This window comes from Pleurodeles waltl, chromosome 5 (genome assembly GCF_031143425.1).
Source record: "Pleurodeles waltl isolate 20211129_DDA chromosome 5, aPleWal1.hap1.20221129, whole genome shotgun sequence".
NCBI classification, from domain to species: Eukaryota; Metazoa; Chordata; class Amphibia; order Caudata; family Salamandridae; genus Pleurodeles; species Pleurodeles waltl.
In genome coordinates this window covers 700,097,118-700,645,464 of record NC_090444.1, presented here as the reverse complement: position 1 = coordinate 700,645,464, position 548,347 = coordinate 700,097,118, and the positions used below count along the sequence as shown (strand labels likewise).

The window sequence follows — 548,347 nt, the reverse complement described above, 5'->3', positions numbered from 1 at the left end:
TGAAAAACTGGAGAGAGCATTTAAATGAAGCCCTCCAAATTTTGAATAATAGACCACTAACAAATGAAGAGCCTCTCCTGATGAGGATGTTAACCCCCTGCATTGCAGATACAACCCCATGTGGCAACCAATACATTCATGTATTGGAAAATAAAACCAGGACCCTTAGCTCCTTACTGAGCCACACCAGAATCTGCAGGTCTTGACCGACATGCTTTAAAAGCTTACACATTGAAACCAAGAGACGTGGCACTTGGTGAAACAGGTGCTGGAATACAGAGTCCCCTGGAGCATTTCGGATTGATTTCTCCTAGATCTGGGTTGGCATTCAAAGGTATTCAGCTCTCAGGGGGTGTGATTGATGCAGACTACCAAGGAGAAATCAAGATTATTCTCTTGAATGTTAGAGACACTGATTTGATGCTATAAGTAGGAGACAGAATTGTGCATATTATAATTATCCATGTATATGGAGGAATAGTGAGAAATGGGGCTGCCCCAGCTCTTCTTAAGGTGTGTGAGGAGGGAATTTTTGGATCAACTGGTGCTAAGATGTAGGTAGAATCCACAAATCACCCTCCAGAACCAGCAGAAATTATAGCTAAGGGCCCAGATAATGAAACCAGGAAAGGAACGATGGGAACATATACCAGCTGACAAATGTTATTTGCGAGAATGATCATACTTGTCTCTTTTACAGATCATATTACAACGTGTCTATGCACTGAATGTGCTGTGTGGTCTCCTTTTGGGCATGTGAGCATGGGGTTGGGAGAGACCAAAACCTATAACTCAAACCTGATTGAGCGACCAAGTCGAATGACACCTACACTGCACTTGACTGAGAATATTTGGACCCACCTGGCACGAGTCGTACTCAAAAGGTCAGACTTTTGCATGGGATCTATGCAAAGTACAGTGGATGTTCTATCTACATGTTTGAGTGCAATACCCACATCTGCAAGTGTCCTACTGGATATTTTTAATGCCACCAACCAGGATGGAGACGTTCAGGAACACAAGGTGATATCCCATTTCAGCCCCTACTGTAGGGACTGTTAAGAAGCAACAAATGAGAAGAGGGAAAATCTCACTCAGATAATTGTGTACAATATCACCATTGGCGACATCTGTTACCATATGTTCTTTAATCCTTATGATGTTGGAAAATGCACTCAACTGCGCCTAGAGGAAAAAACACGATCTTCTCAAGTGATACCATGGGAACACCAAACTTTATATTCTTATCGAATGGATAAACACTGCAAAAACATGACCAACAACATGGCTTGTCTTCTCATTGTGACTGCCGCTAGTCACATTAAGCATGTCAAATTACCGGTGGGCTGGCTATTTTCGTGTGGAAATATTACTTTCAACTGCACTCCGGCCAGTATAACTAGTGGACTGTGTACCTTTACATGATTAGGACTCATGATGTTTCCATTTCATTCTGTACATACTCGTTATTCAAGAGAAGCTGACTGTGAATTTGATATACAATTATTATCTAAATCAGAATACATAAGCTTGAGTCGCTCTATTGTAGACGTGCCAGGCTTAGCCATTTATAATACTCGAATGATCAATAACTTGGCATGCATATTAGTTAAGAATATAATCATACATCTTATGCCTTATCTGATTTTTACTAGATATACGTGATACTAGAAAAGCTGCATTGCAAAACAGAGCTGCTATTGATTATTTATTGTTAAAGCATGATCACGGTTGCTCTGAATTTGAAGGCACGTGTTGTTTTAATCAATCAGATCACTCTAAATCCACTCAGTCCCATATTGACACTTTATATGAGTTGGTAAAAGGAGTAAAACAAGATGTGGATACAGGATGGTGGAATTGGTTATTCCAGTGGTTGCCCAATTTCCGACAATTACGCAGTGTTTTGGGCAGGATACGCGTAGTAATTTCTATAGTTACAGCATTGTGTTGCTCTGTACAATGCATACATAATTTGCTTGCAATGCTTAAACCAAAACTAATTAATTCCACACCGGTTTGTTATGAGAGTCACTGGTCAAAGGGTGGAGTGTAATGCTATTCATATTTAACCAACAGCTCCATCTTGACCACTGTCTCCATTTTGTGTTTAGCTCACCTTCACATACTGTCTGGTATTTTTCCACACACAGCTTGTGCAACATATTTTTGCTCTCTTTCTCTCCAAGGCAGGGACATAACATAGAGGAGTGAGGCAAAAATAAGGATGTACCAACAAATGTTTATGGTTCGGCAGGGAACAGTTCAGTCTTGAGAGCGCACCTTGGGATGTAGCCAATCTCTAACGTGCTCTTTCAACACGGACTGGTACAGCCAGCGTTTGAACAACAGCTTACAGTATTGGAGGGGGGGTTTCTAGAATTCTCCTCTCCAGCTTGTTTAAGGTATTTAAGAGGGAAACTCGACAACTGGGGTTAGATCGAACTCATTCTGGGAGGGGGGCGCCTTTGCCCAGTTCATTCCCATTGAGGGTGGTTCTCTCTTTCGGCAGTCGTCTGGGTTCCCGACTTGAAGTTGGCAAAGAGAGGATATCCATGTCAAGACCCATGGTGATGTATTTTTAATTCTTATTTTTAGCTTTGCATTGTGCATGAATATATAATCACTATATGTAGACATATTATCCATGATTGATGTAGTGTATTTATATTGTTTTTTCTATGATCATTATTATTCTACTGCTGTGATTATTTTCAGAAGTGTATTTGTGTTGCTGCATTTGACCTGCATACTTTCTTTCCCTATAGGAACCTTGAAAAGTGCCTTAATAAATGTATTACTCAGACTAAGAGTGCTGAATTTTGGCATTCCTTTCCTTTTGTCTTGTCTCAGTCTGAAGTATAGCAAAACAGGTTCTAACAACGTGTGGCGGTTGTCTCCTCGTGAACCGGCTGCATGACACATGTTGGATGATGAAGGGGCCTTGCAAGGGGGGGACGTCTTTTGTCACAGCGACGGCCTCCGATCAGGTCCAGTAATGTCTCCAAGGGGCACACAACCAGGAGTTGTGGCGAGCCGTGCCTCAGTTTAGCCAGGACTCAGGCAGCGCACAACAAGGCACGCTGATAGAAACAAGTGCAGAAATTACGGCTGTGGGTCACAGAGTGTGATCCTACAATCCCCGTGATGTCTTGGCAAAAAGGGCAGACCAGGCAAGCCCCTGTAGACACTCTGGGTTCTAGGGAGATGGTCCTTGAGCACTTGGAGTGCAGGGCAGAGATCGGCAAGCAGCAGGGCAGCACAAAAGAGAAGAGCAGCAATTCCTGGGAACAGTCAAGTCTGGCAGAGTGGCGATCCTGGCACACAGCAGTCTTTACCTCAGCAGAGTCCCCTTAAGTCCAGAAGTGTAATTCTTTGAGTGGGTCAGATATCAAGTACTTATACTAGAGGTTTCTGTGAAGTGCACAGGTTCCCCTTTCCACGTATAGGTTCCCCTTTTCGCTCAGCCTCAGCTATAGACTATCAGTGGGAGGTAATCAGCCCCTTTGTGTGGTCTCTGGTCTCTACCCTTTGAACTGTAAGTGTGAGCCCTTCCCAACCTCCGCCCCAGGACGACCCATCAGTATGCAGATGAATTCAGATGCAGCGAGTATCCTGTGTTGTGGGTGTGTAGAGAAAATGCACAAGTGTAGCTATCTCCTAGCCCAGGTCAGGCATGTATTGGAGATAGGCTATGGACACACAGGGCAATGAGAGCAGAGAAATGTACACTTTCTAAAAGTGGCATTTCTAAAATAGTAATAATATATCTGACTTTATCATTAAAGAGGATTTATTATTATCATTTCAGTGATACTAAATATGATGTAGCTACTTCTCTCAGATCAGGAATGACAGCTTAAAGGTATTTTAAGGAATTCCCAATGCTGGCCTATTAGAGAGGCAAGCCTCACAGTAATGAAAAACGACTTCAGGAGTTTTTCATTACCAGGACATGAAAGACTTAAGAGTACATGTCCTGAATTTTACTTAAAAGGCATCCTGTCCTATGGGCTACCTGGAGCCTACTTTTGGGGTGACTTATATGTAAGAGAGGGGTAGGCTAAGACTTGGCAAGGGGTTTTAGATGCCAAGTCGGGAGGCAGTGACACTGCACACACAGGCTCTGCAGTGGCAGTGCTGAGACATAGGTACAGGGCTACTTGAGTGGGTGGCACAATCAGTGTTGCAGGGCCACTGAAGCATTTAATTTACAGGCCCTTGATATATGGTATACCACTTTACAAGGGACTTAAATGTAAATTAAATATGCCAATTGTGGATACACCAGCAGTGGCAGCCGGCAGCTTTAGGAGGGAGGGGGTGGGCGGGACACACACACACACATATACACCCACACTCATTCTTTCACACAGACACGCACGCATGCACGCACATCCATTAACAACACTCATACCATTCAAACATGCACGCACGCACCAAACATTCATTTTAAAAGATCACACACACTCTTTCTTTCACACACACATGCACGCACGCACATCCATTCACAACACTCAAAACACTCAAACATGCACGCGCGCACCAAACATTCAATTTAAAACATCACACACACACACACACACTTACCTTCAGCCTCCCGGAGAGTTGGGACTGCTGCCTTCCCTCATTGGCTCACTTCAGGGAAAGCAGCAGTCCCAGCCTCGTCACAGAGTGGGATGGGGTCAGTGAGACTGCTGACCCCACCCTACTCTGTGACGAAGTGTCACTGATTGACACTCGCCCTGGGCTTAAACTGAAGCGCCCAGGGAGAGTGTCAATTGGTGACGCTTTCCTCGTCACCCAGGGGAGGGCCTCGAGGCACCTTTGCTGAGCCGAGGAGGTCACGCCCATATGAGCTGTGATCTCCTCAGCCCAGCAAAGTTCAGCTCAGGCAGCCAGGAGTCTGCGCAAATCGCGCATGTCTCACTCCTGGCTGCCTGAGCTGAACATGGAGAGTGTCTGCCAGGCTGACCTTTGTTCAACCTGACAGACACTCTTCATGAGGGGCAAAAGGTGGGGGGTGCGTGGCCCCTCTGCCCTAAAGGACGGGCCGCCACTGTACACCAGTGTTAAACCCTGTTTAGGGGAGAAGCACATGCACTTTAGCACTGGTTAGCAGTGTTAACGTGCTCAGAGTTCTAAGGCTAACAAAAAGATACAGCAGCAAAACAGAAGGTGAAGGCAAAAAGTCAGGGGTAAGGCCACCCTAAGGATGGCAGGTCTAACACTTACTCAATGTCACCATAATCCTTTCTGAAAGAGAACGCCAACATCAGATCTCCACAACAAGTAACTGATAACTTAGCACAACTCTTAAAACCAATAAACTGAGTATTATATTTCATGACCGCACTTTTTAGTGTTTGCAAAGTGACCAGAATGAGATATGTCAGTGTTTTACAGAATTATTCAATAAATGTTACTTTCCCATATAGGCTCAATGTGTGAACACAATTAAAACTTACATGAAGCAATTTGTGGTAGACTGAAATATATTAAAAATACACTAATTCTGGAGTAGTGTCCTAACAAAAAATGTGTACCTTACTGTATTCGGGCCACTTTCGCTGAAATGTTATGAGCTCATTGGGGTGTGGGTTTATTCACTCGTGGTTTGGAATTTTAGGTAAAGTTATGCCTGACCCAATCATTTCAACATCTCTAAAATGGTGATAACACACAACTGAACACCACACAAAAAGAGATAAGCGGATATGATAAAAACCCTAATAAATATGGCTGCTGAAGTTCAGCATCTGTTTGAAGAAAGAATGGCACAGAAGTCACTGTTGAACGGAAAGAACATATTCGTAGTTAGAAATATAAAATAGCCCCCAAGAGTGCAGGCTGAATCAACAGGTTGCAGAATCAGAGTGATTCCACAGATGTTCAGCAAAAGAAGCCAACTTAACAATAAACTGTTGAGTTTTCTCTTATCTATCATGGCAATATACTATTTTATTTTCCTAATGTGCTCCGTGGTAACAGTGGTATAAGAAGGATCGGAGATAGTAAATTAGGTAGGCAGGAGTGATATGAGAACCAGCATCCACTTTTATAATATTTGGGTTTCATCCTCACCCGCATAGAATATAAAGATGCATTATGATCACTCGTATTTCAAAGATGGCCGCACTTCTCCCTTTGCTGCTTCGCGGGGCCCTGCCCGAAGTAAACATAATTAGCTGCGATCTGAGGGCATGTATATTGGCGGAACCAACAGGCCACGAACGGAAGCCGGGTTTTGATCCTAAAGTGACCCCTGTAAGCTAAAGTCCTGGGAGACTTTAGCATCCTGTTGCAACAATGCAGTGTGTGCAGTGGCTCAAGTTGACCTAAGTGTCCGCCGGCTCACACTGAGCCCTAAGGCATGCCTGCCCTGCGAAAAGGAAATCAAAGGGAGCAGAGGAACGGTTTTGATAGAAAGTGAAGAGCGAAAAGGAAGGTAACTCCGTGTCTGAATCATACCCCGTGGGTGGAAGAGGGTAGCAGAGATGAGTTAGGGCCATGATGTGCATACAGATGGGACCGGCTTGAAGTGCTGAAGTGACTTACTGTGATGTGGGCGGGGCTCCAGAAGTTTACATAGGTGAGCGCTCACCGGTCCCTTTAGTCCACTAAAATGACATAGTCATAATGCTTGAACTGCTTTTACTGATCCAATAAACTCTTGACTTATTAGTGGGAGTTTGTCAGGCCTGCGAAATTGGGAGGGCAACACCTAAAGGCACAAGGGCCAAGGGGTCGGTGTGTTTATTAACAGTAATAACACTGCAATTTATATAGAAGTGGTTCAAACGCAGATGGTGGCCACAAAAGATCATAGAATATATTCCATTTTTTACAACCCACCCAAACAGATGTGCCTCCTTATTTTTTTTACTTAGCGTTGTGATGCAGCTGCTTAGCTATTCCGATAATTTTCCTTAGATGCCACCAACAGTGTACTTCACAAGACAAAGCACGTATTCGACTGTAGACCATTTTTGAGAAATACCTTCTACTGCTGAAAAGGCTGTTTGATTCACACTACCTTACTGGGATTGAAGGTAGTGAAGCACGCAAACTGGATTAGTCACAAAACAATCGCAGTTAGCACCAGTCTCAAATTGGTGCTAACCCATTTGAAAAAGGGGGGACCCCTTCCCCTTGTGAATGCACGAAAAAAAAAAAAAAATCAGAGCAGGCAGTGGTCCCACGGACCACTGCCTGCTCTGATAAAATGAAAAGTAAACTTTTCCTTTTTTTTCGAAATGCATTCCATTTTCCTTTAAGGAAAATGGCCTGCTTTATTTAACAGCAGTCACAGACATGGTGGTCTGCTGACACCAGCAAGCCACCATCCCTGTGAGCGCCCCACTCCCAATGGGGTTGCAAATTCTGACCTACCTCATGAATATTCATGTGATAGGTCATTTGCGACCCCATTGCGAATCGCAAACAGTGTAATTGAGACTGTTGTACATCCGGTTTTACGAGAGTCGCTAACTCTCGCATTTTGCGAGTCGCAATACCGGATCTTTGTACATGTGGCCCATGGTCTCGACTGCTAGGCCCTGGTAAAAGTTAGAGCACAAAGATGAATGATCAAGGCGTCTAAGAGTGTAAGGTGGAGTGTGCTTTCGTTACACACTTTTAAAGTCTCAATTACTATAGGAGTTCATTGCTGCTCTGCCACACCTTGCCTTTTCCCTCTGAAAAATTATATATTTGATCTTCTAAGTCCTAGAAGTTCTGCGCAGATCACAGTGTTTTGTTGCTTCTTTGTGTTTTGCTGTCGACTGTACCTCTGGGTTCATTGCACCTTCCACTTTTTTTGGACACAGTGATGTAATCCAGGCTACAGTATTTCTAGAAACAGACTATTTGTAATGCCTGGCCTTCAAGGCAACTTTAGCTTTGTTTTTCCACAAAATGTATTCATGATAGAAAAATATTGGGATGGGCTTTTGGTCATCACACTTCAGCCACTGATCTGGTAAACTATCATTCACATTTTGCTTCTGCCCACCAAAGCACAGGACACTGGGACAGCCCACTTACCCATAGCCCAACTACACTTTGAGTGACTGCACAAAGTCTGTGCACATTGTTCAAATCCACCTAAAATTGTTCCTTATCTTCACTGACAGATGTTTCAAGTTGTGTATTATTTATTCTTTAAATTACATGTATTTTGCATATAGTTTGGGTGGCGTGTTAGTGATTTATTTTCAGTCTTCTTCACGAAGTTATTTTAAAAAATGTGTTTGGGTGGAATTGTAGCATTGAATCTACCTTTGATTTGAGTGGTTTTTTTTTTTTGGGTAGTGGTTTATTCTACTTTCCTTCACAAATAATAAAATGTATGGAACATCAAATGGCTTGTTATTTTTTTTTTTAAATCGCGAGTAACACAACCACATTAGCAAATGTTTCTTAATCTTAAATTTTTTAGCACAAGGACATGACAGCCAAGCTTAGGTGGCTGCATCTTACATAAAAAAAAAGCCGTAGTAGCTTTGCCATTACTTGTTTTAAACAGCAGCCACTAAACTGTGTATGAATGAGGGAAATTAGGGAATACAGTTTAAACGATTATACATTTAGGAATGTTTGGATTATTTTACAACGTCTTCTCACTGCAATTATCTATTCTCTGCCATGATCTTTCTTACCCTCTTCTCCCGCTCTGATAAACTTAGCCACGCCATACCATGTGTGGACATTCCTGCTGAAGCATGGTTACATCTCTTCTCATTCCTTGACAACTGCTCCAGTACAGTGTATGGGTGACCTTCTTAAACCATGTCCACCTACATACAAGCTGACATTCTGAAAGTCTACATTTCAGTCTGTACACTTCCTCACACGGGGTCATCCTACTTTTCTCCATATATCCTCCATTAATTTTTCATTTGAACTATTTTTTTATTCATTTTAAGAAAGGCAGGAATACTGTAGTTAGTGTTTGTACATATTGCTAAGCACATAAGTACCTGCTTAGCATCTGCAGGATCCACCCTCACTTATCATTCCAACCTGTTAGGGCCCATATCTCCACTCTAAAGCCACCACACTGGATTACCATGACAGAACCTCCACCCACGATAGTCCTAACAGCCCCTTAACACATTACTTAACTTTGCCTCCAGTGCCCTGTATAACCTTCTGACATCACCCTCACCCCTTAGCAATTAGGCAGACTGGCTTTTTACAGGTTAATCTACTAGCTCCTAGTTGTAGTTTGCAAACAGGTCTATGGCTGTGTATCCTTAACCTGTATTTCAGACATAGGGCCTGATTACGACCTTGGCGGATGGGCTTCTCCGTCACAAAAGTGATGTATATCCCGCCCCCCCATTTTACATGTTCCATACGATATAATGGAATTTGTAATACGGAGGACGGGATATCCGTCACTTTTGTGACAGAGTAGCTCACCCGCCAAGGTTGTAATCAGGCCCATAATCTCTTTCTACACCCTGTTAGTCCCATTTATTACTAATTCAAACCTCTGCAACATCCTACAGCTTCCTGTGCCACCTTCAAATTCTAATTATTATTCCACCTGGTGATCCTTAGTTGTAACACCCTTCTACTAAAACTAAAACCTTCCTCCTCACTAATCAAGCACCTTCAAAGGGTTCTCAAAAAATATAAAAGTACAAGAAAATGTGTGTGTTGGTTCAGTGTATTTGAAAGAGCTCTCATTTTGTTCTAGGGACAGTTATGTAATGGTTCAAATGTGGGACCCAAAAGTCTGGTTAGGACAATATTGAGATTCCATATGGGTGCAGGTGGAACTCTAGGTGGAATTACTATTTTAAGACCTTCCATAAATGCTTTAATAACTGGTACCTTAAACAAAGATAAGTGTTGCCAGTTCTGTAGCTAGGCAGCCACTGCAGCTAAATTAAAGTATATTGAAATGTATGAAAGTCCAAAGAGCTGTAAATGGAGAAGGTAGCACACAATGTTTTTTCACAGTTGCATCAAATGGATCAATCGGTTTATTGCAACAGAAGAAGACTAGTAATTTCCAATTAGCTCCGTAATATACTCTAGTTGTAGGCCTGCAAGCCTCTTTGACAATGCTCATACATTAATGTGGAAGATTGAGGTAACTGAATACTATGACCTCAGGAGCTAAATCACAAGGTTGAGTTCCTTTGGATTTGGATGCCTGATATCTCCATGGTTCAAAGTGAGAAGGCCCAGGTGGAGGTGAAGCTTCTCATGAGAAACTACAGAGAGCTTGAGCAGTGTGGTGAACCATGGTTGACAAGCCCAAGTGGGAGCTACTAGAATAAGGGTGAGAAACATTTGCCTGAGCTTCACACGGAAGAAGAGGGAGAGGTAGAAAAGCATAGGCAAATATCCCTGACCAGTTCATCCATAGCGCATTGCCCTTGGATAGTGGGTGTGGGAAACTGGAGGCGAAGCTTGGGTATTTTGCGTTGTCTGCAGTTGCGAACAGGTCTATCTGTGGAAACCCCCACTTGTGGAAGTATAAGAGGATAACTTGGGGGTAGAGTTCCCATTTGTGGACTTATTGCTGCATCCTGCTGAGGAGATCGGCAAAGTTGTCCGTTCCTGGGAGGTGTTTTGCTAACAGATATATATTGTGCCATAATGTTCAATGCCAAATCGTCTGAGATAAGCATGATAATTGTAGAGAGAGTGTCCCCGAATATTTTTGTAGATAGTACATGGCTGTCATGTTGTCTGTCTGGACTAAGACAACCTTACCAATGGGGTGAATTAGAAATGTTTTCAATACTGGGAAAACAGCCTAAAACTCTAGATAGTTGATGTGGAGACCCTGGTGTTTGGTGTCCCAGAGTCCCTGAATAGTGAAATCCTGTAAGTGAGCACCCTATCCTGTGAGGGACTCGCCTGCTATGAGAATGATCTGAGGAAGAAGGTCGAGAAACGGCCCTCCCTTTGACAGCTTTTGTGTGTTCCACCACTGCACGGAGTGTTAAGTGCAGCTCTTTACCAACACTAGATTTTGTAACTGGCCTAGTGACTGAGACCACTGGCACACCAGATATTCTTGCATCGGACGCGTGTATAATCGAGAATGTGGCACTCTGGCGGTGCAGGATGCCATAATGCCTAATAGCTGCATAACTGTTTTGACAGTTATGTGTTGACTGGGTTGAACTGTAGCAGCGTTTAGATGCTTTGAATCGTGGCTGCATGTGGGTAGGCTAATCCCAATGGTGTGCTTAGACTCGCCCCTAAGTACGTCTGAGTCTGTAAAGCTTGAAGGTGAGATTTCTGTATGTTGACGGTAAATCCTAGTTGATGGAGGAGATTTAAGGTGATCTAGGGGTGTTGGTGACACAAAGCAAGTGTATGGCTTTGATGAGCCACTTGTCCAGTTATGGGAAGACATGAATGTTCTGTCTGCGTAGATGTGCTGCTACTACTGCTAGACACTTGGTGAACACTTGTGGTGTGGTAGTGACTCCGAATAAAAGCATTTTGAGCTGTAACAAACCTGAGGTATTCGTGGTGTGGTGGGTGGATTGCAATGTGAAAGTAGACTTCTTTTAAGTCCAGTGCTGACATAAAGTGCTCTGTTGGAGAAGTGGGATCACATCCTGGAAGGTGACCATGTGAAAGTGCTCTGATAGTATGCAATGATTTAAGGGACTGAGGTCCATATTGGGCAATAGTGATATGTCTTTTTTGGGAATTAGAAATAATAAGGAGTACACTCCTAAACCTTAATGTTGAAGAGTGACAGGCTCTATGGCTCCTTTGAGCAACAGAGCATGCACCTCCTGTTTGAGCAGGTTTTGATGTTCTAAAGGGAGGTTGTGTTTGCGAGGCGGGATGTTTGGAGGTGTGAAGAACCCCAGACAATAACCATGTTGTATAATGTCCAACACCTACTGATCTGATGTTATGTTTTTCCAGATGGGGAAGAAATGTTGTAATCGTCCTCTGACAGGTGTTAGATGGTCGAAGGGAATGTAAAGGGAGTCATTGTTTTGAGGTGGATGGTGCAGAACATGCGGAGGCACATTTACAGCGACCTTTAGAGTTGTTTCCTCTTTATGAACCTCTGTAATAGCCCAGTGAAGGCGAGGTCTGGCTCTGCTGCCTATATGAGGAGGCAGAGGTGTCAGAAGATGTTGTTTTGGCACCCCGTTTATATGAGGCACATATAAAGGAGCCACAAGGAGTGGGAGCTTGTAGTGCCCCCATTGATTTGGCTACCTAGGTGTCCTTTTTCATTTTCCTTAAACGCTTGGTCCACTTGGGGACCAAAAAGGTGTTCTTTATTGAATAGAACATTCAAAGGTGTTTGTTGAACCTCTGGCTTGAAAGCCAAGCATATATTCTAAGCAATACACTTGTATTGATGCCTCTGACAGCTATGTCAGCTGAATCTAGAGCGCACCTAACTGAGTTATTATGTTATGTTATGTTATAACAGCTTATATAGTGCCTAAATACTGCCTGAAGGCCTCGTATCGCTTTCCAAACATAACGGCAAGGTGTCATCATCTTATGATCAAATGGAGATTAAGCTTTAAATAGCCAAGTTTTTAAGGCCTTCCTAAACAAGGTCTCTTGGGATGTTGATCTAATACTAAAAGGAAGGCTATTCCAAGGATGGCACCTTGATAGGCTAGGGATCTACCTCCCCATCTTACTTTCTTTATTGTGGGTACTGTGGCCAGCATAGCTGAAGAGGATCTGAGTAGTCTGGTCGGAGTATATATCGATGCCAGGGTTTTGAGCATTTCAGGGCCATGATTAAATATAGATCTATGAAAATGGCATAACGTCTTAAACTGAATTCTTTTCTCCACTGGCAGCCAATGTAGGGATGAAATTGCAGCCCGAATAGAGTGATGTTTAGGGGTATTTAAAAGTAGGCGTGCGGCTGCATTTTGCACCCTCTGCAGCCTCTGGGTGACATATTTTGGTGCTCCTACAAACAGAGCATTCCCGTAGTCGAGACGAGAGCCTATCAGTGCCTGAATCACCAGTCTCCTAGCAAGTGGTGGAAGTATTGTTATAACCTTCCTCAAGGTTCTAAGCAGAGCAAAGGAAGTTCCATAGAGAGTTGAGGATCTAACCATACTCCGAGACTCTTAATAATAGATTTAGGGGGGGGGGAGGGGAGGGGGCGGGGAGAGTTAAATCTCTAATTAAGGACCTTGGATTAATGGTGGAAACTTTTTGTGATCCAAAAAACATGACTTCTGTCTTGTCATCATTAAGCTTTAATTTACTTCCTGACATCCAAGTCGCAATTGCTTTTAAACAGGGACCCACTGCTGTATCCATGTCCGGATAGGAATTAGAAAAGGAGACAATTAGTTGAGTGTCATCTGCGTAAGACACCAACTTAAGTCCATAGGATTCGATAACTTCTGCTAAAGGTTGCATATAGACATTAAAAAGTAGTGGGCTCAAAGCAGAACCCTGTGGGACTCCACAGCTACTGAGAGTACGCCTAGAGGTACATGATCTGTCAAGGACCTGGAAAGATCTTCCATGGAGGAACGAAAGAATCCACTCCAATGCTACTCCCAAAATGCCACATCGTTGTAATCTATCTTTAAGAATGTTCAAATCAACAGTGTCGAACGCCGCACTTAAGTCTAATAGGATGATGGCAGTTTCCATTCCTTTATCCATCCTCATTTTAGCTTCTTCTGTAATTGCGACCAAGGCGGTTTCCGTCCCATGTTGTGGTCTAAAACCCATCTGAGTGGGATGCAGACATTTTTTATCTTCCAGAAAAGTGGATAACTGAGTATGTATATATTTTTCTGTTATTATGGACATTATAGGTAGCAAGGAGATCGGTCTATAGTTGGACAGTATTTTTGGGTCCATATTAGTTTTTTTCAAAAGAGGCTTAACAATAGCCCATTTCCAGGAATCGGGTACGGTACCAGAGGCTAGCGAGGTATTAATAAGATTAGTAAATGCTGGGCCTAGCACTGGAATTCCTAGACAAAGAATCTGAGGGGGGGCAGGATCGAGTGGGGAGCCTGATTTAGTTAAACCCAGTAACCTAGTCACTATGTCCAAGCTAATAGGGGTAAAATTTGTTAAGACAGCTTTGGTTTCCCTCCTGACCTCCAGGTTGACCACCACCTGGTCACTAATCAGGGAGTCAGGAAAAGAAACATAGATGTCCTGGATTTTACTTCGAAAAAAGCTTGCAAGATTCTCCACATGTTGCTGTGGGGAATCTAAAATTTCTGGCTCCTCCTTAGGATGAATAAGATCTTTTAAAACATTAAAAATGTCCTTAGGGGAATTGGTGGCGGCCTCAATCCTGCCGGTATAATAAGTTGCCTGAACCTTTTTCATTTCTAAGTGATATGCTTGGATCATATCCTTATATTCTTGTTTCAATGAGTCATCCAGGGAATGCCTCCATTTTCTTTCTTGCTTCCTTCATTCTCTTTTCATCTCAAGTAAACTTGTAGTGAACCAAGGGGCTGATTTCTTACGAGGAAGGTTTTTTGAGGTAGAAAGAGGTATGATATCCTCCAAACTATCCTCTATCCATTTGTTTATTAAGCAGGTGAGATCAGTTATATTTTTAGAATCTAGATTTCCTGGTTTCTTTTTTCCTAATACCTTAATAAACTCTGTGGCCTCTAATTTGTGCCATTTTCTTCTGGAACGTGGGGGATTGCAAAACCTGGGTTTCTGCCGAGCAATAGTTAACTCTAGTTCTATCAAAAAATGGTCAAACTAAGCTAACGGGCAGGAAGATAAAAATTCTAGCTCTGGCATGTTGTAAAAAAACGGGGTAAAGTGTATGGCCTTTGTTATGCGTAGGACCTTGCACCAGTTGCACTAAGTCGCAGGCCTTCATGTCTGCTATTATCATCCTGGTCGAGGCTTTATCTTCCATTTCTGCGTGTAGATTGAAATCTCCCAACAGTAGGAAATTAGATTTAGTAAAAACTGATTGAGAGATGATCTCTGCAAGTGAGGTCACAAAGTCTCCACTAGGACCAGGTGGTCTGTAGATCAAGACACCAGAAATTGTATAGTGAGCGTTAACCTTAAAGGAAAAATACATACTCTCACCTCCTTTAATTACTGTCGGGGCTATTGTAATCCCACATGTATCTTTATAGACCACTGCTATACCACCACCTCGATTGGGTCTATTAATTCTGCTGAGTTTGTATCCAGTAGGAAGAGTCATAACAATGTCTGGGCCAGAGCTTTCATCCAGCCAGGTTTCAGTAAGAAACAGAGCTAGCTTTTTTTTTTGTTCCACCAAAAGGTGGATATCCATTATATGGGCCCCTAGCGAGCGACAGTTGACTAATAAAATCAGAAATTTATCAGATTTGCTATCTTTTTGATAGTCCCTACCTCGTTGAGGGATCCAAGTACATGCGGGGCAACTATAATTCTCAACACAAGGATCTAACCTTTGAAAACAGATGTCATGAAATTTGTTGTTCAACCAGAGTAGTTTATCCCTGGTGTAAGTAATCATTCCCTGCTTAGTACTATTTGGATCATAATCTATTGGCTCTTTGCCCGGTCTGGCGCGGACGGGCGCAGACGGGCTTGCCTTTGGCGCGCCATTGGCGCGCCCGTCGCGCGCCGCGGTCATGTGGGCTAAAAATAGCCCAACAGCAGGAGAAAGCTAAAGCGCTTACTCCCGAATGGCACAATCTAACCTAAGATGGCGGCGGTGCTTCCGATATTTTCCACGTTTTAAAATGAATTCAAAAGTGATAAAGTATCTCTAAAAAAACACTCTACGTATTAGTTTACCGTATTATACATGTACAGAAAGTGCTTCTGTGCTAATCAGACATCAAATTCATACATTGAATTACACTTTAAAAAGAATTAATAAGAATTACTAAATTTCTGAAAATGATAAGACTTGCCACTTGCAGCGAGCGTAGGTAGCCAGATAAACCTAGGACTACCTTCCGCTGCGCGCCGCGATCATGTGGGCTAAAAATAGCCCAACAGCAGGAGAAAGCTAAAGCGCTTACTCCCGAATGGCACAATCTAACCTAAGATGGCGGCGGTGCTTCCGATATTTTCCACGTTTTAAAATGAATTCAAAAGTGATAAAGTATCTCTAAAAAAACACTCTACGTATTAGTTTACCGTATTATACATGTACAGAAAGTGCTTCCGTGCTAATCAGACATCAAATTCATACATTGAATTACTCTTTAAAAGTAAAGCATGTCACAGCAAACATGCACGATTCTGTTCACCTTAGGCACATTATTAGACACATTTTTCTCTCCTGCACTATTTCATATCCCCTTTTTTGTACTTTTCTTGGAGATGTTGGAGGACTTCCCCCATCTTGTCCTGTGGACCCTATTGTATCTAGCCAATAATCCCTGTGAGTTGGCAAGTTGCCACTGATTGGTGGTTTGTGCTCCCACTCTTGTCCCCTAAGCGTCAATGAGCTTAGATTCCATATCAGGTTGGAGCATCAGCTGTGGTCTGTGAATCAACCCTTTTGTGGCATTAGACACAACCATTGGGTCCAGGGGAATCTGAAAATTGATATAAACAGGGTCTGAGTGTGCTACCTTACTGTATACTTTTTCTCTATCCAGCGTGTAGAAATGCGGGCTGCTCTGGGTCCTTAAATATTTTGTCCGTGTGACGTAACATTCCCTTTAACATAGGGAAGTACTGGCATACCCTTTGAATGCTGGATAGTGTTTTGAAGAGGAATCCTTATTTGGTAGGGTCTTTACGTAGAGGGATCTTTTGGTATGCTGCTGCCCTACCAATATGTTTCTGAAAGCATGTTGCATCATTAGGAGGTGATGGCTTGGGCAGGTAGAGATCTGGGCCAGTGTCTCCCAAGGGATTGATATCATAATTGTCCCAGGGATCCGTGGACTGGGTTGTGCTTTATATATCACCTGCCCTCCATGATCACCTGTGAAAGGCTGTCAGAATCCCTGTGGTGTACTGTCCCTAGGGTCACCATGTGAATGAGGTGGTGAAGGAAGTGGTGGTGTAGTGGGGAGGGGAGGAGGTGGTGGTGAAGAAGGAAGAGGAAACCACAGAGCACTGGTGGCAATGTCCTTCATCTATCTTTTGGGAGGCACCAGCAATACTATAGCCTCTTCAAAGGAGTTCTGACGCTTCGAAGGTGGTGGTGCCAACTGCACAGGTTTGGTTAAGATATGGCCAGTTAGTTGAATTTCTAATTTCTTTTGTTTAGGACCGAACCACTCCTGCATTATTTGGAGAATCGCTCTGGAGCTATTTGCGTTGCCTGTGTTGTGGCTTTTGGTGCCGAAGATGATTTATGTTTAGGTGTCAAAGTGCTTGGAGCTGAGGTGGTAAATGGCGGAGTGCTCGGAGCTGAAGCAGCAGATGGACGACTCAGTGCCAAGGCTGGTCCGCTCGGTACGGAAGAAGATGGTTTTGGTTTAACTTTTGGAGTCGAGTGCCAGTGGTGGCCCGGGAGCCATCTAGTCGGTCAGGACCAAGAGTTTTTTGGGGTGCTGTACACGGGTGTGGGTATTCACAGTACACTGACACGAAGGAAGGTTCTGTTTCTGTAGATCAATCTTGAGGTCTGAGTCGGAGCCAGAGTCTTGGATGGAAAAGGCCTCTTCTTCAGCCGCTGAGGCCTCCTGGAGTTCTCCCTGCTCCCCATTGACATTCTGTTGGCTAAAAATGTTGGGTGTCTCCACTATGTCTATGTGCTGCAGCTCTCTGCGACGCACCCTTCAGTCCTGTAGAATCTCTTTCGATCGGAAGGATCGACAGACCTCGCAATCCTTTTCTTTAAGATCAGGTGACAGGCATGGGTTGCAAACCTGATAGAGATCAGTTCTCTGGTACTTAGCATGGCAGCTAGGACAGAATCAAAATGAAGTCTGTTCCATTAGCAGCGCTGTGTTAGTGGGAGCTGACCAGATGGAAGATAGGCCCTAAAGGGTGAGGCCCGTAGGCCGAGGCTGGGGCACGTTAAACCAACAGGCGATAGTTGTCTATCTCTTCAATACTCAATGATGGAAATACGATCGCAAACAATTCCAACAAGGGTAGAGATGAACAACAAACCGAAAGGAGCCTGAACGGTCTCAAACCGGAACGTGGTAGAACATCGCCGAACCTGATGGCGGAAAGAAAACAATCTATCAATGGAGTTGATGCCCAGGCATATTATCACCAAGCGGAAGAGTCACTTTACCTTGTGACTCCAAAGACTTTTTCGAAGAAAAACAACTTGCACAGATCCGGAACACTAAATGGCAGGAGTATGCACATCTGTATCTACAGCCACACATGCCTCAAACATAAAGTGTCTTGAAATGTCATTCCTACACATAACACATTTTCTTTTTCTCAATTTAGTTTTTGAGAAATGTGGGTACATTTTTGTGAGAAAGTATGTCCACCTCATTTTCTGAGTGCAAATTCTATTAGAAAAAAAAACTTGTAAGGTGTAGAAGGACTGATTTCCTCCATGCTTTTGACTTTTTCTATAGGATTGATCAGCCTTTTTTTAAACCTTTTTTGTCCTCTCCCTCTCTCTGCCAGACAAGTCTGTTTCACATTTTTCTATCGTCTCTTTTTTCTAGAATAAATGCTGTTTTTTCTTCATTTTCTTGGGAGTTTCTCCCTAACTTTTCCTCTTTCCCTCTGCTACTTCACATCCCATACAATTGGGAAACTGCACCCTACTCCTCTTAAACAACTTGCTTCTTTTATAGTACACCCTACGTAGGACCCTCACGAGTCTCAGACTTGCCTTCGTCACTGCCTCGAGTGAGTACATCATTGCAGTCTTTCAGTCTATTTTCTCCAGTTGGACAACTTTCAAAGCCCATTTAGCCCTGAGTTTATGTAGATTGTCTGGACTGCTGATGATAAGCATGTGTGGGAGACCGCCTAACCAGTCATTTCTTCCACCAGTACTCCTCCCTCCAGAGTGTCCGTCCAATTTCATCGATTCCACACTTAAAGAATGTTTAATCTGTAGATATTAATATTCCTGGTTAAGGGCTAAGTCACAGTTTCCCTGTAAGTCTCTAAATGATACCAGCTCCCCTCCCTTTGACCATGCCGCCTAATGTGGAGATGTCTATTAACTCCCACCTCGTGAAGCCAATCAGTTTCCGCACCTCTACCAACATGTTACCTTTTCACATTGCAGTAGTCTGGGAGAGCTTGAACCTCCACCCCATATACTTAATGGCTTTGTCATATGCCTGCAGGAAAGTCTTAGATGGCTACAGAAGAGTGGTCCTATATGGCTTCCGTATATATATTGTATGTATGTATTTTCATCCACCAGTGTCCTTTCCAAACTCACTGTCGGGCCATTTCGAGGGGCGAATCCCCATACAAATGATTATTAAGCTGCCTTTAGCTCTGAGCACGTGTCTATACTAGCGAGGTCAACAGGCAATCTATTTGTCTTTTCTATAGAAAACGCATAGGAAGGACCAAAGACTGCATAGGTATGTTTTATGTAACAGTAAACATGTGTATCCTCTGTCCTATGTGGCCTTGCTGCTGCAAGTCCTTCGCATGAGCGAAATAAACCGCATATATTATACCATAAGAGCTGCATACTTATGCCCATATTTATACTTTTTTAGCGCCGCATTTGTGTCATTATTTGACGCAAAAGTGGCGCAAAGTTACAAAATACAATTGTATTTTGTAAGTTTGCGCCGCTTTTCTGTCAAAAAGCGGCGCAAATGCGGCGCCAAATAAGTATAATTATGGGCCTTGGATTACAGTAAACAGGGAACATAAAATTAAGAATGCCAGACTACCAGGAACTGTGTATTTCAGCCACCGAGGCACGACTGCCAATGACGGCCTGCTAAAATGGCGAGTAACCCAGTCATTTCTAACGCAGCTCCAGAAGGAAGTCTTCACTGTGTCGGGAGTCCTTCGGGAATATTCCATGGGGCCTGGATAAGTGCGCAGTCGAGCAATAACAATCGACGGGAGAAGGACAGCAGCTGGCAAGAGAGTGTGACGAATGTTCTCCTCTCCCTCAAGCCCACTTCAAGGGTTTCCCAACCTGGAGTGGAGAGGCCCGGAGTCTGCGGCGATACAAGGGACAGTCCCAGGGCGCTGGTGGGAAAAACGCTCCCAAGCAGCAAAAGTAACCGTTATCCACCAGCCACACTCCTGTATTTCGTTGGTACATACAGGTTATCAGAGAGCATTCATGTAGATGTATTTCCTGCTGCCGAAGACTACACCGGTCATGCAAGTTTGAACGTCCCACCCACTGAGGTAGAATGTGCTACATTAAACAAGTATTGGCAAAGCCAGTAGGTCTCGCTATGCAAGATCTATTAGCTTTGCCAATGTGTTTTAGCCATGTTGTACACCAGCGTTAATGCTATTCAGCATGGCACAAGTAAGTGGCATAGAGGTGAGTGGGTTGGGCTCGAGTGGAGTGTCATAGACTGGGGTGGCGATGAATGGAGTAGAGTGGAGTGCCGTAGAGTGGAATGACAGAGTGGAGTGGCATACAGTGTTGTAGAGGGAACTGGGGTGGAGTGTCAGAGTAGGGAAGAGTGTGATAGAGAGGAGTAGAGTGTTGTAGAGTGGAGTTGGGTAGAGTGGAGTGCCATAGAGTGGAGTGGATAGTTATGGAGTCATGTAGAGTGGAGTATTGTCATAGAGTGACAAAGCATAGAGTGGACTGTAGTTGAGTGGAGTGTCATCGAGTGAACTGTCGGAAAGTGTAGGAGAGTGGAGTGACATAAAGTAGAGTGTCGTAGGCTGGAGTGGCGTTGAGTCTTATGGAATGCAGTGTTGTAGAGTGGGGTGTTGCAGAATGCAGTGTCATAGATTGGAGTAAAGTGTTGCGGAGTAGAGTGGAGTAGACTGTCATAGAGTGGAGTAGTGTACAGTGGAGTAGTGTCATGGAATGGCTTAGAGTGGAGTGGCATAGACTGGAGTAGAGTGGAGTGGCATAGAGTGTTGCAGAGTGGAGTGGCAGGCAGTGGAGTGACGCAGAGTGTTGTGGAATGGAGTGTTCTAGATTGGAGTGTCATAGATTGGATTGTCAGAGTGGATTAGAGTGGGCTTGAGTATCGTGGAGGGGCTTACAGTGGAGTGGTGTAGAGTGTCGTGGAGTAGGGTGGCGTAGAGTGGCATGGTGTGGAGTGGTGTAGAGTGCAGTGGAGTAGAGTGTCATAGAGTGGAGTGGTGTAGGGTGGCATGGAGTGGCATAAAGTAGCATAGAGAATCAGAGAGTAGAGTGTTGTATAGTGAAGTGGAGTAGAGAGTTGTAGAAAGAAGTGGCATGAAGTGGTATTAGTGCAGTAGAATGGAGAGTTGTAAAGTGGAGTTTCATAGAGTGGAAGGTTGTGGAGTGGTGTGGCGTAGAGTGGAGTGCAGTAGAATAACATATAGTTGTGTGGCTTATAGTGGGGTAGAGTGCCATAGAATGGAATGGATTAGGCTGTTATGGAGTGGAGTGTCATAGAGTGGAGTTGTTAGAAATGGGGGTTCTGGTTGACTAGGGTATGTACCTAAGCCAGGCAGAACCCTCCACTCTAATTAGGGTAAGTAAGTTACATTCTAAAGATAACCTGTGCTTACCCTCTGGTAGCTTGGCGCAGAGCAGGCAGGCTTACCCTAAGCAGCAATGTGTAAAGTATTTGTGCAGTATACTCGTAGCACCACAGTGAAACACCACAAAAAGACTCCACACAAGATTATGAAGAAAAAGGGACTCTTTATATAGAAAACATAAGACCAAAATGATAAGAATCCAATAAGTATAACACATGATATAACATATGACAATTTTCCTGGGAAAGAGTGGAAATTGCAGTGCGTGCTTATTAGACACCTTATGGTAAAAAAGAATGCACTTTGAAATGTTACCTCCTAGGAGTTGTGTCTCCTTCGGTGAGTTATTTCTAATTTCACTGGGGCAGCTTTACAACGATAAGGCAATATACTTTTAGTGGCGAGGAGCACAGTGCAAGCCAGTAGGGACCGCTCAAGTCTGAGCCAACGATCGGGGAACTCTACAAGGCCCCTGGGCTGGATCTGCAGCCCGGGCAGACAAGGGAAAGGCACTCACCACTGCAGCCACAGGCCGAAACGCTTTCTGGGAGCCCAAGCACAGCGTATCACACGCTGTTGGTGGGGCCATCCGGGCCCAAGGCAGGACACAACAGACACCCGCTGTGTTGGCTGCAGGGCCAGTAGTCGCACACTCTGGTAATTTGGTTAGCCAGGCCAGGAGCTGCACACTGGCAGTTCTGCTAGGTGGTTTCTCCCCATGTGTAGTCCTTGCAGCAGCATAGCACTCACATTGATTTACACAGTGTTTGTTGCAGCGTTCCAGCACCAACAAACAAATCAATTGACGCACACTGATGCTTGGTTGAAGTGCTCCCCAGAGTAAAGCGCTGACGGATACTAAGAGTGCCAGAGTCAATTAGTCCCAGCAAATTATGAGTGTTTTGTGCCCCTGAGACCTCACAGGAAAACAGGGGCAAGAAAGCAAGCCCTTGGAGTCAATCTGGAGATGACTTAAAAATTCTTCTTGGCAGAGAATAGGCCGGCAGGCAGCAGGGTAGCTCAGCAAGGCAGGCAGTAGTCCCTGGGGACAGTCAGACTCAGCAAGTTGCAATCCTTCTGGCACAGCAGCCTTTACTCCAGCAGACCTTCTTCTTGGTCCAGTAGTGTACTGTCTTTGTGGATCAAGAGACCCAGTGCTTATACAGGAAAGTGCCTTTGATATGGGGGATGACTACAAAATAATTCTTGTGAAGTGCACAGGTCTCCCTTTTAGGTCAGCTTTGGCTCCAGATAGTCAGTGGTGGGTACTCTGCCCCTCTGTGTGAACTCTAGTCCCTACCCTTTGAGGTGTAAGTGTCAGCCCTTCCCAACATCCTCCCCAGGAAGACACATCAGTATGCAGATGAATGACGATACGGCTGAGGTCCTGTGTTGTGGGTGTCTGAAGGGAATGCACAAGGGTAGATGTCACCTAACCAAAGCCAGACATGTACTGGAGATAGGCTGTAGGCACACATCAGCAGAGTGCAGAGAAATGCCCACTTTCTAAAAGTGGCATTTCTCAAATATTAATAATAAATCCGACCTTACCAATACAGAGGATGTATTATTACCATTTCAATGGTACTAAACATTATGCAGCTACCCCTCTCAGATCAGGAATTACATCTTAAAGGTATTATAAGGAATTCACAATGTTAGCCTATTAGAGGGATAGGTCTCACAATTATGAAAAACAACTTGAGCAGTTTTTCAGTTCTAGGACATGGAAACTTAATAGTATATGTCCTGCCCTATGGGCTCCCAAGGGCCTACTTTAGGGGTGACATATGTAAGAAAAAGGGAGTTTAAGGCTTGACAAGAGGTTTCAAATGCCAAGTCGAGTGGCAGTGAAACTGCACACACAGGTTCTGCAGTGACAGGCCTGAAACATGTTTACTGGGCCACTTAAGTGGGTGTCACAACCAGCGCTGCAGGTCCACTAGTAGCATTTGATTTACAGGACCTAGGTATATGATATACCACTCTACAAGGGACTTACAGGTAAATTAGACATACCAGTTGTGGATACACCAATGTAAGCATTTTTTAGGGGAGAAGGACATGCACTTTAGCACTGGTTATCAGTGGTACAGAGCTCAGAGTCCTTAAGCCAACAAAAAGATACAGCAACAAAACAGGAGGTAAATGCAAAAAGTCTGCGGTAAGACTACTGTAAGGAAGCCAGGTCTAACAGGAGTGGAAGAGTGTCATAGAGTGGAGTGTTGCAGAGTGTCATAGCGTGTTGAAGACTTGAATGAAGCAGAGTAGCATAGAGTGGAGTGGCATAAAGTGGAGTGTCGTAGAACGTAGTGGCGTAGAGTGTTGTACAATATAGATGATTGAAGTGTCGTAGAGTGGAGTGGCAGAAAGTTTAATGATGAAGAGTGGAGTATCGTAGAGTGGAGTGGCATAGCTTAGAATAGCATAAAGTGGAGTACAGTAGAGTGGCGCAGAGTGGAGTGACATAGAATGTTGTAAAGGGGGTGACATAAAGTGGAGTAGAATGTCGTGGAGTGGTGAAGAGTGGAGTAGTGTGTTGTGTTAAGGGGCATAGCGTGGAGTGTCATATAGTGGAGTGTCAGTGTCATACAATGGAGTGTCATAAAGTGGAGTAGTGTTGCAGAGAGAAGTGGTGTAAAGTGGAGTAGGTTGTTGTGGAGTAAAGTGGCATAGAGTGGAGTGGCATAGTGTGTTGTGGAGTGGAGTAGCCTAGAGTGGAGTGTAACAGAGTGGAGTAGAGTATCGTAGAGTGGGGTGTCCTAGATGGGAGTGTCATGGAGTGCAGTGGAACAGAGTGGAGAAGAGTGGAGAGGTGTAGAGTGAAGTGGCATGGAGTGGTGTAGTGGCACACAATAGAATAGAGTGGTATAGAGTGAGGTAGAGTGTTGTAGAGTAGAGTAGCATAGAGTGGAATGGAATGGTGTAGAATGGAGTAGTATCATAGAGTGGAGCAGAGTGGCATAGAGTGGAAAACTGTGGCATGGAGTGTCCCACAGTGGAGTGGCTTAAAGTAGTGCAGAATGTAGGGACGTAGAGTGGGGTACAGTGTTGTAGAGTGGAGTGGGATAGAGTGAAGTGTCGTAGATTGTCATAGAGTGGAGTGGAGTGGTGTAGAGTGGAGTACAGTGTCATAGAGCAGAGTGAAGAAGAGTTCTGTAGAGTAAAGTGGAGAGATATAGAGAGAAGTAGAGTGTCATAGAGTGGAATGGTGAGGAGAGATGCAGAGTGAAGTGGAGCACAGTGGAGCACAGTGTCATAGAGTGGAGTGGTGTAGAGTGAAGTACAGTGTCACAGTGTGGGATAAAGTAGAGTGTTGTATAGTGTAGAGGTGTTTTGTAGAGTAGAGTATAGTGGAGTATAGTGGAGTGGCCTAGAGTAGAGTGAAGTAGAGTGGCACAGGTTGTTGTAGAGTGGAGTGGCATAGAGTGGAGTAGAGTGGCACAGGTTGTTGTAGTGTGGAGTGGCATAGAGTGGAGTAGAGTGTTGTGGAACAGAGTGGAATGGAGTGTCACAGAGTGGAGTGGCAAAGAATAGAGGATTATGGAGTGTTGTATAGTAGAGTGTCGTAGATTGGATTGTCAAAGAGCAAAGTGGCGTAGAGTGTTGTGGAGTGGAGTGGCATAGAATGCAGTGGAGTATCATAGAGTGGAGTAGACTGGCGTAGAGTGAAGTGGCGTAGGGTGGAGAAGAGTGTCATAGAGTGATGTGGAGTATAGCGTTGTAGAGTGAAGTGGCATAGAGTGGATTGCCATAAAGTGGAGTGTCTTGCAGTGGTGTGTTGCAGACTGGAGTGGAGTGGCGTGGAGTGGGGCGGTGTAGAGTGGAGTAGACTGGCGTAGAGTGAAGTGGCGTAGAGTGCTGCAGAGTGGAGTGTTGTGCCGTAGAGTGGAGTGGCACAGAGTAGAGTGGAGTAGAGTGTTGTAGACTGAAAATGAAGTAGAGTGGCATAGAGTGGAGTGTCGTAGAGTGTAGTAGAGTGGAGGGGCATAGAGTGGCATAGTGTGGAGTAGGGTGGAGCAGAGTACCGAAGACTGGCATGGAATTAACTTGTCAACTAGAGTGTCATAGATCACCACAGGAAGGTGATCCCCAAGCAGGGATCCACTAGGCAGAAGTACCATTGGAAAGGGGCGATTCCCAGAAAATGAGCATTTGTGAAGTAATTCAAGGAGCCAGTCAGAGGAGTGGTAACCATATATGCTCACATCAGAGACAAGGACTTGCTGGTCAGCCTAAAACAAATAAAGCCAGAAAATAGAAAGCAAGCAAATGTGAGTCTCCCATTTCTCACAAATATTAATTGGTACTGGACATTGAAGGTTAGGGGGCCCAGAGCTGCAGCAGCTTGTGTTTTCCCCTGCCATTAGCATGAATAATCAGATCAAAATCTTGTTATTCACTGCAAAGGAGATGGGGGAACACGTGTGACGCCATCAGCGTGATAACAATTATCTGCTTTGAGAGAGTGGAAAGTGAGGCTTTAGACTTAAAGGGGCTGGGAGTGCACAGAGGGCAGGAGGGGAGGGTCACAAAACAGGTTATTTTGTTTCTTTTTGGGCAGGAGGAGGAGGCTTGGCAGGGTGTGCTAGAGATGGGTGACAGGAGGCAAAGTTTTAAAAAAATATGTGGGGAAGGGTGTGGGATGGATTTTGGAGTATAGTGTTGGGGAGTAAGAGACCAGGTATTTATTTTTTTATTTGTTGTGGTGAAGAGGGGGGAATATGTAGAGGGTGGTGGGAGTGGGTCACAGGAGTCCAAAGTTTTTAAAATACTTTATGTTATATATGGTCTCTCTGCTGCTCCTTTGCATTTGTGGACATGTTGGAAGCATGGGCAGATGATTTGGAGGCGACCATATATAACATGGAGTCACAGATGGGTAACTAGACAAATCAAGCTTTACTCTCCTTGTCTATGTGATGTCACTCAGAGCTTCTCACGGAGTAGCATCCGTTATTCATAGGTTCCCAACTATCATTCTGAGTAGTTCAAATTGAGAGCCACTAGAGCAACTAGTGTGACTATCAGATTCTAAATCTGGTTATTCAGTGCTGTGACTTAGTTTTCCATTGCTAATATGTCATAAACACACCTCCCCAGGATATCGCGATTTCGCCATATGCAAACAGATCTTGAAATCATCACTTTTGTAAAAATCCAGCAATTTTGACAAAGTTATGAAACAAAAAAGAATGGTGGAGCACACTGTTTGTTATAGCCACATGAATAATTACATTAGCTACACAGATTCAATATTCAAATTTGCACATGGGCCAATTTGAAGGAACACATATTTGGCAAAAGGGTCCCCCACACCTGACTGAGCACATCTTCTTCTGGGGGAGGTACATTGACAATATATTGTTGATTTGGACGGGACTAGAATCATTGTTGTTGGAATTTTGTAATTATATTAATACAAATGACTTTAATATACAGATGACGTATGAATATAGCAAGGACTGTATACATTTTTTGGACTTACAAATATTCACTAAAGGAAATACAGCTCAAACTAAAGTTTACTGTAAACCAACTGCATGCAATGCATTGTTACATGCGGAAAGCTCCCATCCCAAGACTCAGTTATCAGCTATTCGTCTTGGCGAGATGACTAGAATAACAAGCATTTTCAATGCAACGAATCTCACATTTGCTTGAGTTAGAGCTATTAGCATTGTAAAGGGAAAAAAACGCAGCGCAATCGCACCATGTAAAATGCAGTGCGATCGCGCTGCGTGGAAAATAAACAGATAAAGTAGTCCAGACCCCAGGCTGAAAACATCAAGCCTCGTATGTTTTTAGTAGTTTACTAGTGCTGTGTAGGTGGGCTAAACACCAGAAAGAGCATGACGTATGCATGCCTTTCACAAATGAAAGCAAGCAGATTTTAAAAGGCAAGTCAACAAACCAATGTAAGTGACTGATGTGACATGGGCGTGGTTTGAAGCCCATTGAGAGGTTACAGAATGGACGGAGCGCTTTGCGCTCACCCATAAAAAGGAGCTGAGGCGAAACGGAATCATGTGAGACTGAGTTGAATCGCTTGGAAGATATATTTTTGCAAAGAGGTTACTCAAACCAAACTACAGAGACAGCCAGGAAAAAGATCAACAAAATATCAAGAACATCTCTATTGAGAAAACAAAAAAGGCCCAGAACTAAATCACTACAGTAATCAATATGATTCTGTACACCTTTCAGCCAAAACAGTCAAGATGTTTATAAAATGTTATGCAAACATTGGAATATTTTACAGACAGATTGCACCTTATCGCACATAATACCTTCTACACCTAAAATGATTCACAAGAGGGGTAGAACAATCAGAGATTTGGTTTGCAATAGTTATCTGCCTCCGATCAATGAGAGCACAGAAACTTGTCTCTCGGGTAAAACAAGTGGATTTTATAAATGTAGTCATTGTAATATGTGCAACATAGCTCTTCACAGAACTCACAATTTTAGCTTTAATGGGAGTAATACATATTCAGTTGAGACATTTATAAATTGTAATACCAAATATGTTGTGTACATATTATTATGTGAATGTGGTAAAATCTATGTGGGTAGTACTATCAGGTCCCTTAAAGAGAGAATTCAGGAGCACATGCGCCCATTAAGGAACAATGACCTATCTTCCCCTATGGTGCGCCACATCAGTAAGATACATCCTATATTGGAGATCCCAGTGATTAAATATGTGGGCATCAGCCAAACTCCTGTACACCCTAGAGGAGGGAATAGGATGATGGAATTGAGAAGAAACGAGGAAAGATGGATAATTAGACAAAAAAACTATAGAACGAGGCATGAACATAGACAATGAAATGTATCATTTTTTAGAACTGTATATCAAACAAAGCAAATGCAATATAGGTGTATCATAGGGTGGAAGACTCTCTTCAATGAAATATGATTGAGATGATCAATGAATGGAGGCTTACAACGGTTATCAGTGATTATACTTTAATGATTGATAGCAATTTGGAATGTTTAGATTAACTCATTTGTATATGGAGACAATATGAAAGGTGAAACAATCTTAGAAAATATTACTAACATTTTATGCTTAGTAATTATGAATCTTTGTATGTTACTATCTCTTTCTATATACACAGGGAAGAATCTTTAACTCATATTTTCCTCTCCAATTCCTAATTACAACTGATACTAAGTACAACTTAACCTTATGTTAAGTGATAATTATAGAAGGGGTCATTGGATCCTAGGATACGAGGCTTAATAGAATGATATTTGGTTTGCTTCTGGTAATGAGATTTAATTGGTAAAACAATAAGACTTATATGCCTCAGGGCATATACGGATCTACCAAAATATGAGGAACCATAGAATGCTGGAACATCTGTGATCCATCTATAACATAATGTTCCCTTAGTTTCAGGGCATTTTCTTAGTATTATAAAAAGTTGGCCACTTTTGGCAACACGCGCTGTGGTTTTCACGAATACTCATGTATTTTTTACTCTGAGAACATGGTGGATATTAAAAATGGCAGTGGGTAGTGGAACTGTGACTAATAATAAGATTTTGCCTTTTCCAATATGGCGACCAATTTCGCTGTAGAACCGTTTGAATTTCCGTTTAGATTGAAGGTACTAAACGTCTATGGGACGTGCTAGATTTAGAGAATAGGTTTAATGTGTTAATAATTGATGTGGAGCCTCCTCTTCTTACTGCTTTTGGGACCTATAATGGACATGCATGAAAGAATACTTTCACATCAATCGGAGGTGTATTTTATGGACCGCTTTGATTAGTAAGTGTAAATATCATGGTATTACTTCTATTTTGAAATTGTTCTTAAAATATATGAAACAAATAGTCTTGATCCATATTCATATAAAACAAACAGATAGATGATTTTGATAAGATCTGTGCCTCCTTCAAAATGGCCACCACCTTGATGTTGGAATTGTCTGGGTTCTCTGCTGAATTGAAAACATATGAACTGCACTCTGATTGGACAGAATGCCCTTCAAATGGGCTTGCCATAATGGATTCAAGTTTGCTCACGTGTACTTCGTAAGCTATGTGGGGTCTTGAGTAGAATTAAGGAAACACATGTAAGAATACTGTTAGTGAATACAAATGGATATGAACACTGCTTGCAGAGGTAAAATGACATTGCAGCTGTGGTATGTAGCGGAGATTTATATATGATATTGACACATATATGACCTTGAATTTCTGTCTAGGGACATTTAAATATATTGGGACAAATACTGTGTTATAGACATGATTTGGCTGAATATACTATGGATGAATGTGTCATTACAATTTGAGTTTTTAGAACTCAATATCTATAATCTTCAGCACTTTATCTTAATGTAGACTTAGATCTTTTTTTGTTGTTGTCTACCCTGTCCAGATACGCACAAGTAAAGCACTTACGGTGTATATTGCTATTGAAACTTGGAGACTCCATTTCAATAATACAGAATTAAATGTCATGCCAAACGGAGACTTTACAAAACAAATTTTGAGCAAAACATTAAGACTGGTTTATTTGTAGTCTGTGAGTACTCACTTTGTAGTATATATATAGTCAGAAATATGTGGTCTTCTCATGAACTCTCTACTTCCCTTTCTAGTGTTACGTTCTTTGGAATTAAGATGTACTTAGGAACGGGAATAAGGTACATCTAGCAATAGAATTTCTATTGTATGGGACACTATGTTCTCACTATAATTTTAACTTTTCACTCCTGTACAATAATAAAGCATGTTTTATGGAATATGTGATCACTAGGGGTTTCTTTCCTAACCCTTTACCCATGTTTGGAATGGATTCTGGGTGTTGGTGCACTATTTATTATATGCCTTCTTTTATAGGTGTTTAGAAAATTGTGCTCTTGCGACACATGGTGTTTTTGGATAATGGTTTTTAACAATGTTTTTCACACTTGGTGGTTTTAGTACTGGAATTTTCTGTAACAATTTGTGAATCAGTAGACATATGGAACAGGTTGTGTAATACTATCTTCTCATGTTGACATCCAATCAGCCTTGAAAAAGTCCTGGAATCGGACAAAACATGTGTCGGCTGAAGCCTACATTCATTGGCTGAGAATCTACAAAGATTAAACATCCAAGATTTGCAACTACTGTTGAATGAAATTCTATGTGAACTGTTATTTGTTTACCAAATTGCTTAAAATTATGTACATATATGAGATTATACAAACCATGAATTTGAATATTTATAAGTACTTTGTAAATGGAGTAAGTGAAGATATAATTACCAAAACGATATACACCCACATGTCCACGTATTGATATTTTTCTTTCATTCATCCCCTTATCAAATCTGTGTAGCTAATGTAATTAATAATGTAACTATAACAAATGGTGTGCTCCACTATTCTTTTTTGTTTCATGATTATCTGGTTTTGGTTTCCGATGCCAGTTCACACATGGTGGAAACGGATGTGTCATACTGTTTGATCACCACAAATTAGCACAACTTAATTAGAGAGCTGGAGGGATGTGCAGCTAAGTCACTGTTGCCTCTTGTTTTTTTTAATTTTGACAAAGTGCCTGCAAAATTGGAGAAACAAAACTGACCCTCTCTTTACTGGCTCTACTCTGCTGCTGATACAGTAAAAGGAGGATGAGTAACAGGCCAGCAGGCAGCAGAGGTGCTGACTTCCTCTGCAGTATGCTTGGAAATGCACAGAGCCCCCTCCTGTGCAACTAGCCTGCTATTGCTTACCTACTCTGCAGGTGCTTGGACCTCACTCTTGTTCATGCCTAATCTCCCTCCACATGTCTCCTATTATTTTTAGTATTTTGTTATAGCAATCTTTGCCCAAAGGCACACATTCCCTCTCTTCTGCCACCCTCCACTCCTCTGCTGCACTGTGACTTCTCTCATGTCCCCCTATGACTCATGTGGCCCTCCCACCCCTCCCCAGACTCTTATGATCCCCCCACCTCCTTTTCTCCTTTGCCTCCTCCCAACCCCAAGGAACGCAGGCTGTCCGATACCAGAAAGAGCAGGTTTTATATTTCATTCTGTGCTCTGGGGCATCAGACACCCTCCTATTCAAGGCGCTGTACTGCTGGAGAACTCTGCGAATTAATAAATTGTGACATAGCACAGACTTCAGCAGTGTCAGAGCAGAGGTTGTGTAGTATTGTTGTGGCAGCCACATTTTCTGCCTTCCACAAAAATACTACAAATTGGGAGGTTTGGGGCCGCAAATTTTGCATTTTTTGGCCACAAACTTTGCCACTGAAGCCACAAAATCTTAGCGGGGCCTGCAGAAAGGAATTACAGAATGCTCTGAAAGGGCTCTGATAGAGCCTATCATTGCAGTGCAGGCTGTCTCTTGCAATGGAAAGCAGAAAACACAACTTTGACAGAAAGAGATGACGCAGAGGTCGGTAGGAGTGGGTGGCAAGAGATCAGGTACCATCTTTATATATATGTATGGGGAGGGGTATATTGTTTGACAGGACACCCTGTCTTATTACAGATTTGAGATTGAATGGGAAGGGGTTGGTGAGTGCAGAGTTTGGTGAGGTGAGTGTCATCCAAAGGAAGCTTCTGTTGTGAATAAAGAGATCGAAATTCGATTATTCATTGGAGTGGCGTAACATAAGTGGATAACCAAATAGGTTACACACATTTGTGACAACTCCACAACTCCACAGGAAGGGTCATATGATGCCATAATGCCTTTTCCATGCATCCTTTGCCATGAATGCATTACCACACAGATGCCTTCGCCACGCGTGACTATTACACGCATGGTAAGTGTAATTAGGTAAGTAGGACTCCTATAAATATATTCCCTTATGCGTGGTTCTCGTGCACATATTCTAATTGTGCGTGGCGCCTTATTCATTTAAGTGTATCTCTCCTTTTCATGTTATGGTCAGCATGTAGTTCGACTCCATCATCTTCAGGAAGCCTTCCTTGCAGGTCTGCAATCACTATGATGCTGCAAATATCCACATGAGTGTTGAAGAAGATATGCTAATTAGAAATTATTAATGAATGCTTATCTGTTTTGATTAACAAGAAGTTGATAGAAAAAATAAATGTAGAGAAATTAATGTGCACGGTTGAAAATGTGCCCACGAAGAGTGTCTGTCAATGTGTACGAGTTATATTAAAAATGACAAAAAATGCATGAAATAATGAAAATGTGTAATAATAATGTAGTAGTATGACATATCAAGATGTATAACCTATGTTTTGCATTATATTGTAGAGATAACTTAGCCAAAGTTGTGGCCTAGTTGCCAGGCTTCATGCAGAAGCGGAATTATTAGCACACTGTAGAGAAGTTGATGCGTTGAACTGACCATGAACGCGTATGTTAATAAAGTCTGCTTAGCTAGAATTTTCTGCAATGTACCAATGGACAGGAGATGATGGAAGTAGACATGTAACAAATTTGGTGTAAGACAGATTCGATGTACTTTCCCAGGACTCGAACAATAGAAACACTGACTAGAGAAGAAGATGCAACATTTTCGATCCCTGATGAGCCAGATGATGAGGACATGGTACAGTGAACCAATCAACGAACTGAGAACAGCGTAATATTAGAATTCATAGATTTGCAAAATTAATATTATTGGGTAGAGACATATCTGTAGACTAAGTGACCAATTAGGAATTAGGGGGATGGACTGGGTAACCAGTAATAAAAAGTCATGACAAGGGGCACAAACTTCAGATGTGAGAATAGAGAGATGCGAGGGGAGAACAGGTGCAGATGTTAGATGTCGGAAGACGCAATTCGAGATTCTGTCATTGGGCCCATGCTCTTGAGAGCCTGATGCCTTGCTGATTGATTGATGACCTGAAGACGAAGACTGACTTTGTTGCTGATCCATTCCGTGGATAGGTAGCTATGACAATGTGACTGATTAACTTTGTGCCTTTCTTTCTAGGTACCAACTTCGCTCTATTTATAGTTTTCTCTTAGCTAGATGTTTTCCAAATTTATGTTTTAAATTGTTGCTGCATGAAGTCCCACATGCTGATGCTAACTTGGGTTAGGTAAGGTTCCTTTGGGTGACTTGACAGTGACAAATGATTGACGAACTGATTGCTGAACTCTGCTATTGATGTTTCTATATTCATCTTTGTTAGCTTATACTGAAGCATTAGAGCATATGTTTTCTCAAGTTTTGATTAGATTATGTTATGGGTGGTCACTAATTAACTAATTCTGAACTAATTAAATAAAGTTTGAATTAATCTGATGCATTAGAATTGTAACAAATAGGGAAATAAAAATTGTAAAACGTATATTGAGTTGTGGTTATTCATGAAATGTTGATATAATTGCCTAGTGATTAATGATTCCCTTAGTGATTATTGATTGGTTATATGGAATATTGATAACATTAGTCACTACATGGCTAGGAAACTCCTTGCGATCCAGATGGTTCATCGGCCTATACGCGTCCCCTTGTAAGTTTACTTATTTAGGACCAGGCGTGCTAGCAGGAGGATTCAGCACCTTAAAACTCACGTAAGTCTATCTCCTCATTGCCTAGCAAAGTGAGGCTGGCCCAGGTGAGTATCTATATCTGTAGATCCAACATGGCTGCCTAGAACACAAAGTCTCACATGAGTATAAAATAATGAGTTCTAGAGTGTTCTACACTGAGCAGAACTACTGCTCAGTCTTCGAGTACGTTTCCTGAATGAACTTACATTAACTCTACCTTTGATCAACCAAACATATTCAGTAGCGCTAGATGTCATTGGAAGTTTGTGACCCCCCCTTTAACATAGCACAAGAACGCTCTTGAGCATATTGCCGCATTGTGGTAACTACTGATTCCTGTATATCTCATATGTGGTACAAATGGGTTTTAACCTAGGCCAATGCAGAGAGCCGCATCTCCATCTTCTCGTGTGCTAGTACCAGGCAAACAAGCACTGGTCCGTCTTAGTACTCTGGGATGAAGATGTGGTGGTCACAGCCATGACAGTGGGAGGAAGGATTGCCAGGTATTTATTTTTAAATTTAGAGAAGGAGGAGGGTATGTGCAGAGGGTGGTGGTGGCAAGAGACCAGGATGTATTTTACATTTGGAGGGAAAGCCATGGTATTTATGGATTCCTCATTACTTCTCTGATATATTTGGGAAGGAGGAGACGATTCGAAGGGGTGGGGAGAATATATAAAATACATTTATACATAGCTACAAAATGAAAAACTGGGGTTTTTCACCTGAGAGTTCTGAGTGGCATCAGGGGCAATCTGAGCTTCACTTTATTTGTTACTCTGTGAAAAATATCCCCTTTATTGACTCGTATCCACCTGTATTGTATACAACTTGGCTGGGTTCCAAAGCGGAAAAACGTGTGAAACGCCCAGCTATGTGCTGGTTTTGCAACCAATGGAGTGTATGCGAACAGAGCGCTGCTTCATATTCCATCGTTAAAATTCCCCATAATATAAAACATTGAATCCTGTTACCTTATAAACCGAGTTTGCTATTTTAAACACACGAACGGCTCTTATAAAGCGAAGGCTTATGAAATAAGCCAGAGTAAGATTTTCGACGTTGATTTTCTCATCTCGTTAAATTACACATCCTAAAGTCATAAACTCTAGCTGTGAAAATACTGTTCCTAGGTTGTGTTAAAACAGCCCACCTTTTGATGTGACCTGGAACAAATATGTCTATGTTTCTATGATGAATCGAGAACAGTAACTGCAGACAGCCCAAGACTGAGGAATTGATTTCTAAGAGACAATGACACAGAATGCTTGTTATGCAATTTACATAAATGATAAAAGCTAGAATGCGTTTCTCTTCTTTGAGCCACATAGATAATGCATGGAACTTTGAGTTTAATTTTAACCATTTAATAAAGAACTGCAGGAAGGTTTAGGAGCAGTGTCTTCAATGGGAGACTGTTTCACCAAAAAACAAACTCTCTTGCCTGCTCTACATGTCACTATAGCCTAGTGGTCTGTCTGTACTCCACAACAGAACAGCAAATAAAAATATTTCCTTCAATACTTCTACAACCTTTTGGGATTTGTCAATTGCGATTACCTATGGAAACTAGTCAAAACTAGTTAAACGATACCATGCCAGTGCAAATATTCTTAGTGGCCAAAGTGAGTGGCTTTGTGCAACCTTCTCTTGGACAATTCGCTGTCCCTTTGCTCGGGCGATCATTCCACCTTTTAAAATTGTAACACCGCAGCACCGGAGCTGCCAGGGTGCCTTATACTTTATGTAGATGGTTGTAGATAGATGATGAGCCTTTTCCGTTGACGCCTCTGCTTCATAAAACGGGTAGCACAGACTCCACTATTAACCCCAGTCATGTACAGAGGGTTAGATTTGTTTTGTCCACAATATCAATACTGTCTACTAGTAACATCAATTATTACGTTAAAAAATGGCTCAGTGAGGATGGAGACTGGAATTCCAATGAAAGCCAAAAGTATTCAATTCAAGTCACTTTAGATTGTGCTTTCCTCCACTAAGGTCAACCTTTCACCACACCAAACTATATCCAATAAAATCTTGTTAGGACCTCCTCCTTTCCAGACCACATTTCAGCATAGCATGTAATCAGACAGACATACTTTTTTGGTCCAAGCTTCAAGACCATAGAGCTTCCTTCCAAACCTTTAGACCTACTTTTAAGTTTTCTCTGAGCTTCAGAGCTACCAGTCCGCAGAATCTTCTTGATCAGCTAACTTTGCCCACATCTCAAAAATGTAGCTTTTAGGTTTTGCATAACACAGCACATGCACTGCCTGTTGCAAGACATAGTACTAGCTTTCAGCGGGCTTTGAATCCACCCATTCCTTACCATTTGTTGGGGTCATTGTTGCTCTCATTTGCTTGCGTCTTATTCACCAGTATCTGTGGCTTTCTTTAATCTTCTTGTGAATACTCACCACTGGTGAATGGATGCATTACTTGTGCCCTTCCACAGCTCATTTGTCAGGCACTAATTTGGGTCTTTTTTAAGCACTAAATAAATATGTGTGTTTGTTTTTCAACTATCTCCGTCATTTCCTTCTACCCTTCTGTGTTCCTCTTTCTTGCCCTCCCTCACATGTTGTTCCTGTTTCTTCTCCACCCGCCTTCCCTTGTCATTCTTGCTACCCACCACTCACTTGTCTTTTTGCTCCCCATCATCTCTCCATTGTATGCTTGCTTCCCCGTTTCCTCTCGACCTGCCCATCATTGTCTGTGTAATTTGCACCTCCTCCTGCCCACCTTCCAATGTCTGTCTGCTTCCTCAGCCCCTCCACCCTGTATTGACAGCTTACTTCCCCATCCACTACTGCTCACCCTGTTGTCAGCTTTCGTCCTCAGCCACTCCTGCCAGCTCTCAGTTGTCCATGTGCATCCCCAGCCCCCCCCACTCTATCAGCTTGCTGCTCAGGCCCCCCCTGCCTGCCTTCCATAGTTATATTGCAGTCCCATCCCCACCCGCCCACCCTCCAATGCTAGGTTGATTCCTCATTTCCTCCTGCCTACCTGCATTGTCAGCTTCTTCCCCAGCCCCTTCCACTCATCCCCCATTGTCAGCTTGCTTCTCCAGCCCCTCCCGCCAACTCTCCAATATCAACTTGCTGACCCATCCCCACTTGCCCACTCTCCTTTTTCAGCTGCCTTGCCCAGTCCCTGCCTTTGTCCATGTGATTCCCCCATTAATTCTTGTGTTCCATTTCCCCCAACCCTTCTCTCCTGCCCTCCCCATCCATGTTGCCTCGTTCCTCAACACAAACACCCCATTCCTTAAAACAAAAAAAGATTTAGCTCTGGCTGTGTCATCATGTTTTAAAAAAAATATGTTTAGTGTAGCAAGGTGGCATCATTATGTGGTATGAGTGGGGGATGTTACTATATAAAAATAACACATTACCCAGATGTGGACATCAGGTTCACACCGGTAAACCTTAGCTCAGTCCTGGTAGAGTGGCAAAGAGCAGTCAGGCTACTTAGAGGAGCATGTTCAAAGGATTTCACAAAACCAACATGAACGTTAAGTAATGGACACGACTCAAAAGAAATCCAACACGCATTTTGAAAAATAAAGCTGTTTTTTATCTTAATTTAGACACCAAAACAAACATTGTATCTGACATACAACAGGTGTTGTGGGTTTTTAAAGCATTTAAAAAATAGATGCACCTTTAGTTGTCAACCCGACACCATTGAAATCAATGGGAGAAAGCACAGTGTGCAATCGGTCACTTGGGGGTTGAGTTCTGTGGAACCCACCTGGAGTTAAGTTCTTGCGGGTCCCTAGACCAAGCCTCAACAGACAGTATCTTGTTACCTTGCCCAGGGAGTCTGGGTGCAGAAGTGCTCTGACTGTCCTTGGTGCTGATGGGATGCGCAGGCGCTGTCAAAATTGCAGCACTTGGAGGTGGATCTACACTCTACTCTCAGAGAGCAGAGGCTTCTAGGGGACTAGGACCTGGATTATACAGCTGGAGCTTCGCTACCACATCCAGCGGCTTCAAGTGCAGAGGTAGTCTTACAGCTGTCAATCACAGGAGGGTTGCGCCAAAGATACTTTGCCACTTGGTCGAAGTCACCTTCTTCTAGATGCAGGATCTCAGCAGTGGGGTCGTTGCCAACGTCGGTCATTATTGCTGGGAGTTGCTCTGGAGTCAGTGATGTCCGGGAAGGGTTCAGTTACTGGGTTGGCAAATGACAAGCCTTAGCAACGGCAAAAGTAGTCCACAGGTACTTCATTGGCTGGAGGCTAACAGAGGCTTGAAACTAGGTGGGAGCCTCGCTACAGCTCCCAGTGTGCAGATCACCGACTTTCTTTGGACTCACTCAAGAAGGGCCTGATGGGTTGCACTTCTTTTGACGCAGCATGTTGATTCTTCTGCAGGTTGCAGGTGACTGGTTCCACAAGTCAGGGGAGTCTGCTTCAGTTTCTGGCATCCATTGGAGTCCCTCTTGCTGGGAGCAACACGCTTTTGCCACGGCACACATCGAGCAAACAATTCAAGTATGTGGTCTTCTCAGGGCACTGTCTTTGCACTGCAGTGGAGTCCAAAGTCCTGCTAAGATTGGCTTCCCTTTTCTCTTCCCTTACTTTTGGAACCCCTGTCTCCTAACTAGAGGGAACCCCAGGAAATTTGGTGTGGCATTGGTGATGACGTCTTTTCGGTGCCTCTTCTCGGATTCAAAGTCAGAACTCGAGTTCGGGTGCCAGGGGAGCCCCTTAAATCCTAGTTTGGTGGTGTTAAGGGTGTGAGGGGCAGTGGCTAATGGGCTACTGGTCTCTGCGGCTAGTTAATCCCTGAGGTGATCACTTCCTGTGGGAGTACATCACTTTTCTACCCAGGACCCTCTTATTTTAGGGTTTGCCAATGTGGCAGAACCTTTCCACGGCTGTACAGACCACCTAGCCGACCTTAAAGGTGTGACTAGCCTACTGAAGGTGTATGCCTCCTGAATAACCAGTTTTCCCACATGTCAGCCTGGACAGGGTGGAAAGGGCTATGTCCTCTTTGAGTGCGGGACAAGAGATTACATATCAAAGGCGGTGAAAGCCTTTGAGGCTCACCGCCTTGATCACTGTAAACACTAGCCATCCTGGGAGGGTGGAGGTGTGACCTCCTCCCTGTCCATACTGTTTGTCTCCATCCTGAGGGAAGTGTTAGTACAATCAACAGGAGGGCAGACTCTTGTCTTGGTGGCAAATGGCTCTGGGGAGCCCACCAAGGCCAGAGAAAGCTTGCAACTTGGTGGGTATCCTCTAAGGGCACCACCAGGGTACTTGCTAGCTAATCCTAGACACTCGAATTGTGCTTAGGGTTAAAAAGCACGGTGTTTGACACCAAACATAGGGGAAATCGGTCAGGCCATCATTGAGCTGAACATCTGGGGTTTGCCTGAGTGCAAGCCAATGTTATGCTATGGACTGCCAGACACTTTTTTAAATAGTTAAGTTTTAAATGCTATTGCAGGGTCATATATACTTGTGCAGAAATGTCCTCACTCATAACACAGTGCTCCCTGCCTCCTGGGCTATAAGAAGCCTGCCTTAGTGGTGACTGACCTGCACTATGGGCAGTGAAAGTACTTTGCGAGGGCAGGGTCAAACTCAAGCAGACTGGCTGCTCGTACAAGCTGACATAGCAGCTCTGCAGGACCTGCTTTTACTCTAGCCAAGCAGTGTTGCACAATCACATCTGCAACCCTGGTGAACCTTTTACCATTCCTGTACTGGGTACCACTGGTACCATTTACTAGGGCCTTACAGGGGTGGTAAAATCCTTGCCAACTGTTTTTACAAAACCACAGTACAATTTAAGGGAAAGAGCACTGGCACTAAGAACTCCAGAGACTAACATCAAACACGAAGTGAAGCACAGGTTTTAGGCTTCGCCTTTTCAGGACACACTCAGTGAAGAGATGCTATCATAATGAGGTCCCCTGCTTTTCACAAATACCTTTCCTGACTGTCCTGAATTACCTAATTCATCTGTATCGAGTATGATCCCCTCTTGGAACATCAATTCAAAATTATATTTCCTATTAGAAAGGAAATGAACGTTTAAGGCTTCAACCACTACCAATGCATTCTATAAAATGTATGAACAGGGCCTTGACAAGATATCCTAATAAATCTACAAATTCCTTCCAAATCTTCAAAAGAGAACTTCAGGGAAGAGGGTGAGTGACTGATCGGAGCTTCTGTAATACTGCTGGAGACTGGATAATAAGAGTTATTCATGTCTGTCTTCCAAGTGCCTTGATCTGAAGACACAAGTCTACTGTGCTTTGTGTATTCAATGGCAAAGTGCCACTGTCACAGTCACAGACCAGCTATGATCAAGAGCCATCAAGAGGTGGGACAATAAGTTTAAAGTCAAACTGAATGATGTTAAGAAAGACGGCACTCAAGATATATAGGGGCATATTTATACTCTGTTTGCACCGAATTAGTGTCTTTTTTTTTACTCTAATTTGGTGCAAAACTAACTCCATATTTATACTTTGGTGCTAGACCCCTCTAGCATCAAGGTCCTGATTTATACTTTGTTTGCGCCTCATTAATGTCATTTTTTGACGCAAAAGTGGCGCAAACTTACAAAATATTGGCCCTTATTTATACTTTTTGCTGCAAAACTGCACTAACTCAGTTTTGCACCAAAAAGTTTAGCACAGGCTTGCACCATTTCTGTGCACCAGCCGGGCACCATATTTATGTGGAATGGTGCAAGCCGGTGCAAAGGGTAGGCTAGAGTAAAAAAAAAAGACTTTAGTCGGGAGGGGCTGGCAGTATAGAAGAAGCACCATTAGATCTGTATGGACAAGGTAAGGCGCGAAACATGTTGACTGTTAGAGTGGCAAAGGAAATAGTGTTTCTCAACCACTTTTGTAAGAGTAGAAGGGACATCATCTCCCTTCTACTCGCTTTTCTGTTTTTAATCTTGACCGACTCTCACCGACTTCAAGTAAAGGGATTTGCCTAGTGGGAGCTGAGTCAATTTTAACTCCCTTTTTTTTCTCTACACTTTTCCTTGCTTTTGTTCTGCACAACAGTTTGGCTTAGTGACCCCAATGAGGGTCCTGTCAGACATTGCAGCACCAGTCTGGCGTGGAGCAAGCCCAATGATCATACTTGAGGGCCTTTGCTTCTAAGGGAACCATACTTATTGCTGGTGTCACTTCTTTGGAACAGTGTACCTTTTTGATAAGACATGATATGATGAAGGAGGACGTACACTGGACCAGTTAACCTCCTTGTCCCTGTTTTTTTGTGGGATTATTTTACAGCCATATTCATAATCTAGTTTACATGCACATTCTCCATTCTTAGCCCCTGCAGGTCACAAATAGTAAAATATGCAGGGCATCATCTTAGTTAAATTAGTGAAAGCTAACCTGGCTGATGAGGAGTCATAACCCGAAACGGGTCCCAGGATGCTTGTTTCCAGTTCAGGGAGGACCTGGCCTGGCAGTTCGGGTTGGACTGTTCCTATGGAGCAGGATCAAGACTGATTTGCATATGGCTGGGTCCAAACTGAGGTGGCATGGTGAGGATAACAACAATGGATTAAACTCAGATTTGTGACTGGGGCTAAGTGTTTGAAACGTTTCAGCACTCATCCATCTTCCTTTTTTGTTGCCAAATTTTCCCTAAGTGTCTGGGGTATCCCCAGACATGAGTCCCTTACTCACTGTGCCACTGGATTCAAGTGATCCTGGGATGAAGGGGTGATACACTGAAACTGGTCCCAGGATGTTTTTTTCCAGTCTAAAAAGGACCTGGCCTGGTATTTCGGGCTGGACTGTACCCATGGGTAGCAAGATCAAAACTGATTTGCATATGGCTAGGTCCAAACTGGGGTGGCATGGTGGGCTAAAAGATGATGGATTAAATCCACATCTGTGACTCAGGGTGAGTCTTTGAAAAGTTTCAGAACTCCATCCAACATCCTTTTGTGTTGCCAAGAGATCAGTACTGTATGACTGCATTAGCAGTGCTTATATTTTTTTCTGCTGATTGTAAAATACTGCATGATAACCACTTAGATTTTTTTTAATTTAATTAAAGAATCTCACTTTCTGTGATGTTACTGGTCAAATTTCATGTCACTCCCGAAGCTATCATTAAGGTTAAAAAAGCTCACTTCCTGTGGCCTCATGAGGGTCAAAGGACACATAGCCTGCATTCAGTCATTGGGCTGCTTTGAAAGGTTAATAACTATGCATGATGAGTTAACATTTTGTTTACACAGTTTAGCAAGAAACTGGTGCTCCTCCGTGTAGGGTCGATTGTATACATTAACTAAAAGTAGGATGATGGACTCAAAATAGTTTACATAGCTACTTGACAATGAGTGCCTGGGTCCAATACAGTTTGGAGGTGATACTTTGTTTTAAACATTTCACTGTCCACATTGATCTTAACACGCCAGACTCTCAGATGTAACTGTAAAGGCGTGTTACTAAAACATTAGCATGAAATTCAAGTTGTGCTTCTCAAGCTTTTACGTCCTATCCAACCTTGATCAAAAGTCCCGGAGGCAGAGCTTTCCCAGTTTGTAGCCTTGCTCTACATTGTGCTTGACCAGGAACTCAACAGAAATAAGTGTTCTAGACAAATTTAGTTAAACTCTCACATTACAGCTGTTATAAAAAAACGTTTTTGTCATTAAACTCTGCCCAATTAAATTTGGTGTTAACATTCCAAGTTTGTGGTTGCCAAATTCCGAAATCCTCAAGTTATTTCAGGTTTTCTTTTTGGCATATCGTGGTTTAGCTCCAATGGTTCTATACATGTGGCACTTTGAAAATCTGCAAGTTGTTACATATTGTGAAAACAGATACTAAGCTGTCTGGATAACCCACTTACCTGCCACTCTAACTGCGAAATTATTTTGTCTAGACTCATACATGATGCTACAATGTGAAAGGTAATCCTAATCCAAGACATGCCCCCAGAACCTTTTCTATGAGATACATCCAAGTTTTTGTGTCTGACAAGAGCATCAGCGCCTTTGAAGTGCTGAGGTTCAGACAGATGTCTCCGTACATCTCCGGGAACTCCCTCAACCACCTGAAAAAGAGGGCGAAAGCCTTGCCGCAGTTCAGTAACAGCTCGACACACGAGCTGGCTTTCAGATATACCTTAGCAGTATGGTAAAAGCTAAAACGTCAAGAAAAGATAAGGGTTCATTAATGAACTGTAAGGCTTTTCTAAAAGTCAAGCAATCCCTGCATCCCCTGAAGAACTCAAAGAAAGCACATTGATTGTTGGGGCAGAGTTAACTAGGCACACTGGGGTGCAGTTAGACATCTAATATTGAAGACAATATACATACAGATGAAGAATGGCAGTCGGAATTAGTTAATTAACTCATTGCATGTTACCGCTAAATGCATTTATGTAACATAGCTCATCATAAATCTTTCATAAGTCAGCATCAGCGTTGCCATGTCTCACAGTCTTAAGAGCCACTTAAGGAATCGAACTGTACATGTGATCAAAAGTTGATAATGAGACCACAGAAAATTATTATAATGAATAAACAATTAAGAAAAAGTACAACAAAACTATGCTTTTAAATTTACTGGTGACACCTGGAAACAAGGAGATGCAATGCAAAATAAACGAGAGAGAGCACTTTATGCAAATTTGATTGAAAATCATGGCAACAGAGTGGATCTGCTCTTGAGAGCAGCACAGGACAAAATGTAATGCTAATAAAATGCAAGGCCAGACTGGCCGTACTGGGCATCAGGCGTTTCCCTGGAAGGGTGGGTGGGGCTGCTGTTGCTACTGGGAGGCACAGGTGGCTCCTTCGCTATGGCAAAGGAGGGTCGCCCCACTGGCTGGCCAGAAGGAGAAAAATAAAACAAGAGTTTACAATTACTGCCGCTCAGACCAATACTGGTGCTGCTTTCATGAAAAGCTTTGCATGAAAGCAGCGCCAGGATTGCTGGGGAGCCTGTGCTGGTGGCCCAGCAGTGAATGCTGGGACACCAGAAGAAGAGGAGCACGAGGCGGCAGGAGGCAGCAGGGACGGAGGCAAGGTAAGTGGCTTTTTATTTTTACCTCGTCTCCGTCACAACCGCTCCACCCTCACCCGCACCTCCCCTTGAGTTATGCAGCAGCCGTCACAGCTGGGAGACCGTTTTTATAGCTGTACAGCAGGTTTACAAGCACTGCAGAGTTCTTTATATATCCAACAGTTTTCGGGCAACAATAAAAGTGCCAAGATAAATATGGCTGTGTACAATGCAGATTACAGAACAGTATTTTATGAGCATAGCTCAGTGAGATACTGCTTTTGTCAAAGAGAATCTTCCTAACACAGTGAGCTGAACTACCATCAAAGAGCTGTATGCAAACTACTAAGTACAGGTTAGAAAGTTATGTTTTTTCCCAGTCTTTGATTATCCCGATTCTGCTAAAAAAACGTTTGGGTAGAATTAAATTGATATTAATAAAGTCAACCCTAATCACGGTGTTACATTCTGAATCCCGAGTTTATGGTTCTCCAGACCAAACACTCTTAAAAATGCCTACCAGTATGGATGACGTGAATCCTATACTTTGTAGTCCCCTTTGTCTTCTATAACATTTTCTTTACAATGATTTACAAATTTATGATTCATTGTCTGTGTGTGAGTGTGATGTAAAGTGCTACAACACTCTAGGACAGTGGTTCCCAACCTTTTGACTTCTGTGGACCCCCACTTTATCATTAGTGGAGCCCGGGGCCCCCCACTGACTCTTTATTGGAATCCGGGGATCCCCCCACCTAGCCATTAAGGAAAGCTGGGGACCTAATCAATTAATATTATTTAATTTTTTAAGCAGCCACGGACCCCCTGAGGAGGCTTCACGGACCCCCAGGGGTCCCCGGACCATAGGTTGGGAACCACTGCTCTAGGATGATAAGAGATGCATTATAAAACAAATGAAATACATTTGAGAGAGGGCTACAGAGAGATGAGAGGCACTGTTAAAGGGTGATGGTAAGGGAATAATTAAAGAGCCCCAATAAAGATTGTCCCTGGTGCTCTGTCAAGTCATCATTTACTATGCTCAGGGACACTGGAATCAGGAGTCAAATTATTCGGCAGGGTTTAGTTATTTATGCGTCAAGAAAAGGAAAACTATGCAGCATAGTGAAATACATTTTGTGATAGCATTACTTCATTATTTCATCATTTTTAAACTTGGTAACACTGCCTGGGCATTGGTTGCATCTCATTAGTACTATTTTAAAACCCAAATATAGCAACAAGCAACAAGCAACAAAAATTCACCAGTCCAGCTTTGCAATGGGCCTTTCACTGCACAGCAACACGTGTCGCTGCATTTTTAGTAACGTTTGAACCGTTTGAGGTAAAACAAATTTTGCTTGTTAAAATCTGCAGATTATGCAGCAGATGATGGATTACATGGCAAATACGACAAATTTATAATTATGCGAAAATTGCAGCAGCCGCACAATCGCATTTCCAGTGACCCTGACTATGCTTTAAACACGAATACAATTCCATATATAACTAAAATGTGTTGTTGAATGTATTGATTTAGCAATTTATTTCCAAAGTTTCTTGGGGGGGAATACCCCCCCCCCCCCAAAGCCTATTTGTAGTGGTCAGGCTTGCTCGCTATGTAACCTATGGGTGGTGGTTTGACAATATTTGTCAGGGCTGATTTTTGTTCCCATTCCAGCCCTGATAAAGTGACTCAACCTTCAGTAGCAGAGATTTAGGGACCCAATATCCAATCACCTCAAATACTTTAGATAACTTATAAAACTGAACATCGAAAGAAAGAGTAAAACCGGGATGCTGGAAAGAGCCTCAACTGTAATGATATAATTTTAATAAGCCAATACATCATCAAGGTCATGCACTTCTCCAACAACTTCCACCACGGCACCTCACACACAGCACCCTTCCAACTATGCACCCCAAACACCACAATATAAATCAGCGCACTTGGTGACAGCTTCAGGGGCATGAAATGCTGTATACATAATTGCACTGTACTATACTGTAACTGCATTTATTTTTCGCTAGCTATGCCTGACGAGCCGTTGAACCAACCAGTAAAGCGACTGAGGCCTGGCAAGGAGTAAGGAAATTGATTTATAAATACCAAAACAATAACGGCTACACTTGCATCCAAAGAGAATCATGTCCGACTCAGTGAGTTTAGGCCCCCACCACCCCATTTAACAGCAAGCACTGTGCATTCTTGGGTCCTGATTTATAGTTTTTGGTGCAAAACTGCACCAACGCAGTTTTGCACCAAAAAGTTTAGCATCCGCTTGCACCATTTCTGAGCACCAGCCAGACACAATATTTACGGAATGGTGCAAGCTGGTGCAAAGGGTAGGCTAGCGTAAAAAAAATAAAATACGTTAGTCGGGTGGGGCTGGAGGTATGGAAGAAGGGGGTTTTGCACCAAAAAATAACGTTAGGCAGGTTAGAGTGAAAACTAAAAGACTCTAACCTGCCTAGAGTCATTTTCTGATGCAAAACCATCCATACCACATGACTCCTGCTTAGAAAAGACAGGAGTCATGCCCACCACCCCAATGGTCAGCACAGGGGACCAGTGTCCCCGGGGCATGGCCACTGCACCCAGTACCATGTAGGGGGCCCATTTCAGGCCCCCCAATGGCACTTAAAATAAAAATATACGTGTACTTACCTATACTTACCTGGGATGGGGTCCCCCATCCTCTGCTGTCCCTCTGGTGGGTGGGGGTATCCCCGGGGCCTGAGGAGGGCACCTGTGGGCTTATTCCATGGTGTTCCACCATGGAAATAGGCCCACAGGTCCACTAATGCCTGCCCTGACCCAGGTGTTAAAAAATGGCAAAAGCAAGCTTTGCACCATTGTTTTACCCCTCCCCCCGTACGTGATTTTTGCACGGGAGGATAAATAAGCTGCTAGGGCCTTAGGCCCTGATTTATACTTTTTGGTGCAAAACTGGACTAACGCAGTTTTCCACCAAAAAGTTTAGCACCGGCTTGCACCATTTCTTTGCACCAGCCGGGCACCATATTTATGGAATGGTGCAAGCCGGTGCAAAGGGTGGCTAGTGTGAAAAAAAATGAGATTAGTCGGGTGGGGCTGGCGGTATGGGAGAAGGGGATTTTGCACCAAAAACTGACGTTAGGCAGGTTAGAGTAAGCACTCTAACCTGCCTAGAGTCATTTTCTGACGCAAAATCATCCATACTACATGACTCCTGTCTTAGAAAAGACAGGGGTCATGCCCATCACCCCAATGGCCAGCACAGGGGACCAGGTTCCCCTGGGCATGGGCATTGCACCCTGTGCCATGTATGGGGGCCCATTTCAGGGCCCCCCTATGGTACCTTAAAAAATAAAATAAAATACTTACCTGTACTTACCTGGGATGGGGTCCCCCATCCTCCGCTGTCCCTCTGGTCTGGGTGGGGGTGTCTCTGGGGCCTGGGGTGGGCACCTTTGGGCTTAGTCCATGGTGTTCCACCATGGAAATAGGCCCACAGATCCCCTAACGCCTGCCCTGATCCAGGCGTTAAAAACGGGGGCAAAGAAAGCTTTGTCCCATTTTTTTACCCCTTTCCCTCCCGTGCACCATTTTTGCCTGGGAGTATAAATATGGCTTAAGGCCACAGAGTCATTTTTTTCAAGGGAACGCCTACCTTGCATCTTATTAAGGCAAGATAGGTTTCCACGTCCAAAAAACGATTTTAACTCCATAAATTTGGTGCTAGATGGGTCTAGCGCCAAAGTATAAATATGGGGTTAGTTTTGCACCGAATTAGAGTAAAATAAATGACGCTAATTCGGTCACAGTGCGTGACCTCATGCTGAAGATGCCCCCCCCTGGAGTTCGCCACACCCGCCCCATCGCTCCCCCGGCACTGGGGGTGCTGCGGGGCCTGTCTCGCACCTGTTTTGTTTTGCAGGTCAGTGTGTGGTATGGGCACCTAGAAGGTTCTTGCTTTTGGCTTACATGTTTAAACATATTCTGATTATATTGCAAGTTTGTGTCTTTTCTTTAACAAGTCAATGTGTGGTTTTGGGTACTGTACATGTGCATGTATTGTTCTGTACAGAGTGGGAAATGCCGCAATGCCTTATTATGTGGATTATGCCTTATAGGGGCGTGTTCGGTTCTGGGCACTTCAGTTATTATATGCTAGTAACTGCTCAGGGTGTACCGTACTGTAGAAGTGTAATGCACTAAGAGTGCAGATACTTGTTTTCATCAATGGATGTGCGCTGCAAGGTTAAACACGATCTTATTGTTCGCTTCCAAACAGAGGGCATGCTGCAATGTCTTGTTTTTATGTTTAAGGCTGCGCACAATGTATATATATTTTTTATTTTTTTGTCATATAGGTACGTAGGGGTTCATGAGAACCTATAGATATTTTTTATGCCTGGTCTTTAAGACAGACAGCTTTATGTCTCTCAGTTGTTTTTGTAACTTGGATAAAAAACAAGATTATTTATTTGCCTTATATACTTATCACGCTCTCCGACCTCTTGGTGTTTTGTGTGAACCACCATAGGCACCAAGTACTTTTTTGACACCAGCCACCCTTAACCGATTTTCCATGTATAAAGAAACCTTGTAATGTAGACATTTAATATAGTTGAGTCCAGAATCTCATGTAATTTTAGGTCGCGCCTGAGTTAGCTGCCCTAGCACATGCTAGCTTGAGTGTTCAATAATGGGCCTGAGGCGCCTATTGCTTACTATTCATTGGCACCAATTTCATTCGTCTTTGCTGCCTCTAATTGGGCAACGCTTGCCATGTGTCACATCCTTTACATTCTGTGGCGCATTGAGGAAGCACAGCTTAATTAAATTTGATTGTTACCCCTCTGCTGACCATCCTCTGCTCGTGCTGTGATTCAGGTACTGTTTCTTCTAAAACAAAAGCACTGTGAAGCAGTCACTGCTGACTGTGTCGTAGCGCTTTTTTACCTGCTCCTCTACCCATCCTGTTTCTTTTTCCCCACTCCTACCAATTTCCTCTCCCATCCGACCTGCCCCAATCCTGTTTCTTCTCCCCCCTCTCATCTTCCCTCTCTTCGCTGTGCCTCCTTAAACCTAGTCCCAGTTTCTTCTCCCTCTCCCCCGCCCACCAGCACCCGTCTCTTTATTCGTCTCCCTTCCTAATGACAGAAGGAAAAAATGCCATGAAAGGCCAGGTCTGGCTTGTTCATGGCATTTTTTAATCAGCCCATTATCAACTCCCACCCCGCCACCTTGTAACCCTACCCCACCCAAATGCCAAAGCCTGACCACGAGCGTGACCTACTGGCTTTGCCAATGCTTGCTGAGAAAAGCTGCTCTCGTGCCTAAATGGCTAATGTCTGTGTTACTTTATCTAGTAATGCAGCTTGAATGAAGTGCTAAAACACATTTATTGTCAAGGTGATTGTTTTTCCCTACTTAAATCAGAGGCACCACTGTTCGGTCTTGCTTTTCCTGGTGTACCAAATATGGCCATAAGTGTACGCCACCCACTTTGCTCTGCATCTCTCAGAGTAGTAGAGTATTCCTGGTAGCAGCAGCACACGGTACTGTCCAATAATGCGTAACAGATATCTAATGTAGAAGGCTCTCAGTGCTTAATTTGTGCTTGTTGTTTCCGGTGCTGAGCACCGGCACTTATTTTTGAGGGCCGGCGCTTATTCTTCTGCCCCGAGCATTTACTGCGATCAAAAGACACATATGGGAAACGGAGGAAGAGAAAAACGGGAAAGCGTCTCAATGGGAGAAAGCAGAAAGCTGCAAAAGTGAGCGGAAGGGGCAGGGGGTGGCTTTAAATGAACTAAAGGGGCCCGAGATGGCTTCAGGATTACCCTCCCTCAGTATTCCGTGCTCGCACATTTAAATGCAGCAGCCGCGTGTTTAAGAGGAGGGCTTTGAGCACCGGCACGTTTTAATTTACAAATTAAGCACTGAAGGGCCTAGATCTAAGGAGCAGTGGAATTCTTTACAGAGGACAATTGTTTTGCAGCACGAACTTCTCAGAAATAGGGCGTTTTACACAGAGCAAGGAAGTATCTGTTGAGTCCAGCTGAGACCAGTTTACATATATCAAGGTGTAAGAGGAGAGGGGTGTAGCCCATGCAATCCCGCACTAAGCAGCACACTGTACAATAGCTTTCACATACCTCTAGGTCAGGCACAGTAAGACAGAGTGATTTCTCCAGAACTGCACATTTTTCTCAAGGTGAGAAGCTGAGGTTAGACCTCATATTTCTAGGGTCTAAGAACAGCAGTTTAGACACCGTGCCACATCGTGCATCTTACACCACATCTATGTGCGTAATGGCAACGCCTGAATCAGACAGGGTGGTACAGAGGACCTCCACATTACTCCTTCTGCCCACATGATCTATTACTAAAAAAATAACCTGCATTGCCGTCCCCATGCCCCGGCTTTAGAGGCCTTCGTCACTGAGTTTAGATTCCTTATTAGATTATGTTTTTTACAGTAGAGTAGGCCATACAGCCACCTCATGCTTTTTCACCATGGATTGTTAAAATTTGAATCAATTCTGAGGTTAGTCTCATCCTAGGAGACTTCATTGTGAGGTTGAAGGACGGGGCTGTCTGTGCCTCACACATACACTGCTTTAAGAAATGGGATTGTATAATTTCTATAAGATTGTGACTACTCAGTCTCATAGGTGCTTGTATGTCCTGAATTGCTTTTTTCAGGAAAGGCTCTGCCTTCAGATGAAGCTAGTCTTTGCTTCTTGCTTGGTAGCATCATATGCTGATTGACTAGCCTGCCTCAAGTCACTAACCTTTTAAGTTTCCCAATCAAGAGAAAATGTAGATATGTATTCAACCAAAGACATGGTGCTAGAGAAATTTCAGTTGGCACATGCTAAATTAGCACTCTAGCTCTATACAACATAGAGTGCAGTGTAGTCAGTAATTGAAGTAGATATTGCTTTTCAGGTAGAGATATCAGCTTTGCCTCCACTAAGTTTTACTGGCAAGGTTTGGCACAATAAGAAAATGGAGAAAATAGGGTTGTTTTCTTTCCAAAACCAATGAACGAACCATGTGGATATAGTAAAGAGAAAACTAATGTGGCAACAGATAGAGAAGATACATCTAGAAGAGAGTAAGTCCAATAAGAATATGCCCAATGCAAAGAGGGGAAATGTTTTATGATCATTGGTGAGTTTGTTGGTTCTCTATCAGTAGCAGAGATCAAATTAGAAAAAACATTCAAGCTATTCCATCTTAGAATCATGAGAAGAAACAAATGAATAGGGCTTTAGCAAGTTATCTGTTTTTTACATTCAGCCGGGTCTCGTTAGAAACAATGCACAAAACGTTGGCTAAAAGCAAACCATATGGATCCTCTGATTACTATGCCTTGCCTGGATTCACATATTTCACTTCTGGGCCGGCTAATTAATGAGTCGTGTGACCTTTCATTGTCTCACAAGTGGATCCCTCAGAAGCTGACAAAAGCACAACCATTCTTGTAAAAGCCCATTTTACAAGGCCAGGCCAATCCTACAAGTTGTGTACTGGTGGCATGGTTCCCTTTTCTTGCCAATATTGTAAAGGCGTTAGCCTATACTCCGCTTTAAGAACATCTGGATGGAGCTGGTGTCTTAGCTGTAGAAGGTGCCTGACAATCTTCCATCCTATTGGAAAGGGGTGCCTTTACTGGCCCTGAGAGATGACCTCAGAGTAAAGATGAATGCAGGCTGCAAAAGAGACGCCCATGTATGTCTCTTGTGACCCCTCTGGGTGTGGAATCCCTCTAAGTTGGGTCGAGGAAGCAGGTGGTCATTAGTACAAGGCTTTTAGCTCTAAATGGCAGCAAGGGAGTGCTGCGGCCAGAGTGAGGGTGGGCATAGCAGAACAGGGCAATGCCAGGGAAACGTTATATTCTTGGTGCAGGAAGAGAGACTGTGAAGGAACCAGGATGAGACTCTGCCTCCACCCTAGCCCAGGGTCATCCACCGTTTCAAGACGGGGATTCACACCAAGTAAAACTGGGTTCTATGTCTGCATAATGGGTCTGGAAATATCAGGACACATACATTTGCCCAGAATGGTATTCCAACAAGGGATACCTCTCGGGCAATGTTTAATTTGTAAAACAATAAGTCGGAGGCCCCAATGTCCACAGGGAGTGCTAGAAATATTCGGGGTGCTGACCACCAAGGCTCGGTCACAGCTGGCAACTGGCCAAAGTGCCGGGGAGGGGGTGATTAAAACAAAAATAAGAAAATATTTTAGAAAAAAACTTACCTTAATTAACTGCTGCTCTCCGCCGCACTCCGGGCACAGGCTCCCAGCCTGCCCTGAGGCCAAAAATGACCCTGCTCAGAGCAGCCTTATGATTGGCTGGAGCGCCCTGGCTGGGCGTTCCAACACAGACTGAGAGCCTGGGCTTGCTCTCTCCAACCTGGCAACACAGTGCCGGGTTGGTGAGAGCCCTTGGGCTCACGTGTGTATGGCCGGCCCAAGAAGGTCGGGCGGTGTTTAAAAATAACATAGGTTTAAAAGCACATGCTACAGAGTTCCTTGTGTGTCAAGCAGTTTTGACTCATCATAAAGTAGCGCAGAGGGTTGATGTATCTGCTGCAAAGAATACATCCCATGCAGATCACAGAACTGAGTGTGAATGAACTATGAGTAGCGCTATAAAAAATAAGATGTATGTCAGAGAAGGAGAGATGAGGGGCACTATTGCAGGGTGGCAATGAGGGAGTTTGTGAAGAAAGAGATCACTGGGGTAAGGGGTGGGGTGCAAAAAAAATGAATGTCGCACCGGGCGTCACCAGCACTAAAGCCGACCCAGCTGCCACATTACCACACTCTTGTTGGTTCTTTCTCATCCCTGCTTTCTCCCGTCTTTCTCTTCCTCTTTCATTCTGTGTTTGTGTTTTTCGTTTGCTTGCTCTGCATAAATGTCTAATGAAAAACATAAGTACTGGTCCCTGAAAACGAGTGTCGGTGGCGTAACAAAACTTCAGGGGGGCCTCCCTGCAAAGTACATGGATGGGCCCATCTCTGGACTCACCCTCGAGCTCTCAGGCCAGGGTATTAAGCTGAGGGCCCCCCTGGAGCTCAGAGGCCCTCCTGCACATCGGGGGCTGCGGGGGGCTTTGTTACGCCACTGGCCAGTGGCCTCCAATCACAACCACCGGCTCAAATTAAGCACTGCGTCACTCAGCTACGTATATTTTATGTACATTTTAACAGTACACCTAATGTCATTGGATTCATTTTCAAGTGCTGAGACTTCCTTTTGCTGAAGTTGTTTATGTTGTAATATTTGATGTGTTCTGTGATGACGTTTGCTTCGTATATTTTATGAATAAAACAATACAATACAATATCACATACCTAGACAGAAAAAGAGGGTACTCTCTCTTTATGTCAGTATCTCAAGGCACTCCTATAAAAGTGATCACTTTCATGTGCCCCCAAAAGAGATCATATAATTAATTAAAACATTACACTACAATAATGTTACTATAATGTTCATACTGTGAGCATGACCGCCTTGAACACAGTAATTCAAATGAGATAATACAAATATGTACACTTAAAAACGTGAGCCAAGCCACAAAATAAGCATGGCTGTAACAAAGTTTGGCCTGTCATAGGTCTGTGCCACAGTTCTGCCAAAATACAGATATCTGGCTCATACATTGCCAAAGTCAACGGGTAAAGGTATGTGGTAAATGACGAGTCAAATCCTAAAATTAAAATACGCAATTTTATAAACTGGGCTAGAAATGCTGATTTGTATTTATCGTGGTTGCTTCTGTAGTTATGAAAAATCTACAACTTTGACCGAATACTTGAGCATCTATTTGGTATTCATCTGAATATTACACCGGCTGCAGCCTGTCCCCCACCAAACTAGCCTGAATGCGAAGCATGTGAATGATGCTACTACACCAGGCCTCTTACGGCAAGCAGAATGGCTCCAACAAAGAAACAACAACAGAACACTCACATTCGCAGAGGAGCTCCTAGAGGGCTGTAAAATGAGCATAAGAAATTGCGATTATTTTCACTGTCTGTCAAAGGTTTTGTAAAAACAATTATCTTTCATTGCTAAGCCCTTGAATGTGTAATCAAAAGCCGGCATTTGCAGAACACTGTTATAAAAAGGAGCATTTAAGGGTGGGTGGTGGGGGGATCATTTATCCCTTGAATATACAGAAGGGGGTCCCCTGCCATAAATATTTATAAAGCCCAGGTGTCTTTTTTTTTACATTGCCTCACAAACAGTTCTAGCGCTGTTAAGCGATCCAGCAGACCAGTTAATTGCCTTGGCAAGCCACATTACATATTAAAAGACATTAAAGCTGGAGGGCAGACACTCAAGCACATCTGCTTAAAAAGAAATTGCATCTAAGACGGGTCATGTCAAGCTCATGCTAAAGACTTCCTTACACTACTATAAATGATCCATTGCAAGTAAAAAAGAAGTTACAAATTGAGAAAGATGTGGGAAACAAAGGCTTAGTCGAAATGGCAAACCGTACTACAGTTTTTGGGCGCTAGGGGGATAGTTCTTGCTAAAACAAATAAAACATGGCCTTCTCCAAATTGCATTTCAGCTGAACTTACGTTTTTGAAACTATTTGCACTCTTTGCAAAAAATGAAATAATGCTCCTGCCAAAACCAAGAGAGTGCGCACAATGCAGTCTACGAATGCTTGACATTTTTGCTGTTCCTCTGCAACATAATCACTCAGCCATAAATAGAGCGTTCAAGGACTGAGGTGCCAGGGAAATAATCATTCAGCTTTCATGCCTGAAATCTGGTTGACAGCTATGTGTTATGTTTCTAGGAACAAAAATGATTACTGGAATGTTAAATATGGGCATGAAAGGCAGACTGATTAAATGTATGAGTCGAGGAGCTAAATTAAAAACACTAATTGTGTAAAAAGGAGGTTATTTTCTCTTCTCTTTGAAAGATCACCTTGCTTTTATTGATGTTAATAAAATGCTTCTTTTTACTTCTTGCTCCTCTGTGTCTTACACCGTCAGTGCGTGCGCTGCCACTAAAGCACTGCCCTTTCCTGCCGCTCAGTGACACTTTTCTATTATCTCGGATACAAGTGAAGTCGTTTCTTTGCGACGCAAAACAAAAGGTACTCGATTCTTCTAAAGCATTTTATTTCAAAAGGATATGCTCCCTTTCCATAGTGTCCACTTGCCTCCTGCCATGAGGATGACTTTCATTAAGCCAGTTCTAGTTTTTTCAGTCCACAGTGATAAGCATGATGGAACTTGCAGTTTCACTTTTCCTATTGTTGGTCCTGGTCTTTGGGTTTCAGATTATCTAGAACTTATTTCTACTAAAAGGATAACAGCTGTGCCTTTAAAATCTACCTTCTACGAACATGTTGTTTCTGACGTTAATAAGTACGTATTTGTCCTCAAAAACTAGGTAGCTATAGATTTACTATTCGTGTACGCAGATGGTATACCATCTAGGTATATAGATGAAGAGTTAAGTATAGTGAACGTGTCACCTCCTGTGCTCACTGTGTCGATATTATTTTTTGAGGCAATACTTTTGTAGTACGACACTTAGAACTTGATATTGCAGTACCATACCAGTTCGTGTATTGGTGGAGGAAATAAAAGAAGGCAAAAAACAATTTAAGTGAAATAGAAAGTCCCCACAGAAGACTAAAGTGAAAATAGAGAAATACTGTATTCTAAAACCAGTGTCTTGCAACACAGAAATACCAGAAAAGAAGGAGAAAGAGTTAGGGATGTCTGACAACGAGGATGCCTATTAAGTTTGTGCAGGATTTCCTAGAATTCTGCAGTATAAAAGTGATGTGCTATACAATGAACGGACAGTGTAGCAGGAGCACAAAACCATCTCTTTCTTCCTTCCAGGTTGACAAGGCCCCAATAGAAAATTAAAATCTAATTACTAATTATTAATGGGAGAATGGGTTGCTAGGCCCAGAAACTGTTGTTGCTTTAACATTTAAAACCATGCTCCAAACTTCATGTAGCCCATGCTGCTCGATTTGCAGATCTCGTTAGGCTGGCACGTATTTCTATTAAATATTTCTTGTATAATCTCTACTTTACTTGAAATATGCTACAAATGTTTCTTACAACAATAGAACCAGTATAAACTACATCCTTACCCACCTACTAAACTGCTTTGGTATGCACTGGCGTATTGTTTTTTTAGAAAAAACAACTCCTTGTGTGATAGAAACATTACCAAAATATGGATAAAGGGAATCAATTTGTCATTAAAATTGTTCTTGCAGAAGTGAAGGAATGAATGTGAAAGGAAGTACGAGTATAGCCAATCCTTGCTGATGGTGTAGAGAAGCATTGTTTAATTCTGCAACATCTCAAGAAATGTATATCTTTGTTAATAAATGTAACAATCCAAATTATTATAAAAGGTGTCCTAGGGAAAGAGCAATGGAAGAAGAGAGTTTGATTATGAGCATGCAAGACAACCGCAGTGGCTTCTGCTTTGGGCTGCTACTCCTTCTACCACTGCTGCTATTGGAGCTAAGAGACACAGGTGACCAGAGAAGATTATACAGTAACTTAGCTATAGAAAGACAGTGATAATATTTTAGAGTAACAGCACTAAGCTGACTACACTAGCTAAGGAGAGCAGGTTTGAGTGCAGAAAACTCTGTGAGATCCACCCGGCTTCACAGCTATTAGTTACAACAGAGATATTCATTCCGCTGCTGATATTGTATTGAAGCTGAGAAAGAGTCAATAAATTGTTCCAGAATAGAGTGATAGCTGTAAGTACATGGGATAGATAAATGTGAGAACTGTATTCAATGTGTAATACTGAATTTTCTTTTCTATCTTTCCCAGATTATGAGACAGTATTTTTTAACTTATCACGTCGCGGAAGACAGAGATGGACAGAGTAGGAGCAGGTTCAGGACACACTTCATGTGTTTCTGTAACCTTTTGTTTTAATTATTATTATATTAATTCATTTAAATAAATACTTCAAAAATATTAAACTCCATTGACTCTAGAAAAAAGACTTACTAAATAGGTTTGTATTTAGAAATTATTGTTTGCAGATTATTACACTTCTTACAATCTCTCTCAGATAAAGATACACATTGGGGTCCAGACAAACAGTAAGGGGTAGCAGGGAAAAATGAACAATTGGTAAATCAAACTGTAATGGTGTATTTAGTAAAGTGGGCAGTGCACCCATCAGTTAATCTGGAAAAAGAGGGAATGGTTGAATGCTAGGAAGAAAATGAAGCTGCAGAAAGATTTAAAAGGATGTTAAAAGCTAGGAGAAAGATCAAATAAAAATATCTAATGCTCGAAGCTCGATTGCCGTAAACAAAGAGAGTGCGGTTGATCAGGTGGTCACAAGAGGCAGCTGTTGAAATGAAGAAGACCTTTGACAGATGTATTAATGGGGCTGTTGTGTCAACTTATGTGGAAATTATTGGATGTTTTCTTCTTTCCCTCTTTATGAAAAGAGGTTATTGGACTAAGAAGTATTCCAAGATCCTGGAATAGATAATAGATTATTTTGTCTGCTAAGGTAAAGTGTAAATCGTGAGATGTCATTGATTACACAAAATTAGGGAATTAAAATATCTTTTTGTGATTGTACTAACAGAAATTGATGATTCGGGAACCTTATGGGCAAAGGTGACTCATTGTTAATTGTGTGATTTCCCACAGGTTAAGAACTCTTTCAAATGAGTTTTGGATTAAAAAAATTGGTAGATTCTTTAAAATGATCTTACTCTGACAGATTGAGAGACTATCTACTAATTTGTTTGGGAGAAGCAGACAAAGATTTAATAAACTTTGGGTTTTTTGTAGTTTTCTGTTGAGAACAGAGGGTATTCCAAAGGAGGGGAAGCTGCTGTAGAGAGCAAGTTGTGAAGTAACAGGGTGCCTCACTGTTATTGATCGGTTGGTGAATGTTCACACTGTGATTGGTAGAAGTTCAGAAAGGGAGACATTAATTTCTAATCAACCCGAGTTTTTGACAAGAATGACATTTTTAAAAGCAATATGAAGATTGGTAAGGGGGTATGAGGTAATTCCAGTTAGAGATGAAAAAAGACTCCTCCAGAAAGAACATCAGCTTACCATATGATGGTGGAGCGAGGAGTACAGGATGTGGGTATGCCCAGACGTGGGTCGCGTGCTCACTGTGCCATTGGATTCAGCTAGATAGGCTGAAACCCTGAAACTGGTCCCAGGATGCTTGTTTCCGGTCCAGGAAGGACCTGGCTTGGCAGTCCGGGCTGAACTGTTCCCATGGGAAACAGGGCCAAGACTGATTTGCATATAGCCGGGTCCAAACTGGGGTGGCATGGTGAGCAAAAGATCAATGGATTAAACTCAGAGCTATAACTGGGGGTGAGTGTTTGAAAAGTTTCAGCACTCCGTATATAATCCTTTTGTTTTGCTAAAGGAGCAATGATCACATATATGTCTTTATCTTCGAGAATGGGGTAAAATTACAGAAAAGGAGGGTGATTTGGGTTTTCCCAGTTGGAGAACATTTAATTTGGCAATAATCAGACAAATGACGAACATGCTCTGTAATTTGAAGCCACTGGCTAGACCCACCCAGTTTGAAGTATTATGTGGATGGGAGAGATACGATAGAAGAATTAAGAGAGCAGTAAGGAATTATGCAGATGTGATTTGGGACCAAAAGGCACAAGTGTGGAGAAAAAGCATAGCTGAAGAGACAAGACTATACTCTATGCGTATAAAGGAATGACAGAAAAGATCAAAAGATGATGAAAGAACACCTAGAAAGAAATCTAACGGGAAAGCAAGGTAAAGGAAGCACAGAAGACAGGCACTGGCACTGATTCAAGGAAGGACATATTGGAGAAAATGTTATCAACACGTCCGTCACCTTATGTTGAATCCTGAGTGGAGAATGATGAAAGTAATTTGACAAATGCCACTGCACCCATAGATCCTGTAGTCTCACAGCTTGCTAGTCAGATGCAAACACTAATGCCCGTAAATATACCATCTGTAATGAGACAATCAATGCCATCCCAAGCAATAATAGCCCAACCAATTACTTGACAACCTGTTGTTACGCAACCCTTGACACAGCAAGCATTTGTTACTACTCCTGCTTAGACTGGGGCCTCCCAATTAATACCTCCAGCTGAGGTAGCAGTTAGTCAGGTTACAGTTACTTAGACTACTGGACTAGTTACACAGCAGACAGGATCTACACGGGTTATGCCTGATGTAGAGATTCAGCAAGCTTCAGGGGACACTCCGGTAACAGGTTTGTCTTGACTTCACAGAATTCACAAATTGTGGTATGGTCACCACCGCACAATGTTATGACTTTGGGAGAGGTAGCTTGGTTTATCTTTAGGACACAAACTATACTGGCAGAAGAAGCGAGGGAAGGATGGGTCTCAGAATGGATATAGGAAGTTATTAAAAAGTTTGGGAAGGCAGAAGAAGTAGAAAAAACGAGCACTAGTGTATTTAGTGCTGAGAGTGGTCCTGAAACACAGAATGAAAGACTAATGAATGTGTCCCACAATTGAAAATAGAATTAGGAGAAATCTTTAGAGGGTGCTTAAATCTTGAACAAACTGAACAGTATCAAGAGAAATAATTTGTCTGCTTATGTAAAGAAATGACCAGGAGAGCAGCAATGGTACACAACCAGTTAACTGAACTAGCAAATAAATACAATATGGACATTTTAAAGAGCGTGCCTCGTCAGAGGAACTTTAAGGTGCAGCTGAATGACAAATCTATTGAAACCATGCGCACACCAAGACTGTGAATACATCTTACTGAATTGGTGAAATGTGTGGACGCAAATGGAGTGAGATGGAAAAGTATAGAAATAAGTGGGCACAAAAACAGGACATGAAAAGAGAGTGAGCTGAGAAAGCTGAGGAGAAAAAGAAAAAGAAAGGGACCACTTCTGCAAATCCCTTGAGAGAAACACCAAATGGGACATATATTCATGTGCCATGGAGCAGAGGAGATCTTTTGTCATTTAATAACAATTCCCCCAAATTAAGAGACAGTCCAATGCAATGGTATATCCATGGTGAAAGGTTTGTAAAAATTGTCAAAAATGTGGATGTTTGATTCAGATACCTTTTTCAACATTGTGGTGCTGAGTGATTTGTGGGCTGAATGTAAGGCAGCAGTTCAATGGCCAACCTTGAAGCCTCAAAGGAAAGTTGGCACAAATGCACAATCACCTGTAGTAATAACAAAATATAATGAAGCAATCAAGTTTTCAAAGAGGCGGATTTCTCCAAAGGATCTGAATTATTTAAAGCTAAACAGAATGCAGCAAGAGGTTAAGGAGGCAGTGCATGAACTTTATGAACGATTGATGAAAGCCTTTCAGCAGCACACAGGAAAGACACATTTAGATGCAGGAGATATGGGTTTCTTTATTGTGACTTTTGTGCTTGGATTGTGACATAAGATTTGTCAGAATATACAACAGAATGTGATTTATTGGCAGACAAGTCTTTAGATAAGATTTTGAAGTATGCCCAGTATTGTAGTGATGAACACGAAATGAAACAGCGAAAGATTAAGGAGAAATTCATGTTAGCTCAGACACAGTTGGCGCAATGAGGTTTTCAAAACTCTGCAGCTGTTGACAAAGTGGCAGCTATTCAGCTATTCATTGGATGAAAGGAGTGATGCAGGCAGGAATTCGGGCTTTACCAGGAAAAGGGAGTCCTAATAATTCAAGTACAGATGTTGATATTGCTTGTCAGGTGTGCAATAAGGTGGGGCTTTGGAAGTGGGAATGCAGATTCAATCCTCATAAGAGTGAAGGGAATCAAATGCAAAAGATGAATCAGGCTCAATTATCAAATGTTCCCATGAAACAGATGCAAGCCCCTATACAGAATCACAATCAAATCATACCCATGCCACAACCTCCTGTAATTCAGCCTGCTATAAATGGAGCCCAATTTAATCAAAGCCAATTGCCTAGGATGACCCAAAATGTGATTCAGAATTCTGAGACAATACCACAATTCTGGATGTTCGATGAAAGTGAAGTATTGAATTTTGGCACATCATAAGGAAGCTGCCTGAGAGGGGAGGCAGATTTCATGCTTGGTGCAATCTTAGTGGTACACCAGATTGGACCATATTTAGATGGAATTGTACATGGCCACTCAGAGTGTTTTAATAGACATTGGAACTATCCGCTATACTGTGAGAACAGCAGAGGTACCAAACCTACCCTCCCCAGGAAAAATAATACAAGTAGTAGGTGTTGCAAATAAGCTGGTTACTAATCCAATTTCAGAAGAGGTTCTAGTAATGATAGTATCTTTGAGAGACAAGCATCAGTTAGTGGTTTATGATTCAAGTCTTGTTAACCTTTAGGGAATGGATTTATTTTGCAAGTTAAATTGCACCATCAGTTGTATCCCGGGCAGAGTTGTTTTCCAATTAAATGAAGACATAGATGTAGGAATCACAACAGGGTTGAGAGAAACTGCATATTTTTTTCCCGATGCTTTAAGTGAAGTAATTGAAAAAGTGAAGGCAGATGTATGGGACGTTACTGGAACAGACATATGATTAATAAAAGGGTTTGAGCCAGTATGAGTAAAAATTAAGCCAAGTTCGATTTTCCTAAGAACACCCCTTACCCAAAGACACCAGAAACAATAGCAGGGATTATGCCCCTGATAAGTGAAATGTTAGAGAAAGGAATATTGAAAGACCTGATTGGGAGTCCATGCAACTTGCCAATCATGGGCTTATGTAAACCAAATGGCAACAGAATAGTGCAGGATTTGAGAAAAGGTACTGAAATTGTGATCCCATGTTGTTCCATGGTACTGAGTCCAGCCACCATATTTTACCAGATACCCTGTACAGCTGGGTGGTTCACTGTGACTGACTTCTGCTGTGCATTCTTCTCTATACCTTTACACAAAGATAGCCAGTTCTTTATTTACTTCATGTTCCAAGAGAAGGTAATCACATGGTGTTGTTTCCCACTGGGGTATACGGAGAGCCTGTCACTTTTTAATCAGATTTTAAGGAAAACTCTAGAATCTTTGAAATTGCCAGGATAGTCAGTTTTGATTCAGTATATTGATGATCTACTGATCGCATCCAGCACTGAAGGAAAATATCTGGAATATCCTATAGCCTTGCTAAACCATCTAGCTGAGAATGGCCATGAAGTATCACTACAGAAGCTGCAGTATTGTCCAAGGAAGTTCAGTACTTAAGACACATAACTGAAAAAGGATCAAGGAAGGTGTCCAAAGACAGGACTGAAATCATTTAAACAATGAGCACTCCGAAAATACAAAAAGAGGTCAGAACTTTTCTTCGAATGGTTGGCTACTCTTGACAGTGGATACCCAACCTATTCCCTTGTGGCAAAACCTTTACTGAGAATGACTCATAAAGACATTACTGACTCGACTCCATGGGAGAATGTGGCAGGAAAGCATTCTTGGAGTTGAGAGAAAGTCTCAGCCACACACCTGAATTATGAATTCCAGATTATAGTAAATAATTGATTCTATTCTGCAGTGAGATAGAAGGGTGTGCTCTCTCAGTGCTAAACAAAATTTATGGACTTTACAAAAGACCAATTGCATACTTGTCTATGGATCATGATCCTGTGGTGGCCGCTTTGCCAGGGTGCTTGAAAGCGGTGGCTGCAGTGAGCACCAGTCTTGAGAAGTGTGAAAATATTGTGATATGATTTCCTTTGATTGTTATGGTCCCATATTTGGTTGAGGTGTTACTAACCAAATCTAAAACTCACCACCTCGCGAATTCACAACCCACCAAATACGAGCAACAGATATTATCTGGAAATAATGTGGTGTTAAAAAGATGTAATATTTTACATCACAGCACTCTGTTGCCAATACCTGAAGAAAATTAGTCAGATCATTATAAACATGATTGCCTTGATGTCACAGATTTATGCACCAATCTCAGACCAGACATAAAAGATGAACTATTGATTAATCCAGGTAATATCCTCTTTGTGGGTGGCTTATGGTTGAGAACAAACGAAGGGTGCTTAGGAGCAGCCTATGCAGTCTGCAGTATTTTAGAAATAGTTGAAGCGTCATGGCAGCAAGGAATTACATCAGCTCAAGTTGCTGAACTGATTGCTTTCACTAGAGTCTGCAAATGAACCAATGGAGTAAGAGTGACAATTTTTACAGACAGTCAGTATGAGTTTGGTGTTTGGTCATGACTATGGGAAATTGTGGTCACAGAGAGGTTTCATCACCTCTGCTGGAATGGGCAATGTGTGAAAGATTTATTGGAGGATTTACAAGAACCCATAGAAATGCCCATTGTAAAATATGTTGCGCATAGGAGCAACTGTAGCCATGTCACAATCGGCAACAGGTATGCTGATGAAGTGGCACACTACTGTGCGATTATGTCATGCACTTACAATGGATCATACGTGACTGGAAGCCAGGTAGGAAGCCTTCTTGCAATGATTCTGAAAACTGCAGAAAAATGGGATGAATTGAGACGCATGGTAGAAAATGCACCAACTGAGGAAAAACAAGGTTGGATTAAGGCAGGATGTGGGATTGATGACACTAGCCTTTAGGTTTCATTGGAAGAACAACCAATATTACCAGACAGCCCACTTATCCCAGTGACATAAAATCTACATGGATTGGCACATTTGGGTAGAGATGCCATGGCTCGAACATTCAAACAGTATTGCTATATCCCAAGGTAAAGGGCACGAGCAGAAGAGGTTTGCACAGATCTGTTGAGTGTCAGCAAATGAATGTGGGACAAAGAACACGTTACACTGAGTCATGTAGGCACATATGGAGAGCCTTTCAACAGGATGCAGATGAATTTCATTGTAATTCCACCTTGCAATGGGCTAAGGTACATTTTAGTGTTTGTCTGCATATTTTCCTGATGGGTGAAGGCTTATCCAACAAGAAGAAATGACAGCCTCACAGTGGCTAAATTACTACAAAGAAAACTGATACCAATCAGGAATCAGATCGAGGTACTCACTTTAATAGTGAGATTATAAAAATGTTCTGTGCAGCGTTGAGAATTGATCAGAAACTTCATAACAGCTACTGCCCAGAAGCTTTCGGAATAGTTGAGAAAATGAACGGTACTATTAAATCAAGACTGGCCAAATTTTGTGCATCAACATCACTAAAATGGCCCTATGCTTTACCTTTAGTCCTAATGAGCCCGTGAAACACACCAGATCAGAGAACTGGATTGTCTCCCCATGAAGTATCGATGGGAAGAGCCATGACGTTATCTGCAGTCCCAGCAAAGGGACTTGTGCATATAACAAATTACATGGTACTCGACTATTGCAAAGGTCTGGCTGATGTGGTATGTTCTATGTCTCAACAGGTTGAATTTGTAACTAAAAAACCCAAGCCAAGAACAGTGCTACAATCTAAATCCTGGAGATTAAAAAAGCCCTGTTTAGACCCCTTTTGGAAAGGCCCTCTTTAGGTATTTCTGATCATGACCACTGCAGTAAAGTGTGCTGGAATTCCTAACTGGGTTCATGCTTCACACACCCAGAAGGCGAGAATTCTAGAAGAAGTAGAGCTTAGAGCTTTGGTGTATGGGCCACTAAACGTTGCATGAGAAGAAAACGGTGATCAGAACCAGTGAAGTGAAGATTGGGGTGAATACACTCTAACAGGTAAAGTGGTCAATTGCCAGGCATCTCACAGAGTGGTTACAACTATGAGGTGCAAACTGTAATTGTCAAAGACCAAGATTCAGAAGGAAACAAAGAAGCATTGAGGGAACTTGAAGACCCAGGAGAGGGTACAAGTTCTTGAACCAACCACAACAAAGACCAGTAACTGAAATCTGGCAGAAGAATGCCAAAAAGAAACAAAGATTGCGTGTGAGCAATAATCTACCAGCACTGAAAATGATCAAAGAGGAGGAAGTATCAAGTGGTGCTAGCAAAACCGAAGAAACATCAGACACACTCAGAATGGCAAAAAGAGCATTAGTACCTTGTCGAAGATATTCATCACCTGAACGGACTTACTATCTGGGACAAGTACTGAACTCTCTGACATACTTGACTTGAGCAAAGACCTACCAGAACCTCCCTGAAAGAAAAAGAGAAAGAGATACTCTGGAAAGAAAAAGATAAATTCGAAATTGCAAAAGACATTGAATGAACAGAATGAAAACTAAGTAGAAGTAATGAGAAATTTACTTAGGGCCGAGATAAAGAAGAACACGTTTAGAAATAACAGTTGAGAGCAACATTGAGTAGATTTATTCATTGTCTAATGAAGATTGAACTTACTAAAGAAATAAAGAAAACTTTACTGACTGACTAACTGAAACAAGAAAGAAGATTAAAAAAAATATAACTTACTTTATAATTATATCTCATTGTTGCTATTAACAGAATTAGTTTGGTAGTAGATCTGATAGTAGAGAATACATGTGTACTGTAACTAGAACTAGAGTTAAGATATTATTAGGGACTTTTTTATATTGATGTTATTAATAGCTATAGCCATTGTTATAGTGATTTATTTCACACCTGAAACTGAGAAGACAATATCTTTGCTACAGAATGCAACACATCATTCCACAATAGATGGAGACAAACTGAAAATATCCTTTGTAGACTATATGAAAGATGATTATGTGACAATTTTGTTTTCTAGATTGGTGCAAGTACACACTAGGGTCCTAGATGTTAAGGATTGTTTTGTTTGTGCACACATGTTGTATTCAGTAGATGAACTAATCTCATATCATCGCATACCACTTACTTATGCCACTTCTTGCAGTATATTGCTTAGCTTAGTATATCAATTGAGACATTATGAATATTACTTTTCAAATTATGAAATGTTGCTTTCTAAAGTACCACTAATGAAAGACATCCACTTACCCCCAAAAACTAAGGAAATGGAGACAGCATGGCACTATTTTAGACCCTATTTTCCTATTGAACAAGTTACTTACCTTCAGGAATGAATTCTCTGGTAGAAACATACTCTAGTTGCAGATTCCTTACCTTGCAATTTCCCGCAGGCTTCAAACTGGATCCAGAGATCCTTTTCTTCGAGCAGTAGCCATGAGCTCTGTCAGGTGGCATCGGTCAACTCCACGTCTGTCGTTGGCGTTGTGGTCGCCATGAAGACATCAAAGCCGTATATAGGTGCCACCCTGGTGCGCTGACGTCAGTTCTTTTCACGACTTTCCATGCCAGAAGTGCAGAGCCATGAAGAACACTGATCCTGGTGCGCCAGAACACAGGTCCTAAAAAGTGGGCTACCCTGTCCCCAGAAATCAGTTCGCAGAGCGGGGCGGACGGGTGGGTGGGTGAGGAATCTGCATCTAGAATATGTCTCTAACAGATAATTAGTTACCGAAGGTATGTAACTTGTTCATCTGATACAGACTTCTAGTTGCAGATCCCTTAACCTTAGAATAGATACCCAAGCAATACCATTCCCGGAGAAGGGTCTGCAAACTAAAATCATACTAAGAAGTCCTGCAGAACAAATGGCCAAAGTAGCCGTCCCTGCGGACCTGACTGTCCAGGCAGTAGTGTTTAGTGAACATATGCAGGGACTCCTACGTTACTGCCTGGAAGATGTCCAGTACTGGAAATCCGCGTGCCAATGCAGTGGTTGCAGCTGTTACTCTGCTGGAATGAGCATGCAAACCCTCAGGGGATTTCTTCTCAGCCAAAGCGTAGCACATTTTGGTGGAGAGAACAACCCATCTAGGGTTGGTCTTTTTCTCCACTGCCTGTCCTTTATTCGCACCCACATAGCAAACAAAGAGTTGATTGTCCAGAAGTCCTTAGTACGGTTAAGGTAGAACACCAATGCTCTCTTTTGATCCAGATGGTGGAGTCTCTCCTCTTCACAAGAAGGATGTAGGGGGGAGTTGTAAAAAGTAGGCAAGGCGATTGATTGGCCTTCATGAAAGGGTGTGACCACTTTAGGTAGGAAAGAGGCCCTGGTACGGAGCACCAATTTGTCAGGCTGGACAGAGATGAAGGGTGGCTTTGAAGAAAGTGCTTGCAGCTCACTCACTCTACTTGCAGAGGTGATGGCTACAAGTAAGGCTGTTTTTAAAGTGAGAAGCCAAAGAGGACAACTGTGAAGGAAGAGGCTCAAAAGGAACACACATGAGGAAAGTGAGTACTAAGTTCAAATCCCACTGGGGCATTATGAATGGCATAGGCAGAAACATGTGGGTAAGACCTTTGAGGAATCTCCTAACAATGGAAGATTTAAACAAGGAAGGTTGATGAGGTAGTCTGAGGAAAGCAGAGATAGCAGACAGATAACTCTTCATGGTGCCCAAAGCACGCCAGACTGGACGTAGAGACTAACTTCTTCTCAAGTTGGTCCAGTTGTTTTGATTCCCTATCCGGGGTGCAGGAGGGCATGCACCAGAATAGGAAGGAGCCTGGATGACCAAACTCTCAGGAGTAGGATGTTGGATAAGGAATTTGGGGTTGTTAGGTGCAGGCCTATAGCAGCGGGTAATTGTCCTGTTGACAGGAGCCCCTGCACTGGGTTTAGACCACGTCCCCAGCAGGGCATTATTGAGGGCTTCATTGAGGGGCAGAAGGGATTCAAACGTAGAAGCCCAAGGCTGAAGCACCTCAGTCAGGAGGTTAGTCCTGACAGCCACTGAAGGCAGCTCGAAGCACAGAACCTCCGCCGCTCTTCTCACCATCACTGAATATGAGGCTCCCTCCTTTGCAGCCACAGTAGGGGAGAAAGCTTGCCAGCATCAGAGGAGGTGTCAAGACCACATGTTTCACCCAATTCCTGAGCCCAGTCCATGTCAGGGTCATCAAGCTGGTATTCCAAAGGGTCCAGCCACCCACCATATTCTCACTCTACCCGTACCTATAGGCATAAGGATCAGGATCCAACATGGGAACAAGGTCCCCATCAAAGTTGGATGCAGCATCAGGCAACATAATTCCGCCTCTGGCTTGGGAATCAGTATGAGGTCGACATTGATCGTGGGACTGACCGACAGTGAGAGCATAGACTTCTATACTGGCGCCAGGGAAGGATGTGATGGCACGACTGCATCAGTGTGGATCCAGTACCGGATCACGGGGTGCCCTTCAGAACTGAGACGGAAGCCACTGCCATGGAACCCAAGGGGGCCCCTGCTGACCCTACTGGGCTCAAATGCATCACAGGAAGGCCGGACGGCCCAAATATGAGGCTCGTGGCCTCGTAAAACTCTCTCAGCTGGGCTGGGGGGGCTCTGGCTCCCGGAAACATAGAGAGGAGCGGAGCCAACCCAGAAGCATACTCTGAGGATGGAGGTCTACAGTGACAACACTCCTCCCACGTTGCATCGTCTGAGTGAAGGGGTGAAGCCGGAGAACATTTGATCTTCTTCGACTTCTTCTTCTTGTGACCCGAATGTCCTGATGATTTGGAGAGGGACAAGGATGAGTGGTGATGGCCGTGAGCGGTCGTGTGACCTTCCTCTTGAGCGAAACCGGGAGCGACGCGGAGCCGAGCACCGGCCGCAATGAGCTTTACGGACTGCTCCCTTTGGGTTCATGGCCTCGGCACTCGGCGCACGACTTCCCGCAATGGTGGCACTCCAGACACTAAAAGCACACAAGACGTCAGTGCACTGGGGTGGCGCCTATATACGACTGCAATGTCATCATGGCGACCATGATGGACGCGGAGTCGACCAACGCCACCTGATGGTGAGTAAGGGTACTATTTGAACAAAAATCTCCGGATCCAGTCTGAAGCCTGGGGACAATTCTAAAGTAAGGAATCTGCAACTAAAAGTCTCTATCAGATAATACAGTTAAAGTAATGAGAGAAATGTAACATGTAAAATGAGTAAACAAAAGAACGTTTTTATACAAAATGTTAGAAGAAAGAAATGAAAGACTTACAAAGGCTGAGAACAATAAGAAGGGTGTGCAATAAAATGTATGGCAGAGAAAGGAAGATGAATTCAGGAAAAAGATAACTGTACCTAAACTAAGGTTAGAAGAGTGATTGACTGGAAAGCTATGTGTGTGTAAACAACAAATACAATAGAAGAAAATACTAGTGGGAAACAGCATGTGTGAACATACATTTGAGTTATCAGGAGATGTGTGGCATATTTTGCAAGAGGAGGATCCAACCATACCAGGAGTATATTTTATTTGCGGAACAAATGCTTGTTTTAAATTACCTACATTTTGGGAGGGAATATGGTATGTGGGAATATTCTTTCCCAAAATGTATCAAGTAGACTCTTTAGATGCACTGACAATGATGCCAGCAACTAGAAGGTATGTGAGAATTGTGAATGAAGGGAAACAAATGGTGGGAGACATATTTGGGGCACTCATTCCACCTGTGGGAGAAGTATTGAAGGATGAGAAGATAAGAAAGTCCTCCACAGCAGTAGATAGACTAGATACAAGTACACCTGGAGCTATATTGCTAGAAAACACTGAGCTTATTGTGGTTAGAACAATGGTTTTGCAAAATCTATATGCTTTAGACATTCTTTTTGCTGAAAAGCCCGGAGTCTGTAAAATGTTAAGAATTAAAATTGTTGCAATTATATTCTAAATGAAAGTAAAAAGATAGAGACATATGCACATACCATTACTGACCTGAAATCAGTTTTAGAATCTTTAGAGACTCCAACTATAGCTGAAAGTATCTCTAAAGGACTTGTGGGAGTAGGAACATAGTTAAAGGGACTAGGCGGTGGAATCCTTAGCTATATACTAATTCCAATTATAATAGTAATAATATGTATCATATATCTTTATTGCTTTTGCACAATAATGACACTAATAAAGGAACACAGAGAAAACAAATTAAAAAGAAGAATGAAAAGGGTTTAGAAATGAGTGAAAGAGTGAGTGAAGAATATGAGGTTGAAAGAAAAAGAAAAACTAAAGCAAAAAAGACAAGAATCTGAAATAATTGAAGAATGAATCATTGAAGGAGTTTAATGATGGTTCCAAACCATCACAGGGGAGGATTGATAAGGCCCCAATAGAAAATTTAAATCAAAATACTAATTACTAACATGAGAATGGATTGCTATGCCCAGAAACTCAGAAACTGTTATTGCTTTAACATTTTAAAGCATGCTCTGATCTTTATGTGACCTGTGCTGCATGATTTGCAGATCGTTCTAGGCTGGCACATGTTTCTTTTAAATGTTTCTTCTATAACCTCTACTTGACTTGAAAGATCCTACAAACGTTTCATTAAACAATAGAACCAGTACAGCCTTACCCACCTACTAAACTGCTTTGGTGTGCGCTGAAAGTTTTTTCGAAATAACAACTGCTTGTGTGATAGAAACATTAACATTATATGACTAATGGGAATCAAGTTGGCATTACACTTATGTATGTAAACATTGTTCTTGCAGAAGTGAAGGAATGAATGTGAAAGGAAGTACGAGTATCCAATCCCTGCTGTTGGTCAAGAGAAGCATTGTTTAATTCTGCAACATCTCAAGAAATGTATACCTTTGTTAATAAATGTTAATGTTAATCGTAATAGGTGTCCAAGGGAAAGAGCAATGGAAGAAGAGAGGAGAGAGTTTGATTGTGAGCGTGATCGGAGTTTTATGTTTTTGATTACATGGCTACAAGTAGACCTCCGATCAGCTGCACATACAGCCTGAAGATGTCCAGAAGGGGAATGAATCTTTAAGGCACAACACAGAAAATGGAAAAACTAATTTGGATAAACTGGATCTTCAGATAGGATATTAACCATTGCATGAAGAGAGCACTGAAAGTCCAATTTGAAGGCAATAGGCTGAGAAGGTCCTGCTGCATAATGTGGTTGAAGGTACTCTAAAGATCAGGCTTTGGTCTCTGATGTGAAGGGTGACAGTCTGACACTTTGGTTCTTTCAGAGAAGAAGGAGCCGATCCAGTTCAGTGTGGATCCTTGGATGCCGATCTTAGGGAGTCTTCTGATGAGAGTGTTGTGGGAGACCATTTCCAAATTTTATATCCACCAATTGTTGTTCATTCCTTACAGAGTAAAAAGGAAACAGATATTTTGTTCATTGAAAAATATTGCTAGTTTGAATACTGTAGTAAGCAATACATCAACAGTTAATGCTCTATCTTGTTGCACTCATTTTTAGTTTATATTGTATAGGAAATGCCCTTTTACAGCCATCTGGGCTCCCTGTGGGCCATGGAAGTCTATGTGAAGTCAGGAATGGGATTCTTATACACATGCTCCACTATACCAAACAGGGTACTGGTCTGTCATCCTAAAGCAGAAACCTCTCCCAGAGGTAGCAACACTAGAGCAGCACACAATTTGGTCTTAAAAAACATACTAAGTTGCCCCTCTTCCAAAGACATAGAAGGTCAGTTAAAGAAACAGCAAGGGCTCTGTTCTGTTACTCAGTCTTTTATGCCTAAAAATCCTCCAATGTAGAACTGAACTTTGTATAAAGTTGATAAGTATGAACAGCAGTCGTCCGCCTTGTTTTCTCGATCTTCAAAGGGGTCATTTGCAAGATATATTTTCTCAATCAGTGGGAAAAACAGTGGGGATGAACTCAGTGTGCCCTCAGTAACACAGGGCACCAATAAGATGTAAGGCAGAAGAAGACCCAAAAATAGATGAATAAAACAATTATCTGATTCTAGAATTTGTGGTGTTGTACTGACAATTATGCATCATATTTAGAATTCAGCCATGGCCCATGCCACAAAGGCCAATAAAAGGTAAGAAGACACTTCTTACTGGTGATGGGTAGAGAAAGCAGAGGACGTCTTATTTTACCAGTCAGATACTCTTCTAAGGCACATGACAAACCTTTATGACAGGTAAATTTCTCCTTAAAAAGGCTGTAACTGCTGAGAGCAGAAACATTTTGACAGGCACACCATAGATCTGTGGGACAAACAACAACCTCAGACCAATTGCCTCAGTGTTATGACCTTTCAAAGTAGTGAGTCTCAAATTGTTTTCTAAACTACCAAATGGCATGTAGGCAGTGAAACAAAGTCAATTGCACTTAACTAATGTGAGAATATGACCCTGTTTTTAACTTTGCAAGGGGGGTCAGTCTTAAAACAATAAACGGATCATTTTATTCAATTTAATGTTCACCAAACCTTTTAATTGTTTTGTCTCTTTCAACCACAATATGAGTGTAGAGATTATGGTATACTCATGAGGTGTCCTCTTCCTCTATACACAGTTTGTTCAGTACACAGCCATTTTCAATTTCTTAATGAAAAATTGGCCACTGTACAACAGTATGACATAGGCGGCAGAAGATTTTCAGCAATAAAATAAGAAGTGCTGTTTTTCTAAATTGCAGTGATTTTTAGGTCAAAGCCTACCAGACAGCACAGCTATCTGGTTCCTTACAATATCTTGGGGGCATTCAGAAAGCTTCCCTGGGAATTCATTTTGTCTGTTGCTTACCATTGGCATTTTGGTTTGTAACTCACATTTTCTTGGTTTCTGTTTCCCGGCTTTATTTGTTTTAAGCTGTCCGGCTTGAGTTTGTCCTTTCCCTTGCCCAACTTTATTTACACTATCCTTCCAAGTGCTTTCTTTCTGTAAACAATCCTTTAAATGTTGTTCTTATCTTGTCACATTTGCTATGCATTCAGAGACAGAGGTCAGATGTCTGGCTCTGTCTTCCGAGGCAGCTTGGTGTTTACTTTTCTTTTTCTTACTTCATAGTGATAAGATTTATGTGTCAATCATCTGGCTACAGAGGGTAATTCTGAAGTGCAGTGGAAACAAATATTTTAATACCATCAAATCAATACACTAGGTGATGACGTTTCCATATATTATAGTTTGTGTGCTATTGTAGGAAAGTACCATCCTGCCTGGCATGTTACCCCCATATTTCACTGTATATATGTTGTTTTAGTTGTATGTGTCACTGGGACCCAGCCAGCCAGGGCCCCAGTGCTCATAAGTGTGCCCTGTATGTGTTCCCTGTGTGATGACTAACTGTCTCACTGAGGCTCTGCTAACCAGAACCTCAGTGGTTATGCTCTCTCTTTGCTTTCCAAATTGTCACTAACAGGCTAGTGACCAATTTCACCAATTTACATTGGCATACTGGAACACCCTTATAATTCCCTAGTATATGGTACTGAGGTACCCAGGGTATTGGGGTTCTAGGAGATCCCTATGGGCTGCAGCATTTCTTTTGCCACCCATAGAGAGCTCTGACAATTCTTACACAGGCCTGCCACTGCAGCCTGAGTGAAATAACGTCCATGTTATTTCACAGCCATTTACCACTGCACTTAAGTAACTTATAAGTCACCTATATGTCTAACCTTTACCTGGTAAAGGTTGGGTGCTAAGTTACTTAGGGCCTGATTCTAACTTTGGAGGACGGTGTTAAACCGTCCCAAAAGTGGCGGATATACCACCTACCGTATTACGAGTTCCATAGGATATAATGGACTCGTAATACGGTAGGTGGTATATCCGCCACTTTTGGGACGGTTTAACACCGTCCTCCAAAGTTAGAATCAGGCCCTTAGTGTGTCGGCACCCTGGCACTAGCCAGGGTGCCCCCACATCGTTCAGGGCAAATTCCCCGGACTTTGTGAGTGCGGGGACACCATTACATGCGTGCATTGTACATAGGTCACTACCTATCTACAGCGTCACAATGGTAACTCCGAACATGGCCATGTAACATGTCTAAGATCATGGAATTGTCACCCCAATGCCATTTTGGCATTGGGGTGACAATTCCATGATCCCCCGAGTCTCTAGCACAGACCCGGGTACTGCCAAACTACCTTTCCCGGGGTTTCACTGCAGCTGCTGACAACCCCTCACAAGTTTCTGCCCTCCTGGGGTCCAGCCAGGCTTAGCCCAGGAAGGCAGAACAAAGGACTTCCTCAGAGAGAGGGTGTTACACCCTCTCCCTTTGGAAAAAGGTGTCAGGGCTGGGGAGGAGTAGCCTCCCCAGCCTCTGGAAATGCTTTGAGGGGCACAGATGGTGCCCATCTCTGCATAAGCCAGTCTACACCGGTTCAGGGATCCCCCAGCCCTGCTCTGGCGCGAAACTGGACAAAGGAAAGGGGAGTGCCCACTCCCCTGACCTGCACCTCCCAGGGGAGGTGCCCAGAGCTCCTCCAGTGTGCTCCAGACCTCTGCCATCTTGGAAACAGAGGTGCTGCTGGCACACTGGACTGCTCTGAGTGGCCTGTGCCAGCAGGTGACGTCAGAGACCCCTTCTGATAGGCTCTTATCTGTGTTGCTAGCCTATCCTCCTTCCTAGGTAGTCAAACCTCCTTTTCTGGCTATTTAGGGTCTCTGCTTTGGGGAATTCTTTAGATAACGAATGCAAGAGCTCATCAGAGTTCCTCTGCATCTGTCTCTTCACCTTCTGCCAAGGAATCAACCGCTGACTGCTCAGGACGCCTGCAAAACCGCAACAAAGTAGCAAAGACGACTACTGCAACCTTGTTTCGCTGATCCTGCCGCCTTCTCGACTGCTTTCCTGGTGGTGCATGCTGTGGGGGTAGTCTACCTCCTCTTTGCACTAGAAGCTCCGAAGAAATCTACCGTGGGACGACGGAATCCTCCCCCTGCAGCCGCAAGCACCAAAAGAACTGCATCACCGGTCCTCTGGGTCCCCTCTCAGCACGACGAGCGTGGTCCCTGGAACTCAACAACTCTGTCCAAGTGACTCCCACAATCCAGTGACTCTTCAGTCCAAGTTTGGTGGAGGTAAGTCCTTGACTCCCCACGCTAGACTGCATTGCTGGGTACCGCCTGATTTGCAGCTGCTCCGGCTCCTGTGCACTCTTCCAGGATTTCCTTTGTGCACAGCCAAGCCTACTCTAACCTGCAGTGCACAACCTCCTGAGTTGTCCTTCGGCGTCGTGGGATCTCCTTTTGTGACTTTGGGTGAGTTCCGGTTCACTCTTCTTTGTAGTGCCTGTTCCGGCACTTCTGCGGGTGCTACTTGCTTCTGTGAGGGCTCCCTATCTTGCTGGCCGCCCCCTCTGTCTCCTCACGCAATTGGCAACATCCTGGTACCTCCTGGGCCACAGCAGCATCCAAAAACCCTAACCGCAACCCTTGCAGCTAGCAAGGCTTGTTTGCGGTCTTTCTGCGTGCTTCTTCACGACGTGGGACATCCATCCTCCAAAGGGGAAGTTTCTAGTCCTCTTCGTTCTTGCAGAATCCACAGCTTCTACCATCTGGTGGCAGCTTCTTTGCATCCTCAGCTGGCATTTCCTGGGCATCTGCCCAATCTCGACTTTGTCGCGACTCTTGGACTTGGTCCCCTTGTTCCACAGGTACTCTCGTCCAGAAATCCACTGTTGTTGCTTTGCTGGTGTTGGTCTTCCTTGCAGAATTCCCCTATCACGACTTCTGTGCTCTCTGGGGAATATAGGTGCACTTTACACTTACTTTGCAGGGTCTTGGGGTGGGCTATTTTTCTAACCCTCACTGTTTTCTTACAGTCCCAGCGACCCTCTACAAGCTCACATAGGTTTGGGGTCCATTCGTGGTTCGCATTCCACTTTTGGAGTATATGGTTTGTGTTGCCCCTATACCTATGTGCTCCTATTGCAATCTATTGTGACTATACATTGCTTGCATTACTTCCTTTTGCTATTACTGCATATTTTTGGTATTGTGTACATATATATTGTGTATATTTGCTATCCTCATACTGAGGGTACTCACTGCGATACTTTTGGCATACTGTCATAAAAAATAAAGTACCTTTATTTTTAGTATATCTGTGTATTGTGTTTTCTTATGATATTGTGCATATGACACCAGTGGTATAGTAGGAGCTTTGCATGTCTCCTAGTTCAGCCTAAGCTGCTCAGCTATAGCTACCTTCTATCAGCCTAAGCTGCTAGAAACACCTCTTCTACACTAATAGGGGATAATTGGACCTGGTACAGAGTGTAAGTACCCCTTGGTACCCACTACAAACCAGGCCAACCTCCTACAGCTATATACTTTTATCAATAACACTGTATATCTGTACAAATGTAATGGTCATTTTCATTTAAGATGTGTTGTGTGTATGGCATTGCGCTACCATAACATGCATACTTCACTTTAACCTACTGCATTCAGCTCTGAATCACTCCACGCCACTGTACTCTACTCTGCACCACTCCATACTATGCCACTCAGCCCTGCGTCACTGCACTCTACTCTGCACCATTCCACTCTATGCCACTTCACTCTACGCCGCTCTACTCTATTCTGCATCACTCTACGACAAATGCACTCTACCCTATGTTAATCTACTACGCAGCACCACTGCACTCTTCGCCACTCCAGTCTACATCACTTGAGCCTATGCCACTCCACTTTGCAACCCTGCACTCTATTCCATTACACTTTACACCATTCCACTCTATGCCACTTCCCTCTACTCTGCACCACTCTACTCTATTTTTTACCACACTATTCTAAGCCACTGCATTCTACTTAAGTTTATTGAAAAACAATGCCCTCTATGCCACTGCACTCTATGCCAATCTACTCTGGACTACTGTACTCTATGTCGACTATACTCTGCTATGCCACACTCTAGGTCACTGCACTCTAGACCACTGTACACTACATCACTGCACTCTATGTCACTATGTTCTACTCTGCACCGCTGTACTCTATGCTACTGCTCTCTATGCCATTCTACTCCGAAGCACTCTACTCCACTCCACACTACCCCAATGCACTCTATTCCTCTCTACTGTACACCACTGCACTCTACGACAGTCTACTCTGCCACATTGGGCTCTCTGCCACTGAACTCTACACCACCCTAGTCTATGCCACTGCACTCTACACCATTGCAGTCTACTCTGCACCACTCTACTCTATGCCACTCTATGGCAATGCACTCTACACTACTCTAATCTGTATCACTCCACTTCCCACCACTAAGCCTCCACTCTACGCCACTAAGCCATCCTAATCTTCTCTACACCACTGCACTTTACGACACTGCACTCTACAGAACTCTACTCTATGCCACTGCACTCAACACCACTTCATTCTACCCAGAAAAAATGTACTATCTGCCACTGCACTCTACGCCACTCTGTTTCACTCTGCACTATTCCCCTCTATGCCACTCTACTCCATGCCTCTCCACGCCACTGCACTCTACTCCACTAAACTCAAATTAATAAACTTTACACCACTGTATTTCACTCTGCAAAACTCTATGCCTCTGCACTCTGTTATTGCACACTATGCCATTGTACTCTGCGTCACTGAACTCTATTCTACTCTGCACAACTCTACGCCACCACTCTCTATGCCACTTTACTCTAGACCACTCTACTCTATGCCACTGCACTCTACATCAATTCACTCTATGCCATACTACTCTACATCACTGCACACTACGATACTCTACTCTGCAACATTGCACTCTCCGCCACTGAATTCTATGCCACTCTACTCTAAACCACTGCATTCAAGCCAATATGCTCTACAATGCTTTACTCAAAACCAATACACTGTACGCCACTGCACTCTATGCCAGCTACTCTACAACACTGCACTGTACACCACTATACTCTACTCTGCAACTTTCTCCACTACTGCACACTATGCCACTCTAAACTAATGTGCTCTACGCCACTGCACACTACACCACTCCATTCTACTCTGCAGCACTCTACTATATGCCACTGTTCGCTGCAGCACTCTACCCTGCAATAGTGTACACTATGCCACTGCGGTCTAAGCCAATACCCTCTACACCAATGCACTCTACACCTATGCAATCTGCAAAACTGCAATCTCCTCCACTTAACCCTATGCCAGTGCACGCTATGCCATTCTACACCATTGTGCTTTACGTCACTGTACTCCATGCCACTCTATTCTACTCTGCACCTCTGAACTCTGCACCACTTCTCTCTTCAGCACAGCACTCTGCAACACTCTTCTTTACGCCAACGCACTCTACACCACTGCACTCTAAGGGCCCAATGTACGACCATTTGTTTTGCAACTCGCAATTTGCAATCTGTTTGACGATCGCAAATTGCGAGTCGGAACACAAAATGTACAACAGTGTGAACCAAGTAGGTCTCAAGAGTCCTGCTTCATTAATATTCATGAGGCAGGTTGCAATTTGCGACCCATTTGGGAATGGCCGCACTCACAGGGATGGCAGCCTGCTGGGCTCAGCAGACAACCATGTCTGTGTCTTCTTTTCAGTAAAGCAGTTGGAAAAAAAATGCAGCCTGATAACTGTAAAGGAAAACAAGATGCATTTAAAAATGAAAAAAAAAAATGAAATGTTTTCGTTTCATTTTTTCACATTCTGAAAAAATATTTTTGCATGAAGTTACAAAGGGGAAGAGGTTCCCATAGCCCCCACTTTGAAATTGGTGTTAACTGCAATTGTTTTGCAACCGCACTGACAATCACAAAACAATCACACAAACCATTGTGACTCGCAATTAGGAAGGGAAGCCCTTGGGACGCCTCTTCTTAATTGCAAGTTCCAATCCCTATTTTGCGAGTCAATACGTAGTTATCGACTCGCAAAATAGGGATGGTACATGTACCTGGCCATTTTTTGGTTGCAACTGTTGAATTTCTCCTTTTGCATCCGCAAAAAGGTGTCGTACATCAGGCCCTAAGACACTCTACTCTGTAAGACTGCACACACTGCCCTTGAACTCTACACCACTGCATCCTATGCCACTAAACACCATTATGCTCTGTATCACTGCACTCTGCACAACTCTACTGCTCTACTCTGCACCACTGAACTGTGTGCCACTGCACTCTACGCCAATGCATTCTGCACCACTGCATTCTGAGACACTCTATTCTGCAAGACTGCACTCCACCAATGAACTCTGTTACTCTGAACCACTACTCTATATGCCACTGCAATTTACTCTGCACCACTCATCTCTACGCCAATGCACTCTAAGATATTACACTCTATGACACGCTAATCTACTCTGCACCCCTACACCCTATGCCACTTTACTCTACACCTCTACAGTATATCCTGCACCACTCCACTTTACCCTGCACCACTTCACTCTAAACAATCCCTCTACGCCATTGCACTCTACACCACTCTACTCTATGCCACTCTACTCCACCCTGTGCCACTCCATGATGCTGCCATTAATGCTGCACTGCTCCACTCTACTCTATGCCATTCTGCTGTTACTGCACTCTAAGCCAATGAACTCTATACCACTTCCCTCAAAACCAATGCAATCTAAGCCACTGCACTCTATGCCAGTCTACTCTGAACCACTGTACATTATGTCACTTCACTCTACTCCATTTTATAACACTTCACTCTAATAACACTTCACTCTATGATGCTCTACTCCACCAAACTCTACTCCACTCTGTGACACTCTACTCCTTTCTATGCCACTCCACTCTACAGCTCTCTCCTGCACTCTGTGCCACTCTACTGCACTATTCTACTCTACGACACTATGCAATTCCCTTTAATCTACTACCTGCAACTTTATTCCACTCTACTCTACAACACACTACTACACAGCAGTACTCCACTCTATGCCACTCAGCACCACTCTAAGACAGTCTACTCCACTCTATGCCTTTCCACTCTACTACACTACTCTAGGACAATCTACTCCACTTTCCACCGCTCTACAACACTGTACTCCACTAAACACCCTCTATGCCACTCCATTCAAATCTACAACACGCTATGCAAGTAAAATCTATGATACTGTACTCCACACCACTCAACTCTACAACACTCTACTCCACTCTACTACCTCCACCGCTCCACGACACTTTATGAGACTCCATGACACTTCACTCTACTCAACAGTCCATGTTACTCTCTTTCATGCTGCTAACCTTTAGCCATGCAGAATAGCTGCCAAGCTGGTGTAAAACCATGACTAAAACATATTGGAAAAGCCAATAGCTCTTGCACAGGTGAGACCTTCTGGCTTTGCCAATGCTTGTTTTCTTTGGTATCAGAAATATGTGGGGGTAGAAGTTGCTCTCACCTGGAGTATTTTGGAAAGAGGCCAGTAAAAATTATCTTGATATTTCAATCATAGTGTAAAGTGAATTTAAAATGTTCGGAAGGAGAGTGAGAGAGGGCCAGATTGTTCATGATGTTCCAAATGCTCTGAATTTAAATCCTGAAAAAATGAGAAGAGGATTAATCTATGGACATTACATAGATAGATAACTATTGTTGATGCCCACAACACCGGTCCTTCAGGCGGTCAGGCACCAACATCTGAACCTAGTTGGATCCTCTCCTTTCTAAGCCAGCTCTTCCTTCCACTCGCCACATAACACCACCAGGCACAACCCAGCTCAGAGATACGAAATTAAGAGTGAGAGGGGTGTGTGATAGCTCACAATATCTCTGTGCACTACAAATGAATACAAAAATGTACTCGCACACATGGGCACAAAACACAGGCTCGTGGGACGTAAAGCTTTGAAGAGAACCGAAGAAATGTAAATATAGTGTTAAGTACGCAGTGGAAACGGCGCCATGCCCATCTGTGTCTCTAGCTTCCATACACGTGGTGCACTTCGCCCACGCTGGGAAAGGAGGGTACAGATTTGAGTTTCAGGAGAAGGAGAAAGTGAAAAGAAGTCAAATGTATTAATGACACCCCAATCTTGCTAAAAATGAAAATGGTCTCTTAAAAAGTGAAACTCAAACTCTACCCAAGAAAGTGAATTCTAGTCCCGTGATGTACGTTATAATTAGTTCTCAGTTATGCTTATATTAATACATTTATTGCTGGGATGGTGATTTCAGTACCTAATATCCCTAACATACCCATGTGGTAGACGCTTTTCAAACAAGCAACAAATAGCACTGGCAAGTTGTTGTAATAGCCCAGGCAAAGGGGCGCCTCTGGCTGTGTTTGTTTCAGAATGAACTGCCAGCCACCTACACCTAACAACTAATAGAGAATGGTGTCTTTAAATTGCCTTACTCTCGTCTCTAGGAATTTATCGTCAAGTTCAACATCTGCCACGGAGCCTGGGAGGCCCCGCCCAATTCTGTCAGTTAATGAAGCGTTGTTGGGAGCGACAGGCCCCTAATGACTAGAGTGAGGCCTCGGCTCTCCGGGGTCCCTTTACGCTCATTGGAACAAAATGTGAGACAACACAGGCGGCAATGCGAGGTCCCGGGGGGAGGGGTCCATCAGCGCGACTGAAAGTCACATCGCAATATGTCCACGTTCCTTCTCGCCGATTCCAGAGGCCCTGCTTGTCTTGTCACTTCTTCGCACCGCACACTCCATGGATCAAAACTGTTTAGGAGAAAACTAGGCATGCCGCTTAAAACACATTCACAAAGGCAAACCGCAAAGGGATGAAAACATTAAAATACAACACACAAAGCCAACATAGTAAGTTTAACAGTTTTGTATTGGTACAATTTTCTTGACTTGAATACCTCCAGAGAAAGCGAAGCGGGGACGTAACGCAGGCCCTACTGCACCCCCCGAGGTGCAGGTGGGAGTGTAGGGGCAACTCTTCAGGGGCCACTTAACCCTTCAAATGGTCCCATTCAATCCAAAAATATTTATGAGATATGGCCGACTAAGGGCCCCCTTTTCACATTCTCCAGAGGGTTGGGAGGGTGGGGGATCTTTTTCCGTTACGCTACTGACGCAAAGGTGGAATAAACAAGGTTTTAAAATCAAGCCTCCTGCATAAATGACGGAATAGAGGTCATTATAATCCGGATTATATAATCTTCAACAATATCGACTCCAACATTATTTACGGGGTCAATGAAAGAAGGGATACATCCTAAAATAATTAATACTGCTTCTTCAGTGAAAAGTTCTCTTAAACAGTTTCATACCCTAAAATAAATAAAACTATTCCGAAACGTGACGTGTCATCATATTATGCTCGCAATCTAAATTTGAAAAAAATGAATATTGCATCTACAAATTGACTGCCACCATATTTTAACGGTAAGTATGGGTGTTGTTAAAAATGTCATACACACATACACATACAAATACTGAAAAAAACAAAATTTAAAAAAACAAAGGTTACAGGGACTTTATAGTTAGGTTCAGATTTTACACACACAAACCAATAGAAATTCAGCAGTTACAGTAATAGCTATCTCAAGTGACTATCAGCTTGTACCCTAAAGTAATTATAACTCAAGGCCCAGCCATGCCTGGTTTCCTCATCAATATTTTCACTGCCAATGCTGCAGTGATATTATCAATGTTGTTATAGATTATATCATTTGTGATGCAATATGTGGAGTATTTAGTGGTGCATGGAGAGGGCGTGGGGTTGGGTGGTTACAGGGGGTTGACCTCAGGGCCTGGTCTCTGGCCAGGCCCTGAAGCCAACCCCTGCTGCCCACTGCCATAGGCCTTGCACAGCGGTGGTTCAATTAACGTCAAGAATCAAAACTACTTAACATTTAAAAAGACACAGAAATTCACTGAAAAAAACAAAGGTTACAGGGACGTTTTAGTTTGGAAATATAATTTAAAAAATATAAAAAATATCCATTTGCTTTAAAAAACAAAGGTTACAGGGACCTTTTTGGTTAGGTTCTGAATTTACTTGCACACTACCAGAGAATTCAGCAGTTACAGTTATTGCAAGTAACTATACCTCGGCCCTAAGGTGACTGTAACTCGCGCCCCTGCCATGCACAGTTTTCTCATCAATAATTTTACTGGAAATGTTACAGTGATTTTATCAATGATATCACAGAAGATGTCATGAAAGATGTAATATCTGTGGAAATTAGCAGTATATGGCGAGGGCATGAGTTATAGTTACCTTAGGGCAGCTTATAGTTACTAGAAATGACTCTAACTATAACTGCTGAATTTCTATGCTTTTGTGCGAGTAAATTCAGAATCTTATTATAATGTCCTTGTAACTTATATATATATATATATATATATATATATATATATATATATATATATATATATATATATATCAAAGTAGTATATATATATATATATACTACTTTGATAAAATGTGGGGGCAATGTTCTGCCCGCAAGGCTGTGACACAGAACCATTGCTACAATAGCGTGTCAAATTTAAATCACAAAAGAAAACCAGATATAGGTTTATTAATCAACAGAAAAATTATGTAAGTAATGCAATGATACTTTTAACCAAGTTGTTTCCAGGGACTCGTTCACCAGGCCTAACCTGGCAGGTGATGTCTCCAGGTAAAGGGCTGATGCCACTGAATACCCACAGTAAGCCTTGTAGTTCCCCATTCCAAAGGGAAATACTCATAACATCCCTGTAATTTTGATCCCAAGAATTATCAAACCGTCCGGTATCAGAAATATCACATGAGAAATTCCTGCATAGATGTTACTCATGTACTCATGATGGCTTAATTTATCTCAATGGCCTAAGAGGAGCAGTAAGTCCTGTGTTGTTTGAAGAGCTTGAGATATTCAATGTTTTTACTTTAATTTGGTTTCCAGAATCATGCTCCCTGCACAAGTAACTATAACTATATATAACTATAAATCAACTCGCTACCCTGCAACTAAAAGTACAGAAAATGTGGAACAAAGGGGGAGGATTCCAGCTACATATGTGCTTCAGCAAACACGGAGAGTCTCACAGGTTCTACCATCAAGATACATGGATAGAACCACACCAACGCTATAGCTCAATAGGCGAGGTTCCAAGATAAGATGGCCATGACAGAAAACCAGATTGCACAGACATATGTTGCAGTATTCAAATCATGAACCACTGATCTTTTCTACTAAGTTATGTGTGGTTCTTGTAGAGGAATGAACACTAACCCCTTTGTCTCTCTTCCTTGTCACAGTTCTCTCTGTTCTCCCTGCAATGAATGGGAAGACTGCACAAGTCCAAATCACTATGGTTCTACATTGACATCCCCTTCAAATAAGCATTGGCAAAGCCAATAGGTCTGGCATTAGCCCCCAGCCTTTTCGCAACAATTGTTTTGTTATGGTTGTTACAAAATGTTATTGATCAGGAAGCTGCCAGATGTTCATCAATCAAAAAAACAAAAAAAAAATACTTTGTGTGTGGATGTGCTTATTGTAAAAGGGCAGCATGCTGACACTCATAGTGAAGTCAGCTCGTGGCTGATGTGGGCAGACACATTTCCTCTTGATGCATGCTTGAACGGGTTGAAATGTGAATGACACAGCCACAGACAAATGGTTGAAGTGTTGCTGAGCATCCCGGTAAGTTACTATGTCATACACATAATTTTAGTAAAATCGAAAGGTCTTGGCTAACACAGACCAAAAAAAAAACCAATCGTTCTTCCACAGTAGACTAACCTCTTGCCTTTGAGAAAGAAGGAGAGAACAAAAGTAGGAAAGAAACAAAGAAAGACAGAAGGAAAGAATGAAGGCAAGAACAAAGGGACAAGGAAGGAATGACAGAAGGAAAGAAAGTTAGAAGGTAAGAAAGAAGGATAGAAAGACGGAAAGAAGGAATGAGAAAAGGAATTAAAGAAAGAAGGAAAGCAAGAAATAAGGAAAGAAAACAAAGAATAGGAAAGAAAATGGAAAAAGAAAAGGATGAAAGAAGATGAGAAAGAAGGAATGAAAGAAAGCACAAAGAAAAAAGAAAGAGAAAAAGGCAAGAAAGTCAGAAAGAAGGGAGGAAAGAAAGCAGGAAATATAGAAAGAAAGAAAGAAAGTAGTAAAGAAAGAATGAGATCAGGAGAGAAAGAAATAACTGAAAAAATAAAGTAAAGAGGAAAGAAAGGAATGAAAGGAGGATAAAGGAAAAGAAAGAAAAAGGAAGTATAGCAGGAAAGAAAGAAGGCAATAAAGAAAGATGGAAAGAAAAGATGGCAAGAAAGAAGGATAGAAATACAAATGAATGAAAGAAGGAAGGAAATAAAGCTGCAATGGAAGAAAGAAAGCTAGAAAGAATATAAGCAGTAAGAGACAGAAAGAAGCAAACAAACAGAAATGGAAGAAAGAAAGAAAGAAGGAAAGAAACAAAGAAAGAAAGAAAGAGAGAAAGACAGCAGACAACACACAACTCATGCGCTCCCTCTCGGACAAGACCATAAAAGCAAGAAACAAGTTCACCACCTGCATAATCAAAGTCTCTAACTGGATGAAAACCAACTGTCTCAAGCCCACCACTGACAAGACAGACTTAGGCACATATTTACACTTTTTGACGCAAAACTGCGTGATGCAGTTTTGTGTCAAAAATTTTACCGCCGGCTAACGCCATTTTGTTGCACCGTGCGGGCGTCAAATTTATACTTTGACGCATGGCGGCGCAAACCACAGGTGTGAGTCATTTTTTTTTACTCAAACCAATGCATCACGTTGTAAAGAAAAACTACGTTAACGCGGCAAAAATGACTGTGAGCCGGTTTATGACATCACAACTCGGAAACATGCCGGTTTTTTTGACGCAATAGCGTCAAAAAGCGGCGCAAACACAGCAAAATGTGCTAAGGAGAGCCAAAATGGATCCCAGATGCTTGCACAGACCCCAGGAAGATGACAACAGACCAGGAACCAGCCAGGAAGACCCACACAAGACCCAGGACAGGGAGAAGAAGAAAAGAAAGTGTCGCTTCAGTGCAGAGGAGCAGGAAATTCTGGTGAAAGAGGTGACGGAACACCAACACCAACTGTTTGTCACCTCAAAGTTGCCAATTAGTAGGAGAGAGGCAATATGGCATCAAATTGTTGACAAGATCAACAGTGTGGACCAAGGAAAAGATGACCAGGAACAGGAAGGCAGCACTGCAGACTGGAAGTGGGAGTCCGGCACCGCAGGAGGCCCTGGACCACATGTAGGAGATGGTGGCAGCCGTCATCCCTGACGAGATCGTCACATGGATTCAAGGACAGCGCAGACTACCAGGAGACAACACAGACGCAGGGTAAGTCGCATGGGGAATTATAATGCACAAATTTTAACTGTAAGCGGGGGGTGGACATACCTACTACACAATGCATTTAAGTCATGATATTCAGGGAGTGGCATGGGTAAAGGGGCACGGCACAGGGGCATGGGCTGTACAGAGGAAACTTGGGGCACAGCACTACACTACACCAACAACCTTTGCATGGGGGTATGCTTCCATGCCAAGGATGTTGGAAAGGTAAAGCCAGGCCAGGAGGGTAGGATACAATGTAAAACTGGCAGCCCGTCACACGTCAGCCAGTATTCTCCCTACATGAACTAGGGCCCAATTAACAACCTCTGGCCATATCTGCAAGTGGAATTTAACATTGACAACAGTTGCCATTACCACCTCTGTTGTGTGTGCAGGTCAAGTAGCTAATGGCAGTAACGAACCCATGGATCAAACAAACCCAAATTAGAGGGCTCAGGATGACACTGTTATCAATCCCCTGAAATCAATACAAATGTTCCAATCCTGTCAAATGTGATTGTCCATAGTTGCTACAAACATCAGCCATTGTCATAAACATTAGGAGGTGCACAGCACTAATGTCATACCCATGCTGCATATGTCAGGGTCCACCCTATGCCTGGGTCACAATAGCTTCAATGACACCATGCACCATCCCAAATGTCATACTGCTCAGACCACCATTGAGGGGGAGGACATATGTAACTGGTTACAGAAATACACCCGCACAGTCACAGGAGGAAATGGAACACTGCTAGGACCATCAGTGCAATCCAATGTAGCACACATTTCCCAACATCAGCAGTACACATTACCAATGCTGACATCTGTATCGTGCCATACCAATGCTATACATAGTATATGCTAGATCTCAGCAACATATAGGTGGATGTGAAATATCAGAGACTGGTGCAGTTGCTGAATGTTGAGTGTGGTGCTAGTACCATCAGGGCACCCACAGCCAGTGAAAGGCTTCACCATGAGAATGGAAGTAGACGGATGGTTGAGTAGGACAACAAGGTGGCAATTCACAATTTGGCCAGAACCAACACCTACAGTATGTGATGCTGAAAAGTTCACAAACTGCCCACAATACATTTGACATGCAGGTGGGGCATAGGCCTGGGAGAATGCTAATATGAAAGACAGGAACAATGAACAAGAACCCAGACCACAATGTGAAAATAATCGGAAGGCAGGCACGTCACATTATAAATCCCACAACACAGACACATTAATTGTACCATATCTCATTGCAGAGAACGATGGCTCTCCTGCGGATATGCCTGTCCAGGACTACCCTGATGACATGGATGACGAGCTGACAAACATCAGCCAGCAGACCCTCCAAGATGTGCTTGGAACCCTCCAGACCCCACCTTCAGTCTCAAGGAGGAGCACAGAACTAGCAGCCATCACTGAGGACCCACCCACCACCCCAATTGTACGACCTGCCAGCTCCAACACAGCTGAGGACTCTGACGACACTGGCACCAGCTTTGAGAGAACTGTAGTTGGAGTACAGCGGGAGCTGGTCAAGGAGGTGCGGGTGGGATGCAAAATATGGCAGCCAGCCTTGAGGGGATGCGTTCGTGCATAATGTCAACTGAAGAACAGGCAGCAGCCATGCAAGGGCGAACAACAATCTTGCAGGAACTTGAAAAAAGGTTGAAGGAAATCAGCACAGCTGTAATAGAGTTGACCCAACACCTACAACAACAATCCTCTGAACACGTGCACAAATGCAATATTGAACCCCTCAGGGCCGACCTGGCTGCCGACCACAGTGATGTGGCTGCTATTCTTAAGAACCAGCAGCTCCTCCTTGCTGCAGTACTGCCCTTAATAGTCCCACAGTTGGCAGCTACTGGGATGTCTGACTCCACGTCTTCAAACACTGAGGTGTGTGTTGCCCCTTCACAACCACCACCACCAAGGGCAGAGGATACACCACACACATCAGAAGATGAATACGTGGAACAGATCACCTTCACCCATAAGAGTACCCGGTAGCACTAGTCCCTGCCACATGGCCACCTATTGCCAAGGTCTTGTGCTTTGTAACATGCTAGTCTTGCAACAACTGTACTCAAGCACTGTTCTTCAGCTCATTGTTTATCTTGTCACCCTGCCCTGTGATTGTCAGTCACTAACTCATTGACAAATCCTGTCCCTCTGCACTGTCTGACACGTCACCCCAGCATGTCCAATGACATGTCCTTTTGCACTTATGTAGGATCACAATGGAAGATGTCACACTAATGGACTCACAATCATAAACAATGTACATATAGCACTACAGCACTTTATAATAAATAGCACTTGCACAACAACTTTGTCTCTGTGTAATGTGACTCATCAACCGTGATGGCCATCAGTGAAGTTTACCTCTGGTCAATGATTATTGATTGTCAATACACCTGACCTGAACGAATGTTGGCCTATAACTATGCACAGTGGTCTGGATTGTACCATCATCTGCTCTTCCTGAGGGTTAGTTCTGAGGGAAATAGAAACTATACACCATAATGCTGTGTTGGACAGAATAACGCTTCCTCAAGGGATGTCTAAGCCAGAAAATAGTGCTTTCAATTTTTTCTTCAAGCCCAAACTTAAGTATGTGACATTTGACCCAATTTTTACCTAACACGCACCATACAGCATGAAAGGATGGGTCTGAGTTTCCATACAGATAAGTCACCGGGCTGAACATTGTAACAAATGATAGGTGTGAGTTATGTATACCATACTACATGAGAGCATACTACCACTCACCTTAAAAGGATTCGCTTGGACATCAGGCTGCAGGCAGACTTAACATAGTGTTCTCAATACCAAATCTGGTAGCAAAGTATGTGACATTGAAAACATACATAAAAAATTAACCACACTTTGGGATCCATAGTCCATGAGTGGTGGGTGCAATGGATGACAGAATCTTAGCAAAGTAGCTTTGGTGTAGCTGCCAATGTAACAGTCAGTTGGGATTTGGTTGCAGCATGGGACCCAAAAGCTAATACAAGAGACACTGTTCACTCATGCCAAGGCCCTGATCTCCAAGCATGTGACACATACTGTAAAGAGTTACCTAAATATTTATTAAACAGTAAAAACAGAAGCTAAAACCAGGGGAAACACCTTACCTAACCTAACCTATTCTAACTACACATTACCCACAACTGGCCCTAACTAACCTAAGCTAAACTTACTTATCACATTTTACGAAACGATCTAAACATCAACCCCCAACCCCCTTATAAGACGGTACACATGGAGAACAACATATACTAACCTAAACACATACTATCTTATACTAAACAAATGTATTTGTTTTTGTATATTATTTTTATTATTATTATTTTTTTTGTGTGAAAAATACCAAAACCCCAACATCATCCCCCACCCACCTACCCAAACACATAATAGAAAACAGATATAAAAAGTATCATACCCCCACCCCCCACCCACTACTACTAACTAAACTAACAGCCTATACTAACCTAACACTAAGCCCCCTAAACCCACTAATTAAAAGAACCAGGAAAGAGGAGGGAGGGGAGGGAATCATGGCTGAGGGTATATTGTCTACAAGTTGGCCCTCCGCATGGTCTTTTTTATGGCACACACCCTCCGATTTACTTGTGCCACCTCCTCCTGCAGCCTGGTCATTTTCCGCAACATACGGTTCAAGTTCCGTTGCATCTATTGAAAAGCTGGGGTGGTCTGGGTATCAGTGGAGGAATTATGTGCCCTTGTCGGTGCCATGTCTGTAGGAGGAGGTGTCATAGTTTAGACTCTTGCTCTGAGCAAGACTGCTGGTCTCAGAATGACAGTACTTTTGTTTGTAGGTGACTAAGGGGGTCATTCTAACCCTGGCGGTCCAAGACCGACAGGGCTAAAATGACGGGGGCACCGCCAACAGGCTGGCGGTGCCCAGCTGGGCATTCTGACTGCGGCGGTTCGGCCGCGGTCAGAAGTGGAAAACCGGCGGTCTCCCGCCGGTTTTCCGCTGCCCAAATGAATCCTCCATGGCGGCGCAGCAAGCTGCGCCGCCATGGAGGATTCTGACACCCCATACCGCCATCCTGTTCCTGGCGGTTCTCCCGCCAGGAACAGGATGGCGGTATGGGTTGTCGCGGGGCCCCTGGGGGCCCCAAAAAGAATTTCAGTGTCTGCTTTCAGACACTGAAATTTGCGACAGGTGCAACTGCACCCGTCGCACCTTCCCACTCCGCCGGCTCAATTCTGAGCCGGCGTCCTCGTGGGAAGGGTGTTTTGCACTGGGCTGGCGGGCGGCCAGACTTAGAATCACCCCCTAAGTCTTTTCCTACAACTTAGTTGTAACTGTTCTCCAAACCTTACCGGCTCACTAGCAGTACCTCACCAGAAACACAATAGTAAAAGGTGATTTGTAGCAGTCGCTTACGCATGGACTCAAAGTAAGAAATCTCAGGGTTGTCGTGGTTAAACGGAAATTACCCTTTTCTCACAGATGTATTATGTCTCATACAAACAAAGGCAATAACACAGATGCAGTGAAGTTATGATCGTTTTTATTTAACATAACTGCCATTTGCGGTAAGTTGCATGAACTGCAATGATTAGGATAATGAATATACCAAGCAACAGTATTGTGAGGAAGAGAGTCATGGTTATAAAGACCCCCACCATTTTTGCAATATATAAGAAGGAAATGTATATATATGTACGAGATGGAATATGCCCTAATACCCTAATGAGAATAGGCCTAACCTCCTACCTAAATGAGAGCTGGGTTTGCTAACCCTAATCTGCCAAAGCTGTGTCCATGAGAGGAGCCCCCAACCCTCGTTACCTTGGAGTGAGGTCTCTATCTCAGACTCCGTAGAGACACGAAGACTGGGTCAGCGTCAAGACGACTGCAGCATCGGTATCAGCGATGGTGGCGATGCCCTCTGGTCGAAATCCCTCTGATTATCTGTCTAAAGTGTGATGTATTTATACAGATCCACAAGGTCCCCTGACGTAAGTGTAATTCAAAACAATAGATAACAGGCATGCTTGGGACGGCAATTAATATCAACATCCCTCGAAAGTATGGAGAGGGAAAATCCCTAAGTGTGAACACCTACTGTATGTTTGTCTTTCGTGCTTGATCTTGACGCCTTGGCGCTGTGACACTGATAATAAAACCCATAACAAGTGGCCTAACTATAAACAAGGCCGCCATCTTAAAGGCAATAAATAATTAAATGGACTAAGACAGAGCAAGCTAAGTAGGTTAAAAGTCACTATGTGACGGGGGCACAAGCTTACAAGCCTACGGCTAAGCTAACTCCTGTTATCCCGTTAAAACAAACTAGGATTCACTACAGAGGTGCAGGTGGTGCTGTGACAGGTCCTGGAGCAGTGGAGGTTGACGGTCCAGCAAAGGTGCCTGCTAATGTTGGTGTCACCTGGGTGGTAGTGGTGGTGCTGGTCGTGGTGGCTGTGGTGGACACGGAACGGCCCCGGAGGCTCTTTCATGGCGATAACGCCTTGCCATGTTGCGGAACCCTGACTCCACATCCAGAATGTGGCGTTAACACATCGCCCTTCGCTGAAACTCCCGAATCTTGATGGGATTCATATTGACAGCTGTTAAAACAAATAGAAAACCAAACATTAGGTACTTCACTGTGTGATATGGCTCCAGAAGTAAATCAGACAATACATCTAATGTACCAGAAACAGGCCATATCATCATACAGATCACTGATTGTCCCTGAGGAAGTACAGGCCAATGCAGCCTACACATGCCCTATCAGCACAGCAATACTCTAAAAGATGGGTAACAACCTGAATGACTTATGCATCATTGTTCAGCCATTTGTCAGGTAACAATAATGCTGCAAGTCCTCCACCACTGACAGGCCAACTAATTACTATGTTATTGATGACAATCAAGCGCCACAAGGCCTGCAAGTTGTAAATGGAATTCCCAGGATAGAATGCAGTTGCTAATCATGAGTGGGTAGCCTAGGTCTGGACAGCTGACTTAGAGATTTACATGTCTGTGTACTAAACTTGGATCATCAGTCCTAGGTACACTTTTCACAACCATACGCCTGTGCCTGGGGGGGTGGGGGCAGGCAACAAATACTTTCAAACAACAAGGACACCCAGGAAGCTTTGGAAAGCTGTACATGGGTATGGGCAGCCCATCACAGGTAAGGAGTAAGTCCAACTAGGATGCACCCAAACCTTGGACAATCCCATCCACACTTCTGTTTTGAAATGCAGACCATTGTCAACATCATTTCCTACCAGTAACACATGACTTAAAACAAGCAGATAGATGCAAGCACACATCTGGCCAGCTGCATGCACACCTAGGCCATTGTACTCAAGTGCCTCATACTCATAGCACAACATGTGGAGCTACATGCTGCTAGGAAGTCAAACATATAGTCAAACATGTTAATTAGTGAATAGGGAAGCTGAAGTCTGTGGGTAAGACTTTGGCATCCCTATTCTGTGAGAACCAGGGTCTGACCTGTTGACTAAATCACAAATATGGTCCTCTGCTACATTTCTTGATTTTAAGTTTTATCCACAAAACTCATCCCTATTCACACGGCCGTGCCTACAGGACTGACCTACAATCTCAAATTATGACTATACGCTAATGATTGGCCAACTCAAAGATGATGAAAAAATGATACTCCACTCAAGGAACATGTCCGATCATTGACCAGCGCATCACACCTTCCTATGTGTCCAAGACACAGGAGTCAATCACACATCATCAGCAAACACAACACAGAACAGAAATATCAACACTTACTGGAGATGTCTGGGTCCGCAAATCGAGCCACCTCTCCGATAGTGTAGGGTGCAGGTCCACCTGTAAGGCACGGAAGGGAGAAATATCCTCAATATCTGTGCACTGTACAACACAAATACTACGTGTAATATTAACTCCGAAAGTCAAGCCTCTCAGACATGATGATACTGCATCCTACATACCACTGCAAACATGTACAGACCCGGGGACTCCAGTGAGTGATACACACATATCTGCACACATGCAGTGGCACTAACTATCATGTGGTGGCAAACATGCTCCAACATTAGTTAGCAGACTAATTCAAGGAGTGCATTCCTCTCATCATGTGTATCCATGAGAGACATGCCAAGCCACTTTCCGGGAGGACTGCAATACCAGTCACCCAGCTATTGTGACTAAGACCAATTTAAAACACACAGGTACAATGCACAGAGGGCCAGGGACAGTTGTTAGCCCTCAATTTGTATCATTTTCTTCATTTTATGTGACACAGCTATGGTAAGTTGCACCAACCATAGAGATATGAACCCGTGTGCATACCTTTTAGCATCCATCCCTAATTTAAATGTGGCACTACAAAGTCCTAATATCAGTCTAAGATGTTACCTGAGGTAAGCTATAACTTGTTACGTATGTGTCAGAATCCAGTTCAGACACGTATCCGAAAACATTGAGGAACACAATATTTCTTGTAAAAATCTGGATTTAAAACATGTGTTTCCTGATACACTCACAAACCATGCATGAAACATATGTTAGAGCCACATTTGCATCATCAATTGACGTGAAGGCAGCACTAATTTACAGGCTCCTGTTGTGTTTTGTAAGTTAGTCTAGCTGTTGCATCAACAAATGACGGTAATGTGTAGGAATTATTGTATATTACACAGGCAAATGTGGCCCATAGTTATACTTTTTTTTCGCCGCATTTGTGCCGCTTTTTGATGCAAAAGCGCGCTAACTTACAAAATACAATTGTATTTTGTACGTTTGCGCCGATTTCGCTTAAAAAAATGACGCAAATGCGGTGCTAATAAAGTAGAAATATGGGCCTGTATGTTTAACTTGCATTCCACATGTTCAAAAACATTGCCTGCAGCATATGGACAAATCAGCTACTGTCACTACAGAGCATTTAAATGTGCACATTACTCTGATTTGTACTCACCAACAGGGCCACCAATCGCAATCCCCAGGTGGTCCAGCAGGTCTTGCTCCCGGGCAACCAGGTCAGCCCAACGGTGTTTCAGCTGATGGTCTTTGCGCGGTGTGTTGTAGATTCGCTGTAGATGGTACAGGACCTTTGCCCACCGGAGCCTCCTTGCCTCTGTGTGATAGCCCTGTAAATCTGCTTGTATACATGTGGAGTCAATGTGTCCAACCATCAGATGCTATTCTGTGTGGAAATGAGAGAGGAAATGTGTTTGTCATACACGTAGCAACAACTGCTGTGTGCACTTCCTAGGTTTTTTGGAACATAAGCACCACCAATCACAAGCAGGATAGATAGCAGTCGGTTGATCATGGCAATGTTCCAAAACTAAGCCATCACAGGCCTGGAATGTTGGATACTGTAGGAAGTTGGCTCTGTATGTGCTATTTCAAAGTAAGGAATAGCATGCACAGAGTCCAAGGGTTCCCCTTAGAGGTAAGATAGTGGCAAAAAGAGATAATACTAATGCTCTATTTTGTGGTAGTGTGGTCGAGCAGTAGGCTTATCGAAGGAGTAGTGTTAAGCATTTGTTGTACATACACATAGACAATAAATGAGGTACACACACTCAGAGACAAATCCAGCCAATAGGTTTTTGTATAGAAAAATATCTTTTCTTAGTTTATTTTAAGACCCACAGGTTCAAATTCTACATGTAATATCTCATTCGAAAGGTATTGCAGGTAAGTACTTTAGGAACTTCAAATCATCAAAATTGCATGTATACTTTTCAAGTTATTCACAAATAGCTGTTTTAAAAGTGGACACAGTGCAATTTTCACAGTTCCTAGGGGAGGTAAGTATTTGTTAGGTTAACCAGGTAAGTACGACACTTACAGGGCTTAGTTCTTGGTCCAAGGTAGCCCACCGTTGGGGGTTCAGAGCAACCCCAAAGTCACCACACCAGCAGCTCAGGGCCGGTCAGGTGCAGAGTTCAAAGTGGTGCCCAAAACACATAGGCTAGAATGGAGAGAAGGGGGTGCCCCGGTTCCGGTCTGCTTGCAGGTAAGTACCCGCGTCTTCGGAGGGCAGACCAGGGGGGTTTTGTAGGGCACCGGGGGGGACACAAGCCCACACAGAAATTTCACCCTCAGCAGCGCGGGGGCGGCCGGGTGCAGTGTAGAAACAAGCGTCGGGTTTGTAATGGAAGTCAATGGGAGATCTAGGGATCTCTTCAGCGCTGCAGGCAGGCAAGGGGGGGGTTCCTCGGGGAAACCTCCACTTGGTCAAGGGAGAGGGACTCCTGGGGGTCACTCCTCCAGTGAAAGTCCGGTCCTTCAGGTCCTGGGGGCTGCGGGTGCAGGGTCTCTCCCAGGTGTCGGGACTTAGGATTCGAAGAGTCGCGGTCAGGGGAAGCCTCGGGATTCCCTCTGCAGGCGGCGCTGTGGGGGCTCAGGGGGGACAGGGTTTTGTACTCACAGTCTTAGAGTAGTCCTGGGGTCCCTCCTGAGGTGTTGGATCGCCACCAGCCGAGTCGGGGTCGCCGGGTGCAGTGTTGCAAGTCTCACGCTTCTTGCGGGGAGCTTGCAGGGTTCTTTAAAGCTGCTGGAAACAAAGTTGCAGCTTTTCTTGGAGCAGGTCCGCTGTCCTCGGGAGTTTCTTGTCTTTTCGAAGCAGGGGCAGTCCTCAGAGGATGTCGAGGTCGCTGGTCCCTTTGGAAGGCGTCGCTGGAGCAGGATCTTTGGAAGGCAGGAGACAGGCCGGTGAGTTTCTGGAGCCAAGGCAGTTGTCGTCTTCTGGTCTTCCTCTGCAGGGGTTTTCAGCTAGGCAGTCCTTCTTCTTGTAGTTGCAGGAATCTAATTTTCTAGGGTTCAGGGTAGCCCTTAAATACTAAATTTAAGGGCGTGTTTAGGTCTGGGGGGTTAGTAGCCAATGGCTACTAGCCCTGAGGGTGGGTACACCCTCTTTGTGCCTCCTCCCAAGGGGAGGGGGTCACAATCCTAACCCTATTGGGGGAATCCTCCATCTGCAAGATGGAGGATTTCTAAAAGTCAGAGTCACCTCAGCTCAGGACACCTTAGGGGCTGTCCTGACTGGCCAGTGACTCCTCCTTGTTGCTTTCTTTGTTCCCTCCAGCCTTGCCGCCAAAAGTGGGGGCCGTGGCCGGAGGGGGCGGGCAACTCCACTAAGCTGGAGTGCCCTGCTGGGCTGTGACAAAGGGGTGAGCCTTTGAGGCTCACCGCCAGGTGTCACAGCTCCTGCCTGGGGGAGGTGTTAGCATCTCCACCCAGTGCAGGCTTTGTTACTGGCCTCAGAGTGACAAAGGCACTCTCCCCATGGGGCCAGCAACATGTCTCTAGTGTGGCAGGCTGCTGGAACTAGTCAGCCTACACAGATAGTCGGTTAAGTTTTAGGGGGCACCTCTAAGGTGCCCTCTGTGGTGTATTTTACAATAAAATGTACACTGGCATCAGTGTGCATTTATTGTGCTGAGAAGTTTGATACCAAACTTCCCAGTTTTCAGTGTAGCCATTATGGTGCTGTGGAGTTCGTGTTTGACAGACTCCCAGACCATATACTCTTATGGCTACCCTACACTTACAATGTCTAAGGTTTTGTTTAGACACTGTAGGGATACCATGCTCATGCACTGGTACCCTCACCTATGGTATAGTGCACCCTGCCTTAGGGCTGTAAGGCCTGCTAGAGGGGTGTCTTACCTATACTGCATAGGCAGTGAGAGGCTGGCATGGCACCCTGAGGGGAGTGCCATGTCGACTTACTCGTTTTGTCCTCACTAGCACACACAAGCTGGCAAGCAGTGTGTCTGTGCTGAGTGAGAGGTCTCCAGGGTGGCATAAGACATGCTGCAGCCCTTAGAGACCTTCCTTGGCATCAGGGCCCTTGGTACTAGAAGTACCAGTTACAAGGGACTTATCTGGATGCCAGGGTCTGCCAATTGTGGATACAAAAGTACAGGTTAGGGAAAGAACACTGGTGCTGGGGCCTGGTTAGCAGGCCTCAGCACACTTTCAATTGTAAACATAGCATCAGCAAAGGCAAAAAGTCAGGGGGCAACCATGCCAAGGAGGCATTTCCTTACACATACTATTTCCTAGGCACTTGTTTGTTTACTCCCCATGAGTCAGGCATGAGATAATGCTATGTGGGTACGGTGTTTGTGACACCGAGTCCCAAATACAATCCACAAATGTCATGTCACGCCACAGTTGGAGTCATATAAATGAGCCATGTCTCTCCTGTGGCAGTGGAGGACCAGCAGACCAAGCAGCACGTGTTCACATATTTCCAGTGGTAAAATGCACAAAGGTGTCCGGTTCAAGTGTGTGGGCCAATGTTTAGCCTGTATCATTATTCGGGTCCATGTTGTCATGGTTACGTGCAGGTCTAGTAATGAGTCTGTGGAGCCATTTCCTGCATCTACAAAGTATCCTTCACAGCTGAATTGAAGGAATGCCCATGAGGAATTGAGAACACACATGGGGATAGTCCAGCTATGGCACTGCAGACGTGTTATGAGACTGACAACAGGGCAACCTTGGTGTGCTGACAAAGTTAATGGATTAGGAATTTTAAACCGGCAGGTTTCCTCACAACATTTGTACACAGGATGGCCTCTAAAATTCCCACTGCATCCGGGAATATCAGTGCCTCTGTGCTGATTAATCTCACAGCTATTCACAACGCAAGCCCCATCAATATGTGGGGGGCAATGTGAATCAGCGTGTGGACTGTCAGGGTCCTAACATGTGTTGACATTTCATGCACAATATCTGACGATGTTTGTTGTGCTGGAGGCACCATACCCAATCCATGCATACAGCCATGGTACACTGTCACTATTTGTCACTCATGCATACATGAAACCCAGACAAGGGATGGGCCATAATTAGGCTATTTGGAGACAAGTTCCACCCCATGGTACGATAAGTAAACTGATTATGCTATACAATGTATTTGAGTATGCATTGTAGACCCACCTGACACAATACCCTAGGAGGAAAGTGAGGGCTGGAAAAGCAACTATGATACAAATGTAGCCACAGGGAACATTTATGGTAACGCAAAGACAGGAACCAGTCAGGCTAACAGGATGTAGGGTCAATCAGGATCAATAAATTTAACAAGGCAAATACACAGTGAGCAGACTGAGACTGGTCAAAAGTGGAACAACACTGTGGAAAATCAAAACTGTGTTTGTCCTGTGTGTTGGAATGTAACAATATAACCCAAGGGCTGTGTTACACAAGTGATTTATACGGCAAAGCATAACAGTGTTATACATAAAATGGCAGCTTCTATGCTGTTCCAGGCAGCTGCAAGGGCAGTGCATGTTCAAATGACTGGTCTGTATGGAGGTGCTCACAGGTGTGTGCAGCTTCAGTCCCTCACAAGTCCTGTAGGTGAGAATCAAGTTCAAAGGGCCAACATTACCTTTCACATGGGAAGCAATGTACAGGTGATTACAGGTTCTACAGACTACAAGGCAGTGCATTATTTAACCAGAAGTCCATGCAGACCTAAGTACAATGACTATGGTATACCATAAAAGAGGGAAGCACACTGGATTCACATTGTGAGTCTGGGTGTGTGTAGAGGAGGAATTAGCTGGGCACACATATTCCTTTTCCAGGGACCTCTGAAGAAGGGTGGGGTGAGACAGGGAACATGGGTGTGGCAGGACTTAGGACCTGGGCTGCCATGTGCAGGGGATGTCTTGTGAGCAATGCTAGTCATATCTGGGGCACTTGTGCTATCAATTTGCTGCTTATATGGAAATCTTGACACACATACTCCTTGCAAAGATAGCTGATGTAACACTTACTGCTGTCAAGGGTCTGGTCATACCTTCTTGTCACCAATGCAATAGCACATCCAATGCCTCATGTATGAGGCATTTTTTGCCCTTATTGACTGATGGTGTCTTAGTTGTGTGCCATATGCTGCTATGAACCATGTTGCCAACATGTATGTGTGAAATAGCTGTGGTCCTCTGCTATTGCCCTTCAAATGTGAAACGTACAGGATATATGACATTTACAGTGTGTGTGAATTTGGCTGTACATTCATATGCATCAAAATTGATGTGGATGTTTCTGTATCCTAATCTGTATTTCTGCAAGGCTCCATGAGGCTACACTCTGATTCTGATAGTTAGGGATAATGTTATGAAAAAATGATTATCCAGACCATGATATAATGATTAATATAGGTTTTATTTACATATGGTAAGACAGTGGTGATGGATGAGTAGAGTTAAAAGAAATTTTGGAAAATATGTTGTCTCCGACGCAATCCTGCAGCTGTGTTTGGATGGTCCCCCTCATGTTGATGGACAGCATCCTCCTCTTCCTCCTCTTCAGGCATTTGTGGGTCGGGTTCATATAGGGGAATGTTCTTTCTCACACATATGTTGTGTAGGATGGCACAGGTCAAAATGATTTTGCACACCATTTCTGGTGAGTATAGGAGGCTGCCTCCGGTGATGTCGAGGCACCTGAATCTTGACTTCAGGATGCCAAAGGTCCTCTCGACTATGGTGTGTGTCCTCCAATGTGCCTCATTATAGGCACGCTCTGCTACAGTGCTTGGGTTTGCAAATGGGGTCATGATCCATGGCTGGATCCCATACCCCTGATCAGCTGAAAGAGAAAATGAGTGAGAACATGTTGATGTAGCTTGCACCATGATTATCACTTTGCATGGCAGTTGTTATCTTGTGTTGTCTGTGACTCATCTGTGTTTGTGTTATTGTGTGAAATCCTTGGCTTCTAGGATGTACCATCAGCATTGGTTTGTTTCCTTATCTGAACGGGTGTTTGGCTGATTGACAGGATGTCAACAGAATTTTTGTAGAGTTGCAGTACGTTGTGTACTCCCTTGCATTATGTCATGTGTCCCTGTGTCTTAACTGGGGGTGAGATGATACTTCCATACATAGAATCAATTCCACAGTGGTGGTAACACGGTTGCATCTATATACCCTGGACATCCCATCCAATTTCACATATGCAATAGAATTATTTAAACATCAGTGAGACCCTTAGATTTGGCTGGGTGACAATGTACAACACATCTGCATACGTTGTCAGCACTGACGTGTTGACAATTGACTATGCACAAATTTCACGTGTGACAAACTTTCAGCAGCCCTATTTCTCTGCCCTTGCCAAGGGCACCTATACATCGTTGTAACGTGCACCTTTACATCTGAACATGTTCTAGTTCAGCTGCCTAACTTGGTTGTGAGGTTGTCATTTTGAGTGTCAGAAGGTCCGTATGCCTGTACATCTGTTGTGTGTGTGTGAAATTGTCTCAATCCGTATGTGTAGGAATGTGCATTTAAATATTGTCACATCAGTATGTGTTCTTCGCACAGTCCACTTGCTTATTGGTAGTGGGCAATGTGAGAGCAGGAGTGATGTGAGATACTGGTACAACCTCAATAATTCCATGTCACCTTCATTGTAGTCATCATCATGCTATGTGTGTCATGGTGTTTGACCTGCAGCAGAACACATTACACACCCCTTACACAGTACATATTGGTTGGAAGGGTGTTTGATTTAGTGTTATTGATGTGATATTAAAAGATTAATCTTCCAAGTTGTACTGCCAGTTGAGGCCATGTCATTGTCACTGTGTTGTTTTAAATTGTTCCCTTGTGTCTGTGGAGTGGCATCTGTTGTTATTACACATGCCTAGCAGTGTCACAACCTCAGCGTCTTCCTGGCCACGTGTCGATGTTGTGGTGTATGTGTTGTGTGTCCTACAGGGTTGCTGTGCTGTGTGTATATAACTAGGTTTCTGTACTTACCAACAAGTAGGCCATTTCCATATCGTCCATCCTGGAAGTGTTGATTGATGGTGCAGTGACGGAAGATGAATGAATCATGTACACTCCCAGGATACTTTGCCACGATGTTGGTGAGCAAACCCCGGTGATAGACAATGGCCTGCACATTGATGGAGTGTGTGTGCTTCCTGTTGCAGTATAGATGCTTGGTTGCAGCAGGTGGCACAAGGCGTACATGTGTGCAGTCAATGGCACCAAGCACGTGTGGGAAACCATTAATTTGGTAAAACCCTTGTTTTGTCTCCTGCTGCTTCTGCTGTGTGTTGGGGAAGCTGATGTGGCGGGTGTGAGGGAGATGATGGCATCCAATACTTTAGGTAGGAAGGCGGAGAATGAGGGCTGTGAGATCCTGGCAACCAGGGCACCAGTGGTTTGGAAGGAGCCACTTGCCAACATGTGGAATACAGCTAGCAGGTAGGTTTCTGGTGGAATGGTGCGGGTTGTCTGCAAGCTGGGTGCCAACTGTGGCTCAATGTTGCGCAGCAGCTGCTGAATGGCTTGCCAGTTGAGCCTGTACCTCTGGATGATGTCTCGTTGTAGGAGTCCCAGAAGGGTTGTCCTGGTGCGGAAAATCCTCTCCTGCCTTCTGCGTTGCCTTTGGGGTCCCTGCTGGTGTTGTAGAAGCTGCTGTTGTTGGTCCTGTGCTCTGCGTCTGCGTGCATACTGGAGGAAAAGCACCTCCATGTCTTCCTTTTGGAGCTCTGCTGTTGCTTCTGTGTGTTTTCATTAAGTACAGGTGTGTTTGCCCCATTTTAACGCCTGCCCGGACTCAAGCGTTATTTTTTTACGCAAATCGGCCTGTGCACCATTTTCCGACTCCACCTCCCGGTCGTGCGGGATTTTTGCACGATTGGATAAATAAGGCGCACGGGTGTTTAAGTAATTTTTTGGACGGGAACACCTACCTTGCATGTCATTAACGCAAGGCGGTTTACCGCATCCAGAAAATGACGCACAGGGCGGAATTTAGGCATTCGCGGGCTCAGACGTCAAAGGTTAAATATGGTGCACGGTTTGCGCCGAATGTGCGTCAAAATGTTTGACGCACATTCGGCGCAAACAGAGTAAAAATATGCCCCTTAGTGTTCTTTGGAAAGAACACCTTACCACAGAACTTCAAATGGTGACCGGTTGAACTCTGACCCACGACCACCCCCAGAACCCACGCTAGGAACCTCAGATTAATCACTGACAGCAAATTCGACATGACTGCACAAGTCAACACCTTCACTGCATCCTGCTTTCAAATCTTGAAGATGCTGAGGAAGATCTTCAAATGGCTCCCAAGGAACACTAGAAAAACTATCAATCATGCCCTAGGTACTAACAAGTTGGACTAGGGTAACACCCTCAATGCTGGGATCACCAAGCAACTCACTGGAAGACTACAAACAATCCAGAAATCAGCAGCCAGACAAATCCTTAACCTCTCACACAGAACTCAGACCACACCTCAAGTAACTATACTGGCTCCTGATACATAGAAGTGCCCAATCCAAACTCCTCATACACATGTTTAAGGCACTACACAACTCAGGCCCCACCTACTTGAACAGTTACATCTCCTTCCACAACCCCCGCAGACACCTCTGCTCTGCAGGACTCCTATTCACACACATTCAACGAATACACACAACCAGATAAGGAGGACAGGCATTCTCTCCAATCGCTCCTAAAGTGTGGAACAACATCCCATTCCACATCAGAGCTTCCTACCCTCTACTTGAATTCTGCAAGAAGCTGAAGACCTGGCTTTTCGATCAACCAAACTTTCATAGGCAGGGCTAGACAGAGACACCTGCTTAGCACCAAGATACCCTCGCTGGTGATAGCACACTTTACAAATACACATAAAAAAGAAAGCAAGAAACAATGAAAGAGAAAGAAAAAAGAGAGAGGAAATAAAGCAAGCTAAAGAAAAGAAGGCAAGAAATAACAACAAAAGGAAAGACACAAGAAAAAAGAATTAAATGAAAAGGAGATAAAGAAAGAAGATGAAATGAAAGAAAGAAATCAGGAAAGAAAGAAGGCAGATGAGAGAAAGAAAGCAATAAAGTAAAGAAACAAAGAAAGAATGAAGAAGAAAAGAAAGAAAATAAATACAATGAAAAAAAGTGTCACAAGCGCTGCAATTTAAACATAATAAAGGCTGCCTTCCTTCCTGGTCAAAGTTTATTAAAGAACCATTAGTGAAAATGAACAGGGTTCTGAAGAATTGGCAGCTTATCTATCCGCAATTATAACATTGACGCTTTCAGTTTGTGTACGCCTTGCATACTAAAAGGAGGATAACTTAATACAGAACAGTTTCAAATAGACACAATCTGTGAAGCTGTGAAATGCCAGCAGTCACATAAACAAAGGGCACCATAAAAGGAATTTACAGCAGTATTTACAGGAGACAGGAACTGAGAAAGCGTGGAATGTGGCCTATGGCCTGTGCCCACATCTGGTAGAAAGCTCAGGCTCTAAACCCAAGGGTAACACAAGGGTAACACTAAAGTAATTATAAAGTAAAATAAAAACACTAGTTCTGAAGGGAACTAACTTGCATGTGGATGTGCTCATTGTGAAAGAGCAAAAGGCAGTCACTCTAAGTTAAGTTTACCAGTGGCTGAAGTAGGCTGTCTCAATGCCCCGTGCTGGATGCTTGAGTGGGAGGAAGCAAAACGTAAATGACACAATAGACCAACAGATGAATAGAGGTGGTTCAAAACATCTTTAAGTAACTATGTTATACACATAACTTTAGTAAAATCTAAAAGGTCTTGGCTAACACCAGATCGAGAAATACATCTCAAAGAAAAAACAGGCAGTAGCTATTCATGATCCACATAGTCAAGGATTTTGTTTGAGACTCTGGGCCTGATTCACATCTTGGCGGGCATGGTTCCTCTGTCACAAACGTGACGGATATTCCAATTCCATTAAATCCCATCGAAATTGTAATACAGTGGACGGAAAAACAGTCACATTTGTGACAGAGTAACTTGTCCACCAAGATGTAAATCAGGCCCCCTGACTTTGAAACAGCAGGCGAAGTACTGGTACTTGTGCTTCTTTTCACATTGTTTCCCTTAGTTCCTCCATAGCATGAGCGACTGCAAAGAAAACATTTAAAATCGGACTCAGCTGAATGAACCCTATGTGTCCTTAAATAATATTAAAATGTAGGAGTTCCACACTAAAGTGGAAATCTATAGAGATTAAATAATAGGAAATGAGGTACAAAGAAGTGACTGCATGTAATTGGATGTACATAAAGAGATACTGAAACCAAAGATGTCCTGGAAGCCATTGTACATGCCTACGTTGTGGTGAAATGTGTCAGGCTAAGAAAAAACTAAAGAATCTGAATACAGGATTGAACGATAGACTAGAAGGGTCTGCATCGGCAGTGGCAGAGCTGCTAGCAACAATCGGGTAGAGAAAAGGGGAGAAAATAGCAGGTCCAAGTAACTGCTGAAAGTGTGTTTATGAAATGTTCATGGTCTTCTTCTTTTACCATCTTTGAATCTTACTTTTAGCTAGTTCCGTTTGCGGTACCAATACCTGTCTACATTTGGACACAGGTGAAAAAGGAGTTAAGAAATAAATGATGGTGTGACAAATCAAGACGTTGAGGGTAAGAAATGATCCCAGTCCTATGTGAATTAGAAAGAATGTAGTGCTTATCCACTCGTCCCTCGACAGCAGTAAGACATTTAGGCAAGTACTAGCAGAGAGAATCAGTATAAAAAGAAATAAGAGAAAAATATCTGAGTATCACTTGAAACAATTTGTGCACTAGAACCAAAAAATGCAATAGCTGATGCTAACTGAATAACAGAAAGGGAGAAGATGCTTGGGCCACGAAGAGAAACTTGCAGGACGTTTGAAGAGGATGGGGATGGAAAATAACACTTGCAGGAGATTAGGAAAGGGTGAACTAAGAGATGCTATTCAATACAAGATGGGTGAACCCACAATACATATGAGACCAAGAAGCCAACGGATAGAGTGATGAGTGACTGTGTCAAAAGCTTCTAATCAATCACGTAAGAATACATGGAAAGAAATACTTGCCATGGCGTGTCCAGTATAGCCAAAATGATGCCTAAGGACGAGCTATCTCCTTGGAGTGACCAATACACCCGGAAGGACAAGATGAAAGAAGATTGTTTGAGACGGCTGAGAAAATTGTGAACACACTGAAATACACTGAAAATTGTGAACACACTGATATATCATATGGTAGGGGAAACTCACTATTTTTTTCCACTAAAGGAAAGAAAACAGCAGAACTGTAGAATGATGGAAATATGTCCATCGTAGGGAAACTGAGCAACAAAATCAACAAGTGAGGTGACAAGGGATGGGCAGTTTTGTGCAGTCCAGATTGTGAAAAGCCTCTTGGTGGAGCAGTAGGACTAACTCAAGTCAATAAGTGTGGAACTACTGAATCTGAAGAAAATGCAGGGAAAAGGGACTGGGAGTGTTCTGTATATCAGCTGGTCATGTGTTTGCCATACTCTCGTTTGAACAACCACAACCTACATTTACATGATTGCATCTTTTTATATGTGCTTGCACGGTTTTAAATTACCCTTCACCCCAGTTAGCAGTTTGATTTGCATGAATGTCGTTTTTACATGGGCCCAGGAAATGCAGCACATAAAACTAGTATATCCTGGCCCCATATGTAAACCACATCCCTGCATATCAAGATTGAAAGCATCATGGCCTGAATCCACAAAACCACTACAGTCTTGCACATCAAAGCAGCATGTCCTGGCTCCATATACAAGGCATACATATAATAAGCTATGATCACACTGCACACCCAGTCTGCCTAGAGACTCTACTCACACTCCAACTTTGTGGTTGTGCTTTTGTCCTACCAATACCGCCAAGTATTAAGTGATTTTACAGGCAGCAAATGCTTTATATTTGCTTTTGTATTTTCCTGCTACTGCTATTAATATGGCAAAGGGATGATTACTAGATTAGTTTTAGGTAATCCCCATTACACTGAATCCTCTGCTCCAGTTCTCAGTACTTTTGGTCCCCCTAGAAACTGGGCCAAAGATCAGAGGTGGGTGCTCCTTGGGTGACCATACTTAGGATAAAATAAAGGATAGAACACCCTTTGAACCAAGAGACCAGAAAAACTGAGCTAGACCGGCACTGGGGTTCGCTATCCTTTCATGTGGGTAAACAACAAGTGGATTCCTGGGTTGCTGTCATTGGATCACTGCTCATGGACTAAGACACCATCCAAGACTTAAACAATGTGACAGGAGCATAGGCACAGGAACTCATCACAAAACAGGTCTTAATTGCAACTTGGCTAACCAGGACTCAATCTCTCGAATGAGTGTTAACAGAATAGTGTTCAAAAGAAGCGTGCAGAGAAACCAAGCTGCAACTCCACGGATATATCCTAACCATAAGAGAATAGCACAAACCAATTAAAGATAGAAGGCGTCTTTAGAAAGATAGGGCCAAGGCCCAGCGTGTTTAAACAATTATACTCGCAAGGTGTGTAACAGGGGAAAGAAATAACTTTTTCAGAATTTCCCCTATTGCTAAAGAATCTGTTCTTCTTTTAACAAATCCCACTGGAGCTATCACAAGATGCCAATTCGGAGAACGTCTATGATCTGAGGTAACACTAAAGGTGCTTTCTTTACTCGTGTTCCTCTGCTTTCTATACCAGACGTTCGTACACGGATATCTTCCAAGAATCAGGCACCAGCAAGTTAAATTGCCTTTTCCTTGTGAAAGTAACAGATTTATAGGACTGAATTGGTAGAAGAGGACTGGGTGAATCACAAAGCAGCCGTAGGGCAAACAGTGATCGGTGCGAATGTCAGTGTATATGTTTTCTGCAAAATTCATTTTTTTTCAGAGGTAAACTGGCTCGAGCAATAGTGTGGACCCCTTCGGAAAATTGCAGGGTTAGAAAGGTGTCCAGCAAGGCAAGAGTGAAAGTAACCAGCCACTCCTCGTTTTACCGTGTCTCCTTTGTTTTACTACCACCACTAATGTCTCCAATTAGCAGCATACTCCAAAGCCCTTGTCATGTCTAGAGTGCTGCTTATTGCTTACCCTGTCCTCTATCCTGTGAGGCTGATGAAACAAGTTCCAATGGGTTTGGCTACAGCTACAGCTACTGTCTGCCACCTGAAGACATTTTAATTTGTAATGCAGGCTATATATACGGAAGCACTTTTAGCAGCACTCTGGTTATGGAAACATGATAATCTTTAAGAAACATCTATGCAAATTAATGAATTACTAAACAGTTCCGAAGAGGTGATACCATTTGGGAAGTATAAAATGGGAATTTACTGGAAAATCAGCATAAGCTGTCATTAAGGCCAGTGGGTTTTCACGCCATGTCTGGTCTTACCAGCTACCAATTTTCCTTCACAGGAATAACTGCTGTTCCTCAATTGCTCAGTGCCCCCCAGGTAGACAGCGTGGTCTATCAAAGAGCAGAAATCAGCAGTCAACCCTTTTTGTCTTTTCCTCTTTATGTTTTTTCTCCCTCCAAGGCATTCCCATTCGTTCTCCCAGCTAAGACTAGTCACATACCTTTCCCCTGACCACTTTATCCCCCGCTATAGGAGCTATCCTTATTTTCCATAACCCTTTGCTATCTGCACTCTGTCACAGAGGTACACATACCTAAAAACTCAATCAAGTCTAGTGAAATTTGGCTTCAGTCTGATCTATGCAGAAAGTTGTGGTGGCACTTTGAACTGTTTTCTCTTTAGAGGTGCGCTACTTCATGTGGTATCCTAGAGAAACCCCTATGGGTAGTGCAGTCTGCAATGTGCCAATTGAAAGTTTGTTCTGTATATCCTGGCAACCTGTACAGAAAGAAAGTGAACTCTGATAGGTTTAACACCATTTCAAATTCTGGTATCCGCATTACAGTAAAAATGTACTCTCAAACATCTTACTGTTCTAGAACATTCAACGTCACTGTCTTAGGAAGACACACACTTCACAACACATCCTGTAATCCACTGGGTTCTTCTAGAAAGCTGGTGTGGGAGGCTGGCCTGGCTTGTAGTGGGTACCACAGGTACTTACACCTTGTGCCATGTCCAGTTATCCCTTATTAGTGTAGAAGAGGTGTTTCTAGCAGCTTAGACTGATAGAAGGTAGCTATGGCAAAGCAGCTTAGGCTGAACTAGGAGACATGCAAAGCTCCTACTATAACACTTATATCATATGCACAATATCATAAGAAAACACAATACACAGAGTTACTAAAAATAAAGGTACTTTATTTTAATGACAATATGCCAAAAGTATCTCAGTGAGTACCCTCAGTAAGAAGGTAAGTACTATACACAAGTTATATGTACACAAACCAAAATTAGGTAAGTAAGAGCAAGAAAAGTAGTGCAAACAGTGTAGAATTACAATAGGTTGCAATAGGAACACATAGGTATAGGGGCAACACAAACCATATACTCCAAAAGTGGAATGCGAACCACGAATGGACCCCAGACCTATTTGAGCTTGTAGAGGGTCACTGGGACTGTAAGAATACAGTGAGGGTTAGAAAAATACCCCACCCCAATACACTGAAAAGTAGGAGTAAAGTACATCTACTACCCCCAGAGAGCACAGAAGTCGTGATAGGGGGATTCTGCAGGAAGAACAAACACCAGCCGTTCACTGTCAATGGATTTCCGGACGTGAGTACCTGTAAGACAAGGGGACCAAGTCCAATAGTCACGACAGTGTCCAGGCGGGGCAGGAGCCCAGGTAACCCCAGCTGAAGGTGCAAGGAAGCTGCCACTGGTTGGAAGAAGCTTGGAGTTCTGCAAGAAAGAAGAGGACTAGGAACTTCTCCTTTGGAAGACAGATGTACCACATCGTGATGAAGCTTGCAAAGGTGTTCCTACGCAGAAAGACTGCAAACAAGCCTTGCTAGCTGCAAGTGTTGCGGTAAAGGTTTTTGGGTGCTGCTGAAGACCAGAAAGGACCAGGATGTCGCCTTTTGGAGGAGGAGACAGACAGAGGGGGTGCTCAGCAACTCAGAGAGCTCTCACAAAAGCAGGCAGCACCCGCAGAAGTACCCCAACAGGCACTTGGAAGAAGAGTGAACTGGAGTCCATGTGAAGTTACAAAAGGGGGTCCCACGACATCGGAGGACAACTCAGAAGGTTGTGCACTGCAGGACAGAGTGCTGGGGACCCAGGCTTGGCTGTGCACAAAGGAAATCCTGGAAGAGTGCACAGGAGCCGGAGCAGCTGCAAATCACGCGGTACACAGCTGTGCTGTCTAGCGTGGGGAGGCAAGGACTTACCTCCACCAAACTTGGACAGAAGAGTCACTGGACTGTGGGAGTCACTTGGACAGAGTTGCTGTGTTCCAGGGACCACGCTCGTTGGGATGAGAGGGGACCCAGAGGACCAGTGATGCAGTCTTTTGGTGCCTGCGTTAGCAAGGGGAAGATTCCGTCGACCCACGGGAGATTTCTTCGGAGCTTCTGGTGCAGGGTGAAGGCAGGCTACCCCCAGAGCATGCACCACCTGGAAACAGTTGAGAAAGCCGGTAGGATTAGGCGCTACAATGTTGCTGGTAGTCGTCTTGCTACTTTGTTGCGGTTTTGCAGGCGTCCTGGAGCAGTCAGCTGTCGATCCTTTGGTAGAAGGTGAAGAGGGAAATGCAGAGGAACTCTGGTGAGCTCTTGCATTCGTTATCTGAAGAATTCCCCAAAGCAGAGACCCTAAATAGCCAGAAAAGGAGGTTTGGCTACCAAGAGAGGTAAGAGCCTATCAGAAGGAGCCTCTGACGTCATCTGCTGGTACTCGCCACTCAGAGCAGTCCAGTGTGCCCCCAACACTTCTGTTTCCAAGATGGCAGAGGTCTGGGACACACTGGAGGAGCTCTGGGCACCTCCCCTGGGAGGTACTGGTCAGGGGAGTGGCCACACCCCTTTGCTTTGTCCAGTTTCACGCCAGAGCAGGGATGGGGGATTCCTGACCCGGTGTAGACTGGCTTATGCAGAGATGGGCACCAGCTGTGCCCATCAAAGCATTTCCAGAGGCTGGGGAAGGCTACTCCTCCCCAGCCCTTCACACCTATTTCCAAAGGGAGAGGGTGTAACACCCTCTCTTAGAGGAAATCCTTTGTTCTGCCTCCCTGGGCCAGGGCTGCCTGGACCCCAGGAGGGCAGAAACCTGTCTGAGGGGTTGGCAGCAGCAGCAGCTGCAGTGGAGACCCCGGAAAGGCAGTTTGGCAGTACCCTGGTTCTGTGCTAGAGACCCGGGGGATCATGGAATTGTCAGCCCAATACCAGAATGGTATTGGGGTGACAATTCCATGATCTTAGACATGTTACATGGCCATATTTGGAGTTACCATTGTGACGCTATACATAGGTAATGACCTGTGTATAGTGCACGCGTGTAATGGTGTCCCCGCACTCACAAAGTCTGGGGAATTTGCCCTGAACAATGTGGGGGCACCTTGGCTAGTGCCAGGGTGCCCACACACTAAGTAACTTTGCACCCAACCTTCACCAGGTGAAGGTTAGACATATAGGTGACTTCTAAGTTACTTATGTGCAGTGGTAAATGGCTGTGAAATAACGTGGACGTTATTTCACGCAGGCTGCAGTGGCAGGCCTGTGTAAGAATTGTCAGAGCTCCCTATGGGTGGCAAAAGAAATGCTGCAGCCCATAGGGATCTCATGGAACCCCAATACCCTGGGTACCTCAGTACCATATACAAGGGAATTATATGGGTGCACCAGTATGCCAATGTGAATTGGTAAATTTAGTCACTAGACTGTCAGTGACAAATGTGGAAAGCAGAGAGAGCATAACCACTGAGGTTCTGGTTAGCAGAGCCTCAGTGAGACAGTTAGGCATCACACAAGAACCACATACAGGGCACATACTTATGAGCACTGGGGCCCTGCCTGGCAGGGTCCCAGTGACACATAAACTAAAACAACATACATACAGTGAAATATGGGGGTAACATGCCAGGCAAAATGGTACTTTCCTACAGCTGGTACCTATGAATGCTGAATTGAGATCTTTTGTATTAACTGCATCTGTAAACAAACTCTGACAGCAAAAGATAGTCTTGGACAGTCCTACAGTGCATTGCTTGATGTCCCTGTGAAGCCCAGTAGTTCCAGCTGAAAAAAGAGGAAGTCATTCTTATAAAACACATTAATGGAGGGCATACTGTTACATCAGGACGAGTATAATCTGGTGAATAGTAACCTATTTAATGTGAAAAAACTTGTAAATAAATTAAATGTATCAGGTGCAGATGGTTAACCAAAGGTTTTCAGAGCCAACTGAGGCCTTGCCGTCAAATGGCATGGGACAATGAGGTTTAACCTCAAAGAATAGTGAGCTAAAAGCACTACAGTAAGAGTCAAATATAAATATATGGAGCAATACGATCAAAAAGTATAACCCCCTTGAAGTGAGAAAACGAACTGAGACACTCTGGTACTTGTCCTTTATACATAGAAATGTAAGTGACTATCAAATTAGAATTTTTTCTGACACCCTTTAAAGTTTTAAAAACACTATCCCTCAGCTGGCGGCGGAGTGTAGGGAGGACCTGGAGGGAGAGGTTTAATTGGACGAGTTACTGGAGGCCCTCAGAGAAATGGTTCCTTCGAGTGTGCTCCACTGATCTCCTTCCTAAACTCTTGGAAACCCTCCAGGCGGCTAACTTGACGGTATCTTGCCTGAATACGTGGGAGGCACGCATAATTATGCTCTCAAAACTCGATAAAGACCATACAGACCTCTGATCTTACCTCCTACTATCTATGCTCAACATAGATAAGTCGCTCACGAGGTCCTTGCAAAGCGTCTGAGACGGGTGGTTACCCAGCTGGAGCATACTGATCAATGGGGGTTTATGCCAGGAAGGGGCACCCACTTGAACTTGCAGACGCTCTTGCATGTCCTGCACGCCACCCAGACTGCGAGAGACGAGGCAGCGCCAGTGGCTTCAGAGACAGAAAAAGTTTTTGACATCCTCGTCTGGCCGTATTTACGGGAGGTGCTGGAGAGAATGGGACTCGGTCCACAATACTTGTCTTGGGGAACATGTTATACATGGAGCCCAGGGAAAGAATCTGCACTGGGCTACTGGTGTTGGATGCCTTAATCATCGGAAGAGGCACAAGACAGGGTGCCCCATGTCCCGGCTCCTCTTTGCCATGGATCCACTGGCGATTTATCTGAGGGATAAACTTTGTGACTAGGGAATTCGAGTGGGAGATACGACCCACATAGTGTCCATGTATTCAGACTCTCTCCTTTATGTGTACGATCCTGAAAGATCAGTGCCGCACCTATTACGACTTATGGCAAATTTCGGTAAAGTGTTGGGTCTTCATTACAATAGGCACAAGACAGTATTATTTCCTATGGCATCCTTGGCTCTCCGAGCAGCAGCTGACCGCCCAGAAGTGGGACTCCCCTGGGAAACAAATCATTTTCGGTACCTTGGGATTCAAGTAATGCATGGAATATGACTTGAACATGGGGCGAATTGTAGAAGGCCTTACTAGTTCTGTGGCGTTCTGGCAGACTGTACCACTGTTCGTCATGGGCAGGGTGGCACTTAGTAAAATTATATTGCTGCCAAGATATCTCGATGTAATGCAAAATTCTTTTGGTATTTTGCCAACCGTGCTATTCCAACAGCTCAATGGAATGTTAGTTTCATTAACCTGGGCTGGCAAGCACAGCAGAGTCAGGCTGGAGCAGTGGCGGCCCGTCCTTTAGGGAGGAGGGGCCACGCTCCCCCACCCTTTGCCCCTCATGAAGAGTGTCTGTCAGGTTGAACAAAGGTCAGCCTGGCAGACACTCTCCATGTTCAGCTCAGGCTGCCGGATCAGACATACGCGATTTGCGCACACTCCTGGCTGCCTGAGCTGAACTTTGCTGGGGTGAGGAGGTCACAGCTCCTATGGGCGTGACCTCCTCGGCTCAGCAAAGGTGCCTTGAGGCCCTCCCCTGGGTGACGAGGAAAGCGTCACCAATTGACACTCTCCCTGGGCGCTTCAGGTTTAAGCCCTGAAGTGCCCAGGGCGAGTGTCAATCAGTGACACTTCGTCACAGAGTGGGGTGGGGTCAGCAGTCTCACTGACCCCATCCCACTCTGTGACGAGGCTGGGACTGCGGCCTTCCCTCATTGGCTGACCTAAGGTCAGCCAATGAGGGAAGGCAGCTGTCCCAACCCTCCTGGGACCTGGAGGCTGAAGGTAAGTGTGTTTGTGTGTATGTGTGTGATGTTTTAAATTGAATGTTTGGTGCGAGTGTGCATGTATGAGTGTTGTTAATGGATGTGCGTGCGTGTGTGTGTGAAAGAATGAGTGTGTGCGATCTTTTCAAATGAATGTTTGGTGCGTGCATGTTTGAATGGTATGAGTGTTGTTAATGGATGTGCGTGCATGCGTGCGTGTCTGTGTGTGAAAGAATGAGTGTGTGTGTGTGTGTGTGTGTGTATCCCGCCTGCCCGCCTCCCTCCTAAAGCTGCTGGCCGCCACTGGGCTGGAGATCTTGAAATTAGACCTGTGGATGAGGATGGTCTAGGTCCCCCAGACTTTCAGTTGTATTACCTAGCAGGACAGCTTCAGTACATGGTATGTGGTGTGAGGAGGGCTCTAACTGGGAAAATAAACTACTGGAAGGATTGGTGCCTGCAGCTGACCTCCCAAAACTCCTAATGGTGGGCAGTAGAACTCCAAAGGCAATCCCATTTATAATGTCCCAAGTCATGCTGCCCTGGGAAAGGGAGGTAACATACATTTTGAAGCGTGCACCCAATGTGTGCCTGCTCCCACCTTGGTGGCTCAAGCCCTTCCTATGAATGCGGGTGTTCCGGGATGTCAAGCCATGGGTCGATGGCGGTTGCGAGAGAGTGGGGCATTTTTCTACTCGAATGGCTTGTTTACAACTCTTGCAGAGACAGGCGAGCTGTTCGGTGTGTGCCCTGGATGGTTTTTGCAGTACGCCAGCATATCCTGCACAGCTTGTGAAATATGGATGAGCTTCCCTGAAGAGCCGGACGAATCCCAAGCACTGAAGGTGCTGCTGGATCTGGGCTCGCATAGGGGCCTCATTTCCCAGCTATATGCTGCCCTGAAATGTGACGGGCGAATTGATACAACAGTGGCCCATCTTCAGTGGTACGGAGACCTCAACACTCCACTTATGAGTGGCGAGTGGCAGCCTACCAAGGCACAAGTGTGGGACACTGCTAGCAATGCTAAATTCAAGATAGCACAGTTCTAGTATCTCCACAGAGCACACCTGACCCCACAGAGACTCTGCAGGACCTAACCCACGCGGTCAGCTGGCTGTGTATGGTGCAGTGAATCCTCTGCTGATTTCATCCATGTTTCATGGAACTGTCATGAACTGCACTCGTACTGGACACAACTAATATACTCGATGAGCCAGATAACGGGAACCCCCTCGACCAGACAATCCAACACTGCCTCCTGGGTCTTCTGCCACTCCCTCAAGAGGGTGAGGAAATGAGATACAGATTTGCACTCCTAGGCTCGGTACTAGCCAGATGGCGTATTGCTATCCACCGGGCACATGCACCCTCCCCTCCCCGACGCATGACAGTTGGACGACAGATGTGCCATAGTGGGCTATAGCGGAAGAAATCAGTCTCCGGAAAGTCCACAAAGATGAAAATATGGAAAGGGAACAGGGGATGTGGAATGAAGTGGTGGATTGGGTGGGGGATATTCGGGAGGAGGAAGAGAAGGGATAGCCCGGCCTGCATCAATGCCCCCCACTGCGGATAATACGCTGATGTAGTCTTCTGTCGCGGACAGCCAGCCCCCCTTAAATTCCCTGACCAGATGAGGACGAGATGTAGGTTGAGAGCTGTGTAGAGACCGTACTTGGATGGTGTAGGATGATTGTGTGTTGGGCCCTTTCTGCCTTCTCCCCCGTACCCCATATTTGCCTACAGGATCCATATACGATATTGCCCCCTTTGAGTGTGAGCACAATCTTTCTTGGGCTGTAACTGGTGTCGTAGTGGAGGAGCAGCTGTAACAATACTGCAAATTGTTTAAAATGTTAAAAAATAAATATGTTTTAAAAAATTAAAACGTTTTAAAAATAGGTTTGAAAATCCAGTATTCAGGTCTTGTAAATCGCAATTTTTGGAATCATAGAAAAGGCATTTCTCTGTGCTATCATTGCAGCGCTGATGAGCCTTTTCATTACATCAAATGGACTCTTCTTACTTCGGGCATGATCACAAATGTAAGAGTACTGCAATTACAAACTATTATCCACCTCAAAACCAATGTAGAGTTCACAGGACTAAGGGACTAACTGCTATATATCAGACTGATTTGATACTGTCACCACCCATAAAAGAATACAGTTATGATAGCCACAGTGCACACGATTGTAGACAACAATATCCTTACTTCAATGCAGCAGCAAAAGAGCTATGACTACTAAACATCCACTTTAAATGTGCAGCCACAATCATGCAGGAACTACAGAAATCCTGCCAGTTCAGGCTAAAACTGAAAGCTCGTCCACTAGCTGTTGATGAACCAAGATGACCTTATAAACACACTGCTTCACTATACTGTGTGCTAACGAAATTAAGTCACATATTACACCACTGTGAGGCAACCAGGTAACCCTGCTCCAGAAGGCGCTGGTCCAGGTCAAACCACCAAAAGGCAAAGAGCACAGAGAAAACAGGGGATGAAGGTGGGGGAAAGAACTCTGAAGTGCAGAAGGCCTTGTCTTAGGAGTGCCATTCCCCCAACATATTCGATTGCAACAAAGCCATCTGCATTGCAAGAAGAAACCGAACATGACCATTGTCACAGAAGTTTCTGCAATTGCACCTGTCTCGTTACAGCAAACAGCTGAAGTGCATGCCCTGTCTGCATAACTAGCATTGTTGCAGCCTGCAGTCACCCACTCTGCAAAACCCAAGTACAGGTCCAGACACTGGCACGCGGAAGCCACTGCTGGACACCTGCAAAGCTTCACAACACAAATCACGAGAACAAATACATAACTACATCTGAAGAGAAAGTGCCAGGCAGTCTGCACTCCTTCCACAAGACTTTCGGACCCAGAAGATGCCGCCGGGGCCGGGAGTTTGAAGAATATTTGCAACTATTCAATTTTTAGGCTTTAAACACAACAAACACACATACACGAGGCATGCCCTTAACTAGAATCCGTTCCACATCCTTCCTCTAGAGTGATGTTAAACAGGCCCGGGCCTTCCTATCCCGTTGGCGCCATGCACACACATTGAGTGTGTGGCTCTGTATTGTTAAACCGGAGCCAGAACTCTGGCTCAGCTGCGAGTTACTTGCTACGTGAAGTATTATTTTTCCAACTCAGAGAGAGGAAATGATCTCAGTGGCTGCGGAGTGCTAGCCCTTCTCAGTAAGACGGGGCAGCGGAGCAGGAGGCAGGCGGGCAGAAGGGAAGCCCGCGCCTACATACCGCTGCCCATAAATCAGCTCACAGAGCAGTGGCTGGGCGAGGGCCAGGCCCACAGACTGCTTACTGTTCACCAAGCCTGTCGGGCCCAGCAGCGAAGTCCCCGCCACCGCTGGCTGCTTTGTCAAGAACTCGCGAGGTGAAACTCCAGCATTCTGCCTTAGGCCAAACGGCTCCTACTGTAGGCACACATTTGGGCCTAGGAAAAAACAGTAATCAAGACATGCAGGGGAAACCGATATATGCTCATTTTAGCTAACTGGGGGTGGGGGTATGTTATAAACATCTTCCTTTAATTCCCAGGAGTATTATGACGGTGCAATACATCGTCATTGTTGCCTTTCTCGTGTTTTAAAATAATTTAAGGTGTGATTTAAAGTTGGAAAATGCTCACATGAGATCGACAGGTTTTCTGGTCCTGCTTTGTCAAGGATCAGCGTCTCCCACAGCTGAGGGTCTGAGATCTTTTTAATTATATCTCCAGGCATCGAAGCCTTCTTTTAACAAAAATCCTTGAAGTCCCACGTTTTTTTGGGATTGCTTTCTCTATCACAGAATGCAATAGTTTTGTGATAAAGTGATGCCTTCCAGTAAATAGAGCTAGTTGTGCCCTTTAAGTTCTGGAAGGATGCTAGCAGAACATCTTTTGCAGGGCCAGAACTTCTGTATTTAGTCACCAAAACAGGATAACATTTCCTTCCTAGTGAACCATCTCAAAATAAGTACTTTTAGATCATTTGTCAACATAAATTGACAAGGTCAACCAATAATGGATGTTAACGTTTGAAGGCATTCAACATAAAGGCCATGCGCATATTGCAAACCCTGACAACGTAAATTCATACCAAATGCGCTAACATTCACAAACTTGTGATGTTGTAATCCAAATTTTAGGAAGTGAATATAATTTATATTTCTTGTTTTATCTATAAAATGCCACCTGCTCATCTAATTGCCCGTAGATGCTGCTATACTCAATTCAATCACATCCAATCTAACACATGAAGACACAAACACATATTGACAAAAATTACAGAGCCCAGACCCAGAAACAACCTTACTTTCTTTTAGCAAATGATGTTTACTTTTGACCTCTGGATGCTTGCCAAAGCTATTTAAACAGTTGCTTTCCAGCTTTCTTCAAGTTGTTTGTCTGGAACTATTAGAGAGTTGTCTGTCATTGGATTGTGTTGTTGCCCTCATGACCGTTGAAGAGACATATCCGATGCTTGTATGAAGGGCTGTATGTGCTATTTGTCAAGAACAAACACCACCTAAAATTAACTGAGTGCTGCAGAGGATCAAAGGCAAAGATAGAATCAAAGAGTGAATCTAGGCAGGAGTGTGGTGGACTCTGCGAGGGGAGGTGGGTTATTTATTGTGTTGTGATGCAGTGTTCTTTACAGACGTATGCCGTCAGCTCTTTCTTAACATGATGGGGATCAGCAGTCCTGATAGATACTAAGATGTGTCATTCCAGATCTTGGGACAGTTCTGTGGTCATTAGAGGAATTGACTGCCATTCAGTTTGATCATTACAGTTGAGCCCATCGCTGTCAATTCACATACTTAATGACTGACCATCATATAGCCATATTATCTGCCAGGCTAAAACACACATTTGTCACAGTCACATCCCATACTTGATGCACATTTGTTTGCAGTGCTTGAAATGGAAAAAATAAAGTGCAGGTACTCTGTGCTAGAGTACCTGCTTGTTTCTGAGAAGTGCCGGTACTCCCCAATTAAAAGTATTACGTTTTTCCTGAGATGTGCCGGTACTCACCCTCTCAAAATAAAAAAGTGCCGGTACTCAGTACCGGACAGTACCGGCCCATTTAAAGCACTGTTTGTTTGCAGAATTCACTCTAGTCGTGACTACCATACTTGGACAGCTCCACATCACAAAATGCCTTTTGCTATCATGTGATTTTGAGAAAGTGCCTATTTTGAAATTATGGCTCTGGCCTGTTGAATTTCTTTTGTAACTTTGCAAAACACAGGGCATCACTACAAGGCTAGGATACTGGTGGCCATTTCCTTTCTTCTCAGCAATCAATTTTTAAGTATGAGTTTGTAGCTCTTTCACTGAGAAGTTCCCACTAAAAAAGAAATGCTTCTTCAGTTTGATGTTCACAGTGTTACAAATGTGCAACTGCAGGTTAATAGTAAGACAGAGGGAGAGCAATTCTGCACGTGAATAAATCACTGTCAAGCAACCAGCATGTGATATGAAAGCTTTAAACAAATGACAACCCAACGTCTGAAGGCTCGAAGACTGCATAAACACCTAGCCAACACCTGCAGGCAAAGATGACTTCAAAATTAATTTTGCCATAGATTTAAAGCAAAAAGGGCATAAAGCCTACTGGGACTGCCTTAAGAGTAAGAAATAATAGAACGATTTGACAGATTTAATGTCAGAGATCACTCAGTTGTGAACTGGCAGGCCTTGCCGACTTATGGCGTGAGGGCACTGTTTCCCCATCCATATGGTCTCAACCACACGTGATAATTGCGCCAGTTTGCAAGCAAAATGGTGAGTAGTGTACATGTATCTGGGTGTGACGATGCAAGTGTCTCACTTACACACACTCAGCTGGGCAGGGTAAGAATGGGTGACAGGTCGGGAAGCCTCTTCACAGTAATATCAAGTATAAACCAGGACACAGATCTAATATTCGAGCAGCAGCCTTCTTTTAGGCGCTGTTAGTGGAAATGCGATTCTTCAAAACTCACTACGTAAAACTCAAGTCAACAGCTGCGCGTTCCTTTCTCTGCTGTTATATAAACATCTCTTCATTTTCCCGGAAGTTTCTAAAAAGAAGGATAAAATGAGAACAAGAACAATGAAACATGGCATTAAAAAAAATCTGTAAAAGAACCTCACTTCACCTCATCACATCGTGTCCTCGGGGTCTGGTAGGTGTTCCCTGCCCTGCGACACAACTCAAATTAATTCTGGAGGCGCACACTACAAAAGACATGGAAAATGGAATTTCTTATCACAAACGCACGCTGGAAAAAGATATTGTTTTCGTTTGAATTACTAATTCATGTGCTTCTAGCCATAAATGAAACATCCATGTTATTGTGGATGACATTAAATATTAAACGTATCCAACCATCAGTTGGCACAAGTGCCCGGGGGCACGGAACGAGGCCTTAGTTTATGGCGCACAGTTGCAAGTGTTTGTATGATTCTGACTAAGCGCTGTGGTAGTTAGAAACTGAAAGCGACCTTGCTGACCTGCCTTATTTTCTTTGCACACATGGATACATGACAAGGCAAGACCTTTGGGAATTGTATTGGTGATGTGCTCTATTAGGGTGTGAGGCCTCACTTTCAGGAAGAAACAACATTTTAAACAGAATAAATAAAGTCGATAATTTTAAGTTTACCTTCCGGAAGCATCGGTCCTTAGTCTAATTGAGAGGCAAAAAGGTTGGGGGCAGGTATTGCACCCCCTTACCCGGGCCTCCAGAACGACATTGGAGAGTTTCATCAATGTCTGACCACCTAACCTTATAAATTCTACATTGTACGCATCTTCTTGCTGGCTTCGCCTCACTAGTTTCCCAATGTCCCTTCCTGGAAACAAGGCTGCGCAGCTGGCTTGTACTGATGGTACGGTACACAAAACATTAATGAAAAGTATCAACTGGATACCAACTTCTCAGTTACCAATTGCAAATGTCTTATTGCAGCTGTTACTGTACAATCCTATTATTGTACATTCTTTTTTTTTGCAAATTCTTCGAAGGCTTAAATTCCAGTTCACCAGTTGCACATGGTTTCTACTAGATAAAACAGGACACATTGGAGAGAGAGAGAGAAGGAGAAAGAGAGAGAGAGAAAGAGAAGGAGAGAGAGAGAGAGAGAGAGAGAGAGAGAGAGAGACTCTCTTTCTGTGTCTCTCTCTCTCTCTCTCTAAGTGAAAGGCACATGGGAAATTATATTGGTCAAATAAAAGTACAATTTGAGGCTGTGAAACCAGAAGACTCTTATTACAAACAAATAACAAATCCCAAAATGAAACTGTGATGATCTGGGACATTCATCTCAGTAGTTCAGGAGACACATTTAAAAAACTTATATCGACAGATTGATCCATTGGAAATTATTTGAAACTGGTCAGATGAAATTGCCTTCAAATTATAACATGAGGGTACACAATAAGCCATAAAAGGTGTGGATTCTCAGAATATGCCCCAAAAGTGTTGCACCAAAAGTGCAGGTGCTGACTGTGACAACAATACATCTAAAGATAAGTATTTTAGAACAGATATGCTCAATATAGGTCCAGGACTGCCAGACCCCTGTAATATTTTCAGGAAAAACACATACGACATATCTACACACCAGTGATGTAATTTAAAACTCGTTTGATGGTCATATACCCTTCAGGAAACTGTACTATAATCCCATGAAGAAGAAAATAGACCAATGAACTGCTCTTTGTGTCGAGCAGCATATTTCCAGGCAGCCATGGTGGTGTCCATTCCCTGCTTGGACTTCAGGTCACCATGCCATGGAGAACAGTGTGCTCTGGCTAACTTCAATGTTGCCCAGGAAAAAACTGACCACATAGTACACAAAAACCCCAAACAGCCTAGAGAGCAGAGATAGCTGGTAGGATTCGATGGGCCCATGGATCCATCCATATCACTGGCAGGACATATTGTGCCAAACCCTGAATTGTACTAATAATTCAAGAACCTTCAAAAGCTATGGTTTTGACCCTATGTATTTAATTTAGACAATGGTCTTTAAAATGAAAAAATGAATCTCATGGTCGTTTTTTTGTAATAAAAGCGTTCTAGTAGAACATTCCTCTGACCCTCTTGGAGAAGGCTGGCCTTGCATGATTCACTTGTTCACTTGGTGCATTATTGGGCGGGGATTGAAACATTAATCATGACTGCTTTTAGACCGTGTCTAGCCCCTTACGTTATGCAAAGAAGGAATCAACAGTGGAAGTCAAATCCATTACGTTCAATCCTCCCAAATCTGAATACGTGTATGCAAGAAATGCATTTTTTATATCAATGATTTCTGAGCCTACAACCTTAACGGCAAAAACAAGAAGGCGGAGGGTGTCCAGAATGGCGGCCTGCAGATTCTACCCGCATTAGCTTTTCATTTCCTGTCTGCTTTAAAGTGAGGTGGAAGAAGATGATCTGTCGTGCTCACAGTTTACTTCCGGTTTGGATAACATCCACACTGGCATGCAGTACATACAGGGTGTGTGAGTGTGCCGCAACTATCCTGGCTATTGGCGCGACTCTTCCTTTGCATCTGCTATTCCTGAAATATTTAATCCCAATTATACGTATATATTTCCCCTGTCATTTCACCATGACTGCTTCTATCACCAAATTAAGACGACGACTGAACCAATTAGCTCCGACGCTTTCTTTCCGGATCTAAATTGCTTGTAGTCCCAGAAATCAAAAGATAATGGCCGCATCAGTGTGTCTGGGATTAGCAGCCTTTTAATTGCCGTGAATATAGAGTATTATTTCCCCCAGGTATTAGGCAGCACGCCGCGCCACGCTGGAGAAGACGTAAATCAGCACAAGACCGGCTCAAGAGTTAATATTTAATGAATTCAAAGTGGGACTGGTCAGGCTCACAGCGTCAGGTAGGGAAACAGCCGCAGACCGTGTGAGGGGGAACGTGTTTTCTGACACGAAACAAATCGGTGAATAAAGTGATACGCTGTTGACTGGAGCAAGCAGCCTTCCCTCATATAACAGCATTTCATTTTTGTGGCCAACATGAAAATGTTATTTACAGGAGGTTAGCGTGGACAGAAAGATGGTCGTGGGAGTGTTGGGGAGGGATCTGCAGAATGTCCCCCAATCAGGATGGCATATAATATCAAAAGACATTATTCAACAAGCGGGGCACATGAGAGGGGCTAAAGGGGTCGTGGTAAGGGAGACTAATGCGGACTGGTAGGGGTACTTACTGGGAAAAAAAGCAATACTTTGTCAAATAACTTAAAATTGTAAAGACTTTCAAATCCGAGAGGGAGAGAGCGTGTGTGCGTTTTGGGTGTAACACCCCAAACATCCCACTTGAGGCTGCGCCCCTGGTTATTAAAAAAGCAGGACGGATGGAGGATGCTGGTTTGTGACTGCCAGAGTTGCCCCACACCAAGGCTGTCTCCCCTTGATTCACTCATAACTCCCTCTTTCACGAACCTACATTTCCTCTCCATCTCACTCTCGCGGGTGCTTTTTCACCCCTGCTTCCTCGCGATTACACTGTTTTTCTACCTTTCTCTTATTCCTTCTAACTTTCTGGGTCAACATCTGACAATAAAAAAATATTCCCAGTCCCCGCCGTATGCAACCACGAGCACAATTGACAGATGGTGTCTATGTACGGGACGAAAACAGCACCACGTAGAGGAACAGACGAAAGAGACGACTTTGAACTTCTCCCCCCCCCCCCGTGCCCCCACTATCTTAACATGCTAGTTACGTCGGGGATGCGTTGAATCAGGTTCTGGTGAAGCAATTTTGGACATTTCAAAGCACGGGGGCATGTGCCCACTCAGATCGCACTCAATTCCATGAACAACTTTACAAGATTTCAAACAGACAACTGGGAAATTAATTATCACCAGATATGGCGGAGCTCCTGACGTTAGCCATGAAAAAGTGCCATCACCCCCTTCACTTTGCAACTATCAAACCTGGCTGCATAAAGCAACATCTGAAAATGTGATCCTTGGTGTGTGTGTCTCGTTGGGTGTTGAACACCACACTAGTGCTAATTTTGGTGCTGGGCGCATGTCCCCAACTACCCTTCACCCGAGCCTAATTACGTCCCTTCGACGTTAGCAGCAACCAACGTTTGGCAATACAATAACTATTGCTTATGCTCCATATGGAAATTGAGGCCTAGCCAAAGTAGTCCAGAGGTAACAGAAACCAGATGGTCCAACCACAATCTACCCACCCTGACCATGGACAGCCCCAGCACATGCAAATCTGCAATGTGTGATCAAGCCACCACTTCTTACAATTACCCAATGTCATCTCGGATCCAAGCTCCCATCTCACCACCACTTGGCCCCATACCAGAACATACAGTAGCCTTCAAACTCACACAGTAGCAGCAAGAGGCAACTCAGCAGTTTTGTGTATCTGTGGTGTGTTTGAGGGTGATTCATTCTATAATTGTTGCATCCCAGAGAGTGTTGTTCCAGTGTCAATTGGAGTGCTTGGGTAGATGGGCTCAGTTGATACAATCTGGGGTTACTGTTGGGGTATTGTACTGTCCTATTACTTACTTGTAATCAGTAGCGGCTCAGGGTCTCGGAAGGGGCAGGGCGGCATGCAGGAGGGCTATCGGGAGGAATTAAATGTAAAATAATAAAACAAAAAAACTTACCTTCGCAGACGCCGCGCTCCGCAGCTTCCTCGCTGGCGCTGCAGGCACAGACTCCCAGCCTGCCCTGCGCCAATCCTGACGCTGCTGAGAGCAGCATCAGGATTGGCTGGGAGCGCCCAGCCAGGGCCCGCTCATGCAGACTGGGAGCCGGTGGAGGCTCTCTCCAGCCCAGCAACTGTGTTGCTGGGCTGGAGAGAGCCCTGTGCGCATGTGTGTTTGGGCGGCCTTAGACAGCCGGTCAAACACACATGCGCTTTGAGGGGGAGTGCTGTGCACTCCCCCTCAGTGCACAACACCCCGTGCCCCCCCCCTTTTACCAGAAAACCATCATAAACAAGTTTATGATGGTTTTCTGGTAAAGGTTTTGCAGCTGCCGGTGAGGGGATGACACGCCTCCGCCCAAACAGAGGATCCGCCACTACTGGTAATCTTCATTACTCCCGGTCCTGTAATCCTCGCCCCATTCATTACTTATTGAGAGAGAACTCTCTCCATGACAGAAAAAAGAACACAAGCAATGCACTTGCCCACCCCCACCGGGAGTACATAACACGTACCTTCCCAGCATTGCCCCTGTTCTTTTTTCTGTTCATGGCAGTGTCGAGGAGCGAGGACTGCTGGGCTGCTCCTGTGTGGCTTGAGCGGCGTCCTGTTGGCAGGTGGTGTCATGCTCCGGCTGGGCAGTGAGGATGTTTCTTATGACATCTCAGCTCGTTTGCAAGGCTGAACATTGGTGTTCCAGAGAGGCGGATGGCCGCTGTGTGGGCCATTCCATCTGGTTCTGTTCGCTTTCTGCTTCTGGGGTTGTCAGGGCCAGCAGGCTTCCGCTGCTGTTTGGAGCTGCGCGTGTATGCTGAAAGATCAAAAACATAGTGCTCCGCTTTTTTTTATGGCGGGGGCATGGTATTTACTAGAATAGATAACCTGTAGCCTAATGATCAATGTCAAAGATGCTCACGCTGGGAGATGATGGTTTTACTCCAGGTGTGTCAGTAGACATCTCTCACCTTTACCTCGGTCAGGCCCCTCGGGGCGGGGATGCCAGGCGTTTTCTCCTGCATTTCTGGAAGTATGGCTTATTTTACTGAGGCAGCCCTGGGGTTAAGTATCACATAGCGACTATTGTTGTATGGTGCTGCTGCTTTCTTTTCTGGATTAAATGTTGTTGCTGTGTTGTGGTAACAGATGGGTAAACACACTCATAAGAGGAGGCACGTGGAGGAGTCCTCCTCCACTTCTGATTCTTCCTCAGCTCCTTTTTCCTCTCCTGGTCGGTCTAAGCGGTGCAGCAGGCATATTGATGACCGTATTCGGAGGCTGATTAAAGAGACTTCATTGGAAATGAGGGACATTCCTAAGTCTATGTTCTCTCTTACTGAGGAATGTTCTCAATCTTCTGGTTCGCAGGTGGAGTGTCCTTGCCCAGAGGAACTGAAGGGAGAATATATTTATCAGGACTTGCTGCCTGATCTGTTGAAACATGTGAAGGTCAATATGGAATTTCCTGATGGTGAGGCTCCTCACACATCTTCAGGTTCCTTGCTTCGTCAGTTTCAAAGTACTGTGCCTGTTGATGTTCCAATTCAGCCTTGCATTCAGGAGGTGATTATGCGGGTATGGCGTGATCCTGATAATATTATTCTCCCATGTTTCATGGCAAAGTTGTATGCCTTGCAGGGTATGTCCCAGGTTCTGCCTGATTCCATCTCATTGATTCCTTTGTGGCCAGCTTAGTGGGGAGGACTTTGCTGGCTGAATAAGAAAGTGGCTGGTTCTCTTAAAAAGGCCTATTCTGGGACTTATTTGGCTTTAAGGGCTGGTATCTACGGCACATATGCGGCCCAGTCTCTAATTTCTGATCTCAAGTCTTTGGCTCATGCCTTGGATGAGTCTTCAGACTACACAGGTTTGCTGGCAGTAATTGAGAGACAGTTGGAGTTTCTTTATGATATCTCTTTTGATGTTATGCAGGCTTTGGCACTGGCTGGGGGTGCTTGTGTATTGGCTCGCCGGAATCTAGTTCTAAGAGACTGGAAGACAGATGCAGCTCAGAAATTATGAGCCTTGCGACTTCCGTTTCAAGGCAATGTGTTGTTTGGTGCTGAACTGGAAGAGAAGTTGCATAGACTTTTTAAGGAGAAGAAACATTCTTCTTCTTTTAAGTCAGTCTTGGGGTGTAGGCTACCTTTCAGAAAAAGGTCTCCTTCCGTCCTCCTATCCATTGGCAGTTTATCCATTCTCAAGGTCGCTTTCCTATTGCCAGGGGCAGAGATAAGAAGCCCAAGTTTCACCCTCCACCTCCCAAGTCCCATTCCTTACTATATGGCAGTTCAGGATCTGGAGGTGGGGGGTCTGTTGCAGCATTTTCTTAAGACATGGCTGGATTCCACTTCAGACGCCTGGGTTCTGGACATCATCAAGCATGGCTACTGGATAGAGTTTGGAGTAATACCACCTTGTTCAGTGGTGCATCGCACTCCGTGGCCTTCCAGCTCCAACAAATTGGCGGCATTGGAGTTGGGCATTCACTCTTTGGTGCTGAAGAAAGCGGTTGTGGAGGGGCCTCTGCTAAAAAGAGGAAAGGGATTCTACTCCATCATTTTACCAAAACATACAGGAGGCTTCCGGATGGTTTTGGATTTGAAAGCCCTGAACAAATATGTTCTCAACATCCCGTTCAAAATGGAAACATTACAGAAGATCATTCCGTTGGTGATTAAGGGTCATTTCCTATGCACCTTGGACTTACAGGAGGCATACTACAATATTCCTATTCATCTTCTCTGCCAGCAGTTTCGCAGGTTTTGTGTGCAGGGGACTCAGGGTTCTCCCGTTCAACACCGAGAGTCTTTACCAAAGTGGTGACTCCTCTAGTCGCCCCTCTTTATGTAAGGGGAATTCATCTTTACCCTTATCTGGACGATTGGTTGGTTCATGCTTTCTCAGATGCCCTGCTTTTTCAGAACTTTCAGATGGTCTGTTCCACCCTCCAACAGCATGGGTTTCTTCTGAACTGGGACAGGTGCCAGTTGGTTCCCTCTTGGCATCTGATATTTATTGGGGCCAGGTTTCACACAGATCTCAACAAGGTCTTTCTCCCAGAGGGCAGAATCCAGCCGTTGCAATCTCTGGCTCTGGAGATGAGGTCCCTGTTGTCAGCCCTGGTTCGCAGGTGGCTTCGGTTGATGGGCTTCATGGCTGCAGTCTTTACTGTTCCTTGGGCCCGTTTTCATCCCAGACCTTTGTGGGTTCATCTGCTGTCTTGTTGGGATCCTCAGAATGGGGATTATGACCAGTTAGTACAAATTTCCCCGAGGGGTTATCAGGATCTGCAGTGGTGGACTTTGGAAGGCAGCCTGAACAAGAGGGTTCCGTTGCAGCCGGATCCTCCTCTGGTATTGACTACAGATGCCAGTGCCTTGGTTGGGGGGCAGCCCTGGGCAAAAGCTTCCTGCAGGCCCTCTGGTCTCTTCAAGAGTGAGGCGGTCTTCCAATTGGAGGGAACTCAGGACAGTTGTCAGGGCAGTCATGGGTTTTCATAATTTGCTGGTGGGGCAAAACTTGGTGGTTCGCTCAGACAACCTAGTCCTAGTGGCATACCTCAACAACAAAGGGGGAATTCGTACCAAGGCCCTGATTTATACTTTTTGGTGCAAAACTGCACTAACGCAGTTTTGCACCAAAAGGTTTAGCATCAGCTTGCACCATTTCTGTGCACCAGCTGGGCACCATATTCATGGAATGGTGCAAGCCGGTGCGGAGGGTAGGATAGCATAAAAAATTACGTTAGTCTGATGGGGCTGGCGGTATGGAAGAAGAGGGTTTAGCACCAAAAAATGACATTAGGCAGTAAAAAAAATGACTCTAACCTGCCTAGAGTCATTTTCTGATGCAAAAAACACCCATACCACATGACTCCTGTCTTAGAAAAGACAGGAGTCATGCCCACCATCCCAATGGCCAGCACAGGGGACCAGGGTCCCTGGGCATGGCCATTGCACCCAGTGTCATGTAGGGGGGCCCATTTCAGGGCCTCCAATGGCACTTAAAAAACAATACTTACCTGTACTTACCTATACTTACCTATACTTACCTGGGATGGGGTCCCCCATCCTCCGCTGTCCCTCTGGTTTGGGTGTCCCTGGGGAGGGCACCTGTGAGCTTATTCCATGGTGTTCAACCATGGAAATAGGCCCACATGTCCCCTATTGTCTGCCCTGACCTTGGTGTAAAAAAATGGTGCAAAGCTTGCTTTGCACCATTTTTTGACCCCTCCTCCCTCCCATGTGTGATTTTAGCACGGGGGATAAATATGGCGCTAAGGTCATAGAGGCATTTTTTGCACTGGAACGCCTACTTTGAATCTCATTGACGCAATGTAGCTTTCCATGTCCAAAAAATGACTTCAGCTCCATAACTTTAAAGTATAATTATGGAGTTAGTTTTGCACCAAATTTGCGTTAAAAAACAAATGACGCAAATTCGGTGCAAAACAAGTATAAATATGCGCCCAAGTCTCTCAACAAGGTAGTTGCTGTTCCAATGATGAGAACACCTTAAATCTCTGGAGGCTATTCATGTGAGGGGACTGGACAGTGGGGTGTCGGATGCTCTCACCAGCTGTTTTCCTTCGTTACAGGAGCTCTCTCTCACTCACAAGGTGTTTCCCAGAGTGTGGGAGAAGGTTGGTGTACCATACCTCGACCTCACTGCTTCCCGGCTCATTGCTCAGGTTCCACATTTCTGTGCTCGCAGTCCAAAGATGGGTGCTTGGGGAGTGGATGCTCTGTCAGTTCCCTGGCTGGACCATTTGCTATATGCTGTTTCTCCAATTGCCCTCATTCCCAAGTTCCTGGCACAGTTGCTGAAGGAAGACAGGAGGGTGATTCTGGTGGTCCCTTTTTGGCCCCTGAGATCCTGGTTTCTGGTTGTCAAGTTGCTGGCTGTTCAGGGTCCTTGGTTTCTTCCTTTCTTCCCCGCCTCTCTTCGGTCAGTCCCTGCACTGACTCTCCAGAAACTTTGGCTGTCCGTTTGGAAGTTGAGAGGCAGGGTTTCCAACTTCGGGGGATTCCCAGACATTAGGCTGTGGCGATTCAGCAGTCCAGTAAGCCTTCTACTTTGAAGTCTTATGCCAGGCATTGGGGTAATTTCCAGCGCTGGTGTGTTCCTCTTCAGTTGTCTCCATTGGATCGTTCTCTGCCTACAATGCTTAGGTTTTTATGGGAAGGCGTTGATATGTGTTTGTCTGTTTCCAGCTTGAGGGCAAAGTGGGAGGCTATCAGGGCTTTTCATGCTCCGTGGGGCAGTCTCTCTGATGTGGATGATTTGGTGTCCCAGCTGTTGCGCTGCTTTTCTCTGCCCCGTCATTTGGTGAAGCCTTTATTTCCTATTTGGGTCTTGCCTTTAGTCTTGAAGTATCTGATATCGGCTCCTTTCAAACCTTTGGAGGGTGCTGACTTAAGTTTTGTGGACCTTTTTGGATACCATGAACTTGAATTTTACTCATATCCAGTTGACACGCCCATCTTGTTACATATGACAAGAGACCTGGATTCGTTCTCAGTTGTAAAACAAGCTCTCGGGCTATATTTTGTTTGGGTCAAACTGTCCTCCAATTCAGTGGGGCCAAAACAGGGGAACAATTCCAATGAACATGTTTGGCCACTCCACTTTTTTTTTTGCAGAAACAATCAGCATCAAAGCTAACACGCATGACCAACCATGTGCAAGAAGATAAGCCATTGAGGCCGTGCTGCTAATGACACCTGTCTTGGAGCAGCCTCACTCAGGATACCTGCAAAGCTTCCGGTATCAAAACAAAAATAAAGCCTACTTACTCCGAAATACTCCAATTTGCAAGCCAGAAGCTGCTCTTGAAATGTGTTGGGACGTTGAATTTACTGCATAACAGATTTGTGTGAAAAACAAAGGTTAACCCAGACTGCCTGTCTTCAATGTTACATTGCAGTTACTTTGCTGTACAACACTACCATCAAGGGGACAATGCATATTTCTAGTAGTGCATGTTAGAAAAGATGGCCTGTCTTTATTTCCTTAAACTAACATATATCAACGTCTGTTTCCGTCATCATATCCACACCCACCTCTCTCCTGAGTGCTTGGAAGTAATCAAGGTATGCATCGTGATCTAAACAAAAAGATGAACACAAACCAGCTATTGCTTCTTCTGGTATCAATGTCTTGACTAGTGCTTACTTTGTGATAGAATCAGTGCCAGTGTCCAAAGCTCTGCTTTGAAACCCACACCCGGTTATTTTGAATGTCGGCGCACTGAATACAAAGGCTGCTTAGTCTTGAATCAACATCATGGCGCTTCCATCCACTATCAGATACTCCCTACCGCTCTATTTTACTTGTGTAGGTTCCAGCTTTCACCCTTTGCAACAGTTTTTTTCACCTTTCTCTTCCTATTTCTTTTCCCTTTGTGTATTTTTCCCTTTCTTGTTCACGGTCAATGTCTAATGAGGAAAAATAAGTGCCAGTGCCCAGGAATGTGTGCCAGTGGTCCCCAACAGCAACCACCGGCTCAAACTAAACACTGATCTTGACTCAAATTTTCCGGAGCCATCCACACATTGGTTCTTCCTACAATAGGTAGGATTGGAACTGAAAAGTGATTATTGATTTGTTGCTTGACTTAAGTTTAAATAAACCCGTTTAGGGCCTGTGCCCAAGTTTACACCTATAAATGGACACTAGTGTTATTTTTGCTTTTCTGGGGAATAGAGGTGAAGTGCTTCCTACCCAAGATGGCAGCTTCTGAATAGAAGGGAAGAAAAGCGGAGCAAGAAATCTCACAACCATAATTGGCACTAATTGGCAAATCATCTGGAAGTATTACTCCAATAATCCCGTTCATGGAAGCAGGAAACAGGGTTTCACACTTACATTAAATGCTCTGAGGGTATTAATGAAAGGATGAGCGTGGCTGTTAGGGTTACATATGATGAAGGGTTTTCAGCAGATAAGCAATTGCTTTCAAGAGTTTAGAAATGGCAATTATTTTCTATCACCATGGCGAGAAATCAGATATACTCCATTTGATGACCCTTTGCTGGAAAACAATGGCTGAGGTCATCATTTTGAGCAAAGGCGTGAACCACATTCATTCTTAGGACTACTGCACTTTTTATTGGCAGAAGCAGGATTTCAGCAATTGACAGAGCGCCTCCCCAATTGGGGGGGTGCAGCGCTTAGGACCCGGGGCAGCCGAGGCCTGAGCCCTGGACGCTGGTCCTACGTTGGCTGGCTTGTCACTTCGGCCCTCTCACAAGGTGAGAGGGCGGAACACCAAATTTGATGGAGGTCACGCACGTCATTTCCGGCCACCGTCTGCTTTGCCGCCTCCACTGGGGGGTACTTAAGTGCCCCCGGACCAGGCCTCAGCCTTTTTGTGGATGCGGTGTGGGCGGCGCAACCAGGATCTGCGTCAACCCACCCTCCCATCCCTTTAGACATGAGGTTGATGATAATGTGCGACGGTGAGATGAGATAATAAATTCACCCTAAGCAACAGAGAGGTACCGAAGGCAGGGTACCCTGGATAACACCGAAGGTAGGATCCTGCAGTCCTGAATCAACCAGCGGATGTACACTCCAGCTTGGGGGCTAGGGTGCCCAGATCTGTGGGGTGGGCACGGGGCTCCAGCTCCTGGCCACCCCGTTGCACCCCTATGGCAGCTTGGTGTTGGGGTGGGGGCAGAGCCCTGAGCATGTGGACAAGTGAGGTGTTGGGAACCGCCCCCCCAAGGATACAGGTGAAGTACGGTTCACCTGTGTGGTCCAACGGTGTTCGGGACGCAGGAGGATCCTTGGTTGTGTCGTTATTATGATTTATGACAGGATTGAATTTTGACTTTCAAGATATGTTTTTATGAGTCATGATTTTAATGAATTGACTTTTTGTAAATAAAATTATTCCAATGCCAAAAAACAATAAGACTTTGTCGGTTTACGTTTGGCGGGTGTTGGGGCGGGGGCCTACTGGTGGCATCCGGGTTCTAAAGAAGAATCACCGTTGTTCAGGTTCCTTTGTGGTACTAAACTGATTTGGAACACTGTGGCAATGAGTAGGATATCACTCGCAATCCTTTTTAATATCCTGTGTTGATACTAGGAATGAAAAAAAATTCTATTGGGAAATTTTCACAAAGCTGAAACTCATAGCAACTCTGTAAAGCTGCCCACAACTTAGCCTGCAGGAGAGATGCCCTGCTAAAAAATGTTTTGAAGGAGAGTTTTTCCTGGAAAGACTCATCCACAAATATAGCTTTTGTAGATAATTTTCTCCCACAGTACTGACTTTTGGCAAGGTTTTAGCTACTTTTTAGAAAACTGTTAACTTTGTAAAGTTCCTTATGTTCAAAATGTTTTTTAAAAAAAAGCTTCAAGAAGTTGGAAAAATGAAAATTTGCCAACTGCACTCAACCTCAAAAGACACTGAGGGTAAGGAATCCTTAACAAGGCCTCCAAATTAACTGATTGCAAATAGATATATGCCAGATTTTAGATGTACAGGGAATGGTAACATTTTACAGTTGTGCTGTCCTTTCCTCGGAGAAACAGAAATAACCTCATAAAGGTATGAAAACATTGAGTAAAGAAAAACTGAATTGAGGCATAACATTTAAAATGTGGTGGATGTTTTCAGGGGTGGTATGCTTTGATTGTCGTTAAGAATTTGAAAACATTTTTGGGGAAAAGCTGTATGAGTGTCACATACCATTGTAAAAGAAAGTCTTAGCTTGAGGTATAGCCAAATTATAAGCATTGTACAGATGAAAAGATTCTGTCACCATCAATTTCAAGGTGTCTGTTATGGAAGCAAGCTTATAAAATATTATTAAGAATCATTAAAAATGAAAATCAGTGAAAATCAATGCATATGAAATCAAAGCTTTCACAAAACCAACCAACATATGCACGTAATCATACAGTAATTTAAATCATTTAAAATGTTCAATACCTGTAATTAGCTGTCCATGATGCATGTACCTGCCACCATTCACGTGAAGATCAGGGTCTATCTTGGTATAATAGCTACTAAAGATAAGGATCAGGGCAATCACTGTATGCTGGCAATAAGGAGGTCCTCATTTTTGGATGCCACCATTTTATTTGGTCAAACAAATAGTGACTCCCTGCTTTGGGCCTGCCTCCTGTTCCAGCCAAGTTTGCTAAAACCTGGGGATCATGTTAGATTATAATTTTGCTTTTGATACCCAAATTAACTGAACAGTTTTTTTCCTGATACAACATTATTCGTTCTCTAAAGAAAATGTTTCTCTTCATCCCAGAGGCTGCTCGGAAAACTGTCATTGTTGCACTGATGTGTTCAATGCTGGAATAGTGTAATTCATTATCTCCTAACATTAATCAAGGTTCATCCCCTCATATCGAACCGTTTCTGAGGAGCTTAAAAAATTGCACTAGCTACCAGTGAGGAAGAACACTGCTTTTAAGGCTCTGTGCCCTGCGCACTGTACTTTGCACAGTCACGGCCTTCATCTTTTTAGGTCTTAGATTCAGTGTTAACACCTTCCTAGGCTTTTACGTTCGGCACATAGCGGAAGCTTTCATAGGAGCGAGATGTGGAGGCAGGACCTTTATTAATGCCATAGCTAAACTATGGAATTCAATTCCTCAACATATCTCAGAATTAGATCATCAACTCTTATCTAGGAAATATATGAAGACATGGCTCTTCTCTTAATGACTTAGGACCTGGTTTAGAAGTTGTCGGACGGATTACTCCATCACCGTTGTGACGTAGTAACCAGTCCTCAAAGTTCTAAATCAGGCCCTTATTCTAGTCACACTGGCATTTATGTCTTCAGGTTCCTCAGTTAGTAGATTTTGGGTTTTTAGCTCTGTGATGCCTTAGGGTATTTGTGCACTCAATAATTTTTTTTTATTTTATTCATTCATTTCATCTTGCCTGTAGTTCACTCTGGACTGTTCCTAGTGGAAGAGGACCAAGGCTGATTTGCATACAGCTGGATCCTGTTGAAGCTGGCATGGTGAACAAAAAGAAACAATGGACGGGAATAAGGCCCCAGACTTACCAGTGTCAAGATTAATTCAAGAATTACACTCTTCTCTTTTTTAAAAAAATTGTAATATGTCTACCATCTGTGAAAGTGTGCACAGGAGACATTGTGATATCCAGAGGTGGGCTTGTGGTATCACTAATACATTCTAGCTAGGCAGGCTTCTTTCTCTACACTGACCCTTGGTAACTCCTCCAGTGCTTCTTACATTCAGCCTTATGGTGATCATAAATTGATGTCCCCTAGCTCCCTACCATGGTATATTGCTGCCTCCCTTATCTTTTCCTAATGTGAATGGTGTAGTAGATCCTATTTATTTTTAATGGGAATCAGGAGTTTAGCTTAGCCTTTGGCTTGCAGGCTGTGCCCCCTTTTAACCTACTTAGCTTGCTCTGTTTTAGCACCTTTATTTAATTAATTCTTTGAAGATGGCTGCCTTGTTTATAGTTAGGAAGATGTTTTAGTTTCACATTATCAGTGCCATTCTGTAAAGGCATCACTATCAGCATCAAAGATAAATGAGATACGTAGGTTGTCACATTAAGTACTTTCCCACTTTTGTGTGCCATTAACATAATGTACCTTTTTAGGCAATTGTTTATATAATTACTGCCCCAAGCATGCTTTCTTATTTATTGTTTGGGAACATATCTGCGTCCGGGGTCCTACCAGATCTGTATAAATACATCTCACACAGACCAGATAATCAGAGGGATCCCTACCAGATGCCATCAACGCTATCTATGCTACCCAGTCTTCGTGTCCCTACGACATCTGATCTAGAGACCTCATTCAAAGGTAACAAGGGTTGAGGGGACTCTTCTCATTGACATGGTACTGGTAGGTTAGGTTTAACACACCTAGCTCTCTTTAGGTTAGAGATTAGGTTCATCATGCTAGGGTAGCAGGGCCTATTTCACATCTATTTCACATCTTATGTTATTGCAAGATGGTTGGGGTCTTTGTATTCATGACACTTGTTTTTACCATTCTGTTCCTTGCATTGTTCATTATCCTAATCATTGCAGCCCATGCAACTTGTCGTAGATTGCAGTCTTTTTAATAAAACCTATTGAAAACTTCACTGCATCTCCTTTGTTGCCTGTGCTTGACTGAGACATGCTGCTTATGTGAGCAAGGGGTAATCTCTGTTTAACCATGACCTCCCAGAGATGTTGCACTCATGAGTCTATGCGTAAAGGCTGCCACAAATCACCTTTTACTGTTTGGGTTTTTGGTGAGGTACTGCTTGTGAGCCGGGAGGATTGGGATGACAGCGGCGACTTGTTGTAGAATTGGCCTAGTCACCTACAAACATAAGTACTTTAATTCTTAAACAAGCGGTTTTGCCTAGAGCGAGAGTCAAACTATGACAATGGGACAAGCTCGTCAGTGGGTGATATATGCCAGAAAATATCTTTGATCAGTGTTCTGAGAAGAGTGGCACATTGATGGGTGGGAGTTTGAAGGGATAATACTAAAGGTTGCTTCAAATCCCTAAGCACTGACATTTTAATATGTTTGACTGAGAAGGATTCTGTTGACTGACTTTTAAGAAGTGTGTGTGTGTGTGTGTGTGTGTGTGGGGGGGGGTATATGAGAAAGTGGTGTTATCAGGTTTGTCGGCGAGCTTACACTATGGAGGTTTCTCTATGTATATCAGGTCCAGTGTATGAACGGCTGTGTGCAACGGGCCTGCACTACTTGATTGGAACTGAACAGCTGCACTTTTTCAGACATTTATGACATGCTCATTGATGCTATCAGAGAGATCTCTCGTCACAAGTTTCAAAACTCTTCATCCATTCAAAGCTGATAAACTGAGTACTATCAAATTGGGTCCTATTTCCTGCACTTAGAAATGGCAAAAACAGAGGAATTAAGAAATAAGTAAACAGCAGTTATTATTAATACGATTATGTCTAGTAATTGTTCTGACTGTAGTATGTCGACCCCAGAAGCTGCCATGGCCCATTATCAGAATTTTCCTCACAACATCGTACAGGAAAGGTCTCAGGATTCATCCAGCAATAAAGACTTATATCTCGGATGACAGTGTATGACTGAAGCAATGAATTATACGTTTGGGTTGATGCCAGTGTATGACTCATTGACCATCTATTCCATCAAAAGATAGAACAATGGGACACAGAGTTACATACAAATTAGGTCAGTGGTATGGACAAGGTTTCCCCAAACTCCTCTCTTGTTCCTCAGGATAATTTAGAATTCCGCTTGGATGAGGTTACTGAAAGTGATGATGAGTTATTACCGAACCACGGGCTTGATGTAATAAAACACAGGCCGAAAATGTGTTCACAAATTAACTACCACCGTTTTATGACCTGTCTCTGATTTCGCAATGTGACCTTTGTACTAATAGGTTGCAACGCAAAATCTCCATTCACACGGAGTGGCAGAATGGCCTGCTTATTGGATATTAATTAGGCAGGTTGCTATTTGTGCCCCCCTGTGGTTAGCTACAAACACAGCGATAGTGGCTCTTAAGGAACAGCAGACCACCCTGTATCTGCATTCAGACATTGATTTTTTTTAGATGCAGCCCATCTGCCTTAAATTAATTAATGCTGTGTTTTTTTAATTTCAAAAATGTTTCCCGTTTGGGAAACATCAGGGGAACAGGCTGTGTCCCCCTGTATCACTGCCTACTCTACCAAAATTGACAACAATCAGTTACCACCTCCGAACAGGTATCAGTAACTAATCATGATTTTATTTGCGACCGTAACCCATTAATACACACAATCGAGACAAGCAGTTTAAATGGGAAGCTCTTTTCACACCTCCTCCTAATTGAATGAATCACAAAATAAATTTAGCACGTAGAAAAAAAAGCCTTTTTTCGTTCGCAAACATTGTGATTTCCCAAATTGTAGGGTTTGTGATCACAAAAGGGCTTTGCACGTTGGACCTATAGTTCTGGTTTCACAACAAGGCATGTTACTTCTGATACTAGGTTGCAAGGGTACAGAGCAAGTTTTAGGGCCGACCGGAGTTGATGAGGGGCTTTTTTATTTGAGGGCTGATATCCTCTGAAGTGTTCAACTTGCGCTTTGCCCTGGGAGTTGATGGGCAGTATCAGTCATGCTAAAACTTAAGAAACTTAAAAAAACAAATACTCGGGATTTGCTATGATTCTACACGATCTACTCTAACGCAACAGAGACTTTAATGTTCCAGTATTCAGGGGGTAGATTGCTTAAACTTGCAGTGGTTCACCATGTATACTTGCTCTATTCATTCTCTGAATCTCTTGGCTCTCGAAGATGGTTGAAAGGCAAATATCACACTGCAGCGAGCCACCGCTTCACTTTCCACTTCTGCAGCTGTCCCTTCTATAGAGAAACCGGCTAAACAAATCCCAGATGCAAAGCAGCCACTTGCTTTGTCTTGTCTCTCCAGATGAAGGGAACCTGCCTGGCTGCATGGCAGTTCCGCAGGAATTCCTCTCAATAGATTAGAGCGGTCAGTGATGGATAACGCGGGGCAAAGGGCATCCTGGGAGCACCAAAAGGCTCTGACCTCATCGATTGCTGAACTCTTTAGCTCACTTCCATGGTAAAGGTTCCAGTTATACCCGTTTGGGGGCAAGCAGGCGCGGCCTCCTCGGTTATTATTTCTTACCACATGCGCTGTGAAGGTTCTTTACCAGAAGTGCACTTTGGAAATTGTAGCTTAGAATTCTATAGTCCACATATAGCCTGCTGGTTCCAGCTTGTTTTGTGACATAACTTTACTACGATCTTCGTATGAATAGCTATTCACCCTGTCGATTCAAGGAGCAAGTCAAAATGCGACCTTACTTAAGACAATCACTTTTTTCTGAGATATCCCGAGAATGTTGTTTTGCTGGATTGCTGGGTTAAAAATGGTACTTCCCTCAATAGAAAAAAAAAAATGGTGCAATGTTATTCTACCATCAGTGGGTCCCACCCAGAAACATCTTTCATATAAATAAAACACAGGTGGCCAACATTTAAATTATAATTCTAAATTGTAAAATTTGTAGAATTTTTCAACCATAAATCACACTCGCCTTGGATATATAGTCCTGGAAATATAGTGATTTTCACAATCACTGGGGTTTGTAATGGGAACCTAAGGTTTCAGGAGGGGACGAAGGGGATTAGCCATAGAAAAAGCATTCTCAATTAATTCCAGTGGAGATTTACGGCCTTATTACGAGGCCCCTGGGGGTCTTGCGATCATCAAACTTGCTGTTGGATTGCCGCACTTCTGGTGGTCCGACGGCCAGATGAGAACCCTAGTGTAGAACCACCAGGCGACTGCCGGGATCACTGATCCCGATGGGGAGGCAGCAGTCGAAGTTGTGGTCAGCCACGGCTGTACCCATGGGGCACCGTCGTGCTGATCACGAGTCCACTTTGCGCCAGCCTTTTAATGGCAGTTTAACCGCTATGGAAAGGCTCGCGGAATGCCAGTGCTGGGAGACCCCCCTGCCAGCACCCTTGGAATGCGCACATTCCGAGGGTGCTGTTGTGTGATGGCATTGGCCTTTTCTCCCTTAAAGGAGCCAAGGCCAGTGTATGGTACTGTCTCGACCGGGCTGACCGGCAGAAGCATAGTAATACAATGTTTCCGCCGGTCAACCCGGTGGACAAACTGTAATACAAAGGGGGGAGGTCGCCAGCTTGACCACTGCCTCCTCCCTGCGGAGTCCCAACAACCAAAGTCGTAATGAGGCCCATAATTCCATTTACACATCTACACTGGCTCCATTAAAAAAACTCATGTAAGACTGTAAATGGGGAGTAACAATTCTTCCAAACACCATAATGTTTTTGGAGCACAGAGAGGCAGCAGTTTTTCCATAGCCAAACCCTCTTCATGTGAAAGAGAAACAAGCATTAGCAAAGCCAAAAGGTATAACCTTGGCTGCTCTCCTTTTGGCTTTGTCAATTCTTGTTTTGTCGTTTTTTTTTTGTTTACCAAACTTTATGTTGGGGAAATGCTGGGCCGTCATCAATTTAAAAACAAAAATATTGGTTAAAAGCCAAAAAATACTTTTTTGGTCTTAAAATTCATACTTTGCTATAGTAATGCCTAGCACTAGAGGAAACTACTTTGTGTGTGGCTGTGCTCCTTGAGAATCACTCATGATGTAGTTAGCCAATGGCTGACCAATTTATCCATACTAAATGCTGAAAGAAAATGTAAATTACCCAAATAACATACTTGTGGATGGAGAGCTAAAGAACAAGTTACTTACCTTCGGTAACAATTTATCTTATAGAGACATATTTTAGTTGCAGATTCCTTACCTTGGAATTTCCCCTGGGCGTCACACTGGATCTGCAGATTTTTGTTTGAGCAGTACCCTTGCGCGTCGTTAGAGGGCGTCGGGTGACTCCTGGAGCATCGTTGGTGTCGTGGTCGCTGTGATGATATCAGGAGTCGTACAGATGCCGTCTCACCACGGTGACATCAGTTTTGTTTTCACGACTTTCCACGCCAAAGAGCAGAGCCATGAAGAACACTGAAAATGGTGCGCAAGAGCGAAAGCCGTAAAAGGGGAATCCCTGACCCTAGAAATCATTTCGCAAGCGGGGAAGGTGCGTGGGTCGGTAAGGAATTTGCAACTAGAATATATTTCTACCAGATAAATCATTACTGAAGGTAAGTAACTTTTTCATCTGATAGAGACTTCTAGTTGCAGATTCCTTACCTTAGAATAGATACCCAACCAATGCCATCCTCTGTGGTGGGCTGCGAACCAACATGATACTAGGAAGTCCTGTAGCACAGAACAACCAAAGTAGCCGTCCCTGCGGACCTGACTTCCAGGCAGTAATGTTTAGTAAACGTGTGCAGGGATGCCTGGCAGATATCCACGTGCCAATGCTGTGTTAGCAGCAGTTGATCTGGTGGAATGAGCACGCAAGCCCTCTGGGGCTGCTTCTTTGCCAAAGCGTAGCACATTTTGATGCAGAGTAGTACCCATCATGAGATGGTTCGCTTTTGCACTGCCTTCCCTCTCTTCGCACCCACATATCCAACAAAGAGTTGATCTCCATCTGGAAATCTTTGCTATAATTGAGGTAGAGCGCCAACGCTTTTTTTGGGGGCAGGCGGTGAAGTCTCTCCTCTTCATGAGAAGGATGTGAAGGTGCGTAAAAAGTAGGCAAAGTGATGGACTCACCGACATTAAAAGGTGTAACTACTTTGGGAAGGAATGAGGCCCTAATGCGTAACACCACTTTCTCAGGGAGCACAGACAACAAGCATTTTCAATGCAACGGGTCTCGCATTTGCTCGAGGTAGAGCTATTAGCGTTGTAAAGAAAAAAGAAACGTAGCGCGCTCGCGCTATGTAAAATGCAGCTCGATCGCACTGCATGGAAAATAAACAGATAAAGTAGTCCGGACCCCAGGCTGAAAACATCGAGCCTCGCATGTTTTTAGTAGTTTACCGGTGCTGTGTAGGTGGGCTAAGCGCCGGAAAAGGCATGATATATGCATGCCTTTCACAAATGAAAGCAAGCAGATTTTAAAAGGCAAGCCAACGAACCAGTGTAAGTGACTGAAGTGACATGGGCGTGGTTTGAAGCCCAAAGAGAGATTACAGAATGGACGGAACGCTTTGCTCTCGCCCATAAAAATGAGGTGTTGGAAGAAATAGCCTAAAGCTCACTCACTTTGTGAGCAGAGGTGATGGCAACAAAAAAAACAGATTTCAAAGGAAGGAGCCGTAGGCGACAATTGTGTAACAACTCAAAAGGATCACAGATCAAGTATGTAAGGACAAGATTGAGGTCTCCCTAGGCATGATAAACGGAGTGGGAGGAAATAAATGGGTGATACCCTTCAGAAATCTACCATCGATAGGAGACTTAAAAAGGGAAAGTTGATCAGGCAATCTTAGAAAGGCTTAGATAGTCGATAAGTATCCTTAAAGGGTGCCCAAAGCAGAGCCCTGCTGGGTGTAGGAAGCTGCCCTGGTGTGTGTTGAGTATCTATGGTACCTACACCTTATACCAGGTCCATGTATACCCTCATGGTTAAAAGTAGGCAGTGTCTAGGAGCCAGGGCTTATCTAGGAGACATGCAAAGCTCATGCAATACTACTGTAGTCACACAGCACTCACACACATGAAAGAAAACACTCAGTTGCACAAAAATAAAGGTACTTTATTTTTGGAACAAATCAACACAAAATACTAGAAAAGGTGACCCACCTTTAGGAGGTAAGTAATAAACTAAATATATACACTTGTAAACAGAAACAGACATAGAAAAGTTTAGACAGTGCAAATAGCAATACCCAATAGTGACCCTATGGGGAGCACAAACCATGTACAAAAAAATGGAATGCGAATACGGTACCTCCACTTAGGTAAGTAAAATGTATAGAAGGGAGCTGGGAGTACTAGAAAGCCACAGAGGTAAGTAACACAGTACCCCCAGCGACCAGGAATGCAGGAGTAAAACAATGGATTTTCCCCAAACCACCCACAAGGAGGAAAAGAATTAAAATAAGACACCCAGAGAAGACTGCACGAAAACCAGCAGTGGATTCCTGAAGAAAGAAGACCTGTGGGGAGAGGGGGCCAAGTCCAAAAGTCACACTGGAGTCCAGGAGGAGTAGGAGCTACTACCCACCTAGCTGTGGATACAGGAGTTGGTCGTCAGTGATGAAGAACAGGTCAGGACTGCAGCCCTTGGTCCGAAGAAGAGTTCTTGATGGATGAAGATGAAGTCCCACGCTGGCAGGAAGATTGCAGACAGGTGTCGGTGCAGAAATTCCACCAACAAGCCTTGGCAAATGCAAACTTGCAGTTAGTAGAAAAGAGGGGCTGCCATTGACCAGCAAGGCCCAGGGGGACTCAACCCAGGAGGAGAAGTCACAGGGGACCCTCAGTGTAACAGAGACTCCATAGGAACAGAGGCAGCACCCACAGGAGTCCCACAGGATGGGGACACATGAGCCGCAGACGGAGCCCACGCAGCACTACAAAAAAAGGATTCCACGCTCAGAAGAACCACACAGGAGGCTGTGCTTTGCAGGATGGAGTGCTGAAGCTACACGTTGCCTGAAAATCCCTTGGTGGAGATGCAAACAAGCTTTGGCAGCTACAAGCGAACGCAGTGCACAGGGATATTCTCCTGCGTGGGAAGGCAAAGGCGTACCTCCACCAAAGTTGGACAGCTGGCAGAGAGGACCAAGAGGACTACTCTGGACTACCACCGTGGTGCAGGATCCACACAGCTCAGCAGGAGAGGGGATCCACGCAGCCGGTTGTCGCTTGTTGAAGGTGCCAGCAGTTGCAGGGAAGTGAATCATTCACTCGAAGGGAGATTGCCTCTTCTTCATGTGCAGGCTGAAGAGTTGCAGTCTTTTGAGGATGCATGGCCAAGGAAATGTTGCAGAGCTGGCAGGAGACGTGGAAACAAAGTTAAAGAAGAGTCTTCTTCATTGTAAAAGCACTTGTCATTTCCTGGAGGGAAAGTGGCCAGTGGCCAGAAGTCAAAGTAGAGGTTGTGGGGGAGTCCTGCTGGAATCTTGCAAGCCGAATCTGAGGACCCACCCAAGAGAGAGACCCTAAATAGCCCTGAAAGGGGGATTGGTCACCTAACCAGGTAGGCACCTATCAGGAGGGGACCCTGACGTCACCTGCCTGACCTGGCCACTCAGATGCTCCCAGAAGTCCCTGCCAACCTTGGAAACAAGATGGCAGAACCCTGAGACCCTCTAGAGGAGCTCTGGGCCCCACCACTGGGGTGGTGATGGTCAGGGGAGTGATCACTCCCCTTTCCATTGTCCAGTTTTGTGCCAGAGCAAGGATTGGGGGTCCCTGAACTGGTATGGACTGGTTTATGCATGGAGGGCACCAAATGTGCCCTTCAAACAAACCAGTGGCTTGGGGAGGCTACCTCTCCCAAGCTAGTCACACTTATTTCCAAAGGGAAAGGCTGTTACCCCCTCTCCCAAAGGGAATCCTTTGTTTTGCCTTCCTGGGCTTGATCAGATCAAGCAGCAGGAGGGCAGAAACCTGTCCGATGCGTGGTAGCAGCTGCGCTGCCCAGAAAACCTTGTAAGACGGGTGGTAGCAATGCTGGGGATCCTCTAAGGAGCCCCCAGAGTGCATGGAATCATACTTCCAATACTTGCAACAGTATTGGGGTATGATTCCGACATGTTTGATACCAAACATGCCCAGGTTCGGAGTTACCATTATGTAGCTGGACATAGGTAGTGACCTCTGTCCCGTACACGCGTAAAATGTCGTCCTCGCACTCCCGAAGTCCAGGAAAATGGATCTGGAGTTTTTGGGGGCACCTCTGCTAGTGCAGGGGTGTGCTCACACACATGTACCTGCATTCTGCCCTCTGAGCTGAGAGGGCCTACCATAGGGGTGACCTATAGTGACCATGGGCCAGATGTAGGAAGGCAGTAACGCCTCGCAAACGGCGAAAAACGCCGTTTGCGAGGCGCTAATGCCCTCACGCGATGCAGAAACACATATTGCGAGTCGGTACCGACTCGCAAAATGTGTTTCAGACTCGCAAATAGGAAGGGGTGTTCCCTTCCTATTAGCGAGTCGCACCGCAATGTAGAGTTGATTTGTGACCGCGAAAGCGGTCGCAAATCAACTCGCAGTTACCATCCACTTGAAGTGGATGGTAACTCATTTGCAAACGGGAAGGGGTCCCCATGGGACCCCTTCCCCTTTGTGAATGCTCACAATAATATTTTTTCAGAGCAGGCAGTGGTCCTATGGACCACTGCCTACTCTGAAAAAAACCGAAACTAAAAGGTTTCGGTATTTTTTCTATTTGCAGCTCGTTTTCCTTTAAGGAAAACGGGCTGCAAAGAGAAAAAAAAAACCTGCTTTATTGAAAAGCAGTCACGGACATGGTGGTCTGCTGTCTCCAGCAGGCCACCATCCCCGTGAGTGCCTAGACTCGCTATGGGGTCGCAAACTGCGACCCACCTCATAAATATTTATGAGGTGGGTCTTTGCGACCCCATAGCGAGTCGCAAAAGGTGTCTGAGACACCTTTCTGCATTTCCTTTTGCGAGGTGCAAATTGCGAGTCGCTGGGACTCGCAATTTGCACCTTGCAAAAGGAAACCTACCTACATCTGGCCCCAGTGTAGTGACCTGTCGTGAGAATGGGTGCATGCACCCATTTCATGGAGGCTGCAATGGCAGGCCTGCAGAACCCTTTGCATGGGCTCCCTATGGGTAGCACATAGGGATCCCCTGGATACCTAGGTACCATATACTAGGGACCAGTATGCCAATTGTGGAAAGAAAAAGGTACACTTTAGAGGAGTGAGCAAAACTACTAGGGTCCTGGTTAGCAGGAACCCAGTAGACACAGTCAAACATACTGACAACAGGCAGAAAATAGGGGTAACCATGCCAAGAAAGAGGGTACTTTCCTACACTGGGCCAAAGAAAGAATGAACAAAAGAACCTCAGAGAGAGGAGCAGAGAGGGGATCAACAGACTTGTTGGTACACCATGCCACAAATCTATGCCAATGACAGGCATATACCGTTTTGGTGGAAGGACGCCTGGCTGCCAAGATAACATCATAGACTTTAGGTGCAAGGTCAAAAGCCGTCAACTGTCGCCACTCAATTTCCATGCATGAAGGCGATGATTGGACAGGTTAGTGTGGAGAACCATCCCCCTGCTGGCGCGACAGAAGATCCTCCCCAAGGGGCAGTCTGAGTGGAGGATCGGTGACCATGCTCAGTAGCTCTGGATACCATACTCTCTGTGCCCAGTCTGGAGCCACAAAGATTACTTGGGCCCAATCGTTCTTGATCTTCTTCAGATCTCTGGACAGAAGTGGTATAGGCAGAAAGGAGGCCGGAGTGCCACTCATGACAAAAAACATTGCAGAGCGAGTGCTGTCTTGGAAACTCCAATGCACAAAACAGATGACATTGCGCGTTCTCTATGGAGGCGAACATATCTAACCAAGGCTCTCCCTGCTGCTGAGAGACCTTGTGCCACCTCTGGATGGAGACGCCATTCGTGATCGGCTGTGCATCGACAGGTGAGTTCATCTGCTCTGGCTTTCGAGAAGCCCGCCAGGTACTGAATCACCAAGGAAATGCCCTGATCTGCCAGCCATGTCCAGAGGCGCAGAACCTCCTGGCAAAGGGTTCAGGACCCCACTCTGCCCTGTTTGTTGCAGTACCACATGGCGGTATTGTTGTCTGTGAACTCCTGCACCACTTTTCCTTGGAGAGAGGGAAGGAATATTTTCAATGCAAGCCTGATTGCCCAGAGCTCCAAAAGATTGATATGGAGTTCAGAATCCACCGGAGACCGAGAACCTCTGATCTCGGTCTCTCCCATGTGGCCGCCCCAACTCAGGAGTGATGCATCTGTCACTAATGACAGATCTGGTTGGGGAAGGGAGAGGGATCTGCCATTGACCCAATCCTGATTCAAAAGCCACTACTGCAGGTCTTTCTCAGTCCCCTCTGATATCTAGACCAAGTAGTAGAGATTTTCCTGATGCTGCGCCCACTGGAACTTCAAATCCCACTGCAGAGCCTGCAATATGCCATCTGGCATTAGTCACTAGCAGGATGCAGGAGGCCATGAGGCCCAGCAGCCTCAGAGTCATTCTTATCAAAACCCAGGATACAGGTTGAAACATCGGAATCATAGCCTGAACATCCTGGACTTGCTTTTCGGGATGATATTAATTGAAAGTGCTCATGACCTACCACGAATCGTAGGTAACGTCTGTGGGCAGGCAAGACAGGGATATTGAAATAAGCATCCTGCAAGTCCAACGCCACCATCCAGTCTCCTGGGTCCAAGGCAGACAGGACCTGAGCCAGGGTGAGCATTTTGAACTTCTCCTTTTTGAGGAAGAGATTAAGGGCCCGAAGGTCTAGGATAGGACATAAGCCCTTGTCCTTTTTGGGCACCAGAAGGTAGCAGGAATAACAACCACGGCCTACTTTTGGTGCAGGGACCCTCTCTACGGCTCCCTTGGCAAGAGAGATGCGACTTCCTCACGGAGAAGTCCCAGTGATCCTCCAGTAGTCAGCAGTAGGATGGAGGCATGGCCGGAGAGGCAGGCTTGAAGGGGAATGTGATGGGCTGGCCGGACCCTGCCTGCACACCCTGCAGACTTGTGCTGCCACTGCCTGTGGTGTGCTGGAACACCACGGACTCTCCACCAATGAGAGTAGCGCGACCGGGGCGATGCAGGAAGGCGAGGAAATAAGAAGGTCGTGTCGGGACCTAACGAGGAGAAGGAGTCGGGAGAGAAGGCAGCCCTAGGAGTGGAGGAGTGGGACGAAGGAACGAGAGGCCAAGAGGACACCGAGGCGAGAACCCCAGATCGGAGGATCTGGGGTCCAGGAAAGAGATTTTTCCGCGACCGGAGAAATACGGACAAGGAGGACCACGAAGGAGACTGGAACAACACGGTGACCTGGGAGGCAGAGCGCAACAGCCCGCCACGCTTCTGGAGAAGCGTGGCAGACCCAGGTGTGTGAAAGCGTCGTAGTCCGGGGAAGGGAGGACGAGTGGAGCAGACACAAAAAACAAGGGAGGACGGGTGGAGCAGACACAAGAAACAAGGGAGGGCGGGTGGAGCAGACACAAGAAACAAGGGAGGACGGGTGGAGCAGACACAAGAAACGTGGGAGGACGGGTGGAGCAGACACAAGAAACAAGGAAGGACGGGTGGAACAAACATAAGAAACAAGGGAGCACGGGTGAGGTGAGGGGAATCTCAGAATAGCATATATATAGGAAATAAGACGGGCACCAGGTCATACCCTTACAGAAAGGGAAAATCCGGTAAAGATCAGTCGCCAGTACCCCAGAAGAAAGAGTGCAGAAAGAGAACATAAAACAGGAAAAGACTAAGGAAAAAACCTTGACAAGAAGGGAAAGAAAAGAAGAGGCTAATACAGAGAAGGAGAGCACAGAAAACAGAGAGAGAGAGAAAAGAAAGAAGAGACAGAAGAAGAGGGACAGCAAGGAACAGTTAGGAAAAGAGAAAACAATCAAATCACTTACCGCTATTTTCCTTCTTTTCTCCGCATGCGCTTCCCGGGAGACCTATGAAACGGAGAGAAACCAGAAAGAGGTTAAGAACCAGGAACCGAAGTAGCCCCACAGAGAAAGACGGAGGGACAAAGAGAGAAAACCAACAAACACAAATCTACATTCCTAAACAATAAACAACACTAACCTATTGGATTACCGACTCCCGCGTCGGTCTTCACATTTCGTTTTGCCACAGGGAGGGAATAGCCCCTCGGATGACCTACAAAACCCACCTGTCCGTAGTGATGGATTTCCAGTAGGGCAGGTGATGGCGAATCCTTCCGCCAACTGGTCTAGAGTATGGGGACAGACTAGGAAGGCTTGGAGGCTACAGCGGGGGTGAGGGTGGACTAGACATACCTTTGGTTCCCTGTCCCACAAGCCAGTGGAATTCTGCATCCCGGCCATGCAGTGGCTGAACAGCATGGGTGGCACGGTGACTGGAAAAGGGATGCAACAGGGAGCCCCTTCCGTGGCCACGAAAGGGGCAAAAGTTGTACTGCTGGGGATGAAGGGCAGTTGAAAGGCCGAGTGACCGAGCCATAGCCCCAGAGTCCTTGAACCTCTCAAGCGCTGAGTCCACCTTGTCTCCAAAGAGACAGGTGCCACCGAAGGGCATGTCGATAAGGGTCTGTTCGACATCCCCTGGGAAACCAAATGTCCTCAACCAGGCGTGGTGCATCAAGGCCACTATCAATACAACTGATCTACCCAGAGAGTCGATCGTGTCCAGCCCACATCGAATAGAGAAATTCACTGTGTCTCTCCCATCAGCAACTGCTTGGGAGATGATAGTCCAAGCCTCCCACGGTATCTGCGGCAAGATGTGCACAACCGTATCCCACAGGGAGTGAGTATAACAGCCCAAAAGGCACATGGTTTTCAATGACCGCCAAGCCAGACTAGAGGAAGCAAACATCTTCCAAAGTTGGTCCAATCTCTTTGATTTCAGATCCGGAGGTGCGGAAGGGAATGCGCCAGATGATGAGGATGTCTGGATAACAAGGCTCTTACGTGTGGGGTGCTGGGACAGGAATTTAGGGTCATTCGGGGCCGGACAATGGCAGCGAGAAATCGTCCTGTTCACAGGAACCCCTGTGCTGGGTCTGGACCATGAACCCAGAAGGACATCAGTGAGAGCTTAATTGAAAGGAAGGAGCGACCCAGATGCTGACGCCCTTAGTTGAAGCACCTCCGTCAGGAGATGAGAACTGACTTCAACAGTAGGCAGCTCAAGGCCCGGGACGTCAGCCGCCTGACTCACCACCATAAAATAAGAGGCTCCCTCCGCCGTAGCCATGGTAGGAGGAGAAAGCATGCCAGTGTCTGGAGAAGTATCTAGACCACGACCCTTGCCCAGTTCCTGTGCCCAGTCTATATTAGGGTCATCCTCGTATTCACAGGGGTCCAGGGACCTCTGCAATCCTTCCCTGTATTCATACCCATGTAACTAAGGGTCTGAGTCCAAACTAGGGTGAATAGACCCCATCGAAGAAGAGGGCATCGTGAGCCGATGCCACTCCAACTCTGAGTCGTCGGGATTAGGATCGGGTCGACGTCGACCGTGGGCAAAATTGACGTTGGGAGCGTCAGCGGCTGAACCGGTGCCAGGGAAGGTCTCAAAGGTATGACCGGTGTTGGTACGGATCCAGTAGCAGATCCACAGGGGATCTCAGTGGCTGGAGCCACTGGCACAGAACCCGCAGGGCCCCCAGCTGAACCTCCAGAGCCCAAAGGTGCCGAAAGTGGGCCGGACTGCCCAAAAATGAGACTCATGGCCTCATAGGATTCTTTCAATTGGGCAGGGGCCGCTCCAGCTCCCGGAAAGTAGGGGAGACAAAGAGTGGACCCAGAAGTAGGCTCATAGGACGGAGGCCTAGAGCGTCAACACTCCTCCTATATCACATCAGCCAAGTGATGGGGTGAAGTCGAAGGATGCCTAGCCTTCTTCCACTTCTTCCTACCTGAGTGACCCGACGTGGAGGACGGCAAGTGGTGGTGACTCCGCGAACAGTCTGAAGACCTTGCTCTCGAGTGAAGTTGAGCACCGGGCTGCAGTAAGCTTGAGAGAGAGCACTCCCTCAAGGCCTTCGAGTGCCTGGCCTGGCACTCGGAGCACGACTTCAGGTCGTGGTCACGCTCCAGGCACCGCAAACAGACCCGGTGCGGATCAGTCACCAACATCATACGGTGACAGACCTCTCACGGCTTTAAACCTTTATTCGGGGACATCCTTGACACTCCAAAAACTTGACAAAAGTGTCAAAGCCGGTCATAAATTGACCAAGGTAGCCCTCTCTGGATCAGCGCGTGGCGCGGAAAGAAAAGAACTGACATCACCGTGCTGAGGCGGCGTCTATATACGACTCCCGACGTCCTCATGGCAACCACGATGTCAACGACACCCGCGGAGTCGGCCGACGCACCTAACGATGCACACAAGTACTTCTCGAACAAAATTCGGCGGATCCTGTCTGGCGCCTGGGAGAAATTCTAAAGTAAGGAATCTGCAACTAGAAGTCTCTATCAGGTATTCCCTGTAAGTGAGTATAAATATATATAAATATATGTATATATATATATATATTCACTGAAAAAAACAAAGGTTACTGGGAGATTATAGTTAGGTGATGTTTTACCGATGTATGTTAAGAAACTATGGGGGTTATTACAACTTTGGAGGAGGTGTTAATCCGTCCCAAAAGTGACAGTAAAGTGACGGATATACCACCAGCCGTATTATGAGTTCCATAGGATATAATGGACTCGTAATACAGCTGGTGGTATATCCGTCACTTTACCGTCACTTTTGGGACGGGTTAACACCTCCTCCAAAGTTGTAATAACCCCCTATAACTCGTTGCCCAAAGTTACTTTCCGGCACGAGTTATACTCTCTTCAGATAAGTCTAGGTATAACTATAACTGCTGAATTTCCATGGTTATGTATGAGTAAAATGTCAACCTAACTATAATGTCCCTTTAACCTTTGTTTTTTTCAGTGAATTTCTACGGGTTTTTTAATGCCCATGTTAATATTTGTGTCAGGTTGCAGCAAACTTATCAGGGTCATGGTTTTTGCCAGGATTGGAGGAGTGTCAGACAAGGATCCTCGAATCCCTTGATCGGCTGAAAAAAGGGGCAATTTTTGCCAGTGAGGGATCCCTAAGTGAACCCTCCATGTGTCCTATGGGGTCAAGATACCTGTATCCTGACTACTTATATGTTTTTACACTGTTTTTTCCCACCCCCAGGCAATGCAAGAAACAAATGACAGCCACAGCTTTTCTGTCAGGTTGTAACCAGCCAATCAGGGCCTTCCTTTTCCCCTGAATCTGTGGAGGATCCAAGGAGGTCCGTGCCCCTATATATTTAAATTTGGTTTTCATTTAATAACTAGAAAAGTAGTGAACGGATTTACACCAAATCACAACAAGCATTTTCAATGCAACAGGGTTCGCATTTGCTCGAGTTGGAGCTATTTGCTTTGTAAACTCCTAACCTAACTTTTCTTGCCACACAAATTAAAAGAAAAAAAACACGGCGCGATTGCGCTATGTAAAATGCAGCGTGATCGGGCTGAAATTGAAAACGAAAAAACGGAGAGCGATCGCGCTGTGGGGACAATTAACAGATAAAGTAGTCCAGAAACCAGGCTCATAACATCGAGCCTCGTATGTTTCTAGTAGTTTACCGGTGCTGTGTAGGCGGGCTAAACACCGGAAAAGGCATGACGTATGTATGCCTTTCACAAATGAAAGCAAGCAGATTTTAAAGAGCAAGCCCATGAACCAATGAAAGAGACTGACTTGACCAGGGCGTGGTTTGAAGCCCAAAGAGATTTCTTTTATGGACAGAGCACTTTGCGCTCGCCCATAAAAAGGGTGTTTTCTGGACTACGAGCTAGCTTTCTGCCAAATTTGGTGTAAATTCATCCAGTGGTTCGTATGCTATTCCTGTTCAAAATCCCTACAGAAATTAACATGGAGGAAACCTCCCCCTTTTTTCTCAGCCCCCACTCGACCGATCACCCTGAAACTTTGCAGTCAGCAGCGGACGTAAGCTTTCTATTTTTTGGGAACATTTTGTGAAGATTTGTCAACTGGCGCCAAAGATATAGGCAAGTAAAAACACGTTTTTCTATACAAACTAGGTCCTAACTCTCTAGAACTACCTGGTGGCAACTGCCAGTAGGTGTATATGTATATATATGTGTGTTTGTGTGTGTGTGTGTATATCTATATATATATATATATATATATATATATATATATATATATATATATATATAGAAAGCCCCGATAAATGAGCATATATATATGTATATATGTGTGTGTGTGTGTGTGTGTGTGTATATATATTTATATATATATATATATATATATATATATATATATATATATATATATATATATATATATATATATATATATATATATATATATATATATATATATGTCACTTAAAAAAAACAAAGGTTACACGGACATTATATTTAGGCTCACATTTTAAATGTACAAAACCATAGAAATTCACCAGTTAGAGTTATTTCAAGTAACTATAACTCGTGCCCCAAGGTAACTAACTTGAGCCCTCACCATGCACAGCTAATTACACCTCATATTGCACTCATGACATCTTTGATAACATCATTGATAATATCAATGTAATATTTGCAGTACCATTTTTTAGGAGAAAACTGTACATGGTGGGGGTGCTAGTTATAGTTACCTTAGGGCAAAAGTTATAGAAAAACAGACCTATGTGGTGAGCAAATCTAACTGCGGAGTCTCAGGGTACAGGTTTCAGCGATCTGTGTCTGGTCCCGGAAATCAAGTAATTCCACTGCTTGCATCCAAACGTCAAGGATGCCACAAAAAATACCCGAATGCAATAAGTGATTTATTCAACCAAAATAGTCCGTATCAACGCGTTTGAGCCGTAGCCTTAATCACAGTAGGTAACCAAAGTAACTCATGTGGTATTTACATACAAGTGATAATGAAGATCACCAATGGACTAAAATGTGAAAGTGCTAACAACTCTGGAGGCAGCCACCATGTTCACTTTATAGAACAATAAATGTAACTTAACATTAACAGCAATTGCACGATGTCAGCTAAGAATCAAAACTAGCGTACATAAAAAATACAAATATACATGGATGTCACATACTTTCAATCAGTGTCATAAAATGCCATTAAGCAATTAAGCACACAGTCCGTGAGCTCAACTCATGCACGGAATGCATTCTCATGCACAATCGTATTCAAAGTGTACATCCTTAGTAACTATAAGGTAAATAATGGGTGAAAGAATAAATCCTGCTGCAAGGGGCTTAGTGCTAAAGCCGCAATGGATCCAGTTGATATGTTCTAATGTGAGGTGCCAACTGCTATGCAGGTGCAATCTGGGAAATGTAGGACAACGCACTAGGATGATCTGTCACTGTGCCAGTAGTGACACAGACACAATGGTAACCCCAAGACCAACTTACAACATGAAATACAATTCCGGTAAAATACAGAGTTGCGTGCACATGAGACGGGTATCAATTTAACTTACACAAATACTGTGCTAACACAGATGACTGCATTTTGCTTTTACATGCCCCATGACACGGCTCACCCGGGGGGCTTTATTAAAACAAGCGCGGGAGACCGCATTTGTTTAAAAAAAAAAAATGTTGACACCAATCTGCTGTGCTTATTTGCTCTGGCGGGGTCCCTCTGGGACCCCAGCACCAGAGCTAAGGGTGTCCCTATCCTGGTGCCTTTTCATTTATTTATTTTTACTTTTTTAGGGACTCGGCTGAAGCTGAGTCCCAAGATGGATGCCAACACTTTCTGGTTGAAGTGTTGGCAGCCAATCAGAGCTCTGCAGATCTCTACACAAACTTAATATTTATGAAGTCATCGGGGAGGATCCGCGGGCCTAGATATACAAATTTGGATTTTCTTTAATTTCTCTTACATTTCTGAACGGAGTTACACCAAATAACAAAAAGTGTAATCTGTGTACCGAAAGCTACCCTTTTGCCAGATTTGGAAGAATTCCGTCTTGGAGTTCAGGCTGTAGTTGTATTCAAAACACCTATGGGAATTAATATGGGAAACACATGTTTTTTCAACCCGTTCCTTTTTCTCGGCTCCCGCTTGACAGATCACCCGAAATCTTTATGTGCAACAAGAATCACCTGCAAGCTTTTTTTAAAAAAAATTGTGAAGATTCATCAAAAACGGTGCCAAAGATATAGGCAAGTCAAAAACGCTTTTTCTATGGAAACATGGCCCTCACTATAACTACTGGCAGATGCCAGTAGGTGTGTGGATATAAACATACATATATGTTTTATGTGAAAATGCACAATTGCCCCCACATTGACATAGTAGATTTGACCCCAGTGAAAACTTAGCATGAACACAAAGGAACAACTATCATACACTTCCAGGGGCTGCTCACTGGGATGTTCGTAGAAAAGTCGAAAACCGACTCAAACCTAGGAAAAAACCTAGAGGAGCATTATTCCGTCTTTTTGTATAGGGATTTTGTATGTGGGATCCACTCTTTCTGTTCTTTGAACCTGTTCTATCTCTTCAGTCCTTCGCACAACAAGCTGTCAGAAGTGTGCCTCAAAGATGGAAAATGATCCACTTACAATGCCTGCCCTCAACCACGTGACGTGAGAAAGAAAGGACTATGCAGATTTTCTACTCTCCCACGGTGCCCCACAACATGTCGTGAAACAGCTGAGAGATACGTGAAACTGAACTGTAATTCTCCTTCCCGCTGGAAAGGATGGCATGGGGCCAAGTAGGCGTTCTTGAATATGGTTTACATAATAATGTCTACGATGTCTGCCAAAACGTGTGTGCTGCCAAGAGGGAGCTCTCGAGGAGAAAATGCGATAGTGAAAAGGGAATGTAGATGAAACAAGCATCGGCAAAGTCAATACATCTGGCTTTGGCAAGCTGTGCAATGGTTATTTTTTATTGCAAGCATATGCTATAAAAAGCTACATACTAAACATCTCCGCAGTAGGCGTTAAAAATATAAAATGAAAAAAAACGTTAATGTGGCTGATTTATAAGAGTGTTTTTTTTAATAACAAGCCTTTCGCTGTACTATGCATTTTATTATTTTATTATTATTAATATTTGGGATGGAGACAAGAGTAAATTATCACCTCACCAACCACTCGATCCAAGGCAGCTACAATGTTAGGCAAGCACTTTATAAGATTTAAAGCCAGCGTTTCAATGAAGAGAAAGAAACATATTTTCAGGCAGATGTGAACAAGGTGCCCAAGTCACTCAAACATATGGGAGCTAATGGTAATGTGAGTTGGCTCATTTGCCACAAGCTTTATCCTGTGGTGGGAAGAAGCAAAACGTGAATAGAAATTTAACAGACAGTACTTACCAGAAGTTCCACCATGTATGTATATTATGTATGCATGTTTTTGAAAAACAACATTTGGTGAGACAGCAAAGATTCTTGAAAGGCCAGACCTAAAAATCTAAAAGCAGGGAGAAGAAGCGGAAAACTAAAAAGCATCCAATCAGGAAAGAAACAAAAGAGCATGATATCCCATCAAAGAAAGAAATCAAGAGGGTATATCGAAGAATACAGACAGTGAAAAATGTAAGAGGTATAACATAAGCACCAATAAGATTAAAAAGAGAAAAAATAGTGAATGAAACCAAGTGATAAATAAAGTACGTTAATATTGACACCAGTAAATTGTCATTTTTGTATGACTGTAGCACGAGGACACTGCCATCAAATTGCATTTATTATGTCAATTCTAACTAATTTGTCTTTAATTTTGCTCTAGTTATTCTAGTTTTCTCTAAAACCATTTTACCGTTTCCACCACTAGCTCATGCTCTCGGGACAGAGACCAAATTTATACATCAGAAAACAGAAAAGTTGTTGAGAAAAACTGTGTGGTAAGTTTTTTTTTTTTTAGAAATGCACAGGTTAACTTAGAGGCACTCCGAGTATTCAGCGCTATTTAAGACTAAAAGCTAACACCCATCCTGAAATGAAATCAGGCCTACTGGAAATCACAGTAATTTGTAGTATTTCCAGGGCTTGCCGTTTTGCATTGGCACTGCCACTCCATGTAATTCTCGAGTTGCTTCACCTTTGGCAATAAGGAGCAAACCAAAACCAACCACCAGTTGTCAGTATATCAACTGTCCTTTGTCGGATAAGGGGGTCACATTCCTGTTCTTCCCATGGACCGCTGTTGTCCAAGGACATGAAGTTTGCAGCCACATCTCTCTTCTTTGGGCAAATGTTGTGCCTCGTGAGTTAGGATCCCCCTGTACCTCAGCTTGCTTAATCATTCCAGTATGTGCTGAGGTGGGTGCTGCTGCCGAAAAAGAGGGAGAGCAGGAATGCGAGCCCTCATAAACACCAAACATAACATCACCAAGGTCTAAGGGGGGGATATCGCTCTGCCATGTATAATCTCAGAGGCTAAATGACGACTGGGCAGGCGGGAAACACTAAAGGGCTGTCCGCTCTAATGTCCACCTCAGGGTGATGTGCGCTCCACTATTCATTAGAACAAATGTAATTATGTGCTAGTTGAGACACAGGGATGTGTACAAATCTTATTCTCCCTTCTGCCGACCTCCTGCAGTGCTGTCTCGCTGTGGGTAAGGGCCTGCCTGGGAGGTTTCTTGGAAGTCAAACCTCTCGGTGGCACTGTAAAAGCTGGGCTAGAACTGTAACTGGCACATGGCTTGTCCGTGCTCTCCGGCACCGCCCACATTCATGCATCTTAATTGTGCAAGGAACTAGAGCTTGTCAGCTCCTTTTAACAACAAACGTGGAATACACAACAGTGCTTAGCTCACTCGCCAGCCCACAATACCACACACTAATTCCTGAACGGAGCAATAAAGTGTGGAGTCAGTTGAAGCTCGGTTACAAAAGCCAGGATTTGTGAAGTATCCAGCGAAATGTGGGTCACACACTATAACCAATGCCTCTATTAGTGGTGAGTCTAGACTACGACAAAACACTGAGGGCTTACTAGCAAATCCATGTGGGCTCTGGGTGGTACAACATGAAATATATAGGGTAATCAGAGGCTTGACCACAAAGAATAGTGCTAGTGGTGTGCTTTGAGCCTACCATTAGTGCTGCTACATGAGAATATTACGTTATAGATACTGGACCTCTTTCACAAAGACATTTCTGTAGGTAGGTGCGACCTACTCCCAACTTACTTATGACTTTCCAGGAGCAAGGCACCTTGAAAAATGCTTTCTGATGCAGGACTGCTGCCACTGGTTTGCCTACTTCATTTCTTTATTTGTAGGTTTTTTACAGCACTGGCATAACCCATGGGTATCAGCCTGCTCTACATAGGATAAAGGACTGCATAATTTTCATCAATGAATAAACAACTGACATTGTAGGAGGGAGGATAACAGTATTTAATATTAGTGAATACTTAAGTATATAACTGGACAATTGATGCTTTGGGAGCAAGGGTAAGAAGTGTTCAAAATTAGTGACAAAGTGCATTTCCTACACAACAAAAACGGAAGGGGATGCGCTGTTGTACAGCACTATATAAGGTGGCATTCTGCAGAGAAGTTCATCAGGGTCCATCTGGTTGCATGAGAGATTTAGATCAAATTGAGACGTGCTGCCAAACATTAGTCTCTCCATTACATCCCTGTGGATCTGTTAGGATGGAAGAGTTCTTGTGAGAGATGGGACACAATTTCGAAGTTTGGGTGAACTACCCTGGAAGGATTTTTGGAGGGGTCCAATTTTTCTAAAGATTGGGAGGTACAGTACCAGGGAGTCTGCACTCTGTAAAGTCTGTTAACACTAATTGGGAATGATAGAGTGTTGCATTTGTGAATAATGAAGGCCAGTCAAGTTGAGTGTTCGTGGCTTTTATTAGAAGCCAGTTCAAAGAGATTATTGTTGGGGTGATGTCTACCTGCTGTAGTGAGTGCTTCTTTCATCTACCCAAGAGGCAGTTCTGGCATGTCCACCAGCAGGGATTTCCTCTAGTCTTTCTAAAAAGGATAAGAATTCGGACCATTTATTTGAGGTGTTAGTTCTGTTAGTCAGAAATTGATAATATATAGTAGTCTAATTTAGAAGTGAGCTCCTTTAGCCAAGGTGCTTATAGAGGGTTGGAGGTTCAGATTCTTTTTGCGGATGCAGCCCAGGGACTAAACGCTCTTGACGATGGAAAGGCAGCAGTGCAGGATGTTGAGAGAGTTCATCCATGATTGTGCTGAGGTAGAGATATTAGGGGAGATATCAGCAGAAATTCAGTTTTCACAGGGGTCAGTGTAAGGTGGTAACCGGATAGCCACAAGTGAATTGATGCTGGACCTGTGCTAGCTAGGCAGTGTCCTCAGAAAATCTAACTTTTGAGTACAACTCTCTATCTTCGGTTTAGAAGTGGCATGATATGTTGGAACGTTTTAGAAGAGAGCAGAGTTGAAGGTGGTAGAGGAGAGAACCGAGTCCTGTGGTACACCTTGATGAAAGAGTGAGGGATTGGAGCAGGGATTTATAATTTGTATTTTGGAGTGGTAATAATTATCAAGGTTCGAGGTGATAATGCCCCAGTGGCTCAAATTCTTTCCTCAAGTATCTTTAGGGGTATGTCATGGAGGACTGTCAAACACTGCTGAAAGATCAAGGAGGTTATGGGGGCATTAGTTTGCTTTATCAAGGATAAGGAGTACATTGTCTACAGTTTAGAGCATCTCAGTTTCTGTGCTGCAGTATGGTCTGAAACATGCTTATTTTTCCTCAAGAAGGTTGTTTTCCCTCATAAATTGTCCAAGTTGTTTCTCAATGTAGCTTTCCAAAGCTTTTGCTATGACTGTTATGCTTGGTACTAGATAGGAACTGTTCAGGTCTTCCCAGTTGGCTTTGTGTTCTTTCCATAGGGGAGTGACTTGGTCAACCTTTAGGCAGTCTGGAATTACACATATTGATATATGATTAGTGAAGCATTTATCAGGCTAATCCAGAATAGCATGAGGGAGGTAATGATTTCTTTAATGACTGTGGACATAAATTGTGAGGATGGTTGCAGAGTGTTGATCGTTTTTCTCGACTCTGGTAGTGAGATGTGTCTGAAACCAGACCATGGATTTCTGTATTACCTCTTTGTTTACATTATTTATGGGAGAAAGGGCAATAGAAGATTCAATTTTGTCAATGTTCTCTTTTAAGAATGAAGCAAAGTGTTCAGTTGTCCTCATAGGCATTATTAAGTAAATAGTTGGTCAGAGGTTTTGATTGTTTAACTAGTTCAAATAGCTTTTTAGCTTGTATCTTGGCATTATCAATCTCCGATTGAATAAATGAGGCTTCTGCCTCCAAAATTCTTTTCTTGTCATTTTTCTCTTTCTGCAAAGTTTTTGTCAGCAAGGGATTATATTGTTATGAATGTTCTACCAGTCAAAGAGCTTTCCTGTCTTGGTGTAGTTGTTTCAATGTCACAAAGGTTTGAATTCCTGTCATTTTAGACTTGGAGGTGAAAACTCATCCGTGATGGAGTTCTTATTTCTTCGATTGATTTGAGTCATACAATCATGAGACTGTTGGGATGGCTTGCAGGGATGAAGATATTTTATTAGAGAGAGGTTCAAAGTTGATGTTTTTTCTTCCCTTATCCATTTTTTAGGGTTCTTCCTTTGGCATCTGATGTGTGTTTTATATGAGTGAGGCAGAATGGTACCAGAAAGTGATGCAATCGGTTATCTGTTTAGGCATGGTCAGCCTTGATTGTTTTTACTTCGAGATTATGAGGTCAATTATGACACCTCTTTCATGGGTAGATGTAGTAGTGCATTGAGACAGGCCATTACTTAGTACAAAAGCAGATAATTGAGGTGTGAACGTTCTTTTGGTTACTCCTGTGTAAACTAAAGTCACTGGGAAAAATGTATTTGGTTGAAAAATATTGTTTTTCCATAATAAGATCAAACATTGTATAATGTAGAAAGCTTTTATAAAAAGTCTTCAAATAGCAAAAGGTGTGTTTACAAGATAGCACTAGACTCACTCCATCATAAGCCAAACAACAACGTAGCTTTAGAACAACAGACCTGACCATCTCACAGCAATCTAATACAAATGAAATGCACCCAACCAATAGCAAAACAATATATCAAATCAACATTATTATGGGGTTTATACATAATGTAAGATTTAGCAAATTCTCAACACCATCCAATGACTTCAGTCTTAAATGACAACAGAATTGACCTGCTTCGACTCACTGAATCATGGCAGAATCTATCAGGGTTGATCATTGACTCCCTAATACCAGCAGGATTCAACATCATGAGGGCAGACAAACCTAGTAATTCTGGTCGTGGTCTGGCCATCAGTTTTAGAAACTCAATGATCTGCAAACAAATACCACCAATGTGTTTGGATGTATTTATGAGGAAGTGTATATTCTGTTTGGGGGGATCTATTGGTTTCACCAATGAGGATTAGAAAATTGTAAAGGAATGTTGACAATGGCAATCAATGATGATGCAATGTATCAGTTCTTTCTGTTTCCTTCTGAACATTTATCATACATGCAGGGTGAATGAATGGGTATTAAACAAGGCTTACAGCTTGTATCTCATGCAGAATTATTCCTGGGACAGATTCGGACGTTAAGCAACAGCATGGAGAATTCTTATATTCGGATATTTTACTTTGTGCATGCTGGATTGAAGTCAGCTCTCCAGTAGGATACTAAAACAAATGATCTTGTGCTTTGAGCAAAATTAAGGAAACACAAACATTTATCCCTATATGCATAGATTTCTAAATATGCTGAAAGTGTCTCTTTTGTGCGATCATCATATATTGCACTTTGCTAAAATGTCAACAAGTTAGCAACACTATAGTGTTTGACAATAAGGTTATAAAGTAGGACTGGAAGACCAGAGGGCGGTAGTCTTTTTAGTGTTTCCTCCGGGTCAGGACTTGTTAGACTGTAGGCTTTATTTCTATCTGCTGATAAGGGTATTATGTAGAATGCTAGTGAGTTCTGTCTATTCACTGCTGCTGCTTAGCTTGTGGACCCTACCTGAAATTCAATCATAAGTTATTTGAAAATAGCAACCTGCATGCTGAAATCTGGCTTTTTAAAACAGTAGATTTCTTTGTGTATTGTAGATATATCTAGGCAGTACTGTTGCTTCAGTCCCTTCTGTCCTCTTTTCGCTGACTGCGGCCTGCTTTTGTCAGTTCATCCTGAGCCTATTTCAGGTCTCTCAGTCACAGCATCTGCCAGTCCTGTTCGAGAAGTCTGAAGCTCCTCCATTCTCCTTGGCACTCCTGCAGCCAGACATTGTAACTCTCATTGAAGTGCTCCTTGTGGTGTCTGATGTCCAAAGTTATCAGTCATGGTTTTTACAACAGTTAACTTATGTGGCCAAGAAACATGCAAGCTTAGCCTTCTCTCAACCGTAACATGCAATTGTGGATCCAGGATTCTGAAATGTTCTGTTCTGTGCCTCGAGTTAACAACATTACATTATTTTCCTAAGGGACTCTTTCTGCTAGATTTAAAAAGAATACACAGGCCTGGTGTTGGACCTGTCCCTTTCTGCAGGCTTATCCCGAAATATTTTGCCTTTCTTTTCCTCTTTTTCTGACCTCGTTTTTGTTGGCTTTAGGACTCTGGGCACTTTACCACTGCTAACCACTCCTAAAGTGCACATGCTCACACCTTAAACTGTGGTAATATTAGCCTAACCACAATATGCATATTTACTTACAAGTCCCTATTAAAGTTAACTACATGTGCCTGGGGAATGTAAATTATATGCTACTAGTGGCCCTGCAGCACTGATTGTGCCATCGACTCAAGTAACGCTTTAAACATGCCTCAGGCCTGCCATTTCCGAGACTATGTGTGCAGTGTAAACTGCCTTGTAGGCTTGGCTTTTAAACCCCTTGCCAAGCCTTAAACCCCTCCTTTATTACATATAAGCCACCCCTAAAGGGGGCCTAGTCAGCCAACAGGGCAGAGTGTTGTTTAATTACAGGGTAGGATATATCCTTTTAAGTTTTACATGTTCTAGTAGTGAAAAACCCTCAAATTCACTTTTCACTAATGATACCTACCCCTCTCATAGGATAGCATTTGGGATTCCTTATTACATTTAATAATCTGTAATTTCTGATTCGGAAGGGGTAGGCCTGTAATGTTTAGTACCTCTGGAATTGTAATGATTATTCATCTTTTTTTAACACTTTTATTTTATTAGTATTTTCAGAAAGTACATTTAAATCTTAACTTGCATTCTCCAACCATTGCATATGCTGAGTTGATACAGTTACATACAGGCGCAGGGCTCAGCCCCAGGCATATCACAAAGCATGACCCAACAAGTATAGTATCATAGCTCCCTAGAACCCATCTTGTGTGCAAGATATTAGGTAGATATGTTGTCTGCAGGTTGGTATAGTGGATTCCATGGTCAGGATAGGGTCCCGTGTAGGAGATCCAATAGGATAATAGTATGTGTTGCTATAGCAACTGGTTTATTTTTGCCATAGGTATGAAACTAATCAAACTTGAAAACTGGGAACTAAGAACTTGCCTGTGGTAGAGTTACATCTAGGTGCCCAAGGTAGTCGTAACTCAGATACATTGTACCATCTATTCAATACCCTGCTATAAAAGCCGTTGGGGATAGTCAAGGGAGGGAGGGGTTCAGGGGCATAAACACCCAGACAGTCAAGCACCCACGTCCTCAGTGTGGGCACTCACTCTACTAAGTGATCATTATCTGGCTCTGTCGTCATTCCCTGAGGCACCTTCCTAGTCAGTCTCCTCCACGGAGCCCAATGTTTCCCACTCACCTATCACTTCAGTCCACAAAGGAGCTATTGGTTTATGTCTAATCCCTTTACTCTCCTCTCTCTTCAGTGCCCTCTCCTCTGCACTGGCCCAACGTGTCACATCCATAGTCCATGTTGCTAGGCTTGGTCCCCTGCTCTGTTTCCAGGCCAATGGCACTCTACATTTGGCTAGGACTAAAGCCAGGTCCACGAATCTGTACCCAACCTTTTTGGGGTCTGGTCTACTGTACAAACCCAACAAGCAGGTCGCCATTGAATTCTCAAGACTTCTATGTAGCACCCGGTTAATTTTGTGTATGACCCCATCCCAAAAATCTTGAAGTCTTGGGTACCCCCAAGTCATATGACTAAAGTCTGTATCTTGCAGACTACAGTGCAGACAGCACACCGCATTGCCTCCATATATAAGCCTGATTCGATGTGGAGTAAGATAGGTCGTGTGTGTGTGTAATCATATTGAATATATTTCAGTCATGTACTTCGGGATACTGTGGGAGACTTTGCTCCATTCCGTGTCAGTAAGGGTCCTATTCAGGTCTGTCTCCCACTTGGTCAGCAGGGCATCTAATGGGTTATGCACCATTCCAAGCAATGCTCTGTATAGCCAGGAGACAAGGTGAGATCCCCCTCCTCCAATAGACAACATAGTCTGTAGGACCGTATGCGTAGTCGGCTTCCCCGGTGCCTCACTCTAGAGGTCCCAAATATGCATGTCATAGTGGGTAAGCATAGGGGGAGCCAAAAAGTGACAACCTATCATAGCGCTCGGAGCGCCTTCCCCAAATTGCCCTCCCAGAGATCTTGAGGCTCATGGTAAATCTGAATACCAAGGTAGCGAAACAAGTGGGGCGCCCAAGTAAAATCTTCTGGACAAGAGTCTGGGCGGCTTGTGCCGCAGATCATCGGGAAAACGCATTCTTCCTGCGGTTTAAGCGGTGCCAAAATCATCTAGTAGGTCAAACCTGAGGCATCATCGTCACCCCGTCCCTGAAATATATAAGGAGGTCTTCTGCATGTAATGAGACTATATGGAACTTCCCTTTCTGGTATATTCTCCAGTCTTGTACCGCTTCTCTGAGCCGTGTTGCCACGGGTTCAATAGCTATAGCAAATAGCAGCGGTGACAGCGGAAACCTTTTTCGTGTGCCTCCATGTATGTCGTAACTAGTTGAGATCACCCGTCCCGTCTTAACCCTTGCAGCAGGGAGTGTGAAAAGTCATTTGACCCAGTCACCCCAAGCGTTCCCCAGGCCCCTCGGCAACATGGTGGCCCCCAGGAAGTCCTAGCTCACGGTGTCAAAAGCCTTCTCAAGGTTCACCAACACAATCGTTTCTGTAGGGGTCGGAGGATAGGTGTCATCATATAGCAGGGAGTAGAGCCTGTAGAGGTTTTGAGAGGTGCCCTGGGTAGGTATAAATCCATTTTGGTCATTGTGTATCAGAGTGCACATGTGGGGCAACAATCTGGTAGCTAGGGACTCGCTGAGTATCTTAAAATCTGTGTTCAGCATAGATACTGGCTGAAAATCTGCGACCCTCATGTCAGCCTGCATTTGTTTAGGCAACAGGACCACCATGGCTTCCCAGGTCGAGGCCAGCAAGATCCGAGCCACAGAGGCCTCAGTATACATCTCTACTAGCCGCGGTGGCAAGGCTCCAATATACAGTTTCTAAAACTCTGGAGGTAAGCTGTCAGAGCCTGGGGTCTTACCTGTCGCCAAGGTTTTTATGGCAGCCTTAACCTCCTCCACTGCCAGCCGTGCCCCCAGTGCTTTTCTATCCATCTCAGAGAGAACACCCCGGGGAGGGCGCCCAGGAAACTCTCCATCTTATCAGACATGTCCACCTGTAGGCGGGCTGTATTAACACATATCGTAGGTCATGAATTTGGTGTTTATCTGAGTGGGTGAGTACAGTGTAGTACCCCCCCCCCCCATAGTGGTCAACCTGGTAATTGGTGTTCCCTCTGCCTCCGAGTGAATCAACCAGGCTAGCAGTCTCCCCGCCCTCCCCTTCTTCTCATGCACTCTGCCAATATACTTCTTATAGTCATGACAACAGAAGCAGTCCAGCCATTTATTATATAGTTCCCGGGTCTCAAATAGTCTTGTCTGTGCCCCAAGGGTGCCAACTAGTTCATTGTCATATTGGTGGAGGTTAGTCTCTAAGCGTGTGATGTCTTGTTTGGGGTCACACCTAATGTCCACTGTTTGTCTCAAGCAATGCTCTCACAGTACCACTTTTAGGGCCTCCCACTCAGTTCCCCTACTAGATACCACCCCAGGATTCAGCAACAAATATTCAGTCAGCCTTGTCGCCAATGTCTCCTGATAGACCTCATCTTCTAGCGAGTTAGAGTGCAACCGCCAAGTCGGAACAGGTGGGTGAGTCTCTGTTGTTTGTAGTGTGATTAGCAGAGGACTAACATCAGATATAGTCCGACCAGGGTATTCTGCCTGCGGGACCATACCACTGATGGAGGCGGAGCATATGCAGTCTATTCTGGTGTGCACATGGTAGAGGTGGGAGTAGTACGAGTAGTCTCTATCAAGGGGGGTTTGAAGGAAACATGTTGCCACCATGCCCCACTGGGCTGTCCAGTTCGTCATGCCCATCGCCACCCTAATTGTCACTGCGCCTTGTAACGGTGGTGTCGAACGGTCTAGGAGGGAGTCCAGAACATCGTTAAAATCTCCTCCCAATAAGGAATGGGACATCAATTATTGTTGTCAGAAAGGCAGACACAGAATGCAAGAAGGGGATCTGCTCTTGGTTCCGGGCATATATATTCCCCAGCACTACAGGTTTACCGTAGAGGCGTCCCTCCACCAATAAATAATGGCTTTCTTTGTCTACATCCATTGCGGAGGCCTCAAAGGGTACCCCTGCTCTCACCCAGATTGCCGCCCCTCTTGCAAATGCAGAGTATGTAGTTGCGAGTAGTTGCCCACGCCAAAACCGGATACGTTCCACTTCCACTTGAGTGAGGTGTGATTCCTGCAGCATGGTATTGGGTACCCCCCTGCATTTCATGTACGAAATAATTTTATGACATTTGGCCACAGAGCCCTAGCCCAGGATATTCTAGGACATTACTTTAAGAGAAAAATGCATGTCCACGATAGCACCTATTAAACGCATCAGGTAACTTAGTCCTTGCCTCCCCACCCCCCCCACATGGTACCCTTAGTAATGTGGTGTGCTCCCATAAGTGACCAATGGTTACAACAGGCAAAACAAACAAACCCCAACTCCCGGCCCCAACAGCAGCTGAGCAACCCCTGGCTGTCCAAACCATATAAACCTGTGTGTAATTGTCCATTGTCATCATCCAGCTGGGTTAACCGGCAGGTGATCGGGGGGGCTTCCAAAACCTCAGGGTCACCCCTCACTGAGCGGGTCGGCCTGTACCCTCAGGCCAGCAAATAGCCACAGGTGAAAGCGGGCCCCAGTTCATCAAGCAATGTCATCCGCCATCTGGGGCATCACATAGGGTAGCCCCTCCAGCATGTTAACCACAGAGTCATTGTCTGTGGATTCTCCCACTGCCAGGGGGACCCGCTCAAGCCCGAACTCTTTGTCCAAGACGCCCACCTCCGCAAGGGAGGCAGCTACCTGCAGGGCTGCCCTCCTCACCTGGCATGTTTGCTGCTGTGTTGGTCTTGTCACGCTGGCATGTTCTGTCGGGACTTGTGGGTGCCATCTCTTACCTCGGCACTGGGGTGGTTTAGGTTCCTCGCTCTGTGTTCTGTCGGTACCTGCCCGGTATGCCTCAAGCCACGCCCAGGCCTCGTCCAGTTCTTGGCAAAATTGGGTGCAGCCCTCCTGCCTGATCTTTAATTTAGAGGGAACCATCAACGAATACCTGATTCCTTTGTCGCATAGAACCTGTTTCACCGCCGCGTGTCTGGCCTGGACTGCTGCAATGAAGTCCAGGAACATGGTAGCCCGCCCCCCAACGTCAGAAGGGCCCGCCTCATGTGCTCTCTGCAGTAGAAGGTCACGGTCTCTATAGTGCAGGAGTTTAGCCACTATTGGTCTATGCAGTCCCCCGGTGATGGCAGGCGGGCCAGGAAAGGGTGGGCCCTTTCCAGTGCAAAGAACGGTGTAAGGGGCCAGTCCTCCATAAGTGATTGCAGCCAGGATTCCAGGTAGTTCACTGCGTCTGGTCCCTCCGTGCCCTCCAGGAGTCCCACAATACGCACATTGTTACACCTGCTGCGGCCCTCGGCATCCTCAACTTGATGCTCCAATTGTTTGACCCAATTGATGAACTGGACAATTTGGAACTTCATTAATGGGTGAGCAGGCTGTAGGTCCCCCAGTGCTGCCTCTGCATCCTTCCCCCTATCAGGCAACTTGTGATGATCGGTGCGTAGGTGGCTTAGTTCAGCAGATACCGTGCCTCTCTCTTGGCTTAGGGTCAATTTTGTATCTTCAATAGCCCCCAGGATCCTATTCAGGGTATCTTGCATGTTGGAGGGCGCAAAGCCTTCTCCTGCTTCTCCGTCTGTCCACGGGCGAACAGGGCATGATGCAGCCAAGTTCGATCCCTGTGATTTGGTCCGGGGCTTTCCCATGGTTAGCATGCACCAGCTATTGGGTGAAGGACTGGCATTGCCGTGCACAAAAGCAGTTTCCAGGACAGCAGAAAAGGCCCCCAACACAGGCACCAGGACCCACTGGACCGGTGTGTCACATGCAACACTCAACTTAGCAGGAAGGGCATCCAGGTGAATCAGGATTCAAAGGCCCATCCGGCAGGTGCTGCCCTCGCTGCGTATGTACTATTAAGGTGCTCCCACAACTTATCACTGGGGCCCACCACAAAGTCTACTCAGTGGCAGTACACAGGTGGGCTGATGGGACAGGCCTCGGCACAGCGGATCCCCCAGTCAGCTTCCATGTAACTCTGGCCGGCCACAGCTCAGCGCAAGCAAGTATGTTGTCTCCCCAAGGACCAGTCCTGTGGGGGACACAGCACATCTTTCCTACTGGGCTCCACCTGGTGCTGGGCCCCAGTCTAGCCCCCACCTGGGCTCCGGCCAAAGATACCTCAATCCGGGGACACCCAAGAGGGAGTCCCACCCCGAAGCAGTCACCAGCAGCCTCGAGAAAGAGGTGGCCTATCCCCACGGCCCCCTTCCCATCCGGATCATCCTGCCCTTTCAGCAGCCAGTCGAGTCCAGCAGGGCTCCTCAGGTCCCCTCTGCCTGGGCAACCCCCTCTTCACGTGTCATCTGGGGGGGCCGACTCGCGTGCCCCGCCCACCTTCTGAAGCTCCTCGTCTCCTCACCAGTCTTTCAGGAGGGAGACTGATCCCTCCCTCTGGGTGCAGGAGTCCTCTACGCGCACCAGGCAGCTCCTGACCCCCTACCACGTGACAGGCGGATCCGGATCTGGTGTGCTCCGGAATGGGTTGAGGCCCAAATGCCCCCATCATCGGGCCTGGGCACAGGCCACTTCAGCGGTGCTGGTCACCCAGGCGGGCTCCGCGACCCCAGGCTGCACCTCCCATTAGGTCCACACATCGGCAAGCTCCTGACCCCTCTTCCAGTCACTGGTGGCCCCTCTAGCTGGGATAAAGACAGGCTATTTAGCGGGCTCACCCGGAGCTCCTAGAATAGGTGGCCGCCATCTTAGCCAGCTAGGCTCTGCCTCTCTAATTCATCTTTAATGGTAAATTCGGATTTATTGTCACAATTCTGAAAATGCCACTTTTAGAAAGTTGGCATTTTCCTGCTCTTAGCCATGTGTTCCTGCAGCCTGTCTCCAATAGATGCCTGGGGTGGGGTGACAGCTGGGATTGTCCTTCTAGACAGCCACATACAAAGGAAGCTTAGGTGTGACTGATGGGCAGGATGGGATCGAGGAGTTGGTCACAGCCTCTGACTCACACCTGAATAGACTGTGCCCTGTCACCACACAATAGGCCTAATCACCCAGTACTATCAATCCAGCTAGCTTGGAGCCAGGGCAGGGGAGGAAGGGAAGACCCTCTACGTCAATTCACTCTCTAGAAGCTTCTACCTTCCAGAACCAGGGTACCAAAGTATAAAAGCTGGACCTCAAACACCACCAACTCAGTACACTTCTGGACTTGCAGATACTCTGCTGGACTCCTGCTGTGCTGCTGAAAGAACTGTCACTCTGCTGGACTCCTGCTGTGCTGACCTGCTGTCTGCTACCCTACTTGCCTGGTAGTGAGAAAGAGTGGACCTGAATCTCTCCAACCCAAAATCAGACTGACTCCAACAGTTTTCTGGCTTGCCTCCCGTTCTTCTTAAGTCTCAGGGCCACAAAAGTCATTTAACACACCTGCTACAACTCCTGGACCCGTCTTCACCCAGCTCCTGACACCCTGATGTACGCCTCTAGTCCCGGGTCCTTGAAAGTGATTTTGGGGCTCCTTAAATCAAGCTTTTGGGCTCTTTGACACGGTGAACGGGCCTGCTTCCAGAGGAACCGTGCCAGTCGCACAAAGAATCAGCGCAAGCCACCACAAGTTTGTCTCTTGACACAAGTATCGCTGCTAGCGACCACGAGGCTCCAGACCATGATGCCTCACTGACTCTTTGCGCCAGCGGACCACCGCCAACAATGCTCTCCTTGCTCCCAGCAAACTTCTTCCCCGTGAATAGGACTCTTGGCTCAATTCTTAAGAAGGTAAAACTTCAGCTGGACTTATCTCGGACTGTACCTGACCTGTGCTCTATCGTGGTCAGCCTGAACGTTTGGATTTAACCTGGTCCAGTGCAATCAGATTAACCCATTTGGCGCTTTATGCTTTTAAACACTACATTTTGGTTTATTCTTAAAAAAAAATCATATCTCGTTTTTGGTCTTGTTTTATTCATAAAATTAAGCTCTATTTTTCTAACCAGATGTGGTGTCTTTTTGTGTGGTGTTTTCACTAGATTAAGGCTTGAAGTGTTGCACAAATACTTTTCACATTGCCTCTAGAGTTAAGCCTGACTGCTCTGTGCCAAGCTACCACGGGATGAGCATAGGTTAACTTTTAGTGTGTATCTGACTTACCCTGACTAGGACTGTGGTTACTGCTTGGACAACCAGAAACCCCAATTTCTAACACCTGGCCTTTATGAGTAGGAAACCAAGCAAGGGACCCAAATGAGACAATACCTTCTTTGACCAGGTAGAGGGCTAAATTAAAGGAGAATAATAAAAACCCACTTTGATCTTGACTTGATATGGCAGGAACTGTTTGTGTGGCTTGGGTAGTTATCTTATGACTACCCTAGCCACACAAACAGTCTCTTAAATTCAGTCAAGGGGCTAGAATGAAACAATTTTGTCTGTCCACAATAAAGCAAATTAAATACATGTGGTACAGGTCTTTGCTTTTGGTCAAGTAGAATTTATCAGCAAGTGCGGTACAAAACGTAACATCCATGATATAGTTCAACAGGTTATTCTCCTGGACATCTTAGGAGACCCCTCATTGTCCGTGTCATAGCTCCACTTCGACCCTCCTCCAGTGTTAGTAGCACATCAACCACAGGTTGAGCCTGCAAGAGCGTGCGCTAGCCCATGTGTCTCGCTTGTGAGGCTCTGTTGTTTACGGGAATGGGCATGGAGCCTGCCCGTGGCTTGTGTGACACTCGCCTTTACAGCTCATTAATTTGTCACTGTAGGCCAAGCAACATTTCCGGTCCTCTCTGTGGAGCAAGAACGAAGCATTAATTGATTCAACTTAATCAGTGCATATCCACTGCTCCCGACGAGACTGAGGTACTGTTTTGTTCTGTGCAACTTCTTGTGCCCTACAAACAAAAGACATGTGACTGGCAAAAACGCGTCCAGCAGGATGAACAAAATTGCATTTTTGTTTATTTTCTATAGCTAACTTTCTTTTATATTTCCAGTCATCTTCTCTCAATTTGCACTCATGTTTTCTTTTGTTTTTGCTTGTGGGTGTTGTTCTCGAAAGATGACAATTACTCTGTTCTAAATATTGCAAAGCTAAATTGTTTGTTTTACTTGTGTAATTTATTAAGTGATGCTTTAACACACAATCATTCTGTACACCCAAATCGACCCCACTCTAATCTGCCCCACAACAATCCATTTCAATCTATCCCACCTCACTCCACACCAATCCACACCACTCACTCCAACTCACCTCACTCCAAACCATTCACTCCAATCCAATCCACTCCAACCCACCTTACCACTATCTGCCACACTCCAGCCCAAAACAATATGCCCCACTCCAATCTGCCCCACTCCAGTCCAAAACAATCTGGTTCACTCCAATGCAAAACAATCTGCCCCATTCTAGTCTGCCTCACTGCAGTCTGCCCCACTCCAATCCAAAACAATATGCCCCAGGCCAATCTGCCCCACGCCAACCTGCCCTACTCCAATCTGCCCCATTCCAGTCCAAAACAATCTGTCCCACTGCAGTCCAAACCAGTCTGCCCCACTCCAATCCAAAACAATCTGCACCACTGCAATCTGCTGCACTCCAATCCAAAACAATCTGCCACACTCCAATCGGCCCCACTCCAATCCAAAACAATATGCCCCACTTCATCCTGCCCCACTCCAATCCAAAACAATCTGCCCCACTCCAATCCAAAGTACTCTGCCTCGCTCAAATCTGTCTCACTCCAGTCTGCCCCACTCCAATCCAAAACAATCTGCCCCACTTCAATCCGCTCCACTCCAGTCTGCCCCACTCCAATCCAAAACAGTCTGCCCCCATTTGAATCCATCTCACCCCAATCCAAAACAATCTGCCCCACCTCAGTACTCCCCTCTCCAGTCTGAAACAATCTGCCCCAATCAAATTTGCCTCACTACAGTCTGCCCCATTCTAATCCAAAACAATCTGCCCCACTCAAACTCAAAACAATCCACCCCACTCCAATCCAACACACCTCATCCCAAACAATTCCACTCCAATCCTCCCCATTCCAATCCAATCTACCCCACTCCAACCCAATCCACCCCACTCAAGTCCAATCCACACCAGACGAATCCAACTCAATCAAATCTACCCCACTCCAAAACAATCTGCCCCACTCTAATGTGCCCCACTCCAATCCAAAGCAATCAGCCCCATTCCAGTCCAAAACAATTTCCCGCACTCCAATCCAAAACAATCTGCCCCACTCCAATCCAAAGTATTCTGCCTTGCTCCAATCCGCCTCACTCCAGTCTGCCCCACTCCAATCCAAAACAATCTGCCCCACTTCAATCCGCCCCACTCTAGTCTGAACCACTCCAATCCAAAACAGTCTGCCCCATTTGATCCAGTCCATCCCACACCAATTCAATCCACCCCAATCTAGCCCAGTCCAATCTACCCCACGCCAGTCCAATACACCTCACCACATCCCAATCCATCCAACTCCAATACATTCCACCCCATTCCAGTCCAACCTACCCCAGTCCAATCTACACCATCCCACTCCATTACACTCATTCCAATCCACCCAACCCCAGTCCAATCCAACCCACTCCAATTCAACCCAATCCACTCACTCAAATCAATTCCACCCCACTCCACTCCAATCCACCAACTCCAGTCAAGTCACTGCAACGCAATCCACCTCACTCCATTCCAATCCACCCACACCACCCCAATTCATCTTACTCCAATACAATACACCCCACTCCAGTCCAATCCAGTCAACCTTAATCCACCCTCCTCCAATCCAATCCACTCCAATGCACCTTAATCCACCCCACTCCAATCCAATGCACCCCACTTCAATCAATCCACCCTACACTAACCCAGTTCACTCCACTCCAATCCAATCCACCCCACAACACACCCCATGCCAATCCAATCCACTCCATATCAATGCAATCTACTTCTCTCCAATCCACCCCACCCCATCCTAATCTAACCCTCCCCAATTCACTCCAATCCAATCCACCCCACTCCAGTCCACCCCTACTCCAATTCAATTCACCCCCACACTCCTCCAGTCCAAACTACACCATCCCAATATAGTCCATTGCACTACAATCCAATCCATTCAGCCCACCTGACTCCAATCCAATCCAATCCATCCCACTCCAATCCTATCCACCCCAGTCCAGTGCAACTCACCACGCTGCAATCGTATTCACCCCACTCCAGTCCAATCCACCCCACTCCAATCCAATTAATCTAACCCACTACACTCCAATCCAATCTAATCCACCACACTCTACTCAACATCAATCCATCCCACCAGCCAGTTCAATCCACTGTGCCCAAGACCTAACACTCCAATCCAATCTACCCACAACAATCCAATATAAACCACCCCATTCCATTCCACCCCAATCCAACCTGCCTCATCCCATTTTAATTCAGCCCACCCCACTCCAATCCATTCAACCCCACCCCACTCAATCCAATCCACCCAACTCCAATCCACCCCACTTTACCACACCTCAATGCAACCCACACTACCCCAGTCTAATTCACCGGACTCAACCCCACGCCGATTCACCCAACTCTACTCCAATCCAATCCAGCCCACTAATTTAGTCCAATCAACTCACTCAACTCTATTCCGCCCCAGTCTATTCCACCCTACGACACTCTCTGCCACTGAACTCTGCCCCCCTCTACTTATCTCTACGACACTCTAATTACCCTTTGCTACTCTATGACCCTCCAACAAATCCACTCTATTACACTCTACTTCCCCACTCCACTCTATGATACTTCACGACATTATCTTTTAACCATGCTGAACAGCAGCCACAGTGGTGTTTAACATGGTAAAAACACATTGCCACAGCCAATAGCACTTATAGAGGGAAGACCTACTGGCTTTGCCAGTGCGAGTCTATTTTACCAGACCTCTCACGCAGGTCTATTTTTAATCCACAAATAGATTTTAGGAGGGCTATTTTCCGTTTAGTGGATCAAATATATACGCAGGTAATTGCCCTATGAAACACATGAAGGCAGGGTATACACCTTCAGACGTGTTCGTACAGCAGCTTTTTCGCTCACAAACTGCCCGGGGAACGAAGTTTGCAACTTATCACTAATGTGCACTTTTGCTTTCATTTGTTAGCAATATAAAAAAAATATTGATAGCGCAACAAAAATGTTAAGAGGAAATCAGTGGGGTTTACTTATATCACAGGTACAAAATAAAAAGAGTAACGGCATACTCTGTCTTCAGTCTAGCATGCTGCTTTTCAGCTGCATGTTTTATATTTTTTGAAAGCACAAGATTAGGTATGGAGGTGTTTTCCCTTGATGCGTTCTCCATGCTTTGCTCAGCTGGTCGGGAAAGTACTCCCTCTGCGTTAGTGTTTGCAAAGTGTAACCATTACCTCCTAAGTACACACCGACAGAAAGAAAGAGCAACACGTAAGCTGGGCACATGACAACATCGGATTCACAGTAACGAGAATTACAGCCTACTAAGAAAGGGATTGCAAAAAGAAATGTGGCCTACGTCCTATATTCCTTTCCTAACTTTTTTTTAAATACCTCAATAAGACGGAGTATAAAAAAAGGGAATGCACAATTTTTTCTAACGTGCAGTGGAAAACAGGTATTACCAACACCTCTCCACGCACAGCACATTCTCTTTTCTGCTTTAGAATCACAGAATAAGCACGTATTCGGCAGTTTTATAAAGCTCTGCGAGTTGTCTTATGGCCACTTTAGAACTCCGATATTCGCAGATTTTACTGAAGAACTACCAAGATGGGTAGTCACAGCCAGGTTGGGTGTGGTACTAGGCCCGTATTTATACTTTTTTTAGCGCCACATTTGCGCCGCTTTTTGACGCAAAACGGCGCAAACCTACAAAATACAATGGTATTTTTTAAGTTTGCGCCGTTTTTGCGTCAAAAAACTACGCAAATGCGGCGCAAAAAAAGTATAAATACGGGCGTAGGTTCTTTTCCGGTTATCGTCAATTGCTACCGCCGCAAGGGCTAGGTCTCACTGGAGGGTCAGTCTCAGCAACTTTAAACGAGGACCGTTCCCCTCAGGTTCATAGTTTTGGACACTGTACCCCACGAGGAACCTATTCCTTTATCTGCTTTTATTGTGCCTTATTTTCTTTTAATGTGCCTTAATTGCATTGTTTGCCTGTATTTTGTGCCACTTTTGCCCCTTGTGCACTCCCTGCCCTTGCGCTCAGTTTGTACACTTCAATTATCCAGAATTGTTATTACAAGAGCATTTCCCAACCCAAGGTCCTTGTGGAGTAGGCAAAGCGTGTAGGAAAGTGGAGTATTATGTGATGTAGGGGTTAGTTCTCACCACGTAATACTCTCACAATACCCCAAGAATGGACATTGAATTCACACTAGAAAATTCCTAGCTCAGTCCTGGTAGTGTGGCAAAGAGCAGTCAGGCTTTACTCAGAGGAACATGTGTTAAGGATTTCAGACTACCAACATGGACAATAAGTAACTGACACAACTTGAAAGAAATCCAACACAAATTTTAAAAATAGAACTTATTTTTGTCTTAATTTAGACACCGAAACGTTCAGAATTGCTTAAGTATAACCAGAGTTATATATTTAAGAGGCATAATTAAATCACAGCAAAAATGGCATTTAAACATTGCACTCAAAGCAATGGAGAAAAAACACTATTGACAAAACACATCTTAGAGGATGAGTTACATGGAATCTTTGCTGGGTTAAGGTTGTGCGGCTCCTAAGACCGCGCCACAATAGTCAGTTCAGTTTTACCTGGCTCGTGGTATCCAGGTGCAGAGTTTCCTGGCTGTCCATGGCGCTGAGCGGGACTCTCGCTGGTGCTGATTTTACAGCTTACACGACAATGCAGTGAAGAAGATGCAAAAACTCAGATAGGGCTGTGTTGCCGATGTCGGATGCAGGCTGCACGGTGTGCCCTATAGTTGCAGTGTTGAATGTGGGGGCCAGATACCTGACTGGCAACCGACAAGCCTAGACAGTGGTAAAGGTGACAAGAAGCTTTGGGAACTTCGCGGGGTGCAGGGGAGTGACATAGCAGCCTTAAACTTTGGGGCAGGCGAGACAACTCATTGAAAACACTGGACCACCTGGATTTGGGTGATCTCATAGAGGGCACGATGGCTGGTGAATCTTTGGATCCTGCAAGCATTTTACCTGCAGTTTGCAGGGAACCAGTGCCACTAGTCCAAGGGAGACTGAAGGGACTTCTGGCGTCCACAAGGGTCCCTCATGGTCCGGAATGCAGAGTTTGAGCCAAGGACGAAAGTCGTTCATGCTGTTCCAAGTCTGCTGCCTCAGGGACACAATATGCCTCTTTAGATTTCTTATCAGTGGGCAAAGTGCAGTTGTCTGTGACACAGGGCTTCTCTTGGTACTTCTTCAAAGTCTGGTTGTCTGTGACACAGGGCTTCTTTTGGTATTTCTGCAAAGTCAGTTCTTTAGATCTGAGGTTCTGATGTCAGGGGTGTCCCTTAAATCCTGGATCTAGCGAACTTAGGGGTTTGGAGGCTAGTGGTCAATGGGCTGGTAGCTCTTACAACTAATCTGCCCCTGAATAGACCACATTCGATGTTATAGGTCACATTTTGCTACCCATAACCCTCTATTCTGCCACTCCTAAGATGGCACAAATCAAAATTTAGAGCCTGCTGGGGATGTGCACCGTCCTGCATGTCTCATTTCCTGTCTGAACACGAGCAAATGTGCCTGAGAGCAGGCTATTTCCTCCCCGGGGAACAGCACAGATGGCTATCAGGGGCAGTGAAGCCTTTAATGCTCACTGCCCTGATGTGCCTATTCACTAGCCCGACTGGGTGGCGGGAGGTATGACCTCCTTCCTGCCTCTGCCTTTGTCTCTGACTCCTGGGACTGCCCACACTACTTGTCAGGAGGTCAAAACCCTGTCTTGGCTGCAGTAGATGCAGGAAAGTGTGGGCTGACCAGCCAGAGCACAAAGAAATTGAGGCAAGCAGGTGAGTAACCTCTAAGGTGCCACCCGGGTACATGTCAGCCACCCCTCTATACCAGATTTGTGTCAGGAGAGAGAAAGCATGTTGTTTGACACCAAACTCAACATATCTAGGCAGTACCATAATGGAGCTAGCAAATGGGTCTGCCTGGGTGCAAGTCCCATGTGATCCTATGGACCAGCTATCACTTATAGTGTACTTTAATGGTAAAGACACTACAGAGACATATAAGCTTGCTCTTACATGTATGCACCTTAAATATAATGCACCCTGCCTCCTTGGCTGCAGAGGCCCTCCTTAGGGGTGTCTGCTTATATGTAACGCAGTACATTGGACTGTACCACTCAAGGTAAGGGCACACTCAAACTAGAGCAGTTTGCACTGCCCCTACAGTCTGCAATGGCTGGCCTGCTATTAGTAGTTTGCATTCGTCACTCAGGATGGCATAAACTCGTGCTGCAGCCCTGGGGACCCCTTTACCACCTATGCCCTGGGTACAATTATTAGGCACTTATAAGGGGGTAAAGGCTTTGACAATCAGAGAATTACTAAGTCAACAGACTAATTTAGGAAGAAAGCAAGAGCACTGTGTCCTGGTAAACAGGCTCCAGTGCAGTAACAGAGTCATAACCATCAGCACTGGGGCAAAAAAGTACAGGGTGCCCATACACAAAGGGGCATTTTCCTACAGAGTATATTCTGCAGTGTGTCACTAACTGACCTTGTCCACATCATAACATCAGGTATTATTACCACTAGGTCCACATCAAAAAGCGCTCCAAAACATTTCAGCTTCTGACATTTGGCCAAAGGGGTTCTCAGGTTTTAAACTCACCAATAGGGCTGCAAATGTGTCTGCCCACCTCGCACAAAGAGCTGATTTTAAAGAGGAATCTTATTTTTTATCAGTTTTAAAGACAGTTTAAGTATATGGTGATTTTTTGGCACTATTGTTCTCAGTCATCTGTAGAACTGAGCTTCATAGATCCTTTTCCAATATCCATGCAAATGGGCACAAGTAGATACTGACCAGAAGTGGCCAAAGCTATAATCCCTGAGGCACTTTGCATGAAACCCATTTGTGAACAATTCAACTCAGTCAATGCTTATTTGTTAGATTTGCTTGAGAAAGGAGGATCCTACTATCTTGAGGGAACACCCACCGGCCATTTTCACTCTCAGCATCTTCAGTGGTCACACAAAAGGTGTTTTATGTGGCTTCCATGTTAATCAGCTAATGAAATATGCTGTAAATCAAGTGGTATTCACCAAGCAACTAACTGATTTGCCTAACGAAGTTAGCATTTTTATTACATTTTATGGCCACAAGGAACCTGAAGAGAATGTATTTAGCGATTTGATCCGATGACGAGACATGGACAAGGTAACCCTGGTATTATATGTTTGGATCCGTGTACCAGTTGTGCACAAGGCTCCAGCCAAATAGTAAGAGGGCAAAATCGTCATGAAAAATCAAAGCTAACCCTCCTTTCAAAAGACATCATTATCTATTGCAACACTGATAACGCAACATTGCTTTTATCATTTTTTCATCACTGCCACATCAAAGCCTTCAAAATGATGATCATGGATTAGATTTGACCAGCCATATTTTGTTCCATCCGTTTCGGTGCAGTACATTTGTAATGTTGCGTAGAAACACTGCAGTCCCTCCAGACGTTGATTCAGTTTAAACAGTTATGCTCTGCACATTTGGACTTTATTTAGGATGTGCAGTCTTTCTATAGATGTTATTTCACGCCATTACAGCAGTCTATGTCATAGCCCATCTATTATAACTCTGGGGAGGTCCACCTCGTCCACTGGATTAATTTTAGGGACGGTCCTTCCCCAGAAAGTTTGCATTTTGCTATCTGTAAGTGGGGCATCTGGGAACATATTGTGGACTAAACCTTTGACTCTGGGATGATGTAATGTATCTACTAGTAAGAAACTAATGGTACATTATTTGAAACCAGGAACGTAAAGTGATTTCTCATAAAGTTCACATGCCTCATTCCAATTCTCAACCACACAAAAGGTGCCTGCAAACAGTCTACCGAATGGCAATCACTCAGAAAAGCATTCCAACCCATTGTTTTTCACCCACTGTGCCACAATTTGCATTATGCAAATCAGTATTGAACGTGCTCCTCATGGGAACAGTCCATGTGAACTGACAGGCTAGTCCCACTTGTGGAAATTAATTCAAGCATTCCTTGCATCACATTGTTGTTTTTTGCAGTTGACGCACTTGGTGTGAAGGCATCGGACCTGTGCTCACTGTGCCATAGGACTCAAGCTATATCTCGCTGATGAGACCTAAGTAAGTCACAAATTATCTGAGGTTGCTTGTGTTCTCGTCCGGAGGGGACGTGACCCCACAGTTCTGCTGCATTGTCCCTATTGGAGCAAAATCAAGGCTTATTTGCATAAGATGGTCTCTATACAGAACAGCACAGTGGGCGAAAAACAATGGTCTGGGATATGGGCCTGAGCGATCTCCAGTGGCTGAGACTAGTTTGAGAATTCCTTTCATCAACATGTTTTTTTGAAGTAAACTCCATATGTGAGGCAGGTATACCCAGACTTCGGCCCTATGCTCACTGTGCCATAGTACTCAAGCTATATCTCACTGATGAGACCTAAGTAGGTCAAACACGGTCTGGGGTCGCTTGTATTTCCATCTGGAGCAGATATAGCCTGGCAGATCAGGCTCTACTGTTCCTCCTGTAGCAGAATCACAACTGATTTACATAATCCCAGCCTCTGTCTATAATGGCACGGTGGGTGAAAAAAAGATGGTCTGGAATGCAGCACTGACCGATTGCCATTGGCCGAGATTAATTCAAGCATTCTATCCACCATCTTGTTTTTTTGTTATTCCAATTCTCATCCATAATCTCCAGTCCTCAGTTTCTCCCCATTTGTATCGGACCTTCAATAAGGCTCTGGAAATGCATACTGAAGTATGTGAGATTGTCCTTGCTGCTGTAAAAATGTATTCCAGTACTGCTAGCTAATAACCATGGTCGTCCAATATTCAGGCCCTCATTATGAACATGGCGGTCCGTTCCACACATCCAGCGGTGGTGGCAGAAACCGCCAACAGAGGAGCGGTCCGGACCGCCAAATAATGAACCAAACTAAACTCTCGCATCCCGCACACCACCCACCGCCAGGAAAGTATTCCCGCTGACGACGGTAGAGTCCGCCCACAGGCCGTCGGAAAGGCCCAACCCGCCCATCAAATTATGAACACCATTCCGCCGCCAGTTCCGGGGCGGGAACCACCGCCACACAAAGCCAGGCGGAAATTAAACAAATAGAAGGAAACACTCACCGGAGTACCACAAAACGTGAAGCGGCAGCCATGGACAGAGAGCTGCAGATCATGCCAGCCTTGCTCCTTGCCATATATCTACACGACCGAGACCGCCGACTAAGACGACGACGGTAAGTACTGCAACCTATGACACAAGCTGGGAAAGGGCAACATTACATATCCACCCACTACACCAACCCCGCAAAGCCCCCCCACCCATTCCCAGCAGCACCAGTCAGACACCCCACATCAAGAGGGACGCACCCGACAGGAGGCCACTGCAACTTGGCCACAGGACATACAATAGCCCCATTCACATAAATCATTTAAACAAACACCAGGGTGGAACTGCATGCAGCCCAAACACAGGCCACACAGAAACTTTATTAACTCGCTCAGTGAGCTAGATGAAGCAAACAGGGCCAATGGCCAGTCCATCAAGATTCAATTGTCCCTGGCCACAACTGGCCACACCTGACTCCCACAAGTGCTGGGTACTCCACAAAACAGGGCACCAGGGGGGATCCAGGCACCTCACGGAATGGGTGTGGGGGTGGGGATTTACGACAGGGATGGGACTTAGACTTGCGGGAGGAGGTTGGAGGGGGGTGGGCTTCTCCTTTGAAAGGGGTGGGGGCTTTTTGGCTCGGGTGGAGCTGGACGCCTTAGGCTCAGAGCGGGCCTTCTTCTTCACTGGAGAAGGGGCACAGGAATGGGAAGGCTGGACTGGGGTGGGCTGCGATTTGGAAGGTGCGGAAAGGGCAAGGAGGTGGGCACGTTTCAGGACAAGACGGGTGGGCCAGAGGGTTCGAACAGGTCTACACGGGAGAGGAAAAGTTTCTTGGGAGCAAATGGGGTGGGCGTGGATGAGGGCGTGGGAGTGGAGGCAGAGGGAGTTGATGTATGGGGTGTAGGTATGTGTGTAGTGGTTGCCGGTGACTGCTCAGTATGCTGTGGGGTGGTGGATGTCTGATGGGTGGGTGTCTTGCTGAGTTTGAGTGTTTTGGGAGGTGGGGGGTGGACACAGTGGGAGAAGATAGACAGCTAGTGTGGATGTAAGTTGGCTGTGGGCGTGCAAGTCGGGTGAGTGTGCTGCATGTGTCAACTACAGTGGAGGTTGTGAGTGCAGGTGTGGTGTATGGGGTGCATGTATGGCTGTCTGCTATTGTGGTGAGTGCAGGAAGAGGAGCAGCAACAGTGAGTGATGGTGCAGTGCATGAGGGTGTGCATGTAGAGGGGACAGACAGGGAGGCGGAAGAGGCGGGCACACTGGGGGAAGTGGACGTTGTTGTGTGTGCAGGTGTATGTTGGCTGTGTGAATGCTTGTGGTGGGAGGTGTGGTGCTTGTGTTTGGAAGTGTGTTTTTTGTGTGTTGAAGTGCTTGACTGCGTGTCAGAATGTGTGCCTTGGACGGGTAAAGGGAGTGGGGTGCTGGAAGGGGTAGAGGAGGTTGGAGGGGGGACAGAATGGCCAGGGAAACTGGCTGCCGTCCAAGAGGAAGCCAGAGCCTGAAAAGATCTCTGTAGGGTAGACACGGCACTGTGAATGCCATCAAGAAAGGCATTAGTCTGCTGCACCTCTGATTCTAGCCCCTGGATGGCATTGACAATGGTTGTCTGCCCTACAGAGATGGTTCTCAGGAGGTCAATAGCCTCCTCTGTGAGGGCAGCAGGGAGACGCCCACCTTTCTGGATGAGCGGGCAAGGGCAACTCGGTGGGGAGCAGAAGGGAGGGCATTGATGGTATGGGTGGTGGCGGAAGATGTCACGGTTGTGATTTGTCAACTAGTGTCCGCCCCCGCCGGAGGACCCCCATCGGAGGAGGTTTCAGAGTCACTACCACCGGTGGTAGTAGCCTCCCCGTGGAAGTCCCCTCACCCTCCCACCTACTGGTCCCCTGGGCGTCCGTTGTCTCTGCCTCCGAGGATCCGTGGCCCGCTGTCTCCCCACTAGCCGGTGCCTCAGCTCTCTCGCCTGATGTTGATGCTGTACCAGACACACAAAAGAGAACAGGGATGGGGACACAAATAAGGAGAGACACTTGTAAGTAGCTGAATGCTGATACGCAATGGCCAGACATAAACCTGCCCAGCAGACACACTCAACAGGCAGCACCGTGCACTAGGCCCATGATCATGGCCCTGACTACTGAGCAGTATAGTGACCTACACCCATATCCTGTCATTGCATTGAAGCTGAGGTAGGTGAAACCTGACAGGGACACCCCTACACCCTTTGGGGAGCAGACAGAAGCTGGACACCAGTCAAAACCCTGCTCTAAGCCCCATGACCCTATTGCACACACACTCATCCTTCCAGGCTGAAGTATGGGCTGTGAGTACTCACCACCTTGTGACTGCTGTGCACAGGTCTGGGTACGTCACCGCCAGGATCCTTCGCATTAAGGGGGTCAGTGCCCGAGGGGCACCCCTACCACGTTGGGAGGACTTCCCCAGCTGGGCCTCACTGATCTTCCGCGCCCAGCGCTGCAGGTCCTCCCACCTCTTCCGACAGTGGGTGCTCCGCCGGTTGTAGACCCCCAGGGTTCGTACCTCCTTGGCGATGGCATGCCAATGTGCCCTCTTCTGGTGGGCGCTGACCTAGTAGGGAGACACAGAGAAGAAACACAGAGGTCAGGCACCTGCATGTTGGCAATAGCTGGCTGATTGTTAGACATAGGACAGACAGTACTCCCAGACATGCAGGACAGTGGCACACAGCATTCCATGCACCAAGCCCCATCCTGGCTCACAGGAACGCACATCTGAGCAATCCACTCCATCCATTACACACACAGTGTCCCCCAAACCCGGACTCACCTGTACCTCTGGCCGGCCGTAGTGTCTGCAGTACAGGGGCAGGACCCCTTCCACCAGTTTCTCCAGTTCTTCCTGGGTGAAAGCCGGGGTCCTTTCCCCTGCACCACGTGGAACATCCATAGCCAGAGGCAGGTCACAGCCATACACGGAGTAGAGTACTTCTCCGCACAAGATCAGGCAGTCAAGTGAGCACACGATGCCGAACGTGCGTACGTTCTGCGGCGGAATGCACTGTCACCGCCGGCGGGCGATCATGATATGCCAAGATTCCCCATTGGCATCCATGATATCCAATGAGGGTGCGAACAGCGGTAAACACCGTCGAAAGCTGTGACGTCAACCGCTAGCAGTCTTAGATCACTTCCACAACGAAGGGGCAGAACTAAAGTGGGCAGACATTTTGCCATCACCTAACCATCTTGAAACTCCATTTAGTGACAATGCTGGGCCTACTATCCATATGATTCACATATATCTCTATCCATAGAGTATATTATCACACATGATTTACTCCGTTCCCTCTCAGTGGTGACAATGTACATCTGTCAGGCTGCAGTTATTGTACAGACACTACTATGAAGAATGCAGTGAATGTGTTTAGCAAATATGCCTGTGTATGTGTGCACATGACTCCTTGTTCTTACCCCTCACAGGTACAGACCCTTGTGGCGAGGAAGGGCACCTTCTGTGTACAGACCACTTGTGGATATGGGGACCATGGTGGAGCGTCAGATCATTATCACTTACAGACTCACACGTGCAACTATTCAGGACCTATGTGCATTACTTGATCCTGCACTGACTCCCGGAAATCATAATCAGCATGCCATTCCAACTGAGGTACAGGTGCTCTCCGCACTCCATTTCCTGGCCACAGGCTCTTTTTAAGTGACAGTGGGCATGGGTGCTGTTTTCTCACAGCCAATGTTCAGCCAGGTACTTACGAGATTTCTAAATGCATTTGTACAACATCTGCAATCCTATGTGCCATTCCCCCAAAGTGCTGAGCTCCCTGCCATCAAGTCAGACTTCTATGCTTTTGCAAACATTCCCTATGTTATTGGTGCCATCTATGGAACCCACATACCCATCATCCCCCCAAAAGTGAGTGAACAGGTGTACAGAAACAGGAATAACTTTCACTCCATGAACATCCAATTGGTATGTACAGCAGACCAGCACATGTGAATGCCATGTTTCCTGGTTCAGTACATGGTTCATTTGTTTTGAGGAACAGTAGTGTGCCACAAAAGATGGAACAATTCCAAGAGGACAGAGGGTGGATCATAGGTAAGTGTGCCTGTCACTGACTGAAACAGCCTGTCAGACTAAGGACATTCCAATGACGTCTCTGTATTGACCAGTTCTCTAGGTGATTCTGGCTATCCAAACTTGCGTTGGCTCCTGACAACAGTGAGGAATCCCAGGACGGATGCAGAGAGGAAATACAATGAGGCCCATGGACGTACTAGGAGGATGATAGAGCGTACTATAGGTCTCCTGAAGGCTAGATTTCGGTGCTTACATATCTCTGGGGGTTCCCTGGCCTATGGGCCTGATAAGGTATGTAGGATAGTGGTGGCCTGCTGCATGCTGCACAGCGGGCAAGTGAGACATTCAATCCCCCTTTTGGAGGTGGAGGGTGCTATAGGTCCTCAGAGAGGTGAGGAGAGTGATGGTGAGGATGAGGAAGGGGAAGATGTAAATTCCAGAAACCAACTGATACAACTCTACTTCCAATAACTGTCTGGGACTTCAGCCTGTATATGTGGTTAGTGACTGATACTGTAAGTGTGCCATGTCAACTAGGGATAATTGGTCATGATATGCGAGTCATGGACCTCTTCAGCATGGTACAGACAGACAACATAAGCATTCCCTTCTTGACTTTTTAGAAACACACTGTATCAGCAGCATGCACAATGTGACAATAAATGTTATCCCTGCCTGTTGCATCATTACTCCACTTTGTTCAACATTGAAGACAGGGGACAGTGTTACAGTTGAGATATGTTGTTTATTGGTGGAATACAGTGAAATGTGCTATGTACAGTGATGGAAGTCGTTATGGTTGGTTGTCCTCAAAACCGACTTGGTGGCAGGCCTGTTTGATTTCATATGTGGGTCCTATTTGTAGTTCTGTTCATCATTTAGCCCTCAGCTAAGTGCAGTTTGTGAATGGGTGGGTTTGTTGCTTGGCAGTAGCAGCAGTGTCAATTGTTGGTAGGGGGCTTGTTCTTTGCTGGGTTTCCAGTGTAATATCTTGGCCTGAGGCTACGTTTGGGAGCCTGCTGTGGAGCTACTTGGGGTGACATGGTCGGCCCTTGTGATTCCTGGGAGGGTTTTTCCTGTGCAGTTTCAGCTGCTTGGGACAACTGTTGCTGGTTGTCCAGGGCTGTTGTGGGGGCCTCTTGTCCGGTGTGGGTGTCTGAGGGTTTGTTGACCAACTGCAGCAGTGCTCCAGCATTGGTGGCCATTGTGGCATTGTGTTCTTTCCACTGCTCCATGGCCTGTTGGTGGTGTTCCAGCTGCATCCTCTGACTTTGCTCCAGGGTGGTTACAATCTGTGCCAACCTGTCTTGGGTATGTTGGTATGCCCCCAATACCTCTGCAATGACGTCCTGGGCTGCTGCATCTATCCGGTGCCCTACCCCCTAACCCACTGGGACACTTAACTTTGCCCTGGCCCCCTGGGCCTGTGTCCCCTGCGCAGGTCTTGATGTGCCACTAGTACTGGGGCCTTCGTCTTCCTGCATAATGGGGGTGGGAGACTGTGGCCTCTGTTGTTGTGTTCCACCTGTCTGTGCCCTCTGCCCACTGGTGTGGGCATGCCTCCCCTGGCCTGCTGGTCTTGACTTGGTGTTAGGGGTGACAGTGTTTTCCTGGGTGGGGCTGCTGCATGGTGAGCATCCAGGGCTGTGTAAAGGGCCTGCCTGCTCATCAGTGTCCAGGGATCCTTCACCAGTGTCCTGTGATGTGCCTCTGTCTCCCTGGAATGCTGTTGCACTCCTTGTCCCCTCCATTGCGGTTGCATGGGTGGTGGTGCCTTTTGGGGGACATAGGAGTGTTTGTTACATATGCATGAGGGTTTGAGGTGGCCAGTACTGTACAATTTAGTGCTGGTGTGCCTTTCAGTGGCCTTCAGGGGTGCCTTTGTGAGGTGGACATAGCATCTAGTGGTAGTAGTGGTGTTACATTGTGGTGGGGGTTATTATTCCATTGTGGGAACGTGCAGGGGTGGGTGGCTGTGCACAGCAGGAGTGATGTGGGCCTGGTAGTGAGTTGTGGGTGATGCAGGGTGGTGGATGTGGTGGGTGATGGCTGGGAGGGGTGTGGGTCTAGGTGGGTAAGAGTGGGGTGGGGTGGTGCATGCTTTATAGGTATGGTGTATGTGGGGTAAATGTAGACGACTTACCCGAGTCCATTCCTCCAGTGAGTCCAGTGAGTCCCTCTGGGTGCAGGATGGCGAGTACCTTCTCCTCCCAGTCGGTGTAGTCGGGTGGTGTTGGTGGCGGCCCTCCCCCAGTCTTCTGCACTGCGATGTGGTGCCTGGATGCCATGGCCAGGACCTTCCCCCGCAGGTCGTTCCACCTCTTGCGGATGTCGTCCCTGGTGCGTGGATGGTGTCCCACTGCATTCACCCTGTTGACGATGGTCTGCCACAGCTCCATTTTCCAGGCGATGGGTGTGTGCTGCATCTCGGAGCCAAATATTTGTGGCTCCACTTTTAGGATCTCGTTCACCATGGTCCTTAGCTCCCTTTCGGTGAAGCGTGGATTTATTGGGGGGACATGGTGAGGGTGGTGGATGGCATCGGGACTGTGGACGGTGTTCGGGTGCTCCTGTGTGGGTCGATGTGCGTGTCCTGTCTGCTGGCGTTCTCTGTCTGGCTCTGGTGCTCTCCGTCTCCTGGTTTCGTTGCAAGGGATTGTGGGGTGTTTCTGGGGGTGTTTCATGGTGTTCTGGATGTGTGTCAGGTGTGTGGGTGCTAAGCCTAGCCAATGTGTGCAGTGGTTGCTGTTGGGCCCACTTGCCGCCCGTGGCGGTCACAGCAGCCAATGGTCGTCCGGCCTCCACTGTCCGCCGAGGTGATTTGTGCATCTTTATTTGGAGGGTGGGATCTGGGTGTGCTTGGTGGTGGCGGGGTGGGGTGGGCCATGATTCCCACTGAGAGGGTCCTGGCGGGGAGTGGTGGTGTGGGAATGTTTGGCGGTGTTGGGTTTTTTGTTCATTATATGGCAGGTTTCCATTCGCCGCCGCCGGAGGGATTCTGTTCACCGCCGCCACGGCGGTCAGCGGTCTTTACCGCCATGTTCATAATGACCGCCTTAGTCTAGCTCACTGCCCTAGCTGATCACACAGCTACAACATAATAAAACTGTCTATAGATAAATATTATTATCCAATTCACATAACTTCTTGAGTTGGTCAACTGAAGGTTCAGGCCTGTCTAGCAAATTTTGATTTTCTGACTAAAAGGAGGCATCGTGTTCCGTTTCTAAAGAGATTTTTTCCACGCAGTGAAGGAACAATGTGCCAAGGTACTATCCTTTTTATAGAAAAGGTTAACAATTTGTACACATCCCTCAGGGCTAGCTGGTGTCTTTTCATGAGTACATGTTAATGTATATTTTACATCTATGTCCAGTGAGGAGGCAGCTTATGGCCAATTTAAGAATGAGTTTGGACAGTGGATTGGACTGTGTTTTGTGTTTAGGAAGAGTTTTAGATGAGAGTTAAAGTATACTGCCAAATATCAGTTAGTTGGGGGTCTTCTAAGAAATTCTGCTGGTGTAAATTTGATATGGTTGTGTTGATCCATCCTCACAACGGTCTAGGGTCAATTGAGGCTGGCAGGGTAGACATGGTAAAGGCTGCAAGAGAGAGAGTGGGTGTGAATGGGTGAGAACATCTGTAAAAGGAGGTGGATGACGCAGAATGAATGAAAGGTTCGTGGAGACGAGGTTGAATGGGATGAAGATGCTTTATATCTAGTTCTTCATATCCTTTGGTCATCCTCCCAAACATTGTTGACTGTACCCAAAGATCGCAATATGTTGCTTCTAATGCTTGGAATAATTTGTCTCTAAAGCTGTGTCTAACAAGTAATCACTTAACACTCTGAAGACTACTGAAAACTCATCTATTCATGCACTAGAGTTTCCCTCTGAGTTTGTGGAAATCTAGCACCAAAACACCTTAGCTGTAACTGTGCACTTTAAAGCCCATATTTATACTTTTTTAGCGCCTCGTTTGTGTCATTTTTTGACGCAAAAGCGGCGCAAACTTACAAAATACAGCTGTATTTTGTAAGTTTGTGCCGCTTTTACGTCAGAAAGTGGCACAAATGTGGCACTAAAAAAGTATAAATATGGGCCTAAAACTTTGCAAATCAATCAATCATCAGTCAATCTGTCAAAACAATAGAAGAGACAATGGCCCGGATTTAAGAAGGCATTGCACCATTCTAAAGTCATATTAGTGTCATTTTTGTGCCACTAATGTGGCGCTAGAAGGGCAAAAACACTGCACCATATTTACAAGGTGGCGCAATGCATGCACTGAGCCACTTTGTAACCCTTTACGCCACATTATGTCTGCACCAGGCCTAATTTACGCAAAGGGGGCATTCCCCTGTTAGAGCGGGCAAGAAAATGGTGCAAGGAAATCTCACAGATTTCCTTGCACCATTTTATTAGGTAATTTTGATGCCTGCTCAGAGGAGGAGGTAAAAGGAGGCTCCTATTGGGTCAAAAAAAATTATGCTACTCCTGCAAAGCACTGGACTAACGTAAAGAATTATGACACTGGCATAGTTTGACTCTTGCTCTAGGCAAGACTGCTGGTTTCAGGATGACACTACTTATGTTTGTAGGCGACTATGCCAGTCCTACAACAAGTCCCAACTATCGCCCTCAACCTCCAGGTTCACAAGCAGCACCTCACCAAAAACCCAAACAGTAAAAGGTGATTTGTGGCAGCCCTTACGCATGGATTCAAGAGTGTGACATCTCAGGGAGTGTCATGGTTAAATTACCCCTTTCTCACATGTCTCAATCAAACACAGGCAATGAAGGAGATGCAGTGAAGTTTTCAATAGGTTTTATTAACAAAACTGCAATCTACGATAAATTGCATGGGCTGCAATTATGAGGATAATGAACAATGAAAGAAACAGAATAGTGAAGACTAAAGTAATTAATACAAAGACCCCACCATCTTGTAATAACATGAAATGACATGAGATATGAAATATGTCCTGATACCCTAGTATGATGAACCTAATCCCTAACCTAAAGAGAGCTAGGTGTGTTAAACCTAATCTTCCAATGTCATGCCCATGAGAAGAGCCCCCCAACCCTTGTTACCTTAAAATGAGGTCTCTAGCTCCATAGAGACACAAAGATGCACCATAGGACTGGTCGGAATGACAATGACCAAACACGCTCCAATTCTTCCAGCAATGGAGCATTAAATACCTGAACCATGCGTTCACGGCACCGCCGAGCTGGTTGCAGTAGCTCCATTGCTTCGAATAGCTGGAAAGACACAACCACTGCGAATCAGAAGTAGTAGCAGAAGTACTCTGTCTATTAATGCCAATATTGTAGGAAAGCCACCAAACACACTTGAAAAGAATAAATGGATGGCCGAAGGAATGACTCCAAAGATAGTTTGGAAGATGGACACAAATCCAGACCCAGCAGCCTTAAAGAAGTGGACAATCCCTGTAGTGCTCGAAGCGTTGAACATTCTGGATATCAGCTCTCCAAAGTGCTTGGGGAAGTTGGTATTTAATAGGGATTGTATCTCAGCTGATGATCTTGCTATCTGGAGAGCATATGTCTCTCTAGCCGATGTCAACGTGATTTGTTTTTGGAACAGTAGCGCCTTTAGTCTGCTCAGCTTGTCATCATTTTCATTAGCAGTATCAATGTGAGGCCACATTTCTGATACTTTTATCTTTTGTGTGGGGGGGGAATAAAACTTGTCCACAACACGTAACTACCTTAGAGACTGAAATTGCGTAGGCAATTCCTGGTCGCATACCGCAACAGCTTTGCTCGCTCAGCACCACATAACTTCCTAATTTTCTGTGACCGAGGTGTTTCCTCCTCATCTCCCGTTTTACCTTATTTAATTGCCCCATTTCAAAACATAATCTCGCGGAGATCCGCTATATTTAGCTCTTATATATATCCATTGTCTCGCTGATCACGAAATCCCCAACTATCTGTGAGACTGCGCTCCTACTCTGCTACATAATGGGGTCGGCGACTCCGCTCACAGTTCTCTCTTGGAACGTACATGGTATGACTCATTATATCAAGCGTCAGAAGGGCCTCTCTTATCTTTGATCAAAAAGTACTGACATTGCTCTTTTACAGGAAATTCACCTCATCCCTTTTGAGTCAGAAAAACTCTGCAGAGATTGGGTGGGCAAGGTGCTTTATAGTGGAGCGGCAGCTGTGCATGGCGAGTCGCAGGGTTCAGGGAGGAAATGCGGGGTTGCAATACTTGTTCATCGATCTCTTCAGTTTAGGCTTCTTAAGACATGGAATGATCCGGAAGGGCGCTACGTATTGGCCAAGCTTACCCTCGGATCTTCTACGATGTGTGTTGGTTCCATCTACGCTCCTATCGGCTCCAAACGTTCTTTTTTCCTCTCTCTTAACAGAACTCTGACAGAGATTGGGGCCTCCCAATACATGTTGGGCGGGGACTGGAATTTAGTGCAGGATGCCATCTTTGACTGCTCTAGCGGTCTGGATATGGGTAATAATGCGGACCGGGCCCTTTTCCGTGACGTTCTGTTAGACCATGGTCTATTGGATCATTGGCGCCTCTGCCACCCAATGGACCGCGAATATACTTTCGTCTCTGCGGTACATGGGACTCAATCCTGGCTAGACTACTTTTTAATTAACCACTGGTTATTACAATTGGTTCGTGTGTCTGAAATTCTTCCGGCCGCACTGTCTGATCACTCCCCGATTTTGCTAGCTTTGGAGCTGGGGATGGCCTCGCCGGGTCGTAAGCCTTGGCGTCTCTCAAACTCCAGATATCAATCCCCAAAGGGAAAAGAACAACTCAGGTCTCATCTTGCCACATATTTCCAGAATAATAGGGGTTCTGTCTCCTCACCACAATTATTGTGGGCAGCGGCGAAGGCGATCATCAGAGGGCAGCTTATGAGGGATGCGGCCATCTCCAATGCCCAAAAGAGGGCCTGACAGAGCGACCTGGAAACCTGCATCATTCAGACCACCCGGGAATACACCCGAACGCCCACCCCAACCGTTCGTCGACGTCTGGAGCTAGCTAAAATGGAGCTCAACTCACTCTATACGTCGCGAGCGGAATATGCCTTACAGAGACTGAAAGCCCGTCATTATGAACACGGCGAGAAGGCAGGTCGTCTACTGGCTGCTCAACTCCATCAGAGGGAGGCGCCGCTGGCCATCTAAGCTTTACACAATCCCGACGGTTTGTTTATCACACACCCACAGGCAATTGTGGAGGAGTTTGTTTGCTTTTATCGAACCCTACATACACCGGAAACAACTGAAGATATCAGACGACTGGAGGCCTTCCTTGATAGGGCAAACATACTGTGTCTTTCAGATGAGGGTAGAGCACTCCTAGAGGGTGACATTAGCAAAGAGGAGATACAGCAGGCAGTGGCCAATCTTTCTTACCATAAGGCACCCGGTGAAGACGGATTCACGTCAGAGTTCTATAAATGGACAGGAGCAGATACTGTAGATGCATTATAGAGGCATTTTGAGGGGCTGATCAAACGGGTACATTACATCCTCTTTCCAACAAAGCCTCCATAGTAGTTCTCCCCAGGCCGGGCAAAGACCCTCTTCTATGCAGTAGCTATTGCCCTATATCTCTTCTTACTGGAGATATCAAGATACTGGCAGGGTTTCTGGCATCTAGCCTCAGGAAGGTCGTCCCTTCTTAAATCCATCATACCCAAGTGGGTTTTGTTCTGGGACATTTGTCAAGGAATCACCTTCGCACATTATTCCACGCTATTTGGACTGCCCGGGATTCACAGGAGGAGGCCCTTGCCCTCTCACTTGATGCTGAGAAAGCGTTCGATCGAATAGAGTGGTGGTACCTCTTCGAAGTATTGTGCCGTTTTGGTCTAGGGACGAATTTTATCAACCGAGTACGTTTGCTCTACGACTCCCCGACAGCCCAGGTAAACTGTGGTGTGTTCCTTTCTGATGTTTTTTCAATCAGTAGGGGGACACGCCGGGGCTGCCCTCTGTCCCCGTGATTATTTCTTTTTGTCGTGGAGCCCTTAGCGGCACTGATACGCAATTCCAATCTTATATCCGGCATCCCAGTCCCAGGCGGCCGATCCACCATTTATTTGTATGCTGATGATATTCTCCTCACTCTCACCGACTTATCCACTTCTCTTCCTGCTCTTCAAGCTGTTCTGGCGGAGTCTGAACATCTTTCAGGCTACCGGATCAATTGGGACAAAAGTGAGGCGTTACCACTGTCTCCAGTAACAGTTTGTGCTTCAGTCCAGGTATTCCCAGTTAAATGGAAACAGGCACGTCATCGTTATTTGGACATTGATGTCAACAGAGGTTTGGACAACATGGTGGCGGACAACCTGGATTCTTTAATTTGCAGTATGAAACGAGATTTTGGGAAATGGACCCATCTGGGCCTTTCTATGTGGGGTAGAGTTCAGGCGGTGCAAATGGTGACCTTGCCACGTTTCTTATATGTTTTAGTTATATTGCCCCTACGAATACCCCTGTCCCTCCTCAGAGAGATTGATCGTCATATCCGGTCTTTTGTTTGGGGATCCATGCGTCCACGGTTGCCCCGAACCACTTTACTTGCCAGATGTGACTACGGAGCTTGAGCCTCCCCTCGGTAGAACATTACACCTTGGCACTACACCTATCGCAGATGATCTATTTACTCCCAGGAACACGGGATCAGCCACATCGGGTGGAAATCGAACGACTGCTTTCATGTGCCGAATCAGGACTCCAGGTTATATAAAACGCAGGTCCGATCTCCCACTGCATTCACAACCCTATGATTGGAGCCATGGAAACTGCATGGAGGTAAGCACACCGCTTATTGAATGTAGATCCCTATATACATGCCAGGGCAATCATCTGGGGTAATAAAGGTTTCCTCACTGGGGGAAAGACCATTTTTTGGAAGGACTGGGGTTTGAAAGGTCTCACAAGGGTAGGTCAGTTCCTTATGGGGGACAGATGGAAGATGTTCTCGGAACTCAAGGAGGAATTCGGTCTCCCTGGACATCACTCGTGGAGTTTTATACAGCTCAAGCACTGTCTGATGAGTCGTCTTGGAAACCCCCCTCAACGACTCGTTCAATCCCCAATACTTCATTACTTGGAAACATGGGGGAAACTGAGGGGGGCTGTATCAGGCCTACAAGCCTTGCTAAATCGTCATCTCTTTTCACTCCCCCTCCTGGTATCTCTCAAGAATAAGTGGGAGGCGTGTCTACAGGTCGAGTACGATTTGGAGGACTGGGCGGATACAATCGAAGCCAGAGACCATGGAGCCCAGGAGGCCAGCTCAAAATTCAATCTTTTTAAAACTTTACACAATTGGTATTGGACCCCCCCCAGAAGCTCCGTACTGCGGGGTTACTACATCATGCCTCCTGCTGGAGATGTCCTCATGAGCGCTGCGATTTACCTCACATTTTGCATGACTGCCCAGCCATACAGCCTTTCTGGCGAGCAGTGGGGGCCACTCTTCGGGAAACACTACCCTTGCCACTTTCCCTTACCCCTCACCTTCTCTTGCTGCACGATACCGGGGAGCTCCCTGATCTCTCCAGACCACAATGTTGCTTGTTACACACTGCACTAGACACGGCAAAGATATGTATCCTCAGATATTGGCGAGCGACACTTGTACCCTCCCACTGGGAGTGAATCTCTGCAATGTATCAGGGTGCCTCCCATGAGCGTCTTATTTATGATCTACAGGATAAGACAGACGTGTTTCTACAGACATGGACACCCTTTCTCACTGGGCCGGTGACCTGATTATCCCCTATGCAGGATACGTTACGCATGCCCCAGTGGCACTGCGCCTTTCCGTTAATCTTAATCTTAACCTTATTATTATACCTCAGTACAAGTCGGTCCTTATTACCCTTCTTTATTTTGCGTTGGACTCCACTAAGTGCGAACACGCATTCTCTTCATGCACTCCTCCACACCTCTCCCTCCTTCCCTTCTGTACGCTGGTCTTCCATAGACGTATCTCCTGTTCCCCCCCGGTCACTATTACTATAGTTATTCTTATTCTTATTACTATTACTATGATCATCATCATTATTATTATCATCTTCACTATTATTATCATCCTCATTCACATCACCATTATTCCTCTCGTTATCATGCTCATTTTTATTTACACATTTTCCCAGCTTCTGTCCTCTCTATTTTTCCTCGTACCTTTTCTTCTGCTTTTGCCTTTTCTGTTTCCTTCTTTGATATTCTCCTCCTCTCCCTCTTTTTTACCTCTAGCTTCCATTTCTTCTTCTTCTTTTTATACAGCTCTGGTTTTCTTTATTTGTCCTTTTTTAGCCCAATTTTGTATATATTCCTATCTTGTCAGATATATTTCCCTTAACTATGACTATATCCATGTCATTGTACATCACTATTTAGAGACACTCATCTCTCCCCTCATCTTGGTTCCCACCGAGGCGTTCATTTTCTCCAATATCCCTTCTTTTATGCCTCATTTCGGGTCTTTCTTTCTTTAAGCCCGAAGGAAGAGTATTACTTCCCCCCAGGGGTCCCATAGGCCATCATGTCCCATCTAAAGTCAGATGTCCCCAGCTTGGTGGTTCTAAAATGCTATATGCCCACGGCATTTTGGTGCCCCTTTTCATTTCCTTCACCACTCAGTTGGGGGTCCTTGTAGTTACGGGACCTCTAATGATGGGGCAGGTTGGAGAGGGCGGGTCTATTAGTCCTATTAGGAATACATATACATGTGTCCTCTTTTGAGGCCTGAAGTGAGGTAGATAATTACATAACTTTACACAATTGTAAAATGGTAACGCTGACTTGCTACTATAAGCACATGTTATGTTATTCTATTCTATTATACTATATTATCGCATCTCCCTATTGAGATCCGGTGTTTTGGTATTTTATTATTTTGTTATTGTATTATAGGTACTCCATATGGTATATTTCAGTAGATGTTGCATATCTTAGAAATTATTACTAGGTAGCAGACATTTTCGGGAAGCTTTGCCTCCATTGATTGTCTCTATTGTTTAATTTGTTTGACATCTCACTGGTGTGGCCCTTTCAGGTTTCCAGTTGTATGATGCATGCGGATTTTAAGGGTTTACTGCTCGTTCTCTGTTTCTGTATGCTGTATATTGTTTTGAAAAATGACAATAAAAATATACTACACAAAAAAAAGAAAGTACATGAAATGCTGGTCGAATCAAAGGGATGGAAGTACCCTTCAGAAAAAATGCCAGGTTTGCAACCCCCGCATTGCAAAGGCCGTGAAGGGACACCTGCTTGCAGGTCATTGAATGACTACCAGTAGTCTCCCATTCGCTTCCACTGAGAAAGACCTCTGTTTCGCCGTTCAGACATTTGTATTCAAAGGGCAACTCCCATTCTCCTTTAATATAGCTATCGCCTAGCCACTCGTATCTGCCCACACAAGATGTTTCGGGCATTTCAAAAAATGAAAAGTGGAAATGGGCAGATTAATAATGCCATGTAGTAGCCATACTGTTGATGGACTCTCTGCAACTGTGAAAGGCAACTTCTCTAACCTTTTTATGTGAAGTATGGTGAAACTCTTTTCCCTTTTAGCCATTGTCTGTTGTTCCTTGGATAAATTAAAAGCAGCAAACAAGTCACTACCGTTAATATACTTTCATGGAACCCGGCCGTTTTTCAAAGTCTGTAACGTCCAACCTAACTGCGGGATCTAGTTCTTCATCATTGACATTCAGGAAGGATGGCCAATTATTAAACTTTGCTGGTGTGGGGATACTGGGTGTATTCATTTCTTTCATTTTTGCTAACCCTAGACAGGATGTCGGGCTGAATGGTGTCATTTAAAATATCATTTGCACAGGGATAAGCCACACTGTAAATAAAGCTTCCTTACCCTGTATTTGCCAATCTTGTGTTCCCCATACACTTTTTAAGTCAATAGTATTCTTCCAGTATTCATAACCTTCAACTGCAAGATGGGAAACAAAGGAGTCTGAATAATTCAGTTTTGTGTCAGTTAGCAACATTTTCCTAATTTTTGAAGGCAGTGACTTGAAATAATATGACTCTGGAATTTTTGCGTCATGCCCAGAAAAATATGTGAATTTATCTGAATAATGTTTTGGGCTACTGACAGGTGGTGTTGAACAATGTTACCACTGTGTGTAGTTAAATACTGGTCTATGTCTAGTGGCATGGTGCAGGTAGTAATACCCCCAGTTGTTATAGCAGAACATTTCCCCATAATTCTTTGTATTTGTGTATACATCATCACTTTTAAATACTGAATAGTCCTTCATTTGAGTTACCATAGAATCAATTCTCTGGACATCCCAATCATCAGATACAACACCAGGTGTAATTATATCAGTCATAGACATTTTGAAGACATATGGAATTTCAATGACCTCAGTAGGCCGTATATATCAAATGGAACGTTGTCCCACACAATCCCATCAGGAATAGGTACAGCTGAAATGTTCACAAGGGACAAGTCTCTTCGGACCTTATGTGAGGAATGATATGGAGTTAAGACTTCATCCACAGGCTCAACAGAGGAGCATTCAGGAAGGGTATGACCATTTATAAGTAAACAGTCATGACACCAATCTATAGAAATAATGGAAGAAATATCAAGCAGAACTATTAATAGTTCCATGAGTGAATTAAATAGTTATTGTTTGAGCCATAAATACAGCGTACGTGTCTTTGAAACATTTTCAATCGCAGGAGTAGATGAGTCTGAAGAAAAGTCATCAATGTCAATGAAGTAACCAGAAGCAGTCTCTGGAAATACAGGAGCAGGTGCATTACTGGTGGATGTTTCCACTTCGTGTGGAGGTTCATGGTAGACGATGTCATCAGTTTGTGTTGTGTTGATGTAGAAAAGAGCTAAATCTTGGACAGGTGTTGTAGTTGAAGTGGTAACTGGAATCAGTGAGAGCTCACTTTCCACCCTTCCCATGGTTGAGGAGGTATTCGTGGCATTGTTTGACATGCTTGTGTAGTCAGAAGTAGTGTTGTTATTTCTGCTTTGAAGAGGTATGTCCTGTTGCGTATTAAGGGGTGACCGGGAACTACCCTAGGGACCTCTGGGTCTACTGTGCAGGATTGGCCACATGGTGAAGTTTGACGTCATCAATGGAAATTAATCTGTTTGCCTTGGAACCAGGCAGCAGTGGTAAGATGACAGTTCTGGTACCTTGTACTCCCAGGACTGGGACCGGTGCTCTATATGATGGCACAAATTCCTTCTTCACAGCGCTCTTCTCATGAACCAGATCACAGACGTTAGGAATCCAGCCAGTGGAAGTTGTTGGTAAATCCCTTATTCCTAAGGTGGCAGCACTAGTGGTTGATTTAGCATCACAAAATTGCTGAAGCTCTTATAAGACAGTGAGACATTCATTTATGTGAAAAGGTGCATCTGCTGCCATCAAACCAGGGCCATCAAGATCTAGGACATACATAAGTATACCACAGAGAACCTCATAGGAAGTTTGCCCCCCCAAAGACCGTCTTGGCAGATTATTCAGTGCTCTTTGGACCCCATGTAGGTGATGAAGCCAGCTTCGGACAGAATCTAATACTCTAGCTGTTAAGGACTGCTTTAGATCACAATTCCTCCTCTCCACGACCGAATTTCCCTTCGGGATGGTATGGTGAGGAGTAATGGAGTTCACCATCGTCCCTATGGTGTCCCTGAATGCCTTATAGGCAAAGGCAGGGCCCTTGTCCGAATGGAATGCTGCAACCGTATATGTATCGATAAAGATCAGCAAGTCTTTTATAACAGTTTGAGCGTCAGCTGATCACTATGGCCATGCCCACAGGAATCTAGAACAATAATCTACAGCGAGTAAGATGTATTTGTATGCACCATCAGATTGAAGGGGATCGCAATGGTCCAAGTACACACATTTTAGTGGCCTGTTGGACACTGAGAGGGATGTCTGTGGTGGGCATTTGACGTTGGAGCCCTTAATCTGCTGGCAAATGTCACAACAAAGGATGTATTGTTTTGTCTGTTTGTAAAGAACTGGCCACCAGAAGGGTTTCTGTAAGAGTGTTACTGTGACCAAAATACCAGCATGAGCAGATGTGACACTCTCATGCGCTGCTTTTATTAGATCTAATCTCTGGTCTTCTTTAGGGATCACTCGATCTCCGACCTCAGGAGGTGTTGAGTAGGCAACATTCTATGCACTGATGTGGTAAGAGTATTTTGTTGGGTATGCTCTTGGGAGAGGCTTGCCTTCAGCCGAAGCTTTCACACCAGCCAGAATTTCATTATCCAATCTCATCTGAGAACAAGTCACTACAGCCACAGAAGCCGTAGCTACTGCTGATTTGGCCACTTCATCAGCCAAAGTATTGCCGATAACATGTACTGCTACACATTGGTGGCCCAATGTATGTACTACATGGACACAAGGTAGCTTAACCTTAAGATCCGCCACCTTCCCCCAAACAGTTCTGTGTTTTATGGTGTTCCCTTTGGAGTCTCTAAACCTTTTCAATCGCCAGTTGATTAAGATAATCAGTGTAGGACTGGATGCAGTTGTATGAATCACAGACAATCAAAGTCAGAAGTCCTGGCTCTGTGTGTTCTAGCCCTAGAATAAGGGCTTTGAGTTCAGCCAGCTGAGGTGTGCAGTCCCCTAAGGTCTGCGTGTAGGTATTGTGAGGGTGGAAAACTCCAACCTTCATCACTCCGCTCACAGCTGCGCAAGCGGCTGAATATTGATGTTTGGTACCTACAGCTGGATGTGCGGAACCATCAGTGTAAATTACAGCATGGTATCTGTCAAGTGGCAAAATATCTAGAGCTGCAGGGCACTCCTGTTCATATTGGAGATATTCTTGTGTCTGAAGGTTTGAATCAAAGATGTAATCTACATCAGTGGCAGTCAAGGAGGTTGCCCATTGAATCCAATGTGGGTGTAATGCTTTAGCTTTAGGAACGCATGCTTTTGTGACAGCCTCTAGGGCTGGCACTGGGGTAACAACAATAGTGCGTTTCCCTTGGGCAAGTGGCCTCTCCTTAATGACAGCCATCTGAACTGCAGTTAGAATTTTTTCTGTGGGTGCAAAACGTTGTTCTGAATTAGAGTATAAATGTGATTTATATGCTATGGGCATCGTCGCCTTTGTTAAAGGAGACATAAGTGAACCCAGTTGCACCACCAATTATTCTGATGGCCAAATTTGTTCTGTTGTCACGTGTGTGCAAGTGTTTCATTTCTAGCATGTCCTGTTGCAATTCCCTAAGGATGTGTGTGTTTTCAATTTTCCAGTGTCTGCTAGAGAAATCAGGGTGTATTAAGTCATAGAGTGGCTTGATATGTTGTGCATAGTCAGGAATTTAAGTTCTGCCAAAGTTAAAGAAACCAAGTAAACACTGTAGTTTTTTTATTGTATTTGGTGGTTGGAGTTGAGCACATTTCTCTAGAAAGTGCGGGGCCAGGCTCTTTCCCTTGTTTGATAGCACGTATCCCAGGAAAAATACACTGCTAAAGGGTATTTTAGTTTTCCTAAAATTAAATTTCTAACCAAGTGCTGCAAATCCTAAAACGATCCAGTTGACCCTTGCAAGATGAATGTTGAGGTCATCATCTGTGAGATAGATGTCATTCACCTAAGACAGTGCCTCTGGATAAATATCATGTAATATTGATGTTACAAGGGCTGAGAACAGCCCTGGGCTGTTCCTGCAGCCTTGAGGCAAACAACAGAAGAGTTTTTCGGAGCCAAATGAGAATGCACTCAGGTCCCGACTTTCTTGTGCTAAGTTCTGGCAGGAAAATCCATTGGAGATATCCAATGTCGTTTTGTATTTTTTGCACACTATAGTATTAATTAGTGCTGTGCTATGTGAATTTTGTATAGCGTATGTACGTGTATGAATGTTTAAGTGTCTGTAGTCTAACTCTGTTCTATAGGAATGGCCTGGTTTTGCAACAGGGAATAACGGGTTATTCATTGCAGAGACACAGGTCTCAATTACTCCCAGGTACTCGAGCTGAGTGAGGATCTCCCTAATTGGAGCTTTCGCTTCATGTTTAACAGGATATTGTGGCTGAGGTTGGGGGGTAGACCTGATAGGTATTAAATGACAAAAGGGAATCCCTGTCCTAACCTACATGATCGTGGTACAATGCTAAAACCCAATTGACTTTGTAGGCTTGTTTTACCGCTTCTAGAACAAGATCACAGAAAGAAGGCAAAATGCCATCTTCCGCCATGTGGATGCTTACGGACGTGCTCGGGTGCCAGTCCCTTTCAGCCAGCAGCATATCACAACTAAGTTCATCCCAGAATATCACATCAGTGGTGCGCTCTACGTGTCCCTCAATTTGGCTTTTTAAATCATAAACCCTGTTGGGTGGAAGAACGAGCCCATCCGCAATCTCAACTGCAATATAATCGCTAGTTGCTGCCTTATTCAGATGATCTTTCAGACTCTGGCGATATATTGTGACCTCTGCTGCGCTGTCTAACAATGTCACTGCCCACGTCTTGTTCTTCAGCAATATTCTGCATTTTTAATTGACAGTGCTGCCACCTTTTTGTTTTTAAACTGTGGCTTTGTTGTGGGGATTTGTCTTCTTTTTTGTCTGAAGACTGTGGTGAGCCTTTCTTCTGTTTCACGTATTAAGGACGTGGATCTGGACCACCCCCTCTCTCGCTACGTCTATCTGGTGCATCCTGAAAGGAAAGAGAGGGACGTGAATCAGTATATCTGTCAAGAGCTTACATATTTTCTCTATTTCTGAGAGCATATCTCCTGTCGGAGTTCTCCGGGTGAGGTGAATCAGCTCTCTGATTTTGTCTATCTTTAAATTGTCTCTCTTTATCCCAGTGCTTCTTAGAACCCTCCTGTGCTTGTTTAGTACCTTCCTTTGGGGCGGAACTCTGTTTTTCAAGCTTCTTCAGCTTGGCTCCCAAACTATCCTGTCCTATACTAGTATAGGTGTCGGAAATAATTTTCAGTAGCTGTTTCTCCTGGTCCAAGTGTGGAATCTCTGGGAGGCACTGGTGTATAGCCAATGCTACTGCTTCCGCTTTAATGTTAGTGAGTATGATTGAGTAGACTGCGTCAAAGCTATGCATTAATTTCATCCCCAAATCTAGGGCTGGTGCAGCCCTGTGCTCATTCTAAATTTGTTTTAGCAGTTCAGGTAAATGGGCAAGTGTCAGGGTATCATGTGTGGTAGTATTAATTGCAGCAAAGACTGTACCCCATGTGGCGGAGTAATCCACTGAGGGAACCATCCAGAAGAGCAAGCACATTGTGAGAATTCTATGTTTTTCCTGTGGTTCTGTATGAGGAAACACAGCTTCTAGCTGATTTGTTTTTTGGGCTATCCAGAACAGGTTTTTCTCTCAAACTGTGGGTACCTTACCCATGATAGTATGTACTGTATGTGGATTAATCCCAGTAATAGCCAATTGGTATCCAGAAGGTGCTGGTGGTGCTGGGCATGCTGGTGTAGTGTTCAGAGTTCGCATTACGAACTGAACAAGTCGTCTATATAGTGTTACTATCTCAATGTATAAATTGTGCAGATCTGCTGCCTGCATACTTTGCATTCCTGGGCGTGGTGTCTATGTGGCAAACATACACCACGTTGGTCCGTCGTTACCGAAGAGACCTGATCTCACGGGTTGTATTACATGTTGTAGGGTGCCATTAAACCAGTTCTGATGCTCCTGATAGCTGAGCGGTATTTCATGATACTGGTATGCTTGATACCCTTGAGGTATATTTGCAATTCTGTATGTGTGGAATGTGAATGTAGTTTTGTCTTCCTTAGGAAAGTGAACCCAGAAATAAAATGTTTTTGCTTGATAAGCTTTACTAGCTTCCACTATGAATGTAACATCCCTGCCCTCTTCTCTTAAGCCATGTGCTACTAAGTGTAGTTCTCATGCTTGTATAGCATTCTCAGAAATGTCTATTGTGTTAGCCATGTTGTGTAATGGGTAAAGAGATGGAACACCAAGTGGAGAGAAATGACCTTTTTATGAGTTTGAGCTCGAACAACCTACAGCCAAATTAGGTGCTCCCTGTTCAACTGAGGAGGATCTTCCCCAAGACCACAGACGTCTCCATATAATGGTACTTAGGGTACCTGTTGTATGTGAGACAGTGATAGTCGGGGTAGCCGTAAATTAGTGCCTAAACACCATTGTTGGTGGCACCATGTCGTAGTTTGACTCCTGCTTTAGGCAAGACTGCTGGTTTGAGGATGATAGTGCCCTAGTTTGATGAACCTAATCCCTAACCTAAAGAGAGCTAGGTGTGTTAAACCTAATCTGCCAATGCCATGTCCAAGAGAAGAACCCCATAACCCTCATTACCTTGGAATGAGGTCTCTAGGTCAGACTCTGTAGGGACACGAAGGCTGGGTCAGCGTCAAGGCAACGTGCAGCACCAATAGTAGCGATGGAATCTGGTCGAAATCCCTCTGACTATCTGTCTAAGTGAGGTGCATTCATACAGATCTGCTCGGACCCCTGATGTAGGTATGTTCCCAAAAAATAGATAACAAGACAGGATTGGGACGGCAATTTATGTAAACAATTCCCTCAAAGGCATGAAGAGGGACAGTTCCTATTGTGAATACCTACAGTTTGTTTATCTTTGATGCTTATATTGACACCTTAGCGAGGTGGCACTCATAACGTGAAACTAAACATTGACCTAACTAGAAACAGTGCAGCCATCTTGGAAACATATAATTAAATAATTGCACTAAAACAGAGGAAACTAAGTAAGGTAAAAGTCACTAGGTGACGGGGGCACACATCCGCCAGCCAGAAGGCTAAGCTAAATCCTGTGTCCCATTAAAACAAGATAGGATTCACTACAACGCTAGTATCCCTGACTACCGCCATGGAGCGCCGTATTTTAAATATGGCGCACACATGGTGGCGTTAGGGGTGCGCTAAGGGGCGTAAGAAAAGCGGCACTGCATTAGGTGCAGCGCTACTTTTCATAAATCTGCCCAGAATGTGCTAGATGTTGAAAAGTGAAGATTTCTTAGGATATAATCTTAAACTGCAAAAGAGGCATGGGTGGAGGAGCGCAGTGGATGGGCATATCTAATCCACAACCTATCAATAGAAGGGGGTGATGTAGTCTACGTTTTTATCCCCTTTGTCACAAAAGCCATCAGTATGTGGAAGTTTATGCCTTATGTCAATCAAAGCATTAATGGTTAGAACATAGAAGCTACATTGACACACAATTTAAATGTGCATTTGTTTATGCTGTAAAGTTAGACTTATGTGGTATTTCAATTAAATCACATGTTAAAAGGATTAAGTTGATATAATAATGTAATTTAGTCTCTAGACTAACAGAATATATTGAAACAATATTGAATTTCAAATGATTAATGGATTAAATATGCATGTAAACAATGAAAGAAATGTACTTCTCTGCTATACCTTTTGAAACGCATTAACAAAGTTTTCCAATTTAAAATGAAATATATTACACATATTAATAAAGTATTAATTCATATGTTGTGTATTATATGTGTTTTATTAAAATATAATAATTGAATGCACCGTTGTAATTCTCTTGCGTTAGCATAAGTAAGGCCTGTTGAAGTTTGCATTTCGTGACCATGTAGGAAATGCTGGATCATTCCCTAATGTGAGTTTTCTTTCAGATTTCATTCCCATGAGAACACTACATTTTGGTAACAGGCCATATTGTTTAGACATAGACAGAATGCATCTTTTCATCCTGGAGAAGGGAGCATAGTGGACTGCCATTGTCCACAATTGTTTCACACTTGCATTGAGTCACACAGAACAAAGATGTTCCCATGACAGACTTGGGGAAAAAATGTGGATGTTGCAGACTGGAGTTGTGTGACCAATTCCTACTGGATGATGCCCCTTCAAGGTAAATTGGACTGATATTCTTGGCGAATCAGAATGTTTTGTGAACTTTAATATGTCAATGATTAGTTGGACTTTGATCAGAATACCAGACACCTTGCAGAGGTCTCACACACCTTGCAGTTCTTCCAGATGCTTTGCTGCATAAGAATCCCCTTATGCTGTGCCCCCTTCATCTCTGCCTTTGCCCTTTGAGATGTCCATTTGAGACTTAGAAATCTTTTCCAATCCCCTTTGAGCTTCTGACATGCTGACGCTTTCCCCTTTTACATATATTATGTACACCTTAGTTAGTAGCTTGCAGTCTGAGATTATATTTTTCCAAATTATTTTTGCCCTTTTTATGCTATTTGTCATTTGCCCGCGTGTGTTCCACACATGTATTTCTCTGATATTGTTAGTTGTAAGGTTTTTTCTTGTGCCCAGCTAAAATTATGACTCTGTTAAATTGAACTGACGGATGATTGCTAATCCTGAGCAACACTTAATTTCGGTCTCCCAGATATTCTTGCTGGTGATGTGCATTGTTCTTCTTGAAAGCTTAATTTTGTTAATGTTGGTCGGCCTGAACTTATTTAGTCACCTTGGGCAACCCTCTGTGATTATGTATCTCTAAAACTTGGTCTTGCGAATTCTCTATATGACTTTGAGCTTGAGTTTGTAATAAATCCCTTAACTTTATTTTACAACTGGAGTTTTTCTTCTGTGGCTATATTGGTCATAGTGTGTAAATTAATTGGGTATGTATTCAAATTGAGTTCGTGGTTCTACCACACCACTTACTGGATCCAAAGATTCATCAACCTCGAAGTGTATTTATTCCTGCAAAGGATGAAAATGCTCCATCTTAAACTTAGGATGTGGACATTAGTATGTTTTGAATGAAAATCAATTCCCAAAAAGTAATGTCACAAGAGGATGTGGGGATTCAAGGGTATTGAAACTCCTTCTATATTCAAAGACATTTACCTCGGGCTGGTGCCCAAGGTTAACAAAGCCTGTGTCTCAACCAAGGACTGTGGATATGGTAGACTGGTCCAGGGGAGGAGCCTCTGGACTACTTGGAATAGATCGGAGCAGGAAAGGCAAGAGGTTTGGGGACACAGACAAGCAGGTGGACTGGGACAGTAGCAAATCTTTAACAGTACTGTAAGCAGGGTAAACGGGTCAACAGCACAGAAGGTCGCAGCATGGACAAGGATGTGTTTCTGTGCAACTGTGTAGTGTGCTGAACTCCGCCCTCCCTGTCGTAAATCTCCACACCCTGGGGCACAACAGTTCACTGTGTGAATAAGTGTCCATCACTGCTCTTACCCTGACGCACAATGCAGAAACCGGGGAACATCTACTGAGTGGGGCGGGTACAGTACTTGATTTGAGCCAGTGGCTGCAGGTGGGGCTCACTGTCACTCATTTATTAGGACAATGCTTATTTTTCCTCCTCAGACTTTGACCCAGAGCAAGTGAAAACACAAAATGGGGAAGAAAGAGGAAGAGAAAGATCCGAAACCAGTGGCAAAAAAAGAAAGCAGGGATGAAAAACAAACTGAAAGAGTGAGATAAAGGAGCAGTGGGCGCCTACTGGTAGATTAAACAGGCATGAAGTGTAATCAAGACTATGCAGCCTTGGCATTCAGCATCCTTAGGATTTGTAGTGCCAACTGTGGGCTTCTGACCAAATCTTTGGGACCACGTCAATTAAGCAGTGGGTGGTGGACCATGTAGACAAAAGGGACATCTGCCTAATAGGAAAGCACAGCAATGACTGTCAACACATTGTTGCCTTGGCACTATGGCCCATATTTATACTCGGTTTGCACTGAATTAGCATCAATTTTTTTTACGCTAATTCAGTGCAAACCTAACTCCATATTTATACTTTGGCTCTAGACTTATCTAGCGCCAAAGTTATGGAGTTAACGTCTTTTTCTGGACAGGAACACCTACCTTGCACCAATGATATGCAAGGTAGGTGTTCCCGTCCAGAAAAAGATGATATGGCCTTTGCGCCATATTTATCCCCTGTGCTAAAATCCAGCATGGGGGCCTAAAATAATGGCACTAAGCTTGCTTAGCGCTATTATTTAACGCCTGGGTATTGGCAGGCGTAAGGGGACCTGTAGGCATATTTTAATGGTCAGAGAACATGGAAATTGCCCACAGGTGCCCCTCCCTGGCCCCAGGGACATCCCCACCCACCCTCTACCGCACCAGGAGGACACCTAAGGATGGGGGACCCATCCTAGGTAAGTCCCGGTAAGTATATATATTTTTTTAATCCAACTCCGCTCGGGGCCCCCTGCACGGCTCTGGCCCCAATGGCCATGCCCAGGGGACATTTGTCCCCTGGGCATGGGCATTGGGGTGGTGGCCATGGCTTCTGTCTTTCCTAAGACAGGAGCCATGTTCATGGGGGTTGTGCGTCAGAAAATGGCGCTACACTGCTTAGAGGCAATTTTTCTGCCTGAACAGTGTAGCGCCATAATTCGGTGCACAAGCCCCGGTTTCCCCTACGCCTCCCCCACCCTGTTAGCGTCCTTTCCAAGGACCCTGACAGGGCATTAGTGAAAAAGTATAAATCTGCCCCTATGTGAGTAGCTTTGGGGATGACAGCCTTCACTCACATGTTCTCCGTTCAGACTACCCGCCCTTCCAGGGAAGCGGCCTTTATTAAAAGAGTCTGGCTCTGGAAAACCTTAAGCTAACTAAACCTTTCCTAAGGAAGAAGTCAGCATCCACTGAGCAAATGGGCAACTCGAAAAGTGACTGAACCAGACCAGTAACGCAAGCAGCAGACATTCTTCAGTGCATCCAAGGTCAGCCCAGAACAGATTACTGGTGTAGTTTAGTGGCGGAAAGATTGTGAGAACTCAGCAAAACGAGAGCAAGCTGTTGGATTGCTTGCGAGGTCCTTAGATTGGTATGAGGTACAGGGTGGCCTAATGTTTATCTGTGGCAGAGGTAGTGAGGGAAAAACAAGTGAATTAACAAAGAGTGCTCGACGATCATCTTTCAGCAGCCATCTTGTAAATTGTGTATATGAAAACAAAATACTTCTCTAACTCTGAAATGAAATAGTAAATTAAAGATACATTTGGCTAGGCCTATCCATTTTACAAAAATTATCGTAACTTTCTTAAAACATTGTACCTACCGGAACCTGGTTTTAATTCACTCCCCATTACTCCCAATCTGTCTCCATTATTCCTAACAAGCACTTGTGATTTCATGTGATAGGGTTTTTCCATAAAAAAGAAATCTGGCGCTGGACGACAACTTTGGTTGTTCTTATACAGGTGGCTTCGAAAACCATCTCTCAAAGCGTTTCACTTTCTAATTCAGAGCAATGAGGCTAAAACTACCCCACACTTAAATGTTTCACAAGCTAGTCATGTCCAAGATGCATTGTAATCCAGGCGGAAGCTTTATTTGCAGAGGGGGCGGGCTGAGCCTGCTTTAGTTCTAAGGGTGTGGATTACCCCTACTTTATTAAAACGTAACGAGTTACCTTCGCGTTTTCTCAAGGTTCTTGGGTTACCTGCACACCCGGTTTCAGCAGGGAAATATGATATTTAGCAACATCCCTTTAAACAGCATAGTCAGGAGCAAGTGCTGTACACCAGATGGCTGCTGAGGACGAGGCGTGGCATTGCAGTGCATTGGGTGCCTCTTTGCAGAGTCTCTCAAAGTGTGCATTTATTGTATTTACCTTTATTTATATAGCATTCAGAGACACCTTCAGAACGGAAACACCAGGAACAACGACTCTGAAACCACGAAGTCGTGAAAAACGAAAGCGAAACAACGCTTTCATTTTCCACGACTTCCTGGTTTTGGTACCTTAACCACGCACCTCTGAACCACGTACATGCGTGGTTAAGGTACAGAAGAAGGGAGTCGATGCAGCGAAGGAGGAGGTAAGTTGGGCTGTGACTGGGGCTGGTTTTTTTGGGGTGGGGTGGGGGGCTCAGGTGATTAGGGTTTGGGGGGGTTTAGGTTTAAGGGGTGGGTTGGGGTGTTTAGGTTTTAGGGGCGGGGTGGGGTGGGGTGGGGATCGGGGTATTTTTAGTTTTTGGGGTGGGGTGGGGGGCTGGGGGTGATTAGGGTTTGTGGGTGTCAGGGTTTAGGTTTAAGGGGTGGGTTGGGGTGTTTAGGTTTTAGGGGCAGGGGTGGGGACTCGGGGTATTTTTAGTTTTTGGGGTGGGGTGGGGGCTGAGGGTGATTAGGGTTTGGGATAGGGGGGTCAGGGTTTAGGTTTAAGGGGTGGGTTGGGGGTTGGAGTGGTTTAGGTTTTAGGGGAGGGGGTTGGGGTTCTGGTAATTTTGGGGGTGGGGGATGGGGTAGTTGTGGGGATGGAGGGGTCGCGGTAATTTTTGGGGGTGGGGGGCTGGGCGGGAGCATGCTGGAACCATGCTCATGCCTTTACAAGGAATGCATTTACAACAGTAAAATCGTTGTAAACGCATTCGTGGTAAAGGCATTAGTGGTTAGCACGAGGTCATTGTTGAGCCACGGCTGCTTGAAGCACCCCTGGTTCCGACATATAAACCCTTCAGAAGGCTTTGCCTGAAGGACGTCGATTGGTTACAAAATCACCATACAGTATGTGATTTTTAGAACTCAGGATCCTGTCATGTTGAAATGAAAGGTCACTAACTGAGCGTAGCAGGCAGACTTTTTGCCCCCTCTATACATCAGAGGTAAGGGATGGATTTCTGTAGTTTAGATCCTTGTACGCAGATGCATACAATACCTTCCCTTCCTACTTATTAACAGAAAATTCAGCATACCTAAAAGCTTAGTGAATTATTTAAGATGGTGTTTTGCAGGTGGTGGGCACTGGCACTCATTTTAGGACAGAAAATTAACAGAAACACCCAGAGCAAGAACATGAAAGGGAGGAAGAAGGAGGAAGAGAAAGGAAGAGGGAAATAGCAATAAAGGGGGAATGCAAGAAAGAAAAGCAACTCTACAAGGGATAAAGAGACAGAAAATGACAGATATTACAGCACTCATGACAACTTGTATAACATCATTATAAATATCAATGAAACATTAGCAGTTAAATTATTGAAGAAAAAAATGTGCATGGGGGCGTGAGTTATAGTAACCTTAGGGTGCGAGTTATAATTACTTGAAATAACTCTAACTATAACTGCTGAATTTCTAAGGTTTTGTGCAAGTAAATTCAGAACCTAACTGTAACGTCCCTTTAACCTTTGTTTTTTTCAGTGAAAAAAATAATAATATATATATATTTTCCAACTGTCTCTCTGCTGATATCTGATTAGCTGCCAACACTTCAACAAGGAAATGTTTGCAGGCATTTTGGAACTCAGCACAAAAAAGTTGAAAAAAAAGAAAGAGGCCACGCTATGGTCACCCAGAGCAGCTTTGGTCTAGGGACCCCTCGTGGGCCCCACCAGAGCTAAAAAGCATTAAAAGAATAATCTCAGAAAAATACATGGCTTTTTCTGAGATTTTTTTTTTTTTTTAAACGGGCGGTCTCACCTTCTTTTCTTTAATTTTGCCCCCAGATGTGGCATTAGGGGCGTGCATGGGCCCCGCCTCCTAAGGACCTCCACCTCCCTAGGGTGATAAAATGTAGGTAACCGGGACAGTCACACAACCCCCACACCTCTGAACTACCACATCTCCAGGGATAAACAATCATTTAAAATGGTGGAGGCCCAAATGGCCTCCCCCATAGCCCCGGGGACTGCCAATTCCCAAGGGCTCAATGAGAAATCTATGCGGGTGGGCCAGTATAGCTCCCCCACAGCCCCGGGGATTGCCACCTCCCCAGGGCAAAATTTAAAATTGTAATGGGGGCGGTCTGTAAGGTCTGCCCCATAACCCCAGGGACTGCCATCTCCTCTGGGATGAATCAGAAATGTATGCCTGTGTGGTCATCCCGCAGTCCCGTGGACCACCACCTCCCCGGGGCTGAAAAAATAATAATGAACAGGGTCCATCGCTGACCCCCCCAGTGACCCCTGGGGACCACCACCTCCCCAGGCAAAATGAAACATTGGAGAGGGTGCCTACCCCTGGGACATAGCTGTTTGCTCTGACTTGGTATGAGCTTTAACAGCTCCCACCAGGTCAGACCAAACACTCTACTTCCAGCGGGTAAGAGCCATCAAGTTCTCTCGCCAGCGGGAAGCAGAGGTTTCATCTCTTTCCCTGCCTGCAGACATGAGAGCAGGAAAAGAGATGAAACTACTGCTTTTTCAGATTAGGGAGCTGCATATTTAGCATAGGTCCCCCCAGCCCCATCGTGCACACTGGCTGCAGAGGGCACCCAGGTGACATGGCCAGGCCCTGGGGGAAGGTGTCCCCGAGGACGGTATCAGCCATTAAATAGAGGTGGATCCTGGGATATGGGGTGGTTTGTTTTGGTGGTTTTCAAATGACATGTTGTGGATTGGCTACCTACTAGCAATGCAACACTCTCTTAAATAGGGCTCATACATGCACTACTTTACTCTAAGCAAAATGCTTTAAAATATGAATATTGTTTGACTAGGATGCAATGCATAACCGTCAAGGTTAGAGTAACTGGTGTGACTATTTCATAAGGTTAAAGTCACAGGAAGAGTAAAGAACTAACTCTACAATAACAGCAGCATGCTGTAAATTACCGTAAATTCATCTGACTCTAGATGCATTTAGCAAATGGAAACCATAAAAGTGGATACATTTTTTCATTTCAGTATATTCTGCTCTGCACTGCATGGACAGCTGTTAGGAGGCCAATCAGAATTATTTTTATTTAATAATGTGCGTGTTGCAAGCTTAATTATGCACAACCCTTAAGCCTTTCTGTTGGACCTGGGTGGAGGGAGCAATACTTTTTCCAGTTTGGGGGCATGCACTGTAGCGCCTGCCTCTGCAGTATATCTAGATGCAATTAGTAGATGGGAAAATACTACTTCTTTGTCAGTCACTTGATCCTACAAGAGAATCCCTAGCAATGACAGGTGCACCTACTTACCTGTCAAGTACTGCTGAATGCCCTGGTTTCAGGCGGCAACGAATCTGCAGGTGACAGAGGGCAGTGTGACTGAGTGTGTCTATGAAGTCTAGACTGGCGGGCGTACAGGAAGGTAAGGGGGTATTTGCCATTGTCTCCACTACCTCCTGTGGAGTCTCTGTATTCCTTTGTTTTGCACCCTGTTCCAGAACCCTAGGGTAGTGGGTAATCCAGTGGGTACTGTTGGTTATTGGGATTCATTTGATATTCTCAAGGAGAACATTATATTCATTTACTCTTGTGGCTTTGGGATGGATTATATCAGTAAGCAATAAATGTGATCATTAGTGGGATGGGGTATGTGAGTTGTGCAGACCGTTCTGGGATTAGTAAATGAGCTAAAGGCTATTATGCATTACTAGGTTGCAGTGTATGACTCTCAAGGGAGAGCCTGTGTTCTCTGAATTGAGGTGTAGGCAAGTTGCAGAAATACATTAATAAAGATTAATGCAAACATGCATATGACTTAAAATAGGCTGTGTTCGGAGACAGGAGACAGGCAGAGAATGGTAAGTAAGAAGAGAGCCATTCAAAGTACAAAGGACAGGTGACAATCTGAAGTTTTAAGTCTTAAAAACCGCCATGCAAGCTTGAAGGACAAAGAGTAAACTTTTAAGGCAGCAAGCACTCTGAGGATGCAAAACTGTAAAACAAAACACCATTATTTGCAAGTGGGATAGTGCCATATTAGGTACTCTTTGATAGACCTTAGAACCAGACGATCTACTGCAGGGTCACTGCTTGCCCATCACTTCAGGAAGGACGGCTGATCAACTCAGGGCATGGAAGAGGAAAGTAACACCTTGAAGCATATATAAGGAAACATCAAGAGCTTTAGGCTATGCTTTGATGAAGCAGTAACCTGATGATAAAGGCAAAGTTAAAGAATATACATGGTAAATAATTCAAACATCGGATGCTGAAGCATCATCTGATGTTTACGCTTAAAGTTTGCCTCACAGTATTAATTACCAAAGCAAAGAGGGATCTATTTAGGTGCCCCATTTTTAGCATGGCACTAGATGGGGGTGAACATAGCTTCCCAGACAGTGGATATGTATTGCCTGCATTCCTAGAGCTTGAGGGAGAAGACCCAGAAACTGAAGTGAAGAGGGAGAAACCAGGCTACCTTGAAAACTTTCAAGAGGCCTTTTGTTTAACAAGGACATTTAGATTATCTTCCTGAGCACTGTCAATTGGTGGATGGAAGAGGTTAGGATGGGACTGCAGTTTCTGTTTTTCAGGGGGAGGAAGCTTCTAGACCAGGCTTCTTGTTATCTGTACGGCATTTCTGCTTCATGAAGATCCAACATTTTATTGTGCCCATGTTGAGGGTGCTCCAGCTTAGAATCCGTCTCTTTGCTTCCATCTGTGAGAAATATCAATTAACAGTTATAAGACCGGGTAAGGACAATGATGATCTTCTTCTGCCGGAATGAAGATGGGTTAAATCCAATGGGCTAACAGTCAATAGGCTAATGGAAATGTACAGTCTTCACACTAAGTGGCTCTGAAATCAAATGTTATTTATACCATTATAGTACATAGGATTCTATAATCCCTGTATTAATGCCAGACTCCATTTCTTTCATAATTGAGAACATGTTACTACTGATTGTCGATTATAAAGAAAAAAACATCAGAACTCAAATGTTGTATGTTATGTACCAATGCCTACCACGAGAGCCAGCAGCCAAGGTGAAAGGCAGGTCAGGTCTCAGAACTTAAAGTTTATTTTTTGCACTCCTTATATAGTTAGAGAAAAGATAGAATCTTTCTGCATGTTTCTACATATTCTAGCTACTGCAGATTTATTGTTTTCTAAACTGACTTGTATTCAACTGTATATAATATATATTTGCAACAAATATCTAACAAGTTTATGATGTGTTTGATTTAGCACTAGAAGTTTTAGTTTATTCTTTATGTCTGTAAACATGCTCGCTCTTTCATATGAAAGAACTGCGTACCAAGGTTTTAAGTAGTTTGTGGGATAGGTGATGGTGTTACCATGTATCATTTGGGATAAAGTACCCCCTGGCGTACATGATAAGGATATTTCAAGGCACCTTGAAGTTCCATAACCTTAAATGATATGGGAACTTGTCACCCTGACTTGCAATAGCCTGATAATGTAGGGCCCGGAGTACTTTATCTCATATACATGTGGTGGTAATGTATGTTGTTGTATATTGGTTTATAAATCAACATGCTTTGATAAGCTTAAAATCTCAACGAAAAGAAATTTAAGATATATCACTTGACACAAAGGATGTGTCACGTGGGCAGCCTGCGAAAGATACTTGAAAGATAACCAACCCACCCGATGTATGCTTTAAAAAAAATAATGTAATCAGGCAGAAAAATGAAAGAATATAGTGTATTTATGCTCCCAGCTACACCTTCTGCATATCTCTATATAATGTGATAATATGAACAACGAAACCTTGCAAGGCCTGCCAGGACAGTGATAGAAAAAAAAAAACAGTCAAAGTCACCGAAAGCTCCATAAAACAGATGGAAGTGTTACAAGACTGGCAACAGGTTGTACACAATGTGGCTGCTTATTGTAAACAGAGTTACGAAACTCCCACAAAATTAGTAAGTATACAGTCATGGACCCAGGCAGAACATGAAAGTGAAAGGGGTGCCGAGCACTGCCTCAAAAAGCAGTTCAATGCTCAAATATAAATCTTCCAGCAACCCTACCGACCACGTTCAGGGGGCCACTCACCTTGGCTCTCTGTCGCCTCGGCCTCCCCAAAGCCGTCTCCTGTGCCGGACCACAGCTCGGTGCCTCACACCAAACATGTTTGGGGATTCCAGTCCCTGTACAGTGGCCTAAGAAGGCTTTCCCTGGGTGGGTCCTAACCTGCATTCAGTGTTCGCATATCAACATTAGCTCCACATTGTCTGACCCATCTTTTCACTTTTACTTGTCAGAACCCCTTTGTGGTTTTTCTGACGATGGTTTGTTGAGTGTGGGGCACAGTGGACTGATGTATTCGCTCCAGGAACCTTAGTTTGACCTCCTGGTCAGATGTTCGAATCCTGATGGTTCAGCCTCACATCCTTATGAGGACGATGAAATAAGTACCATTGAGTTAACCATTCATTTCAGAACCAAGAGACCCAAGGATAATGTTAGTTTTGTGTTTGAAACAACTACCCATGTAGCATAAGAACCTGCACACCCCTTTAATATACTTTTTTTCTAGGGCCTACAAAAGGGAATCTCACTCTCTTTCTCTCTCTCTCTCTCTCTCTCTCTCTGCAACAAAGGGATGAGTGCAATGATTTACATAATGTCAGCCAATGGGAATTGCCATGGGCCACATTCCTATCATTTTACTCACTATGCTACTACCTACAGGCAGAGAGCAACCATACCGAAACCAACCTTGGTCCTGCTCCAAAATGAACAGTTCAGCCTGAGCTACAAGGCAGTATGAGAAGATAAGCAACCCTAGACCAGATGTGAGCATTACTGGACCTCCTCAGTGAGGGGTAACTTGAGTTCTATGGCATGACAAGCTATGGCAGTCATTCCAACATGAACCTGGCTCAGAACAATGTCATGGAATCCAGTGTCATGATGAAGAGCAAGGCCGTGAACAGGAGATGACTCAATGAAAGTCAGGCTGACGACTGCCAGCAAACCCGACAAGGAAATAAGTTAATGAAGAGGTTCTGGCACTGTGTTTACAAACAGGCTGAATGTTAAGATAGTGTAAAGCTCTATGTGTATCCAGTAAGTCTTAGATCGTAGCACTAGAGATAGCTGAGATGGTCACTGTACTTGCTGGAGCGATCTGCGTGTTATATCTAGTCATAGACTTGAATATTCAAAAAGTACCCTCAAAGGTTAATGGGGCTGATGCAGAGCATTACGGGTAACATGGAGGTTTCAGATTTGCATTCTGTTTAATCCTGCAATTCACACATCACAGTCACCATAAAAGAATGAATGGAATAGATGCAAAGAGCTGCATGCACCCTGCAAGGCATACATGTGAGTCCTTGCAGGTTTGAACTCAAGCCTTATCCCAAAGCTGATAAAACTGGTTAGTCAGGGTCGTAATAAACACGTATTAAGTGCCATACTTGCTACCATTTGGTTAGGATTAGTATGATTAAACACACACCTGACATTTACACAGAAACATACATCTATATTTACGTACACATATACAGAGCTTGTGAAAGTCAAAATTCTTTCACGTTCCCATTTTACTCTTGTCAACGAGGAAAGACACAGGCTGAATGTTTGTAATCCCTGCAAGGGTGAGAAGTGTGGAAATACGAGGTGAATGCCCACTAGGGCTTTAAGTGAATTGCTTCCCGGTAGGACACTGTTGAAATGAAGAGTGTTGCTGACTGTCCCTGAAGTGAGCCATTTGGCACAAAGTGTGCGGGTTTCACTGAATGTGCCCAGGTGTTCCACTGGAATGTTTCACCCAGATGGCCCAGATCCGGTTCTGACTCGGGAATCACTGAAAGAACTGGAATCTAGACACCTCCCAGTAAACCCCACTGATGATGTGTTGTGCATTACACAAAACGCAATTAGGTATGTCTCGCCCTCATGAAGATACCTTCAATCATTTTTTGCAAACTTGTATTCTGCTAATTGGTACCAACCACCTCAATCACTGCATTAAACAAAGGTTTGTGGTGTTCCCAGGGCCACTTCTGCTTGTCATACTGAAAGTGGACTGCTGTGACTACACTTCCCAGCCTCCATAGCTCTTCTCGGGGGATGCTCATCAGAGGGGGCTATGAGACACTCAGGAGCGTAGCTTCCATTGGTGCAGAAGGTGAAGTGACAACGTGGCCCAGAGGCTTGAGGGGCGTACCCAATCCTGATAATTTCTGTATTTTATTATTCAAACACAAGCCAAAGGCCCATCTCATTCCTTGAACTAGGGGTGATGTTATACAGGCTTTACCACAGGGTACATTTTACTTGCTGTTAGGAAGAGTGTAGACCCCTAAAACAATACCCACTTCCTGCAATGCTCAGACCCTTAAACATTTATGGGTCGACTTATATTTCTTACAGTACACACTTGCTCTGATAAATATAATGGTTTTTTAAAAAAGGAATTGCAAATGTTTGCCTCAAAGCGCCCCTTTAGGTTTTTCATGTTGCCAACATTACGGTTCCTGGAAAACCGCAACCCTCCCCCTTGCAAATGTACTCATTGTTAGGCTGTTCAATTAGGATGAAGGGTCTGCTGTCACTGCCCATTATTGTTTGTAAAGCCCTGATCCCATAATTCTTCCCATATGCATGACCATATTTTGAGATCTGCTCATCACTGCCTCTGTGGCTATTCGTGTGACGATTATTGACATCTGCACCATCTCTGTGAAGGCTAGAGCTTCACTGAAGTTATTCACTCATATTAGTCTCTTTCATATTAGTCACTTTCAGTAATCACAATTTGCTAACTGCTTTCAACCTAGGCTCCGGGGAAATGGCTAAGACACACTTTTTCTCCATCTTCCAGGACACAGTGTGCATTTCCTCGAGCTACAGGAAACGAAGCTGATTTGCATGTATATATTTTAGCATTACTATTCCACTCAATGAACTTTTGAAGGCTAAATTAGCATTTCCCTTTGTGTTTCTCCCATAAATCGTCCAGAGAACCTGCTATACCTAACACACAGGTGTCAGCGACCTGTCAATCTGCAGAAAATATTCCTTTTTTAATCACAATACTATCAGTTTGCTGTCTTTGTTCTTTATAAATGAGGTTATAGCCCTCAAAGAAGCCCATAGTGACATTAGTGAAATCTTACACGTATAGCATGAAAAATCCGGATGTGCCACCGTACTTAAAACATGTACTAGGACATTTCAAGACCGCAAGGAAAAAATGCTGCCCGGAGAAAAATGCCAGCAGGATTAAAACAAAGGAATGGCATACAAAGGAAATATATATATCACTAACCAATTGGGGTAGTAAAGGAGAGAAATAACAGTTTCATTCCTACAAACCCTATGCACTGCATAAGGGTTAAGAGAAAAGGCTCTCGACCAAATGTATCTGCAATTTGTGCAATCTGTTTTTTCATAAACATGTCACAGTACAAAAATGTGATTTTGAACAATCCCCCTAAACTGGGTAATGAAACAATGTTGTTTTTTCTAATTTTACAGATTGGGCACTAGGATTACTAATCCCTGTGGCCCATCCATAGCAACGCAGCCTCCAAAGATGTCCATGGCGTTTCACGAGTCTCGCACGCATGGCGCCTGAAGAAGGCTGACAGATCCTTTCCTAGGACAGGATGTCTCAGTCCACACTCGGTCGCCCTGGTCAACACATTTCAAAACAGAGACTTCTTAGTCAAGTCGTTGACTATGGGCCTATAAAGGTGTTGTGCGGCACAAAATGTGCCCTGGGCAGCCGGTGTTGTGTCATCGCCGAGTTTCCATTGACTAAACTTCGAGCGGCCTCCCGAGCGGGCACGCCACACAAAGGAACCTTTTGCAGGAGAATACGGGAGGCAGCGCACAACAAACCGTGTGAGGAAGAAAACATGACACACTTCGCCCCACTGCCGATGAGCTCCATTTTCCGTGTGAACCTCGTGTCTGTGTACTACCTTTGTGAACATGCAGTTCCAGTAGAGGCGAGTTCTCGGTTAGCTACCTTTCTTGCCCCAAACCATGTGTTTCTTCCTAATTAAACAACCTCCTTTCAAACAGAAATAACACCGACGGCAGCTGTCTGGTATGCAAACTAGCCAAAGAACACGTTCAGAAATTAAGATTTATTAACGACTGCGCTCCCGGGGGACCCGACCATCATAAAATGGCCGTTCAGTCATGCAAAGAAAGCATGCTGGGGGGGTGGGAGGGATGTCTCCATCTGCTCTAAACGTTGTGGTAAAAAGTCTTAATTGCTCAATTAAAAGCTCATTAAGAGTATAAAAATGCTACTTAAGGCAGTTGCTTTGTCTGGAAAAAATTGTCTGCCTAAATCACAGGGCACGATCAAACGGGGAGACTTCTGACACCACCGACTGAAGGAAAACTCGGTGACAGGAAAAAAACACTTTGGCAAAGTCAATAGGTTTGGCTCTGGTGTGCCAACGCACAAATGGTATTTAAGAGTTTTGCTTGCACAAATGCTGTTTATCACATGAACGCATGCATGCCCTGTTGGCTTTATTAACGATGGGATAAAGAAGCAAAAGTGATTTGCTTTCTTTGAAGAAAGCATTATAGGAGATAAATATTTGAATGACATAATAATTATTAAATGTACTTTCCAAAGTTAAAAGAGTCCCTCATGCATTCCAATAAACAATCTCATGGAAGGCACAATGATACACTAAATACCAAATAACATCAAATGAATGACTAATACTCTTCCGGGTGCAGCCAAAGCTCACACTACTATACCTTAAAGAGTTGGTAACAATAGGTCTAGCAGCCAGCAGTGCTGTTCAGCCTCCCCTAAAAGCAAAAGGCCTCTCTGATCTCCTCTTTTTAGGGTCTCTTAAAGCTGGAAAGCAACTTTCTGTTTTTCATTCAGATGATAGTGAAATAAGAATAAGAATAAATATTTTTTAATAATATTTTTACATTTACGCTTCCTTAGAAGAGAAATGGCTACACATTTTGAAAGACTATTAGAATCATATATAAAAACTTCATCTGGTGAAGTTACAGTTATGTTCTGTTGAGGGATCTGGAAGTGACTGCAGGCAATTTTAGCAGAGCAGACTCAGCATCTCATTCTTCAATAAAGCGCCCCATTGACTTGTAGAATACCACCAACTAGGCCTTCAAGGACAAATATTGCCTTTAGATCCAACATTTAATACGCTTTTTACTGCTCAGATCGAGCGATCTTCTCTATAATACATGCATGCAAAGGGTATTTTATCACCAGGTCTGGACTAGGACAAAAAGTAGTTGCAGGCGGCAAAATAAAAATGGCCCCATTAGTAAATTACTGAGGTGAAAAATTGGTCCATGTTTTCAAACTGAATGGGGGCAGTTTTGATCTTATAAAGACAAGGTGTACAAATGGTTTGCAGGGTATGGAAGACTGCAGGTGTTTGAGCTTGTTGCTGGCAGTGTTTGCTTTAATATCAGAGAGATCAACAGTAAAAACCGGTCCAGCAGACCACAGAACAGGCCCACAAACAGCCATAAAACGGTCCATACACTGACCTGTCAGACCATGTGTGCGTAGGTGGATGTATGCATGAAATCTTGGCTAAAGACATCTCCAGTTCTGGAAGACATCTCCATTTCAGGATGGGCACTGGCTCCAGGCACAGTACTGCAGAGTGATACACCAATCACTGAAATGAGAGAACCGTACTAATGAGAACTGGTGTGATGGCTGGAGCACCATTTTAGCATGCAGAACCGAGCTGTCAGCAGGCTGCTCAGATGTAACTCTAGATTTCTGGCGAGGGAGAAGAAAGAATTTCGAAGATACAAGGTGGGCTAAGGGGAACTGCCCAAGGAGATGGAAGTAAAAGGTACAGGTAAGGAAACAGGAGGGAAAGTGAGCAGGAGAGATGAACATGGAGACCGCCTGCTCAATTTCTTGTAGTGTCCTATGCTTCCGACCATAGGACACTACAAGAGCACTTTTAAATTGGGGGATTATTCTGGTAAGTAAAATTGCCCATATTCCTAAAATACCCAGAAGTTAGACACACTTATGGGTAAAATTGAAAACATCAATAATAAAACTGCCACTGCTATTTCCTGAACAGCTATTCTCTGTGAGGTGAAGTGGCTGACAGAGCATGTCTATAACTCACTCGACCCGAATGAATCTCTTGATGAAGAGAGATGAGGTCTTTGCTGCAGCCAATCCATATGATGCACCGCTGGAAGGAAATCTCAGTATAGCTCTGTGAAGTTTCAACATATCAAAGGTTCCAAGTAAAAAACAGGAAACGGAAAGGGTCTCACAAGCGGGAGCAGAAGAATGTTGAAGGAGCACAAGTTACTAAAGTGTCAGAACCGGGGCAACAGGGCCATCTCTATGAGCCTCAAACATCCAGTCCCCAGAGTCCAACACCACGCAACAAAGGAACAATACGTTCCAAGGTTCTGCCAATTCAGACTGAAAGAACCGATTGGTGAGGGGCTGCCAACTTTGTAACTGAGGAACCAGAACTGAGTTACTGGTTCAGGTAAACATTCTGTGATTCTGGGAAATCAATTAATCTTGCCATGTCAAAAAATGTGTAATGTAATCTGATGCTAATGTAAAGTGCTCTAATGCCCCTAAGCAAATTTGTGCTATATGAAACTGGAAAAATAAAATCTGCTATCAGCTGAGATTGCTTTCCTGTCATTTGAGTAAGCAATACAGCAGGGGCGCTGTAAGGACCAAGAAAGAAAAGCCTCCAAAAGGAAATTGGAAGTATACTGGCAGCAAATTAAAGAAAAGTTATGTGTTAAGCAGAAAGATATGTGTTATGTTCAAATACTGCATTAAAGTGTAACTGATGGCCTTAAAGTTTCAAGCAGCCTCATTATGTGCACTAATCTACAGGAGATACTTAAAGCAGTGAACATATAGAAGGACTTATCCATAGGATACTTTGGATGGCAGAAGATTATCTAGATACTTTCTTTACTTTGGAGTTTTGATAAAAGAAGGAACACAGTTGGATCTGGGTAGCTCGAGCTAGGTTTTCTCTACTGGGAAACCCCAATAAACATATTTCTGACTTAGACCTCTGCTTCTCCCAATGAGAGCTAAAGGCATTCTGTCTATAGGCACATCACATCAAATATTTTTTATTTACCTTAATAATTTCTACGTAAGGTGGCATTTCAGTCCAGAGGAAATGCTGTCTTGGGCTTGAACAGATCACCCTTGGTCTTTATTATTCCTATCCCACCGCTAAGTATTAGGTCTTCTTGGTGTCAGATTTAAAACTAGGGACTACCTATTTGACAGGAAACCATAAACATTATCCAAATCTAGAACATCTAAATATGTATTTAATAACACAGTAAATGTTGTGCAACTACTTGTGGATGATACCCTGGCTGGGTTAATCAGAAAGTGTGAAAAAGCCTTGAAAAGACTACACTTAGGCACCCCCTCAAATGCCTGAAGAAATTAGCCCTCAGTCATAAAATACACCAACCACCTAAAAAGCTTGAACTGCAGATAAACAAAGAATGTATTTGCCACATGTCTTTAAGGGTCAATGTGCCCCAACCTCCTATTATAGATATAGGTACTTTTTTCATTAATTCTCAAACACTCACTGGCCATACCTTCGAATAATACAAGATATTGGTCTGGAATGGACATGGGATGGAGCTACTAGGTTCTATGATGGTTATATAATTGTGGGCTCCATTCAATGGTTTGTGTTTTCTCACTGCTGAATGTTGGCCGTAGGGTGTAGGGGCAGGGCATTGGGTATTCTCGGAAAGAGGAAGTAACAGAACATTACTACAAGCCAGTAAAGGGGCCAGGCCCAATGCACTGCATTAATGTAGAGACAATGGCTCTCCTTAAGATTTCAATGGTGCAGTTAACCATATGGTGCACACTACCTACCCGGCTTCCTGTGAAGGACCCAACACATCAGCTAATGTGGTGTGGTGAATCTGAATGGAATGTTGCCAAAAATCAAAATGTGATCCACCTGGGAACTGAAATAAAGACGGCACATCCACCACATGAATAAAATGCAAGCACAGAGGGAAAGCAGGATAGTCTTGAGATCTGCCCATTGGGCAGAAGGGTCAAATACTTCATGATAAAAGAGGCCTACATGAAGTATGCTCCATTGTACACAGACATAAATTGCAAAGGGCATTTGTTCTCTGCCCCTCCACCGATTACAGCCAAACTCAGTAGGAGATATTAACATGAGTTGGCTAAATGGAAAAGTGAATAAACTCATGGGATGTGTGCTTGAAAACTCCGTCTGAACTGTTTGAACATAGTAGCACGCATGTTCAAGTCTAAAGTCAATTTAGAGGAATACCAGTTGTTCAGAACAATCAATTTTACAGACAGGGTGTTTACAAAAAAAATAGGATATCAATGAGAGCTTTGCATTTCAGGTGTGATGGGGTTGTATAGGACTACACTGTACTAAACGATAGCAATTTTGTAATACTTTCTACCCCTATGTGGATCGATAAAGTGCTTACCTGCATGGATGACTGAGCGTGTTACATAAGAGTAACTTTGCATTGGGTAAATAGTGGCAACAGTCTAAGTATCATAGTAATTTCTTTGCCAGATAACAGTTTTTGAGGTATGAATTTAAACATATATATACTAAGATACGCTAGCCACTATAATATTTCTTCATGAGCATCTGGTCAGGTTTATGCAAGTACACTAAGATAAACTGGAGGTTATAGTATTTCTTAACGTAATTGTGGATAAAAAGTGATTCAGTGCACATATGCAAGCAGGAGTTAGAGTAAAACTCAAGTAATCCTCAGGGAATTCTATGAAGTCAGAGTGGCAGAGTAAAGTATACAACAAATAGAACCACCTGAAGTATGATAGGAGGGAGGGATGCTGGAACAATAAGCATCTCAATGCCTTTTTGAGCATTACAAGAAGTCTATAGTCCCGACAGGCACAATGAGCATTCGTAGAGAAGCATTGTTTTCTATCTGAAACAAAGGCTTTCAAGGAGAAGGGAATCAGACCTAGCAAACAACAAAAGGCCCCTTGAGAGGACCAGTTTCTGAGCAAGGTAGTTAAGGGATCCAGAGTGGATTGATTTGTGAACAATGCACGCTACTTTAGGGATGAAGTGGCGCTCACGGGGGCCATGTCTATCTTAGACAAAGCAGTAAAAAATGATTTTCTACGTCTATGATTAACAGCACTACTGATTGGACACTGTTTTAAACATTTTTATTTGGTTATTGGGGATAACAAGCAAACAACAGCAAACCAAAAAGCACCCAGCTTCAGCAGGCAGCCCAATAAATTGCTCATTGAATTTTATTAATGCCTTCTTTAAATCACTAAGCAAGTATGCAAGGGAGGGGACTAGCCTTCTTTCTCTTTACTTCGGTTAGCGTTATCCCACAATATCATTATTCTCTTAGCCCTCAAGTACTGGGGACCCTCTGAGGTCATCTTGAGGGATAACTGCCTTGATTCCTCTCACTAACCTGAGGCGATATGCTGACTACTTTTCACTAAGGTATTAATGTGGTGTTGCAAGCTTAGAAATTTTTGTCTTGTGTTAAAATCAGAGATTTTGCACAATCTAGTGGATTAAGATTAAAATGATGGACAAGCATTCAAACTGAATGCTTAGTGGGATTGTTGAGTGTAACTATGTCTCGTGTAGAGGAGACTTCCAAGCAGAGATCAGTGACATCAGCATGGAAATGGAAAGAGATGTTTGAGTTTCTAGGAAGAGCTCAGAGGTTCTAGATAAAAGTTTGAAGAGGCTATGAGAAAGGCTATATGCTTGTGGTATCCCTTCCTGCAAACAGGAGGGTTGGGTGATGAAGTTTGACTTTTTTATTTTTTGGAATCAATTTTCCAAGTATGAGTAAAACCAGTTGAGAACAGAGTCCTTTTTAGGGTCGAGCAGGGAGACTCTTTTGTATTTAGAAAAGGGCTCCGAGCCCTGTCAACTTCATGTCAGTGCTTTTTATTGGTTCGTGGACTTCCCTAATTAAATCGGCTTGCTTTCATTAGTCGAAGGCACGCATATGGCATGCCTTTTCCGGTGGCAAGCCCTCCTCGAGCGCAGCGACCAAGTACAGAAAACATGCGAGGCTCGCTGTTTTCCATCGGGCTCGTGGACTTTTTTTAAACTAATTTACGAGCCCGATCTCGCTTGGCAGAAGTCGAGCACTTTACCTACTTGATTTCACTTTTTCGGGTTACGTGCATAAATGCACTTTTGCCCGATAGGTGAAAAGTCGGGTTAGGAGTTTACAACGCGATCGGCTCTAACACGAGCAAACGCGAGACCCGATGCATTGTAAATGCTTGTTTATCGGTGTCTCTTCAAGTGTGTTGAAGAGGGTGCTCTGGTTAAACATATCAAACACAACTGGCAGGTCAGCAGTTAAAAGTAGAAACGAACCATGTTTATTCAAAATGCTGCGAATGTCACCCGCTGTTCGAAGAAGTAGGGTTTGTGTGCTGCAGCCTATACTATAACCTGACCGAATGTCCTCTAGATTATGGCTATCACTATATAGGTATAGTGAAGGAACTGGGTATGAAAGTGTACGTGGCAGCTTCGGTGGTATATGTGTGCAGGCTAGCACATGCCTGTCCTTAGGGTGGCCATGGCACACCATGTCATTATGGACAATGTTTACCGCCCTAGGATTTTAGGTGGCAATCTAGTTCATTCGGAATGGTCTTGTCTTCTTTCAGTCTTATTGAACTCATTAGACTACCTCATCTCATTAGATTTGTATGTTATAAGTGCAGGACTCTAAACAATTTCCTTGAAGACATGGAGTGATGTCTCCCCTTTACCTGTACTATATAAGATGTGTGCTTCTGGACAGAATGAGTCGTGCTAATGGCAATGGAAGGGCAATGAAAAACTACGATTTCCATAAATAAAGCACGTGGATGTTAGATCTGGCATATAGCCAAGAACCTTTTAATAGATGTGTGTGTGCATGTCCGTGTGTTTGTGTGATGTCATTCACACATATTCACATTTTGCTTCTGCACACCACAGCATACCGCAAGCGTAAGGACAAGCCCACTTCAGCCATTCCCTTTCCTAATTGTGAGTGAGGGCATTCTGCTATTGCACAATGTGCACATCCACACAATAAATAACCCCTTTCATCGCATGTGTGCTATGACATAAAAAAAAATATTTTGGCTTTTAGACAATATTTTATTTCTTTCATACAGTGTGTGCATCCATATAAAAATCACAAACAAAATAAGCATTTTCAAAGCGAAATTTCAGCAGATTTCTTGACTTTGCCCACGTTTATTTTCGCTAATACTGAGTCAGGATCTTGTACGCATGCTCAGGAACTGCTATGTTTTCATTTGAACTGTGCAATAACTTGAAGTTAGAAGCAGAACGCTGTGAGTAAGAGCAGAAAAGTAATTGAGATGAGAGGTGTCTCCTGTTCTCCAAGCCACACAACACTCTCTTTTCTCTTGAAAGAAGATACTGTATGTGAAGCCTCTCTAAAGGAGGCGGAGCGAAGTGGGGTATTAATCTAGGAATGCAACATAGGAGCAAAGGCCCGCAAGTAATCATGGTGCAGGTATGGTGGCCGGGGGGAGGGTCGCGTGCTCTATCGCCACTAATGCCACAAGGCACTGAAAGATAAATCTCATCTTCTGTAAGATTATCAATAGAAACACCAGGGACCTCTGGTCTGCCCGTGACGTCCTGTGTAACGTCAAGGAATTTTACGCACAGGACACCTTGTCCCCCTATTTCCCACGAAATAAACAAGTTGTGGTGTTATTCCAGAACAGGAAATGTTCCATCTTGCCCGCTTTTATTTTTGTTTTGGTAAGGCCCCGGCTGTTGCATCACAAACACAAGAAGTGCAAGACTGTAGTTTATCCAGCTGCAGCTTAATGACCTGCGGTCACTAATGAGCCTGTAAACGGGCACAGCAAACACGCTGATTTACTTTCACAGGGGGCTGCTACACATGCGTTACCACCCTGTTGTGTTTCTTTGCTGTTTTTCAGAGAGATCCCCGACAGCTAGAAGTCCCCAGCAAGCCCCACCAAAGAGGAAAGGTGTGGGCTGCCTGGGATTGACCTGGACAGTTCTGGTTTAAAATAATCTGTTCAGATGATAACCCTCCAAGGAGGTCTGTTCTGCTAGCCACTGTGTTCGGGTTCAGAGGGAGCACCTGCCACATACAGTGTTCAGGGTGAGAATATAGCTTGGCTGGGAGTCCATGTCAGAACGCGTGGTTTATATTTTGTACATAGTCAGTTCCCACCATTTGTATGACGTCAGAGTGCTTGCAGAATCCTAGACTCCATCCAGTTCTGGGATACTCGTTGACCGAAGTTTTCTGTTTCTATAGTACTTGGTACTATGTAGAGGCGAGTCAATGGATAGTGGGCAACTCGGTTGGCAGACGGTATGTGTATGGGCTGTCGATGCATTGTTTAGTGGTGGTTCCTATTGCATAGTGGCCGGCTACAGCACACACTACCATGGGATATGTTAAACATTATGTGCACGAATGTGGCTGCCAAAGGACTCTGCCTTTGTTTCGTTCAGCTAGCGTGTACTGTTCGCCTGTGCTGAGCTTCAAGGTGGATGCTGGGTTCCAAAGAATCTTTACTCAAGTGGCTCGGATGCCATACTAGCTGTTATGTAGATATACTAGGCTTACGTCTTTAGGTCCAGAGGGAACACCTGTCCAATGAGGACCTATGTTGTTTATGAGGCTGAATGTATCTTTATTTGGGAATAGATGGTATACCTCTATAGGGTTCTATGATATGTCTAGGTCTAGATACATCTTTGTTCATGTACATGGCTAAGCCAAGATGAAATGCTCCTGTATCTGTGCCATTCTCATGAGTCATACTTGCAAGACACAAAAAGTATATATTATTATTGAATCCCTTTGGTCAGCAACAGGGTATGCTCACTGTAATACAATAAACAAGTCTCTAGCAACTCGAGCATTGCCATTTGTCTTGCTGTCGTGTTTTGCTTGTATAAAACACTGGCACATTACTCACAGTGTACACCCGACAAAGATATTGAGAAGTGATACATAACATTTATGGGACACGCCTTAAACGTTTAGAACTCTTCACACACTGAAGGTACAACGTGCAAACTGGTATTGTCGTTCTCTTACTTCACATTTGTGACTCCATAAAACTGCCTCTGAGCACAGAGTGGTATTACACTCCGTGATTAGCATACAACATTGTGACACTAGCTACGACATTATGACCAGACTGGTAATGACTGTTTTGGACAAGTCCCCATTCTACTTACCACTGGCGGTGGACGATTTCAATCTACTGACAAGGGGCACACATTACACCCTATATACAACAAGGAGTTTTCTGGTTACTCTAAGTCAAAATGATCAACGATGGATGATCTTCCCTTCTTGATCGTACCAAAAAAAAACACCTTAAGCTTCATCGACCTCGATGGTAGGTAGTGGCAGAGTGTAAGCTTTGGTTTTTCCTACCTCAGCACCGTCCGATATGCTTCCAACACAGAGACTTATGTTCATTTTGTGCCTTCACAGACTCAAAGGTTTCCTCCCAGGATGCTTTGTGCAAATGTGACACAGAATAGCGCTCAAGAGACTATACCTGATGGCATTCAGAACGCCCCTGAAATCCACAGAACTCCCATATATACAGAGGAAGCAACTATGAACCAGTAAGGCAACCACCTCTATCGCTTTATACTTCCATTTGACTAGATGCCACGTATGAAATAATATTCAACCAGCCTACACTGTGACTCACGTTTTAAAGCAGAGTGTTTCACGACCCAAGACCGGCATTTAATAATAACAACGTGTGAGGAAAAAACAAACCTGAATCTGTAAATGTGAGTTTATACACTGACGAATAATGTTCTTAGCATTTATATGACCATAACTGTAGCCCCTTAATCTATGCATGAGGTTGCTCTGACGCTATCAACCACACAAATTGATCATTTGCCACCAGCATGACCCATGTGATCCCGCGATGAAGTTTACTGTGTCACTGCTTGTGACACAGTAAACAATCTTGTGCAATCTTTAGGATCATTATTTTTCACACAAAGTTATGAGGACAGATATTTTGCTCTCGTTGTAGTGCCAATTTTACTATTGCACCCCCCCCCCCAACATGAGCAAAAGAATGCCAGCCACAATTAATTTGAATTATAACTGCATGAAAATGTCAGAGGGTGAACTGGAGTGTTTCTATTATAAATATTATACGCTGTTCTGAATTCTCATGCTACATGCCAGAACGCCACCAGGATAATTACTATTAAATGACTGGTGTTTTTTGTTTTGCTGTACACGTGGGTTATTTCAAGAAGACAAACAGAAACGGCCTAGAAGAATTTTTTGAAACATAAGAAATCTTTTAATGGGTTTTTACATCTGAAGTTGGTAAAGAGTGATCACCAGCAACTAATCTACTTCATTCAGCTGAAAGTATTTTTGTTTCTGTTTTGTTTTCCACCACATATGCATCTTGACTGAGCCTGAGTTAAACACATGTCGCTGGTTAATACCTGCTTTCATATGTCTGGAGTCATGTATTAGCACCCAGATTGTATTTATAGTAATGAAGGAGAGTAACATCAAATTTAGGAAGACCTAAGAATTTTCTTTTAGATCACCTAGTGAAGAGGGTAGAATATTGCTTCCTATAGCCACATAAGACAAACAGAGCAGGAGAGTCAGTGATAGCTGAGGCCACACACCTCCCTTAACACAGAGTGCATCATTAACAGTTTATAAGTTTGGCAACTCTAGCCCACCTGCCAACTACAAACTTTGTACATCACATATCTTTGTTTAGGTACAGATGGAACACTTTTCCCTTGTGGTCCTGTTAAATGTTTGGGTTTTGATACATTTTTGTTCAGGTTTTGAACCCAGGTTTGGCCATCCTCCTCGTGAGACCTCTACTGCCCCTGCTCCACTCTTGCACACTTCCTGTGTGATCTTAATAATTGGAGCATCACTGCAGCCCCAAGTAACATGGGAATCAACGGAGTCAGACCATGCTTGGCTTCTCTCCCGCTTATGTTCACACCCTTCCCACGGACTGGAGACCCTTACCTGCCGAAGCCCCCATTGGTGATAATGCTGTGCCATCAACATCAAGCCATGCTCAAGAAGTTGGTTGATTGTTGCCACAGTGTGTTGCAGCAGTGAGTGGCCTAACATGTGCTCACTGGAAGGAACACAACACTGGCTCGCGCAGCTGGACCCTGACAAATATGACGTGTCCAGGTCTGGATACATCATTTTTCACATTCAGGCAAAGTATCTGTCCCACGGGTACAACTGTTTGGACACATCTTTATTTAGTTCAGATGGAACACCTGCTTCCCAGTGACCTAAGGTGTGTTTAAGACCACATTAATCTTTCTTAAGGTTAGAGATTGTGCCTTCACCACTGGGGTCCATTGTGCGTTCGGATCTCGACAAACTTTATGTAGCCTTGTTATGTCCGGAATTAAACAAAAGTTTGGCACCCTGACCTTGGTTTCTTTATTTAGGTGTGCAATAGAAAGCACACACATCATCATGGGAAAAGCATCCCGAGAGCAACCCATTGAGCATCAACACCATCTTGGGACCTGCGATAATGCAACATGTTGCCACACTCTTAAACCTGCAACACAAGGTGGTTTTCCAATGTGGCCTCTTAGCATGAAATCTTCCAGAGAGAGATTTCCTATATGTACTGGAAACAAAGCGCTTTAGTAGAGGGGTGTCAATAAACTTAGTGATAGAAACAACGCTCTGCACACAGTATTCCCAATTTTCAAATCAATTAATGCATGAATATTTTCCAGTTATCATTAGATCTACGCACACACAAACACTGCCCAAAGCACAAGTCGAAAATCTAAATCACCAGCACGAAATAATTCCCCTTGCTGTTGCAGCCTGCGGATTATTGGTCCCGGGTCTGTAGGTATTCATCAATATATCGGCCAGAGGGTCCACGCCTATTGTGACTACTAAAGTGGAATTTCCACCATGGTGGGAAAGACGGAAGCTGCCTCTTTGACTTCACGCGGACACAAAAGCATAAATGTATGGACCCCCTGTACACCCGGCGAGCTGCTCCGCACGCTCCCCTTGGCAATAATCCGCAGCACGGCAAAGAGGGGCAGATGTCTGCGGCGAAGGACGTGCAGCTTCTGCAAACTTGCAATCAGCATTCCGAAACATCCTTGGCCAAGTACAAATGATCGCTTTCAGGGCCTATGTTCTCCCCATTTCATCCTCTGTGTCGAGCCATTAAAACAGCAACAAGATGCGTTTCTCGAGAGAGGCAGAGAAAAGAGAGCACGTTCGGAACAGATGCAAGCATTCAGGGGAGGTCAGCGGAGGTCCGGCAGGCCCCTTTTGTGACAGCACAAGGGCATTTTTCATGCTCGGATTGCCGCATTCCTCTGCTAGCGTCTGGTGGCAGTCTGTGCAAAACTACAGAGGGCGATCAGAAGTAAGATCTTCACGGAACCGAAAGGAAGCAAAACAAATAATAATAATCCTGCAGGAAATTACGATTTTACCCGTTCTTGCAGACATTGATGGGCACCATGGTTACAACATAGCAGGTGTGTGGTTACAGAAACGCAGAAAATGCTTCAATGGCTTCACAGAAGTCGAGCCTTCGCTCATCTTTCACAGAATCCCCCCGCCCTCGCAGTCCTCCACAAAACAATGGTCGACCTGGCGACGCCCTAAGCACAGGCCAGGCAGCTAGGTTTTTGTTCGTTTTTTTGTGAGGAATCTAAGTGGAGGGGATAGATAAGGTGGGAGATGCGAAAGTCCCGTATTTACCTCAGTGTCGCTAAGCATCCTATGTCTAATCTATTTCCTTAGAGTCAGAGATCCCACGTGCCCACAGATTTGCCCCAACAATTAAGGGCCTGGGTGCAATTTTTATGTATCACAAAACCCAAAGCTTACATGTTTCTGATTGAATGAAACACAACGGTCTTCTATGTGCTAGCCGGCAGTGGCTCTATATGACGGTGCCATAGGTGGTGGGTTACACCGATCAATGCACCTCCAGTAAGGCAGTGGTTCTTAATCTAGGGTTCATGGACATCCAGGTTTAGGAAATTAAATAATATTAATAGCCGAAAGGTATATTAAACACACAATAGATGACCGGAGGAATGATTGCAATATGGCTAATTTTTGCATTTGCTCGTTGCAGCAGCATTCTAAACAAATCGTTTTTTTTGCCCACCATGTCACCTCACTTTGGACCCAGCCATATATAAATCAGTCTCAACCCTAATCCAGTCAGAACAGTCCAGCTAGAACTGGCAGCCCAGGTCCTCCTTGTCCCGGAAAGCAAGCAACCCAAGACCAGTGAAGACAGATTTGCATATGGCTCGGTCCAAACTCCGGTGACATGGTGGGCAAAAGAACAATGATGAATTGGAATGCTACTCAAGTGATTGCCAGTGGTTAGACTTATTACAAGGATTCCTTTCATCAACTCGTAGGTATTTGCCACACACTAAGTGGCCAAGGGTATGACCAGATGTGGGTCTCTGCTCACTGTGGTTCTGAAACCAAGCTTTAACTGACTGAATAGCCAAAATCAGGTGAAAAAGTACTGGGATTGCTTGTATTCTGGTTCAAGGTGGACCTGGCCTAGCAGGTTGGGCTGGATTGTTACAATTGATGCAGGGCCAAGATTAATTCACATATGGCTGGGTCCAAATTGAGGTGGCATGGTGGGCAAAGGTAGGAAGCGTTGGAAGGCTATCCTGAGCGAATGATCATGGTTAGACATATTGGAAACATTCCTTACATCAACTTTTGTGTAAAACAAACATAGACACATAACAAAGCAAATTGTAAAACTGAAAATTTCAGATAACACTTTGAATGTGAAATAAGCTGAAATTGGAACCTAAAAATTAAGTTGCTAATCTTGGTTTGATTTGTGATAGTAGCTCAAGTACAGCAAACCGAATCTAGAATGCGCGACTAGTGGCCGCAAAGCATTGTTATGGATCGATAAAAAGATGGCATAATGTAGAAGCATAAATAAAAAAATGAACATATATTTGTCATTTAGAAAAAATATGATCTCCAACTTTCCAATTCAAATGACATTTTGATTTTTGTATATTTCCTGGTTTGTGCATTAATAAAATATTTCTTAATTTGTGTATTTGTTTGATGTATACTTGTTTCTGTATTTTTTGTATTGGTGTTAAGTTCATATGGTAGAAATTGCTCCAGCTGGGATTCCTGATTTTGAGTATTGATTCAATGGGGGTACACAGAAGTTCTCTGCTGCTCTAGAGACTGGCTGACTTTGCAGTATAAGCAAACGTAGGTCAGTTTTACTGTGTTCGGAGGTTTACTTTATTTTAGTGGTGGTTCAGCTAGTTGTGCAGTTGTCGTTGACACCAGCACTAATCTGCATGTCAAGAATTTCAATACTGACAAAGCCAACACAGCCTTCTATATTTCTTATGTCAGTAAACTGAGTACCAATAAATAGGGTACCAATTATTATGCTTAGAAGCATCAACACTGAGTTTTTTGGCCATTATGTAAAAGCAAGCTATTATTATTGTAGTTTCTAAATTGTTGGCAGATGAATATGCAACAGGACAGCAAATTTGTTATAGAAAGAGCTCTTTTGTTGAAGATCAATTGTTAATTTTTTTAATGGGCATATGTAGGATTGAGGTATTCAAAAATTGTAATGACAGGCACTATTATTCATTTTATACTTTCAGACAGCTGAAAACCTAGCCTACACAGATTTAAACCTGCGAGCTACATGTAACACACTTATTTTCACAGTGGGCTATGCAAAAACCTGTAACATCTGTGAATCCTGAACTCTAGCTCAGCCACCTAAAGACAAGGCATATGCCAATATACCTATGGGCAGAGCCACTGGAATGATGTAATTGCATGCCTGCTGCGTTTTTTTTGGATACTTATATATTTACCACATTTGCCACATAATATATCATCTGCTGCATAATCTGGAGATTTTAACAAAATTAAATGATTCTAGTTCAAACGGCTCAAAAGTTACTAAAATGCAGTGACACATGTTGCTGCAGATTGGAAGGACCATTCAAAAGGTTGACTGGTCACCTTTCTGTTGCTTGTTGCTGTATTTGAGGGTTAGCTGGTACTAATGAGGTGCAACCAATACCCAGACAGTGTGAAAGTGACAAAATAATGAGGTAAAACTATCACAAAATTTGCCACATTATGCCGCATAATTTAAAAATGCTGCGTTTACCCCTGCGGGACCAACACTCGGTAACACCCCCTGTCTTCCCAAATGATGTACACGATGTTAGATTGCCTCTCAATGTTGTATTGCATGTGATGAAAATAGTTAACTTTATACAGAAAATTTAAAAAAATCGAAGAAAGCGTTCCTTTTAGGCGTACTGTGACTGTTATATAAAATGTTGAAACAGGACAAACATATTGAGTTTCCAAGAGAAACGCACTATAGGGGCAGACACAAGTGGACAAAACCCGCGTTTTTGTCAAGAGCCTTCCGAAGGCACGGACTCTATTACCCGAATCCCTGACAAAAGCAGCCCATTCATCATGTCCTCGTTTCTTTGTGCGACATGATCCAGGCCGAGCCCCCAGCGCCCGCGCTGCCTCGCGCCAGCACAGTCGCTTGGCGGCTTCTGCCATTCAGGCTTGGGATCCCCATTATGGCCATGACAGGAGCTCAACGGGCACTTTACATGGGACCGGAGAGCCAGAGGCCTAGCTACAAAGGAGATGACTTCCAGATGGCAGACCCTGGGCTGTGGCAAATCCAAACATGCACATACATCTGTAACTACTTACACACAAAGGTGAAGGGGGGAGGCTCGCGCCATCATTATGACTGAGCCCAGGTCCGTGTCAGATTATGCATTTGTAATTCATGCGTCCCAGCACTGCTTTTTAAAAGGCTCACATTGATATACACGAATAGGTGTTAAATGTCCACTGAAAAATGTTTCACGAAAGTCTTCACTGAGTCGCCTTATGGCATTAACTGGTCATGTGAGTGCTAGCTTGGCGACCACTGATATTCATGAGAGTCTGGGTGCTCACATTTTTTTGGCAATGAGATAGAGCTTGAGAATATGAGTCTTACATCAGGGAGAGGGTGAAAGTGGGGCTGAGCCCTTGCACTGTTAGCAGCAAACTATGGAACTTCTCCACTAGCCGCATGAAGAATACCGAGGATCTACTCGTTTTCTGAAAAAGGTTTACATGCCTAGAACTTTCACTCCGAAAATTGAGTAGATCCTCACAATCAACACTCTACTATGTCTAACACCAAGAGACAATGTGGTTTAAAATACCGTTTTCAAGGAATTCATAAAATATCAATAAACACAGTCAAACTTCACAAAGTCTTCATGACAACTGCAACATGTGCTTCGCTTTTATTCACGTTTAAACCTGGATAGCCTTTCCTGGTTTTGTAAACAGATGGCACTTGTCAAACTTGTTGAGGAAAGGAAGAAGGCTATTAGACTAATGAGAACAACGATCCACAACAGTTTCAACCAGTGAAACCTCTATCAGTTACTGGCTGTTCCTGAGGTAAAATATGAGCAAACTACCTCTGTGAAATACACTGCTATCACACAATGAGACACTTACTATATGTTTGTTTAAAAAAATTGAAGACACCATGCCCAACAGAAATCAACTAAGCTCTACAGAGGACTCTGCCAGCCTCTCTTATTCAACCAGTTGATGTACTCTCCTCAAAACAATAACTTTTAATAGCATAACAAAGACACAGAGGTTCAATTACGCCCACCCACCTACTCTCACTTGATAAATTATAAACCAAATAAGTCTACAACTGGATTCATCATTAAATAATGCCTTATGACTTACAAGCAATATATTTGCGTTTTTCTACCAGCAGACATTTTAGGCCTGATCAACAGAAAATAATTAAATGTATGACTTACAAGCTTATGTGTATGAATTTTACAGATTTACTTATTTTGGGGATTTACAAAGTGTATTCAACCAAATCTAAACATAGATTTTCAGGCATATGTCATTTTCCTCTAACCCTACTCTTCAGATTGTCCACAGGCAAACACATCGCCACATTTCCCTTTTCTAACGCTACATCCTAAACATTCTAGGGTGTAGCTACTATTGCTGTAGCAAGTGCAGTCGCACCGTGGGCCAGAGCCCTGACGGGGCCCACTGAATCTTAATAGCTGCTGCATTTTACTACCACAACAGCATTCAAAGGAGTCATTGCCCTTGCCTGCACCAGGGTCTGGGGCATCATTGCTACTCTACTGCTTTCCATCTGGAAAAACAAAACCCACTCCACCACCTAAATTTATGGAGTTGTCTGCTACACTATTCCACCACGTTTGCAACCTTGCACCATCGTTACTTTGGAATTTGGGTGGGGAAGACCATAGAGAATGTATGGATATAGCCACAAATCAGTGGCTTTACAGGTGCTCACAACATTCCCCATGTCCTAAGACCATACCCAGTTTATCGCCCTATAAAAAACTTATGACGATAGACAATTTTGCTACCGGAAACATTTCCCCCTGCTCCAAGTCCCGTTTTAGGCAGTAAACATCTGTGAATCAAGGGCTGCACGTAGTAGCCAGAGATGATTGTTTTTTCTCGTTTAGCACAGGTGTATTTTGTAATGTATATTAGCCCTAAGCCAATTATATCTACTTGGAGCAAATGTGAAATACACAATAAAAACCCAAACGAAACATTCAAATTAGGAAAGAGTTTACTTTATTGTATTTTAGCAAACCAAATGCAGCCTCAGAACTGCACCCTTCTGAAAAAAATCGGTTGTATGTGACAATAATGATAGTGAAAATGTTGTTTGGCATAAATATAGGTTTCTAAACATAGGGTCTCAGTAGAACTTCAGTGGTCTTTTAAGCAGACCGCCAAAGCCGCTGCAGTCAACAGACCGCCAGTGCTTTGTGTGCTTGTATGTGTACCTGAATGGGTGTGCGTGGAGCGTGTGTGTGTGTGTGCATGAGTGTGGATTGAGTGGGAGGTAGAAAAAGGGTGTGTGTGCATGTGTATGAAGGGGATGGGGGTGTGCATGTGTGTGGATGACGAGGGTGCATGAATGTCAATTTGGAGAGATGGTGCGTGCATGAGTGCGGAAAGTGGGGAGGGGGTGCATGGGAGTGTGGGGACATGTGTGCATGTGTGTGCCGGTGACAGGAATGGGAATTCCTGTTGCCGGATGCATGACCGCCAGGATTTTCATGGCGGGGTGACTGTCACGGAAAGCTTGGCGGTCTGTTGCCTTGGCCTGGAGGAGCTCACTCCTGGCCACATGGGTGCGACCGCACTGGTGGGCCAGACGGCGATGTGGCAGTTTGACTTCAGGCAAACCCCACAACTTATAATGCGGCAGGCTTTACAGCCGGGTCTGATGACTGCCAGCCTCATAATGAGGGCCATAGTGTGCGAGGGGCAGGCAGAAACATGGCTTAGGAGAATTGGTAGGTCGCTGAATGGTGTTGGTTTATTATTTATTCAGGCAATATAAGAACAAAAAAAACAGAAATACAGATTACTTCAAATGATGATACGTAGTTGCAAACATGGTCCTTAGATGAGAAGGGTGAGAGTGATGTCGTTTTCAGTGAGGACACCGTCATCTACAGTCAAGATACCCTACTTTGTGCCCACCCGATGCATGCATTCCTTTTAAGACCACAAGCCTTACCCACTTTGCCTTGTAGACTCACTGCCAGAGTCACATCCCTCCGGGACAGTGGCAAGTTGTCGCAGCGTCTCTGGCAGTGCCTCAGCTGCCACTTCGTACCAATCTTTAGGTGGCTCCTCCTTCTCCTCAAGGTCAGTGTATCTCCCTCGTTCCCTCTCCTTTTGCTTCACACCTTCAGGGTCTGCAGTTATGGTTTCCATCTCTGTTTCCCGGGGTTCCTCGTTGCACCTTCCTGCTCCATTGTTTTCTCAGTTTTGCTCTCTCATTCTGCGATCCTCTAGTCAGTTTCTGCCTCCCCCTTCTCCAGCCAATCTGCGTGTCTTTTAAGGTTGTTGGAACCAGCTGTTCCTGCTGATGAAAGTCTGTTACTTTCCTGTGTTTCTTAGTCCCCTCTCACCACTGACATGTTGTATTTTAGGTTTCTGGGTCTTGTCATCGCTCCGGAGGGCATTGCAAATAGCAGCACCCCTGTAACAGGTAAGGAGACCAATCGGGATGGGTCTCTTCACATATCTCCTGCCTTACTTTCTTCCTTGGAAGAAAGGAGCACCCTAGGAACCGAGACAAAAAAACAACATTGCCTTGTTCCTGTCCCTTATGATGCTATATTTTGGAACGGAAAGGTTGAAGAGCAGGAAGCATCCAAGTATACTGGGATTGATACCTTTGATATGGGCCATCCACTCCAGGGGAGTGTGGTCCATGTAGAGAAGGAAATCCCATCCTTATAAATACTATCGGAGGGCGTCTACAGCCCATTTGAGAGCTAAGGCTTCTTTCTCCACAGCTGCGTAATTCTTTTCTCAAGGGAACAGCTTACAACTCATAAAGAGGATGGGCTTTTCCTCTCCCCTCTAAACTTTTGCGACAGAACGGCACCTAAGCCAACCCTTGATGCATCTGTTAGAAGGATAAAAGGTTTGGAAAACTCAGGGCTGCAAAGTATACGCTCTGTAGTGAGGGTGGTTTATAATGTGTGAAAAGTATCTAAGACTCTTTGGGACAGATGATGTAATTGTCGGTCAGATTCTCTGCCCTTTTTCAAGAGGTCTGTTGTTAGGGGAGTAGCTATTAGAGAGAATCTGGGTATAAATCTTCTATAATACTTCACTAATCCCAAAAGAACACTGAGATCTCTCTTGGTTTTAGGGAAGGGTATCCTGAGAATGGCTCAGATTTTGTCTTTCTGGGGTTGAAAGAGCCCTTCTCCTAGCAAATACCCTAGGTATTCTACCTTTTTGCAGGATTAACCTTTAAGGCCAACAGACCTTAAGATCTCTAAGACACTACCCAGATGTTGTAGATGGGTTTCCCAGGAAAGGATGTAAATGATGATGTCATCAATATAGGCTTCTGCCTAAAGACTGCCACATTCATCATATGCTGAAAGGTGGAAAGGGCTCCATGTAGGCCAAAGGGAAGAACATTAAATTGATACAACTCCCCTGGGGTGGAAAAAGCATTTTTTTCTTTGTCTTGGGCTCTGAGGGGAACCTGCCAATATCTTTTACATAACCCAATAGTACTATTGGGGGGCGTGGATAGCGAGCCAAGATGGCAGGCGCGATCTGATCGTGCTCCGCGGTTCATCCCCGGTTTATCCGTCCGAATAACGGCAAGGGGGGCTGATGATCACTGCCCACCCCGCACTCCACTGAACGGAGCCTCCGGCACGTCGGCAACTCCGGCTGTGATGGTGAGAAAGGCCGGGAGCTCTGTAGGAGCTGTTGCGTTGCGTGTGGGGCTGCCGGCGGCGGCCTCCCTGCAGGAGACAGGAGGAGGGGACCCGACTGGAGGAGTGTGCCGCAGCTGTGCAGGGCCTGTGGCAGCAGCTGCATTAGGGTGGGCATCGGCTGTGGTGCTGGCACTTGGATGCCTGATTGGCCTGGGAGCGCCGACGCGCCTCTGCTGCTCGCCGACCTCTTGTGATCTGGGAAGGCCCTGGGACTTGTTGTGACCTTACGCACAGGCTAAGTGGAGCGTGGCCCTACCTCTCCACATCCTAGGCTCCCTGCGGCTACCGGCGAGTGTTGGCGCAGTCGCGCGGCACGGACACCTGGAGCAGACACCCATTGGGACAGTGCTGTGTTGAGCGGAGAGGCTGCTCGTGCTGCTGGGCCCCACTGTCTTTGATGCGCATGCAAGCGGGCCTGTCTTGCTCCTGTGCTAGTCGCCACGCGCTGGCGCCAGACCCTGTTGACGGCTGTGCCCTGCACGGAAGTGGCTCCTAGTTGATTTCCTGGCTGCCTACTATTGTTTCGTGGACTGGAGAGCAGACGATTTACTTCTGCCTGGAGGCACCCAGATGTGCTGTGTTGACTGGTCACCTTGCCCACCTCCCACGGGTCTATGTGCAGATTGACCTACCTTGTGGCGCGGACGAGACAGGAGAGAGGGCTGCTCATGGTGCTGCGTCCTCCCCTCAGACGGATCGTGCAAGCGGGCCCCCTGTCCATGTTTGCTGAAACTTGGTTTGTGCCTACAGTGACGCCCTGCAGCAGCACACGTAATTTCCTTGCTACAAACATGGCCGGCACTGGCTGCCTCTGCTCCGGGACCGGCGCTAAGCCCTCATCGGAAGCGCTACATCAGGATAGTCACAAGTTGGACGCTGTATTGGCAGCGGTGGAGCGCATAGGCGCTTGCTTGGAGGAGGCCCGCGCATCTTGGGATAGATAAGGTGACCTGCGACCTTACCTTGCTGCATGCGGACCACCGTAAGCTGGCGGACAGAACATGCACACTCGAGGACTGGCTTGGTGAGCTGACGCCCACGAGGTCTGGGCTAGAGTCTCCACTGCAGGACGCTCTGACCCAAATAGTCGAACTGGAGAACCATATTGAGGACGCTGAGGGCCGCACCTGGAGGAACAACATTCGGGTTATAGGCCTCCTGGAAGGCGTGGAGGGCTTAGATGCAGTCGCCTACTCTGAATCCTAGCTTCAAGGGCTTGTGCCGGAGGGATCTTTGACGCCTTTCTTCTCGGTAGAGCGTGCGCATATGGTCCCTACCAGTGCTCAGCCAGCAGGAAACGGACCACATCCATTTCTGCTCCGTCTACTTCACTATGCAGAGGGACACATTATCCTCTGAGTGGTCAGGCCGTCACCCCCGATCCGAGTGGACAATGCCCAGGTCATGCTGTTTCCTGATTATACGCTGGCTGTACAAAGAGAACGCGCCTCATATCTGCCTTTAAAACATAAGCTCCGGGCCCTTAGCCTCACCTACTCCTTCTATTCCCAGCCAAACTTCGTATAACAGCCGAGAACAAGTCTCACTTTTTTACCACACCAGAGTTGGCATGGGAGTGGCTGGAATCTACTGGTCGTATCAGCAGACGAGACCCAGAGACGGATCCAACAATAACGCAGGGCCGCTGCTCCCGCATGAGACAAAACCACAGAAATCGAACGGCCACCGTGAGGAAGGTGAAGCATGTCCTCGATCTGGGGTAGATCATACAGGAGCGTCGCTGAGTGCTGCAGTCGGCAGCGGCTATTAATTTACTCCCAGTTGTTTCAGAAGCAGAGACTGACCTCTCACAGTCCAACTGTGAGGACCCTTCCTCTCTCGAGCAGTCCTCCGAGATGGGATCTCCGGTGCACCTAGATGTGACACCCCAGACAGCAGATGATCTGCTCTAACGTCTTTACATTGACCTCTGCCTGCTGCTATCACTCTCGGATGATATCCTTGGGAGATTGTTCTCCCCTCAATTGTTGCAGTTTCTATAATTGGGAATGGTGCTTGTGCTACCTACTCCATGACCCGATGGAGACTCTGACCGCTATGAAATGGTCCTTGACATCCATGGGCACCAGCGTGGCCCCCTGTGGGGTGCTTTGCGCTCCTGTATCCCTCATTCATTTACTCCCTTCACCTCCATTGGCCCCACCTCCATTCATATTATCTGGGGAACCTGCTCTACCTTACGACCACCTACAACTTACCTGGCCTACCCCGCTCTCCTATTAGTGGAGACTTGTTGTTCATACCTGTTTTATTGACTCTACTGGTTGCTCGGTTAGGGCAGATACCAGTTGTACCTCTGTTCTAATGGTATTTTTTTTGTTAGTTTTGGAATGGAGTCTGGACCTTCTCAGCCTACCGATTTGCTGGAGACCTGCTCTTTATCAATAAAGCTTCACCGATACGTGATGCCCAGCTGTTTAGTCGCTATCGTTACCATGACCCGCCATGAACTCCTACTCCACTCTTACATGGAATGTGCGCAGCATACACACACCTGCGCACAGATATTCCATATACTCATATCTTAAAAGACACTCAATACACATAGCTTTCTTGCAAGAAATAGCCCGAGGTGCCCCGCTTGCAGCGGCAATGGAGGGGACAGCTCTATGCGACAGGTTACTCTTCCTACGCCAGAGGTGCTTTGGTTTGGATCAGGCCGGGCACCCGCTTTGTAGTAGAGGATCAAATTGTTGACCAGCAGGGGCGCTATGCCTTGGTGCGGGGCGACTTGCAGGCCCTGGTGTTGGGCTCTATATATGCACCAAACTCAGATCAAGTCTCCCTCCTCCACTCCCTGTCCAGTCAGCTTTCGAGATGGAGTGGCTACCCTTAGTTATTGTGGTGTTCTTCAATAGTGTGCTGGATCCTGACTTGGACCGATCCTTCCCTCCATAGCCCACGGCGCCTACTATGCTTCCTAAACGTGCGCTAAACGCCTGGCTCCAGAATTGTTGCCTGCTGAACATTTGGCGCCACCGTAACGCTACCACCAGAGTCTATTCATACTACTCCACCCTACATCACTTGCATGTTCGTCTGGATAGACTTCTATGCACAACTAATTTCTATCTTGCAGTGCTGGATACGGACTATTTAGGTTGTACTCATTTGGATCACAACCCACAGTTGCTGCGACTGGGATGGGACGTCTCTCCCTCACGTCTGCCTACCTGGAGGCTCAGGCCTGAGCTCCTGGAGGACGCAGCATTTAGAGCATTGTTGGATGGGGCGATCCTCTAATACTTCGAACATAAGACAGGCACAGCCTCCTCCAGTCTGACTTGAGTGGGATGCATTTAAGGTCTTCGTTAGGGGCCATGCATAGGTACACAGTGGAATCTGCAATACTCTGTTGAAAGTACTCTCACACAGGTGGAACAGACTTTGCTGCAACTTGAGCAGGATGCTAGTCAAAACCCTACAGGGATGGCGCAATTATCATCTGCCCGAGTTGAGCATATATCCCTTTTAGAGCGGCTACGCTGCTTAAACTATGCGGCCCACTCAGCGCGCACACATGCTTCTGCTGACAAGTCGGGTAGGCTTTTAGCCTGGCTGACCCGGAGGGAGCAGAAGCAGGGTCCGGTTGTGGAGCGTCGCTCAGTGACTGGTAGTGTACTTTACACTCCCTCGGAGATCCATTCTGAGTTTACACAATACTACTGCACACTCTACAGCTCTAGTACACCGCTGAACCAGCGAGCCTGTGAAGATTTTTTCTCGTCAATCACCCTGCCCTGCTTAACGGACGCTTAACGGGGGGACCTGGAGGAACCGCTCTATCTGTGTGCAGAAGCCCCGGTCTGAATGGCCTTCCGGCCGACTTCTACAAGACCTTCTCTGCAACCCTTGCACCTCACTTCATTCCTTTATACGAGGAACCTATACAAGGGGCATCTCTGTCGGTATCACAAATGGGGGCGCTGCTGGTATCGCTCCCTAAACCAGGCAGGGACCCATCGGAACTTGGCTCCTCCAGACCACTGGCGATGGTCAAAACTGATAAAAAAATTCTAGCTAAGGCTCTGGCTACACGCTTGGCACCTCTGGCCTCGCACCTGGCTCACACTGATCAAAATGGATTCGTACCCACGCAAGATACTTCTCATAATATCAGGCGCCTATTCCATATCATGCAATACTCAACACGAAACTGGCCACGAGCGGGGTGCCTGGTCCTTGACTTGGAAAAGGCCTTTGACTCACTGGAGTGGCCGTATCTTTTTTAAGCTTTACGGTGGTTTGGCCTTGGCCCACATTTCTTATGAATGGTTAAACTTTTATATACCTGCCCTAGGATTCAGATCAAGATAGGTGGGAAAATCTAGGACCCAGTTGAAGTGCATAGAGGCACGAGACAGGGCTGCCCCCCTCCCCGTTACTGTTCTCCCCAGCGATGGAGACGTTGGCAGTGGAGCTTTGCAGCTTGGGCCTCCGCTGGAGTATCACGCTGGGTGATGGTTTACATACCATATCACTATATGCTGATGACCTCCTGTTGTACCTCAGAGACATTGCTAATATCCCTTCGCTGATTGGGATTATTCTGCAGCACTTCGCAACTCTCTCTGGCCTGCATGTCAACTGGGCAAAATCATGCCTTTTCCCACTCAACCCGGAACTTCCGAACCCGGAGTTGTGTCTTTCTGGCGTTGAATTCCCCTGGCAGCCACGGACGTTCTGATATTTCGGCATCCAAATATATCATCAGAAGGAGGATCTAAACAATTGAAATCTGAGAAGAGCAGTGGCATCCATCCGCTCCTAAATGACCTTCTGGCAAACTCTGCCTCTTTCGGTTACAGGCCGGGTTGCCCTCCTGAAGATGATCAGGCTACCGAGATTATTATACTATTTCTCCAATATACTATACTATATTCCAGTTAATTTTTTTAGGGAACTGGAGCCCAGATTGCACAAATTTATCTGGAATAAGTGTCGCTGCAGAGTAGCATTGAAAAAACTCTACTTACCTTTGGAGCAGGCTGGCCTTTCGGCGCCGAACTTGGAACATTACTATTTGGCCCGATCCTGGCGGATCTTCATCTTTCCAACACGGCGACCACCTCCGAGCCCTGGACACTCGTGTGACTTACACACCTTTTCCACCCACTCACACACTTGGCGCCACCTGAGGAGCTCTTCCTTAATGTAGCCCATCACTGTTACCGCAGGTGCCTACAACTCACGAAGGGTGCCATCCCGTTCCCCTCAGCATTGGCGCTGCTGGGTACACCTCGTGGCCCTGGAGTCACGCCTACCATTGAGCTCCGGGCGTGTCATGCTATGGAATTATATAAGCTAGGCCACCTTTATAGCAATGGCAAACTGACTCCGTTTCCTACATTGGTGGCTGAAACTGGTCTCCCGGTGGGACAGTTTCTGTTATATAACTCGTTGTTGAAGTCATTATCAAGCAGATGAGGGGACCTAACAATCGCACATCCTACACATTTGCTAAGACAATATGTGCAGGTTATGGGGCAGGGCAGACATCGGATTAGATGGTTCACAGACACGGTTCGGACTCGCCCACAGCATGATCATGGTGCGCTGCGCGCTGCATGTAAGGGGGACTCTGGCACTCCCTTCACAGATGCGCAGTGGAGATTGGTCCTGTCCAGCCATACAACTATCTCCCGCAACTCCAGATTCCGACTCATCCAATTCTATATTATTCATAGAGCATATCGTACCCCGGCCCGCATTAATAGATACTTCTGCTGCATTGATGCAGTCTGAACCCGGTTGCAAACACATAAATGTGGATGTCTTCCACATGATGTGGTCTTGCCCCCTCTTACAAAATTACTGGGGCGCTGTTGTGGCCTGTTTGTCAACATGCACGTGTCGCTCACTGTCACACACATGGGAAGCTTGCGTGTTACGCCTATTTCCTAGGAGCACGAACTGCAAGGCTATTGCCAGATTCCTAGACCTTGGGCTTTTAACAGCCAAACGGCTGATAACCCGGAGATGGAAGGCTGCCGAAGCATGAACTGTGTTGGCCTGGAAACACTTCTTCCTGACATGGGCGGAAGCTAAAGGAGTGGCGCTGAGGCGAGAGGACACACTTGGCCTACGTAAATATCCCCTCTCCGATGGCCGAGAAGCGATTTTGACATCTTTGCCTACTCCGGAGACAGACATTGTCTTCATTGCGGCAACTCAATAACCCACAGCAGCCCAGCAGCCATAGTCTTTTTTCAATGTGTTGACAGTGTCACTGGCGACTTGCTCATTTACTACACTTTAACACAAGGATCCGAAATGGCTCAGTTGTGGCACTGTATAATTAGACACGAGTTAATCACTTTATGTGCGGACATTCTTGTAACCTTAACGGGGCACTCCTTGCATATGGGGGCACTGAATTGCTTGTTTTGGGCTCCTTACTCCACTGAATTACTTTGTTGTTGTATCGTACTGTTTTGCTTAACATTGCCCTAGAATTCGCATTTACTCACAAATCCATAGTCATTCTCACTGTCATGTAGTGGAGCAACTGAGTTGCTGGATATTTTAAGGTTTATATTCGAACACATGTAGTTTACCATTTAATGCACAAGTCATCAATGTTGAAACCTCCACTGACACTACTGGTTGTAATGTGTAGTTCACATGTTCTGGTAGCCAACACAACAGTTCTTTGAACTAGTTGCTGTTCACTATACCACCCAGTGTGAATCTCATGTGCCCCACAGGATACATGACTACTGAGCTATTCTGTTATAAGCAATGACATTGCTGTAATGTTCTGTTCTCTTACTATTAATAAACAATAAAAAGATTCATGCAAAAAAATAAGCCAAGAGTACTGTTGTACTGCGCTTCCCCCAGTTTTTCTATCATCTCATCAATTCACAGGATTGGATATGTGTCGAATTTGGAGATCTTATTCACTTCTCGGAAGTTTATACAATAGCAAATTGAGCCATCGGGCTTTGGGGACCAATACAAACAGAGAGTTCCACTCACTTACAGATGGTTCAATAACACCCATCTGTAGCATTGACTGGATCTCTTTGATTGCTTTCTACCAGGCTTCTGGCACCTGGTATGGTTTTAATTGTACCTTATTCCCGGGTCTGGTATAAATAGGATGTGAGATTATGTGTTTGCCCAGGTGTTGTAGATACTAGCTCTTTATAGGGTGTTAACCTTTCTATCAGCTCTTGTTTTTGGAGGGGATCTAACTCCGGATTGTATTGGGCAAAAGACAAAGGGGCATATTTATACTCTGTCTGCACCAAATGAATGTCATATTTTTTACTCTAATTCGGTGCAAAACTAACTCCATATTTATACTTTGGCGCTAGACCCGTCTAGTGCCAAATTTATGGAGTTAAAGTCATTTTTTGGACGTGGAACCCTACCTTGCCTTAATGAGATGGAGGGAGGAGGGGTCAAAAAATGGTGCAAAACTTGCTTTGCCCCATTTTTTAACACCTGGGTCAGGGCAGGCGTTAGGGGACCATGGGGCCTATTTCCATGGTGCCTTCCCCATGCCCTAGAAACAAGTAAGTAAAGTAAGTATTTTATTTTATTTTATTTTTTAAAGTGCCATAGGGGGCCCTGAAATGGGACCCCATACATGGCACAGGGTGCAATGGCCATGCCCAGGGACCCTTGTCCCCTGTGCTGGCCATTGGGGTAGTGGGCATGACTCCTGCCTTTTCTGAGGCCGGAGTCATGTGGCACGGTATGTTTAGCGCCATAAAATGACGCTAATCTGGTTAGAGTCATTCGTTTTTACTCTAACCTTCCTAACGTCATTTGTTGGTGCAAAACCCCCTTCTTCCATACCGCCAGCCCACCCGACTAACGTCATTTTTGTTGACGCCAGCCTACCCTTTGCACCGGCTTGCATCATTCCACAAATATATGGTGCCCGGCTGGTGCACAGAAATGGTGCAGCCGGTGCAAAACTTTTTAGTGCAAAACTGCGTTAGTGCAGTTTTTCACCAAAAAGTATAAATCAGGGCCAAAATGTTCAGTTCCCTGGATATATTGCACAACACAGGAAGGGGCCCTTCCCACTTCTTCAACATGTTGACATGATATATTTGTGTCTCCTTTTTGTTTCTAGTTACCTCTATTCTGTAGGTGACAGTAGATGCACTTTCTAAGATGGTAAGGGGTCCTTGCCACCAACACAACATTTTGTTTTCCAAGGAAAGTACCAGCAATAACACTTGCCCTCCTACCACAAATTCTTGTAGTTCCGCATGTTTATCGTATTGGAATTTCTGGGCCTCTTGCGCATGTTCTAAATTTAGTCTGGCTATTTCCCTTAATTGACTCAAACGTGTTCTTAATCCAGTTACATATTCTAACAGGAGTCTGGACCTATCTTTCTCCTACTCCCATGTTTCCTGAGCCATATCCAACAATGTGTGGGTTTTTGGACTAACAAAAGTTCAAAGGGAGAGAAGCCGGTGCTTCTTTGCTCTTGACATCAGGTAGAAAATAAAGCCAAAGGTAGCATCTGCTCCCAGTTACATGCTTCAAGGTATAATAATTTCTTTAGTGTGGTTTTTAATGTGGAGTTGTACCGTTCCAACAACACCAAACCTTCGGTTTGGGGATGATCAGCTTCAGTCTGGATTTGTTTTACCCCAAATTGTGCACAAATCGGTTTCATTAATTTTGAGGTGAACAAGGTCTCCTGATCTGTGATTATTTACAAAGAAAGACCAACCCTAGAACACAGCTCTATCATTACTTTAGCAATATAAGAAGTATTAGGGTGTCCACGTGGAAAGGTCTCGAGATAGCATGCTACATAAACTATTATGACCAACACATATCTATACCCACTACGTGAGGGAATCAGTGGACCAATAACAACCATCCCAACCCGGGCAAATGGTTTGATGAAGGTAAGGGAAACAAGGGAGCTTTATGCGGTAGGGATCAAATATGTACATGACAGATTGTGCATTCCTTACCGTATTTCTCTACGTAGCTGTGAATGCCTGGCAAGTATAAACTATCTAGTATTGCTTTCTCGTTTTTTTCCAACCCAAAGTGACCCCCAGTAGGTGGCTAAGTGCTAAAAACAAGACCTTGTCTCAAAAAGGGGTGGGTACGAGCAGTTGTTTTAGCTGTGATGCCCCACTTTTTTGGTACAATAAGATGTGCTGTGTGAAGACCTGTTGGCCTATCACTTTTGTGTCGTCCTCTTTGGCTTGATACCATGCCTCGTGGAATTGGGGTTCCTCTCTTTGAGCGGCTTGAAAGTCCCTATCGGTTTCCCAGACATATTCTTCTCATTATATCAGTAATCCCATAGACAAGTTCTACTTGTCAGCCCTTCTCTCTCCCATAAGCTTCCTCTGTTTGGGGTTGATTGCCATCCGATATCCTCCACTTGGGAGAAGGGTGCATCTCTCCACCAGGGTTCTCATTTTCTCTAAGTTTTCTGCAACAAGGATTCTAAATTGGAGTGATGAGAGGTTCAGGGAGTTGGGGTATTATAACTTCTTGTAGGGGAGCTGTCCATGTTGTATGTTGACAGCGGTAAGCAGATACTTTTTCTTGTCCCAATTTAGGTACTGGTTATTTACTGTACCTTCCTGTGCAGGAGATCCTCCTTGAATGAACTGAGGACTAATAACACGCTGGTAATATCCTGTATATAGGAGGACCACTACAGGATCCCCATTCACTTTCATGGTACACCTATAGGTCGGCTTGGATGCTTTAGTAGTGTAATACGAAGGACGCACCATAAGTTCGTCTTTATGTGGGCAGTTCTGGGCTATATGTCCCCATTCACAGCACTGGTAACACTGTGGTCCTGTTTGTGGGGGCTTGGTGCTGGATCCGATCACTACAGGGGTAGCATCTGATTTACAGGGAGCCTGGGTTTTCATTGTGCCCTTCCAGTAGCTCTCTTCCTTCCCTTTGCTGAGGTCTTGTGCACGACTATATCAACTTGCGAGCTCCACCGATGACTCAAGGGTAACATTGCTATGTTGTCTCACACATTTTTGGATTCCATATATTCTTCTTTTTTGGCTGTGTTGGATTGAAGCCATCGATCGGCCATCTCTCTACCAGATAATACAAGGCTCAGGGAGGCTCATGCAGTCCTTTTTTGATTTGCCTCAAGCGGATCCGACATGTTTCATTATCAATCCCCAATTGTTCTAAAATGTTCTTCTTAATCTCTTCATAGGGTGTGGTTCCTATAGCTTATCTAGCCATCTGATAAGCCATCTGAAGGTCTGAAGGTCTCCAGTGAAAAGACAGTCTAGGTATTGGCCCCACCTAGCCGTAGGCCAGGCAGCCGCTGGTGTCATGCATTCAAAATTATTAGAAAAGTAATCAGGGTCCTCTCTGTCCACATATGTTTGTTGGACTACTGAGGGAAGGGTGCTGTGTCTTCTCTGTTGGTTTATCATGTCAGCCAGTCTACCTATTGCTTAGTCTTGTGACTGGGTTACTTTACCTATCTTTCCTGCCTGTCCAGTCAGGGCTGTCTGCAAGATTTTTCTATCTTCCTCTGCAGTTAACAAAAATCGCTCCATGTTATTCTCAAGTCTTTGATGTTCTTCAGCCATTTTGGTCACCCAAACCTCCATTTCCTCCAATCCCACTTCTGACACCATTTGTGGGAGGGACGGGCAGAAATATGGCTTAGGAGGCTTGGTAGGTTGATGAATGGAGTTGGTTTAATAATTATTCAAGCAATAAAACAACAAAAAAACAGAAATACAGAACTCTTCAGCTGAGGATTCGTAGTTGCAAACATGGTCCTTAGGTGAGAAGGGTGAGAGTGACGCCTTTTTCCCTTGTCTTGACAAGCCTAGAGATTAATATTCTTTTCTGTTTTCTCCCTCAGGTCACCAGGACAAAGGACAGCTGCCACAGCCATCAGGGAAAACCACAAAGAGAAAGAACAACTCGGTAAGTGTAGTGGTTTCTCCTACATTAACCCCCATCACCACTTCATCTGTGCTGTGTGATATTGACTCTTTCCTCTTATTCTTTCATCTACAGGATGTTGTGTCAAAAATAGAGGCACCAGGTGTACATATGAAGGCTTCCTTGGTAAATATGTACAAAAGAAAAGTAAACCACACAGGTCAAAACCAAGAACTTGTGATAACTGACTCATTAATGTAACCAATTTAGAGTTATTAGTAGAGCGGCTCAGTGAGGACACCATCAGCTTTAGTCAAGGTGCCGTACTTAGTGCCCACTCGATGCATGCATTACCCCTAAGACCTTGAGTTTTCCCCACTTTGCCCCGTACACTCACCGCCGAGGCCACAGCCCTCCAGGACTGTGGAGACTTGTCACAGTATCTCTGGCAGAGCATCGGCCTTCGCGCCGTCTTAATCTTCCATTTCCTCGTCCTGCTCCTCAAAGTCAGAGTCTCTCGTTCCCCCTCCTCTCGCCTCACACCTTCAGGACATAATCGTCCGGTACTATACCAATAACTCATCACAAATGTGACAGATACAGCCGGGTTTGGGGCATTGTATTTAATCTAACTCATATGCCACAAACAAAATTAAACGAGACAGTTTTGTCATTCTTGGCCTTTAGTGTGTCTTTGCTTGGTTTTGTCCTTCTTATTGAATAACAGGAGGATTTACCCGGGATCTTTATCTAAGACAACCATATTTCAACATCAGGACATTTTCTGTGTATTATTCAGGTGTCCAGCTTTAGCTTGACTCAGATATCCCAAGGCAAAGCCCCCTACTTTAGGCACCACTGTTTGTTTAGTTACATTTGGCTGACATTACTTGATGTAGCAATGGGTAAGGCTGGTCTTCGGAAAAGGAAAAAAGATGAAGTTTCCAGCAAGTATTCCATATTATTTATTTTTAGGGTGTTTACAGGCAGTGAGTCAACAGCGACAGCCTGGGATGGTAACTTAGGCCAGAAAAACGTGTGCTTTAGGGCCAAAACACTCAAACCCGGAGTACTTCAAAGCCAACTTCGAGTTCCGAAATAAGAGAATGAATGCTTCATGGATTGATAAAAAAAATATCTAGAAAATTAGTACAATCTTTATTTTCTATACACTTTTCAAATTCTCTGCGTAAGCAGAAGAGCTAGCTATTCGTTCTCCGGAGAAACATGGGTGAAAGCGCTGCACGAGGGGAGACTCCATTTCTTTTATTGCTCACTGGCTATTTTTTTTTCTAACCACATCCTCTGGGGTCTTTGTAGAGTTGGAGTCCCCTGGTGAAGTAGAGAGCAGCAGAGTGTGCGCAGCTGAGATTTACAGATGTGGTAAAACGTGCAGTTCCTGTATTTTACATCAGCATCAGTGCCCAGCAGTACATGACTCACTGCGAGAGTATGCGACGCCCTCCCGGCATCAGCGGAGGGGGAACGGTCTAAATGACCAAACTCAATTCGAATTTTTATTTTTCCACGGTTCATCCCAATTGGTGAACGGCTGCTGCAACGGCTACATCCCTAAAGCACTGGGATCACTGCTCAGGAACCCCACGGAGTTACTCTCCTTACAATGGGATAGACAGCCTGTTGTGCCATACTTTTCTCTCGACTTTTAGCGTGTTACAGTGCTTAAATGGAAGCATAGAAGTTAAGGTGCACACTGTTTAGCGTACGTTTGCTCCTGAGAAGTGTCAGTACTCTTTCAATAAAAATATTGCGGCAGTCTCGAGAAATGCATATACTGCCCCTTTCAAATTAACCCCTTCGCTGCCAGGCCTTTTCCCCCCTCCTGTGCCAAGCCTTTTTTTAGGCTGTTTGGGGTAGTTCGCACTTTGGCCCTCATAACTTTTTGTCCACATAAGCTATCCATGCTAAATTTGCGTCCTTTGTTCCCCAACATCCTAGGGATTATAAAGGTATCCAGAGTTTGTGGGTTCCCCTGGAGGAGACCAAGAAATTAGCCAAAATACAGCTAAAATGTCATTTTTTTCAGAAAAATGGGAAAAAATGGCTGCAGAAGAAAGCATATGTTTTTTTCCCCTGAAAATGGCATCAACAAAGGGTTTGCAGTGCTAAAATCACCATCTTCCCAGCTTTTAGGAACAGGCAGACTTGAATCAGAAAACCATGTTTTTCAACACAATTTTGGCATTTTGATTGGGAAATACCCCATTTTTACTATTTTTTGTGCTTTCAGCCTCCTTCCAGTTAGTGACAGAAACGGGTGTGAAATTAATGCTGGATCACCGAAAGCAAAACATTTTTGAAAAGCAGACAACATTCTGAATTCAGCAAGGGGTCATTTGTGTATATCCTTGAAGGTTCTCCTACAATAAGTAACAGCTAAAATAAAAAAATTGTGAAATTGAGGTGAAAAAAAGAGCCATTTCTGTCCACTTTTTCTTCTATAACTTTTTCCAGCTATGGCAGATGTTTGAAAGCAATATACCACTACGCCTGCCGGACTCTTCTGATTGCAGGGATGTATAGGGTTTGTAGGTTAATCAAGAACTCTAGGTACCGAGAGCCAATAAATGAGCTGCACCTTACAATGAGTTATCACTTGGTGAAATATAAAGAGTAAAACATAGGTATCAAGGAAACCTTTGTATTTCCAAAATGGGCACAAGATAAGATGTTGAGAAGCAGTGGTTATTTGCACATCTCTGAATTCCGGGGTCCCCATACTAGCAAGTGAATTACAGGGCATTTCTCGAATAGACTTCTTTTTTACACACTGTCTTATATTTGGAAGGAAAAAGTGTAGAGCAAGACAAGTGGCAATACCACTTATTCTTCTATTCTGTGTTCCCCCACGTCTCCCAATAAAAATGGTACCTCACTTGAGTGGGGGGAGGGGGGCCTGGCGCCCGCGACAGGAAACACAACATGGACACATCACATTTTTACATTCAAATCTGACGTGTTTTTTGGAAAGTGCCTCGCTGTGGATTTTGGCCTCTAGCTCAGCCGGCACCTATGGAAACCTACCAAACTTGTGCATTTCTGAAAACTAGACACCTAGGGGAACCTAGGATGGGGTAACTTGTGGTGCTCTCACCAGGTTCTGTTACCCAGAATCCTTAGCAAACCTCAAAATTTGGCCAAATAAAACACCTTTTTTCTTCACATATTGGTGCTGCAAAGTTCTAAAGTTCTGGAATCAGAGGGGAACCACAAACTTCCTTCTACCTAGCACTCTCCCACATCTCCCAATAAAAATGCTACCTCACTTGTGTGGGTAGGCCTAGTGCCTGCGACAGAAAATGCCCCAAAACACTACATGACACATCCGAATTATTAATGACAAAACTGCCTGTTTTTGCAGGGGGGGTCACCTGTGTTTTTGGTAATGGGCTCAGCACCCATCTAGGGAAACCTACCAAACCTAGACATTTCTGAAAACTAGACACCCGAGGGAGTCGAGGGAGGTGTGGCTTGCATGGATTTCCCAGTGTTTTCTTACCCAGAATCCTCTTCAAACCTCAAATTTAGCTAAAAAAAACAAATTTTCCCTGAATTTCTGTGTGGAATCACTGCACCAGCACAAATTTCCTACTACCCATCGTTCCCCTCGGTCTCCTGGTAAAAATTATACCTCAGTTGTGTAGGTGAGAGCCTAAAACATGTCAAAATTGAGGGGGAACCAAATCGGGTCCAAAAGGGCAGTTTGGAAAAAAAAAATGTTTAGGCTGACAGCGGGAGCAGAATTTTTATCGGTATGGATGCGAAAATGCTGGGTCGTAGGAATTTTGTGGATTCCTGAAGATTCCGGAAGTTTCCATCACACAAATGTGGGGAAAATGTGTGATTTCAAGCAAAGTTGGAGGTTTGCAGGGCATTGTGGGTAAGAAAATGGTGCGTGTGTATGTGAAGCACACCACCCTGGACTCACCCATATGTTTAGTTTTCAGAGGTCTCGTAGAGTTTTCTACATGCCAGCGTCCCAAAGTCCAAAATGCGCAGCCTTCACCATTACAAGTGGGACGATTTCGAGTTAGCCAAGCTCTCATGGCCCAAATGTAACACCAAAATCAAAAATAATCAAATGTCTGCTTTCTTGCCATTGGGATCAGATCTTTTAGTGTGCGGGTGGATAGCTGAATGACTTTTACCCCCTTCAGTTAGGGTGGGGGCATAACCATGCCCATTCTTAGTGGTAGCCACCACCCCACTATTTTTTTTTAAATTCCCTGACATCTAGTAGGCTTTTTGCAACCCCTGGTCACTCCCTTCAATTGCTGTCCACAGCACTCACTCTCCTCCCTCAGTTTATTGTCTGTGTTGGCTTGCGTTCACCCTCTCTTTATACCTCCATTCATTGTTCGTGTTGGCTTAACCCCCACCGATCATGGTCCATTTTAGCTTTCCCCACTCTCACTCACTCTCTCCGTTCGTTCATTGTCCATATTGGCTTGCCAATACTCTCCCTCCCTCCATCCATGGTCTGCGTTGGCTTGCCCCAACCCACCGTCCCTTTCTCCATCCCTTCCTACCCTTTTTGCAGGACTGTCTCGACCCCTACCTTTCTCCATTTGTTGTCTGTGTTGGCTTGCCACCAACTAACTTCCTCTGTTAGTTGTCCATGTTGGCTTACACCACCACCACTCATCCGTCCTCCTTTCAATGTCCATGTTGCCCTGAACCTCCCCCTCTCTCTTTTCCATGCTAGCACCACCTCCCACGAAAACAAAACCGAGTGCTATGGCGTGGACACCACTGGCAGTGTCATATCGATTTTTTACTCCCCACACCCTATGTGTTGCCTCCCTCTTGCCACATCTGCTCCACTGCTATAGAAAATGGCAAAAAAATTGAAAAAGATTCACTTTGGCAAACCCTATTGGTTTTGCTAATCCCTGTTTTTAAGTGTTTAGTTCCACTCATAACCCCTTGGCACAGGTACTTTTCTGCATTTGGTCCCAATGTGTTAAAGTCAGGGAGGTTGCTTGTCTCCTTTTACACCATGTTATCATGGGCACTATTTCAAGTCCGAAGCTTTTATGAGACAAGCTTATGCATTATGGGTTTTGTAGTTTGGGTTTAGTTTCATTGAACTATTCAGAATAAGACACCTGACAGCAATGATTTTTAGTTTTGGATAACAAGACTTGATATAGTGTCCATAATGACATGGAGTGAGGCAGCAACCTTAATAGTGACATAAGCAGCTTCACAACCATCCTTTTACATCACACACACACAAACATGTGCTTCAAAAATATTTTCACACATGTCTTATGTGCAAACGTTCCTAAAAGAAAGAATGCCGGCTTACTTTGAAATTTAGTTTATTCTATGATAACCTGAGGTGCAGCAATAACTCCAACAGTCTGCAGCCATAGTGTTGACCACTGTGAGACCTTTGCCTCCTGGGACCAAAGGCAGCAAGAGGTTACTGAGCTCCAGCTATGATAACTGGTGCCTTTTATAACCGGTGCTACTGGACTCCAAACCGATTACAGAGTACTCCCTTTAGCACATGATGAGGTAGAATAATCCAAGGCTTACTCAAGGGGGTGGTGTTGGGATGAAGAACACCCTCATATCCCTTAATGAGTGAATATCCAGGCAGTGCTGCACAAGTGGAATGGCAACAGAACAGGAGTATGGTCTCTGGTGGCTGGCAACAGTTTCAGCTTACAGAATGGGGTTTCAAAGCTGATACCGCTGCAAACACTCAATGTATTTAGATGCAGTTTTCAGCCACAAATTCAGTGAAGGTTTAACTTGCTACCTTTAGCACATCCCCAAGCCAAGAGATGGAACCCGGGCCTCAAGGTTCCATGTGAGCAATTTTCGGCACACACAGGTCTGTCTGCAGCATTTGTTGGATTAGGCAAAAGATGCAGGTGATGACCCTTGCTCCTGAGCCCCAGGTAATGCAGACAGTTGTTGGTGATTCTTCCTACAGTACTGCAAGTGGAAGGCCTCTTACTCTGGGCAACGAAAACAACACAACAGCTCGAAAAAGGTCCTCAGGCTTTTCTGATGAACTCCTTCTCCATGCAAGCTCTCGTTTGTCTGGTGAAGCCTTGCAACTCCTATAGCAGAAGGCAGGACTTTTTTTGTAGGGTAGTCCGTAAGCGCTTCCAGCAGGATTCTTAGGTCCAAGCATGTACCCCTTTTGGTAAGGGAGCAGCCACCAGAAGCGTACTGTTCCTCAAACTCACGTCTCTCTGCTGTACTGGTGGGCAGTTCTGCACTGGTTTGAAGTTTTATCCAGGAATAAAGTACTGTCCAGTATTTATCCCCAGAGCTGTCAAATCAGCTCTCTTGCTTTGTTCATGTTTTATGGGTCCTCGTCCAATCAATCAAATTCTGTATGACTTCTCGTGCAAGGATCACGGAAACAGGAGCCCTACTTGAGCTTGTTTCAACCAGGTGTAGGTGTGAATTCAGCCCTAAAAGAAGGCCACTTTCTTTGTGAATGCAGAGCAGAGAGCACTCTGGCAGGGCAACTGCAAGCATATCGCAGAAAGAGGAATCTTACACCCTCACCCTTAGGACACTACTACCCTCTACAATACGACGCAGAGGGAAGTAAAGGAATACAAAGGTGAAGCTTCTCCAATCAGCAGAGGTTTGGCCGGCCTAGCTCAAATCTCTTGACCATTTCAGAATGTCATACACCAAAATGTAGGTCAAAATGGATTCCTTCCTGCACACTGTAAAACATGCACACAGGCTTCACACATATCCTATACTATACACACACACTGAAGCAACTCCTTTCACTCCTAACTCCAAGTGATGGAAGAAAGACTCAAGTTAAATGATACTGTCAGACCTTTTAAGACAAGTAAAGTAAGTAGTCATCTCATTCTGAAGGGGGGCAGAAAAATATCTGCCCCTTCACTACAAATTATGCTTCCACGATCGCCAAACCCACAACACCTGGAGAGATCAGGCAGTAATCATTATTTGTAAGAAATCTTTGGGGCCTTCCTCGATCATAAGTATAAACAAGCATTTTCAATGCAACGGGTCGCGCATTTGCTCAAGTGAGAACTTTTATCGTTGTAAAGAAAAAAAAAAACAGCGCGATTGTGCTGCGTGGAAAATAAACAGATAAAGTAGTCCAGACACCATGCTGAAAACATCAAGACTCGTATGTTTATATTAGTTTACCGGTGCTGTGTAGGTGGGCTAAACACTGGAAAAGGCATGACGTATGCATGCCTTTCACAAATGAAAGCAAGCGGATTTTAAAAGGGAAGCCCACAAACCAATGAAAGTGACTGATGTGACACGGGCTTGGTCCTTATCTAATTGCCAATAGAGCTGATGGTGCAGTGTAATGTGAAAAAAGGTGCTCAAGGAGGTGACCATTTCTACAAAGCGGTCCAAGGAGAGGACGGCATAGGCGCACAGCGAGCGCCCCCTTTGATGCAGTGAGAGACTGATCAGACTTCAGGCAGCACAGATAAGATACCTCTTCTCTTTCTTTCTTGTATTCTTTCCAGCACTATCCGTTTCTGATTAAAACAATTTTTTATTGGTCATTTCATTTACTTTCTTTGGGCTGACATCTTACAACCACCCCTTCCTTCCAAGATAATGCAGGTGCCCTGCTGGGCTCCTTTCTGCTTGATTTTCTCTTCTACAGACGTTGTCATAATCATGGGTTACCTTCCCAGTTTAAATGTGTACCCCCTCACCTTGCTTCTTTGTTTCTCTTCCTTTATGTTAACCTTAGTGTTTAACTATAAGGGGACACTCCCCCTCCTGGATACCAGAGGCCAACAGCCTCTAGGGATAGGGTAAGATGTTTTAATTCCCTCTAGTGGTAGTAGTGCCTACCACTTATATATTCACTCTGTGCATGAGTATTGCCTACCATGAATGTATGTATTCTGTGCATGAGTATATTTCCTTGTCACGTGTGTGGTTGGTTTGCTGTGCAGTGTTGTGTTGCACCATTGCTTTAATTATCGGTGTGTTGTTTTGTATCCTACAGGCCGCCTCAAGGTAATTCCTTGGGTAAGGTAGGCCTTTTACTTTACACCTTACACTTTTCACTAATTGAGAAGAGTTTCTTCTTAACTCTTAACGTGAGTCTTAGGGATCCTTGGCTCACTACTAAGGGCAGAAACATGTTGGCTACCGTTCTTTAGATAGGTGACCCTGTGAGTCCTGGTTCTCACGGAGGTGACCCACTCTATGTTTTTAACCACACCAAACATACACCATTATTAAATTGTAACTTCATGCAGGTGGCTGTTTAGGTGTTTTTATTTACCCTAGATTAGGTGGATCCCGATTTTTCCAGACCAAGAATTTATTTACGCACTCTCTCCAGTTCTTTTAATAGCGAGGTTGAGTCCGCCCAGGTGGCATTGTCCTACCTGGGTGGGGCTAGGTGGTCAAATGATGAAGCATGACACTATATAGTGTGTGAGACCACCTAGTCCGTAAAGGAAATTCCCCCGCTTCCCTTCAATACTCCACAGCAGCTCACTGACCTCTAACTGACCTCATTCTTCCAATAAAGGATCACGAGTAACCAAGGGCACAAATTGTACCCCTGAAGTTTATTCTTTGATTGATTAGAGAACCCCGTACTTCTTTGTGTGATTTTTGGTTATATATATATAGGGAGCTGAGTACGGTTGCTTTCCTCCTAGTTTCCCATTTCTCCCTCATACTCTCTCCATGTGTCTTGTGAGTATCAAAAAGTACAACACAGGTGGTTGGCAGGCTGTATCTAGAGTTTGTTAAGTTAATCCAAGTAGGGATTGTAGAGACTTGCCAGCCTTTTTCAAATAAACAGTCCTGCAGACAGCAGGTGACTCTTCAACCAAAAAGGCAGTCTGTGGGTCTCCTAGGGACAGGAAAGAACAGACTATTACCTTCTAAAAATAGCAGAAAGTTACATATCAAAGTCTGGGTCCACTCTGTCTGGAGGAGAGACACGAGTTTAAAATGGTAATACAAATCTTTCCATGTTTGAGTCAAGGTACACTTTTTAACAGGTAAACAATGTGCAAACAGAGACAGTGCGTCCTATTACAATTAGTGCCCTGTAACCAGGGGCAACTGAAAACTTACACTGCCCCCAGCGCAGTGCATTCTGTGAAATATGAAGCGGTTGTTTCTTCAAAGCCACTTCATGTTTCTCTGTGTCTACAGTAACTCTCCTGCACTTGGAAAAGGATAGAGATCCCCTTGCAGGCAAGTACAGTGAGCGACTGAACCCACTGCAGCGAGGTACCTGGGGGTTCATCTACCTCTTTAGTCCCTCCAGAGGGCTGCCCTTACGGGCGCACTGACTGTGACCTACCTTTTTGTACTGCAATATGAGTGCGCCTCTTAAGGGCCTGTTTGTGTCTGCACCCGTGTCTATAATTCTGCATGGGTGCAGAAGCAAAGAGATTCCCTCATTTGCATGGGGCCACACCCTCATGAAAATGAGGGAGAATTCACTCATGATACGTGTGTGCCAGCACTATCAGTATTACAGAAGGGAATATCCAAGTGTCTGGGGCCTCTGCTGTAGTACCATGGTGCCTTAAGAGGGAGCACACGCTGTTTGCGGCCCAAGAGCACAATGTATATTACGACCCCTGATCTGCAAACCACACCTAAAATTAATGCGGAATTAGAGCATATCAAACTTAGGTTATGATTGTCACCTTGAAAGAAGACAAGCGTACAGTAAATCAGTGATCTCACCCCAGCAAAATAACAATATGTCGAAAAAATATTTTGGGAACTAAACAATGCAATATAACTAATATATAAAGCAGAGGAAAATGTATTGGTCGCTGCATAGGCGAGACGACACACATAAAAAGCTTATCATGATGAGGTAAACAGCACAACTGTCATAAAAAGGGTAAGGGTAATTAATGCTGAAACTGCAGGACCACAGCAGAACTACTGTTCTCAACTTTCTCCTCGACCTTAGATCATCTCTGGTATATATGTTCATGTAACATAAAGTCCCAGTGTTCGGCTCAATGGGGGAAAAATTAAAAGAGAGACTGCACAAGGGAAACTAACACAGACCAAAGTGCATGATCTTCAGAGCCATGCAGGTAAGTTTTTTTCATACCAATCATCCACTGAGATGACACAACGATGTGCTCCTACAAACCTGCAAAGCTGCCAAGTCTTAGTGCTTATATAAGAGAACACATAACATTTACATGTTTTCAGTTTGCTTATATGCCACTTCATTACTGGCTGTGTGACACTTATGTGGCATATTTATGAGCCCCCAGCGCCACCGGAGCGTCACTTTTCATGGCGCTCCAGTGGCTCTATGCCCTGCGTCGTACACACAAGGTGGCATTAAGCCACTTTTTGTGGCTCAACGCCACCTTCTAATTGCAACCCCTTCACACACAGCCCTTTGTGTGGAAGGGGCGTGCAATGGATGTTGCTGTGGGTGTGCCACAGCAACACCCATTGCATTTTGACGCTGCTTCAGATTTACAAGTTTTCATAAACCTGAGGCAGCTCCAAAATCTAGCACCACCTCATCGGTGGCGTTAGCAAGGCGCAACAAGGAGGAATGTTTTTATTCCTCCTCATTTTTTGCAGCACGCAGAGAATGAGCAAAATGCCAGAAATGATTGTTTATGTGCGGGAAGGTGTCCCTTCTGCACATAACCAATCATTTGAAAATTATGCTTTGGCACTTCTGCAGCACCACAGATATGCCAAATCGCCTTTAATGATTGTTTATGTGCAGGAAGGTACACCTTCTTGCACATAAACAATCATACCCCTCAACCCAGACATCCTTGCACGATGGTGCCAGGATGCCTGCGTTGGCAGCTAAATTTAGCGCCAGCGCAGGGGACAACACAGAGGTGTGCTGTATTCAACTAAATATGGTGCATTGAATCCAGAAACTGCAGCACTCTGGAAGTTCTTGTGCATCAATCAGATATGCACAACTCACTTTCTACACCCAATTACAATAAGTTGGCTTCGGACCGAGCCAAAATATTACGTCACGCAATGCTGGCCCATTGTGAGCGGGAGTCATTTTTAAAAGTACCACCAGCCCTATCATGAGTGATATATTCAGCTAGTACTGTATTTTACGGAGCCCGTAGTATAATGCAGAGATGTATAGTTTCACTTTGTATATGGGTTGTAATCTAAAATGCCACAAGCAGGTGTAAGTGTGCCATCTCAGCATATATCTAATCTTTAAGGCCAAGAGTCAATGGAGGGGTTGTGCAGGAGAAGCAGCAGTTGTCACATCTTTCAAACCCAATCCTGCTCACTGAGGGCCAGATGTATGACATTTTGTTTTGTGACTCGAAATTTGCAATCTTTTTGGGAATATCAAATTGCAAGTCACAAAACCAAATGTACAACAGTGTAAAGCACACTGTTTGCAATTCCCAATGGAATCAATATTCATGAGGTAGGTCGCAATTTGCGACCCCCTGGGAATGGTTGCATTCACAGGGATAGTGGCCTGCTGGGGACAACAGACCACCATGTCTGTGACTGCTTTTAAATAAAGCTGTTTTTTTTTAAATGCAGCTAGTTTTTCTTAAAGGAAAACTAGCTGCATTTAAAAAAAAAAAGAAAAGTTGACCACTATGTGCTCTGTAAAAATATTTATGGTTCCATTCACAAAGGGGAAGGGGTACCTGGAGACCATTTCCCATTTGTGAATGGTTACCACCAAATTGAATAACTTGGTAAATGCAAATGTTTTGCGACCGCATACAGTCGCAAAACATTCCTATATGCCTGTGCATTAGGAAGGGAATCTCCAAACCCTAATACGGAATCGCAAAATGTGATTCCGTAAACAAGTTACCGAGGCGCATTTTGCTTTGGTACATAGTAAAAGCATTTTTCCAGGTGCAAACGGCCTGATGGGCTGTTTGCAACCGGAAAAATGATTCGGACATCTGGCCCCCAAGGCAGAGCTGCATTATCATTTATACATCAGTTTATATACTAAGTATTTTGCATTTTAGCCAATTTACTAATGCTAATCATGTACAATTAACATTATTTCGGTTTTAGGGGTGGGAATTGAGTGCTAATATACATAGACATTAAAATACAGTAGGAGCTTCAATTGATATATTTTTATTTATCGTGTGTTTTAGAGACATATGCGGTAAAGATATATTCTGGCAGCCTTAATCAACCACCACCAGCTTTCATCTTACTTACCCCTCTTGCAGCTGTGCCTTCTGTTTTCAGTCAAAGCAGACGATCAGCACTGCACTTACTAGCCTTCAGAGAGCACTGTCAGTCTGCTCTGGCCCAAAACATAGTAACGAATTTTGTCTTCAACCATTGCACCTCATAGGAGTGAGTTATGAGATTAAAGATCTGGTGTAACCAATAGAGACTTCCTGTGGAAGCTATGCATAACATTGTAGATGGGTAACAGTGAATTACGGGGTGATGTCAAATACACAGTGAGAGCGACGCTCAAGTTGTCTATAATGTCACTCAGAACCCTGATGTGAAAAACATCCCCCTAATTCACTTTTCAACAATCTGTAATTTTATGTTATGTTTGGCATAAAAAATCATCTGCCTCTGCTTTCAAATTCAAATACTGTGCAGGGGCAGAGTATAATGGGAGAGCAATACATAGCACGCCCTCTCTTCGATGCAAATGTGAAAAATAAATATCTTACCTGCTATCCTTAACCAAAACCCACTCCCTTCCCTGCCTTCCTTCCCCCTGTTGCAGCTGTGCTTTCTGCTTTCAGTCAAAGCAGAGCTGTGCTGACAGGCTCTCAGACAGCCCCTTCACCTGGCCTGGAAAGCCTTTATGATGTAGCAACAGATGATAACCCGTTTTGTTATCAACTGTTGTGATGTCATAGCAAGGAGTTATCACTTTCATAAACTGTAATAAACTACAGAAGCTCTTTATGAGAGCTACACATAAAAATGCAATACGATGTTTAGCTGAACATTTAAACCTGTCACCTACAAGCAACTGCCACCCAATAGCTGGTAACTTTTACATGTGATTTCTATAACCCTTAAAAACATATTGTTGCTTGCACACTTAGTGACAATGTTTAAAATATGGAAGAATTGAGCGTTTCCTATTTTGAGTGTGTACATCCTTAAACAAGTTCATCCTATAACAGTGTCGCATGTCTAATCTATAATTGGATACAATATAAATTACCATCAATCTTATTAAGTACACAATAAGTTTCTTTTAACATGCTCTTGGAAAGTGCACATTCTGTTCAGTGTATTTTATGCTGCACTATGGTGTCTTTTGTTAAATTATGTCACTTTGTTATATGCTATTGGAGCGGACTAGTAGTGATCATTCCCTCTATTTAACGTATTTCCTCGTCTCTGCAGCAGTCACTAAACTCCACTGATACACCATACCATTATTTAGCACTCTACTGCTTGCTAGGAACCAACATCAGTTCACCAATCCTCAGTGAGTGATTAACTAACTACACTTATAATGTGTGCACTAGATCTAGATTTAAGATTATCTAATTTGCTATTGGTAGAACTCACAAAAAGAATTTATGCCGTACAATTTCATTTGTTTACATAATTCACAGAAATGTGCCACTTCTGAAGAGATAACTTGCGCATTTCAGAGGAAAAATGTAGACATGAATGATATGCCCGGCTAAGTGCTAAATACTGTATGATAGATCAGGATTAGACAATCAAATTTCTTTTACATTTAACCTGATTTTCTTTATATTTCAACTAGAAAGTATTTTTGCTAACAGGCGCTTTTCTTAACAAGTCTCTTTTTCTCACATACCCCTTGTAAAACCTAGGGAAACTAGTGCACTTTTCTACACCACTCGGATAAATTTAAAATGTGCTGAAAGTTGAAGGGAATGCTTTTACATGAATTTGTGTATACAGACGTGAGTGACTTCATTATCGAAGCCAGAGTTATGACTGTCCATTAGTATAATTAAGGCTAAAACCACTGTTTCTTATGTAAAAAAGAGCAACAGAAATTTAGCGAAAAAGAACAATAGGGCATCCTAAGTACACTAGGCTGCCTTTTCAGAGATTAGTCACAAATCTTGGGCCTATAAAGAGCAAATGAACAGAAAAAAGTAAAACAAACACTGACAAAGCCAACAAGTCTTGCCTTGTGACCTGTTACCTTTGCCATTGGTTTCAGACACGCGGCACATCATTCTCAATGCTGTGCTAGATGGTCAAAGAATGCAATAAAAAAAGTTTTGATGAAGCCAGACACAATTTTCTAGGTGTGAATGTTGCAGCCGCAATTTTTCTTTTTTTAGTTACAGATCCCAGTTATATTGGTAACTAACTGGCGAAAGCAACACAGGGGGAAGTAACGCAGGATATGTTGGTAGCAACATGAGACATATGCGGGAGGATCAAACAGGCAAAAGAGAGCAACTTGGGGTTGGCAAAGACAAAGCATATGGGAGGGAAAGCAATGCAAGGGGAATAAGGTGAAGCACATGGGTGAGCGAGAGGAACATGGAGGAGGGCAGAGGGGGAGAGAAGTATACAGGGGAGACAGCAGGAAAGCCCATGCACATGCTTAAAACAAAAAGAAAAAAGTAGTACCTGAAAAAGAAAGCAGTGGAAGGACATAGTAATCCGTTCATGCTACAGGGATGGGACAAAGATAAGAAGAGGAAAGAAAGCCCATGCAGCTAATGAATAAGAAGCCATCAAAATAAACTGACAATGGACTGCTAACAAATCCTACCAACAGTAAGATAGGCAGGCTTTAAGGCCACTGTAAAATAACAATATGTCTCGCAGCATACACCGCAAGCGCTGCCTTAGGAGACCTAAGAACAATATCTAAACAACGTAACTGAATATGGCAGTTTTAGTATTACCCTACATTAATGGTATTAAGCATAGGTGAATGAGGGCTGTTTCCTTCTCAGATTCAGTGCAACCTCATAAATGTACATAGAGTCAATTTAAATGCAAACCATTTACTTGGTCAGTGGTGATGCTGAAAATGTGGCATGAATTTTTTCTGCAGATAGCAATCACAAGGACTTTGGGCCATATTTATACTCCGGTTGCGCCGAATGTGCGTCAAAAATTCAGCGCAAACGATGCCCCATATTTATACCCTGACGCCCGATGCGGCGCACAAGGGGAATGGCGCTATGTGCGTGAGTTTTTGGAAGCGGCACCCCGCCCTGCATTAATGACATGCAGGGTAGGCGTTCCTGTCCAAAAACCCACGCATACAGCGGTGCGTCGTATTTATGCTTCCGGGCAAAAATGACTCCCGGGCCGTAGGCGGCGCAAAAAAATGACGCTAAGCACAAATAGCGTGAAATTTTAACGCCTGGGTCAGGGCAGGCGTTAAAATGGGGCAAACACACCTGTACTTAAGCAGAACACACAGAACAAACAACAGAGCAGCAGAGCAGCAACAGGGAGCTATGGAGGTGCTTTTTCTTCAACGTGCACGTAGACGCAGAGCCCTGCAGCAACAACAGCAGCTACAACAACAACAGCAGGGACCCCAAAGACAGCGCAGAAGGCAGGACAGGATATTCCGCCCAAGAACAACCCTGCATGGCCTCAGGGAACGGGACATCATCCAGAGGTACCGGTTGAACTGGCAGGCCATTCAGCAGCTGCTGGCAAATATCGAACAACAGTTGGCCCCCACTTTAGTGACACCCCGCACTATCCCAACTGAAACAAAGCTGCTTGCCGTACTACACCTGCTGGCAAGTGGCTCCTTTCAGACAACTGGTGCCCTGGTTGGTGGAATATCCCAACCATCATTCTCTGCATTCCTGCCTAAAGTCCTGGATGCCATCATTCGCCTGACACCCCGCCACATCTGCTTCCCTAACACACTGCAGAAGCAGCAGGAAATGAAACAGGGGTTCTACGCCATCAGTGGCTTCCCGCACGTCCTTGGTGCAATCGACTGCACACACGTACGCCTTGTGCCACCTGCTGATTCAGAATACCTCTACCGCAACAGGAAGCACACACATTCAATCAACGTGCAGGCCATAGTCGATCACCAAGGACTGATCACCAACATCGTGGCCAAATATCCTGGGAGTGTACATGACGCATTCATCTTCCGTCACTCCACCATCAACCAACACTTCCAGGATGGACGCTATGGCAATGGACTACTTGTTGGTAAGGACAAAAAACAAACCCATACACACACCGCACACAAACCCTCTAGGACAAACAACACATACACCACAATAGCAACACCTAGCCAGGAACACACTGAGGTACTCACATCACTAGCCATGTGTCAGAAGTCAACATTTAACCTGTCACACATTGGAATTTAATCCACAGCCTAATGTGAAGACATCAATGAGTGTGGTTGGCCAAATGTCACTTTACAGATTGGAAGTCTCAAAATAACCTGTACACTAATACAATGCATAAGTCAAAAGGTATGGGATGGCCTGGGCTCATACACATGAAGGTGTCAAATACACTTTCACGTTTTAACTCGGCATGGAACTAACATCACACCCCCAGTGAGGACACACAGACAACTGTATCACTAGTCACAATGCTAGGGAGGGAACACTCTACTGCAACAACAAAAACAGTCCTTCTGACAAACGGTTAGCCAACAAACACTTGCTCAGCCAAGGGAAAATATATCAAAGCAAACTTTTCAACAACAACCATAGGTTGGAACATTAGTACACAAAAGAGTCACAGACAACACAAGACAACTACAGCCATCAAAGATCCGTACAACACTGCCTCCTACATCTAATTCAATCCATTCTCTTTCTCTTTCAGCTGATCAGGGGTATGGCATCCAGCCTTGGGTGATGACACCATTCGGGAACCCAATCACTGCTGCAGAGCGGGCATACAATGACGCCCACAAGAGGACCCGCAGCATTGTGGAGAGGACCTTTGGGATCCTAAAGTCTAGGTTCCGCTGCCTTGACATCACTGGCGGGAGCCTACTCTATTCCCCAGAGATGGTGTGCAAAATCATCCTCACTTGTGCCATATTGCACAATATATGTGTCCAGAGGAACATTCCCCTCCTTGAACTGGACCCAGGCATGCCTGAGGATGACGAAGAGGAGGATGCTGGGCCGCAACAGGAGGGGGGACAACCCAACACGGCAGCAGGACAGCGTAGGCGCCAGCAGCTTGTAAATAATTGTTTTGCTTAATGTATAATAATCACCTGTATTACACTATTGTAAATAAACACAGATATCAAACACCACATCATGTTTTGGTCCATGCATTACTGAGCACCTTTACTTATAAAATGCTGACGAAGAATGTGGTCTCCTTGACCAACAATGCCATAACAATCATCACAACAAAAAAGAACATTTCAATTGTATGCACAGAGGGTAGGATGTGACATGATACATTGCCATACACAGAGGCCCACATGAGTACAAATGTGGCAAATCCACATGCTACATCAAAACACCTGAGACAGTCTTGCACCCAGACAAAAAAAGTAGATCATGTGAAAGTCACATCACATGTGGTCAGAGACAGGGTGGGACCATCCATGTGTATGTCACCATGTCATCAATGGCTTCTCTCCAGTGGGTGATATGAGCAAAACACAATTGGGACAACATTAGCTGCCACTAACTCAGGAGGAGACCTGGATGTCACAGTGACAACATACACCCAGACAGGTGATAGTGGATCCACATACCAACACACATGTACACATATGTCATACAATCAACCAAATTATTGAAAGTAGACCATCACAGTTGGGTCCCAGTTTGAACCTAGCAGGAAGAATGTGACATGCCACTTAACCAGTTAATGCAGAAAGGGACACAGACACCCACTAAAGAATATTCCCCAGAACATCAGGAACGCTCAGAGTCTTCCAAACATAGTCATTGGGAAATGGTAGGCATGTCAGCTCAAAATCATCATTACTGCAAACTTCTAATGGGCTAATGAGATGAATGAATGGTCAACAGTCATACATACCATATGGCCTTACATTAGCCTGCTGCTGCAGGTTTCCCATAAAATATTAAGCCAAGCCATGGATACTGTAACTAATCAGGATGGTCAAATCCTAGGGTGCTGGGGGCCTAAGTCCACTTCTACGGTCCCACAAACATACACAAATCCTGTACTTGTGAGCCAAACACATGCATAAGGTACATGTGTGGCCTACATGTCAAGAGTAGAACACAAAGCACAAACACAAAATGAGGCTAGGACATGGTTAGCCCCATAATAACTGTAAGTGACCATTGCACTCCCTGTTAGGACTCCAGATAAAAGCATCACCATCATAAGTGTGGACCAAATTTGGAGAAGGAATACATCATGGTATCCCATCCATCATTTCCAAACAGCCATCAGCAATTGCCACAAATATGTTGACAAATATGGAAAAGACATTATGTAACGTATCCACACCATTACTGTGTGAATGCCTGCCATACATACAACAATGGACATGTGGCATATCCAAACACAAATGTGTATCACATTGCCCCGTTTGACCCTGACAAATCACCTTCCCCAAGTTAAAAACATGAAGACGTAACAAAAAGATTTGATCATAATTCTACGCATACAGCATGGGTGTCATATTTTGGTCACGTACATGAGTGCACAGAATGCAGAGTCAAATCTGAATGTATACAAAAATTTCACAGATTTAGACAGCAAAATATAAGTTACATCATATTTCAGATTTGACTCAGCAGCATGTGCATTCCTGTACGTTTCAAAAATATGACGCACATCATGTATGCGTCGGAAAAAATGACGCAACATGCACATATTTTCGTACATCTCGTACAGTAAATGAATCTTAATATTCATATCATATTTTTTCACTCAGCAGCATTAGCACTCCTGTAGGTGGATAAAATATGACGCCCATCATGTATGCGTCGGAAAAAATGACGCAACATGCACATATTTTTGGACATCTCGTACAGTAAATAAATATTAATATTCATATCATATTTTTACACTCAGCAGCATGTGCAATATTATGCGTCATAAAAAATGACGCGAAATTATGTATGCGTGAAAATACGACGCAAACCGCGATTAAAAAACGGCGGCCATTTTATGCAGGAAGTGATGTAATAGGATATCCTGTTTGCCAAATCTGTATTGGAAGTTGACTTTCACTTTCACTTTGCAGTCTCAGATTTTTCTAGACTGTGTGGTTCAGTGAAGAGTGTTGTCCTGTGAATTACTGCTTTGTTGTCCTGTGTAGCTTGTCTTTTGTACTTTGTTCAGTCTAATATTGTTGTGTATCATTGTCTCAGTCTGTTAAGTCTAGTTTTGTCCATTCCTGTATTTGTTTGTATTGTCTGTGGGAGTCTGTTGTGGGTAGGGTAGTTATTGGGGTTAGTTGGGCTATTTTCTCCTTTTCTTAACTTCACACCACTACCTTTCCCCATTTCCTACTTTATTTTTTCTGTTAGTCATCAGTCATAATGTCAGGGAGGCCTCGCCTGTCCAGGATGGGCGAAGATGAATGGGGGGATTTATCTGGCTAGTGTGCCATTTCCTCCCGCTGATGCTGGAGGCTGGGGGCCGTGTGATACAGGGGTATCACACGGAGGCCCGGAAAATTCGCTGGGAGAAGGTGCGCCATCACATGGTCCGGGTCCATGGGACCATGCGGAATGTCCATCAGTTGAAACACCGCTGGGCCGATCTGATCACGAGGGAACAGGACCTGCTGGACCACCTGGGAGTCAGGATTGGTGGCCATGTTGGTGAGTAGCAATCAATTACATGGACATGATAGTAATCTGTGTGTGAACATGTGATGAATGTTACCCAATCTGCTAGATAAGGAGCTGCCTATGTGTAATGCTAGGGAAACCTAGGCCCTTGTCAATATATATTGATATCCCCAAATTGGCTACACTTTTTCTCCCTCAAACAGCAGAAACTTAATACATATATCTGTATTTGGCAGGTGTGGCCCATCTCTGCGTGATGCAATGATGCAAATGCTGCCTTACTAATGTTTACATATGTGCCCTAATGTGTACGTGTTGCACAATGTGTATGAAGACCTATGCTAGCAGTCAGATGGCTCAGTTGTTCTACACATACCAGATGGCTGTAGCTGTATGTAATGTAGTGTAGCATTTGTGTCAGACAAGCAACACGTTAATGGCTCTATTTGTACTCTACATGTCATAATGGGCAATGAGTAAGTCATGTCGAAACAACATACCTACATATGTAGACCCCATCGCTCGAAATCTGATTTGAATCCCATGATGATGATATACATGTGTGTTTTATACACGTCACATGAAGTCAGATATGTTTTCCACAGATATGTCACATGTGTGTGTGGTTGCTGTGTGTTGAACATGTCCACATAGGCTGTTTGACTGTGAGTGGTCATGCAGTCCTCATGGAACAAGTGTCTGGATGTCTCTCTGGAATGCACATGCTGAGATGTTTGGATAACAATATTGTCGGGGCATAATTATTGTGAGTAAACTTGGACGACACCTGACTGTCCTGGCCACTGCATGTGTGTAGTAGGGTGTGTAACTGTAGCAGGAGAATCATCCAATGTTAATGTTGAATACAAACTCATCCATGCAGTATGAGCATGTGTGAAAGTGTATCATTACCATGTCATATTCTCACAGTGTCATTGTAACAGAATTATTTTGTCAGTCCACCCAGTCTGAGTACATTCTTCCTGTCATGCTTTACAGGTGGACCAGAGCCTTACACCGTGGGAGAGGTGGCACACTTCGACGACCCCGATACCTACAGTGAGTGTTGCCTGAGTGCTATTTGATATATTTATTTGCCAATGACGCAAAATGGACTACTGTGTGTTCAAGAGAAATCATGATGTGATGCGCTGGCCGTTCATTGCCATTGTCGTGTTAGTGTGATATCAAATTGGACTTATGTTTCTGTTAAGCAACACCTAGCCATCTCTGAGATTGAGGGGCTGTAGGACATTACAGTTGGGCCGCAATGGGGAATGGGATGAGTTACTTAGAATACACTGGTCAAAGTAAGACTTGGTCGGGGACTTGACATGAACTGAGTCTGCATATCAGACTGACATTCTCCCATATAGCTTAGGCACATGGCTGTGATGAAAAGTGCATCTTCCTAGTTGAGGATGGACTGTGCACACTGTAGGTTGGATCTTCCGGGGGGATGTACTTACACAAGCTGAACTAGGAGTGTGTGTGACTTGAGTGCAATGGCCTATGTGTTCTGTTGAATCATGAGAATGGGTGTTCCACCTCCTCTGTGTGTGTAGTAAAACATGCCTCACTGATAGTATGTCATGTTGGCAAAAGTCATATCATTGTGACATGTGTGGTCCATGGATGTCACAATGTTTGCCTAAGTCCAACGTGTTGCTAGCCATTCATAGGTCTTGTGTGTGAAGGCACATACTTGGTGAACGTTCAATACACTCCTGGGTGTGCATTTCACATGGGATTGGTGGTTGTTCTTCCCACACCACCCTCAACGACTGGGATGTTAATGTGAAACAGGCTACCTTGGACTGTAGCAACCAGTATCTCACACTTACTTGACACCTTTTGTGTCGTGAGTCAGAACCTAGGGCCAGATGTGCCAAACTGTGTACAAGTTGATAAACTCATAATTATTGTGTGTGAGTTGCAAACATATGTTTCCTATTCCGAAATGTATTAGGTGATCATGAAAATATATGGGAGATTTTATTCCTAATCCTAAATATGAAGGCTTTTTCCAGTCCTATTTGCAACTGACAGTGGTATGCAAGTCCATTTGCAATGGAGTTTGTGGTTGCTAAGTGAGTCGCAGTTATCATCCACTTGAAGTGGATGGTAACCCACTTGCTAGCTGTAAGGGGTCCCCATTGTAACCCATCACCTTTCCGAGTGTACCAAAATAATCCTGTACAAAACAGGCAGTGGTCCAAGGGACCACTGCGGCCCGTATTTATAATTTTTTTGCACCACATTTGCGCAGCTTTTTGACGCCAAAACGGCGCAAACTTACAAATTACAATTGGAATTTGCAAGTTTGCGCGGCTTTTGCGTCAACAAGTGACGCAAATGCGGCGCAACAACAAATATAAATACGGGCCTAAGTGCCTTAAATTATTCAATATTGAAATTGTCGTAATTTATTTCTAAGTGCTGCTCATTTCCCGTTGAGGTAAACGGCCTACACTTGGGGAACATGTTCTGCGTTATTTCCAAGCGGTCACGGACATGGAGGTCTGCTGTTCCCAGCAGGCCTCCATCCCCGTGAGTGCCCATAGTTGCAAAGGTGGAGCAACTTGCAACCCACATCATTGATGTAAATGAGGTGGCTCTTAGCAACCCCATAGCAACTCACAGACGGTGTCAGATACCCCATTCTGCATTGCAGATTGTTCGTCCCATTTCCCATCTTCCTACATCTGGTCCCTAGTGTAGACATTGGGTTATAGCCCATTGGTTCAATCTTAGCACACAACCAATTCCAGATGGCTTAGAGTGAGGAGTGTGATAGTTATCACATATAGTGACATATGAGTGAAGTAAGTATGCGGAAGAGGTGCAGCCATGATGTACAAAACCGTAGGGATGATTAGGATGAGTAGTGTAGGGTGATGTCATCCATCATGTAGAGACCTGGATATTCTAGGTGTGATATGCCCTTATGTATGCATGCTTCACATGTACTTCCTCTGAGCCCTTCTGTGAACTATGTTGTGACAATTGCTGCAACCTATACATTTCTAGTAATGTACAAATAACCCATTGTGCTATCCCACCCAATGCAAAGCCAAAGGTAAATATCTGCCTTTTCTCTTCACAGCTGCTAACATGAGGGCGGCCGATCGCATCCATTTTGAGCGGCGTGCCATCCGTTACAGGCACATCCTGCAGGTGCAGTCTGGGTATCGGCGGATGGGCCGCAGGTATCACTCCGAAAGGGCCTCCGGGGCGTGGTGGGCCACACCACAGCCTCCAACAAGTGTGCCACCTACAGCCACCAACGACACAGCCACCAGGTCTGGCCCAGTGGTCCCATCTACTTCGGCTGCCATGGACCCGCCGCGTGCAGCACGACCTGGACCCAGCCGTGTGCTGGCAGCAGGACAGTCACATGTCCCACCAACAGCTGCCACTAGCTCGACCTCTGCTGGCACACAAACCCTCCCCACAGACCCTCCCGTGGACCCTGCAGCCTTCCAGGCATTGTCCCTGAAAGTGGACAAACTTTTGAGGAAGGTGGACAACCTGACTGATGACATGAACTATGTAAAGACCCGGGTCCGCGACATCAGCCGCACACTAAGGAGGGCAAACCTCTAGTTCGTTTGCCCTCTTAAAATCCCTCCCCTCTCACCTCTTTCCTTTTTTTATCCTGTTAGTTGGGCTTTGGGGATTAGTATTAGGATTAGGATAGGTATGTAGCTTAGTTAGTGTTAGGGAAGAGGGTGGGGGGTCCTTGTTATTTTTCTCAAATATTTGTGTGTGTTGGGCAATGTTGGGATTCATGTTTAATAAAAAAAAAATTAAAAAAAAAATATATATCTGCTTGTTTAGGATAGTGTAGTATGTGTGTAGGTTAGTATGTTTTGTCCTGCATGTGTCCTGTCTCATAATGGTGGGTGGGGGGTTGATGTTTAGATCGTTTCGTTACATGTGTAGAGTAAGTTTAGCTTAGGTTAGATAGGGACAGTTGTGGGTTATTAGTAGTCAGGTTAGATTAGTGTAGGTGTACCTTTCCCTTAGTTGCCTCTTGTAGTACTAGATATAAATAAATATTTTGTTAACCCTTTACTTGATGCGTTAGGTGCTACTTTATCATGGCCTTGACATCCATGTTGCAGAATGATTTAGTGTGACATTTGTGTCCTATGCTCAGCATCCCCTGGGAATGGATGTTTAACATCCCATCTACCCGTGTGCTCACTTGTTAAGTATCCTCAAATTGGGAGACTCCCCATTGGTAGTGTGCATTGTACACCAAGCTTTTGTTATGATATGTGTCCAACTTCACAAAGAGTGCTTCATTACATGTCAATGTGGGTTAATTGTTAGGTCGGACAGCAGTGTGAAGCTCAGGGAGATCTTTGTAGATGAGGAGTTGTTCACACTCATGTATTGCTGCTTTCATTGCTGAGCTACATCATGTGTGTACTGAAGCAGCATGAATTTCCTTCATGGAAGCCTACTCTGTAAGGGAAGTTAATGCAGTGTGATTTGTACACGATTCATTACATTAAGCGGCATCCATTCTTATTTAAGTCTTGCATGGAGCCTACATTTCCCAGCCACCATTTGCTCTCTGGAATAGCGATAGATGGTGCATCATTCTGACCAACACAGCATGATTGTGTGTGCTTAGTTCCTTCCTCAGTTATTTCCCTCAGTATGGTAGGGCTATGATGCAATCCTGGCCAATGCACAGATGGATCTGAATATATGACATCAGGACAGTAGTATAGAGATTCAACAGGGTTGCCACACAGCCACTTTGGAGTTAGGTACTGCACAGTTGAAGTGTGAAATGACACAGAGACACAATAGGTGAGCAAGTGCGATTTATTTACAGGTGTTGTAGTGCAAATTGTCCATTCAACATTTTTGCTGAGTCCGTTCTGGGGCATCATTTCTTGGTGAGCCTATAGAAGGTGTCAGTGCAGAGGGACAGGATTACCAAATTGTAGGAGAGAGACATTCACTGGCAATGTGGACAAGTCAAACAGTGGATTGCCAAACAGTCATTGAGTGTAGGTGTTCAGAAACTGGGCTTTGACTAAACGCAGGACCTTGGTCAGAGTAGGCCATGGTGCAGGGACTAGGGCTTCCGGGTACTCCTCCGTGTGAAGGTTATCTGTTCCACGTCTTCTTCTTCTGATGTGTGTGTTGCCTCCTCTGTCCTTGTTGTTGTTGGTTGTGAAGGGGCAACACACACCTCAGTGTTAGAAGACATGGAGGCAGACATCCCGGGGGCTAGTCCCTGTGGACTTAGGAAGGGCAATACTGCAGCAAGGAGGGCCTGCTGGTTTCTCAGAATGGCAGCCACATCCCGATGGTAGGCAGCCAGGTCAGCCCTGAGGGGTTCGATGTTGCATTTGTGCACCCGTTGACTGGCTTGCATTCTTAGTTGTTCCGTCAACTGGATGACAGCTGTGGCGATTTGCTTTTGTGTTTCTACAAGTTCCTGCATGTGCGATGTTAGTGCTTGCATCACAGCTGTCTGATCAGCAGGAGGGATCATGCACGAACGCACCCCCTCAAGGCTGGCTGCCATAGTTTGCATCCCCACCCGCACCTCCTTGGCCAGCTCCCGCTGGACCCCAACGACGGTTCTTTCAAAGCTGGTTCCAGTGTCGTCGGAGTCCTCAGCTGTGTTGGAGCTGGCAGGTATTACATTTGGGGTGGCAGGTGGGTCTACTGGGGTGGCTGCTTCTTCTGGGCTCCTCCTTGGGACTGAAGGTGGGGTTTGGAGGCTTCCAAAGACCATGTTGAGGGTTTGTGGGGAGAGGTTGATGGGGTCGTCATCGATGTCATCAGGGAAATCAGGGTCAGGCATATCGGCAGGAGATCCATGTTCCTCTGCAATGAAACAGGGTACAATTAGTGTGTCTGTGTTGTAACAAGTTTGCAAACAGTTACAGGCGTTTGGATGCCTTATCTTTGGTCTCTGTTTTTTTCTGGGTATCTGCTGTCCTTCATATGGGCATTGTTGTAGGCCTATGGCCCACCTGTGTGTCACATGTGTGATGTGGAGCTACCAGACTTGTCTGCCTAATTGCCGCTAGGTGTTGCTTTGTAACATTTTGTGAATAGGCATCTTTGTGTCCTACTAGTCCCTCCGTGATTAACTATTCTTATGTAGAGACATTTTCGAGGGTGTGTTCTCATTATCCGACCTGAGCTGACTTGCTTACGAGGCAGCAGGATAGCTAATGGTGTGATGGACTGAGTCTGACCCACTTTTAATTGACTCTGTCACCCTGATTCTTTCATTTTGCTCTAGCTAACTAGCATTGGCTCATGTCTCCCACAGCAAAGGAATGATTATACATCCGAGCGCATGACATCTTTGGAACTTTTCAGGGAAGTTGTGGTCACTCAGATCCCAACATCTTCACTCTTTTCCAGTATGAACTCATACACAAAAGTCAAAGACAGTATTTGTTTCATATGATGATCTCTTTGAACAACTGACTTGTCTATATTTAGGTGTGAGCCACAATAACCCAAATACTTCAACATGGTAGACTTGAAATAGTCAGCAGGAGAGTAAGACATTGGTCGAAAACTATCATGGTGCCTAACAGTTTGTACTCTCCCTCTGCTTGTTCTATTTATAGCACAGCATGTTAAGCTTCTAGCCTGCCTGTCTGAATCACTGGGGAGACTTCATCCGTCATATCTGAGCAATGGCCTGTGATCTGGTTTTGCATCTGCAGCAAGGCAGGCAGCGTCTGGTGTTTCTCTGTTTGGAGACTCCCTCTTGTGTGTCTTGGGACAAGGAAGTGATTTTATAAGTCATAAGTCATGGTGATGAGATAGTTTCCCTACGCAGGAATGCCAAATCAGAACCCCTACCCCATCTATCCGCAAAGTACCAGACTGTATCCTTGACTGGGGCACAGAGTGTATCTGTTCTGGCACACTCCAGTGCAGATGTAGGCAAAACAGTGTGATTGGACTTATTAACAACACCCTAGGACTGGCTATTTGGTATATTTCCTGATAGGAAGGCCAATGAGAAGCATGTAGTGCAAAGTGCTCAGAGGCTCTTAGATGTGAGCATATGCGTAAGAGTACATTCAGGGTAAGGTGCAGAAAGGCCTACAGCCTGAGGCTAATGCGCAAAGTATACATTACACTTGCCAGAATACACATTGACTGACTGTGGGTGTTGTGAGTGCCCTGCCAACACACTTGCCTCTCAGGACCTGCCCCATTCACTTTTGATTCACATTGCATGCAGTGTACATGTTCCGTGCCATTTCCTATGCATGTTCATGTTTGGATGTGGTGTGGATGTAAACATTGTTGATGTTTGAAGATGAAGGTGGGTCATGTGTGTTTGATTGTATAAGCCTGTTTATCGTATGAAGGTCCGATTTGTTTGTCAGACTTTGCAGGTGTGTTTGAGTGACCAGTTGCCTATGTCTCCTCCTCAGGTGTTGTCTGAGCAGTATGACATTAGTGATGTAGCCTTGTTATCCAGGCATGTGAGGGACCCTGACGTATGCAGCATGTGTGTGTGGTTGGTGCTGTGTGGGTCCTATTGCTGTTTACTTTGGCTTATGTATGTGTCAGGTATGGACATTGGGCATTTGAGTGTACTGGTGCGTTTGTATTTTTACACTGACTTGTTGCGGATGTCAATGTCACCCCCTAATTTGTGTATGTATATTCCATGGGGAGGTTGCTGCCATTTGGTACTGTAGCTGCACAGAGATGAGAGGCGTTATTGTAAGGTGTTGTGGCAGTTACATTGCAGTTGTTGCTTTGCCTACTGGGTTACTGATAGGGACCTAGTTGCTGTCGGATAGATTTTACAAAACAAGTGCCTGGATGTGAGTTTGCTGTAGTGGCCTTCCTACCTGTCGCTGCTTTCCCTTGGCTCTATTGTTGTACTTACAGGATGTCCCCATGGGGCTGTACTTGTTGCTGTGTTTGGTGGTGCCCCAGCTTCAGTGTGTGCTAGGCATGCCCCCCTACTGTGCTCCTTTACCCATGCCACTCTATGTATATGCTGACTTACATGCATTGTGTAGTAGGTATTCCCCCCCTGGTTGCAGTTAACATTAGTGCATTATAATTCCCCATGCGACTTACCCTGCATGTGCATTGTGTCTTGGTAGTCTGCACTGTCCTGCCCTTGAATCCCTGTGACGATCTCCTCGGGGATGGCGGCTGCAACCATCTCCTCCATGTGGTCCAGGGCCTCCTGTTGTGCTGGACTCTCACCTCCAGTCTGCATTGCTGCCTTCCTGTTCCTGGCCATTTTCTCTTTGGTCCTGCGTTTACAGTCATGCCAGCGTTTCTTACACTCAGTGACTGTGCGGCGTTCTTCAGCCACACTGTTGATCTTGTCCACTATTTGCTTCCATATGGCCTCTCTCCTACTGAGTGGCAATTTGGATGTAATGAAAAGTTGGTGCTGGTGTTCCGTCACCTCTCTCACCAGGATTTCCTGCTCCTCTTCACTGAAGCAACACTTTCTTTTCTTTTTTTGGTTATCCTGGTTTGTTTGTGGGACCTCTTGGCTGGTTCCTGGTCTGCTGTCATCATCCTGGGCTCTGTTGTGTCCACTGGGATCCATGTTGGCTCTCTGGTAACACTGCAGTTTTCGCGCTAGAATTTGACGCAATTGCGTGAGAAAAACCAGCGCTTTCACGATTGCGCTGTCGTAAATCGGCCCACGGTGATGTGCGTCGCCTTTACGTGGTTTTTCCTTACGACTTGACGCCGCTGTGTGCGTCACAATATCCTGACGCCCACCTGTTGGTTGCGCCGCCGTACGTCAAAGTATAAATTTGACGCCCGCACGGCGCATCCAAATGGCGTTAGACGGCGCAAAATTTTTTGACGCAAAACTGCGTTAGCGCAGTTTAGCGTCAAAAAGTATAAATATGGGCCTTTATTTTTCTGCACAGAGTGAGTGTCCTGAGGCTATAGCTCTTGGCCCCATATTCTGTGGGTATCGTCCAATAGTTTGAGCAGCATTTTTCTTAGTGGTATTGTTCCCTTTCACAGCACTATTATGGTACTGTGTACTGGGAGCACAGTATTTCTGATGGCAGTTTTCTTTTTTTTTTTAAATATATTTTTATTAACATTTTGTTGTTACACAGTTTTAAACTTGTTCATTTTACATGCATTTTTTGTTTATAATGCTATATTCTGCTTTTTGCTCATTGTTTGCACTTTTTATTATCATTAGTCTTAATATTCTTTATTCAACAAATTGTGTTCATTTACTTGTTAAGGCGTATTTCCTTTCTTCAATTCGCTGTTCTGCATAATCAACAATCAAACAACAAACTTGAACCCCTTCTTCCTTGTAACTTGGTATGGTGGCATAAGGGGTTAGGTGCAGGAAGATAAGGGTGGTGGGAGGGGAAGAGGAAGGTGGGGGAGAAGGAGAACACGAGATATGTGATATACAGTTTCTGGTGACAATCATATTGGACTAGTTGGAGGTAGGGAAAGGAGGAAGGGGAGAAAAAAGAAAACAAAGGACCCCAAAAGGTCAACTTTACGGCTTTGTGCGAATGGCTTTTGTGATTGTTAGCTTGAAGGTACTATAATGTATCCGTTTTTGGGTGGGGGAAGATGTCAACCCAGGGCGCACTGGCGCACCGTGAGAGCGGCGGGTCACTCACGTTGCTTGCTATTACTGTCAGTGGAGTGGGGGTCAGAGGTCCAACTGTCCTCACACCCTTACTCTTGGTGTGATCTATGTGTAGTTTGGGTCTGTTTTTGGGTGCCTATCTATGTGCTTCCACCATTTGGTTCCATCCTCGGTGTGGATTGGATTTCACTGGTTTCTCCTACTGGGCTTGCCAGCCTCTTAATTATACTCTCCCAGCTCGTCATTAAATTCTCCCACCCCGGAGCTATAGGAACCTGGCGAATATTCCTGGCTTCTTCTGCTTTTAGGACCTGTAGTTCAGCTCTAGACCATGTTGATATATCCTTTTTCCAGTCGGACAGCAGAGGGTGATCTGTGGTCTTCCAGCCCCTCAAGATTAGTCTCTTATAAAGGGCCAGGGAAAGGTCCAGAAAGCGCCCCTTCACTTTTCCGCAAAGCGCAGCTGGTCTGAGGCCCAGCAGGCACAGCTCAGGGGTGGGTCTCAACTCAAACTCAAACAATTCAGTTAGGGTGGGCAATATTTCCCTCCGGCCTGTCTGGATCGCTGGGCAAGTCCAAACCATGTGGTCAAAATCCGCCCCTCCTCCTCCGCATCTCGGGCAAGTCCCCGAAGCCCCTCCATATATATGGAACAGTCTGTGAGGCGTGAGGTACGTTCTGTGTAAATAATTATACTGAATATATCTTAACCGTGTATTAAGTGATACCTTCCGGGGGTAGGCCAGTATTCTCTTCCACTCTGAGTCAGTTAGTTCCCGCCCAATTGTGCCCTCCCACCGGCCTCTCAGCGACCGTAATGGGTCTAAAGCTGCCTCAACTTTGGCCCAATATATTTTGGTGATCAGATGTGATTCCTCCCCTAATGTCAACAGTGAGTGCAGGACCTCATGTGTGGTAGGTTCCGCATTCACCGTGTCCCAGTGAGTCTTAAGAGTGTGTACTAGCCTCCCGTAAAGCAGGAACTGCCCCCCGGGAACACCCTCTTCCGTTAATTCAGCAAATCCCCTCATCACTCCCTCCTTGAAGAGTCCTCCCACTACTTCTATTCCAGCTGACAACCAGGGGCCAAGTCCTGTGCTTCCCGGCCCCCTCCCCCTAGGTTCTATGGCGAGCACCGCCAGGGGCAGAGCTGGGGAATATGGAGGGCCCACTCCCACCCTTTTCGTGCATCTTTTCCAGCATGCCATTGCCACTTTTATCATTATATTGTTCCCAGGGGGGGTTATCTTTCTGTTCGTCATGCATGCCGCAATCCACGCCGTGTCAATTGCTCCCTGGGCTGAATATAAATCCAGTTGGCCCCGGCCCGCAAGCCAGCTGGGTATCCACTGTAATTGGGATGCCAGGTAGTATGCCTCAAAGTCGGGGGCTCCCAGGCCACCCATGTTGGGTGGTCTGCAGATAGTTGTAAGTGTAGTTCGCCTGCGCCCATTGTCCCATATTAGTTCTCTGAGTAATGTGTTCAGATCGCGGAACCATGCTCGGGGTATTAACAGTGGCAAATTGGTGAAGTAATAGAGAAGTCGGGGGAGCATGATCATCTTGGAAAGCGCCACTCTGGCCATCACCGACAGTTTCAGAGAGCGACAAAATTCTACAGAGGATCTCAGGGATCGGAGCGCACTACCAAGGTTGCCCTCTCTTAAGTCTCCCACGTCGTGATAGATCTGGATCCCCAGGTATCTAAATGTCCGTGGGGCCCATTTCAGGTCTGTTGGGCACGTTGCAGGACATCTATATCCAGGCATCAGGGGGAACACATCTGTTTTATTACGGTTAAGTCTTAATCCTGACACCTCTCCAAACTCCTCCAGGGCGTTCAGGGCCCAGGGGAGACCACTTGCCCCATCTCTAAGATAGATCAGGATGTCATCTGCATATAGCAAGATAATGTGATCAGTTGGTCTCCACTGAATCCCTCTGCCCGCTCCGTCCCCTCGTATCCAGGCCGCCAGGGGCTCCATCGCCAGGGCGAACAACAATGGAGATAGGGGGCATCCCTGTCTAGTTCCTCGGTGCACTGGGTAAGCACTAGAGATTGTCCTACCTGTCTTGACCCTTGCCAGTGGGGATGAGTATAACAGGTCCACCCATTCGACCCAGCCCTCACCCAGACCCATCTTTAACATTGTCGCCCTCAGGTAGTCCCATCTAATTGAGTCAAAGGCCTTTTCAAAGTCCACTGCTAACATGGTCCCGGTTGGCGGCTTCGATTCACTGGGCATATGTATGATAGAGAAAATACGCCTAAGGTTTAGAGAGGTATGAAACCGTTCTGGTCAGGATGTATCAGGGTGGGCATAAGAGGTAATAGCCGGTTGGCCAGGATCTTACTGAGGATCTTAAAGTCGCTATTTAGCATTGATAGTGGGCGAAAGTCTGTTACTGATGCCTCCCTGTTGTTTGTTTTAGGAAGTGGCACTACCAATGCCTCACGCAGTGTGCATGGGAGTTCTCCGTTCTTTGCCGATTCCGTATACATTTCTATCAGTCTGGGGACTAGTAAGGATTTATACTTTTTAGAAAAATCCATAGGAAGGCCATCTGTACCTGGGGTCTTCCCAGAGGCCAACTGTGCAATTGCTTCAGTTGTCTCATCCGCGGTCACTGGGCCCCCCAAGCCGACCCTGCCCTCTGGGCTCAATACCGGTAGGGGTATCTGAGTTAGGAAATTGTCAAGGGTCCCCGTCCCCAAGTCTGTGGGCTTCCTGTATAGGTGTGTATAGTAATCTCTAAATGCGTCGTTAATGGATTCTGGGCTGAGTCTGCGTGTTCCCCCCCTGTCTAGTACACTTGCATTAGGGTCACTATCTCTGTTCGGGCGCACCAGCCATGCCAAAAGTCTACCGGATCTCCCCTCCTCCGACTGTATGGATGCCAAGTATCTTTGCATACTATGGCATCTAAGTCGCTCTTCAGCTTGGGAGTGCTCTCTACGTGCACGTTCGTACTCTTCATCTACTTGCCCTGCGGAGCCCTGTCTCAGCTCCCCCTCATGTATGACCCTCTCCAGTGTGTTTAATTCTCTCTCAAGCGTACGTTTTATCCCCACCGACTGTCCAAGACAGTGACCCCGCGTCCCCACTTTGAGTGTCTCCCACTCTATGCCTCTGGCGGAAGTGGATCCCTGGTTAGTATCTATATGTTCTGTTAGGTAGCATCGTAATTCCTCCCTGTATGCCTGGTCTTCTAGCGCTGTCGGGAGCATTCTCCATGACGGTATGGGGGGTCTGTCCTGTGATACTCTCAGTGTCAGTAATAGAGGGTTGTGATCTGATATTGTGCGGGCAAGGTACTCAGCATGGGTCATACTTCGAGCCAGTCCCGTAGTGCAAACTATCCTGTCGATTCTAGTGTGTACCTAGTGGAGACCCGAATAAAACAAATAATTCCTGGTCGCTGGGTGTTGAAACCGCCAAGCATCTACCAGCCCCCCGGCGTCTAGCCACCCAACTATTTTTTTTGCTGTTTTGGTTGATGTTGCTCCCTGTAGTGGGGGGGTAGATCTATCTAAGTTAATGTCGAGCACTGCGTTAAAGTCTCCTCCTATTAGTACTTCCCCCATGTGTTGGCGAGTGAGGTGCCTAGACAGGTCCGTCATGAATGATGTCTGGTCCTGGTTGGGGGCGTATATACAACTCAAGGTCAACTGGAGCCCCTGTAATTTCCCTTCCAATATGACAAACCTTCCCTCTCTGTCTATGTTGGAGGAATCAATTGTGAAGGGGACCCCCGCCCTAATCCAAATCAGGACTCCTCTTGCGTAAGCTGAATATTCTGTGGCAAACACCTGTCCTCTCCATCTCCGCCTTAGTTTCTCTCCCTCTCCGGGTGCGAGATGGGTTTCCTGTAACATAGCTATCTGCACCCCTCTCCTTTTTAGAAAGGAAAGAATTCTATGTCTCTTAGCAGGAGTACCCATCCCCCTAACATTCCAAGTTATGATATTGTAGTCCGCCATCCTATTCTCAAGGCCTGTTGTATGTATGGTCGGCACGCCCATGGCCCCGATCGATTCCCCCATAAGCTTGTACCTTCCTCATGCTCATACCATTTCGCACATGTAGCCGATATAACCAGTAACTGCAAACCCCAACTCCCCATCCCCAGGGCACCTCCGGAACTGTAGGCTGCCCAATAAGTTCTGCAACACTGCAAATTATTCAAACACATCAATGCAATACTCGCCAGTCAGGACTGACAGGCAAGAGTCAGGTCCGGGGGAGTGGCCAGGTCCGGAGGGGCCATTTCACTACTTATCTTGTCTCGCCTTTCAGCGCCGGTGCGGGTTCGATCTATGCAAGTTCGTCAGCGGTCTGCGGGGTCACTCTTGGTGTGTAAGTCGAATCTCCAGAGCCATCGGGCAAGGACACCACCGTATCGTCTGATTCTTCTTCAGAGACTTCCCGGGGCGATGACTCTCCACCCACCTTGGCCGCCGCCTCCAGGGCCTCTCTCTTGCCAGTTTCTCTCTATGTCCGCGTTGGCGCCATTCGCTGGCGGTCTCTGGGTCTTTTCCCCTTCGGGGCCCGCTGGGTCCTGCCCGCCCCGCGGTTCTCCGGTGCAGGTCGCGTCGGTCGTGTCCCAGATCTTTCGAGCCATTCCCATGCCTCCTCTGGAGTTTGAAAGAACGTGGTTTTCCCCTCCGCAATCACTCGTAGTCTTGCTGGGTAGAGCAGCGAGTACTGTATCCCCTCTTCTCGCAAGGTTCTTTTAACGGCTAAGAAGGAGGCGCGCTTGTTTTGGACCTCCAAGGTGAAGTCAGGGAATAATGTCGCTTCGCCATTGGCTACTTTAAACGGGCCCGTTTCCCTGGCTTTCTGTAAGAGGATGTCTCTGTCTCTGTAGTGCAGGAGTTTAGCTATTACTGCTCGAGGTGGCCTGCCAGGAGCGAGTGGTCTAGCTGGCACACGGTGTGCTCGCTCCAGTGAGTAAAAGGGGGTCAGACATCCTGGTGCGACAACTGTGCTTAGCCATTTCTCCAGAAACTCCACTATATTCGTCCCCTCGGCCCCCTCAGGGAGGCCCACCACATGAATATTGTTCCTCCTATTTCTACCTTCTGCGGCTTCAGCTCGTTGTTTGAGCTTCGCCACTCTGCCAGCCAAGGAGGTCACCTCCGCTGATACGTCTTCTTGTTTTGGGACGACTTCCGCTAGCGTTGCTTCCACTTCTTTTACTCTGTCGGCCAATTTGTGATGATCGGCTCTCAGGAGGCCCACCTCTATTGCCACCTGATTGATGTCACGCTGTAATGTGGATTTGGTGTCCTCAATGGCTCCCAGTATCTTGTCTAGAGTGTCTTGTACTTTGATTTGTGACTGGCTCTGCATGGTCGGTTCATTGTCCCCCAGTGGTGTATGTGTCAGGAGGTCCATGGCTTTGCTCTTATGTCTGCCCTTGGGGGGCATTGGCCAGGGAGGGAGGGGCGACTCAGTGAGTCTAGCGCACAGTTCATGCGCTTATGCTGTTTGCTGTTAATTTGTCTACTAGCCCAGGGCACCGTTGTCGCAGTCTCTGGGTCTGATCGCTCCAGGGAGAGCCCCAGGCACTCCGCCAGCTACTCCCAGCGCTATAAGCAGTGGCAAGCGGCCAGGTCAAGGGTCTCCACCAACGTTGCGTAGTCCGGTTCCACCGAGGGTCCGTGCCGGCGCCGCAATCAGGTCCCAACGGCCCCTCACGTTCGCGCGGATTACCGCGTCCGTCCCGCGATAGAGGATCGCCCGATCTCATGCGCTCAGGCCTGGGTCCGCCGGTGGCCCCTCGCGGACCAAACGATCATGCGTGCGCCGTGCTCAGTCCCCCGGTCGCGTCCCATCTACTCCATAGATGAGAAACCAGTCCTGGGCTAAACCGGGGCTGGTGTGCTTTCGTAGATTTGCGTCGTTGTGCGTAGAAGGGGTGGGTGTTGCAGGCCCTCAGATCGGCATTGGTCCGGTCAACCAAGGGGGGCTCCGCACCTGGGAACAAGGGTACCTGGCCCCCAACTCTGGTAGACGATGGCGGATGGCGCAGGGCGATTCCACACTGCCCCGCCCCACAAAGGACAATCAATGCTCGTCCCGGGTCGCCCTCGGCGTAGGGACTCACCGGGCAGCCCCGGGGGGCCGTTGTCTCCGCGTCTCCTCGTTGTATGCAGTCCCGCAGCCAGGAGGCACCAGGCTCCGCCCCCGAGCTGGAGGCCGACTCTCCACCGGCAGGTGCCCCCACCAGACGCTCCGATCTGCACTCCCCCCTTCTGGGTGGGCCCGCGTCCGAATCCGACGCCGGGCGCAGCACACCGCCCAATCCGGGATCACGGCCGCAATCCGGCGGTGACCTCGTGGGTCCAGGCCTGCGCCGGGGCGCACGAGTCCGTCGGAAGCCGCCCCCGGGGCCGCGGCCGAGCTCAAGCAGCCCCGGCCGTACCGGCCGCTCACCTTCAGTGCTCCGACACAGGGAGCCTCCCAGCCCAGCGTGTCCCGGCTCCGCCCGTCGACAGGGCCGCGGCCTCTCCGCAGTCCCGGGCAGCCCCAGTCACTCGGGAGCCCGCTCCAGGGGGCGAGATCGCACTTCCGCGGTCCCCCCCGTCCGCAGCAGTCGTCCCTCTCCTCTCTAGGCACGAGACCACCCGTTTCAGCGCGTCCAGGCACCAATTTAAAGTCGGCCCCTCCGGAGCCGAACAGTTAAGCGTGCGCCATGCTCGGCTCCGTGACCACGCCCCCCTGATGGCAGTTTTCTTATGGTACCTTATTTCATACTGTGTTCTTAAATCAAATCACAATTTCTGCTAGCATCATATTTGTAAGGTAAATGTATTCAGACATGTCTCAATTTTTTCTCAGCTGAACGATATTTTGGCTGCCATAGAATACCCTGAGTCAGGTGATTACTGGCTGTTTCGTTAGCATATCAGCACAAAGACTATTTCAATGGAGAATGCATTCATTGTAAGAGACAGATCAAAACGTGTAGTACATTTACTCATGTATTTACCCATATATTTAACAATATATACTTCATAATACACCACTGAATAATATTTGCAAAAATTGTTCAGGGGAATCTTACACCCGCTAAATCAATTGACTTGTTCACTACATTCACTAGTCCATCAACACCTGTATTTTCTATATATAAAAAAATCTGTTTTGTGAGCTTCACCCCTGGCCAGTGTTAGAGCGCAAGTTTTGATAATGCTTTAGTGGCACAGAAGACAGCACTAGGCAACTTTTGTATTCGCATTTAACAGCCTAGTGTAGACAGCTGCACTGATATGTATTTTAAAAATGTTCATGTTTTAATTGTGGCGGACATTGTGCCTACCATGGCAGACGTTGTGCCCCCCAGAACTGACGAAGTGCTAACATAATTTAACAATGTTGAAATATTTTAATTATTAGTATTATTGTTAGTAGCTGAAATTGTTATAATTTATGATGATTTATGATTTATTAGTTTTAAGTTACCTGTGTCCAGAAAAATAAATGCTCATCTGTCATATCTAATGTAATGTTTAACAAAGATTGCAATTAATGTTGAAATTCTTTGCATAATTTGATGAGATATATTATTAATGTTGAATTTGTTAGTTTGCATATTATGTGTGTTTTATTGATGATGATATTAATGCATTGAATTTCTTGTCCTTGTATAACTGGGCCTGAAGTTTTTATGTATTTGCAGGAGCAGTGAAACGCTGAGACATTTTCTTTTCATGTAACATGAATTTTTACATTAGGTTGCTTCACATGAATAGTAAAGAACCCAATTGCATTATGTGTAAGTTTTTCCCTCATTGTCCTTGAAAATGGTACATCGAGAGCTGGAGATTGGGAACCAAAACAGACTCCATTGTTTTAATAAATGCTCCCATGAGAAATGTTGGAACTATTGTGTGCCATGGAAAGATGATGGAATGTATCAAGTAATTTACAGAGTTGCTAGTTATGGCTAGTGTCACATGGAAGGAGAGATGACTTCACCCAAACCTGGGAATCATCATCGTTGTTGCAAACTCAACTTGTGTTCCTATTTTCATTGGATATTATCCATTTTCCGTAATATGGACTCATCGAACTGACCAATCGAACTGTTTTGATTATTCCAGTATAGGGAAGGACATTCTACGTTAGAGTCAGTCCCCACTTGATCCTTGTACTGTTAAGAGCAGTCCCCTTTTGAATCATGAGCTGTTAACTTGTCCCCTGGGCCTTTCCTGATTTCCATGTGCAGCTTGTGTTCTGCACTTTCCCCTGATGCTGCTTCTGATGAACTTTGCTGACGATTGTCTGCCCTGCTAATTAACCTGAATTGTATGCTGATCCCAGGAGAGGCATATTTAAATGAAATGCCATGTGCCCGATGCCTTGTTTGCTTTCCTAACTAGAGCTAACATGTTGACACCTGCACATTTTATTTTTCTAGTTATTCTAACTTAGCCCAACATAGATGACTTTTCCACATTATTTTTGTCTTTCTTTTTTTTTGCTTTTTGTCCACTTGTGTTAGCCAATCCGCACACATGCTTGTCCTAATTCGCGATAGTAGCTGGCTGCCCCTATACATTGCCCATCAAAACTGATATATTGATCTGTGGACTTGGCTTGACTAATTTCATCAACAGATGATTTGAAATCTGTTTCTATTACACAAATTGTTTCTTTGCTAGTATGTATAAACCTTTTGGAATTGGAATTGTATTGTATTGTAATAGTATTTATATAGCGCTTACTACCCCTGACGAGGTGTCGAAGCGCTTTTCAGCGAGTAGCACGCTACTCCGAAACCCAACAAGAATTAGTGGTGGATTAGCATAGGGAAATATGAGTACAGTTTTAGTATTATTATTAGTTAATTTGAGTCGTGGATATGAGAGTTTGTTAGTTAGATTGACTGAAGTAATGGCGAGGTGGAGGAGGAAAGAATCCAGAAGTGTTAATTGGGAGTTTATGGTAATAGGATTTAGGCTTGGGATGAGTAAAGGGAGGATGGAGGAGGGAAGAGCCTGTGGAAGGGGTTAGGGAGATCATAGTAGCAGGGTGAGATAAATGAGGGAGAATATAGTAGGGTTGTTAGGGAGATTATGGTAGTAAAGGGAGGTTTGGGTGAGTTAAATGTGGAAGCTGAGGGAAGAGCTTAGGTAGAGTTATTTAGGAGATGAAAGTAGTAGAATGGATTGGGGATGAGTCAGAGTGGGAATGGAGGATAGATTGATAGAGACATGACATATGGTGATGGGTAGATAAGTGTGATATAAGTTGAGAGCAGGGATTCATAAGTATATAGTATAACAACTTATCTAGGAGTTATGCAATGACCTATGAACATGTTAAGCATAGAATAACATACACACACACACATATATATATGTATATATATATACATACATACACACATGAATACACACACATATGCACACATATATGTACTTATTTAAACCGTGAGTAAATACACTTAGTTAAACAGGTTTAAAGAGTGTGTGTGTAGTTTATTGTTATGACATAGTAGCGATACATATTTTCTAAAGAACTATATATAACTAGAATATACACATAATCAGAAAAAATATTTATCAACATAGGCAAATTGAGTCCATAGTTGTTTGAATATAGTGGTTATGAAGGAAAGAGACAACTCTTGAGTAGTTTTCTGAAGACAAGATAGTTATCTGTGACTCTTATAGTTGGGGGTAATGAATTCCATAGTTTGGCTGCTTGAACTGAGAAGGATGTACCACCTATAGTCTTTTTCTTGTATGGTGGTGTTCTAAGGCGGGGGACCAATCTTGAGCGGAGGTTTCTTTGTTGAATGTATTTGGTTATTTTGTTTCTGATAAAAAGCGGTCCTGTTCCATGTATAGCTTTGTGGGTGATACAAAGCAGCTTGAAAGTGCATCTTCTGGCAACGGGTAACCAGTGTAGTGCTCTCAAGGCAGGGGAGATGTGGGCTTGTGGCTTTACATGTAATAGTAACCTGGCTGCGGAGTTCTGAATACATTATAAGTTTTTCATAATAGATAGAGATGGTAGAGGCCATTGGCATAATCCAGTTTGGATAGTACAAGCAAGATAGTAGCTTGCACCTTGTGTGGAAATCCGAGGTGGAGGAAGATGCGTCGTAGAGTCTTCAAGGTGATGAAGCTTGTTCGTGCTAATTTGTCCACTTGGGCATCCATAGTTAACTTGGAGTCCATGGTGATTCCAAGGTTTTTAACTTCCTTGGATAATTGAGGAGGTGGTCCGAGATCGTCAGGCCAAATATTTCACAGATTGGAGTTTGTCTCCTTGGCCACATTGGTCATGGTGTTTGAATTTGTGGTTGTTTTGATTAAGATTGTAATGATTGTATGCAGTTAGCCACGCTCCTCTCTAGGACCAAAGATCCCATCGACCTTGGACAAAAGCATTTTTGAATCCTGACCGGGAGGAGAAAACACACTAGCACCAGCAATTCAACTCTGAAAATTGTCCCAGCACCACTGGACAGTACCTCTCTTAAGGTTCACCAATCACCAAGGGCAGCTAAATACCAGAGATCCAGGCCTGGGCTTTCATTTTGCAAATCACTGCTATACTGGTGTGTTAGTATGAAATGTTCAGTTTAAGCAAACAATTTCTTTAATGAACTTCTAGCCATGGAATAAAGGTGTTTTTGAGACTGAAACGTCATTTAGTTAAGTCTGGTAGTAACAAATACATAGAAAGAACCATGCAACCATTTCCTAGAGAAAATAATTGAAGATTTTCATTAAAGTATTATTTATTAAACCTTCGTTGCGCAAAACAGTTCTAAAACAAAGGTAAATAGGAATTAGCAGAGGTTATTCAAATCGTGTAAGTGATAAAGTAATATACTAGTCTATTCCTTTCCTAGTGCTCAAGTAAAACACTGACACTGAAAAACACAAGAATATCCTAAGAAAACTGCAAGGATCAGACAGGATCGTCCATTTACTCAAAGACTGTAAAGTTTGTGCAAGCCATGGTGATGCCAGTAATGCAAAGGCTGTCTCAGGCTCCTTACGACATAGCATATTTGAAAATCAAAATACCTAGGAATGTTGCAGATAAACGAGATTGACTAAGTATGTTTAGGTCAAATTACTAAGCATTTCGAAACATTTTCTCCAAGAGACGTGCATTGATCGCTCGTCTGGAGAAAGCAAACAGTGACTCATTTCAATAATTACAATTTCCTTCTTTGCACATTCACACTGTCCCGGTATCCTAAACTCAACAGTGAATCATCAGTGACAACAGATATTATAGACTTACATGAGTGCAAAGCGCTGCTGTTTGTGTGCGAAACTGCCTTAGATATTTCCTGTTCACAACAGGCAAGATAAAAACTGAGTTCATGTACCAATAAAGCACACACCATCATACGTTTATTTCGACCGAGGTCATAAAAACATACGCAAAAAGTAAAACCCTTACAACATAGATCAAACGGAGATCATTCGAGTATAAAGTGTATACATATGAGAAAGTAGCTCGGTGTCAAATGACAGTCAGATGTACCTCAAACTGATAGACATGCCAAAAGCTAAATCCAACATATAAGGGACCTGGATACTGCAAATAAGGTGTGTGGCCTAGATATCATGTGTAGGCTGGCAAAAGATGGTCTACATTCAAAAATCCCGCTTCCATCAAAATAGGATGCAGAAAAAGGAAGTGCAGAAAACCAGAAAGTGCTTGCAGGATTGCCAGAGTCACCTCGGCAGGGTGGAGCGCATACCATTGTATTTTAAGTGCTAGAAAAACTGAGTCTCTCAACAATCACCAAGCTTAAAGTGAGAGGATAAAACTTGCTCAAGTGCACTCACAACCATGTCCAAATATGGCGCCATACCCAAACAAGACTTAGTAAGAACATGGGACCTTACACACAGGTTGAGAAACTCAATATTTTCTCACATTGTGAGGTTGCATTGGCCTCTAAAGCTTATTACAATCAATTTAACCCCATTTAAACAATCGAGTGTGGTGCAGCCACAATATATTTAAAATCCAGTTTTGTGACATTCCTTATGTGGCTTAGCTAAGGAATATATAGGACCAAATGATGCTTCACTCTGTCCCATACAGCTTCATATTTCAGAGGGGCATTCAAGTGGGTCCAGACTGAGAGCCATAATGACATGGATACCCATTTATTCTTGCCACAACTTTAGAGGCAAAAGGATATATTTCCCCCATCCATTAACTTTCCTGATTTTCCTAACTTTTTTGGCTAAGCAAACCTTTTATATAGGTTGACCACTTCAATTCGGAGTCAAAATGAATCCCCAAATACGTTAAGGACTCAATTGTTTAAAGAGGCTCTTTTGTAAAGCTTTATCTATCGGTTTTACATCAGGAAGTACAGGTATACAATAGGTATATGCATAAGGTGTCCTTGGAGCTTTGGAACACAAGTAGCAACAAAGTTTGCCAATTATTTCTGTATCAGTGTCTTTATTGTCTGCACCTGCAGAAACTGACCTTGCTTCAAAGGGGATGAAACTTGCCTAGCACGAAACCTTGAGATAAGCATATTAGTCATTCTACTGGAAAAATACAGCTTTAAAGCACAAAATATATGTTTGTTAATACAAATTAAAACCACACAGTTAAAATTGAGACCAGGCGACTAGGCCAAAGCCTCTGCTAAATTTAAGCTAAGCATACAACAGTTTTAACAAGAAAATCAAAAATACATCTGCAATTATGACGGATTACTAAATTGTCGATTCTTCATGATTAATTAAGCTCGTTTATAATAATAGCGAACTACCTCGTGGGCACATTTTCCCACATACATTATTTTTCTTTGCTAAAATCACACTACATTATACGATTTTGTTACATGATATATGAATGTTTGTTAGCCTTTCTTTTTCTGCTTCATCACCACCTGCAATAATTTGAGCACACCGTCAGCTGTCATACATCAGGTCCGACCTGACATTGATGCCTCTGCAGTCTTTTGAAACGGCCAGAAAGTGTTTGATTCCCTCAAGTGCTTCTTCTTGCTTGCGGTGCTCTGCAGGAGTGGGTGAGCACTTATATTTTAGGAATTATTAAACTCAGTGCTTGAAATGGAAAAGTAGAAGTGCAGGTACTCTGTATCAGAGTACCTGCTTATTTCTGAGAGGTGCCGGTACTCTCCAATTAAAAGTATTATGTTTTTCCTTGAGAGGTGCAGGTACTCTCCCTCTAAAAATAAAAAAGTGGCGGTACTCCGTACCGGACAGTACCGGCCCATTTAAAGCACTGAGTAAGCTAATAGAAACAAAGCCTGTGGCACAGTCCTTTCAAATATATAGAGGAAGGTGGCAGGGCAGCCCGCTCTCGCTGCTCCTCTTGCCAAGCAGCCGCTGGCGTCCTGGCTGCGAAAGCGCCATGGCCTCAGCGGCCGTGCATTTCCACTTGGGCGGGTCCTTTTGTGACTCTTTGCTGATTACATCATGTATATCAAAAATCCGACTGAGTACCTGGCCCACCGGCAGAGGAAACTGAGAGGTCAGGCGACCTTTCAGGGATTCAGGTTAACTGGGGGAAATCCGAGCTGCTCCAACACCACGGAGACTGCACAATGACTACTCCTTCACCCCGCTTCTTGCTGGTGCATTGATTCGGTTAAATGCTTGGGAACCCTGTCTAACAGAGATAAACAGAAGGTCTTCTGAGATAATTATGTTCCAGTTCTGAATAAACTGCATGGCTAGATTGAGCGCTGGATTACACTGCCCTTATCCATGGCTGGTCGGGTGGCATTAATAACAAGCACTGGCAACGCCATCTGGTCTCCACTAGTAGAGTTACTGACTATGGCAATCTTTTGTATTCATTCTGTACAGCAGCGAGGATGCTTTGCAGTGTGGCTTAAGTTAATTTTGAAAAACGCTATGATGCAGACAAAGCTAATACATGTTTTTAAAGTGCATTAGCACTAACTGTATCATAGCACTTTTTTATAATTATTTTTTAGCCATGCTACACAGCAGTCACACTGCTACAAGTCATTGCCAAAGTTGGCAATCCCCCTGCTGTATTAACAAAAGGCAATGGCAGAGCCAGTAGTCTTAAAGGCGAGTCCTACTGACTTTGTAAGTGCTTATTGGTTCTCAACACTGCACCCCTGTGATTCTGAGCAAATCAGTGTCTTAGTGAAAATATGTTTGGAAGCAGAAAACATCTACTGTCACAATAAAAGTAGATAACATCTGTTGTCACGATAAACATCCATTATCAAAAGACAAGAGGGCTTCTTTGAAGAGTGTTTGGCATAGTAAAGCAACTATACATTGCAAGAGGCTCAGCAAGAAGGACATGGAAGAAGTAAAACTAAAAATAGTACTGCAATGTCAGCGAGATTAACAGAAGGACATCAATCAAGGTAAAGCAATCAGTATTCGGTCCATGCACACGCTGAAAAAAGAGGAAGTGATGCCAGCACATGCTAGCCAATTAATAGGTTGCCAACAAGAGTGGCAATGAAGCCAACAAATGTTAAGCAATGGATGGGGTGCAAGCCCCTTGTTGTATACAATATTTCGTGCATACGCTGTTGAAGGCGAAAACTAAAAATGTTGGTACTCCCCAATCTTTTATATTTATTCAACAACATTCCTATCCATCTGGGACAGGTATGCTTCTCTAAATTGCAAATGTTGCTTACCAGACTGGTATGGGGGGGGGCGAACCAAGGTAGAGGTGGAATATTCTCACAATGTCTTCCAAGTAAGGGACTTTGCTGTACCAGACACAGGCACTACTACCATTGTGTCCAATCCCACTACACCACATACTAGTTCAATCCACAGAAAAGGGACCCCACACTTAATCATAGAGAGGAATCAAGCTGAAAGGTGTAGTTTACATACCATTGTAGCATTTTCAGTGGGTAGGTCCCTACAGTAAATGCAAATGGTTAGGTGGACCAACTGGTCAATATTGACTATGGCAGGGGCAAGTATCACTGGGGGTACATATTCACAAGAAACAGCATTACACAACAGTCCTGCACCAGATTGAGGAGTCCCGCGCAGGCTTCAAGGAGCTGCTATCTCACACTTTGCCACTTTTTCACTATTCAGAAATTCCTTACACTTGAACAGCTGAACTAAACTGCATTGATGTCTTCGACTATTATTGTCTGAGAAATATCGGAAAACCCTGTTGGCAGTAATTCCCACACAAGCCCCTGAATTCATACAACTGAAACACATGTGTAAGGATCTGTCAGGTTCCTCAGCGGACAGACTTCTGTTTGCATCCTTGGAGTGATGGGAAAATCCACGAATCCAGGTTCTGACTGTCCTTGTCTGCCAAAGGTAGAGTGACCCCTTCTGGTAGCCACAATGCCGCCGACAATGAAAAGTCTAAGCAGATAGTGCCCTCCAGAAGGAGCCCCCAGTAGGAAAACCCTTGAAGGAAAAAAACATCTAATGGTGATTGGAGACTCCTGGGAGGTTGATGGGGATGGTACTGATAGCAGAAGACCAAGACTGCAGCAAGGCTCAGAAGGAGTAGATAAGGCTAGTAGAAATGCCAGAACCAGGAGAATAGAAAGATTCAGAAGGGAAGCAACAAGAGCAAGAAGACACCAGCAGGAGCGATGATACACAGGCAGCCACGCGGAGACACCAGAAGGAGTGAGGCTACAGCAGCGGGAGCAAAGAAACACCAGCAGCAGCGCAGAGTGTTGCAAAGGAGAAAGGCAGTTCTTCTCCTTATATACCCCAAAAGAGGAAATAACACAGAGGAAGAAGTGAGGCTGAATGATGAATTGGGGAATGCTGGCAGGAATACATGATAGAGCCTTCATGATGGATTGGTTAAGTAAAAACCCTTCCTCAGCAATTCTGGTGAAGAAGAAGCTACAGAGCACAAGAATTTGGCCCCAAGGAGAGGGATATTTAATTTCAAAATAATAATAGATACCTTAGCTTGCAAGTTATAGTTACTTGAAGGAACTCTAACTGTAACTGCAGAATTTCTATGGTTTTGTACGAGTAAATTCAGAACCTAACTATAACATCATTGTAACCTTTTTTAGTGTGAATTTCTATGTTTTTTTTAAACATACAGTAATTTTAATTACTATATGTTATTCCAACTTCTGCTGCATACAGCCAAAGGCTGTGCGCACCTGGGGTTGATCACAAAGCCAAGCCTTGCACCCAAGCCCTTATAACCTACCACCCTTGCGCCACGCATAGCCTTTGGCCGTGTGCAGCACAGGTTGGCCACAGGGCCTGTCTCTATCAGTGGATGTGTGAGTGTCTGAAAATGTATGTGTGAAGTCTATGAGTGGGTCTGAGTGGGTGCTTGAGTATCTGAGTGGATGTGTGAGTGGGCGCCTGAGCCTCTGAATGCATGTTTCAGTGAATGAATTAGTGCATGAATGAGTCTTTGGTCTTTCTTTCAAAATTTTCCATAATCGCAAATATATTGCAAATAATTTGTGGACAGTCTTAAAAATTCCCAAATTTTCAGGAATACCACATGCTATGATGCAAAATGATATTAACCTATAATTTGCTCCTAAAACACACCTTTATCACACCCCTGGGGTCAGGGTACCTTCACCCTGACCTTTTAGGCCACTTTCAATTTGAATTTTCATCCCCGGGGACTGCGTCCCGTGAAATATAATGGCGGTTACAACTTTCTAGTCAGGTTGCGGTCAGCCAATTGTAACGCTTCTTTTTCGCACGAGTATTCACGAAAAATTGTGAATTTTGCAATTTATTCGCAGCCAGAGATAAATAATTTTTTTTGCCCATAAATATCTCCTAAACTACTGAATATATTTACACCAAATAAGCAAAAGATCAATCTGAGTACCGAAAGCTAGCTTTCTGCCAAATTTGGTGTAATTCCGTCCAGTGGTTCAGGCTGTAGACGTGTCTAAAGGCCCTATGGGATTTCACATGGGCAACGCAATTTTTTTTATCTCCTCCCCCCCCCCTCTTTTCTCGGCCGCTGCTTCACGGATCACCCCAAAACTTTTGGTGCGCAACAAGAATCACCGCAACACTTTTTTAGAAAATTGCGTGAAGATTCATCAAACAATGCCAAAGATATAGGCTACTCAAAAATGCTTTTTTATTGGAAACATGGTCCTAACTATAACTATCTACTGGCAACCGCCAGTAGGTAATATTTATACAACTATATTATTATTATTATTATTATATATTATTTATATATATATATATATTATTATTATATATTATTTATGTATATAAATATTTTTTTTAATCTTATTTGTATTGTTTACAAAACATCATTGGCACCTGCTGCAAAGCTGGGGGGGGAGTGTGAGGGGAGGAAATAAGGGGAAAGAGGGGGGCGGTATGAGTGTCACAGGATCAGTTAGGGGCGATGAGCAATCATCTCGATGCATTTAAAGTAACACACGTCTTGCGTTAGATAAACATTATTGAACCAAATACACTAGTATTATACACGTAATGAAATGTTGTGGTGTTGGAAACAATAGAATAGCAGGATTCCTATGGAGTGTATGTGAATGAAGGGGTAGCGGCCACATGGTGTGGCATATGTAAGGGAAGGGGGACAGAAACATAGTGAGCGATAGCATTTTGTTATGGTGTGTTAAACTGTTCACCTACGGGCGAGTCGCTTTTTGGGCATACACTAAGGTAACGGGTATAATAGTCAGCGTGGAGCCCAAGAGTGATATGTAATATAGGAGTGTAGAATGAATATTTGGAAAAGCACGGTCCCTCTCGGGGACCAAAGTAATTTTTGGCTTCTGTATTAATGAAAAATACATCCCATGTCTTTCATCCACTGCGGGCCAAGCCTCTCTCATGGTGCGGAGTACACTTGCTTCCGCGTGGGTCCACTGTAACAGGGCTTGCAGCCATTTGTTAATGTACGGGGCACCTTCCACTGCATCGCTAAGAGTCATTTAAACAATACAAACGCTAAATTAATGAACCAATTGAGGTGTTTGTCCCCTTTGGCTTTAGCGCGAAGTCATAGGAGGCAGGATTCAAGGGGACCATTCTGAAACTGTTAACTAAGCGGAGAATCCTAATTGATTAATGAGGGGTCCCCACCAGCAACTACGAACTGGCTGAAGGATACAGTATTCAGGGAGCTCATGGCCTCGGACTTTGCAGCCCAGCAACACCGCAGTGTCAGACCACAAGATATATTTGGGCCCCTTTGCACACACCTCCTCCGCTTGCAGGACAGTAAGGGACATTGATGTGAGGGCCGAGGGGGTATTTCTAGAATGGGACTGTGATATGGATCCTTAGGAGATGCTTAAGGATGTCTAGGCCTGAGTGGATGGATAGAGATATCAATGTACCTTTTACAAAAAAATATTTTTATTGCTTTTAATACAATCGACACATCAACAGTGAACATAAAGTTGTGTAACGTCAAAACTATGCTGTAAAATTGCAATTGTCCCTCACTCTTCAAATTGCCCACCTCCCTCCGCCCACCCCAATACAGTTTAAGGACGCGCATTAGGTGTGTAAATTCCCATACATTGAGTATCTTGTCCATTGTTTGCAGGAGGGCACAGAGTCCACCCCTGTAATCATTCCACCCACTCCATATTTTAGCTCATTTTTTTGACAGATCCTGCCTTCATGGGTTGCCCTCTCTGCAACCATGCACCATTCCATGTCTTTCTTCCACTTTTTCAGCTGTGGTGGCATCTCAGACCTCCAGCCTCTTGGTATATTACGTTTGGCTACTCACAATCCTAAAGTCACCCAGATTGGGACCATCAGAGTTAGGTTTGTGTCCTTCCAAACATTTAGGAGGCACCGCTTAGTAAAGGCCTCCACGTCACTCCCACTTACTGTATTTAAACAGGTCACTACAGACTACCAGTATTGCTGGATGGCAGGGTAGCTCCAGAACACATGAAAAAATGTTCATAACTTGACCACAGTTTCTATGACATAGTGCAGCTGGAGCCCTCCCCATTTTTTCCAGAGTTGTGCAGGCATACTAGCACCTATGTAGGATTTTGAGCTGAACCAGCCAGAACCTATATCGTATGGCCACCTTCTGAGGGGATGCCAAAGCAGACAACCATTCATCATCCTCTAGATCACTGTGATCAGTACTCAGCGCAATTGCAGTGTGGCCACAGTGTCAGGGGAATCATTCAATAGTTTACAATAGGTAAGGGAGATAGCTTTTAGGGGTATGGGGTCATCCAGTAACCTATCTTCCAATGGTGATCCCATGAGAATAATACCTCTCCTTGTTATCACCTTAGATAGTATGTGTAGTATTTGCAGATATCGGTATGTTGCGGTAGAAGCTAACTGATTTCTTGTTGGTGTTCCAGGAGGGGAATCACTTCACCCCCGCCTCCAGAGGTCCCCCAACCTGGAGAGGCCAGTGAGGTCCCATTCATCAAAACCCCTGTTTCCCAAATACACCCAATCGAGTGGAGTTCCACAGAGGAGTGGCTTGTGTGATTTTGTCCCTCCAACCCCAGGCATTTGCTGCTACTTGCTAGACTGATATAGTGATAGCTGTAGAGTTTGGCAGGGTTGTGTTGCGCTTCTCACCATATATGGCCCTGAGGTAGACTCGGGGTCCCATAATGTGTCACTCCATACGGTAGGCCGGTTCCTCTCTGGGGGCATGTACCCAGTGATTAATAACCACTAATTGCGCTGCCCAATAATATTTCTGTAATTCAGGCAGAGCTATCCTGCCATCGTACCAGTGTTTTGTAAATTATTTTAGGGCTATCCTTGGCACCCCCCCATCCCAGAGCAATGTGCGAGTTTCCCAGTCTATAGCTTGGAAGATGACGGGATTGGGTAGGGTGTGTCTTGAAGTATGTATAGAAGGCGTGGCAAAGCCATCATTTTGAACAATGCTGCTTTCCAAAGCAGCAACAGCACTAAATCTCTCCAGTGGTGGATATCTCATTTAAGCATAAGAGCGGGGGTCCTAGATTTCATGCAAGAAAGTTGCCAGGGTCCAGTGTAACATGGATACCTAGGTAACGGAATCTGTCTGTTATAATACTGGACTCTCAATCACCGAAAGTCTCATCTCACAGCCGCAGAAGGTAAATCTGGTACTTGTTCCAATTAATCGTATATCCAGAGTGTTGTTCGTATAGTGTAAAAATATGCATGATCCTATCAAGGGTGTTAATGGGGTCGGTGATGTATAACAGGATGCCGTCTGTATATAAGGATATCCTATCTTCCCAGTCCTCTGTTCACCGCAACCCCCTAATCAAAGGGTCCTGTCTAGTCCATGTTGCCAACGGCTCTATCACCAGAGCAAAAATTAAAGCAGAGAATGGGCAGCCCTGTCTTATGCCGTGTTGGAGACAGAATGTTGAAGATGTGCCAACGTTCTCTATCACCTTCGCTAGGGTCTCCGCGTTTAAGAGTTGTATTCATTTCAGAAAGCTCGGGCCAAAGCCCAATTGGGCAAGGACCACGAATAAGAATGCCCATTCGATCATATTAATGGCCCTTCGCGCATCAAGGAAGAGGACCAGTGTATCTTCCCAAATTTCAGAAGCCCGTCCCAAGATGTGATGAAGGTGCATTAGTTGAGCGCAGTGTTTTGCCTGGGCATAAAGCCAGATTCGTCCAGATGAATCAAAATCGTGATTACCCATATCAGGCATGCAGCTAATAATTTTGCTCGGATTTTGCACTCTGCGTATAATAGGGAAATCTGCCTGTAGGAGGCACAATCGTCGGGAGGCTTACACTCTTTGTGTATCACTACTATGCTGGCTAATCTTTGATCTATCCAGGTATCTTTTCTCACAACTCTCTTGAAACATGTGCAGTAGGTGTGGGCTCATAGAGCTCTATCGGTGTACCATTTGGGCCCATAGCTTTTCCTGGTTTAGGTCTCGAATGACTTGGACATTTTCAGCTTCCATAAGGTCCTGGTCTAACAGGTCTCTATCTGCTTGTGAGAGGCCCAGTAGCTGAATGTCAACCACAAAGTATTTTGCCTCTTCCAGCGCAACTAATCAAGTCGATGAGTAGATATGCATGTAGTAAGTTGCAAAAGCCTCAACTACTGCTTGACGTCCCCTCACTTGATTCCTTGTCTCAGTCAATATTTATGGAATTCATTGGTTAGTCCTCTCCCTCCTGTCCAGCCAGGCTGAAAGTTTTCTGGCCCTGTCTCTGACCTTATAAAGGTGATGCTGGGCAGCCCGACAGTATGCCCCAGCCGTGCCCTTTGCAATATCTTTTTACTCCTTCTGCTCGAGGGTTAAGTTGTGGTTCAAGGCCTCATCTTTCGAGTTTATTAGGTCAGACTCCAGCTTCAAAATCTCTCTTTCTAGTGCTTCATGGCAAGCCCTTTTTTCCTCCGTATGTCCCACTATCATTGAGAGTCCGTGACCCCTTTTGACTGTCTTGTAAGCCTACCACAGTGTTTGCACCGAGTCTACTGATCCTTCATTATCCTCGAAGTATCTCTCAGTCGCTTCATGAAGGCTGGTACAGATGTGAGGCATCTTTAGATATCAGAGGCTCAATACTATGCGTCTATTGTCTTGGCTGTTTGGTAATCTGTATACCGTTAAGACGGGAGTGATCAGAGAAATGTCAAACCTCTTGGAGATGTGGCTGGGGATGGAAGAAGGTTAGGATGTAATCAATGTGTGAGAGGCTACCATTAACACCTGAGTGAAACATGAACTACAATGTCATAGGGTGTAGGGTTCGCCATGTGTCTATTAGTCTTAGGACTGCATCACAATCAGCCAGAAGGCTGCAAGTAGAACTAGCCTGCCTGAGAGAAACACAGTCCTGAGCACCACAGTGAATAGTATTGAATGCCCTGCCCAACACTAGTCTGCCCTCCAAGAGATTTAGAGGTAGTGATTAAATCTGAAAACATTGCCTTGTGTAGTTTCGGGGGAACATATACAGAATTATATTTGTCGTCCTGCCTGCCCATGTCCCGGAGAATGCCCCATACCTCCTGTGAGTGTCGGGCCAAGTGTGGTGTATGATGAGGGGTAGCGTCGAATGAGAATTCCCACCCACGTGGAACCTGTGGTGTAACCCACATATGCCGCCAGCCTATATCCCACCTGTCCAGCACCCGGTAAGTATTCCTTTGAAGATGAGTTTCCTGGAGGAGTGTAACATATGGGAACTGTAATACTATCCTTCTCTTAATCCTGTCCCCCAGGCCATTAACATTCCAGGAGAGGACCTTGAATGTGATCTCTGCTAATCTGGGGCCCATAGGCACTCCAAGAGCCTACCCAAAGCAGAAAATGGGTCCAGGTAGTGTGGTGAGGCTTTGAGGGGGGAACTGCATTAATGGTGAAGCGCTACATGGGAAACATCTCAACAAATACATTTGCAACCTAAAAACTGATCTGCCTTCATAATCTTCCAATCAGGCCTCCATGATTTTGGCAGTGGCACACAAGTTAATGACCTGAGCTTTCAGTGCCTCTGTGTGAGTCATAAGTGTGACCATGGAGTCCTCCACTTCTTTTATCCATGCCCCTATATGGTGCAGGTCTGTACGAATCAGTGTCATTTCCATTGTGACTGAATTTATCCTGGTTTCTGGTGATCCCCACACCCCTTTAATTGCCGCCATTATGTCATGAAGCATGAGTGGGGCGTCTTCCAGAGGCGTATCCTCCATCCCTATTTGTGAAGCCAGAGCCCCCCACCGGGATGTGTCTTTGGGTAGTACATATTTCTCAAGATTGTTTTGATGTGCTCCTTTCCCACCTCTGCCTCCAATCATTTTGCTGATGGCGGATTTGTAGCACTCTCCTTGTAGTGGCCCGGGTCTTAGTAGGATGACAGGGTGATGGGTACTACTGCCACCTCCCTGGGGGTCCTAGTGTGTCCCCATCAGCCTGTTGGATTTCCCACTCAGATCTCCTAAACGTCACCCATCCCCTCTTTGTTGGTAGCAGGTGTGGTGCTAGGGTGTGGTGTCTGAGTCCTCCCAAAGGCCCCACAAGTTTTGGTTTGCAGGTCCTGCCACTCTATGGGGCCTGGGACTCCTTGGAAGTCACAAGTCTAATGTGTGTGCATTCCAGGGGTGACACCCACCCTCAGCCCAGGCTGTACTGTTGCAACTGTACTCATTGTATTGACGCTCCAGGGGAGTTTCCTTATTGTAGGTGTGGGCACCCTCCGTACACGGTGCCTGCTGCTTCACTTGCCAGTGTAGTCCTTCTAGTGGCACAGTTGTAGGTCGGCCCACTCCACCTACTTAAGTCCCAGGCTGCTCTGTGCAGGTATCCCGGATGTGGCTGCTAAAACCACCCTCTAAGACACTATCAATGTTCTAGGAGCTGCACGTGTTATGTCCCAAAGCATACTGCAGAGTCACATTTAGCCACCTTCCTCACCTCAGCTCAGGAAGGGACTTTGGGGCCCAACAACAGATCTTCACCCCTTCATCAGCTGTAGCACTGTGTTTAATCTCACCACTGCACTGAATATCAGGCCACCGAAAGATCACAGAGCTGCGCTCCTGCGACATTGCAGCTCCTCAGGGAGTACCCCCAGCGCTTCTGTACTACAGGAAGGTGTCAGTGCTCCCTCTGCGACACCGCTTTGCACCGTTCCTCCTTGCTGTCGGCCACTACTGTCACTTCCGATATGTGGAGGAGCTGCTGACGTCAGTCCACCGGGGCCCTTCGCCACACCGATTTCAGGTCTCTGATGCACATGTGAGGGCCGACGCTGATCTCCCCACCGTGCGCCGCTGAACACTGCCATCGGATTGGGGGTTTGGGGGCAGCGAGGGCAGATCGGGCGTCGGTGGTAGAACTCACCACGCTAGGATTTGATTGGGTAGTCCAGGCGGAAGGGTGGGTTTAAGGGAAGGACTTATATAGGCGGGGCAGGGTATGGGGGGTCTCTTTGGCCATTTTACCCCACACAGGATAGTCATTGGTTTGGTTCGTGCGGTAGGCCTTAGATAGGTTTTTGAAAGTTTTTGGTGCGATAATTAATTGGTTTGCAGTGGTTTGGTTTTTGGTAATGGATACTTCGGAAAAGGTTTTACAAGCTTTGAAAATGCTTCAGGAGGAGGGTAGGGAGGACCTCCTCCAAGAGGGCGTGCTTTGGCAGGTGTGGGTGGGTCTGAAAAGACCCAAGAGAGCCTCCTCTGAGGTCGTGGCTGCAGCGGTTATGGCTTACGAGTCACCAACTCGCAAGTCTAAAATATGTAGGCAAAAGAGCGTGTCCGGGAGAAAAATCGCTGCGTCACCTGAGGTTATGGTGGCTTTAGGTGGGGGTCAGGGCAATAGCTTGCCTGGGCAGATAGCGGCGGAGAGGCGGAATGAAGTTCAAGTGCCATTCCGGTGCGTCGATCCGGCAGCGCGTTTGTGCCAGGGGGCGAGGTTTCACTCAAAGTGGTGCGGTGTCGAACGCTGGCTGCTTGGGGGTTTGTTCATCTGACGCGCATGAGCGCATGGTGACGCGATGCTGTGCTGGAGGGAAAAACAAGCTCCACTTCCCTTGGAAAGTAACAATAAGCGAGGGGAGGGTGCTTCAGAGGAAAGGCAGTGGGGAGAGCCTTCAAGACGTCAGGGTAGCATAAGGAAGTGACAGACGATGGTGGCATGAGTATGAGGGGTGTGTTATATGGAGAGGCTGTTGCTAGTGGTAAGGCTGGTAGGGCGCAGGTGAGGGTAGATTTTTGGCAGCCAGGTGCATTAGTTCAGGGACCTGGGTGTGGTGGCTTTTATGCAGTGGGCGGGCATAAGGAGCAGGTGGTACCCTCAGGTTCTGGGGGGCCTGTTGGTAATCAGGCGTCATCGGTGGGGGTTGGTACACCCTCTGGACACCGAAAAGAAGAGAGGGTGAGACCTGGAGCAGATCACCTGACTTCGGGGGAGTCAATTTTACCCGTGACACAGAACATGCAGCCTTTTGCACAAGAAGAGCCTTCTACCAGCTGGGGTGCTGGTGGTTTGGATAGAAGTGTCACCAGGGAAGGAGACCCTCTGGATTATGATGAAGGAAACGGTTTTGAGGTGGCAGGGCCCTTACAGCAGAATGTATCGGGGGTGCTTGTGTGCAGGAATCTAACAGGGGAAGGAGCTTTGGTGTTTTACAGGCATCATCGAGGGCGGCGGTCCTGGGCGATCGTCACGGTGGACGGAGTCGGATTGATCTACCTGCGGGAAACTTACCTCAAGGTGGGGAGAGGGTGGAGTATCTCCTTTTGGGGGGGTGTCACACTCTGGGGTGGTAGATTAGGCTGGAAAGGTGGTAAAAGAAATGGGGGTTCAGGCTGGGGCTGGGGTTGATGTTTTGTTGAATACTGATTCAGTATCGGAGGTAAGTGTCATGGATACGGTTTCAGGTAATCCGGATGCGAGCCATGTGGGGAAAAATTTCATGCAAGAGTCTACAACGGTTAGTGAGGGTCAGGGGGGAAGTGTTAAGAATAAGAAACTTCCTTACATGGGGGTGTCGATGCCATTGGAGGCTCATCTCACTCAATCTCTGAAGGAAAGAATTTGTAGAGGAGAGTTTATTGTTTTTAAGTTAGTGCATAGGGAGGTCCAGGCTAAGGAGGGTTTGAAGGAAGAGGAGTGGGAATTAGCACGTAGGCCCCAGGAACCCACTACAATTGAGAATTGCACCTCAGCCTTTTTGATAGACGCAAGTGTTTACTGTGAGCGCTTTTCCAGATCACTGTGTTGCTTTGTTTAAATATATGAATATTGTGCGGAGGGCCCAGATGGACTACGGCAGTTTCGGTTGGTTCAGGTATGATGAAGAGTTTCGGGCTCGGATGGCGGTGTATCCTGATAAAGAGTGGGGGGAAATAAATAATGAGTTATGGATGCAGTGGTTGCGCACGGGGAGGAATGCAATGGTTATGCATACTGCTAGTAGTTTGCCTTTGCAGTATAAGCCCTTTCAGGGTCGTCCCACCCATTATGGGGTGGGGGGTGCAGCAAGGGGTCAACTACCACTAAACAGGGCATGCTGGTCGTTCAGTAGCGGTATGTGTACATGACAGCAGTGCAAATTCAGACCTGATTGTTCCAACTGCGGGGGGAGACATCCAGTGTTTCAATGTTTTGGAGGCATGCACTGGGGATGACAAGGCCCGTTTGGGAGAGGCAGTGACAGGGATAGGGCCCATATGCAACCGGTGGCAAGAAAAGGGCCCTACGCCTATTAAATTTAAGGTTATGCGGTATTGGTTACAATTTTATCCTAAGGTGTCTGAAGCAAAAGTTTTGTTTTGGGGATTTTCCGAATGTTTTAGGCTTTGTTATCAGGGACCACGAGTGCAGAGATGGGCAAAAATTTGAAGTCAGCATTAGATCAACCGGAGGTGGTGAGGGACAATTTATGTAAGGAGCTTGAAATGGGAAGAATTGTTGGCCCATTTGATCATTGGCCTTTGGAAAACTTGACAATTTCCCCCCTGGGAGTGGTGCCTAAGAAGCAACTGGGCGAGTTCCGGTTGATACATCATTTATCTTGGCCGGCAGGGGCGTCTGTTAATGATTTTATTGCTCCGGAGGATTCCATTGTGCATTATGCCTCGGTTGATGAAGCCATTGCATTGGTGAAGCGTTGTGGAGTTGGGGTGGAAATGGCAAAATCGTACATTCAGTCGGGTTTTAGTCTCCTTCCGGTGCACCCTGATGATTTTTCTTTGTTGGGCAGGCAGTTTGATGGGCCTATTTTTGTGGACAGGATGCTGCCACTGGGTTGCTCAGTTTCATGTTCGTTGTTTGAACTGTTTAGTTCCTTTTTATAATGGTCTTTTCAGTCACAGACAGGTTACAAGTTTGTAACACACTACTTGGGTGATTTTTTCTTGGTGGGGGCTGCTGGGTTGGGTGACTGTATGTCAGCTTTGTTTGGCTTTCAGAAGGCCATGAAGGACATGGGAGTTCCTTTAGCTCCAGAGAAAACCGAAGGGCCCGAAACATGTTTACATTTTTGGGGAATTGAGTTGGATTCACAAAAAATTGAGGTTTGTTTACCTAGTGACAAAGTTCAGCTGTTGAAGAGGCTGTGCAGAAACCTAAGTTGGAGTTGAGGCAAGTTCAATGGTTACTTGGGCATTTAGGGGCATATTTATACTCCGTTTGCGCCGGATTTGCGTCGTTTTTTTTACGCAAATCCGACGCAAAACTAACTCCATATTTATACTTTGGCGTTAGACCCGTCTAGCGCCAAAGATCTCGGAGTTTGCGTCATTTTTTAGCGTGGACACCTTCCTTGCGTTAATGATATGCAAGGTAGGCGTTCCCGTCTAAAAAATGACTCCGAGGCATGTGCGCCGTATTTACACTACCGGGCAAAAATGACGCCCGGGAGTGGGCGGGTCCAAAAAAATGACGTCCAGCCGCTTTAGCGTAATTTTTTAACGCCTGGTCAGGGCAGGCTTTACGGGACCTGTGGGCTCGGAAGGAGCCCAGAGGTGCCCTCCCATGCCCCCAGGGACACCCCCTGCCACCCTTGCCCACCCCAGGAGGACGCCCAAGGATGGAGGGACCCATCCCAGGGAACTTAAGGTAAGTTCAGGTAAGTATATATTTTTTTTGTGGCATAGGGGGGCCTGATTTGTGCCCCCCTACATGCCACTATGCCCAATGACCATGCCCAGGGGACATAAGTCCCCTGGGCATGGCCATTGGGCAAGGGGGCATGACTCCTGTTTTTGCTAAGACAGGAGTCATTTGAATGGGGGTTGGGAGTAAAAAAAAATTGCGCTAATCGGGTTGAGGCGAAAATTTTGCCTCAGCCTGACTTGCCCCATTTTTTGCCGCCCAAGCTCCATTTTCCCCTACGCCGGCGCTGCCTGGTGTAAGTAATTTTTTTTTACGCACACCAGACAGCTCCGCCGGCTAACGTCATTCTGTAAATAAGGCGCCCGCACGGCGCTTTGGAATGGCGTTAGCCGGCGTAAAATTTTTTGACGCACAACTGCGTTGGCGCAGTTGTGCGCCAAAAAGTATAAATACGGCCCTTAAACTTTGCATGTAAGGTGGTAAGAGTTGGAAGGGCCTTTTGTAGGAGGTTGGGCTTTTCAGTCAGAGGTTTTGCCTCATCATCATATCCGGCTTACGGCCAGTGTTCTGGCTGATTTAAGGATGTGGATTACTTTTCTACAGGATTTCAATGGTGTGACGATGTTGGTGGAGGATGAGGATTGGTTTTGGCAAGTGCAAGTTTTTTCGGATGCTTCAGGTGCGCTTGGTTTTTGCATTTTTTGGGATGGTCATTGGGCTGCAGGGAGTTAGCCAGAGGATTGGAAGGCGGCCAGGCATAGTATTGCATTTTTGGAGTTCTTTCCTTTAGTTGTTGCACTGTCAATTTGGGGTCACACGTTAGCCAACAAGAATGTGTTTTTTATTGTTGATAGCCAGACTGTCATGAATCTTGTTAATTTGCAAAAAGCAAAGGATGAGATAGTGTTGCGTCTTTTGAGGTTATTCCTGTTGAACAGTTTGAAGTTTAATATAATTTTCAAGGCTAAGTATGTTCCTGGAATTAATAACGACATTGCTGATGCACTATCTCATTCGCAGTGGCAGAGATTCCGTGGGCTTGCACCAGGAGCAGATGCACAGAAAACACCAGTGCCTGGGGCATTATGGGCTTTGGGAATTTAAGGATGTTGGAGCTGATTCAACAGTCTATAGCTCAGTCGACATGGAAAAGCTATGAGCAGGCTTGATCTGATTTAATTAAATCAGGGCAGTAAGAAGGATGGGGGGGTTGGGGTGTGTACAAAGGTGGGAGGATGCAGTTTGCTTTATCATCCAACAGATTGAGTTGGGCTTATCGGCGGTAAGTATATCTGGTAAATTGTGTGGCATTTCTTTTTATGGTAAATATTTCTGGGGGTATGATCCCATGGAGGGTGAAATTTGTAGGCGGATTATTGCAGGTTGGGCTAGAAGAGGGGGCATTAGGCGGGATCAGGGGTGCCCAATTACATCACATTTGTTGAGGGAATTGATTTGTGTTTTGCAAGATGTTTGTTTTTTTCTCCTTGGGAGGTGGTTCTCATATCTGTATGCATGTCATGGCTTTTTCATGGGGCTTTTCGAGTCTCAGAATTGTTGGGTGTAAGAGGAAAGGATGGTATTCTACGTTCAGATATTAGGGTAAATAATGGTTTGATATACTTGTGGTTACGGGCATCAAAAGCTGATCAGTTAGGTAGTTTCCAGATGGTCCTGTGTATTGTTGGTTGTCTTTTACTAAATTTTTGCCAGAGGGTTCCAGGTTTGTATTCATTCATCAGGATGGTACCAGGTTGAAGTCTTCTCAGCTTCTTGCAGTCTTAAAAATGGCGATAAAATAGCTGGGGTTGGATCCACTATTTTATGGTACCCATTAATTTCGGATTGGAGCAGCCACTGAAGCTAGACAAGTTGGGCATTCAGATTGAGAGATTATGGAGTTGGAGCGTTGGAGGTCCCAATGTTTCAAACGTTATGTTCGAACTCATCAGTTTTGAGGTCTGTTGAATTTTCCCTATGTCAATTCAATTTATAGGTAATGGTTCTGTTTTTCTGCATTTTACAGGTTGTGTGGCTGGCCCGGAAAGGAATTTTTGTTCCGTTTGGATTGTGGGGCATTCCTTCGTGCGTTGGGCTGAAAGCAGGCGGCGTCACGTCATTTTGGATGGCAATTGCGTTTGGATGGTGCTAGGATTAAAGTTTACTGGATGGGGAAAAGTGGTATGAGGTGGGGGGAACTGTTATATTTTCTTTCCAAACGATTGCTCAGGGGATTTGTCCAGATTTATTGGTGATTCATTTAGGTGAGAATGATTTAGTGGCGTTGAAGGTAATGAAGTTAGATTTGTTGAGGATCAGTCAGAGATGGGCTGGTACACATATTGTTTGGACTGAGTTGGCTCCTAGGAGAGTTTGGAGGGGAGCGAATTCCTTTAAGGGAATAGAGAAGCAGCGCAGAAAGGTGAATAGGGAAATGCGTAGTTTCTGTCATATCGAAGGTTTTTCAATTCTGCAACATGGGGAGATTGTTCATGGGGATGTAGCTCTTTTTCGGCAGGATGGAGTGCATCTATCTTTTTTAGGTAATGAGCATTATTCATTGGAGTTACGAATGAAGATTTCAGAGTTGTTGGGGGAGAATTTGTGGGATCGGCGTTAATGCAGATAGTTTGGGTGGGGAAGGAAAATGTCTGGCGGGTTTTCCTGTGTGGCGGGGTCTTTATGGACATGCTTTGGGGGAGAAGGGTACGGATGCACAAGATGAGAGGTCAGGGAATTTGGACAAGGAACAAAGGGAGGAAATGGCAAGGGGAATTACAGAAGGTGGACAGCTGGGCAGATGGGTACTGGATTGGTCGGGTCAGGGTGGGCATGGAAAGGGGTTATTGATGAGGGGTAAGTTTTGTACAGGGTGTGGGTGGGTTTTAGGAATTTTATGTATTAGTGAGGCTTTATAGTTTTGTAAGGCAAATGCCAAGGTTTTATTGTTTCCAGACCTGTTCTATTAAAGCAGCCTTTTACCCCCATTTAGAGTGTTGTGGTTTGTGTGCCGTTTCCTCCCCATGAGCCTCGTGGCTACTTCCCACCGGCTTTGCCATTCTCCAGGCGGGGGTCCCTGTCACTGGGTGCTGAGCTGTTCAGCAATGCATCGACTGGCGCAGTGGGCAGAAAGTCTCTCCTGGCGCCACGGAGTCCTGCCGCGCACCCTTCGCATGCTGGTTGCCTCCACCTATTGCCTTACTCAAGGCCGGGGTCTCGCCATTGCGTGCAGGCCTCTAGGCACATGGAGCATTAATGGCGGCACCCGGTGAAAATATTTAGGGCATTCAGATCGTCCTGGCGAGCTAGTTACAGATCTTGAGTCGCTCACTAGGAAAGATGGATGAAGTGACGGATAATAAGGGGATTGTTGAGATGGAAGGCTTGAGCTGCTATAAGAAACGGCCATCTTGTCTGGCTGTTGGCCACGCCCCACTGTACCCTATTTTAATTGTCTGCCCTTATGTATATATAAAAACCTTGCTATTTCCAACTCCTGTCATTTGTATACTGAAACAATTTTAGTGATGAACTTGATGCTTAACATGATGAAATAGTAAAAAAAAGACCATTTGCACATACCTCGTAATCAGAGAGTCAATTTAGACCTGCGTCGTTAAGGTCCTGTAGGTTTGTAACTCATTTTTTTTATAAGAGTCCAGAACCTCTCATTAAATCAGTGCTCCATCATAACAGGTTAATTGTATTTTATCTTCAGGGACCCTCAAAACGACCAAGGTGAGCTGGGATAAAGGTAGGAGAGAACATGTACCTTGTGCGGTGTTACAGCAGATTGATGCTTGACTAATAAATATGTGTAAATAGAAATGAGATGTAAACCCCAGTCCCTGTTCAGCGTACATGTGCATCCAATTAACACCGCACCAGAAAGCTAAAAAAAAGCCTAGAAGTATGTTAAGAGTCCCTTTATTACACAGCAACATCATCTGCTGCTTGGTAAATCTGTTTGTCAAAAAGCCTTCACATTTCACACTTTCGCCACGTTCTCACACGCCATTTATTAACACCTTTTGATAGCTGACGGGGCCCCCTTGCTTCAGTTAAGCTTTTGGACTCACAAGACTTCTCTCATTCTTCCTTTATGGAGATCTTAGTAAAACACAGCCTTCCATGGGATATGCGAACTCACCCGTTCTATAAAAAAAAGACATGTCCGATATGCAAAATCAAAAAAGTGAAAGACAAATGACACTATTTAACACCGAGAGCAGTTATGAACAAAATATGTTATTTTTCTTAATATGTACAAACTGATAAACCCCGGGGAAGTGGAATTGTCAAAAGCCATTAGCTACGCTACCAGGGCGATGGAGTTGGACCCACCACGTAGGATGTCCGCAGGGGAACGGCTTCCAGTTGACAATGCAAGCCTGCTTGCCTTGAACTGATTTTGAAAGAGCCCAGATAAGATTCAGAGTTTCATGGACGTAAGAACCCTGTCAACCGATGATCCAACATGTTTTTATTAATAAATTGTTGAAAAGGGCATCTTGACACCTTTTGTTTACTTCAGAGCGTTGGACAGACATGCAGATGGATACACAGAGTTACAGAGGGGTGTGTTTGGGGGCGGTGGGGGTTATAGTGCAGACAGATGGTAGTTAACCGTGTTGCACATTCTTTGAAGGTCACACTTGTTCTCTGTTGACCTAAGCGGAATGTAAGTTTGAGTGTTTCAGTTTTCAGAACTTTTCTAAACGACAGGCCTTTAATTTTGGATCTGAGGTACAGAATTTGTGCATTCTAGTTTTTTAGTCCTTGCGCCTCTGCTGCACTAGAAGATGCACAGCATTGAGCGTCCAGTTTCTAAATGACATCCCATTTCCGGTCAGAGGGTAACAGTAGCATCAGAGTTCATGCTAAAGGAAGGGCAATAAGGAGGCTGGTCCTGAGCCAAAGGCAAGAAGGTCAAGACTCGATGTGGGGTGGGAACCGCACATGAGCCACTAACACCTGCAGCTCTTTGAGCTGTGCGGAACTAGATGCCCCACCCCATTTATTTATTTAAGATATACAAGCAGATCCTGATATACTAAGGCTTCCCTTTGCCTTAAGTGGCCCTTTATGTGAAGAAGAGTTCATTCATAAAAATTAACCAAGAGCACTGCTATGTTATGTTAGTTGAGATTTATAGAGAGCTTCTATCAAACCACACGGACATCTTGAGGCTAAATAACTCATATGTCTAGCAAATGAGTTTCACAATTGAGGATCTTCATAAACAGGCCCATTTTATACTTTTTTAGCGCAGCATTTGCGCCGCGTTTTGATGCAAAAGTGGCGCAAATGTACAAAGTACAATTGTTTGTGTAAGTCTGTGCTGCTTTTGCGTAAAAAAATGACGCAAATGTGGCGCTAAAAAAGTATAAATATGGGCCGTAGTGTCTGCAATCCACTCTCTCCTAATATTGTCATCCTATGCCAAGAAAAACAATGTGACTACAATTTTATACTTACTGTATTCCCAAACCTAATTGTTTCTACCTTGCTGCATCTACCCCTGCAGTGTTTGAGGAGGTCCTCCACTACCCAGTACAAATGCTAAACATCACAGACTACTTTTGCACATACCTATACTCTACTTTCTTTGAACCACTACATCTGCACATTTTGGTACTCACCTCGTCAAATGCTCTCTGTCTGGCTCTATAAGTGTTTTCTTCCAAAATGTGAACACAAGGTTACTGGTGCAATCAAGGCTGCTACACTCAGCACAGTTGAACCAGTGTATCCACAGAGGCTTCAATGTTGCAGCAAGATGGCAACTCTCTCCATACAAAAACAAACTACTCACAAAGCTTAGCGAGTCAGTTCGAACTCCAAAGAATACAATGTTCTAGGTGAAGTGGGGTTTTCATACAGCTACTGAACTTTCCCAGAATTAGGCAGATCAAATTCAGTGAGTCCTATTCAGAAGGCAGCCTCCACAAGACTGTAAGTAGGTTATCTCTGCTGCCATCATCCAGCAAGTTACACTCACCTCACTGTCCTCTATAACAATAGATTTATATCTGAATCAGCAGAAGATATTCCATCTGTTGAGTCTTTAATGGTAAAGCCATAGGCCCATATTTATACTTTTTGACGCAAAACTGCACAGACGCAGTTTTGCGTCAAAAATATTACCGCCAGCGGCGGCGCAAACCACAGGTGTAAGTAATTTTTTTGACGCACACCGCAGCGTCACGTCGTAAAGGAAAACGACGTTAACGCTGCGGAAATGACTGTGAGACGATTTACGACACCGCAGACCAGATATGCGGCGTTATTTGACTCAATAGCGTAAAAATTCCCCGCAAACACAGCCATTTCAGCATAGGAGAGCCAAAATGGATTCCAGATGCCTGTACAGACCCCAGGAATATGACAACAGACCAGGAACCAGCCAGGAGGACCCACACAAGAACCAGGACAGGGAGAAGAAGAAAATAAAGTGTCGCTTCAGTGCAGAGGAGCAGGAAATTCTGGTAAAAGAGGTGACGGAACACCAGCACCAACTGTTTGTCACCTCAAAGTTGCCACTCAGTAGGAGAGAGGCAATATGGCAACAAATTGTTGACAAGATTAACAGTGTGGCAGAAGTATGCACAACAGTCATTGAGTGCAAGAAACGCTGGCATGACTGCAAGCACAGGACCACGGAAAAGATGGCCAGGAACAGGAAGGCAGCACTGCAGACTGGAGGTGGGAGTCCAGCACACCAGCAGCCCCTGGACCACATGGAGGAGATGGTCGCAGCCGTCATCCCTGAGGAGATTGTCACAGGGATTCAAGGACAGTGCAGACTACCTGGAGACAACGCACATGCAGGGTAAGTCGCATGGGAAAATAAAATGCACTAATGTTAACTGCAACCGGGGGAGGGGGAATACCTACTATACAATGCATGTAAGTCATCATATACATGGAATGGCATGGGTAAAGGGGTACGGCACGGGGGCATGGCCTGTACAGAGAAAAGCTGGGGCACACCATAACACAACACCAACAACATTTCCATGGGGCATATGCTGCCATGCCAACGATGTTGCAAATGTAAAGCCATGCCAGGAGGGAAGGGCACAACATCAAACTGACATCCCGTCACACGTCAGCCACTATACCCCCTACATTAACTAGGGCCCAATTAACAACCTCTAGCCATACCGACAACTGGAATGTAACATGGACAACAGTTGCCACTACCACCTCCGCTGTGTGTGCAGCTCAAGTAGCCAATGGTAGTAACGTCTCCATGGATCATACACACCTAAATTAGAGGGTTTAGGATGACAACGTTAACAGTCCCCTGAAACAAGACAAATGTTCCAGTCCTGTCAAATGTGAATGCCCATAGTTGCCGCAAGCATCAGCCAATGTCATCAACATTAGGAGCTACACAGCACTAATGTCACACCCATGCTGCATATGTCAGGGTCCATCCTGTGCCTGGGTTACAGTGCAACATCCCAAATGTCATACTGCTCAGACAACAGCACTGAGGGGGAGGACACATGTAACTGGTCACTGAAATACACCTGCACAGTCAGAGGAGGAAATAGGACACTGCTATGACTATCAGGGCAATCCAATGTACCACAAATTCCCCTACATCAGCTGTACACATTACCAATGCTGACATCCATATCGTGCCATAACAATGCTGTGAAGTTATAATCCAAAGTAAGTTGTTTTAATGGGATTTTATTAAGTCCAAAGTAATTATCTCATCCACCATAAACGATCCAGCAGCTCACAACACCTCCCTCTATCTTCCTCCTCTCAACCAGTTCTCCACCCACCTTCCAGAATCCCCACAAGACTCCAACAATCCTTTACATAATAGCATTCTACAGATAGAGATGAGATGCCCAGTATATGAAGATACCACACATCTTTCCCCCTAAAACAAACAGAATAAACAAAAACATGTAACTGCAGAAACTTTGTACAATATCTTAATACTAAGATAAAAAAAACGCATATAGAGAAGTAGAATAATAAACAAGGAAAAGATCTGCCATTGAATCTTTACACACACGTTTTTTGTTTAGACACAACAATGCGATTGAGATTCCAAATTCTTCCATCACACACTTTTACAGCATTTCGAAATAACTTTATAACAGTAAATGGTCCCCAAAACCTGCTCCCACTTTTACCAAAGGTCGGTCTCTTAATCAGAACCTTGTCCCCAACTTCCACTTTCACATCACAAGTACGTTTCGTCATATCAAAATAATCTTTCCTCCTCTCCGCCGCCTTCTCCTCATGTATTCTACCAGACCAAGACACGGCATCATTCTTGCCTCCACCAACCCAACCAGGGACCAGCATTGTATTAGCCTTCCTTCCCCTAAACAACTCAAACGGAACAACCCCTGTGGAAGTATGTGGAGTAAAACGATAAGCCATCAAAAATCTCTTCAATCCTTCCTTCCAACATCTTCTTGCTGCCATTTCTAATTGAACACACTCTTTGACACATTTGTTAAATCTTTCAACAATTCCATTTCCCTCAGGATGATAGAGGGAACACAACTTGTGTTTAATTCCCAACCTCATGAGATACTCTTCCATTTCTTTGGAAACAAATTGTGGTCCGTTGTCCGTGAGAATAGCATTGGGAAAACCCTCCCGAGCAAAGATTTCCTCCAGAAGAACTATAATCCTCTTGGTTTCAACACTATGCACAATACCGATCTCCACCCACCTGGAGAAATGATCAACCAAAACCAAAATATAGCTAATCCCACCTTTACCATAAATAGGACCCACGATATCCAAGCCAACAATATCCCACGGTCTTTTAGCCGGACTTCTGATACACATCGATGGTACTCTCATTCTATAGATCTTGTCACTGTTACAACAGTCAGGACAATCCCTGACCACCCTTTCTATACCCACATCCATTCCTGGCCACCAATAATTCAAGCGAATTCTTGATTTGGTTTTACTTATTCCTTGATGACCAGAATGTCCAAGTTGAATGATCCTATCCACCAAAGTACCAGGAACTACTAGTCTTTCACCACGTAGTAACACACCATCAGAAATTGACAATTCATCTCTTATCATCCAAAACCCTTTTAATTTTTCAGAGTTCCTTAAATTTGCAAATTTCCATTTGCTCTTTATGAAATCACTTACACTCTGTAGAACAGGATCATTAGCAACCTCACGTACCCATTCTTCATGACTAATAACTCCTTCCGTAATGCTACACACACTAAACTTATCCTCCTGTTCCTCAGAACTGTCCTCCTCTGAAACCAACGTAAGTCTTGATAAGCAATCAGCCGTGTTATTGCATGCCCCTGGAACGTAAAATACCTTGAAATCAAAATCTTGCAAATTTACTACCCATCTACTAATCCTGGATGAAATTTGATCAAGGCCCTTTTTCATGAACACCTCAACTAATGGTTTGTGATCAGTGTACACATTGAAGGATCTTCCCCATACAAAATTTTTCAATTTCCCTATCGCCCAAGCAACACCCAGGGCTTCCTTTTCAATAGTTGAGTAATTCTGTTCTGAACCTCTTAAAGTCCTTGAACAATATGCCACAGGTTTTAAATCATGTACATCACCTTTTTGTAGAAGCACAGCACCCAAACCTTTAGTACTAGCATCAGTCATAACAACACACTGTTCATTCGGATTAAAAGATTTCAAACACCCTACCTTTGATAAGCTATTCTTAACCTCAATAAATTCTTTTTCACAACCTTCACACCAGTTGAAACTAACACCTTTCTTTAGCAATTTACGCATACTTTCAGTTTTGGCAGCAAGATTTGGAAGAAATTTCCCATGAAATTCCACCATACCAAAGAAAGCCTGAAGCTCTTCTTTGCTCTCAGGCGGTCGCAGATTCAAAATACTCTCTACCAGCTCTCTTTTGGGATACAACCCCAAAGAAGTAATTCTATGTCCCAAATATTCTATCTCCTCCTTCGCAAAATGGCATTTGTTCAGTTTCAACGCAAGACCACGATCACCCAACACTCTAAGAACTCCCTTAACCCTCACATCATGTTCCTCTTCTGTCCGACCAAAAACCAAAATATCATCCTGAAAATACTTCACTCCCTCCACAGAGCCAAACAAATCATGCATCACACGTTGAAATACTGAGGAAGCTGAAACCAACCCAAAAGGCATCCTCACAAACCTGAAAGTGCCAAAAGGTGTAACAAAGGTCGTGAGATCCCTAGAATCCACATGGAGCATAATCTGATGGTATACCGAAGCTAAATCTAATGTACTAAAATATTTAGCTCCATGCAACAAAGTTACCATCTCAGAGATATTGGGAAGAGGAAATACATCACTAACAACAGCTTTATTGAGATTCCTCAAATCCACACAGAGACGAATCTCACCAGATGGTTTACGTGCCACCACTACCGGTGAAACCCATTCCGAGGCTTCAACAGGTTCTATGATACCACACTGACACAACCTGTGTAGCTCTTTCTGAACATCCTCCCTAATAGAAATTGGTATGGGTCGCACCTTGCATACGATTGGTACTGCATTTTCTTTAAGCTTTATACGGTGTACATACTTAGTAAGGCATCCCAATGCATCAGTGAACACGCTCTTGAATTCGTTCACAAAATCTGGAAAACCACTGTCACTAACCACATCAGATATCTTACATATTCTGTTAACATCATATTTAAAATCTTTTCTCAACATCACAGGCGTAGGATTATTAGGATCCAAAACAACTTCAAGATCCTTTTGATGTGGCCAGCTAATAACACTGTCACCTTTTACTGGTACATATATTTTACCCACAATAGAATTAGATTTAAACTCTATTTTAGATTCAAAATATCCCCTCAGATCTATAGCTTGGCCACCATAACCCCCTGGAATCACATCGGGATTTTTTAGTTTCACTGAATGACTCAAATATTTATCAAATGTTTCATTAGACATAAGAGTTAACCAAGCTCCTGAATCAAAAAGGACTTCACACATAACACCCCCCAGGTTTACAATGTCCTTAGGATATTTCTTCTCAGTGACACGATCCTCCACCATCAAGATAAGATCTTGCACCACCTTAACAGAAGTAGAAGGTAATTCCTTTGGCGATCTACAGCATTTTGCAAAATGTCCACGTTTTCCACATAATTTGCACACAGCAGCAATTGCAGGACATTTTTTATAAGACGCAAAATGACCCAGGTTTCCACATCGAAAACATTTTGTATCTTTGAACTTAGATTTCTGTATCTGTGATAACTTAAGTTCATCCTTCTTTCCATCAACCTCTAAAACATTGTTCCCTTGTGATTCATTCTTCGGACCAATTTTATTCACAGAAGGATACTTATTTTTCTCTAATTCACCAACACACGCCATCGTGTGCTCAACACCTTTAGCAATAGTTATCACTTCATAAAGCGTAGGATCATCCTTACTCCAAAGTTCTTGTCTGATTTTGTCACTGGAGCACTTCAACATAAACTGATCCCTTATGCGTTCTTCAATAGTCACCCCAAATTTGCAAGTTGCAGCCAATTTCCTCAAGGCTGTTATATATTCCTCTATAGACTCATTCTGTCCTTGTTCTCTCATACCAAAATGGTAGCGTTCCAAAATTGTACTAATCTTTGGAAGGTAATGAAGATCCAGTTTCTTTATGCAAAGTTCAAATTCATTTAATTCTGCCCCTTCATCCTCAGGCTCAGGTAACGTTTCAAAGACTTCCAAACCTTCACATCCCAAACAATGCATGAGGAGTGAGACTTTCCTTTCATTAGATATAGATGAACCACAAACTCTTGTGTAATGAAGAAATGACTTTTTCAATTTCGACCAAATTATAGGAGCATCACCAGGTACAGTTAAGAAAAAAGGAGGAGGTGGTATATTCTGCATGTTTGAACAAAAGTGTAAAATGTAAAGTTCTGTTTATTTGAATAAAAATGTAAAATGTAAAGTCTAATGTACAGCTCCTTCACTTTATAGTCTTCCCCAAACTCAGGCCAAAATCCAAGTAAACATTTAGTACCTTTGAGCCTTCAATGTGATACACAAAACGAAGAGGCTATTTTCTACGTTGAGTTCGTCTTGTTTTATGAAAATGAGGCTGTAGTAAACACTCGTAAATGTATTTCTTGTGTTTATACACAGAAAAAATGCCCACGTAACATTTTAATCATCTGCACTGAAAATCCGGAAGGTGCGGTGAATCGTAGTCTTTGTTTGTTTATGGATCGGAAAGCGCACGCGATTTAAATGCAGCTTCAGGAGAAGCGCGTGCGCTCGTGCTCCACTTTTCAAGAGACCCACGCGGCAGTTCCTGTTTGTTTATTTTGGAAATCGGTGAGATGCGAGCGCACGAGATGGAACGTGGCTTCAGAGGAAGCGCGAGCGCTCGCCTCAGTTACAGAACCAGGCAATTGAAAGCGACGCGTGCCAGCTTCACGCGGTGAGCAAAATATTCAAAAATATACCGGCGTCGTGTGGCAACTGTTGGTAAAGCTAACACATCAAGTCCATAGAATATTATTAAACTTGATGAATGTGTACAGCAAACCTGACCTTAGTCAATTAAGCCCTCTGCATAGACTGTAAATCACCGTTATTAATTCCAAGTCATTTCTTTTAGGAGACAGGGCTTAAGTCAGACAATCCAAAGAACAAATTATGGAAATAAATCCTTACAAGTCCTCCTATTTTTGCCACATACCTTGTTGTTACAATTGTTGGATCCAAAATAAAGTCATCCAATATAAGAGCTCCTGTTCTGTGTTCAAAGTAGAAGTTCCAATATCTGTGTTGAGATAATTTCACCAACGTATCCCATCCTTGTCGCCAATGTGAAGTTATAATCCAAAGTAAGTTGTTTTAATGGGATTTTATTAAGTCCAAAGTAATTATCTCATCCACCATAAACGATCCAGCAGCTCACAACACCTCCCTCTATCTTCCTCCTCTCAACCAGTTCTCCACCCACCTTCCAGAATCCCCACAAGACTCCAACAATCCTTTACATAATAGCATTCTACAGATAGAGATGAGATGCCCAGTATATGAAGATACCACAAATGCTATGCATAGTATACACTACATTTCAACTACATATAAGTGGATGAGAAAGATCAGAGACTGGGGCAGGTCCAGATTGTTAAGTGTGCTGCTAGTGCCATCAGAGCACCCACAGCCAGTGAAAGGTCTCACCATGAGAATGGAAGTAGACGGAGGGTTGAGTAGGACAAGAAGGTGGCAATTCACTATTTGGCCAAAACCAACACCTAGAGGATGTGATGCTGACAAGTCTACTAACTACCACAATACATGTGACATGCAGGTGGGGCATAGGCCTGGGAGAATGACCATCTGAAAGTCTTGATCAATGAACAGGAACCAAGATCACAATGTGAAATCATCACAAGGCAGGGATGTCACATCACAAATGCCACAACACAGACACACTAATTGTACCCTATTTCATTGCAGAGGACGATGGATCTCCTGCAGATATGCCTGTCCAGGACTACCCTGATGACATGGATGACGAGCTGACAAACATCAGCCACCAGACCCTCCAAGATGTCCTTGAAACCCTCCAGACCCCACCTTCAGTCACAAGGAGGAGCACAGAACAAGCAGCCATCACAGAGGACCCACCAACCACCCCAATTGTACAACCTGCCAGCTCCATTACAGCTGAGGACTCAGACGACACAGGCACCAGCTTTGAGAGAACTGTAGTCGGAGTACAGCGGGAGCTGGCCAAGGAGGTGCGGGTGGGGATGCAAAATATGGCAGCCAGCCTTGAGGGGATGCTTGCGTGCATGATGTCATCTGCAGATCAGGCAGCAGCCATGCAAGCGCTAACATCCATCCTGCAAGGACTACAACAAACTGTAAAGGAATTCACTACTGCAGTCAGGGAGTTGCCACAACACCTCGCACCCCAAACCTTCCACTGCATGCACAAATGCAATTATGACCCCCTCAGGGCCGACCTGGCTGCCTCCCATCGTGATGTGGCTGCTATTCTTAAGAACCAGCAGATCCTCCTTGCAGCAGTACTACCCCCACAGGTAGCAGCTAGCGGGATGTCTGACTCCACGTCTACACACACTGAGGTGTGTATTGCCCCTTCACAACCACCACCACCAAGGACAGATGAGGCAACAGACACATCAGAAGATGAAGACATGGAACAGATCACCTTCACACGTAAAAGTACCCGGAAGCACTAGTCCCTGCCACATGGCCACCTATTACCAAGGTCCTGCGCTTCGTAACATGCCAATCTTGCAACAACTGTACTCAAGCACTGTTCTGCAAACCACTGTCTATCTTGTCAGCCTGCCTTGTGATTGTCTCTCACTAGCTCATTGGCAAATCCTGTCCCTCTGCACTGTCTGACACTTCACCCCAGCATGTCCAATGAATTGTCCTTTAGCACTTGTGTAGGATCACAATGGAAGATGTCACTATAATGGACTAACAATCATGGACAAATAGCGCTACAGCACTTTTCAATAAATAGCACTTACACAACCACTTTGTCTCTGTGTAATGTGGCACATCAACCGTGCAGTAGACCACTAAATTTTGCCTCCTGTCAAATTACATAGCTTGTCAATACAACTGTCCTGAAATAATGTAGGCTGATAACTATGCACAGTGGCCTGGATTCTACCATACTCTGCCCTTCCTGAGGGTAATATCTGAGGAAAAGAGAACCTATACACCATAATGCTGTGTTGGATAGAATAATGCTTCCTCAAGGGATATCTAAGCCATAAAATAGTGCCTTCAAAATGTTGCTTCCATGCAAAACTAACACATGTAACATTACCCACAAATATAAGCGAACAGTCACCAAACTGCATGAATGGAGGTGTATGAGTTTACATCCAAATAAGTAATCATGCTGAACAGTGTAACAAATGATCTATGTGAGTCATGTACACTATACTACAAGAGAGCTTACTACCACTCACCTTATAAGGGTTTCCTTGGACATCAGACTGAAGTCAGACATAACACAGTGTCCCCAATCATAAATCTGGAAGCACTGTATGTGACATTGAAAACATACTTAATGAAAAAAAACACGTTGGGATACATAGTAACTGTGATTAGTTGTTGCAATGAATGGTCTAATCTTTGCAAGGTAGCTTTGGGGTAGCTGCCAATGTTACAGCTCAGTTGGGATTTGTTTGCAGCATAGGACAAAAAATTGAATACAAAAGAAATACTGTACACTCATGCCAAGGCCCTGATCGACAAGCATGTCACACATACTGTAAAGGGTTTACTACATATTTATTAAACAGCAAAAACAGAAGTGAAAACTCGGGGAAAAGCCTTACCTACCCTAATCTACTCTAACTACTCATTACCCACAACTGTCCCTAACTAACCTAAGCTAAACTTATCACATTTACCACCCCCCTTATGAGACGGGACACACGGAGGACAACAGATACTAACCTAAAGACATACTATCCTATACTAAACAAATATATATTTTTTTGTTTAAAATTTGTTTATTATTTTTTTTATTTTATTTTTTTAAACACACAGGAACCCCAACATTGCCCAACAACCACCCACCCACACACTCAAAAAGAAACATTAGAAATATTCAGGGCCCCCCACCCCTCATCCACTAACACTAACTAAACTAACATCCTATACTAACCTAACACTAAGCCCCCTAAACCCACAACGTATAAGAATCAGGAAAGAGGAGGGAGGGGAGGGAATCATGTCCGTCAACACTGCTACAGGTTGGCCCTCCAGAGGGTCCTCTCGATTGACCGCACCTGCTGGTTTACATGTCGCACCTCCTGCCGCAGTCAACTCATTTTACGCAGGACACGGTCCAATTTATGCTGCATCTGTCCAAAAGCAGCAGGGTCAATAGCTGCAGCTGGAATGGATAGGTGCCAGCCGAGGAAGTGTGGGGCCGTGTAGTGTCCATGGCTGTGGGCTGCCCTGCAAGTGGTGCTGTGCTAGGGCCTGGAGCACTTGCTGAGGTTGTTGCCGCAATGGTCCTAGCTGCTGGTGGTGCCACCTGGGTGGTAGTGGTGGTGGTGCTGGTGCTGGTGGTGGCTGTGGTGAGCAAAGAAGGGCCGCCTTGTTGGAATGGCCTCCAGGCTCCGGAGGCCCGTTCGTGCCGGTATCTGCAGGCCATTTTTCGGTACCTAGACTCTACTTGAAGTATGTGCTGATATCTCATTGCCCGCCGTTGAAACTCCATGACCTGGATGGGTGTCATATTTGCAGCTGTGAAGGCAAATAGAAAAACTAACATTAGGAACTGTATTGTGTGAAATGGCACAAGAAGTAAATCAGACAATACATCTATTGTACTTGTAACAGCTCATATCATCATACAGATCGATTGTCCCTAAGGAAGTACATGGCAAGCCAGCCTACAAAGGTTCTATCACACATAGCACATCCAAACCCTACAAGATGGGTAACAACTGGCATGATTTTGGCATCTATGTTCTGCCAGTTGTCAGCTAACAATCATGCAGCACATCCTCAGTCAATGCCAGGGCTACAAATGTCATTGTACGGGATGGAAATCTAGGGCCACATGATCTGCAAGTTGTAAATGGACTTGCTAGTATAGTACTCATGTGTGAAACATGAGTGTGTATACTAGGTTCAGACAAAAGATTCACTGATTTACATGTCTGTGTACCAAACTTGTATCATCAGTCCTAGGAACACTATTCACAAACCCATGCCTGTGTTTGAGGGTGGAGGGGTGGACTAACAACTAACAGTTTCAAACAACAAGGACACCCAGGAAGCTTAGGAAAGCTGGACATGTGTTTGGCTCAACACACACACCACAGGTAAGGAGTCTCTCCAAATAGGAGACAGGAACCCCTTGACCAATCCGAGCGCCACACATGTCTGGAAATGCAGACCTTTGTCCACATCATATACTACCAGTAAGCCATGACTTACAACAAACACAGAGATGCAAGAACACCCCTGGCCATGAGTTGCATGCACACCAAGGCCATTGCACTCAAGTGCCACATACTCGTAGCACTACATGTGGAGCTACATGCTGCTAGGAAGTTCAACCTACAGTTTAATCAGTACATTAGTGAATTGGGAAGCAGAAGTCTGTGGGTAAGCATTTTGCAGCCCCATTCTGGGAGAATGTGGGTCTGACTAAATCACAAATTAGGTCCAGTGCGACTCTTTCTGATACAAGTGTTATCCACATGACTCATCCCCATTCACATTGCGGGGCCTACAGGACTGACCTAGAATCCCTAAATAAGACAATAGGATAATGATTGGCCAACTCAAAGATGGGGATAAAATGAAATTCCACTCATGGAACAAAACAAAAGATTGGCCACCACATCACACCTTGCTATGTGTTCAACACACAGGAGTCCATCACACATCACCAGCAAGAGACATATCAACACTTACTGGAGTTTTCTGGGTCCTCGAATCTAGCCACCTCACCAACAGTGTAGGGTGCCGGTCCACCTGTAAGGCATGGAAGGGAGAAATATGCTCAATTTCTTTGCACTGTACAACAATTCCAAAGACAAATACTATGCGTAAGATTACATAAGTAAGTAAAGCCACTCAGACATGATGATACTGCATCCGATATAGCACGGCTAACATGTACATACCATGGGTCTCCAGTGAGTGTTACACACATATCTGCATACATGCAGTGGCCCTAACTATCATGTGGTGGCAAACATGATCCTTCATTAGTGAGCAGACATAATAATGGAGTTTATTTGTCTCATCATGTGTATCCAAGAGAGACATCCAAAGCTACTTTCCTTGAGGAGTGCATTACCAGTCAACCAGCCATTTTGCCCATGACAAATTTATGACACACAGGTACAATGTACAGAGGGGCAGGGACAGTTGTTAGCCCTCATGTTGTTACAGTTTCTTCATTTGATGTGGCCCAGCTATGATGAGTTGCACCAACCATTGAGATATGAACCCATGTGCATACCTTTGGCCAGCCATCCCTAAACGAAAGGTGGAACAACAAACACCAAATACCAGTCTAAGATGTTAGCTGAGGGCAGCTAGAACTTGTTCCCTATGTGTCCAAATCCAGATCAGACATGTATCCGAAATGAAGAAGGGCCACAATAATCCCTAAGATTTTTGGAATTTCCGTGATCGCTTTCCTTACACACTCACCAGACACACATGCAACATATGTTTGGGCCACATTGCTATCAATTGACGTGAAGCCTGCACTCATTTTCAGCCTCATGTTGTGTTTCAAATGTCAGTCTAGCTGTTGCATCAACAAATGTTGGTAATGAATTGGAAATTCCTATACCTCACAGGCAATTGTGACCTATATCTATACATAATTGGCTCCTGATTTGTGTTGCTGTTTGACACAAAGGCGGCACCAACTTACATTAAGCAAAAGTATTCAGTAAGTTTGCAGAGCTCTTGCTTCCTAACAGCTAGCACTTGTGGTCCTTAACATAGTACATAAATGACCCTGTATGTTTCTGAAGCATTCCACACACTCAACAACATTGCCAGCAGATATTGTACAAATCATCTGATGTCACTACAGAGTATTTAATCGTGCACATTTACATGATTTGTACTCACCAACAGGGCCACCAATCACAATCCCCAGGTGGTCCAGCAGATCTTGCTCCCTGGAGATAAGGTCACCCCAGCGGTGCTTCAGCTGGTGGTCATTCCTTGGTGTCTGATAAATGCGTTGCAGGTGATGCAAGACCTTTGCCCACCGGAGCCTCCGTGCCTCAGCGTGATACCCCTGTATCACCCGCCCCCCTGCCTCAATCATAAGGGGTAGGAAATGGCACACCAGCCATATAAAACCACCCAGCTCCTCCTCACCCATCTTGCCAAGACGAGGCCTACCCAACATCTTAGCAGCAAAAGATAAATAGGGGATAAAGAGGAACAAAGGAGAATAGGGGGAAAGTAGAATTGGAAAAACTTAAACTAAACAGCTAAAACAGCCCAACTAGACCCAAACTAACACTACCCACAACAGACTCCCAACAAAACAAAGACAATACTATACAACACAATTGTACACAAAAAACACTCAGACAGGATAGAACAACAATTTTTTATTCACAAAAAGACAAGAAATGGACCACACAGGAGACAAAAGCACAATTTGACCAGACAAAGCTCTCAACACAGCCACACAGTCAGGAAGTATCACAGACTGCAAAGTGAAAGTGAAAGTACACCCACTGTACATAATCTGCAAACAGGATATCCTATTACATCACTTCCTGCCTAAAATGGCGGCCGTTTTTATCGTTATGCGTCAAAACATTTTGATGCATACAGTCTGGGCGTCATTTTTTTCGACGCGCAGGAGTAGAAATGAGCCTGCATCCATATGTTTGGAAATAATTTAACACTTAACCAATTTTCTGAGGTACAGTGTGGAAGAGTCAATGGTGTTTTCAGGGCATTATGCGTCGTTTTTCGGACATAAGCATAATTATTTGATGCGGATGCATCAAAATTTCAGGTCATTTACTGGATTTGGGTCATTTTACCACTTTAATGTTATTTTACATTTGTGACACAACTGAGATAGGATGATTGCACCCACTTTGGTCATGACGGTGTATGGGCACTTGTGAGACATCATACTACTGCGGACCATGATCAACTACTTCATTTACAGGATTTTCACTCTTGACTGATGCACTAGATGGCCAAACGTGTGGCCTACATATCTGTATTGCACAAATTGGGCATGTTTGGCGTCAGGAGAGGATAGCAAGGTGATACACATAAGTACAATACCTCAATGCCCATGGCTCAATGTGTGTGCATTGGCTACTAATATTGTTGTTGACCCAGTGTGTGTGCATCACAAGATGCATCATTGCAAATATGCTTGTATGAATGTGAAGTCAATGTGTCCAACCCTCAGATGCAAGTCAGTGTGGAAATGAGAGAGGACATGTGTTAGTCATACATGTAGCAACATCTGTTGTGTGCACTTCCTAGTTTTTGGGTAACGTAAACACCACAAATGACAAAGCATGCACCGGATAGATGGCAGACGCTTGTTCATGTCAATGGTCCCAAACTTGCCCATCACATGTCCTGGAATTTTGGATACTACTTCCTAGGCACTTGTTGGTGAACCCACCGTGAGTCAGGCACATGTACAGACTAAGGGGGTCATTCTGACCCTGGCGGTCATGGACCGCCAGGGCCAACGACCGCGGGAGCACCGCCAACAGGCTGGCGGTGCTCCCATGGCATTCTGACCGTGGCGGTACAGCCGCGGTCAGATACGTGAAACCGGCGGTGTACCGCCGGTTTCCCACTGCCCAAGGGAATCCTCCATGGCGGCGCTGCAAGCAGCGCCGCCATGGGGATTTCGACCCCCTTACCGCCAGCCTTGTTCTGGCGGTTTTGACCGCCAGAACCTGGTTGGCGGTAACGGGTGTCGTGGGGCCCCTGGGGGCCCCTGCAGTGCCCATGCCAATGGCATGGGCACTGCAGGGGCCCCCTAACAGGGCCCCACCAAGATTTTCAGTGTCTGCCACGCAGACATTGAAAATCGCGACGGGTGCAACTGCACCCGTCGCACCCCTTCCACTCCGCCGGCTCCATTCGGAGCCGGCATCCTCATGGAAGGGGGTTTCCCGCTGGGCTGGCGGGCGGCCTTCTGGCGGTCGCCCGCCAGCCCAGCGGGAAACTCAGAATTACCGCGGTGGTCTTTTGACCGCGCAGCGGTATTCTGCCGGCGGAACTTTGGCGGGCGGCCTCCGCCGCCCGCCAAAGTCAGAATGACCCCCTAAGTGGGTACCATGTTATTGACACGGAAAGCCAAAGGTGAACCACAAATGTAATATCATGCCACAGTTGTGGTCATATAACTGATCCGCAACTCTCCTGTGGCAGTGGTGGACCAGCAGACGAAGCAGCACGTGGCCACATATTTCCAGTGATCAATTGCACAGAGGCGTCTGGTTCATGTGTGTGGTCCAATGTAGATCCTGTATATTTTTAGGGGTCTATGTTGTCACAGTTATGTCCAGGTCTCATCATGAGTCAGTGGCGGCTATTCCTCTATCTACTGAGAACCTTCGGAGATCATATGGAAGAAAAGCCGATGAGGACATAAGAACCTATATGGGGATGGCCCCACCCTGTCATTGCAGACGTGTTATGAGACTGTCAACAGGGCAACCTTAGTGTGCTGAGTGAGATCATATCTCAGGAGTCATGTTCCGGCAGGTGTCATTGCAACATTTGTACACAAGTTGGCCTGTAAAGTTCCCACTGCATCTGGGAACATCATAGCCTCTGTGTTAATTAATCTTGCAGCTATTCAGCACGCACAACCCATCAATATGTTGTGAGCAATGTGATTCAGCATATGAACTGTCAGTGTCCTAACATGTGTGGACTTTTCATGCACATTATCAGAGGTTGCTGGTTCTGCTGGGGGCACCATACCCAATCCCTGCATACGGCCCTGGTACACTGTCACACTTTGTCGCTCATGCATACATGAGACCCAGACAAGGAATAGGCCATGATTTGGGTACTTGGAGACAAGTTCCCAATTATGGTACAATAAAAAAGCAGATCATGCTATACAATGTATTTGAGTATGCATTGGTGAACCACCAGACAAAATACCCCTGGAGGAATGTGAGGGTTGGGAAAGCAAGTATGCTACATATGTAGCCACAAGGAACCTTTAGGGTAACGCACAGACAGGTGCCAGTCAGGCTGACAGGATGCAGGGTCAATCAGGATCCAGCAATTTCACAAGGTACATACTCAGTGGTCTGACTAAAACTGGTCGGAGGAAGAACAAGACAGTTGACATGGAAAACTGTGTTTGTCCTGTGTTTTGGAAGGTGACACATAAACCCAAGGGCTGTGTTACACAGCTTATTTTTCTAGCAATGCATAACAGTGTAATCGACAAAATGGCAGCTTCTATGCTGTTCCAAGCATCTGCAAGGGCAGTGCATGTTCAAATGGGTGGTCTGCGTGGAGGTGCTCACAGGTGTGTGCTGCATCAGTTTCTCACAAGTCCTATAGGGGAGATTTGAGTTCAAATGGCCAACAGTACCTTTCACATGGGAAGCAATCTACAGGTGAGAAAAGGGCTTAGAGACTACAAGCCAGTGCATTATTTAACCTGACGTCCATGCAGACAGATGTACTATGACTATGGCAAACCATACTAAAGGGTGAAGCACACTGGATTACTATTGTTAGTCTGTGTGTGTGTAGAGGAGGGAATATCTGGGTACACATATTACCATTCCAGGGACCTTTTAAGACAGGTGGGGTGAGACCAGGAGCATGGGTGTGTCAGGAGTTAGGACATGGGCTGACATGTACATGGAATGTCATGTGCGCAATGCTTGTCATAGATGTGCCACTTGTGCTGTCTATGTTCTGCTTATATGGAATTCTAGTCACAGATAGTCCTTGCAAAGATAGGTGCTATACGACTTACTGCTGTCAAGGGTCTGGTTATGCATTCCTGTTACCAATGCAATAGCACATCCACTGCCTCATGTATGAGGCTTTTTTCCCCTTATTGACTGATGGTGTCTTAGTTGTGTGCCATATGCTGCGATGAACCACGTTGCCAACATGTATGTGTGAAATAGGTGTGGTCCTCTGCTATTGCCCTTCAAAGGTGAAATGTACAGGATATATATCATTTACAGTGTGTGTGAATGTGACTGTTGTATAATACGCATCACAATTGCTTTGGAAATTTCTGTGTCCTGATCGGTATGTCAGCAATGCCCCATGAGGCTTCCTTCTTATTCTGATAGTTAGAGATAAAGGTGAGCAAAAATGATTACCCAACCATGATATGGTGATTATTATCGGTGTTTATTTACATATGTTGATACAGTGGTGATGGTGAGTTGTTTTAAAAGAAATTGTTCACAATATGTTGGTGCCTACGCAATCCAGCAGCTGTGTTTTGTTGGTCCCCCTCATGTTGCAGGTCAGCATCCTCCTCTTCCTCCTCTTCAGGCATATGTGGCTCTGGTTCTAATAGGGGAATTTTCCTTCGTACACAAATGTTATGCAGGATGGCACATGTTAAAATGATCTTGCAGACCATTTCTGGTGAATATAGGAGGCTGCCACCAGTGGTGTCAAGGCACCTGAATCTCGACTTGAGGATGCCAAAGGTCCTCTCGACTATGGTGCGTGTCCTCCTATGTGCCTCATTGTAGGCACGCTCTGCTGCAGTGCTTGGGTTGACAAATGGTGTCATAATCCATGGCTGGATCCCATACCCCTGATCAGCTGAAAGGGAAAATGATTGGGATCATGTTGATGTAGCTTGCCCCATAAATATCACCTTACATGGCAGTACTTGTCTTGTGTTGTCTGTGACTCTTTTTTGTTATTGTGTTGATTCCTAGGCTTCTAGGATGTACCATCTGCATTGGGTTGTTTCCTTGGCTGAACAAGTGTTTGCCTGCTGACCGGTTGTCAGCAGTATGTTTTGGGATTTGCAGTACAGTGTGTAGTCCCTAGCATTGTGACTTGTGATACAGGTGTTCCTGTGTCTTCACTGTGGGTGAGATGATAGTTCCATACACAAATTGAATTTGACAGTGGTGGTAACACGTTACCATCTATGTCCCCTGGACATCTCATACTTTTAGACACATGCAATGGATTAATTTAAACATCAGTGAGATGCTTATATTTTGCAAGGTGACAATTAGTCAAACCTCTCCATACGTTGTGATCATTGACGTCTTGACATTAGACTGTACACTAATTTCAGATGTGTGACACGTTCACTGCAGACCTATCAAACATGCCTGGCGGTGTCACAACCTCAGTGTGTTCCTGTTCACATGTCGCTGTCGTGGTGTATGTGTTATTTGTCCTAGAGGGTTGCTGTGCAGTGTGTATATAAATAGGTTTCTATACTTACCAACAAGTAGTCCATTTCCATATCGTCCATCCTGGAAGTGTTGATTGATGGTACAGTGAAGGAAGATGAATGAGTCATGGACACTCCCAGAATACTTTGCCACAATATTGGTGATCAATCCTTGGTGATCCACAATGGCCTCCACATTGATGGAGTGTGTGTGCTTCCTGTTGCAGTATAGGTGTTCAGTTGCAGCAGGTGCCACAAGGCGTACATGTGTGCAGTCAATGTCACCAAGGACGTGTGGGAATCCATTAATGAGGTAAAACCCCTGTTTTGTGTCCTGCTGCTTCTTCTGTGTGTTTCGGAAGCAGATGTGGCGGGGTGTGAGTCCGATGATGGCATCCAGTACTTTGGGCAGGAAGGCGGAGAATGATGGCTGTGATAGCCCAGCAACCAGGTCACCAGTGGTTTTAAAGGAGCCACTTGCCAACATGTGAAGTACAGCTAGCAGCTTGGTTTCTGTTGGGATGGTGCGGGGTGTCAGCAAGCTGGGTGCCAACTGTGGCTCAATGTTGCACAGCAGCTGCTGAATGGCTTGCCAGTTCAACCTGTACCTCTGGATGATGTGATGTTGCCTGAGGCCATGAAGGGTTGTCCTGGTGCGGAATATCCTGTCCTGCCTTCTGCGTTGCCTTTGGGGTCCCTGCTGGTGTTGTGGTAGCTGGTGTTATTGTTGCTGTGCTCTGTGTCTGCGTGCACGCTGGATGAGAAGCACCTCCATGTCTCCCTTTTGCTGCTCTGCTGTTGCTTTTGTGTGTTCTGATTAAATACAGGTGTGTTTGCCCCATTTTAATGCCTGCCCTGACCCAGGCGTTAATTTTTGACACAAATCGGGCTGTGCGTCATTTTCCGACTCCGCCTCCCGGCCGTGCAGGATTTTTGCCGTGATGTGGCTGCTATTCTACAGAACCAGCAGATCCTCCTTGCAGCAGTACTACCCCCACAGGTAGCAGCTAGCGGGATGTCTGACTCCACATCTACACACACTGAGGTGTGTGTTGCCCCTTCACAACCACCACCACCAAGGACAGATGAGGCAACAGACACATCAGAAGATGAAGACATGGAACAGATCACCTTCACACGTAAAAGTACCCGGAAGCACTAGTCCCTGCCACATGGCCACCTATTACCAAGGTCCTGCGCTTCGTAACATGCCAATCTTGCAACAACTGTACTCAAGTACTGTTCTGCAAACCACTGTCTATCTTGTCAGCCTGCCTTTTGATTGTCTCTCACTAACTCATTGGCAAATCCTGTCCCTCTGCACTGTCTGACACTTCACCCCAGCATGTCCAATGAATTGTCCTTTAGCACTTGTGTAGGATCACAATGGAAGATGTCACTATAATGGACTAACAATCATGGACAAATAGCGCTACAGCACTTTTCAATAAATAGCACTTACACAACCACTTTGTCTCTGTGTAATGTGGCACTTCAACCGTGCAGTAGACCACTAAATTTTGCCTCCTGTCAAATTACATAGCTTGTCAATACAACTGTCCTGAAATAATGTAGGCTGATAACTATGCACAGTGGCCTGGATTCTACCATACTCTGCCCTTCCTGAGGGTAATATCTGAGGAAAAGAGAACCTATACACCATAATGCTGTGTTGGACAGAATAATGCTTCCTCAAGGGATATCTAAGCCATAAAATAGTGCCTTCAAAATGTTGCTTCCATGCAAAACTAACACATGTAACATTACCCACAAATATAAGCGAACAGTCACCAAACTGCATGAATGGAGGTGTATGAGTTTACATCCAAATAAGTAATCATGCTGAACAGTGTAACAAATGATCTATGTGAGTCATGTACACTATACTACAAGAGAGCTTACTACCACTCACCTTATAAGGGTTTCCTTGGACATCAGACTGAAGTCAGACATAACACAGTGTCCCCAATCATAAATCTGGAAGCACTGTATGTGACATTGAAAACATACTTAATGAAAAAAAACACGTTGGGATACATAGTAACTGTGATTAGTTGTTGCAATGAATGGTCTAATCTTTGCAAGGTAGCTTTGGGGTAGCTGCCAATGTTACAGCTCAGTTGGGATTTGTTTTCAGCACAGGACAAAAAATGTAATACAAAAGAAATACTGTACACTCATGCCAAGGCCCTGATCGACAAGCATGTCACACATACTGTAAAGGGTTTACTACATATTTATTAAACAGCAAAAACAGAAGTGAAAACTCGGGGAAAAGCCTTGCCTACCCTAATCTACTCTAACTACTCATTACCCACAACTGTCCCTAACTAAACTAAGCTAAACTTATCACATTTACCACCCCCCTTATGAGACGGGACACACAGAGGACAACAGATACTAACCTAAAGACATACTATCCTATACTAAACAAATATATATTTTTTTGTTTAAAATTTGTTTATTATTTTTTTTATTTTATTTTTTTAAACACACAAGAACCCCAACATTGCCCAACAACCACCCACCCACACACTCAAAAAGAAACATTAGAAATATTCAGGGCCCCCCACCCCTCATCCACTAACACTAACTAAACTAACATCCTATACTAACCTAACACTAAGCCCCCTAAACCCACAACGTATAAGAATCAGGAAAGAGGAGGGAGGGGAGGGAATCATGTCCGTCAACACTGCTACAGGTTGGCCCTCCAGAGGGTCCTCTCGATTGACTGCACCTGCCGGTTTACATGTCGCACCTCCTGCCGCAGTCAACTCATTTTACGCAGGACACGGTCCAATTTATGCTGCATCTGTCCAAAAGCAGCAGGGTCAATAGCTGCAGCTGGAGTGGTCTGGGTGCCAGCCGAGGAAGTGTGGGGCCGTGTAGTGTCCATGGCTGTGGGCTGCCCTGCAAGTGGTGCTGTGCTAGGGCCTGGAGCACTTGCTGAGGTTGTTGCCGCAATGGTCCTAGCTGCTGGTGGTGCCACCTGGGTGGTAGTGGTGGTGGTGCTGGTGGTGGCTGTGGTGAGCAAAGAAGGGCCGCCTTGTTGGAATGGCCTCCAGGCTCCGGAGGCCCGTTTGTTCTGGTATCTGCAGGCCATTTTTCGGTACCTAGACTCTACTTGAAGTATGTGCTGATATCTCATTGCCCGCCGTTGAAACTCCATGACCTGGATGGGTGTCATATTTGCAGCTGTGAAGACAAATAGAAAAACTAACATTAGGAACTGTATTGTGTGAAATGGCACAAGAAGTAAATCAGACAATACATCTATTGTACTTGTAACAGCTCATATCATCATACAGATCGATTGTCCCTAAGGAAGTACATGGCAAGCCAGCCTACAAAGGTTCTATCACACATAGCACATCCAAACCTATAAGATGGGTAACAACTGGCATGATTTTGGCATCTATGTTCTGCCAGTTGTCAGCTAACAATCATGCAGCACATCCTCGGTCAATGCCAGGGCTACAAATGTCATTGTACAGGATGGAAATCTAGGGCCACATGATCTGCAAGTTGTAAATGGACTTGCTAGTATAGTACTCATGTGTGAAACATGAGTGTGTATACTAGGTTCAGACAAAAGATTCACTGATTTACATGTCTGTGTACCAAACTTGTATCATCAGTCCTAGGTACACTATTCACAAACCCATGCCTGTGTTTGAGGGTGGGGGGGTGGACTAACAACTAACAGTTTCAAACAACAAGGACACCCAGGAAGCTTAGGAAAGCTGGACATGTGTTTGGCTCAACACACACACCACAGGTAAGGAGTCTCTCCAAATAGGAGACAGGAACCCCTTGACCAATCAGAGCACCACACATGTCTGGAAATGCAGACCTTTGTCCACATCATATACTACCAGTAAGCCATGACTTACAACAAACACAGAGATGCAAGAACACCCCTGGCCATTAGTTGCATGCACACCAAGGCCATTGCACTCAAGTGCCACATACTCGTAGCACTACATGTGGAGCTACATGCTGCTAGGAAGTTCAACCTACAGTTTAATCAGTACATTAGTGAATTGGGAAGCAGAAGTCTGTGGGTAAGCATTTTGCAGCCCCATTCTGGGAGAACGTGGGTCTGACTAAATCACAAATTAGGTCCAGTGCGACTCTTTCTGATACAAGTGTTATCCACATGACTCATCCCCATTCACATTGCGGGGCCTACAGGACTGACCTAGAATCCCTAAATAAGACAATAGGATAATGATTGGCCAACTCAAAGATGGTGATAAAATGAAATTCCACTCATGGAACAAAACAAAAGATTGGCCACCACATCACACCTTGCTATGTGTTCAACACACAGGAGTCCATCACACATCACCAGCAAGAGACATATCAACACTTACTTGAGTTTTCTGGGTCCTCGAATCTAGCCACCTCACCAACAGTGTAGGGTGCCGGTCCACCTGTAGGGCATGGAAGGGAGAAATATGCTCAATTTCTTTGCACTGTACAACAATTCCAAAGACTAATACTATGCGTAAGATTACATAAGTAAGTAAAGCCACTCAGACATGATGATACTGCATCCGATATAGCACGGCTAACATGTACATACCATGGGTCTCCAGTGAGTGTTACACACATATCTGCACACATGCAGTGGCCCTAACTATCATGTGGTGGCAAACATGATCCTTCATTAGTGAGCAGACATAATAATGGAGTGTATTTGTCTCATCATGTGTATCCAAGAGAGACATCCAAAGCTACTTTCCTTGAGGAGTGCATTACCAGTCAACCAGCCATTGTGCCCATGACAAATTTATGAAAAACAGGTACAATGTACAGAGGGGCAGGGACAGTTGTTAGCCCTCATGTTGTTACAGTTTCTTCATTTGATGTGGCCCAGCTATGATGAGTTGCACCAACCATTGAGATATGAACCCATGTGCATACCTTTGGCCAGCCATCCCTAAACGAAAGGTGGAACAACAAACACCAAATACCAGTCTAAGATGTTAGCTGAGGGCAGCTAGAACTTGTTCCCTATGTGTCCAAATCCAGATCTGACATGTATCCGAAATGAAGAAGGGCCACAATAATCCCTAAGATTTTTGGAATTTCCGTGATCGCTTTCTTACACACTCACCAGACACACATGCAACATATGTTTGGGCCACATTGCTATCAATTGACGTGAAGCCTGCACTCATTTTCAGCCTCATGTTGTGTTTCAAATGTCAGTCTAGCTGTTGCATCAACAAATGTTGGTAATGAATTGGAAATTCCTATACCTCACAGGCAATTGTGACCTATATCTATACATAATTGACTCCTGATTTGTGTTGCTGTTTGACACAAAGGCGGCACCAACTTACATTAAGCAAAAGTATTCAGTAAGTTTTCAGAGCTCTTGCTTCCTAACAGCTAGCAATTGTGGTCCTTAACATAGTACATAAATGACCCTGTATGTTTCTGAAGCATTCCACACACTCAACAACATTGCCAGCAGATATTGTACAAATCATCTGATGTCACTACAGAGTATTTAATCGTGCACATTTACATGATTTGTACTCACCAACAGGGCCACCAATCACAATCCCCAGGTGGTCCAGCAGATCTTGCTCCCTGGAGATAAGGTCACCCCAGCGGTGCTTCAGCTGGTGGTCATTCCTTGGTGTCTGATAAATGCGTTGCAGGTGATGCAAGACCTTTGCCCACCGGAGCCTCCGTGCCTCAGCGTGATACCCCTGAATCACCCGCCCCCCTGCCTCAATCATAAGGGGTAGGAAATGGCACACCAGCCATATAAAACCACCCAGCTCCTCCTCACCCATCTTGCCAAGACGAGGCCTACCCAACATCTTAGCAGCAAAAGATAAATAGGGGATAAAGAGGAACAAAGGAGAATAGGGGGAAAGTAGAATTGGAAAAACTTAAACTAAACAACTAAAACAGCCCAACTAGACCCAAACTAACACTACCCACAACAGACTCCCAACAAAACAAAGACAATACTATACAACACAATTGTACACAAAAAACACTCAGACAGGATACAACAACAATTTTTTATTCACAAAAAGACAAGAAATGGACCACACAGGAGACAAAAGCACAATTTGACCCGACAAAGCTCTCAACACAGCCACACAGTCAGGAAGTATCACAGACTGCAAAGTGAAAGTGAAAGTACACCCACTGTACATAATCTGCAAACAGGATATCCTATTACATCACTTCCTGCCTAAAATGGCGGCCATTTTTATCGTTATGCGTCAAAACATTTTGATGCATACAGTTTGGGCGTCATTTTTTTCGACGCGCAGGAGTAGAAATGAGCCTGCATCCATATGTTTGGAAATAATTTAACACTTAACCAATTTTCTGAGGTACAGTGTGGAAGAGTCAATGGTGTTTTCAGGGCATTATGCGTCGTTTTTCGGACATAAGCGTAATTTTTTGATGCGGATGCACCAAAATTTCAGGTCATTAACTGGATTTGGGTCATTTTACCACTTTAATGTTATTTTACATTTGTGACACAACTGAGATAGGATGATTGCACCCACTTTGGTCATGACGGTGTATGGGCACTTGTGAGACATCATACTACTGCGGACCATGATCACTACTTCATTTACAGGATTTTCACTCTTGACTGATGCACTAGATGGCCAAACGTGTGGCCTACATATCTGTATTGCACAAATTGGGCATGTTTGGCGTCAGGAGAGGATAGCAAGGTGATACACATAAGTACAATACCTCAATGCCTATGGCTCAATGTGTGTGCATTGGCTACTAATATTGTTGTTGACCCAGTGTGTGTGCATCACAAGATGCAAAATTGCAAATATGCTTGTATGAATGTGAAGTCAATGTGTCCAACCCTCAGATGCAAGTCAGTGTGGAAATGAGAGAGGACATGTGTTAGTCATACATGTAGCAACATCTGTTGTGTGCACTTCCTAGTTTTTGGGTAACGTAAACACCACAAATGACAAAGCATGCACCGGATAGATGGCAGACGCTTGTTCATGTCAATGGTCCCAAACTTGCCCATCACATGTCCTGGAATTTTGGATACTACTTCCTAGGCACTTGTTGGTGAACCCACCGTGAGTCAGGCACATGTACAGACTAAGGGGGTAATTCTGACCCTGGCGGTCATGGACCGCCAGGGCCAACGACCGCGGGAGCACTGCCAACAGGCTGGCGGTGCTCCCATGGCATTCTGACCGCGGCGGTACAGCCGCGGTCAGATACGGGAAACGGGAAACCGGCGGTGTACCGCCGGTTTCCCGCTGCCCAAGGGAATCCTCCATGGCGGCGCTGCAAGCAGCGCCGCCATGGGGATTCCGACCCCCTTACCGCCAGCCTTGTTCTGGCGGTTTTGACCGCCAGAACCTGGTTGGCGGTAACGGGTGTCGTGGGGCCCCTGGGGGCCCCAGCAGTGCCCATGCCAATGGCATGGGCACTGCAGGGGCCCCCTAACAGGGCCCCACCAAGATTTTCAGTGTCTGCCACGCAGACACTGAAAATCGCGACGGGTGCAACTGCACCCGTCGCACCCCTTCCACTCCGCCGGCTCCATTCGGAGCCGGCATCCTCATGGAAGGGGGTTTCCCGCTGGGCTGGCGGGCGGCCTTCTGGCGGTCGCCCGACAGCCCAGCGGGAAACTCAGAATTACCGCGGTGGTCTTTTGACCGCGCAGCGGTATTCTGCCGGCGGGACTTTGGCGGGCGGCAAAGTCAGAATGACCCCCTAAGTGGGTACCATGTTATTGACACGGAAAGCCAAAGGTGAACCACAAATGTAATATCATGCCACAGTTGTGGTCATATGACTGAGCCGCAACTCTCCTGTGGCAGTGGTGGACCAGCAGACGAAGCAGCACGTGGCCACATATTTCCAGTGATCAATTGCACAGAGGCGTCTGGTTCATGTGTGTGGTCCAATGTAGATCCTGTATATTTTTAGGGGTCTATGTTGTCACAGTTATGTCCAGGTCTCATCATGAGTCAGTGGCGGCTATTCCTCTATCTACTGAGAACCTTCGGAGATCATATGGAAGAAAAGCCGATGAGGACATAAGAACCTATATGGGGATGGCCCCACCCTGTCATTGCAGACGTGTTATGAGACTGTCAACAGGGCAACCTTGGTGTGCTGAGTGAGATCATATCTCAGGAGTCATGTTCCGGCAGGTGTCATTGCAACATTTGTACACAAGTTGGCCTGTAAAGTTCCCACTGCATCTGGGAACATCATAGCCTCTGTGTTAATTAATCTTGCAGCTATTCAGCACGCACAACCCATCAATATGTTGTGAGCAATGTGATTCAGCATATGAACTGTCAGTGTCCTAACATGTGTGGACTTTTCATGCACATTATCAGAGGTTGCTGGTTCTGCTGGGGGCACCATACCCAATCCCTGCATACGGCCCTGGTACACTGTCACACTTTGTCGCTCATGCATACATGAGACCCAGACAAGGAATAGGCCATGATTTGGGTACTTGGAGACAAGTTCCCAATTATGGTACGATAAAAAAGCAGATCATGCTATACAATGTATTTGAGTATGCATTGGTGAACCACCAGACAAAATACCCCTGGAGGAATGTGAGGGTTGGGAAAGCAAGTATGCTACATATGTAGCCACAAGGAACCTTTAGGGTAACGCACAGACAGGTGCCAGTCAGGCTGACAGGATGCAGGGTCAATCAGGATCCAGCAATTTCACAAGGTACATACTCAGTGGTCTGACTAAAACTGGTCGGAGGAAGAACAAGACAGTTGACATGGAAAACTGTGTTTGTCCTGTGTTTTGGAAGGTGACACATAAACCCAAGGGCTGTGTTACACAGCTTATTTTTCTAGCAATGCATAACAGTGTAATCGACAAAATGGCAGCTTCTATGCTGTTTCAAGCATCTGCAAGGGCAGTGCATGTTCAAATGGGTGGTCTGCGTGGAGGTGCTCACAGGTGTGTGCTGCATCAGTTTCTCACAAGTCCTGTAGGGGAGATTTGAGTTCAAATGGCCAACAGTACCTTTCACATGGGAAGCAATCTACAGGTGAGAAAAGGGCTTAGAGACTACAAGCCAGTGCATTATTTAACCTGACGTCCATGCAGACAGATGTACTATGACTATGGCATACCATACTAAAGGGTGAAGCACACTGGATTACTATTGTTAGTCTGTGTGTGTGTAGAGGAGGGAATATCTGGGTACACATATTACCATTCCAGGGACCTTTTAAGACAGGTGGGGTGAGACCAGGAGCATGGGTGTGTCAGGAGTTAGGACATGGGCTGACATGTACATGGAATGTCATGTGCGCAATGCTTGTCATAGATGTGCCACTTGTGCTGTCTATGTTCTGCTTATATGGAATTCTAGTCACAGATAGTCCTTGCAAAGATAGGTGCTATACGACTTACTGCTGTCAAGGGTCTGGTCATGCATTCCTGTTACCAATGCAATAGCACATCCACTGCCTCATGTATGAGGCTTTTTTCCCCTTATTGACTGATGGTGTCTTAGTTGTGTGCCATATGCTGCGATGAACCACGTTGCCAACATGTATGTGTGAAATAGGTGTGGTCCTCTGCTATTGCCCTTCAAAGGTGAAATGTACAGGATATATATAATTTACAGTGTGTGTGAATGTGACTGTTGTATAATACGCATCACAATTGCTTTGGAAATTTCTGTGTCCTGATCGGTATGTCAGCAATGCCCCATGAGGCTTCCTTCTTATTCTGATAGTTAGAGATAAAGGTGAGCAAAAATGATTACCCAACCATGATATGGTGATTATTATCGGTGTTTATTTACATATGTTGATACAGTGGTGATGGTGAGTTGTTTTAAAAGAAATTTTCACAATATGTTGGCGCCTACGCAATCCAGCAGCTGTGTTTTGTTGGTCCCCCTCATGTTGCAGGTCAGCATCCTCCTCTTCCTCCTCTTCAGGCATATGTGGCTCTGGTTCTAATAGGGGAATGTTCCTTCGTACACAAATGTTATGCAGGATGGCACATGTTAAAATGATCTTGCAGACCATTTCTGGTGAATATAGGAGGCTGCCACCAGTGGTGTCAAGGCACCTGAATCTCGACTTGAGGATGCCAAAGGTCCTCTCGACTATGGTGCGTGTCCTCCTATGTGCCTCATTGTAGGCACGCTTTGCTGCAGTGCTTGGGTTGACAAATGGTGTCATAATCCATGGCTGGATCCCATACCCCTGATCAGCTGAAAGAGAAAATGATTGGGATCATGTTGATGTAGCTTGCCCCATAAATATCACCTTACATGGCAGTACTTGTCTTGTGTTGTCTGTGACTCTTTTTTGTTATTGTGTTGATTCCTAGGCTTCTAGGATGTACCATCTGCATTGGGTTGTTTCCTTGGCTGAACAAGTGTTTGCCTGCTGACCGGTTGTCAGCAGTATGTTTTGGGATTTGCAGTACAGTGTGTAGTCCCTAGCATTGTGACTTGTGATACAGGTGTTCCTGTGTCTTCACTGTGGGTGAGAAGATAGTTCCATACACAAATTGAATTTGACAGTGGTGGTAACACGTTACCATCTATGTCCCCTGGACATCTCATACTTTTAGACATATGCAATGGATTAATTTAAACATCAGTGAGATGCTTATATTTTGCAAGGTGACAATTAGTCAAACCTCTCCACACGTTGTGATCATTGACGTCTTGACATTAGACTGTACACTAATTTCAGATGTGTGACACGTTCACTGCAGACCTATCAAACATGCCTAGCGGTGTCACAACCTCAGTGTGTTCCTGTTCACATGTCGCTGTCGTGGTGTATGTGTTATTTGTCCTAGAGGGTTGCTGTGCAGTGTGTATAAAACTTACCAACAAGTAGTCCATTTCCATATCGTCCATCCTGGAAGTGTTGATTGATGGTACAGTGAAGGAAGATGAATGAGTCATGGACACTCCCAGGATACTTTGCCACAATATTGGTGATCAATCCTTGGTGATCCACAATGGCCTCCACATTGATGGAGTGTGTGTGCTTCCTGTTGCAGTATAGGTGTTCAGTTGCAGCAGGTGGCACAAGGCGTACATGTGTGCAGTCAATGTCACCAAGGACGTGTGGGAATCCATTAATGAGGTAAAACCCCTGTTTTGTCTCCTGCTGCTTCTTCTGTGTGTTTGGGAAGCAGATGTGGCGGGGTGTGAGTCCGATGATGGCATCCAGTACTTTGGGCAGGAAGGCGGAGAATGATGGCTGTGATATCCCAGCAACCAGGGCACCAGTGGTTTTAAAGGAGCCACTTGCCAACATGTGAAGTACAGCTAGCAGCTTGGTTTCTGTTGGGATGGTGCGGGGTGTCAGCAAGCTGGGTGCCAACTGTGGCTCAATGTTGCACAGCAGCTGCTGAATGGCTTGCCAGTTCAACCTGTACCTCTGGATGATGTGATGTTCCCTGAGGCCATTAAGGGTTGTCCTGGTGCGGAATATCCTGTCCTGTCTTCTGCGTTGCCTTTGGGGTCCCTGCTGGTGTTGTGGTAGCTGCTGTTGTTGTTGCTGTGCTCTGTGTCTGCGTGCACGATGGATGAGAAGCACCTCCATGTCTCCCTTTTGCTGCTCTGCTGTTGCTTTTGTGTGTTCTGATTAAATAAAGGTGTGTTTGCCCCATTTTAATGCCTGCCCTGACCCAGGCGTTAATTTTTGACACAAATCGGGCTGTGCGTCATTTTCCGACTCCGCCTCCCGGCCGTGCAGGATTTTTGCCGTGATGTGGCTGCTATTCTTAAGAACCAGCAGATCCTCCTTGCAGCAGTACTACCCCCACAGGTAGCAGCTAGCGGGATGTCTGACTCCACGTCTACACACACTGAGGTGTGTGTTGCCCCTTCACAACCACCACCACCAAGGACAGATGAGGCAACAGACACATCAGAAGATGAAGACATGGAACAGATCACCTTCACACGTAAAAGTACCCGGAAGCACTAGTCCCTGCCACATGGCCACCTATTACCAAGGTCCTGCGCTTCGTAACATGCCAATCTTGCAACAACTGTACTCAAGCACTGTTCTGCAAACCACTGTCTATCTTGTCAGCCTGCCTTGTGATTGTCTCTCACTAACTCATTGGCAAATCCTGTCCCTCTGCACTGTCTGACACTTCACCCCAGCATGTCCAATGAATTGTCCTTTAGCACTTGTGTAGGATCACAATGGAAGATGTCACTATAATGGACTAACAATCATGGACAAATAGCACTACAGCACTTTTCAATAAATAGCACTTACACAACCACTTTGTCTCTGTGTAATGTGGCACATCAACTGTGCAGTAGACCACTAAATTTTGCCTCCTGTCAAATTACATAGCTTGTCAATACAACTGTCCTGAAATAATGTAGGCTGATAACTATGCACAGTGGCCTGGATTCTACCATACTCTGCCCTTCCTGAGGGTAATATCTGAGGAAAAGAGAACCTATACACCATAATGCTGTGTTGGACAGAATAATGCTTCCTCAAGGGATATCTAAGCCATAAAATAGTGCCTTCAAAATGTTGCTTCCATGCAAAACTAACACATGTAACATTACCCACAAATATAAGCGAACAGTCACCAAACTACATGAATGGAGGTGTATGAGTTTACATCCAAATAAGTAATCATGCTGAACAGTGTAACAAATGATCTATGTGAGTCATGTACACTATACTACAAGAGAGCTTACTACCACTCACCTTATAAGGGTTTCCTTGGACATCAGACTGAAGTCAGACATAACACAGTGTCCCCAATCATAAATCTGGAAGCACTGTATGTGACATTGAAAACATACTTAATGAAAAAAAACACGTTGGGATCCATAGTAACTGTGATTAGTTGTTGCAATGAATGGTCTAATCTTTGCAAGGTAGCTTTGGGGTAGCTGCCAATGTTACAGCTCAGTTGGGATTTGTTTTCAGCACAGGACAAAAAATGTAATACAAAAGAAATACTGTACACTCATGCCAAGGCCCTGATCGACAAGCATGTCACACATACTGTAAAGGGTTTACTACATATTTATTAAACAGCAAAAACAGAAGTGAAAACTCGGGGAAAAGCCTTACCTACCCTAATCTACTCTAACTACTCATTACCCACAACTGTCCCTAACTAACCTAAGCTAAACTTATCACATTTACCACCCCCCTTATGAGACGGGACACACGGAGGACAACAGATACTAACCTAAAGACATACTATCCTATACTAAACAAATATATATTTTTTTGTTTAAAATTTGTTTATTATTTTTTTTATTTTATTTTTTTAAACACACAAGGACCCCAACATTGCCCAACAACCACCCACCCACACACTCAAAAAGAAACATTAGAAATATTCAGGGCCCCCACCCCTCATCCACTAACACTAACTAAACTAACATCCTATACTAACCTAACACTAAGCCCCCTAAACCCACAACGTATAAGAATCAGGAGAGAGGAGGGAGGGGAGGGAATCATGTCCGTCAACACTGCTACAGGTTGGCCCTCCAGAGGGTCCTCTCGATTGACTGCACCTGCCGGTTTACATGTCGCACCTCCTGCCGCAGTCAACTCATTTTACGCAGGACACGGTCCAATTTATGCTGCATCTGTCCAAAAGCAGCAGGGTCAATAGCTGCAGCTGGAGTGGTCTGGGTGCCAGCCGAGGAAGTGTGGGGCCGTGTAGTGTCCATGGCTGTGGGCTGCCCTGCAAGTGGTGCTGTGCTAGGGCCTGGAGCACTTGCTGAGGTTGTTGCCGCAATGGTCCTAGCTGCTGGTGGTGCCACCTGGGTGGTAGTGGTGGTGGTGCTGGTGGTGGCTGTGGTGAGCAAAGAAGGGCCGCCTTGTTGGAATGGCCTCCAGGCTCTGGAGGCCCGTTCGTGCCGGTATCTGCTGGCCATTTTTCAGTACCTAGACTCTACTTGAAGTATGTGCTGATATCTCATTGCCCGCCGTTGAAACTCCATGACCTGGATGGGTGTCATATTTGCAGCTGTGAAGACAAATAGAAAAACTAACATTAGGAACTGTATTGTGTGAAATGGCACAAGAAGTAAATCAGACAATACATCTATTGTACTTGTAACAGCTCATATCATCATACAGATCGATTGTCCCTAAGGAAGTACATGGCAAGCCAGCCTACAAAGGTTCTATCACACATAGCACATCCAAACCCTACAAGATGGGTAACAACTGGCATGATTTTGGCATCTATGTTCTGCCAGTTGTCAGCTAACAATCATGCAGCACATCCTCAGTCAATGCCAGGGCTACAAATGTCATTGTACGGGATGGAAATCTAGGGCCACATGATCTGCAAGTTGTAAATGGACTTGCTAGTATAGTACTCATGTTTGAAACATGAGTGTGTATACTAGGTTCAGACAAAAGATTCACTGATTTACATGTCTGTGTACCAAACTTGTATCATCAGTCCTAGGTACACTATTCACAAACCCATGCCTGTGTTTGAGGGTGGGGGGGTGGACTAACAACTAACAGTTTCAAACAAGAAGGACACCCAGGAAGCTTAGGAAAGCTATACATGTGTTTGGCTCAACACACACACCACAGGTAAGGAGTCTCTCCAAATAGGAGACAGGAACCCCTTGACCAATCCGAGCGCCACACATGTCTGGAAATGCAGACCTTTGTCCACATCATATACTACCAGTAAGCCATGACTTACAACAAACACAGAGATGCAAGAACACCCCTGGCCATTAGTTGCATGCACACCAAGGCCATTGCACTCAAGTGCCACATACTCGTAGCACTACATGTGGAGCTACATGCTGCTAGGAAGTTCAACCTACAGTTTAATCAGTACATTAGTGAATTGGGAAGCAGAAGTCTGTGGGTAAGCATTTTGCAGCCCCATTCTGGGAGAATGTGGGTCTGACTAAATCACAAATTAGGTCCAGTGCGACTCTTTCTGATACAAGTGTTATCCACATGACTCATCCCCATTCACATTGCGGGGCCTACAGGACTGACCTAGAATCCCTAAATAAGACAATAGGATAATGATTGGCCAACTCAAAGATGGTGATAAAATGAAATTCCACTCATGGAACAAAACAAAAGATTGGCCACCACATCACACCTTGCTATGTGTTCAACACACAGTAGTCCATCACACATCACCAGCAAGAGACATATCAACACTTACTGGAGTTTTCTGGGTCCTCGAATCTAGCCACCTCACCAACAGTGTAGGGTGCTGGTCCACCTGTAAGGCATGGAAGGGAGAAATATGCTCAATTTCTTTGCACTGTACAACAATTCCAAAGACAAATACTATGCGTAAGATTACATAAGTAAAGCCACTCAGACATGATGATACTGCATCCGATATAGCACGGCTAACATGTACATACCATGGGTCTCCAGTGAGTGTTACACACATATCTGCACACATGCAGTGGCCCTAACTATCATGTGGTGGCAAACATGATCCTTCATTAGTGAGCAGACATAATAATGGAGTGTATTTGTCTCATCATGTGTATCCAAGAGAGACATCCAAAGCTACTTTCCTTGAGGAGTACATTACCAGTCAACCAGCCATTGTGCCCATGACAAATTTATGACACACAGGTACAATGTACAGAGGGGCAGGGACAGTTGTTAGCCCTCATGTTGTTACAGTTTCTTCATTTGATGTGGCCCAGCTATGATGAGTTGCACCAACCATTGAGATATGAACCCATGTGCATACCTTTGGCCAGCCATCCCTAAACGAAAGGTGGAACAACAAACACCAAATACCAGTCTAAGATGTTAGCTGAGGGCAGCTAGAACTTATTCCCTATGTGTCCAAATCCAGATCTGACATGTATCCGAAATGAAGAAGGGCCACAATAATCCCTAAGATTTTTGGAATTTCCGTGATCGCTTTCCTTACACACTCACCAGACACAGATGCAACATATGTTTGGGCCACATTGCTATCAATTGACGTGAAGCCTGCACTCATTTTCAGCCTCATGTTGTGTTTCAAATGTCAGTCTAGCTGTTGCATCAACAAATGTTGGTAATGAATTGGAAATTCCTATACCTCACAGGCAATTGTGACCTATATCTATACATAATTGGCTCCTGATTTGTGTTGCTGTTTGACACAAAGGCGGCACCAACTTACATTAAGCAAAAGTATTCAGTAAGTTTGCAGAGCTCTTGCTTCCTAACAGCTAGCAATTGTGGTCCTTAACATAGTACATAAATGACCCTGTATGTTTCTGAAGCATTCCACACACTCAACAACATTGCCAGCAGATATTGTACAAATCATCTGATGTCACTACAGAGTATTTAATCGTGCACATTTACATGATTTGTACTCACCAACAGGGCCACCAATCACAATCCCCAGGTGGTCCAGCAGATCTTGCTCCCTGGAGATAAGGTCACCCCAGCGGTGCTTCAGCTGGTGGTCATTCCTTGGTGTCTGATAAATGCGTTGCAGGTGATGCAAGACCTTTGCCCACCGGAGCCTCCGTGCCTCAGCGTGATACCCCTGTATCACCCGCCCCCCTGCCTCAATCATAAGGGGTAGGAAATAGCACACCAGCCATATAAAACCACCCAGCTCCTCCTCACCCATCTTGCCAAGACGAGGCCTACCCAACAACTTAGCAGCAAAAGATAAATAGGGGATAAAGAGGAACAAAGGAGAATAGGGGGAAAGTAGAATTGGAAAAACTTAAACTAAACAACTAAAACAGCCCAACTAGACCCAAACTAACACTACCCACAACAGACTCCCAACAAAACAAAGACAATACTATACAACACAATTGTACACAAAAAACACTCAGACAGGATACAACAACAATTTTTTATTCACAAAAAGACAAGAAATGGACCACACAGGAGACAAAAGCACAATTTGACCAGACAAAGCTCTCAACACAGCCACACAGTCAGGAAGTATCACAGACTGCAAAGTGAAAGTGAAAGTACACCCACTGTACATAATCTACAAACAGGATATCCTATTACATCACTTCCTGCCTAAAATGGCGGCCGTTTTTATCGTTATGCGTCAAAACATTTTGATGCATACAGTCTGGGCGTCATTTTTTTCGACGCGCAGGAGTAGAAATGAGCCTGCATCCATATGTTTGGAAATAATTTAACACTTAACCAATTTTCTGAGGTACAGTGTGGAAGAGTCAATGGTGTTTTCAGGGCATTATGCGTCGTTTTTCGGACATAAGCGTAATTTTTTTATGCGGATGCATAAAAATTTCAGGTCATTAACTGGATTTGGGTCATTTTACCACTTTAATGTTATTTTACATTTGTGACACAACTGAGATAGGATGATTGCACCCACTTTGGTCATGACGGTGTATGGGCACTTGTGAGACATCATACTACTGCGGACCATGATCAACTACTTCATTTACAGGATTTTCACTCTTGACTGATGCACTAGATGGCCAAACGTGTGGCCTACATATCTGTATTGCACAAATTGGGCATGTTTGGCGTCAGGAGAGGATAGCAAGGTGATACACATAAGTACAATACCTCAATGCCTATGGCTCAATGTGTGTGCATTGGCTACTAATATTGTTGTTGACCCAGTGTGTGTGCATCACAAGATGCATCATTGCAAATATGCTTGTATGAATGTGAAGTCAATGTGTCCAACCCTCAGATGCAAGTCAGTGTGGAAATGAGAGAGGACATGTGTTAGTCATACATGTAGCAACATCTGTTGTGTGCACTACCTAGTTTTTGGGTAACGTAAACACCACAAATGACAAAGCATGCACCGGATAGATGGCAGACGCTTGTTCATGTCAATGGTCCCAAACTTGCCCATCACATGTCCTGGAATTTTGGATACTACTTCCTAGGCACTTGTTGGTGAACCCACCGTGAGTCAGGCACATGTACAGACTAAGGGGGTCATTCTGACCCTGGCGGTCATGGACCGCCAGGGCCAACGACCGCGGGAGCACCGCCAACAGGCTGGCGGTGCTCCCATGGCATTCTGACCGCGGCGGTACAGCCGCAGTCAGATACGGGAAACCGGCGGTGTACCGCCGGTTTCCCGCTGCCCAAGGGAATCCTCCATGGCAGCGCTGCCATGGGGATTCCGACCCCCTTACCGCCAGTCTTGTTCTGGCGGTTTTGACCGCAAGAACCTGGTTGGCGGTAACGGGTGTCGTGGGGCCCCTGGGGGCCCCTGCAGTGCCCATGCCAATGGCATGGGCACTGCAGGGGCCCCCTAACAGGGCCCCACCAAGATTTTCAGTGTCTGCCACGCAGACACTGAAAATCGCGACGGGTGCAACTGCACCCGTCGCACCCCTTCCACTCCGCCGGCTCCATTCGGAGCCGGCATCCTCATGGAAGGGGGTTTCCCGCTGGGCTGGCGGGCGGCCTTCTGGCGGTCGCCCGCCAGCCCAGCGGGAAACTCAGAATTACCGCGGTGGTCTTTTGACCGCGCAGCGGTATTCTGCCGGCGGGACTTTGGCGGGCGGCCTCCGCCGCCCGCCAAAGTCAGAATGACCCCCTAAGTGGGTACCATGTTATTGACACGGAAAGCCAAAGGTGAACCACAAATGTAATATCATGCCACAGTTGTGGTCATATGACTGATCCGCAACTCTCCTGTGGCAGTGGTGGACCAGCAGACGAAGCAGCACGTGGCCACATATTTCCAGTGATCAATTGCACAGAGGCGTCTGGTTCATGTGTGTGGTCCAATGTAGATCCTGTATATTTTTAGGGGTCTATGTTGTCACAGTTATGTCCAGGTCTCATCATGAGACAGTGGCGGCTATTCCTCTATCTACTGAGAACCTTCGGAGATCATATGGAAGAAAAGCCGATGAGGACATAAGAACCTATATGGGGATGGCCCCACCCTGTCATTGCAGACGTGTTATGAGACTGTCAACAGGGCAACCTTGGTGTGCTGAGTGAGATCATCTCAGGAGTCATGTTCCGGCAGGTGTCATTGCAACATTTGTACACAAGTTGGCCTGTAAAGTTCCCACTGCATCTGGGAACATCATAGCCTCTGTGTTAATTAATCTTGCAGCTATTCAGCACGCACAACCCATCAATATGTTGTGAGCAATGTGATTCAGCATATGAACTGTCAGTGTCCTAACATGTGTGGACTTTTCATGCAAATTATCAGAGGTTGCTGGTTCTGCTGGGGGCACAATACCCAATCCCTGCATACGGCCCTGGTACACTGTCACACTTTGTCGCTCATGCATATATGAGACCCAGACAAGGAATAGGCCTTGATTTGGGTACTTGGAGACAAGTTCCCAATTATGGTACGATAAAAAAGAAGATCATGCTATACAATGTATTTGAGTATGCATTGGTGAACCACCAGACAAAATACCCCTGGAGGAATGTGAGGGTTGGGAAAGCAAGTATGCTACATATGTAGCCACAAGGAACCTTTAGGGTAATGCACAGACAGGTGCCAGTCAGGCTGACAGGATGCAGGGTCAATCAGGATCCAGCAATTTCACAAGGTACATACTCAGTGGTCTGACTAAAACTGGTCGGAGGAAGAACAAGACAGTTGACATGGAAAACTGTGTTTGTCCTGTGTTTTGGAAGGTGACACATAAACCCAAGGGCTGTGTTACACAGCTTATTTTTCTAGCAATGCATAACAGAGTAATCGACAAAATGGCAGCTTCTATGCTGTTCCAAGCATCTGCAAGGGCAGTGCATGTTCAAATGGGTGGTCTGCGTGGAGGTGCTCAAGGTGTGTGCTGAATCAGTTTCTCACAAGTCCTGTAGGGGAGATTTGAGTTCAAAGGGCCAACACTACCTTTCACATGGGAAGCAATTTACAGGTGAGAAAAGGGCTTAGAGACTACAAGCCAGTGCATTATTTAACCTGACGTCCATGCAGACAGATGTACTATGACTATGGCATACCATACTAAAGGGTGAAGCACACTGGATTACTATTGTTAGTCTGTGTGTGTGTAGAGGAGGGAATATCTGGGTACACATATTACCATTCCAGGGACCTTTTAAGACAGGTGGGGTGAGACCAGGAGCATGGGTGTGTCAGGAGTTAGGACATGGGCTGACATGTACATGGAATGTCATGTGCGAAATGCTTGTCATAGATGTGCCACTTGTGCTGTCTATGTTCTGCTTATATGGAATTCTAGTCACAGATAGTTCTTGCAAAGATAGGTGCTATACGACTTACTGCTGTCAAGGGTCTGGTCATGCATTCCTGTTACCAATGCAATAGCACATCCACTGCCTCATGTATGAGGCTTTTTTCCCCTTATTGACTGATGGTGTCTTAGTTGTGTGCCATATTCTGCGATGAACCACGTTGCCAACATGTATGTGTGAAATAGGTGTGGTCCTCTGCTATTGCCCTTCAAAGGTGAAATGTACAGGATATATATCATTTACAGTGTGTGTGAATGTGACTGTTGTATAATACGCATCACAATTGCTTTGGAAATTTCTGTGTCCTGATCGGTATGTCAGCAATGCCCCATGAGGCTTCCTTCTTATTGTGATAGTTAGAGATAAAGGTGAGCAAAAATGATTACCCAACCATGATATGGTGATTATTATCGGTGTTTATTTACATATGTTGATACAGTGGTGATGGTGAGTTGTTTAAAAGAAATTGTTCACAATATGTTGGCGCCTACGCAATCCAGCAGCTGTGTTTTGTTGGTCCCCCTCATGTTGCAGGTCAGCATCCTCCTCTTCCTCCTCTTCAGGCATATGTGGCTCTGGTTCTAATGGGGGAATGTTCCTTCGTACACAAATGTTATGCAGGATGGCACATGTTAAAATGATCTTGCAGACCATTTCTGGTGAATATAGGAGGCTGCCACCAGTGGTGTCAAGGCACCTGAATCTCGACTTGAGGATGCCAAAGGTCCTCTCGACTATGGTGTGTGTCCTCCTATGTGCCTCATTGTAGGCACGCTCTGCTGCAGTGCTTGGGTTGACAAATGGTGTCATAAACCATGGCTGGATCCCATACCCCTGATCAGCTGAAAGAGAAAATGATTGGGATCATGTTGATGTAGCTTGCCCCATAAATATCACCTTACATGGCAGTACTTGTCTTGTGTTGTCTGTGACTCTTTTTTGTTATTGTGTTGATTCCTAGGCTTCTAGGATGTACCATCTGCATTGGGTTGTTTCCTTGGCTGAACAAGTGTTTGCCTGCTGACCGGTTGTCAGCAGTATGTTTTGGGATTTGCAGTACAGTGTGTAGTCCCTAGCATTGTGACTTGTGATACAGGTGTTCCTGTGTCTTCACTGTGGGTGAGATGATAGTTCCATACACAAATTGAATTTGACAGTGGTGGTAACACGTTACCATCTATGTCCCCTGGACATCTCATACTTTTAGACATATGCAATGGATTAATTTAAACATCAGTGAGATGCTTATATTTTGCAAGGTGACAATTAGTCAAACCTCTCCATACGTTGTGATCATTGACGTCTTGACATTAGACTGTACACTAATTTCAGATATGTGACACGTTCACTGCAGACCTATCAAACATGCCTAGCGGTGTCACAACCTCAGTGTGTTCCTGTTCACATGTCGCTGTCGTGGTGTATGTGTTATTTGTCCTAGAAGGTTGCTGTGCAGTGTGTATATAAATAGGTTTCTATACTTACCAACAAGTAGTCCATTTCCATATCGTCCATCCTGGAAGTGTTGATTGATGGTACAGTGAAGGAAGATGAATGAGTCATGGACACTCCCAGGATACTTTGCCACAATATTGGTGATCAATCCTTGGTGATCCACAATGGCCTCCACATTGATGGAGTGTGTGTGCTTCCTGTTGCAGTATAGGTGTTCAGTTGCAGCAGGTGGCACAAGGCGTACATGTGTGCAGTCAATGTCACCAAGGACGTGTGGGAATCCATTAATGAGGTAAAACCCCTGTTTTGTCTCCTGCTGCTTCTTCTGTGTGTTTGGGAAGCAGATGCGGCGGGGTGTGAGTCCGATGATGGCATCCAGTACTTTGGGCAGGAAGGCCGAGAATGATGGCTGTGATATCCCAGCAACCAGGGCACCAGTGGTTTTAAAGGAGCCACTTGCCAACATGTGAAGTACAGCTAGCAGCTTGGTTTCTGTTGGGATGGTGCGGGGTGTCAGCAAGCTGGGTGCCAACTGTGGCTCAATGTTGCACAGCAGCTGCTGAATGGCTTGCCAGTTCAACCTGTACCTCTGGATGATATGATGTTCCCTGAGGCCATGAAGGGTTGTCCTGGTGCGGAATATCCTGTCCTGCCTTCTGCGTTGCCTTTGGGGTCCCTGCTGGTGTTGTGGTAGCTGCTGTTGTTGCTGTGCTCTGTGTCTGCGTGCACGCTGGATGAGAAGCACCTCCATGTCTCCCTTTTGCTGCTCTGCTGTTGCTTTTGTGTGTTCTGATTAAATACAGGTGTGTTTGCCCCCTTTTAATGCCTGCCCTGACCCAGGCGTTCATTTTTGACACAAATCCGGCTGTGCGTCATTTTCCGACTCCACCTCCCGGCCGTGCAGGATTTTTGCCCGGTAGCATAAATACGACGCACGGGCGTTTAAGTCATTTTTGGGACGGGAACGCCTACCTTGCATATGATTAACGCAAGGCGGTTTCCCGCATCCAGAAAATGGCGCACACGGTGGGATTTTGACGTCCGCGGGCTCGGGCCTCAAAGTTTAAATATGGGGCAAGGTTTGCACCGAATGTGCGTCAACATTTTTGACCCACATTCTGCGCAGACGGAGTATAAATATGCCCCTTATTGCTCTAGTAATGTGGCGCTAAGTATCCAGTCTGTGCTGAAGGATCTTCATTTGTCACTTCAATCTCTCTATGACTCAGAACCTTAAGATTAGAGCAAAACCCCTCTGCACTCACCCAGGAACACCAGAACCTCTTCATTCCAAACTTCTGTAGTTCAAAGTTCATGGTGCATTCTGCATACAGAATTCTTACCTCCACATTCTTCACCACAGTTCCTATAATAATGCAACCCTTGTATTTTGTTTAAAATTCAGAAATGTTTCATGGAAGGTAAAAAGGCCCTTTCTCCCTAGACAGATGGCAATTTTACTCTGCGGGTTGACACAGGCTAGGCAGAGACGGAGTATGACTTTGGGTGGTTAAGTGTCTTTGCTGTAATGGAAGGGGCAACCTGGGGGCAGACATCCAACCTCATCTTCTTCACAGATGGCTAAAAAATCTAGGGCGGCATCATTCTACACATTCTTCCCGTTAGTGACCTTTTTGAATCCTCAGATGAGGTGCGTGTTGTGCAGTAGAGGAGGCTTGCTGTTAAGTACTGGGACTCATACAATCAGGTATCAGTAAGGCTTTTCTCAGAATTTCCTTACAAGTTCTTCAAGGTTGTGAAGTGCATGACCAGAGGGAGCAAATTCAGGAGGGTGATAGACCTTCTCTGTCTGTCCCTGCCCACAGCGTCTCTTCATGTTGCTTGGTCAGCACTGCACTATGGTTATGTGGAGGTAGACTGATGCATATGCCAGCAGGAGCCAATAATTTACTGCCTAACAGTGTTGGCATGTGCACCATTGGGCATTCAGGAGATGTTCCCTTCTTTCAGAAGCATTCTGTTTCCGCAGACACCGGCTGGGCATTTCAGGCCCATGAACGCTGGCCAAACTTCTTGAGACTGTTTGTTTCTTTTTCATTGGTTCCTGACTTTGTATCTTTCTCTTTAAGCTATGGAAGTATACTCGTATGGCCTGGGACTGGGGCTATAGAGCTGCAGGGGTCTCCAGGGGTATATATGGATGAATGCTGTACGGCTGATTCTGCACGGACACAGACTCTCTCTCCTTAACTACAGCACAGAAAGTCAAATAAGGTCAGACCAGATTTAAAAGTGTGTGTCTTCCTTTGCCTACATGCACACTAGCTGTATACATTGTTGCTCATCCAGAGGGGCTATGTGGAGCCATGCGTGCCCACGATGTATGTAGTTATCAGTGATATTTCTACTGCTGGCAACACAGAGAAGCAATCCAACTTAAATAGCAGGCACAGGTCCAGATTGGTGAGGCATTCCTGTCAGCAGGGGTCTTAGCCCGTCACCACTTAAATTTGCATAAAAAGTAGCTCCCCCGTGGCACTAACAGTGGGTGGGGCTGCTGCTCTTTCCATAATAAAAGCCCATATATGGTTGCACACCGGTTTAACTACTGACAGTACACACCTATTAAAAAATAAGGGAGCATGGACTATGAGCTCAGTCAGTTATGGTAGACATTAAAATAACAAGTTTTTCTGAAATAACGTGTTGTTATTTGGATCCTGATTCAGGTTACGTTCCTTTTCACTGGATAAGTGCAAATACTTTTGAAAAAAGTTATAGTAAGTTTGCTCTGCAGTCTCACAAGTCCTATTATGAGTTGTGAAAAGTTACCACTTTATAACTCTAATCCCATTTTTAGAAGGGGCATGTGCGATTCCAAATATTTACTAGGCATGCTCAAAATGTGCACAATTGCGAGTAATTCTGCTAAAATGACGCAAAATTACACAAAATGCAAAAACCTTATTTAATGCTATATTTTAGCATCAAATGCACCCTCTTGTCCGTAAACATTTCATGCTACAAAAATAGCGCAAAAACACAAGTGCCTCGAACAACTGCCTCTTGCATTTTGGGTGTTTGCATTTCCTCATGCTCCCACACTAAACTTTTGCAATGTAGATTAATGGCATAATTTGCACAAATTTCTAACAACAAGCGCTACATAAAAATCACACAATTATGTGAGATTACGCCGGTTTATTGGAAATTTGACCCACGCCTAATATTTATTTGCAGTTTGTTGGAATGATTTATGTTAGTAAATGTAAAAAACATTTAGCCCAGAGAGGCTGCTATTTCAAGCTTATGTGCAGAACACAGGAACAGTGTCTTACCCTTAGTTAGCTGTCTGCCCTAAAAGCATTATGGTATATCATGGTGCTGATATATCAAATATGAATTTTGCTTCTGATAAATAAACGGTCATCTTTGATTACCCTCCTGTATATACAATGATAAAACACAGAGAGGGATGCAATCACTGCCAAAGCGCAGCTTAGTCCTCCAGTATTCTGTCAAATTTCCTGACTCCATCACAATATTCCTTGCCATCACTTCTGCACAATATCCTCGCACAAACTTCCCGTACGGTTGTCCTCAGAGGATGTGTCACTCTAATCCCTACCTCTCTTCATGCCCCTTGTTACTTCCTACATGTGGAAAGCCTCTCACATTGGTTGGGGCCACGAGGAGGTCCCTGTCGGTGCCAGGAGCAGGGCGGATGTCTCAGACGGTCGCAGTTGAAGCGCAAAGAACCAGTTAGCGCTAGAGGCTCATGTTGGGAGTTCTCACTGGTTGTCGCCTTCGGCATGAAGTGGAGGTCTTGCTGAAGCTTCGTATTGGCGGCTGATGCAGGCGGTCGCTGTTTGCGCAAACAGCTGGTGCCACTGGAGCTTCGCATTGGTCGTTGCTATGGGTGACAATTCTCGGCATGAAGAGGTCACTTCGTAGTCACAAGAAGCAACAAGTCTGTATCTTTAGCTTTTCATCAGAAAGAGTACACTCTGATGCCCAGGATCCAGGAACTTGGGGTACCTCTTGGGGTTCAGGACTCAGTCAAGCAGATGCCAGCAGCAGGGCTCAGGAAGGTCCAGTTAGTGCTAGTCAACTGGGGGGGGTTGCAGGGAGGCCTCTGGAAGCTTGTTGTGTCCCTGTAGCTCAAACAGGAGATTAGTCAACTGGCCCTTGGAGTCACTTCTAGAGACCCTGGTTTCAAGGTAAGCAAGTCCAATTTTTCTTCTAACGACAGGATGGCAGTCTTTCTTCTTAACCTTCCAGAGGTCCAGAAGTGTTCTGACTAGAGGATCTAAAGGGTGCCACGTTTGTACCTGGTGCCAGCCTTTGTTAGGGGAAACTCCCTGGCCTACTACCCAAACTGGTTCCAGTCAGATCATCCCTTGGGTTTGGCTCCAAACGGTTTAGAGTGCAAATACAAGTGCAGGTCTTGTGTCAGGTTCCTTTGTTATTGTGCTTCAGGCAGGGTCATTTGAAATACAATCAGGACAGAGTACGGCTCCTCCTCATTCATCCTGTCAGGAAGACCCACTCCCCTCTCACCTAGGTCTCCTTTATCCCCATGTCTGTAAAGAATACACAAATCACAACAGGAGAGCCAGCCTCAGTCATGGAATCCTAAACACTAAGGTGCAGCTGGTTTAGGTCGGAAAATGACACATATCTAAAAGTGGTTTTTTTTAGAATAGTAACTTTAAATCTGACTTTACCACTAAAGAGAATTTTAAATCACAAATAATTTGTGTGAACACAATATTTCTCTACCTGGTCGCAAACCTTATTTATTACTTCTTTTGGCTAATAAGATAACCCTGTGTTAGTCTGTGGGAGAGTTAGTCTTACAACAGTGAAAAACTAATTTATGAGTTCTTCACTGCCAGGACATGTAGGGCCAGATGTATCATACAACCGATTTGCGATTCTCAAATAGCGATTTTTAAGAAATCGCTATTTCAGAAATGTAAAAAGGTAGGTATGATTTTTGCGATTCGGTAATAGCGATTTCTTAAAATTCGCAAATGCTATTACCGAATCGCAAATAGAGAATCTGTCCCCATTCGCACCTATAGGCCTGTTGGCCCATATCTACGAATTTTTTGTATTTCCAAAATTGCGATTTCTTAACCAGAAATCGCAATTTTGGAAATGCAAAACCCCAGGGTGCTGGGAGCCTAAGGCCCCCTCTGCTGCACCCCAAATTTTTTGGGGGGGACATGTAAGGTGCACACATGCCAAAAGGGCATGTGTGCTTTACATGTACATTTTAAAAATGCATTTTAAATGCATTTTTAAATTTTGCACATGGTTACCACCAGGTTCAACCTGGTGGTAAATATCGATTCCTAAATGCCCAAATCGCATTTAGGAATGGCTTCATACATGTGCTAAGAAATCGCAAATAAGGAGTCCTTATTTGCGATTTCTTATTTAGAGAGTCGCAATTTGCGACTCTCTAAACAGGGTTGCAACTTTAAGGAATCGCTATTTTGGCTATTCCTTAAAATTGCGTTCAGAATGTCTTTCATACATTCTGAACTGGCTTTTTGCATGCGCAAATGGGCATTCGCACTGTTTGCGAATGCAAAAAACCTTGATACATCTGGCCCGTAAAGCTTAAATGCACATCCTACTTTAGAAATGCCATGCATTCTGATCTATGAGACTTTAGGACCCACCTTAGGGGTGACTTACACGTACTACAAAGAAAGGTATAGGCCTCACTTTTTGCCAAGTAGAAATGCAGTTTAAAACTAGATTAAAGCCTGCAACGGCAGGCTGGAAACATGTTTTACAGAACGACTTTAGTGGGGGGCACAATGAGTGCAGTAGCCCACTACTGGCGTATATTTACAGGTCCTGGGTACATTCAGTGCCATGTACCAGGGACTTACAAGTAAACTAAATGTACAAATGGGGAGTAGGCCAATTTTATCATGTTTTTAAGGGAGAGAAATAGCACCTTATTCTGATCAGCAAGAGTAAAGTGCACAGAGTCGTAAAACATTTTGCTGCTCTTCATTTGTTCTGTATTTTTTTACTTATAAGACACATATTACAAAATCAAATGTATCTAGGCACCAGGTCAGGAAAAATTAACACAGACAATGTGAGCAGCGAAAATCAAGCAGGATCCAAATTCGTTTTTTTTTTTTTTTACAAGGACAGGAAGGCCTTAGCCACTTTCTTACAGGTTTGGTTTTGATCTACTGGCAAAAGTTAAATAGTTTCATAAACTGTGGCCTCCTACCCAATGACTACAAGTTTTTGGGACCACAGGTATACTTGGGTGCTCCATAGTAAAGGTACCTGATGGAATGTGAATGGAAAAGGCTAAGAAGTTTAAATATAACTTATATAGAGATTCAGAGCCAGTGTAAGAAGTGAACAACATGAAGACACTACCAAATTTGATAAGGATGAGAGATTAAGTTTGTCCAGTGCCTGCTTTACAAAACAAAAGCAATGGTAAAGCCAACAGGGCTTGCAAATGCAAAAGCTATTGGCATTGCCCATATGATTTAGCCATGTTGTACTCCAGCTTGGTGTAGGAAGCTGGCCTGGTGTGTGGTGAGCACTTACGGTGTTATCACCTTATACCAGGTCCAGGTACCCCCTTAGTGAAGTGTAGGCAGTGTCTAGGAAGGCAGGGCCCTCTACAGATAGCTGTGGATGAGCAGCCAAGACTTAACTAGGAGACATGCAAACCTTATGCAATATCACTACAGTCACACAGCACTTTCACACATGAAAGAACCACAGAGTGTTACAAAAATAAAAGTACTTTAATATAGTAACACAAATACTGTATAGGCAATACCCCAACTGGAGGTAAGTAAATACACTGTTTTACACACATTAGCAATCAGTAAATAGCACAGAAAGCTATAGGCATTGGTAAAAGCAATAGCAAATAGTGAAGGCCCTAGGGCAGGGCCAAACCATATACTAAAAAAGTGGAATGTGAAAGGCAGTCCTCCACCCAAGGAAGTGGAATCAGTAGAGGGGAGCTGGAGGAACTAGGAACCCCAAGAGGTGAGTACCAGAGTGACCCTCAGCGACAGAAGGGCAGAGGTAAGTACCTGGTTTTCCCCAAAACCGATAGGAGGACTTTGGATAAGGATTGTGCAAGACCCAGACAAGACTGGAAAAACTCAAAGGTGGATCCTGACAGAAGAGGACCGTCGAAGGAAGGGGACCAAGTCCAGTTTGTGATGGAGTGTCCGGTTGTGGCAAGAGCCGCTGCCCAGCCTTCTGTGGATGCAGGACCAGGTCGATGGTGGATAAGGAAGGTCAGCAGTGCAGCACAAAGGCAGAAGAGGAGTTCCAGGAGTGATGCAAGTGATGCCCCACTTCAGCAGTCCTGATGCAGTTGGTCAGTGGTGCTGGAATACCACCAACAAACCTTGGGAAATGCAAGAGTTGGAGGAGAAGGTTTTGCAAGCCTGAAATGGACCAGCAATGTCCAGGGGTCTCAACCCAAGGAGGGGAGTCCAGGGTGACTGTCAGCAGCTGGGAGAGTCACAAGAAGAGTAGGCAGCCCCCACAGGCAACCTACTGGCATCAGGCACAGTAGTCGCAGTGAGGCCCACTTAGCACACTTGAAGAGGAGTCCTATGTCACTAGAGCAGCAGGCAGGAGACTGTGCTTTGCAAGGAGGAGTGCGGGGAGGGCACGGCTACCCAGAGCCTGAAGATCCCTCAGAGAAGGAGCAGACAAACCTTGGTAGCTGCAAGAGCTGTGGTACGCAGGTGCACTGTTATGCAAGGAGAGGCAAGGGCTTACCATCTCCCAAGTTGGACAGTTGGTAGAGAGGACCAAGGGGACCATTCCAGACCACCACCTGTGATGCAGGATCCACGCAGTACGAAAGGAGAGCAGATCCACGCAGCCAGTCATCGTCGCAGTTGGTGCCTGCAAATAAAGGGGAGTGACTCCTTAATTTCATGGGAAATTCCTTCTTATTTCTTGTGCAGACTGAAGACTTGCCGCCCTCAGGGGTTGCACAGCCGGGGAAATGTTGCAGTTGTTGGAAGAAGTTAGAGAAACAATTTTGCAGAGCAGACTCATTGTTGAAGTTGCAGATTGTCGGTTCCTGGAGGGTCCAGTTGCAGTCCCAGTGGCCGGAAGATGAAGTAAACAATGCAGAGGAGTCCTGCTGGATTCTTGCTTGTCGGATCTGAGGACCCACAAAAGAGGGAGACCCTAAATAGCCCAGGAAGGGAGAATGGTCACCTAGCAGGGTGACCATCTATCAGGAGGGGGATGTGACGTCACCTGTCTGACATGGCCACTCAGATGCTCCCAAAGGCCTCTGTCCACCTTGGATTCAAGATGGCAGAATTGAGTGACCATCTGGAGGAGCCCTGGGCATCATCCCTAGGGTGGTGATGGACAGAGGAGTGGTCCAGTTACGGGCCAGAGCAGGAACTGGGGGTCCCTGGACTGGTGCAAAGCGGTTTATGCAAGGAGGGCACTAAATGTGCCCTTCAAAGCACACTGGTGGCTTGGGAAGGCTACCCCTCTCAAGCCATGTAACACCTGTCCCACAGGAAATCCTTTGTTCTGCCTTCCTATGCCTGAGCTGGTCAAGCAGCAGGAGGGCAGAAACCAGTCTGAGGGGTGGCTGCAGTGCGGGCTGTCTGGAAAACCCCAGAAGACTAGTAGGAGCAATGCTGGGGGTCCTCTAAGGAGCCCCCAAAGTGCATGGAATCCTACAACCACTACTGGCCACAGTATTGGAGTATGATTCTGACATGTTTGATACCAAACATGCCCAGGTTCGGAGTTACCATTATGTAGCTTGAGTAAGGTAGTGACCTGTGTCCAGTACATGGGTAAAATGGCTTTCCCGCACTTACGAAGTCCAGTGTTATGGACCTGGAGTTCGCAGGGGCACCTCAGCTCATGCAAGGGTGCCCTCACAAACAGGTACCTGCACCCTGCCCTCTGGGCTAGGAGGGCCTACCATAAGGGTGACTTACAGTGACCTGGTGCAGTGACATGTAGTGAAAGAGTGCATGCACCTTTTCACGCAGGCTGCAATGGCAGGCCTACAGACACATTTTGCATGGGCTCGCATGGGTGGCACAATACACGCTGCAGCCCATGGGGAACCCCTGGTTCTCCAAGGACCTGGGTACCTAAATACCATATACTACGGACTTCTATGGGGACACCTGTATGCCAATTGTGGGGTGTGCAAAGTCCTAAGCAACCAAATTTAGAGGGAGAGAGCACAACCACTGGGGTCCTGGTTAGCAGTATCCCACTGAAACGAGTCAAAACACATTGACAGCAGGCAAAAAGTGGGGGAAACCAAACAAAAAATAGGGCACTTTCCTACACTTGGCAGCTGTTCAGCATGGCTAAAAGTGGCCTAAAGGAGAGTGGTGCAGGGTGGGGTGTCGTAAAGTAGAGTGTCATGGAGTAGAGGGGGTTGTTATGGAGTGGCGAAGTGAGGTGTGCAGTGATGCAGAGTGGAGCTGAGTAGCATGGAGTGGAGTGGCATGGAGTGACATAGTATTAGGGAGGGAGTAGAGTGTCATAGAGTGGAAGGGTGTAGAGTTGAGGGGTGTAGAGTGTAGTGGAGTATCAGAGTGGAGTAGTGTCATAGAGTGGAGTGGCATAGAGTGCTGTTGAGTGGTATAGAGCAGAGTGGAGTGGTGTAGAGGGTGCTGTGTACAGCAGAGCAGAGTGCTGTAGAGTAAAGTGGTGTACAGCAGAGTAGACTGTCATAGAGTGGAGTGGCATCGAGTGGAGTAGTGTAGTAGAGTGGAATGGCATAGATTGGAGTAAAGAGTCAAGTGACATAGAGAGTCAGAGTGCAGTGGCATAGAGTGGCATGGTGTGGAGTACTGTAAAGTGGAGTAGTAGGCGGTACAATAGAGTGGAGTTAAGTGGCATGGAGTGGCATAGAGGGAGTTGCATAGAGCATCACAGAGTAGAGTAGTGTTGGAGAGTGGCATAGAGTGAAGTAGTGTAGAATGACAGATTGGAGTTGAGTGTCAGAGTGAAGTAGAGTTTAACAGAGTAGAGAGTCATAGAGTGGAGCGTGGTAGAGTGGAGTAGAGTGGCCTAGAGTGAAATGGAACAAAGTACAGTGGTGTAGAGCAGATTGGCATAGAGTGCAGTAGCTTAGAGTGCACTGGTTTTGAGTAAGGTGGTGTAGAGTGCATTGGTGTACAGTGCAGTGGCATAGAGTAAGTAGAGTGGCAGAGAGTAGTGGTGCAGAGCAGGGTAAAGTAGAGTGGCGTAGAGTGCAATGGCACAGAGTGGAGCGGTACAGGGTAGAGTAGAGTGGAGTGGAGTGCAGTGGCTTAGAATGCAAAGTAGATTGTTACAGAATAGAGTGAAGTTATGCAGGATAAAATGGAGTAATGCAGGATAGAGTGCAGAGATGTTGCGTAGAGTGCAGTGGCATTGAGTGCAGTGGTGCAGAGTAAATTACAGTGGCACAGAGTGTATTTACATAGAGTGAATTGGCAAAGAGCTGAGTGGTGCAGAGTAGAGTGCAACAGCATTGAGTGCAATGGTGCAGTAGCATAGAGGTAAGTGGCAGAGCGTGCAGTCTTGCAGAGTAGAGTGTCTTAGAGTGCAGTGGTGTAGAGTGCAGTGAGGTAGAGTGCACTTATCATTGAGTGAATTGCCATATAATGCATTAGCGTAGTCTGCAATGGAGTGCTGCAGAGTAGAGTGCTGTAGAGCACGGTGGCATACAGTTCAGTTGTACAGAGTGGAACAGAGTAGAACAGAGTGCAGTGACGTAGAGCACAATTGTGCAGAGTGGGGTAGCGTGCAGTGGTATACAGTGCAGTGATGTAAAGTGTTGCACAGTAGAGAATAATGGTGTAGAGTACAATGGTGCAGAGTAGTTGACATACAATGCAGTGGCATAGAGTGCATTGGTTTTGAGTAAAGTGGTGCAGAGTACACTGGGTAGAGAGCAGTGGTTTAGAGTAGAAAGGCACAGAGCACAGTGGCATAGAGTGCAGAAGAGTGGGGATGAATAAAGTAAAGTGGCATAGAGTGCAGTGATGTAAAGTAGATTGTTTCAGAGTAGAGTGAATTGGCATAGTGAAGTGCTGCAGGGTAGACTGGAGTGGTTGGCATACAGTAGTGGCATAAAGCGCACTGACATAGAGTGGAGAAGTGCAGAGTAGAGTGGATTGGCCTAGACTCGAGTGGTGTAGAGTGCAGTGGCGAAGAGTGCAGTGGTGCATAGTAATGTAGAGTGCATTGGCTTAGAGAACAGTGGTGCAGAGTAGAGTACTGAGGTGTAGAGTAAAGTGTTGTAGGAGGCAGTGACATAGAATGCAGTGGTGCACAGTAGATTAGAGTGGAGTAGAGTGCTGTAGTATAGAGTGGCATACAGTAGAGTGGCCCAGTGGCATAAAGTGCAGAGGCATAGAGTGCAGTGGAGCAGAGTAGAGTGATGGAGAGTAGAGTGGTGGAGAGTTTAGTGGCAGAGAATGCAGTGTTGCAGAGTAGACTGTTGTAGAGTGTACTTGGGTGGAGTAAAGTGGCACAGAGAGCTGTGGCGCAGAGTGCAGTAGCATAGAGATAGAGGAAATTATATCCTTGTGGCCTGTAAAAAATATTTTCACGGAAGCAGTAATTTGTTTTCAATATGGCCTTGATACCAGGTTGTCCTTGTGTGACTGCACCTGTCGCACAAATAGATATTAATGATGAGGATTAGTTGTTTCGAAAGAATACATTGGTGTAGGTTAGAGGTGATAATGCAAATAGGTCAAATTTATTTCAGATAAAACCAAAGTTAAGGCACCATCAGGCCTCCTTTTGCTCCAGTCTGATCATAGCTGGCTGCTGCCTGAAATAGGCTCACACTCCGATGCAAATGGAAAGGAGGGTAAGAAAGGCTCACAGCATGTTATCACTTCACATGTACTTAAGAGAGGCATGCTTTTGAATTTGTTCAGTCCTTGTTTATAAGAGAAATGCATGCACTGTAAGACTGTCAAATGTATTGGTCTATCCCAGTAGCTGCACAAATATCAATGTAAATTCCACTTTTTCTTTTTATAGCGCTACTAATCCCAGTGCAGGGTGTCATATATTACCTGGGTAGCTAAAATATAAATATGTCATTCACATGTTACATGATGTGCTATTTAAAGGTTTTGTTACAGCCTCATAAATTCAGAAGGGGCACTAGTGGGCACCACAGAGAGAGTCATCTGAATTATTCTTTCCTGTAAACGCCCTCACTTTAAAGTCAAGCAAAAGCAAGATGAACACCAAGAACCCTCAGACACAATTTGACATCTGACCTCTCACTGAATGCACAGTAAAGGTGACAAGATAAGACTAAGATTTAAAGGTTGTATGCATATAGGGAGTTTCTGGAAGAATACATTAAACATGATTTAGGCCACTGGAGAGACAAACTGAACCTGGAGAGCCTAAAGCAAATAAAGGCAGCAAATAGACAGAAAATGCGAGTTACAAACCCCAAGCCAATGGTAATCAAGAGGCAGAATACATTCCTAGGTCAACTTTCTAAAAGTCCCCAAGATGTCTTTAGCAAACCAGACAGCTGCACTGTCTGATGCCGAGACTTAAAAAGTGCGAGGGCTGACCTTATATTGTATTTTTATGAACTTTCCCGTTGCATTCTTAAACAATTTTAATTTGGAATGACGCACACAGAAGGGAGAAACTGAATTTTCTAGCAAGGTAGGCAAACATTTATTCATGTTAATGCCTCATTTCTGCCCACCCTCCCCTGTAGCAGTGGCCCACTGTTTGGGTGAACGCCCTTGAGATATTAGCAAGGTAAAGCCTCTCCTGTGCAGCAAGCTGTGATAGCCGCTGACATACAGTCAGTCCTCTTAAAGAAATTCAAACTGGCGTTTTTAAATGATTTGCACAGTCTGCCAAATCAAATATTGACTTGGTTATATTTATCTTAGGGCCCTGCTTAGCACTCCTGAACATTACTGCTTTCATGTAACCTCGGCTAAGTAACTGGTACACACACACCTCACTGGGGGGCATCTGCTCAGGTAGCTTCAGAGAACCAACGGTTCCGAAATGGCCGTTTATAAAAGACAAACACTAACCGCTGTTTATTTGCGATGCATTAGAGCCGGATGTGCATCATTCGATGTTCAAATAGGTTCCCTATACAGCGATGACAGCCGCCGCCAATAAACCAACAGTCTCTATTGTAACCCAAATTAGCATCCAAGGTGCCTCCTGAAATGGCCGATAAATCAATAGACAGCTGTCCACATCAGCGGGAGGCTAGGGGTTAAAAACCTGGTTAATCTGCAGAGGGGAGGGCTGGGGTACTCGAGCAGATTCTGGGCCACAGTTCTAGCCATTGCTATTCAGTGCTGCCAGCGCTATCCCAGATTTATTATTAATTCTGTGGGTAACACTCGTTACAACTGCAGTAGCTAGAAGGAGTACCACAAGTGGCAGTGCGTGCAGATATAAAGGCACGCGCTCCTTACCCATGTCTAATGTGACCACGTGCCAGATAAGCATCAATCAAAGCATGCAAAAGAGCTTAAGCTGCCACGCTGTGCATACAATGTCTAGACAGATGCTCTTCAATTGTTTTCTATTTATGTTCATTGGTTTTTCTCCAAAAGAAAAGGTATTACCCTTATGGGGACGTGGGTATCATTAATGTAGCAGGTGCATGATAATGGGGCCCAGGACCCTAAGGGCCCCATACACCACAACTATTGATGTCTTCCACTATCCGATAACGGTGTGTGGGTCCCATTTTCCAATCTTACATTGGGGCACATGGCACCTTTGCTTCAACACTTCCTTTGCTATCTCAATAAATTCACACCATTCGCCAAAAAACTCAAGATTGTTAAATAAACGCATGCTTCTTACATACAGGTATATTTGATTATTTGGGTTCCTTGTTGAGGCTATTACCACACGACAATTAAAACTACTATTTAAGCATGTCAAGAGGACCAGCTTTCCTCTACGAAAGTCACCTTTCAAACATTCAGACAGGTCCTTAGGAGAGACATCTCTATTTAGAAGTCCTCAAGTTCCTTGCCATCTCCACAGTTCCTTTGCCTTCCCCACATTGTCTGAAGCTCCCTTGATGGGTAGTGGCGGTGGTAGCACCCGATTTGTTCAACCCTTTGCGTCCTTCAAGTACTCCTCAGTTTCAAGGCCCACACGAAACCAGAAAAGTTGGTGGTGGTGTTACCTGCGCTTCATATTCAGACACTTCCGACTCCACCACCGGGGGCACAAGGCCCGTGCATGGGGTGGGTAGGGAGTAAAAACACACACTCAAGAGAACTGGCAAAAGTGGTGTTCTGAACTCTTTCCTCCGAAGCGAAACCTCCCTGCAACAGTGGCCTCATGAGCATCACACTGATGCTTGCAAGGGGATGCACACTTCCTGGCGGAGAGCTTTACACCACTTGAGCAGGACTGCTGTTCTTTCAGAATCATTGGCAGCGCATTCTGCAGATCATCTAGGGAACAGCAGGGCCTAAAGTGCCATTTCTGTCACACTGCTAACAGGGTTTCCAGAGATAAAGTGATGTGGCTAGAGTACTTCTCCCGTCCACCCCAGGTCTATCTGCGGGATCTCTTTCTGAAAAGAGCTATTTTGTTTACCTTGCTGGTGTATGGTACAAGTACTGGCATCTGCTAATCTGCAAGCACTGTGTCTCATAACTGCCAGGGTCACCTATCACTGTAACCCATGATCTCTGACTGCACATGTGAGTCTAAAATAACATGCCATGGAGTCCTGCACATAGTGCCTGAAGATAATTTGCATAGCAAACTTTCTGTGCATCCACAAAATTATTTTCGACCCATTCAGGGTGAGAAGCAGGCATGAAACTCCTGTTTTTCTCTACCTCACAGGGACAGTGTCACGTTCTGCTTTAATTTACAGACATTTCTTGGCAAGTGTCTGGCTGAAAAAACCACTGCTATCAATCAATCAATCAGTTTTAGTAAAGCGCTGGATTTTGTCTGAGGTGCAGGGGAGGTTGTTCCAGCTCTTTGCTGCGATGTAGGTGAAGGATCATCTTCCAGTAGTGGTTTTGCGGATGAGAGGGATGGTGGCCAGGGCCATCTGGGCAGAGCGGAGGGATCTAGCAGGGGTGTGGAAGGAGACGCGGTGGTTCAGGTAGGCTGGTCCTGCATTGTGTATGGCCTTGTACGTGTGGGTGAGTAGCTTGAAAGTGATTTGTTTCTCGACCGGGAGCCAGTGGTTGGTCCTCAGGTGTTGGGAGATGTGTTCTCGGTGTGGGAGGTCCAGGATGAGCCTGGCAGTGGTGCTCTGGATGAGTTGTAGTTTTTTGATGTTTCTAGTCGAGGTGCCGGTGTAGAGGGTGTTTCCGTAATCGAGCTTGCTTGTGACTAAGGCGTGGGTGACTGTCCTATGACAGTCTGCTGGGATCCATCTGAAGATGTTCTGAAGTTTGCGGAGTGTGTGCCAGCAGGAAGAGATGACCTGCTACAGCCCTCTAGCAATTCACGCTACACAGTCGCATAAAGAAAATGAACTTCAGATCAGTTTCTGCTCTCCATACTCCTCAGCAGGAAACTCAAGGGCCCATGCAACAGAGACATTGTTGTTAAGGTGCCCACCTCATACAGACAGCTCAGCTTCACGTCAGGTCAGCTACTTTTCTCTGCCATCCATAAAGAATTACATCGCACCTCTTTCAGTAACCACTCTAGCTCCTTTAGCTATTTCGGTGAAGAATCACTCCACACCAAAAGACATTTCAGTCTGTGGTGCACTCATTAACCCCCACAAAATACATTAAATACATAACCAAATAAGGGGGCTTGGCTTGGCATCTATGGGGTGAGACGCACACCTCCAGAGCTCCTGCCTGAGTAACCACCATCCAGCGTAATCCTGCAGGTATTTGGAGACCTGCGGGGACGAGGCACAGCTAATGGTGGAACTGTGCCTCCGTTGTCCTCCCTACACCACAGGCTGAGCTTAGCTCATACATCGGAGCACCAGTGGTGACCCCAGAGGCTGTTTGTCCTGACCGTGCGCCGGACCCCCAACATGGCAGACTTGAACCGAGCGTAGTGGGCGAGCGGAACAGAGGAGCGAGCCCCACGGCATTCACACTCAAGGCTGTGCATGGGCTCCGAGGGACAGTGTACCCTGACAGCGGCCCCTGCAGGTTGAGTGCTGAGGATTCCAGGGGCCTGCCTTTGATACTGGGGCAGTTCCCTGGGAGTCCGGCGTTAGGCTGTCCGAGACCAGAGTGACTGACCTTGTTTGGAGCAGCTTTGAGGGGTTCCGGATGTTGAACTTGGAACGGACGACAGCTCCAACAGCATAGAGTGTGCCACACCCCACAACATTGGAACAGCACAAAACGAGATTGGGGACCAGGTTACTGGGGCCCTCACAGGAGGGGTCAGTGCACTAATTGACTGGGCCCGGGTCGCCCTTCATCATTTGCCCAGGTTGGCGCCGGTGGGGCAACCTACTGGAGGTGTGCCCTGATCGGGATGCTCAAGGTGGGCCCCACATAGCATTAGACTTACTTTACTGACCCACTCTGGTGCTTCTAACACCTCCAGGGGGCTCCGAAGTAGCCCACACCATGAGGAATGTAATAACATTGGTGTCCCTACACGTAAAGGACTTATCCCTCCTTTGCTGCCTGTCTAAGAGGCTACTGGGTGCTACATAATCAGCATTGGGCAGTGGTCCCTGACTCCCTTCCGGTCTTAGTGACTTGTCCCTCCCCAGTCACCTACCTTAGGGCCACTAGGAACTGGGAGACTAAGGACAAGCAGGGCCCCTCAATAATGAATTTTACTGGCCGGATAAAGGGTCTGCATGGCCTTCAAGTGGATTTCTCTATTGGCCCCATACTCACCGGAGTGCTTCATCACAACTACTGCTGCACTTGGACCTGATGTGTGAGTTAACGAGGGAACAACTTCCCCTGTGGATGGAGAGGCCCTAACAGGGTTGCACTGCCCAGTGTGATAATGCAACCTGAGGTCACTCTGAAACAAGTGGGGGGGGGGCCCTGATTACTACAACTTGGACTCTAGCAAACACTATCTATCAGAGTTCTCTGGTGTGTAAGCGCTTAACCACCTTGCCCTCCCACAGGCCCAGGATGGGCACAGGATCCCTCGAGTAGGCTTGCTGCCCTGACTACGGACTATCAGTAGGGCATCACTATTCAACTATCTTGCATACTGTGATCTGCCCACAACATATGCGGGTGGCCTACTACTGCATTGCACCCAGGGGAACCCCAGCCTCACGGCGGACGGTGTCTAGCTACAACACGCCTTACCTGAAGAGTACACTGCACTTTGCACAGGACACAATGTGGCAGCTACTATTTGCACTTTAACTGCTAATTTGGGCTCCTCCATCTCGAGTCCAAGGGATCAGCCTCTGAGCCCTAGGCACCCTCCCAGGCCCCTTATCTGGCCAACGCCCTCCCGGCCCCGTGCCATAGGGGCGGGGACACAGACATGGAAAAGGTATCAGAGAAAAAAGGACCCAGACATTGGGGGTTCAGCCATGGGCGATCCTTCGGAGCACCCAGAGGACAACGGGCCCTCAGCACCACACTCAGGCCCTCCTGATGGACCCAACCTTCAGGACATTCTATAGGCAATGACCACCTCCAGAGAGGTGCTAGAGACGAAGATCAATACTCTAGTTGCAAACATGGGACTCCTGAAGGACAACCACCATTGCCTGGCAGAACGAGTGATGACGGCAAAAAGGGAACTAGCAGAGATCCCAACAGACCTAACAATGAGAGAGACTTTCTGAAATAAAGAGCAAGGTCTGTACATTGGAGCTCAGTGCACAGGATGCAGAGAACAGATCGTGACAAAACAACGTCTGAGTGAATGCCTACCAGAGAGTGTTGCGGGGGCCAATATGCCAGACTACCTAGCAAAATGGCTACAAGAATTAGCACCAGAGGGTCTTTTCCTGTTTTATGTTTTGGAGAGGGCAAATAAAGTGTTGGCATGACCCCCACTGATGGTAGTGCCACCACAATCAGTGGGGTTCAGATTGCTGTACTACAAAGACGAAGTTCACATCCTGGGCCAAAGGTAGACAGAGAGGTACCTTCAGGGTGGAAAATAGTAAAGTGATGACATTTCCAGATTTCACCAGAGATGTGCAAAAACATCACTCTACGTTCCAAGATGCAAAAAGACACTTCTGTCAAATGCGTCTGTCCTACGCCATACTGTTCTCATCCCGACTCCTTGTGGCAACCCCAGACGGGGCGCAGCTTTTCAGGAACCCGCAGGAAGTGTGGTAATGGGTTGATCAGCTTACGATCCCAGTTTCCCATGCAGAAAATCTAAAAAAACAGGTTGCAATGCGGAGCGAAAAGCAACACCAGTGCGGCACCCTCCAGGGAAGAAGTACAAGAACAACAGAGAGCAGCAGAGGTGATCACAACAATGAGTGGTAGTGGGGTGAGTCCTCCATCCTCATCTGGAGATGTTGACAATCAAGACTGGGACTCCCACCGAAGATCCCGCTCCTCCAGGGATTCTGACATGGAACTGCCTAGAATGATGCTGAACTCAGATTATTGTCTGAAGTGTAGCCCCTTACGGTAACTGGGAAGGGTACGGGGGGACATTCTGGCCTTCGCCGGCTGGGGCTCCTTCCCCCTTTTTGCTTACCACTCGGTGGTGGGGGACCTGGTGGGTCCTTACAGTATAGCCACAATCTTTCTGTTTATTGTACACGTGGGTTCATCCACGAGTGACTGCAGCTTGGTGACAGCAGCTTGACTGCAAGTTTGGAGGGGGGGGGGTCGTTGCCTACTTGTCCTGGAGAGTGGGAGTTGGGATGACTGCTGTTTGTTTGTTTTGGGGAGCTCTGTAAGTTGCGTTCAGTGGAGGATCTGTTCTGTGCCACAACAGTGGATGAATGACGTCAAGTATGGGATCGAATTCAGGTAGTGGATAATAATACATGCCTGCAGTGCGACGCGATGGCAGCCCCCATGACGTACCACATAATCTCCTGGAATATTAGGGGGGATGCACACTATGACCAAGCAATACAAGGTATTTTAATACTTTGATAGACAGGTGATTCACATAGCACTCGTACAGGAAACACACCTGACAGCTAAGGCTGGCGACAGTACTGCAAATGAAATGGAGAGGACAGCCCTATTATACTACCTATTCGGACTCTGTGAGAGGTACACTAATACGGATACGCCCAGGGGTTCCTTTTCAGCACACTGGAGACCTGACTGACCCAGCAGGCAGATTTGTGGTGGTAACGGGCCAGCTTAAGGGCCGAGACATAGCAATTCTTAATGTAAAAGCCTGTACACAGACCAAGGGGTGTTCCTTGCCCACTTTGCGACACCCCTGGCCCCCTCTCTCTGGTGAATTAGATCAACATGGGCTGCTGACCCAATGATAATCACTCACATCCCCCCACTGTGAGATTCTCCACCCATTAGAATAGCACGCTCATTTTCAGACTGGGAGACAAAATGGGGATTCACTTGGCATATGGCATCAAACACACCCATTGGCGAGGGATTACTCCTTCTTTTCATTGCTTCACAACATACACGTGCACCTAGGCATGTTTCTCTGCAACCCAGATGTCCATACCTTGGTCCATGACATTGAATATCTCACAATAACCATATCGGACCAGAACCCAATCCTTCTCCATTCGCTATGGGAACAAATACAGCCCTGCCAACATGGCGACTGAAACCAGAGTCCTTGGAGGAAGGGATTTTCCGGGATACTATAGGAGTTGCACCCGGCAACAGTTTGAGTACAATGGTACAATTTCTTTCCCTCACATAGAGTGGGATGCATTTAAGTCAGTGCTCAGTGGGAAGTGCATAGCAGAGTCAGTGGGGGTGAGGCACACATTAATACACAAATTCAGGGTGTCAGAAGAAGTGCTGAGAGATGTAGACAGCGCAGACCAGGTTGTCAAGAATTACAACAAGCCCTACTCGAGGCCAAGGAGACTGTGGCGAGACATGGTGAGAAATTGAGATGCTTTTACTACATGGAGTATATGACATGGGCACACGCATTGCAGGAAGGCACTGGCTCACTATTGGCCTAGCTCACTCACTCTGCAAAAAGGGGCTTGGTCATAGTGGAACTCAAACCGGGCGAGGTAACAAGGGTCTATAAACAGGCAGATTTTAACCAACAATTCTGTACTTACTACTCTGAGCTCTATGTTAGTTCCTCAGAGTATGAAGACAACGCCATTGGCGAATTCCTGGCACCTCTACCCTTCCCGACTCTTACACCTGAGCAGGCTGAGGAGAGTAGGGGGGATATTACCCTCCAAGAGGTCCGGGTGGCTATAAAGGCAAAACAACAGGAACAGATGGGCTCCCAGTTGAGCTATATGCCACATACATGGACGGGTTGGCGACGTGGCTGGTAGGCTTGTACAAAGTGGCGAAAGACGAGGGCCTTCTACCCTCATGCACTCAGAAGCACTGGTGGTGCTGCTGCTGTTAAAACTGGGGAGGCCTGCATATGACATGAAAGCCTACCAACCACTATCAATGCTCAACACAGATTATAAAATCCCTAGGTGGATCCTTGTCATTAGACTTCACTCCCACATGGCTAAATTGACCCACCCTAAGCAGATGGGATTTATTCTTGGTTGCAACACCACCCTCAACATCAGGAGACTACTGACACTGTTGGAGAGAAACATTCACAATTGCGCTGAAGCAGTAGTTTTGTAGTGGATATTGAGGCTTTTGACAGCATAGAATGGGACTTTCTCGGTAGCATAATGGAACACTTCCTACTGGCGCGTCGATTTCTGGCCTGGAATCGGTTACTGTACATGGATCGCACAGCCAGAGTTTTGACTGGACAAACTATGTTGGAGAGCTACGGGGTGGGCTGGGGGACTTGGCAAGGTTGTCCCTTGTCCCCTTTGCTCTTCGCATTGGCAATGGAGCAGCTAACCGGATATGCTAGAATGGGGGATAGCTATCAGGGGATTGGGGTATCTGGGCAGACCCACTATATTGTCTTATATGGAGACAATCTCTTGGATTCCTCAGGAACACTATGACAGATTTGGAGGAGGGTAGGAGATTGCTAGAAAGATTCAGCTCATTGTCCAGACTATTGGTCAACTGGCCGTAAATCAAGATTGTTCCCAACGCTAGCAGCCCGGGGTCCCAAAGCGGGACTGGAGTGACTAGAGTGGGAACCTCGGTACCTACAATATCTGGGAGTTCAAATGTACCACGACTAGGCAGATTTGCTTGAAGGGAATGTTGGAAAGGCAGTCTGGAACTTGGAGCGAGTGCTGAATTCTGAAGGATGCTCCCCGTCTCTGTGGTGGGCCGAGTTGCATTGTGAAAAATTAATGCAATCTCCTGCTTATTGTGTTTCTTTGTGGTGCTCACAGTGTGGATTACACAGGTGCTATTCAGAGAGCTCAACACACATCATTAGTTTCCTGTGGAGCTCAGGTTGTAAACGGGTACCATTGGCCACTCTGCACAGACTGGTGAAAGAAGGAGGAATAACTGTCCCTGACCTTGAGTCTTACTTTGTTGCGGTGCAGCTTCAATAAATAATGCAATGGCTGCCTGGTAGGCTGCTAGAGTGAGTGATGGCACACCATATACCTGGTCTCCACCAGATGATCAGAGTATTACTGAGGCTAGGAGGTCCTTTCAGGAACAACACCAATGAATTCCACGTGCTAAGGCACTGTTGGGTTTCATGTTTGCAAACGACCCAGCAACGGGTTCTGTATTCACCTGACATACCCATGAGTATTAGGGAGGAATTGCCATATGGAGGAAACATGGATTGAATGGGTGAGGGCTCATCCAAGATAAAAGACTTGTTCCAAGAGGGGGAACTCCGCCCTTTCGACGAGTTCAGCTTGGCATACAATTTACCTTGGGCCACTTCTTACTGCATGCTTCAGTGACGACTGCGATCCGAGACAACAAGTGTTGTCAATAAATGGTTACATCCTCGGGCACTTTTAAAGCGGTCTCCTGGTTATATAGAGCTATAAGGGGGGGATATGCTACGACCCCTAACCAAAATATGGACCAGATGGGAGGAGGACCTAGGGGTCCCCATACTGGAGGGCGACTGAATAAATAGGTGTTTGAATACTGCAGAGTAGCATGCCCAAAGTGCAGAGAATTGAGAGTGGAGCTCTACATATGCTATGGAGTTGCCTATTAATTACTGATTATTTGGAAACGATCATGGACACAGTAGCTGAAATTACTACAAGAGAGGTCCACTGCACCGGGGGCACTGTTTATTAAGTTGGTATCCACATACCGCGAAGACCAAAGTCACGAGTCGTGTCAAGACTTAGGCCCTCTTTACAACATTGGCGGGCGGCAACCGCCGCCCGCTAAGTTCTAACCGCCGTGCGGCCGCCAATGCGGCCGCACTCCCGCGGTGCCCATTATGACATCCCCGCTGGGCCGGTGGTCCGAAACAGAGTTTCCGCCCGCCGGCCCAGCGGGGATGTGGGCCGCAACATGGGAGCCGGCTCCAAATGGAGCCGGCGGTGTTGCAGCCGTGCGACGGGTGCAGTTGCACCTGTGCCGTTTTTCACTGTCTGCAGAGCAGACAGTGAAAAGCCGCATGGGGCCCTGTCAGGGGCCCCCTGCACTGCCCATGCCAGTGGCATGCCAGTGGCATGGGCAGTGCAGGGGCCCCCAGGGGCCCCGCAACTCCCCATACCGCCAGCCTTTTCCTGGCAGTTCAAACCGCCAGGAAAAGGCTGGCGGTAGGGGGACTCGTAATCCCCTGGGCAGCGCTGCCCTGGCGGATTACTACCGCCGGGGCCATTGTGGCGGGAAACTGCCGGCCCCGGCGGTGCGACCGCAGCGCTTCCGCAGCGGTCGTAATGACCCTGGAAGCACTGCCAGCCTGTTGGCGGTGCTTCCGTCATTTCAGCCCTGGCGGTCCTGTACCACCAGGGTTGAAATGACCCCCTTGGAGTCTGATTTAGAGTTTTATGGATGGGTTACTCCGTCACAAACGTGACGGATATCTTGTCTGTCATATTATGATCTCCATAATATCCATGGGATCATAATACGGTGGACAGGATATCCGTCACGTTTGTGATGAAATAACCCCCTCCTCCAAACTCTAAATAATGCCCTTAGCCTTCATCCTGGCAAAAAGGGAAATCACCAGAAATTGGAAGGCTGCTAGTGGGTCCCCTATAGAGACATGGTGACAAGAGCTTGAGAGATGGGTGGTATATGAGAGTGCGGTGCTGCTCCGGGAGGCTAGACCAGGGTGCAGCTCACTGGGCATGGCCAAGGCCTGGGAGGAACTGGTGGACTGCATAAAAGATCCTGATACCCCATCGCCAGCGAAGTCCCCTGGCAGTCCCTCAGGGAGTGCCCCTGCTTACAATTACTGGAACACTTCTGTTGTTGAATTTTGATGCTTTGATCCTCAGGTGCCAGCTCCAAACCAGAAACTATGACTACCAACAGCCTTGTAATTGCCGAAATGAGACAATTCCACTTGGGACGCACATGGTCAAAGTTTTAAGTATAGATTTATAGACAAGACTAGGAATGGCGGTGGGTTTCATAGGGTAGGCTTAAGAATTCATGCAGATGTTCAAGTGTTGCTGGGCCTGTAAGAAATTATTGTGTTCATGTTCTTACTCTTGCTGCTCATCGCCTGACACTATTTGAAAATCAATAAAGTCTCTTTACAAAAAAAAAATACATAACCAAATAATAAAAAAACAAATGATTTAGGACGAGTAGATTGCTGGCTCAGTGCACATATCTTTCCTTTTTACTTTCAGCGTTTCTAGGTTTCACCTGGATGGTGCATGCACTGTCTATGCAAGACTTTTGGGCTTACAGCCCACCCATGGGTTACCATTTGTTAGCATCAACCTCACTATCAATTGCTTCACTTCCATTTGTTACAGCATGCGGGCGTCATGTCCTCTTCTTGTGTTCTATAGCAGTGGTTCTCAACCTGTGGTCAGGGGACCCTGGGGGTCCGCGGAGCCTCCTCAGGGGGTCCGCGACTGCTTAGAAAGTTAAATAATCTTAACAGATTGGGTCCCTAGATTTAAGTAATGACTCAGTGGGGGTCCCCGGATTCCAATAATGATTCAGTGGGGGTCCCCGGGAGCATGGAACAAGTATTCTTGTCCATCCAATGAGCTACTTTTTTGTGCTCAAGTACTCCATATGAGTGCTTGTCATTTCACTCTGTCTCCCACATCCCCATCCATATAGCTTCTATTCCCTCCCACCAGTCCCTTCCATGTTGCTTCTTTTCCCTTCCAACATCCTGCCTTGTCCACCACTGTGGCACAGAGTATGCTTAACCTTGCACTGTAAAGTGCAACTGTGATTCTGTGTGCCTTTCAAATAAGGAAGCTGCAGCATTACTTCTTACACCATTGTACTCTACTCTGCACCACTCTACTCTTTGTCACTGCAGTATGTCTGGGCACTCTACACCACTCTGCTTTACACCACTCTATGCTACTGCACTCTACACCATTCTACTCTAATCTGCACCACACTATGCCACTCTACTGTACACACACCACTTTCCACCACTGCGATCTACACCATTCTACTCTGCATCACTCTTTGCCACTGCATTGTAAGCCAATGAACTCAACACCACTCTACTGCAATTTATGCGATTGCACTCTACACCACTCTACTTCACTCTACACCACTGCACTCTACAACACTCTACTCTGCACCACTCTCATCTACACAACTGCACACTACACTGTACTAGTCTACTTTATGCCACTGCATTAATTGCCACTCTCCTTTGTACCACTCTACTCCACTGCACTCTACAACATTACTCTCTACATAACTATACTCAACACTGCTCTACACCACTGGATTCTATGCCAATGCACTCTACATCACTATACTCTACACCACACTTGCCTACGCCACTCTACTCTATTCTGCATCCTTCTGCTCTACTCCACTGAACTTTACACTGCTCTACTCTTCTCCACTGCAATGAATACCACAGCACTCTGCTCTGCACCACTGTACACCACTCTACTGAACTCTGCACCACTCCATGCCACTGCACTTTATGCCACAGTACTCTACTCTACCCCAATTTACTCTACAACACTCTATGCCACTGCACTCTACTCTGCACCACTCTACTTTTCACCACTCTACTGTATGCCACTGCACTCTATGCCATTGCACTCTACTCTATACCAATGCACTCTACATCATCTAAGGTACTCTGCACCTTTGTACTTTATGCCACTCCAGTCTACACTGCACCACTCTAGTCTACACCACTGTGCTCTGCAACTCCACTCTACACCACTACACTCTATGCCAGTCCACTCTACACCACTCTACTCTACTCTGTCACTTCACTCCACTGTATGCCACTCTGCACAGCTCCACCCTATGCACTCAACTCCACTGTACACCATCGTACACCATTTTACGCCATGCCACTCCACGCAGTGCCACTTCACTCTACCCCACTCCAAGCCACACTACACTCTGTGCCACTTTATTCTAAGCTACTATACTCCGCTCTATGCCACACTACAAAGCACCACTCTCCAAACACCAAACTTCTTGGGAAAACATAGCCTGGTATTTGACCTCTGTCTTTGAACGCTCAGCAAATGTGACAAGATAAGCACAAGATTTAAAGGCCTGTTTACAGAAAACGAAGACTCCTGGAAGTATGTGCATGTAATGCAACTCTAAAGGTGTATGAGTGTGTCAAATAGAGTGCAATGAACAAAACGCACTAGGAAAATAATTCATGAATATTTGTTCGTAAAGTGAAGCTGCAACATTGCACTCCTTCACACCTTTTATAAATGAAATAAAAAATACATGAAAATAAGAGTGCAGAAGACACAATAAACTATAACTAAGGGGGTCATTACAACATTGGCGGTAAAAGGCGCTTACCGCCGTGCAGAAGACTGCCAATACACCGCTGCGGCCGCGGAATTCCGCCACAGCTATTATGACACACATCTCGGAATCCGCCGAAATTCAGACACCCACACAAGTCCGCCACACCAAAGGTCAGTGGAAAACTGGAGAAAACAAAACCTCCACCTCCACGCCAACAGAAACACGCCCATGCTATTACGACCCACGAATCCACGCGGCGGTCTTTCAACCGCGGTATTCCATTGGCGGTATACACCGCTGCGCTCAAAATACACACACATCTCCAAAACACCGCCACATTGGACAATTCAAAATACACACACCTGATACACATACACACACCACTCCCACACACCCAACACAATATAAAACATACACCCACATCACCCACAAACCCCTTTGACCAAAAATCAGAGACGAAGGCCAGAGAGACAGAGAGCCCAGCAACTGAGAACCCCACCACACAGAGGCACACAACACCATCACCCATACAACATTCCACGCACAATACACCACACACCACTACACATTACCACACACATCAACACTGACACCACCCCACACATCACCCAAACCACCCCATGTCACGCCAAAGACACCCCCAGTTTTCCGAGGAGGAGCTCAGGGTCATGGTGGAGGAAATCCTACGGGTAGAGTCACAGCTATTTGGCTCACAGGTGCAGCACACATCCATAGCCAGGAAGATGGAGCTATGGCGCAGAATAGTCGACAGGGTCAACGCAGTGGGACAGCATCCAAGAAATCGGGAGGACATCAGGAAGAGGTGGAACAACCTACGGGGGAAGGTGCATTTCGTGGTATCCAGACACAACATTGCGGTACAGCTGACTGGCGGCGGACCCCCACCTCCTCCCCCACAACTAACAACATGGGAGGAGCAAGTCTTGACCATCATGCATCCAGAGGGCCTCGGAGGAGTGGGTGGAGGAATGGACACTGGTAAGTCAAATCTTAACTATCATATCCCCCAACCTACCTGCATGCTATCACACACACCCACCCTCACCCCCTCCCCTATCACTCCAAATCCTCACTAGTGTACTAATAACACAAACCACACATCCCAACACCAAGCCCTGCATGACACAACTAAGCATGGTCACCCCTCACCAAAGCATGCTCACTGCACATACCCAGAACAACCCCCTAACCATCATCACACAAACCCACACACAGGAATGCTTGCACTGGGGTACACAAACACCCACCCATAGCACACCATTACACACAGAGATGAAATAATCATGCTCTTATATCCCTGCAGGACCACTAAGGAACGTCACCACACAGGAGGGTCCAGACATCTCCACTCCACCCACAGAAGAGGCCCACAGTGACGACAGCAGCTCTGCCCTACTGGATCCTGATGACCAGCCCGGACCATTGTGGGCCTCGGGACAGTCGGTTCCCCTTGCACAGGCACAGCCCAACACTGACCTTCCACCCTCTGGTAACACCAGCACAGCACCCCCCGGGCCCATACCTCCGTACCCAGGACACGTCAATCAGCGGTGTGTCCACCACTACAGGGAACCCAGGAGAACCCACCACCCCAACAACAACAGGGACCTGGGGGCAGTGGTAGTGGGCACACGGTCCAGGGGACGGAGGCACAGGAACACAGGGGAACTGGGAGGGCTGCTGTGTGACAGGGGACAGACAGGCCAAGGGAACCCACTCTCCACGAGGCCCTCTCCTCCATCATGGGAGCATACCACCACTCCCAGGAGACGATGGCGACGGTCCTGGCCAAGTTTCAGGAGACCCAGTGCCTGCAGGAGGAGCAGTATTTGGGGTTCGGGGAGGAGCTCAGGACCATCAGCTCCGCTCTGGGCACCATCGTAGGGGTGCTGAAGGACATACAGCAGACTATGAGGGACACCGTGGCACTCCAAGGGGATACTGACACTAGCGGGGACGATGAACTGCCTACCACCTCCGCCGGCGCTAGTGGACAGGACGCCCCGCCACAGGACCACCACACCAGCACCCCACCCCCTGCAGACGGACAACCACCATGCAAGCGGTCCCTGAGATCCAGGAACAGGACAGAGCAAGATTGCAAGACCCCCGCCAGGAAATGAGTCCACCCTGATTGTCCTACCACTGTCTCACTTTGTTACCCTGTCCAGATTTGAAACTGCCCCAGCTCCACTTCCTATGCCCATATGGGCAGTGCACTTGTGTGACCAATAGACTGGACTCTGCCATGGACATTCCTCCACCGTCCCCCATCACCATTTTACAACCCCCCTCCATTTGTGAGCACTTAAATAAACACCCTTGAACCTCAAAACAATCTGGAGTCAGTCTGTGATTTGGTAAATTTGTATTATCAATGACAGTGTCAAAATGCGTTCTCAATTGTAAAGCCAACATACCTATGTCACACATCACAAGTCCTTGAAGGATGCAAGCAGATGACACACGTTGCTAACCACACCTGTGAAACCGTAATGGAAAGGTACAACTCAGTGACCAAAAACTGCTATTAAATGACAGACAGGATAGAGGTAGAAGTGTGAAAGTGAACGTAATGGTAAAAAAACTGTTATTACCTGTGTGTCACTGGAAATATTGCTGTATGACTGACTCCCTGTTGTCTATGTCTTCTTCCTCAGCTTCCTCCTCATCACTGTCCACAGGCTCCACAGGCTCCACAGCTGCCACAACACCGCCATCTGGACCATCCTCCTGCAGAAAAGGCACCTGGCGTCGCAAAGCAAGATTGTGAAGCATCGAGCAGACGATGATGATCTGGCACACCTTCTTCGGTGAGTAGAATAGGGAACCACCTGTCATATGGAGGCACCTGAACCTGGCCTTCAGGAGGCCGAAGGTGCGTTCGATCACCCTCCTAGTCCGCCCATGGGCTTCATTGTAGCGTTCCTCTGCCCTGGGATTCCCCACTGGGGTCAATAGCCATGACAGGTTGGGGTAACCAGAGTCCCCTAATAGCCACACACGGTACTTCTGGAGTTGACCCATCATATAAGGGATGCTGCTATTCTGCAGGATGTAGGTGTCATGCACCGAGCCAGGGAACATAGCATTTACCTGGGAGATGTACATTCATGGAATGATAACTCTTCCGGTTCCTGTACACCTGTTCACTCCTGTGGGGGGGGACCAGAGCTACATGGGCCCCATCAATAGCACCTATGATATTGGGGATATGTCCAAGGGCATAGAAGTCACCTTTCACTGTGGGCAAATCCTCCACCTCAGGGAAAACGATGTAGCTCCTTACGTGTTTCAGCAGGGCAGACAACACTCTGGAAAACACGTTGGAAAACATAGGCTGGGACATCCCTGATGCCATGGCCACTGTTGTCTGAAAAGACCCACTAGCAAGGAAATGGAGCACTGACAGCACCTGCACGTCAGGGGGGATTCCAGTGGGATGGCGGATTGGTGACATCAGGTCTGGCTCCAACTGGGTACATAGTTCCTGGATAGTGGCACGGTCAAACCTGTAGGTGACGATTAAATGTCACTCCTCCATTGTCAACAGGTCCACCAGCGGTCGGTATATCGGAGGATTCCGCCATCTTCTCAAATGTCCCAGCTGACGGTGCTTAGGAAGGACAACAGCGACCACAGAGTCAACCAATTCTGAGGTATGTACCCACAGATACACAGAACACAACACCAAACACAAAACCCTTCCTGTATGTGTGTTGAGTGTAGGCCTAGCAATGTGTGACGCAGTAGTAAATGAAGCCATGTGGGCCCCTGAAATGGCGGCTGCCTGACCTCTAAACTGGGACAATGGGAATGTGAGGTCACTGCGCTGGCGTTGGACCCCCTTTGCAGTAGGCGGTCGTAGACCGCAGCGCAATGCTGCATTGGTTAACATTGGTCCCTATGGGTCCCAGGAGCCAATGATGAAGTGCGCCGGCGGTGATGATACGCACCGCCGCGGACGTCACCGCCGTGGACGTGACCGCCATTTTCTATCTGTTCAATCACTCGATACCTGATCTTCGACAGGAGAAAGAAAGTGGCCGACGGGACAGGGTGAAGACTCCTGGAGGCAAAACTACTCACAAGGGTCCCAGGGGGATTGCAGAGCCAGCTGTGACTCCTCCAAAGGTGGGGAAGGGCCAGAAGAAGTCTGCACAGCCTTGTGTGAGCAGCACGGCGGAGAAGGGCGGCATCCTTCCCGGCGGCCAGGACGCCACCGCCACCACAGTCGTCACTGGTCAGGAGACCACCGCCACCGCCGGAGTCATTGCCCAGGAGGGCACAAGTATCGTCACTGGTCAGGAGACCACCGCCGGAGTCATTGCCCAGGAGGGCACAAGTATCGTCACTGGTCAGGAGACCACCGCCGGAGTCAGTGCCCAGGAGGGCCCCGGCTGCCACAGCCCCGCTGGGCAATGAGGGACCGTCATGACACACATCAATGCACAGCCCAGAGACCGCCATGGCAAAGCACCGCTGAACAGGGCAGAGACCGCCATGGCAAAGCGCTGCTGAACAGGGCAGAGACCGCCATGGCAAAGCACCGCTGAACAGGCCAGAGAGTGCCATGGCAAAGCACCGCTGAACAGGGCAGAGACCGCCATGGCAAAGCACCGCTGAACAGGGCAGAGACCACCATGGCAAAGCGCCGCTGAACAGGGCAGAGACCGCCATGGCAAAGCACCGCTGAACAGGGCAGAAACCGCTATGGCAGAGCACCGCTGAACAGGGCAGAGACCGCCATGGCAAAGCACCACTGAACAGGGCAGAGACCGCCATGGCAAAGCACCGCTGAACAGGGCAAGCACCGCTGAACAGGGCAGAGCATCGCTGAACAGGGCAGAGCACCGCTGCAGAAGGAAAAGACCGCCACATCAAGCATTGTTATCCCATGTACAGCTGGGACAGTGACAGGACAGGAACTGTCATGGGGAGCCTAATCCAGTCTAGGCACCATTCCCCCTCCAGAACCAGTGGAGAGATTCATCCACTACCTCTGTCCAGAAAACAGGATGAAGCACTCTGGGCACCAGTCCCCCTCCAGAACCAGTGGAGGCTGTTATCCACTTGAGAGACTGTGGCTTTGCACTCCCCAGGATGGTACAGTGGGCAACCCACCCACTGTAGAGACTTGAGAGACCGTGGCTTTGCACTCCCCAGGATGGTACAGTGGGAAAGCCACCCACTGTAGAGACTTGAGAGACTGTGGCTTTGCACTCCCCAGGATGGTACAGTGGGCAACCCACCCACTGTAAAGACTTGAGAGACTGTGGCTTTGCACTCCCCAGGATGGTACAGTGGGCAACCCACCCACTGTTATCGACTTGAGAGACTGTGGCTTTGCACTCCCCAGGATGGTACAGTGGGCAACCCACCCACTGTAGAAACTTGAGAGACTGTGGCTTTGCACGCCCCAGGATGGTACAGTGGGCAACCCACCCACTGTTATCGACTTGAGAGACTGTGGCTTTGCACTCCCCAGGATGGTACAGTGGGCAAGCCACCCACTGTAGAGACTTGAGAGACTGTGGCTTTGCACTCCCCAGGATGGTCCAGTGGGCAACCCACCCACTGTAGAGACTTGAGAGACTGTGGCTTTGCACTCCCCAGGATACATCAATGGGCATGGAGCCCCGTCGTGGACGTGGCGTGGTGCTGTAATCCGCCTGAGGTGCACCCCTTCCCTTCCCCCTGAGGTGCCTGTTGTATTTCTCTCTGATGCCCCAGCTGTGTTCTCTCCGTTTGTGGACAGGTATCTTGTGTGGGCCCCGCCCATGCATTTTTGGCCCAGTGGTGCACGGACATTGATATGTGCATATCTGCACTACTTCTCGTAATGTATATACTTTTGAATGCGTTTATATCTATCTGTACATATTTGGTACATGTATTTTGATACATTACAATGTTTGAACTGATTTTGTTTTGTCTTAGCATTCTTCCGGGGGGTTGTGGGTTGTTACTGTGCTGTTTGGAACTGCATTGGTGTGTGTGTTGTAATGTGCGAGGGTGGGGGTGGGGGTGTTTCGTGTGTGTCCCCCTGACTTTTCCCTCCGCCCTCCCCTATGTCATAGGTGCAGTACTCACCGTTGTCTTCGCCGCCGCAGGGGCTGGTGTTCGTAGATGAGTAGGAAGACAAAGGCAGGTAGGATTTGTAATTCCGGCTCCATGGTGTCCTCCTTCCTCGTGGGATGCGTTAAGATGAGCGTTTTCCCATTGCAAAAGCTGTTTCCGCTGTGTTTTTATCCACGGTGAATCTGCCACTGAAAAGTTGGTGGGTTGTAATACTGTGAGCAGTACATTGTCTTCCGCCTGTTTGTTGGCGATGACCGCCGCGCTGCTTGTCTGTACCGCCGTGGCGGGCGGTGTGTTAAAGTGGCTGTCTATGTTGGCGGTTTCCGCCACAGTCAAAATTCCCTTTTTTTGTCCGCCGGCCTGTTTGCGTTATTACCGCAGCTTTAACACCGACCGCCAGGGTTGTAATGACGACCTAAGACTGTAATCATTTTAGATGCTTCATCTCCACAGCACATTGCTTGAATGGTATTCGTTTGAGAGAGGAATACAAACACAGTAAGGTATTCATGTATTGACAAGGCGAATGAATCCACACAGGTGTGATTCCATAAGTTTAACGAGACAGCAATGTTTGATATAATGACCATGCAAATGTTTTAAAATAATTACGTTTACATAAATGTTAAACATATTTTAACTACCAATGTTATTTTTAAAAGAAGCTAATTTGACTTCAATTGCAACCATTAAAGAATGAAATGCACATGTATATTCGGAGCACAGAAATGAAGAATTGTCGCTGATGTTCTAAAAACAGAATCTGTATTTTTAGAGCATGGCGAGAACAAGGTCTACATCGATGTTTCAGTGTACTTTCTACAAAAAAAGACTTCCTTTTTCGTGTTGCTTGTCCCCCTCAGAACTCGCCCAAGGTGTTGGTGTTTTTATTTACTTATTGCACATCAGTCGTGGGCTGATGTGCAACATGTAAAAAAACATTGATCAAGCCAATAGATATTGTATAGGTAATTATTCAATCTTACACAAGCAGCAGTACTTACAATAACATTTGTCTGTTGGCCAAGCATGCAGGAGTAGCTCATCCAGTCTTGGTTTTTAAATTTGTATTCTAGGATTTTTAGCCCAATTCAATCAATTATAAAACTAGGATTACAAGTTCTGAACTGCAAAGAAAAAAATCTGGACTAGACCAGGGGGCCTTCAGGGAGGCAGACGATTTCAGTGGTCTGCTACTAGGCTGTTTGAACACAGTGGTGCAGTCCAGGGACTGCGAGGCCTGATTGGTCGAGAGCCCATGGGATGGAGTAAGAGGTTAAGGTTAGATGACACTTGGGGTGGGTGTCACTTTAGTTCCTGGATTGTGATACCAGGGTTGGGTCACAGGCGGATAGTTTTTATCAGGAGTGTATCAGGCATGGGTGGCAGTGTCTAGTAGAAGAAAAGGTTTAGTTATTGGGCTACTTTTTGCAGTTTTCCAGTTAGACTATTTGTGAGTGTCAGTTTGGAGGGGTTACAATAGTTTTGTGAAGGGTAGTTTGGGTGTAGTAGGAGGCCCTGCCCTGTTGCCCCCCCCCATCCATTGATGGTGCTTGGGGCAGCGGGTCAGGCCCACCCTGTACGGCATTCTGTGGAAGATGTGGTAGCAGTGATTATGGCCTGCTCACTGTTATGTCAAAAGCTACAGATGAGAGAGGCAGGCGAGAGGGAGAGAAGGAGGAGCGAGCTAATTTGGAGGAACTGATGAAGGATGTAGGGGTTCCATTGGCAGAGGAGATCATAGTTGGACTTGATATAGCTTTCTCATTCCTGGGAATAGAGATTGATTCAGTAAAAGTGGAGGCCAGATTACAGAAGACAAGAAGGTCATGCTGGAGCTATGGCACACAATATTGGCAAGGAAGAAGGTGGAAGCGACGGAGCTGCGGGTCCTGCTAGGGAATTCAGTTTCATGCAGTCTAGTGAGAGCAGACAGAACGTTCTGCAGGAGGTTGCATCTTGTTGTGTTGGGCTTGTCACTTCCCCACAATCGGTTCAGGCTTTCTGTTGTTGTGTGGGCTGATTTGAGGATGTGGGAGACATTTCTGGAGTGGTTTATTTGATTGCATATGTTTGGTGGGACTAGGAGAAGACCCGGAATGGAATGAGGAAATCATTTCAGATGCAGCAGGAAGGAGCAGATATTTGCTTATTTTGGCAAGGGAAATGGTGTGCTGAGCAGCAGTTGAAACATGGAAACATGGGGGTGCTGCATTGCACTCCTAGATTTTTTTCCAATGATGGTGGCTTTGGAGCTATGGGGGACACATTTGCAAAAATAAATTCCATTTCAATGTCAATAACAAGGAAGCTGTGAACATTGTGAATAGACAGTCAACAGAGGCATGTGTCAGTTGCTCTGGTGTTCATCTTGGGCTGTTTGCAGCACAATACTATTTTCAAGGCATGTCATATCCCAAGTATCGCCAATGAAATTACGGATGCTTTGTGTTGTTCACAGTGGGAGAGGTTCCAATGGCTTGTTGTGAGAGTGGACGACAAGAAAACTGAAAAGCTATTGCAGTGTTGACGCATGAGAATGTTGGGAGCTGGTTCATGGCCGTCTGGTGCTGTCAACACGAAGGTCGAATGAACAGCTAAGTAAAGAGTTTCTGTAATCAGGTACAAAGATAAAGGGTAGTCTCAGTGAGTACTGGAGAAGTTGGGATGATGTGGTGCAGTTTATTATGGGTATGATTGAGAAAGGTTTGTCAAAGTTGACCATCCTGGGAAAGCTGGCGGGGATAGCATTCTTCGGCAAGCTAGTGTGGTGTTACGAACCTACTGCAGATGAGTTGGGAACAAGATATTGGATGAGTGAGGGAGAGAGGGGGCAGGGAGAGAGGGGGGCAGGGTAAAGATGAAAGTTTTTTGCCAATGATGGGCATTTTGCCAGCATAATGCCAGGATGGATACAAAATGGTCTTGATATCTTTGCTTATGTTATGTATGTTTTTTGGACCATTTAAGGGCGTCAGAACTGTTGGACTCGAAAACTGTTGGAAGCATAAAGGAGAGAGACATGAACAGTGGTAAGGAATGACTGGAAATTACAGTTAAAGGTCAAAAATGGACTAAAAGGTAAGAGAGTGTTTTTAGAGTATACCCAGTTGCAGGCTTGTGCCTGGTACATTGGTGAGGGGGGAGATACCATAGGGACAGGGTCAGCACTAGGGGGGTCATTCTGACCTCGGCGGTAAAAGGCGCTTACCGCCGGTCAGAAGACCGCCATAACACCGCCGCGGCCGCGGAAAGCTGCCACGGTCATTCTGACCCACAACGGCCAAACCTCCAAAAATCCGACCTCCACTGCAGGCCGCCACATCAGCGGGCAGCGATAAACTGGAGATGACCAAACCTCCACCGTCACGCCAACAGAAATACGCCCATGCCATTTCGACCCACGAATCAACGCGGCGGGCTTTCCAACGCGGTATTCCATTGGCGGTACACACCGCCGCGGTCAAAATACACACACAGCACCAAAACACAGGCACATTGGACAATTACAAATACACACACCTGATACACATACACAACCCACTCCCACACAATCAACCAACCATAAAACACACCCCCACATCACCCACAAACCCCTACGACCACAATTACTGAGAGAAGGAGAGAGAGACACAGCAGACAATCCATAGCAATACACACTGAGGCACACACACCATCACACACACCACATAGTAGCACAAAGGACCACACACCAACATACTCATCATCACATACACCACCCCACACCTCACCCACACCACCCCATGGCACCCCAAAGGTACCCACGCTTTTCGGACCAAGAAATCCGGGTCATGGTGGAGGAAATCCTAAGAGTGGAACCCCAGCTCTTCGGCTCACAGGTACAGCACACCAGTATAGCTAGGAAGGAGGAGCTATGGCAGCGGATCGTGGACAGGGTCAACGCGGTGGGACAGCATCCCAGGAATAGGGAGGACATCCGCAAACGATGGAACGACCTACGGGGGAAGGTCCGATCGATGGTCTCCAGGCACAACATCGCGGTCCAGAAGACTGGCGGCGGACCCCCACCCACCCCTCCCGAATTCACATCATGGGAGCAAGAGGTCTTCAACATCCTGCATCCTCAGTAGCCGGAGGAATGGACTCCGGTAAGTCCAATCTCAACTACTATATCCCCCCACCCCACCAGCATGCCAACCCACACCCCCACCCTCACCCCCAAACCCCCAGCACACATCCTCCCTTACAATGTCTCACCAGCACAACCCACCCATCCCAACACCAACTCCTGCATGCCAACACAATCCATGGACACCCATCACCCAAGCATGACCACTGCACTTACCCCCCCCCCCTAACTACCCTCACAACACCTCCCTCAAGGGAATGCCTGCACTGGGGGACGAGGGCACCCATAACACGCACGCCATTGCACACACAGAAACAATAACCAAACTCTCTTACCCCATGCAGGACCCGAACGCCAACACACCAGCCAGGACGGTCCAGAAATGTCCACCCCACCCCCGGAACAGGCCCACAGTGAGGACAGCAGCTCTGTCGACACTGAACCTGATGACCAGCCCGGACCATCGGGGACCTCTGGGCAGTCGGTTCCCCTCACCCAGACACAGGCCACACCAGACCCGACCCCCCCTGCCAACACCAGCACAGCTCCCACCCAGCGGGCCCATGCCTCTGTCTCTAGGACACGTCAATCAGCGGTGTGTCTGCCACTACAGGGCACCCAGGCTAACCCAACACCCCAACAACAACAGGGACCTGGGGGCAGTGGGAGCGGGCACACCGTCCAGGAGACAGAGGCCGGGGGAAACCGGGCAGCTCGGAGGGCTGCTGTGCGACAGGGGGGGGAGGAGAGGCCCAGGGAACCCACTCTCCAAGAGGCCGTCACCACCATCATGGGGGCCTACCACCACTCCCAAGAGACGATGGCGACGGTACTGTCCAGGTTCACGGAGATCCAGGCACAGCAGGAGGAACGCTACATGGGGTTCAGGGAGGAGCTAAGAATCATCGGGACCGCAATGGGGACCATCATCCTGGCCCTCAACAGGATAGAAGACGCGTTGCGGGACCATGTGGCACCACACAGGGCCCCTGTCACTAGCGCGGACCAGGAACAGCCTACCACCTCCGCCGGCGCTAGTGGACAGGAGGCCCCAACACCACGACAGGGCACCAGAACCCCACCTCCTGCTGAAGAACAACCACCCCGTAAGAGGAGCCTGAGATCCCAAAAAAAGACAGAGTAGGATGTCAAGACCCCCGCCAGCAGGACATACCCCCTGAACTCTTCCCACTGTCCCACATTGCCACCCTGTCCAACCATGAACTGCCTCTGCTCCGTCCTTCCACAGGCAAAAGGACAATGCACCTGTGAGACTGAGAACTGGACTCTGCCATGGACATTACTCCATCCCCACCCATCACCCTTATAATCACATGTACCAATATCTAGCACTGTAAATAAATCACATATTGCACACAAATCAGTTTGGAGTCATGCTGTATTATTAGCAAATGTATTACATATTACTGTTCAATATCTGTTCTGTCAATTAGTGATGACAACATACCAATGTCAATACGCTGTAGTTCATGGGCAAACCAAGCAGAAGTCAGGCACTGAGTCATACAGCACTGAGAAGGGAAGGGAAAAACAAAAATTACCCAAATAGCTCTGGTGGGAACTACAGAAAGTACAGATGCAGGAGGCTATAAGCAATTGTGAAATGGCGTGGGTGATTCTTACCTGGGTGTTACTGGAAATACTGTTGTATCACTCTGTCCCTATTGTCTGTGTCGTCCTCTGAGTCTTCCTCCTCTTCACTCTCCACAGGCTCCACAGCTTCTACAACACCACCATCTGGACCATCCTCCTGCAGGAAAGGCACCTGGCGTCGCAAAGCCAGGTTGTGAAGCATACAGCACGCCACGATGATATGGCACACCTTCTTTGGTGAGTACATTAGGGATCCACCGGTCATATGCAGGCACCTAAACCTGGCCTTCAGGAGGCCAAAGGTTCGCTCAATCACCCTCCTAGTACGCCCATGGGCCTCATTGTAGCGTTCCTCTGCCCTTGTCCGGGGATTCCTCACTGGGGTCAGTAGCCACGGCAGGTTGGGGTAACCAGAGTCACCTATTAGCCACACACGTTGTCTCTGTAGCTGCTCCATCACATAGGGGATGCTGCTATTTCGCATCACATACGCGTCATGCACTGACCCTGGGAACTTGGCATTTACATGGGAGATGTACTGGTCAGCCAAACAGACCACCTGGACATTCATCGAATGATAACTTTTTCTGTTTCGGTACACCTGCTCATCGTCTTTTGGGGGTACCAAAGCCACATGGGTCCCATCTATGGCACCAATGATGTTGGGGATATGTCCAAGGGCATAGAAATCACCCTTCACTGTAGGCAAGTCACCCTCCTCTGGGAAAATGATGTAGCTCCGCATGAGTTTCATCAGGGCAGACAACACTCTGCTCAAAATCTTAGAAAACATAGGCTGAGACATTCCAGATGACATGGCCACTGTGGTCTGGAATGACCCACTTACCAAAAAATGGAGGACTGACAAAACCTGCACCAGAGGGGGAATCCCTGTGGGTTGGCGGATGGGGGACATCAGGGCTGGCTCCAGCTGGGCACACAGTTCATGGATAGTGGCACGGTCAAGTCTGTATCGAAGTATTATATGGCGTTCTTCCATTGTCGACAGGTCCACCAGCGGTCGTACACGCGAGGATTCCTCCTTCTCATCGCAAGTCCCAGCGGACGGTGCCTAGGAAGGACAACATGGAGCACAGAGTCAGCCAAACCACAGGTACGTACAGACAGCTTGCACAGTTAAAGAATGGCAATGGGTTGAAAGGCGTGTATGTGTGGCAATGCAAGGCTTAGGCCTGTGTGTCGCAGTCAAAATTAAGCCATGTAGGCCCTTGAAATGGCGGCTGCCTGACCTGTGAAGTGGGACAATGGGATGTGAGGTCAATGCGCTGGCGGGGCACACCGTGGCGGTAGGCGGTCGAAGACCGCGGCGCAAAGCCGCATTGGTTAACATTGAAGCCTATGGGTTTCAGGAGCCAATGACGAAGTGCGCCGGCGGTCGCGGTACGCACCGCCGCGGTACGCACCGCCACGGGCGTGACCGCCATTTTCTATCTGCTTAATCACTCGAGACCTGATCATCCACAGGAGAGGACCTATACTGCAAGTGCTGCTGTGACCTCGGTCTGGAAGATACAATGGCTGCTGCGACTGGGGAAAGGGCCCCTGCCTTCACGTCTGAAGAGTTGGAGAAGCTCGTGGATGGGGTCCTCCCCCAGTATGCGCTACTCTACGGTCCTCCAGACCAACAAGTGAGTACACCGGGTGCACATGGAATGGGCTATGCCTGTGTGGATTGGTGTGGATGTAAGTTGGTGGGGTGGGGGGCGAATGAGGAGTGCAACGCCCGACAGATGAGAGCATGTGCCATATGGCAAAGTTGGTGGGGGGGGCCAATTACATCTAACATGCAGGTCATTGATGATTTCCTCCTTTCCACCCTGTACATGTCAAATAGGTCAGCGCCCATCAGAAGATCAAGATTTGGCGTGCCATCGCCAAGGAAGTCCAGAACTTGGGGGTCCACAACAGAAGGGGCACCCACTGCCGCAAGAGGTGGGAGGACATCCGCCGCGGAACAAGGAAGACCGCAGAAACACTGCTGGGGATGGCCTCCCAACCTAGGAGGGGTGCCAGTCGCACCATGACCCCCCTGATGTCCCGGATCCTGGCGGTGGCCTACCCTGAATTGGATGGGCGCTTTAAGACATCACAGCAGACACAAGGGGGTGAGTATCAGCACATTCTCCTATCTTTCTGCGCAGTGGAGGCGTCTGGGTGGGGGAGGAGGGCTGTGGGTGACATTAGGCCAGGGCGCTTTCTGTAGTGTAGTCCTCTCCCTTAGGCATGGCCCTGTGCCCCCGGCCCCCACCTCGGTAGGGTGACAAGTACAGCCATTGAAGGTCCAGCATCTCCCATGTGAGCGTTTGACGTCTCTTGGCCTGTTGTCTTAGTCAGTAGTACTGAGTAGTGTACCCCGAATGCGCGGCTTAGTGCATTAGGCACCTGTGTCTGTCCTCTCCGCCAACGGTGTTGACATTGCATGCACTCAACCTGGTCTTCTTTTTTCTCCCCCCACCCTTTCTCTTCATCTTCTTGTGCATGTGTGCATTAGCAACATCAGGTGGAGGAGATTTGGCATCGGAGCACGAGGGAGCTGCAGGACACAAGGCCCCGGTGGGCCCAGGAACAGACACCGAGGGCACCAGTGATCCGGAGGGCGAGGGGAGCACCACGACGGGGACCGCTGGTGAGAGCAGCGAAAGCGACACGTCCTCGGATGGGAGCTCCCTAGGGGTGGCGGCAACATCCGTGCCCCCCGCCTCTACAGGTACAGCCGCCACCCAGCGCACCAGCCCCGCCCTCCCAGCAGCCCCTCAGTCTTCGCTCCGTGCCGGTTCGCCCAGGAAGGCGCGCGTCTCCTTCGCCCCAGGCACCTCAGCCCCTGCCCCTGTTGCCCCTGCTGCCCTCAGTGCGGAGCTCATTGACCTGGTAAGGACGCTCATTGTTGGGCAGACGACCCTTTTGAATGCCATCCAGGGTGTGCAAAGGGAGGTGCAACAGAGCAATGCGTACCTGGAGGGCATTCATTCGGGTCAGGCTGCCCATCAACGAGCGTTCACTGCTCTGGCCTCAGCACTGACGGCAGCCATTGTCCCTGTTTCCAGCCTCCCTCTTCTTACTGCCTCCAGCCTTTCTCTGTCTCCTGTTCCTCAGCCTATCCCATCCACACCATCAGACCAGCCTGCACACACCTCAACACCCAAGAGCAGCTCATCCAAACACAAGCACCACAGATCCCACAAACACTCACCCAAGCAACACCCAGATGCAGACATGCCAACAGCCACTGCCACCCCTGTGTCCCCCTCCTCCTCGTCTCCCTCCTCCCTCCCTGTGACGTCTACACTCACACCTGCATGCACCCTAACATCAGCCAGTGCTTCCATCACCACCTCACCCTCCAGTACAGTCCACACTCGTGCAGTCACCACCCCCACTGCCATTTACACGTCCCCTGTGTCCTCTCCCACTGTGTCTGTCACCCCCTCTTCCAAGACACACAAACGCAGGCAGCCACCCACCCAACAGCCATCCACCTCACGACAGCCTACAGCACCAGCACCTTCACCCAATGACAGCACACCTGACTCTCCTACAACCACCTCCTCTACCTCCACTTCCATCTCCACTTCTCCTACCCTTTACCTTGGACCTAAAAAACTTTTCATGGCTAACCTTGACCTCTTCCCCCCGATGAGCTCCCCCATCCATCTTCAAAGAGTCCCAAGAGCACCGCAGCCACCACCAGCCCACCTTCGGGTGTCACTGTTGTGCATGGGTACTGGAGCCCACCCTTTGCCAGCAGTGACACATCGATCAGCAGCAAGGACACGTCCAGCCCCCCCCCCGGCAAGAGGACCCGCAAAAACAAGGGCCGCCGTGCGAGGACCGACAGGGCTGCCCCCAAGGAGCAATGTGCGGCCACTTCACCACCCACACCATCTAGGGGAGGCAAGGGCCCGAGAGCCCCATCAAAGGAGCGGAAGGGCAGCAGGAGCGCGGAGAAGGTGGACCCCACATGCCACATCCCAGCTGGGAAGGAGGACACTAAGGAGGCCAGGAGTCCGTCCCCGAAGGGTCCAGAAACGTCACGGTCCGAGGGCGACTGAGCAGGGAGTCCAGGCCAGGTCTGGCTCCCTTGACCTGCTGGATGAGCACCGCTGAACAGGGCCCGCCGTGCAGAAGAGCACCGCTGAACAGGGCCCCGCCGTGCAGAAGAGCACTGCTGAACAGGGCCCGCGGTGAAGAAGAGCACCGCTGAAAAGGGCCCGCCGTGCAGAAGAGCACCGCTGAACAGGGCCCCGCCGTGCAGAAGAGCACCGCTGAACAGGGCCCGCGGTGAAGAAGAGAACCGCTGAACAGGGCCCGCTGTGGAGAAGAGCACCGCTGAACAGGGCCCGCCGTGCAGAAGAGCACCGCTGAACAGGGCCCCGCCGTGCAGAAGAGCACCGCTGAACAGGGCCCGCCGTGCAGAAGAGCACCGCTGAACAGGGCCCCACCGTGGAGAAGAGCACCGCTGAACAGGGCCCGCCGTGCAGAAGACCACCGCTGAACAGGGCCCGCCGTGCAGAAGAGCACCGCTGAACAGGGCCCCGCCGTGCAGAAGAGCACCGCTGAACAGGGCCCCGCCGTGCAGAAGAGCACCGCTGAACAGGGCCCGCCGTGGAGAAGAGCACCGCTGAACAGGGCCCGCCGTGGAGAAGAGCACCGCTCCGCTGGGCCCTTCATCTCAAGCACCGCTCCGCTGGGCACCGCCGTCTCAAGCACCGCTCCGCTGGGCCCTTCATCTCAAGCACCGCTCCGCTGGGCCCTTCATCTCAAGCACCGCTCCGCTGGGCACCGCCGTCTCAAGCACCGCTCCGCTGGGCCCTTCATCTCAAGCACCGCTCCGCTGGGCCCTTCATCTCAAGCACCGCTCCGCTGGGCACCGCCGTCTCAAGCACCGCTCCGCTGGGCACCGCCGTCTCAAGCACCGCTCCGCTGGGCACCGCCGTCTCAAGCACCGTTCCGCTGGGCCCTTCATCTCAAGCACCGCTCCGCTGGGCACCGCCGTCCCAAGCACCGCTCCGCTGGGCACCGCCGTCTCAAGCACCGCTCCGCTGGGCCCTTCATCTCAAGCACCGCTCCGCTGGGCACCGCCGTCTCAAGCACCGCTCCGCTGGGCCCTTCATCTAAAGCACTGCTCCGCTGGGCACCGCCGTCTCAAGCACCGCTCCGCTGGGCACCGCCGTCTCAAGCACCGCTCCGCTGGGCCCTTCATCTCAAGCACCGCTCCGCTGGGCCCTTCATCTCAAGCACCGCTCCGCTGGGCACCGCCGTCTCAAGCACCGCTCCGCTGGGCCCTTCATCTCAAGCACCGCTCCGCTGGGCCCTTCATCTCAAGCACCGCTCCGCTGGGCCCTTCATCTCAAGCACCGCTCCGCTGGGCACCGCCGTCTCAAGCACCGCTCCGCTGGGCCCTTCATCTCAAGCACCGCTCCGCTGGGCCCTTCATCTCAAGCACCGCTCCGCTGGGCACCGCCGTCTCAATCACTGTTTATGGTTCACTGTGCCCACCATGCCTCCTCCTTGACCAGTGGAGACTGTCATCCACCTGATGGACTGTGGCTTTGCACTCCCCAGGATGGTCCAGTGGGCAGCCCACCCACTGTAGAGACATTGAGAGACTGTGGCTTTGCACTCCCCAGGATGGTCCAGTGGGCAGCCCACCCACTGTAGAGACATTGAGAGACTGTGGCTTTGCACTCCCCAGGATGGTCCAGTGGGCATGGTGGCTCCTCGTGGATCTGGCGTTGTGGACTCATGTGGCTGTGGTGCCCCCCCCCTTCCCTTCCCCCTGAGGTGCCTGTAGTTTTTACATCTGATGCCCCTGCAGTGTTCTCTCAAAAGGACTCAGGTCTCCTGTGTGGGCTTTGCCCTTGTTTCTCAAAACTTTGGCCCACGGACATGATGAATTCGTAGGATGTGCAGGACTTGTTACTTCAGTTATACACTGATGTGTATGTCATTTGTTTTCTTGTGAATATCTTTCATGGTTGTACGATATTTTTCTGGAGCTTTTTGGTACATAAATATTTATTCCAAATTTGATAATGTCCTAGCATTTTTCTGGGGTGTTTGGGTGGTGTCACTGTGACTTGTTGCTCTGCATTGGTGTGTACATAGTTGGGGGGGGGGTCGCATATGTGTGTGCCTGTAACCTTTCGTCCTCCCCCCTCCCGTGTGTCGTAGGTGCAGTACTCACCGTTGTCGTCTGCGCCGGACTTCGTACTCGTGGTAGATGAGAAGGTAGACGAGAGCAGGTAGGATGTTTAATTCGGGTTCCATGCTGTCCTCCTTCCTCCTGGAGTGCGTAGTGGTGAGCGTTTTCCCGTTCGTAGTCTGTTTCCGCCGTGTTTTTATCGGCGGTGCACCCGCCCCGGAAAAGGTGGCGGATTGTTGAGTTGTGATAGTGTGGGCGGTACATTGTCTGCCGCCTGGCTGTTGGCGGTGACCGCCGCGCTGTTTGTTTGTACCGCCGTGGCGGGCGGAGTGTTAAAGTGGCTGTCTGTGTTGGCGGTTCCCGCCAGGGTCAGAATTCCATAGTTTTTACCGCCAGCCTGTTGGCGGGTTGGCCGCCGCTTTAACACCGACCGCCAGGGTTAGAATCACCCCCTAGATCTTTAAACATAACAATGGTTCCAGGGTAACAGCTTTTCAGTTGGTGGTGTCCTGCAGGTTTGCTACAAGCATTAGGCTTGCAGGGGGAGGAGTATGGCACACACTCTAAGGAGTGAGGCACCACCAGAGGCAAGCGAGAGGCGCTGGGATGTTGGCAGGAGATAAAAAAAAAATGTGAAGGTGGTCCTCGGAGTGCTACAGATCATTCATGCGCAGCAAACTAGAGGAATGTTGATATTGTTGCAAACTGTTTTTACTGGTTGTATTGTGGTTCTGTGCCGGGCCCCTGGAGAAGCAGGATGAGGGTGTGGATCCATGCCACTCCTTTATCAAATGGTGGAACAACAGACAGCGACACCACAACATAGGAATCAGCTGGAGTTTGATGCAATGGCAGTTAAGTTGTTCTGGATGGAGAAAGGACGCATAAAGTGGCAAGAGTTTCTTTCCACATTAAATAACAGGTTGGACAGGGATGGGTGGCCTGATGTCTTAGTAGTGTGTTTAGGTGAGAGAGTTGGTGAAAGTGAACGTATTAGCACTGATTACGGCAATGAAGAACGATTTGAGGGAGATGAAGGTTTATTGTGCAAGTGGACCAAGATCGTTCCCAAGAGGGTTTGGAGGGCAGTAGATAAGCCAGAAATTAGGAGATTTTGCAGAGAACAAGAGATAGATGTGGTGCATCATCCGGAGTTTACGATTGAAAAAAAGCATTTTTTCAAGGACGAGGGTGTACATTTGGACTTGTACATTAGGCACTTCAGAGAGGCAGTGGCAAACACATTAGGGTATAAGACTTAGAACAGCTGAAATTTGACCAGGAGTTGGTGGGGGCAAAAATCTCTTCTAAACCAGGCTTTTACGGTCAAGTCTGCGAGTGCACGCCCTTGTGCATGCCTCTCTCTTTCGAGACTCTGTTGTGTTCAGTAAAGGGATTGGAGCCCATCTGTTGCTTACCATTTGTTGGTGTGCGTGGCACACTTCTTTCCAGCCTCGTACTTCATCACTGTAGGCCTGGCATCATTACTGTTCCTCTGTATGGAGCAGGGATCAAGTACTGATTGATTAAACCTAATCAGCCACTGCCCGTCCGCTGCTCTTGACCTGATTGAAGTACTATTGTGTTCTTTTTAACCTCTAGTGCCCTGCAAACAGAAGGCTTGTAACTGGAAAAAACGTGCCCAGCAGGACAAACAAAAGTGCAAAGTTTTATTTTTTATACCTAACTTTCTTTTATTTTGCCAAGTCGTCTTTTTTCACTTTGCACTTGTGTCTTCTTTTGTTTTTGCTCGTGGGCGCTCTTCTTAAACGTTGACAATTATCTTGTTCTAAGTACTGCAAAGCAACATTGTTCTTTATTATGTAAATTTCTGAAATTATGCCTTAACACATAATTGTGCAGTACACCCCAATCCACCCCACACCAATCTACTCTACTCTAATCCAAACCACTCACCCTAATCCAATCCACTGCAACCCACCCCCTTCAATCCTCACAACGCACCCCAATTTATTCTGCCCCGCTCCAATAAAACAATCTGCACCACTCCAGAACAATCTGCCCCACTCCAATTCCAAACAATCTCTCCTAGTCCAATCTGCACCACTCCAATCCAAAACAATCTTCCCCACTCCAATCCAAAACAATCTGCCCCATTTCAATCCACCCCACTCCAGTCTATCCCACTCCAATCCAAAGCAATCTGCCCCACTCCAATCCATGTCAAACTGCCCCACTCCGATCCAAAACAATCTTTCCCACTCCAATCTGCCCCACTCCAATCCAAAACAATCCGCCCACTTCAATCTAAACAAATCTGCCCTACTCTAATCCTGCCCACAACCAGTCTGCCCCACTTCAATCTAAAACAACCACCCCCACTCCAATTCAATTCAACATGCCCCACTCCAACCTGCCCCACTCCAATCATCCAAAACAACCCACTCCAATCCAAAACAATATGACCCACTCCAACCCACCTCACCCCTATTCAAACCAGCAAACTCTATCCCAATTCACCCTACTCCAATCTCCACAATCCACCCTTACAATCCAGTCCACCCCACACCAATCCAATCCACCCCACACCAATACAGTACACTTCACCCCAAAACAATCAAACACTCCAATTCATCCCACCCTAGTCCAATCCACCCCAACCCACTCCAGTCCAATCCACACCACTCTAGTCCAACCCAATCCACCCATTCCAAACCAATCCTCTCCAATCAAGTCCAAAGTTACCCAATCCACCTGACTCCACTCCAATCCACTCAATCCATCCCACTCCAACACAATCCACTTTAGTCTATCCCATTCCAGTCCACATTAATTCACCATTTTCCATACCAATCCACCCCACTCCAAGACACCCTAATCTACCCCACTCCAATCCAGTCCACTCCTCTCTAGTTCAATCCACCTCACACCAATGCAATCCAACCCACTCTATTCTAATCCAACCCAGTCTAATTCAATCCACTCTGGTCCAATCCACCCTGATCCTCCTAACCCCATCCAATTAAGCCCACCCCTATCCAATTCACCACACTCAATCCAATCCTCCACCCTAATCCACCCCACTCAATCCAATCCACCCACTCTAATCCAATCCCACCAAATCCACTTTAATCCAATCCACCACAATCCACTCCAATCATCCTGACCCCAATAATCCATCCCTATCCATCCCACCTTACTCAAACCAATACACCCCCACTCAATCCAATCCGCCCCACCCCACTCCAATCTACCCCACTTCAATCCAAGCCACTCCACCTCAATCCAATACACCCCACTCCAGTCCTATTCACCCCATGCCAATTCAGCCCACCTCGCCTCAATGCAATCCATCTCACCTCACTGCAATCCACCCCACCAGTCAGCACCACCCCAGTCAACCCAACTTCAATCCACTCCACCCAACCCACCCCACTTCACCCTACTCCAATCCACCCCAATCTACTGTAGTCCAATCCACCCAACCACATCCCAGTTCAGTCCACCGCATTCCAATCCAACCCATCCAGCCTACCCCACTCCAATCAAATCCACCCCACTCTACTCCAGTCCACCCCACCCCACCCAATTTCAGTCCACCCCACTCCAATCCACCCCAACTCAATGCAATCCACTCAACACCAATACCCCAATCCAATAACTCCCCCAATCCGATCCACTCCGCACCACTCCAATCCATCCCACTGCAGCCCACCCTACCCCCCAATCCACGCTACCCTGTTTCAAACCACCCCACTGAAATGCACCCCACCCCAATCCACCTCACCCATTCAAATCCACCATACTCTATCCAATTCACCTCTCCCCAGTTCAGTCCACTCCACTCCAATCCAATCCACACCACCCCTCTCCAATCCTATCCTATCCACACCGCCCCACTCCAATCCTATCCACCCTATTTTAATCCAATCCTTTCCACCTCACTGCAATCTAATCTTATCCTATCCACCCCACTCCAGTCCTATCCACCCCACTCCACTGCAGTCCTATCCACCCCACTCCAGCCCTAGCCACCTCACTCCAGTCCTATCCACCCCACTCCAGTCCTGTTCACCCCACTCAAGTGAATCCAATCCACTCCACTCCAATGCAATTCACCTCACTTCGGTTCAATCTAATCCACCCCACTTCAATCCAAACCACCCACCCCAATCCAATCCACCCCACACCAGCCCTATCACTTCAATGCAACCAGCCACCTCAATCCAATCTAATCCACCCCACTTGAATCAACCCAAATCCAATCCACCTCACCCGATTTCAGTCCACCCCACTCCAATCCACCCCACTCAAGCAACCCCACTCTACCCCAATCCAATGCACCCCACTCGACTACAATCCAATGTTCCCCAACAACTTCAATCCACTCCAACCCGCTCCACCCCCTTCCACCCTGTCTCCACTCAATGACACTTTCTGCCACTGAACTCTACTCACCTCTACTCAACTCTGTGACACTATACTCCCTTTTCTCCACGACACTCCATCAAGTCCACTCTACTATACTCTACTCCCCGACGCCACTCAGACACTCCACACCACTAATTTTTATCTATGCCAAAAAGCAGCCACACTGGTGTACAGCATTGCAAAACACACTGGCAAAGCCAACAGCTCTTGTATGGGCGAGACCTATTGACTTTCCAAATGCTTGTTCTAAGTGGCGGTGTTAAACGAAGTGTTAGTTAAGAAACAGTTTCATTAAAAAATGAGGGGTGCAAGGCAGCTTCAAGGGGTGTTGTGGTAAGGTTGACATTTGGCCTCAAAAAGGTCAAAATTTGCAGTGGCAGAACTTTAAGCATTGTTGTGTGTGAGACCTTTGTTTGGATGGTTATGGGGGAGAGGGGGAATTAGGTTAGTGAGGCATGTTTTAATCTGTAAAGAAAAGAGCCAAGGGTATATTTTTATGATGTGCAGCTGTTTCATTAAACCAGCCTTTTTCACACCCAGTGGAGTCCAGTGTTTTTGAGACAGTGCCATTTCGCCCAAGCAACTCATGCAAAGGTCAGGGAACATTTAGAACTCTGATGCATTGATGGTTTATAAACGCAGTTAACATTTCTTAGACTTGTTGGACAAAATGCAAACTGACGAAAATAATTATGCCTCCAATTAGGGCAACTATTCACACACTGTCAAATAAATGACTAGTTATTTCGGTTCCCATTTCCGTGTTAGTGAACTAAAGTCTAACAAAACACGAATTGCTCCTACATCCTGGATATCGGAGAGGCGTACTGTGATGACTGCGACCATTAGGAAATACATAGCAACTTTTGCCCTTGTAGGAAAAGTGACTGACGTGTATGTTAGACACGCTAATCTCCATCGCAGCAGGAGCAAAAGGTTACCTATTCAGGCTCTTGCACAACCTAGTCATTAGTGCTCAGCAAGGAAATGTCTCTATTGTTGTGAATCCATTCACGCACACAGCAATCATTTAGGAAAGTAGGTGAATTGTGTTAAACCTGTAAATATATATTTTGATATAAAGCACTTGGAACAAAATGTACTCCACACTCACCTCAAAATATATCCTAATGATTTCTTTATTGTTCAGTGGAAAACATCTATTCTACTTTTCTTTGGTTTTAAAATGCTTTACGTTTCAAGGAAGTGAAATCAAAGTAACAGACATTCTAGCTTCGAAATCAGAGTCTACAGTTTGTTGCTAATAAATTCAAGGCAGCCGATTTGTGTCGCCCTAAACACCCATGTGCACCATAACATGTATTCAGGTTTGCCTTCAACATACTAGAGGTATTAAAGCGGCATAGGAAACGCTCTGTTAATAAACGTATAATCTGGCCCTACGTTCTCACTAATAGTAGATCAGCCATGAAACGATTCACTTGATTAATTTGACATCCTTCAACGCAAGATGCCCTGCTCGTTACAACACAAATAGCAAAGATTGGAAGCAGTTGTTGGCTTGAAACTATCTCGCACCCTGGAGACCTTTAAAAACGTATTGGTATGAGAGCCCGTGTCATGCAACAAGGTCTCTGCACTCCATTTTCTCTCTTTTTTCATGTTAAGGACGGGTGCCCAGAACGCTGGTGGAAGGTGTCGGTTTTGCAGGGGGGCTCCTGCATTGGAGCAGAGGAGCATCGCCCCCCCTGCGAAAGCGGCATCTGCAAAACGTTTTCAAGAAAACGGTAATGAAAAGTGTTTATTTTCGTTTTCTTGAAAAGGTGCGGGCATTGGGATGACAAGCACTTGAGGGAAGAGCACAGAGCACTCCGCTCAGAGCGCATATGTGTTTGGCCGGCCGTGTCGGGTGGCCAAACATACATGTACACAAGGCTCTCTTCAGCCCAGCAACACACTTGCCAGGCTGGAGAGAGCCTGCACAGGCTCCCAGCCAATCCTGACGGTGCTCTGAGCAGTGTCAGTATTGGCAGCAGGGCTTACTGGGAGTCTGTACCAGCAGCGCCAGCCAAGCACCAGGGGAGCGACATGGCACAGTGTCAAGGAAGGTAAGTATTTTTAAAAAAATGTTTTAATATAATGTCATGTGTGCACCCCAGCCCTTTTGCAACCCGCGAGCCGCGACTGCGGTTTTGGTTCAATGGAGAGTGCTGCTTAAAATTGCTCACTGCATAACTAGTTTGTTGCACCCCCACTTGGCAATCACTAATCTGCACTCTACAAAAAATGCCAAGTGGTACCTTCATTTTGGCTCTAGGAAAACCTCCACATCGGGCCAAATAAAGTGGCAAAAAAGCCCTCTAAAAATGGGCATTAGCTCTAGAACTGGCATTAGGACAAGAATGCTTACATAGGTAAGTTGATACTAGAAGGACCCAGACACACGAGTGATGCGCTTCCTCCGAACAATACAGATTCATAATGAACTCCACATAATTAGCATACACACCAGTTTTTTCTACTGAAATAGGGCAAGTAAGTTGCAAAAAAAGTTGATGTAGGCTCCAAACACACATTTTGCCAAAGGAGTCACTTGCTCTCTATTTTGGGACTAATTCAAATGCTCTCCTGTTCAAATAGCTGATGAGGAACTCTGATTGTTGGAGTTAATTCAAATGATTTGTTTAAAATGCCAGGACTATGCATTAAAGGTTTTCTCTCAAGATTTTGTAACTATCCAACTTCCACAGGAGGCTCCAAAATTCTCTAGAATATTCATGAACATGTCTATGCCATACTGCCCTGCTTTTACTCCTGAGAATTTCTGCTCTGTAGACAATCCTCAGGTGCAAGTATGGCAGATGTTCATCAGATCAGCACACATAACATTTCTAGGGTTCACCTGTGTCTATGAGACATTTTGTTTATATACAGTAAACTTGCAGCTTGTCAATGGTTACTATTTGCTAGCTTCCGCGTCGCTCTAATTTCCTTCCCAGTTCAAGCACTCCATATGAGTACGTGTGTTTTCGGTCCATCTCCCGAATTCTCGTCCATGTAGCTTCTATTCTCTCCTACCAGTCCCCTCTCCATTTTGCTTTTTTTCCAACCACCCTCGCCCAACAATGTAAGCAAATTAGCTCATCAATGACAGTGAATATGTCCATCGCTGTGGCAGAGAATATGCATATCCTTGTACTGTAAAGTGTGACTGCGTGCTTTCAAAATAAAGAAATCTGCAACATTATTTTTTGTCCCCCAAATAACATTTATTGAGTAAATCATTGTTTCAGCTGTGTTCTACCTTGCCCAAAATGCAGAGCTCACCAGTGCAGTGCCTCTGTGAAACAGCAACAAAACCCATGAGAGTGGCTTCTCTTCAGAGATTAAGGACCCTGTAGAACTTGAACTGAGGCTCTGATATAGGTCTTTGACCCCATTCCTCTAGGTCCCTGCACTACTCCACTCTATGCGACTCCACTCTACTGTACTCTGCACCACTGCACTCTTTGCCACTCCACTCTACACCACTGTACTCTAGGCCACTGCAATATGCACCATGCCACTCTACTCTGCATTTCTCCACTCTATGCCACTGCACTTTACGCCACTCCACTATGTGCCACTCTATTCTACTCAACTCTGCACCACTGCACTCTATGCCACGGCAATCTACTCTGCACCACTCCCCTCTATGCCACTCCACTCTAAACCACTGCACTCAATGGCACTCTACTCTGCCCTCTATTCTGCTCCTCCACTCTACTCTGCATTTCTCCACTCTATACCACTGCACTTTACGCCGCCACTCCACTATGTGCCACTCTATTCTACTCAACTCTGCACCACTGCACTCTACGCCACGGCAATCTACTCTGCACCACTCCCCTTTATGCCACTCCACTCTACACCACTGCACTCAATGGCACTGTACTCTGCCCTCTATTCTGCTCCTCCACTCAACACAACTACACTCTACCCTGCACCACTCCACTCTACACCACTCCACTTTACTCTACTCTGCACAGCTCCACTCTACGCCACTCCGCTTTACTCTACTCTGCACAACTCCACTCTACCCCGCTGCACGCTACCCCAATCTATACTATGCCATACTACTACAAGATCTCCATCAATGCCTTGAAAACAAAAATAATGGTGACTGGAAGGAAGAAGGTCAACTAAACCAAATTTAGTTTGGATTGGGCGAATACTGAGCAGGTACCCAGCATGAAACATCTTGGCATCTATTTCAATCAGCGCGGCTCACAGCATGCACAACTTGAGTCAATGAAAGGGGTGTTGGTCATAATGATCATCAGCTTTTAGAAGTTGTTAAACAAAATGAGAGGTCCTGACCTGACTGCACTTTGTAGAGTCATTGATGCCAAATTTATTCCAACACTGTGATATGGCTCCTTAATTTTTAAAGACAGTCTAGTCTTCTGGCTGGACAAGGCCCAGTGCTGCTGTTATAAAAGACTATTCCAGTTGCCAGACGCCACCAGGTCATCGCGAATTCACCTAAAATTCAACTTAAGACTATGGGGAAAATACAATTCTTAAATTATTATACCAAACTTAGGGCTGCCCCCTCTGGCTCGTTGATGGAGCTAATATGGTCAAGTATACAGGATGGTAAGCTTGCATGGAGAGCATAAGCAACAAACTCAATTAATGGCATGGGCACCAGAAATTTAATTGACCTGAACCTTCCATTGAAACTATGTGCTAAGACATTCACTAAACATGCAAGACTGAAACTGCTGATGATGAATGACAGGAACATTCATTAAAGGCCCATGCAACTTCAAGAGCAATTCAAGATTAAATATGCAAGTTACGTATATTTCGTGCCTTTGGTACTCATCAGACAAGAGCAGTCCATTGCATGGGGTGCACAACTTGCTGCTTGACGTTCCTGTGAGCTGATACCTAATAAAGTGAAAGTGCATCCTGCAGGCTCACAGAAGAAACACCATCCCCTATCCTTTGCCAGACAACAGTAGGATGGATCCTTGTTCAGGCAGTGAGTTGTTCAATTGTGCCAAAGATTTCTTCTGGGCATGGCATTGTTCTGAGTAGCAGCATCCTTCAGACTCTGGCAATAGCAGGTTGGGGTGAAAAAATGTGTCCTACTGGGCCTGGCACTGTCAGGAGGAGCATCATCCTTTAGAGTCTGGCAGTGGCAAGTATATGTGTGCAAGAGGTTTCTGGCAGTGTCAAAAGTGTACATCATCCTTAAGAGTCTGGCAGTGGCTGGTTGAGGAGCACAAAAGTGTTCTTCTGGGCTTGGCACTGCCAAAAGTAGAAGCATCCTTCAAAATCTGGCAGTGGCTGGTTTTGGTGTGCCAAAGTGATGTTCTGGGCCTGGTCTTGCCAAGAGTAGCAGCATTGTTCATAGTCTGGCAGTGGCAGGTTGAGGTGCGCAAAATTATTCAAGCACTGTAAAAAGTAGCAGCATCCTTCAGAGTCTGGCAGTGGCATGTTGAGGTGCGCAAAAGTGTTCTTCTGGGCCTACCACTACCAAAAGTAACAGCATTCTTCAGAGTATGGCAGTGGCAGGTTGAGGTGTGTAAAACTGTTCAAGCACTGCCAAAAGTAGCAGCATCCTTAAGAGTCTGGCAGTGGTAGGTCGAGGTGAACAAAAGTGTTCTTCTGGGCCTGGCACTGCCAAAAGTAGCAGCATCCTTCGGAGTCTGGCAGTGACAAGAGGACAATGCAGCAACAATGAGTCCTTTGGACTCATTGTGTTAAGTCATGGGCTGTGGAGAAATTTGCATTTGGAGCTAGTGCTTTGCCACATACACACCCTAATGTGTGGTAAACTCAGTAGTCCAATTTGGTATGCGAGGTGTTTAGTGTCAAGACTGCCTTTATAGTGAACAAAGGTTTGGTTTAGCTGCTAAGCAAGAGAGTAAAACAATTAATTGTATATATTGCTGTTGAACTTTGCCAGCAGTTGTGGGGATGACCTGAATGTAGATAAATTAAGACCAATGTGCTTTAGTCTCCATTTTATTTAAAGTATATTTGCAAGTATTTTTAGCCCTATTCGGTTTCGGTTCTCATTTTTGAGTAGAGTCATTTGTGAGAACACTCTTTTCACTTGTGCCTTTGATATGGACATGGTCAGAAGTTTAATGGTGGCCATGGCCAGTGATAACGCGTCAGCCCTTATAAATTACCTGTACCTGGACACCTTGGAGGTCGGTGAATCTTTTAACCGAGTCGGGCTCTCCTCATCCTAAAATAGTCGAGTCACTTAGATCAATAATCAATAACTATTGCAATCGGTAATCAATACTCAATTAATAGAACAATATAGCACATCAGAAATCAATAACTGTTGGTATTTCGGCGCACCATGACCTTTCAGTCATGAATAACCATACCAGTTTATTAAAAGTTAGTGAATTTATTTCCCTATATTAACAAAGCTAACACGATGTATATAAGTCTCAAAACCAAATGATATATGTATATGAACATTACTGGCTGTCCATAACGGCGGAAGAAATGCAATCTACGCAAAATCTGGATAATGATACACTCAGTTATGGCAATGCAAATCACTAATATGACTAACTGTATTTGACTAATTTCATACATTGGTCAGCATAACAAGATTTCAATTTAGCATGGTACATTGAATGAATACCTCGACTAACCTCTAATTAGCATTGGCATGTGGGGCTTCATGCAAAACGAATTTAGTCAACACAAATTTGGAAAACTTCTAGCTAGGACCCTATCAAAATAGCAGTTGGTACCTAAAAGGAAAAAAAACACAATGCATAATACATTTATCCTTTCATATTTACCAAATACAATCAGCATTCAAGAAAAGTCTTCGTCCTTCAGGTACCGGTTTGATCAGCATGGGGCAAGTTTCATAGGGGCAAAGTTAAGGGCAAGCTTCCTTGCAGCGGCAAGGAGAATGGGGCAAAGTTACTGCATGGGCAAGACGGGGCAAATCAAAGTTAAAGTCTCTAGGGTGAGAATTCTTAAAGTCTCTTTCTCTCAGATAGAGAAAAGGGCATCAGGGTGTCGTCCAAAATGGAGTCTGGCATCTGGCTTCAAACTGGCATCGAGGAAAAATGGCTGACTTCTCTTTGTCCAGTGGGTTTAAGTAAGAAACATTCCAAATTCTGCAGGGTCTTCCATTGGAGGGTTCATAGGTTGGCTTCAAATTGTCCAATGAAAATTGTCTTTTACTAGCGCTCATTTATGAATACACTGTGCTTGGGGCCTTGGAACACAAGTTGTAACATGGGTTGCCAATTATTTTACTATCTGTACCTTCATTGTCCGCACCTGCAGATTGACCTTGTATCAAAGGGGATGAAACCGGCCTAGTACGAAACCTTGGAGATAAGTGTATTAGTCAGCTCTACTGGAAAAATACAACTTCAAGCAAGAATATGTTTCATTAGTTCAAGGAAAAGCCACGCAGTTAGAATTTGAGACCAGGCAACTAGGCCAAAGCCTGTACTAAATTTAAGCTAAGCAAAACAGTTTTCAAACAAGAAATCATGGCATACATTTGCAATTATGACGGATTACTACATTTTCAATACTTCATGATTAATAAAGCTTGTTTACAATGATGGCGAACTACCCCGAGGGCACAATTTCCCTCGTACATTATTTTCTTTACTAAAATCACACTACATTATACGTTTTGATTACACGATATGTATGAATATATGTTGGACCCTCTTTTTCTGCGTCATCAATCCCTCCTCTGATGACTAATTATGTCATCACATCAAATCTACCCACAAATTTTATTCCATTAAAATTCTGTATAGTAATTTGGCACTTCAGTCAATTCCCTTTTTCTTTTAGTCCCTTTTGATTTTTCTCTATATATTTCCACCATTTTGGCTTGTTCTTTTTCTTCTCTTTTCCTTTCACGCCTTATTTTCCATATTTTGATAGCTTTCCATGTTCCCCAAGAGTCTAATAAACAAATTAATATTATCAATATTCCCTTCACTATTTTTAGTAACAATCCGTTCCAAACGTTGCTGAGCCAATTTCCCACAGAAGCAAATCCTTTTCCAACTTTCTCCCAAACTCCTGGTTCTTTCAATTCCTTTAAATCTACACTTTCTTTAGTTACATTTGTAAGCATAGTTCTAATTTTCCCACTGCTGTCTGGTATATATGTACAACAGTGACGTGTACCAAGCATTTTGCAAACGCCGCCATCCTTTGCTAAAAGAATGTCTAAGGCAAGCCGATTTTGAAGGGTCATAGCTCTTTCTGCAGCGAGTTCAGCATCCATCAGGATTATAGCTCCTGAAAACTTAGTCAGCATGTCATCCACAATAGTAGACAACTTTCGTATTTTGATTGAATTCAATATGACTCCCACTGAAGGAATCAATGCTCCAAATATATCTCCTACCACACCAGAAGCTGTCTCTCTCTTCTGAACATGATGTGATTCAGACAGCTTTGGAAATTTCGTTAAATCATCCAGTTGGTAAATCTTTGAGAACACTATTCCCAAGTAACATCTCCCATACCATCCTTTAGGAAGACGATAATAGGCGTTGAGTCCACAAATATAATATATCCCAGGAATAACTGGGTCTTGTCCATTCAGCATGAACGTCCACTTAGGTTGAAACAAAAAGGTATGTTTGCATTCACTCGTTCCCACAAAAACTGCGTCATAGTATGATTTATGTCTATGTATACAAAATCTCCCTACATGCAATGTATCTAAAGCTATTTTCCCTTGTGTCTTTATTGCGGCAAAAGCATAGTTATCTACGGATGTCCTTTTGTGTAATTCCTTTTCTAATTCCTCCTTCATTTCTTTCCTCCTATCATCAGTGCGGTCTAAGAAGTTTATCTCTACCTGTGAAAGCAAGCATGTAAGGTTCTCTGTATGTGCGTGTGCTGTGTGAAAAGGTGACAACGGCTCAAAGAATTCTCTCATTAATTTGAAATAATAATCTCTAGCGATTTTACTCAGGTACTCAATTATGGAGACATATGCAAATGTAACATCATAATTAGAGTAAAAATAATGAATGTACGTCTGACCATAAAATCTGGACGTTATTATACTACATGTAATTCCGTAAGTAAGAGGCATGCTGTGATACGTTATCCCTTCCACTACTGAGGTAGGTATTTGTGTACACACATAACAATCTTTCGCATCCATGGTCTCAACATACTCACTCAGCCAAGCGATAGAAAACGTTAGATGAAAGTTCCTTCTTATCATGCAAATGTCTCTCGTCTCTTCAGAGCTGTTAGTTCAGTAACAATAGTAGGTTTAGAAGTAGAAGCATCATTCGTCTCACTCTAATTTTTACCATGCATTCCAAGAACTATTGCTATAATGATTAGTACGCATGCGGTTATTAAACCTATACACATGTATTTACAACACTTCATTTTACGCCCCTGTGTAGTGAAGCTAGTCATGATCTGTATAGAATCAGAAAGTTGAAGAAACTTTATCAAAACGGATTTGCAGATATTTACAAAGCTGAACAAGTTCAATGTTCACACAGTTTTCTTTAGCAGCTTAGTCTCTTATCGGTTAGCAGCGTTGTCTCAAGATCAGTTACCAAAGTCAATCAAGTTAGCAATGTCTTAGCCGGTTGAAAAGTCAATCAGGTGATCAATGCCTTTAATCGGTAATGTTCATGAAGTTTTATTTCTCATGTGCCAAAATGAAGTTCTGCCTCTTCGTTCTCGAGACTGAGGGATACGAATTCGTCTGACCAATCGTTATTGGCTAAGTATGCCCACTCCGGACCAGAATATCTTTTGCTCGGTATCCTTTTTCTTTTCAATTTTGCATCTCTCTTTGATTCTTTCTCGCTGTTACTTTCTTCCTTGGCCAAGTCTTTCTCTTCGCTTGGTGCTGCTATTGCGTCAGACACTTCCTTTCTTTTCTCTTTCACTCTTGGCCCTTCACTGTCGTTCAACGTTTCTCTAATTCTTAATTTTACTGGCGATATGCTTGGTCTTCTTTTTGCACTGTGTCCACTTGATGGACCTGCAATCTCTTCTGAAGGAGTTTGAGCAGTTTCGTTCTGTTCTGCCTTGTCCCCTCCTTCTGGGGAGTCAATCAGGTTTTCCTTTTCTTTTCCTGTATCGTCTGCTTCTGGGAAAGCCCTCCTCTGATCAGGCTCTCCTGCTTCTTCACCTGTTTCGAGCCCTTTGTCACCGTTACTTTCTTCAGGCTCTTTGTCACTTTCAGCTGTTTCAGGCTCTTTGTCACCTTCCGGGCCCTCGTCACTCTCTGAGGCTCCTCCTTGGTCTTCCCCAAATGAATCAGTTGCTTTGTCCTCAGATATTATTTCTCCCTCCTCTATTTCTGCCTGTTCGCTTCTAGTTCCCTTTTGCTCTGTCTCGGCGCTTGGCACTTTGTTATCAGACACTGGTGATTTCAGCGCTTCAACTTCTTCATCTGTGGGACACAATACCCTCTTTGTGTGACTGGCGTGAATCCAGTTGGGAACTCCCGCACACTTCACAGCGGTGGTAGTCGTCAGAATCACTTGAAAAGGTCCTTTCCAACAGGGTTCCAAACACGACTTCCTCACGTGCTTCTTTATCACGACCCAGTCACCTGCTTTCAGGGCGTGTCCTGGACCTTGGATCGGTGGCAAGGTGGTTGCCTCCACCTGGTGAGAGAAAGAGCGGACCACATCAGCTAGACCTTTGCAGTAGTCTAACACCATATCATCTGTAATATTCAAAAGCGCATTTGCAGGAACTGCTGGAAGTCTCATAGCTCTGCCCATGAGAATCTCGTGTGGGGACAGTCCAGTCTTTCTGTCAGGGGTGTTTCTCATTGACATTAGCACTAAGGGCAATGCGTCAGGCCATTTTAAGTTTGTTGATGCACATATTTTCGCCATCCTTGATTTCAATGTGCCATTCATTTGCTCCACTAGACCTGAGGCTTCAGGGCGGTAGCTACAATGCAACTTTTGCTCAATGTTCAGCGCTGCACAAAGTAATTTTATTTCTTCGTTATTGAATTGACTTCCCCTATCTGATTCTAAGGAGATTGGAAATCCGAAACGTGGTATTAACTCTCTCAAGAGTAGTTTTGCAACTGTGAGACTGTCATTTCTGCGTGTAGGGTATGCTTCAATCCAGTGACTAAAAATGCACACAACCACCAACACATACTTCAAGCCTCCATGCACAGGCATCTCAACAAAGTCAATTTGCATCCTGCTGAAGGGACCCCCTGCTCTTCCAATGTGGCTCAAATTTACTACGGTTCCCTTCCCTGCGTTCATCTGTTGACAAATGACGCAACGATGGCAAACTGCTTCAGCAACTTGACGGAATTTGGGGTTAAACCAATCAGTTTTAAACAATCTAATCATGGCATCCCTCCCAAGATGAGCTTGTCCATGGTAAAATCTGGCTATCTGTGTCAAAAGGCTGTTTGGTAGAACAAATTTCCCTTCACTTGAAACCCATAATTCATCTAGTCTCTTTACACATTGTGATTTGGTCCATGAGAGTTTCTCATCCTCACTGACATCATTTTGTAAGGATTTCAATTCGTCCATTGTATCTACAACCTTTAGAGCAAAGATTTCGCTTGGTTCGAGTTCTGGCTCATTTATCAAATTCCATTCATCCCTGAGCAATATACAGTTCAATGCGCAAAACCTTGCGACTTGATCCGCATATCCATTTCCCAGAGAAACATAGTCTTGTCCCTTCGAGTGTGCACTGCATTTCACCACTGCTACTTCCCCTGGCAATTGAATGGCATGTAACAATTCTCTTATTCTTTCACCATTTTTCACTGGTGATCCTGAAGAGGTCATGAAGCCTCTCTGTGACCACAATTGTCCAAAATCATGCACTATTCCAAATCCGTACTGACTGTCAGTGTAGATGGTGACTTTCATCAATGCAGAGAGTTGGCAAGCTCTAGTAAGGGCTACCAATTCCGCTACTTGTGCAGAGTAAACTCCTTGAAGCCAAGATGCTTCCAGAACACCTGATACCGTGCATACAGCATATCCTGCTTTTAAAATTCCCAGTGCATCTCTCAAACATGAACCATCAACAAAAATGACTTGATCATTTTCTTCCAATCAGGTATCTTTGATATCAGGTCTTGGTTTGGTGCAAAATTCAGTCACCTGAAGACAGTCGTGCTCGATGTCTTCAGCGTTCTCAATTTCGGCATTTTCACTGGAAAACAAGGTTGCTGGGTTCAACGTAGTGCACCTTTTCAGCTGCACATTAGGTGATCCCAGAATTATTGTTTCATACCTTGTGAGTCTAGCACCAGTCATGTGTTGTGTTCGGGAACGTGTCAAAAGTATCTCGACTGAGTGAGGGACCATGACTGTTAAAGGGTGTCCCATCACTATTCCTTCACTCTGAGTGAGGCTGATACCAACTGCGGCTACGGCACGCAAGCACCCTGGCAGTGCTGCTGCGACCGGATCCAAAGTAGCTAAAAAATATGCTACTGGTCTGTTTACGCCGCCATGGGCTTGGGTCAAGACAGACAAGGAACACGCATCACGTTCATGACAAAACAATGTGAAAGGCTTTGTGTAATCAGGCATACCTAAAGCTGGAGCCCTGCACATGCACTCTTTCAATTCAATAAAAGCATCCATCTCATCTCCTTTCAGCTCTATTTCATCTAGCGCATCCTTCTGAGTCAGTTTCAGTAAAGGTTTTGCTAGGGTTGAGAAATTGGGGATCCATTGGCGACAGTAGCTCACCATTCCCAAAAACTTTCTCACCTCCCTCCTCGTCTTTGGGGGACTCATTTGAAGTACACTTGTTATCCTTTCCTTCATAATTCTTTGTGACCCTTTCTCTATTTGGTGACCCAAATATTTCACTTTCTTCTGGCAGAACTGTAATTTTGAAGGAGACACCTTGTGTCCATTCCTTCCCAAATGGTTCAATAGGGCAATGGTGTCGGCTGTGCAGTCACTTTCTGTCTTGGATGCAATCAGTAAATCGTCAATGTACTGTACTAGGGTTGACTCGAATGGCAACTCCAACGCTTCCTAATCTTTCTTTAGAATCTGATTGAAAATTGAAGGCGACTCCGAAAACCCTTGAGGAATTCGACACCAACTGTAGACTCTGTCTAGGAATTTGAAATAAAAGAGAAATTGTCTGTCCTCATGAAGAGGCACAGAAAAGAATGCTTGTGATAAGTCGATGACTGAGAACCACTCAGCATCGCAGGGAACTTGAAACATTATCACAGTTGGATTCGGTACTACGGGACAACATTTTATTATTATGTCATTTATTTTCCTCAAATCCTGAACAATTCGAACCTTTCCACTCGGTTTTATTAGTCCCATAATTGGTGAATTACATGGACTGCTTAACACCTCTTTCAGTACTCCCTGTTTTACAAACTCATCAATGAGTTGGGCGACTTTCATGAGGGTATCTTGTGCCATATGGTACTGTGGGGTCTGGGGAAAGGTTACATTGGGTTTTACAGTCACTTTCACTGGTTCCACTCCTTTCACCAATCCCACCTCTTTTCCTGTCATATCCCACACTTCTTTTCCGACTGTTTCCTGTAACTCAGCAGGAATATCTGCTTCAGTGATCATCGGATAAAGGGTAATCAGGGGATACTCTTCATCGACAGTCTCCATCTCATCCCCTCCTACACTGTCCTCTTCTTCCCCATCACTGCTTGTCTGAATTTTAATTCCATCGTTTGAACACATAATCGAACATCCCAATTTGCACAATAGGTCTCTCCCTAACAGTGATATCGGGCTTGAGTCACATACCACAAATTTATGTGACCCTTGGTAGTTACCAATTCTGACTTGAACTGGATCTGTGATTGGGTTCGTCAGGTACCTGTTTGCTACTCCCACTACTTGAACTGGTCGCCCTGAAAGTGGCAAATTCGGTACTTCAATGCTCCTGACAGTGGAACGGGTAGCTCCTGTGTCAACCAAGAATGAAATGCGATGACCCATAACTCTTCCCTCCACATACGGACCCTTTTGATCAACTTCCAAGGATGCTGCAAGCACACAATTTCCCTCCTCATCTGAACTTTCACTCTCCCATACATCGTTTATTCCATTCTCGCTGTGTAGTGGGAATTGGTGTACTGTGTCATTTTGACTCATTCCCTGACCCGTGACCTGTTGAGGAAGCATTGCTTGCTGCTGATTCATTGGTGCTAAGGGTATTTGCATTTGCTGATTAGGTACCATAGGAAACTGCTGTTGCATTGGCTGCAATTGTGCCATTTGCACACGGGGCATTTGCACCTGTTGCGGTTGCATTGGTTGTAAACCCTGCAGCTGGTTTATATTGTTTTGGAAATTTGGGTTTGGACCTCTCAGTTTCGGTCCTCTCATAGTCTGGAATGTATTGACATCATTGTTTTGCTGACCTACGCCTTCCTGCACCATCATTGGGCACTCCCGTTTCCAATGCCCGAGAATTCCGCACGTGTGACATGGCATCACCTTCTTCATTGCCTGTATACCATTTGGAATCATAACGGTATTCAAATCAGGACCATTATTCACAAAACCTCCTCGGCCTCTGCCTCTCATCTGCGGCTGAAACATAGCATTTCCCTGCTGCTGCTGCTGCGGCATCTGTTGTTGAAAACCTTGCAAACCTTGTAAACCTGTCTGAGCTGCTCTGAGCTGCATCACCATCACCTTTTCTTTCAATCTTTTCTGCTTTGTCTCAATCTCATCACTGCAGTATTTTGCATAATTCAACACTTCATCAATTGACTTTGACTGCCTACAAATCAAATGTGTTTTAATCATCTGGCTGATTTCGGGTCTCAACCCTTCCACAAACCTGAACACAAAATGGAGCATGTCCTTTGCCTCAATCGTTTCCGTGCCACTGTAATTCTTAAACGCTTTCAACAACCTCTCATAATACGGATGTATAGACTCTTTAACCTCTTGGGCGGTCCTGTCAATCCTTTGCCAATCCACATTTTTCGACGCAACCTTGGTTTTCAAGTGCTCGATCGCCTTGTCGTACAAACTCATTACCGTAAGTGATGGCGCACCTGTGTCCCTATCTCTCTCTGGTTCACTCGTCGGCCAACCTACAGCCCTTTTACAATCTTCCCACAAATCTGCCGGAACCACAATTTCAAATAAAGTATTCAGGTCTTCCCAGAGACATTTCGCGAGTTTCACAAATCTATCTGTTTGTTGATACCACTCAATCGGCTTCTCTCTCAATTTGGGAAAGTCATCCGTAAAGGATTGAATATCGCACCTGTGCCATGGTACATGTACAAGTTTTCCCCCTGCTGTCTCTCTCATTGGTAACATAGTTATCAGATCGTCATTCTGTTATTTTTTCTCATTCCGCTCTGGAGTATTTTCTTTCTTTTTGTCCTTTTTCTTAACCCACCTGCTTTCCCACTTGTCTAAACATCTCCAGACCTGTGCACTCTGCAGTATCTCTTTAAGGTGTGATTTCATCCCTGCGGATCTCATGTGTTCAAAATCTTTTGTCTCAAAGTCTAACCTGTAACTTCTGCTCAGGTGTTTAGTCTTACTTATATCGATCTCGTTTCTGTCTGCAATTTCTTGTAACTTCTTATGTATGCTGCTAACTTCTCTTGTAATCCTAGGGCACATGTATCTTAGTTCTTCCTCTGTGTATGATTCTAATCTGTTCAAACCCATTGTTCCCTCTACCAGTTCATCTGCCTCCATACCCAACCTTATTTTATTCAGGTATTCTTCTCCCTTCCCGCTGGATGTACTCTGTGGAGAGTTCAGGCTGTTGAACCATTGTGTTAACTGTTGCGCGTTCAGTCCCATCAGTGTAGCAGTTACATCAACTGCTACTGATGGTTTCTGTAATGTTTCAGTCTCTGAGGTTAACGGTACTAATAGTGGTGGAAGTGACCTTACCATGGTTGACGGAGCACAAATTGGAATTGGACTGAATTCCGACAAGGACCCAGATCCATTTGGCAGTGCCACTATCGGAGTTGTCTCTGGAGTGGTTTCTATGCATCTTCTCCCTGTCCCATTCTGTATCATTAAACCTTGGTCGCTTGTGCTTGAATTTGCCTGTATGTACAGTGGTACTGGTGGACCTACAGTGATAGGCAGAGATATCGCGTCTGGATTCTGTCTGTTCCCCGAATTCTGTGGCATGTTAATCCCCACATTGTGGTTCATCATTGCTGGCATACCTAACTGGCTTTCTATTACTCACACTTCTTGTGTCTGCTTTTGAGGCATTGAGAACTGTGTTGATTCAGCTTGAATCAATGTTGGTCTTTGATAACTCTGTCCTCCCTGCGCCGTTGAATCAGAAGTCGTTCCCATGTTATGCTCTTCACAGCAGTGCCTTTGAACCTGTGGCTGATAATTATCAGCAGGTCTCAACGTAGGCACGTCTGGGTATCTTCTCCGAACCTGTGGTATTTGTGGTGAGGCATATCGGAACTGCTCGGCCTCTGAGATATTCTCAAATTTGGTGTTACATTATCCTGTATTGGTTCTGGAGGGGCAGTACTAATGCTTGAGCCTTTTTCGCTTTCTACATATGGTGGCGGGCGATCATTCAGCAATTGTATAATGAACTCCTCATCATCTGACTCGTCTCCCCTTTTCGAGTTTCTATTGTTCTCTCTATCTCTGGACTGACTCCTGTTTGTCTTATGTGTGGCTTTCCTTCCTTTCGTCTCCGCTTCATCAGTAATCGCTGGAAACAATTTAATCCCCTGCAATACATCTGATCTCCAAACCTTTTGTGTGCTGTTCCCTCTAGCATCCGCTAGTGCCTTTTCTACTTTTCTTATTCTTGTCTCAAATTTCTTTTGTTGTTGGTTTCTAGCTATTAGCTCCCAAATTGCTAGTGCCTCAAACTGTGCTGGTCTTGGAGGTACTTTCATGTCGTATAGCGCAAATCTCAGATTTTCTAAAACTCTTAGATTAAATGACCCGTGGATAGGGAGCGCTACACTTCCATGTTTCTCTGTTAATTTGCACCATTGTTTTAACCAAAGACATGGTGCTACACCCTTTTCTTCAATGACAATGTAAGCTGGTGTACCCTCAGGCGGTGTTTCTTCTCCTACATTTGCTTTAATATAAACATCTCCCCTCATGGCACTCTTAAATGCTTTGAAAAATGTCATCTTTCCGTCTTTTGTTTTTCTAAAATATGTAATCAATAAGTGACTTTAATTCCTGGAATACTTTAATTCCCGGAATACTCTTCGCTTGCCTTTCCCCTTCAAATTGCGCTTCACGGACTGCGTCCAATCCGTGCGCGACCCTTCTCACCAACCGACCTATCCCAGCGCGGCTCCTAGTGACGTCACACTCACACACTGCGGCTGACAAAGTCCTGCGGCTTGTCCTCTTTTCATTCGGCTTCACTCATAAACTAATTTCTGCAATATAACGCGAGCACTTAACCAAAAGAATAAAACAGATCTGTCGGTTTACTACAGGAAAGGTAATACAATCGCTTCAGAAACCTTAGGGATTTTTCACTAGCCTCAGCAGTTATTCCATCTTTCTCGGTTTCCCACTTTCGCAAGCAAAATTTGACCCGCAAACTTTACTCTCAACTGATCAATGAACTAGTCAAATCTCAAAGTCGAAGTTTTCTTTCACTCCGCAACATTCATACCGACTTGTTGACCACGCCTGATCAACCTATTAAACCTGACCAGATCACAACATCAAACAAGTGTCACATACACTTTTCAACATACTCCGGAGTCTCTTGACCTCGCAGAGCCCGTCTCAACATCAACAACCACGTGGACAATTTTTCTGCTCAAAGCCCTACACACACGTGAAGTTCGACGACTTCCCTACTCTCACACTTTTGGAGTAACACTCCTCTAATATCTTTTAACCCCTAAATCCTCACAAACTTCTCAATTAGTCTGCGGCAATAAGCTGTGCAAGCGCAAAACCCTAACTTCACTCATACCGTCACTAGAAACGCTGAGACCATTCTCATACCTCCATGTTCCTCATTTGCAAGCTCCGAGATTCCGGGAAAGTCATTGGGGACTTAGGGCATCATCATCCCTCCAACTTGTTTTATCAAAGAAAATTCTAACTTGACTCTGTCTGTTGTTCGGATGGGGTCCCAAAGGGCTAAACCATCAATCTCTGCTACCATCTACTGATAACGCGTCAGCCCTTATAAATTACCTGTACCTGGACACATTGGAGGTCGGTGAATCTTTTAACAGAGTCGGGCTCTCCTCATCCTAAAATAGTCGAGTCACTTAGATCAATAATCAATAACTATTGCAATCGGTAATCAATACTCAATTAATAGAACAATATAGCACATCAGAAATCAATAACTGTTGGTATTTCGGCGCACCATGACCTTTCAGTCATGAATAACCACACCAGTTTATTAAAAGTTAGTGAATTTATTACCCTATATTAACAAAGCTAACACGATGTATATAAGTCTCAAAACCAAATGATATATGTATATGAACATTACTGGCTGTCCATAACGGCGGAAGAAACGCAATCTATGCAAAATCTGGATAATGATACACTCAGTTATGGCAATGCAAATCACTAATATGACTAACTGTATTTGACTAATTTCATACATTGGTCAGCATAACAAGATTTCAATTTAGCATGGTACATTGAATGAATACCTCGACTAACCTCTAATTAGCATTGGCATGTGGGGCTTCATGCAAAACGAATTTAGTCAACACAAATTTGGAAAACTTCTAGCTAGGACCCTATCAAAATAGCAGTTGGTACCTAAAAGGAAAAAAAACACAATGCATAATACATATATCCTTTCATATTTACCAAATACAATCAGCATTCAAGAAAAGTCTTCGTCCTTCAGGTACCGGTTTGATCAGCATGGGGCAAGTTTCATAGGGGCAAAGTTAAAGGCAAGCTTCCTTGCAGCGGCAAGGAGAATGGGGCAAAGTTACTGCATGGGCAAGACGGGGCAAATCAAAGTTAAAGTCTCTAGGGTGAGAATTCTTAAAGTCTCTTTCTCTCAGATAGAGATAAGGGCATCAGGGTGTCGTCCAAAATGGAGTCTGGCATCTGGCTTTAAACTGGCATCGAGGAAAAATGGCTGACTTCTCTTTGTCCAGTGGGTTTAAGTAAGAAACATTCCAAATTCTGCATGGTCTTCCATTGGAGGGTTCATAGGTTGGCTTCAAATTGTCCAATGAAAATTGTCTTTTACTAGCGCTCATTTATGCATACACTGTCCTTGGGGCCTTGGAACACAAGTTGTAACATGGGTTGCCATTTATTTTACTATCTGTACCTTCATTGTCCGCACCTGCAGATTGACCTTGTATCAAAGGGGATGAAACCGGCCTAGTACGAAACCTTGGAGATAAGTGTATTAGTCAGCTCTACTGGAAAAATACAACTTCAAGCAAGAATATGTTTCATTAGTTCAAGGAAAAGCCACGCAGTTAGAATTTGAGACCAGGCAACTAGGCCAAAGCCTGTACTAAATTTAAGCTAAGCAAAACAGTTTTCAAACAAGAAATCATGGCATACATTTGCAATTATGACGGATTACTACATTTTCAATACTTCATGATTAATAAAGCTCGTTTACAATGATGGCGAACTGCCCCGAGGGCACAATTTCCCTCGTACATTATTTTCTTTACTAAAATCACACTACATTATACGTTTTGATTACACGATATGTATGAATATATGTTGGACCCTCTTTTTCTGCGTCATCACCAGCTCCTGAAACAGATGATTCACAGCAGCATCTGTATAACTGAATACTTCTATCCAGAAAGATTATATTCCTGATGAGTTACTGAATTAACACAAAGTAACTGTTAACCACTGGGATTCTAACGTGTGTTGGGTGAGTGTGGCAAGTCAGTAACCAGAGGTTTCTGATCTGAAAGCACATGTTGGGGCTTCAAAAGTTCCAAATGTCTGAGGAGGTTCAGCGAATCTGGTAGGCACATCTGATACTTTGATGCCAGAACTCTGACAAAGTCTGTGCACCGTTTTCTATGCAGTCCTTAGCAGCAGCAGACAGTTTGCTTTTTTAGAGCTTCTTGCGGAACTCAGGGTCAAGGTCAACATCCTCCTGTGCAAGATAAATGGCACTACCCTGAATATCTAAATTCCACATCTGATGCTCACTATTTTCACTAATAACACTTGCTTTAGAATTCTTTTGAGAGTTGACCTATATAAAGTTTGCAAATCCCGAAATATATGGCGGACATCACCAGATTCAAGCTGAAATGCTTTGTTCACTACCTTAATTTCCTGCAACATAGGTATGAGCAAAATAAGGTAGAGATAATTTGACTTGTCCTTGTACATTTCTTGCAGCATTCTAGCTGCTTAGCAATGTTATGCAGATGATGCGTTGCAAATGTGCACTTCAGCACATCATACTGCTCCAGAAAATGCTCCACACAAACCGCCACAATGAGACACAGTGTTTCGTATGGCGGAATGAGCTTTAGTGGTATTCCTCCATCCAAGGTTTGATACAAAGCTGTGTCGTCTGCCTGGAACTTTGAAGAATGTGCAAACCAGCTGTAGGTTTTGCGCACCGGGAGCTCCACACTGATGGGCAAACTCCTCATATCTTTTTTAGCAACAAGTCAAGCGAGTGGCAGATGCAACTTATAAGTTGCAAAGTAGGCTGTTTTTCTCTCATGCAGGTATATGTGGAATGGTCTTTGCCCCACATTACACTTGCACTATCTGTACCTACACCTTCTAAATTCTCAATTTGAAGCCTGCTGTCTTTGAGGAACTCCAGAAGTGCATTTTCTATTCCTTGGGTGCATGCCTCTTGCAAATTCTATCATCCCAAGGTAACTGCTCACAATTCTGCTACTTTTCTGACTGAAGTATTTTATACAGATGCACAGCAGTTTCTTTACGGAGAGGTCAGTGGATTCGGCAATGATCAAAGAGTAAGGTGAACTACTCACATCTTGAAGGAGCTTGCCTTTGAAATAGGGGCCTGAAAGTCCATTTATCAAAGCTGTGCACTTTGACTGTGCATACGGAAAGGAGGAACTTCTTCACTCAAAATTTCCCCCAGCCCGTCAATGTTTTTAATTGATGTGCTACATGCAGTTTGCACTGCAATCCTAACCTTTCCCTTTTCTGGTCATTTGATAATTGAAGCGCTGGTGGGGCAAAAGATAGCAAGGTTAGGCTAGGTGTATTCAAGTCCACGCAATGATTTCAGGGTGGATGCATGCAGCTTTAGATCATGGTAGTGGGCACGTAGCTGTATACAACAGTATTTTCAGCTTGCCTTTGCTTCATCTGTTTACACAGGGGTAATCATTTTTTTTAATTCAGGGTCGGACTCCCAATCTTTACTGTACACTTTCTTGTACTGTGCCCACTTTCCCATTTTCAAAATGACTTAGTTGGTAGCTACCTGGGAGATGATAGTAAATTTTCTGATGTGCGGCGGGGCAAGTATCTGCAATTGGAAGCGAGAATATCTACCACTGTCCCTAGTTCAATAACAATTAGCCAAATTACATAAAATCACTTAGTTCCAAGTGTCTTCTTAGTAGTGAGGGGCTTAACCTGTTTTGGGCTGGTTTATGGCCTCCTGCATTGATCACCAAGAAGCCCACACAAATGGCCAAAGTAAAATCATAATTGAACCTTAAACGCATTGCACACATCGCCCATGTCTCACATACACGGTTTCTCCTTATCCCATTAGGTCAGGTGTCTTCAAACTGGGGAGCGGGCCACACTAGGAAGGCCTCAAATGATCCCATGGGCGGCGCCAGACTCTGGCCAAGAGAAGCATTATTCTGATAACAGGGCTTTGTTTTAAGATGTAAAAATTAACATCATTAAAATACTCTGTAATGGCCCATCCCTAACATGTTTTATCATTTGTATCCAAGTTTGGAGTATGTGTCAAAAAGGAAGGGACTCAAAATACTCGTAAAAAATCCCACCCCCACTTTTAATAGTCACACTGTGGATATTTTTACACATTAGTAAGGCCTGTCTGACAAAAAAGTATGTTTGGCATCATGTATTTGATTGCATGCTTAAAACAGTAACAGAACTTAACTGCAATGTTGAAACAAGCCTAGGCATACACAAACATTGCCAATTTAACAAAATAATTGTGAAAAAAGGGGGCCCGATGGTTTATTTTTTCACTAGAGGGGCGCAGCATTCAAAAGTTTGAAGACCACTGCATTAAGTAACGCAAAGTAACCTTCAACACATCTCCACCTGCGTTTGCCTTACTAAATATTTGGTCACAGGCAGGACCACCGGAATTATGAGATTGAGCAGTGGAGTTGTTCACATAATTATAGATTTGACACATTCACCATATAACCCATATGCTACTTGATCTGCAGATTTTTCCAAAATAAATTGTTTCCAACTGAAATGGTTCAAAAGTTGCAAAAAACTTAGAGGCAGGTTTGCCACTGAGTAGCAGACCCTTTGTGGGGGTTAACTGGTCACATGTCTGTTCCTTGTTGCTAGCTTCGGATGTCTGACTGGTACCAAAGAGGTGCAAATAATACCCAGACATGTTAACAAATGCAAAAATGACAATATGGAACTTCATATGCTGTAGTCTGCTTAGCTGGGTACTGTGCAGGGCTGTCCATCTGAGATTCTGTGTATAATAGTGGTCCTGAGCTGTCATGGTTGGTGGAGTCTTTGTGCAATGTAAAGAAGCTGTCTGACTGTATGTACCAGCAATTGTTAACCTGTGGGCTGTGAACCCCCATGAGTCCTTAACACATTCTTTAGGGGGTTTGCGGGCTATAGTGCCTAGCCTTACTCAAGCAGTCTGGGGAAACTAGGGCCAAAGCTGAAATGGTGGTATTAATAATTATGTTATCTATGTCTGTGAGAAACATCCTATTCACATTTCTGACATTTGACTTAATTTGCTTCTCTAACAGCATTTCTTTTTAAACCAGCTCATTGTTTGCCTGCATTTTTTTCACATTGTGTAGTAATCTTGTGTTGTGATTTTGTTGCGCTTAGGTATCTCAGAGTTCAGGTTGTGGGCTGGTATTTCCTAGTGGGACATAATTGATATTTAGGGTGGAGGTAGAAGGCAGTGCATGGTTCCCACAGTGGGTCATTAAGCTGTTTAGACTACTTGGTTTCTCTGCAGAGTGCATAAAGCAGTGATGGGAAGTGCTATTTGTGATTATATATGAAAGTGTGTGATGGTGATACAAACTGCTGAAATATTAACAGAACCAAAGAGTTTAAGAACTGAGTAGGTGTGTTCTGTTGTGTGCTGGGAGGGCGGGAGAGAGCTGGGCTGCTGGTCGAAGACACTAAAGGAGAGGGCCCTACAGCTTCAAGGTTTTAAATAGAGTTCCACACAGTTTAGCCTGCAGCTCATAGAAAGAACTGTTCTTTTAGGAGTGCATTCTCCTCACATAAGTAAAAAACATATATATATAGCTACCTGACTAACCCCTATTTTTCCAGAAACACGTTTCTGAGTTTCAATGTAGCTGAGTTACTACTGACCTAAGCCCTGAAACAATTAGCTATATAAATCACACAACAAACATCATGCAAAATAAGAAAAAATGTCTCTTTAGGGAACTACAAGGTAAGACAGTTATCATGTAAACAATGTACATGGCCCAGAATATTATAGCACAACACTAAAGGTTATTATACAACCGATATTCCAAAATCATATTTGAAACTATCTGCATAAGCAACAATGAAAAAAGTGATGTTTTGGTAACAAAATATTAGCTTAAAATCGCACAATTTCAGGGGAAAATCTGCAATGTAACCAGGCATTCTAGTTTCACTTTGCATAAGTGAATATCTGTTTGTGCTTTCCTTTTTAAGTTAAGGCTTTGTTTCACCTCATTGTGCATTTCTTTCCTGGTTTTGTAAAGGGTGAATTCGCACCGAAGGCAGTGAAGCGCTTCACATGAACGCCTGTTTGATTTCACATGGGCACCTTCATATTCACAGGCACTAAGAACACTCTATGATATACTTGTATGAACTGCAAGAAGACGCTACGACCATTTACGAATCACTGGTTCAAACAAAGGACAAAAATAATCCCTGCATGTTTTGTGCCTTTATATACCTGCAAGCAAATTGAAATGTATCCTTTGAAGAAACTACGGAGGGCAACTTGACAATTGGGTATTAATGAACCAGTATTTTTACTATTGCTCTGACGGTCTGAATGTGCAGTACCATTTCTGAAACATTGCTTTACACCTTCAGAGCAAAACGCAAACTGTTCACATCTGATAGCCAACAAGTCTCCCTCAGTTGTTCAGAGACATGTGATTATGTAGATCAGGTCGATGATGCGCAGCATTCTTTTATCAGGAGGGGTCTGAAATCACACCCACGGCTCTACAGAAGAGCATTGTATGCCAGAACGTCATTTCTGGGGATATGGTCAGCGTACTAATTAAGGTGATAACTGGTGGCATGGGTATAGTTGCCTATTTCTACAAGAACACAATACAGATGCGCAGCTGTTGGCTTCATGTTTCTAATGTTCCGGTGGATGACTGCTCTGGTAACATAGCATAGTAAGAGAAGGGTCCGACCGAGAGCAAAAGATATCTGAAGGGGTACATACAACTGTATGAGCTGAGTTCTTCTACGAAGCCCTCCTCATGTGCTATGTCTGAGTGACGACTTTGGAGATAAACACCTGTTCGGTTACAGATGTTAAGGACGTTGTCTGGTACCTGCATGGTGAAACAGGGGTTGGGAGGCAAAATAAACTGGGCATCTTATTATCAATAACAATAAAAACGAATTGAAGTAAATGTACCATCATGTTTAGTTGTTTGCAAGACCGTTTTTTTTGTTTCATTAAATATGAAACATTTGAAAGGCATTGCGCAGGATTGAGTCCAATATTTATGGGAGGAACATTCTACATTTAATAAATCCCTGCATGTTTTGGCCCCCCCACCTTCCAACGCTAAAGTATTGGTTGGAGCTATTTACGTGATCGGCAGATACACTGTGCTGCTTTGCGACGACAGCCGGAGCCCTTGAGGCAAAAAGACACTGTTCAATAGAAAAGGGCTGGGCCAGCAAGGAACAGCTGACTGCTGGACAGGCGGCAACTAGTCTGAGGGCCAAGTATCACCCTCGGGAAGACCTATCATATCGGGTATAGGCTCACCCACTGAAGGACTCTCAGAGTATATTGACAACTATTTACAGCCGATCGTAAAAAACTTACCATCATACTTACAGGATACAAAAGATGTTATAATGAAACTGGAGGACATTACATGGTCACCAGATATGTTATGGGTAACCATGGATGTCAGTTCCTTATATACATGTATACCAAAATTAAGGGTTTAGAAGCAGTGCAACACTTTCTTCAAAATCGATCGGCTTCATATTTAGAACATACAGATATGTTACTAGTTATGATAGAGTTCATCTTGGATAATAACGTATTTATTCATGAAGGTGACTGGTATAAACAGGCCCCAGGAGTGGCTATGGGCTCAAGATTTTCACCATCGTATGCCAACCTATATATGGGTTTGTTCGAAAAAATTCATATTTGGCAGAACGAACCTCCTTATCTAACTGAACATATTTTTTTGGGGGGTCGATACATAGATGATGTTCTCATGATTTGGACAGGAAGTGAATTATTATTGACACAATTTGTAAATCATATTAACACCAATGACTTTAATATTACGATCACACATGATTACAATAGAGATCGGATACACTTTCTAGATTTGGAAATCTTTACTGAGAATGACACAGTTCACACTCTAACATATCGTAAACCAACGGCTTGCAATGCGGTATTGCATGCCAATAGCTCACATCCGAGGACACAGATAAATGCTATACCTTTTGGAGAAATGATCAGAATAAAAAGGAATTGTAGCAGATCTGACTTATGTGAGAGAGAATTGGAACATTTGGAGGAGAGATTTATCAAAAGAGGTTAATCTATGCAGATTATAAAAAAAGCAAGAGATAAAGTTAATAAGATATCGAGATCTTCGCTCTTGAAAAAAGGTACAAAATCTAAAAAACTATCATCACAAAACCCAATATGTTTTTGTACAGCTTTTAGTCAAAACAGCCAGGATATATATAGAATTCTACTTAAACATTGGAACATCCTGCATACTGACAATACCTTAAAACAAATCTTTGCAACCAAACCAAAAATGATTCATAAAAGGGGTACAACTATTAGGGATCTGGCTTGTAAAAGCTTTCGACCTCCAATTAAGGCCAACTCAAACACATGGTTGCCGACAAAACCAATGGGTTTTTACAAATGTAGCAACTGCAACATGTGCTATATAGCACTACATCAAACTTTGGATTTCAAATTTAATGACAGTAAATCCTATAAGATTCAATCTTTCATAAATTGTAACACGAAATACGTTGTGTACATATTATTGTGTGAGTGTGGTAAAATCTATGTAGGGAGCACTATTAGGTCTCTAAAAGAGAGCATCCAGGAACATATGCGTTCCTTAAGGAATAATGATCCCTCATCACCCGTTGTTAGACATATAAATAAAGAACATACAACTTCAGAAATTCCTGTGATTAAATATATGGGTATTAGTCAGACAACTGCACACCTCAGAGGGGGGAATTGGGAAAATTAACTTTAAAAAAATGAGGCTAGGTGGATCATTAGACTTAGAAGTATTGAATTAGGCATGAATTTAGATCATGAAATGCATCATTTCTAATACTGATTTTTACATTGAATAATATGTGTTGTCTTGATCTAGAAAAACTGAGGTTACTATTTATTATTTATAAACAGTAGAATGATAAAATGTTAATTCAATAACTACTAATGATGTCTTTCAAAAGTTCATTGGATCACCTTACCTATGTCCTTTGTTTCTTAGGATGTTTACATAATGGTTCTTATCTATAGTTCTTTTCCTCCTCACTCTATTACTGTTTGATCTCAACTAACATCATGATAATCCCTCATATCCTTGTGGTGCTATGCATGAGTACTGGAGTTGCATGCACTGATTTTAAATTTGAACAGATCTAGCTGAATTTTCTCTTTTGTTAGATTGTAACATGGTGGTCATCACAGAGTATAAATACTCTATAATAGATATCTTAACCACATCGGTTCGATTTGGATAAACAGGTGAAGATTTTTCCTTTGATATGATAATACATTGACATTGGTGTCATTCATGAGGATTTCATCTGTGTCCCTTCTAGTTGAGTTTCTCTCTTTGGTGAATCACAATATGGCCGCTAATTTTGTAATAAATACTCTATGTGGATAGGGTGTTAGTGTTATATTAATATTGACTTGCTGCGGGCCAACTGGTGATCACTATACACTAGTTGGGTTTTTTCTGGGGCCCTATTTGTTGAAGGTTGCAAATAGTCGTTTCACTCAAAGTAATTTTGTCAACCTGCCTCGTAATATGTTGATCTATAAGTGTGAATATATACGTTACTTGATAAAAACATCTGGTACATTTGTTCTTTTCTTTTAACTTTATTTAAAATAGTATCCCTATGATTTAATGTAAAGAAAATACATATATGTGAAATTCAAACATGACGACCACCTTAAGTCAAATACGGTCGGCATTCCTCTGGATGACGTCAATAGACACGCCCAATTGAAGTCAGCCCGTACTATATTATGACGGCACAGGAAACGTTCGGTTTACTCGGCGTTCAAGCACGTACGATGCCTCCATGAGATCTGCTCGGAATTCTGCCGAACAGAAAGGTGATTGAGCTTTATTTAAAGTCACTCTTTCTAATTGAAACCTATTAGATTGGAAACATTGGATATTTGGAAAGTAATAGAAATTAATGAAAGATACATAACAAAGTTTCAAATTAGCGCGCTTACACGTTTTAAGGTTTTTTATTTGGAAAATCTTTGGAAATCATACATATAACATCTAGTTGTGTAAAGTTAATTGACTGATTTTTGTTTTTTTGGTGTTGTAATTAGTAGTTGGGATATATAGATTTACCTTTGGTGACCATGAGTATTTTTTCTTCATACTCGCTAGGGGTCATTTATATATCTTTTCAAGTAATAAAGCGGCTATACCTGAAATGGAAGTTCCCAGACACAATGATGCTTTGGACCAAGATTGTTGACAAGGGGTGCTTATATTTGTTAATCAATAAGAAGGTTGGTACAAGTGATGGATTAGTTAATTGAGATATAAAAGATATTGGAAGATTATGTGGTTAGATAATGTCGGTACTTTGTTCCTAGATTACCAGTATCACTATAGAAGACAGTGGGTTATAAAACATATTAAGAGGTACATTTGAACATTAGTAGCTATACCTATAAGTAGATGGGACTACATCTCTTGATGGACTATTTACTTATTGCACATTTCATACTAACATATACTGGTATTAAAATGGGGTCCTCTGTCTATGCGCTTTTTTGTTTATTTTTGTCTTTTCACTCTTTCTTAAATAAAATAAATTTTCTTTGGTGATTTGGTGTATGTCTTGGTTTAGTTTGTATTTTAATCACTTGATGCTTTTTAAGAGTATGTGGCTTCTTTGTAGAGTAATACATAAGTTGAATTATTTTTAATTTTTATATATATATTTTCTCATGTTAAGAGCCTTGAGAAAGTCCTAGAACAGGACGAAACACATGTCGGCTGAATCCTGTCAACTCTATTTATTGACTGAATCCTGTTAACATTTGTGAAGATTGTTTTTAGCAGAATTTTTTATATTTATTCATCATAATTTGTGACGATTCATTTTTTTCTGGTTAAAACATTTGTATATGTTTCAAAATTATTTTTTGGATTGTAAGATAATCAATGTATGTTGTTATGGATGCATGTCTGTGTTTAATAAATGATGTACTTGACTTAAGTAGCTACATACCCATTTCTATTTTTGTATAATAGTAATTTAAAAATGGACAATTTGATTACATGAATAGTTGATTTAAAACTGATCTTGTTAAAATTTAGGAATTTATATACATGAGTGCTCCACTATTTGTTTTGCTTAGTTGTTTGCAAGACCGTTTTTTTTGTTTCATTAAATATGAAACATTTGAAAGAAATTGGGCAGGATTGAGTCCAATGTTTATGGGAGGTACATTCTACATTTAATAAATCCCTGCATGTTTTGTGCCCCCCACCTTCCAACGTGAAAGTATTGGTTGGAGCGATTTACGTGATCGGCAGATACACTGTGCTGCTTTGCGACGACAGCCGGAGCCCCTGAGGCAAACAGACACTGTTCAATAGAAAAGGGCTGGGCCAGCAAGGAACAGCTGACTGCTGGACAGGCGGCAACTAGTCTGAGGGCCAAGAATACATGTGGAGTCTGGGAGGCCTCCTTCCTCAATCAATGTAGGTGGTCCAGTGGTCGTTGAAGGAGATGCAGATAAGAAATGAGGAAGTAGGGGGTGGCCACAGAAAATAAAGGGCACAAAAGGATGGGACCGGAGAACTGTGGACCAGCCCCCGCAGTGACACACATATATGACCAGGATTGGGACCAATTACCTAAAAGGCAGGTCATCAGAGGTATAGGGGCAGGTCAGGGGTCAATGCATGGTACTCATAGGATGGAATTTCCCGTGCAGCAAAAGATTTATGGTCCTTCAGGTGTTACAGTGGGCAGGCATACACCTAAACCAGGAGAAGGGGCATGGCGGGGCAGCCTTGGGCTGTGGAGCATGGCTGCCCTACACAATTCTCTAAATCTGCCAGATAAGGGGCAGATTCTAGCCAACTTTTGATTGCCCAACCAACTTGCTTTTCCCTCGCACAATTGGGCAAAATATCACCCAATTGTGTGAGAACTAGCCCAATATGGCAACACTGTTCTTTGCATGCAATTGCATGGAAGTCTTGTTGGAAGCAACTCAAGAGAATAGGAAGCAGTGACTCACCCAACCTGGCTTAAAGGCGCAGCAACAGTAGAGCAGACCATAAATCGCATTTGTTGACTGAGTGGCACTGCACCAAAGGCCTGAAAGTTTAACCCCAGCAGGGACCAGATTTGAATGCAGGAGAAATAAGCCAATAGGTCTTGCCTTTATAATGTGAGAGCCTAGATGTTGGCTCTGCCAATGCTTTCTTTAAACAAGTAAAAAAAAAAAAAAAACACTGGAGGAAAAGCAAGTACATATCTCAAGGTATCTCAAAATGCACACAAAATTCAATATTTTCAATCTTTATAAAAACATAGCTTATTCTTAAAACACTTTTCCCTCAGGAAACTCTGGGGAGAATTTAAAAAGAGTAAAATGTCAGAATTTACCTGAACATGTTTATCATGATCCAATGTATTTTCCACAGATCTCAGAATTGAAACAAATGCACAGCTGTTTGGTTCTCTGCAAAAGCACATGGGACAGACTGATGTGCCACCAAGAGAAGAAATATCTCCTTTTCAGTCATGCTAACTAAAATCCTTTTCCTCTAACACCAGTAGACTGCAGTGGCATTTATGAAGTAAATTTTAAAGGGGATAAAAGGGAGACACATTGGGCCTCAGACAGAACTGTTGAGGCTACATATAAAGGTTGTCTTATGTATACATACATATTTCAATGTATGTATACATACAGAGATACATACATTAAATACATATTACATGGTGGCAGTCATCACTGAGCAGTTACAGTTATGTTACACACGAAGAGCGTTTAGTTTGTTTTGCTAATAACTTTGCTGTTTAATGAATCTGCTAGAAACGTTCCCTAAAAATGGTCAACCATCCCTGTTCCATCCTGAAAAAAATTGGAGTGATATGTCAAACGGGGACCAAGAAAAAAAAAAGGGGGGGTCCCAAAACATTGATTTCCCATGTTAATTCCCATCGGAAAAGTCTGGCACCGGTACAGAAAAAAACGACTGAAGAGAAAACGTTCCTCAGAATGCTGGCTTTTCAGTATCTGATTGACTGGCTACAACCCAGAGACAAATGTTGTTGCTGCTATTACAGAACTTGGATATTCGGTCATGAGGGGTTAGCTGAAGAATGTGTGTAGTTTATTTTACCAAACTACAGACTGCTGTCCATAGGGATGAAGAACGTGTCTTTTTAGTGGCAAATGATATAATCATCAACCACTTGACTGACAATCGCAGGTCATGTGGAATCTTTTTTTTTCTTTTTATTTACCAACTTAAAATGAATTGATACATTTATAAAAAGCAGATTGAAAGTACTTTTTTAAAATGTAGCATGAAAGTGCTTTAAAATAATTAAAACTGATGAGCAGGTTTCAGGAACAGATTGGGGATGGGGTGAATAAACACAGTTGAGGGGGAGATGCAGCATGAAGAAGAGATCAAGAGGGCATGCAGGAGAAGAAGCATGGGGCGAGAGAGAGCAACACGAATACAGGTGACGGCAGAGAAACACTTGGGTGAGAGACAGCAACATGAGGTGAGTGAAAAGCACAAAAGGGAGTCATCTGGAAATACATGCACTCTTACAGAGTGCTTCAACAAAAATAAAAAGTAATGCCCTAAAATCGGGTAGTGGAAGCATATCATCCAGACAATCAAAGAAATGGTAAAGAGGCTATGCCTCATGGGATTGGCAAACACAAGTTATCCAGGCTGAAACTAGGACAGTCATCGAAAAGAAAGCAAGCAAATTTGAGTGACAATAAAACAAGCCAATTGTAAGCAAGGAGCAGGCTTTAACCCCAGGCAAGCTCTTGGGAATCCCAGAATATGTCTTTGCAACCACATTTTGTGCTGTCTGGTATGATATACTTACAAATAGTTTCATGAATATGAGCAGTGGAAGGATACAAATCATCCAATCAAAATGATTGTAAAGACTTTTGTGCAAGTTAACGTTTGTTTGCTATTCACAAAGGTACTTCACAAGTAGTGTCTTTAAGAGTGGGGTGTCTTTGCATATAAAAAGACAGAACTGTCCTATCTGTTTATGAGCAGAGACTCAGCAGTCGTAAAGATACTACTAGTAAAGTGCATTTGTGAATACCAAACAAACGTAAACTTACACAAGAGTGTAAGTTTAACTTTGTGAATCATGCTCTGAGAGCTTTATAAATTATTTGTTTAGACAATTTTATTAATCTAAAGGAATACTTTGTGCATTACTAGATGATTAGCTTAAAGGTGTTGTAAACGTCAAGGCTCCTTGAAGCAAAGACAAGCAAAAGGACCCTTTGCCGGCCCCTCACAGTGATGAAAGACCAGGTTGCCTCCCTTGTTTCTAATCATTTTGGGCAATAATCCATTATATTACTGTTATACCAGGCATCCTTAGAGAGGTCTTACCCCAGACATTTTGTCTTTTTACCTCCTGTTTTGTTGATGTATCTTTTTGTTGGTCTTAGGACTCTGAGCACTTTACACCTACTAACAATACTACAGTGCCTCAGCTTCTCCTCTAAAGATGATAACATTGGTGCATCAACAATTGGCATATTTAATTTACCTGAAAGGCCCTTGTAAAGTGGGATACCATTTACCCAGGGCCTGTAAATTAAATTCTACTAGTAGGCCTGCTGTACTGATTGTACCACTCATATAAGTAGCCCTGTAAACATGTCTCAGGCCTACCACTGCAGCATCTATGTATGCAGTCTCACTGCCACTCCGAATTGGCATCTAAAAACCTCTTGCCAAGCCCAGACATCCCCTTTTCTTGCGTATAAGTCACCCCTAAGGTAGGCCCTAGGCAGCCCATAAGGCAGAAAACATGGACCTTTAAGTTTTTCATCTCACAGTAATGAAAAACTCCTAAAGTCATTTTTCATTACAGTGAGGTCTGCCCCCTCATAGGCCAGCACTGGGAATTCCTTATAATATCTTTAAGCTGTAATTCCTGATCTGAGAGGAGTAGCTGCATCATGTTTACTGCCATTGGAATGGTAATACTAAATCATCTTTTCTGGTAAAGTCGGATTTATTATTACTATTTTTGAAATGCCACTTTTAGAACGTGGGCGTTTCTCTGCACCGTCTGCCCTGTGTGCCTACAGCCTATCTCCGATACACATCTGGCTGGGGTTAGGTGACAGCTACACCTGTGCATTCCCCTCAGACACCCAGAACACTGGACATTCAGACTACATCTGCATTTATCTGCATACTGATGGATCATTCTGGGGAGGAGGTTGGGAAGGGCTCACACTTACATCTCAAAGGGTAGTGACCAGAGCCCACACAACAGGGCTGATTACCCCACTGATAGTCTGGAGCTGAGGCTGAGCTGAAAGGGGGGCCTGTGCACTTCACGGAAATCCTTTGTACTCCTTCCCACATCAAAGGCACTTTCTAGTATAAGTACCTGGCCTCTTGACCCACTAACACAGTACACTACTTGAGTCAAGGAAACTCTGCTGGAGTAAAGACTAGTGTGTGCCAGGATTGTCTCTCTGCCAGACCTGACTGTTCCCAGGAACTGCTGATCTGCCCTGTAGTTCTGCCCTGCACCCCAAGGACTGATCACCCCTTCCAGTGTGTCTCCAAAGGCTTGTTGACCTGTCTCTGGTTTAATTGAGGGTCTACAGGACATCAAAGACCCCGTTGCCAAGTAAAACAATCCAACTGGTACTCCCATCGCTGAAAGTGTGAATAGGTCGCTCCCCCTGTGACTGTTGTTACTGAGTGCTGATCCTTGGGGCCAGACATGCTGTTTCACCTGTTTTCACTGTTCAATGAACTGCCCGAACTGACCAGCAAAAAGCTGTGCCACCAGCATGCTTATCCCTGTGCGAGCCGTGCACTTGCGCGAAATAGACCCGTATCCCGAGCTTTGTGGACAAAGGCAACGGCAGCAAGGACTCCAACCTCCAGGCCCACCCACAGCACTGAGAGCCGCACAGCAGAAGGCTCAGACCCGGAGAAGCGGACCCAGTGAGGAAGGCTTGTCGAGGTAAACCAATGCCTAGAAGTGCATGGCTGCCCCAACGCTTCAACCCAGGTATCAGGACCGTGCAGCTTGTAATATGAGCACCATACTGGTTCCGGGGGCAGCAACACGACCAACTTCACGAAGGACTGAGTGGTGCTGCGCTCTCTGCAGTGAAAGGAGCAAAACCTTTGGCGATTTGAATCCCACTCTCGGTCAGGCTTTGCACAGGCCCGACTAGCCCACACTGCGCTATCATTAGGGAACGCGTGTACTCTTTCAGAAATACTGTAAAGGCTCTACTACGAGCCCCATCCAAATTACACTTAATCTTGACAGCACTGTAGTGATCGTACTTTTCCTAAACCGCACATTGGATTGCTATTAATTGGATTTTTGTCGCATTGATCTTCTTCAAACCAGATAAATATCATCTATTTATCTAAATCTGTGTGGAGACTCTGTTCTGGTGCTTTTACTGCGTTATTATGTGTGTGTTGCACAAATATTTTACACATTGCCTTTTAAGTTAAACCTTCCCATTCTGCACCAAGCAAACAGAGGGTGAGCACAGGTTAATTTAGCTTGTTTAATTGACTTGCCCTAGGATTGTGGTCCCTACTTGGACAGGGTGCATACCTCTGCCACCTATAGACCCAATTTCTAACAATCACATATTGTTAGATGTTAGCCTTTTGGGTTGTCTGGGGGCAGAAGCAGCTTTTCAAGTATAATCAATATTTTTGTGGTGAAGAAGACCTAGCAGAACATTAAGGTACAAGGTGGTCTAGGACGTTGGTATTAACCTCAAGAATTCTCTGACTGTGGTAGTTTTCATTTAAGCCTCCATGCACAGATATGGGTGATACGAGGTTTTAAGTGAAGATCGGTGACTAATCAATGGTCACACTAAATAGAGACTATGCAGTTCAGCTAATATTTTGGCAATGTTTGTCAGCACTAGGTATATCGTTCGGTCAGCTTCATATGTGAAGCACTGACTATGTGACTGAAGACAAATGTGCTAATGTTCGCTATTAGCTTTGTTGCTGGTTTTCTGCCAGATCACCCAGAAGTTGAGGTTGCGTATTACCATGATTTATGGACAACAGTTCAGCAGTGCAATTTCACTTTGGGCATTTCATAAAGCTATATTTATTTGCAACATGGAGGATAGTGAATTATTGCTGTGATTAAAGAGCTTGTTTCTAGTTATTAATTCCTGTGTTATCATCAACTCAAAAGTATTGAACAGTGTACCTTTCCCTGCTATATAGATCATAATATTGTGGTCTCATCAACTCTATTGGTTTCTCAGTTTTCTTCAATAGTTCAGAAATCTAGAAGCATCTATTTATCAAAGACCAATCATTTTGTTGCTCACCCGGTTTTGTATCAAGCCAATTATGTGGCAATTATTAGTAAATATGACATTGCGCAAAACAGAATATCTTGACCTCAAGAACCCGAATGTAACTCTTTGTTGATATCCCTTGTGTGAGGAAGAACTCTTCCTGCAATACCAGGAGCGGCTCCTCCATTAGAGCAGAGGAGCATTGCCCCGTTAAATAAAATGACCCAAGAAAAGCACTAGAGATACAAAATACAATGGTAATAATGTTAATTTATTACCATTTTATTTTTCACCAAACTGTCCCAAACCAAGTATCAGGAAGGGTCGGGCCATTGCTGCTGAGTGACAGCAGCGGGGAGGCCTGGTGGGCTGTGCACTTAAGTTTAAAGTGTGCATTCCTCTTTCACCAGCTGTCTTGCGCCCAGCCAGACATGCGCACTTTAGAGCAAGCACAGTCTCCAGGGCCCTTGAGAGTGCTGACAGAGTCCGCTCCCTTCAATCTTAGTGCTTCTCTCATGCTGGTTAAAAGCTTGAGAGAAGCACCAGGATTGATTAGGGGATGTTGGCTGGGCCCGCGCTGTGGCCTGGAGGAGAGACGAACAACACCGGAGAGATGACATGTTGTCGTGCAGCAAACAAGGACCAGGTATGTGCCTATTTACTTTATTCATTTAAATCCCAGGTGAAAACAGGTCCTTTTGCAGTGATTAATCTTTGATTAAGGATATCCTTGCTCGAGATCTGAATCTGCACTGCTTTCAAAGCACCATGGCACTGGCCGCAGGTTGCTTTCATTACTCTGATAGGATATATGTGCTGCTTTTATCTCCAGTCCTCAGCTATCTACCGAGCTGTAGCCGGTTGTTTGGTGAAATACAATCCGGAAAAAGATGATACTAAGCAAATGTGACTAAGGCCCTCATTACAACATTGGCAGTAAAAGCCGCTTACCGCCGTGCAGAAGACCGCCAACACACCGCCGCGGCTGCGGAATTCCGCCCCAGCTATTATGACCCACATCTCGGAACCCGCCAAAAATCAGACACCCACACAAGTCCGCCACACCAAAGGTCAGTAATAAACTGGCGAAAACAAAACCGACACCGTCATGCTAACAGAAATACGCCCACACTATCACGACACACGAATCCACGCGGCGGTCTTTCAACCGCGGTATTCCATTGGCAGTACACACCGCCGCGCTCAAAATACACACACTCTTACAAAACACAGCCACATTGGACAATTTAAAAAACACACACCTGATACACATACACACACCACTCCCACACACCCAATACAATATAAAACACACACCCACATCACCCACGAACCCCTACTACTAGAAATTGAGAACGAAGCAGAGAGAGAGACCACCAGCAAGTACAACAGCATCCACAGGCATATAACACCATCACCCACACAACTTCCACGCACCTCACACAACACACCACTACATATCACCACACTTATCACCACACACACCACCCCACACATCACCTACACCACCCCATGGCACGGCAAAGACAGCCCAGGTTCTCGGAGGAGGAGCTCAGGGTCATGGTGGAGGAAATCGTCCGGGTAGAGCCACAGCTATTTGGATCACAGGTGCAGCACACCTCAATTGCAAGGAAGATGGAGCTATGATGAAGAATAGTCGACAGGGTCAACGCAGTGGGACAACACCCAAGAAATCGGGAGGACATCAGGAAAAGGTGGAACGACCTACGGGGGAAAGTGCGTTCCGTGGTCTCAAGACACCACCTGGCGGTTCAGCGGACTGGCGGCGGACCTCCACCTCCTCACCCACAACTAACAACATGGGAGGAGCAGGTCTTGGCGATTCTGCATCCTGAGGGCCTCGCAGGAGTTGGTGGAGGAATGGACTCTGGTAAGTCAAATCTTAACTATTACATCCCCCACCCTACCTGCATGCTATCACATACCCCCACCCTCGCCCTCACCCCTATCACTCCAACTCCTCACAAATGTACCAATATCACAAACCACACATCCCAACACCAAGCCCTGCATGCAACAACAAAGCATGGACACCCATCACTAAAGCATGCCCACTGCACATACCCATACACCCCCCTAAACCATCATCACACAAACTCCCACACAGGAATGCCAGCACTGGGGTACATGGTCACCCACCCATTGCACACCATGCCACACACAGATGCAATAATCATGCCTTTCCACCCCTGCACGACCCCTACCCAACGTCACCAGACAGGAGGGTCCAGACATGTCCACTCCACCCACAGAAGAGGCCCACAGTGATGACAGCACCTCTGTCCAACTGGATCTAGTTGACCAGCCTGGACCATCGGGGGCCTCGGGACCGTCGGTTCCCCTCACACAGGCACAGGCCACCACAGACCTTCCCCCCTCTAGAAACACCAGCACAGCACCCACCCAGCGGGCCCATACCTCCGTCCCCAGGACACGTCAATCACCTGTGTGTCCACCACTACAGGGAACCCAGGATAACCCACCACCCCAACAACAACAAGGACCTGGAGGCAGTGGCAGTGGGCACACGGTCCAGGGGACAGAGGCCCAGGAACACAGGGGAACTGGGAGGGCTGCTGTGCGACAGGGGGCGGACAGGCCATAGCACCTGCACTTGAGGGGGGATTCCTGTGGGATGGCGGATTGCTGACATCAGGTCTGGCTTCAACTGGGTACACAGTTCCTGGATTGTGGCACGGTCACCTGTAGGTGATTATCAAATGTCGCTCCTCCATTGTCGACAGGTCCACCAGCGGTCGGTACACCGGAGGATTCCGTCATCTCCTCACATGTCCCAGCGGACGGTGCCTATGAAGGACAACAGCGACCACAGAGTCAAACAACTCAGAGGTACGTACCCACAGTTTACCCAGAACACCAATCATACACAAAAGGTGGCTTGTATGTGTGTTGAGACTAGGCCTAGGTATGTGTGAAGCAGTTGGAAATTAGGCCATGTGGGCCCCTGAAATGGCGGCTGCCTGACCTCTAAAGTGGGACAATGGGATGTGAGGTAACTGCGCTGGCGTTGTACACCGTCGCGGTAGGCGGTGGGAGACCGCGGCGCAATGCTGCATTGGTTAACATTGGACCCTCTGGGTCCCAGGAGCCAATGACGATGTACGCCGGCGGTGATGGTACGCACCGCCGCGGACGTGACCGCCATTTTCTATCTGTTCAATCACTCGATACCTGATCTTCGACAGGAGAGGACCTACACTGCAAGTGCTGCTGTGACCTCAGTCTGGAAGAGACAATGGCTCGTGCGTCTGGGGAAAGGGCCCCTGCCTTCAAATCGGATGAGTTGGAGAAGCTCGTTGATGGGGTCCTCCCCCAGTACACGTTACTCTACGGTCCTCCAGACAAACAGGTAAGTACACAGGGAGCATGTTGTATGGGCTATGCCTGTGTGGAGAGGGCTGGATGTAAGAAGGAAGGGGGCAGAGTTCTGCGTACATGTAAGACGGTGGGTGCATGTGCCACATGGCAAGGGTAGGGATGGGGGCCACTCACTTTGACGGTGCAGTTGGTAATGACTTCTCTTCTTCCCCTGTACATTTCATGTAGGTCAGCGCCCACCAGAAGAAAGATATTTGGCGTGCCATCGCCAAGGACGTCCAGACCCTGGGGGTCTACCACAGACGGAGCACCCACTGCCGGAAAAGATGGGAGGACATTCACCGCTGGAGCAAGAAGACGGTGGAGGCTCAGCTGGGGATGGCCTCTCGACGTAGGAGGGGTGCCTGTCGAACCATGACCCCCCTGATGTTCAGGACCCCAGCGGTGGCCTACCCAGAGTTGGATGGGCACTTGAGGGCATCACAGCAGACACAAGGGGGTGAGTACACTCTCATTCAGCTGATTTTGCGTGCAGTGGAGGGGTCTGGGTGAGGGAGGAGGGCTGTGGGTTTCCCTAGGCCAGGGCGAGTTCCGTAGGCTGGGCCCCTTTGTAGGGCATGGCCCTGTGGCCCCCCACCCCACCTCTGTAGATTGCCAAGTACAGCTATTCATGCACCTGTGTCATCTATGTGTGCAGATGTCGTCGATAGCCTTGTAGGCCATTTCCCCGAAATTGCACTGTAGAGCCCAACAGAGTGACGTAGTGCAGGGGGCTGCTGTGTCTGTCTTGTCTGCCAACGGTAGCGGTAAGCCATGCACTCAACATGTCTTTCTTCTGTCCCCCCCCCATTTTTTTGCGGTCTCCCTGTTCTTGTGTGCATTAGCGTCATCAGGCGGGGGAGCAGTGGCACCGGAGCACGAGGGAGCTGCATCCCACATGGCCATGGAGGGCCACACTACGGAGTCTGAATTCACCAGTGGGACGGAGGGCGAGGGGACCTCCACGGCGGGGACAGGAGCTGACACCAGCAACATGGACTCGTCCTCTGTTGGGAGCTCCCTTGTGGGGGTGGCAGCAACATCTGTGCCCCGCATCTACAGGTACAGCCGCCACCCCCCCCTACCAGCACTGCCCTCCCAGCAGCCCCTCAGCCTTCGCCCCGTGCCCGCTCACCCAGGAGGGTGGGCATCCCCTTCGCCCCAGGCACCTCAGGCCCTGCACCAGTCACCCCTGCTGCCCTCAGTGAGGAGGTCATTGACCTCCTCAGGTCACTCACTGTTGGGCAGTCTACCATTTTGAATGCCATCCAGGGTGTAGAAAGGCAGTTGCAACAAACTAATGCATTCCTGGAGGGCATTCATTCTGGTCAGGTGGCCCTTCACCGAGCCTTTCAAACTCTGGCCTCAGCACTGATGGCAGCCATTGTCCCTGTGTCTAGCCTCCCCCCTCCAACTTCCTCCACCCTGACCCAATCCCCTGTACCTCTGCCTATCCCAAGCACACCATCAGACCAGCCTGCACACACCTCACCACACAAGGGAAGCTCAGGCAAACATAAGCACCACACATCCCACAGGCACTCACGCAAACATCACACACATGCAGACACACCAACATCCACTGCCTCCACTGTCTCCCCCTCCTCGTCGTCTCCCTCCTCCCTCCCAGTCTCGTCTACACACACACCTGTATGCACTACCTCTACAGCCACTACGTCCCTCACCAGCACACCCACCAGCACACCCCGCTCACATGCAGTCACCACCCCCACTACCATTCACACGTCCCCTGTGTCCTCTCCCAGTGTGTCTGTGACGCCCCCTCCCAAGATAAACAAACGCAGGCACACACCCACCCAACAGCCATCCACCTCACGACAGCCTCCAGTGCATGCACCTGCACCCAAAGTCACCAAACGTACACCTCCTACTACCACCACCTCTTCCTCCACTCCCAAACCCCCTCCAGCTACCCGTCCCAGTGTGTCCAAAAAACTTTTCCTGTCCAGCCTTGACCTTTTTCCCACACCTCCCCCACCCCGTCCATCTCATAGGTCCCGAACTAGCACCTCAGCGACTACATCGCCGGGACCAGTGGTGCCTGTAGTCACAGGTATGTGGAGTGCACCGGCCACCAGGACAGCCAGTGTGGCATGGAGCCACAGCACAACCAGTCCCCCCCCTGTGAAGCATCAGAAGTTGGCCAGTGCCCGGCGGGAGAGGGGGAAGACTCCAGCCACCAAAGCCGCTCCCAGGGGTCCCGGTGGGAGTGTGGACTCAGCTGTGACACCTCCCAAGGTGGGGAAGGGCCACAAGAAACCCGGCAAGTCTGGGAAGAGCAGCACGGTGCAGAAGACCACCATCTTCCCCGCTGCCCAGGAGGCCACCGCCAGCCCCAGCCCAGCTGCCCAGGAGGCCACCGCCAGCCCCATCCCCGCTGCCCAGGAGGCCACCGCCAGCCCCAGCCCAGCTGCCCAGGAGGCCACCGCCAGCCCCATCCCAGCTTCCCAGGAGGGCCCCGCCAGCCCCAGCCCAGCTGCCCAGGAGGCCACTGCCAGCCCCATCCCAGCTGCCCAGGAGGGCCCGCCAGCCCCAGCCCAGCTGCCCAGGAGGGCCCCACCAGCCCCAGCCCAGCTGCCCAGGAGGGCCCCGCCAGCCCCTGCCCAGCTGCCCAGGAGGGCCCCGCCAGCCCCAGCCCAGCTGTCCAGGAGGGCCCCGCCAGCCCCAGCCCAGCTGCCCAGGAGGGCCCCGCCAGCCCCAGCCCAGCTGGGCCATGAAGGACCGCCAGCACAAGACCCGCTGGGCCATGAAGGACCGCCAACTCAAGCACCGCTGAACAGGGCACCGCCAAATCAAGCACCGCTGAACAGGGCAAGCACCGCTGAACAGGGCACCGCCAAATCAAGCACCGCTGAACAGGGCACCGCCAACTCAAGCACCGCTGAACAGGGCACCGCCAAATCAAGCACCGCTGAACAGGGCAAGCACTGCTGAACAGGGCACCGCCAACTCAAGCACCGCTGAACAGGGCACCGCCAAGTCACGCATCGCTGAACAGGGCAAGCACCGCTGAACAGGGCACCGTCAAATCAAGCACCGCTGAACAGGGCACCGCCAAATCAAGCACCGCTGAACAGGGCACCGCCAACTCAAGCACCGCTGAACAGGGCACCGCCAAATCAAGCACCGCTGAACAGGGCATGCACTCTGGGCACCAGTCCCCCTCCAGAACCAGTGGAGACATGCATCCACTACCTCTGTCATTCACAGGATGAAGCACTCTGGGCAGCAGTCCCCCACCAGAACCAGTGGAGACATGCATCCACTACCTCCGTCCTTCACAGGATGAAGCACTCTGGGCACCAGTCCCCCACCAGAACCAGTGGAGACATGCATCCACTACCTCCGTCCTTCACAGGATGAAGCACTCTGGGCACCAGTCCCCCTCCAGAACCAGTGGAGACATGCATCCACTACCTCTGTCCTTCACAGGATGAAGCACTCTGGGCACCAGTCCCCCTCCAGAACCATCACTCTGGGCACCAGTCTCCCTCCAGAGCCAGTGGAGACATGCATCCACTACCTCTGTCCTTCACAGGATGAAGCACTCTGGGCACCAGTCCCCCTCCAGAACCAGTGGAGACTGTTATCCACTGGAGAGACTTTGGCTTTGCACACCCCAGGATATGGCAGTGGGCAAACCCCCCACTGTAGAGACTTGAGAGACTGTGGCTTTGCACTCCCCAGGATTGAACAGTGGGCAAGCCACCCACTGTAGAGACTTGAGAGACTGTGGCTTTGCACTCCCCACGATTGAACAGTGTGCAAGCCACCCACTGTAGAGACTTGAGAGACTGTGGCTTTGCATTCCCCAGGATTGAACAGTGAGCAAGCCACCCACTGTAGAGACTTGAGAGACTGTGGCTTTGCACTCCCCAGGATTGAACAGTGGGCATTGAGCCCCCTCGTGGATCTGGCGTCATGCACTCATCCGGCTGAGGTGCCCCCCTTCCCTTCCCCCTGAGGTGCCTGTTGTATTTCTATCTGATGCCCTTGCAGTGTTCTCTCTGTTTTGATCTGGTATCGAGTGTGGGCCTCGCCCATGCATTTTGGGCCCAGTGGTCCACGGACTATAAATGGTGCAATACCTGGACTACTATTCTTGGGGTATATTTTGTTAATAGTGTATATATGTATATTTTTGCGTACTGCATTTTAAAATATTACAATGGTTACACTCATTTCCTTTTGTCTTTGCATTCTTCCGGGGGGGGTTGGGTGGTGTAACTATAATGTATAGATATGTATTAGTGTGTGTGTTGTAGTGGGTGAGGGTGGGGGTGGGGGTGTTGCGTGTCCCTGTATTTTGCCTCCCCCTCCCCTGTGTCGTAGGTGCAGTACTCATCGTGGTCTTCGCCGCCGGCGTTCGTGCTCCTGGTAGAGGAGCAGGAAGACTATTGCAGGTAGAATTTGGAGTTCCGGGTCCATGGTGTCCTAGTTCCTCGTGGAGTGTGTAGAGGTGAGCGTTTTCCCTTCGAAATTCCTGTTTCCGCCGTGTTTTTATCCACGGTGAATCCGCCCCGGAAAAGGTGGCGGATTGGCCTGTCATAATAGTGTGGGCGGTACATTGTGTTCCGCCTGTCTGTTGGCGGTGACCGCCGTGCTGTTTGTTTGTACCGCCGTGGCGGTCGGAGTGTTAAAGTGGCTGTCTTTGTTGGCGGTTTCCGCCACGGTCGTAATTGCAAATTGTTTTCCGCCGGCCTGTTGGCGGTCTTACCACCGCTTTAACACCGTCCGCCAGGGTTGTAATGAGGGCCTAAGTCACTGAAATGTGTGGTTTGCTAAATGTTTCTTTGCAATTCCTGCCTGTTGCCAGTAGGTTTCCCTCCCAGGTTTGTACAGACTTAAAAGCCAGACCAGGTCAAATTGCAGTAGATTGCTTAATTTGAAAGTGCTCCCTTGCGGATGACAGTGCATGACGACAAAGTTCAATTGGACACTGGCGAGATCAAAGGCTTGCCATTGTAATAGTTCAGTGCCCTGAAAAAGCACTTATTGTTTGTTTTAAGGTAACCCACACGTTTTAGCAAACCTGCAGCACAGCCTGGCAGGTCCTTCCCCCACTTGTTGGCCAACAGTGAGGTGTTAGGTTAATGTGAGAGCCACAGCTGCTTGTAAAAGGACCTCTTGTAAACGTGATTTTAATGTGTGGAAATCTGCCATCTGGTGTATCGGAAATGTCACGGCACTTCACGACACAGAGTGCATTATATGGAACACTGAGGAATTAACACGCAGACACATATCACTTGTTACTGGCCACAAGGGAAACTTCCCCGGGCCTTTTATTAACGCCGGTTCCACGTCACAGGACGTACCACTTTGCAAACTATCACAGGGGAGATTAGCATCATCTCCCTCAACCAGTGTGCATCATGGGCAGGCCCATGACGAACACAACATTCCTCCTTTACCCAAAACAAAACACAAAAATATATTTGAATAAAATCACGACTATAACACAGTGCCCCACAATATAGTATATGGAAGGAATCCCACATATGATCAATCTACCATAAATCCTTGCAACCTTGTTGACCTTGGTGGGCGAGGACGTAAACTGTAATACTCCAACCCTTGTCTAGGAGGTAGAGAGTTGACTGGCAGAGAGTCAGGCACCCCTTGATCGGAAACTTGGGGAAGCTCCGAGTTCTCCACATCAGCACCCCTTCGATCTACCGACAGAGGGCTGTCAACAAACACCCCAGGTCTCTGGAACATAGAACAACTGTCACGATGATCCAACCTTCCTCCATCATCATCCTCAACTGAACTGGTTGGTGAGAAGTTCCGTTCCATCGCCACTTCACCATCTGCCATGCGGAATATTTTGAAAAATGAAATGTTCCTTGTAATGGTCTCCAGTTTCCTTTTGGCAGTTACCATAGTGCCCTTTATGGCACTCACCTCTCACGGGTCCTTCTCAAAAGGCAGCATAAACTTACTTCCACCTCTCCTGTTTCGTACAAGAACAGGGTCCCTTATATATGTGGATGTCTCGCTTCTTTGCTCTCCATTTTCTTGATATCTTATCATTTCTGTTCTTTCTCTTTGACAGCACCTCCCCTACTCGATCATGGAGTTCAGAGGGTTCTTGCACATGGGGAATAGTGTCTCAGACTCTTCGATTCATGCACAATGAACTAGGCGTTTCTTGAAGGTTCTCATGAAGCGCTCCACTTCTCCATTAGCCTGATGCCAGCGAGGAGTGATCTTTTTCTGGATGATTCCTCTGGACTGCAGGTACTCAGCATACTCTTTGCTAGAAAACGGCAGTCCATTATTCGTGCATAGTTCCTGTACTAATCCATGGGTGGCCATGATCTTTTCAAAACAAGGGATGATCTGAGAAGCAGTAAGGGACTCCACAATTTCAAAATCCGGATGTTTAGAAAAATCGTCTATCACTACTAACATGTGACGACCGTCTGGCAAACTTCCAAAATCTGCACTGGCCTGAAACCATGCAACAGGATGGATGATCTCAGTGATAACCGGTGGGGGTTTCTCGGCTGGACCAACCGCTTGACACATCATACATTGATGCACTACTCTTTCAAAGTGATCGTCAAGTCCAGGGAACCACACCTTACTTCTCAACCTTGACTTCATCTTGACCATTCCTTGGTGCAAGGAGTGTGCCAGTTCCACTACCGGGTTCTGCAAGGAAACGGGAATCACCAACCTTGGGCCTCTCAGTAAACATCCTTCAGGAGACACAGCCAATTCATTCCTGACCTTATGCAACGAGGACAACATCATTCTGGCCTCTGCCGCCCTGAGAGTCACATTTTGAAGAACACTGTGCCACTTACCAGAGCCCACTGCCGACAGCACCAGCTGCAAACCCTCATCACTGTCCGTGGCTACTTTGATTTCATCAATGGAAATAGGCAATGGTCAAGATCTTTCTACCACCAACCTCACATACTCCTCTACTTCATTCTCATCAGCAATCTCTCGAGGAGTATCTGGCCGGGCATGTCTTGACAGGCAGTCTGCCGGGCTGAGAGAGCCAGGTCTGTATACCACTTGAAAGCGATAATCTTGCAACTGCAGAATCCACTTTTCTATTCATGGCAGGGGTTTGGAGGAGGATCCATTAAATAATGGTATTAGGGCTTGTGATCTGTGTGTACTATGAACAGCTGACCATACAGGTAAAGGTGGCAATGCCTTCAGCCCCAATGCACCGCAATGGCCTCCTTCTCAATTTGAGAATAGCGTTGCTCAGTCTGTCAAAGCACGGCTGGCATAAGTCACCAGAGCCCACTCCCCATCCAATTGTTTCTGTGCCAACACTGCCCCCAAACCAGTGGGGCTGGCATCAACCGATAGCTCCGACTCTTTATGGGGATCGGAATACACCAGTGTGGTGTGCTCTGATAATGCTGACTTGGTGGCTTGGAACAAAGCATCTTGTTCAGGTCCCCCCTCCCACACCGCATTGCCCTTTATTAGGTCTCTAAGAGGGGCTGTAAGGGCTGTTAAGTTTTTGCTAAAATGCCCGCAGTAGTTTATCATGCCCAGATAACTCCGAACACCAGATACATTTGTAGGGGCTGCTGCTGAATGAATGTCTTTTACTTTGGCAGGATCAGGAATAACTCCTTCCCCAGAGAAACAGTAACCAAAAAAATCCACCTCGGTCTGCAAAATGGCACATTTGTCTCTCTAAAGTTTAAGACCATTTTCTTGAAGCCTGTGGAAGGTCGCTCGAAGACGTTGCAGATGTGACTCTATGGTGGGAGCGTGCACTAGGCTGTCATCACTTACTTTGATGACTCCAGGTAGACCAGCAAGCACCCCACGAATACTGTCCTGAAAAACCTCTATGGCACTGGAAATCCCAAAACTCAAACGCTTATACCTTCTGAGACCCACATGAGTGGAGAAAGTAGTTATGAATCTAGAGTCAGGATCTAACATGAGCTGATGATATCCAGCACGCAGATTCATTTTCGAGAGCCATCATGATCCTGCAACCTCCGCAACAATATCATCCACGGTAGGTGTCAAATGACGTTCTCGCTTAATGGCGAAGTTTGGCAGGCGCATGTTGACACAGATCCTCACCTCTCCCGGCTGTTTGGGTTTCTGTGCAATCACGATCGGTGACACCCATGCTGTGGGACCTTCAACCTTCTCAATTATGTCAGCCTTCTCAAGCTTCCTGAGCTCTCCTTCAACCTTTGGTCTCAGATGGAATGCCATCCGGTGATGTTTTAATGCCACGGGCTGTATGGATTTATCAATGTGCAACCATAGCATGCGGTCTTTCAGGAAACCAATCTCTTCAAAAAGCTGCCCAAACTCAGTTAACAGACTCTCCACAGTTCCGAGGTGCACACTGAAAGCAAAAGAAATAAGGTTGAGTTGGTCAGCCGTTCTGCAGCTTAGATGCATGTCAGATCCAGTCTTTGTCACAAACACTCTGATGAGCACTGAACTCTCCTCATGGGATAAAGTGGTGGTGAAAAACCCCTCCAATGGCAGCAGTTGCGACAACCCAAATGCATATACCTGAGTCGATGTTGGCCGCAGTTGAGGTTGGATGGGAAACGTTTTCAATAGTGACTGCGCCAGTATGTTAATGGATGCACCAGTGTCAATTAAAGCATGAATTTTTTGACCTGCAAAAAAAACGGGACATCGTGGTATTCGCTTACGAGGATGCCCTCCAGGCTGCAGAGCATGTATCACATGGACAGTCCCTTCTTCCTCTTCATTGTCATCTAGATCGTCGTCTTCTCCGATGACTATAGGTGGCTGCACTAAGTTGACAGTTTTGGATTTCTGCGACTTTGGACGTACAGATGATCGGCAAACCTTGGCGAAATGATTCATTTTATTGCAGCTTGAACATTTCTTGCCTTGGGTAGGACACGCGCCTTGACGAGGGAATGGGCCGCCACACAAGAAACACGTTTGTGAGCTCATGGCAACCTTTTGCCGATTTTTCTTCTTCTCAGTGACCGCTGTGGTGATGGCATTTACAGGTTCAACCTTAACCTGAGTCTGCAACGCTGCTTCCATATGGAATGCACATACTTTTGACAGTTCTTTGGATCGGCCAATCGTTAGAATATTTGCCATTGACATACCAGGTACCTGTAGTATATTCTCTCGCAGCTTTACAGATGCACAGTCCTGTATGAACTGTGCCTAAATTTCATCTTCAGCATCCAGCAATGTACATGTGCGTGCTAGTTCTTTCAACCTGGCATAGGATGTATCAACCGATTCATTTGGGAGTTGTCTAGCTTGCCTTAGTAAGAAATGCTCATAGTCTGGATTTGCTAGAGGTTCGAAATGAGCCGTCAGAGCCTGTTTTAACAACTGGTAAGTGAGGGATGGGCCCTCTTCTACCACCGACCTTCCAAGTTTATGAATGGCTGCACCTCCTAAGTTTAGGAGCATGGGGCGGCGTCTCTCATTGTCCAATGCCGTTGCCGCAAAATAGGTTTCCAACCTATCCACCCATTCCTTCCAATGAGCTACTTGGGCAGAAGGAGGACCCTCCATGATAAAAGGTTCTAGCGCAGGAACTAATGACCTGGCAGCCACATTGCAAAATGTTGGCCAAGAACTTAAAATTCGCTCACACCTGTGTTGTGCATGGTACTTGAACTGCCAGATGATGTCTCTCTCATTGGGAATATTCTAGAACACCCACGTCAAAGTACAGATAGCCCTGCGTAGATATGCACGTGTGGGAAGTCTCACCACCACCTCATGATCTTTATAGTATCTGGGATTTGTTGTCATAGATATGTGTCCTCACGTATTTCTTCTTTATTATTTTGTTGGTGTGTTTTCTAGTTTACCTTTTTTTTTTGCAGCACAAAGATTATGGAAAATGTTATATTTCTGTGTTCCTGTTCTTTGTATTAATTATACACTGTAATGTTCATTAAGCGTTTTTTTTTTTAGGTGTGTCTTCACGAAAGCCAGGTATCCTTTCACGACATGCTTGTGTTGGATTAGGCCTCCCTGCTCTCAGTGCCGCCGCTTACCACAAATGTAGCCTTCTTCTGACTGAAAACGGCATCATCGTTGCCCCAGCAACAGTCGAGGAAGCGTCAGGCACACGTGAGGCAGAGCACAACAAACACCGCCTCCAGCACCTCTCCCAGACAGGCCGCAGGGGAGGGAGCGTCGGAACGCGTGTGTGGCAGAGCACGGTGGACACCGCCTCCGGCACAGCTCCCTTACAGAAGGCCGCAGCAGGCAGTCCCCGGCAGCAGATGACACCCAAGGTGCGAGTGCGGCACAGACCGCCACCTCACCAATGCTGCTTCGATCACCCACGACCAGGAAAACAGGTACGGACGTGAGGGACACCGGGAATGGTCTCCCGGTCGTCACCAATTTCTTGTGTCAGAAATGTCACGGCACTTCACGACACAGACTGCATTATATGGAAAACTGAGGAATTAACACACAGACACATATCACTTGTACCTGGCCACAAAGGAAGCTTTCCCGGGCCTTTTATTAATGCTGGTTCCACGTCAGCCGACGTACTACTTTGCAAACAATCGCAGGGGAGATTAGCATCATCTCCCTCAACCAGTGTGTGTCATGGGCAGGCCCATGACGAACACAACACCATCTATGTAGGGCATTCCTGATAAAACGAATAAATCCTATCACTGGATTATGTAGCATGAAATATCTCCCAGCTACCTTACTAGAACATTTTGATTCCATTAACAAAGGAATCAAAAGATAGAGGCAAAGGCTATCTAACTTGTTGCATCATTTTATCAGAGTTTCAATTATGCATTTGATTGGTGTGTGTTCTTGCGAATGTATCTTTCCACCCACCCTGCCACCCATTTGCCCGCCTCACCACTCTCCGTAGTTGCCAGCCGCCACAGCCCACCTTTAGTTTGAAGTTGGATATGCTGGCGGGCAACCCTTTTCGGATTTTTCTTAGGGAACGCACAGAACATTACTTCTTAGATAACGAGGGTATCCAATATGTCCCCCTCCATGGAATATGATGTTTTCAAAGGGTTATTTTGTAGAATTGCCAGTAAAAACAGCAGTGGCTTCAAATTGACAAAGAACTGAGACATAAAGGTGGTAGAACAAAACATTATTAGTTTAGAACTGCAGTTTAACAGCCAATAAGAACGAATAATAAATATGGCACCCTAGGAGGCTGTCTGAGAGGCATGCACTACAAGGACCACATAGTTAGGCAACACAGTAAGGCAAATAGAGTGAGTCAATTATTGGCGTGATTATTGAGAGCGGAGGTGGCCAGAGCACCTATATGTGCACACCATACAGAGACAAATGGGACTGTAAACATGCAGAGAGAGATGAACTCTGCCCACATACATTATTACAAAAGGCTACACTTAGCTCTCCACATAGCTTCAGCAGAGTGAATAATTATGCATTTGGAACAGATTCCCATTGCGTGCTTAACAAGGCAACAGACTAAATTGATAAACGAACCCTAATCAGTGGCAGAAATGAAACAAGCGATCGTTCACCTACAAGAGGCAAAAACCCAGGGAAGGGTGGACTCCAACCAGAATTCAATGCTACCTACATATCTCATTTGGCACCTGAGCCCTTGACCATGTACACAGAGGCATATAATACAGAGATTATCCCACAAACTACTAGAGAGGCCATTATTGTGGTCCTAACAAAGCACAGACTCTCTTGTTGTGCGGTCGTACAGGCCTCAAATCTTAATGACTACTGAGTACAAGATATTTTGCAAATTTATAGCCAACTACTTTCTTTTGGTAATTAGGGACCTGGTGCATCATGATCACAGTGCATTTATATCCAGAGCAATAAATGTCTTTTTAACATCATGGTTATAACAGGACAAGACAATAACAGGACGGCTGCTTTTGGCATTATCACTTTGATGTGTTGAAACGGATAGGATTTGGGGAGTAGATCCTTAAGCTGATGTGACTCCTGTATAATACACCAATGGACAGAGACCGAAATGGGCTGTGTAATTTTAGAACCATGACTCTTATACAAGGGAATCAGACAAGGGTGCTTTTTATCCCCATTGTTGACTGCAATTGTGGTGCAGCTGATGATGAGCAGACTACGAAATGCAGCCAAGATTGGGGCATCCAGCTCTTGTATAGGGTATGCCTGCATGCCAAAAATGCTTTATTATGGTTGTGTAACCCAGCCACCGGTTTATCAAATGTCAAGTGGGTAGTATCCTAGTTTGGTGAAGATATTAGGACTCTTAGTTTAGGTCATGTCTCTTCCTCCTGACTTCACTGGAACTTACTGAGCATCCTCATATGGTTGACATCCCCCTTAAATGGGAGTACGAATAATTCAAATATTTCGGCAAAGACAACTACCATTATGACCACAGTCTCATGGAAGAAAGACTTGGGAAGTCATTCACGGGGATCAGATAGTCTCTCTCTTTTGATGTAAACTACCTCTGCACTAGCTTATGTTTCTATTGACAATTATTATATTTCCCCGTCTGTTTTATCAATTTCCGGCATTGCCCACTGAAACAGACATATTTTAGGAGCTTTTTGCTGTCTACTGTCTGGATTAAGAAGGGGTAATGCTAAGCAGAGAATAGCAATAAACAAAACTATGCGATCACTACATGTGGGATTATTCAGAGTTTCAAACTATGAGGTCTTTTATTTTGAAGCTCAACTTCAATGGTGGATGAGATGAGTGGGACATACTCTGGACCCTGATGATGCTGAGGTTACTTCTGGTAATAAGAGTGTAAGCAGACAGGAGATGGTTATGAGGAAATGCCAGAGTTGTGGTCGCTGTTTGTGGTTAAACATTGTTGGCAGCTGATTTTCAGACGTCTAAACAAATCAGTTGTATATGCTCTGAAGATTCCTTTATGGTCATACATTTTGAGTACTGTCTAAGATTGCAGATAAACGACCGTAGCTGCAGGCCAAATTGAAAAGGTAGGAGACCTGCAAGGAAATGGAGTGTCCCACACATCTGAACTGCCCAGGGGACTGTATGACTTGAGTGTTGGCACTTCCTAACTTGCAAAGCAATGATGAAGGAGTGTAGGCTTACATGGAGTAGGAAGCTAATGAACCACCCAGATTCAAGGTACTCTCTCTTCTGTTGACACGCTGAACATAAAGATATGCAATAACTAAGTTGTACAATGCATTATCTCTCCTTTTTTACATTGATATTTCAGATCTGAAAATTAAATGGGAGAATCAGACCGATGTGGAGTTATGCGAGAGTGAATATGCATACTGTTTGGAATGTAGCAAAGCATGACCAGAAATATAAGTTCACTTAGTTCAATTAATTTCACCAGAAATACCTCTCCCTGCAAAATTAGCAAAAATATACCCACGGCGCCCGACTCCTGCCCCACATGCCATATAGCTAGTGCAGATGGCACACCCTAATACACCCTAATCAAGCAGCACTGGAGTAAGATACTTCAACATTTCTGAATTTACAGAGAAAAGGATGGAACTCACTTCTAAAACTGTGCCTGTTGGTAATGATGCACAGACCTAAAGAATACTAAACAACTACGTAAATTATTGTTCTTGGCTTTGATGATAAATGAAATATAGGGCCAGATGTGTCAAAGGGTTTTAACCATTTTGTGTCTATGGTAAAATGTGTTCATAAATATGGCCCATAGTCATAAACTAGAAAGGTGCTGAATCGCCAAAAGTTACGACATGGATGGGGGATGTTAAAAAATGGATTGAGACAGACATAACTCCGATCACAATACAACAGAGGGCACATGGAGGCAAGACGCCACCTGTGATCAATGGGCTACTTTTCTTTCGGGAATGGTCGCCAAAACTGACAAAAGGTCCCCTTGAAAACAGTTTGCATTGTATCCTGATCATTCGCCTGAGTGATACAAGAGCCAGGCTGTGAGCTGGTTTCAAAACACCGCCAGTGAATATCACACTATGGTAATAAATAGGCAGGCGGAATTTATACTGTATTGGAAGGGATGGGAAATGCCGAAAGAGGGGAAGTGACATTCATGTGATCATTAATTATAGGACGATATATCCTACTGCATGATACTCTATGTTCTCATGAAAATAATGGTAATGTAATGTTCCTCGATGCTAGTTTGATACTGGGGACCCTGGGGCGGATAGGGAGCTATTATTTTACATAATGAATTACTTTTGAGTTGCATCTCATTTGCTATCTTATTCCCAAAAACTACTCCAATATTGTCTTGGGGTCAGCCCAGTGGCGACCGTTAGTAGGTAAGGATGTTATACAGACAGACTTGTACAATATAAAAATCTTAAATAGCTACTAAAACTATATATATAAATATATATATATATATATATATGTATATATATATATATATATTACTTCCTGCGATTGTGTATCATGTTTGCTAGTTGATTATAAGTTGGTGAGGCCCTTCTGTATGAGTGGATCTAGTTTTAGTAGAAATTGTGATTAGGACCAGCAGATATACTGCGTTTGTCAACATGTTTTTATTTATTTCCTGGTTTTGTATGGCACTAGGATGAGCGAGGTCGCACAAGGAAATCCAGAGCAACAGGAGCGGTGACAGTTTTCACATTTTGCCAAACTCACAGCCTCCTCCACTGTACTATTGTAGAGTTACACATTAGGCCTATCGAATGGAGAATGGAACAAGAGAGAGAAAACACAGGCGCTGGTTATCATCACATGCCAGCATTGTTCAGTACGGTGATGAATGCCGCGGTGTTGCTAGGCTGTAGGAAGTTGGCTCTGTATGCACTATTTCAAAGTAAGGAATAGTATGCACAGAGTCCAAGGGTTCCCCTTAGAGGTAAGATATTGGCAAAAAGAGATAATACTAATGCTCTATTTTGTGGTAGTGTGGTCGAGCAGTAGGCTTATCAAAGGAGTAGTGTTAAGCATTTGTTGTACATACACACAGGCAATAAATGAGGAACACACACTCAGAGACAATTCCAGGCCAATTGTTTTTTTTTTATAGAAAAATATCTTTTCTTAGTTTATTTTAAGAACCACAGGTTCAAATTCTACATGTAATATCTCATTTGAAAGGTATTGCAGGTAAGTACTTTAGGAACTTTGAATAATCACAATAGCATATATACTTTTTACATAAAACACATATAGCTATTTTAAAAGTGGACACAGTGCAATTTTCACAGTTCCTGGGGGAGGTAAAGTAATGTTAGTTCTTGCAGGTAAGTAAACCTCCTACGGCGTTCAGATTGGGGTCCAAAGTAGCCCACCGTTGGGGGTTCAGAGCAACCCCAAAGTCACCACACCAGCAGCTCAGGGCCGGTCAGGTGCAGAGTTCAAAGTGGTGCCCAAAACACATAGGCTTCAATGGAGAAGGGGGTGCCCCGGTTCCAGTCTGCCAGCAGGTAAGTACCCGCGTCTTCGGAGGGCAGACCAGGGGGGTTTTGTAGGGCACTGGGGGGGACACAAGCTCACACAAAAAGTACACCCTCAGCAGCACGGGGGCGGCCGGGTGCAGTGTGCAAACACACGTCGGGTTTTCAATAGGTTTCAATGAGAGACCAAGGGGTCTCTTCAGCGATGCAGGCAGGCAAGGGGGGGGCTCCTCGGGGTAGCCACCACCTGGGCAAGGGAGAGGGCCTCCTGGGGGTCACTCCTGCACTGGAGTTCCGATCCTTCAGGTCCTGGGGGCTGCGGGTGCAGGGTCTTTTCCAGGCGTCGGGATTTTGGATTCAGACAGTCACGGTCAGGGGGAGCCTCGGGATTCCCTCTGCAGGCGTCGCTGTGGGGGCTCAAGGGGGACAACTTTGGTTACTCACAGTCTCGGAGTCGCCGGGGGGTCCTCCCTGTAGCGTAGTTTCTCCACCAGTTGAGTCGGGGTCGCCGGGTGCATTGTTGCAAGTCTCACGCTTCTTGCGGGGATTGCAGGGGTCTTTAAATCTGCTCCTCTGGAAACAAAGTTGCAGTCTTTGTTGAACAGGGCCGCTGTTCTCAGGAGTTTCTTGGTCTTTTGGAAGCAGGGCAGTCCTCTGAGGATTCAGAGGTCGCTGGTCCTTGGGAAAGCGTCGCTGGAGCAGTTTTCTTCTGAAGGAGGGAGACAGGCCGGTAGGGCTGGGGCCAAAGCAGTTGGTGTCTCCGTCTTCTCTGCAGGGGTTTTTCAGCTCAGCAGTCCTCTTCTTTGTAAGTTGCAGGAATCTGATTTCCTTGGTTCAGGGGAGCCCCTAAATACAGAATTTAGGGGTGTGTTTAGGTCAGGGAGGGCAGTAGCCAATGGCTACTAGCACTGAGGGAGGTTACACCCTCTTTGTGCCTCCTCCCAAGGGGAGGGGGTCACATTCCTATCCCTATTGGGGGGATCCTCCATCTGCAAGATGGAGGATTCCTAAAAGTCAGAGTCACTTAGGGGCTGTCCTGACTGGCCAGTAACTCCTCCTTGTTTTTCTCATTATCTCCTCCGGCCTTGCCACCAAAAGTGGGGCCGTGGCCGGAGGGGGCGGGCAACTCCACTAGCTGGAATGCCCTGTGGCGCTGGAACAAAGGGGGTGAGCCTTTGAGGTTCACCGCCAGGTGTTACAGCTCCTGCAAGGGGGAGGTGATAGCATCTCCACCCAGTGCGGGCTTTGTTACTAGCCACATAGTGACAAAGGCACTTTCCCCATGTGGCCAGCAACATGTCTCGAGTGTGGCAGGCTGCTAAAACCAGTCAGCCTACACAGGTAGTTGGTTAAGGTTTCAGGGGGCTCTGGGGTGTATTTCACAATAAAATGTACACTGGCATCAGTGTGCATTTATTGTGCTGAGAAGTTTGATACCAAACTTCCCAGTTTTCAGTGTAGCCATTATGGTGCTGTGGAGTTCGTGTTTGACAGACTCCCAGACCATATACTCTTATGGCTACCCTGCACTTACAATGTCTAAGGTTTGGCTTAGACACTGTAGGGGCACAGTGCTCATGCACTGGTGCCCTCACCCATGGTGTAGTGCACCCTGCCTTAGGGCTGTAAGGCCTGCTAGAGGGGTGACTTATCTATACTGCATAGGCAGTGTGAGGTTGGCATGGCATCCTGAGGGGAGTGCCATGTCGACTTACTCGTTTTGTCCTCACCAGCACACACAAGCTGGCAAGCAGTGTGTCTGTGCTGAGTGAGGGATCCCCAGGGTGGCATAAGATATGCTGCGGCCCTTAGAGACCTTCCCTGGCATCAGGGCCCTTGGTACCAGGGGTACCAGTTACAAGGGACTTACCTGGATGCCAGGGTGTGCCAATTGTGTAAACAAAAGTACAGGTTAGGGAAAGAACACTGGTGCTGGGGCCTGGTTAGCAGGCCTCAGCACACTTTCAAATCAAAACATAGTATCAGCAAAGGCAAAAAGTCAGGGGGTAACCATGCCAAGGAGGCATTTCCTTACATAGGCCACGTATCAAAATGGTCCTTAAGGCTGCAGAAAGTTTCTTGAAGTTTCTTTTTGTTCACATGGATCATAAATGTGCCCATGGTATAAACGCATATTGTATTTTGTGTATGCCTTCAGGGGTTTGTTCCCAGCAACTTGCAGCAAATGAAAGCTGACTGAGAATAGATAAACGGTCCTAAACATAGCAGTAGGACATGATTTCAATGCTTTGGTATTAGCTCTGCCACTGATCAAACACCAATTCGATTACAACAGATTCTGAGCACAGAAAGCAAGGCAGCTAATTAGGGGTGCATAGACAAGAGGAAGAGTGCTGCTTACATTATAATTTAAGAAAGCCAGGCCAACATCTGTGGTACCAGTAAGACAAGGAAATGTCTTAACGGGACACAAAGGGATGCACAGTGTTTTAATAACAAAAGATGCAGGGCATCAACATTTTAGACAGTTTGTACGTAAGACAACATTGTAGTTGTCTATGGGTGAATAAGTTGCTTGCCATGTCATGTTTGCAGAAAATGTGGGTCTACAGGTTATATCTAATGGTAGGCTTTGACAGGCATGTGTTTTACAATGCTTGGAGTCCAAGATAAATAAATGCAGGTCTGTTATGATTGTAATGTTCTTTATACTTGTGCATTCATCTTCAATGACGGTTTGATTCTTTTCATCTTGGAACTTAATTCCTCTGCAAGAAGTTCACTCTTCTCACCAGTGATATTCAATGGTGACCACTTGGCTTTCTAGAAAGTAGCCCAAGTAGCCACTTGATTGATGGAAACAGAAGCTCATCTGACCATGAAATAAGTCTACTCTGACAGTTTTCCAGCAGTAGGCTTGGATACTTTGGCTTGTAGACATTAATATGAGCAGTAAGGAAGGATGAAATCAGGTTTGTAGCAGGGACCCAACAATCAATACTAATCCTTCTCAACAGTCACTAAATATGTGACTTAGACCACACACTTGTGACATGTAATGAAAGAAAACATAACTGTTCAGCTATGTTTTTCGGTTGTATGATGGAACCACGCATGCGGCAACCACGACCGCGTTGTATCCACGCATGCCTTTACAACAATTTTTTGTTGTAAAGGCATGCCTAGTAAAGGTATGTGTGGAAACAGCATGAGTGGTTGTCGCATGCCACCCCCTCCCTAAAAACAGAGGTACCCCGACCTCCCACCCTTAAAAACTACCCTGATACCCCCACGCACCCTGAGCACTAAAACCAACCCCACCCCAAAAATAAACAACCCAACCCCTAAAAACAAACGTACCCCGATCCCTCACCCCACCCCTAAAAACAGAAGTACCCTGACCCCCACACTTAAAAACTACCCCGATACCCCCACCTACCCTGAGCCCTAAAACCGACCCCACCACCAAAAATAAAACAACCCAACCCCTAAAAATAAAATTACCCCAACCCTCCACCCCTTCTGCTAAAAACAGATGCACCCCGAATCCCCACCTTTAAAAATTACCCCGATACCGCCCACCCACCCTAAGCCCTAAAACCCACCCCTACCCCCAAAACTAAAACTACCCAACCCCTAAAAACAAAATTACCCCGACCCCCTCACCCTTCCCCTAAAAGCCCGACCCCCCACCCACCCTAAATACAAAATTACCCCAACCCCCGCCCCTAAAAACCCGACCACTCAATACAAAATTATCCCGACCTCCCACCCCTGACCCTAAAAACCACAGTACCCACCCCCGCCCCAATCCTAAATACTATCCCTAACCCTGCCCCAGCCCCACTTACCTGACCCCGTCCTCTCTCGATGGATCTTCCTTTTTCTCTGCCTAAACCACGCATGTGTGTTGTTCAGCACATGCATGGTTAAGGCAGAGAAAAAGGCCTGCGTTGTTCAGGCAAGCTTCGTTCCGCTTGCGTGAACAAAGCAGGCATGGTTCTGGACGAGTTGCTCCGGATCTTTCCCATGCTTTTCTCTCAACAATAACAATTAAAGGTATAATTCATTACTCAGAACTCAATTACAATAGTGAGCAGCCCTGTCTATTTTTTTTTTATGGTGCTTGTAAACAAGTCCTGAGTTGAATAATATGCCTCATAAGTTTTAGGAATACTGCCTGAACACCGTTTCTCTGCTGTCTTTCACTGAGATTGTCTTCGAGGGAAGTAACGGTGCAAAATGAGGAAGAGCCATGGCAACAATTACTGACTTTCCTGATTATACCTCATTTATAAAGGCACCCTTCTAGCCCCACTTGTAATTGTAAATCTGGGGTGGAGTTACTTGGCGGTTTACTTGGAACTTCGTAGAGATGTGTTGCCACGGAAAAGTCTTCTGCTTGGTAAGAGACATGTATCTCTGTCCAGTGTGCACAACTGTAATGTTGTCTGGATCCCTAATGTTGATTATTTTTGTCATTGGTGAACACGGATCATGTGCATATGCCATGACATAGGATTGCAGTCTTGTTGGACCGGGAAGGTGCCCAAAGTGCTACCCTCATAGTGGTGGAAGGCTACCGCCTTCACCAAGAAGTAAACAGTACAAGCGCAGTGGTGTCAACATACGTGCAGTGATCAGTAGTGGTGAACAGGATATTTTTACCCTATGTCACTGGAGAGAATGCATTTACTAGGTGTATGTACACCCAAGAGGAATACATTACATGAGAGATGTAGTGTAATGCAGTGCGGATAAAACAGGTGCTGGGTGTATGTAGGCTTGCATGAAGTATAATACATGAAGGATGCAGAGTTGTGAAGGCACACATAGCGAGTTTGTGTGCTGGCAGTGGGCAGACACCCTGGTAAAATAAAGGAAAGCCTTTAGGGATGAACAGTGCAAACAGACTGAGTGTGTTTGCTGGAAGCATGGGTACCTATACATAGGGGCATTAGTGCTGAGCAGTAAGCATGGGGAGAGTGTACACAGAGAAAGTGTGCCTGCAACGGTGTATGGTATGGAGAACCCTGCGTTTCATTTTGTGAAACCCAGGCCTGCCTGGTGAAGACTAGAGGAGAGAAATCCCCCTCAGACAGACTTTTGGATTGTTGCACCCCTGTGAGCTTGGTGGGAACACACACTAGAGGGAAGGAAGAGACCCCCTTTGCATCTCAAAAGACAGCTCTTTAATTCAGTATAGATCACAGGGAAGTGGCCAGGACACATTTCAGGAAGTGAGATTGGGCTAAAAAGAGAATCATAAAGAGTAGGGCTGGTGGTCTAAGATTAATCTTTTGATGCACATATTACTGTGATTGTCATCCAGGTGTAAACTCTGGTCACTCCCATTAATTTTGTTATGGACAATCAGCTTCGGAGTCCTGCCTGCAGTGACAAACCTCTTTCATGAGGGAAGATGAAAAGGAGAAGTGCCCACTTCAAACGAAGAAGAAACCCAACATAAAACATGAACTATCCAGATCCCAAATTTCACTTGGTGTCTGGAATAGGACTATAAGAAGGGGAGGTTGAGTCCCCAAAACATAGGTTTTCTGCCAAGCAGCCAGACGGGCTGTGTGGAAAAGGGACGCGCTTCAGCAGTTCTGCCTGTGACCAGGACTGGGGGCCAAGGACCTGCAGGGAACATCACTTAGGACACCAAAATCACCTGCCCTGGAGCACCATCGCCTGCCTGGTTACCAAGATCAGTGCGCCCTGTGAGGAAGAGGAGAGTGTTGGAGGGAGCGGGGTCCAGTGAGGTGCCCTGCATGAGCGAGATGTGAGTCTGTACACCAACTGTTGCCCCTGGGCAGATTTGGACTCTGTGACCATCATATGCCGGGAGTGGGCTGCATCGTCCTGAGGTGTATCTCAAGGGCTGGGAGGGAATCACCATGCCACAGTAGCCCCGTATGCCAGAGAGGGTCACTGGTGAACTGAGCTTGGCAAGGTGCAAAGGACATGTGAGTGCTGAGACTGGCAACCCCGTATGTCAGAAGGGGCAGCTGTAGGTAGGGCAAGCACCTAAGGAGAGCCTGATTCTGAGTACTATGGCAACCCTGTACGCCAGGAGGGTCTGCCGATACCATTCTGGTCAAGAGTTCGAGACACTGCTCCACACCAAAGAAGAACTGCTGTGACCTGCAGGTCGAGTTGGCACACATTGCTCTGCTCCTATTGGAGTCCCTGAGGTTTGCTGAGATGCCGCCAAGGGCCTTGCACCCCCTCGCACCCTTGTTGGAGCTCAAGTCAGGAGCCGGAGGATCATACCAGCACACCCCACACTGCTAGAAGAAAGAGCAGCTTACCTTTTTTGTCCACCAAGCAGAAGCAGCCCCAATCACTGAAATCTGACTGGCAGCTCTGCTCGATAGGAAAAACCTGCTGCCATGTCCATTGTGAGCAGCTCGTCTTCACCATACAGGATCTGGACTTGGGAGCACCGAGGAGAGGGTACTCGCTGAACCACTCGACACTGCCATACTCCTGGAGTGGGTACAACTGAAACTTGACCTTTAGGGCCCTGCAGGACTTGATGCTAATGGTGCTACTGCACCAAAGACAGTTCTGATTAAGGGCCTAATTTATATTTCGGCAGAGGGGTTACTCCACCACAACGGCGATGGATGTCCCGTCTGCCGAAATCTAAATCCCATAGGAAACAATGAGATTTAGATTTTGGTGAGAAGTGATATCGGTTCACTGTAGTGACCCAGTAACCCCGCCGCCGAAATCTAAATCAGGCCCTAAGTTCTGTAAAGATCAGACATGAGAGCTCCTGAGTACAGCCTAGGAGTCAGCATTTCCTGATGCAGCCACCAGTGAATGTGGATTAACTCTGGGCATGTTATACGAAGGAAGGTGGGTCAGGGCCTGACAACTAATAAAGTCCTGACCTCAAGGGGGTTTGCGTTTCCTTTGCATTCGTAGAATAAGAAATAAAATATTACGTTTTCTTATAAAAGCAAGGATTTGGCTTGACATTGATTTATGTTTCGTACTGATTATATTGTGAGTTAGGAGTTGTGTTCACTGACCTGTATCTACGTCTCCCAACCCCACCCGTGCTCCCCTGAGGGAACCTTGACTGCTGAACCACATCCAGCACTGAGAGTCAACTGCAGAAGGGTGACTTAGCCCTGGTCAGCGGAATCCATCATATGCTGGGCCCCATCAGGAGTAAAAGGCCTCAACCACCACTGTGGCCCTCTGAAAGGGGCTCTGACCTGATGTATATGTGCCACCTATACATATTAAGTATATTTATGTAGACTGCTGGCCATACAAAAATGCTGTAGAGCATGGATGAAGAAAGGAAGAAATATGGATAGTGGTGATCTATAAGAGCACTGAAGACAGCGTAGATTTAAACTAAGATCCTCTCCTCTTCCAGCACAAAAAGTAAAGAATTTCAAAGGAGACAGTATATAATAGTGGGGTATGGTTAGCTGGATAAAATGAGAGGATGGAGAAGAATTCTGATAGGGTCCGCAGGTAAAAGATCACGTCACAGAGGGAAGAAAAAGGCCTGGTATAAGAGGAGCAAGGTGGAGGATGTGAAGGGGCTGCGACTGGGGGGGGGCCACGAGTAAAAGCAATCTAGATTAATGTGAGGAACAAGCGAGCCAAAAGAGCTACCGAAAAAACTGGCCCGTGGCATTTTCTCCAAAACGACAATTCCTAACCTGCAACTGTTTTTTGGCACGGTTTACTCCAACGTTGACAGACTGACTGCCGCCTTACAGCGAAGGGAATAATCATGTTAAATCCACTTTGAAAAAGAAGTGCGTGTACAACAACCGAAGCAATGCAGCCCGGGGACCATGAAATGCAAGGCAGCCACATAACCTGGTATTACTAAAGTGCCGAGCGCGCCAGCCGTCTAAATTGTAGCATGTGCGAGCCAGCAGGAAATGCTGCTCATTTACTCCACAGCGGACTGCAGCAAAGCCCTTCCTAAACTTTCTCCTCTCCTGACATCATCTGCTTTTTATAGCCAGACCTTCTAAGCATAGCGCGGTAAACGCACGTTTCACAACAAGGGATCTAGACAGCCTCAGTTTGTCTCTCTATTTAGACTTCAGCTGCCCGGAATAGCCCTGCGCAGCATCACTCCGAAGCCAAGGGCGGAGGCTGGCCTATAGAGAGGCCCTGACAGGCCTTCCACTTTCTCCTCAGATAAGAAATCGTTGCCCTCTGCACATAACCACAATTAAAAAGTCGAAGGTGGGCAAAGCTATTCGCCAGGACTGCCACGACCACTTTCATGTTCATATTTACACCCACGCCGATCCTTCACCACATGCCCCACAACTCTGCATTTTTGTGTTTTATTTGGCATTTGCAGAGCTTGGTTTTCGCTAGGTTTCTTTTTGCTTCATATGTACAATAATAGGTCAAAAGTTGCTCAGGGAAACAGTGGAAGTTATTCGATGGAATAAAAGAATTTAAAAAAACAAGCACATTCATAGCATTAAAGAGAGAACACACATTTAGAGGTTTAAGCCAGCAACATTATCATGCACCCATTTAAGAGAGAAAAAGATGGCCCACTGCAAGTTTGTCGTAGAATTCGCCAATTAAGATCATTTACCTGTCACACTAAAGATTTGGGATGCATTCCGGTCAATCTCATTAACGCACAATCAATTTAGATTGGTTAAAACACCAGGGCCCTCATTACAACATTGGCGGTAAATTCCTCTTACCGCCATGCAGGAGACTGCCAACACACCTCTGTGGCGGCGGGATTCCGCTACAGCTATCACGACACACAGCTCGGAATCTGTCATAATCCAGACACCCAAACAAGTCCGCCACACCAAAGGTCAGTGATAAACTGGCGAAAACAAAATCTTCACCGTCACGCCAAAAGGAATACGCCCACACTATCACGACCCACGAATCCATGTGGCGGTCTTTCAACCGCGGTATCCCATTGGCGGTACACACTGCTGCGCTCAAAATACACACACATTTACAAAACACAACCACATTGGACAAATTGAAATACACACACCTGATACACAGACACACACCACTCCCACACACCCAATCCAATATAAAACACACACCCACATCACCCATAAACCCTTATTACCAAAAATTCAGAAAGAAGGCCAGAGAGAGACACCACCAGAAACAACACTAGAATCCACAGACACACAACATCATCACTCACACAACATCCACGCACCTCAAACAACACACAACAACACATCCCCTCACACATCACAACACACACCACCTCACACATCACCCACACACAATCATGGCACCACAACGACACCCCAGGTTCTCTGAGAAGGAGCTCAGGGTCATGGTGGAGGAAATCGTCCGGGTAGAGCCACATCTATTCGGATTACAGGTGCAGCACACCTCCATTGCTAGGAAGATGGAGCTATGGCGCAGAATCGTCGACAGAGTGAACGCAGTGGGACAGCATCCAAGAACACGGGATGACATCAGGAAGAGGTGGAATGACCTACAGGGGAAGGTGCATTCTGTGGTCTCAAGACACCAGATTGCTGTACAGAGGACTAGCGGTGGACCCCCACGTCCTCCCCCACAACTAACAACATGGGAGGAGCAAGTCTTGGCAATACTGCATCCAGAGGGCCTCGCAGGAGTAGTAGGAGGAATGGACTCTGGTAAGTCAAATCTTAACTATTATATCCCCCACCCTACCTGCATGCCATCACATACCCCCACCCTCACCTTCCCCCCATCACTCCAACACCTCACATATGTCCCACTATCACAACCCACCCATCCCAACACCAAGCCCTGCATGCAACACCAAAGCAGGGACACCCATCACCAAAGCATGTCCACTACAGATACCCACACAGACCCCATACCAAATATCACACAAGGACCTAGACAAGAATACAAGCACTGGAGTACAGGGTCACTCACCCATTGCACACGATGGCACACACAGATGCAATAATCATGCCTTTACACCCCTACAGGACCCCTCCCCAACATCACCGGACAGGAGGTTCCAGACATATCCAGTCTCCCCACAGAAGAGGCCCACAGTGATGACAGCATCTCTGCACAACTCGATCAAGATGACGAGCCTGGCCCATCTGGGACCTCGGGACAGTTGGTTCCCCTGACACTGGCATAAGCCACCACAGAGCCTCCCCCCTCAGGAAACACCAGCACAGCACCCACCCAGCGGGCCCATCCCTCTGTCCCCAGGACAAGCCAAGCAGCAGTGTGTCCTCCACTACAGGGAACCCAGGCAAACCCACCACCCCAAGAAAATCAGGGACATGGGGGAAGTGACAATGGGCACACGGTTCAGGGGACAGAGGAACAGGGAAACAGGGGAACTGGGGAACTGGGAGGACAGCTGTGCGACAGGGGGAGGACAGGCCAAGGCAACCCACTCTCCACGAGGCCCACTCCAACATCGTGGGAGCATGCCATCATTCCCAGGAGACGATGGCAACGGTACTGGCCAACTTTCAGGAGACCCAGCGGCTGCAGGAGGAACACTATCAGGGAGGAACTGAAGTCCATTAACACCACCCTGGTCACCATTGTAGGGGTGCTGAAGGACCTTGTCAACACCAGGAGGGACACTGTGGCACAACAAGGGGCCCCTGACACTAGCCTGGATGATGAACAGCCCTCCACCTCTGCCGGCGCTAGTGGACAGGAGGCATCGCCACAGGACCACGACACCAGCACCCCACCCCCTGCAGATGGAGAGCCAACCCGCAGACGGTCCCTGAGATCATTGAACAAGACAGAGAACATTGCCAAGACCCCCGCCAGGAAATGAGACCCCCCTGAATGTCACCCTTCTGTCCCACTTTGTCACCCTGTCCATCCTTAAAGTGCCCTTGCTCCACTTCCTATGTCCCTTTGGACAATGCACGTGTGAAACAAATAGACTGGACTCTGCCATGGACATTCCTCCACCATCACCCCTGCCCATTTTACAACCCCCTCCACTTATCTGCACAGAAATAAACACACTTCAATCACAAAAAAATCTGGAGTCAGTCTGTGCTTTCACTAATGTGTATTTGCAATAACTATGGAATATAGCAATGTCAATTTAATTGTCCACATACCGATGAAACACAGCTGTAGGTCTTGAGAAAATATAGCAGAGAGCACAAAGTGGGACCCACATCTGTTAAATGGAAAGTCAACGTGACAAGTCAGGGTCCATACACTGGGTGAAAATGACAGAGTTCTGATAGCTCAAACAATAGTATGAGATGTGTGAGGCAGTGACATCTTCTTACCTGTGTCTCACTGGAAGTATTGCTGGATAACGTTGTTTCTGTTGTTGATATCCTCTTCTTCTCCCTCCTCTTCTTCAGTGTCCACAGGCTCCACAGCTGACACAAGAACCTCGAGCTGGACCATCTTCCTGAAGACAAGGAACCTGTCGTCGCAAAGCCAGGTGGTGCAGCATACAGCAGGCCACGATGATCTGGCACACCTTCTTTGGTGAGTAATAGAGAGAACCACCTGTCACATGGAGGCACCGGAACCTGGCCTTCAGGAGGCCGAAGGTCCGTTCGATCACCCTCCTAGTTCGCCCATGTGCCTCATTGTAGCGTTCCTCTGCCCTTGTCCTGGGATTTCTCACTGGGTTCAGTAGCCGTGACAGGTTGGGGTACCCAGAGTCACCTGCAAATTTTGAGGGACAACTGTTAGACACACACTAACCCGTAGGGACAACCCCAGACGCCCATTCACACTGTATAGGGTCCTTGTCCTCACCTATTAGCCACACACGGTGCCTCTGGAGTTGCCACATCACATAAGGCTTACATTGTGCTATTCCTCAGAATGTAAGTGTCATGCACTGAGCCAGGAACTTTGGCATTCACATGGGAGATGTACTGGTCGGCCAAACACACCATCTGCACATTCATCGAATGATAGCTTTTCCGGTTTCTGTACACCTGTTCACTCCTGCTTGGGGGTACCAAGGCCACATGTGTCCCATCAATGGCACCTATGATGTTGGGGATATGTCCCAGGGCATAGAAGTCACCTTTCACTGTAGGCAAATCCTCCACCTGAGGGAAAACGATGTAGCTGTGCATGTGTTTCAGCAGGGCAGACAACACTCTGGACAGCACATTAGAGAACATTGGCTGGGACATCCCTGATGCAATGGCCACTGTTGTTTGAAAAGACCCACTTGCCAGGAAATGGAGTACTAACAGGACCTGCAATAGATGGGGTATCCCTGTGGGATGGCGGATAGCTGACATCAGGTCTGGCTCCAACTGGGCACATCACCTGCCGCAGCGGACGTGCCCTATGGAGGTGAACAGCGAGCAGAGAGTCAGCTTACACTGAGGTATCGCAAAATGTCATTTGCACACATTGATTAATCTGCAATGTGCCTGTTACTGTGTGTATGCAAGGCCTAGATAGGTGTGACGCAGTTATTATTAATGCCATGTGGCCCCCTGAAATGGCGGCTGCCTGACCTGTAAGGTGGGACAAGGGGATGTGAGGTAACTGCGCTGGCATTCTACTCTGTCGCGGTTGGCGGTCGAAGACCGCGGCGCAATCCTGCATTGGTTAACATTGGACCCTATGGGCCCCAGAGCCAATGACGATGTACGCCGGCGGTGACGGTACGCACCACCGCGGATGTTACCACCATTTTCTCTCTGTTCACTTACTTGATACCTGACCTTCAACAGGAGAGGACCTACACTGCAAGTGCTGCTGTGACCTCAGTCTGGAAGCGACGATGGCTCATGTGTCTGGGGAAAGGGCCCCTGCCTTCACTTCAGAGGAGTTGGAGAAATTAGTGGATGGGGTCCTCCCCCAGTACACACAACTGTACGGTCCTCCAGACAAACAGGTGAGTACACTATGAGCATGCTGCATGGGCAATGCCTGTTTGGAGTGGTGGGGATGGAAGATACATGGGGGGGACTGAGGCCTGCATGAGCGGACGGTGAGTGTATGTGCGTCAGGGCAAGGGTGGGAGCGTGGGCCAATGAGTATGACGGTACGGACGGGTAAAGATCTTCCTTTTCCCCTGTAATATTCCTCTAGGTCAGCTCCCACCAGAAGAAAGATATTTGGCGTGCCATCGCCAAGGACGTCCGGACCCTGGGGGTCCACCACAGACGGAGCACCCACTGCCGTAAAAGATGGGAGGACATTCACCACTGGAGCAAGAAGACGGCAGAGGCCCAGCTGGGGATGGCCTCCTAATGTGGGAGGGGTGCCCGTCGCACCATGACCCCCCTGATGTTCCGAATCCTGGTGGTGGCGTATCCGGAGTTGGATGGTCGCTTGAGGGCATCACAGCAGCCACAAGGGGGTGAGTACAGTCACATTCATCTGACTCTGCGCGCATTACGAGGTGCCTGGGTGGGGGAGGTGGGCAGTAGGTTCCCCTAGGCCAGGGCGAGCTTTGTAGGCAAGGTCCCTTGAGAGGCAGGTTCAGTGGAACTCCCAACCCCACTAGTGGTTAGTGCCATCTACACCTAGTCAGGTTCCTGTGACTTCCATGTGTGCAGCAATCAGGCTTAGGCCTTGTACCCCATGGGCATGTGACTAATCTAGGAACAATAAGTGCAGGGCGTAGTGCAGAGGGCTGCTGTGTCTGTAGTGTCCGCCAACGGTAGTGGTGTTGCATGCACTGAATATGTCTTTCTTCTGTCTTTCCCCCTCCCTTTTTGTGGTCTCCCTGTTCTTATGTGCAATAGCATCATCAGGCAGAGGAGCAGTGGCACCGGAGCAGGAGGGAGCTGCATCCCACTTGGCCCTGGAGGGTGAAACAATGGAGTCAGAAGCCACCAGTGGGACACATGGCGAGGGGAGCTCCACGGCAGGGACACGAGTTGACAGCAGTGACAGCAACTTCTCCTCTGATGGGAGCTGCCTTGTGGTGGTGGGCCCCTCTGTGCCCCCGCATCAACAGGTACAGCCGCCACCCCCCCTACCAGCACCGCCCTCCCAGAAGCCCCTCAGCGTGTGTCCCGTGCCCGCTCACCCAGGAGGGTGGGCATCTCCTTCACCCCAGTCACCTCAGGCCCTGCCCCAGTCAGCCCTGCTGCCCTCAGTGAGGAGGCTATTGACCTCCTGAGATCCCTCACTGTTGGGCAGTCTACCATTCTGAATGCCATCCAGGGTGTTGAGAGGCATTTGCAACAAACAAATGCATACCTGGAGGGCATTCATTCTGGCCAGGCAGCCCAACAGAGAGCATTTAAGGCTCTGGCCTCAGCACTGCTCACACACCGCTCACGTGCACTCACCACCCCCACTACCATTCACACATCCCCTGTGTCCTCTCCCAGTGGGTCAGTGAGCCCTCCTCCCAAAGTACACAAACGCAGGCACACCCCACCAAACAGGCATCCACCTCACAACAGCCTCCAGCCCATGCACCTTCACCCAAATTCAGCAGACGTACACCTCCTACAACCACTACCTCTTCCTCCACTCCCAAACCCCCTCGATCTACCCCTCCCAGTGTGTCTAAAAAACATTTCCTGGCTAATATTGACCTCTTCCCTACACCCCCCCGTCCGTCCCCTAGGGCCAGGCTTTCCAGGTCCCAACCCAGCACCTCAGCCACCACATCCCCAGGAACAGTGGTGCCAGCAACTGCGGGCTATTGGAGTGCGCCAAACATCAGGGCTGCTAGTGTGCCACGGAGCGAGGGCAAGGACATTCCGCCACCTGCCAAGCAAAAAAAGTTGCCCATATCCCAGAGGGAGAAGCAGAAAACACCTGCCACCAAGGGGTCAGGGAAAACTAAAAGGGATAGTGGCAAGACAGCTGCGCCATCATCAAAGGTGGGGAAGGTCCAGAAACTGAAGGGCAGGTCAGGAGAGGGCATGGTGGCACCGACTGAGGGACCAGTGTCACACCTTCTTTCCACGTCGACGGCAACCTAAACGGCGGAGAAGACCGCCACCTGCACCGCCACCTGCACCGCCGCCAGCACTGCCGCCACAGAGCCTGCCGCCAGCACCGCTGCCACAAAGCCCGCCGCCAGCACCGCTGCCACATAGCCTGCCGACAGCACCGCCGCCACAGAGCCCGCAACCAGCACCGCCGCCACAGAGTCCGCCGCAAGCACCACTGCCACAGAGCCCGCAACCAGCACCGCCGCCACAGAGCCCGCCGCCAGTACTGCTGCCACAGAGCCCGCAACCAGCACCGCCGCCACAGAGCCCGCCACCAGCACTGATGCCACAGAGCCCGCATCCAGCACCGCCACCAGAGAGCCCACCGCCAGCACCGCTTCCACAGAGCCCTCTGCAAGCACTGCTGCCACAGAGCCCGCTGCAAGCACTGCCGCGACTGACACCACCGCAAGCACCACCGTGACTGACACCGCCGCAAGCACCGCCAGTGGCCCGCGATATCCTGAGCCAGTGGCACCACCGCAGATATGGCTGCCATCCCCAGTGGTCAGTCGTCCGAGGCTGGTGGTGAGCTCCAGGAGCCTTGGCAGCTTCCATGAAGCATCACTTTCAGTGGAGAAAGGCATCCACTACCTCAGTCCTTGGCAGGATAAAGCACTCTGGGCACAAAGCCCCCTCCAGAACCAGTCGAGTATCACATCCACTACCTCAGTCCTTGTCAGGATGAAGCACTCTGGGCACAAAGCCCCCTCCAGAACCAGTGGAGAGATAGATCCACTACCTCAGTCCTTGGCAGGATGAAGCAATCTGGGCACAAAGCCCCCTCCAGAACCAGTGGAGTATCACATCCACTACCTCAGTCCTTGGCAGGATGAAGCACTCTGGGCACACGGCCCCCTCCAGAACCAGTGGAGTATCACATCCACTACCTCAGTCCTTGGCAGGATGAAGCACTCTGGGCACAAAGCCCCCTCCAGAACCAGTGGAGACTGTTATCCACTTGAGAGACTTTGGCTTTGCACTCCCCAGGATGAAGCAGTGGGCAACCCACCCACTGAAAAGACTTGTGAGACTGTGGCTTTGCACTCCCCAGGATAAATCAGTGGGCAACCCACCCACTGAAAAGACTTGTGAGACTATGGCTTTGCACTCCCCAAGATAAAGGAGTGGGCAACCCATCCACTGAAAAGACTTGTGAGACTGTGGCTTTGCACTCCCCGGAATACATCAATGGGCATGGAGCCCCCTCGTGAAGCAGTGGCGTTGTGCGTTCATCAGGCTGAGGTGCCCCCCTCCCCCTGAGGTTCCTGTTTCATTTCGATCTGGTGCCCCTGCAGTGTTCTCTCCGTTTCCAGTCAGGTATCTAGTGTGGGCCTCGCCCATGCATTTTGGGCCCAGTGGTCCACGGACAATGATTGGTGCACTATCCGGACTTGTGTAGTTGGTGTACATAATTGTATATACTGGATTTGGAGTTTTGACTACTGGATTTTTATTGATTACAATTGTTCAAATAATTTCCTTTTGTCCTTGCGTTATTCAAGGGGGGGTAGGAGGGGTGTAAATGTAATGTTGCAGCATGTATTTGTGTGTATGGTGTTGTGGATGAGGGTGGGGATGGGGGTGTTGCATGTGTGTGTCACTCTCTTTTCCCTCTCCCCTCCCCTTTCCCCTGTGTTGTAGGTGCAGTACTCACCGTGGTTGTCACCGCCGTTGTTGGAGCTCCTGATAGAGGAGCAGGAAGACCATCGCCGGCAGGATCTGCAGTTCTGGCTCCATGGCGTCCTGGTTCCTCGTGGGGTGTGGAGAGGTGGGTGATTTTCCCTTCTGTGTACTGTTTCCACTGTGTTTTTATTCCTGTTGGTTCTGCCCCGGGAAAGGTGGTGGATTGCTGGGTTGTGATAGGGTGGGCGGTACATTGTCTTCCGCCTGTCGGTTGGCGGTTACCGCCGCGCTGTTTGTACCGCTGTGGCGGTCGGAGTGTTAAAGTGACTGTCTATGTTGGCAGTTTCCGCCGTGGTCGTGATTCAATTTGTTTTCCGCTGGCCTGTTGGCGGTATTACCGCCGCTTCAACACCAACCGCCAGGGTTGTAAGGAGGGCCCAAGTGTTTTCCAGTCAGTTGGAAAGAACATGGGTATCCCTTTCAATCACTATGCGGTACTCAGTTATTACCTCAGAGGCTCAGCAACCCTCACTGCTTATTCACCATACCCTTCCGTTGCCAATCTTTCTGACTACCTACTCCAAATGCTATTCGAAGCTAGAGCCCTGCAAAAAACACTTTCAATGTCTGTGAAGTAATTAACTAGAATTCCCAACACTTCTTCACACTAACAGAGGTGCCTTACTTACATCTTTATGTACATCCTCCTCAGTCACCTATGACAACTGTTTCTCTCCGAAGAGTGTCAGAGAAGTGGATGTAGGCCCTCATTATGACCCTGGCAGTTTGTGATAAAGTGGTGGTAATATCGCCAACAGGCTGGTGGTAATTACCGCCAAACTATGACTATGGCGGTGATATCTCCGATAGCCAGCCAATGAACCACACCGACCACCAGGATGGAAACAATAGTCAGCACAGCTGTAGCCGCCTACAGCCAGGCGGAAGACAAAGTACCGCCCACCATATTTTGATGCATCATTCTGCTACCTTTTCCGGGGCCGTACCGATGCCATCAAAAGCCTGGTGGAAACATATCACAGAAGAGAAAGGACTCATCATTGGAGACAGAGGGAAGAACCACGCCGCCATGGAACTAGAACTGCAAGTCTTTCCGATGATCTTCTACTTTATGCTCCACCTGGAACACCAATGCCGGCGAAGACAACGACGGTGAGTACAGATGCCTAGCACACAAGGTAAGGTGGGAGGAAAACAAGAGGGACACATACACGCACCACACACACACACGTCATACACACGCCATACACACAACCATATGCATTAAAAAAACAATTAGACCACGAAAATCTGCAGAATAATGCAAAGGCAACAGGAATTTACGAAAATGATTGTAATCAGTCCAACAATAAAATGAAAAATCCGATTTGGGAATGAAACAGACCTGTGCACGTGAATAAAAAAGGGACACTGCCCAGTTTATAGTTCAAAGGGCCCACATGGCCACAGGGCATAGTCCAAGGCCCCACTCGAATCCTACACCAATCCGGATAGAACATTGCAGGGGCATCAGATGTCAAATAGGCAGGCACCTCAGCCGGATGCAGGAACAAGGCCACAGCTACGGGTCATTAATTCTATGCTCATTCTATGTACAGTTCATTTGCAATGGTTGTAGCTTTTTCAATCAATACAAATGTGCAATACTTGAAATACTAGTAGTCAATTTTTATCCAAGGGTGTTTATTGTAGTGCTAAAATATAGAGGGGAAAGTGCAATGGAATGGGGTGATGATGGAGGAAAGTCCAGGGTATTGTTCCAGTCTGTTTGTAGCACAGGGGCATTGTCCATGGGGACATAGGAAGGGGAGCAATGGCAGTTAAAGGGGGACAAGGTGACTGAGTAGGTCACAAGGGGGACAATCAGGAGAGTCTCCTTTCCTGGCGGTGGTCTTGGCAAGTGTCTCTGGCTTCTGTCTGATTTGCAGGGAATGTTTGTGGGGTGGTTCACCTTCTGCAGGGGGAGGGGTGCTGGTGGTCTGTTGGTCCTGTGGCGGGGCCTTCTGGCCACTAGCGGCTGCGGAAGTGGAGGGCTGTTCAAATGACTGGCTAGTGGTAGGGGCCCGCTGGTGTGACACTGCCTCCCTCATAATGTTGGCCCTGTCTGGCACCACCACTGCTATGGAGATCAGGGTGTTGTTGATGGCTTGCAAGTCCTCCCTGATCCCCTGATACTGTCCCTCCTGCAGCCGCCTGCTCTCCTGCACGTTGTCTAGGATTTGGCCCATCGTGTCCTGGGAATGTTGGTAGGCTCCCAGGATCTCAGAGAGTGCCTCCTGGAGAGTCGGTTCCCTGGTCCTGTCCTCCCCCTGGCTGTGGTTAAGGCACGATGATTCTTTGATGGACATATGCTGATGTCTTCGATTAAAAGAACCTACTATCACTGAACTTAATTGAAGGACTTGTTTTTTTGACTAATTTCTTCGAGTGCTGCGGTATCTGTAACTAACTCTATGTGGTGTTTCTCCAGAACACCACATTATGATCTAGGGTAGAGGAGCCTATTTTATCGCACTGCACCACAGCTCTTTGTTATGGATCTAACATCATTTTCATACTCCTAAAACACTTGGGAAGTGCACCATATTCACCACCACTACCCATCCTTTTCTGTGTATATTAATGTGTTAACGTATATTTGTATACATAGCTTATATTTAACTACTATCACTGAACTTAATTGAAGGACTTGTTTTTTGACTAATTTCTTCGAGTGCTGCAGTATCTGTAACTATACATTTACACATACCTTTATTTAAGGGAATCTCAACCAGTTTTTAAATCCTCATGGTGTCTACCTATTTGGCAGTTGGTCTGGAATTCATTAAGGACAACAAGGAGAGTCACTCACAAAAAGCACAATTTTCTGTATTTTTCCACTTTTAAAAATAAACACAGACATGAATCAGATTGATTTCTTGTATTTATCTGTAAAAATCAGTAAAAACTGGAAGACTTATCTCTAAGTCAGCTTTATGACAGCCATCACTCCCATTAGAATTTGCTGTAAGATTAAAACTGGAGGAAATGACCCACCCAGTCCCAAAAAAAAAACTAGAAAGCACTGAACAACAAATGCTCTTTTGATCACTTCTGAACTACAAGAGCCTTTGAGTAGTGCAGTAAACGTCACATTATTCCACCAAAAGAACTGCATATCACAGTGACAATTGTGGATAGGAGCCAGCCTTAATCAGATGAAAACTGTGCTTTTAATGCCACATCCACAATGCCCATAACACTTTGGCCCTTCGTAACGTGAACACAGTTTATAGAAATAGAACACTGGGAACCTTAGAAATAATGCTTACAATGAATTAGGCTTAGTCTGTGTCGTCTGTCTTTGACATGACTTTATACTACGCCACCATGTAATTATCCTGCCATCCTTTTTTCCCTATAATAAAGAATTACTATATTTCACAGAGCAAACTTTTACTAAATATTCTAAACAAGATGTGCTTTTCTCAAAGCCGAGTTTAGCTTTCCCAGACTGAATAACATACTATTTCATCATGTTTCTCAAGTACCGGATGTTGGGAAAACCAAGACGCATCTAAAGTAATAGTGAGGAAATCTTTCAATGTCTACTGTTGCAAATGATTGATTAATTTGTATTAGTTATGAGCCCGAGAACCAGGTACTAATATAGAAAATGCGTATACCTTTTGTCTAAACTACTTTAAAAGAGTGTAATTTGTAGGGTGGACAGGCAGACCTTTACTCATTCTTGGAAGGTGCATCTCAGTTGGTTTTGTATTTGAATTCTCCTGAGTTAATTTTATTCTGTATTTGGATTTAGCACTTTTTGCCTCAATTACTAATTGATTATCGAAATCTATGCCTTGTACTCAGCTAACATGTTTGGAAGTCAATCTTTAAAATGTAGCTCTTTATCCGTCATTCCTAAAGCTTTTAGCTAAGGTGAGAATAGAAACTTTCCTTTTACAGAGAGACAGGTCCATCAAGGAGCACCAAAGTCTGTTTGGGGACTACACTGCTCCCAGTTTGATAGCTCAGCGTGCCCAGGGAGCGAGAAAGGTCATATGGGTTTGCGCCGACTGTAATAATTGTCTGTTAGCCTATAACCACTCTCCCAGAATTTGGCTGAAACTCCATGTATCAACAGTGAGTCAACAATTACGCCCTGATATGAGTTCTGCCCCACAGAGGTCCCAATTTGAGATGTCTTTGGCAGCTGTTTTACATCTCAGCAATCAAATTTACCAAGATCATCAAGTTTGTGAAAGAACCCAGTCAACAGACTGACATGGCAATGTCTCCGAATAAAGGATGCCCATTGTTTAGCTTTTTCATGAGGTTGATGAATGAATCTCTCCTAGAAATTAAAGTCACAAGGAAGAATAAATATGCCACCACCACATCCCAATTAAAGAAGTACAATTCTGACCCAGTAGAGTATGACTAGCTACTGGCCAGTCTTAGGCTCATCTTACAAGGAGGAAATTGTAGAAAGAGTGGTGTATTTAAATCCACATTCCACCTGGAGCAAAAATGGACTGCAAAACAACTATTAACAAAGAGTCTGTCTATGTAGCCAGCAGCATCACAACAGACTCGTGTTAATCAGCTATTCATGAGTTCAAATATGAAAAGGCACAGCAATCCATCCATGCTTCCAGTGATAATCAATTCAATACCATAAATTGGGTAATAAGTTCACCTGTTGCTGACAGTGCTGAGAAATGGCACAATGTGCTTTTTAAGTTTTATAAAAAGTTATTATTGCTATTTGTGGTATGCAGCCATAACAGGTGAAAAACGACAACAAAAATGCATAAAAAGTTTTTAAAGTTTTAGTTTTTTACAGAAAACAAACCATATATTTTCTTAAAACAAAATTACAGGAATTAAAAAAAAACATTTATTTTATGCTGAAGCTGAAAGTTTGGAGCTAGTGTTAGTCTCAAAGTCAGAGCACAAGGATAGATAGGGTTACTGTTTGGTGTGGCATCATGGTTAAGATTCAGGTTTATGGTTGAGCATACGACTAGCATTAGACCTACTCTTAGGGTCAGAGGTGGAGTTAGGTTTCGGATTAAAGTTATCATTAGGCTTTGAATCATGGATTAGAGTTAACCTCAGTGTTAGGATCAGGGCGGTGGGCGAAAGTGAGATTTCAGATTAGCAATCAGTTCATGATCCAGTGTTTGTGATTAGCATTAGGCTTTTCTAGGAATCAGTGAATGTCAGTTTTAGGTTTATCATCATACCAAATTCTAACTATATTCCAATTATCACAAATTAGGAAAGTGACCTGCAACCTCCATCATGTAGACAAGGAAACTACCTTCAAGGACATTCTGAAGGAGTTAAGTGCTACAAGATATCAGGCAAAAATAAACTCAGTAACTGCTCTTGAATTGGCAACCTTCAACAATATAGGCCATGCAATAATACTGCATTAATTCTGAGGGCCTATGGGACTTGCTGGCAGAAGTATTAAAAAGACCTCTTATGCTCTTTGGGTTCTTGCAATGGGGAACTGCCTATTTAAGGCCGTGGAACCTCTAAAAATGGGTTTTCCCATGGACAATGATTATGACTCAAATCTACAGCGAAATATAGTACAGTACAAATTGTTGTGACGCTTTCCTTTCATTGCTCAACTTCACCTTATGGTTTGCGATTGAGTCATTTTACTTAAAGCACTGATTTTTATTTCCTTTCCAGGGTAAACAAACTAAGGGTTATTGATTTAATGTAGCTTAATGTGGTTCCGTAATTGCTTTCCTGTTCACAAAGTAGTTGCGCTGTGATTGGTTGGTCAGCCATAGAGCTGCGGTGGGATTGGTGAGACATCACCACAAAGCAATGCTATGATTGCCTGGTTGCTGTTATATACGTGCTGTGATAGGTTTACCTTTGACAGAGTTGTTCTGTTATTGGCTGTTGTTAGCTAAATTTGTTTCATAAAAATTTGCTGTGATTTTGGCATAATTTTGAGTCTCTTTTAAAATATGAGTGGTATACTTTCAAAACTTTAACTGGAGAAGGAGATACCTAATGAGGGTCATAAACTACCTAGTGAAGGAACGCCAGCATATGAAATGTTGATAGAGGTCAGGTATTATACATGCACCTGCATCTCTGAATGGAACAAATACTCTGCACATGATGAGGGTTTACAGTTTCCATTGGTGGTCACATTTAGTAATAATAAGCTAGGTTATATAAGACAAACCATGTCCAATATGAAGCCAATGCCCAGGAGCACACAGCTGGAGGTTAATAAATAGGATTGCATGGTAACTGAAAAGGAAAGAGAGAAGAAAGATAAAAACATGAAGAAGTAATTCAGTGGTTGGTTAGAAAGTAAACTAGATTGCCAAGAGAAATGTTGGAAGGAGGATATGATAGAATGTTTATATACTTTTCCTGCTATGCTTAATTTAAAAGAGCAGGATACAGAGAAAAATAAAAGGAAAAAAACTGAACTCAGATTATGAAGATGATCAAACCATAAGTAAATTGTTGAATTCTAGACCTCCTCCGTATTCGAACGGATCAACAGAGGCAACCCAGGCTACTGGTGGTGAAAAAGGAATGACCCAAGTCCCTCTTGAGATTGTAACCAAGTACCCCAACTGAGGTGACAACTATAAGGCAGAGCGTAGTACAAGTAGAAGTGGGGGACCAGAGAATCTTGTTGGAGTAGTAGTGGTCGAGCCACCTCCTGAAGAAATCTGTATAGGAATTTTGAAAATTTAACTTGGTTCTAAGAGAATGTGAATTTGAGCAGATTATTAAATTACTATACTGATAAAATGAGATATTTGATAAAAGAAGTAGCTAGGTATGCTATTGAAGCTCACAATAAATTAGCTGATGAGCTGTAAATTGACATTAGCAAAACGAAAAATTTAAAACAAAATTATAAAATGGATGGATTTAATACATGATGAAATTAAAGAGATGGGCTTGATTACTTTAAGAGATCACATTAAAAACAATTGAGAAAACAAGAGAAGTGGAATGATTTGAAGAAATATTAAGAAAAGTGGGAGAAAAGGTCAGCAAATAAAATAAAAAAATGAAAGGAAGTTTGGGTTTCAGTGATTCAGAAGACTAGAAGGCTCAGTGGCGGAATTCTCTTTAAGGGAAGTACGTGGAGGACATTTGGTGCATGTTCCATGGACAAGGGTTGATTTGTATGCTTTTACAAATGATTTTTTGAAATTGAGGGAAGTTCTGGCAATGTGGTATGAAGAAATTCACAATTTGACACACCTTTCTTCAATGTTGTGAACTGATTTAAATACAATGTTTGAGATTGTAGTTCCTGGAGCTCCGTGGTCAGAATGCAGGGTTGTTACTGGATGACAATTAGAGGGGTTTTTATTAACTAACTAGGATTCTACTGTGATTTATGATTATGTATGCTGAGTCTTCATGACAAACTATGCATTCCATTGCAATTTTTTATTAACACTTTTGTAATGAAACTCTTAAACCTATTTGCTGATATGTTATAATTATGAATTTACTCTGCTAAGTTTAAAGTATTGAAAAGGAGGGTAGCCTCTTATGACTAAATCAATGAGAATAATTGTTAAGCTGAACTGTATAATGGAACTTTGAAGGCTTACTTGATATTGGAGCTCAGGCGATTTTTGTGGATAGGCTCCCAGACTCTCTTTCATTTGTCAAAATATAGGTTGGTTTCTTCAGAATCATCATTGTACACAAGCTAATCGACCATTCACTCCGTCTTTTTCTATTTGGCTGCTATTGTGTGATTTACAGGCAATAGCATGAAGACTGAAAGTATCCAATGGTTTTGGCATACCTTTGATTGTAACCGTTAATAAACCTAGCAATATACAGTACAGGCCGCTCGAAACTGGGTATCACAAAATTTCCTTAATATGGCTCTGTACCTCTTTGCAAATACATGTTCATCATTTAAGAAGAGCTACATTTTTGTAGCTTTATCATGCTTCGTCCAAGGGCTTTAGAGAGCTTTAACAAAGAAAACGATTATGTTTTTTAATGCACAGTGACATTAAATAATTTACGCAGAGCAGACGGATGTAGAGCAGAGGCCAGAATTTGAAGCTGACTTTCCAGTTCCACAATTGGCAGTGTTAGCCAACAGCCCACAGGTGGTTCCAAGCATATATATAATTCAGCTCCCAATACCACATTGTCCCCAACATTTACCATCTGTGTTGGAATACATCTTTTCCAGTTTATCTGGAGTCACGCACACTAACACATTATCTTTTATCTTATATTGGGTCTCACTGTGTTACACTACTTGATGTCTGGTATATATCCTGCCCTAGTCTCTGCAATTGCTCTTGCATTATTGTTTTCCATAAAGGTTTTCCCATGTATTTGTAAAGGACCACCTCATAGAGCTCTGTACAGCAGCTGACATTGCACATATGTTAGTGATGAGGCCCTTTACAGACTCATAAGCTGTAAACAATTTCATGAAGAGTGTTAAGTCCCTCAGCCAAAAATGGAAAAGTGCACAGTGCAGGATTTGCAAATAGTGCCTTTTTAACATTGACGGAGAGGTTCCTTTTGAAAGGGTCAAAGGTTTTAATTTTGCCCTGGTGAAAGAGATCCCTCAATATTCATCAATCTCCGGATTTCCACCTACTAAAGCCCTCTAAGGTTAATCCTGGCCTACAACATGAATTATGATGAAAGGGTGTGAAATCAGATGGGAATATGGTTATCCCAGTATCTTTTGACAAATCATCCCATATCTACATCTGTGGAAATAGAATCCCTCATACAAATGATACAGCTGATGCATGCTTAGTAGGAAGCCAGGAAAGCTCACAAACGTCTCTGCCCACCAGAGCACATTTCAATGTTTGTAATACCAACTCAGACCTTCGGTTTGTTTTGTAAGATGGGTATTTGACTGACCGATAGTGAACGGAAGTGACGACGCCGGCTGCGAGGATCGTGGGCTCCGAGCGGGGGAGGCGAGACAGTGACGAGGTGTGGAGGCAAAGACGGAGCAAGACGGAGCAGAGCAAGGGGCTCTGTCGGTGTTTGTATACTGCCGAGACCAGGCTCTTTCGGTGTCTGTGCGGCGGGCTCAGTCGGTGTTTGTGTGCCGTCGAGAGCGGGCTCTGTCGGTGTCTGTGTACCGTCGAGACAGCCGCATGGAGTGAGGAAGCAGCCGAGGTGGGCGTCAAAGGACAGAGCGCTTTGGAGGCATCTCGATACCTGTGTCGCCGTAGTCCCTAGAGGGGGTGCGATTGTTAGAGACTGCTGGGAAGGAGCTGGTGAAGCGCTACACGGGACTACAGCTCCCAGGAGCGCATGGGGAGCGCATGGGGAGTCTCAGCCGTGTACGTCCATCTGCCCATTGGTTGTTGACTCCCTATATTGCAGGTAGCCTACAGCTGCGCCCAGGACGAAGCCCGGATAAAGGGCGGACAGTTTGTGACGAGGTTCTGGTTTATACAGGCTGCTGACTTTTGTGACCTGTATACCTGTACACTGTGAGAGTTAATTAAGTGTTTTTTTTTTTTTTTGGGACTGTATGTAGGTTGTGTATATCACATTTTGTTTTCAAGCAGCCCTTATTATCTTATTATTCGTGTGTAATTTGGAAAAGCCTTATTCGATTTTAAAGTGATAATTTGTGACTGTTAAGCATGTCAAAGCAAAAAGTCCCCTCTATACCCCAGACATTGGATAATTATTTAGTGAAGATTGTTAGTAAAATTAACTGCGAGAGGAGACAATACCTAGGGCTTAGCAGCCCCCCCCATTATCTAGTGTGCAACTTTCACCTGCTCCATTGGCTCTGGATGACAGTAGTAGTGTCTGCACTAATTCCGGTGTTCCTGATAGGGAAATGATTATGCAGAATACTTCTACCTTAGCCGATCTAGAGGTTTCTACTGATCCCATAGTGCAACATCCACCCGCCCCACTACCTAGAGTGGTTAGAGCATGTAGAAAGACCCAGACTAAACGTGGGGGTGCTCGGCCCGCAAAAAAAAGATTAGTTAGCCCCCTCAAGAATCCAGATAAGGATGAGGATAATACGGCAAATATCGACGACGTTAAACTAGATGTAGAAAAAACAAAAAACTTAGTAAGTATTATTGACTTAAAGATTAAGGGTATTGTCAAACCTCTTATGCTAAAAATTGATCAGCTAACCGCGGAGGTTAATAGATTAGGCGATCTCCTCAAAAAAACACTGGTGGAAGCAGATAGTGTGTCAGCCCCAATAACAATAAGCAATCATGATACTCAGGTTGCTCCTCCCGGTGATGTTACAGGTTTAGATATTAGTAGGAGTGTTGTACAGAACTACCCGACAGCACAGTCCTTAGCCTGTAATGATAGCCAGGTTGTTTTAATACCTGATAGAAAAGATGATTGGACTGAGGTAAGGCGAAGGCGCGCCATTAATCTCCCTCCTGACTGCGCACCATATGTGGTAGTTTTAGCTAATGTTCCCCCTGTTGCAAAGGGGAATCATCAGGAAACCCACGAGTCTTTAAAAAATAAAACCGTTTCCTGGATGCACAGGTATTGTGGATTCCCAACTGAACTTTCAGATCAAGTTCTGACTACCAGAAGGGTAAATTGGATAGGGAGCTCTAAGAAAAGTTTTAGTGGTGACTGTGTCATTATAAACTTTAAACACCCTCAACATGCTGCCACTGTATTATTAAGAGCTGCCTTATTACCAATTACTGATAATAATGTGTGTGCCCGCTCGCTTGCTTTCTTTTACAGCCATCATAATAATGCCCCTTATGGGAGTAGAGGAAGTAGATTATGCCCTGCTACACACAGGCTATACCCTGATATTTCAATGCAAAACCGGTCTCAACCCCTAAGTTCTCTGGATGCAAATGATTGACTTAATGAGGGAGGGCAGTTCTTACCCCAGGTGATTATTATTCCCTGTGTGGATATTGGTATAGACAATACCATGGCCCAAGAGATGCCCAACAACACAGAAATTGAATTGGCGGTGGATATAAGGGCACCGCCCGACTGTGGGGACATAAGCAATTCAAACCAGAATGCGAATTGGGGACGAAACAATGGCATGGTGCCTGATAGTAATTGTGTTAGGGGTAAGGATACTATTACTATTGTTTGTTGGAATGTGGCAGGGCTGAAATCGAAGGAGAGGGATCCGGGATGGTTAACGTTTGTTAATGCCCATGACATTTTATGTCTTCAAGAAACATGGTGTAAAGATGAAGTTAACTATGAGGGATTCGTTTCTTACAATTTACCGGCGTTGGGAGGTGGTATAGGTAGAGTGAAAGGCGGTCTCCTTATACTTGTAACGATCTGTCGTCCTATTGTGGTTAAAAAGTATATACCTGTAGGGGACCTTGTGCAGATCCTCTGGCTTGTGGATGACAATGACCATAATGTTTTATTGATTAACTATTATAATAACATTTTTGATGTTACCCGGGTCAAAGTAGTAACAGACTTAGCCGGCGCTGTCGAAAATCTATGTCTGGAACAGAATGTTGTATTTGACTTCATCTGGGTAGGGGACTTCAATACTACTTTGTGCGATTTGTCTACACAAAGGGTTTGTGGGGTTACTAACAGTGCCGGCTGGGATGTCCCGCATTTTGGACATAATAGTTATGGGGAAGCACTGCATAAGTTCATGGGCTGCTATGACCTGGAAATAGTGGAGTGCTGTAAAGATGTTAATGGTTTACCCATTCCCACTTTTAAAAATTGGCACACCAGCTCGGTCATTGACCATGTGATCACATCTTCTAATATTAGTTCTTACTGTGATCCACCAAGAATTGAAGTAACTACCCTAAGTGACCACAACCGTATTATTCTGGACACTACCCTTTGGGCCGGTAGTTCGGTGGATGTGGGAATTATTATTTCTAATGTAGAACCACATAGGACTAACGGTGTAAGGCTAAGATGGATTGGTGAAAGAGCCGATGATTTAACTAGCTCCATAATTAATGAGAGCCTGCTGGACATTGCTTCTATTTTAAAAAATAGTTCTGACTCTGAGAGGGTTTTATATTGTTTTAACCAAATTAATAAAGCTATTGATGCCAAGTTTACCAGTCGCAATAGTAGGCAAAGTAGGAACGGACCGAGATGGTTTAATCACCTTTGCACTTCCGCACTAACTGGCCTCAAGCAGGCTTTAGCAGCGAGGCCCAGGGACAAAAAACTGGTAAATAAATTAAGAATGGAATATAAATGTGCGCTCAAACAGAGGAAGGGTGAACTGCAGCAACAGGCTTGGGATTCCCTCAACCAAGCTGCTGAATTATCAAATTGTACATTATTTTGGGCCACGGTCAACTCGCCTTTTCTAAGGGATGAAAAAACACCACAGTTGACTTCTAATGTTTCTAGCGAGGGTTGGATTGCACATTTCTCCAGCATTTTTGACTCTGATAAAGACAATGATCCTAGTCCCAATAAGTGGCCTACTCTGCCTTTGGATATATCCGTTAGTGAGGTCAAATATGGTATACGGGCTAGCAAAGGAGGGAAAGCTCAGGGCCCGGACGGGGTACCTATAGACGTTTATAAAGCTGCGCCAAATGTCTGGGGCCCCCTTTTAACCATTGTTTTTAATGTTGCTGTGTGTGCCGAGGCCCCTGTAACTTGGGGTGAATCAATCATTGTGCCAATTCATAAAAAGGGAAGTAGATCTGATGCTAAGAATTACCGCCCGATCTCTCTCCTTGACTCTTCAGTCAAGGTTATGAGTAGAGTGATGTTAGTAAGATTAGAGGAATGGGCTGAGCAGGATAGCATACTGGCTGATAGCCAGTATGGTTTTAGGAAGGGACGAGGTACGCTCGACCAGTGCATCAATCTTGATCTACTGATCGGGAAGTATACTGAAGCGAAACCCGGTTCCCTGTATCTTTGTTTTGCTGACCTGAGCAGCGCATTCGATATGGTAGATCATTCCATTTTATGGCCAACTCTGTTAAATTTAGGAGCCCCAGAAGGCATAATCTTTTTCCTCGCTAGGTTATACGATAAATTGAAAACCAACGTACGTTTTGGAACCAGAGGAGAATGTACTCCAAAAATCTGTGTTACACGAGGAATTAGACAGGGTTGTGTTTTGGCACCTCTCTTATTTATTTTATTTATTAATGGAATTGATGATATTTTAAAAAAGGTTAATGCTGATGCTCCTCAGATCAACGGTGTTCCGGTGCCGGTGTTATTATATGCCGACGACGCTGTTTTACTCTCTCGAACACCTGTCGGATTACAACGACTAATGGATAGTTTTTCCTCCTTTATTAAAGATAGAAAACTAGTAATTAATAAGGGAAAAACGCATACCATGACCTGCGGAGCTAAAGCCAAAACGTTAAATGCCTTCTTTATAGACGGCGAAAAGGTGCAACAGGTGGATAAATTTTGTTACCTAGGTATTACCTTCTCTAACGACAGGAAATGGAACAATGAATTTAATAACATCCGGAATAAAATGGCAAAAAATGCTTATGGTATTTATAGATTTGCTGCAAAAGTTGGGGATCGTCGAACCAGGGATATGCTCAAGATTTACCAAGCTAGATGTGTGACTATTGCTCTGTATGGGGCAGGAGTATGGGGTTATAGCTGTACCTACAACTTACAGTTGGAGGAAAATATGTTTTTAAAAAAGCTCCTGTTTTTGCCCATCTCTGCCTCAACTGAATTAAGCCATCGCGAATTAGCCATTAATTATTTAACTGATCTGATATCACTTAAACCATTGATGGTCTGGCGGTCTTTTTGGCTTGGCGATGAGAAGCTACTTAACAGAACTATTGTTGAGGATTGCCTACGTTTGGATAAATATCGAGATATTCCCTGGGTTAAATATGTTGTTGTCTGTTTTTCAGACATTTTTAATCTGAATATTTTAAATAATCCTAGTGCAGCAACCACGATCTCCAAATCAGAAATGAAAAGTATATTTCTAACTTATGCAGAAAGGAAACGAGCAACTATAGCCGGATCATTGTCCTCCGTCATTTTTTATAATAGATACAATCTAATGGAGGGTTTTCCATCTTACCTAACTATGGTGACTAGGAATTCACATAAATTCGTGCTAACCAGACTAAGATTTGGGATGGCACATTGTTTAGTAGCCCATCCAAACATTAAGAAACACCCGATTGGGCCATGTAGGTGCGATAATGTATCTACACAGAGCACTGTGCACCTTCTGCTGTTCTGTAAACTGTATACATGTTTTCGTATAGTATTTTTGAAACCTCTGTTTGTTAAATACGAAACACGTACAGTTAAACATGCCATGGCTTTAATTTTTAATCTGCAATCGGCAGATATTTGTTTTTATACTGCCATCTTTTTAAATCAGTGCATCAATTCCAGGAAAAGTATGAGTTTTTAATGTATTTTATTATTCTTTTATATATTTATGAATGACCATATGTATTACTCAATGAGCCATTAACTATAATTAATAACTGTAAGTTTGAATTGCAATGTCTTTGTAAATATGTACTGTTGTCTTTTTTTTTCTCTTCTTTGTTCATGCTTTTATGGTCATTTATATGTGCCGAATAAAGCTTTATGAATTGTGAATTGTAAGATGGCTTTAAATATTGAAGGTATCAACATATATAATTCTGTCTTATGAGAGCAAGCAGTTGCATTGGTCCTAAAGCATCTTGTCAGTAAAACCCATTGGGCATGATCCACAGAGGTATTTACATGTAGTAAAGTTACACGTGAGGAGTCTCCGCATTCCAGCACTGCAGTTCTCAGTGTGGAGATTTCGCCCAGGGTTCTGAGAGTCTGTACTTGTAACTTTACTGCATATAAATACCTTTGTGAATCAGTCCTTACAGGTCTAGGCATTAGCACTGATCTGAATGTTATCCTTGATTTCTTCGGCAGCTGCTTGTTACTCAGAAAACTGGAAAGAAATAAGGTTGAAGATGCTACATGCACATTGTTGGTGTGGCATGTAATCAGACCTGACACAGATTGTGCATCTCTCTAAATTCTGAGCTTTGAGCTTCTCTGTGGGCTTGCTCAGATTATAAGTAAAAAAGGGCCCTTCAGTCTAACAAGTTAAAGGCAACTTTCCATATAAGGTGAAACATTTGCTGAAGCAGCCGAGAAAGCACCGTTCCTAAGTCTCTGGTTAACACCACATACGTAGCTATTCTTAAACACAGGCCTGCAGACAGTTGCTACGAGCAAATATCTGTTAGTGTCTAGATTTTTCATACAGCTTTTAAAAAAGGGGCTTGTCTCTTCTTGTACGCTCCAAACTTGGCAGTTTTGGAAACTGAGTTCCATCGAAACAGGAGTGCTCGATTCCCAAACCTTTTTAAACGTGCACTGTGAGTTAGGCTTTCACACAGTTGTCTGCTATTCATCGGCGAGTGAGCTGGGATTCACAGAGCAAGAATTGCCTTAGCTACGCATGTGTGGCTTACATTATGTTGGGGGCTACGTTTGCCTTTGCAAATCAATAGTGTGTGTGGAGGGGCTTTCCCCGGTATATGTTATAGAAGTGGATATAGAAATGCATTTTCAATATCTACAATTTTTGTATAGTATGTACAAAGCCCATGAGCTTTGGAGCACATTCATCAAATAGTCGTAGTTCAAATTCAGAACAAGAGAGATGTTAAGCTAAAAAGAATAAACACATGTACATGGCATGGGTGAGCTACATTAATAAAGGGGTGATAAACCAGGGAACATACATACATATATCTTAGCTCAAGAGTGAAGTATCCCTAAAAACGAAAGGCCTGATTTAGATATTGGCGAATGTGTTACTCCATCACAAACGTGACGGATATCCCGTCTGCTATATTACGATCCCCATAGGCTATAATGGGACCGTATACTGGCAGATGGGATGGAATATCCGTCATTTTGTGACAGAGTACCCCATGTGCCAGAATCTAAACCAGGCCCACGATCAATTGCTGAGCCAACACAGTAGTCATATGAACTAAGGAAGAGAGAGTGAAAGTCTTAGAGATTGGATATAGGGTCTTACCATTAGTTCTAGCATATATATATATATATATATATATATATATATATATATATATATATATATATATACATACGTAAGCGTAACAGCACTGAACCTTTCTATTGTGCTGTACGACAATACTGAGTATCTAACCATATCTGGGCTAGACCAGCTGGCGCAGTGAGCTCTGAGAGACTCCACATCCAATAAAAGATTAAGCACCCAAAATCAAACCAGTGCAGGTATAACTTGGTAGGTTTAGTCTACAGATTGCCTAAACCATATATCATGCACTAAAATACTAAATGGTGAAAGTGGAGGCAGAGTTAGAGAGAGGATAATAAGTGCCTTTTAAAAAAAAAGAGTAGTTTCAGATATTTTCTCAGGGAGGACAAGTAGGTGATACTGCTGGTATAGTAGAAAAGAGTGCCAGACACCAAGAGAAAGCCTTTTTTCAAGGCACATGTTTTTGTTGAAAGAATGGATCTCAAGGAGAAAGGGGTCAGAGTTGCAGATATTACAAGATCCCCCAAAATCTTTAGGTTTCTGGTTAGGTGATGGGGAAAGTTACACTGGGATATGTTATGTAATCATCATGCTAATTTGTACAGAGACCTGCTCACATTGGTGAACTAGTTTAGAGAAATCAGTATGAGGTGATGTGGTCAAGGAGATCACTTGAAGAATAAAATGAGCTTAGCTGGCGAGTGGCTGTGGGAGAGGAGAGATGAATTTTAGGAATCCATGAAAGAATTGAAATACATTTGTCCAACTTAGAGAAAACCAAAGATCTGACAATGTCCTGAAAGTCTTCTTCTGAGATGAAATGTTTGTGGTGTAAAGCATTTACAAGTACCAAACGATTTAAACATTGAAAATACAACACAATAAAAATTGAACACTAATTTATTAAAGCAGAGAATACTTTAATGAATAAAATGACACCAAAATGACAAAAATCCAATAAGGGGAACTGGAAACATGGATTTTTAAAGTTGAAATGAAAATAGTGCCAAATAGTGCAAAGAGGCAACTGCAGGCAACTGGTTACGCTAGACCAGGACAAGAGTACATTTCATGGCCAACTGTGAGGGAGTGAGATTCGAATACACAGGTCGGTCATAAAGTTGCCTTCATACTTAAAAGTTTTTCAGGAGCTTAGAGTCCTCAGTAGGGCAAAACTACAGGCTCAATCCGAAGACAAGCTCATCGATGATGGGATGATGAGGGGTGATGAGGGATGAGGTTTTGGTGAGGTCCTGCACGAAGGCAGGAAAAGCTCTGAGGGGGGAAATTTGTATTATTTTTCTGGAAGGTGGGTTTTCTTTGCAGGGCAGGGTTGCAGGCAGTAGCCGGACATGGTCAATGGCACTGGGCCACTTGAATCTGATTTGTTGCTGCAGAGAAGAACATAGCGGGAGCTGCAGCAAAGTCAGGTCCCCTGGCAATGCACCCTAGGTGGATCAGCTTGCAAGGTGGCCCGGTCCCACAACAGTTTCCCATGCAAAAAGTTACCAAAATGTTTCTAAGCCACGATTGTTTAGGGTTAGGCAGGATGAGTACACTCTGCCACCAGTCAAGGGTTCCAGGACTTCATGAATAGCACTTTGGGGTCAGGAATCACTAACGTAGAAGTCACCAGCAGGGTCCTGGGCAGACCCAGTTTAAGCTTGTCAGCAGGCTCTTACAGGAAACTGAGCTTCTTGCAGGATTTGTACTGTAGCTTAACAGGAGATCTTTGTAGTCCACTTCTCTGTCCAGGGCACAAGTGGGAGGAGGTCCAGCCCTTCGGGTTCTCCTCACAGGTCTCAACAGCAGGTGAAGTCCTCCTTCTGTTTTTCATAGGTCCAGTAGTGTTCTGAAGAGAGTCCCCGGAGGATTGAATTCATAACTACCACAAGCCTGCAGGTGAGAGTGACTCCTAACCCAGAATAACCATAAAAAAAGTTCCCAGTGGTAAGTCTACCCATTTTTGTAGCAGTTCCTGTGTGACCTGCTGCAAACAATCCCACAGTGCTCCTATCTCCTAAAACCAAGATGGCAAAAACTTTCTTCCCCATGCAGAGCCCACACTGATGTGTTTCCAGGGAAATGGGCAAATCCTTCTCTCTGGGCATTCAAAACTGGTTCTGGGGCAGCATTTCTCCCACTGGGAATAGTGCCTGACTGATTAGAGGGACAAAATATGTGGCAAGGCTGCTGATGACTTGGCAGACCTCTTTGAAGTTATTTAAGTTCCTAGCCACCACCCATATGATCATCCTTTATGAGGAACAGCAAACCCACACCCAAAGCAAGACCTTTGTCTCAGCTGCAGGAGGAATTACATACATCATCACAAGGTGACAGTTGGAAGCTCAACCAAATCGGCCTCTATAATCTTTAGGCAGGTTAAAGGTGACTTTTTAAAAGGAGATCTTGTTAAATATTTAGTACAAATCTGACTTTACCAATGAATTGGGTTTGTAAGGCAAAGTATAAAAATTCTACGGGTCTAAGCTTAGATGGCTTTATTAACTTTAAAAACGGTATTCAAATGCTTTCACATGGAACAGCTAACCCTGCTACAGTGAAAATAGCTTTAAGGGCCTTGTCACTTGTCAATTAGGGCACTGCAATGACATTTTTTACATTAAACTTTACCATCTATTACTTCTAAATACCACGCACCCTGCCATATGGAAATGTAAGGCCCACTTAGGGGTGACCTATTTATATTTAAACAGAGGGGTTTGGCCTGTCAAAATGGGTTATTTTAAAGGTCTCATATGTACTTTAAATCTGCAAATCCAGGTTACTGGTGGCAGGTTTGCAGCCATGTTTACATTGTCACTGTAACATGGCACAATAGGTGCAGTCCAGTAGTGACATTTTACTTACAATCTCTGGGTGCACTTTGTACCATATACTGGGGCTTATAGGTAAGTTAAATATGTAAATTAAGAGCCAATTGCAACATGTTTTCGGGGTCGGGGCACATGCACTAGGACCTGGTTAGTAGAGTCCCCATATGCAGAGCAAAAAAACAGCAGCAGCAGTCCAAAACAATAGGGTTGATCATGGAAAAAGTGACAATTCCTTACACAGGAAATATAGAAGCTTTGATGATCTTCATGGTATATTCTAAGATATTTGTGGAATTTGGCCAGTTTTAAACAGTGGTCAAGGAATGGAGTGGAAGCTTAAGCAAGAACTCAGTTTTGCTGGGGTTAAATTTTTGAGGTCTTGGAATGTCATCCGGGATGGGATTTGCTCTAGAAGTTTAGGCTGGATGAGAAATGTCATCACTGAGGTACACCTCGATGTAAATGTAGGTGCCATATGCAGGATATAAACTGAAGAGCACTGATACAAGTATCGATTATTCGGCAACTCACTGAAGTAAAAGAGTTTGGTTTGGGAAAGAGCAGCCTACCTTAATCTGTTCAGAATGATTTGTGAGGTAGAATTCAAACCATTTGAGTTTCGCATAACAGAATACACTTTCTACTTAGCTTTTTAGTGGCGGGTGTAGGTATAAGGCCTTATATAATTTGCTGCACTGTTGGGTGTAACTTACAGACTGAAGCTCTGTTAATATCACTAAGAATTTGCCTCCAATATGATTAGAAGGCTGGACAATTCCATACTATATGGAAAAAATCTGCATTTGGGGTATAACACTACGGACACTCATCAGGCCGTGTAGGATATATGGAATGAAACATCTGAGGGGGGGTAAGTCTGGTGCAGAAAATGATACTGTGTGAGTCTGAACTGAGGATTAGAGCCGACCAGTTGCACCCCCATATGAATACATTCCCAATCCCAATCGGAAATAGGTTCCGTGCCCACCATGTCCCACTGTGCCTGTATCTGCAACTGCATAGTTACAAACATTATCCCCAGCACTTTCAATCATGTTCTAGCTGATGCTAGAGGAAGAGACAATAACTCCAACAGATGGGACTGAAGAGTTTGTACTCTTGATTAGGGTAGGAACACCTTCCACTGGCTAATGTTGAACAGGGCACCTATGATTTTTTCTGCTGTGATGATGCTAGACTTGATTTCTGTAGGTTTATGGTGAACCCTAGAAACAAAAGATGACTGTATACCTCTGTTACATTCAATTCAGCCTTTAAAAAATGAAGATCCAGTAATCTGGCAATTTTAAAAGTACTGAAATATTTAATTACTTTGCAACTGCAATTACTTACCACTGTAGTTAATATCTTTGTAAACATCCTCTGTTACACTGACAGACTGAATCGAAGGGCTCTGAATTGGTGATGGTAACTTCCTACTATAAATCTGAGATATTGCTAGGTGTCTGGATAACCTGAACATGAAAACAGGCACTATTTAAGTCCTATATTTCTAGACGGTCTGGTTCTGCACTCAATGGAATTACTGCTTGCATAGTCACCATTCTGAATAAAGAACAATGGACATGTATATCTGTTCAAGTTCTTCAAATCTAGAACTGATCTGTAGCTTCTGATTTGTTTTGCCACTAAGAAAGTCACAGAGTGCATCCCACCTCCTCCCTGCAGCTGCGTACAGCAATCATTGCTGACTTTTCTAGCATAGTTTGTATGTACCCCTTGCAGCATCACTTGTTTCTTGATCTCCATTAAGGGAAGAGGCATAATTCTGAATAGACGACTCAGAGAACTTACTGCAGATTCTGTCTGATATCCTAGCTCCACAGTGGCTAGCACCCATTTGTGATTTACGCACTTTCTCAAATGAGAAAGAAGTTTTGCGATTTTGCCTTCCACTGGGAAGTACCTATAGTGAGGACTTTGGTAGCTATGCATTTTTTGGTTGCAGTTGGGGGTTCTTAGAAATGGTGGTCCTCCAAATACAGGCTTAACCACAAAAAGGCCATTTATTCTCTTGAAAATTAGATTTCCTTCCACATGAAATTCTGAAAGGCTGGAGCATTTTTCTCTCCTCAGAGAACTATATCATTAAGCTCAGACTCCAAAAATTTGCATCTAGGAAAAGTAGGTACACAGTGAATGAGCAATCTCTGTGTTTGGTCAATTTTCCACAGCTTCAGCCATGATAATCTTCTTCCTGCAAAGGCTGCACTTTAGCCGAGAGCATCAAATATTGTATCCAATAAAAATTGGACTAATAACTTAATCTTCATTAGAATATGAGAAGGGTCCAACTCTTCTTGCTAGTATTCAAACCAGATCTGGAAATTTTTAATAAAGTTTGTGCTGCATAAACAGCATATATTCCCAATCTTAGAACAAAATTAAATGTAGCATAGGCCCTTTTAAAAGATTCCTCCACTTTTCTTTCAACTGAATTAGAAAAGGATGCTTCATCCAATGCCTCAAAGGACCTCAAAACTTGGCTCTTCACCTGATCATCGACGGCCTCTCACTTACTGCCCCCCCTCAGTGCCTTGAGACCCTAACGGGTGACTAGTCGTGCTTTACAAGTATTATGATTGATTGAGTGAGTGATTGATTGAATGCCAACAACTAGGAAGACGCCATAGTCGCCAAAATGGAATTCACTTTCGGAGTTTGTGAAATCTGCTCCTCAAAGCCCTCCAACACATACGTTTTCTATAAGAATTTTAGGAAGAATGAATTGCCCATTTCCTTTCATTCTTTCATAACAATGTCCTTTATAACCTCATGCAAGGGCAGATTTTTCGCTACCCTCGAAGCATACTGTGAAAAACTTCATCTGCTTCCGGATGGGAAATAGGCTGGAAGTTGACAACTTCTCTTATGTGGCCGAGCAATTGCTGAAACCGGTCCGGTGACTTTGAATGCAGTTGCCTTTTGGACCCTTTTTTTAGAGCTCATCATTCAAATTGGTCTTTAGGATTTTGTCTGAGAGCTCCAAAAAGCCAAATTCAAAGTTTCCTTAATTAAACTTTCCAAATCCATTTCTGAAAAGTGTAATAACCTCCTCTACTTCCTCAAGCTCAATATGCTTCTGTTTCTCTGAACGCTTGACCAGCTCTATCGTGTGTGCATTTGCAACCATGCAGAAGCAGTGGTTTCAGTTTATATATATTTTTAGCAACCAACTCTCATCTCACGAGATTAAAGTTGGTGCTAGAAAGCACAGAGCTGCCGTGTTCCAGAACTAACGTGGTAAGTATACAAGAAAGTGATGGATGGAATGCTTGAATTAATCTCAGACACTGGTGCTCACTCTGGGTCGCATCCCAGTCCATCGTTATTTTGCACACCAGGAAGCCTTAGTTTGGACCTAGCTATATGCAAATCAGTTTTAACCCTGCTCCAATATGAAAAGTCCATCTCGAACTGCCAAGGGGGGTCCTCACGGAACTGGAACATACACAACCCAAAATCAGTTTTGCCCTAGTTATGGGCTCATTAGCGGGGTAGAGCTTGGTTCCAGTGAGTGACCCAGTGTGCATGAGGCCCATATCTGGGTATACCCGTCTCACAGCGACATAATAGCTGTACAAAACAGTAATGAATGGGATGCTTGGACTGATCTTAGCCACTGCTAATCAATTAGGGCCACATCCCAATCCATTGTTATTTTGCACATCATGCCACCAAAGTTTGGACCCAGACATATGCAAACCAGTCTTGACCCTGCTGCAATAGGAACAGTCCAGCCCAAGCTACCAAGCCAGGTCCTCCATGAACCAGAAGACAAGCAACCCAGGACTGGTTTTGCCCTAGTTATAGGCTCATCAGCTGGGTACAGCTTGGTTCCAGTGACACAATGTACATGGGACGCAGTCTGGGCATACCCAGCCCACTTATGTCGACACAATAAGAATACAAAACAGTGATGGATAGAATACTTAAACTAATCTCAGACACTGGTAATCACTAGGGGCCACATCCCAATCCACTGTTATTTTGTACACTATGTCACCTCAGTTGGGACCCAGCTATATGCAAATGAGTCTTGTCCCTGCTTCAATAAGAAGAGTCTAGACTGGTTTTGCCCTGAGTTGTTTGTGTTTCAGTTCATAGGGGACCTGGCTTGGCAGTTGGGCTGGGCTGTGCCCATGAGGAACATGGTCAAGTCTGATTTGTGTATGACTGGGTCCAAACTGAGTGACTGCCAGTGGCTAAGATTAGTTCAAGCATTCCACCCATCACTTTGCTGTTTTTGCATTTCATGCCCTAAAGTGCGCCAGGTATTCCCGTACATGAGTCCCGGGCTTACGTGCCACTGGAACCAAGCTGTACTCGACTGAAAAACACATAACAAGGGTAAAACTTGTCTTCACGCTGTTGCTCAAAGTAGCAACAGTTCAGCCCAAACTGCCAAGGTAGGTCTTCCCTGAACTAGAACACTACAGTGCTTAATTTGTGCTTGTTGTTTCTGGTGCGGAGCAGTGGCACTTATTTTTGAGAGCCAGCGCATATTATTCTGCCTCAATCATTTACCGCGAGCAAAAGACACATGGTAAACACAGGAAAGAGGAAAAACAAAAAAAGCGTCAAAATGGGGAAAAGCAGAAAGCTGCAAGAGTGAACTCAAGGGGCAGGGAGTGGCTACAAATGGATTGAAGAGGCCCGAGATGTCATAAGAATTATGCTGTCTCAGTATTCTGTGTTCGCACATTTCATTGCAGTAGCCGCGTGTTCAAGAGGTGGGCTTTGGGCACTGGCACGTTTTTATTTACAGACACAACCAACAGAGGACCAGTTTTCTAACGCCCACATGCAAATTATCCACACAAAAAAGACTCCACATATGTAAACTGAGAGAAAACACATTATACCAACAATGTAAGTTCCCATTTATCTGTTTCAGTTCCTTGTGAAATGTATACAACTCTCTCATAATATAACTGCACACACTGAACTGTCGTGTTTGCGGTAGCCAGCTGTAAATCTCCACAATAAGCAGGCGCACCACCCATTCAGTGACTCAAATGTGCAGTGTGAAACTGGCCCAAAATCACTTGCCCAGGATCAAACCATTTATTCTAGTATGATCTATCCATATAAGACAACAAATTGTACCAGATGTCACCCTCAACATTGATGCTCATATAAACAAAATAATTCTGCGTGCTTGCCATGTCTCTTCGGTTTCCCCTTGCTTTCTTTTATTGTGTTTGGTTTTGTTGGTAGATAGATACAGAAATAGCTGACAGGTGTGCTTCTCCAACCCTGCAATGTCTTCTTGTTTGGTTGCCTCTTCCCTCTCCGCAATCCTTGGTTCTTTGTTTCAATGGGGGAGAAGGAGGTCCGATAAGGTTAACGCTGACAGCCCATCTGGACCAGGGAGGGGCGAGGGGGCTTAGAGCAAGGAGCTCTGGCAAGCAGCCTTTCCTTATGTGTAAACTGCACACTAATCCCCAGTGCCAGGCACACGCATGACTTCTCGCGCTGACCTCTGACACTGCAAACCTGCGATGTTTTGCAAGAGAGTTTTCCACGCAGGCACTGGAGAGACAAGAATTTTAAAACCATGTATTGTTCGGCTGCCTAGCTTGAAGAATAAAAGCAGGAGATTAAAACAAATAGCTCGCTAATAAAGACGGCATGAATCAAACCAGATCTGCTGAAGAATGCCACGGATGTCTAAACAATAGGTTCACCCACAAGTATGTTTAGAGTAGATTGAAAAAGCTGCCGAGATGAGAATTCCAAAAATTTCTTTCGTCAAAAACGGGGGTTGTCCCCGAGACACTCATGTGTTAGCCTGAATGTTTTAGGCAAGGTACACTTCCAGTTTCGCCAGGAAATGAGGAGAGATGGGAAACATTATAGGACACAAAGTAAAAGCTATCGCTGCTCTACAGCATGCAGTTCTTTCGAAATCTTTACTTCGTTGCTTTCTCGCGACACAATATTAACGCAACGCTCCTAGGAAGGAACAGGTAACTTATTTCTTCCCGTGCAATGTTTCAGGGCATACAAACTCAAACGCTCCTGTTGGTTTTCATAACCTGGAGCTGCTAGGAAGCGTGATTTTTTCCTATTTATAGAAGTTTTAAACAGCGCGAACTCAACCGAAGGTATTGGAGCACTTTACACGAGCACCAGTTACGTTACACCAGGACACGTTCATTTTTCAGTAGGCACGTGGGAGAGTGAGTGACTTGCCCAGAATCACAGGATGTTGAAGCTAGGCCGAGATTCGAGGTACAACATCATTCAACAAATAAGGTGATTGTGAGGTAAAAGTGCCATCAAATCCCAAATTGTGGCAGAATGAACGGGGCGCGCCTAAATTGTAGGATTTTGATATGGTGGAAGAGGCGACAGGATTTAATGAGAGAATGGGTGAATACTGTTGTCATGTAATTGGAAAGGACAACAAGCAGCTTGAAGGTACTACAAACAATACCTAACTAAGGACGTGGCTAGGTTCAATGAGGGCTACTGTATACAGAGAGACAAGAGTGAGTGGTTATACAGTTTGTTCCGCTTCTTCAATAGATGCTCCTTAAGCGTTGTTTTGAAGCCCTGAAACGCGCTTAAGGCTCAAAGGACAGATCTCAAAGTGTTCCTGTAAAATGGGCCTGACAAGTTAACGGCAAGAAAATTGAAAGTGGCATAATGTAGATCAGGTGCAGTTGTTAGAAGGTTCTGATGTGAGGGTCAAAGGTGCATAACATAGTGTGTTGTTAGCAAGACACAAAGGGACAGATTGTGCATCAATTTGCATATTATCATCAGTCATTTATATTAAATATATGTCTTTGCATTTCAGCATCCTGTTAGGTAAAGATAAGAAAAGGGGGAATGTACCTTGTTGGAATAAATAACATTTGGGTTGCGAAGTTCAGAACCTTGTCTACTGAAGTGGAGGATTAAATAGTCAGAAGAGTCAGGAGAAAATAATAATAATAATAAAGTTGGCCGAAACCCAGTAAGTTGATGTGATTTGATAGTGCTAAACAAACCAGTGAGCAGATTTTTTGTATTTAATAGGGATTGTACTGTAGTCACCGGTCTGATGATAATGTTGTCCACCTTTATTGATGGGCTAATCAGAACACCAAGATTCTTGGCTGACAAGGCAAACTTCAGTAAATGAAGAGCAAATGAGGTGACATTCGACAGGAGGAAAATGCTGCGGAAGTAAAGAACAGCAATTTTGCTTTTGGTGGATTTTAGCATCAATGACCTTGGCGCAATCCAGGGCTAGCGCCCTGAAAGACAGAGATGTGTACTTGGAGGTGGCATTGGGAAATGAGAACAAAATCTGTAAATCATAAATACAGAGGTGGGATGAGAAGCCAAAAGAGGAAATTATTTCACCTCTGGAGATTATATGTAGAGAGACTAGATGAAGACCAAGGACTGATTCTTTTGGAACACCACCGAAAAAGGAATAGTTGAACCCTCTCCCACCCAAAACTGTGAAGGAGCAGTCGAGAAGAGGTAGGAGGTAATCCAGGTGTGGCAAGTGATTGATGGAAAGAGAGTAATAAAAGTGGATTCACGTATCAAAGTTTGGTAAGTATAACACATTCTAAAGTCAGATTGCAGGACGCAAAGTGGATTTCTTCTGGACATGTAGAACGAAAGGTGGTAGCCGATGACTAATCTAACATTTTCAATAATAATGCATGCTGAGTTACGGGGCGATAGTTACCTGGTGATGAAGAATCAGTGCTAAGTTTTTTGACTGGAGGTAGGACCACTGCCGATTTGAAGCAGTGGGTATTGTGACGGTAGAGGGGAAAGAATGATCGAAAAGAGAGCAGAGGAGAAGCAGGTGAGTTCAGGAAAGTGATAATGGTTTTATGACCTGAGGTTTGAAATGATTAAATAATGTGCAGGATGAATTTGAAATTTTGATTATAGGAATGAGTTCATCTGGTGAAGTTGTCATCAACTGTGAAAGAGAAGCTTGTTGGATTCCTGGCTTAGCTGTTTTTTTAGGAAGGAGGAGGAGCAAAGAGTAATATGTTCAAATTGTTTCTGATGTTGGTGAAATTTGATGAGAGGTAGTTAGAAAAGTAATTGTCTGATAGAGTTGTGACTGTAACTGGTGGACCCAAGTGTGAGAGGAGTTAATGCTATGAGCAAAATTCTCGCAATGTAGTGGAAGAAATGTGATGAAGGTTTGAAAGTAAAATAATTTGGCACTGTCAAGTGCAGTGGACTTTGTATACAACAGGTTTATCAGTCTCTGGCTGAGCATTCACCCTCATGTATGCAAGGTCTGGCACAAGGAAGACTATGCTTGCAATTATGAAAAATTACAGGTAAGTAATTGAGACCTTACTTACAAATCCTTCTTTGCCCTAGTTCCAAATTTATGAGGCCCACATCCTTTGATGTCCGCTCTTCCTTGATGGGCCAACAGGAGTGAGTTGAATGAGTGACCTGGGATATATAAACAAATAATTAACCAATGGTGCACCACCCAAACAAATGAAAAGTTCAATTCATAGTATCAATCAATTTTGAATCTTCTCTTTATTCTTCTGTTTCATTGTGGAATAAACACATATTTATAGCAGAAACAGCCAACGCATTTCATCCATACAATAGAACTTCTTCAGGGCCTTTAATTACATTTCTATAAATAAGCCATATCCAGGAAATGTTCATTATTATGAACAAAGTGTTGAGTGCACTCTATATTAGAACCTTTTCTCATAGTTACCAGGCAGATGTCAGCAGTTGGAAATAAACATTCCTGAAATACATCCAGAGGCTCAGGTCATAAGGACAACTACTAATTTAGTGTTGTCTCCAGGTCAACAAGGATTGGGTATGATTCAAAGGGAGCCTGTTCAGATACCGATTCCACAAATGCAGAGTATGGGTGCAGGGCAGATACAAAGGGTTGGATCTTTAGTTGGTCCAGATGCAATTTCTGTACCTATTACAATGGGTTCACTGACCCCACTATACGGACGTATAAACAATAGTGGAGTGAATTCTTTGATTCAAGTTCAGAATGGGGTTTTTGAAAAATCAACTCCTAGAAAAGGACAAACACTGAATGAGACAAATTCTTTGAAAGATTTGTCTCCTGTCGAAAATTCTGGGATCAGATCTTACAATAATCAGGGGGAGAGATTAATGTTTCCACAGCAATGCAGAAGTACAGCACAAGAATGAGATTTGGGTGCACAGTCTAATGAGGTTTCTTTCAAAGGTTTATCTTCACAAGAAATAACAAAGTGGTTGGAAGATTTAAGTAATTCAAAGACCCTAAAGAAGAAAGACAGGGAAGAAGACACACTAAACAGAGTGAGATTATCAATGGAAGGAAATTAACTTCTGTAAGGGACCATGGGCGTGAATAGACTAGAGTCTTATACTGAAGCTACATTGAGATATTGTGTAAAATAATTATCAAGGGAGCAGAGTGTAAATAGCAGATGAGTATGATATTGATTTATCAAAAATGAAAATTCTGAAAAGAAGTTACAGATTAAACATGGATGAGGAAGATTTTATACACATGAGGTTTGCTGGGGTGAAAACACATTGTAGAGAATTACTTGAGAGAGTAAAGGGTTGGAGAGCATTAGTGGGAAGGCAGAAGGGTCAAGAAAAGAGAAAGAATGGCATGACACAGGCAAGAGACTCAGTGAAAATGTTGCAGATGATATAAACGCCAGGAGTAAATTCTGTACATGTACCTTGGAATAGAGGTGATATCTTAAGTTTTATGAATGATTACCCAAGGTTGAGAGAAAAGCTGGAGGAGTGTTACCAGCAGACAGATAGGTTTGTGAAGCTTACAAAATGTTTCTGGGAGGACCCAAATACACTTTTCGATATTGTTGTTCTGGCAGATGTGTGGGTTGAATGAAAAAGGAGTGTGGATTGGCCAACCAGTGAGCCGCATAGGGATTTGAAAACAGGTGCACCATCGCCAGAAGTAATGAAATATTACTATAAGGTTATTGAGTTTCTGAAAATCAGAGTTTCAAAAAATGTTGATTGGCAACGCATAGATAGGACAGAACAGGAAGGGAAGGAATCGGTTCATTCATATTATGAAAGGTTGTTGAAGGCGTTCAAACAATTCAGTGGTGTGAAAACAATTGAGAAAGAAAGCATGAGTCATTTGGTGTTTAGGTTTGTTGAAGGATTAAAACCAGAAATTAATCAAAGGATTAAGAATCATTTAATCTGCTGGCAAGCTAAACCGATAGATGAAGTTTTACAGTATGCAAAATACTGCCGTGATGAGATTGAATTGATGCAGAAAAAGTTGAAAGAGAAAGCAATGGTGATGCAGATTAAGGATGCACAGACAGAATTGCAGGGAAATTTTCAGCAACTGCCACAAGGGAATGGTATGTTCCAGAGTCAAGGCAGAGGTCGAAGTGGAATGATGCTTCTGGTGGTCAATAGAAATGTGGATTTGAGTTCAGTGGTGATGCAAGATGAGCACCAAAGGCAAAAAGTGTTACCTTGTCATAAATGCGGGGTAATTGGACATTGGAAAAGACAGCATCCGATGTTAAATCAAGGTGGTGGTGTGCAGCAGACTAACTGTGTTAATTCACCTCAGAGCATTAGAGGACCTAGAATGGAGGGTCAAAATAAGAATTTCTAGAATAATATGAATAGTATGCAATGTTTTCAGCCTTTACAACTAATACAACAAATACAGAATGCACAACCACAGGTACAACAAGTACAAATGCCACAAATACAAGAAATGCAGCCACAGGTGCAGATGGTGTCTGTACAGTAAACGCACATGCCGAGACAGGTTCAAATGATACAGAGTCCTATGGATCAACAACAGGTAATGTTTCCCAAGTGGTCACGAATCAGAAAAAGAATAAAAGTGAAAAAACAGTTGACCAGTTTCCTTTACACAGTGATGATGAAATAAAAGAGGAATGGCCGTTGGATAGTTCAGATGAGGAGGAGTATGTGATGGCAGCATCATTAGAAGTGGATCAGAGGGGTCCTTATGTGAAGGGTGAAGTACATGGTCATGAAGTTAACTTTCTGGTTGATACAGGAGCAACACGTTCGACAGTAAGAACTGTGGAAGTTCCAGACATACCGATTTCAGAGAGAACAGTTCAGATAGTTTGAGTTGCGAACAAACATTTGACTAACACTCTTACAGAACCAGTTCTTGTGAAGGTTGGCAATTTTAGAGATTTTCACAGTTTTGTCATTTGTGATTGTAGTCCAGTGTCATTACTGGGAATAGACTTGCTGTGTAAGATAAATTGTTCAATTTCATATTCAACTAAAGGGATTGAAATTGAGACAAACAGTGATAGAGAGGATTCAACGATTACTGTTGAAAAGGAATTGGTGTCCAGAGAGTTTCCTCTGAATAATTTTGATGATTAGACTAATGAAAACGAACAGACACATGAGTACAATAATTCAGTTGACTTAATTGATTTCTTTCCAGTTTTTGAAATAAAAGATCTACCAGTTGATTTACAGGAGAGGGTCAAGTCAAAGGTTTTGGATTTATCAGGAAAAGACATTGGTTTAATTAAAGGAGTCGAATGAGTCAGAGTGGCAGTGAAAGATAATGTGGTGTTTCCACAAACTGCACAATATCCAATGACAAATGAGGCAATTGAAGGGATAAGACCTTTAAAGGAACAGTTTTTGGAACAGGAAGACTTGAAGGAAGTGATGAGTAGTCTGTGTAATTCACCAATAAAGGGCTTGAAAAAGCCAAGTGGGAAAATTCGTCTTGTCCAGGATTTGAGAAAAAATAAATGATATTGTGGTGAAATGTTGTCCAGTCATGCTAGATCCAGCTGTGATAATGTTTCAGATTCCGTGTGATGCAGAATGGTTCACAGTGATTGATTTGTGTCAAGCATTCTTTTCTGTGCCTCTACATGAGGACAGCACATATCTCTTTTGTTTCAAATTTCTGACCAGAGTCTATTGCTGGTGTAGAATTCCTCAAGGGTATTCAGAGTCACCATTTATTTTCAATCAGATTTTGAAAAATAACCTGGAGTCATTGGTAATGCCTTACCAATCAACATTGGTGTAATACATTGATGATCTCTTAACTGCATCACAGACAAAATAAGGTTGCAAAGAGGATACAACTGCATTGTTGAACTTTTTAGGAGACAAAGGTCATAAGGTATCTCCTACCAAGTTGCAGTATTATCAGCGAGAAGTCATTTGATTGAAAAAGGATCCAGAAGAAGCTCAAGGGAAAGAGTAGCAACAATTATGAGAATGAAAATACCAAGCTCACAGAAAGAGTTGGAATGTTTCTGGCAATGGTATGTTATTGTCATCAGTGGATTCCAATTTTTTCAGCCATTCCTAAACCTTTGCAAAGGCTGACGCATAAGGATGTTTCAGATCCTATAATGATGGATGAAGAATGCATGAAAGCATTTACTGAGTTGAGAGAAAGTTTGTGTCAAGCCCCAGCTTTAGGTATGCCTGATTACAGAAATCTTTCCTGTTGTTTTGTCATGAGCGTGATGGATGTTCTTTGTCTGTCTTGACACAGGCACATGGTGATGTCAATCGACCAGTAGCATATGTTTCAGCTACTGTGGATCCCATTGCAGCAGCCTTACCAAGATGCTTACGAGCAGTTGCAGCAGTTGAGCAGAGTATAACTCAAAGTGAAAATATTGTAATGGGTTATCCTCTGACAGTAATGGTACCTAATTCAATAGAAATTCTATTGACACGATCAAAGACACAATATCTGACCAATGCAAGATTGACACATTATGAGACAGTGCTTCTTGGGGCCCTAAATGTGACGATCAAGAGGTGCACAGTGCTTAACCCGGCAACGTTGTTACCAGATGAGAGAGATGATCCAGATAAAATAGATGATTCTGAGCATGATTGTTTAGAAGTGACCGAATAATGCACAAAACCAAGAGATGATATTAAAGATACTTGTCTAGAAAACAATGATCAAATTATATTTGTTGATGGTTCCTGTCTAAGAGATAACAGAGGTGCATTGAGAACAGGCAATGCAGTGTGTACAATTACTGGCATACTAGAAGATTCATGGCTTAACGGAGGGATTTCTGCTCAGGTTGCAGAATTGGTGGCTTTTACTAGAGCATGCCAATTATCAGATCAGATGAAAGTAACGATCTACACTGACAGCCAGTATGGATTGGGCATCATACATGATTCTGGGCAAATCTGGTCACAGATAGGTTTTTTTAACCTCATCGTGTTCGCCTGTAAGGAATGGTGAAAGGATACATGAATTACTACAGGCTGTACAGAAACCTGAGAAATTTGTCGTGGTTAAATGCAGTGCACATCAGAGAGATTATGTCACTTTGGGAAATACTTATGCAGACCAGGTAGCAAAAGTTTGTGCCTTAAATGGTATCTCATTGAAAGGAAATTGGGATTATTGTCTGAAAATGATGAAGTGGATATAAATTTCACAATGCAAATTGTTGATACCTTAGAAGAGCTGAAAGCCGGACAGAACAATGTTCCAGAAGAAGAGAGTAGAGATTGGGTAAAACATAATTTCCTTCAAAGAGAAGATGACATTTTGGTGACAATGGAAGGGAAAGTGGTTTTGCCAAACAGTCTATTGACACACATGGGCAGATATTATCATAGTCAATCACACATAGAGAGAGACGCGATGATCAGGTGTTTCAAACAGTTCTGGTATAACCCAAAATTTAGGCAAGTTGCTGAACTGGTTTGCCATAGATGCATTGTCGGCCAACAGATAAATGTAGGCAAAGGAACAGTTGTCAACATGGGACACATAGGCATGCTAGGAGGTCCATTCAGAGGAATGCAAATGGATTTTATTGAGATGCCTGTGTGTGCTGGTTTGAAATACATGTTGGTGATTATGTGCATTTTTAGTCACTGGATTGAGGCATATCCAACAAGGAAAATTGATAGCCTTAAAGTAGCTAAGTTACTGTTAAGAGAGTTAATTCCATGTTTTGTTTTTCCGGTCTCTTTAGAATCAGATAGAGGAAGCCACTTCAATAACAAAGTGATAAAATTACTTTTTTCAGCATTAAACATTTAGCAGGAACTACATTGTAGTTACCGCCCAGAAGCATCAGGACTTGAAGAGCAGATAAATGGACCTTTAAAGTTTTGATTAGCAAAAGTGTGTGTGTCATCGAACTTAAAGTGGCCAGATGCTTTACCATTAGTTTTGATGTTGATGAGAAGTACTCCTGACAAGAAGACTGGTTCGTCCCCTCATTAAATTTTAATGGGGAGAGCAATGAGATTTGCAGCGATACCTGCAAATGCACTTGTGAATATTACAGATGACATGGTGCTAGATTATTGCAAAAGCCTGGCTGATGTCTTTTTCTCATCAGGTGGCAGCAACTACAGTGCAACAAATACAAGGTCAAGGCCACAACTTGAGAGTTGATGATTGCGTAATTATGTGGAAGCATGTCAGAAAGTCATGTCTGGAGCCATGGTGGAAGGGGCCCTACCAAGTAATTCTCACAACAACAACAGCTGTGAAGTGTGCAGGTCGCCGAACTGGGTGCACGCCAGCCACACGAGAAAGGTGAATATCTCAACAGAACAAGAAGAGGAGCTGTTGAGGATACCAACAGTTGACAACATTACAGGTAAAGGGCAAGAAAGTGAAGAGCTGGATCCTGAGAATGATCGAGATGTACCTACTCCTATGACAGATGAGAAAGAACAAGGTTCAGAAGAGACTGGACAATCTGCAGACGGAGTAGAAGAGGAGTCGGTTCATGAAGGAAGAGAAATATCGGTCAAGAGAAATTCTGATCCGCGGAGGGTGTCCTCAGATGAGAGTGATCAGAGACAATCGGCTGAGAGAAGATCTGCTCAGAGGAGGGTGTCCTCAGTAGCAGGTGGTCTGACATACCAAATGGAACAAAGGACTGACCCCATTTGATATGGAATTGAGGATAGTCCTGCCCAAGTGGAATATACTCTTCCTAAACCAGTTGCGAGAACGTCAGAAGAAAAAGGTTCAAATTCAAGTGCAAAAGTTGTTAACGAAGAAGACATTGAAAGGAGACAATTGGCCAGAGAAAAGATCAAAAGGTGGAAGAATTCATGTAGTACCACTGATTCAGGAGGAAAACGAGTTGAATGAAGGAGAAAACAGTAGTGAAGAAGAAGGCGAAAGTATTAAAAGACCGAAAAGAAAAAGAGTTGCAAGCAAGAAATATTCTGGTTCAGAATGGGCAAATATAACTACAAATGAATGGCAAGAAGAATTTTTTAGAAGAATTTTTGAGTCATTGTTTTGATAGAGACACTGAAAATTGTTATTCTGGCCTGTGAAGATTATGAGAAAGGATTTGGGAAAAGAAGTTGAACATTATCTAAAAGTCGTGCTTAAAAGAGAGACATTAATAACTGAAATAGACAAATTGATAATCGGACTTGACAAGCTGCTATATCGCTTTTGACGAAAGACTGTCCTGAGTGCATGAACTATTAAAAAAAACTATTAGAAAAAAACATTTTTAGGAGGGATTTTATTTTGGATTTTGTTTACTTTATTTTTTAAATGTTTTTTTTTTTTTTTTCTTTTCTTCTTTTCTTCCTTTCTTTCCTGGCTTTTTGGAGACCATTTAGACCATGAGAAACTTTCATAACCAAAACAGTAGAATTAGCCGTAGTAAAGTTTTAGCAATTGGTTTGGCAGTAGCGCGTGTGTTAATGTCTTTATTGTTATTCGTAGAAGTGATTGTTTATGAGACGAATGGAGCCAACCATACTGCAAAGATTGATCATTCTTTGGATACAACTATTACATTTCTAACGAAAGACAAGTTTAGAATAGATGTCAAATACTTACATGAAGAGAAAGAGCTTTCCTCTAATGCTTTCTATCGTTTATTGCATGATTATGTTGAGGTGATGGACGTGAAAGATTGTTATGTATGTACACAGATTCCGACTTCAAGGAACAAGGAACTACTTACCATAGTTTGCCAGTAGCTTATGCTGTAAGCAGCAGTCTTTTACTAACGCACTTTTATAACCCAGAATATATTCAGAATTTCTATTCAAATTATGACATGGTATTTTTGTTTGTACCTGTCATTGGTTATTTGAATAGAATAGCCAAGGATAATACCATAGTTATTATGAGAGATTTCTTTGAGCCTACTTTAACTTTTGGTACTGCATTTGTTCATCGTAACAATTTGACTTGTTTACTAACACCCCAGATAATACAGAAGATAGAAGGAGAGAAGTAAAGACAAGGATAGATAAGGGAATGATTAGTCGAAAACCTGCAATTGATTATGCTTATACTGACATTACTAAACAAGGAAAACTAACACTGGATGCTGAGTACGTGGGAAAACTTTGTGAATACAGGCCATGCAGTAAGAATGATAGAGTGTTTGTGGGAACGAGTGAGTGTAGACATGTGTTTATGTTTCGGAGTAAATGGGATTTTATGATGAATGGACAGAATCCACCAGAGCCTGGTATTTACTATAGTTGTGGAAGAAAAGCCCATTACCGTCTTCCTAGAGCATGGTATGGAACATGTTATTTGGGAATAGTCTTTCCAAAAATTCATCAGCTGGAAGACTTGAGTAAATTTCCTGAGATGATGAAAATTCAAATGAGACACAAGCGAGCATCAATTTCTAGCATGGTGGAAGACATTTTTGGAGCTATAATTCCTTCAGTAGGAGTAGATCTGAATTCTATCAAAATACAGAATTTGTCTACAATAGTGGATAACATGTTGACGAGTTATTCTGGAGCTATCATTCTTCTAGATACTGAGTTGGCTGCTACAAGAGCTATGGCACTTCAGAACCGCCTTGTGTTAGATATTCTCTTGGCAAAAGAGGGCGGAGTTTGTAAATTACTTGGTTTAAGTCATTGTTGTGCATATATCCCTGATAATTCAGGAGAAGTTAGAGAGTTGAGCAAAAACATAACAAATAACAAAGAAGTTTTAAAAGAAGTAACTGAAACTACAGTTTGGGAGAAAGCTGGCAAGGGAATTGCAACTGTGGAAAATTGGTTTGGCAATGTGGGAAAAGGAATTATATTGACAATAATAATATGGGTGTCAATAATTGTGTTTTGTTTAATTGGAATCTGGGGAATATATAAATTAGTCAAATGTATAAAAAGGAGAAGACTTGAAAAGAATCAGAGAAGATGTGATATACAAATTACTAAATTCTATGGGGTAAATGAAGGGAAAAAGAAAAATAACGCAAAAGTAAATGAGACCAGATTTTGAATTTTGAATGATAAATAATTTTATTACGATTGATGTGATGACATAAATAGTTATCAGAGGAGGGATTGTGAGAGTGTGAATTTTCAAATACATTTTATTGATGCTTTCAATATATTAATCATATAGGGGGTCATTCTGACCCTGGCGGTCATGGACCGCCAGGGCCAACGACCGCGGAAGCACAGCCAACAGGCTGGCGGTGCTTCCATGGGCATTCTGACCGCGGCGGTACAGCCGCGGTCAGAAACGGGAAACCGGCGGTGTCCCGCCGGTTTCCCGCTGCCTCAGGGAATCCTCCACGGCAGCGCTGCAAGCAGCGCCGCCATGGGGATTCTGACCCCCTTCCCGCCAGCCTGGTTCTGGCGGTTTTCACCGCCAGAACCTGGCTGACGGGAACGGGTGTCGTGGGGCCCCTGGGGGCCCCTGCAGTGCCCATGCCATTGGCATGGGCACTGCAGGGGCCCCCTAACAGGGCCGCACATAGATTTTCAGTGTCTGCGTGGCAGACACTGAAAATCGCGACGGGTGCAACTGCACCCGTCGCACCCCTTCCACTCCGCCGGCTCCATTCGGAGCCGGCATCCTCGTGGAAGGGGGTTTCCAGCTGGGCGGGCGGGCGGCCTTCTGGCGGTCGCCCGCCAGCCCAGCGGGAAACTCAGAATGACCGCTGCGGTCATTTGACCGCGGTGCGGTCATTCGGCGGCTCCCGCCAGGCGTGCGGTTACCGCCGCCGGCGGGAGTCGGAATGACCCCCATAGTAAATTAACATGCGAAAACGGGTGCTTTTGAAAATGGCTGCCATAATTAATTTTTGTTCTTTGGCTAAGCAAATGCTAAGCAAAATTCTAACTGAAGTTGTGGTTATTTTCCGTTGCGCAATGCTTACATAAACGTGCGTGCTAAATAGCTTAATAAATGTGTACACAGCTACCCCTAGCCGGTTGCTGCACTATGTCTTACAAGGTCAGATTTATTAAATCATAAAACTAGTTGAATGTTCTTTTGTTTGAAATTGTCACTTATACGTGGTTTCTTCCTCGAGGATGGAAGTGAATGTTTCGAGTTGAGAAGTTTCTTCCTGAGAAGAGAAGTTTAGATGAGATGGAACAATGGAGTCACAGACGAGACGGAAGAGGAAAAGTTACTGTTATGAATCTATCCTGGTTATTGCTGATGTCATTGACTTTTAGGTTATCAATTAGAGCGACTATTGGTTGAATCGTAAACCACCCCATGTCCTGACCAATCATAAACTTCTTTATGTTTAGTATAACAATCTGGGTAGGAATCTTGGGAGGGCAGAGAAGTGTTACAGTTCAGTCCATGGTGGTTCGAGTCATATTAGTGGTGTGGGCTTAGCAGTCGATAGACCTGATTCTTCGAAGACTTTCCGGATGGTGTCCTATTGCTGAAGTAGACTGCATGTTGTTGTTCTATGGGTAATGTATGAAATTGCATTGATATATGTCTCTTTTGCTTTGCATGTGCCAGCTGCAACGTATAGTTTAAATACTGCATAATAACAATAATGTTTTTTTATAATAACCCAAGTTAGTGTGTTTTTCTAAATTTGTGTTTCAAAATTCTTTTACATGAAATCAAACATGTTGATGCTAATTTTTGGTTAGTGAGGGACTCAATCTTCATATGCTCAAGATTCATATTGCCACTCTTTGATTGTTTGTACTAATGTATGCTTTACCTTTATTTCCAATTCTGATGTTATTAATCAGTGTTATGATACTTGAGATTATTTGCTTGATTGTTGTGATTAAACTCAGATATATAAGACATTCTAATCAGCCACTATTGATTCTGTATGGTTATCATTTGTGTTTGAGAGTTATTTTCGTGGCATTAGCATTGTTAATCTAGGGAAATAAATGTATAATTCTTCTTAATAAACTGGTGTGGTTACTGTGTGAGGTTCGGATTTTGAATATAGTGTTTACTGTTGATGATTACATTACTCATTATTGACATCCGCTCAATCCTTTGTCGCGTCGATCCATTGACCTCTTGTGCAGAATCCACTATTCAGTTTAAAGTAATAGCTAGGATTTTGTGGCGCTGCGGCACACTCTCCCCCCCGAATTTCCAGTGCCCGTCATTCACCTCCTGTTTCTCTGTACACCTTTGGGATGGGGTTGTCGGATGCCAGAGACAGCAGAGCTTTCAATTTTAAATCTGTACTACCTGGCACCACACACCATCCTATTCCAAAGCACAGCTTTGCTGGGCACACAGAATGTGACTTGGCTGCGTTGCCCGGAGTGAAAGACCAAAGACAGACTAGTCTTTTTACGATCAGCACATTTCCTGCCTCCTGCAAAAATGCGTCACATTTTGGGGCGCAGACCACATATTTTGCTTCCTGTTGCAACAACATTTCCCAAGCTACAAAATCCTGGGAGTTTGTCTTTCAGGTGGGCATTCATGGCACAGGAACACAAATGTACACCATTCAGGGGACATTCCTAAGATTCTACCTTGCTCAACTAGGAGGACAGTTCGAGGAAACAACATAGGTCTATTCTTTTTGTTTGTGCTGCTGGGAAAGAAATTCCAGCAGCCATATGGCCAGTGGTGTAGAAGACAAGAGTTTCTGCTGAGATCTTTGGATTGTAAAGGTGGACGCAAGTGGAGAACACAGATATAGTAGATCGGGATCGTCAAGTATAGGAGGCAGGTATTAGGCCTGCCCTCTGATTATGGAGATAAGCACAAGTGACTAAGGTTCGAAAGTGTGGTGGGATCTGATACCCCAATAACCAATGTAAGCGGGAGGCCTGGCCATAAACACAACAACCACACAGCAGTATCAGTGCAATCTTACTTCTATTCTGTATTTTCATGTTGCTCTTAAATATTAACAGAATTTGGCTTATCTGCCTCCTACGATTTCAGCGACTTCTGCCTCACCCGAAGGAGGGTACAGCTGCTGCATGGGAATTCAAGCAGTGGACAATGTCTATCTGCGTTTTCAGCCATCGAATTGCATCTTGGAGAAAGGAAGAAGATTGTGGCCCTCTGTTGGGACAGAGCAAAGGACACACACAATATTCGTAAAGTTATATAAAAGTACGTTATTTATCTAGGAAGGACAGAACAAAGATAATGCACCCTTGACCCATTTGGTCATTGTACGTGTTAAAATGTCCATATTGCCACACTAGTACATGAAGCAACTAAAACATCCCTGCCTGCTAAACAAATCAATCAACCATATTGCTATCTCTAGCACCCCTCCCCTCTCCCAAATCACCAGCTTTCATACTCCGGGGAATTAACTTTTTAAATCCAACCGTTTCAGTACCTGCCTAACTGGTACCCATTTATGAACTTAACCTACCTACTAGTCATCCAGCTAGCCTGTCCACACCCTGTCCCTGGTACCCTCTATTCCATCTTCTCTTTTCCTAAAATTGTTGTGACTTTTAAATATTTCTTCCCTTTTAAGCTGCAGCCTACCAGGTTGCCTTGTTTGCTAAAGACATCCTGGGAGCATTCAGAAAGTTGACCTGGAAATGCATTCTGCCCACTGCTTGCCAGTGGCTCTGTAATTCACATTTTCGTGCTTTCCATTTGCCGGCTTTATTTGTTTTAGGAGGTCTAGCTTGAGTTTGTGTGTTTACCAAGTGTGCCTGTTTACTTTTATTTCTCTGACTTCAAAGTTGGAGGATTTACGTGAAATTCTTGCTGGAAGGGGGTAGGAAAGTTTTTTTTCTAGCACATGACAACATTTAAATGAACTGTGTAAGTATTTCAGAATATATCAGAATTAGAAAACAAATGCAGCACAGTTTTTGTTATTTCTTCAGTGTGTTTGAAACAAATGCTTTATTAGGATCAAACAAATTAGTACACTAGGTGATGCAATTTCACACATTTTCGTCTGTTCACTGTATAGTTCTACTAGTAAAACCGTATGTTTGTGCAAATGTAATAATCTTTTCAATTGAAAATGTGTCATCTGTAATTCCATTGGACTACCACAACATGAATACTCAACTCTACACCACTCCACTTTACTCTGCACCACTGCACCCTTCTCTGCATCACTGCACTTTACATCACTCTTCTGCACTCTGCACTACTCCACTCCATGCCTCTGTACTCTACACCACTTCACTCCGTGCCTCTCTACTCTACCCTGTACCACTCTACTTTATGCCAGTGCACTCTTGTCACTCTATTTTACACCACTGCACTCTTCATCATTGCACTCTACACCACTCAAGTATAGGCCACACTAATATACTCTGTACAACTACACTCTATGCCACTGTACTCTACACCACTCTGCAACACTGAACTCTATACCAATAAACTCTATGCCAATACACTCTACACCAATGCACTTCACTCTACAGGCACTCAACTCTATGTCTCTCCAGTCTATGCCAATCCACTGTATGCCACTCTAACCACTGCACTTTATTCCTCTGCTTTCTACACTACTTACTCTATGGCATTATACTTAATGCCACTCTATGTACCTGCACTCTACCCTTCACCACTGCAATTTAAGTCACTTCGCTCTGCTCTGAATGTACTCTACTCCAGTCAGCGCCCGTCCACTCTATGCCACTGTACTCTACACCAATCTACTCTTAACCACTGCACTCAATGCCAATGCACAATTGCACTGTCACTGCTCTCTATGCCACTTCACTCTACTGTGCATCACTGTAGTCTATGCCTTTGCTCTCTACGCCAATCTTCTCCACTCTACACTACTGCACACTGACACTCTACTCTGAAACACTGCACCCTCCACCACTGAACTCTCCGCCACCCTACTCTGCACTACTCTACTCTATGCTACTCCACTCTACACCACTGAACTCCACGACGCTATACTTTGTTGTGCACCACTATATGTCACTGGACTCTATGCCACTCGACTCTACCCTGCATCACTGCCCTCTACATCTTTCAACTCTATGCCACTCTACTATGCACCACTCTAATCTATGCCACTGCATTCTACAACACTGCATTGTACACCGCTGAATTCAATGCCACTGCACTCTACGCCACTATACTCTGGAGCACTCTACATCAATGCACTATACGCCAGTTCACTCTACTCTATGCCACTCCAGTGTATGCCACTCTACACGACTCTACACTATGCCACTCCAATACACAACACTTTCTGCCATCCCACTCTACAACGCTCTACTCCACTCTTTGTCATTCCATCCCACTCTTCTCTACACCACTAACTTTTAGCCATGCAGAACAGCATTGGAAAAGGTCCTGCATAGGTCAGACCTATTGGCTTTGCCAATTCTTGTTTGTTCTGCTACTTTTTACCACCACCTGTTTCACTGCAGAAATATAAAAGAACTTCACAACCCCATTCTGCCTACCGATCACACGTTCAACGAGCGAAACGTTGTGCCCATGTAAGGCAATTTAGTATTTTTAACCTCCACCTTCTCACCATTAGCCATACATCTATGCCTCTCTGTTCTCTTTTCAACCAAAGGGCTAACCAGTCCTTTCTCTGCTGCACTAAATTACTTTCAGGCCACTTCCTTGCTAGCCTCTACTGTGAGCACTGCTGCTACCATTTCCATGGTCTTTTCAACCTTCTTCTTACCACTGCCTTCTCTCTCGATCTCTCGATCTCTCTCTTTCTCTCTCTCTACCTTTTTCTCATCTCCCCTTTGCTCCTTGTACTTGTCCCATGGATGCAACCTGACCTTTGGGCACTTGGCAAACACTTCAAAGGACTCCTCTCCCCTCACTTCCTGGCTATATGCTTGTCTTCCCCTGTCAGCACAAATTCCCAGCATCTCCTTCCTTTACTAACCCATGGTACACTCCCCTGTCTTCTTGACCCTGACACTCCAACGTTGCATCTTCCTGACCACTGTCACTTGCCCCTCACTTCATCACCGACTTCTTCAGACTGGCATCTGCCACTGTGGCACTGGTGAGACCTTATTTTCTGAATTCTAGCTTTTCCCCTCTGTTTCACTTTCGGACACAGTTAGATGTAAGTACGTCATCCTGCAGTGCTCCATTATCAAGCCCCAATACTCTCCACGCTTGAGTCATTCCATATTAGCTTCATGTACCAACGTCATTAATACGTTGATGAGTTTACCAGCTAGCCTGTTTCCAGCCCCTTTTGCAGTAATGGTTGCTTGCCTTTATGATTGTCACTAGTAAAGCAGCATGCTTTGTTCCCCTCACCATGTTTGAGGAACCCCTACCCACTGGAACTGTGATGCTCCCAGTCCTTAACATTACAGGTGGGAACTGCACACAAAGTACTCATTTTTTCCACCAGAGGTTATGGCCTTGCGGCTATTTCTTTCTCTCTCTCAAATAGGAGGTAATGTACTTTCCACTTCCAATATCTGCATCTTTGTCTTGGACCTTCTAGCCTACCAGCATCATCCTTTCTCTGCACCCTTAAAACATCCTCTATCACCCCCTTTTAAAACCTCTGTACATCTTCCTTCTCAAACTCTTTTCATCCCAGTGTCCCGCTTAATGCCTGTTGATGGGCCCATGGCCCTCAGAGAATAACAATTTCTTTTGACAGGAGTAATGTCACATGCTTTCTTTCTTTGTGGCGCTCAGCAGGAAATAATTTGGATACAACAAGACTCTACGGTGCTGGATTGGGGGAAAAATGCACTAAAGAGGTATCCAATGTTCGCACTGAGGCAGTGATACTGTTTTTGATGCACTTTCAGGAAGACTGCGCTCCCTGCTGGTGAGGAGCAGTTGCATTATTTGACCCAATGACATCCCAGTTAGTTGGGTCTGCTTAGCCCCACTGTTGCCATACGGAGATGGAGGAATCATTTTAGGTGCCAAGCAGGTGCTTTTAGTCAGTGTGAACCTTCGTACTATATTTGCAAGCTTATCCTTTTATTCAGACTGTTGACGGTCCCAAAGTGCAAATAGTTTTTTGCATAAATGAAAACATCCACAGGCTTGCCAATTTAGGTCCATAAGTGCCAGATCCATATCAGAATTTAATGATGTGCATTTAAGTGAATTTTACATCAAATTAATCTAGCTGGAACTAATTTACAAAGTCAATGGTCATCCTGAAATGAGGCATGCCAGGTGTTTTCTGGACAGCAAGCTGGGGTAATCAGATGCCTTTGTTAGGGATTGAATGGCAGTGGGATGACTAAAGAGTCTTATAAGTTCAGTCAAAGATAAAGCAATGGTACCAGGCTGAAGCACTGTGTTCAATTCAGGTATGGTTTCTTAGAAACTGGTGACTTCTCAGAGCTCTCTTAGTAAGGCAGCACTGCAAGACGATTCCAGTGAACCACTGGAGTTTTGCCCCTAAATAGTAATGATTCCAAATGCAAACTTTACATGTTAAGGTGTATGGAGTATTGGGTTATCTTGTTTCTAAAAACATGCAGGCATTTAACATACCCCGGGTGGGTTGTTGTGGCCCCAAATATCTTTGTCTGAGTATGATTTATATTTCTTTCTAACGAAGATTGAAATGAGTTACATGATAGCCTAATATGGAACAAAAAGGATATTGCAGTGAAGGTTTGAGGACATATTGAGACCATTAGTGTATTGTAGTGATTGGTAGAGATATGGTATGGAATTTTTCAAAAACTATATAAATTATTTTGTTTTGTTTAAGGCCATGAGATGGATATAGGATTGGCACTGGTTGGAAGTCTTTAAAGCGCTTTAAATTTGTGGAATAATAAAAGACTTTGTACTTTGTGAGTTAAGGTAAGAATATGTTGGTAGGTTTTTATATGTTTGATAGTGGAGATTGTCATGTAAAATTATATGGAGGTTTTTTGTGTTTTAGATTGACGGATGCTTGAAGGGCTATGGATGAAGAAGGTTATTCAATTTAGTGTGGATTCATATGGTGAGTATGGAGAATATGTAGGATGTGGCGCATTGCCCAGGATATAAAGTTAATGATGTGTAGGTTGATTGATTTCATTCGGTTAATTGTAAGTTCCCCTATCTATCAGTCCTGATGAAGACCCGTGTGGAGCCGATAGTTGGCCCAAGAGCGTGAGGGGGTCGAAACGTCGATGATATTGCTCTAGCCTGGATTTGGTTTACTATTTTTTTAAGAGAATTTGAATGAGGGATATAATTCTATTTGAAGAAATAATACTGTGATGCGATGTGGTTCAAGGATTGACCAACAGGCTGTCTTTTATTTTACATGTTTCCTATGAGGATGGTTTCTAGAATGGCTTGAGGAAAATCTATCATTTCTCGTTTCTTACTAAAAACACAAGCACTTTATTCTTATTGCACTTGTTTCTCTTCTACCTTTTCTTGTTGTTATACGATGGGGGATGTTATAAATTATTATTTTTTTAAAATATATTTTTATTGTTTTTCGTTCCAAACATGTATACAGTTAACTACTTTCCCCCCTCTCCCGTTCCCCCTCTCCTGTATTTATTCTAGTCCGGATCTTGGTACTCCCTCTTCTCAGGCCTTGCGGCTCTGGGTTTAGCTATTTATTGCAAATTGTCTGGTATGGCGCTAGTCTCTGTGTTAATTCGTATTATCGTTGTCCGCTGAGTTCATCTCCTCCGATGATATGTTTTGTTCTTGGAGGTCAATTGTTGGGTTTTTCAGGCATTCCAGTACAGTGTTCCACTGCTGCATCCCCTCTTCGCTCCCTATTGCTTTTGCCAGTTCTAGGTGTAACGCCTCCCCCTCTGCTTCAGCCCATTTGGCTAACCTGTCTCTCCACGTAAGCGCTCTTGGTCCCTTACGGTCCTTCCAATGCATTGTAATTTCTCTTTTTGCAAGGATCAATGCTAAGTCCATGAATTTACTGGACACTTTTTTTGAGGGTGGTCTGGGAAAATTCCCTAACAATGCGACTGCTGGGGTGGTCGCCAGTTTCCTGCCCGTGATCTTCTTGGGTCGCCTATCACCCTTTCCCAATATTGCTTCAACTCTCTGCAAGTCCATAGAATGTATAATAAGTCAGCCCCAGCTTCCGCACACCTAGGACATGCGCAGTTTGTGTTGTTGTACATTGATGCTATTTTCGCAGGGCTAAGGTATGCTCTATGGTATATGTATATATTTATCAGTTTAAACCGGGCATTTCTAAATACCTTGTAGACCTGGGCTGTGATGTTTCCCCATCGCTCATCGTCTATGTGTTCCCCAATGTCGGCTTGCCATAGGCTTTTTAAGGGTTTCAAGTGGCTGTAGTGCATCTGTTTGTAATGTTTGATATATCGTTGATACTGCCTTTTTATCTACCCCTATCGTACAAATAGTGTGACATCCAGCATGTTTGGGTGGTTCCCTTTGGCCTTGCTTCCAATGACGCTGTATCAGAGCTGTGAGGGATCTATGCATGAGGAACATCCCAGGTGGTGCTCCACAGTGTGTTATCATATCTATGTATGTCATGAGCTCTCCATTCCTGAAGAGTTCTTCTATCATAGTGATCCCATATGACGCTAGCTTTTTGATCCCCTTTATGTGGCTCCCACCAGGAAGTAGGGTCAGGTATCTCAGGGGGATCTCCGGTGAGTATGGGGCCCTGACTCGTGTGCGCTGTAAGGTATGTCTCCAGCATGCATTCATGACCTGATGTTCATGTGACATTGCCTTTTTCCGTCCTCCTTGCGCTAACAGTATCCCTGTGAGAGTTGTCGCTACCTTCTCCCTCCCGGGGTCCCCGGTTTCTACGGATGTTACTGCATTCCATTCCTTAGCCAGCCATTGTAGCTGGCCTGCCAAGTAATATAGTTTCATGTCCGAGGCTGCTAGTCCACCCTCTCTCGTGGGTCGTTGGAGTTTGTGCAGGGCTAGTCTATGGCACCCCGCCCCCCAAATTAAGCTAGTGAGGGTGGAGTTAATTTCTTTGAAGGTTGAACGGGGAATTAGCACGGGCAGGTTCGAAAAGCTATATAATAGCCTTGGCAGGGCAACCATTTTAATCAAGGCCACGCAGCCGGTTTCTGACAACGGCAGTGTCTGCCAGAATTGGAAAGTTGCTTTTAATGGTCATATGGCATGGTTCACATTTCCTTCTAGTAGGTCTTTTAGTTCATGGTAAATATTGACACCTAGGTATCAGAACATTGTCGGAGACCATCCCAGATTCTGGATAGTTGTGATCCGGGGGGGCCCCCTTCTGCAGTGGGAATAGGAGAGATTTCTGCCAGCTGATGCGGAGACCTGATATGTCCCTGAACCAATCCAGCAGGGCCATGACTTTGGGGAGGTCTCTATGTGGATCCTTTAAGAATAGTATCATGTCGTCTGCGTAGAGCGCTATTTGGTGTGTTTTGCCCTCTATATTTATCCCTTCGTAGTGTTCTTCTGTTCTGGCCATCTGCGCCAGCGGTTCCACCGCGATGGCAAACAGCAATGGCGACAATGAGCATCGTTGTCTGGTGCCCCTCCCTATACTATAAGAAGTGGAAATAGTTCACCCCGTGTGGACTCTTGCCGTGGGGGAGGTGTATAGCAGTTTGGTCCATCTCAGGAACCCGGGGCCCAGACCCATCCTTCCCATTGCCATTTATAGGTAATCCCATCTGAGGCTATCAAATGCTTTCTCAATGTCCACTACTAGTACTGCAGCAGTGATGAGATTTGGTGAGCCCGAGTGCATTATACCTATCAGTCTCCTAATGTTTATGGCTGTGTTACGGTTTGGGAAGAATCCTGTTTGATCGGGGTGGATTACTTTTTCCATGTGTGGCATCAGCCTGGTGGCGAGGATACGACTCAGTATTTTATAGTCCATATTCAACATGGAAAGTGGGCGGGATGATCGCACCTCAGTGGACGGGCGGTCTGGTTTTGGCAATGGGACTACAATGGCTTTGCTCGTGGATCTGGGTAGAGTACCATTCTCAAACGCCTCCCTATACATTTCACTGAGTCTTGGCGCTAGTAGGTCTGCGTACTCTCTGTAGAATTCTGATGGTAACCTGTCCGCCCCTGGGACCTTCCCTCTGGCCATTGTCTCCGTTGCCATGGACACCTCCCGTGCTGTTATTACCTCCCCGAGTGTTTGCTGTTCCTCTTCTCCCAGTGTTTGAGACCGGATGATCCCCAGACATTCCAGCCGGTCTGGTTCCAGGGGTTCTGTGGGGGGGGGGCGTATAGTTCTGAATAGTATTTAGCAAAGGTGGCATTGATTTCCCCCTGAACAAATAATCTTCCACCCTCTATGTCCACTATTTCCATCACCAGCGACTGTTGTCTTGGTGGGGATGCCAGCCAGGCCAATAATGCCCCCACTTTGTCCCCTTCCATGTGCTGCCTACTAGTGTATTTCTTGTAATCAAATCGCCTGAGTCTTTCAAGGGTACTTGCTATCTTGTTTTTGGTCTCCGATATACTAGGGGCCAGGTCTGGGTTGTCTGGTCTGCTACGTTCCAGCAATCTCAGTTTTTTTTTCATATTTATTGAGTACCCCTTCTATTGATTTCCTAACCCCATATGTTCCTGCCATGCACTGGCCCCTGATTGTCACCTTGAACGCCTCCCATTCTTGCACTCGGGAGGGAGTCGAACCTGTATTATGCGTGAAAAACTCTTAGATTGCTTCTCGGATAGTTTGTCGATAGGCGCTATCTCCCAAAGACTCTACATTCAGTCGCCAGTCTGGTATGGGGGGTGGTCTTTCCGCCAGTCCAGTGTAAGCAACAGCGGGTTGTGGTCCGATACCGTACGGGATAGGTATTCCGCTCTGCTTATAGTACAATTTATATCTGGGGAGGTCAGGATTGCGTCTAGTCGGACGTGTAAGTCATGTACGGGTGAGTAAAAAGAATAATCCCTCTCTAACGGGTGAAGGTGCCTCCAGGAGTCGATCAGTCCCCAGTTCTTCTGCCAGTCTGTAAAGCTCTTGGCTGTCCCGTGAATAGAGGAGGTCTCCAGCGGCGGGTGGGATCTGTCTAGTGCCGTATTCGATATGCAATTGAAATCCCCTCCTATTACTGTTGATTGGGTTAGGTGGGGTCCCCAGCTACGGGATATTACCTGTAGGAAAGAGCTCTGGTCTTGATTGAGGGCATAAATTCCCGCCAGTGTGATGTCCCTTCCCTCTAGATGACCCCTTACCAGCACGTAACGCCCGTCCCCATCCACGTGTGCTTCAGTTTTTTGGAATGGGGTCCCCGGGCTTATCCATGTCAGGAGCCCTCTTACATATGCTGAGTATTCTGTGGCGTATATTTGACCTCTCCATCTCTTTGTCAGTGCTGTTACCTCTTTCCCTATCAGGTGGGTCTCCTGTAGGATTGCTATTTGTATCCCTCGTTGCTTAATCTGATTGTATACCTTGTATCTCTTACTTAGGCTATTCAGTCCCCTGATGTTCCAGGTAATAAGTTTGTAATCTAGCGGTCTATCCATAGTCATTCTTTGTATGTGAGACTTTAGTACAGTTGCGCCTGTATCCCCATTTTTTGAGTGACAGTGCCCAGGAGTCTGGTCTATATGTTCTGTTATGTGAATCTATTCCCCTTGATTGAGGCCCCATACTTACTAACTTAACAACTTTTCTATGAACCAAACTCCCTATCCCCAGGACCGGTACCTGAACTGTCCCCATCCAAACTTTCCCCAATTTGAAAACCATTGTGTGTGGGGGGCTGGTCTAGGACCATGTGCTGAGCCCATAGGCCCTGTGTCAACGCATGTTTGCCTTATAACGTGTTTTAATCCCTGGAACCCCGGTGGTGTCCCGATTATACTTGCTGTTGGTGGATTGTGGGTTAATTGTTTGTCTATGGAGCCTGTGCTGCTGCGTCGTTTTCCCCTGCTGCCCTCCTGGTCCGGGCTGCTTTGCCAGTCTCTGTTTCATCTGTTCTCCTGTCGTTGCATGTCATCTGCTCATGTTTCACCAGCCTTTCATGTGAGCATATGCGGTTTCTCATTGGGGTTTTAAATGATTTCATCCGATGACCCTGGAGTGATTTGTGGAAGACCATCAACTGTGTCCTGTGAGGAGCAAGAGATTTCATCCGGCCCGAGTCCTGCTCTGATAAGGATTCAAACCGCCACGGGCAGGTAGAGGCAGCTCCTCCAAGTCCCAGGGACGCCACTGCCCTCACAGCGTCTTCTTTTTCTTTGATTGTCTGGGTAGGTGGCGGGCCCATATCCGCAATGTGCCTCTCTCTTCTCCGAGATGGCCCTCCTCTTTTCCTGTTATTTCCTTCCTTGCCTTGTTTCTCTGATGGGCCTAGCTCGTCGAGCCATTCCCGCACTTGTTGTGGTGCCGTAAAAAAGAGAGTGTCATTGTTCGTGAAAATCTTTAGTTTGGCAGGAAATAACATGGCGTATTGGATACCTCGTTCTCTAAGACGTCGCTTGACCTCCAGAAAGGTGGCTCTTTGCCTTTGGGTGTCCTTGGTAAAGTCTGGGAAGATCATTATTCTTTGTCCCCCCATAACAATCTCCCCCTTTTTTCGTGCTTGTGATAGGATAAAGTCTCGATCTTTAAAATGCAGGAGTTTTGCGACGATCAGGCGTGGTCTTGCACGGGGGGGATTTCGTCAGCACCCTGTGGGCTCTTTCTATTGCAAAGTATTGTGATAGGCCCTCTGGTGCTTTTTCTTTGCGTATCCACTGTTCTAGGTTGGATTCCATGTCTGGTGCTTCATGTTCAGATTTCTCAGGGATGCCCACCAGTCGTAGATTGCTTCTTCGAGCTCTGTTTTCAGCGTCCTCTGCTCTTGACTCGAGTAGTTTAACCCTGGATGTCAGTGAGGTCACAGTTTTAGCGAGGATCTTGCATTCAGGGGTGAGTTGTTCTAGTGTCTTCTCATTTGCCGTCACTCTGACAGTTGATTTCCTGTGGTCATCTCTGAGAAGGGCCAAGTTGGCAGATAGGGTGTCAATTTTGTGCTCCAGGGCTTCTCTAGATGCCTGGATCGCTTGCAGTAGGGTGTCTAGAGTGGTGCTCCCTTCAGCTTCTTTATGTGTTCCTTCTTTTTGCGAGCCTTTATCTTCTCCTGGGCTTTCTCTTTTTTTGGGCTTGCCCATTGTCAGTTAGTGCACTGCTTACGCCGGTTGGGTGTACTTCCCCGTTTGTGCTGGTCACCGTCACAGTTTCACCCTCTTCTGTTCTCTTCTTTTCTCCCCTTTTTTGGTTTTGTCTTCTTCTTCCCCACCTTTCCTGTACTGGGGGTTTCTCTGTGCTTTATTGCCCCTTGTCAGGCCTTATTGCCGTTGCCATCCTTCCTTTTGCTGTTGTTCAGTGTGTGGGGTGTTCGGGGGCGTCCCGCCCTGCCCTCGTCTCGCAGCGCTACTCACTCCGATGTTCCCTTTGCTGCTTTTGCCGTTCTGGGTCTCCTATCAGGGGAGAGGACCCAGTTCAGGCTCCCCAACCAGCCCCTCTCAGCCTTCGTCTAGTTCTCTGCGACTTCGGCAACTCCGGTTCGCTCTCTCGGGGGGGGCACGTCTCGGGCTCTCCCAGTCCGGCCGAGTGCGTAGCCGGGTTTCAGTGTTTTTGTTCGGCCTTCTGGTCTAATACACTGTCCCCCTATCTTGGCGTCATAGATTCCATACCTCTCTGCTCTTTGAGGGAAGGACCCAGGCGGGGATCTCCAGGTCCCTCCTCGCCTCCGCCAGCCCTCTCCTGGGTTTCCTTTCAGGCCCAGCTCTCCTTGCGGGTGCTCCTCTTCGCCCCCGCCACTTACTTGGTCTTGTGTTTCGGGGTCGGTTCTGAAGCCGATCGCTTTCTCCGCGTCCTGTTCTCCTCTCTTCGTGACGGGGCCCAGCTGCTTCTCCACCCCTCACTTGTTTTCAGAGTGCGTTATCACGTCCCTGCGGGGCTGCCATTTTGTCTCGCCACTTCTTTTCAGGCTCCCAGTTTTCAGTGCACCGGGGGGTACCTTCACATGTCGCAGGTCGATTCTGGTCGGCAACAGGGTCTGGGACTCAGGATTGTTGTGCGATAATCGCAGGCCGCCGGGAGCTCGCTTTTCGCGTGCTGCTCCATCGGCCTCTAACCACGTCCCCGGGGATGTTATAAATTATATGTAAAGAAATATTTATTTGGTATTTGTAATAAATTATTTTGTAATAAATGCAGGGTAATGATGTGTATGTATGTATTGGGTTTGAATGGTTTGGAGTTTTAATTTTTGCTCCAAGGGGTTTCTGTTGTTTTTGTAATCTGGCATTTAACATAAGCCAAAAGGTGGACAGATTTTAATATTTTAACTATGGTTTAGTGATTTCTATGTTGGAGATAGAGCCCACTTCATAAAGTAAGGACAGGCAAAGGGGAAGAGAAAGACTATGATTAATATTGATTAAAGGAAAGTAATCAGGACATTTCCCAATTATTATTCTTAACAATGAGCTACAGATCAAAAATGATGAGTGAGCAAAAGCACCATGAGGGTCATCATCCTGGGGCTGTTTTTGCTTACTGACTTATAACCATGTGTCTTCCAATGACAGGTGGGAGACAGGCATGTGCAATTTTGTAAAGCTGAATCACAACTTATTGTAATAGTTCGCAAGCTTTGCAAAAAGGGGCAGCTTTCACAACTCTTGGTGTTAGCGGACATTGTTCCTGTTAAAGCTTGCAAGATGTTGCATGTGGCTGCAACTGATAGGAGTCATTTAGGCCCTCCTTCTGCACTCAGGGTTCTATGCATTTACCTGATGTGCCAGGAGAGTACCTTTCTTCAACATCTACCACATAAAAGCAGAATTCCAACCCATCATTCTTTTGCTTACAATGCCACCTCAGTTTGGACCAATGCATATGTAAATCAGCCTTGACCCTGCACCAATAGGAACAGTCCAGCCCGAAATGCCAGGCCAGGTCCTCCATTTCTACTGTGTTTGGCCTCAGTAGATCTTGAGTTTCTGCCACAAGAAGTACCACCCTTTGAGGGTAAAACACCCTTAGGCAGAACATCTGTCACTGCAAGTATGCCGGCGTTGAGCCAAACATTGAGCTAAACATCACCCCTGTAAAGCTGAACCAAAGTCATAAAACTACACCCACACAGATTTCCAACAGTACCCCACTTTGCAGAGGAAGTTTAAACACCGCTTGGGTGCAAGCCTGTTTTACCATGCTGGTGATGTGCAGAACAAACAAAGATAATATGGACTATTTTAAGAGAGTTATTTTTAAAAGGGGTTCACTCTTCCATTTATGTTATTTTCACCCAAAACAATATTCCCATTCATTTTCTCTTCTCAGACCTCAGTGCTTCATTTGTGCCTGGGTTTGCCTGTGCTCAGCATGAGGACGTTTATTGCAGCACTAACAATTACTACAGCACACAGTATAAGAATGCATAAGAGAGCCAGATCATTTGCACTTTATATTCTTTCAGTTTCACCAAGGCCCATGGAAACAAACAAAGGCTCTCAAAACATATATGTTTTCTGTTTGGTGAACTTGTAGTCCTTTATTAGTTGTCATGAACCAACTAGAACTAATGAAAATACTATTATTTTTCCTCTACGTCAGGAGGTGGGGTGGCTGCAGCAGGGGTGTAGTGAATCCTACCTTGTTTTCATGGAACACAGGAGTTAGCTTAGCCTTCTGGCTTGCGGACCTGTGCCCTGTCACCTAATGACTTTTACCCTACTTAGATTGCTCTATTTTAGAGCAATTATTTAATTATATGTTTCCAAGATGGCTGCATTGTTTCTAGTTAGGCAAATGTTTTAGTTTCACTTTATCAGTGCCACCACGCTAAGGCACCAATATCAAGCCACAAACATAAACAAACTGTAGGTATTCTCATTAGGTACTTTCCCTCTTCACGCCTTCGAGGGAATTGTTTATATAAATTTCCGTCCCAAGCCTGTCTCGTGATCTATTGTTTGGGAACAGACCTACGTCAGGGGTCCAAACAGATCTGTATAAATGCACCTCACTTAGACAGATAGTCAGAGGGATTCCGACCAGATGCCATTGCTGCTATCGATGCTGTATCTCGCCATGATGCTGACCCAGTCTTCCTGTCCCTACGGAGTCTGAGCTAGAGACCTCATTCTAAGGTAACAAGGGTTGGGGGCTCTTCTTATGGACATGCCATTGGCAGATTAGGTTTAACACACCTAGCTCTCTTTTAGGTTGGAGATTAGGAACATCATATAAGGGTATTAGGACATATTTCATATCTCATTTAATTTTATGCCTTTGCAAAGTGGTGGGGGTCTTTGTATTTATGACTCTTGTCTTTACTATTCTGTTTCTTGCATTATTCATTATCCTAATCATTGCAGCCCATGCAATTTATCGTAGATTGCAGTTTTGTGAAATAAAACCTATTGAAAACTTTACTGCATCTCCTTCATTGCCTGTGTTTGATTGAGACATGTTGTACATGTGAGAAAGGGGTAATCTCTGTTTAACCACGACACTCACTGAGATGTCACACTCTTGATTCCATGCGTAAAGGCTGTCACAAATCACCTTTTACTGTTTGGGGTTTTGGGTGAGGTGTTGCTTGTGAGCCGGGAGGGTTGGGACGACAGTTGCGACTTGTTGTAGGACAGGCATAGTCACATACAAACATAAGCACTGACATCCTTGAAGCAGCAGTCTTGCCTAGAGCAAGAGTCAAACTACGACAGGGTAGGAGTGACAAGAATGACTGCTGAACTGTTACCACAGCTCGATATCAGAGGTGGCCCCATGTGATTGTCTTAACCCCTCTGATAGCTCAGGGAGCAGCCAAGTGTAAAGTGACCAGGAAGATAACTTAAGGGTGAATGAAATGGATGGGCAGCAGCTCTCACAATTTTTTTTTTCCCAAGTTTAATTTGGATACAGTTTGACAATTTGCATCTTTAGTATCTCATACGTCCATTGTTCAAAAGTATTTCTAAATCGATATGTGCATGGTTAACTTAAATGATGAAATATCACAATTCTGGGGAGGTCCTAGTTTGATTCCCCGCTCACCGAATTGCTGAATCTAAGTGAAAATTGTGGGCTCTGCATTTTTTCTATTTACAGTGGGTTTCTTTGACAACGGAATTCCCCACATCTTTCAACTCAAGCCTGCAAAGACGTGAGCTATTCTGGGTAACGAGTCATGACAATTATCAGACAGAAAAAACAATTCATTAGTAGACACTGAGCCAATAAAATGTATGATTCACGTTTATGCACCTTGTTCATGAAAGTGTTATTTTTTAAACAAACAAGTCATCAATGTGCTTAGAAGCTAGTCAAATCTTGGCAATTAAAAAAAACACAGTTGTCATTCTTTCTAATTATCAACCGCGTCAATTCATTCCAGATATTTCTTAGACCCAAGTTATGCTGCTCGGAATTTTGAAAAGTTTTTAAATCACAGTCCAAATGCTAATACACCGCAATACTGTCAGAGTCTGAAAACAACATCAATGAATTAGCCATCACGTATTTTTAGTTCTTGGATTAGCATAGACCTTTTGATTTTACTAAAATTATATGTATAGTCTACTTACTTAGGCTGCCCTTGGTCTGTTGTGTCATTCAGATTGCTGTTACTCCCACCACCGCAGGGCAGTGAATCCGTCCACTTCAGTCGTGGGCTACCTTCACTGTGAGTGATGGCACCCCACTCATTCACAAGGAGCACAGCCACACACAAAGTAGTTCCTTCCAGCACCAGGGACTACTAAAACAATCTAGCCAAGTTTTTTAGGTTGACAGCCCAATAGCTTTACCAAAAAGCATCACAAAACAAAACATGTATTGGGAAAGCCAAACAGCTGTCGGCCAACCTAAGACTTTTCAGCTCTTCAATGCTAGCTTAGATCTGGTGTTAGTAGAGACCATTTCATTTTACTATATTTAATTGTAGCGTAAACTTACTTAGAGAGGCTTTCAGTCAACCCTCTGCATCAATTGGTCTACTGCTGTGTCATTTGCATCTTTCTTCCACTCACTACATCATATAACATGTGGAAGTGGGTCAGCTCACTTCTGCCATTGGCTAACGTCAATATGAGTGATGGAATTATTTATTTTCACAAACAACACATTCACGTACAAAGTAGTTCCTGTCAGCACAAAGGGCTACTATTTTGAGACCAAAAAATATTTTTGCTTTTAGCCAATTTTTCTTTTCAGATTAACGAGGTCATTGCAGCTTCCCCAACAATACAGTTTTGTCATTCCAAAACAAGCGTTGACAAAGTTAAACGGCTGCCAGCTGGCATCAGACCTATTGGCTTTGCCAATGCTTTTTTTTATATAGTATTCCAGACTATTCGGTGATTGTACCCATGATTTATTTTAATATTTTAAGTAGGCAGAATCACCCCATTTACGAGACTAAACAAGAATTCCACTTGGGGTTGGGAAATAAGAGTGCATACATTTTGGGCAAAAGGATATGAGGGCAAATAAAGCAAAGTGTCCAGCACATTTCAAAGTCAATTAATTTGTCATCTTTTGCAGTTTGTTGGCATTGTCCAAAGTGCACAAAATGCACACTTTGTGCCTTCTAACTGATAACATAATTTACATTAATTTCTGCCCCCCTTTCATCCTGAAAATAAATTAGTAATACCATAAAGCAAAGAAGCGTTCACAAATCAGCATAAAGGTACATAGGGTTTCTACTGTTTACCCAGAGGAGCTAAAGAAGCTCCTGTAGCTTATTTCCAACAAACTGCTGTAACACATAAAGAGGACTGTTGGGGTTCCAATAAACGGGGACACAATTGAGGTGAAAGGGTTTGTTCATTTTTGGGTTTCGTCTATACAAAGCTTTTTAGTTGTATGTTTGTGAACTACCTCTTGTGGACCATACCAAACAATTACAGAGGGTTATAGCCTGCCCATTACTTACCATTGTTTGGTTCCTTGTCACTCTTGCTTGCTTCTTACTTATTGGATGTCCCTCCTCATCCTGTGTCTGTCCCTCCCTTGCAGCATAAATTCTTTACCATCCTTTTGACTGGATCAATTGTATCCTTCCACTGCTCACATTTAGAAAACTAGCTTTTTTCCTTTTTCTTTTAAGCACTCGATGAGAGTGCATGTGTTTTCTTACTCTATCGCATGCTGCTTCCATCTCTCAAAAACCCATTCCCTGTGATCAATGTTGCTCCTTACTCACCCCATTTTCGCTCCCTCGTCTGCTGCTTTTCATATTCAATTCCTACCCGATGTGAACTGTGTTGCCACCACCATAACCAATATCATCCAGTCCTTCCCTAACCCTGGCTTTCTTTTATTTTATTTATTCGCCTCCGGGCCTAAAGATTTTCTGTTGCTCATCCCCCACTCCCTGTTGCTTCCTTCAATCCACTCCTTCATCCTCCTTTTCTGTTACTTCTCTTCCCTTCGCCATCCATACAAACAAACATTTTATTTTTTGCAGGGCCCAGCAGCGGTCATTTGCTACCAACCGACTCTGCTTTAAAAAAAGTGGTATTGATTTTTTTTTTCATCCACATCATTTAGTTTGTGCACGCATATGTGGTGATGCATGGACACATATTTCATATTAGCTTGCATACATTACCACTCATCCACTCGCCAATTAAATGACGCAGATGCTAGCACAGTCATAATGGATACAAAGCTCAAGCACAATCTTTCATTATTCTATCTTTTTTTTGATGTTGCACTGCATCAGCAGTAAGCTTTGGAAAAGTCGATAGATCAAAAAGTGGGGCATACTGGTTGTGCAACGCTTAATCCGAACATGGTAAAGAAGGGCAGGAAAAAAACACTTATCCATGATGAAATGAGAGAGCACCTCTGAAACCAGTTGCATACTCTTGATCTTAAAAAATGTTGCTTGGACATTAAATTGTTTTGAAGGACAAATGATTATCATGTTTTACATGTGATGCTGTTTCATGCTTTGGCTTTTCTACACGTCAATATAGCAGTATATCACTGCCTCATACAGAGGAAGCTTTTTGGAAGAAGTCAAAGCATAGTAATTTTTTATTTTACACAACTGCTAACCACCACACAATGTTTATTCAAACTTATTTGATGGTAGTGCTCCAAGTTTTGCAAACTAGCCCCACATGTAGAAATATAATAGCGAGATTATATATTGCCGCTCAAAGAAATGAGCAGCTAATCCAGAACCCGGCATTAGACAGATGGAATGACGACCAAGTTACTTACCGTTGGTACCGTCTTATCTGGTAGAGACAATATCTAGTTGCAGATTCCTTACCTTTGTATTTCCCCAGGCAGCAGACTGGATCTGAATAATTTTGTGAGTTGTACCCCTGTGCCACCAGGTGGTGTAAATCGGCTCAGCATCCGTCGTCGGCATCGTCTGCGCTGTATATGACGTTGCGGTTCCTATATAGGCACCATCCTGGCTAGCTGACGTCAGTTTCGTTTCATGACTTTTCACCCCAGAATTGGAGAGCCGTAAAGAAACTGCCTACTGATGCATCAGGCCCTGAAAGGGGAGTCTGTGTCCCTAGAAACAGTTTGCAGAGCGGTGAGAGTGGGTGGGTCGGTAAGGAATCTGAAACTAGATATTGTCTCTACCAGATAAGGCGTTACCAAAGGTAAGTAACTTGTTCATCTGATAAAGACTTCTAGTTGCAGATTCCTCATCTTTGAATAGATACCCAAGAATACCATCCCCAGAGGTGGGTCTGCGAACCTAGTTCATAGTAGAAAATCCTGGAGGATCGAAGGAGCAAAGTACCCATCTCTACGGACCTAACTGTCAAGGTAGTAGTGTTTGGTAAACATGTGTGGGGATCCACACGCTGCCATCTGACCGATTTCAAGGACTGCAACTCTGCGTGCTAACACAGTGGTCACAGCTGTAGCCCAAGTAGAATGAGCACACAAACCTTCAGGGGGTTGTGTTTTGGCCAGTGCATAGCAGATCTTGATGCAGAGTGCAACCCATCTAGAGATGGTCCGCTTCTGCATTGCCCGACCTTTCTTCACACCCACATGTCCTACTAAAAGCTGGTCATCCACCGGACCCTTTTGTACCATTAAGGTAGAACCTCAACACTCTTTTTGAGACCAATGGGGTAGAGTCTCTCCCCTTCCTTAGAAGGATGTGGGGGTGCGTGAAAAGTAGGCAAGGTAATGGATTGGCCTACATGAAAGGGCGCAACCACTTTTGTTAGAAAGGAGGCCCTAGTGCGAAGCACCACTGTGTCAGGATAGATGGAAAGGTAGGGCGGCTTAGGTGACAATGCATGCAGCTCACTCACCCACAATGGACACAAGGAAGGCTGTTTTCAAAGTGAGAAGCCTGAGAGGACAGTTGTAGACAGACTCGAAAGGAGTCTAAATTCAGACCCCATTGTGGCATAATGAAGGGGGGTGGAGGAAAAATATGGTGTACGAAGCTGGCCTGGGGTGTGGTGGGTACCTATGGTACTTCCACCTTATACCAGGTCCAGGGTTCCCCTATTAGTGGAGTGTACTCTGTGTCTCGAAGCCAGGCTCTCTAGAGGTAGCTGTAGATGAGCAACCAAGGCGTATCTAGGAGACTTGCAAAGCTCATGCAATACCATTGTAGTCACACAGCACTTACACACATGAAAGAAACCACACAGTGTTACAAGAATAAAGGTACTTTATTTTAGTGACACAATACCAAAATTACGAAAAAGGCAATACTCCCTTAGAAAGTGGTAAACACACTAAGTATGTACACTAGTAATCAGAAATAGGCATAGCAAAGGTTAGAAAACAGTGCAAATGTAGATAACCGATAGTGACCCTAGGGGGAGCCCAAACCATATACTAAAAAAATGGAATGTGAATACAGAACCCTCACCTAGGTAAGTGGAATGTGTAGAAGGAAGCTGAGGGTACTAGAAAACCACAGAGGTAAGTAACACGATAACCCCCAGCGACCAGAAAAGCAGGAGGCGATCACTGGAATTTCCCCAAACCACCCAAAAGGAAGAGAAAGAAGAAAAGAAGACACCCAGACAAGACTGCAAGAAAACAGCTGTGGATTCCAGGAGAAGAAGGCCTATGGAGAGAGAGGACCATGACCAAAAGTCACAGTGGAGTCCAGGAAGTAGGAGCTACTACCCACCCAGCTGTACTTGGTGGACGGTGAGGAAGAACAGGTCAGTACTGCAGCCTTGGAGCTGGAGAAGAATTCCTGATGGATGCAGAAGATGTCCCATGCTGGAGTGAAGATTGCAGACGGGTGTCAGTGCAGGAATTCCACCAACAAGCCTTGCCAGAGGCAAACTCGCGGTTAGTGGAAAAGTTGTACTGCCAGGGATCAGCAAGGCTCAGGAGTGCTCAACCCAGGTGAGGGCGTCAGCGGGGACCCTCAGCATCGCAGACAGTCCACAGAAGCAAAGGGAGGACCCACAGGAGTCCCACAGGATGGGGAAACAGAAGTTGCAGAAGGAGCACACGCAGCACTACATGAAGGCATCCCATGCCGCAGGAGAACCACACTGAGGGCTGTGTGTCACAGGAAGGAGTGCTGGAGACTGGAGCTACACATCGCCTGAAGATTCCTTGGAGGAGATGCAAACAAGCTTCAGTAGCTGCAAGAGATGCAGTGCACAGGGGTACTGTCCAGCATAGGAAGGCAAAGGCTTGACTCCACCAAAGTTGGACAGCTGGCAGAGAGGACCAAGAGGTCTACTTCGGATCACCACCCGTGATGCAGGATCCACACAGCTCAGGATGGGAGGAGATCCACGCAGCCACTCGTCGTTGCAGCAGGTGCCTACGGATGCAGGGGAGTGACTCCTTCACTCCAAGGGAGATTCCTTTTCTTCTTGTGCTGTCTTATGAGAATGTACAGCCGGGGAAATGTTGCAAAGCTGGCAGGAGCTGTGGAAACAAAGTTGCAGAAGAGTCTTCTTCATGGATTGCAGCGTTGCTGGTTCCTAGAGGATCCAGTCACAATTCCAATGGTCAGAAGTCAAAGTGGAGGTTGCAGAGGAATCCTGCCAGAATCTTGCATGCCGAATCTGAGAAACCACTCAAGAGAGATACCCTAAATACCCCTGAGAGGGGGATTGGTCACCTAGCCAGGTAAGCACCTATCAAGAGGGGGCTCTGACATCACCTGCCTGGCCACTCAGATGCTCCCAGAGTTCCCTGCCAACCTTGGAAACAAGATGGCAGATCCCAGGGACCCTCTGGAAGAGCTCTGAGCACCACCCCTGGGGTGGTGATGCGCGGAGGAGTGGTCACTTCCCTTTCGATTGTCCAGTTTCCCGCCAGAGAAGGGACTAGGGGTCCCTGAACCAGTGTGGACTGGTTAATGCACGGAGGGCACCAAATGTGCCCTTCAAAGCATACCAGTGACTTGGGGAGGCTGCCTCTCCCAAGCCAGTCACACCTATTCCCAAAGGGAGAGGATGTTCCCTCCCTTTCCCAGAGGAAATCCTTTGTTCTTCCTTCCTGGGCCTGATCAGATGAAGCAGCAGGAGGGCAGAACCCTGTCTGAGGGGAGGCAGCAGCTTGGGCTGCCCAGAAAACCCTGTAAGACTGGTGGTAGCAATGCTGGGGGTCCTCTAAGGAGCCCCCAGTGTGCATGGAATCATATTTCCAGTTCTTGCAACAATATTGGGGTAGGATTCCGACATGTTTGATACCAAATATACCTAGGTTCTGAGTTACCATTGTCTAGCTGGACATAGGTAATGACCTCTGTCCAGTACACGTGTAAAATGGCATCCCCGCACTCACAAAGTCCAAGAAAATGCATCTGGAATATGTGGGAGCACCTCTCCTAATGCAGGGGTGCCCTCACACACAGGTACCTGCACCCAGCCCTCTGGGCTGAGAGGGCCTACCATAGGGTTGACTTATAGTGACCTGGTGCAGTGTCTTTTAGTGAAAATGGGTGATTGCACCCGTTTCACCCAGACTGCAATGGCAGGCCTGCAGAACCGTTTGCATGGGCTCCCTATGGGAGGCAGAATAACTGCTGCAGCCCAAAGGGATCCCCTTGTACCCCAATGCCCTGGGTACCTAGGTACCACATACTAGAGACTTACATGGGGGGACCAGTGTGCCAATTGTGGGAAGAAAAAGGTACATTTACCAAGTTAGAAGGGAGAGCGCATAACCACTGGGGTCCTGGTTAGCAGGATTTCAGTGAACACAGTCAAACACACTGACAACAGGCAGAAAATGGGGGTGACCATGCCAGGAAAGAGGGCACTTTCCTACAGATGTGTAAGACCTTCGAGGAACCTATGTAGAACAGTGGAATTAAACAAAGAAGGTTCATGAGGAAACCTCAAAAAAGCAGTAATATCGGATAGGAAACCTTTAAGAGTGCCCATAGTAGCAGGACATCAGAGGGAGGGGGTCAACAGACTTGTCTGTGAACCATGCCACAAACTACTTCCAACGACAGGGGTACACTGTTTTGGTGGAGGGATGCCTGGCTGCCACGATTGTGTTACAGACTTCATGAGGAAGGTCAAAAGCTGTCAAGTGTTGCTGTTTAAGCTCCACACAAGAAGGCAGAGAGTGGACAGGTGTGGGTGCAGGACCCTCCCCTACAGCTCCCGAAGGGGCAGTCTGATTAGAGGATAGATGGACATGCTGAACAGCTCAGGATACCAGACCGGAGCCACAAGGATTACATGGGCTGGTTGTTTTTGATCTTCTTGAGAACTCTGGGCAGAAGTGGTATGGGCAGAAAGGCGTACAGGAGGCCTGAGTTCCACTTGAGACGAAAAGCGTCCCCGATCAATTGCGGCCTTGGAAACTCCGATGCACAAATCTTCTGACACTGCGCATTCTCGATGAAGGCAAAAAGATCTAACCAAGACTCTCCCCACTGTAAAAAGAGGGCTCCTTTGGTTGGAGATGCCACTCGTGATCCGCTAAGCATTTTAAGCTGAGTTTATCTGCTTTGGCACTCAGAGATCCCGCCAGATGTTGAACCACCAGGGATATGCCATGCTGCTTCAGCCACGTCCAGAGGCGCAGAGCCTGTTGACAAAGAATCCACGACCCCACTCCGCCCTGCTTGTTGCAGTACCACATGGGGGTGGTGTTGTCCGTGAACACCTGCACCATCTTTCCCTTGACAGAGGAAATAAATGCCTTCAATGCCAGACGGATCACACAGAGCTCCAAGAGGTTGATGTGGAGTCTGGATTTTGCCAGAGACCAGATGCCTCTGATCTCCACCTTTCCCAGATGGCTGCCCCATCCCAGGAGTAATGCATCTGTCACTCCTATCAGATCTGATTGGGGATGGAAGAGTGATCTGCTCTGACCCAATTGGGGTCTGTTAACCACCATGCAGATCTTGCGCAGTTCCGTCTGAGATCTGGACCTTGTTGGAAAAATTTCCCTGATGCTGCGCCCACTGGAACTTCAGGTCCCACTACAGAGCCTGCAGATGCCATCTGGCATGTGTCACCAGCAGGATGTAGGAGGCCATGAGGCCCACAGCCCCAGAGTCATTCTCTCAGACATCCAGGATAGCAGCCCAAACATTGGCATCAGAGCCTCAATATCCTGAACTCGCTTCTCAGGAGGATAAGCCCAAAACTGCACTATGTCCAGAACAGCTTAGATGAAAGGGAGCATCTGGGAGGGAGTCATGTGTGACTTTGGCATATTTATAGTGATTCAATCAATCAATCAGTTTTTGTTCAGAGCGCCTACTCACCCATGAGGGTCTCAAGGCACGTTGGAGGAGGGTGGAGCCTTATCTAAAAATCTACATCTTGAGGTTCTTCCTGAAGATGGTGAGCAATGGGCTTTGTCTGAGGTATGGGGCAGGCTGTTCGAGCTCTTTGCTGTGATGTAGGTGAAGGATCGTCCTTCGGCGGTGGTTTTCCGAACACGAGGGATAGTGACCAGAGGTAGTTAAGCGGAGCGGAGGAATCTGGTGGGGGTGTGGAAGGAGATGCTGTGGTTCAGGTAGGCTGGTCCGACGTTATGTATGGCTTTGTACGTGTGGGCGAGTAGCTTGAAGGTGATTCATTTTTCTATCGGGAGCCAGTGAAGGGTCCTCAGGTGCTGGGAAATATGTTCTTGGTGTGGGAGGTTAAGGACAAGTCTGGAAGCGGTGTTCTAGATGAGTTTCAACTTTTTGATGTTTCTCATCGTGGTGCAGGCATAGAGAACGTTGCCATAGTCAAGCTTGCTTGTAACTAAGGTGTGGATGACCAGTCTGCTGGGATCCATTTGAAATTTTTCCGTACTTTGCTGAGGGTGTGACAGCAGGAGGAGGAGGTGACTGAGTTTTCCTGTTGGGTCATAATTAGGGAGGAGTCGAGGATGATGCTTAGGTTGCGGGTGTTCTCTGTCGGTGAAGGCGGGGTGCTGAGAGATGTGGGCCACCTGGATTCATCCCATGCTGAGGTGGTGTTTCCGAAAAGGATGAGCTCTGTCTTGTCAGAGTTGAGCTTGAGGCAGCTTTCCCTCATCCAGTTAGCAATGGCTTCCATTCCTGAGTGGAAATTCCTTTTGCCCATGTCCGGGTCTTCGGTGAGGGAAATGATGAGTTGTATGTCATTGGCGTATAGCACGATGTCCATTCCTTGGCTTCTGACGAAGGCTGTGAGTGGGGTCATGTTTATGTTGAAAAGAATTGAACTCAGAGAGGATCCTTGGGGAACTCCGCAGCTGACTCCAGTGGGTTTAAATGTGTAGGGAGGGAGCCTGACCATCTGAGTCCTTCCAGAAAGGAAGGATTGTATCCATTTCAGGGCTGTTCTGCACAATCCTACGTTGTGGAGTCTGGTACATAGTATGCTGTGGGAGACCGTGTCGAAGGCCACTGAGAGGTCGAGGAGTATGAGTGCTGCGGTGTGGCCGTGGTCTAGAAGTGATCAGATGCCGTCGGTGACTGCAAGAAGAGCTGTCCCCATGCTGTGATTGCTGCCGAAACCGGACTGGGAGCAGAGAGTTGTTAACTTCGATGTAATTTCACAGTTGTGTGTTGATGGCTTTCTCCAGTACTTTGACCGGGTAGGGTAGCAGTGAGATGGGCCGGAAGTTCTTCAGTTCTGATTGGTGAGCCGAGGGTTTCTTCAGGAGGAGGAGTACTTCGGCATGTTTCCAGTCCTCAGGGAAGGTCCCAGTGTTGGTGGAGCAGTCTATCGTGTTCCGGGGCTTGGGGTGATGGATGTGCTGACTCTGACATAAATGTGGTGCATGAAAGGGTCCGTGGGGGCTCCGGAGTGGGTGCTGTTCATGATGCTTTCTGTTTCTTCCGTGGTGAGCGTTGACCAGCTGGGGATGGTCTGGGTGAGTTCTGGGGGGTGGGTCGGTCATAGGTTCTGGTGCTGGATTGGTTTCCCAGGAGGAAGCTGTCGTATATGTCTTGGATCTTGCTGTGGAAGAAGGTGGAGAGTTTGTTGCAGAGGTCTTGCGACAGGGGGATGCTGGTGGCTTCACAGGGGGATTTGTGAACTTGTTTATGACTGAGAACAGTTCCTTTGTGCTGTGTGTGGAGGAGTTGATGCGTTCCCGGCGTGCGTTCTTTCTCGCATTCTTGATATGACGGTGGTGGATGGCGGTTGCGGTTCTGAAGGAGGCGAGGTCTTCGCTTGTTTGGCTATTCCTCCATTTTTTTCTCTAGGCACCTACGGTGCGTTTGGATTCTTGGAGTGCTTTAGTATGAGCTTGGCCGATGTCAGACGAGGGGCTAGAGTGTTGGCGCATTCGGTGATCCATGCTTTGAGATTGCATGCTGAGGTGTTAGCATCATGAGAGGGAGGCGAGAGGGATACAGTGAGAGTTGTGGTGAGTTGCTCTTTGGTTATTTCGTTCCATTTCCTGTGGGAGGTCGTGGAGGCAGGGATGCGGCTACTGGGTGCAGTGATGGTGAAGTGTAGGCAGCGGTGGTCGTTCCCATCTGGGGTGGAGATGGTCTCAATGATAATCTGTTTGCTTGAGGTAAAGATGAGGTCCAGTGTGTATCCTGCGATGCGCATGGGTGCGGTGATCAGCTGTCCGAGGTCAAGAGTGGCAAGGTTGTCGAGTAGAGCGATGGGGTTTGAATCGTTGCAGTCCTTGAGATGGAAATTCAGGTCATCAAGGAGGAGGTAGTCGTTGGATGCCAGGGTCTGGAGGGTGGAGATGTCTACGGTGTCGTCGATGAATGCTGGGCGGGTGGTCTGTAGACCAGGGTGCAGCAGGAGTTGTGATTGGTGTGGACCGGGAACTGAAGGTGTTTCATGGTGATGCACTGTTCTTCTGAGTTGGCCTTGATACGTAGTGAAGACTTGTGTACGTTGGTGAGTCCTCCGCCAGGACGGGAGGGCCGGTCTCTCCTTAGGATGCTGTATCCATCCGGGATGGCGATGGCAATGTCTGGTCCCGAGGTGGGGTTGGTCCAGGTCTCGGTAAGGAAGGTGGTGTCTAGTCAGGTGGTGTTGATCAAATCCCAGAGCTTGCGGAGGGAGCGGATGTTCAGGAGGAGTCAGTTGACGGGGTTGGGGTGGGTATTGTTGTTACCGGCTGTGGGGAGCACCTTCTGCTTGTTGTGGCCGGCACTGAAGTTGCAGTTCCTGCACGACAAAGGTCCATGGGTGTCCTTGGGGGATGTGGTGCAGCAGTCACTGAGATGTCCGGTGTTAAGACAGTGGAGAGTCAGGGCGTCGTAATGGATGCTGGCCAGGGAATGGCTTGTTGGAGATCCAGGGTTCCTGGTGCTGAGCGCGGTCCGGGCATGGACGGGTGAAGACAGGCTTGCTTTTGGCACCCCACCGGTGCACCTGCTGCATGCAGACAGCATTAAAAGGGGGAGGGGAGTCCGCTCAACAGGGAGGCGGGAGGGCGTTACAGGCACTTCTCAGGGGGTGGGCCGCAGGGGCCAGAGTGGCACGGGAGAGAGACAGAAAAGGACAGAAAAAGAGAAAAAATAAAAGCAGAAAACAAGTGAAAGAAAAAATGCAGAAGTACAGAAGCAGGAGTAAAGGTGAGAGTAAAGGAGAGATAGGGAGAGATACTTACTTGTTGATTGCCACTAGACTACCAGGGATGAGGAGCAGGCAGGAGCCTGCGGGTGGACGAGGGCCTCGTACTCAAACTGAGAGTCAGGCAGACTCTCAGTTTGTTCCCAGGCAAGGCAGAGGCATCAGCAGCATCAGCCAGAGGACCTGGGGTGGGGCAGCAGACGCCAATGAATGCAGAAGGTCCAGCATAGTCTAGAAGAGGGAGACAACAGCCTGGGGTGAGTCTGTTTTCAATAGCCACTCATCGAGATAGGGGAAGACTGAAATCCCTGATCTGCGCACATGAGCTGCGACCACCGCCATCAGTGCTGGTAAGGCCAAAGGGGAGCACTGAAAACTAAAAATGCTTGTGGCCTACCGTGGACCACAAGTAACATCTGTGGGCAGGCAGGGCAGGGATGTGAAAAGAAGCGTCATGTAAGTCCAACACTACCATCCAGGCTCCAGAGCCAGAGTGAGCATCTTAAACTTCTCCTTCTTGAGGAAGAGATTGAGAGATCTCATGTCTAGAATAGGGCAGAGGCCCTTGACGTTTCCGGTACCAGAAAATTGCGTAAATAGCAACCAAGATCTATTTCTGTCATGGAAACCCTCACTATGGCTCCTTTGGCCAAGAGAGTCGTAACTACCTTGCGGAGAATGGCCAAGTTATACTCCATCATACAATCGTAGATGGTGGAATGGATGGAGGGGTAGTCTCAAAGGAGAGGGAGCTGCCCTTCGTACCATCTGCAAAATCCATTGGTCAGACATGATGGATTGCCAGCAGAACAGGTAATGGTGAATCCTATCTCCAACTGGCCCTAGGTGTGGGACAGTCAGACTAGGAAGGCTTAGAGATGCTGTGAGGGCGGTTGTGGCAGAAAGGCCAATCCGCTGCCTACCCGATTTACGAGAACAGTGAATCCCACGACCTGGGTCACTCAGAGGTTAGGATGCATGTGAGGCACAGTGGCTGGCCAGGAATTGACGTGGTTGGAGACCCCTTCGGTAGCCACGAAAGGGGTGAAAGGCAGACTGAGGGGAAATGAGGGGCCGCCGTGAGGCCCAAGGACCTGGCCGTAGCTCAAGAATCCTTGTGGGAATAATGCTCAAAAGGCATGCAGTGTTTACAGACCACAATGCAAGGGTGGTAGAAGAAAACATCTCCTTCCCAAGTTTGTCCAATCTTCTGGATTCCCTATCCACCTTGGAAGGTAGAGGCTTGGCTAACCAAGGTCACAGGAGTAGGGGGTTGTGTCTGCAAACTTCACGCCCCTCACAACAGAGGACTGGGGATTCTGTTACACACCAAAGGGAATGCCCATGCCAAACTGAAACCTGCGCATAATTCATTTCAAATGCTTACAGCAAATGTATTGTGGGGAGACGCAAACTGTTCACGATGTGGCGTGCTAGAAGCAGTTTTTCTGCATTTAGCCTGGGTCTGTGACCCGGTTCAACAATTGTGGTACAGGTTATGATGGATTTATCAGCGATGGTAGCAGAGCAAGAGGACTGTTCGGATTTGTAAAACGGATACAACCCACACACTGTAAATATGTGGAAATAGCACTCCTACCAGCAAAACGTAGAGTGGCTATATATGGGGACAGTGATTATCACCTAAAAGTGGCTCTTAGACATAACATTTTACATGGAACAATAGGAGACATTTGCTGAGTAACTGACACTTCCATCATGGGAGAAAGACATTTTGAGCCCACTAACACACTATCTGCTGTCAGCATTAGACGTATCCTAAAGTATCACATGATGAGGAGGGTATTGCCACGCGGTGATGGGGTTTGAATGATTGTATTGACACCATGATTAATATACCATAGCTGGGATGTGTTTTGCTACATGTGGAAATTGATGGCATATTGCTGTGTACAGTTTGCCCAAGGAGAACAATCCCCAAGCAGGGATCTACTTTACTAGGCACCAGGGAGGGGGAGCGGCCCCTTGGGCAAGGGCTTTTGTTCCCCCAGTATGTTTTTGATAAAGCTCAGTCATTTTGCCTCCCCTGGAGGGCTGATGAGGGCAATAGCCCCCAATCTACTCCCCCCCCCCGGGAAGGTGCAGAAAGCCTAGGGGTGGATGGGCCGGTCAATGCCCTCACCCTAAAAAAATGGGCACAGCCTTTCTGTCTCCTTGGGAGTGAGGGGGACAAGAAGCACACTAGAACACCATGGAACATTTTATTCAATTAGTATGGGGTGGGGCTGCCCATGATGGGCCGGTCAATGCCCGACCCCTAAAAAAATGGGCACAGTCTTTCTGACCCATCCACGGGGGCCGTTGGGGATTATTACTCCCGATCTGCCCTATAGGGCAGGCAGAGAGCCCACTAGACACCAGGGATCCATTTATTTTTACAAATAGAGGGGTGTAAGCTCCCCACCACCATGGGCATGGTTATGCCCCCCACAACAACTTCTGCAACTTCCTCCCACCCTCCTTCTGTGGACTAAAACATATCATCCCAATGGCAAGGAAGAGGACATTTTACTCTTATGAGGTTAAATTTTACATATGGGCCAAGAGAGCCTGGCTAACTCCCAATATTGTTCCACTTGCAATGGTGAATGCATGCACTTTTTGGACTTGGGTACGCTGCCACCTGGAAAAACCTACCAGACCCAGCCACTTCTGAAAAGTAAACATATCGGGGAGATAAGGGCAGTGTGCTTCACATGCACCAAGCACCATTTTGTTACCCACAAGGACCTGCAAACCTCCAACTTTGCATGAACTCATGCATTTTTCTTACATTTATGTGATGGAAGCTTCTGGAATCCACAGCAATCCACAAAATTTCTACCACCCAGCATTGCCCCATCTGTACTGATATTATCTCTGTCCCACTTGTGTGAGTGCCCGAAGCAGAGTCAGCATAAAAACATATTTTAAAAACTGCCCTTTTGGCCCCAGTTTGGTTCACGATCACTTTCTATACATTTCTGGCTCTTCCCTGTCGAGGCACTTGGCCCTCCCAAACAAGTGAGGTAGCATTTTTATCAGGAGACCTGGGGGAACGCGTGGTGGTAGGAAATATGCGGCTCCCTTCAGATTCCAGAACTTTCCATCACATAAATGTGAGGTAAGTGTGTCTTTTTAGCCAAATTTGGAGATTTGCCCAACATTATTGGTAACAGAACCTGGTGAGAACCACACAAGTCACCCCTCCCTGGATTACCATAGATGTCTGATTTTCAAAAATATACAGGTTTGCTATGTTTTCCTAGGTGCCGGCTGAAGTACGTCCTAAAAACCACAGCTACCCACTTTGCAAAAAGCGGGTCAGTTTTGCATGGAAAAAATTGATGTGTTCATGTTACATTTTTGGCCGTTTCCTGTTGTGGGCACTAAGCCTCCCACACAAGTGAGGTACCATTTACAACAGAAGACCACCACTAACTGGAAGATGGTTGAAAGCACAAAAAAATAGGAAAAATGGGCTAGGTCCCAGTAAAATGCCAAACGAGTTGAAAAATGTGGTTTTCTGATTCAAGTCTGCCTGTTTCTAAAACCTGGGAAGATGGTGATTTGAGCACAGCAAACCCTTCGTTGATGCCGTCTGCAGGGAAAAAAACAGGAGCTTTCTTGTACAGCAGGGTTTTCCCATTTTTCCCCAAAAAACTAAATATATTTTGGCTAATTTCTCGGTCCTCTCCAGGGGAATCCACAAATCCCGTGTATCTTTAGAATCCCAGGATGTTGTAAAAAAAAAAGGACGCAAAGTTGGCATGGTACCTTATGTGGCCAAAAAGCTTTGGGGGGCTAAGTTCAGACTACTCCAAATAGCCAAAAAAAGGGTCAGCACTAGGAGTTGGTGGGGGTTGAGGGGGTTGGGGCTGGGGGGCCTAGCAGCGAAAAGGTTAAATATTTAATTATTTAGTTTATGTTGGAATGTCTCACCAAATTATTTAGGAGGGATTTGTGTTGGCTACATTTTTTTGACACCATTAATGTATAATCTCTTTCTTTTAACCATGTTCTTCTCTCTTTTACTTTCTTTCAGACTTTCTACTTTTTTCATGTTGTGTGCTCCATATGGATCAACTGAACTGGTGGTCAGCCGCTTGGAACATCAGAATACAGTTACCTTTTCTGCGACCATCTTCTCATTACCATCATCGCCTGCTCTCTCTTCTAAAGAAAGTGAAACCATGTCTTCCAGAAGGCGACTTCAGAATTGCTGCTCAAGTCCTCATAATCTCGCATCTCGATGGTGGTAACGCCCAGCTCCAAGACCTTCCAGAGTGCAAATTGCCAACCTCACCCTGTAAGGGTGCAACCACATCTCATCCAGGGCCTTAAGAAATATCAAAACTTCACCTGCATCCGTATGAAGTGCCAATGGCACACCTTGCTAGCCCACACATTTTAAAAAACAGCTGCAGCATTCATGACCAGCACCCCACTTATCTGGCAGACACACAGGCTCTCTGGGGGCTCTAGGCATACCAGCAGCCAAGATAACATCAGGCTGGAAGCTAAGAAGTGACAAAATGAATAAAGCAAGGCAGTGTTTTGCATTTATGCACCCAGGACAAGACAACATCCGGCTGGAAGCTAAGAAGTGACAAAATGAATAAAGCAAGGCAGTGTTTTGAATTCATGCACCCAACATATAGAACATTCTGTCTCCTAGTCCAATATGACCGCCCCACAGCTGTGCCAATTTAGGAAAGAGTTGATGATGCATATCTTAAAAGAACAATACATCACAAGACAGTAACAGCAGACTTAGGCTCCTAGAAAATAGTTACTTCTCCTATCACTGGTTGACTGTATGCTTGACTTTTACCTGTACAGCACTCCAGAGCCTCTTGACTAGGTTTGCACTATACAAATACCACATACGAGCATACAAATTGTATTCTTAAAGGCTATGGTTTACAATGGATATTTACTTGTGAACAGCAAATGTTTTACATAGAACGGTATGCCTGCATTTTCACCCAATCCCATTTTGAAAGGAGTATTAAAGCATACCAGTATGAGGTAGTCTGTAAAAGATTACAAGACATATTGAGCTGAGTGTGCCAGAGACTGAAAAAAAGGCGGATCTGGAATGACATCCAGGAGAAGGTCAACGCCATAGGGGTGAGCCACAGGAGTAGTGAGGAGCTCAAAAAGAGATGGTTTGACCTGCGCTCCAGGACCAAGGAGAGGGTGGCAGAGCGCCTCCAGGAGATGAGGGGCACAGGAGGAGGCCCATCTACCGTCCCACCACCCACACCCATTGAGGAACTTGTGGAACAGACCCTTGAGCCTGCGGCAGTGGCTGGAATGGGAGTGCTAGACATGTCAGCGCCAGGAACATCAATAAGTGAGTACCATGAAACATGCATGTACACCCATATCTGCCATACCCCCACCCACCCAGTACACAGCAGCAAGCACTACCAAATTAGCTCCATTTCAGACTTGCAACCACCAGCATGGTGCATTATGGGCAATGTAGTTCAGTAGTCAGCTGATAGGCAACAGTTCATTAGGAGGCATACAACAGATGTTAGATACGGACAGTGTGTTCCCTATGTCCCACAGGTCTCCCACAAGACATCCCCACCAGCCAGTCCGTCCAGGGTGCAGAGAGCAGCCAACAGGCAGCACAGGAGTCAGAAGCAGCCACTACAGGGCCCAGCACCACCCACTACAGTCCCCTCCAGCTGCACCAATGGACATTGTGGATATCGACACAGCACCCGGTCCTAACCACAGTGTCATACATCAGGACCCTGAAGCTCCACTGCGTCGCAGACGATGAGTCCATGTCCCAGCAGTGTCCCAGGCAGATGTAGGTGACTCCTCTATGTCCGCCGCGGAGGCAGCCCTCATCAGTGGTCAGCGCCTGCAAACAAGGCAGATGAGAGTAATATCAGGGGCAATGCAGCGCATGGAGCGTAATTTCACTACAGGGCTGGCACAGATGCACACAGAGTTCCGACGCCTGAATGATAATGTCGGTGACCTTGCACTCTCCATCCGTCAACTCGTAACTGAACTAGTGTCAGAGAGAGAGAGTGCAAGGCGCCGTGAGCGGCAACTCGTACACCGGTTGGACCGCATGGCTGCATCAATCGTCCGCCTGGCAGTCAACACCACAGGGCTGTCACGCCGTACAGTCAATTTGCACGTTGACTTGGGCCACTTTGCAGGGGATGTGGCTCGGGGACTGGGTCGGATTAGCCACGCTGTGGACATGATGGAGGCCAGACAGGTGGCTAGGGGCACGGCAGACACACCTCAAGATAGTGAGGAGGGCTCCACCGTCAGCAGTGCATCTGCCACGGACACACGAGTCTTGAGGAGTGGCAGTGCACGTCAGGGGTCTGCTGACACACCAAGCACTAGCCATGCTGGGCGTCCCAGGCGGAGGAGTTGAGCCTATGCACTGCAGGACACTTGAGGCACATGAGGTGAATGTGTCCTCATTGCAGGTGGACATTTACAGCCCCTTCCCAAAAGTTCAGTTCATCATTACTTAGGTTCAATTAATAAAAGTTCTTGTTTGTTCCACTTCACAACTGGGCTCTTCGTGTGTGACATTAGTGTGTGTGGTGAGCACGTACCTTCCAAAGTATTGGTTTGCAATGTGGTCCCGTCTCTGTCTGCCTTGAATAGCAATGCTTCTATCCCCATGATGGCGATGTGGTAGCTCTTGCTCGTCATCCTCCGAATCTGGGTCTTCAGGGGTGAGATGTAGCCCACGTCTGGTGGCAATGTTGTGCAGTATAGCGCATGCGCCAACTATCTTGCATGCTGTTATTGGGGCATACTGGAGCGCACCTCCACTTCTGTGGAGGCATCAGAATCTTGCCTTTAACAGTCCAAAGGTCCTCTCTATGACATTTCGGGTCCTCCTACGTGCACTGTTGTATCGCCTCTCATTCTCATTGCTGGGTGTTAAGTACTGGGTAAGTATCCATGGTCATAGCGCATATGCACTGTCACCTGTTTGGCATAAATGGGCAATGTTAGCAGGGTAGGGATGGTTTCTACAGTGACCTGTGTGTGTATGGCTTCAGGGTGTATTCAGCAATACCTAAGAGATATCCGTCGCCAAATTCCCCACGTTCTAGGCGTTGGTGTATCCCACTTTACCTGAAAATGTAAGAGTCATGTGTACTCCCTGGAAATTTGGCTACCATGTCAATGATGACATAATGGCGTCACATACCACCTGGATGTTCAGTGAGTGGGTACACTTCCGGTTGCGGAACAGATATTCCAGATTTGCAGGAGGGCATATTTGTATATGTGTCCCGTCTACACACCCTATTACATGAGGGAAGTTGGCAATCCTGTAGAATTCCAACTTGGTGCTGTTGATTTCTGCCTCATTCCTGGGTAGGTATATGTATCTGGACATGTGTGTGAGTATGGCATCTAGGAAACATCTGAAGAACCCTGAGAGTGCACTTTGGGATACCCCACCTGCCACAGCAATGAGCCCCTGATAGCTACCCGAGGCCAAGAGGTGCAGTGAGCATAGCACTTGCACATGTGTGGGGATGGCGCTGCCGCGCACAGTCTGGCGTTGCACCTGCGGATTGAGTAGATCTATTAATTCTAATATTGCTGCACTGCTGAGTCTGTATTTATCATATATCTCCTCCTCTGTTTGTTGGAATAGTGTCTGCCTGGTTCTGTATATCCTCTCCTGTCTCTGGCTCCTCCTCCTCCTCTGCTGTGCGGCGTGGACACTCCTCCTCCTTGCTATCACATATATCTCCGCCATTTTGAGTAACCCAGGTGCCTTCTGGGTCTCCTTTTATACTTTGGTTCTGGTTACCACCTGCTCTGAGTTAGTGGTAAATTGGGTGTGCAAAATGGGCTTTTTGCGACTAGCCGCAATTTGCGAGTGGCTTTTTCATATGGTTTACGACTCGCGAATTGCGACTTCCTATTTGCGGGTCGCACAATGGGGTCGCAAATTTTGCGAGTCGGTAATAGGGTTTTTGTAAAATTTTGCTACATCTGGCCCTTAGAGTTTTATCTCACAGTGTGGGGGTAATTTTGTATTCTTTCTGTTCAGGACCACAAAGCTTATTCCTGGTGGCCCAAACAGGAAAAAAATACTTCATAAGGTATGCTCTTAATAGGGCATATTGTCTGAGATAATTAGACCAACAGCCAAAACTCTGTAACATTGTCAGCCCAAGGTTTCTCCTAGCAGAGCCTCGACCCACCGGCAGCCACATGATGTTGACCGCCACATTTATAAAGGAGTACCCTGCCACCCAAATTCTAAATAAGCCCTCCAGTCTCTAGGTGGTATCTCTTGTCTGAGGTCAACTATAGACCTCACAATGGCTAACATGTTGCATGAACCATGTGCCATCAAGCAACCTTTGTTGAAGGAAGTGCAGAATTAAACATGAATACTACATGTGCAATGTCCTTATGGATCGGATATCCACACATATCGGAATAAAGCAACAAACAGCCGGACTCTACTTAGTACATTTATGAAATCTCGTTTGTTCCATTTGTGTAAACCTTTGATGTTTTCAATCCAAATCACATTTTCAAGGCATTTCGTTCATTTACATGCAAAGTATTAGTCTCAGAGTGACCGTTAATAGCATGTGTAGCTTCTTCATGATCTATGGACAATTCATATGTCATAAAGCCAAAGATATTATTCTAAAACTGACACATATTTTGCTTCTGGTGAAAGCTGTTTCAAGTCTGCACAATAGAAGCAAAAACATTTACAGATCCAGAGCACACCATATCGATATTTAAAGATCTTGCTCAAACTGTCTCTTATTTAAATCTGAAATTGGCACAATAGAGAATTAAATAAACATAGAAAAATGACGTTGTGTGCGGTTTTGTAATACATGATGGTAACCATTTTTTAAAGACACTGATCACTAACAAAGGGCCACAAAAGTAATTCCTCTGTTAAAAAGTCTGCATTGAAGATGAATATAACTTGGTAGACAAAATCCGTGTTGCCCGGGCAATGTGTATCTTTCATGATTTCATATAAAATGTTCATAATAAAAATAAAATGCCTACACAATAACAAGAAAATGTTTTTTAAAAGGTGGTAAATAGAGCCATAATGAGAAACAATTGCACTCAAGATGGCCATATTCTGTGGCATGTACACAGCTAATGATTAAGATTGCAATTACCTCAAAAATCATTAAAGAATGCGATCTCCAAGCAAACCAACCAAATATAGTAATAGGATTTGATTCACACTTGTTGAATAATGCAATGAACACCTTACATTCTCTCGTTTTAGGATTCTGTCATTTAGGAGGGGCAACCCAGACATGTGCAAACAATGTCACAACCCTACCTGCATTCAAGAGGCAACAGCGATCCAAGACGTGATTGATTGTGGCCCAGCTCACCCAGCCCTTCAGAGGTAATGGTCCACTGATCTCTAGGAAGCTGATAGACCAGTCAGCAATTTGTAAGTTGTAAAAAATGACATTTGTACCACACAAATTCCCACTCCTAACCGTGGCATTTACCATTCACAATCAAAAAGAAATTTTCCTCTTGAAAAGAGGCTGTCTCAATTTGTCATGGTAGGAAGCAAGATGATTCCTAATATCTCAAAATATATGACGCCACATGTGGCAAACAACCTCAGGCTAAGCAATGATAGTTTGCTTGCGCGTGCTTGTGCTGCCATTGGCTGCTTTTAACATCAACTTTTCAATCTAAGCTAATTTTACACTTACACCTTAAGATGCTGCCATGTTTTATTCCTTTCACAATGGAGGTTTGATGTAAAGAATGTATAGCCTCCAGGTCCATGGGAGGATAGGGCACTTGCGCTGAATGAGCAATATCTCATGTTTCAGTCTCGCCTTCAGGCATGTAAGACATACCTATCAGTTACAAACTAATGAGTGAAATAAACATAACTGAATAATGTGTATCGACAAATAGTTTAAGATATGGTTACCGTGGATTGCCTATAATCCAGACACAATTTTTCCAAGCAACCAAAAAAACACTGTCTACAACCATGCCCAACACCTCAGGCATATGAAGGCAAATGTTATGGCCATAAGAAGGTTTCTTCCTTCTTATTGATTACGGTAAAAAACATTTAAAGTACTGGGAATAAGACACAAATTGAAAGCCTTCCATATTATTTATCTATGTAAAACATTGTTAAATAGGCTATTTGGTTTTGGTTAGTATGAAGCTAACAACCTATTTTTTCCACAACCCATCACTTCACATTGGTTAAATCATATTACATATATAACTGAAATAACAGAAATGAAAGGTGAAATTATTGTTACTATAAAGTTGACACAAAGGGAAGCACGACCAGTGGGAGGTGAGTATGCAAGAAGTGAAAAAAAATTCTTTGTACTTAAAGCTGCTTTCAAACTGACCTTTTTTCGCTGTCACGGACGCCTTTCCATATAAAGTCCTTATGGTTAGACACGGCTCTCCTCTCCTGCAGAGACAGGAGAAAGACGTGAATTAGTTAAACCCCTCACAAGGAGCCTTATGAATCGAGAGTCAACTGCAGACACAGCATGGGACAGAAGGCGTCCTGAATTTATTAAATGCGATAAATCCTTACAATGCGGTCTGTGCAAGGCTGGCAAAACAACACCTAATTTAAAGCTAACACGACAATAACAAAGTGAAAAAAACCATAGGCCTTGCCTGGGCTTTTGAAGACTAAGCTCATAAAATTTCCATGGACATTCTTGATCAGATCTATTTACACAGCGTCGCCATAAGGTGATAGCAGAGTACCAATAATTCCGTAAAGCCTTCACATGTGCTTGCCCTCTAGCCCACTGTTGCCTCTACCCTCCCCTTCCATCTCCCTCCTGCTTCTCTTGCAGTCTTGCACTCTTAATCCTTTAAAACCAGCCGAGAGCCTCACGCTGAGAAACTCCAACCTCCAGAAACGAATGCAATCTGTGCGACCTGCCAGGCCGCCAGCAACCAGTACCAGGGGAGAGCAGCTAGCAACCCTTTGTATCCGAGACGCAGGTGCCACTGGCAGGTTTAGACACTATCAGTTCCTCAAAAGACCAACACACATGCGGGTTGTTTTCGCCATTTTTGATTAGTTCAAAAACTATAACCCACTTAACCATTAGATAATAATGGCAGATATGCAGTGTTTAATTTGAGCCGGTTGTTGTTCGGGGTGGGTTTCGACCAGCCATTATTGTTGGGGTCCAGCACTTATTTTTCTGTATCAGAGGGAAAGAGACAGAAAGACAATGAGGAAAGACGAAGAATAGAAAGACATAAACCATGAAAAAGAGAGAAAGCAGGTGTTAGAAATGGGGTTTCTGGTTGGCTGTGGTATGCATCTCAGCCAGGCAGAACCCACCAGCCTAGTCAGGGCAAGGGAGCTATACACCCAACCCAGGCTCACCCCCTTGGTAGCTTGGCAAGAGCAGTCAGGCATATCCCAGAGGCAATGTGGAAAGCGTTTGTGCAACACACACTCACACCAGTGACACAATAACTACACCACAAAAGAGTCTCCACACCAGGTTACATAAAAATAGAGAGCTTATTGCAAATATAAAATTAGACCAAATGCATCAGAGATCATGTACACTATGCACCTTATGCAAACCCAGTAGAAAGATTGAGTATTGTCATTATGCAAAGTCCACCAGTTGCATGTGGTCAGTAAGCGCCTCGGCCATAGGAGGCATTAGATGATAGCAATTAGATACATACAACACCATAAAACACCATAGATCATAAGCATGGCACATATCAGGTCACTACTGAATAGTACTTGTTTTTCTGTGTAGCACAATAAGCCCCAGTGACATACAACACCTTATCGGTGGATGTCTTAGAGCATGTCATTCAGCAGTAAGGCATTTGAATCATAAATAGTGTTCATCAGAAGCAATAAAAGGTACATGACTCATCAAAATATCATTATCAGAATACCAATTATAATCATACATGGGTATCGGGACCCCTGCACTCCTATAAGTGGAGTTACGTTAATATTCTGGGAGCCTGGTAGAAACAGATACACTTATGAAAACGGGTAAGCCCCAGGTGCCCCTGAATGGCTACTTCAGAGAAGTACATTTTAGTAGGGCCTCCTTTGGGGATTTGGTCGTATGCATACCCCGGATATCAATGTCCAAAGCATAGATGTGCTATTCCCTAGCAAGCAAGACCCCCAGGCCCAGCCGAAAGTGAGGAGCATGTGGTAGCAACCACCCAGTAAAGAATGGCAGGGAGACCCTCCTTTGGCCCCATCGTGTAGGACCACCACAGGGGCAGCCGCTCACAAACGCATGCCGCAGCTGCTGTGGTGCAAGATCCTGGCAGCCTGCCTCTGCCCCAGGTGCTCCTAGCACAAGTAAAGCAGGCCGTGAGGTGCCGGCAGCTGGTCTGGGGCCCGGGGCTGCTTGCCAAAGGGGTGGCGGCGATGTTACTCCAGCGGCGTACCCCCACAGGCAAATGGGCTGGGGCTGTCGCCCATACTCAACCTGGTAAAACTGTGTGGCTGCCATCTGGGGCCGCCGCCCGCACTTTTCCTTCAAAGAAGTGCGGCTTCCCATGGGGAATGCTCTTTCAGTGTCAAGGCTTCCCCTCCCATACTGGCACAGGCGTGGCAATCCTCCTCCCTCGGTGTGGCACCACAATGTGCGTGGATGACCAGCTATTCCCTAGGGCAACAGCACAGGTGCTGGATGGGGCCTCTCAAAGGGTGTTCCCTCAGCGCGGTTGATTCTCCAGGCAGATGACATGTCTCTCAGAATGGCACCACTCCCAAGCAAGCTATCTGGTGTGGTCCCCTTGCTTGGGGGCGGGGGTCAAAAGGAGTTTTTGTAGAAAAACAGATGGCTCGCCCGCACTGGTTATGG

General features: G+C 45.3%; 1 long non-coding RNA gene across 1 annotated transcript; it reads right to left on the bottom strand.

Annotated features, from left to right (window-relative positions):
• Window positions 1-93,991: 93,991 nt before the first annotated feature.
• LOC138297303 (uncharacterized) lies at window positions 93,992-496,792 on the bottom strand. The gene is made up of 4 exons (XR_011204010.1): window positions 496,693-496,792; window positions 146,872-146,913; window positions 119,242-119,320; window positions 93,992-94,212 (listed from the first exon to the last, which is right to left on the bottom strand). It is a non-coding gene; the product is annotated as an uncharacterized lncRNA (long non-coding RNA).
• Window positions 496,793-548,347: the final 51,555 nt, after the last annotated feature.